This window comes from Molossus molossus, unplaced genomic scaffold (assembly GCF_014108415.1).
Source record: "Molossus molossus isolate mMolMol1 unplaced genomic scaffold, mMolMol1.p scaffold_m16_p_17, whole genome shotgun sequence".
In the NCBI taxonomy this organism is placed as follows: domain Eukaryota; kingdom Metazoa; phylum Chordata; class Mammalia; order Chiroptera; family Molossidae; genus Molossus; species Molossus molossus.
In genome coordinates this window covers 54,068,926-54,645,641 of record NW_023425352.1, presented here as the reverse complement: position 1 = coordinate 54,645,641, position 576,716 = coordinate 54,068,926, and the positions used below count along the sequence as shown (strand labels likewise).

The 576,716-nt window shown below is 39.4% G+C and overlaps 11 protein-coding genes, 1 non-coding gene and 5 pseudogenes across 27 annotated transcripts; 11 read left to right on the top strand and 6 right to left on the bottom strand.

Moving 5' to 3' along the window:
- Positions 1–96,524: 96,524 nt before the first annotated feature.
- USP54 (ubiquitin specific peptidase 54) lies at positions 96,525–178,739 on the top strand. 3 transcript variants are annotated; one of them, XM_036265267.1, is made up of 23 exons: positions 96,525–96,575; positions 97,975–98,544; positions 101,751–101,843; positions 123,854–123,988; positions 128,721–128,834; positions 128,971–129,053; positions 129,464–129,569; positions 129,682–129,828; positions 131,940–132,089; positions 134,293–134,461; positions 135,807–135,977; positions 138,770–138,901; positions 139,076–139,456; positions 139,684–139,915; positions 145,387–145,520; positions 150,295–150,462; positions 153,282–153,416; positions 154,335–154,530; positions 156,589–157,625; positions 157,818–157,985; positions 171,512–171,630; positions 175,522–175,708; positions 177,910–178,739. In XM_036265267.1, the coding sequence occupies exons 2-23, from the start codon at positions 98,398–98,400 to the stop codon at positions 178,467–178,469; spliced, it is 4,764 nt and encodes a 1,587-aa protein (XP_036121160.1). In that variant the 5' UTR covers positions 96,525–96,575; positions 97,975–98,397; the 3' UTR covers positions 178,470–178,739. The 3 variants fall into 3 exon arrangements, with proteins under 3 accessions (XP_036121160.1, XP_036121158.1, XP_036121159.1); XM_036265265.1 differs by having other exon boundaries at positions 153,297–153,416; positions 156,589–157,985; XM_036265266.1 differs by lacking the exon at positions 135,807–135,977 and having other exon boundaries at positions 153,297–153,416; positions 156,589–157,985.
- On the top strand, positions 102,475–102,894 carry LOC118632289 (small nuclear ribonucleoprotein G). Its single transcript, XM_036265268.1, has one exon. It carries the CDS (start codon positions 102,513–102,515, stop codon positions 102,741–102,743), a length of 231 nt encoding a protein of 76 aa, XP_036121161.1. The 5' UTR covers positions 102,475–102,512; the 3' UTR covers positions 102,744–102,894.
- On the top strand, positions 161,203–161,438 carry LOC118632288 (annotated as a pseudogene).
- Positions 178,740–180,404: 1,665 nt separating the features above from the next.
- PPP3CB (protein phosphatase 3 catalytic subunit beta) lies at positions 180,405–234,159 on the top strand. 3 transcript variants are annotated; one of them, XM_036265008.1, is made up of 14 exons: positions 180,405–180,600; positions 197,962–198,162; positions 198,847–198,971; positions 201,759–201,870; positions 204,031–204,176; positions 204,441–204,580; positions 204,681–204,758; positions 204,864–204,958; positions 207,666–207,791; positions 217,067–217,144; positions 224,340–224,424; positions 225,405–225,502; positions 230,803–230,832; positions 232,547–234,159. In XM_036265008.1, the coding sequence occupies exons 1-14, from the start codon at positions 180,516–180,518 to the stop codon at positions 232,723–232,725; spliced, it is 1,578 nt and encodes a 525-aa protein (XP_036120901.1). In that variant the 5' UTR covers positions 180,405–180,515; the 3' UTR covers positions 232,726–234,159. The 3 variants fall into 3 exon arrangements, with proteins under 3 accessions (XP_036120901.1, XP_036120902.1, XP_036120904.1); XM_036265009.1 differs by having other exon boundaries at positions 180,411–180,600; positions 224,343–224,424; XM_036265011.1 differs by lacking the exons at positions 180,405–180,600; positions 230,803–230,832; positions 232,547–234,159 and adding exons at positions 222,086–222,112; positions 227,479–227,498.
- A 1,470-nt stretch (positions 234,160–235,629) lies between these two features.
- Positions 235,630–264,610, top strand: MSS51 (MSS51 mitochondrial translational activator). The gene is made up of 8 exons (XM_036265422.1): positions 235,630–235,653; positions 257,903–257,937; positions 259,933–260,213; positions 261,734–261,889; positions 262,478–262,602; positions 262,804–263,370; positions 263,954–264,047; positions 264,391–264,610. The coding sequence occupies exons 2-8, from the start codon at positions 257,935–257,937 to the stop codon at positions 264,608–264,610; spliced, it is 1,446 nt and encodes a 481-aa protein (XP_036121315.1). The 5' UTR covers positions 235,630–235,653; positions 257,903–257,934.
- On the bottom strand, positions 261,054–261,517 carry LOC118632369 (annotated as a pseudogene).
- A 10,035-nt stretch (positions 264,611–274,645) lies between the features above and the next one.
- Positions 274,646–307,246, top strand: ANXA7 (annexin A7). Of its 4 annotated transcripts, none has more exons than XM_036265245.1 (14): positions 274,646–274,698; positions 287,172–287,226; positions 289,167–289,368; positions 290,167–290,277; positions 290,830–290,894; positions 291,579–291,644; positions 295,750–295,852; positions 296,062–296,156; positions 299,564–299,677; positions 299,912–300,082; positions 302,841–303,011; positions 303,092–303,167; positions 305,037–305,149; positions 306,680–307,246. In XM_036265245.1, the coding sequence occupies exons 2-14, from the start codon at positions 287,173–287,175 to the stop codon at positions 306,839–306,841; spliced, it is 1,503 nt and encodes a 500-aa protein (XP_036121138.1). In that variant the 5' UTR covers positions 274,646–274,698; position 287,172; the 3' UTR covers positions 306,842–307,246. The 4 variants fall into 4 exon arrangements, with proteins under 4 accessions (XP_036121138.1, XP_036121139.1, XP_036121140.1 ...); XM_036265246.1 differs by having other exon boundaries at positions 306,719–307,171; XM_036265247.1 differs by lacking the exon at positions 291,579–291,644 and having other exon boundaries at positions 306,680–307,171.
- Positions 307,247–320,528: 13,282 nt separating this feature from the next.
- CFAP70 (cilia and flagella associated protein 70) lies at positions 320,529–426,250 on the top strand. Of its 2 annotated transcripts, XM_036265115.1 has the most exons (27): positions 320,529–320,591; positions 321,537–321,723; positions 337,239–337,337; positions 337,508–337,587; positions 341,179–341,358; positions 345,520–345,702; positions 346,941–347,035; positions 350,464–350,563; positions 352,815–352,949; positions 355,568–355,735; positions 355,920–356,000; positions 357,681–357,772; positions 368,161–368,221; positions 369,071–369,265; positions 371,913–372,044; positions 376,095–376,220; positions 387,620–387,753; positions 387,874–387,989; positions 388,692–388,913; positions 401,085–401,243; positions 402,261–402,379; positions 403,903–404,055; positions 404,775–404,936; positions 414,437–414,526; positions 417,319–417,420; positions 424,661–424,708; positions 426,170–426,250. In XM_036265115.1, the coding sequence occupies exons 1-27, from the start codon at positions 320,529–320,531 to the stop codon at positions 426,248–426,250; spliced, it is 3,363 nt and encodes a 1,120-aa protein (XP_036121008.1). The 2 variants fall into 2 exon arrangements, with proteins under 2 accessions (XP_036121008.1, XP_036121009.1); XM_036265116.1 differs by lacking the exon at positions 337,508–337,587 and having other exon boundaries at positions 341,309–341,358.
- LOC118632657 lies at positions 423,497–424,505 on the bottom strand (annotated as a pseudogene).
- Positions 426,251–427,522: 1,272 nt separating the features above from the next.
- On the top strand, positions 427,523–429,165 carry MRPS16 (mitochondrial ribosomal protein S16). Its single transcript, XM_036265361.1, has 3 exons — positions 427,523–427,666; positions 428,122–428,382; positions 428,938–429,165. The coding sequence occupies exons 1-3, from the start codon at positions 427,654–427,656 to the stop codon at positions 429,069–429,071; spliced, it is 408 nt and encodes a 135-aa protein (XP_036121254.1). The 5' UTR covers positions 427,523–427,653; the 3' UTR covers positions 429,072–429,165.
- A 2,468-nt stretch (positions 429,166–431,633) lies between these two features.
- DNAJC9 (DnaJ heat shock protein family (Hsp40) member C9) lies at positions 431,634–438,003 on the top strand. Its single transcript, XM_036265261.1, has 5 exons — positions 431,634–432,392; positions 432,541–432,681; positions 434,369–434,623; positions 436,468–436,548; positions 436,890–438,003. Exons 1-5 carry the CDS (start codon positions 432,213–432,215, stop codon positions 437,007–437,009), a joined length of 777 nt encoding a protein of 258 aa, XP_036121154.1. The 5' UTR covers positions 431,634–432,212; the 3' UTR covers positions 437,010–438,003.
- On the bottom strand, positions 433,859–434,005 carry LOC118632825 (annotated as a pseudogene).
- Positions 438,004–438,112: 109 nt separating the features above from the next.
- On the bottom strand, positions 438,113–506,085 carry FAM149B1 (family with sequence similarity 149 member B1). 5 transcript variants are annotated; one of them, XM_036265732.1, is made up of 14 exons: positions 505,931–506,082; positions 500,458–500,562; positions 498,860–498,989; positions 482,145–482,287; positions 481,056–481,172; positions 468,457–468,546; positions 462,578–462,765; positions 449,952–450,076; positions 448,309–448,415; positions 445,064–445,288; positions 443,499–443,622; positions 443,139–443,264; positions 440,359–440,437; positions 438,125–439,246 (listed from the first exon to the last, which is right to left on the bottom strand). In XM_036265732.1, exons 1-14 carry the CDS (start codon positions 505,975–505,977, stop codon positions 439,173–439,175), a joined length of 1,680 nt encoding a protein of 559 aa, XP_036121625.1. In that variant the 5' UTR covers positions 505,978–506,082; the 3' UTR covers positions 438,125–439,172. The 5 variants fall into 5 exon arrangements, with proteins under 5 accessions (XP_036121626.1, XP_036121625.1, XP_036121627.1 ...); XM_036265734.1 differs by having other exon boundaries at positions 438,126–439,246; positions 468,457–468,624; positions 505,931–506,085; XM_036265731.1 differs by having other exon boundaries at positions 438,126–439,246; positions 440,380–440,437; positions 468,457–468,624.
- ECD (ecdysoneless cell cycle regulator) lies at positions 501,018–541,072 on the top strand. Of its 4 annotated transcripts, none has more exons than XM_036265727.1 (15): positions 501,018–501,026; positions 507,891–508,108; positions 512,160–512,277; positions 516,451–516,538; positions 516,654–516,832; positions 517,821–518,013; positions 519,543–519,671; positions 521,620–521,748; positions 523,110–523,195; positions 531,913–532,019; positions 532,154–532,334; positions 536,112–536,179; positions 538,107–538,321; positions 540,459–540,669; positions 541,026–541,072. In XM_036265727.1, exons 2-15 carry the CDS (start codon positions 507,904–507,906, stop codon positions 541,061–541,063), a joined length of 1,947 nt encoding a protein of 648 aa, XP_036121620.1. In that variant the 5' UTR covers positions 501,018–501,026; positions 507,891–507,903; the 3' UTR covers positions 541,064–541,072. The 4 variants fall into 4 exon arrangements, with proteins under 4 accessions (XP_036121620.1, XP_036121621.1, XP_036121618.1 ...); XM_036265728.1 differs by lacking the exon at positions 501,018–501,026 and adding an exon at positions 506,269–506,378 and having other exon boundaries at positions 540,474–540,669; XM_036265725.1 differs by lacking the exon at positions 501,018–501,026 and adding an exon at positions 506,269–506,378.
- LOC118632861 lies at positions 510,887–510,989 on the top strand. Its single transcript, XR_004960109.1, has one exon. It is a non-coding gene; the product is annotated as a U6 spliceosomal RNA (small nuclear RNA).
- Positions 541,073–543,467: 2,395 nt separating the features above from the next.
- Positions 543,468–563,923, bottom strand: NUDT13 (nudix hydrolase 13). Its single transcript, XM_036265740.1, has 9 exons — positions 563,873–563,923; positions 557,226–557,317; positions 553,310–553,449; positions 551,712–551,846; positions 550,095–550,201; positions 549,189–549,314; positions 548,802–548,913; positions 547,941–548,095; positions 543,468–543,883 (listed from the first exon to the last, which is right to left on the bottom strand). Exons 2-9 carry the CDS (start codon positions 557,306–557,308, stop codon positions 543,683–543,685), a joined length of 1,059 nt encoding a protein of 352 aa, XP_036121633.1. The 5' UTR covers positions 557,309–557,317; positions 563,873–563,923; the 3' UTR covers positions 543,468–543,682.
- Positions 563,924–575,877: 11,954 nt separating this feature from the next.
- On the bottom strand, positions 575,878–576,370 carry LOC118632536 (annotated as a pseudogene).
- Between the last annotated feature and the right edge of the window lie 346 nt (positions 576,371–576,716).

The following is a 576,716-nucleotide window of genomic DNA, read 5'->3' as shown; positions in this document are numbered from 1 at the left end:
TTTGTTCAGACACAGTGGGAGGGAAAGAGAGGAAGAGAGAGAGAGAAAGATTGATGAGAAAGAGACACTTAGAATGGTTGCCACCCACAGGACCCCAACGGGGCCACAGACAAACTGCAACCAAGGTACATGCCCTCAGCGGGAACGGAATCCAGGACTCTCTGGTCCGCAGGCCTACACAAGGGTTTCTTTTACATAACCACATGCCCATAATACTATACCCCTAAAATCATGCAGATAGCTCACTCCCTAGTTTAGGGTCTAGAGCTTTGCTAATACTGTTGTAACTAGCCACATCATGGCTGGCTACTGAGCTCTTAAAGTGTGCCTAGTCTGAATTGAGATGCTCTGTAAATATAAACACTGAATTTTGAAAACTTAGTCTGAAAAAAAGAATATAAATTATCTTACCCAGCCATTGTGGCTCAGTGGTTGAGCATTGACCCATGCACGGAGAGGTCACTGGTTGGATTCCACATGCTCAGGTTGTAAGCCTATCTCCAGTTGGGGGTGCGCAGGAGGTAGCCAATCAATGTGTTCTCTCATGGATGTTTCTCTCTCTCTCCCTCTCTCTTTAAAATCAATAAAGAAAAAAAGATAAAGAATGTAAATTATCTCAATAATTAAGATATTGATTACATGTTGAAGTATTTTAAATATGTTGGGTTAAAAATAACTAAAATTAACTTCATATTCACTACTATTTAAAAAATGGCTACTGTAGTAGAAATTTTCTATTGCTTAATGAGAGTCTCTCTCTCTCTCTCTCTCTCTCTCTCTATATATATATATATATATATATATATTTTTTTTTTCCCCCCAAACCTGGATCTCTCAGTCCATGGGATGATGCTCAAGATCCACTAAGCCACACTGGTGGGCGCTCATATTTCTACTGGACAGCACTGGTCTAGACTGACAGCTCATCAGGAGCTTTGAGAAAAGAAAATGAATTCTCCATTTGTAATTTCTGTTTTCTTATTTGTTTCCCTCTGTTTTATTCTTTTTTTTTAATCCTCACCCAAAGACATTTTTCCTCAGAGTGGGAGGGAAAGAGAGAGAGAGAGACAGAGAGACAGAGGGAGAGACATCGACATGAAAGGACACATGGAGCGGCTGCCTGCCGCACAACCCCAACCGGGCCGGGGACAAACTGCAAGGTACCTACTCTTAGCCAAAACCGAGCCCGGGTCTCTCTGGACCGCGGGCCGAAGCTCTAACCGCTGAGTCAAACCGGCCAGGACCCCTCTGTTTTATTTGTTGACCAATGTGAAATCTACCTTCTGTTCCCAGATGCTACTGTCTGCATTTAAAGTCGTCTGAGCGCAGAGAGACAAAGGCCTTCAACTAAGTGTTTAGAGTCACTAAGTAAGGGTGTGTCCACTGGGCAGCAAGCAACAAGTGCAAAGTTGAAACCACATACCAATGCGGTCCCCTTCCGCACCCAAACACCCATGTTTACATTCCATTAAAAAACAAAACAAAACAAACAAAAAACACTTTTATTTCCTATTTTGGTCGGCCTGATGGGGGTGTGGCCTTCGTGGATAAACATTTCTGTGGAGCCAAATACCATTTGCAAACCAGTATGGAGGAAGAACGGATGAAAACTTCCTGAAGGAAGGTAATGAGAAAATGGGAAGGTCAATTTCTGTCTTGCTCGCTCCTTCTCCACTCGGCCTGCAAACAGTAAAAGTCAGGAAAACGGAACTTCATCTAAAGGCGACACTGCTCTAAGTTTGAGGCACTTGGGAAAAGAAGGTGACATCCCTAAAGTTACTCCAGTGTAGGGTTCGCTGTAATAACACCGCCCAGCCTTGGCAATCCTGCCTGAGATAATTTTTTGACTCTTCCGCCTGCTCAAGATTCTTCCTCGCTCTCGCTCACCTTCAGACCTTTGCTCACCACCCCGAAATGCCTTGCGGCCGCCATTTTACAGTAACTATCGCGAGACATACTTAGCGGTCCGGAGTCTGACTCATTTACTTTCTGCGAGAGGCCCCTCCAGGTTGTTCTCGCTGTAGTTGTTGAAAGTGTCGCGAGAGCTGGTTGCCTTGGCTCCCTGTAGCTATAGCAGCCGCGGCGGTTAAGGATGCGGCGGCAGGAGCGGTGAGTGCGACACCCTCAGGGGGGCGGGGCTGGAGGTAATGGGGTACTAGGGGTAGAGTCTGGGGGTGGTGGGGAAGGTCAGGTCACTGGAGGAATGGGCCCGAGTGTGACGTTTAGGGAAGGACCTAAGTCCAGTGGGTACAGGGACAGGGCACCGGTCTGCTCCAGGGCACGAGGGGAGGGCTTATCTGCTGGGAAGTCAGGGGGAGGGACTGGGTGTAGTAGGGTTCAAGGAGCAGGGACCAGAGCGTGGAAGCTTGTGTGTGGTGGGAGTAGTAGGCTTACGGAGACTCAGAACTGGATAAAGGGACCGGACTACATTGAGGAATAAGTGGGCAAAAATGGGGTACAGCTAGGAGGAGGGTACGTTAAATGGGAGCGTAGAGGTTGGGCCCGGTTTGCTTTGCTCCGGTGAGGGTGAAGGTGGGGGTGTGTCAGACCTTTGTAGGTCCCGGGGGTCCGCCTGAGGCTGGTCCCAGACTTGAACAGCGCCTGGATCTCGGTCCTAAATGGCTTGGCGGGAAGGGTGGCGTCCGGGACCTTCACCGCCCCCCGCCCCTTCCACAGAAATTCCCCACGGACTATGAGATGTGAAAGGAGGTTCCTGCTGAGCTAGTATTAGTCGGTGGAGAGGCTGTGAGTGGGGTAATGAATGATTGCTGCTCTAAAATAAAGTGTGGGGAGGGAGCCGGAAAGACATTTTTGAGCAAAATACTCAGATGTTCTCCTAGAGCGTATTGAGTTGGAAGAAGGGGGTGTGTGCTAAGATCACGTTTCTTCCTGGATTCATTCAAGTGTAGAATCCTTTACGGTGTATTATTAAATTACATATGCAATGTAAAATCAGTTTAGATGATACAGTGAAAGAATGTGCAGTGCGACACTTAAACCTTCTAAGAAGAGTGTTTTTATTGCCGCAGCTCCAGGCTGAACACTAGTTTTAGTATCTCGAATGTAAAACCTAGTGTTCCCCAAGTGTGCCTATGCAGGTTATTTGCCTTTTAAGAAATGGATAAGGTTTTATTTTAGGAGATCGAACATGTTTCGAATATCTGTAAGTCTGAAGTAAAAGGAGTCTCCCAGGAGTTAAAATAACCGAGAGGGCAAAACATTAGTCTCTGAGTCTCAAGGACTGTTTTCTGTAAACAGATTTGGACTACTTTTCTTGTTAACTCTTATTTCTAGGGAAAACAATGAAATCATAAAAATGATCTCAATCTACAGATACAGCTTTCTGATAAATTTGCTCACTATCTTTTGTACGTATAAATTTGCAAGGGATAACCTCACTTTGGATTATGTAACTGTATTTTTCCATGTTGAGGTTCACAAATTCATTAATTAGAATAATGGCTTTTAAATCCTTCTAGAGCTAGCCTTGATGTGGTTAGTCATTGAACCTATTTATTTGACATGTGTTAGACTAAAAGTTTTAATTTATAACATTAGTAGCTAAACTTTAAAGTGCTTTTCTGAGGCAAGAGAAAGCTTATGTGGTTGAGTCCAAAAGATTTCTGCATGAATCCATTATCGAGCTTTACTGAGTTCTTATTATGTGTAGAGTACTGTGCGTAAGGCATTGTAGGGGTGGAGGATTAATTCATTTATTCATTCCACAAACATTTATTGAGACCTATTTTGTGTTTGATTACCAAACCTTGAGGATAGAATACAAGTAAGCCTTGCTCTGCCCAGAGCCTAGGAAGGGAGAGTGATAGAGAAACAAATAATTACAATGTAATAAAGTACAATATATGAACACAAGGTTCTGGCCCTGAGGAGTTTACATAGTAGTTGACAAGATTAAAAAGAAAGAACAAATTTAAAACATTACAAAATATTAAGTAAATTCTAAGCTGCTGCATCAGTGAAACATTTTACATTTCTCAGAAGAAATAAAAGAATGGAAGTAATTCACAGGTCAGTTTATAATTTAATAGTCTTTTTAAAGTACTCTTTTAAAATAAATATCACTGAACATTCTTAAGTCAATAATAATAATAAGTATAATAGCTGATATTAATTGAGTGATTATTAATATGCCAGGCACATTATTTCCTTTTATCTTCACAGCATTCAGCTCTTGAGATGGTGCTGATACTTCACTTTTACAGATAAGAAAACTGAAAATAAAAAATAAAAAAAAATTAAGGAAACTGCTAAAGATCACAGAACTAGTAGATGGCAGATTAGGGTTTAGAGTTGGAAGTACAGTGTGTGTGATTGGGAAAAAAAACCTAAGCAAAAATTCCTTTCTTTTGCAGGGAGGGAGCCTTGAGATGGGGAAAGGAGGGCAGAGATTGAAGGTGGAATTGGCCAGAAGACCAGAATTCAATCTGTGTCTTTATTCATAGATTTTCCTCTTTGAAATATTTACACTACATATGGGAAACAAATTTGAATATTAGCATGATGCTAAATATGAAGTTTGACTTGAGTAAGTTAACATATTCATGTTGTATATAATTGTCTAAGAAGCAATGCTTGGGAAAAGAATTCTAAAAAGTAGCTCAGCTAGCCCTGGCCGGTTTGGTTCAGCGGTTGGAGCCTAGGCCTGTGGTCCGGAGAGACCCATGTTCGGTTCCCGATAGGGGCGCCTGCCTCGTTTGAGGTTTGTCCCCAGCCCTGGTTGGTTGTGAGGGTGGCAGCCACTTGATGTGTTCCTTTCAAATGTCCTTGGGTGATGATAAAATAATAATAATAATAATAATAAATAAATAAAAGTAGCTCAGCCATTGTGGCTTAGTGGATTGAGCGTAGTCCCATGGACTGAGACATCCCAGTTTGATTCCTGGTCAGGGCACATGCCCAGGTTTTTGATTCAATCCCTTGGGTGGGGGTGGGGGAGCATGCAGGAGGTGGCTGATCCATGGATGTTTCTCTCTCACTGTTTCTCTCTCTCTCCCCTTCCTTTCTCTCTAAAAAATCAGTTAAAAAAATATACCAAGCAATTGTTAACATGTATAGGCTTCCAGAAAATGATCATTTTAATAGTGGAAATGGTTATCTATATTCATATACTATGGCAAATGTTATTATAACAGACTTTAAGGGATTAAGTCATCTTTTTTTATATTGCACTTTTTTTTTGTATTAAGAAAAACGTATAGCCCTGGCTGGTTTGGCTTAGCGGTTGGAACGTTTGCCTACGGACCAGAGTCCTGGGTTTGGTTCCCACTAGTGGCATGTACCAAAAACAAACAAACAAACAACAACAAAAAAGAAAAATGTGTGTGTATATATATATATATATATATATATATCACATGTATTTATATATTTGCTTTCAGATATGTATTTGTATATTTACTTTTTTTAAGCTCTATATTTCAAACCCTAAAATCTGATTTTTCTGGTTGTAACTCAAATTTTATATGTTAGTACACGGTTTCTTTAAAGATCTAAGTGAGATTGAGAAATACCATCAGTGAACTCTTGACACTTAGTTCTGGACTTAGTTGAACTTTTAATTAATTAATTAATTTTATATTTATTTTTTTTTTGGTGGTACGTGCCCCTAGCAGGAACCAAACCCTGGACTCTCTGGTCCGCAGGCCAATGCTCAACCGCTGAGCCAAACTGGCCAGGGCCCTTAGTTGAATTTTTTAGAGGTCAACCAGTCCAGTCTATTCCTTTTATGTTGAGGAAACTAAAGCCTAGAGAACTTTTAAATGACTTGCCCAAAGTTACACAGCTGCAATGTCTCAGGTGTCCTGATTTCCAATTAAGTGTTTCTTCTACTGTACCACATTGCTAAATTATATTTAATAATTGCTATCTATAGAGTTTTAGAGGCTTTTAACTAATTTTGGAAAACCTGTGTTGTCAGGAGGCTGTTGATAGATGAAAGAGTACAAACTGATTACTTGTTTCCCTTATACTGTAAGTATACTTCCTACATATACTTAGGATAAATGCATTCAGATAAGTTATTCAAGTGCTTCCAACATTTGGTTTGTTATATTACTGTTTCATTTTTCTGTGTCCAGCTGCGTTACTGGCTCATTTAATGTTTATGTGTCTTAAAAAAAAGTGGAGGGGTACAACAATGTTGTAATATATACTATTCCTAAGAAATACATGCAGATTTAAAGGTAAGTCTGTGATGTAGTTTTTTTTGTTTTTGTTTTTTTCATTGAGTTGACTTTGTGCAGGAGTCCCTCATCTTCGTAGATTTTAGCTGGAATAGCACGTGATTGTCAATGAGATTTTTGGGTCCTCAAACAACTTATAACAAAGTGGGCTGGGTGCTTATGGCTTTTTAAAATTATTATTAGACTTATTTTTGAGGCATTCAGACATTTTTCCAACAAAGGTTTAGAGCAAGAGAAAGAGATGAGAGGAAGAGCCTTGAGGGCTGAAAATGGAACTTCTGTTCCAGAAGGGTTTAAAACTGAAAGAGCACTTGATGTGTGAAGAGGATAATGGTCTAAAATCATTCTTTAACTTTCACCCTCCTCAGAAGAGCCTGAAGACCTTTTCTTCTACTTTGAAACACATACCCTCTGGAAAGGTTCTATCCTTTTATACTCCTCCAGGGATCAGTGGGAAAAGTGTTAATTTCCCAGCACTTGTTTTAGCACTGGTAAATAGACATTGAAGAAACCAACAACAGCCCTGGCTGGTCGTGCGGGTGGCGGCCACTCGATGTGTCCCTTTCACATCGATGTTTCTCTTTCTCTCTCTTCCTCTCTCTCCCTATCACTCTATCTGAACAAAAAAATGGAAAAATGTCCTCGGGTGAGGATAAAAAAAAAAAGAAAAGAAAAGAAGGAAAAATAATAAGTATGGAGAAATGTTTAACTTCACAGGAAATTTAAAATGAGATACCAGTTTTCACTTATCATATAAATTGGTGTTTTGTTTTCAAACTGCAACCGAGGTACATGCCCTTAGCGGGAACCGAACCTGGGTCTGTCTGGACCGCAGGCTGACGCTCTAACCGCTGAGCCAAACCGGTCAGGGCTTTTTTTTTTTTTTTATCCTCACCTGAGGACATTTTTCCATTTTTTGTTCAGGTAGAGTGGGAGGGAGAGAGAGGAACAGAGAGAGAGAGAGAGAAACATCGACGTGAAAGGAACACATCGAGTGGCTGCCACCCGCACAACCGACCAGGGCCGGGGACAAACTGCAACCGAGGTACGCGCCCTTAGCACTCACCCTTAGCAGAAACCGAACCCGGGTCTCTCAGGACCGCAGGCCAACGCTCTAACTGCTGAGGGCTGTTTTGTCCTTTTAAAAGCACTTAAGGTTTGCCCTGGCTGGTTTGGCTCAGCGTTTGGAGCATCGGCCTCTGGACCAGAGAGTCCCGGGTTTGGTTCCCGTTTGGGGCACGCACAAAAAAATTTAAAAAAGTAAATAAATAAAAGCACTTAAGTTTTTAATATTTAAATTGTATATTTAAAGAGAAAAATAATAAATTCTAAAAAAATACTTTATATAGAGGCTAAGAAGCATAGATTCCCCTTCCAGAGATGTCCTGTTTGGTGGGTTTTCTTCCAGTTCTTTTTCTATGCATTTATAATTTATATATATATTTATAGCTTTATTTATTTATTTATTTATTTTTTTATCCTTACCTGAGGACATTTTTCAATATTTTGTTCAGATAAAGTGGGAGGGAGAGAGAGAGAGAGAAACATCGAAGTGAAAGGGATACATCGAGTGGCTCCAGCCACACGACCCAACCAGGGCCAGGGACAAACTGCAACCGAGATACGAGCCCTCACAGGGAACTGAATCTGGATCTCTCTGGACCACAGGCCAACACTCTAACTGCTGAGCCAAACCTGCCAGGGCTCTATTTATAGCATTTAAAAAAATCAGTGAAATAATATATTATTCCTGCAGCTCTTTTTTTTTTTTTTAAACTCATCTTAATGTTGAATGTATTTCAAATGTCCCCCTTTTTTCCCCCATTGACCCTCCTCCCCAATCCCACCCCTTACCTGTCTTCCCCACACTGTTGTCAGTGTCCATTGGTTATGCATATATGCATAAAAGTTCTTTGGTTTATTTCATCCTGCCCTTCCTCCTCCCTTCCCTTTGAGGTTCATCAGTCTAACAACCAATTAGTACTTCTTAATTCCTTCATCTTTTTACCCATCCCTCCAGCCCCCGCACAACTGGCAAGCATCAAAAAGATCTCAGTACCAGTCTGTTTCTGTTCTGCTTGCTCATTTTGTTTGTAGATTCAATTGTTGATAGATATGTATTAATTGCCATTTTATTGTTCATATTTTTGTTCTTCTCCTTCAAGAAGACCCTTCAACATTTCATATAATACTGGTTTGGTGGTGATGAACTCCTTTAGCTTTTTCTTGTCTTGGAAACTCTTGATATGTCTGTTGATTCTAAATGATAGCTTTGCAGGATAGAGTAATCTTGGTTGTAGGTTGTTGCTTTCCATCACCTTGAATATCTCTTGCCACTCCTTTCTGGCCTACAGAGAAATCAGCTGACAGTCTTACGGGAGCTCCTTTGTACGTAATGAACTGCTTTTCTCTTGCTGCTTTTAAGATTCTCTCTCTGTCTTGAACCTTTTGCATTTTGATGATGATGTGTCTTGGTGTGGGCCTGTTGGGGTTCATCTTGTTTGGGACTCTGTGTGCTTCCTGGACTTGTATATCTGTTTCCTTCACCAACTTAGGGAAGTTTTCTGTCATTATTGTTTCAGATAGGTTTTCAATTTCTTGTTCTCTCTCTTCTCCTTCTGGCACCCCTATGATGTGAATGTTGGCACGCTTGAAGTCCCAGAGGCTCTTTACACTATCTTCATTTTTTTGTATTCGTTTTTCTTTTTGCTGTTCTGATTGGGTGTTTTTTGCTTTCTTATATTCCAAATCAATGGTTTGCTTCTTGGCTTTACCTACTCTACTATTGAATTTGTGTAAATTATTCTTTATTTCAGTTAGTGCCTCCTTCATTTCTAATTGGACCTTTTTTATGTTGTTGATGTTCTTACTAAGTTCCCTGGAGGTCTCCTTAAGTTTCTTGAAGGTCTCACCAAGTTCCTTGAGCAACCTTATAACCAGTGTTTTGAACTCTGCATCTGATTGAGTGCTTATCTCCATTTCATTCAGTTCTTTTCCTGGAGTTTTGTTCTGTTCTTTCATTTGGGACATGTTTCTTCTTGTTTTTGTTTTTTTTTTTTATCCTCACCCGAGGACAGTTTTCCATTTTTTGTTCAGGTAGAGTGGGAGGGAGAGAGAGGAACAGAGAAAGAGAGAGAAACATTGATGTGAAAGGAACACATTGAGTGGCTGTCACCCACACAACCGACCAGGGCCAGGGACAAACTGCAACCGAGGTACATGCCCTTAGTGGGAACTGAACCCGGGTCTCTCTGGACCGCAGGCTGACGCTCTAACCGCTGAGCCAAACCGGCCAGGGTGGGACATGTTTATCTCCTCATTTTGGCTGCTTCCCTGTATTTGTTTGTATGTATTAGGTACAGTTGCTATGTCTCCTAGGCTTTGTGAGGTGAACTATTGTTGTAGGTGTCTTGAAGGATCCAGTGGCAAAGCCTTTCTGATCACCCCAGCTGGACCCTTGAGATGCAACCCTAGTGTGCACTTCACACCCTTCAGTTGTAATTGAGTCTTGATTGCTGTTGGCATGTCAATGGGAGGGATTTACTTAGGCTGATCAGCAGCAAGGACTGGCTATGCCCATTGATCACTGACCTGTGCCTACCTTGGAGGATCAGCTCTGTAGGTGCCCATCACATAGAGCAAGACTTACTTCAGCAGGGCTCTGGTACCTGCTGATTCAGCTCATTGAGTGTGTCCCTTATGGAGGTGGTTGGGTGATGGTTTTTTGATTTGGTCTGAAGCTGTCCACTGGATGTGCTGGCTCTGAGACAAGGTCAACCACTGCCTGTGTTCTATCCGGGGCCACCTGGCATAAGCTACAAGGTGCTCTACCAATGGTTGCTTTATGTGCTGGGCTTGGATGTGCCTAGGAAAAGCCAAGTTATGAACCAAGGCTGGCTGCTTCTAGTGCCAGGACTGGGGCCACTTAATGAGAGGTATGGGACTTGATGAAACCGTATTCTGCTTGTTTGAGAGATTTTAGGAAACTCTGAAGCAGGATCCCAGACAGGCCAATCCTATGGTAAAGCCTTTGGAAACAGCTTGGGCAGACCCAAAAGTTGGGTGGGGCGGGGCCTCAGGGAATCACAGTTCTTTTTTTTTTTTTAAATCCTCACCCGAGGACATTTTTCCATTTTTTGTTCAGATAGAGTGGGGGGTGGGGGAGAGGAGAGGGAGAGAGAGAGAGAAACATTGACGTGAAAGGGACACATCGAGTGGCTGCCACCCACACGACCAACCAGGGCTGGGGACAAACTGCAACCGAGGTACATGCCCTTAGCGGGAACCGAACCCGGGTCTCTTGGGACCGCAGGCCTACGCTCTAACCGCTGAGCCAAACCGGCCAGGGCTCCCCTTCCATTTTTTGTTCAGATAGAGTGGGAGGGACAGAGAGAGAGAGAGAAACATCGACGTGAAAGGGACACAACAATTGGCTGCCACCCACACACGACTTAGCCAGGGTCGGAGACAAATTGCAACCGAGGTATGTGCCCCTAGGGGGAACCAAACCCGGGTTTCTCAGGACCGCAGGTCGATGCTCCAACCACTGAGCCAAACCAGCCAGGGCAATCACAGTTCTTTTTTTTTTAAAACTGAGCAGTATGCCTTTGTGAGATCTCATCCTTTCAGTGCACACTTTTTTTTTTTTCTTTAATTGATTTTAGAAAGAGAGGAAAGGAGAGGGAGAGAAAGATAGAAACACAGATGAAAGAGAACATCGATTGGCCGCCTCCTGCATGCCACCCACTGGGGATCAGGCCCACAACCTGGGCATGTGCCCTGACCAGGAATCGAATCAGTGACCAAATTTTGGTGCATGGGTCAATGCTGAACCACTGAGCCACACAGGCCGGGCTCAGTACACACTTTAAAAAGAGCTGATTGTATTTCAGTTTGAATTACTGTAATTTATTTAACTGTTCCTTCATTGAATTTAAGTTATCCCAGATTTTTACAGTTACCTCCCCAAAAAAACAAAAAAGCGCCCAGACACTAAAATGATCATCTCATATTGTCTCTTGTGCTCATGTTCTAGAATTTCTCTACAGTAAGTACCTAGAATTATTGCTTAAAAGGTATCATGCTTTCCACTTTCAAAAATACTGCCAGCCCTGGCCGGTTTGGCTCAGCAGTTGGACCATCGGGCTGCGGACCAGAGATTCCCGGGTTCGGTTCCCATTAGGGGCATGTACCAAAAAAAAAAATATATATATATTGCCATGCCCGGGCGGATTTGGCTCAGCCATTAGAGTGTCAGCCTGTGGACTGATGGGAAGGGTCACAGGGTCGATTCCCAGTCCAGGCCATATACTGGGTTGCAGGTTCAGTCCCTGGCCTCGGTGGAGGTCATGCAGGAGGCAATCAATCGATGTGTGTCTCACATCAGTGTCTCTCTCTTTCCCTTCCTTCCTCCCACTCTATCTAAAAATCAATGGAAAAAATATCTAATCTGTCCAGTTGTGTGGTGTGTATTGAGCATTGTCCCATGGACTGAGAGGTCCCAGTTCTATTCCCGGTCAAGGTACACACCTGGGTTGTGGGCTCGATCCCTAGTAGGGGGTGTGCAGAAGGCAGCCAATGGATGTATCTCTCTCATATCGATGTTTCTATCTCTCTCTCCCTTCCTCTCTCTCTAAAAAATAAATAAAAACATGGAAAAATCCAATCTGCCCTTCAAGTAGTCTGTACCATTTTACATTTCCAGCAGTTTACGAAGATGTCTGTATCTTTACATACTTGCCATCACTTGATATTATCAAACTTATACATTTTTACTAATTTGATAGGCAAGAAATTTTGCTTTAATTTTTAGTTCCCAGATTATAAGTTTGAGCATCTTTTTATTTCTTCTTCTTTTTTAAAAATCCTCACCCAAAGATATTTTTCTGTTAATCTTCAGATTGAGTGGGAGGGAGAGAGAGAGAAACATTAACATGAGAGGGACACATCCACTGGTTGCCTCCAGCACAACCCTGACCAGGGCTGGGGATGAACCGAAACCAAGGTACGTGCCCTTGGCCGGAATCAAACCCAAGACTCATTGGTCCTTGGGCCGACACTCTATTGCTGAGCCAAACTAGCCAGGGATCTTCTTATTTCTTTATTGGATGTTTATATTTCTTTCTGTTAAATGGCTTATTCTATTTTTGCCTATTTTCTTTTTTAAATATGGTTTTATTGATTTTAGAGAGAGAAGAAAGGAGAGGAAGAATCATTGACCAGGCTGTCTCCTACATGCTCCTTCCTGGGGATTGAGCCTACAACCTGGGCATGTGCCCTGACCAGGAATTGAACCAGTGACCTCTTGGTGCATGGGATGACACCCAATTCACTAAGCCACACTGTCCGGGTAGGGAAAGAATTCTTTTTTTTTTTTTTTGTTATGTGCCCCTAGCGGGAACCGAACCCGGGACTCTCTGGTCCGCAGGCCAATGCTCCAACTGCTGAGCCAAACTGGCCAGGCCTGGGAAAGAATTCTTTAGGAGCAATGTCCCCTCACAGCTTTGTTCTCAAGGGAAATCCTAACAAGTGGACATTCCTGAGTTTAGCGTTGTGAGGGAGGTTGGCATAGCAGAAAGAACATGGGCATTGGAATAAAAGAAAACTTGGGTTCATTTCCCTTTGTCAGTTGTTGGCATTGTGATCTTCATCTCATTAAGTCATACCCTCATCTGTAAAATAGGGTGTTTAAAAAATGATGGCAATTATTAATTTTAAGACTATGATATATCACATCAAATAGTATTATCTACTGCTCAAAATTGGTATTGCTGTAAAGCTCCATTACATGGTGCAAATATTTGATGAAAAAGAAGGCATGCTATAACTTTTTTTTTTAGTAAGATAATACTGTTTTTTATTGCTTTGAACTAGGACTAGCAAAAAGTAGAACCATTTCCCCCGAATTTATCCTTACGCCTTTCTTGCTTTCCTCCCATCTTTTTTAAAAAATTATCTTTATTGTTGAATGTATTACAGATGTTCCTCATTTTTCCCCCAGGGATCCCCTCCCCCCCACTTCTGCCCCCCTTTTCCCACACTGTTGTCTGTGTCTACTGGTTATGCATATATGCATATAAGTTCTTTGGTTTATTTTTTCCCAACCCCCAACCCCTTTCTCTTTGAGGTTTGTCAGTCTAGCAACCAATTTGTTCTTCTTAATCCCTTCACCTTTTTCACCCATTCCCCCAATCCCCCTCTGATCTGGCAACCAACAAAATGTTCTCTGTCTCTATGAGAATGTTTCTGTTCTGCCTGTTCATTTTGTTTGTAGATTCCATTGTTGATAGATATGTATTCATTGCCATTTTGTTTGTTCATATATTTTATCTTTTTTTTTTCAAAAAGACCCTTCAACATTTCATATAATAATGGTTTGGTGGTGATGAACTCCTTTAACTTTTTCTTGTCTGGGAAACTCTATATATGGCCATCAATTCTAAATGACAGCTTTGCAGGATAGAGTAATCTTGGGTGAGGTTCTTGCTGTTCACCACTCTGAATATTTCTTGCCACTCCCTTCTGGCCTGCAAAGTTTCTTTTGAGAAATCAGCTGACAGTCTAATGGGAACTCCCTTGTAGGTAACTAACTGCTTTTCTCTTGCTGCTTTTAAGATTCTCTCTCTGTCTTGAACCTTTTGCATTTTGATGATGATGTGTCTTGGTGTGGGCCTGTTGGGGTTCATCTTGTTTGGGACTCTGTGTGCTTCCTGGACTTGTATATCTGTTTCCTTCACCAAGTTAGGGAAGTTTTCTGCCATTGTTTCAGATAGGTTTTCGATTTCTTGTTCTCGCTCTTCTCCTTCTGGCACCCCCAAGAGGCACGCTTGAAGTTGTCCTAGAGGCTCCTTACACTATCTTCATTTTTTTGTATTCTTTTTTTTTTTTGCTGTTCTGATTGGGTGTTTTTTGCTTCCTTATATTCCAAATCGATGGTTTGCTTCTTGGCTTTACCTACTCTACTATTGAATTTGTGTAAATTATTCTTTATTTCATTTAGTGCCTTCTTCATTTCTGACTGTGCATCCATCATTTCTTATGTATGTATGTATGTATTTATTTATTTATTTATTTATTTATTTTTATCCTCACCCGAGGACATTTTTCCATTTTTTGATCAGATAGAGCAGGAGGGAGAGAGAGAGAGAGAGAGAAACATCAATGTGAAGGGACACATTGAGTGGCTGCCACCCGCACAACCAACCAGGGCTGGGGACAAACTGCAACCGAGGTACATGCCCTTAGCGGGAACTGAACCCGGGTCTCTCCGTACCGCAGGCCGACACTCCAACCGCTGAGCCAAACCGGCCAGGGCCATCCATCATTTCTGACTGGTCTTTTTTTATGCTCTTGAGGCCCTCACTAAGTTCACTGAGGTTCTAAGTTCATTGAGCATCCTTATAAGCAGTATTTTGAACTCAGCATCTGTTAGGTTGCTTATCTCCATTTCGCTTAGTTCTTTTCTTGGGGTTTTGTTCTGTTCTTTCATTTGGCATCTGTTTCTTTGTCTCCTCATTTTGGCTGCCTCCCTGTGTTTGTTTCTGTGTATTACTTAACAAGAGGTGTGGGGCTAGTTGAGACCAGATGATGCTTGTTTGAAAGAATTTAGGAAAACCTGAAGCAGGATCCAAGTTAGGCCAATCTTATGGTAAAGCAACTGGCAACAGCTTGGGTGGGCCTGAAATTGGGTGGGGCGGGGCCTCAGGGAGTCACCAGGGCAGGGCTACCAGTGTGAGCCAGGTTGCTGGAGTCCCAGATATGGCGGCTGTCTGCTGCCCCAGGGAAGGGCTCACCAAAGGAACAAAGGCCTCTGACAGCACGTTTGTCCCGGAGAAAGCCGCCCCTTCTCTAGCCCTCACTCCAGTGCCAAACAGCTCAGTTCTTCCCTGTGTGTCTCTGGTGCCCCTGGAGCTGCCTCCCCTCCCAGCTTAGAGGGAGAGAGTCTGATAAGTCAATAGGTGGACCCTTTAAGGAACTGCCTGGGGCTCCAGCTGCCTCAGCCTCCCTGAGCCTCAGTTCTCGCTGGTTTTTCCAGCCAGAAGTTATGGGGACTTCTCTTCCTGGCACTGGAACCCTGAGTGGGGCATCTGGTGTGGGACGGGGACCCCTCAGTCCTCAGAGAGGAACTTCCCAGCCGAGGTGTCCTCCTGATATTTATCTGCCACACGTGGGTGTGGGACCAGCCTGTCCGCCTCCGCCCCTCCTACCAGTCTCGATGCTGCTGCTTCTTTAATTCCGTAGTTGTAGGACTTCCATTCAGCTTGATTTCAGGCGGTTTTGAATGATGGTTGTTCTGTAGTTCAGTTGTAACTTTTTTTTTTTTAATCCTCACCCGAGGACTTTTTTTTGCATTTTTTGTTCAGATAGAGTGGGAAGGAGAGAGAGGAAGAGAGAGAGAGAAACATTGATGTGAAAGGGACATATCGAGTGGCTGCCACCCGCACGACCAACCAGGGCCCGGGACAAACTGCAACTGAGGTACATGCCCTTAGCGGGAACCGAACCTGGGTCTCTATGGTCTGCAGGCTGACGCTCTAACTGCTGAGCAAACTGGCCAGGGCTAGTTGTAACTTTGATGTTGTTGTGGGAGGACGCGATACCGCCTTTACCCACACCGCCATCTTGACCAGAAGCCTCTTTTTTTGGGGGCGAGGGGGCATGCTATAACTTAAAGTGTCTGAATTAATATGTTTGCTGCTGAATCAGTAACACAGTAATCCAGTAATCAGTAACCCCTAATCAGTAATCCAGTCGTATTAGGGGTTAAGACAACCAAGAACCTAGTGTGGAGGCTAAAAAATATATACTTTCCTTTCACCTACGTTTTTCTAGCTGGGCTAATCAAATGAACAGAAATGTATTAACAGGAGAAAATCAAATTTTAATACACGCACATGGGGAGTTTACATAAGCATGAAAATTTTATAGACAGACAAAATCAGGTCTATATGACATTTTAGAAAAAGGAGAAAAGAGAAGGAATGGGGTATTAGATTTCAAAAGTGAAAATGGCCCGGCTGGTGTGGCTCAGTGGATTGATTGTCATCCCATGGAACTGAGAAGTCCTGGTTTAATTCCTGGTCAGGGCACATACCTAGGTTGTGGGCTTGGTCCCCCAGTGGAGGACCTGCAGGAAGCAGCTGATCCATGTCTCTCTCTCTCCTCTTCCTCTCTTTCTAAAAAAATCAATAAAACATATTTTAAAAAAGTGAAAATGGACCATTTGCAGAATATAGTGGCTGGTCAGTTTTTGCTAGGCAACTCAGAAACAATGGAACAATCGGGTGTGGGGGGTTAGTATCTAGCCAACAGGCCCAGCCTGAAGCCCTCCTATTTGCCATACTCAATTCAAATTAGGGTGAGGAGAACATCCTAAAATTTCTTTCCTGAAGCAGGTTTTTCTATCTGAATCTCTTAGGCAGGAAAGGGAGGAGGGTCAAAGATTCCTTCTGAGTCTTTTGTTTCTTAATAATCAGCTTAAAATCAATATCCCAAGAGGCAAAACTTTTGGTTATTAGGACCACCTAGAAGCAACTAGAAGCATGTTAGAAATGCAGAATTAGAATCTGCATTTTAAAAAAAATTCTCACTTGAGGATACTTTTTTCCTATTTATTTTCAGATAGAATGGGAGAGAGAGAGACCGAACCGCAATCAGGTACGTGCCCTTGACTGGAATCAAACCTGTGACTCTTTAGTCTGCAGGCGCATGCCCTAACCACTGAGCAAAACTTGCCAGGGGAGAATCTGCATTTTTAACAGGATCCCCAGGTGATTCATATACACTTTTTTTTTTTTTTTCTCATACATGCCCCTAGCGGGAACCGAACCCAGGACTCTCTGGTCCGCAGGCCAATCCTTCAACTGCTGAGCCGAACCAGCCAGGGTGATTCATATTCACTTTAGAGTCTGAGAAGCAGTGATCTAACATCAAGCTCAAAAGTCCAATTTAGCAGTTCTGACAAAGCAGCAGGAATTGAGATGATAGGAGCAATAGAAAATTGAGCAGGTTGTCACATTGTGATTTATTCACTGTAGGACCTTCTCAACAAGCTGAGGGATACAGGAACATCTAAGAGAGAGGGCTGGCAAGATCCTGTTTGGGTATCTGGCCACCAGCTAAGGGTTTTGGCATCTAGCGCAACTGCTTTAGTTTCTGCAGGAATCTAGACTGTGCTGTTGAATACGAAGGCTACTAGCCACATGTGGCTATTAAAATTAAAATTAAATAAAAGTAAAAATTCAGTTCCTCAGTCACAGTAGCCACATTTCAAGTGCACAATAGTCACTCAGGGTTACTGTATTGGACAGCTCAGATATCGAACATTTCCATCAGTGCAGAAAGTTCTGAGAGGAACAGGCAGAGATACCAAGGTAGGATGTCTGCTTTAAAGGCTGTGTCAAAATGGCTGTGTTGAAGGTAGGGAAATTCATGAGTTGCTGACCACATACCTAACTCTCCACCCTTTCCATTGCTGATAGCTGCTAAGTTCCCTGCCCTATTTAGGTTTGTATGTGGCTTCAAGTGAAAGCCATCACCTGAAAGGCATGGGAAGGCAGAGGGTGACAAGGAAAAAGTTCTGGGAACTGTGAGTTTAAAGGGATTTTCTAGACATAAAAAAGAGCATTGGGAAAAGGAGGAATGGTTGGGTATGGAGTTGGGAAGTAATATGAAGTGCGAAAAGGAACAGCTAGTTGTTGGAAAAACAGTATGGCTCCCAGAAGAAATAATACTGAAATGAATTCTAATGTTCAAGTTAATGCAGAATTAGTCACCAACTTTATTACATCTCCATTAAAGTTTTTAAGTTGGTCTATCAATATGTTAGAAAATGGACTCATTTTACTGTTTAATGAGAATTAGTTGAAAAGTAGAATTTATTTTGAGGTTCACTTTTTAGTCTTTTCTCCCAGAGAGTAAGTACATCTATAGAAAAAGGCTATTCAGACTGGCCAGAGTGGCTCAGTGGTTGGGCATCGACCCATGCACCAAGAGGTCGCTGGTTTGATTCCTGGTCAGGGCACATGCCCAGGTTGTGGTCCCAATCCCCAGGGTGGGGCATGCTGGAAGTGGCTGATCAATGTTCTCTCCCATCGATGTTTCTCGTTCTCTCTCTCTCTCCCATCCTCTCTTTCTCTCTAAAAATTGAGTAAAAAAAAAAAAAAAAAAAAAAAGGCTATTTAAATTCTATTTATTTTTGTTTTGGGGACTTTGTTGATGATTTATACCAGACACATACATGAATATTTATATGCATGGAGTATATTCAAAATGTTTTAAATCTTCTGTTATTCTTTAAGAGTTTTTCTGCCCAGCTGGTGTGGCTTAGTGGTTGAGCATCGACCCATGCACCAAGAGGTCGCCAGTTTGATTCCTGGTCAAGGCACAGACCCAAGTTGTGGGCCAGATGGGGCCATGCAGGAGGTGGCCAATTCATGTTCTCTCTTATTGATGTTTCTACATCTCTCTCCCTATCACTTCCTCAAAAAAGAGAAAAAGAGTTTTGCCCTGGCCAGTTTGGCTCAGTGGTTGGAGCGTCAGCCTGCGGATCAGAGAGTCCCGGGTTCGGTTCCCGCTAGGGCCACGTACCACAAAAAAAACAAAAGAGTTTTTCTTATTTCTTTCAGTTTGGCTATATAAATTTTCTTTATAGACAAGTGGCTTTTAAGAAAAAGCTATTGCTTGGTTGGTGTGGCTCAGTGGTTGAGTGTCGACTGATGCACCAAGAGGTCGCCAATTTGATTCCCGGTCAGGGCACATGCCAATTGATGTCCTCCTCTCTCTTCCATGTTACTATCTCTCTCTCTCACTCTCTCTGTTTCTGTCTTTCTCTCCCTTTCCCTTCCTCTTTCTCTAAAAAAAAATTAAAAGAAAAAAAAAGAAGCGCCCTGGCCGGTTGCTCGGTGGTTAGAGCATTGGCCTGTGGTCCAGAGAGACCCAGGTTCGGTTCCCGCTAAGGGCACGTACCTCGGTTGCAGTTTGTCCCCAACCCTGGTTGGTTGTGCAGGTGGCAGCCACTCGATGTGTCCTTTTCACGTCGATGTTTCTCTCCCTCCCTCCCACTCTATCTGAACAAAAAATGGAAAAAAAAATATCCTTGGGTGAGGATTTAAAAAAAGGAAAAGAAAAAGCTATTACAGCCTGGCCAGTGTGGCTCAGTGGACTGAGCATCATCCCATGGACTGAGAGGTCCCAGTTTGATTCCTGGTCAGGGCACATGCCTAGGTTGCAGGCTCGATCCCTAGTAGGGGGTCATGCAGGAGGCAGCTGATCAATATCTCTCTCTCACATCATTGTTTCTATTTTCCTCTCTCTGTTTATCTCTCTCTAAAAAATAAATAAAAACATATTTTTAAAAAAAGTTTGTAAAAAAAAAAAAAAAAAAGAGCTATCACATCCTGAGACACCAATCAGAAAGAATATATGCACCCCTGGGTTCATAACAGTGTTATTTACATAGCTGAGATCTGGAAACAGCCCAAGTACCCATCAGTAGATGGGTGGATAAAAAAGCTGTGGTACATTTACACAACGGAATAGTATGCAGCTGTAAAAAAGAAGACTCTCTTTGTTAACCTACCGTCCAGAGAGACCCGGGTTTGGTTCCCGCTAAGTGCGCGACAGTTGCAGTTTGTCCCCGACCCTGGTTGGTCGTGTGGGTGGCAGCCACTCGATGTGTTCCTTTCACGTCAATGTTTCTCTCTCTGTCTTCCTCTCTCTCTCTCCTGCTCTGAACAAAAAATAGAAAAGTGTCCTCGGGTGAGGATTAAAAAAAAAAGAAAGAAGGCACTCTTACCCTTTGAGATAGCATAGATGGACCTGGAGACTATTGTGCTAAGCAAAATAAGCCAGTTAGAGGAAGACAAATGTCACATGATCTCACTTACAAGTGGGTTCTAAAGAACAAAATAAACTGATGAACAGAATAGGTCCAGAGATATAGATGCACGGAATAGAATAACAGATCTCAGGGTGGGGAGTGTGGGGGGGAGAGGACAGGAAGAGATTAACCAAAGAACCATATATGCATATAATGCATAACCCATGGACATAGACAAGAGCATGGGGAAGGCCTGGGGTGGGGCAGGGAGTATGTGGAGGGGGGAAAAATGGAAAAAAATGGGAGGAGACATTTGCAATACTGTCAACAATAAAATGAAATGGGGGAAAAAAAGTGACATCACAATAGAAAAAAAAGAAAAAGATTTTATATTCATTACTTATTTTTTTGCAAATAGGAAGAATAGCCCTGTCATTGTTGGTATGCAGCAAATGAACTTTTCTGAAATCTGTTTCAATATTTTAGCACTTTATGTTAGCGTACTTACCTATACAATATTGAAAGCAAGAAACATGTTCTATAAAGCACATTTTTCAAATAGCTTTGAGTTTTGAAATTAAAACTGAAGCTGAGGATAAGACTATCATTGAACTCATGTAAAATATTTTTTTTGTCAGTCTTTTTTTTCTTTAATTTTTTTTTCATTATTGATTTTAGAGAGAGGAAGGGAGAGAGAGAGAGAGAGAAACATCGATGAGCAAGAACTTTGATTGGTTACCTCCTGCATGCTCCCCACTGGGAATCAGACCCACAACCTGGGCATGTGCCCTGACCGGGAATCAAACCAGTGACCTCTTGGTGCATGGGTTGACGCTCAACCACTAGGCCACACCAGCTGGGCATTTTTTGTCAGTTTTATTTTGACCTGTGTGTAGGTTCATTTTTTCCCTAAGATGTGAAAGGTAGGTTTTCAATATAAAGTTGGTAGGAAATCAATAACTTATTTGCATTCCCAGAAGGAAAAAAATATTATTTTCTTCTAAAAAGAAATTTCTGAATAAATATCATTTAGAAATGTAGTTTCTTTGCCAAGTTTGCAGAAAAATTTATTCACTGTAAAAACAGAACTTTCTCCTTATTTGTGTTCCATTGTCTCATTTCTGACTTGGGCTTAACTCTTGGTTCTCTGTGAAGATCCATTTCCTTTCGTGGTGCATCCTGTTTTGGATGTTGACCCCAGTCAAAGATATATGGTGCCAAAAGAAAATAAGTTCTTTGATCCTCTTTGTCATTTCTTTTAGCCTCCTATTTCTCTTAACTTGTGGTCATTTAAGACCAGAAAGGTGTTTGTGAACAATTGAGAATTTCATCGTGCATTCTTTTAGTGTTGGAGAATCCCAGAGAGAGGCAATTTTATTTATTTATTTATTTAATTTATCTTTATTTTAAAAGTATTACAGATGTCTCCTCTTTTCCCCCCATTTACCCCTTTTCCCCCCTCCCCCCCTCCTGCTTTCCTTACACTATTGTCTGTGTCCATTGGTTATACATGTATGTATTTAAGTTCTTTGGTTTATCTCTTCCCAACCACCCCACCCCATTCCCTCCGGGGTTTGTCAGTCTGTTTCCTACTTCCAGGTCTCTGGATCTATTTTGATCAACAGCTCATTTTTTTCTTGATATTCCATAAATAAGTGAGATCATGTGATACTTGTCTTTCTCTGTATGGCTTATTTTCCTTAGCATAATACTCTCCAGGTCTCAAAGGGTAACAGATCTTTTTTCTTACAGCTGCATAGTATTGTATTGTAGAAATGTACTACAGTTTTTTTTATCCACTAATCTACTGATGGGCACTTGGGTTGTTTCCAGATATTGTAAATAGAGCTGCTGTGAACATAGGGGTGCATATATTCTTCCTAATTGGTGTTTCAGGCTTCTTAGGATATATTCCTAGAAGTGGAATCACTGGGTCAAATGGCAATTCCATTTTTAATTTTTTGAGGAAACACCATATTGTTTTCCATAGTGGCTGTACCAGTCTGCATTCCCACCAGCAGTGTACAAGAGTCCCCTTTTCTCCACACCCTTGCCAGCACTTGTTTGAAGATAAGTTGATGGCTGTCATTCTGGCAGGTGTGAAGTGATACCTCATAGTTGTTTTAATTTGCATCTCTCTGATACTTAGAGATGTTGAGTATTTTTTCATATGTTTGTTGGCCATTTGTATGTCCTGTTTGGAGAAGTGTCTATTCAGGTCCTCTGCCCATTTTTTAATTGGATTGTTTGTCTTACTTTTGTTGAGTTGTATGAATACTCTATATATTTTAGTCATGTACAAGTTTTATATGAATATACAGTTTCATTTCTCTGGGATATATGTCTGGTAGTGTAATTGTATTGTATGGTAGTTGCACGTTAGTTTTTAAGACACTGTTCAACTATTTTTTGGAGTGGCAGTAAAGTAAATTTTATATTCCATCAGCAATGTTTCAGTGACCCAGTTTCTTTGTACCTCTCTCTCTCATTTGGTGTTGTCACTACTTTTTATTTTAGCCATTCTGGTAGATGTGTAGAGATATTGTTTTGTGGTTTTGATTTCCCAACTGGCTAATAACATTGAACATCTTTTCATGTGCTTATTTGCCATTTCTAAGTCCTATTTGGTGAAAGATCTCTTCATGTCTTGTGCACATTTTCAAATTAGATTGATATTTTACTGTTGAGTTTTCAGAGATCTTTATATATTCTAGGTACTAATAATTTGTTGAATATGTGGTTTGCATTTTTTAAAAGTATGTTTTTATTGATTTTTTTAGAGAGAGAGGAAGGGAGAGAGAGAGAAACATAGATGTGAGAGGGAAACATCGATCGGCTGCCTCCTGCATGCTTCCTACCAGGGTTTGAGCCCAAAACCCGGGCATGTGCCCTGATGGGGAGTTGAACTGGGACCGCTCAGTCCATGGGACGATGCTCAGTCCACTGAGCCACACTGATTGGGCTGGTTTGCATTTTAAATTTTTATTTACTTATTTATTATTTAAAAAAAATTTTTAATTTTATTTTTTATTTTTTGCATTTATCTTCAGATAGAGCAGGAAGGAGAGAGGGAGGAAGAGAGAAAGAGAAACATCCATGTGAGAGAGACACATCAACTGGTTGTCACCCACACGACCCCAACCAGGGCTGGGGACTAACAGCAACCGAGATACGTGCCGTTAGCAGGAACCAAACCCAGGACTCTCTGGTACATGGGCTGATGCTCTTACCGCTGAGCCAAACCGGCCAGGGCTGGTTTGCATTTTTTTAAAAAATATGTTTTTATTGCTTTTTAGAGAGAGAGAAAGGGAGAGGGAGAGATAAACATTGATGAGAGAGAAACGTCAATTGGATGCCCCCTGCACACCCTCTACTGGGGATTGAGCTAGAAACCTGGGCATGTGCCCTAACTGGGAATCCAGCTGGCAACGTCTGGTGCATGATACAACACCCAGCCAACTGAGCCACATTGGCCAGGGTCAGTTTGCATAGTTTTAATATTTTTTTCTCAGTCTGTAGCTTGCTTTCATCCTTTCACCTAGGCTTTTATAGAATAAAAGTTTTTAATTTTGATGAGGTCCAATTTATCAGTTTTATTTTATGAATCATGCTTTTGGTATCAAGTCTAAGAACTCTGCTTAACCTTACATTTAAGTCTGTGATCATTTTGATTTTGTTTTTTATTTGTGGTGTGAAGTTTAAATTGAGTTCAATTCTTTGTCTATGTATGTCCAAATGCTCCAGTACTGTTTATTGAAATGCATGTCCTTTCTCCACTAAATTGGTTTTGCATCTTTGTCAAAAATCAGTTAAGAATGTTTATGTGGGTCTAGTTTTGGATTCTCTATTTTTTGTTCCATTAATTTATGTATATGTCTCTCTGCCAATATTACACTGTTTTGATAATTGTAACTATGTAGTAAGCTTTAATATTGGGAAAAGCAATTCCTCCCATTTATTATTTAAAAAATATATATTTTTGTTGTTCACAGTATTACAGATGTTCCCCCATTTACTCCCTTCCACAGTATTACAGATGTTCCCCCATTTACTCCCTCCACTCCCCTACCCTCCCTCCCCACCCCAGGCCTTTCACCACACTATTTTCTGTGTCCATGGGCTATGCATGTAAGTTCTTTGGTTTATCTCTTCTCGTCTACTCCCTGAAATATACACTGTTCCACGCCTTCATGCCTTGGGACTTATTTTGTTGGTCAATTTATTTTGTTCATTCAATTCCACAAATAAGTGATATTTGTCTTTCTCTGACTGGCTTATTTCACTTAACATGATCATCTCCAGGTCCATCCATGCTTTTGCAAAGGGTAAGACATCCTTCTTTTTTTACAGGTGCATAGTATATTCCATTGTGTAAATGTACCACAACTTTTTTTTAGCCATTTATCTACTGATGGGTACTTGGGCTGTTTCTAAATCTTAGCTATTGTAAATAACGCTGCAGTGAACCTAGGGGTGCATATATTCTTTCTGATTGGTTTTTTGGGGGGTTTTAGGATATATTCCCAGAAGTGTGATTGCTAGGTCAAACGGTAGCCTCTCACTTATTCTTAGTCAAGATTGTGTTAGCAGTTCTAGAGTCTGCACCTTTCCTTGTAAGTTTTATTCATTTTTTTATTTTTTAAAATATGTTTTTATTGATGTTTTAGAGAGAGGGAAAAGGAGAGAGAGAAACATCAACGTGAGAGGGAAACATCAGTTGGCTGCCTCCTGAATGCCCCCTACTGGGGATCGAGCCTGAAAACTGGGCATGTGCCCTAACTAGGGATCGAACTAGGACCTCTCAGTCTATGGGATGACTCTCTGGGCTCCTTGTAAGTTTTAGAATAAGTTTATCTATGTCTATAAAAAGCCTTGCTGAGCTTTTGATAGGAATTGCATTAAACCTATATATCAATTTTGGGAGAATTGATATTTTTATCATGCTGAATCTTCCAATCCATGAACATTCCTCTTTGTTTATTTATATCTTCTTTAATTTTTTTCAGCATTTTGTAATAGTCAGCATATAGACCTGGAACATGTTTTGATAATTGTATGTTTAAGTATTTCATTTTCTTTGGAGTGATTATAAATGGTGATGTATTTTTAATTTTGTTTTTTGCATGTTTATTGTTAGTATATAAAAATGTGATTGATTTATGTGTGTTGATTTGGTATCCTGCGACTTTGTTATTTATTAATTCTAGGAGTTTTTGGGTTTTTTTAGATTCCTTGGGATTTTCTATGTAGACCAGGGGTGGGGAATGTCTGGCCCCAGACTGTATAAGGCCCTCAAAATCATTTGGTCTGGCCCTGCCAAGGCAACAACAGGTGGGACTTGAAATTCAATAAATCTAGGAGCTTTTTTCATAGCAACATAAATTTATATTAAGTGAATAATAATAATAATGTAAAGTTTGAGGGACAAGCAAGGAATGTCCATTACGAGATAGGACACATATGAGTACCTGACAGGACAGACATGAATGCTTCTCACCGGCTGTCCGCAGCCCGTCTGCCTGTATTGTGGTGACTCAGAGGACAGTCAATGCCAGGCAGGCTGGGAGTGTACACGTTTCGAAATTGTTAACACACTGTGGCAAAACTACAGTGATCCGGTGATGATGAGATGAGATTCTATGAGATGATTCCTCTCAACGTTGATGACCTTGCCTCCGATGATTGACGACATTGTTGTCTGACTTCTTTGTTGACACAGACGATAACTCCAATCCAATCTTTATCCACACATCCATGATCAACAATCCTCGAACAAACTGAATCTCAGATGAAGATTAAGGAAATTACAGTACACAGGAAAAACCTCAATTGTTGATGATACAAATGTTGGCTATGTTCCAAATCCAAGATGCAGGATTAGAACAGCGATCAAAGCAAAAGAATCATGTGAATTTATTGAATTTGCTTGTGACACACACACTGGATAGTTATTAAAACTTAAGTGGTGTGACATCCTACAAATGGCGACTACAAAAAAGAGAAAAGTTGATGCAGAGTATTGATCTTTCTAAGAGAAATGAACAAATGACTATTTTTTTTGTTGAAGTCAAAGGCAAACCTGTGTGCCTAGTTTGTGGCAATGTATTAGTAGTAACGAAAAAACCAGTCTGGAGCATCATTACAGCTCAAAACATGCTAAACTCCATGAATTGGGAGGTCAAATGCATCTGGATAAAATCAATGCTCTTCAGCGGAGTTTGGAATAACAACAAGCTGCTTTCACTCGGCCTTGTTTTGACGGAGGCAACGTTATTCAGATGAGTTATGTAGTGAGCGAGCTAATCACCAAGAAGCTGAGGCCTCACGCAGGGGGAGAGTCTGTGAAAGAGTGTATGGTGGCTGCTGGAAAGTTGTTAGCACCAAAGTAAAATTGTTTCAGAGTGATTGTTAGTTTGTGTGTTTGTCAGAGAACCATCTCAGATTGGATTACTGATTTAGCACAAGATACTGAAAAAGCACTGAAGGATTCTGCAGATTTCCATTTTTTCTCTCTGGCTTGTGATGAGACAATAGATATAACAAATACTGCCCAAATAGCTGTTTTTGTTTGTGGGATAACTGTAGAGCTTGACACGCGAGAGGAACTGCCATCACTGAAAGCCTTGTTTTATCAATGAAAAAATTTGAGCTAACATTAGAAAAGTTAAGTGGCCTTACTGCAGGTGGAGCTCCAGCCATGGTTGATTCGAAAAAAGGGTTAATTGCATTTGTCAAGAAAGAACTGAATCATCTCAGTCTTGATCCAAGTGATTTAATTACATGCCACTGCATCATTCACCAAGAAAGTCTGAGCACAGTTGTTGAGGCTCAACAATGTGATATCAACAGTAGTGTCATGCATAAATTGTCAAAAGCAGAGGGTTTAAGGAGTTACTGAGTGATTTTGACTCTGTGTACGGTGATGTTTATCACTATGAAGTGCGGTGGCTGAGTCACGAGAACATGCTCATGAGGTTTATGAACTGCTGGATAAAGTCAAGCAGTTCATGGAGATGAAGGGAAAACCTGTCAGGGAACTCAATGATAGTAAGCAGCGTTCATGTTGGGCATTACCAAGTACCTCTCAGAGCTGAACGTCAAGCCGCAGGGCCCTTACCAGCTTCTCAGCTCTCTGCTTTCAAAAGTGAAATCATCTGAAGCTAAATTAAAGCTGTGGAAATAGCAAATCAAAAGGAATAGCATGGTGCATTTCCCCACTCTGGAAGGACAGAAGCCTTTTACGACACTTGAATATGCTGGTGAATGTCCAAAGCTAATTGAGGCATTTAATGAAAGATCCAAGGTTGTGAAAAATAAAGAAATGGAATCGAACATCTTTGCTATACTATTCAAAGTGGAACCAACTGATGTATCTGGTAATCTACAACATAAAATCATTCAGCTGCAAAGCGCTGATGAGCTGAAAGCTAGGTACAACAACTTCCTGCCTGTGTTCTAATGATGTTACATAAGCAATGATGAATTTCCCACTTTGAGGAGACCTGCACTGAAATATGCATCTGTGTTTGGAACAACTTACTGTTGCGAGCAGTTCTTTTCAAAACTTGCCATCACAGAGAGTCGACTGCCCCCCAGACTGACCGACACAAACCTGGAAAAGCAGTTGTGAGTGGCAACATCATCAATGTCAGCTAACATCACACATCTCACCAAAGAGAAGCAGCTCCAGCCATCACATTAGGGGTGAGTTAATTAAATGTTTGACCAAATATAGCAGGCTCATATTTAAGTTGATAATTTTGTACGGCCTGTGAATGATGTTATAAATATCCAAACGACCCTTGGCAGAAAAAGGTTCCCCAACCCTGATGTGGACAATAATATCATTTGCAAATAGAGATAGTTTTATTTCTCCATTTCCAATTTCTCTTTCTTGCCTATTACAGTGCCAAGATTGTGGTTGAACACAACTAGTGAGAGCAGCCCTGGCTGGTTAGAACCTTTTGGCTCAGCGTTTAGAGCGTTGGCCTACAGAGTGAAGGGTTGTGTTTGATTCCCAGTCAAAGGCACATACCTGGGTTGCAGGTTTGATCCCAGGCCCTGGTTGGGGTGGTGCAGGAGGCAACCAATTAATGTGTCTGTCACATCGATGTTTTCCTCTCTCCCCCTCCCTTCCCCTTTCTCTAAAATCAATCCTCCGGTGAGGATTAACAAAACAAAACAACAAAAAGAGTAGTGAGAGCAGACATCCTTTCTTTGTTCCCTTCCTTTTGGGGAGCATTTAGTATTTCACTATCAAGTGTAATGTTAGCTGTAAGTTTTTGTGCAGATGCTTTTTATCAAGTTGTAACCACATATTTAAAAAATTTCAGCTGAAATGGTCATTCTTCTGCAATGATTTTAAAAATTCCCCCAACCTAGTATTCATCCTCAATGTTTCCTGCTTATTCTACTGTTACTGAGCTCTAATTCAATTGTAACATCCCTCCCTCTCCTTCTCAGACACATACACCCTCTAGGCTATGAGGGCAGAGGCTGTTTTATACATCTTTATGTCACTAGCTTAGTACAGTATGCCTGGCAGCGTTGAATTGTTTGATTAAATAAAGGAGTGAATGAATAATTGAACAAGAGAATGAGAAATGATCTCTTGCAGGGCTTAAGATAGTTTCAGTGATGAGGATGAACTTTGGAGTCAGACTGAATTCAAATCTCAGTTTAATACTACTATGGAAAGTTGAGCAAATTACTAAATATTTCTGAACCTCAGTTTCCTTATCTGTGAAATTAGGATTATAATATACTACCTGAACAAATTAAGTGAAATAATAGATGTTAATTCTTAGCACAGTAGCTGTTATATAGTAGGCATTTAAATTTTAGTTTTATTTTCCCTTTATTCAACTATTTTAAGTATTAAATGATAGTGATGTAAAATCACTTTGTGAACTGTATATAGTTATAGTTATGTTCATGTTTGTGTTAAAATAGTCAAACTAATTTTTATTGTGTTGGTTTAAGGGGAAATATGGGGACATGAGAAAGTTGTATGGAGAAAGTCTGAATGTCTTGTTGAGCAATACCATACGCCAACCACTGTGTTCAATGCTTTGCATGAAATAATCCATTTAATCCATACAACAACCCAATGATGCGCATTTCTTCCTTTGAAGGATTATTTCTTAGTTTTTTCATTATAGTTTTTTCATCTCCACCCTTTCTGAAGACGCCTTAGGAATGGGGCTAATACAACTTAATGCAGATTTCAAACTGTATAAAGCAGATAATGAATAAAAACTATTTTATTTCTAAGCTACCGTCCTTAATATTTGGGGAATATTGTTTAGGCTGTCTTTTTTTTTTTCCCCCAGCAAAATTTAGTGATGATATTTACTTTCTATTTCTCTAGGAGTATATTAACTGCCCCCAGTATATTAGGTTTTTCATTTGTATGATACTGATCAGCCTGACCAGTGTGGCTCAGTAGTTGAGCATCGGACCCATGCACCAAAAGGTCGCAGGTTCAATTCCCAGTCAGGGCACATGCCCAGGTTGTGGGCCCAATCCCCAGGGGGGCATGCAGGAGGCGGGCCAGTCGATGTTCTCTCTCATCGTTCTTTCTCTCTCTCTTCCTCTCTCTCTAAAATCAATAAAGAAAAAAATTAAAAAAAAAAAAAGAAACTGTGTCCTGGCCAGTTTGGCTCAGTGGTTAGAGCGTCAGCCTGCGGTCCAGAGAGACCCGGGTTCGGTTTCCGCTAAGGGCACATACCTCGGTTGTGGTTTGTCCCTAGCCCTGGTTGGTCGTGTGGGTGGCAGCCACTCGATGTGTCCCTTTCACATCAATGTTTTTTTTTTTCTCTCTCTCTCTCTCTTCCTCCCACTCTAGCTTAACAAAAAATGGAAAAATGTCCTTGGGTGAGGGTAAAGAAGTAAGAAACTGATCAGAGTAACGAATTTGTCTATTGCCTATGATGCATGAGTATTTTTCAGCAAATATCACCAATAACTTTTGACTTGATTTCTCAAAGAGGAGAAAAGCAGCAGACTGTTTGAAATTGAATTTAGAGTTTTTCTTACTTAATATCTTATATTGATCAGGCTAAGACCTGTTTTGATTAGTTCTCTATATTTTTTAAATTGTGATAAAATACACAACATAAAAGTTACCACCTTAACCATTTTTAATTTTTTTGCTAATCCTCACCTGAGGATATTTTTTCATTGAATTTTAGAGAGAGTGGAAGGGAGGGAAGGGGAGAGAGAGATAGAAGAGGTAGAGAGGGAAACATTGAGGTGAGAGAGACACATCAATTGGTTGCCTCCCCATGTACCCCAACCAGGGCTGGGATCAAACCTGCAACCTAGGTACATGCCATTGACCAGGAATAGAACCTCCAGTACACAGGCTAATGCTCTAACTATTGAGTTCTGCCAGCCAGGGCCTTTGTACACTTTTATTTATTTATTTTTTTGTCTATTGTTTTGAGAGCAAGGGAGAAGGAGAGATGGAAATATCAATGAGAGAGAACATCGATTGGCTGCCTCCTGCATGCCCCCCACTGCAGATTTGGCCCACAACCTGGGCATGTGCCCTGACTGGGAATTGAACCACTGACCTCTTGGTGCATGGGTCGATGCTCAACCACTGAGCCACACTGGCGGGCACCTTTGTACACTTTAAATTGGTTGATGTTAAGTTGTTGGAGTTTTTTTTTTACTTTTTGAAATGTATCTTTATTGTTGAGAGTATTACAGATATTCCCCATTTTTCCCCTATTGTACCCTTCCAACAGGCTCTTGCTCCACGCCAGGCCTTCACCACACTATTCTTTTTTTTTAATCTTCACCTGAGGATATAGTATTTTTTCTATTTATCTTCAGATAGAGTGAGAGAGAGAGGGAGAGAGAGAGAGAAACAGCAATGTGAGAGGGACAATATGAACTGGTTGCCTCCCACACAACCCCCAGTAGGGCTGGGGACGAACCGCAACTGAGGTACATGCCATTGACCAGAATCGAACCTGTGACTCATTGATGTGTGGGCTGACACTAATTGCTATGCCAAACTAGCCAGGGCTGTTAGAGTTCTTATGTATTTTGGACATTAACTCCTTCTCAGACAAATGATTGACAGATATTTTTTCCCATTCTGTAGGTTGCCTTCTCACTCTGTTGATTGTTTCTTTGATGCACAGAAGTTCTTTTAAAAAATATTTTTTATTATTAAGACATTTAAAAAGAATAATACAATAAACTTTCTTGTATTCACTATCCAGGAAGCTAAAGATTACTAAATTAGTTGAAAGCCTCTAGGTTTCCCCTTCCTTTTTTTTTATAATCCTCACCCAAGGATATGTTTATTGATTTTTTTTTAGAGAGAGGAAGGAAGAGAGAAAGAGAAACATTGATGTGAGAGAGAAACATCCATTGGTTGCCTCCCAACATGGGATAGGACCCACAACCTAGGTATGTGCCCTGACTGGGAATCAAACCCAAAACCTTCTGGTGCTCTAACCAACTGAGCCATCGAGCCTTCTGGATTTCAAGTTCCTTGCCATCTCTTGAAGGAAACCACTAATGAATCTGGTGTTTCTCTTACTAGTTTATACTCCTTAGTCACCCTGTTAGTGTATTAAAAGCTTGTCATGGCAGAAGTAAAAACACCACAGAAGTCCTGTGGAAGGCTAAAGTGGGAATAGTTCTTTCTCAGATTTAATTTAATTTACTTATTTTAGTTTAAAGCCTGTTTCAGCACCCTATCAGAGATGGTTGTATATGATAGGTGCACAAAAATATTTGTTGAATGACTGGTATACAGATACTTCTGATTGAAGATATTTAGTGCCAATATTATATCATTTTGAACTGAAGTCTGCATATCTTTTGGGTTAGGATTATTATGTGCTTTACCAATAAATAGACAACTATGGCAAATATTTTTTTAGAAGTAGTGAAACTGAGAGGCGGACTTAAGTTTGGAGGATTTAGCTCTCACTACATGTGGCGCATTTAGCTGGCTACGTTAATTGAGACTTGTAGACAGGACAAACAGAATGAGAGAGATGTGGAAGCATTATGTTCCTGGTTCAGGAAAATGAGTTGTAAATTCTGAAAAAGGGGGTGGTTCTGGTTAGGTCTGACTCTGGGCAAGGGCCTGTTGAAACAAACAGTGCTATGTTCACAGGATGGTGGTGAAGGATCTGAGCTGAAAATGAAATCCTTCTTTAGTGATGCTAGAGTAGAAAAAGCAGCAGCAGCTGCTGCTGCTGCTGTAGTCACTGCTGCCTGAACTTGGTGACTGTGTGAAGTGACTAGAGCAGGAAATGATTATATGGCACTAGGTGTGTATAGGGAAGGACTTGTTCTGGCTCTGGACGAGTGGTTGCACAGGTTGTGGGTGTCACTTTAAACATACAAAAACCTGCTTGCTGGAGGAGGAGCACCTGCCGGAGGATCAGGTGCACTTCTGAAGGGATGAGCTCATCCTAACCAGACCTGCTCTAGACGCTGAGTGAGTGTTTTCCTAATTTCAAGTCCTGCAGCTGGGAGAAGCAGGAAATGGTTGAAGCTTCAGGTACTTTGTGAGTAGCAAAATATATGGAAGCTATTTTGGGATTCTTGAAATCTGTGGCTGTGGATATCAGGTTGAAGGTGACACACATGCACATTCAGTCTTTCTGTTAGTTGAGGGTTACAGTGAAGTATATGGTGGGTTGAGAAAAGCTTTGGTGTTTCTAACTTTATTCCAGTAATTCTTTTTGATGCAACTTTATACTTTGTTTGCTGTACTGTCTTGTTTGGTTTTGCTGCTTTGGGAGCTTGCCCTGGCCATGTAGTTCAGTTGGTTAGAGTGTTGTCCCGATATGGCACAGTTACCAGTTTATCCTTGATCAGAGCACATACAAGAATCAACCATGAATGCATAAATAAGTGCAACAACAAATCAATGTTTCTCCTTCTTCTCTCTCTCTAAAATTAATCAATCAATCAATCAAATTTTTTTTAAAGAATCCTGGTGACTCTTTTTCAATTTTTAAGGATCTTTATGGCCTTTTGAGCTTTGGTTGGAACTTATCCCACTTTTGAAGTCCACTGTACTGGATTTCAGAGCCCTATGCATGATTGCATTTTGTTTTGTTTTGTTTTGTTTTAATTTACCTAAATTATTCACTTTAAGCCTCTTTTAAATAAAATTGGTTTTTAAAAGAAATACCAATTATTTATTATTTTTAATTAAACATTTATTTTGAGATAATTCTAGATTCACACAGAGTTAGAGATCGGATGTATGCTTTACATAGTTTTCCCAACAGTAACATCTTGTGAAACTGAAGTAGAATATTACAACCAGGACATTGACATTGATACAGTGAAGGTACAATATTTTCATCAAAGGATCTATTTTATTGCTGTTTTATAGCCACACCCCTTTTTTTTGTACCTAATCCTCTCTTTAATCTCTGTCAACCACTAATCAAAAAATCAAATTTTAAGCAAGAAATTTTATGTGCAGTCTTCAGTAGTTTTGTATTAGAAATATCCACATGGCTTTATGAAAAGAGTCCTAGACTGCAATAGGAGATTTTGGTTCATTGTAGCTCTTTGACCTTGGGCAAATAATTTTAATTTCTCTATGCTTCAGTTTCCTTATGTATAAAATGGGATAATGGTATATTAATTTTTATCTAACCTATTTATAGGATTTTTTAGAAATTATACAGTTCTTTAAAAAAAATAAATACTATGTATATACAACAAAGAATTTCAGAAGGATTATGGATTTAAAACATAATTGTAAAATAATTAAGCTTCCAAAAAATAAAAAATATGAGACAGTATCCTCATGACCTTAGGAAGAAAAAAAGTACTATGTAGACTATTATTTGCAGCAAGAACAATAGTGTTTAAACTAGAAAGTATATAGCAAATTGTAAACTAGAAATTATAGCCCAGTATGGTAAGACTGAACACTTAAAAATGAAGTTAACTCTTAAGGCTCAATTGAATTTCAGAGTGCTGAATTAACTAGCTAATGATCTCAGAGCCATTGTTGTTAATCTTTGAGAAATCATAAAAACTAGAGAGAGACAAATGTTCTGATATACAAAATAGGGAAAGTAGTTGGAAAACTACAAACCTGTAAAAATTGATATTAATTCCTGAGAAAATTCAATACAAATGATCAAACAGATGATATGGAGCATTAAACAAAGAGTTAGCATGGGCCCTGGCCAGTGTGGCTCAGTTGATTAAGCATCATTCCGTGCACAGAAACGTTGCCGGTTCAATCCTGTCAGGGCACATACCCAAGTATGGGTTTGATCCCTGGTTGGGTTCGTATGGGAGGCAACCAATAGATGTTTCTCTCTCACATCAATGTTTTTCTCCCTCCCCCTTCCTCTCTCCCTAAAAAAATCAATAAAAAAATATTTTTTTAAAAAAGAGCATGGGTTGCCCTGGCCGGTTTGGCTCAGCGGTTGGAGCGTCGGCCTGTGGTACAGAGAGACCCGGGTTCGGTTCCCGCTAAGGGCACATACCTCGGTTGCAGTTTGTCCCCGGCCCTGGTTGGTCGTGCGGGTGGCAGCCACTCGATGTGTCCCTTCACATCGATGTTTCTCTCTCTCTCTCTCTCTCTTACTCTCTCTCCCTCCCGCTCTATCTGAACAAAAAATGAAAAAAAAAAAAAAATGTCCTTGGGTGAGGATAAAAAAAATAAAAAATTAAAAAAGAGCATGGGTTGATTATCTATCATAACAAATTCTTTCTATTTCTATTTTTGAATCTTATACTTCAATTTCTGTTTAGAATTATATGATTAGTAGATCAGGGAATTGTTCTAGTTATAGATATAATCCTGCAGTTTCATATTCTTTCATGATACATTTGTGGCTGATATGCAGTAAAAGATGGCTTGGTTGATTAAATGAATGTGTAAAAGATTGAATAACTGTCCCTATACATAGACTCTTTTTTTTTCTCCTCCTTTACTTATTTTATTATTTCTTTTTTTTTTCAATAATAATTTTTTTATTGTTTAACTTTTTGTTTGTTAATCCTCACCTGAGGATATTTTTCTATTTATCTTCACATAGAGGGGGAGGGAGAGAAAGGGAGAGAGAAAGAAACATTGATGTGAGAGAGACACATTGACTAGTTGCCTTCTACACGACCCCAACCAGGACCAGGGACAAACTGCAACCAAGGTATGTGCCCTTGGCTGGAATTGAATCTGGGACCCATTGGTCCACGGGCCTATGCTCTACCACTGAGCCAAACCAGCCAGGGCTTATTTTATTATTTCTTTAACGAGTTCCATTCTCTCTCTTCTGTTTGTAAAAACTTGACCTGTCAATGTGCTTTCCTTTTTGGTCTTGTATGTACATCTGTTAAACTTTCTGGAATTTTTGAAGTCCAGGATAACCCTGTGTTGAGAACTCTTCAAATTTAGGATGTATTTATTATCGATTTTTACAATACCCAAATTTCCTTTGTAAAATCATTGTTTGAAAATTTCCTTGGACTCTTTTACCAAATTTCTGACTTCTGAGTGATTGTTTTTTTGTTGTTGTTAATGTTTTTTTTCAATCCTCACCCGAGGATATTTTTACATTTATCTTCAGACAGAGTGGGAGGGAGAGAGAGAAACATTGATGTGAGAGAGACACATTGCTTGGTTGCCACCCACATGACCCCAACTGAGGTACTTGCCCTTGGCTGGAATTGAACCTGGGACTCTTTGGTTCGTGAGCCGATGCTCTAATCACTGAGCCAAACAGGCCAAGGCCGAGTGATTGTTTTTAGCAAGAGCAGTCTCCATGTGGCTTCTTCTTTAATTTCGTAGTTGTAGGACTTCCATTCAATTCTATTTCAGGTCGTTCTGAAGGATGGTTGTTTTGTAGTTTAGTTGTAATTTTAATGTGTTTGTGAGAGGAGGCAAGTTTACCTACTTACCTACGCTATTATCTTGACCCGAAGTCCTACTTAGATGTTTTTTTTAATCCTCACCCGAGGACCTTTTTGCATTTATCTTCAGATAGAGGAGGGAAAGAGGGAAGAAGAGAGAGAGAAAAAATGCAAGAGAGACACATCGACTGGTCACCACCCACACGACCCCAACTGGGGCTGGGGACAAACTGCAAGCGAGGTACATGCCCATAGCAGGAACCGAACCCGGGACTCCCTGGTCTGTGGGCTGATGCTCCAACTGCACCAGGAAAGTCTCTGATGGATTGCCTTTGGACTTTGGATAGAGTATAAATTAAAACAAAAAACAAAAAACATGTTAATCAGATATGTAATTTGCAAACCTGCAAGAGTAGTTAATATGACAGGTGGTGAATAAAATCTTAAAAATTATATGCATAGGATGAAATCATGGGCTCAAATTAAAATTAAATTTAGCAGGGATAAGCCTTATCTTTACATTCAAAACCTCAAATGCTCAAGAACAGTTTAAGGAAGAGCTGGTTGGACAGCAGTTCTTATGAAAAGTACTGGGAGTTTTGGTTAATCATAAATGTAGCAGGGACTGCCTATGCAATGTGGTGCTAAACACACCTTCAGCTATATTTCCAGGAGTTTATCCAGGTCACAAAAGTATTGGTATTGGTTCCAATACATTTTTGTAATAGATTAGAAACACATTTTACATATTGGTTTATTTAAATGGACACTGACAAAGTTGAAAGCATTCCAAGGAAGATACAGAGAACCATAAATGATCTGAAAACCATTTGTATAGGAAACTGTTGTGAATGTGGGAAGGGAGTGTTGAGAAATTTTAAAACTTCAAAATAAAACAACAAACCAAACTCATAGTCCTACCAGAATTAACCACTTTAACATCTATTTTTATTTTCTTCTGTCTTAGAAATACAACACTACAGATAAAGCCAAAGCCCCTTCCCTACAAGGAACTCTTATTTTAATCAAAGTAATACATGTACATAGTTTAAAAAATTCAAATAGTGTTATTCCCTGGCTGGGTATACCAGTTAGTTGGAGCATCCTCCTATACACCAAAAGGTTGTGATTCCTGGTCAGGGCACATACCTAGGTTGCGAGTTCCATACCCAGTTGGGGCATGTACAGGAGGCAACTGATTGATGTTTCTCTCTCACATTGATGTTTCTCTCTCTCTAAAAATCAATAAAACAGCCCTGACCGGTTTGGCTCAGCGGTTAGAGCATCGGCCTGCGGTCCGGAGAGACCCGGGTTCGGTTCCCGCTAGGGGCATGTACCTTGGTTGCAGTTTGTCCCCGGCCCTGGTTGGTTGTGTGGGTGGCGACCACTCGATGTGTCCCTTTCACATCGATGTTTCTCTCTTTCTCTGTTCCTCTCTCTCTCCCACTCTACCTGAACAAAAAATGGAAAAAGGTCCTCGGGTGAGGATGATAAAAAAATAAAAAATAAAATAAAAAAATCAATAAAACATATCCTTGGGTGAGGATTTCAAAAAAATTCAAATAAGGAGAAACATCTGTAACAAAAATAAATTAATAAAAATTGGAGAAAAAAATTCAAATATGCTTAGAAGGAAAAATACAGTTATCCTACCCCCTGAGGCAACCATATTTACCTGCCTGAAATAGTTTTGATAGCATAATTTATCACTTAATATATAATATTAGATATATATATAGAGTGCCATAGAATATAGTTTTGCCTTTTTTTTTTTATATTAATCTTAGAAAGGAAGTAGAAGGAGAGAGAGAGAAATATCAATGTGAGAGAGAAACAGCCATTGGTTGCTTCCCGCATGTACTCCCACCAGGGATCAAACCAGCAACTTGGATATGTGCCCTGACTGGGAATTGAATTGGGACCCTTCAGTGCAGGGGATGATACGCCAGTCAACTAAATCACACTGACCAGGGCAGTTTTGCCTCTTTAATGCATATACATCTTCTCCCTTATAGTCTCAATATAATTATGTAATTTAGGGGATTAAATCATTATTTATTGTTTATGTTATACATATAGTAAATCTGAGCTACATAATATACAGTGATTATAATTTTCTTTTAAAAATAAAATTATAGCCCTGGCCAGTTTGGCTCAGCGGTTAGAGCGTCGGCCTGCGGTCCAGCGAGACCCAGGTTCGGTTCCCGCTAAGGGCACGTACTTCGGTTGCAGTTTGTCCCCGGCCCTGGTTGGTCGTGCGGGTGGCAGCCACTCGATGTGTCCCTTCACATCGATGTTTCTCTCTCTCTCTCCCTCCCACTCTATCTGTACAAAAAAAAAATGGAAAAAAAAAAAAATATCCTCGGGTGAGGATAAAAAAAAATAAATAAATAAAAATAAAAATAAAATTATACAGGTTTCAGGTGTACATTTCTATAATATATCATCTGTATATTGTTTTGTGTGTTCACCACCCCAAGTCAAGTCTCCTTCCATCACCATTTATTCCTTTTTTATCATCTTCTATCTTCTCCCACCTCTCTTTCTGTCTGGTAATCATCATACTGTTCTCTATGTGTATGAGGTTTTTTTTTTTGCTTAATCCCTTCACATTTTTTACCCAGCCCCTCAACTTCCCTTCTCTCTGACAGCTGTCAGTCTGTTCTCTGTATCTATGAGTCTGTTTCTGTTTTGTATGTTAGTTTATTTTGTTCATTAGATTCCACTTAGAAGTGAAATCATATGGTACTTGCCTTTCTCTGACTGGCTTATTTCACTTAGCATAATACTCTCCAGGTCCATCCATACTGTTTAAAAGGTAAGGTTTTCTTTTTTACAGCTGAGTAGTATTTGTTCCATTGTGTAAATGTACCACAGCGTTTAAAAAAAATGTCTACCAAACATTTATTTATTTATTTTCCTTTTTATTGACTTTATTGGGGTGACACTGAGTAATACAATTATACAGGTTTCAGGTGCACAATTCTACAACACATCATCTGTATACTGCATTGTGTGTTCACCATCCCAAGTTAAGTCTCCATGCATTACCATTTATCACCTCCATATCCTCCTCCATCTCCCCTTACCCCCTACTGCAGGCAATCACCACACTGTTATTCCTGTCCATAAATTTGTTCTCTTTTGCTCAATCCCTTCACCCTCTAAGCACCCCTCCCCCAACAGCTTCAGACTGCTCTCTATGAGTCTGTCTCTATTTTACTTGTTAGTTCAGTTTGTTCATTAAATTCTACAAATGAGTGAAATCATATGGTACTTGTCTTTCTCTGACTGGCTTATTTCATGTAGCATAATGCTCTCCAGGTCCACCCATGCTGTTGAAAAAGGTAAGATTTTCTCCTTTTTTATGCCGAGTAGTATTCCATTGTGTAAATGTACTATAGCTTTTTTAATCCACTCATCTACTGATGGACACTTGGGCTGCTTCCAAATCTTGGCTATTGTAAATAATGCTGCAATGAACATAGGGGTGCATATGTTCATTCAAATTAGTGTTATGGGTTTCTTCGGATATGTTTCCAGAAGTGGAAACGCTGGGTCATAAGGCAGTTTCATTCTTTTTGTTGTTGTTGTTGTTAATCCTCACTTGAGGATATTTTTCCATTTATTTTTAGATAGAATAGAAGGGAGGGAGGAAGAAAAAGAGGAAGGGAAGGAGGGAGGGAGGGGGAGAGAGAGAAAGAGAAAGAGAGGGAAAGAAAGAGAGAGAGAGAGAGAGAGAGAGAGAGAGAGAGAGAGAGAGAGAGAGAGAAACATTGATTAACCTCCTGCATGACCCTGACTGGGGATGGGGATCAAATCTGCAACCTAGGTACATGCCCTTTACTGGGAATCAAATCCAAGACCCTTTGGTCTGAGTCCCAACCCTCTAACCACTGAACCAAGCCAGTCAGGGTGTCAGTTTTACTTTTAATTTTGGGGGGTAACTCCATACTTCTTTCCACAGTGGTTGCACCAATCTGCATTCCCACCAATAGTGCACAAGGGTTCCCCTTTCTCCTCATTCTCACCAACATTTGTTGTTTGTTGATTATGATGGGTATGAGGTAATATCTCCCTGTGGTTTTAATTAGCATTTCTCTGATGATTAGTAATGTTGAGCATCTTTTCATATGTCTATTGGCCATCTGTATGTCCTCTTTGGAGAAGTGTCTTTTCAGATTCTTTGCCTATTTTTTTTATTGGATTGTTTTTTGGTGTTGAGTTATATAAGTTCTTTATAAATTTTGGGTATTAACCCCTTATTAGATGTATCATTGGTGACTATGTTCTCCCATTTACTGGGTTGTCTTTTCATTTTTGATGGTTTCCCTTGTTGTACAAAAACATTTAAAATATTTGTATTGATTTTTAGAGGGGGAGGAAGAAAGAGAGAAACACTGATGTGAGAGAGAAACATCAATCTGTTGCCTTCCTCATGTGTTCACAACCTAAGTATGTGCCCTGATCAGGAGTTGAAGATTATAATAACATCTGTTGCCTTCCTCATGTGTTCACAACCTAAGTATGTGCCCTGATCAGGAGTTGAAGATTATAATAACATGAACTATAATAACACCATGATATAATGGTATATAATCTCTGACCTTTTAATTTGATACATATACACGCATACACACACACCACACTCATTATTTGTGGTAGTATGTTTTATAATGTTACTGTAAACACAATTAACAAATACTGAATTATTTCTCCTAGGGGAAATACAGGATTAGGTTTCTATTAGTCATTGATTACATTTTTGTTAACAGAAAAACGTAACCTTATTTTATTATGTTTTTGGTTAAAGACACTTTATTTAATATACAGTATTAATTTATTAAGATTGAGCTCATGGCAAATAGCACTATATCTTATGACTGAACAGATCTTATCTAACATACATATTTTCTCCAGAAGGCATATCGTAGCCTTCTTGAACTTAGAAACACTAGATAGCACATCGGCACTGCATTTGGGGGTCATTTTAAACAGTGAAAACACCAACCAAAAGTATAAAAATGTGAATAATATGACACTAAATATACCACCAAGCCCTGGCCGGTTTGGCTCAGTGGTTAGAGCTTCGGCCTGTGGACTGGAGAGTTCGGGTTCGGTTCCCACTAAGGGCATGTTCAGTTGCAGTTTGTCCCCGGGCCTGGTTGGGGTTGTGTGGGTCGCAACCACTCCATGTGTCTCTCTCATATTGGTGTTTCTCTCTCTCTCTCTCCCTCTCTCCCTCCCACTCTAACTGAAGATAAATGCAAATATATATATATACACACCACCAAAAAGACACTTGTTTATAGTATGAGAGCTGAACCAGGAAGGCAGAGTATTGCCTACTTTGACCTCATTTAGGAATGTGTGCATAAGGCAACTCAAATTTTTCACCATTCTGTGAATTCACACACATTTTCATGAATGACCACAGATATGCTGCAAATATTGATTTTGGTGTTATAAATTTTAGTTAGTAGGCAAATTTGCATGTATGGAATCCATGAATAATGAGAATTGGCTTTATGTGTAAGTATGTATTGACTTTTATTTTTCATTTTGTATAATTTTATAAAAATGAAATAATGTTGTAAATACTATTATCTGGTCTTTTTACATAACATCCAATTCATTCATTCCTTCATTCATTCACTTATTAAACAAGTGTTAATGGCATGCCCACTATGTATTCACATAGTGTATTGGATTCTGGAGATATAGTAGCAAGCAAGATAAATGAAGTCCCTGCATTAGAGAGCTTACTTTCTAAGGGGGAAGGTAGACAATAAGTAATGTCTGGGATTGATAAGTACAAGAAAAAAAAAAATAGGCCCAGCTGGTGTGGCTCAGTGGTTGAGCGTTGACCCATGCACTAAAAGGTCGCCGGTTTGATTCCTGGTCAGCGCACGTGCCCAGGTTGTAGGCCCTATCCCCAGTGGGAGGCATGCAGGAGGTGGCCAGGTGATGTTCTCTCTCATCCATGTTTCTATCTCTTTCTCCCCCTCTACCTTTCCCCCTCTCTCTAATATCAATAAAGAAAAAAATTTTTTTTAAAGTAAAGAGATAGACAGAATGGCAGGCGGTAATTTTACATGAGGTGTTCAGGAAAGTCCCTTTGAGAAGGCTAACATTTAAGTAGAGGGATGAATGAAGTGAAGCAGCAGGCTATTCAAAGAGCTGGGGTATAGGTATTCAATGGAGAGGGATTAGCAAGGGAAAAATTCTTGAGGTGGGAACTAGCTTGGCATCTTTAAAAAATGATGGGCAGAGCACAATAAAGATGAAATTATTGAGAGAAGTAGGGGCTGGATCATGGGGTATTTAAGTTTAGGAAATCTAGATTTTAGTCAGAATGTAATGTTAAGACATTGGAGTGTTTTATGTAAAGTAATGACATTGATTTTATTTTATTTTTTTAGTCTTCACCCAAGGATATGTTTTTATTGATTTTTAGAGAGACAGGAAGGGAGAGAGAGAAAAGGAGAAATATATATTTTTAAATCTTTATTGTTGAATGTATTGCAGATGTTCCACATTTTTTCCCCATTGACCCCCTCCTCCCCACTCCTGCCCCCCTCCCACCTTTTCCCACACTACTGTCTGTGTCCATTGGTTATGCATATAAGTTCTTTGGTTTATTTCTTCCCAACCCCCCAACCCCTTTCCCTTGGAGGTTTGTCAGTCTAGCAATGAATTTGTACTTCTTAATCCCTTCACCTTTTTCACCTATTCCCCCAACCCCCTTCCCATCTGGCAACCAACAAAATGTTCTCTGGCCCTGGCCGGTTTAGCTCAGCGGTTAGAGCGTCGGCCTGCGGTCCAGAGAGACCCGGGTTCGGTTCCCGCTAAGGGCACGTACTTCAGTTGCAGTTTGTCCCCGGCCCTGGTTAGTCATGTGGGTGGCAGCCACTCGATGTGTCCCTTTCACATCGATGTCCCCCCCCCCTTCCCCGTCTGAACAGAAAATGGAAAAATGTCCTCGGGTGAGGATTAAAAAAAAAAAAAATGTTCTCTGTATCTATGAGAATGTTTCTGTTCTACCTGTTCATTTTATTTGTAGATTCCATTGTTGATAGATATGTATTCATTGCCATTTTGTTTGTTCATATATTTTATCTTTTTCTTCAAAGAGACCCTTCATCGTTTCACATAATAATGGTTTGGTGGTGATGAACTCCTTTAACTTTTTCTTGTCTGGGAAAGTCTTTATATGGCCATCGATTCTAAATAACAGCTTTGCAGGATGGAGTAATCTTGGTTGTAGGTTCTTGCTTTTCATCACTCTGAATATTTCTTGCCACTCCCTTCTGGCCTGCAAAGTTTCTTTTGAGAAATCAGCTGACATACTTATGGGAACTCCCTTGTAGGTAAGTAGCTGCCTTTCTCTTGCTGCTTTTAAGATTCTCTCTTTGTCTTGAACCTTTTGCATTTTGATGATGATGTATCTTGGTGTGGGCCTCTTGGGGTTCATCTTGTTTGGGACTCTGTGTGCTTCCTGGACTTGTATGTCTGTTTCCTTCACCAAGTTAGGAAAGTTTTCTGCCATTATTGTTTCAAATAGGTTTTCGATTTCTTGTTCTCGCTCTTCCCCTTCTGGCACCCCCAAGATGCGAATGTTGGCACGCTTGAAGTTGTCCCAGAGGCTCCTTACACTATGCTCATTTTTTTGGATTCTTTTTTCTTTTTGCTGTTCTGATTGGGCGTTTTTTGCTTCCTTATATTCCAAATCGATGGTTTGCTTCTTGGATTTATGTCCTCTACTATTGAATTTGTGTAAATTATTCTTTATTTCAGTTAATGTCTCCTTCAATTCTGACTGTGCATCCATAATTTCTGACTGGTCCTTTTTTATGCTCTTGAGGCCCTTACCAAGTTCATTGAGCATCCTTATAAGCAGTATTTTGAACTCAGCATCTGTTAGGTTGCTTATCTCCATTTCACTTAGTTCTTTTCTTGGGGTTTTGTTCTGTTCTTTCATTTGGGACCTGTTTCTTTGTCGAAAAGGAGAAATATTGATGAGAGAAACATCTATTGGCTGCCTTCCATACGTGCCCTGACATGGGATTGAACCCACAACCTAGGTATGTGCCCTAACCAGGAATTGAACCCCAACCTTTCGGTGTATGGGGATGCTCTAATTGACTGAGCCACCCAGCCAGGGCTGATTTTTTTTTTTAACCTCACCTGAGGACATTTTTTTTTGCATTTATCTTAGATAGTACGGGAGGGAGAAGGGTGGAAGAGAGAGAGAGAAACATCGATGTGAGAGAGACACATTGACTGGTTGCCACCCACACGACCCCAACTGGTGTGGGGACAAACTGCAACCAACTTACGTGCCCTTAGCAGGAACCGAACCTGCGACTCTGGTCTGCAGGCTGACGCTCTAACTGCTGAGCCAAACCAGCCAGGATCAGGGCTGATTTAAAAAAAAAGATTAGCCCTGGCCAGTTTTGCTCAGCGGTTAGAGCGTCGGCCTGCGGTCCGGAGAGACCCGGATTCGGTTCCCGCTAAGGGCACGTACTTCGGTAGCAGTTTGTCCCCGGCCCTGGTTGGTTGTGCGGGTGGCAGCCGCTCGATGTGTCCCTTCACGTCGATGTTTCTCACTCTCTGTCCCTTCCTCTCTCTCCCTCCCATTCTATCTGTACAAAAAATGGAAAAGTATCCTCGGGTGAGGATAAAAAATAAAAAATAAAAAAAAAGATTATTCTAGTTGTCGTGTGAAGGAAGTGATTGTAATGGAAGCAAGGAGACCAGTTAGCAGGCTATTACAGCCTTCTAGGTAATATTCTACGTAGCTCTGTTAGAATGGTAGTAATGGAGTTGGTGAGAAGGGATATGTTTTGAGAGTAGCACCAATCGGATTTGCTCATGGATTGGTAAGGTGTTAGAGAAGGGAGTGATGCATGACTGAACAAGTGAGTGAATGGTAGTGCTTGCTATTTATTAAGATAGGGAAGAGATGGAAAAGCTGACTGGAGTGTGTATGGTGAGAATCAAGATTTTTTTTTGGACATAGGTTTGAGATACCTAATAGACAACCAAGTGGGAATGTTCAGTAGTAAGTTGAAAATACAAGTCTGGATCTTGGGATGCTAAGTAAAAATTACGGTGATCATATCTCCATGTCAGTAAATATTCATATACAACAATTTTTTTCATGGTTGATTCATTTTCCATTGTATTGATATGTGCCGTACTTTGTGATGAATAACTTTGTAAATTCTTATTTTAAAGTAATTCCCCTATGGTATTTGCAGTGCAGTTCTGACATTAACAAACCAGAGTTAGCTATAATTTCTCAAGTTAAGATCATAGTTCCCTACAAGACTGCCTGTACGCCTTGCTCGGTTTGGCTCAGCGGTTAGAGCATTGGCCTGCGGTTCTGAGAGACCTGGGTTCAGTTCCCACTTATGGCATGTACCTCAGTTGCAGTTTGTCCCCGGCCCTGGTTGGGTCGTGCGGATGGCAGCCACTCGATGTGTCCCTTTCACGTTGATGTCTCTCTCTCTCTCTCTCTCTCTCTCTTTCTCTCTCTCTCTCTCTGCCTCTCTCTCCCTCCCACTCTATCTGAACAAAAAATGGAAAAATATCCTCGGGTGAGGATTAAAAAAAAAAGCCCTGGCTGGATTGGCCCAGCAGTTAGAGCATCGACCTGCTGTCCAGAGAGACCTGGGTTCGGTTCCTGCTAAGGGCACATGCCTCAGTTGTGGTTTGTCCCTGGCCCTGGTTGGGTCGTGTGGGTGGCAACCACTTGATGTGTTCCCTTCACGTCCATGTTTCTCTCTCTCTCTCCCTCACACTCTATCTGAACAAAATATCAAAAAGTGTCCTCGGGTGAGGATAAAAAAAAAAAAAAGAAAGAAAGATTGCCTGTACTTCAGACACCACCCACAGATTCAGGAGTCTTGAGGCTCAGGAGTCTTGAGGCCACCTGAATTTCTGACAAACCAGCTGCAAATTCAGGAGTTCCCCTGACCCCCCCTCAGGTTTGATAATTTGCTAGAACAACTCACAGAACTCAGGGAAGTGCTATACTTAAGATTACAGTTTTATTCTAGCAAAAGGTTATAAATCTGAACTAGCAAAGGGGAATGATGCATAGGGCAATTCCCTTGCATCTAGGAGGTTCCCGGAAGTAAAGCTGCTATGTCCTTAGGCTGTGTCACGCTCCCAGTACATCAATGTCTGTTACTAAACAGGGAAGCCCACCAATTCAGTGTTCAGAGTTTTCACTGGGGCTTTGTTATGTAGGGGGCAGGCTCACATCATGTGGCTCAACACCCCAACACTCTAATCACATACAGTGATATCTCGGTTCTCGAACGCCTCGGTTTTCGACCAAATCGGTATTCGACCAGGAGATTCGGGAAACTTTTGTCTCGGAATCCGAACAAATATTTGGAACTCGAACTTCCGAGATGAGCCGAGTTGAGCCGAATGGCGTTCATCCGGCCCAGCGCGCCTTGCTTGCGTCATCAGTGTGAGTGCAGAGAGAGAGTCACGCTTTGTGGAGTCACGCTTTCCTATTGGGTTTCATTGCTTCGGTTCTCGAACAATTTGGTTCTCGACCGTCCTCCTGGAACGAATTATGTTCGAGAACCGAGGTATCACTGTAATTGGTCTTTCCAGCATGTCCAGTCCCCATCTTGAAAATATATAGGGGCCCACTAGGTTCCCATTTACTGCCCCAGGCAGTTTCCCTTATTAGTATCTTAAGAGTACATTTATTGCAGTTAATGAGTCACCTGATTAGCACAAACTCAGTGTGGTTGGAAGGGCCCACCATGCATAACAAAGACATATAACTTGGGAAATTTAAAAGTTTTAGAGGCTTCCTCTGAGCAACCAGGGACAAAGATGAATCAAATTCTTATTATATAACAGTGTTAAAACCCAATTCAATTATTACTACCTCTGGAAATCCTTTCCAGACTTTCCAAGTAACTCTGTTCATATCTGTTATAGTTTTACTTTCTCCCTCACTAGACAGTGAACACTTCAAAGATCCTATAATTTAAGTCATCTTTGCATCTCTAATATTAGCATTATGTCTGGCTTACAGTAGATACTCAGTAAATATTTAATGAATTAAAATATTTAAGATATAATCCATGAGTAGATGGGAAGTTCAATGTAGAATTCTCTTGTTAGAGTATTTGAAAATCAAATACAATAAATAGCCTCAGCTCATTTCTTCTTTTCCCATTCATACTTATTTGCTCTTTAAATATTTTTATACTTTTTTATGTGGACATCAATTACAAAAGAAATAAAAAAGAATTGTGCTTTTAAAAATAATTCATGAACAATCCTTTAAATAGCAACCTTTTCTAATACATTTAATATATACCAAATTTCCACTTACAAAGTTTGTAGGGACTACATTATTATATAATCAAATAAGCCTTATCATGCTTAACTTCTCTGAACCTTGGGATCTTTATAGTTCCTACTTCTGATTCTAAAGGTGAGTAAGTTCTAATGCCCTCTTATTTCTCTTGTCTGTGCACAAGAAAAGGGAGTACTTAGTAAAAATGTAATAATATTCCCTAAACCATTTTCTTTAAGATTAAAAAAAATATTTTGAGATTTTTATCATGATCTGGGCTAGATCCTATAAAACAGTATTTCCCTGGGATATATCTTTTTGGAGTACTAGGGACACTAGATGTTATTTGCATGTGCTTTATTTGTCCTTTGTTATGTAATTTTTTCATTTGTATGTGATTTTTAGTTTTTGTTTTTTTTTTAATTCTCACCCGAGGACATTTTTCCACCTTTTGTTCAGGTAGAGTGGGAGGGAGAGAGAGGAACAGAGAGAGAGAGAGAAACATCAATGTGAAAGGAACACATCGAGCGGCTGCCACCCGCAAGACCCAACCAGGGCCGGGGACAAACTGCAACCTGTATGTGATTTTTAAAAAATGTACTGGCTTTTATTAAGTTCCTTTTTTTCATATACTTTAAAACGGGTTTTATTTTTTAGATCAGTTTTAGATTTACAGAAAAATTGAGATGATAGTACAGAGTTCCAATATACTTCTTCATCCAGTTTCCCTTATCATTGGTATCTTAGCGTGCATTCATTTATTGTAGTTAATGAACCAATATCAACACATTATTTATTTATTTTTTTTATCCTCACCTGAGGACATTTTTCCATTTTTTGTTCAGATAGAATAGGAGGGAGAGAGAGGAAGAGAGAGAGAAAGAAACATTGACGTGAAAGGCTGACACTCTAACCGCTGAGCCAAACTGGCCAGGGCTTGACACATTATTAATGAAAGTTCAGATTTCCTCAACTTTTACTTACTGTCTTTTCTTTGTTCTAGGACACCATCCAGGATACCACATTACATTTACTTGTCATATATTCCTAGGTTCCACTTGGCTGTGACAATTTCTTAGACTTGTCTTGTTTATGATGACCTTAACAGTTTTGAGGAAATTGGTCAAGCATTTATAGGATGCTCCTCTATTGGAATTTATCTGATGTTTTTGTCATGCTTAGACTGGAGTTATGAGTTTTAGGGTGGAAAATTACAGAAATACAGTGTCATTTTCATCACATCATATCAAGGGTACATATTATCAACATGATTTATCATTGTTGATAATGACCTTGATTACTTGGCTGAGGTTGTCCACTAAAGTTTCTTTTCCCCTACCCCTCTTCCGTACTATATCTACTCTTTGAAAGGAAGTCTCCATGCACACAGCCCACACTTAAGGAGTGGAATTTATGTTCCCCATGCTTGAGGTGGAGTATCTGTATAAATAATTTGGAATTCTTCTTCAAGGGAGACTTGTTTATTTTCCCATTTATTTATATATTTAGTATTTTCTTCATATCAGTATGGATTCAATAGATATTTATATTTTAGGTTATAATCCAATCTTTTTTATTTTTATTTTTGGTCAAAATGTTTCAGATTTGGCCATTGGGGGTGCCTTTTGTTGTCTTCTGTATTCTTTGACATACCTCTATCAATTTAGGATTTTTGTTATGTTTTGTTTTTAGCGTTCCCTTACTTTCTGACATTAGAAGATGCTCTGTATATCTTGTTTATTTCCTGTCCTAGTCCTAGAATCAGCCATTTTCCCAAGGAACCTTGTTTCCTTTTATTGAAGAAAAGTATGTCTATATCTATATCTATATCTATATCTATATCTATATCTATATCTATATCTATATCTATATCTATATCTATATCTATTTCCATATGTAATCATCTGTATCTTTATTAAGCTAAAACAAGTTCATATTCTAACTAATTCATTATCATGTGAATCTTTTTAGCCTTATCTGTAACCTTTCACTTCAAAAGTGAGAAACCTTCCATCATCTTCCATTTATTTACTTAATTTCTGTATATATGGTTAGTGATTTCAGAATTGTTAACCTATACACCTGTGGGAAATAGCTTTATTAGCTAGAGTAAAGCGCTAGTGTACAGTTCCTTGTGCCTTTTGTCTTACAGACTCCACTCATTTCCAAAGTTACTTAGGTCAGTATCTTTATCTAGTATCCCCTTCAGTGAGGTTATTTCATACATTTATATATATATATATATATATATATAAATGTATGAAACATAAAAAATATATATATTTTTTTATCCTCACCCGAGGAATTTTTTCATTTTTTGTTCAGATAGAGTGGGAGGGAGAGAGAGAGAAAGAGAGACATCGAAGTGAAAGGGACACATCGAGTGGCTGCCACCCTCACGACCAACCAGGGCTGGGGACATACTGCAACTGAGGCACGCGCCCTTAGCGGGAACCAAACCTGGGTGTCTCTGGACTGCAGGCCTATGCTCTAACTGTTGAACCAAACTGGCCAGGGCCATTTATATTTTTTAATATGGAAAACTTCAAACATACATAAATTAAGGAGAAGAGTATAATGAACCCACATGTACTTATCACCAGCTTCATGAATTTTTAAATACATCGTCAATTGTGCTTCATTTATACTCCCCCTATTCTCTGTGCTAGTCAACCCATTATTATTTTGAAGTAAATCTCATGCATATTATTTCACCTGTAAATATTCCCAAATGAGATTTACCATAATTTAACAGGTTCCCTATTGACAGACATTTAGTTTTTATTTATTAGACACAATGTAGCTAAAAATGTCATTGTGGCCCTGGCCGGTTTGGCTCAGCGGTTAGAGCATCTGCCTGCGGTCTGGAGAGACCCGGGTTCGTTCCTGCTAAGGGCACGTACCTCGGTTGCAATTTGTCCCCGGCCCTGGTTGGTCATGCGGGTGGCAGCCACTCGATGTGTCCCTTCACGCCAATGTTTCCCTCTCTCTCTCTTCCTCTCTCTCCCTCCCACTCTGTCTGTACAAAAAATGGAAAAATGTCCTCGGATAAGGATAAAAAAAAAAAATGTCATTGTGCATTTATCTTTGAAAACCAGAGGGTAAATTTCTTGAAAGTGAATTGTTGAAACAAAGGGTGTAAGCATCTAAAATTGAGAAATACTGTCAAATTTATTTTATGCCTACCAAGAGTGAATGAAAAATTACCCCGCTTGACACTGTCACTGTATCCAGCTTTTAAATGTTTGGAAATCGGAGATATGAAAAATTATATGTATTTTTCTTTTTTTGTTTATTGATTTTAGAGGGAGAGGGAGAGAGAGATAGAAACATCAATGAGAGAGAACATCGATTGGCTGCCTCCTGCATGCCCCGCCCTGGAGATTGTGCCCACAACCTGGGCATGTGCCCTGACCAGAAATTGAACTGGTGACCTCTTGGTGCATGGGTCGACGCTCAATCTCTGAGCCACACTGGCCAAGTCTTTTTTTTTTTTTTTTTTAATTTTTTATTGTTGAAAGTATTATAATCCATCCCTCCTTCCTATTCCCTGTATTTTTCTTTCTTATTTTTTTATCCTCACCTGAGGACATTTTTGTCCTCAGACAAATAGAGCAGGAGGGAGAAAGGGAGGAAGAGAGAGAGATAAACATCGATTGGATTCGAGAGAGACACTCACACAACCCCAGCTGGGGCCAGAGACAGGCTGCTACCAAGGTACGTGCCCTTAGCAGAAACCAAACCCAGGTCTCTCTGATCCTCGGGTCTATGCTCTAACCGCTGAGCCAAACCGGCCAAGGCTCTTTTGCATTTCTTTAATTATGAATGAGATAGGACATTTTTCTTGTCTTTATTGGTCATCTATTTTTTTCTTTCTATGAACTCCACGTTTAAATTTTTTGCTTGTTTAAGAAAATAAAATAAATGGTCACAAATCCAATTTCCTGCCCTGACTGGTTTGGCTCAGTGATTAGAGTGTCAGACCTCGGATCAGAGAGTCTCAGGTTCGATTCTGGTCAAGGGCACGTACCTCGGTTGCAGTTTGTTCCCGGCCCTGGTCAGGGTTGTACAGGAGACAACTAGTCGTGTCTCTCTCACATCAATGTTTCTCTCTCTCTTCCTCCCTCCCACTCTATCTGAAGGTAAATGGAAAAATATCCTCCGGTGAGGATAAAAAAACAAAAACAAAAACAAATCCAATTTCCTTTCCCAAATCATTAATACTATGCTGTTATTCCCCCCCCCCCGGTTTTTGATTACTAACTCAGGAGTGGTGCTTAAGTCTCTAATGAAGGTAAATACTGGCTCATTTTTTCCCCTTTCCTTTGGCTCCCTTTTTACTCACCAAAGGTTTATTAGCGCTCTGTTTTCTGTGTTTTCAGATTGTTTACCAAACAGATAGTTTTAAGTTAGCTTCTGACTCCAGGGAAACATGCCCAAAAAGTAACAGGAAGGATTTCTACAGATACATGGGGGAATGTTTGTAATTATTTAGCTGAGGGTGTGCTCAGCAAGTATCACTTCAGCCTGCCTTGTTAATCTGTTCTGTCTTTTCAGCCAAACACAAGACATGTACTCTGACTTTTGCTGCTGTGCTATTATGGTGATATTTTCAACCTTATTTTTGTCAAAGTGAATTATCTGTGTCCATCCACTAGTGGGACATATGTGTAATCAGTAGCATTACTGTTGGCTTTTTGATTAGGGAAATAGCGATTGCATTTAATTCTGTCCTGACTTAAATTACAATGTCAGAGAGTAGAATGCACTGACAGTCTGATTTTCTTTGCTGATGTATTTTTTAAAAACTACTCAAAATCTCATATGCACAGAAGTTGTTTGCCAAGTGTTTGAAGCCATCTAGTTTTACCAGGTGGCAGCTGCTGTTGTTTATGGAGACCTAATTTAAACCACAGACATGAAATAGGGTGTCCTTGTTTTGCAAATATGGAAACTGTGATTAAAAAAAAAAACAGCTTTATTGAGATATAGTTTACAAACCATACAATTCACCCATTTAAAGTGTACCATTCAGTGGTTATTAATATATTCACTGAGTTGAATAACCATCACCACAATCAGTTTTAGAACATTTCTGTCACCCCCCCAAAAAGTGCTGTACCTATTAGCAGTTACTTTCCATTTCCTTTATACCTTCTCTTAGCCCTAGGCAACCACTAATCTACTTTCTGTCTCTATAGTTTGCCTATTCTGGACATTTCATATAATTTAATCATATAATTTAATCTTTTGTGACCAACTTCTTTCACTTAGCATAATGTTTTCAAGGTTCATGTATCTTGTAGCATGTATTATACTTCATTATTGTTATGGCTGAATAATATTCCACTGTATGAATAACCACATTTTATTTATCCATCAGTTGATGTACATTTGAATTTTCACTTTTTGGCTATCATGAATAATGTTGCTATGCACATTGGTTTATAAGTTTTTGAGTGAACATAAGTTTTAATTTCTCTTAGGTATATATCTAGGAGTAACATTGCTGAGTCATATGGTAATTCTATGTTTAATCTTTTGAGCATCTGCTAGACTGTTTTCAAAAGTGGCTGCACCATTTTATATTTATATCAGTAGTATAAGAGGGTTCAGATTTCTCCACATTCGTATCAACACTGGTGTGAAGAGGTATGTCATTGTGTTTTTGGTTTTCATTGACTTGTTTTAATTTAATTTACCTGTGTTTATTATTATTGTTGGGGAGGAAGAAACTTTCCTCCACCCTTATAGATTCACCCATAAGAATCCACATAAGATAGATTAATAAGAGAAAATAACTAAATTTAATTGCAGGTGTACATTTGGAAACCCCATATACATGAGAGGTTCAGAGACAGAAAGTTAAAATGAGATATATATGACAGTCTGAGCTTAAGGATGAAGTAAGGTACCTGAGGCTTCACAGGAGAGGAAGGTCATTCTTAGGACATTAAGAAGAGCAAAAGTATGGTAATTAGATGTTTGTCCTGTCCTATAGATAGGTCATAAAATGTTATTTCTGATATTAACCCCTATTGTGAGCAAGGCCCCCAATTTATTTATTTATTTAAATATGGTTTTTAAATTTTTTTTTATTTTTTAGTGAAGAAGGGAGATAGAAACATCGATGTGAGAAACATAGATCAGCTGCCTCCTGCACACCCCTGCTGGGGATCAAACCTGCAACCTGAGCATGTGCTCGGACTGGGAATCGAACGAGAACTCTGAGTCCATTGGACAATGCTCAGTCCACTGAACCACACTGGCCATGCAAGGCCCCCAATTTAAATTCTTTAAGAGAGAGTTCCTGCAGGGCGTTGACTGACTTCAACTCAAAATAATCCAGTGCCAAGGTAGCACATGTAGGGAAGGCCTGTTCTGAAGCCCTTCATTACTATTATTTTTTTAATGTTAATGTAATTTATTAATTTATTTTTGTTACAAATGTCCACCCCCCCACCCCACCCCCGACATCCTCCTCCCGATCCTGCCCCCAGTATTGTTGTTTATGTCCATGGTTATGCATACATGCATATACGTTCTGTGGTTTGTCTCTTCCCTGACCCCCACCCCCCTTTTCTGAGGTTTGTCAGTCTGTGCCCTATTTCTATGGCTCTGGGTCTGTTTTGCTCATCAGCTTGTCTTGTTGATTATTTTCCACAAATAAGTGAGATCATGTGATATTTGTCTTTCTCTGCTTGACTTGTTTCACTTAGGATAATACTCTCCAGATCCCACCATGTCATCTCAAAGGATAAGAGATCTTTCTTTCTTACAGCTACATAGTACTCCATTGTGTATACGTACCACAGCTTTTTTATCCACTCATCTATTGATGGATGCTTGGGCTGTTTCTAGATCTTAGCAATTGTAAATAGTGTTGCTATGAATATAGGGTACATATATGCTTTCTGATTGGTGTTTCAGGCTTCTTAGGGTATATTCCTAGAAGTGGGATCACTGGGTCAAATGGCAATTCCATTTTTAATTTTTTGAGGAAACACCATATTGTTTTCCATAGTGGCTGCATCAGTCTGCATTCTTACCAACAGTATATTAGAGTCCCCTTTTCTCTACACCCTCACCAGCCCTTGTTGTTTGATGATTTGTCGATGGCAGCCATTCTGACAGGTATGAGGTGATACCTCAGTTGGTTTAAATTGCATCTATCTGATGATTAGTGACGTTGAACATTATTTCATATGTCTCTTGGCCATTTGTAGGTCCTGTTTAGAGAGGTGTCTATTAGGTCCTCTGCCCATTTTTTAATTGTGTTTTTTGTCTTCCTTTTGTTGAGTTGTATGAGCACTCTGTATATTTTGGAAATTAACCCCTTATCTGATGTATTGTTGGCAATTATGCTTTCCCATATAGTGGGTTGCCTTTCCATTTTGAGAGTTGTTTCTTTTGCTGTGCAGAAGCTTTTTAATTTGATATAGTCCCATGTGTTCATTTTTTCCTTTGTTTCTCTTGCCTTAAGCGTTGTATCAGTGAAATTCTGTTGTATATGATGTCTGAAGTTTTGTTGCCTACATTTTCTTCTAGGATTTTTATGGATTCATGTGTGACATTTAAGTCTTTTATCCATTTTGAGTTTATTCTTGTGTATGGTGTAAATTGATGGTCTAGCTTCATTTTTTTGCATGTAGCTGTCCAATTTTCCCAACACCATTTATTGAAGAGGCTGCCTTTACTCCACTGTATGCTCTTGCCACATTTGTCAAATATTAATTGAGTGTAATGACTTGGGTCATTTTCTGGATTCTCTGTTCTGTTCCATTGATCTATATGCCTGTTCTTGTGCCAGTACCAGGCTGTTTTCATTACAGTGGCTTTGCAGTATAACCTGATGTCTGGTATTGTGATCCCTCCAACTTTGTTCTTCTTTTTCAAGATTGCTGTGGCTATTTGGGGTCTTTTTGGTTCCATATAAACTTTTGGAGTATTTGCCCTGGCCGGTTTGGCTCAGTGGTTGGAGCGTCGGCCTGCGGTGCAGAGAGACCCGGGTTCGGTTCCCGCTAAGGGCACGTACCTCGGTTGCAGTTTGTCCCCGGTCCTGGTTGGTCGTGCGGGTAGCAGCCACTCGATGTGTCCCTTCACGTCGATGTTTCTCTCTGTCTCTCTTCTTCTCTCTCCCTCCCGCTCTATCTGAACAAAAAATGGAAAGGTGTCCTCGGGTAAGGATAAAAAAAAAAAACAACAAAACTTTTGGAGTATTCGTTCTAGTTCTGTGAAATATGTCATTTTGACAGGGATTGCATTGAATCTATAGATTGCTTTGTGTAGTATGGATATATTAATGATGTTACTTCTTCCAATCCATGAACAAGGTATATGCTTCCACTTTTTTATATCTTCCTCTATTTCTTTTTTCAATTACCTGTAGTTTTCTGCAAAGAGGTCCTTTATTTCTTCGGATAAGTTTATTCCTAGATATCTTAAATTTTTTGCTGCAATGGTAAATGGGATTGTTTCTTTAGTTTCTCTTTCTGTGAGTTCATCATTGGTGTATAAGAATGCCATTGAGCCCTGGCCAGTTTGGCTCAGCGGTTAAAGCATCAGCCTGCGGTCCACAGAGACCCGGGTTCGGTTCCCGCTAAGGGCATGTTCCTTGGCTGCAGTTTGTCCCTGGCCCTGGTTGGGTCGTGTGGGTGGCGGCCACTTGATGTGTCCCGTTCACATCAATGTTTCTCTCTCTCTCTTCCTCTCTCTCCTTCCCGCTCTACCTGAATTAAAAAAAAAAATAATGAAAATGTCCTCCGGTGAGGATAAAAAAAAAAAAAAGAATGCCATCGAGCCCTGGCCGGTTTTGCTCAGTGGTTAGAGCGTCAGCCTGTGGTCCACAGAGACCCGGGTTTGGTTCCTGCTAAGGGCATGTACTTTGGCCGCAGTTTCCCCGGCCCTGGTTGGGTCGTGCAGGTGGCGGCCACTCAATATGTAGCTTTCACGTCGATGTTTCTCTCTGTCTCTCTTCCTCTCTCTACCTCCCACTCTATCTAAACAAAAATGGAAAAATGTCCTCGGGTGGGGAGATTAAAAAAAAAAAAGTCCTCGGGTGAAGATTAAAAAACCAAAATAAACAAAGAATGTTGTTGATTTCTTGACATTAATTTTGTATCCTTGAAGCCTTTCATTATTAATAGACTATTTTTTAAAACAGTTTTAGATATACAAAAAAATTGAGTGTATAGTAGAGAGAGTTCCTATATGCCCCCATCCCAGCAGTTTCCCCTATTATTAACATCTTACATTGGTATAGTATATTTGTTGCAGTTAAGGAACCAATATTGATATGTTATTTTTAGCTAAAGTCCATAGTTTATTCAGATTTCTTCCATTTTTATCTAATGTCTTTTTTCTGTTCTAAATGTCCATCTGAAATTCCACATTACTTGTCATGTTTTCTTAAGCTCTTCTTAGCTATAACAGTTTCTCACACTTTGTTTTTGATGATTTTGACAGTTTTGAGAAGTAGTGGTCAAATATTTTGTAGGATACTCCTCTATTGGAAATTATCTGATACTTTTCTCATGATTAGGCTAGGGTTATCAGTCTTGGGGAGGAAGATCACAGAGATACAGTGCCATTTTCATTATATCATATCAGGGGTACATATTATCAACATGATTTATCATTGCCAATATTTGTATCTTTTTTTGTGTGTGGTATGTGCCCCTAGCGGGAACCGAACCCTGGACTCTGGTCCACAGGCCGACACTCAACCGCTGAGCCAAACTGGCCAGGGCTCATTGCCAATATTGACCTTGATCACCTGGCTAAGGCACTAGTTGTTAGGATTCTCTACTGTAAAGTCACTCTTCTTGCCTCTCTTTATACTCTGTTGTTGAGCAGCTTTTCATGAGCTTATTATCCATTTGTATATCTTTGGAGAAATGTATGTTAAGATCCTTTTTTTAATTGGGTTTTTTTTTTAAATACCAATTTTAAAATTATTTTTATTTTTATTGATTTTTAGACAGAGAAGGGGAGAGGGAGAGAGAGATAGAAACATGGATGAGAGAGAACATCGACTGGCTGCCCTACCCCCACTGGGGATTTGGCCCACAACCTGGGCATGTACCCTGACCAGGAATCAAACTGGCGACCTCTTGGTGCATGGATCGACACTCAACCACTGAGCCATACCGGCTGGGCTAAATACCAATTTTAAAATTGGTTTTTTTTTATTGTTTAGTTGTAAGAGTTCTTTATGTATTATAAATACAAGTTTCTTACTAGATATGTAATTTGCAAATATTTCCTCCCATTATTTGGGGTATTTTATTACTTTTTTTTTTATCCTCATCTGAGGACATTTTTCCATTTTTTGTTCAGATAGAGTAGGAGGGAGGGAGAGAGAGAGAGAGAACCATCGATTTGAAAGAGACACATCGAGTTGCTGCCTCCCACACAACCCAACCAGGGCCGGGGACAAACTGCAACCAAGGTACGTGTCCTTAGTGGGAACCGAACCCGGGTCTCTCTGGACTGCAGGCCAATGCTCTAACCACTGAGCCAAAGCAGCCAGGGCATCTTATTACTGTTTTGATGGTATCTGTTCAAGCCTAGACGTTTTAATTTTTAAGAAGTAAAATTTGCCCTGGCCGGTTTGGCTCAGCGGTTAGAGCGTCGGCCTGCGGTCCAGAGAGACCCGGGTTCAGTTCCCGCTAGGGGCATGTACCTCGGTTGCAGTTTGTCCCCGGCCCTGGTTGGTCGTGCGGGTGGCAGCCACTCGATGTGTCCCTTCACATCGATGTTTCTCTCTCTCTCTTCCTCTCTCTCCCTCCCGCTCTATCTGAACAAAAAATGGAAAAATGTCCTCGGATGAGGATTAAAAAAAAAAAAAAGAAGTAAAATTTATCTCTTTTCTTTTGCTGCTTGTGTCATATCTAAGACTTTGCCTAACCCAAGGTCATGAAGATATATGTGTGTGTATGTATGTATATATGTGTGTGTGTGTGTGTGTGTGTGTGTGTATATTTAAATGTTTTATTGATTTAGAGAGAGAGGAAGGGAGAGAGAGAGACACATTGATATGATAGAGAAACACTGATGGATTGCCACAGGGGATTGAACTGGCAACCTGGGTAAGTGCCCTGAACTGGGGACTGAACCAGCGACCTTTTGGTACATGGGATGGCGCTCAACCAATTAAGCCACACTGTCCAGGGCTTATATTTTCTTTCTTTATTTTTATTTTTTAAAATTATATCTTTATTGTTAAATGTATTATAGATGTTCCTCATTTTTCACCCATTGACGCCCTCTTCCCCAACCCACCCACCTCCTGCCTTTTAACACACTGTTGTCTGTATCCATTTGTTATGCATATATGCATATAAGTTCTTTGATTTATTTCTTCCTACCCTCCAACCCCCCCTTCCCTTGCGGTTTGTCAGTCTAGCAACCAATTTTTACTCTTAATCCCTTTACTTTTTTTACCCATTCACCCATCCCCTCTCCCATCTGGCAACCAACAAAATGTTCTCTATATCTATAAGAATATTTCTGTTCTGCATGTTCATTTTGTTTTTAGATTCAATTGTTGATAGCTATGTATTCATTGTCATTTTGTTTGTTAATATTTTTTATCGTTTTCTTCAAGAAGACCCTTTAACATTTCATATAATAGTGGTTTGGTGGTGATGAACTCCTTTAGCGTTTCCTTGTCTGGGAAACTCTTTATATGGCCATTGATTCTAAATGACAGCTTTGCAGGATAGAGTAATCTTGGTTGTAGGTTCTTGCTTTTCATCACTCTGAATATTTCTTGCCACTCCCTTCTGGCTTGCAAAGTTTCTTTTGAGAAATAAGCCAATTGGAAATTAAAAACCATCAATTAGAGATAAAAAATGACATATCAGAAATGAAAAATACATTGGAAGGTCTAAAAAGCAGAGTGGAGGAAGCTGAGGACTGGATCAGTGAATTAGAAGACAGGGTAGAAAAAAATCAATCAATCAGAAAACCAAAAGGAAAAAATGATTAAAAAACAGGAAGACAGCTTAAGAAAACTGTGGGACAACTGGAAACGTAATAATATTAGCATCAGAGGAGTCCCCGAAGAAGAAAAAAAATGAGCAAGGGCAAGGGTTAGAGAATATATTCAAAGAAATAGTGAGAGAAAACTTCCCTAATTTGGTGAAGGAAGAAGGCATTCAAGTTCAAGAAGTACAGAGAGCCCCAAGTAAGAAGAACCCAAACAGGCCCACACCAAGACACATAGTAATCAAACAGCCAAAAATTAAAGACAAAGAGAGAATCCTAAAAGCAGCAAGAGAGAAGCAACAGGTTACCTACAAAGGAAACCCCATAAGGCTCTCAGCTGACTTCTCACAAGAAACACTACAGGCCAGAAGGGAATGGCATGAAATAATCAAGGTCATGAAAAACAAGGATCTGAATCCAAGACTATTCTACCCAGCAAGGCTCTCATTCAAAATAGAAGGTCAAATAAAGAGCTTTCCAGACACACACAAAAAAGGCTAAGGGAATACATTAGCACCAAACCAGCACTGCAAGAAATGTTAAAAGGACTGCTGTAATTAGCAGGAGAAATGGGAAGAAAAATAGAACCACACTAAACAAAAATGGCAATAAATAAGTACATATCAATAATCACCTTAAAGGTAAATGGATTGAATGTTCCCATAAAAAGACACAGAGTAGCTGATTGGATAAGAAAGCATGACTCATCTATATGTTGTTTACAAGAGACCCACCTCACAACAAAAGACTCACATAGGTTGAAAGTGAAGGGATGGGAAAAAATCTTTCAAGCAAACGAAAAGGAAAAAAAAAGCTGGGGTAGCAATACTCATATCTGATAAAATAGATTTCAAAATGAAGGCCATAATTAGAGACAAAGAAGGACACTACATAATATTAAAAGGATCTATCCAACAGGAAGATATAACCTTGATAAACATATATGCACCCAATACAGGAGCACCAAAATATATTAAAAATCTTCTGGAGGACTTCAAAGGAGAAATCAATAGCAATACAATCATAGCAGGGGGCTTCAACACCCCGCTGACATCACTGGATAGATCCTCTAGACAAAAAATTAGCAAGGAAACAGAGACTCTAAATGAAGCACTAGACCAAATGGATTTAATAGATATGTACAGAGAATTACACCCTAAAACTACAGAATTCACATTCTTCTCAAGTGCACATGGGATATTCTCAAAGATAGACCACATGTTAGGGCACAAACTAAGTCTCTACAAGTTCGAGAAGACTGAAATCATATCAAGCATCTTCTCAGACCACAATGACATGAAACTAGAAATCAATTGCAAGAAGAACATACAAAGACATTTGAACACATGGAAGCTAAATAGCATGTTATTAAACAATGAATGGGTCACCGAGGAGATCAAGGAAGAAATCAAAAACTTTATGGAAACCAATGAAAATAAAGACACAACAACACAAAATCTATGGGATGCAGCGAAAGCAGTTCTGAGAGGGAAGTTCATAGCACTACAGGCCTATCTCAAAAAACAAGAAAAATCTCTAATAGACTATCTAACTTCACAACTTAAAGAACTAGAGAGCAAACAAAAAGAAAACCCCAGAGCAAGTAGAAGGAAGGAAATAGTAAAGATCAGAGCAGAAATAAACGACATAGAGACCAAAAAAAAATTCAAAGGATCAACAAAATAAACAGCTGGTTTTTCGAAAAAATAAACAAGATTGATGGACCCTTTGCTAGACTCACCAAGAAACAAAGAGAGAGAACCCAAATACACAAAATCAGAAATGAAAGAGGAGAAGTAACAACTGACACCACAGAAATACAAAAGATCGTTAACAACTACTATGAACAATTATATGGCAACAAATTCGACAATCTAAGCGAAATGGACAAATTTTAAGAAACACATAGTCTCCCAAAACTGGACCAGGAAGAGATAGAAAACTTGAATAGACCAATAACAACAGAAGAAACTGAAGATGTAATTAAGACTCTCCCAGCAAACAAAAGCCCAGGCCCGGACGGCTTCACAGGGGAGTTTTACCGAACATTCAAAGAAGAACTAATACCTGTTCTCCTCAAACAATTTTAAAAATTCAAGAAGAAGGAAGAGTTCCAAACTCGTTTTATGAAGCCAGCATAATTCTAATTCCAAAACCAGAAAACAACACTACAAAGAAAGAAAACTACAGGCCAATATCCTTGATGAACATAGATGCCAAAATCCTGAACAAAATACTAGCAAATCGGATCCAGCAACATACCAAAAAAATTATCCACCATGACCAAGTGGGATTCATCTCAGGGATGCAAGGCTGGTACAATATTCACAAATCAATAAACGTGATACACCACATAAGTAAAATGAAGGATAAAAACCACATGATCATATCAATAGATGCCGAAAAAGCCTTCGACAAAATCCATTATCCATTTCTGATAAAAACGCTCAGCAATGTGGGAATAGAGGGATCATATCTAGACATAATAAAGGCCATATATGAAAGACCTACAGCCAACATCATACTCAATGGGAAAAACTAAAAGCATTTCCCTTAAGAACAGGAATGAGGCAAGGATGCCCACTTTCGCCACTCTTATTTAACATAGTACTGGAAGTCTTTGCCACAGCAATCAGACAGGAAGAAAAAATAAAAGGTATCCAAATTGGAAAGGAGGAAGTGAAACTGCCATTATTTGCAGATAACATGATACTGAACGTAGAAAACCCCAAAGACTCCATCAAAAATCTACTAGACTCAATAAATGAATTTGGCAAAGTAGCAGGATACAAAATTAACGTCAAGAAATCAATTGCATTCTTATACACCAATGATGAACTCACAGAAAGAGAAACTGAGAAAACAATCCCATTTACCATTGCGGCAAAAAAATTAAGATACCTAGGAATAAACTTAACCAAAGAAATAAAGGACCTTTTCGCAGAAAACTACAGGTCATTGAAAAAAGAAATAGAGGGCCCTGGCCGGTTTGGCTCAGCGGTTAGAGCGTCTGCCTGCGGTCCCGAGAGACCCGGGTTCGGTTCCCGCTAAGGGCATGTACCTCGGTTGCAGTTTGTCCCCGGCCCTGGTTGGTTGTGCGGGTGGCAGCCACTCGAAGTGTCCCTTTCACATCGATGTTTCCCTCTCTCTCTCTCTCTCTCTCTTCCTCTCTCTCCCTCCCACTCTGTCTGTACAAAAAATGGAAAAATGTCCTCGGATGAGGATAAAAAAATAATTAAAAAAAAAGAGAAAGAAATAGAGGAAGATATAAAAAAGTGGAAGCACATACCCTGTTCATGGATTGGGAGAATTAACATCATTAAAATCTCCATATTACCCAAAGCAATCTATAGATTCAATGCAATTCCCATCAAAATACCAACGGCATACTTCACATAAATAGAACAAGTACTTCAAACGTTCACATGGAACCAAAAAGACCTCGAATAGCCACAGCAATCTTGAAAAGGAAGAACAAAGTTGGAGGGATCACATTACCAGATTTAAGGTTATACTACAAAGCCACCGTAATCAAAACAGCCTGGTACTGGCACAAGAACAGGCATATAGACCAGTGGAACAGAACAGAGAACCCAGAAATGGACCCAAGGCAATATGCTCAATTAATATTTGACAAAGGGGGCAAGAGCATACAGTGGAGTAAGGACAGCCTCTTTAATAAATGGTGCTGGGAAAATTGGACAGCTACATGCCGAAAAATGAAACTAGACCATCAACTTACACCGTACACAAGAATAAACTCAAAATGGATAAAAGACTTAAATGTGACTCATGAATCCATAAAAATCCTAGAAGAAACTGTAGGCAACATAATTTCAGACATCATATGCAGCAGAATTTTCACTGATACATCACCTAAGGCAATAGAAACAAAGGACAAAATGATCACATGGGACTACATTAAACTCAAAAGCTTCTGCACAGCGAAAGATATAATCATCAAAACGGGAAGGCTACCTATTGTATGGGAGAGCATAATTGCCAATGATATATGAGATAAGGGATTAATTTCCAATATATATAAAGTGCTCATACAACTCCACAAAAGGAAGACAAAGAACCCAATTTAAAAAATGGGCAAAGGAACTAAATAGACATCTCTCCAAACAGGACATACAAATGGCTAAGAGATATGAGGAAATGCTCATCATCACTAATCATCAGAGAGATGCAAATTAAAAAAAATTGAGGTATCACCTCACACCTGTCAGAATGGCTGCCATTAACTGCCCTTCTCTTGGTGCTTTTAAGATTCTCTCTTTTTCTTGAAACTTTTGCATTTTGATGATTATGTGTCTTGGTGTGGGCCTCTTGAGGTTCATCTTGTTTGGGACTCTCTGTGCTTCCTGGACTTGTATGTCTGTTTCCTTCACCAAGTTAGGAAAGTTTTCTGCCATTATTGTTTCAGATAGGTTTTTGATTTCTTGTTCTCTGGCTACTCCTTCTGGCACTCTCAAGATGCGAATGTTGGCACGCTTGAAGTTGTCCCAGAGGCTCCTTACACTATCCTCATTTTTTTGTATTCTTTTTACTTTTTGCTTTTCTGATTAAGTGTTTTTTGCTTCCTTATATTCCAAATCGATGGTTTGCTTCTTGGCTTTACCTACTCTACTATTGAATTTTTATAAATTATTCTTTATTTCATTTAGTGCCTTCTTCATTTTTGACTTTGCATCCTTCATTTCTGACTCGTCCTTTTTTATGCTCTTGAGGCCCTCACTAATTTCACTGAGGTTCTCACTAAGTTCATTGAGCATCCTTATAAGCAGTGTTTTGAACTCAGCATCTGTTAGGTTGCCTATCTCCATTTTGGTTAGTTCTTTTCCTGGGGTTTTGTTCTATTCTTTCATTTGGGACCTGTCTCCTCATTTTGGCTGCCTCCATGTGTTGGTTTCTATGTATTACTTAACGAGAGGTGTGGAGCTAGCTGAGATCAGATGCTGCTTATTTGAAGGAATTTAGGAAAACCTGAAGCAGGATCCAAGTTAGGCCAATCCTATGGTAAAGCAACTGGCAACAGCTTGGGTGGGCCTGAAATTGGGTGGGGTGGGGCTTCAGGGAATCACCAATGTGGGTCAACCAGTGTGAGCCAGGTTGCTGGAGTCCCAGATTTGGTGGCTGTCTGCTGCCCCAGGGAAGGGCTCACCAAAGGAACAAAGCCTTTGACAGCACCTTTGTCCCGGAAAAAGCCCCCACTCCTGTTCTCACTCCAATGCCAAACAGCTCAGTTCTTCCCTGTATGCCTGTGGTGCCCCTCGAGCTGCCTTTCACCTGAGCTTAGAGTGAGAGAGTCTGATAAATTTGTGCGTGGGCCTTTTAAGAGGAGCTGCCTGGGGCTCCAGCCCCCTGAGCCTCCCTGAGCCTCCCTGAGCCTCAGTTCCCGCTGGTTTTTCCAGCCAGAAGTTATGGGGACTTCTCTTCCTGGCACCGGAACCTTGAGCGGGGCACCTGGTGTGGGACTGGGACCCCTCAGTCCTCAGGGAGGACCTTCCCAGCCTAGCTGTCCTCCTGATTTTAATCCGGCACATGTGGGTGTGGGACCAGCCTATTGAGCCTCCGCCCCTGCTACCAGTCTCCATGTGCCTACTTTAATTTTGTAGTTGTAGGACTTCCATTCAGCTTGATTTTAGGTGGTTTTGAATGATGGTTGTTCTGTAGTTTAGTTGTAATTTTGATATGGTTGTGGGAGGATGCGATACTGTGTTTACCTACGCTGCCATCTTGACTGGAAGTCCGGGACTTATATTTTCTTCTAAAATTTTTATAGTTTGCCCCGGTTGGTTTGGCTCAGCGGTTAGAGCATTGACCTGTGGTCCAGAGAGACCCGGGTTCGGTTTCCGCTAAGGGCACGTACCTTGGTTGCAGTTTGTCCCCGGCCCTGGTTCGGTCGTGCGGGTGGCAGCCACTGGATGTGTATCTTTCATGTTGTTTCTCTCTCTCTCCCTCCAGTTCTATCTGAACAAAAAATGAAAAAATGTCCTTGGGTGAGGATAAACTTTTTATAGTTTTAGTGATGTCATTTAGATTTCATTTTTCACTTTGGCTTCTGCTATGGAACCACTAAGCCTGTGTCTTTACTGCTAAAATCAGCATTATCAGTTCAGAAATGAAACAACAATTATAATGGTTTTGCTTTGGGGTTACTGTAGGAGGGAGTGACCTTTGTTTTTCCTAGCGAAATTCTCTTTTTTTTAATCCTCACCTGAGGATATTTTTCTGTTTATCTTCCAATAGAGTTGGAGGAAGAGAGAGGGAGAGAATGGGAGAGAGAGAGGAACATCTATGTGAGAGGGCTGCTTCTCACTCTACCCTGACCAGGGCTGAGAACAAACCGCAACCATGGTATGTGCCCTTGGCTGGAATCAAACCTGCAACCCATTGGTTCGTGAGCCAACGCTCTACTACTGAACCAAACCAGCCAGGATTCTTTTGGTCTTTTAAGCAAAATATTCTTTCATTAAATTGAAAATTCTGCTGTATCCTACCCCGCTTGCTAATGGAGACCAATAATGAAAGGTCTGATCAGGTAGCACTTTTCAGCCTGTGTTCTTTCATCCTCCCTCCTTATTTTTCTTGATTGCTTTATTTAAGTCTTAAATGTAGTTTCTTCCTGCTGATATTTATATTTTTTGAGAGGCCTTTGTCTATTATGGTCAAAGGTGGCCTATTAGAGTGTAATAATGCCTGCAAAGTACTTGAAATTATATGACAAGTTTTGTTGAAGCACAGTTATTTCAAATTACTATTGTAATTAGTCATAGACTTTTAGGAGCCCTGGGCATTTAAACATTACATATTTAGACCAAGCATAAATTAATTAGGAGGCTTTGCTAAAATAAAAAATCACCAAGTTTTATTCAAGAGTATTAGGATTTGTAAATCAAAAACACTGTCTGGTAACTAACACCCAGAATGTTCTGAAGAAAAAAGAAAAGTTGAGACTTCTTAGAGTAAAAACAAATACATTCTTTTTTTTTTTTTTATCCTCACCTGAGGACATTTTTGCTTTTATCTTCAGATAAGGCAGGAGGGGGACAGGGAGGAAGAGAGAGAGAAACATTGACGTGAGAGAGACACACTGACTGGCTGCCACCCACAGGACCCCAACCAGGGCTGAGGATAAAGTGCAACCAAGGTACGAGCCCTTAGCAGGAACTGAATTCGGGATTCTGGTCTGTAGGTCAATGCTCTATCCGCTGAGCCAAACTGGCCAGGGCAAAAAAATGCATTCTTGAGAAGCCTCAGTCCTGCATTCTTAGCCTCTGGATTGGTCTGAGATGGTGATCTTTCACATGTCTGGTGATCTGGATAATATATGCTAAGTGGTCTGGACTCATGAACATTTTCCCCTAAGTTTTCCATAGGGTTATCTGTAGGATTTATATGTATCTGCAGGCATTGATGTGTGAATGAAACAGGGACTACATGGCAGGCCCTGACAAGCTCAGTGACCTAAAGTAGTCACATGGTTGATATGATCATAAATTCCTAACTGTGCAGGTCATAACGTTGGGTAGTCAAGTCCCAGATATATGTTTCCTTAGAAAAAGTTCATCTTTACCCTAAGTGAGCCCTGTCCATTGCTTTTGTGCATCTAAGATAACATTCCATTAGAGTGTCAGTAACTATCTTTTGCAGACCTTTCTGAGGCATAGCTGTTGGTAGTAAAACAGCACCAGGTGTTAGACCTTGGTTCAGCAACCTCAGTACTTGAGTTCTGGCTAAGTTAGAATTCAGAGCCAAGACTCAAACTATAAAAGAAAGTTTATTTAGGAAGTCACAGACATAGAAGAAGTGAGCCACAGAAGAAATACATTCAGGAAACGAGTTACAGAAAGAAGGGCCCTTAGAGCTTAGGAGAGAGAAAGAGAGATGTACCTTGAGAGAGGAAAGAGGGAGGAACGGCATAGGCATGCTCCAGAAAAAGAGAGTGAGAATACCGGGGTCCTTGTCTTTTTTCTCTCTCCCCTTTTTAAACTTATCTTTATTATTGAATGTATTAAAGATGTCCCCCCTTTTTTCCCTATTAGCCCCCTGCTCCCCAATACTGCCCCCCTCCTGCCTTCCCCACGATACTGTTTGTATTCATTGGATATGCATATATGCGTAGAAGTTCTTTGGTTTATCTCATCCAACTCTTCCTTTCTTCCCCCTTTTTATTTTAATTTATTTTTTTATCCTCACCCGAGGACATTTTTTGATATTTTGTTCAGATAGAGTGGGAGGGAGAGAAGAGAGAGAGAAACATCGATGTGAAAGGGACACATTGAATGGTTGCCACCCACATGACCCAACCAGGGCCAGGGACAAACTGCAACTGAGGTACGTGCCCTTAGCAGGAACTGAACCTGGGTCTCTCCAGACTGTAGGCCAATGCTCTAACTGCTGAGCCAAACCGGCCAGCGCCCTTTCTTCCCTTTGAGGTTCGTCAGTCTAACAATGAATTTGTACTTCTTAATCCCTTCATCTTTTTCACCCAACCCCCCTCCCATCTGGCAACCAACAAAAAGATCTCTGTATCAATGAGTCTGTTTCTGTTCTGCTTGCTCATTTTGTTTGTAAATTTGATTGTTGATAGGTATGTATTTATTGCCATTTTATTGTTCATAATTTTTTATCTTCTTCTTCAAGAAGATCCATCTAAATTACATATAATACTGGATTGATGGTGATGAACTCCCTTAGCTTTCTCTTGTCTGTGAAACTCTATATGGTCATCAATTCTAAGTGATAGTTTTGCAGGCTAGAGTAATCTTGGTTGTAGGTCCTTGCTTTTCATCACTTTAAACATTTCTTGCCACTCCCTTCTGGCCTGCAAAGTTTCTTTTGAGAAATCAGCTGACAGCCTTGTGGGAGCTCCTTCATTGGTAACTAACTGCTCTTCTTACTGCTTTTAAGATTTTTTCTTTATCTTTAACATTTTGCATTTTGATAAGGATGTGTCTTGGTGTGGACCTCTTTGAATTCATCTTGTTTGGGATTCTGTTTCCTGGACTTATATGTCTGTTTCCTTCACCAAGTTAGGGAAGTTTTCTATCATTATTGTTTCAAATAGGTTTTCAAGTTTTGTTTTATTTTATTTATTTATTTTTAATCCTCACCCGAGGACATTTTTTCCATATTTTGTTCAGATAGAGTGGGAGGGAGAGAGAGAGAGAAACATCGACGTGAAAGGGACACATCTAGTGGTTGCCACCCGCACGACCCAACCAGGGCCGGGGACAAACTGCAACCGAGGTACTTGCCCTTAGCAGGAACCGAACCCGGGTCTCTCTGGACCGCAGCCTGATGCTCTAACCGCTGAGCAAACTGGCCAGGGCGGTTTTCAACTTTTGTTCTTTCTCTTCTTCTGGAACTCCCATGATGTGAATGTTGGTACGCATAAAGTTGTCCCAGAAGCTCATTATACTATCCTCACTTTTTTTATTCTATTTTCTTTGTGCTGTTCTGATTGGGTGTTTTTTTGCTTTTTTATATTCCAAATCAATGGTTTGTTTCTTGGCTTCACATACTCTACTATTGATTCCCTGTAAATTATTCTTTATTTCAGTTAGTGCCTCCTTCATTTCTGACTGGTCCTTTTTTATGCTCTTGAGGCCCTCACTACATTCACTGAAGTTCTCACTAGGTTCATTGAGCATCCTTATAAGCAGTGTTTTGAACCCTGCATCTGTTAGATTGCTTTTCTCCATTTCATTTAGTTCTTTTTTTTTATATCCTCACTCAAGGACATTTTTCGATATTTTGTTCAGATAGAGTGGGAGGGAGAGAGAGAGAGAAACATCAATGTGAAAGGGACACATCGAGTGGTTGCCACTCACACGACCCAACCAGGTCCGGGGACAAACTGCAACCGAGATACGTGCCCTTAGCGGGAACCAAACCTGGGTCTCTCTGGACCTCAGGCCGATGCTCTAACCGCTGAGCCAAACCGGCCAGGGCTCATTTAGTTCTTTTCCTGGAGTTTTGTTCTGTTCTTTCATTTGGGACATGTTTCTCTGTCTCCTCATTTTGGCTGCCTCCCTGTGTTTGTTTCTATGTATTAGGTAGAGTTGCTATGTTTCCTAGACTTTTTAGGGTGCCTGTTGTAGTAGGTGTCCAGTAGGGTCCAGTGGCACAGCCTTTGTGGTTACCCAGCTGGGCCCTCGAGGTGCACCCTTCGTGTAGACTTTATATTTTTCTGTTGTAATTGAGTCTTGATTGCTGTTGGCAGGTCAATGGGAGGGTTTTACTCGGGCTGATCAGCTGCAAGTACTGGCAGTGCCCATTAACCACCGACCTCTGACTACCTTGGATGATCAGCTGTGTAGGGGCCCACCACACAGAGCAAGACTTACTTCATCAGAGCTCTAGTACCCACTGAGTTCATTTCTTGAGTGTGTCACTTGTGGAGGTTGGGTGGTGTGTTTAAACATGGTCTGAAGCTGTGTACTGGGTGTGCTAGCTCTAGGGAAAGGTCAGCCATTGCCTGTGTTCTACCCGGGGCCATCCAGCATAAAGCTACAAAGCAATCTGTAGATGGCTGCTGCTTGTGCTGGGCTTTGAGGTGACCAAGTAAAACCAAGCTGTGAACCAAGATTGGCTGCTTTTAGTGCCAGGCCTGGGGCCACTTAGTAGAGGGATGGAGCTCGCTGTGGCCAGATGCTGCTTCTTTGAGAGAATTTAGGAAAATCTGAAGCAGGATCCAAAACAGTCCAATTCTATGGTAAAGCTACTGGGGACAGCTTGATTGCGCCCAAAAGTCATGTGGGGCAGGGCCTCAGGGAATCACAAGGCTGGGGCAAACTGTGTGAGCCAGGTTGCTGGAGTCCCAGATATGGGGCCCATCTGGGGGCCTCGTGAGGGAAGGGCTCACCAAAGGAACAAAGGCCTCCAGTAGCAGTTTGTTTGAGAGAAAGCTGCTTCTCCAACTCTCACCCCAATGCCAAACAGCTCAGTTCTTCCCTGTATGTTTCTGGGGCCTTTCAAGCTGCCTCCCTCATGCTGGAGCTCAGAGAGAGGAAGTCTGAGTAAATTCGTGTGCAGGCCCTTTAAGAGGAACTGCCTCCAGGTCGAGAATCCTCAGCCTCCCTCAGCCTCAGCCTCCATTCCCACTGGTTTTATAGCCAGAAGTGATGGGGACTTCTCTTCCTGGCACTGGAACCCTGGGCTGGAGTCTGGTGTGGGATGGGAATCCCTCACTCCTCAGGGAGGACTTTCAAAGCTGAGGTATCCTTCTGATTGTTATCCACCACACATGGGTGTGGGACTAGCCCATCCATGACTCTGCCCCTCCTAACAGTCTCCATGTGGCCTCTTTAATTTCGTAGTTGTAGGACTTCCATTCAGCTCAATGTCAGGTGGTTCTGAAGGATGTTTGTTCTGTAGTTTAGTTGTAATTTTGATGTGGTTGTAGGAGGAGGCGAGTACCACCTTTACCTATGCTGCCATCTTGATCGGAAGTCTGGCGGTCCCTGAATTAAGGGTTTTTATCTGTAGGTCTCAGGGGAGGATCTCAATGGAATATTCATAAGCTTTAATAGGTGTGTCCCCTCATGGTTGTGGTCTTCACTGATTGGTTGGTGCAGGGGTTATTAGTCAATGTAGCTGGTCCTGATATAAGCATGGTGTCACTCTGTCTGATTTTGCTGCTTCTCTGGGTATGGAGCTGAAACACAGCTGAGGCCTAGATGTCATCTCCAGGGGTTAATGTTTAATGGAATGGTCCTGGAAGGGCTTATAGTTTTGCCCGTTGCTGGGCACCTGGGACTCTCCACCATGGTGACCCACTGCACCTGGCCTATGGTTTCTACTCTGCTCATGCCTATCTACCTTCTACATAGCCACCTGCACCAGGACTCCTCATTGTTATCTTGTTGCCCCATACCATCTCTCTTTACTGTAAATGTGAAATGTTAATTATCCTGTACGCACCCGTGCAAAACAAGTATGTATCTTTCCATTTTAGAAATTTCCCCACTTTTCTTTCCTTAATCTTAATTAACCTTAACCACCAATGGATTTTATGTAACCTTCCTTATATTTTATCTTTTGATTGTAAATGTATAACATGAACTGCAATACTGCCATTTTCTAGAGAGCATTTTCTCAATCTTTTGAGATTTTGCTTCCAGGCCAGTCCTCAGTTTTTTTAGTTTTTTTTTAGTTTTAGTTTTTGTTTTTGTTTTTTTCTGTTTCTTTTTTTTCTGCTAACAGGTACATAACTGAAAAGTTCAAAAGTTTAAGTCCTCAGGAAAGTTAAAGTGAAATAAAGTCTATTCCTCATGTTTTAGCCCATTTGGTCTGAACCAGTTTTATCAGGTTGACTATACAGACTCTTTTAAGTCAGCTTAGCTATACTGATTTCATCTTTTCTTTATTCCTTTATTTTTATTTTTTATTTTTTTTTATTCTCACCCGAGGACATTTTTGCACCTATCTTCAGACAGAGCGGGAGGGAGAGAGGGAAGAAGAGAGAGAGAGAAACATCGACGTGAGAGAGACACATAGAGTGGCCACCACCTGCGTGATCCCAACCGGGCTGGGGACAAACTGCAACCGAGGTACGTGCCCTTAGCGGGAACCGAACCCGGGTCTCTCAGGACCACAGGCCGACGCTCTAACCGCTGAGCCAAACCGGCCAGGGCTTTATTCATTTCTTTAAAACCATATGTTACTCTCCCTCTTGACCTACCAGTCATGCCCACGAAAACTCCATAAAGACAATTTGGCAAGTTGCACTTACCTTGCACAAATCTTTAGTTACTCAATTTATTTTGGGTAGAGAGGCTCAGTGCTTGATGTAGAGTTTTCTCTCTGTTTGAGACAGAATCTGCTGTGCAGTCTTGAAAAGGAAATAAGAAATATCTAAAAATAACCTATGCAAGAAGGAATATATGTATGGAGTTTTATGTGAAGTATTTTCTGAGGGGCTTCAAAAAAGATTGCAATTGACATGGAGGAGACTTCTGGTCAAGATGGCAATGTAGATAAACTCATTCTTGCCTCCTCCCACAACCACATCAAAATGACAACTAAACTACAGAACAACCACCATTAAAACTGCCTGAAATTGAGCTGAATAGAAGAGACATTAAAGAAGAGACTGTTAGGAGGGGTGGAAGTGTAGACAGGCTGGTCCCACAGTCACATGTGACAGATAAAAATTATAAGGGACACCTCAGCTATGAAGGTCCTCCCTGAGGAGTGAGGGTCCCCCCTCCCACACCAGGATGCCAACCTAGGGTTTCAGTGCCAGGAAGAGAAGTTCTCATAACTTCTGGCTGTGAAACTAGCAGGAACTGAGCCCGAGGGAGGCGGAGGCTCCTAGAGCCCCAGGTAGCTCTTAAGGGTTCCACTCTCGGACTTCCCTCTGAGCTCCAGCGTTGGGGAGGCAGGCTGAAAGGCACTAGAGACATATGGGGAAGCATTGAGCTATTTGGCATTGGGGTGAGGGCTTGAGAGTAGCTTTCTTCTGGACAGATATGCAACTGGAGGCCGTTGTTCCTTTTGCCCCACCCTGGTGATTCCCTGAGGCCCTGTCCTACCCATCTTTCAGGCCCACCCAAGCTGTTCCCAGTGGCTTTACCAAAGGAATGGTCTGTCTTGGATACTGCTTCAGATTTTCCTAAATTCTCTCAAACAAGCATTATCTGTTCTCAGTGAGCCCCATACCTCTCTGTAAGTGGCCCCAGACCCAGTACTAGAAACAGCCAGCCTTGGGTCACAACTTGTCTTTGCCTGAGCACCTCGAAGCCCAGCACAAGAACAGCTATCTGCAGATTGCTTTGTAGCTAATGCCTGGTGGCCCCAGGTGGAACTCAGGCAGTGACTGACCTTACCCTAGCGCCACCACGCCCAGTGGTCAGCTTCAGACCACATCAAAGCACCACCACCTAACCACCTTCACAAGTGACACACTCAAGGAATGGACTCAGTGGGTACCAGAGCCTTGCTGAAGAAAGTCTTGCTCTGTGTGGTAGGCTCCTACACAGCTGATCATCCAAGGTAGTCAGAGGTTGGTGGATAGTGGGCACAGCCAGTCCTTGCAGCTGATCAGCCCGAGTAAAATCCTCCCATTGACCTGCCAACAGCAATCAAGACTCAATTACAACAGAAAGATATAAAGTCCACACGAAGGGTGCACCTTGAGGGCCCAGCTCGGTGAACAGGGAGCCTGTGCCACTGGACCCTACAGGACACCTATTATAATAGGCCACCCTAGGAAGCCCAGGAGACATAGCAACTCTACCTAGTACATAGAAATAGGGAGGCAGCCAAAATGAGGAGACAAAGAAACATGTCCCAAATAAAAGAACAGAACGAAACTCCAGGAAAAGAACTAAATGAAATGGAGATAAGCAATCTAACAGATGCAGAGTTCAAAACACTGCTAATAAGGATGCTCAATGAACCTAGTGAGAACTTCAGTGAACTTAGTGAGGGCCTCAAGAGCATAAAAAAGGACCAGTCAGAAATGAAGGAGGCACTAACTGAAATAATAATTTCCAGAGATTCAATAGTAGAGTAGCTAAAGCCAAGAAGCAAACCATCGATTTGGAATATAAGGAAGCAAAAAACACCCAGTCAGAACAGCAAAAAGAAAAAAGAATACAAAAAAATGAGGATAATGTTAGAGGCCTCTGGGACAAATTCAAGCATACCAACATTCGCATCATGGGGGTGCCAGAAGGAGAAAAGAGAGGGCAAGAAATTGAAAACCTATTTGAAACAATAATGACAGAAAACTTTCCTAACTTGGTGAAGGAAACATACATACAAGTCCAGGAAGCACAGACAGTCCCAAACGATATGAACCCCAAGAGGCCCGTACCAAGACATGTCATCATCAAAATGCAGAAGGTTTAAGACCGAGAATCTTAAAAGCAGTAGGAAAAGCAGTTAGCTACCTACAAGGGAGCTCTCATAAGACTGTCAGCTGATTTCTCAAAAGAAACTTTGCAGGCCAGAAGGGAGTGGCAAGAAATGTTTAAAGTGATGAAAAGCAAGGACCTACAACCAAGATTACTCTAGCCTGCAAAGCTATCACTTAGAATCGATGACCATATAAAGAGTTTCCCAGACAAGAGAAAGCTAAAGGAGTTCATCACCATCAATCCAGTATTATATGATATTTAGATGGGTCTTTTTGAAGAAGATAAAAAATTATGAACAAACAAAATGGCAATAAATATATATCTATCTAGAATTGAATCTATAAACAAAATAAACAAACAGAACAGAAACATTCTCATAGATACAAGGAACATTTTGTTGGTTGTCAGATGACGGGCTTTGAGGGAATGGGTCAAAAAGGTGAATGGATTAAGAAGTACAAATTGGTTGTTAGACTGACAAACCTGAAAGGAAGGGGTGTGGGGGTGGTGTGGAAAGCAACAAACCAAATAACTAATATGCATATATGCATAACCAATGGACATAGACAACAGTGTGGGGAAAGGCAGGAGAGGGAGGAAGTGGAGAGGAGGGGGATCAGTAGGGGAAAAGGAGGAACATGTGTAATACATTCAACAATAAAGATGTTATTTAAGAAAAAAAAGAATTACAATCTCTTAAGGTAAGATTTCCCTGTGGATCACATACCTTGCCTGTCTGAGATTTGGAAAGTTGTCTTTACCTAGTTGCATTGTAACCAGGGTTGAAGCTTTGTAACTCTGCCCTAGTACTCTAGTTTTATTTGATTAGTTCCATAATAAATATATAACCATCTCTTAATGACTTGGAGAGCTTGACCTTGTTATTTACACATTTTTTCTATGTATTTAACACTTATCAGTAGAGATCCTGTGTTTCATAATTTGAAATGGCACTGATAGTTTCATCCCCACCAGCACTAGACTTAAGTTAAGAAAGTTAATGTTAGTGAAAGAAAATAAATAATATATATTTATTTATTTATTTTTTATCCTCACCTGAGGATATTTCTGCATTTACCGTCAGATAGAGCAGGAGGGGGAAAGGGAGGAAGAGAGAGAGAGAGAAACATGGAGTGGTTGCCACCCACACAACCCCAACTGGGGCTGGGGAGAAACTGCAACTGAGGTACGTGCCCTTAGCGGGAACCGAACCCGGGACTCTCTGGTCCACGGGCCAACGCTCTAACCGCTGAGCCAAACCAGCCAGGGCAAATAATATATTTAAAATATATATATATTTTGATTTTTATTTATTGATTTGAGAGAGAGAGAGAGAGATAAACATCAATTTGTTATCCCACTTATTTATGCATTCATTCGTTAATTCCTTGTGTGAGCCCTGACCAGGGATCTAACCAGAAACTTTGGGGGATGAAGCTTTAACCAACTGAGCTAGCTGGTCAGGCCTTATTTAATCTTTAAAAAAAAAATTTTTTTTGGGGGGGTGGATACTTTCCTTGTGGCCAAAGGACTACTTCAACTTAGTATCTTGTTAAAATATAAGAGCTTAATTAGTTTTGGGCAGTGCCTACATCTGTTTAATTTTACCATTACATCTTAAATATTAAAAAAACAACTCATTTTTTTCTCAACATTTAGACATACAACAGACCTTCATATATATATATATATATATAATTTTTTATTTTTATTTTTTTTTGGTATGTGCCCCTAGCTGGAACCGAACCCCGGACTTTCTGGTCTGCAGGTTGACGCTCCAGCCGCTGAGCCAAACCGGCCAGAGCCAGACCTTCATATTTGACAAAGGTTCTGCTCATGAGTTTTTTTCATCAGTATGCTTATAAAACAACTCCTTTCAATAAAGCTGTTTTATAATTGGGAGCAATAAAGACAGAAGGGTGTGTATTGGTCTTCTGGACCCTGCCTACAAATGTAACTTCTGGGCGCTCTGATACCATGTTTGGGGGCAGGACCCTGCCTGCTGTTTGTTCTTGGTAATATAACTTGGCCTTTTCCTTGAGAGAGGTGTGGAGGAGGTCTTTCAGTGTCCTTGCCTTTGGGGTTGGGAACATTTGAGAAAATTGATGCTTGAACCTAACAGCTCAGTTTACACAATATTTTTCTTTTTTTCTAAAACATATCCTCAGATGAGGATTTTTTTTATTTTTTATTTTTTTTTATTTTTTATCCTCACCCAAGGATATTTTTCCATTTTTTGTACAGATAGAGTGGGAGGGAGAGAGAGGAAGGGAGAGAGAGAGAGAAACATCGACGTGAAGGGACGCATCGAGTGGCTGCCACCCGCACGACCAGCCAGGGCCGGGGACAAACAGCAACCGAAGTACGTGCCCTTAGCGGGAACTGAACCCGGGTCTCTCCAGACCGCAGACGGACGCTCTAACCGCTGAGCCAAACCGGCCAGGGCCACAATATTTTTCTTTAAGAGGGTATATTATTTAAAAGAGTTGGAGGGATTTTGCCTGTTAAAATGATTTCATTTTAGTCCTGACAGTCTTGGAATTCTAAATTAAGGATTCAGATAATGACATTGTTTTAGTTATTCGCCAAAGCACTATGAAAGTGTCTTTTAGTGCTCCTTTTGACTGTAGTGCAAAAGACTGTTTTACTGCTGGCTCTCTTTTTGGAAGCAGCTGCCACCCTGCAAACCTTATTGTTATACTGCTGACCTTTGTCATTAGGAATGCCCCTGGAGGAAACAGCCTCCTAATTGTTTTTGTTAAGCCTCTATGGAGTTTGTGATATGTCCTTTCAGGTTACTTTTGGTTAGTTTCTTAAGTTTACTTTGTTTGCACTTAATTGGGGGCTCCACCTTTTTAGTTTTATCATGAATTGTCAGTGCGGAGTTCCTGGTAGGTGGTAAAAAGAATTGCTCTCTCCCTGTTATCCTGTTCTGTGGGAAACCTTTGTGGTTTAGATTCACAGTTTCCCATTGTTGCTAGCTGCAGTTGTCTCCTCCCTCCGGACCCTTCCCTCCCCACAACTCTAGCTCTTCCCTTGTCCCTCCCCATTCCTGTGTCTCTTGCCCCACAAATGCCCTTCTGATTGCTGGAGGCCTTTTGCTGGAGGTTGAGTGTGCTTTTGAGTAAGTATCTTTCTTGTAAAACTGGGTAGATGAGGAATGTAGGGAACTGGTCAATCTTTGTGAAGTGTTGCTTTTAACAGCAACATTTCAAGCTTTGAAATTGAAGTTATAGGAGTCTTAACTTTCAGGAGGCTTCTTTCATGCTGTTTCTGCTCTTCCCTTTTCTGTTTCAAATATTAAGGCATTGGTCATTTGATTTTTATTATTGGTTTAAAAAGTCATTCTCATAGATTTTCTGTTGCTCATTAGAATTAAAGGCAGGGGTTTTGGAGGTTATTATTTAAAAATTTCCTTCAAATAGAAAGTTATTTGTGATTTTTTTATACTTATTTTCAGTATTAACATACTGATAAAAGTAATAACGAAGAAAAGATCTTAAGATCTTATTTTGTGGCTAAGGTGCAAAGTAGCACTTACTTCCAGAATCAGAATGATTCTTTTTTCTTCTCAGCAGAATGTTATTTGGCAAAATTCATTAAAATTTTGGCAGTATGTTGTTAAGTCTGGGAAATGTTTTTTTGAGTACTTCAGGATAACAGATGCTTCTGGGAATTATTTTTGGGAAGTTAGATTTATTAATTAGCACCTGCTTCCTTGAGGCGTGAGATCTATAATCCTTCTGAAAGTAAAATATTTAATATTTGGTGTTCAGATTGAGGCAAATATCACTGTCATATCATTCAATTTTCTTGGATTATCTTTTTGTTGTTTGTTTGTTTTGTTAATCCTCACTGAGGATATTTTTTCCATTGATTTTTTTAGGGGGGGGGGACATCAATGTGAAAGACATTGATTGGTTGCTTCCCACATGGCCCTGGGCTAGGGATCGAACCTGCATCCAAAGTATGTGCCCTTGAAGGGGGAATCAAACCCAAGACCCTTTGGTGCGTAGTCTATCCACTGAGCCACACCAGCCAGAGTGTGTTATATCTTTGATCCTCAACTAAACAAAAACATTGTGTGTGTATGTGTGATTATTTTTGACACAGAATGGATGGTACTCTGGTATTTCAAGGAGTTGTAAGTTGGAGCCTTGGGTTCTCCAGAAGTACTGCTAATTAAAAGCCATTTTCATAGTAGATGTTGTGAGGGAAAACTCACTCGAGTCACTTAATTCAAGTGATAGTTATACTGTACAAGAGTGATTTCCTGAGCTCCTTCTTTGTGGCAGATATTAGTTTCTATGCTAAGTGCTTTGCTTCTAATTTCCACTGCAGCCCTGCCAGGTAGGCACTATTATCCCTCTGGGAAACAGTCATGCATAGGCAGAAAGAACATGGGGTATTCTTTTTTGAAAAGTGAGGAAAATAATTTCTTTTTGGTAGATTGTGAGAATTAAAGGATATACCATGTGTCTAGTACCCAGCACTGAGTTAGTGTTCACTAAGTGGTGGCTATTATTATAATTTTACACTTGAAAGCTGGAGAGGCTAAGTAACTTGCTTGAAGGTCTGTCAGTTGCCAAGTGGTAGAGCTAGGATTTGAACTAGCTCAAAACCTGGAGTCTGGTATGTTTTTGCTTGAGTATTGTGAGTTTTTAGAGTAGATTTTTAGCAGATTCCTGCCCATCCTTCCACCTCCTTCCCCTATAAAAGAGGGGTTTCTTATAGATGCCCTTCTTTCCCTGGTGTCCTCTGTCACCTTACCAGTCATGTGCTTGGTCTGTCACACTGACGTTGCTTGTGCCATTCAGTACCAGTGTTCTCTCAGCAGAAATGAGTCAAGCTGGCGCAGACAGTGACTTCCCTTCCTATTTTCCTCTTGTTGATAGAGCCATCATGCTTTCATTATTGTTTGTGAGGAAATAATTTGGGTAGTGGTGTGTTTATTGTGATTCATAAATAGTGCATAGTTGCAATCAAACATTTAAATTAAAAAAGCCTTAGTGGTTTAAAAATTAGGGGAGAAAAATCTCTTGTTCTAAATTATTGAACCACAGGATAATATAGGGCAACTTTATGGAACTCATAGTTTTATCACTTTGCTATCCTGGGGTCTAATATAATTACTGTTGATTGATTCTCTTTCCTTCAACCACAGCTATTAACTGGTTTGGTGGTATTAGCAATCTGTTTGAGAAAGAACTTTCTGTTTGTACTACTGGTCATAGAGTATCTTTCTTTCAAAGACCTTTTGGAAACACAAGATGTGAATTAGATATAATATAATTCAAGCAGTAGATTCAGGGAAGAGATAGAGAGATGACTGGTCGTGCTTATAAACGAAGTTATCTCTATACAAAAAAATGTGTCTCACAAAACTTAGTTCTTCATTTATTCTTTTAAAAAAAATTTTATAATTCTTACCCGAGGATATTTTTCCATTTATCTTCAGATAGAGCAGGAAGGAGGGAGGGAGGGAGGGAGGGAGGGAGAGAGAGAGAGAGAGAGAGAGAGAGAGAAAAACATCGATGCGAGAGAGATACATTGAGTGGTTGCCACCCGCACAACCCCAACCGGAGCTGGAGATGAACTGCAACTGAGGTATGTGCCCTTGGCCGGAATCGAACCCGGGACTCTTTGGTCCATGGGCCGGTGCTCTAACTGCTGAGCCAAGGAATTTTGACAGAATTTCATCACTGAAATTTTCTGACCTAAACAGTGATTGATTAGAGTTTGCTTTTGGCAATATTTTATAGATAGGATTAAAAAGGGAATAGTTTGGAAGTTAATCATAATATTCTAGATGAATTGTATTGGGACTGCATTATATTTAGAATACATTTTCCCTTATTTTGATATTGCTTTGGGTTTGTGCTTATGGAATTTAATCTTATGGAATTTTTACAGTAAGTGTATGGATATGTTTATAAGAGAAAGGGAGAAGGAGGGAAAGAGATAGGTATAGGGGATGGTAAGTCATTATAATTATAGCTTTTTTTGTTGTTGTTAATCCTCACCTGAAGACCTTTTTTATTTTTTATTTTTAGAGAGAGTGGAAGAGGGAGAGAGAGAGAGAAACATCTATATGAGAGACACATCGGACTGGTTGCCTGCAACCTGGGTACATGCCCTTGACCAGGAATTGAACCCTTGACCCTCCAGTGCTTGGGCTGACACTCTAACCACTGACCCACACTGGCCAGTGCTAAAGCAACTCTTTTTATTTATTTACTTATTTTTTTTTTTATCCTTACCCAAGAACATTTTTGCATTTATCTTGAGATAGAGCAGGAGGGAGAGAGGGCGGAAGAGAGAGAGAGAGAAACATCGATGTGAGAGAGACACATCGGACTGGTTGCCACCCACACGACCCTAACTGGGCCATGGGACAAATTGCAACCAAAGTACGTACACTTAGTGGGAACTGAACCCAGGACTCTCTGGTCCGAGGGCCGACTCTCTGGTCCGCGGGCCGACTCTCTGGTCCGCGGGCCGATGCTCTAACTGCTGAACCAAACTGGTCAGGGCTAAACCAACTCTTTATGGAGCTCCTATTTTGTATCTGGCCCTAAGTATTTTGCATATATAATTTGTTGAATACTCTCAACATATTGCATTTATTATAGATAGTAAATGACTTAAAAGTGATGAAACAGGATTAGAATGTAGATTCCTCATCATTGTCTTCTCCTTCATCATTGTCAAAATATTTATGCTTTGCCCTGGTCAGTTTTGCTCAGTGGTTAGAGCGTCGGCCCGAGGACCGAAGGTTTGTGGGTTCAATTTCCCTGTCAAGAGCATGTACCTGGGTTGCAGGTTCCATCCCTTAACCCCGGCTGTAGTCATGTGGGAGGCAACTAATTGATGTGTCTCTCTCACATGGATGTTTCTCTCTCTCCCTTTCTCCCTTGCTTCCATTTTATCTAAAAATCAATGGAAAAATATCCTCAGGTGAGGATTAACACAAAATAAAGAAACAATACAAACAAACACACACATTTATACTTCACTAAATACCAGGTACTGGGCTAATTATACATATACATATATTATTTCATTAGTTTGCATAATAATCCTATGAGATGGATCTTATTTATTAATCCCATTTTGCTGATGTAGTATCTGAGAGACTAATACTGATTCAATAACTTGGTTAAGATGACACAGTAGTTAGGTGATGGAGTTCAGACCTGTTCTACTTTGCTAACTCGGGGTCCCTAAGTTGTGTTCTTTGGGAGTGGTACACCTTGGATCTCCACTGTGAGCATGGTGTTTTTTGAGGTTGTGCAATATGGTTGGCCCTGCAGAGGCTGTACTTTTTTTAATTTTTGTAACCTAATGATTATTTATTTTTAAAAAATTTTATTTACTGATTTGAGAGAGAGAGAGAGAGAGAAGCACTGATTTGTTGATTCATTTATTTATGCATTCATTGGTTGATTCTTGCATATGCCCTGATCAGGTATCAAACCTGCAACCTTGGTGTACTGGGATGATGTTCTAACCAACTGAGCTACCCAGCCAGGGCCTCAGAGGTTGCACTTTTAACCACTGTGTTCTTTCTGTTCTCATGCTGCCTCCCTTCTACTGACTCCCGTAAGTCAGTAAATTATCTATACGGCTCTGGATCTTCATAAGGAGGGGCTAAGCCTCCAATAGTCATTTCTTAATTCTTGAAGTTTGTCACTTGTAACAAAGTGAAACATTTCTTGTCTTTACTTTGTTCTTCTAACTGGTTTTGGATAAATTTGTTGTAAATGACATTTTTATAATTTATTATGAAAGGAAAAATGAAGCTTTCTGTCCTTTATCAGCATACAATTCTTGTTGTACATGATGTAATAATTTGAAGCTGCCAAAGACCAACCCTCAGGAAATCGTTTGAGTTGACTATTCACTGGGGAGTTTGAGATGTCTAGCCCATGAATCAACAAATCACTTAGGTTTTTTATAATGATTGTAGATGCTTATCCTTCTTTATTTTCAAGCTTGAATCAGAAGGAAATATTGATTCATGATATAGTCTTTGTTAGAAAAAATTGTCTGCAGTATCTCAAACTGAATATGAACATTTTGAGGGCTTTTTTCTTTAAGGAAAGTCAGAATTTATCCAAATGTTGGAATTGGTTGTTCTGGGTACTTACCCATCAAACAGAAAGTTTATTCTTTTAGTTAAACTTTTAATGATTCAATGTCTATTATATTCAACCTCTGTTTGAAATAAAAAGATACTCTTAAGGAATATATAATGTTATATAATGTAGTCCATGTACACAAATAACTGTAACATGGTGGAGGATGGGAATGCTGTAATCTAAGCCCCACATGCACTGAGAGCACAGACAAAATGAAATAAATGAAGAAAATGGAAAGGTGAGAGAGGGAGAGAATCTGAGAACGCTTTTGATGCAGCTGTTTCTTGTATGATAGTTATTATTCTCAAGAAGAAAAGGAAAGGAAAGGCACTCCAGGTAGAGACATTATTAGAGCCAAGGTACTGAGAAAATAGAGTACAAAGCATATTCATTATACAAAAAAGAGTGGAGTTTACCTGGAGTGGAGGATGAGTGAGGGGCACATAATAGGTGCTAGGTGAAATGTCTTATCAAAGAGCGAATGAGTAGAAGATGTAGCTAGAAATGGATGTAATGTCTAATGATTCTCAAATTTGTGCATGTGCTAGACATATTTAATTCAGTCTTATAAATTAGTAATATTACTGGTAGAATGTGTGAATATAAAAAATATCTGAAAGTAAAAAATTTACAATCAAGAATATGAATTAATAAAAAAGCTGTTACTCGGCTAGTGTGGCTCAGTGGATTGAGCATTGTCCCTTGACTGGGAGGTCACGGTTGGATTCCCAGTTGGGGCACATGGTTGGGTTGCAGGCTCCATCCCTGGTGGGGCGTGCAGGAGGTGGCTGATTGATGTTTCTCTCAGCGATGTTTCTCTCTCTGTCTTCCTCTCTAAAAAACCAATACAAACATATTTAAAAAATAAAATTAAAAAAGCTGTCAAAATAGGTCTGTTTGACTGCTTTTTTTCCCTTTAGGTTTGCTGTTTGTGTTTTTACTCTGTTAGCAGTAGAATAAATAGACAAGAAAAAATTATGGGAAAGAAACTTGTGAAAAATCTATCCATTGCTCTGTCTGGGTGGCTCAGTTGGTTGGAGCATCGACCCATACACCAAAAAGGTTGTGAGTTTGATTCCCAGTCAGGGCACATACCTAGGTTTTGGGTTTGATCCCAGTCAGGGCATGTACAGGAAGCAACCAATCAATGTTTCTCTCTCACATAGATGTTTTTCCCTCTCTCCCTTTTTTTCTCTCTCCTCACTGTTTCTCTCTCTAAAAAAATCAATAAACATATATCCTCAGTTGAGGATTTAAAAGAAAGAAAGAAAGAAAGAATGCATATTAAAAAATAATTCATTCATTAATGCCCCCCCCCCCCCAACTGTGAATGAGAAAAATACCGTTTTTCTTTAGCCAAAAGAATATCCCGTTCTGGGAGCCATTGAAGATTTTTGAAAAGGAGAATGACATGGTATTTTAGGAGTCCTCTGGTAGTCACCTGTAGGATTGGAGGCCTGGCAAAGTCAGTAATGTGGTATAGTAGTCAAGAGGAGGGGAGGTTTAGAACCTTAGCAGCAGCAGCAATGAGAATGGAATGAAAGAACATATAAATCCATATCTGGCTCCCTGTTTCTAAATAGGAAATAGTTACCTGTTAAACAGCTTTCATATTGTTATGATATTAGGTGTTTCAATGATTGGTTACCTCTGGTCTAGAATCCTTTCATTCTATTTTTAGGGAAAATGAGTTTAAATCCTGATTTTAGTTTTACTTTCAGTAAAAATTATAAATTATAGTTTATGAATTATAGATAATTTATAAAATAGAGAAAAGAGAACAAAATCCATATTTCCATCACCCTAACAAGATCCCTGGTTTTTTTTTACATTTACTTATTCTTGATCTTGTAGATTAAAAACTTTTCTAACAGTTCATTCTAGGTAAAACAAGCTCTGAGAAACAGGTTACTAAACGAATAAAATTTAAAACCCATTAACTGCTATTCCATGATGTTAAACATAGTAAACCCAGAGGTTTCACATGAAGCCTTCATTGATAGGATCACAAACCGTCAGTGTTTCCTCTTTTCCTATAAATCTGTCTTAGTCTACTTACCTTTATACGTTTAGCTATTAATTTCCTATATTCCTCTGTTCCTCGTTGGGCCCAAGTTTCCATCTTCTTCAATGAATTGTTTGCACAATTTAAAAAGTTTTTCATTTTGAACTAATTTTGGACTTATAGAAAAGTTGCAAAAATAGTGCAGAGAGTTTTTATATATCCGTCACTCAGCTTTAAGTCTTATGTTATATACCTATAGTGCAATGATCAGAACCAGGAAATTAACATTGATATAATACTACTAACTAAATAACCTTTTTAAAAACTTCACAAGTTTGCCCACCATTTTGTTTGTTTGTTTGTTTCTATCAAGGATCCTATCTAAGATCTCACATTGCCTTTTAGGTGTTTTTCAGGCTCCTGTATTCTGTAAAAGTTCCTTAGTCTTTGTCTTTCTAGACTTTGGGATATTTTTGGAGAATACCGACCAATTATTTTGTTAAATGTCCCTCAATTTGGATTTGTCTGGATGTTTTCTCATGATTGGATTGAGATTACATTAGGCAAGAATGCCACAGAAACAATGTTGTATCCTTAGTGCATTATTATTATTATCATGGGATTTATGATGCCAATTTGTGTTATTATTATATTATTTTGGATAAAGTAGGGAGGGAGGGAGAGAGAGAGGGAGGGAGGGAGAGAGAGAGGGAGGGAGAGAGAGAGGGAGGGAGAGAGAGAGAGAAAGAAAGAGAAAGAGAAAGAAAGAGAAACATTGATGTGGGAGAGATACATCAATTGGTTGCCTTCCGCACGACTCTGGCATGACTCTGGTTGTGGTTGGGAATCAAACCTGCAACCCAGATATATGCTCTTGATCGGGGATTGAACCTGTGACCCTTCAGTTCTCAAGTTGACGCTCTAAGCACTGAGCAAAACCAGTCAGGGCTCAATTTGTATCATTGTTGGTGAGGTTGACCTTGATCACTTGGTTAAGGTGGGTTTCTGCCAGGTTTCTCCATAGTAAAGTTACTATCTTTCCCTTTGTAGTTAATAAATGTCTTGGTGGAGATACTTTGATACTGTCATTTGCATAAATGTCATGGAGTTCTCTACACATGGAATTGGTAAGGTTTACTTAGAGACCTCATTGATCTATAATTATTATGAAATGAGTTACCTTAAGAGAACTATCCCCTTCTAAGCTTCCTGTACCTTACTGGTTTATCAAAGGCCCCCAGGCTCTGCAGGAACAGACTCTTTCTAGTCTTCATTGGTCTCAGTCCCATTCATTATGAAGTCTCTAATTCTAGTAACCTATAGATTTCTGAACCTCATTTACTCCACTTTCCCTTAGGGCAGTTGTTCTCAACCTTCCTATAGCCACGACCCTTTAATACAGTTCCTCATGTTGTGGTGACCCCCAACCATAAAGGTATTTTTGTTGCTACTTCATAACTGTAATTTTGCTACTGTTATGTCTTAGGTGACCACTGTGAAAGGATCATTCGACCCCCAGGTTGAGAACCGCTGCTTTAGGGTGACAGACTCTTCTTGGCCCAGTGTGCTTCCAGACCTCATTTCTCTATGCATAAACCAGTTTCATTTCAGCAAACATTCCAATGACTGACTACTTTGGTTTTTTTTTTTCAGCAACAGAGGCTACAAGAAGCTGACTTTGTTGCTGAGGGGATAATTAGGGTGGCTGCAGCTGTAGCCTGATTGATTACTTTGGCCTGAGAAAAATGGCAGCACATTATGCTGTATGTACTGTGTATACTCGTGAAGTAATACAGAGAAATATATATTTTTTTTTCTAAAGGTCATCAGCTTCTAGAACTGTACCTCTAATGCTGGCAGTCTTGAGCTATAATCTTTTAAATTTAGCCCTGTCATTTTTACTCTCAACTGTGAATCCCTGTTAGAATTATTTCAGTGGGCTTAAGCATATAAAATCCAAATGTGCACTGAACAGTATAATTTAGATCTATTAAGTGCTAACAAAATTTATACAATGAATAACATATTAGATGCTGCTTTGACTTCTAAACTACAAATTTTATAGTATTACAGAATTTAAAGCAGCTTTTTTAATTTCATATTTTCTCAAATAATATATACTATAAAAGCCCAGTTTCTATAATATGATTCTGATTCTATGGGTCCTGAAGCTTATATAATTCAAGGGCCCCCATTTTAATTAATTAATTAATTAATTAAAATTATTTTTGCTTTATTGATTTTTAGAGAGAGAGGAAGGGAGAGGGAGAAATAGAAACATTGATGAGAGAGAACATCAACTGGCTGCCTTCTGCATGCCCCCCACTGGGGATTGGGCCCACATGTGCTTGGAATTGAACCAGCAACCTCTTGGTGCATGGATTGATGCTCAACCACTGAGCCACACTGGCTGGGCAAGTTTCTATATCTTGACTATGGTAAATAATGCTTCAATGAACATATGGATGTATATGTCTTTTTAATTTAGTGTTTTGGGTTTCTTCAGATTAATAACCAGGAGTGGAATTGCTGGGTCCTTCTTTGTCTGTTGTTATAGCCTTTGTGTTAATGTCTATTTTGTCTGGTATAAGTATCGCTTTGTGTTAATGTCTATTTTGTCTGGTATAAGTATCGCTACCCTGGCTTTTATGATTGTTTCTATTTTCATGAAATATCTTTTTTCATCCCTTTACTTTCAGTCTGTGGATGTATTTCAATCTGAAGTGAATCTCTCTTTTTTTTTTTTTTTTTAAGAAAGGGTTGTCTGATTTATTTATTTATTTATTTATTTATTTTTGGTCATGCCCTTAGTGGGAACCGAACCTGGGACACTCCAACCGCTGAACCAAACCGGCCAGGGCTTTTCTTTCTTTCTTTCTTTTTTTTTTTTAAACTTATCTTTATTTTTGAATGTATTACAGATATTCTTTATTTTTCCCCCAGTTACCCCCTCCTCCCCATCACCGTCCCCCTTCTGCCTTTCCTCACACTGCTGTCTGTGTCCATTGGTTATGCATATATACATATAAGTTCTTTGGTTTATTTCTTCCCACCCCCCAACCCCCTTCCCTTTGAGGTTTGTCAGTCTAACAACCAATTTGTACTTCTTAATCCCTTCACCCTTTCACCCATTCCCCCAACCCCCCTCCCATCTGGCATCCAACAAAATGTTCTCTGTATCTATGAGAATGCTTCTGTTCTGCCTGTTCTTTTTTTTTTTTTTTATCCTCACCCAAGGACATTTTTCTATTTTTTGTTCAGATAGAGTGGGAGGGAGAGAGAGAGAGAGAGAGAAACATCGACATGAAAGAGACACATCGAGTGGTTGCCACCCGTACAACCCATCCAGGGCTGGGGACAAACTGCAACCAAGGTACATGCCCTTAGCGGGAACCGAACCCGGGTCTCTCCATACTGCAGGCTAACGCTCTAACCGCTGAGCCAAACTGGCCAGGGCTGCCTGTTCATTTTGTTTGTAGATTCCATTGTCGATAGATGTGTATTCATTGCCATTTTGTTTGTTGATATTTTTTATCTTTTTCTTCAAGAAGACCTTTCAACATTTCATATAACAATGGTTTGGTGGTGATGAACTCCTTTAGCTCTTCCTTGTCTGGGAAACTCTTTATATGGTCATTGATTCTAAATGACAGCTTTGCAGGATAGAGTAATCTTGGTTGTAGGTTCTTGCTTTTCATCACTCTGAATATTTTTGCCACTCTCTTCTGGCCTTCAAAGTTTCTTTTGAGAAATTAGCTGACAGTCTTATGGGAACTCCCTTGTAGGTAACTAACAGCTTTTCTCTTGCTGCTTTTAAGATTCTCTCTGTCTTGAACCTTTTGCATTTTGATGATGACGTGTCTTGGTGTAGGCCTGTTGGGGTTCATTTTGTTTGGGACTCTCTGTGCTTCCTGGACTTGTACGTCTGTTTCCTTCACCAAGTTAGGGAAGTTTTCTGCCATTATTGTTTCAAATAGGTTTTCAATTTATTGTTCGCTCTCTTCTCCTTCTGGCACCCCCAAGATGCAAATGTTGGCACGCTTGAAGTTGTCCCAGAGGCTCCTTACACTATCCTCATTTTTTTGTATTCTTTTTTCTTTTTGCTATTTTGATTGGGTGTTTTTTGCTTCCTTATATTCCAAATCGATGGTTTGCTTCTTGGCTTTAGCTACTCTACTATTGAATGTGTGTAAGTTATTTTTTATTTCAGTTAATGCATCCTTCATTTCTGACTGGTGCTTTTTTATGCTCTTGAGGCCCTCACTGAGGTTCTCACTAAGTCCATTGAGCATCCTTATAAGCAGTGTTTTGAACTCAGCATCTGTTAGGTTGCCTATCTCCATTTTGGTTAGTTCTTTTCCTGGAGTTTTGTTCTGTTCTTTCATGTGGGACCTGTTTCTTTGTCTCCTCATTTTGCTGCCTCCCTGTGTTTGTTTCTATGTATTTACTTAGCAAGAGGTGTGGGGCTAGCTGAGACCAGATGCTGTTTTTTTGAAAGAATTTAGGAAAACCTGAAGCAGGATCCAAGCTTGGCCAATCCTATGGTTAAGCAACTGGCAACAGCTTGGTTGGGCCTGAAAGTTGGGTTGGGCGAGGCCTCAGGTAATCGCCAGGGTGGGCAACCATTGTGAGCCAGGTTGCTGGAATCCCAGATGTGGCGGCTGTCTGCTGCCCCAGGGAAGGGCTCACCAAAGGAACAAAGGCCTCTGACAGCACCTCTGTCCAGGAGAAAGCTGCCTCTCCAGCCCTCGCTCCAATGCCAAACAACTCAGTTCTTCCCCATATGACTCTGGTGTCTTTCAAGCTGCCTCCCCCACGCTGGAGCCTGGAGGGTGTGAGTCCGAGCAAGTCCGTGCGCGGGCCCTTTAAGAGGAGCTGCCTGGGGCTCCAGCCTCCTCAGCCTCCCTCAGTCTCAGTTCCCGCTGGTTTTTCCAGCCAGAAGTTATGGGGACTTCTCTTCCTAGCACTGGAACCCTGAGCTGGGCGTCTGGTGTGGGGTGAGAACCTCTCAGCCCTCAGGGAGGACCTTCCCAGCGGAGGTGTTCTCCTGATATTTATCCACCACACGTGGGTGTGGGTCCAGCCTCTCCGCCTCCACCCCTCCTACCAGTCTCGATGTGGCTGCTGCTTTAATTTAGTAGTTGTAGGACTTCCATTCAGCTGGACTTCAGCTGGTTTTGAATGATGGTTGTTCTGTAGTTTGGTTGTAACTTTGATGTGGTTGTGGGAGGAGACGATACCACTTTTATCTACGCTGCCATCTTGACTGGAAGTCTCTTGAAGTGAATCTCTTGAGACAACATATGTAAGGGTCTGGTTTTGTTATCCATTCAGCTACTGTATGTCTTTTGATTGGATCACTTAATTTATTTGCATTTAAAGTAATTGATTGTTGATAGATATATTTTTATTGCTATTTTATTATTTATATATGTGTATATATATATATATATATATATATACACATACACACACACACACACTTTACTTTTTAATTCTCACCTGAGGATATTTTTCCATTGATTTTAGATAGAGTGGGAGAGAGGGAGAGAGAGAAATATCAACGTGAGAGAGACACACTGATTGGTTGCCTCCCGCACAACTCCAACCAGGGCCAGTGATCGAACCGCAACCAAAGTACATGCCCTTGACAGGAATCAAACCTGCGACTCTTTGGTCTGTGGGCCATCACTAACCACTGAGCCGGCTGGGCATTATTCATATTTTCTATCTTTATTCCCCCCTTCTCCCTCTTCTTCTTTTTTAAGAGTTTTATTTTATTTATTTTTTTACCTTTTAAATATGTTTTTATTGGTTTTTGAGAGAGAGGAACGGAGAGAGGGATAGAAACATAGATGTTAGGGAGAAACATTGATTGGCTGCCTCCTGCACACCCCCTACACGGGATCGATCCCGCAATCTTGGCATGTGCCCTGACCAGGAATCAAACCCGAATCTCTCAGTCCATGGGATTATGCTTAATCCACTGAGTCATACTGCCTGGGCTCCTTCCTCTTCTCAAAGAAGACCCATTAACTTTTCTGGTAATACTGGTTTGGTGGTAATGAACTCCTTTAGCTTTTTCTTGTCTGGGAAGCTCTTTATCTGTCCTTTTATTCTAAATGATAGCCTTGATGGGTAGAGTAGTCTTGGTTGTAGGTCTTTGCTTTTCATCACATGGAATATTTCTTTTTTTTTAAATCCTCACTCGAGGATATTTTTCCATTGATTTTTTAAATTTTTCTATAGTTTTATTATGTTCTTTCATTTGGGACTTCTTTGTCTTCTCATTTTATTGATTTTTTTTTTTTTTTTTTTTTAATAGAGAGCATAAGGGAGAGGGAATGAAAGAAATACTGATGAGAGAGAAACAGCAATTAGCTGTGTCCTGCATGCTCCCCACTGTGGATCAAGGCTGTAACCTGGGCATGTGCCCTGACCAGGAATCAAACTGATGACCTCTCTCTTGGTGCACAGGACGACACACCACCAACTGAGTCACACCAGCCAGGGCTGTCTTCGCATTTTGGCTGCCTCTTTGTTTGCTTGATGTATAATTATTACACTATGTCTTCCAATCTTGGTAGAGGGGCCTTATGTAGCTGGTGTTCTGTAGGCGAGTGGCGCAGCCTCCCCAGTCACCTGAGCTGTGTGCTTCAGGTGTGTTTCTCGTGTGGGTTATGTGCACCTTTCTGTTGTAGTTGAGCCATGATTGCTGTTGGCATGTCAATGGGAAGGATTTACCGTAGTTTGATGGACTGCAAGGACTGGCTGAGACTACAGTGGAGGAGCAGGACTTGCTTCAGTGGGGCTCTGTTCCCCCCCACCCCTTGAGTATATTGCTCATGGAGGTGGTTGAGTGACACTCTAGCGTGGTCTGAAGTTGACCACCTGGTCCACTGGCTCTGGGGCCTCCTGGGAGGTGCAGGCCAAAATCAGGAGCTGTCTGTGCCCTGCCCGGGACCACCCAGCGTGAGCTACAGAGTGATTTGCAGATGGCTGCTACTTGTGCTAGGCTTGGAGGTGACCAGGAGAGACCAAACTACAAACTGAAGCCAGTTGCTACTAGTCCTGGGCCTGGGGTCACTAAACAAGAGGTACTGGGCATACCAAGGCCAGATACTGCTTGTTTGGGGTTTGTGAACCTTTGAGAGATTTTAGTAAAATCCAAACAAAGCATGAGCCAAGAAAGACCATTTGTATGGAAAAGCCACTAGAAATTGCTTTGGTAGGCTCACAAGTTGGGTGGGGCGGGGTGTCAGGGAATCACCAGGGCAGGGGAACAGTGTTAACCAGGTTGATGAAGACTCAGATATGGTGTCCGCCTTCCAGCTTTGCCAGGATAGAACTCAGCATAGAAACAATGGCCTCTACCAGAACATTCTGTCTGGGAGAAAGTTGTCCCTGCAGCCCTCACCCCAGAGCCAGATTATTCCATTCTTCACCATATGTGCCTGGTGCATTTCAAGCTACTGCCCTAGCGCTGGAGTTCAGAGGGAGTGAGTCCAAATAAGTTCATATGTGGTCCCTTTAAGAGAAATGCCTGGGACTTCAGCACCCTTGTCTCATTCAGCCACCATCCCAGTTGGTATTCTCAGCCAGAAGTTATGGGGACTTCTCTTTCTGCCACTGGAACCCTAGAATGGGGGTTCTGGTGAGGGGATGGAACTCCTTGTTCCTCAAGGGGGGGACCTCTGCACAGGAGATATCCCTCATTTGTTATTCTTTCATTGTATTCATTCTCTCATTTCCCTAATTCACCCAACGAATCCAGGATTGTATAGTATTAGGGCAGCCAGTGTTAGGTGCTGCAGAAAAGTTAAGAAGAATGAGGCCTATGGAAAAAGCCAGTAGGTTTTGAAATTAAGAAATTTCTTTAGAAAGTGAATGTTCTGTGAAGTAAATTGTGGTAGAGTAAGAAGCAGTACCATATTCTGATGGTAAGCAAGGAGAGGCAGCAGTTGTAAATTATTAATTGTAGAGACATTTAGTAGTGAAAGGTTGAAAACATTTTAGGACAGTAGGTATAGGCATTAAGTTCAAGGTGGCCTTTGTTGTTGCTGTTTTTTTTTTTAAAGAATATCAGAGATCTCTGTGTGGTTATGTTTAAAGGGAAAAGAACCTGTAAGAAAGGAATGTTTGAAAGGTAGTAATAACAATAATCATTTATATAGCAATTACTGTGTGCCAATAGTTGATATTAGCACTTTATATGTATTAACTAATTTCAATCCACATGATAACCAATAAGATACTATAGATAGGTTTGGAGTTGTTACTGGTGGAAGTGGAGTTCTTGGGGTTCCATGAGGAAAAGAATTTCCTGAAGTCCCGATAGGAGGATGGGATCTCATGGAAAACTTTATTGATGGTATAAAATTAGGGGGGTTCCCCTCCAAGGTCCCATCTCTGTCCATCTCACCATGGAAGAAGTTCAATCTTGTCTTCAGCAGGGCTAGAATTAGGGCCACTGCCCAGAATTTCTGCCCCATATTAAAGTCTAGTCCAGCCCAGCATCCTGCATGTGGAGTCTTACATGGCCATGGGCCATGCGGCTGCTTGAGGCCATAGCAAGAGAAAGCAAGAACGAGCACAAGAGTGAGGGAACTTTTTGGGGGATTTTAACCTTCCAAGATTTCACAGGCTTGCTTTCGGTTCTACCCCCTAGCCAACCCATTGTTCCCTAGGCTAGACTGACAGGCAAGCACCTTCCCAACTGTACTGTGCCTGTGCCCATCAACCCCTTTGTTTGATCCCTTCCCCCAGTAATCTGTGGGCAATGGACTAGTGGTTCCATGGGGAGTATGAAGCTGTAGCTTCCTGGTGAAGCTGCCCAGATGACCATGCTATAATGTCTGGCCTCCTCTCTGTTCTCTTTCTGTTATTAATATTAATAAACTAGATAACTATGATGATAACAGAATTATTGACATGTGGAGTGTACCAAGGAATTAAGGTGATTGCCTGTTGATTTATCAGGGTAAATATAGTTTCTTAAGTAAATTACAAGTAAACTGATATATAGAATAACAGAAACTAGAAATGTGAGCAACTTTCTTGGTCAAACTGTTTGGATATCTTGTTGTGTACTTTGTCTTCTAATGTTTGGGTTACTTTTGGCTTTAATCACTAGTAATGGGGTTACTTACTGTTCCTTCATCAGAAACTGAGATACTCTTCATGGTTTTTCCATTTGAATCATTGATTAGTTGAACACGGTCATTCTTTGTTGACCTTCTAAAATGTTACCCTATTTCTTGTAATAGACTCAGTTGTTTGCCTTTTTAAATTAAACTTTTAAAAATTGATTGATTGATTTGAGAAAGAGAGAGAGAGAGAGATAAACATCAATTTGTTGTTCCACTTATCTATGCATTCATTGATACATTGGTTGATTCTTGTATGTGCCCTGACTAGAGATTGATCCCAAAACCTTGGCATATCAGGACAATGCTCTAACCAACTGAGCTACCTGCCCTGGGTCTAAACTATATATATATATATATATTTTTATCCTCACCTGAGGACATTTTTGCATTAATCTTCAGATAGAACTGGAGGGAGAAAGGGAGGAAAAGAGAGAGAAACATCGATGTGAGAGAGACATAACTGGTTGCTACCCACACGACCCCAACTGGGGCAGGGGACAAACTGCAACCGAGGTACGTACCCCTAGCAGAACTGAACCCGGGCCTCTCGTGCCTCTCTGGTCCTCAGGCTGACGCTGGAACAGCTAAGCCAAACCAGCCAGGACTAAACTTTGTATTTTTAAAAATAATTGTAAAGTTGAAATGTTTCTCCAAGCATGTGGCTAAATTGTGCTGACATATCACTTATCCTGTGTGAGGTCTATTGTTCTTTTTATACAGTTAGAAGACTTATTCCTGATAACTTACAACTCTCTGGTATCCTAAGTCCCCAAACCAAAATTTATTTTTCTACTTTTAGGCATAGCAGTTCACTTATTAAGTGAATTTATTCATTGCTTATTTTGAAAACTTGCTAGTACTCTCACATGCTTATCACATTAAATCTCAGCCACAGTATGAAATAGGTATTGTGCCATTGTTTTACAGACCTGGAAAACAAAGTTCAGGACACCTAAGTAGGTTGTGATTTTATAAAGTAATCAAAATGTGAAAATTGAACCCATGTCTTCTAACTCCAAGTCTAGTCTTAGTCCTCTTTGTATAATATCACAATTACTCTATATCACTTGCTCTTTACAGCAACTTGACATTATACTGTTATACTGTATTCTGAGCTGTCCTTTTCATAGAAACGTATTCAAGTTTGTTTGTTTGTTTTTTTAATCCTCACCCGAGGATATTTTTCTACTTATCTTCAGATAGAGTGGGAGGGAGGGAGAGAGAGGGAGAGAGAGAGGACATTGAGAAAAACATTGACATGAAAGAGACACATTGACTGGTTGCCTCCTGCAGGACCCCGACCAGGGCCAGGGACTGAACCGCAACCGGTACGTGCCCTTGACTGGAATCGAACCTGAGACTCTTTGGTCTGTGGGCCGATGCTCCAACCACTGAGAAAAACTGGCCAGGGCTGTATTCAAATTGTATTCCATTTTATTTTGTCATCATATATATACTTTTTATATTTGTGTTTGTTTTTTTGTTTGTTTGGGATATCCAGTATCATCTGGCATGATATTATCTACCAGCTCAGTAATTTTGGTTATGATTTTACATTGAATCACTAATATGCATACAGTATAAGGTAACTTTTATATAACTTTACATTCTTTTTTATTTTGCAGATATCTAATCCTTTTTAGCTTAAAAATGTAATTTAAAACTTAGAGAAGTTGTAAAAAAATGGTACAAAGAATTTTCACATACCCGCTAGCTACATTTACTTATTGTTAACATTTTGCTATATTGATTTGCTTTACCATTTTCTCTCTCTTCATATATATATAAATACATACACCCTCCATATATACATGCATATTTATAAAATATTTTTCTTCTGAACCATTTATGAGTAAGTATAAACATGCTCTTTTATCTCTAAATCAGTATTGTTTAAGAAGTTCTTTTTCTTTTTAAAAAAGTTTTTAATTGATTTTTAGAGAGGGATGGAGGGAGAAAGAGAGAAACATCAATTGGCTACCTCCTGTATGCCCCCTACTGGGAACTGAGCCCACAACCCAGGCCATGTAACTTGACCAGGATCAAATCAGTGACCTTTCAGTGCATGGGACAACACTCAATCAACTGAGCTATACCAGCCAGGGAATCTTTTTCTTCTTTGAAATAGGTTGTTGGAGCCATGTTGGTAGAACTCTTAATTTATTTTTTCATATATCTTTAATAGATGACATTGGAAAAGAATTATGTTGCTTGGTGCTAGACCTGCAACTTAAGTGAAATATTTTGTCATCAGTATTTGGACATTTGTTACTGCCTCTCTTGGCTTTGTTCTTTTTGGCTTTCACCTCTAGTTTCTGACACACCTAGAGCAACTGTGAGAGCTTATTGCCTTACCCTACATAATACTGTCATTCAGAGCCGGAGAATCTTTTTTCTGCTACTGCCTATTTTCCCTTTGCTTCTTAAACTCAGGGGTGTGTACATAGGGCAGGCTGAGTTTCAGTAAGCTCCTAATGTGGACAGTGGAAACCCCACCCGCTTGCCAAGTCCTTTTGGCAGTGAGCAAAGTGGAGGCTTGGAACTTGTCATTCCTCTGCAGCAGTTGAGCGGAAGGAATGTTGCAGGGCTTGTTGGAAGTTGTTTAGCGGCCTTTAGTGGGGTGTGTGTGAGGGTGTGTGTGTAGAGTTGAGGGTCTTGGGTAGTCTGTGTGGGAGACCTGAACTCTTTCCTGGTGCCATGCTAATCATTAGGTAGTATTTATTGAGTACCTCCATAAGACTAGCACTGGAATAGAATAATAATGTACATAATTAAATCACAATTCTAGCTCTGCCAGTGACTAGCTTTGATTTGGACAAGTTAATGTCTTTAAGCCTCACTTTACTTACTGTAAAATAGAACTGTTAATTTCTACATGATAGGGCTGTTGAGAGATTGAATCAAGAATGTTAGTGCAGTGGTTCTGACTCTAGTATTTCATTTCATACAGTCATATTTAGGATTTATAACTGATACCCTATAAAACAAATAGAGAGTAAGAAAACAAGTAGAGAATAATATGACTCTATAGTGTATAATCAAATACTTAAATTATGACATGTAAATTATAAATAGTCTGGGAATTTAGAGAAGAGAAAGAACAGTCTTGTGTAATCATTTAATGTTCCTGTGCCTCAACTTTTTTAGGACACGCTGTGGAAATGCTAGGTGATATCCCAGAGAATGACTAAGGTATTATATATAGCATTTTTGCTTTTTTTAGGTGGTCCGTATGATGGTGGGAAGGAAGGGAGAAGCTTGGGGAACTGTTAGAAACCAAATTTGACACTTAATCTTAATTTTTTTTTTTTATCCTCACCTGAGGACATTTTTCGATATTTTGTTCAGATAGAGTGGGAGGGAGAGAGAGAGATACACACATCGATGTGAAAGGGACACATCGAGTGGTTGCCACCCACACGACCCAACCAGGGCCGGGGACAAACTGCAACCGAGGTATGTGCCCTTAGCGGGAACCGAACCTGGGTCTCTCTGGACTGCAGGCCGACGGTCTAACCGCTGAGCCAAACCGGCCAGGGCCTTAATTTTTTCTTTATGTGGTCATGACAGCCTTATAAGAAAACTTGAAGCTGGAGATTAAAAGCATTACCTTCCAAGGAAGGTGCTTGCTTTGGTATTTCTTCCTGTTGCCTCACTGGCATTTTAATTAGTTGAGAACTAGTGTTGGTCAATGGATGGCCTCTGACTGTTAAGTACCTCGGATATAATCTGAGGATTAAATGATTTGTAGTCCAAATTATCTCTCTGATTTTATGGCAAAAATATAACATACAAACAGACAGGGCAGGAGAAGATTTAGTTCTCTTGAACTAAAGTTAGGGACATATGGTTTACTTACTATGAGTGTATCTCTGGGATGAGACATCTTTACTCGGAACAGAGTTCAGACTGATAATCTGGGTCCTCCCACCTTTAAATAGGCTTTCATAAGCCATGAATATGTAAAATACCTTTAAAAACATCTTTACTTACAATATCCAAAAGAAACTGTTTCAACTCCTTATTTGGTACGTACTTGCTTGGTAATTTTTTGTTAGTCTGATTTTGGAAAATTTGTATTTGGTTTTTAGTTTTGTATAGATCAACTCTCTTCTAGAACATTTTAGAGAAGTTTCCCATGAAAGTAAAGCTGCTCATACCCTTTCTTTTCCTCTTTGGTTTCTCCTTTTTGTTGTTAGTGTTTTTTTCTTGGCATTGTTTGCCAAGGTTTCAAGTTTATAGTGAGAGGTGAGGCAACGTTGATCTTGGCAGAACAGCACAAAGCCAGTAGAGTCATTAAGTGACGCAAGCTTTTGATTTTTTTCTTTCTGTTAAAGCTCTCTGGCACAGCTGGCTATTCTAGTCACAGAGGAAGAGAGGAGGAGAAGTTCTAGGTGGAATGATAGAAGATATTTGGATCATATTAATAGCAGCAGCAACAGCAAATACCCCATATAATTCAAACAAGCTTCTTAGCTTTGTGGGGTCTATGTCAATTGCTTGGAACTTGAGTTTTTATTTCAGAGGATGATGGAACAGGGCGAGGAGGGTTGTGTTGGATTCTTGCTTACCTGTCTGCCTCTCCTTACAGTTGGAAAAATCTTCAATCCACAAGAAGCATTATTAACAAGCCTAAGAAACACATCCTACCCTGATCCTGGATTCTGATGAAGTTGAGGATTACAGCCACTTCACGAGGATTTTATAGAGACAGTTCAAGAAGAATAGAAGGAAACAATACTGAAGAATTTCTGTTTGTATTAGTCCTGTGCCTTGTTAAAATTTGGGCTTTGTTTGGAGCAAGTTGGGGACAGATCTGTCATGTGGATCTAAGTGGATACCTGCATTCCTTGTACTACATATATGATATTTAGAAGGTTGTAAACTCAAAATCTTTCAACATATGATCATTAAATTCTGGATTCTCTTTCTGTTAAGGACTTCAGCAGACAGAAACTCCCTCCCCAAAAGATACAAAACCTCCTCTGTGTTTTCAGGCTAAATGTGAACAATAATGTCTTGGAAGAGAAATTATTTTTCAGGGGGCCGTGGTAGTGTTCAAGGGATGTTTGCGCCTCGAAGCTCAACCTCTATAGCCCCCAGCAAAGGCCTCAGCAATGAGCCTGGGCAAAACAGTTGCTTCCTCAATAGTGCCTTGCAGGTAAGAACAATTTCTTTCTTTTTGGTGAACTTTGACTTTTAGTTGCTGGTATTGTATTTCTGATAACTCTTTTAAATGTAACACTTGACAGTCTCTGTTTGAGGTCACAAACCTGAGATAATTTTTTAAGTTTATCTGTGTGATCTTTGAGTCTCAATGACATCATTGGTAAAAAGGGGATTAATATTATTGAAATAATAACTGTGACGACTATGGCTTACCTGTGTAAAGGGGAGGAGGTATATGGATTAGATGATCTGTTTATTGACTTTTCTCTTGAATAGTCTCTTCTGTTTTCTTTTTTTCCCTTTTTGACACCAATGTGTCTTACCAACCTAATTGCTTTACTCTGGTATAGAAAGCAAAATTTGTTCCACAAGTCAAAGACTTTCTTATCTCCTAATGTTATTTTTGTCTCATAATATTCAGGCTTTTAGCACACACACTGATAGATTCCAGTCTTTTTGTCCACCTCTTCATCTCCTTCCTCTGAGATCACACCTAGTAGCTCATACTTGGTGTCAGGTCAATATGCTTGAATAGAGCTAGTGGAAAGTAAATTCCCCTAAGGTGATTATCTACTCTAGATTTTCCCTTTTGGTGTTGCTTGGCAAGCAACACCTTAGTGGTCTCAGAATCCCAGAGCTTCCTGTCTGCCTGCCTGATCTACCTAGTGAGGCCCATAGACTGTTAGGTTCATACCCCTTGGCCTAACTTTCAAGTAATCCCTTTTTTCTCTTTTATGCTTTTCAGAGTAAAAGTAAATGAAAATTTCCACCCAAGATAATTATGCTTTAGTTAAATATTAGTTTTATATCTAAGATTTAATGAGAAAATAAGTTGCTAATGAGAGCAGTAAAGACAAGAGTATTTGATATAAAAAACATTGGACTTAGGAATTAGGAGACCTGGATTCTACTTTTTGGTCTTCTGTAGACTAGTCTTATGACCTCATACAGGTAATAGTATTTCAGTTTCCTCATTAATAATAAAAGAATCTTGTCAAGCCTATTTGTGTAATCAAGGTTTCATACTCTCAGTTTTCCAATTTTTATTTGAAAACATTAAAAAATCCTATGCTTCCCAGCCGGTGTGGCTCAGTGGATTGAGCATTGTCCCATGGACTGAGAGGTCCCGGTTTGATTCCTGGTCAGGGCACATGCCTGGGTTGTGGGCTCAATCTCCAGTGAGGGGTGTATGGCAGGTAGCTGTTCAGTGTTTCTCTCTCACATTGATGTTTCCCTCGCTCTCTCTCCCTTCCTTTCTCTCTAAAAAATCAATGAAAAAATATATTTAAAATGAAAATAAAATAAAAAATCTTATGCTGTGAAACCTATAGAAAGAGTTTAAGTACTTTCATTAATTACTACCACAATTTTCTTAAAGCTGAGTGGGGTTGGGTAGGTTTTTTCCAGGTGATGCATATTAGGTTTTTGAATGACTGCATAAACTATAACAGTACTTTTGTTATTTATTTATTTATTTAATTATTTATTTGTTAATCCTCACCTGAGGATATTTTTCCATTGATTTTTTTAGTTATTAATTTATTTTTGTTACAGATGTTTCTCCTTTTTGCCCTCTTGATACCCTTCTCCTGATGCTGCCACCCCCCCACACCCCAGCATTGTTGTTTATGTCCATTGGTTATGCATATAAGTTCTTTGATTTATCTCATCCTTTCCATTGACTTTTAGATAGAGTGGAAGGGGGAGAGAGAGAGACACATTGATTGTTTGCCTCCCACATAATCCTGGGATCGAACCTGCAACCCAGGTACATGCCTTTGGCTGGGAATCAAACCCACGACCCTTTGGTCCACAAGCCGACACTCTGCTGAGCCAGACCTGCCAGGGCTACTTTTATAATTTAGAAGCAGGTAAAAAGGTGTCGATACAGGTGCATTGATATTTCCCTTCTTCTTGGCCACAGCCCTGTTTTTATAATTCTGTATTTCTTTCTGTTTTCTACATATACTGTCAATTGGAACAATATTTATGCCTTTCTATTCTAAATTCCAGTGCTATATCCTATAGATACACACACAGATATGTATTTCTTTATCCATACTTAAAGATTGTGTCATTGATGGTTTTGGAGTGCATATCATAATTATGTTACAAGATGAAAATAATTGTTTCTCTGAGCTAATATTCTAACTTGATATGAAAGCTATGTTTACCACAGATGTATTGAATCCATTACATTTGTTTAAAAAAAGTTACTTATTTGGGAGCATAGCCTGTTTCAAAAAACTTTTGAAATATGTACCTTGAGACACCTAACTAAGACGCTCCAGAGGTGTCCTGTGATCTGGGGTTCCAGAAGTGTAGTGCCTTTTCATATATGGTGCCATTTAAATGTTTTCCAGACAAGAGGAGCTCAGTAAGGTACTATGCTATATATTACACCATTTCTTTTTTAACTAAAGTTCGTAATTTATTCAGATTTCTTTAGTTTTTACCTAGTATCTTTTTCTATTCCTGGATCCCATCCAGGATACCACCTTTACATTTACTTGTCATGTTCCCTTAGGCTTCTCTTGGCTGTGACAGTTTCTCAAAATTTCCTTGTTTTTGATGACCTTGACAGTTTTGAGGAGTATTAGTCAAGTATTTCATAGGATGTTCCACTGTTGGAATTTGTCTGATGTTTTCCTCATGAAAAATTGGACTTATGGGTTTTTAAGAGGAAGACCATAAAAGCAAAGTGCCATTTTCATTACATACTATAGACATGATTTATCATTGTTGATATCACTTTTATTTTTAATCTGTTGACTTGAGGAGGTTACAACTCTCTCCAAAAATTGAGAATCTGTGTAATAAAGACAAAATTCCACACTACAATTTAAACCTTCTAAAGAAGTTTTTAAATATTCTTGCTTTTATTGTGGACCATTAAAATAAACTCTTATTCTGCAGCTATTCACCCATAAATTTTCTCTTCAGGATCACACTTGATGTATGTCATACCATATATTTTCTGTGTGACCTTCCTTCATGTTCAAATTAATGTCTTCCAGAATATGGGTGTCTGTCTCTCTTGTTAGATGCCTCCTTTTTTGACATTTGATATACTAGAATGAGCTTTTCTCTTGGCAATAAGGATATCTTCTGCAATCATTGCCTATGTTTGCTTGAACTCTTGAATTTAAAATTAAATAGTGGCTTATTTAGAGTAATGTATTTTCCCTTCTTTGCCAGGTTTTATGGCACTTGGACATCTTCCGACGTAGTTTCAGGCAGCTTACAACTCACAAATGCATGGGAGATTCCTGCATCTTTTGTGCTCTCAAGGTAAGTAGTTCAAATTTGTTTCTTCTCATTACCATTAGGTTGCCAAATGACCAATATTTAGGAGGTTTTTGGTATTTTTGTTTGTTTTTTATTTTTTTTATCCTCACCTGAGGACATTTTTCGATACTTTTGTTCAGGTAGAGTGGGAGGGAGAGAGAGAGAGAAAGAAACCCACACGACCCAACCAGGGCCAGGGGGACAAACTGCAACCAAGGTATGTGCCCTTAGCGGGAACCGAACCCAGGTCTCTCTGGACCGCAGGCCGACGCTCTAACTGCTGAGCCAAACCGGCCAGGGCTTGAGGAGGTTTTAGATTAATCAAAGTGATGCTAAGTAATTTGTTACAGAATTATCTGCTTGTGGTTTAGTGCAAAGGATGACTATGATTAACTTTTTTCTCTTTCAAAAATTACTACTTGAATTGAGTACTCTCTTTTTTTTCTAAGCTTTTTGCCTGTGCAGCTCTATTTAAGGTGATAGGATACTATTCCAATATGTTTAGACTTTGAGTATTTAACTGAAAAGCTCATTCTAAATTTTCATTTTGAAAGCATAAACAACCCAAGTGTTCTTAAAGCTAAATTTATCAACAAATTCTCTCTATTAAGAAAATCTAGAGGAGAGGCCACGAACTACGTTCGGAGCTGTTTTCGAGTTCTCTTAGACACAATGAGCAAAGCTCACCCTCCTGAGTTAAAAAAATTTATGGACAAGAAGTTGTCATTGAAATTAAATGGTGGCAGACATGTCCAAGGAATATTGCGGGGATTTGATCCCTTTATGAATCTTGTGATAGATGAATGTGTGGAGATGGCAACTAGTGGGCAACAGAACAACATTGGAATGGTGGTAATACGAGGAAATAGCATCATCATGTTAGAAGCCTTGGAACGAGTATAAAGAATGGCTGTATTCACCAGAGAAATCAACTGCTTCCACATGTCCCCTCTCCACAGCACCTGTTTTACTACAATATAAAAATAGAATTGTGTCCATTTTCACATTGAATTTCTGTTAAATAAACTTTTGTATTGGTCAAAAAAAAAAAAAAGAAAATCTAGTATTAAAATGTTCCCATTCCCTAATGTTCCCATTATCACATTTAATAGATTTTTTTTTTCCTTCACCTGGTTTCCTTTATTTTATTTTTAATTTTATTTTTGTTACAGATGTTTCTCCTTTTTACCCCATTGACACCCTCCTCCCCATCGCCCCCACCCCGTCCCCGGCTTTGTTGTCCATGTCCATTGGTTATGTGTTCATGCATATAAGTTCTGTGGTTTATCTCTTTCCTCCCCCTACCACCTCCTCTTCTGAGGGTTGACAGTCTGTACCCTACTTTCATGTTTCTGGGTCTACCCTATTCCTCAGACTGTTATGTTCATTATATTCCACAAATAAGTGAGATCATGTGGTATTTGTCTTTTTCTGCTTGGCTTATTTCACTTAGGATAATACTTTCCAGGTCCCTCCATGTCGTCTCAAAGGATAAAAGATCTTTCTTTCTTACAGCTACATAGTACTCCATTGTGTATATGTACCACTGCTTTTTTATCCATTCGTCTACTGATGGACACGTGGGCTGTTTCCAGATCTTAGCTATTGTAAATAGTGCTGCTATAAACATGGGAGTACATATATTCTTTCTGATTGGTGTTTCAGGCTTCTTAGGGCATATTCCTAGAAGTGGGATCATTGGGTCAAATGGAAGTTAAATTTTTAATTTTTGAGATAACACCATATTGTTTTCCATAGTGGCTGCACCAGTCTGCATTCCCACCAGCAGTGTAGTAGAGTCCCCTTTTCTCCACACCCTCGCCAACACTTGTTGTTTGATGCTTTGTTGATCGCAGCCATTCTGACAGGTGTGAGGTGATACCTCATTGTTGTTTTAATTTGCATCTCTCTGATGATTAGTGATGTTGAACATTTCTTCATATGTCTCTTGGCCATTTGTATGTCCTGTTTGGAAAGGTATCTATTCAGCTCCTTTGCCCATTTTTTAATTGGGTTCTTTGTCTTCCTTTTGTTGAGTTGTATGAGTACTCTATATATTTTGGAAATTAACCCCTTATCTGATGTATCATTGGCAATGATGTTCTCCCATACAGTGGGTTGCCTTTCCATTTTGATGGTTGTTTCTTTTGCTGTGCAGAAGGTTTTTAGTTTGATGTAGTCCCATGTGTTCATTTTTTCCTTTGTTTCTGTTGCCTTAGGTGATCTATCAGTGAAAATTCTGCTGCGTATGATGTCCGAAAGTTTGTTGCCTACGTTTTCTTCTAGAATTTTTATGGATTCACAGGTCACATTTAAGTCTTTTATCCATTCTGAGTTTATTTTTGTGTATGGTGTAAGTTGATGGTCTAGCTTCATTTTTTTTGCATGTAGTTGTCCAATTTTTCCAACACCATTTATTAAAGAGGCTCTCTTTACTCCATTGTATGCTCTTGCCTCCTTTGTCAAATATTAATTGAGCATAGTGTCTTGGGTCCATTTATGGGTTCTCTATTCTTTTCCACTGGTCTATATGCCTGTTCTTGTGCCAGTACCAGGCTGTTTTGATTAAATCACTTTGTAGTATAACCTGATATCTGGTATTGTGATCCCACCTACTTTATCCTTCATTTTCAAGATTGCTGTGGCTATTCGGGGTCTTTTTTGGTTCCATATGAACTTTTGAAGTATTTGTTCTAGTTCTGTAAAATATGTCGGTATTTTGATGGGGATTGCATTGAATCTATATATTGCTTTGGGTAATACGGAGATTTTAATGATGTTATTTCTTCCAATCCATGAACAAGGTATGTGCTTCCACTTTTTATATCTTCCTCTATTTCCTTTTTCAATGACCTGTAGTTTTCTGCAAATAGGTTCTTTACTTCTTTGGTTAAGTTTATTCGTAGGTATCTTAATTTTTTTTGCCGCAATGGTAAATGGGATTGTTTTCTCAGTTTCTCTTTCTGTGAGTTCATCGTTGGTGTATAAGAATGCTGTCGATTTCTTGACATTAATTTTGTATCCTGCTACTTTGCCAAATTCATTTATTGAGTCTAGTAGATTTTTGATGGAGTCTTTAGGGTTTTCTATGTATAATATCATGTCATCTGCAAATAATGACAGTTTCACTTCCCCCTTTCCAATTTGGATCCCTTTTATTTTTTCTTCATGTCTGATTGCTGTGGCTAAGACTTCCAGTAGTATGTTAAATAAGAGTGGCAAAAGTGGGCATCCCTGTCTTGTTCCTGTTCTTAAGAGAAATACTTTTAGTTTCTGCCCACTGAGTATGATGTTGGCTGTAGGTCTTTCATGTATGGTTTTTATTATGTCAAGATATGATCTCTCTATTCCCAGATTGCTGAGCGATTTTATCAGAAATGGATGCTGGATTTTGTCGAATGCTTTATCAGCATCTATTGATATGATCGTGTGGTTTTTAGTCTTCATTTTGTTTATGTGGTAGATCACATTTATTGATTTGCAAATATTGTACCAGCCTTGCATCCCTGGGATGAATCCCACTTGGTCATGGTGAATACTTTTTTTGATGTATTGCTGGATCTGATTTGCTGGTATTTTGTTCAGGATTTTGGCGTCTATGTTCATCAGGGATATTGGCCTGTAGTTTTCTTTCTTTGTTGTGTCTTTTTCTGGTTTTGGAATTAGAATTATGCTGGCCTCATAAAACAAGTTTGGAAGCCTTACTTCTTGAATTTTTTGAAATAGTCTGAGGAGACTGGGTGTTAGTTCTTTTTTGAATGTTCGGTAAAACTCCCCCGTGAAGCCACCCGGGCCTGGGCTTTTGTTTGCTGGGAGAGTCTTGATTACCTCTTCAATTTCCTTAGTTGTTATTGGTCTGTTCAAGTTTTTTATCTCTTCCCGGTCCAGTTTTGGGAGACTGTGTGTTTCTAGAAATTTGTCCATTTCGCTTAGATTGTCGAATTTGTTGCCATATAATTGTTCATAGTACAATTTGTTGTTAATGATCTTTTGTATTTCTGTGGTGTCAGTTGTTACTTCTCCTCTTTTATTTCTGATTTTGTGTATTTGGCTTCTCTCTCTTTGTTTCTTGGTGAGGCTAGCTAAGGGTCCATCAATGTTGTTTATCTTTTTGAAAAACCAGCTCTTTGTTTCATTGAATCTTCGAATTGGTTTTTTTTTTTTTTGGACTCTATGTCATTTATTTCTGCTCTGATCTTTACTATTTCCTTCCTTCTACTTGCTCTGGGGTTTTCTTTTTGTTTGCTTTCTAGTTCTTTAAGTTGTGAGGTTGGATAGTCTATTAGAAATTTTTCTTGTTTCTTGAGGTAGGCCTGTAGTGCTATGAACTTCCCTCTCAGAACTGCTTTTGCTGCATCCCATAGATTTTGTGCAATTGTGTGTTCACTTTCATTGGTTTCCAGGACATTTTAAAATTCTTCCTCGATCTCCATGGTAACCCAATCATTGTTTAATAACATGCTATGTAGTCTCCATGTGTTCAAATGTCTTTGTATGTTTTTGTTGCAATTAATTTCTAGTTTCATGCCATTGTGATCTGTGAAGATGCTTGGTATGATTTCAATCTTCTTGAATGTGTAGAGATTTAGTTTGTGTCCTATTATGTGGTATATCTTTGAGAATGTCCCATGTGCACTTGAGAAGAATGTGAATTCTGTAGTTTTGGGGTGTAATTCTCTGTGGATATCTATTAAATCTATTTTGTCTAGTGCTTCAATTAGAGTCTCTGTTTTCTTGCTAAGTTTTTGTCTAGAGGATCTATCCAGTGGTGTCAGCAGGGTGTTGAAGTCCTCTGCTATGATTGTATTGCTATTGATTTCTCCTTTGAAGTCCTCCAGAAGATTTTTAATATATTTTGGTGCTTCTATATTGGGTGCATATATGTTTATCAAGGTTATATCTTCCTGTTAGATAGATCCTTTCAGTATTATGTAGTGGCCTTGTTTGTCTCTAGTTATGGCCTTCATTTTGAAATCTATTTTATCAGATATGAGTATTGCTACCCCAGCTTTTTTTTCCTGTCTGTTTGCTTGGAAGATTTTTTTCCATCCCTTCACTTTTAACCTATGAGTCTTTTGTTGTGAGGTGGGTCTCTTGTAAACAACATATAGATGAGTCATGCTTTCTTATCCAATCAGCTACTCTGTGTCTTTTTATCGGAGCATTCAGTCCATTTACATTTAAGGTCATTGTTGATATGTACTTATTTATTGCCATTTGTTTTAGTTTGGTTATATTTTTCTTCCTATTTCTTCTACTAATTACAGCAGTCCTTTTAACATTTCTTGTAGTGCTGGTTTGGTGCTAATGTATTCCCTTAGCCTTTATTTTTGTCTGGGAAGCTCTTTATTTAACTGTCTATTTTGAATGATAGCCTTGCTGGGTAGAGCAGTCTTGGATTTGGACCCTTGTTTTTCATGACCTTGATTACTTCATACCATTCCCTTCTGGCCTGTAGTGTTTCTTTTGAGAGTCAGCTTGTAGCCTTATGGGGGTTGTAGGTAACCTGTTGCTTCTCTCTTGCTGCTTTTAGGATTCTCTCTTTGTCTTTAATTTTTGGCATTTTAATTACTACTGTCTTGGTGTGGTCCTGTTTGGGTTCTTCTTACTTGTTGGCTGTCTGTGCTTCTTGAACTTGAATGCCTTCTTCCTTCACCAAATTAGGGAAGTTTTTTTGTCACGATTTCTTCAAATATATTCTCTAACCCTTGCTCATTTTTTTCTTCTTCAAGGACTCCTATGATGTGAATATTATTACATTTCCAGTTGTCCCACAGTTCTCTTAAGCTGTCTTTCTGTTTTTTAATTGTTTTTTCCTTTTGGTTTTCTGATTGGTTGATTTTTTTTCGACCCTGTCTTCTAATTCACTGATGCAGTCCTCAGCTTCCTCTACACTGCTGTTTAGACCTTCCAGTGTGTTCTTTATTTCTGATATGTCATTCTTGATTTTTTCTTGGTGGTTTTTAGTTCCTAATTGGTTGATTTTCAACATCTGTATGTACTTACTCATGCTGTTGAGCTTTCTCAAGATCATGGCTCTGAATTCTAGGTCTGTTAACTTGCTTAACTGCTCCACATTTATGTCATCTTCGGTAGAGGTCTCTTGTTCTTTCATTTGGCTTTTGTTTCTTTGTTTCACCATTTTGGCTATCACAGTGGGCTATGGAGCCTGCCAAATTTTCCCTGTGGGGGTTGGTGTTCTGCTGTTTGTGGCTCCCTCTCCTGGGTTTGGAGGAGCGAGGGAGGACCCCCGTTAAACACCACTGTGAAGTTGTACTTTCCTGGTTAGAATTGCTAGCCCAGGAATCGTTGTTATCCTCTAGCTTTTTGTCTGGAGGTTATCGGTAGCAGTTACTTGAAGAGCCTTGGGTTCTCAGTTGAATGAAAAACTCCCTCAGGTGCTCAGGGTAAGGGGATTTCCTGAGGGTGGGGCAGATGCTCGTTATTAGTGAGCCTCAATTTGCATTTTAATGGCCCACCTGCGTGGGTTTGAATCTATGAGGGAGGGGCCGCTGCCTCTCCCCAGAGCCCTGGGAAGGAGTAAGATGGCCACTGTCCTGCGTGGCTGCAACTCAGCAAAAGCTCTGAATATATTTGTAAAAACTGCGATAGAGTGAAGCCGTGAAAGTCGAAGCACTAAGTGGCAAGGGACGACTGTATTTCGTTGTGTAAAATAAACCAGTGTTTATCTATTCTACAGCTGTTAGTCATTTGGATTATTTCCAGGTTTTTATTTTTTATGTACAATATTGCCAAGAGCATTCTTTTTTTATTTTTTTAATCCTCACCCGAGGACGTTTTTGCATTTATCTTCAGATAGAGCGGGAAGGAGAGAGGGGCAAAGAGAGAGCGAGAAACAGCGACGGGAGAGAGACACATTGACAGGCTGCCACCCCTATGACCCCAACCGGGGCCAGGGACAAACTGCATCTGAGGCATGTGCCCTTAGTGGGAACTGCACCCGGGACTCTCAGGTCCGCAGACCAATGCTCTAACTGTTCAGCCAACCAGCCAGGGTGCCGAGAGCATTCTTGCACACATCAATAAATGTGTACACATTTCTTTTTCATACATGCCCAGGAATGAAATTACTGGATCATAGGTTATGTATATCTTTTTATTTATTTATTTTTTTTCCTTTATTGATTTAAATAAAAATTTTTTTTTTTTTATGTTCACTGGAGGACATTTTTCCATTCTTTGTTCAGATAGAGTGGGAGGGAGAGAGAGAGAGAAACATCGACCTGAAAGGGACACATTGAGTGGCTGCCACCTGCATGACCCAACCAGGGCTGGGGACAAACTGCAACCAAGGTACATGCCCTTGGCAGGAACCGAACCTGGGTGTCTCTGGACCGCAGGCCAATGCTCTAACTGCTGAGCCAAACCGACCTGGGCAAAAATTTTTTTTTTTAATTGATTTTAGAGAGGAAAGGAGAGAGAGAGAGAAACATCGATGAGAGAGAACATCGACTGGCCACCTTTTTCGTGCTCCCTACTGGGGATCGGACCCCACTGGGCCTGTGTCCTGACCGGGTATCAAACCGGCAACCTCTTGATGCCAGGGTTGACACTCAACCACTGAGCCACACCGGCCGGACGGTTATGTATATCTTTAACTTTTTTGGATAATGTCAACTGTTTTCCAATATTTCCACATGTTTTCCAGAGTGGTGGTACTAATAATGTACACTCTGACCAGCAGATTTTTTCTGTAAGTTGACAAAATTCAAATCTGAAGTTCATATGATAAACAGTGAAGAATAGGTAGGACACTCTTGAAGAATAATAACAAAATGAACAACTTGCCTTATGTACCAGAGTAGGATAAGTTATGTTCTGGTAACAAACTAAAATCTCAGTGATAAACACGCAAAAAAATTATTTTTCATTTACATTGCTTGTCCACTGCAGGTTAGTGGGAAAACCCTACAGATTATAGTCATTCAGGAACTCAGGTGCCAAAGTTACAACCAAGATGAATATTACTAGTTGCTAAGCCAGGGTAATAAAAGCTCTGGAGGGTTTTGCACAGGCAATTTGTTTGCTCAGCAGGTCACTTCTGTTCACAAGTCATTGACCAGAGCTAATCATGTGGTTCTAATGAATCACCAGGGAACAAGGAAGTGTGATCCTATTGTAATTTTTGGGAGAAGAGAGAACCAGAAGTATCTGACAAGCAGTACTAATGACTACCATACTTGATCAGATATCAAGACTTATAAAATTATAGTCATAGTCATTGAGACAATGTAGTATCAACACAGTATGACTAGTAAACCAAGGGAACAGAATCAAGCGTTCAGAGACAGACGTATAGAAACTTGCTCCTTGTCCTGTAAATCAAAGGAATGGACTTTTCAATAAGTGGAGCTTAGATAATTGGTTATCCATATAGGAAAAAAAAAGGAAAGTAGATCTCTACCTCATATACCAAAATTAAGAATTTCAGATGAATCAAGGACAAAACGTGAAGGGCAAAATTTTTTAGGTTTTAGAAGAACATGTGAGAAAATAACATGACCTCAGAGATAGAGAGGATTTATTCAGTAAGGCTTGGTACACACAGAGTGCAGGGAAAGACTGAAGAAAAAGATTGGACACGTCAGTGTGGTAATTAATAGAGTTTAATTAGGGATACTTACATATGAGGCATATCTTGGGCGGCTGCAACATGAAATGTATCTCTGTGCCACTTGGCAGACGCCAAATAATTATGTAGGGTAAGAGGGAAGGGATAGTTACAAGTACTAGTATGTGAATGCTACCAGGTATGAGAAATTACATGCTTGACCAGGTCAGGACAACAACCTGTTCCAGGAACAAATACATAGCAGAAGACAAGGGAGGGATGCTGATTTATGTCCAAATGAACGTCAATTATAATCAGTCTCTAAGTGGGCTTTGCAAAAAGCAACTTCCTTTTTGGCCTGGGTCCAGCTTGTGGGACAGACAGTGGTCATGTCATAGAACAGCCTCTCCTCCACAATAAGACATAAAAAATACAAAGTAAAAAATATTAATACATTTTACTACAAAAGAATTTTAAGAACTTCTGTTCATCAGATGACTCCATAAAGAGAGTAAAGACACAAGGTTACAAGCTGGGAGAAAATATCTGCGGTACATATAACCAACAAAGGATTGGTATCAAGCATAGAACTTCAGAGAAGAACTTATATAAAGAATAAGTAAAAGATAAATGTGTCAACAGGAAAATGGGCAGGAGACATAAACAGGCATTAAAGGAAGCTTATGAAAGATGCTTACTCTTTTTAGTAATTTAAGAAGTGTAAATTAAACCATACCCTTCAGATTTGTAGAAATTTAAAAATCAGATAAAACTGTTCCCTAAAAGGTAGAATGATGAGAATTTACATACATTGCTGGTTGGAATATAAACTGATACCACTACTTAGTAAAACAGTTTGTCATTACATTTGTCCAGTAAAATTGAACTAGCATATACCCTACCACTCAGTAATTCCACTCCTACATATATGCTGTGGAAAACCTCCTTGTACATGCATACATATATACTTACATACATACCAGAAGATATACTTGAGAATGTTCAAAGTAGTATTAGTTTTTGTGATTACAGAGAATGGAAACAAACCATTTCAACTATAATCAAATGGATTAAAAAATTATGGTTTATTCCTAGAGTAAAACACTAGGTAGTAGTAAAAATGAATAGCCTGCAGCTACATATATTAATGTGGATTAATCACAAAAACATTATATTGAATGAAAAAGGCAAGTCATAGAAAACTATATAAATTATGATTCCATTAATATGCTAATCAAATATACTAATTATTTAGGCAAAACTAAGCAATATATTGTACAGGGATATATACATGTGATAAAACTAGAGAAATAAAGAATGATTCACAACCTTTATTATAGTGTTTACCTCTGGAAGATGGAGGAGGAGAATGTATTCAATTGGGGAGTCTCAAACTCATTATTAATTTTTCTATTTCTTAAATTGGGTAGTGGGCACATGGGCATTTACTTCAGCTATATATATGTCATGTTTGTTTTTTCTTTGAATGATGATTTTATTATAAATATAAAAAGTACTGCCATCTTTTTAGAAAGCACACTAAAGTGTAAAGAGAAAAACTGAAAATTTCTTAATTCCACCACAGAGATTGTCATTTCTCTTTACGCTTCCTCTCTGGTCTATGATATTTCTAGTAATAAGTTTTTTTGTTCACTGTTTTAGTAAAAAGAATATATCTTTTTAGACTCCTAAATTGCTTCTCTAGCTCTAGTGTCTTTCTATTTCATTTGTTCTAACCCAAGAATACCCTAGAGTTACTCCCTTCTTAAAACTGCAAAGTGGCTCCTAATTGTCTCTTAAATCACTAAAAAATGATTATAGGCATTTTAAAAACCTACTTTTTTCTCCCTTCTTTTTCTTTCCGAGGCACTCTCCATTTTGGCTATGATAGCAGATGGTGTCATTGCTATGGCTACCTCTTAGACATTACAGATGTCATTCACTTTGCCTGGATCCCTTGGCACCCAAAACAATAACCTAACAATAAACAAAACAATAACATGGCCCTTTTAATCCAAACCACATCCACCTTTCAGAACTCCACTTCAGAAATTTCTCTTCTTCATGAAGTGTTAAAAAATACTGTCTCTGTTCAGTTCCATGATTGTTTGACTTCAAAGTGGTTAGCATGGCTGAATGAGTTTTGGGGAAGGTGGCTCTGGTTTTCTTCTCTCTTGGTATTCCTCCCAGTGCCTCGGCCATAATACAAATACTTAACTTTTCTGGGTTCATATATTGTTTTAGTAGGTCTTAGATTTTAGTTATGGGGTTTTGTGTACCTGCCTTTTTCTTCTTGTCATTTATACTTACTCTTATCCTATTTAATAGAGATTTTCATATTGTGACTTTTGGTTTCACATATTTTTTAGTAGGTCTACTAATCTAGGCCTTCGTGCCTCATTTAGTAAGGGAAGGGTGAGATGTGTGGGGGATGGTGGTGAGGGTGTGGATGGTGGACAAGATCTGCTGAAGGAAAAGTTATCTAGTATCCTGTAGTTAAGTTACATGTTGACTTTGGGATGTCATAGTGTGGGTGTAATTCTGTATATTTTTTCTCTGGATGTAATTCTATATTTTTTCTTATTTTTCTCTACCTCCTATTTAAAAATTAAAGGAATGTTTGATGAGGCTAGTAAGTATTTCTTTTTGCTGGTACTTTATGACCTGTTTGCATTCTTGAATGGTAAGTTTGATGTGTAAAATTTTTATTTCAAAGATTTTTTTCAAAACAGGATACTTCAATCTAAATAATCACCCTTTCCCATGTGATTATATGTTATTCAAAAGGCTGAATGGTCTGAGTGTCCTTCAGATAATTACATCACAGTGGCATTCTTTTATGAGTTGTTAGATAAAAGTATTCAGTAGAACAGGAACACAATGAACATAACAACAACAAAAACAAAAAACTGAGGAAACTCCAAAATTCCTGAATTTGAAGTACTTTGTTAAAACACTTGCCGATTCTATAAAGTCTGAATTCTTTATGTTGGAGCATAAATTTTTTTTAGCTCTAGAACCCACTATTAAGGACAAAAAGAAATACAAATGTGTTCTTAGATGAATCAGAAGCTGGTCAGCTTGCCCTTAATCTGATGTTTGGATGAAGGATTTGCCCTTCCAAGTCTGGTTGAAAGCTGTGTATCTCTGCTTTTTCTTCAGTTGTTTACTTTTCCTTGCATGAACCCTTAACATGCATTTACTATTGGCCTTATGTAAACACTCTTGGTTCATGTCTTTGCTTAATACTTTTTGTTTTGTTTTTTTCTTCTGCTCTATGAATGTCTGTCAGTATTTTGGTGCTTTGTGATCTGTACCAGGTACCATAGTATATGTTGTATCCAGTGCTTATAATTGCTTTTTAGTAGTTTATACACAATATTAATGGTAATCCATTTATTTGTTTGTATTTATCTTCACCTGAGGACACTGTTGCATTCATCTTCAGATAGAGTAAGAGGGAGGCAGAGAGAGAGAAACATCTATGTGAGACACCTTGACTGGCTGCCCGCCCACACAACCCCGGTTCAACCAGGGTCAGAAACAAACTGCAACCAAAGTACATGCCCTTAGTGGATACCGAAGCTGGGTCTTTCTGGACCGTGGGCCAACACTCTAACTACTGAGCCAAATTGGCCAGGGTGGTAACACATTTCTTTTGATTATGAAAAATGTACTGGTTTTGTTTTATTTTATGTGTTATTTGATACTAAGTCCCTATAAAATAATTTCTGCCTCAGAATCTTGCATAGGAATTTTTAATGATGACTTTCATTAAAAAGAATTTGTGCCCTGGCTGGTTTGGCTTAGCGGTTGGAGCATTGGCCTGCGGACCAGAGAGTCCCATGTTCGATTCTCGCTAGGGGCATGTACCAAAAATAAAAAATAAAAAAAGAATTTGTGTCAGTGTGTCTTTCTGCTTACTTTGAACTACAGTGCCTTTTATCTTCGACTTAGCAAATAGAAGAGATGCATGTGCTAATTACCCTGTCCCTTCTAAAATCCCAAGTTTATTTCCATCTAGTGTTACTAAAAGATTTTTCCTGACTTCAGCTATTGTCATGCCCTATAGTTCAGAGTTCTTAGTTATTATTCATATTGAATCTACTCTTACACCCCTAACCCCCAGGGTATAACTTTACTGTGGTGTTAGCTTATTTATTTATCTCTGTCCAGGGGAGGAAATCCGTCCTCTGTACTTAGTATGCCACAAAGATTTTGTTCTCCTTCCAGGGATTGTACTAGAGGCTTTGCAGTGCCAGGATGTAGGACAGAGTGTTTTTTGTTATAGGCAAAGAAAAATGCTTCATTGATTGATTAAATTCAACAAATCTTCTTAATTAGTGATTTTTCTTTTAAGAATGCTAGTGTAAGGCATAAATCCTAGGGAATGGTGTTGGGGAGGAAATAGGTTTTTATATATAAGGTCTCCTGGAACATAAATGTTTACTTGTAGAACAGTAATACTGTTCTGACGGGGCAGGAAAGTCTGTGTTCTGTTGATAGCCCACTTGTTAACAGGGAGGAAATTTGAGAGCTCAGAGAATAAATCCCTCAGTATTTTTGAGCATGTCTATGTATCTGTTCTTCTATTGGGTGCTGAGGCATAAACACAGAGAGTAAAGTGGTATAAGAAATGACTCATCATTGCCCTGGCCGGTTTGGCTCAGTGGTTAGAGCGTCAGCCTACGGTCCAGAGAGACCCAGGTTCGGTTCCCGCTGGGGTCATGTGTCTCAGTTGCAGTTTGTCCCTGGCCCTGGTTGGGTCATGCGGGAGGCAGCCACTTGATGTGTTCCTTTCATGTCGATGTTTCTCTCTCTCTAAAAAAAAAAAAAAGAAAGAAAGAAAGAAAAGAAATTACTCATCATTCATTATCAATCCAGTCCTTTTTTTTTTTTTTTAGATTATAGGTATGGAAGGTTCTTCATTGTCCTGTACTCATGGCCAGTATCAAAGAGGAGTGTACACATTATCCTGTAAACCAAGAAATTAGATTACTAGTATGTTACCTGGACATTTTAACCAGTAATAAACAATCCTCATGGTACTATGCTAAGTGAAATAAGTCAGACTAGGGAAAGACAAATACCATATGATTTCATTTATATGTGGACTCTAAAGAACAAAATAAATGAACACACAAAACAGAAACAGACTCATAGATACAGAAAACAAGCTGAGGGTTGTCAGATGGGAGGGGTTGGAGGACTGGGTGAAAAAGATGAAGGAATTAAGAAGTACAAATTGGTAGTTACAAAATAGTCATAAGGATGTAAAGTTTAGCATAGGAAATATAGTCAATAATATTGTAATAACTATGTATGGTACTGGGCGGTTACTAGAATTATTGGAGGATCATTTTGTAAATTATATGATTGCCTAACCACTATGCTGTGCACCTGAAACTAATATAAAATAATATTAAATGTAAAATGTAATTGAAAAAAATTTAAAAATGTAAAAAAATAAACAGCTTTCACATAAGGAAGATATGTCCTTATGTCTAATGAGCATATCCCTACTTGAGTTGAACTTCCTTGTTTTGCTTACCTATAGGGTACAAGCGTATTTGTGTGGTCTTTTGGTTAAGATTTTTTAGTCTTAAAGTCCTAGTAGGCTGTACCTAAATATTTTCAACTAATTTAACTACTGACATAACTGGGATAATATAAATCTGAGTCTTTTATTCTTTTTTAAATTTGGAATTCAGAATTTCACATGATATTCAAACAGAGGTTATGACTGCAAGGAGAAAATAGTAGATCATCATGATTCTTTCCTTTCCAGAGCTTATGGAAGAACCTGAAACTTACATACTCTCAAAATCTTTGTGTTTGTCCAGAAGGGTCCCCATTTTCTTTTTCCCTGTGGAAAATTGATTTGAATATTGTTGGTAATCTATAAGATCCTACATTTTTTATCTTGGCAAAAATTAGCAAATTGAGTATTATATTTGTAAAAATCTCTACATTAGTATATGATTTCCCAATAAAAGCAATGCTATCCTCTGGTGAATTTGGCTTGTCTCTGCCTTTGTATGTTTCTGTTCAGTATTTTAAAGTTTTGGTGTTTCTCTTCTGCCTGTGTCTATGTCTTTGTGTGTATGTGGGTGTCTATTTTTTAAAGGTAGTAGGAATTCATGTGATAGGAAGGTTATGAAGGTCTTTAACTTCACCACGGCAAGTCCAAAGTATTGGGTTATGAACTGGGTGCAAATAAAGTTCTCTACTCATGAGGAGATATGGCATTGATAACTGAATTTAATTTAAAGGGACTGATAGAGGGTATGTGGGTAATTTTCTAATCAGGAAGTCCAGAAGGTAGCAATTTTTACATAGAAAGTTAGAGTCCCAAGAGAGAAACTAGCCAGCTATTTTCTGCCTTCCCCAAAGTTGGAGCAAGAATTTCTATTAAATTGACTGGGTATTTCATGCTATTAAGTAATTATTATTACCTTTTTCTGTGTGTTATAGTGATATTATGATTATATTTTAAAAAGAAAGAGTTCTTGCCCTGGCCAGTTTGGCTCAGCGGTTGGAACTTTGGTCTGTGGTCCAGAGAGATCCGGGTTCCGTTCCCGCTAAGGGCACGTACCTTAGTTGCAGTTTGTCCCCAGCCCTGGTTGGTCGTGTGGGTGGTAGCCACTCGATGTGCCCCTTTCATGTCGATGTTTCTCTCTCTCTCTTCCTCTCTCTCTCTCCCACTCTATCTGAACAAAAAATGGAAAAATGTCCTTGGGTGAGGATAAAAAAAAAAGAAAGAGTTCTTAGTTTTTAGAGGCATATTCTCAAATATTTACAGATGAATACTATCTGCAGTTTACTTCAAAATGATCTGGAAGTTGGGTAATTGGGTGGATGTTATATATGAAATGAGGTTGGCCACTGGCTGATAATTGTTGAAAATGAATGATAGATGCATGGGAGTTAATGTGCTATTTTTGTCTACCCTTGTATGTTTGAAATTTTCTGCAATAAAATGTTGAAAATCCAATATTAGCCCAGCCAGTGTGGCTCAGTGGATTGAGCATCATCCCATGGACTGAGAGGTCTCAGTTCAATTCCTGGTCAGGGCACAGACCTGATTGTGGGCTCGATCCCTGGTGGGGGGGCATGCGAGGGGCAGCTGATTGATATTTCTCTCTCTCTCTCTCTCTCTCTTTCTCTCTCAAAAAAATCAATGTTATTGTTTGGGTACCAAAATGTTAAACAGTTACATATTCTTTTTCCTCTTGAAAGAGAACATTTAACATTGTAGTGTAAAAGTTCTCTTCTAATAGTCAGTGACTCTCAAGGATTAGCTCCTTTATCTTTTCAGAGGGTTGTGTTTGAAAACAGGCTTGATTGGCAACATTTAGGTTTATAATATTTAGGTCTATGATTTCCAGGAGATGTGGAGAAAAGAACTAATTATGAGAGCCAAAATGATGAGATTTGGGAAGCTCAGATCAAGGAGAGAAACCCTAAGAATTGAATATAGTGGTGCATAATGTGTGTCATGCCTTTGCAGAAGGTATTGACACCTCTCAGGGAAGAGTTGGACTGCCGATTAGGGCACTTTCCAATACCTTGGGCCCATAAAGGGTCAAATTTTGTGATAGCCCTTCTTCCTATCTTCTGTAATCATGATTTTTTTTAGTTGCAAGGCTGGGAAATCCTGGGAGAGTAATAAACAGCTGTTCCCTGCCTAAAGATAAAAGTCTGTTTTATGGGGGAAAAAACCAAAAACTTAAGCAACAGCTGCATTTGTAATTGCCAAACCACAAAGACTTTCTGCCTTTATGGCACTTCTCTCTTATTTACATGTTTTTTTGCTAATCCAAATAATTATGTGCTCATGTGGGTAGAATTGTTTGCTACTTGATCCAAGAGAGATGGGTGGGGCAGCACCTGCTTTTAGTCATTAAAGTCTTGTTGCTTTTGCACTGCATCCAAGAAAATAGTTAACAGACAAAAAGTAACTTGCCTTTTCCTACGAATGGAAAGGAAGACCTCTTTAGTTTCATTCTGTGAAGAAGAGTAGAGAGAAACCTCAAAGGGGGGTTTTCTCTGTTTACTGAAATGAAACTATTAGGGACCCTACAGGGAAAAATTCCTGGGTTTCGTTTCTTCTTGCTCTTTCTCCCTCCCTGCCATAGAACTCAGCAATTGGAAGAATACCAGTTTTTGTTCCTTATTGGTGCTACCACCTGTTCTTACCACTGAACTAAATGTTCTTGGCTTTCTTTGGTGTGAACAGGATCTCCCTCTGGGAAAGGTGGGAGGAGGGTGAAAAAGGGAACAGGAGGGGCCCGTTCCAGCCCTGTGCTCATGTGAGAGGGACACACAGGGGTTAGTGTGCTGCCTTAACAGAGGGGCTTTGTGCTACAGCTTCTTCCAGAACTGCAGCTCCACAGATGCATGCTGGGCAGGCTCAGGCTGCTTCATCCCTGATACACTTGCTTCTTCCTAACAATAGCAGAACAGGACTGATAACAATAATTAAAATTAAAAAAAATAAAGAAGATGCCTGCAGAGGCCATTCTGAATGCATTGAAATACTCAATGTGTATGGAGAAAGCTGCCTGTAATTAAGAGGTGAAGAAAGTATAGCATGGAGACGTTGATGCCACTGAACACAAGAAACAGATCTGTTGTTGCATATCCACTGTGGGTGCAGACAGAGATTTTACTTTAGGTCTTTCCTTTTCAATGCTGAAACCCTTTTTATCATGGAAAATCTGCCTCTCTTAAATAGCAGCAACAGAATGAGAAGAGTTTGGTTCTTCCTACCCAGATCTGGGGAGGTAGCTAAAGGTAGAAGCATTTCTGTCTCCAGGCCCTTCTTCACATAGGTCAGTGGCAAACATGCTCCTTAGTAACCTAAAATGGCTCTTAAATATAATAATAATAATAATAATAATAATAATAATAATAATAATGGCTAACACCGAGATAGCACTTATTATACTGCTAGACATTAGTCTAAGATATAGATATACATACAGATAACTTATTTAATCCTTAAATAACCCAAGGAGGTAAATACTATTATTAATCCTCTTTTAAAAGAGGAAACTAAAGCCTAGAAGAGTTAAGTAACTTGTTCAAGATCATATAAATGGTAAGTAACAGGGCTAGGATTTTGAACCCAGATAGTCTGGTTTCAAAGTTCATTCTCTTAACTGATATACTGTACCATCTCTCAGTGGAGCCCTGTCCTTTCTCATACAGGTTCATCTGAATCATAGACCACAGAAAGTGATTTCAGTGACTGTTTTCTTAATTTTCTCTAGAATGGTAACATAGCTAGTACTATGCATGGGAAAGAAGTTAATTCATTAAGAACTGTTGATGTCTAAGAGTATTAGGACTTACTTCTTGAGGAAACCTAGTTGAGAAAGACTAAGGAACTGTAGTTCACAAATATATTTGTACAGAACTATTCTGGAGCTAATTTACCATTGGTTTGTTTTGGAACCAGTTTTGGACTCTGAACCTCATATACCCCGTGCTATAGAGATAAAGCCTTCGCCAGTGGTAATATCTTACCATTAACAATTGAGAAGAGCAAGAAATCGGGATATGACAGCGGTTACTAAGATTTGCCAAGCTGAGGTGACTTTCAGCAAATCAGGTTGTCAGACCACTATTTATTTATAGAAGTAGTCACTGCTTCTTTTATCACCTTCATTTTCCTTTGTTTCTTCATATTCCCCTAAGTTTCAAAGACACATAGGTAAGTGGCAGATGTCCAGGTGCCCTCTGGGAGTGTTTAACTATGGACTTGGACCTTCCTTTTGGTCTGGTTTAAGAAGTCACTTGTAGATATTCTTCTGCTGCCAGCAAAAAATTATGGAAGGGCCTGCCCTGCCTTTATCTGATCTTATAATAGACTTGTGAAAAAATTTTAGGTTAATCCAAATAACTTGGAGTAATTATAATAGATTTTCTTCCCAGCTCCTAGCTTATTAAATAATACTAAATATGTATTACTGGTACTGCTTCCTCCACAGCATAAATCATTGGTAGGGAAGTAATAGCAAGTTACAGAGTGTGTATGAGGAGAAATGATGCTAGTAAGAGATTAGAATGGGGAAAACAGTTCCTACTTGAAATGAGCAGAAGGAGGTTCCATTTTGCTCTAACCAGTTATATTACCTAAAGAAAAATGTTCACCTTTTCTAGCTAATTTCTTATCTGCTTAAAAAAAGAGTCCCTGGCCAGTTTGGCTCAGTGGTTAGAGCATCGGCTTGTGGACCAAAGAGTCACAGGTTCGATTCCAGTCAAGGGTGAATACCTTGGTTGCAGTTCTGTCCCCAGCCCTGGTCGGGGTCGTGTAGGAGGCAACCCATTGATGTGTCTCTCTCACATCGATATTTCTCTCTCTCTCTCTCTCTCTCCCCCTCCCTCCCTCTCTATCTGAAAAATATCCTCAGGTGAGGATTAAACAAACAAACAAAAAAAGAGAAAGGGACTTAATCATATCGTTCCTTAATACCCATATCACATGATTCATTAATTTGTTCATTCATTCATTTATTGATTTAACACTAGTTATTGGTTGCCTTTTGTATGCTAGTACCTTTCAAGGTACTGGGAGTACAACAGGGAATTAAAGGACAGAAATTTCTGTCCTTATATTCTAGAGAGTGCGATGAGACAGTAAGTATGTAAAATACATGTTATGACAGATGATAATACATGCCAGAGGGAAAAATAAAACTGGTAAAGGTGGGAGGTTTGGGCAGAGGGGGTGAAGTTTGCTATTTTAAATAGGTCGATCAGGCCGGTGGTGTGGCTCAGTGGATTGAGCATTGTCTCATGGACTGAGGGGTGCCAGTTCGATTCCCAGTCAGGGCACATGCCTAGGTTACAGGCTCAGTCCCCAGTGGGGTACGTGCAGTGAGCAGCCAATTGATGTATCTCTCTTACATTGATGTGTCTATCTTTGTCTCCCTTCTCTCTCTAAAAAATCAATAAAAACATTTTTTTTAAAATAGGGTAATCAGAAAATACTATATAGTATTTTTATCAAAATACTATATTTTGATAAAATCCTAAAGGGAATGAGTGACTGAGTTACTGATAAGTCAAATAAAATGAGGACCAAGAATTGATCATTCTAGGTTGGTGGGGCTTTCTATTTTTATTTTTTTATTTTATTTTATTTTTTTTATCCTCACCCGAGGATATTTTCCCATTTTTTGTACAGATAGAATGGGAGGGAGAGAGAGGAAGGGAGAGAGAGTGAGAAACATTGACGTGAAGGGACACATCGAGTGGCTGCCACCCACACGACCAACCAGGGCCGGGGACAAACTGCAACCGAAGTACGTGCCCTTAGCGGGAACCGAACCCGGGTCTCTCCGGACCGCAGGCCGACGCTCTAACCGCTGAGCCAAACTGGCCAGGGCGGGCTTTCTATTTTTAAATCACACAGGTAGGTTTATAAAGTGTTCTTATTTCTGGTCTCATTTGTAAGTCTGAAAAATGATCCTGGGATTTAATTTTTATACATGTTTTCTTTTCTTTACTGATTTTTTGGAGAGAGAGGAAGGGAGAGGGAAAGAGAGATAGAAACATTGATGAGAGAGGACATCGATTGGCTGCCTCCTGCATGCCCCGCACTGGGGATTTGGGCCACAACCTGGGCATGTGCCCTGGCCGAGAATCGAACCGGCGACCTCTTGGTGCATGGGTCAATGTTCAACCACTGAGCCACACCGGCTGGGCATACCCTGGAATTTTTTTTTTTAATCCTCACCCGAGGATATTTTTACATTTATCTTTAGACAAAGTTGGAGGGAGGGGGAAGGGGTGGGGGGAGAGAGAGAAAGACATCGATGTGAGAGAGAGACATCAACTGGTTACCACCCATACGACCTCAACCAGGGTCGGGGACAAATCGCAACCGAGGTATGCGCTCTTGGCCAAAATCAAACCCGGGACTCTCTGGTCCTCAGGCCGACGCTTTAATCGTTGAGCAAAACCAGCCAGGTCTACCCTGGGATTTTTTTTTATATGAAGAAATTACTAACAGTAATTTCAAGCGAATGACATTCTTTGGCCTGTTATGTAACTCATTGATGAGTGAATTATTTATCTGGGTAAGGATATGGGGCATGAACTACTCAGTCAAGGAGCACATTCAATATCAGATGAGGACTTATCAAGCCAGGTGCCACTTGTTGCCACTCTTTGTTTTCATTGTATGGACATAACATTCATCATTGTTTCAGATGTAGGTAAAGATGGAGAAGATAGATACATTTAATTACACCAAAATAAACAACAGTTGCACATAAAAGACACCAGAGACTGGAATAAGATATTTGTCACAGTAATACAAAGATCTAGAAAAATCAAATGTAGCTAGAAAGACTAAAATGAACCAGTCTGATTGTATTAATTGCAGACAAGGATATGGGGACATTTATATTCATTCACTGGTAGTAGTATAAGTTTGCATAGATTCTTTATAATAGCAAGAAATTGGAGACTGCCAAACTGTCAATAAAGAAATGGATAAATAGATGTGGTATTGTTACCTGATAAAATACTGTACTGCAGGGAAAAGGGATAAACCAGGTATGTATATTACATCATTATGGGTAGATCTCAAAACAGTGCTGACTTTTTTAAAAACTAAAATTTAGTGTGATACTTTGTACACGAACAAAAGTGTATGTGTGTGTATACAGGGTATGGCAAAAGTAGGTTTACAGTCATGAGTATGTGAAACACACTTATATTTTTATTTATTAATTATTGTATTAGTTTCCATACGAACAACTGTAATCCTGTTTTTGCCCCACTCTTTTTATATATCCCTAAATATACATAGTGTGTGTTTGTATAAATATTAACAAAAGATTATGCAACAAACTCATGATAATGAGTGGTAGAGAATCGGCATTCTTAAATAAACTGTAGCTTTATCTGTAGGTTAGAAGTAAAAGTGATGGAATGTTTATTTCTAGGTGTTAGACATGTAGGTGTTGTATTATTCTTTGTACTTTTAGATAATTTTGGATTAGCTAAACAATTTAAAAGAAGGGGGGTCAAGTTTTATAGAACAAGCCCTCAGATAATAATTTACTAATCTATTTACATATAATTGATCTTTATTTACTATAGACCATCCACCTCTATCTATATCTGAGGAAATGAGGTGACTGAATTATATTAACTCATGACAATGGCCTCTCCTAATGTGTCCTTGATGGTATCATACTCAGTTGGAAGATCAAGGTTCCTTATTCTTGTTAGCACAGGATCATGCCTCTTATTCTGACTCCTCGTTTTTTACATTTTTATTACTAACTGCAAGCATATCGATTTGTAGGAGGTACATTTGGTTCCATAGCTATGAACATGGAGGCTAGCATGACATACTGGGATGTTTAGAAGCTTAATAACAGCATTGTGCTTTTCCCCTTGTTGAACCTCTTCCCTACAGGGAATCTTTAACCAATTCCAGTGTAGTAGTGAAAAAGTGCTTCCATCTGACACTCTCCGCAGTGCTCTGGCAAAGACTTTCCAGGATGAACAGCGTTTCCAACTGGGAATTATGGATGATGCTGCAGAGTGCTTTGTAAGTGCTGGCCTCTGGCCCTCTTTGATCTGGGGTGGGACTGTTGATGGTCTCCATCAGGGTCTAGCTATTGTACTGTGGTCATTTACTGTGCCCCTGGTCTCTAGTTAGAACTAGAATTTTCCTAGTTTCTCAGAGCTCTAGGGTATTTCTGCCATTGCAGTATGAATAGCCTCATAGGTTTACTCTTTTTCCTCCAGGTTAAGGGTAGTTTTGTGTTTGCCATTGCATAAAACAGTGGCTCTCGCCTTCAGAAGAGACAGGGCTCATTAAAATACAAATTGCTGGGCCCTATCCCCTTGAGTTTCTCATTCAATAGTTCTAGAGTAGGGCCCAAGAATATCTACCTCTGATAAGTTCCCAGGTGATACTAATACTAATGCTACTGGTTTGGGGACCACACTTGAAAAATCCCTGGATTACTAAAGATAATTAAACAGAATAACTGAGTTCTTAGCACAAGTGTAATGTGCTATTTAGATAACTACGTTTCTCTCACTGACATTTAGTAGAAGACCCTAACTCTTCTGAACTCTGGGTTCTAGCCATTAACCTTCAAAAGATGGTGCATCAATTAAAAACTGCAGAGAGAGTCGCCCTGGCCGGTTTGGCTCAGCGGTTAGAGCATCGGCCTGCAGTCCAGTGAGACCCAGGTTTGGTTCCTGCTAAGGGCATGTACCTCGTTTGCAGTTTGTTCCTGGCCCTGGTTGGTCGTGTGAGTGGCAGCCACTTGATGTGTCCCTTTCACGTCGATGTTTCTCTCTCTCTCTCTTCCTCTCTTTCTCTCCCACTCTATCTGAACAAAAAGTGGAAAAAGATGTCCTCGGGTGAGGATTAAAAAAAAAAAAGAAAATTTATGTTCATATAAAAACCTATACATGAATATTCATAGAAGCTTTATTCATAATTTTCCCAAACTGGAAACAACCCAAATGTGTTTAATGGATAAATGGTATTACAAACTGTGGTATATGATGTAATGATAAAAAGAATGAACTCTTGATTTATGTAGTCTTTAGATGGATTTAAAGGGAATTTTGCTGAGCCCTGGCCGGGTAGTTCAGTTGGTTAGAGTGTTGTCTCAGTATGCCAAGACAGCAGGTTTGATCCTTGCTCAGGGCATATACAGGAATCAACCAATGAATGCATAAATAAATGGAGCAACAAATCTATGTTTTTCTTTTTCTCTAAAAATCAATCAATAAAAAAATTTTAAAAAGGGAACTATGCTGAGTAAAAAAAATATCAAAAGATTATATATTGTATCATCCCATTTACATTGCATTTTAAAAATAGCAAAATTATAGAGATTGACAAATAGATTAGTGTTTGCTAGGGGTTAGGGTTGGAATTGGGTGGGTAAGACAATACAAGAATAGCGTGAGGGAACCTTGTGGAACAGTTTTATATCTTGATTGTGGTTATGGTTACATGACTCTATACATGAGATAAAATTGTATGAAGTTACACACAAACAGAAATGAGTGAAACCTGAATAAACTCTGGATTGTATTGATGTCCATTTACTGGTTTGGATATTGTACTGTAGTTGTGCAAGATGTTACCATCGCCCAGCCAGTGTGGCTCAGTGGATTGAGTTTCGTCCCGTGGACTGAGAGATCTTGGTTCGGTTCCCAGTCAGGACATATGCCTAGGTTGTGGGCTCGATCCCTAGTGGGGGCTTGTAGCAGGCAGCTAATTTATGTTTCTCTCTCACATTGATGTTTCTCTCTCTCTCTTTCCCTTCCCCTCTTTCTAAAAAAATCAATAAAACATTTTTTTAACTCATCGTTATTGTTGAATGTATTACAGATATCCCTCCCTTTTTTCCCCCCATTGACCCCCTCCTCTCCAATCTTGCCCCCTTCCTTCCTTCCCCACACTATTGTCTGTGTCCATTGGTTATGCATATATGCATAAAAGTTCTTTGGTTTACCTCACCCCATCCTCCCTCACCCCTTCCCTTTGAGTTTCATCAGTCTAACAACCAATTTGTGCTTCTTAATTCCTTCATCTTTTTCACCTATCCCCCCAGTCCCCGCCCATCTGGCAAGCAACAAAAAGTTCTCAGTATCTATGAGTCTGTTTCTGTTCTGCTTGCTCATTTTGTTTGTAGATTCGATTGTTGATACATATGTATTAATTGCAGTTTTATTGATCATATTTTTGTTCTTCTTTTCCTTCAAGAAGACTCTTCAGCATATCATATAATACTGGTTTGGTGGTGATGAACTCCTTTAGCTTTTTCTTGTCTAGGAAACTCTTGATATGTCCTTTGATTCTAAATGATAGCTTTGCAGGACAGAGTAATTTTGGTTGTAGGTTGTTGCTTTTCATCACCTTGAATATCTCTTGCCACTCCCTTCTGGCTTGCAAAGTTTCTTTTGAGAAATCAGCTGACAGTCTTATGGGAACGCCCTTGTAGGTAACTAACTGCTCTCTCTTTGTATTTAACCTTTGGCATTTTGATGATAATGTCTTGGTGTGGACCTCTTGGGGTTCATCTTGTTTGGGACTCTCTCTGCTTCCTGGACTTGTATGTCTGTTTCCTTCACCAAGTTAGGGAAATTTTCTGTCATTATTGTTTCAAATAGGTTTTCAATTTCTTGCCCTCTCTCTTCTCCTTCTGGCACCCCTATGATGTGAATGTTGGCACACTTAAAATGTCCCAGAGGCTCCTTACATGATCCTCATTTTTTTGGATTCTTTTTTCTTTTTGCTGTTCTGATTGGGTGTTTTTTGCTTCCTTATATTCCAAATCAATGGTTTGCTTCTTGGTTTTACCTACTCTACTATTGGTTCCCTGTAAATTATTCTTTATTTCAGTTAGTGCCTCCTTCATTTCTGACTGGTCTTTTTTTGTGTTGTTGATGTTCTCACTAAGTTCCTTGGAAGTCTCCTTAAGTTACTTGAAGGTCTTACTAAGTTCCTTGAATGTCTCACCAAGTTCCTTGAGCAACTTTATAACCTGTGTTTTGAACTCTGCATCTGATTGATTATCTCCATTTTGTTTAATTCTTTTCCTGAAGTTTTGTTCTGTTTTTTCATTTGGAACATGTTTCTTTGTCTTCTCATTTTGGCTGTTTCCCTGTGATTGTTTTTATATATTAGGTAGAGTTGCTATGTCTCCTAGGGTGGCCTATGTTGTAGATGTCCTATAGGATCTAGTGGCACGGCCTTCTTGGTCACCCCAGCTGGACCCTCGAGGTGCACCCCTAGTGTGGACTGTACAACCTTCTGTTGTAATTGAGTCTTTCTTGCTGTTGGCATGTCAATGGGAGGCTGATCAGCTGTAAGGACTGGCTGTGCCCACTGACCACTGGCCTCTGAATACTTTGGAGGATCAACTGTGTAGGGGCTCACCACTCAGAGCAAGACTTAGTTCATCAGGGCTCTGGTACCCACTGAGTTCGCTCAATGAGTGTGTCACTTGCGGAGGTGGTCGGCTGGTGGTGTTTTGATGTGGTCTGAAGCTGTCCGCTGGGTATGCTGGCTCTGGGTCAGCCCCTACCTATGTTCTATCTGGGGCCACCTGGAAGAAGCTATAAAATGATCTGCAGATGGTTGCTTCTAGTGCTGGGCTTGGAGGTACCCAGGAAAATCCAAGTTGTGAGCCAAGGCTGGTTGCTTCTAGTGCTAGGCCTGGGGCCACTTAGCAAGAGGCATGGGGCTCGCTGAGACCAGGTGCTGCTTGTTTGAAAGATTTTAGGAAACTCTGAAGCAGGATCCCAGACAGGCCAATCCTATGGTAAAACCTTTGGAAACAGCTTGGATGGGCCTGAACTTTGGGTGGGGCGGGGCCTCAGGGAATCACCAGGGACAGGCAAACAGTGTGAGCCAGGTTGCTGGAGTCCCAGATATCATGGCCATCTGCCACCCCAGATATGGTGGCCATCTGCTCACCAAAGGAACAAAGGCCTCCAGTAGCACGTCTGTTCAGGAGAAAGCCGCCTCTCCAGCCCTCATCTGGAGGTCAAACAGCTCAGTTCTTCCCTGTATGTCTCTATTGCCCCTCAAGCTGCCTCCCCTCCAAGCTTAGAGGGAGCAAGTCCGAGTAAGTCCATGCATGGGCCCTTTAAGACGAGCTGCCTGGGGCTTCAGCCGCCTCAGCCTCCCTGAGCCTCAGTTCCCACTGGATTTTCCAGCCAGAATTTAGGGGACTTCTCTTCCTGGTACTGGAACCCTGAGCTGGGTGCCTGGTGTGGGACAGGGACTCCTTACTCCTCATGGTGGACCTTCCCAGCTGAGGTGTCCCTCCTGATTTTTATCGCCTACACGTAGGTGTGGGACCACCCCATCCGCGCCTCTGCCCTTCCTACCAGTCTTGGTGTGGTTGTTTCTTTAATTTTATAATTATAAGACTTCTATTCAGCTCAATTTCAGGTGGTTTTGAATGATGGTTGTGCTTTAGTTTAGTTGTAATTTTGATGTGGCTGTGGGAGGAGGCAATACTACGTTTACCTATTCCGCCATCTTGACTGGAAGAGAGAAAAACATAAATTTTTTAAAAGATGTTACCATTGAAGGAAACTGGGTGAAAGGTCATTGACTTCCTATACAATTTTGTTTTTGAAACTTGAGACTTTATAGTTATTTCAAACTAAAGAGTTATAAAAATCAGAAGTATTTCTATCTTTCAGGAGGATTGCTATTTCTGAGTAAACTGACAACCAATTTGTATGTATGTCTGTAAAGTATTATTGATATACTGCTTTTGTTCTTTCCCTATTAGGAAAATCTGCTGATGAGACTTCACTTCCATATTGCTGATGAAACCAAAGAGGATATATGTACTGCCCAACACTGCATCTCCCACCAGAAATTTGCAATGACATTGTTTGAACAGGTGAACCTTCTCTGTATACTCATCACTTAGACCTTTTCTTCAAGAACATTTTATCCTGGGATGTGGGTGTCAAATGAGTGCCAAAACAGTTAATGACTACGGCTTCTTGATTTTGCTTTTTTCTTCCTGGGCCCAGTGTGTATGTACCAGCTGTGGCGCCACTTCTGATCCGCTGCCTTTCATCCAGATGGTGCATTACATCTCTACCACTTCCCTTTGGTGAGTCTTACAGATTCTCTGTACCCATAGGCACTCTTTTAGTTTATTGGGTTTTAACTGAAGGCATCCAAATACCTTATATCCTTACTGCTGAGTCTATGCTATTTAGAGGAACTCAGAACCATAATTTTAAAATAACCTTTGTTCTTCTTTTCCAACCATCTTTTTTTCTTAGGCTCAGTTCTGGCCAGCAAAGTGGGAAGAGGAATGGGGATTTTATGAGCTTTGCATTTGGGGACAGTCAGAGGCACTCACTGTATTTGTAGGACACTGAGGCTGGTCAAGACAATGAGCTTTGGTTTAGTGGACAGAGAAAGGAGGTCAAACTTGTGAGTTAGGGGTTTACATAAATGATTTATTTGATACAGCTGTAACTCATCATCATCCTCCATTTTAATCCTCTCTTGAAGCAATCAGGCTATTTGTATGCTGGAAAGACGGGAAAAACCCTCACCAAGCATGTTTGGTGAGCTGCTCCAGAATGCCAGCACCATGGGGGATCTCCGGAACTGTCCCGTGAGTTAATTCAGTGGTGGGGCTTGGAGTGGGGAGGAGAACCCAGAGATTAGTAGAATTGAGGCAGAGCCAGTGAGAAACATGTCAAACTAGCCTTATATATGTATTTCAGAGCAACTGTGGAGAGAGGATTCGGATTCGCCGTGTATTGATGAATGCTCCACAGATTATCACAATTGGACTAGTATGGGACTCGGACCACTCAGACTTGGCGGAGGATGTCATTCATAGCCTGGGTACCTGCCTTAAGTTGGGTGATGTGAGTGTTAGTTTAACTCGGACTTAGAGTTATTGTGTCTTATTCTTGCTCAAGATTGTGAACACTGAACACAAAGGTATATCCTAAATGACAAATATTTTGGAGTTTTAGACAAACATACTTGTATACAGTAATCCCCCTTTATCTATGGTTTTGCTTTGTGTAGTTTCACTAACCCACAGTCAACCATGGTCTGAAAATATTAAATGGAAAATTTCAGAGGTATACAATTTGTAAATTTTAAGTAGTATGTGGTTCTGAGTATTGTGATGAAATCTCACCCTGTTTTCACTCCCTGCTTCCTTGCAGGTGAATAATTCCTTTGTCCAGAATATCCACACTGTATATGTATATGTATATGTATATGTATATGTATATGTATATGTATATGTATATCCACTGCAGTATTGCAGTGTTTGTGTTCAAGTAACCCTTAAAGTAGCCTAAAGTTACATCACAATGCCTACGTCATTCATTTCATTTCATCTTATCAAGTAGGCATTGTATCATCTCTCATCATCACAAGAAGGGTAAGTACAGTACAATAAGATTTCAAAAGAGAAAGACCACATTCATATAACTTCTATTACAGTATATTATAATTATTCTATTTTATTATTATTGTTAACCTTTTACTCTGCTTAATTTATAAATTAAACTTTATAGGTATGTGTATATAAACATTGTATATATAGGGTTTGGTACTATCTACAGTTTTAGGCATCTGGTGGGGGAGGGTGTCTTGAAATGTATCCCCTACATTAAGGAGCACTACTGTATATGTGTGCACATATATGTGCATGTATGTACATGCTCACTTACCTTTTTTGGATAGGTAGCAAAGGCTTTTTATAGGAAATGGGATGACCTTGGCCTTGAAAGACAGTATAGACAGAACTTAGGTACTGGTAAAAATCATGCAATTTATAGAGTTATTGGGTGCAGTACTCACTGTTAGTTTATACTAGTGTAGAATAGGGAGTTGTATTCAATCATGGGAGGCAATAAGATCAAAGAAGTGAGCAATTCTGACTAGAGCTACTTTGGGAGGTGAAGAAGGTAAAAGTAGGTGCAAGAGAACCAACATCTGTTGAGAATGTAATGAAGTAGTTTGGAAGATAATTTAGTGGCTAAGTGTTTTTTTCATGAATGTATTTAGGAAAATAGACAGGGAAACAGACTTTAGACCTGGGGGCTTAGCCTTACCATCTCTATGCCCTAGTGTAGGTACAGGCATGGTTTTCCTTCCATTCAAGAGAAGAACCAGAGGCTCTGTGGTTTCCTGTATATTAGTTTTGCTCTGGGTTAGTCTTATGAATAAGGAGTTTACTTATTATTGTTTCTTACTATCATTAAGCCACTACTGAGAATAAATGAACTATTTGGGATCTTATTTTAGGTCTTCTTCCCAAGGAATCTCTGACATGAGTAGGCTATGCATAACAGAATCTCTTTTTTCTAAAATTCTGTGGCTTACCTATTCTGTACTGTTCTAGTTTTATTTTTATGATTGTTTTTTCAACCAAATAAGTTCCTCAAGGCAGTAATCTCCTCCCCTTCCTCCCCTTCCCCCTTCCTTCTCCTTCTCTTCTTCCCCTTCCTCACCCTCCTTCTCCTCCTCCCCCTCTTCTTTTTTATGTCTCTTGCACCTAGGACAGTGTTAGACATCTAGGAATTGAAATGCTGGTAACCAGCATGGTGGTATTGCTTCTCCTGGAGGCTTTCTTACTCCCTACGTAGGGTCTCAGCAGGAAATTTATAGTTGTGGTTCTAGCTGATAAATAACTTGTGAAACTTGAGAGTTTTTGTTTTGTTTAGGTTTTTCAACTTTTTCTGGCTCCTCTTATGATTGACCCTTTCAAAAAAATATTATTGAAAGTTGTGAGGAAACATCACCACCTTACCAGTTACTGGCCACTATCTGTCTTGCTTTTCCCTACATTTTGCCTTTTTAGGTTCATTTCTTATGATTAATAAGGATTAGCAAAATATCTTATACTGAAGGGCAGAGGGGCAAGTCAGTACCTTAATAAAATGATGGAGTTAGTCTGCTGACAAATGATGTGAGAGGGTTATGTCATTGTTCTTTCCTTTCTCTTCATTTCCAACAGCTGTTTTTCAGAGTGACAGATGACCGGGCCAAGCAATCTGAACTGTACTTAGTAGGAATGATCTGTTACTATGGCAAACATTACTCTACATTCTTTTTCCAAACAAAGATCCGCAAGTGGATGTATTTTGATGATGCTCATGTCAAGGAGGTATGAATTTTCAAGCCCTTCTTAAAGTGGTTAGTGACTGCCCTGGCTGGTTTGGCTCAGCGATTGGAGCATCAGCCTGAGGACCAAAGAGTCCTGGGTTTGGTTCCCGCTAGGGGCATGTACCAAAAATAAATAACTAAATAACTAACTAGAGGCATGTACCAAAAATAACTAACTAAATAAATAAATAAATAAAATAATAAAATGGTTAGTGACTGCAACAAAAAACTAAGGATAATTATTTGTTTTCAGTGTTTCATTTTCAGAATTTTAATGTCTGTCTATCTATTGAATTTATGAGAGTATTAGTTTTCCCCAATAAATGGTAAGTTCCTCGAGGACAGGATGAATATATCTTCTATTATTTTCTCTAAATGCCCTCACATGGCATTCAGCACAGTTATATATTTATAGTCAACAAATTATTTTTTTAAATGTTTTTATTGACTTTTTAGAGAGAAAGGAAGGGGGAGAGAAATAGAAACATTGATGTGAGAGAGAAACATCAATTGGCTGCCTCCTTGCACACCCCTAGGTATTGGGCCTGAAACCTGGGCATGAGCCCTGACTGGGAATTGAACTGGGACCGCTCAGTCCATGGGACATTCTTCAATCTACTGAGCCACACCTGCCAGGGGACAGAGTTTTCTTTTTTTTAATGTGTTAATTGGTTGATTTAAGTGACAACAGTCTAATGACTCAGATTAGGTTATAAGGTTAGCAGAAAGTTCAGAATTCCAAATCTGGGAATTATTAGTGGATAATACTTTGTCTCAGGGCTGCTATAAAATATTCTCTGATTGTTAGCTCCCTGAAGTACCCTGTCACAGATTAACATGTTTTTGAGATAGTGTAGAGCAAATAGGGCTATGATGATATTTAGAGCTGGAAATTTGGTACTATCTAAACCATAGAGTCCGGATAAAATAGTTTAGATGATTTGTATGAGTTAGAAAGACTCTTGTGATTAGGTTAGCAGCTAGGAGACTGCTTAGACATTCTGTACCAATCCATGAACCTTAAGCAGCATCTTCCACATATAGTAGTCTGTCAGATTTTCTAATTCTCTTCTCCATCTCAATTTTGCTATTGTAATTTTGGGCAGCATATAAATTCTTTGAGCTTTAGGTTTTGCTTTGTTTTAATTTTATTGACTTTGAGAGAGAGAGAGAGAGAGAGAGAGAGAGAGAGAGAGAGAGAGAGAGAGAAACATCAGTTTGAGGGAGAAACATCAGTCAGCTGCTTCCCATACTGCCCCAACCAGGGATGGAACCTGCAACCTGGGTACGTGCCCTGACCAAGAATCAAACCCGTGAACTTTCAGTGTACTGAACAACTCTCAAACTAACTGAGCCACACTGGCCAGGGCTAGGTTTTTTATTTGAATAATAATACATGAATTTAAGATATTAAATAAAATTATATAAAAGGCATATAAATGTTTTAGTTAAAATAATAACCCAGTTATAAATTTACTGAACATCTATTATAAAAGAGAACTATGATAGTTGTCTTACCCCAAGAGAACACTATCCAACAATGTGACTGGTTCAAGCTTAAGAGAAGATGAATTTGGGTGAATTTGGGGATTTGAATGGATTTTTATTTCCATGACTATTCAGTCACTATTTTCTACTGCCATGGCTGCACTGATCCAGGACAGAGCTAAGACTGGGAGGTCCAGTGGTCTGTTCTAAGCAATTTGACATTTTAGTCCTGCCCTGTGTGAACTCTGACACAGAATGTCATTTATTCTAAGGTAGTCTGTGAGAGTTTCTGGCTGTTCTTTAGCCTCATAAAAGTGATTTTAATATTTAGGAGAAAAGTATAGAAAAGCAAATTTCAAGCAAGGGCTTTGATTTGGTGTCTGTGAAAAGAAAAAGATCCCCAAGAGAGCGGAAGTCTCCTCACATAGCATATTCACCTTTGAGAACTTTTATTCATATTTCACAATTGAATTGATGTTTCATGGGGATAAAAATAATTTTATTTGTCATTCAGGTATTTTACAGGGCTTTAATGCTTTCTAAAAGAATTTAATAAAATTTATTAAGTATAGCTGTAAGATCTCTTTTGCTGTCTCTTTTCCTGAATCTTGTCATTTCATCTTTTATTTTCTTTGGAAAAGCAGAACACAAAGATATGTTTTGGATTGTGGATATGAAGTATAATTGTTCTGTTCTTCTGATTGTCTTTGGTTCAGATTGGGCCCAAATGGAAAGATGTGGTGACCAAATGCATCAAGGGGCATTACCAGCCTTTGCTGCTACTCTATGCTGACCCCCAGGGTACCCCAGTGTCGACCCAGGACCTGCCTCCCCAAGTTGAATTCCAGTCGTACAGCAGGATGTGCTACGATAGTGAAGATTCAGGTGAGCAGCCTAGCTCTTACCTTCCCCTTTTTCTCTCCAATGTAATCATTGGATATTGGGACTCTTGATCATGAGCCTAGCACATAACCTAGCTTGGATAAGGAGGATCCATTAGAGAAAAGAAAGAAATGCCTACTTGTGCTGAAGCCCAACTTGCTGCAGGCTTTGTTTCCTTCAGCCTCCAAGAATGCCTTGCCTGTATTCAATGTGGCCTTAAATCAGAATTACGAAGAGGATTATGTTGATTGAGACTGAGATATTAAATTTGAGAGAAAAACCTCGGCATTTAACCTTATAATGTTGGTAAAGATGACTGATTCTTACTAGCAATTTAACAATGACTTAAGTGAGTTGTAAAGACCAAGAGAAATGACACGTTACTATGAAGGTAGTCATATTGTTAGGGTGGAGAGGTTTTTGTTTTAAAATGTCAAATGCAGTAGTGATATTCCTCAGCTTATGAATCAGTTATTTACTTCTAATTCAATTGTTTGGAACCTGAATTATGTTTTCCTGTAGAAACAATTCACAGCTTGATGGCTAAAGTCTCAGGTTATTTCTAATAATATATTAGAAATATAACCCTAATGGTTTTGGCTTGATTTCTGTAAAGGAGGAAAAAAATGTTCTTTTTCACTTCTATTTTTAGGGTTCGCCCTAAGTGTAATTTTGAAAAAGAAGACACCTGTCTTTAGACTCTTTTTTCCCCCTCCCTTTTGTATCCCCATCCTGGTTGGTAACTAGTGTTCTTCCTACCTTTGTAACCCCACCCAGACCTGTTCTACTTCTCCCTTCAATCAAACACCCATTTCTTCCACTTATCTTAGCTAAGTGTTTAGAGGAGAGTAGTCTGGATTGAACTAATTCACACTGAAGTATAAATAGCAGGCCCATAATTTCTTAGAGATATTAAAAATGCTTATGTCAATTAAAAAATTTAAAGTGACATTTCTGGCAGTATAGGAGAAATATTATGGGCTATAGTTTATGTATTCCAGGTCAGCCTAGGATTCTTTAGCTAAGTAGATCTTATTTTTCACACCTTTTTCCTTTCTTTCACTCCCTCCACCCCCATAGGTTTTCTAAAAGCCCCAGGTTTTTCACAGTGGCAGGCAAAGTGAGGGCTTCAGCAAGGTAGGGGCAGGAGTGGGAAGAACTGTGTGTGTGTCTGGGTTATCTGGAAGTTGGGTGTTGGGAAGAATGGCTCTGGTATATCCTTTTCACCGTTCCATCCAGGAATTTCTTGCCTTATGGACCTTTGTTGCCATCCAGCTCTTTGCCCCCTCTCTGTTACTGTCCTTCTCTCTTTCCTCACTTTTGCATATGTGTCTCCTCCTTCCCTCAGGGAGGGAGCCCTCCATCTCAAGTGATACTCGAACAGATTCCTCAACGGAGAGCTATCCCTACAAACACTCCCACCACGAGTCTGTGGTCAGTCACTTCTCTTCTGATTCTCAGGGGACAGTCATCTCTAATGTGGAGAATGATTCCACGTCTCAGAGCAGTCGGGACACAGGTAGGGACTTATGCAGTGGATCCTGCTTGTTCCTGCATAGAGGGTTTCCAAGAAAAAGAAACGGGCCAGTCAGAAATGTTTGTCATGCAAAGGGAGGAAGGCACAGAACTTGGGTAATTGAGTGGTATCAAAAGAAGCAATACAATTCTGAATAAATGATGATGTTCCATTGCACATATTCCTGTCAGTAGCAGCATAGCAGTAAGGACCATTGTAATTTGATTATTGATGTGCTTGTTTATTCTGAAATCTGCTTTTCTCCTGCTCTGCTCTTAATCCCCATCCCTCTCATAGTGCTCCATTAAACTCTTGTGGTCTTGTACCTTATAATGTTTTCATGCTAGGCTTTGTCCCAAGTTAAGGGCTTTGAGAGAGGGGCATATTATGGGCAGGGGACACCTGCTCATCACCTTGCTAGGTTTCCTGAAGGACAGAGACACAAAAGAATGAAAGTTTGCCTATTTGTTATTGTGAATTCCATGCAGAGAACATTCTTTTTTTTTTTTTAATGATCTATAGAGAGTGTGCCCATGTCAATGGAAAAATTCAATACAGGGCATGAAAGGAAGAACAGTGAATAACTGACTACTGAGATGAAAAGTTCATCACCCAAGGCATAGAACAATGCCCATATTCTTAGAGACTTGGAAATTAGTAAGCTCATGGCTTCAGATTGGTTGTTTATACTCTGTGCCTGGACTTTAAAAAAGAGAGAGACAATTTCAAACATATTTAGAAGTGTACAGAATAGCATACTGCCCCTCCACATACCCATCACCTAGTTTCAGTGATTACAACTCATGGCCAGTCTAGTTTTATCTGAACCTCTACCCACTTCCCCCACTCCTGGACTATTCTGAAACAAATTCCAGACATGTCCGTTTTTTCATAATTATTTTAGTATGTATCTCTAAAATATAAGAGATCATTGTTAAACATACTATTATCACACTATTAAATACTATTATCATACTATTAAAATATTAACAGTTCCTTTAAGCCACTAAGTAACCAATGAATGTTTAAATATCCAATTTTCTTACAAATGTCATAACTTTTTAATGGTTGGTTTATTTGACTCAGAATTGAAATGAGGTCTACACATTGCAATGGGTTAATAAGTTTTTTGTGTTTATTTTACTACTCTATTTTTTTTCTTGCAATTTATTGTTGAAGAACTAGGCAATTTGTCCTGTAGATTTTCCCACATTCTAAATGTTTTTTTAATTGTGTTTTTATGGTAAACTTTAGCATGTTTCTCTATGCTCTGTATTTCATGTAAGTTGGTAGTTGGATCTAGAAGTTTGGTCAGATTCATGTTGGATTACTTTTGATGACTGTTGCATAGATGACAACTGCAAAGTGTAATATATTTTGTTTTTTTAATCTTCACCCAAGTATGTGTTTATTGAATTTTAGAGAGAGAGTGAGGGAGAGAATGGGGAAGAGAGAGGGGGGGGGGAGAAATATTGATGTAAGAGAGAAACATTGATTGGTTGCCCCGACTGGGATTGAACCACAACCTAGGTATGTGCCATGACTAAGAATTGAATCTACAACCCTTTTTGTTTATGGGACGACGCTTCAACCAACTGAGCAATCCTGCCAGGGCAATGTGATATTTTGAAAACCATATTTCTGAAACTGTGAACCAGGCAGATGCTAAGTCACAGGATAAATAAAACCTATTTTCCAGGAGAGTCAGGTTTATGTTAAGGGTCTGTGAATGGCTGGGGGTAGGGAGGCATATCCCCATTATCTAGTAGCTCCAAGTGATTTCCTCCTTTCTTAAATCTTTCTTATGGGTATAGAAGTAGAAAAGGATCAGATAAAAGCAATAAAAGATTGCATTGGTAAATATAGCCATATCACTGTATTGCTGATACCTGAATATATATAAGGATTTTCATATACTAACATATGAAAACAAATTTTTGTTAACTCTTAGTGCATTTGAGAACATAGCAGATTTTCTCTAAGCCTGTCTTCCAATTTAGTTTAGTTGCTTAATTCACCTCTGGCCTCCAGCAGCTTAGATGATTATATCCTTTAGAATCTGACCTTTGCTGCTGTCAAATCAGCCTCATACATTCACTTTTGCTGGGCATGAAGCAAGTGAAATTATATAAAAAGCCCAGATCCTCCTGGGTTTCCCAGCCGTTAGTATTGAGGAACTATGAAGTATAATCTCTGGGTTTTGTCAGTTTGGGTGAAGCATGGTTGGGGATGGGAATGAGAATTATTCAAAGTTCAATGTTTTTGTAAATGATTCCCATTTAAGGAAAGTTTATTACTGGGTTTTAAAGCCATACCCAATTGCCCAGCTTGTGAGCAATGGCTGGGACACCTGGGATAATACCAGATGTAATAAAAATTGGGCTTTACTTGCCAAATAAATTAAAGGAAAGCTCTGTCTTTTATTTATGAGAGTGAAAATATATTGGTACATGACATTTTTATACAATCTTTAAAACTTGCACCTTTTAAAAAGTACCAAGTAATGTGTCCGTCAGGTTACTGGGGAAAATTATGAGTGGGATTGAGGCTAGTAATTGCTCAGAAAACATTATAAATTTGGAAGCTTCCATGAACTACTTTAGCTCCTTTGCATTTATCTATTGAGAGATTCCTGGTACATTTAAATCAGGTAGCAATGGCCCTTAACAGCTTTCAATCCATGGGTTAACACTAAATTTGTGCCATTGCCATGAATCCCAAAGGGAGACTACTTTCTCAAAAGGATGGAGGTCAGTCTCAGATACCAGCTTACCCCCATTTCCTTGTTCTTTTAGGACACCTGACTGATAGTGAATGTAATCAGAAACTCACATCCAAGAAAGGGTCACTGATAGAGCGCAAGAGAAGCTCTGGCCGGATTAGGAGGAAAGGCGAAGAGCCACAGGCCTCGGGGTACCACAGTGAAGGCAAGCCACTCCGCTTTGCTTCTCTTTCCTAATTCAGTCTGTCAAACTTGTCACACTTCAGACTGTGGCTTCTCTTTTCTGCTCAAATGGGTCTCCTTGCTTTCTCAACTTTGGGATCTGGGTATCCATGAGCACTTTAAACATTTATATTTGTTTCATTCTTTGTATTTTTAGGAGAAACACTGAAAGAAAAGCAGGCTCCTAGGAATGCCTCTAAACCATCCAGCAGCACCAACAGACTAAGAGATTTTAAAGAGACAGTCAGCAATATGATCTATAACAGACCATCCCTAGCTTCTCAGACCAACCTAGGATCTCCCAGTGAGGGGAGAGGAGGAGACCAGATGGACAAAAAACCTCACAGGAACCTGCCTTTACACTCTCGTAACTGGGAAGTAGAGAGTACTAGCAGTGAGTCAAAATCCAGTTCTTCTAGCAAATATCGTCCAACATGGAGACCCAAACGAGAATCTCTGAATATTGACAGTATCTTTAGTAAGGACAAAAGGAAGCACTATGGCTATACCCAGCTTAGCCCATTTTCTGAGGATTCAGGTGAGATAATTAGGGGAAAATTGGGTTTTTGAATAAAGTTTATTTATGTATTTCTAAAAACCTGGGATTTCTGGTAGACTTGACAAGGTATATTTTTACCCTATTTTGGGGTCTTTTGGGAATATATACATTCAGTAAATGAGTAGGTGGAGGGAGATGTTATGTCTTAATTTGAGGCAGATGCTAAATCTACCTACTTTTTCATATTTGTCCTTTGATTGGGATAGCTAAAGAATTTACACCAGATGACCTAAGCAAGCCACCTGCTTATGACTTTAAAACTGGTGGACCAAGCTCACAATACAAGCCTTGGGGCCCAGCACGGCCAGGCTCTCACCTTCTAGAGCAGCACCCTCGCCTAATCCAGCGAATGGAATCTGGCTATGAGAGCAGTGAGAGAAACAGCAGCAGCCCTGTCAGCCTGGATGCAGCCCTGCCTGAGAGCTCAAGTGTCTGCAGGTATTGTTTGCCTTTTGCATAGCAGCATTGTCCCTTGCAGCAGTGTGAGCCAGCCACCAAGAGGCTTATCAATTCAGACAAGTGGACAAATGCACTTTATTACCATCTTGTGGGCAAGTGAAGTATTGTGCTCTATCAACTTTCTGTGGCAACAGCTCCCTCTGCTGGGAGAAAGAGCAAAGGCATTTGAGAAAGGAGAGGTTTGTTTGTTTGTTTGTTTGTTTGTTTGTTTGTTTTTAATCCTCACCCTAGGACATTTTTCCATTTTTTGTTCAGATAGAGTGGGAGGGAGAGAGAGAGAGAAAAAAAAACATCGACGTGAAAGGGACACATCGAGTGGCTGCCTCCCGCACGACCCCAACCGGGACCAGGGACAAACTGCAACCAAGGTACATGCCCTTAGCGAGAACCGAACCCTGGTCTCTCTGGACCGCAGGCCAATATACTAACCACTGAGCCAAACCAGCCAGGGTGAGAGAGACTTTTTAAAAAATTGTTGACTCTTACAGATTTCCCCCATTTTCACCCCTTTGTCTCCTTCCACCTGGCCCCCATCCCCACTAGGTCTTTACTACATTATTGTCTATGTCCATGGGCTCTGTATATATACATATATATTCTTTGGTTGATCTCTTCTTTACCCTCCTCCCTCTGAGATCTGTCAGTCTGTTCCATTTATCCATGCCTCTTGTCCTATTTTGTTTGTCAGTTTATTTTGTTCTTTAGATTCTATATATAAGTGAGATCACATGATATTTGTTCTTTTCTGACTAGTTTATTTCGCTTAGCATAATAATCTCCAGGTCCATCTGTGCTGTTGCAGAGGGTAAGTGTTCCTTCTTTTTTACAGCTGCATAGTATTCCATTGTGTAAATGTAGCCCAGCTTTTTTATTCACTCATCTACTGATGAGCACTTGGGCTGTTTCCAGATCTTAGCTACTGTAAGTAATGCTGCTATAAACATAGGGTTACATATATTCTTTCTGATTGGCGTTTCAAGATTCTTAGAATATATACCCAGAAGTGGTATCACTGAGTCAAAAGGCAATTCCATTTTTAATTTTTTGAGGAAACTCCATGCTGTTTTCCACAGTGGTTGCACCAGTCTGCATTGCCACAAACAGTGCACTAGGGTTCCCTTTTTTCCACATCCTTGCCAGCACTTGTTGTTTGTTGATAGTTACCTTTCTGACTGGTGTGAAGTGATACCTCATTGTAGTTTTTATTTGTATCTCCCTGATGATTAGTGACCTTGAGCATTTTTTAATATGTCTGTTGACATCCATATGTTCCCTTTGGATAAGTGTCCATTCAGGTCCTTTGCCCATTTTTTTTTGTTGTTTTAATCGGATTGTTTATTTTTATGGTGTTGAGATGTCTAAGTTCTTTATATATTTTGGAGATTAATCCCTTATCTGATTAATCATTGATGAATATAGTCTCCCATATGGTGGGCTCTCTTTTTGTTTTGTTGATGGTTTCTTTTGCTGTGCAGAAGCTTTCTAGTCTGATGTAGTCCCATTTATTTTTTCCTGTGTCTGAGATTTTACTACCTATGTTTTCTTCTAGGGTTTTTATGGTTTGATGACTTAAATTTAAGGCTTTTATCCATTTGAGTTTATTCTTTGTGTATCGTGTAAGTTGGTGGCCTAGTTGCATTGTTTTGCATGTTTTGGCCAATTTTTCCAACACCACTTACTGAAGAGACAGTTTTTACTCCATTGTATGCTCTTGTCCCCTTTGTCAAACATTAACCATAAAGGTGTGGGTTAATTTCTGGGCTCTCTTTTCTGTTCCATTGACCTATATGCCTATTCTTACCAGGCTGTTTTGATTACAGTGGCTTTGTAGTATAGTTTGATATCCAGTATTATGATCCCTTCAACTTTGTTCTTCTTAAGAATGCTGAAGTTATTCTGGGTCTTTTTTGTTCCATATACATTTTTAGAATATTTGTTCTAAATCTGTGAAATATGCTATTAATATTTTAATAGGAATTGCATTGAATCTATTGATTGCTTTGGGTAGTATGGACATTTTAATGATGTTGATTCTTCCAATCCATGAACACGGTATATGCTTCCACTTGTTTGTATCTTCCTCTATTTCTTTTTTCAGTGACATATAGTTTTCCGAGTATAGTTCTCTTACCTCCTTGGTTAAGTTTATTCCTAGGTACCTGATTTTATTTTGTTTTGCAGTAGTAAATGGGATTTTCTTGGTTTCTCTTTCTGAGAGTTCATTATTGGTGTATAAAAATGCCACCAAGCCCAGCTCATATGGCTCAGTGGATTGAGCATCATCCCATGGACAGAGGTCCTGGTTAATTTCCTGGTCAGGACACATGCCTGGGTTGCGGGTTCCATCCCCTGTTGGGTAATGGGGGAGGGCGCAGGAGGCAGCTTCTTGATGTTTCTTTCTCACATCAATGTTTCTCTCTCTCTCTAAAAAAAAATATCAATAAACACATTTTAAAAAATAATAAAAATGTTTCCAAGTTCTGGATATTAATTGTGTATCCTGCTACTTTGCCAAATTCACTTATTAACTCTAGTAGTTTTTTGGTGGCTTCTTTAGGTTTTCTGCATACAATATGTTCTCTGCAAATAATGACAGTTTTACTTTCTCCTTTCCAATTTGGATGCCTTTTATTTCTTCTTCTTGTCTGATCACTGTGGCTAGGACTTCCAGTGCTATTTGAATAAGAGTAGTGAAATCAGACATCCCTGTCTTGTTCTGATCTTAGGGGAAAATGCTTTTAGTTTTCGCCCATTGAATATGATGTTGGCTGTAGGTTTTTCCTATATGGACTTTATTATGCTGAGGTATGATTCTTCTATTCCCACTTTGCTGAAAGATTTTATCAAAAATCAGTGCTGGATTTTGTGAAATGCTTTTCTGCATCTATTGATATGATCATGTGATTTTTTTTATCCTTAATTCTGTATTTGTGATGTATCACATTTATTGATTTGCAAATATTGTACCAACCCTGCATCCCCAGAATAAATCCCACTTGGTCCTAGTGTATGAACTTTTTAATGTATTGCTGGATCCTGTTTGTTATATTTTGTTGAGGTTTTTAGCATCTATGTTCATCAGGGATATTGGCCTATAATTTTCTTTCTTTGTAGTATCTTTGGTTTTGGAATTAGGATAATGCTGACCTCATAGAAAGAGCTTGGAAGTCTTCCTTCCTTTTGAATTTTTTGGAATAGTTTGAGGAGGACAGGCGTTAGTTCTCCCTTGATTGTTCGGTAAAACTCACTTGTGAAGCCATCTAGTCTAGGACTTTTGTTTGCTGGGAGTTTTTATTTTTTATTACTGCTTCAATTTCATTTTTATCAGTCTATTCAGGTTTTCTGATTCTTCCCTATTGAGTTCTGGAAGATTGTATGTTTCTAGGAATTTTTCCATTTTACCCTGGTTGTCCAATTTGTTGGCATATAGTTGTTCATAGTATTTTCTTACAATCCTTTGGATTTCTATGATGTCAGTTGTTACTTAACCTCTTTCATGTCTGATTTTGTTTATTTGGGTCCTCTCTCTTTGTTTCTTGGTAGATCTGGTTAAAGATCCATCAGTTTTGTTTATCTTTTCAAAGAACCAGCTCTTGGGTTTGTTGCTCTTTTGTTATTTGTTTTTTGTTGTTGTTGTTGTTCTTTGTTTGTTTGTTTTTTAGTCTCTATGTCATTTATTTCCACTCTGGTCTTTATTATTTCTTTCTTCTACTTGGGCTTTTCTTATTGTATTTTTTTTTGTTCTTTTAGTTGTAGGGGTAGATTGTTTATTTGAGATTTTTCTTGTTTCTTGAGGTAGGTCTGTAATGCTATGAACTTCCCTCTCAAGACTGCTTTCACTGTGTCCCATAGATTTTGAGTTGTTTGTGTTTTGTTTTTTTTTCTTTAAAATCTTCACCCAAGGATATTTTTACATCGCTCTTCAGACAGAGTGGGGAGGGGAGAAAAAGAGAGAGAGACAGAGAGAAACATAAATGCGAGAGTGACACATCAATTGTTTGCCACCTGCATGACCTCAACCAGAGCCGGGGATGAACTGCAACCAAGGTATGTGCCTTTGGCTGGAAATGAACCTGGGACTCTTTGGTCCATAGTTCCAGTGCTCTAACCACTGAGCCAAACCAGCCAGGGCAGCTTTTCAAGTATTATGTATAAAATAATTATTTAGTAAATAACTTCTTTTTTTAAATTAAATTAAATTAAATTAAATTAATTAATTTGTTTTTTTTATCCTCACCTGAGGACTTTTTTTTTTTGCATTTATCTTCAGATAGAGTGGGAGGGAGAGATGGAGGAAGAGAGAGAGAAACATTGATGTGAGAAAGACACATTGACTGGTTGCCACCCACAAGACTCCAACCAGGGCCAGGGACAATCTGCAACTGAGGTACGTGCCCTTAGTGGGAACCAAACCTGGGTCTCTCTGGTCTGAGGGCCGACGCTATAACTGCTAAGCCAAACCGGCCAGGGCAATATAATTTCTAATAAGAATGAATTAGTGAATCAAAACTTATAATGTCCTAAGATCGGAGATAAAACCTACTTATTATTTATCCTTGCCTTTCATTTTAGGATAGGTTCTTTCTTTTGGGGTCACTGAGGTCCCTGTGTCTTATGAAGCCAATGATATTCACAATTTCATAAGATAACAATAACAATGTAATAGTGTTCATTGCACCCTGGCCGGTTGTTCAGTTTGTTAGAGCATTGTCCTGATATGCCAAGGTTGCAAGTTCAATCCCCAGTGAGGGCACCTACAAAAATCAATGAATGCATAACTTTCTCTCTCTCTAAAATCAATAAATAAAAATTGTAAAAAAAAAAATAGTGCTCTATGCATTCTGTCCACAGGGCCCAGTTTGCTTTATAAAAATTCAGATCTTCATATATATTGTTTTTACTGAGCTGCCACAGAGGCAAGTTTCCTGACAGTACAACTACTTTGAAAGGAGTGATTATATCTTCTACAGGGGTGATAACCACCTCTTCATACTTTCACACTGTTCTTCCCTGGCCAACAGACCCTGTTCAGCTTTACGCATGAGAGGATGCTACAGTAATACTTTCAATAATAAAGATTTTGATAAATAAATAAATAAATAAATAAATAAATAAAATTATTTTAGTTGCTATCTGAAAATTATTTTACATACTGTATTTATAGAAATAAAAGATGCTACAAAGTATAAGAAAGAGGAAGGCAATCCATATTAGAGCATATGTTTATTAATTCATGAAATAAGTTTTGTGCCAGATGCATAAAATGTGACTGAGGCGTGAGATAAGAAGGGGGAATGAGTGAGTATTTCAGTTTTTCAGAAAAAGTTTATCAGATACTTTAATGATACTAATACAATGCTTTGTTGGTTTTTTAGGGAATTTTGTCCTAGGACTGTTGCTAGTTATCACCCTTCTGCTGCTTTCACTAGACTGTAGTTTCTCTTTTGAAGGGATCCAAATGCTAAGAGATCAGCTGGGTTGGCACCTTCCTGGCGTCACATCCCAAAGTCTCACAGCAGTACCATCCTGGAGGCGGACTCCACAGCATCCAGGAGTGGCTGGACAAAGAATCAGCCCCTGTCCGGTAAGCAAAAGGACAATGGATTTGGAGGACTTAATTTGTCTGCCAATTTTGTTTGGGAAACAGCTTTACTTGAGAACATTTGAAGTTAGAGGACAGTTGCACTTTGAGTATTCTATCCAAATGTAAATGTGGAGGTATTTGAGCTCCTCCATCTTTGGATTATCTATATTTTGTTCACCACAGCTTGCCTGATTGTTTCTTTCTACCTTGGAGAGACCCCTTTCAGGAGCAAAAAGGAACAGGAAGTTGGTGAATAGTGTCAAGTAGCCTCTGCATTCCTCAGACGAATAAGTCCTAGGGCTTTCTTTGGTATAGAGGCAGCCTCTTGGGAATATATTTTAGTACCATGAATTGTGTTAACACAGGGGGGCATGTAGACTGTGGGCAAAACTGGGAGGTAAGTAGGTCAAACCTACCCTTACCCCTGCCTCAACACCCTGTCCAGTATCTCTGTTTTGTTTTTCCTTCTTGAGTATGCCTTGTTTTCTCATACTCCCTCCTCAAAACAAGCTCTCAAGGAATGATCTGACTCCCTCACACTAAATTTAAGTGACTGAAAATAGTTTAAAGTATTCTTTCCCTAAGAGAAACTAGCATTTTTAACAAGTCAAAATCTGAAGATAGAGGCATACTGGAGTTTCAGGTCGATATTTGAGGTAGTCATAGGTTTTAGCTCTTTTTTAAATTTCTCTCCCTATATATATTTCTAGTGCATATTCCACTTAAGGAAAGCCCCAGTCCAAATGGGTCAGAATAAATCCTTTACTTAGAGCTGAAAATTGAGGTGATAACTAGGCAGTCTCCCCAACATGGAGACTTTGGAATGCTTGAGGAAAGGTGGTGAGTCTACAGTATCATTTAGTCTGATGAGGAGTTCTACGAGCTACTAGTTTAGAGACCAACTTTACTTGAAAGATGTGTTTCATCCTTTTTTTTTCTGGTTAGGTCAATTGGGAGTAGGGTGTGTGGGCAGAAACCTAACGATGGTCTGACTTAATGAGCTTCTGGATGTAGATCTGGCCAGCTTACTAAAGAAAGGATAGAATACTATGCCAGCTTGTAGAGATGAGACCAGAAACATTACTACTCTGACCACTAATTCTCTTGATAGCCACTTAAAGTTCTTGGAGATAGCTGGAAGGGAGGTATGCAGCAGTAATAAAAAGACATGAACTCTCTTAGGTATGAGTGCCATAGGTTGCTGACACCTGGCAGAGCAAAACAACATCTATAGAAGCAAGTATCTCTGAAATCCTGGGCTGGAGTTAGGTTAAGTAGAAGCCTGTAGAAGAAATTCATGATTTCTAATGAAGCCATACATTTGGTTTATTTTCCATTTATGTTGACTAACATTGCTTTGAGAAACTTGTGATCGATCATGCATGAGGCTATTCCCCCTTCTCTTTTCTTTGGATAGCCAGTACTTTTTCAATGCACTAAAGACTATATCTCATGATTTCTCTAATAGTCTTAATTCTGGACTACCTAGATAGAATTCACCAGTATGATTCCTCAACTGATAAAAGATATTTAACAAGTACTTACAACAAATCTCTCACACACCATACTACTTCACCATCATCTTGGTATAGTGAACCCTACTTATGCCTAAAATTTAATCCAATCATAGTAGTCTAGCACAGAACAAACATTTTTCTCTGGTGACTTTGATCACTCTTTTAAAAAATTACATAAGTAAGTCCTGGCTGGTTTGGCTTAGCGGTTAGAGCATTGGCCCGCGGACCAGAGTCGCAAGTTCGTTTCTGGTCAAGGGCACATAACCTCGCTGTGGTTCATCCCCGGCCTTGGTTGGGGTCATGTGGGAAACAACCAGTTGATATGTCCCTCTCATGTTGATGTTTCTCTCTCTCTCCTTCCCTCCCTCCCCTATATCTGAAGATAAATAAAAAAATATCCTCAGGTGAGGATTTAAAAAAAAAATTACATAGTAAAATTAATCCAAAAATTTAGTAACTTGCCAGTTGCTTCTTCAAATTAAAGATACACAGTGTTACGATTATGGTATATATCTTTTTTCTATGCTAATATATGTAGCAGCAACCAGGATGCAGTTCATTGCAGCCAAATTCTAACATCCCCAATAGAGACAACATTTTAAACTGCATGGATAACATTCAAATAGCCTCCACTCCCCCCCACCCAATTTTTTAACTTTATTGTTGAACGATGTATTACAATTGTCCCTCCCTTTTTTCCCCCAGTGACCCCCCTCCTCCCCAATCCCGCCCCCCTCCTGCCTTCCCCACACTATTGTCTGTGTCCATTGGTTATGCATATATGCATAGAAGTTATTTGGTTTATCTCTTCCCGCCCTCCTTTCCCCCTTCCCTTTGAGGTTCATCAGTCTAACAACCAATTTGTGCTTCTTAATTCCTTCATCTTTTTCACTCATCTCCTCAATCCCCTCCCATCTGGCAAGCAACAAAAAGTTCTCAGTATCTATGAATCTGTTTCTGTTCTGCTTGCTCATTTTGTTTGTAGATTCAATTGTTGATAGATATGTATTAATTGCCATTTTATTGTTCATATTTTTATTCTTCAAGAAGACCCTTCAACATTTCATATAATTCTGGTTTGGTGGTGATGAACTCGTTTAGCTTTTTCTTGTCTTGGAAACTCTTGATGTGTCCGTCGATTCTAAATGATAGCTTTGCAGGACAGAGTAATTTTGGTTGTAGGTTGTTGCTTTTCATCACCTTGAATATCTCTTGCCACTCCTTTCTGGCCTACAGAGTTTCTTTTGAGAAATCAGCTGACAGTCTTATGGGAGCTCCTTTATAGGTAACGAACTGATTTTCTCTTGCTGCTTTAAAGAGTCTCTTTATGTATTTAACATTTGACATTTTGGTGATGATGTGTCTTGGTATGGACCTCTTTGGGTTCATTTTCTTTGGGACTCTCTGTGCTACCTGGACTTGCATGTCTATTTGCTTCACCAAGTTAGGGAAGTTTTCTGTCATTATTGTTTCAAATAGGTTTTCAATTTCTTGTTCTCTCTCTTCTCCTTCTGGCACCCCTATAATGCGAATGTTGGCACGCTTGAAGTTGTCCCAGAGGCTCCTTACACTATCCTCATTTTTTTGGATTCCTTTTTCTTTTTGCTGCTCTGATTGGGTGTTTTTTGCTTCCTTATATTCCAAATCGATGGTTTGCTTCTTGGCTTTACCTACTCTACTATTGATTCTCTGTAAACTACTCTTTATTTCAGTTAATGCATCCTTCATTTCTGACTGGCCTTTTTTTGTGTTGTTGTTCTCACTAAGTTCTTTGGAGTTCTCCTTAAGTTCCTTGAAGTTCTCACTAAGTCCCTTGAGCATCCTTACAACCAGTGTTTTGAACTCTGCATCTCTTAGATTGCTTATCTCAATTTCATTTAGTTCTTTTCCTGGAGTTTTGTTCTGTTTTTTTTGGGGGGGGGGACATGTTTCTTTGTCTCCTCATTTTGGCTACCTCCCTGTGTTTGTTTCTATGTATTAGGTAGAGTTGCTGTCTCCTGGGCTTCCTAGGTGGCCTATTGTAGAAGGTGTTCTGTAGGGTCCAATGGCACAGCCCCCCTGGTCTCCCAGGTAGACCCTCGAGGTGTACTCCTCGTGTGGACTTTACACCCTTCTGTTGTAATTGAGTCTTGCTTGCTGTTGGCACATCAATGAGAAAGTTTTACTCGGGCTGATCAGCTGCAAGGACTGGCTGTGCCCACTATCTGCCGACCTCTGACTACCTTGGATGATCAGCTGTGCAGGGGCCTACCACATAGAGCAAGACTTACTTCAGCAAGGTTCTGGTACTCACTGAGTCCATTCCATGAGTGTGTCAATTGTGGAGGTGATTGGGTGGTGGTGCTTTGCAGTGTTTTGAAGCTGTCTACTGGGTGTGCTGGCTCTGAGGCAAGGTCAGCCTCTGCCTGTGTTCTACCCGGGGCCACCAGGCATAAGCTACAAAGCAGTCTGCAGATGGCTGCTTCTTGTGCTGGGCTTGGAGGTGCAAGTACAAATTTTACAAGCTAAAATAAAATAATAAAATTAAGTAAAATAAATAAAATACAATACAATAAATGATAAAATAAATAAAGTAATGAAATAAAATGAAGTCATACTATACCTATTATTTTATTACTTGAGTTTTCATGTAATGTAACATGGACACCTTTTTAGTACTGTGGACATTCTAACCTCATTAAAGAAAAGGTAAAAATTAAGGGTGAGGAATTGCTTTGCTTGAACCTTCCCAATGAATCAGTGGCAGCATGTGGTAGAGAATGTTCCCTAATGGTTAAGAGCATGTATTATGAATTTAACCTATATAATTTTAATTCAGCTCCACCATTTACCATTTATGTTATCTTGGGCAAATTATTTGTCCTCTTTGTAACTCAGTTTCTTCATTCCTAAAATGTGGGCAATAATAGTTTTTACCTCATAAGTTGTTGTGAGAATTAAATGAAATAATATATATAAGTGCTTAAAACTGCTCCTGTTACATAGTAAATGCTCAACAAATGTTAGTTGTCATGTTGTTACAAAACACTCAAATATTTATTATTATTATCATCATCATCATCATCATCATCATTATTATTATTCACAGCCCAAGTCTCACCCTGAATCTGATATGGAAAGCAATATTCAAAACATAAATTTCAAATTGAAGCCCAGAGTTCCAAGAGACATGCTGTGCAGTGGTGGAAACTGCCCCAGGGGTTTAGTTTTGGTTATAGAAATGTGGTAACTTCTCTTCTCCCTCGCTTGCATTTCAGGTGGGGAGATATCTTCCAAAAGTGAACTGGATGAATTGCAAGAAGAGGTGGCCAGGAGGGCCCAGGAACAAGAACTTCGAAAGAAACGGGAGAAGGAATTAGAGGCAGCTAAAGGGTTTAATCCTCATCCCAGCCGCTTTATGGACTTGGATGAACTGCAAAATCAGGGTAATTGTTGTGAGTATTAGATTGTTGGTGATGGGGACAGTGAGAGAAGGAAGAAAAAAAATTTTAAGCTCAAATTCCCTGTCTTTGCTTTATTAGCAAAGTTATATTTTATCTTAATTCAGCCATTTTGGTGAGAGCTAGTTAAAGTAGGAGGTAACAGGCCTGTTGATTGGAGACAGGCACTGATTTGGGGCCCATCTATTTAAAGCGTATAGATTAGAGATAGTATATTGTTCATGAAAATATTTCCCAGAAACATCTATAGAAGGTGTAAATAAAACTAGTCATAATTCAGAAACAACAGAAAAGGGCAGTGACCATGCTATACTGACAGTGAGGGGAATTCTACTTGCTGGGCAGAAACATACCCTCAAGATTTCCCACCTGGAGCTCTAGGGAAGTCAATCTACCAGACAGGTTCTAAGAACATAGAACCTAATTGCTTTCTGATCCTCTGCTGATCCATTTCCTATTTTCACATGGTTTTCATGGACTTTACTTAAGCTTCCTTAACTGTCCCATATCAGTCACTTTTTTCTTCAATTGCTTTAGGATGTCATTTTGTACCAGAAGAGACTAACCTTCAAAATAGGAGTTCAGAAAAGCTGAGGTATTTACCTTAAATAGGCCCTGAAACCTAGATCTATGTGTTGTTGTTTTAATAAAATGAATTTATTATTCTTATTATTCAAAATCCCTGGATGTAATAAATTGTGTCTAACCTAGTGTAAAGAATAGGAATCAATGCTGTTTTGGGTGGCTGTTTTGTATTGATCGCTTCCCTCTTATTAATAAAAAGATTTTTTCTTTATTGATTTTAGAGAGAGAGGGAAAGGAAGGGATAAAGAGAGATAGAAACCTCAATGAAAGAGAGCATCAATTGGCTGCCTCCTGCATGCCACCCACTGGGGACTGGGCCCACAACCTGGGCATGTGCCCTGACTGGGAATCGAATTGGCATGGTGCATGGGTCAATGCTCAACCACTGAGCCACACTGGCCAGGCAATCACTTCCCTCTTATCAACACATAGAAAAGCTTTCTGGGCTAACTTGGGGGGCCTCTTTGGGGGCCACTTTTCTCTAATCTTGCATTCTTTTGATTTAAGTCAATTGTTGACTTTTATTTACCAAGAAGGCATTATATTTGGTTCCAAATAAGTTTTAAATTTCTAATTCCTTAGCTGTCCCTATATTTGGATAGTCTAATTTTCCTTTTTATCCTTAAGCTGTATTGCATTGCTATCTCAGATTTATATTGCTTTTCAAAAAGGAGCCTTTTCACCTCCTTCCTTGCCTTTTCCCCTCTTCTGTCTGTAGGGTAGTTTAGTACATTAAAGTTGAGATGGAATTTCTCTGGCTATATTTATTGTCAATTCTTCATACATTTTGGTTCAGCATCTCCTGGAAAAGCAAGAAATGGAGTGCTAAGATTCTAGAGAATAAGAATTAAATCTAGTACAATGATTGGTTAACTATAGTTTATTTCTCTCTCTGTAGAGAACTTTGTTTTAGTGACTGTAGCCACCAACTCTTATTATAAAGGTTGTATAGAGTTAGTTGATTTAAAATATTATGATAAAGCCCTGGCTGGTGTGGCTCTGTTTGTTGAGCATTATCTCATGCACCAAAAAGTCACCAGTTCAATTCCTGGTCAGGGCACCAAAAAAATAAAATATTATGAGAAAGCTTCAGGCCTGGAGGTTGGAGGGGACTATATCTTTGGAGGTGGTATGGAACCTGAATGCCAAGTTCTTCAGAACAACTTGTTATTTCCACCACTTTTCCATTACTCTTCAAGAGCCATGGTGAATTAGGGAGTGATGTTAGGGGTGTGGAAGAGCCTTTCTTACCATGAACAACTAAAGGTAAGTGGAGGATTGAGACATTATTGGAGAAATGACTCTGACTTTTTTTTTCTTGTTAACTTAGGAAAACTCACCATTAATCCCAATTGTAGGTGAATATATATTATAGCTTACTACCAATTTATGTTTATGAGTGAGTAAAAGGCAAAGGGGTACATAAACTTAAGGATTCTTTCACAAAAGTTGCCCTTCGAGTACTTTCTTGCTTTTTCATCTGGCTCTGTACTTGACTCTCCTGCACCTGCTTTGGCACACATTCACTTTCAGGGGAGGAAGGTCTAATACTTCATGCTCTCCATGTGGGAAGGTAACTTTTGTGAGGTAGGTTTGGTGAGCAAGGGCATGATAAGACTAACAGCTTAGCAGTGCTGATGAAAGATATGTGCATGCAATCCAACAAAGGCAGTTCAACAGATATATTGCGTTAGGAACTGTAGAACACCTGTGCCCTAGAGGCGTACTGATTTTCCGGTTGAGGGTGGTACAGAGAGTACTGTGAATTGATGTAGGAAGAAAGTGTTAACAGATGCCTTTCCACAGAGTAGTGAAGCCACTTGTGTCTTAACACAGCTGTTGAGGTCTCAGTGGAGATCTGGGGTGTTCTGATAATGGTTGGAAAGATGTATCTTGTTGCACTGTGGAAAAGCAGGTCAGTTCAGGCATAAGTACCCACCTTTCTGCTGCAGACAGTATTTTGTTCTTTCCTTGAGGGACCCCCTAAGAGGTCTTGGAGTTGGAATATGTGGTGGACAGTGACATACCCTCTCTCATGGCCTTGGGTAAGGTCTCAGTTACAGCAAAAATGGATGTCCTACGTGTTTCAGAGAATTCTTAATAGCAGTAGACAGTTGGAATAAGGGTAGACCAAAGGCACAGCAGCAAGAACATATGTGCACTGACAGGAAACAGAGTACATAGGAAAAGTTGGAACAAATCGTAATGAAAATGAAAAGTGCTGGCCCTTTCAGGGAGGAGTGACGGCTTTGAGAGGTCCCTGCAAGAGGCAGATTCAGTATTTGAAGAGTCGCTGCATCTGGAACAGAAGGGAGACTGTGCTGCAGCTTTGGCTCTCTGTAACGAAGCTATCTGTAAGTAACTCTAACCACAATGCCTATAGCAATTTTGATGAACTTCATAACAGGTATTATTAGTGTCTCACTTTGGATAGATGGGATAAAAACAGCTTTTATGTCTCCTCTCTCATTCTCCCAAAGAGTGAGGCCTTTTAGCTATCTTTGCCCATAGGCACTGTCACTGTGGACTATGGATATTTACTAGAATGATCTCAGCAGGAGTCCACAGATGAATTATCCAGCTATGCCTACCTTCTTTTCCCAAGATAAATTAGACCTTAGGTGTGAGGTTAGTTTGCTCTTTCTCTAGTCACTGACTAGGGAGGTGTGCAGCTTATGGCAGGAAGAAAGGAATAAATTGGCTGTGACTTCCCAGGCCTGTGACTTTGCACTGCATATTTAACTTTTTATGTTTTTCCCCTGCCTTTCTGGTATGTTGCACCATTAGATTACAGCAAGGGAGTAAGGCTTAGAATCTGTATCTGGTTCTTAAGTGTGACCCACAAGAAGCTGTGCTCTATAAAGACACATGCAGGTTTGGATCTTATTTCTGCTGTTTGCCATCAGGAAGGGGTAGTTGGGAGCAGAATGTGGAGACCAGAGTTGGACAGGTCAGTTGCAAAAGACAAAAGTGGCAACTTCTAAGATGGAAGCACCAGTTTATCTTCCTAACTCATTTTAGTTTAGCTTTTTGTTTGTTTGTTTTTTAAATTTGAATTAACCTGTTTTTAGCCCTCATGGCTTCCGTGAATTTCTTTATAGCCAGAGCCAGCTCTGTGTCCTGGACAGCATATGCATGGTCCACGCCTTACATTCCTGCTGCATAATTTGAGTTTTACTGCATATCTTTGCTCATTTTTTGTTTAATTTTATTCTTTTATTTGTGTTTGTATTTTGTGTTCTGTTTCTGCTATATTTTCTTTTGCATTTTAGCTAAACTAAGACTTGCCCTGCATGGTGCCAGCTCTAGCACACACAGCAGAGCCCTAGTCGATAAGAAGTTGCAAATCAGTATTCGAAAAGCACGGAGCCTGCAGGATCGCATGCAGCAGCAGCAATCATCGCAGCAACCATCGCAGCCCTCAGCCTGCCTCCCCTCACAGGCAGGGGCCCTCCCTCAGCCAACAAGGTAGTGCCTGGGAACCACAGTAGTTTATGTATGCCAGGGGAGGAAGGGACCATGGGTGCTCCATAGCCAGAGCTCTCATTGTCTTGTTGACTACAGGGGAGAGAAGACTCCTCTGAAAAGTTGTCTCAGGTCAGGCTTACAGTGAAAGCTTATCTCACTGCTGATCTTTTTCTTAATAGTTCCTAGAAAGATGCAGAAAGTATAGCATTGTAAATAGACCACTTGTTCATATTTCCTGCAGGAGAGTTTTTCCCTGGACTTGTGTAATAACACAGTTATTAAATTTGTACACATTAAGTTCTTAGATATGTCAATCCAAGCTACATTTCACATTGCAGTAGAAGCCATGTGAATTATTTTGGGCTTTCAGTGGCTTAGTGTCCCTCATAGAAGCAGAGAAAGCAGTGTTCTTGCTCTGATGAAACCATAGAGAAAAGACACAAAGATTCCCTTTGTTTTGCTTCCTTATCATTAGGACTAGGAAAAAAGTCCCTGTGGCCATTGGTGTGGTTCTCACATTTTAGCCCTTGAATTTGGCTGTTACTTGCAATAGATAGATTTAAGTAAAAGTAAATATTGACTGTTAATCAACCTAAGTAGTTTTCAGAATATAAATATATTATAAAAGCAGGTAACATTTTTTTAATATCTGCCTATGCCCAAGCACTAAGCTTAAACACTTTATGTTTTATGTTATTTAATTTTCACAGTAACCTTAGGATAAGGACTATTATTCAGTGATACTGTGTAAATAAGGAAATCAGGCTTAGAGGATAAGATAAGGAAGGTATCCAGTATCACTCAGCTAGTAAGTAATAGAAGCATGGAATTCAAGTCCAGGTAGGTCTATTTGACTCCATTAGATTTCCCATATAAGTATAATATCATATTTTTCATAATGTTGTAAGGGTGACTGAGTGACTGTACCCACCAAAAAAAGTTTATAGTATATTAACATTCAAATGTAATGCTCATAGCTAGGATCTTCCATTTTCTGCTGTTGTATGCTCCACCAGTTGAATGCTGATCTGCTAATCCAATCAGATATGTTTTGAATATAAGTAGTTTAGGCAGCTAAACTCTTTCCAGAAAACTTAATGCCACTTGATATAAGTGATCGAGGTTTTATTTATTTATTTATTTAAAAATTTTTTTTTATCCTTACCTGAGGACATTTTTCCATTTTTTTGTTAAGATAGAGTGGAAGGGAGAGAGAGAGAGAGAAACATCGACATGAAAGGGACACATGGAGTGGCTGCCACCCGCACAACCCCAGGATCGGGGACAAACTGCAAACGAGGTATATGCCCTTAGCGGGAACCGAACCCGGGTCTCTCTGAACCGCAGGCTGACGCTATAACTGCTGAGCCAAACTGGCCAGGGTGATTGAGGTTTTATTTAAGTGCTTCTAACACAATTTTTAGGTCATAAATACAAAACATGTAGTGAAAACCAACTAAATGCAGTTAATCCTGACTCCCACTCTAAAATTCCAAGATAGTCACAGTGCATTACTTTGGGGAAACATTTTGGTGAGTAATACAACCAAATCTAGATTGTGAAAATATACTTGAAATGCTTAATTTTTATGTAATCCCATGAGCCCAAATCACCCTGTACTCTGTAAGTATGGCCTTTTGGTTCTTTGGCTGTTCTCTTCTCAGGACCCCAGGTATGAGTGATTTCTAGGCTTTGCTTACTTTCCAGGTCATCTACATATGAGACTAGCAATTTTTAAAAAAATTTGTAAGTAAAATATGATTGAAATAGGACTTTATGGGTAGAGAAGAATATTGGCGAGGGCTTAATATTGCTGAGTGCAACTTTGGTGAGGGCATGGAATAAAGAGGATTAATATTACCTACTAATTGGGTGTAAGCAGACCATATGCCTTCTTCTATGAACCTCTGAACTGTTGACTCTACTTGTGCATGTCTTTCCATTTATTTTCACCATTTCCTCTGTGGATATTTAGAAATGGGAATTGAATGAACAGTTTTTTGTAGGTGGTCTTTTCAATCAAGACAGCTTATGACTGGCTCTCTCCATTTATTTCAGTGAACAGCCTATCCCGCTCCAAGTATTGTTAAGCCGGGAGGCCCAGCTGAAACCCTACACTAATACAGAGTTTGGGGCCAGTTCTTTCGTCTACTCATCTGCTTCCTGCCATGAGTCACACCCATCACTATTCTCAGAGTCATCTGCCCTGTCTGCCCCAGAGCATAATTCCCCCAATAGGTCTGCCTCGAACATTCTTACTTCATTTGAGGGGGATAGCATTGACCTCTCTGTGTTCCATAGGCAGGGCTTACCTAAAACACCAGGGAGGACTGAGAAAAACTCTCATCATGGTTGGGAACCACTGGATGTACTGGAGGGTAAGCTGCAAGGCTACAGGGATGACAACAGCAACTACAACAGGTTCTCCCCTCAAGAAGGAAGAGGCATTGATCAAGAAGAGCTATTTCAAGAAAAGAGGGATCCTGCTGACTCATCCCATGTGATGCCTTGGTCACACCCAACTGGAAAAGCCACCTATGAGAGAGGAGATGCACACAGCCTAGGCTATAGTCCTGCAAGTTCATCAGCTCAGCCTGGCCTTCCCCTTTACAGAGCCAGCCACTCCATAATGCCCTCTGCTTCCTCATCTGTGTTTCACTCTCTTGATACTGTGCAGAAAACTAACCAATGCCTCCAAGCCAAAAGCCCCAAAACTTTGTTGACTTCAAAAGTGGATGGAGGCAGTGAGGAGCCCTGTAGGCCAGAGTCTCTGGGCACAAAGGGGCTTGTTCGCACTCTAACAGAACAGTTCCAGAGGATGCAAGGCACCACCACAAGGGATGGTACAGGTTCCCAGGATAGAAGTTTTCCAAATAGTCTAAAAAAGAACTCTCCCCCTTCTGACTCTGAGCCCCCTTTCCCACAGGGTCAAGTGAAAGGTCATTGGCCTTGGGCAAAACAGCAACCCTCTGTGGATGGTAGGGACAGACTGGCTTCCTGGGAAGAGCCTTCTGATCATCCTTCTCTTGTCATGAACTCTGGGCTACCTAATGGTGAAACTTCTTTGGGAGGACAGCCCAGGTTGGCAGAGCCAGGTATGTATCAAGGGAAGCCATCTCAAGTAAGAGATGCTAGACCTAAGGAATTGGGCAGCAATGTTGACTTGGGGACTCCCTTGCCTTTGGATTCCTGGGTCAGTGTCACAAGGCTCTGTGATTCTCAGCTTAAACATGGGGTCCCTGGGTCAGAAATGAAGCCCTTCTCCAATAATCCCCATACCTGCATAGCCTATCCAGACAGAAACCACATCCTTTTGCATCCACATTGGAATCAAGACACAGAGCAGGAGACCTCAGAATTGGAGTCTCTCTACCAGGCCAGTCTTCAGGCTTCTCAAACTGGCTGTTCTGGAAGCGGGCAGCAGGATGTGGCCTGGCATCTATTTAGCCAAACAGGTAAGAATGTTACCAGGGATGGGGGAGTGGGGAGACATATAAAAGCTGAAAGCATGAGAACAAGATCAGAGGTGGGATGGTGTTCTGTCTAAATAATATCCCCAGCTTAGGAGGTAGTAGTAAAACTTTTGTCTTTATTCATTAGGACTTCAGGACAAGGACTAGACATTTTTCTGGCTAGAGTGAAGAATTGGGACAGAATCATCACTCATGTGCCAGTTCCTTAATTCTAATGAGAGAGACCAATGAGTATATGCCCAGGGCTTCTTCAATATTCAGTTCTAAGAAACAGCTCATAGGTCTTTGAGAGTGACTCAGTGTGACATGGGTGAGCCTGAGAGGAAATGTCATCCTTCTATGGTTTAGAAGCTAAACTAGTCCCAAGGTCCAGCTTCCAGATCCAACTTGTAATGAGAATGTCCACACTGAGCCAAGTCTGCAAATGGCATTTCCAGATCATACTGAACCAGCAATATCAAAACCTTCCATGATCCCTTCAGGAACAGACAGATTTAGAATTTTCAAGGTGGTATGCCTGTAGGGTACCTGTTCACTGACTTTTCATGAGATTTTATTGTGTGAAGAGTGAAGTCAACACCTTAAATGCACATCACAGACTTAATTTTGGAAATTGAATAAATGAAGAATATTTATAACTTAGATTGATGCACTTAAGAATTTAAAAGCCTGAACTATTTTGTCCTGGCTCCATCATTAACTGTCAATATAAATTTGGACAAGTCACTTAATATCCCAGTGCCAGGTTTATACCTGTAAAAAGAGAAAATTAGTTCAATGATTTTCTTTTTTTAAAGATACCTTCTGCCCTGGCCAGTCTGGCTTAGCGGTTGGAGTGTCGGCCTGTGGACCAAAGGGTGTGGGTTTGATTCCCAGTCAAGGGGCATGTACTTGGGTTATAGGTTTGATCTCCAGCCCTGCCTGGGGTTGTGCGGGAGGCAACCAATCATTGTGTCTCTCTCACATCAATGTTTCTCTCTTTCTCCTTTCCCTTCCACTCTATCTGAAAAGCAATGGAAAAAGATCTCAGGGTGAGGATTTAAAAAAAAGATACCTTCCAACTCTTAAAATATGTGTGATTCTGTGAACTTCAACTCAGAGAACTTTATTTTCAGCTCATGTATATTAGTTTCTATAATGGTATGGTTTCCTTGCATGCTGCCAACCAATGTTTAATTACAGCCAAACAAGTGTTTAATGAGTACCTATTACGTTCTGATGAGCTGTGGGGAGATATCACATAAATATGATATTTGATATTACAATATTTTTTTAGGATATGAATCCTAGTGTAGACTTTGCAATAACATTTAAGTGCTTCTTAGGTATATGGGGGCAGGGCAGTATGGGAAGATTCTAAAGAATGAGGAAAACCTAAAAAGAAAAAAAGCAACAACAAAGAATGAGGAAATCCTGTCTCAGTTAGCTTCCTGTCTAATATAAGGAAGAAAGAATACACAAATGTCAAGTGTTTTACTCATAATAAACACATATAAAATACATTGTAATGAAAATATAATTAACAAATTGACTGTCAAATATTATTTTACAAAAACAAAGCAAAACAAAAAACCCTTATATTACCCCAAATAGCAACATTTTTCATTGTGGCTAGTTTTAAAATATATAAAGTAACAAAAATTATTGATAATCCCACTCTTAAAATTCATGAGTTTACTTCTAGCTTTGTTTTTTATACATATTTAATGTATATTTTGTTTTACAAAAAGTGGGGTCATTATATGGTTGAATATTTAGGCGAACAATTTTTTAATAATATCCTGTAGTAAATATCTTTTTTTTAAATCCTCACTGGAGGACATTTTTCCATTCTTTGTTCAGATAGAGCGGGAGGGAGAGAGAGGAAAGAAGAGAGAGAAACATCGACGTGAAGGGACACATCGAGTTGTTGCCACCCGCATGACCCAACCAGGGCCGGGGACAAACTGCAACCAAGGTACATACCCTTAGCGGGAACCGAACCTGGGTCTCTCTGGACTGCAGGCCGACGCTCTAACCCCTGAGCCAAATCAGCCGGGGCCTGTAGTGAATATCTTTGTTTTGTTAATCCTCACCTGAGGATTTTTTTTTTTTTTCTATTTATTTTAGATAGAGTGGAAAGGAAGGAGGCAAGAAGGAGAGAGAGAACCATCGATGTGAGAGAGAGACATTGATTGGTTGCCTCCTGCATGGCCCAAACCAGGGCTGGGGATGGAACCTGCAACCCAAGTATGTGCCATTGACCGGGAATCCAACCCAAGACCTTTTGGTCCACAGGCCGACACTCTAACTGCTGAGCCAAACCAGCCAGAGCCCGTGGTAAATATCTTTAAACTTAAGTATTTGACCACATTTCTGATAAGCTCCTTAGAATAAACTTTTAGAAGAGTAATAATTAGTTGAAGCTTACAAACTTTCTAAAAATCTCTTGATATATACTGGCAAATTAACCTTCTGGAAGATTATACTCCTAAAATTAATGTAAAAGAATATCTACCAACCATTAATTTTTTTGTTTAACATTGAACAAAAACTGATTTTTAAGCCTAGCTGGTGTGGCTCTGGTTGAGCGTTGACCCAAGCACCAAGAGGTCGCCGGTTTGATTCCTGGTCAGGGCACATGCCCAGGTTGTGGGCCAAATCCCCAGTGGGGGGCATGCAGGAGGCGACCAGTCGATGTTCTCTCTCATCAATGTTTCTGTCTCTCTCTCCCTTTCCCTTCCTTTCTCTCTAAAATTAATAAAGAAAAATTAAAAAAACAAAAACTGATTTTTAAAACCCATCTAATGAATCAGTTCTCAAAATATTTGTTAAACTAGCCTTTATTTTGGTTAGTCTGTTTTAAATTGAGTCTATAAGAACTGACATGAGCCCTGGCTGGTGTGGCTCAGTTGGTTGGAGCATTGTCCTGTATGCTTGGAGCATTCTCCCATACACCGAATGAAACCCCGCTGCAGGTTCAATTCCGGGTCAGGGCACATGCTCAGGTTTCGTGCTCGATCACCAGTAAGGGGCATACAGAAGGCAGCCGATCTGTGTTTCTCACATCGGGGTTTCTATCTTCTTGCTCTAAAAAAATCAATTAAAAAACATTTAAAAAAAAAGAACTGACAGAGGAGAGCGCCGGCCATGGCGGTACCATGTTTCCTGTGGTGGCTACCCAGGAATCATTTGGCCCTTAGGGTGGTTCCTAGTGACCATGGCTTTTACCCTGTATTCACTGCAGCAGGCTGCCCTGCTCTGCGTCAATGCCATCGCATTTCCTCAAGAATGTTGGCTGGGGAACAGACCAGGGAATTGGCGATTTCGGAGAGGAGCCAGGAATTAAGTTTCAGCTAATGAATCTTATTCGATCTGTAAGAACTGTAATGAGGGTGCCATTGATAATAGTAGACTCAATTGCTTGCAATTGTATTACTTTTACTATTTGGGTGAAGAACAATGAGGGAAATGGAGACTCAGAAGAAGAGATTCCAGCAGAAGTTATTACTTTGGTCTTTTTTGGAATATATGCATCTTAGCTGGCTGTCCTTGGACTTGACAAAAATGTAAATGTGATGATGAAACCAGAGTCCCTGTTTATCTGATTTTTACAATGTTGCACTTAGTTTCATTACAAAAAGATCAGATCATCAGAGGCAGTTAACTGTCCAGGATTGGAATACATTTGATTGTTGACTGTTAATAAAAGTTCATGCAATGGTAAAGATTGTTCAAAGGGTGCAGAACTGTCACTTCCGTGTTTTTAGAGCTTTTTCTCTCACTTCTCAGGGATGAATTTTTTTTTTTTTTTTTTTTATCCTCACCGGAGGACATTTTTCCATTTTTTGTTCAGGTAGAGTGGGAGGGAGAGAGAGGAACAGAGAGAGAGAGAGAGACATCGACGCAAAAGGGACACATCGAGTGGCTGCCACCCGCACGACTGACCAGGGCCGGGGACAAATTGCAACCGAGGTACGTGCCCTTAGTGGGAACCGAACCCGGGTCTCTCTGGACCGCAGGCCGATGCTCTAACCGCTGAGCCAAACCGGCCAGGGCTTAAGATCAGGGGTTTTTTTTGTTTTGTTTTGTTTTGTTTTGGTACATGCCCCTAGCAGGAACCAAACCCGGGACTCTCTGGTCCAGAGTCCGCAGGCCGACATTCCAACCACTGAGCCAAACAGGCCAGGGCTTAAAAAACTTTTGAAGTTTCTTGTGACTTAGCTATGGATGCTCAGAGAGTGATTATCCTCCTAGATAAAATTAAAGGATTTTAAAACGTAATTGCTACATATAAAATGAAAAATAGGTAATTGGGATGATTGTATTTTGAACTCTAGTTAAATATTTTGTCTATATTGTCTTGGCTATGAAAAATTCGAATGTATAGCAGCTATTGAGGAGCAATACAATCTGACTTTAGGGAGAATTATAATTTTTTAAGTAAGATAGTCATATAGTGATTGTGTTTTTGTTTTAAATTCTTTTCATACATTTCTTATTTTAGTAATTGGCCTGAATGATGAGACCAGATCAGTATCTACATATTTTCATTGATAAGAAAAATTTGAGTAGCCCTGGCCGGTTTGGCTCAGCGGTTAGAGCGTCGGTCTGCGGTCCGGAGAGACCCGGGTTCGGTTCCTGCTAAGGGCACGTACTTCGGTTGCAGTTTGTCCCCGGCCCTGGTTGGTCGTGCGGGTGGCAGCCACTCGATGTGTCCCTTCACGTCGATGTTTCTCTCTCTCTCTCATTCCTCTCTCTCCCTCCCTCTCTATCTGTACAAAAAATGGAAAAATATCCTCGGGTGAGGATAAAAAAAAAAAAAAAAAAATTAAGTAGAAAAGTCTATGCCCTTTTTATAGTGATGACTTATTTTTGGAAATCAACATGAATATTAGCCTGAAAAAAAAAAAAAACTGACATGACATAAAATAATGGAGTGATGAAGTAGAATAAATCAGGTAGTTGATGATGAAGGAAAATACCAATTAGCATCCATATATGACAGAATATATCTTTGGGGGAGTCCTTTATCTTATTGTAAAGCATTTATTAAGCACCAAATTCCTCCCCGCCTCACATCTTTATTGATACATAAAATGACAGATAACATTGTATACATTTAAGGTACACAATGTGATAATTTGACACATGTATATATTGCTAAATGATTACCACAATAAGGTTTATCTCCACATATAATTATCATGTGTTTTGTGGTGAGAACATTCAAGATCTACTCCCTCAGCTTTGCACAGTGGCAGTATCGTAGCCAATGAGGTTTATCCGAGGCGCAATTGTTATAAAAAATAATCTACTGCCTTAGCAACTTTCAGGTATATAATATACTATTGGTTTTTGTTTTTTTTTTGTTTTCTTTATTGATTTTAGAGAGAAAGGAAGGGAGAGGGAGAGAGAGACAGGTACATGGATGAGAGAGAATATTGATTGGCTGGCTCCCGCATGCCCCCCACTGGGGATTAGGCCCACAACCCTGGCATGTGCCCTGACCGGAAATCAAACCAGCGACCTCTTAGTGCATGCTCAGTCACTGAGTCACACTGGCTGGGCTAATATTGTTGTCTGTAGTCATGATCTCCAGAATTTATAATTGAAAATTGATACCCTTTGACTAACATCTCCCCAATCCCAACGGCCCTCAGCCCCTGGGAACTGCCATTTTGTTTCTGTTTCTATGAGTTTGCTTTTTTAAAATTCCACATATGAGATCATATAGGGTTTATTTTTCAATGTCTGACTTATTTTTTAAAACTAAAATAGCTTGCCTGGCCAGTATGGTTTAGTGGATTGAGCTTGGTCTCTTGGACTGAGAAGTCCCGGCTGGATTCCTGCAGGGCACATACCCAGGTTTCAGGCTCAATCCCCAGTAGGGGGCATGCAGAAGGCAGCTGATCAATCTTTCTCATGTCGATGTTTCTCTCTCTCTCCCTTTGTCTCTCTCTCTCTCTAAAAAAATCAATAAAGACATTTAAAAAAATAATAAAATGAAAAAAGTTTTATTGATATATAATTTACATACCATACAATTCACTTAAACTGTACAATTCAAAGATTTTTATTGTAGTCACATATTTGTCCATCCATCACCACAATTTTAAAGTGTATCCATCACCCCAAACAGAAAGCCTGTACCCATTAGTAGTCACTCCCCATCTCCTCCTACCCCTTTTTCTCACCCCAGGCAACCTCTAATCTATTTTCTGTCTATAGATTTGCCTGTTTGGGACACTTTATATAAATGGGATAATACAGTGTTTGTGATCAGATTAATTTTGACATGATTATAGTACCTTTAGTTATATAAACACTGCCCTTGACCTATATTGTAAATTTCATAGTACTTTGAAATTAGGCTGACATCATCTTAAAAATAAAAAATAACGTTCTGGCCCTGGCCGGTTTGGCTCAGCGGTTAGAGCGTCCGCCTGCGGTCCGGAGAGACCCGGGTTCGGTTCCCGCTAAGGGCATGTACCTCGGTTGCAGTTTGTCCCCGGCCCTGGTTGGTCGTGCGGGTGGCAGCCACTCGATGTGTCCCTTTCACATCGATGTTTCCCTCTCTCTCTCTTCCTCTCTCTCCCTCCTACTCTATCTGTACAAAAAATGGAAAAATGTCCTCGTATGAGAATTAAAAACAAAAAACGTTCTGTCATGGAAAAATTTCAAATATATTCAAAAGTTAAGAGTAAGAGTAAATGTTATAATCCCCCCTCCTCCCCAGCACATATACTTATCACTAACTTGCATGGTGATTATTTTGGCCAATTATTATCTCTCTTCCTCTTCCTCCCACCCTATCTGAATAAAAAATGGAAAAATGTCCTCGGGTGAGGATAAAAAAATATATATATATATATATTTCATAGGTAATACTTTGAATTTCTTATATCAGAAAGTACATGATGTCTGGTAGTCTTTCTTGTTACTCTTTTTTTTTTTTTTTTATCCTCACCCGAGGACACTTTTTCATTCTTTTGTTCAGATAGAGCAGGAGGGAGAGAGAGAGAGAGAGAGAGAAACATCAGGACACATCGAGTGGCTGCCACCCGCACGACCAACCAGGGCCGGGGACAAACTGCAACCGAGGTACATGCCCTTAGTGGGAACCGAACCCGGGTCTCTCCGGACCGCAGGCCGACGCTCTAACCGCTGAGCCAAACCGGCCAGGGCTCTTGTTACTCTTGATCAGTAGTAGACATCATCTTAATTCTACTTTCTATCAAATCCAGAAATCCCTTCAACAGTACTCCTTACAGATGACCACCTACACCTCTGCTTAAATATCTTTTTTTTTTAATCTTTATTGTTGAATGTAGAATGTATTACAGATGTTCCACATTTTCCCCCATTGACCCCCTCCTCCCTACTCCCGCCCCCCCTCCCACCTTTTCCCACACTATTGTCTATGTCCATTGGTTATGCATATAAGTTCCTTGGATTATTTTTTCCCACCCCCTCAACCCCTTTCCCTTTGAGGTTTGTCAGTCTAGCAGTGAATTTGTGCTTCTTAATCTCTTCACCTTTTTCACCCATTCTCCCAACCCCCTCCCATCTGGCAACCAACAAAATGTTCTCTGTATCTATGAGAATGTTTCTGATCTACCTGCTCATTTTGTTTGTAGATTCCATTGTTGATAGATATGTATTCATTGCCATTTTGTTTGTTCATATATTTTATCTTTTTCTTCAAAAAGACCCTTCATCATTTCATATAATAACGGTTTGGTGGTGATGAACTCTTTTAACTTTTTCTTGTCTGGGAAAGTCTTTATATGGCCATCTATTCTAAATGACAGCTTTGCAGGATAGAGTAATCCTGGTTGTAGGTTCTTGCTTTTCCTCACTCTGAATATTTCTTGCCACTCCCTTCTGGCCTGCAAAGTTTCTTTTGGGAAATCAGCTGACAGCCTTATGGGTACTCCCTTGTAGGTAACTAGCTGCCTTTCTCTTGCTGCTTTTAGGATTCTCTCTTTGTCTTGAACCTTTTGCATTTTGATGATGATGTGTCTTGGTGTGGGCCTCTTGGGGTTCATCTTGTTTGGGACTCTCTGTGCTTCCTGGACTTGTATGTCTGTTTCCTTCACCATGTTAGGAAAGTTTTCTGCCATTATTGTTTCAAACAGGTTTTCGATTTCTTGTTCTCGCTCTTCTCCTTCTGGCACACTTGAAGTTGCCCCAGAGGCTCCTTACACTATGCTCATTTTTTTGGATTCTTTTTTCTTTTTGCTGTTCTGATTGGGCATTTTTTGCTTCCTTATATTCCAAATCTATGGTTTGCTTCTTGGATTTACGTGCTCTAGTATTGAAGCTGTGTAAATTATTCTTTATTTCAGTTAATGCCTCCTTCAATTCTGACTGGTCCTTTTTTATGCTCTTGAGGCCCTCACTAAGTTCACTGAGGATCTCACTAAGTTCATTGAACATCCTTATAAGCAGTATTTTGAACTCAGCATCTGTTAGGTTGCTTATCTCCATTTCGCTTAGTTCTTTTCTTGGGGTTTTGTTCTGTTCTTTCATTTGGGTCCTGTTTCTTTGTCTCCTCATTTTGGTTGCCTCCCTGTGTTTGTTTCTGTGTATTACTTAACGAGCGGTATGGGGCTCGCTGAGACCAGCTGCTGCTTGTTTGAAAGAATTTAGGAAAACCTGAAGCAGGATCCAAGACAGGCCAATCCTATGGTTAAGCAAGTGGCAACAGCTTGGTTGGGCCTGAAAGTTGGGTGGGTGGGGGCCTCAGGGAGTCACTAGGGCGGGGCTACCAGTGTGAGCCAGGTTGCTGGAGTCTCAGATATGGCCACTGTCTGCCCCCCCAGGGAAGGGCTTACCAAAGGAACAAAGGCCTCTGACAGCACTTTTGTCTTAGAGAAAGCCCCCTCTCCAGCCCTCGCTCCAGTGCCAAACAGCTCAGTTCTTCCCTGTATGTCTCTGGTGCCCCTCCAGCTGCCTCCCCTCCAAGCTTAGATGGAGAGAGTCCGATAAGTTCGTGCGCGGGCCCTTTAAGGACCTGCCTGGGGCTCCAGCCGCGTTAGCTTCCCTGAGCCTCAGTTCCTGCTGGTTTTTCCAGCCAGAAGTTATGAGGATTCTCTTCCTGGCACTGGAACCCTGGGCGGGGCACCTGGTGTGGGACGGAGACCCCTCAGTCCTCAGGAAGGACCTTTCCAGCCGAAGTATCCTCCTGATTTTTATCTGCCACACGTGGGTGTGGGACCAGCCCGTCTTGCCACCAGCCCTCACGCCTCCGCCCCTCCTACCAGTCTGGATGTGGCTGCTGCTTTAATTCTGTAGTTGCAGGACTTCCACTCAGCTTGATTTCAGGTGGTTTTGAATGATGGTTGTTCTGTAGTTGTAACTTTGATGTGGTTGTGGGAGGACGCGATACCACATGTACCTACACCATCATCTTGACCGGAAGTCTGCTTAAATATCTTTAAAGGAATCAGAGTCTACTCCTTTCAGGAGGTTTTAGTGGCTTCCTCCTTATCTAGGGAATCATGCTCAACTCGATTAGAGGAGCACCGGATTTTAATCTTCGCAGCTGTAATTCTTAAATCTGACTGCCCGTCATGGTCATATGAGGAGTAACTTTTAAAAACAGAGAGCCCGCCCTCGCCGGTTTGGCTCAGCAGTTAGAGCGTCGGCCTGCGGTCCGGAGACACCCGGGTTCGGTTCCCGCTAAGGGCATGTACCTCGGTTGCAGTTTGTCCCCGGCCCTGGTTGGTCGTACGGGTGGCAGCCACTCGATGTGTCCCTTCACGTCGATGTTTCTCTCTCTCTCTCCTTTCCTCTCTCCCTCCCACTCTATCTGTATAAAAAATGGAAAAATATCCTCGGGTGAGGATAAAAAATAAAAAAATAAAAATAAAAAACAGAGAAATAATTTTATATAAATGGGATCATAGCCCTGGCTGGGTTCTCAGTGGTTAGAGCATCGGCCTGTGGACCATTGAGTCGTGAGTTTGATTCCAAAGGTCAAGGGCACATACCTTGGTTGCAGTTCGTCCCATCCCTGGTCCAGTCATGTAGGAGGCAGCCAGTCGATGTGGCTCTATCACATTGATGTTTCTGTGTGTCTTCCTCCCTCCCTCCTTCCCACTCTGTCTGATGATAAATAGAAAAGTATCCTCGGGTAAGGAATGAAAAAAACAAAGGGGGATCATATCCCGTGATGTTTTCTTACGGACAATTTTACTGTTTATTTCTCCTCCTATCACATTAATCCCTATCTTTTATTCCCCTCGTTCCCAGGTAATAGTATAATGTGCATATTTCTGTATTTTTCTGTTTATAAAATCTTTTGTAGATCTACATACAGTGTTTTTTGAGGAGGATAATATTACAGGTTTTATTTTATTTATTTTTTTCCTCACCCAAGGACATTTTTGCTTTTATGCTCAGATAGAGCGGGAGGGAGAGAGGGAGGACAAGAGAGAGAAACATCGATGTAAGAGAGACACATCAAGTGGCTGCCACCCACTCGACCCCAACCAGGGCCGGGGACAAACTGCAATCGAGGTATAGGCCCTCAGCGGGAACCGAACCTGGGACTCTCTGGTCTGTGGGCTGACACTCTAACCGCTGAGCCAAACCGGCCAGGGCTATTTTTGCTTCTTATTCCCAGGAGTAAAATTGTTGAGTAAGAGGGTAAATGTATTTTCTTTTTTTTTTTAATCCTCACCTGAGGAAATTTTTCCATTTTTGTTCAGATAGAGTGGGAAGGAGAGAGAGAGAGAAACATCGATATGAAAGAGGCACATCGACTGGTTGCCTCCTGCATGACCCCAACCAGGGCCAAGGACGAACTGCAACTGAGGTACGTGCCCTTGACCCGAATCAAACCTGTGACTCATTGGTCTGTGGGCTAATGCTCTAACCACTTTAGCAAACTGGCCAGGACTAAATTTTCAATTTTAACTTTTATTTCTAGATTGCCTTTTCAAAAAAATATATGTTTTTATTTATTCTTTTAGAGAGAGGAAGGGAGAAAGAGATAGAAACATTGATGTGAGAGAGAAACATGGATTGGCTGCCTCCTGCACACCCCCAACTGGGGATCGAGGTATGTGCCCTGACCTGGAATCAAACTGGTACCTCTCAGTCCATGGGACGACACTCAGTCCACTGAGCCATACCAGCTGGGCTCTAGTTGCTTTTTAGGAAGACTATAACCTCTTATGTTTCATAAACAATGTCTGAGTATATTCTTTCACACTTTTCTAAGAAGCCTTTTAAAAAAATAAATATTCCTATGCTCCAACCACAAAGATTCTTATTCAGTACATCTATGGAGAGGTACAGGAAGCTGTATTTTTTTAAAGCTCCTAGATGAATCTGAGGTGGTTTTAGAACCACTGCATTTAAGCTCCAGGAAACATTAAAAATAACTGGTCTTCCAACTTAATATTAGCAATATCATGCTTTAGCCTGATAATATATATCAGAATCAAAATACCAGATCAAGACATGAATTGATGCCCAGCTGGTATATATAGTTCAGTGGATTGAGTGTCGTCCCATGTACTGAGAGGTCCTGGTTGAATTCCCAGTTATGGCACAAGCTTGGGTTTGGGGCTTGATTCCTAGTGGGGGGTATGCAGGAGGCAGCCAATCGATGTTTCTCTCTCACATCGATATTTCTATCTCTCCGTTCCTCTCTCTAAAAAATCAATAAAAACCTATTTTTTAAAAAGACATGGATTGGTGATAGGCATAGATATATCAAATACAGGTCAAGGGCATGTACATCTTCAGAATGGAAGGTTTAATTAGTTGTATTGGAGCAAGCTTCTTGGGAGTCAGGTATCCAGTTTGGAGCAGCTCTTAACAGTCTAGCAAGATTTTGAGGAAGAGATAAGCATTTAGTGATTGTTTAGAATTTAAGTGATTGAGAGAAGCTAATGGAAATAAAAGAGTGGTACATATACAAAATGTTGCTGAAACCCTGGCTGGTTTGGCTCAGCAGTTAGGGCGTAGGCCAGTGGACCAAAGAGTCGCAGGTTTGATTCCCATCAAGGGGCACGTACCTCGGTTGCAGTTCGGTCCCTGGCCCTGGTCCGGGTCATGCGGGAGGCAATCAATTGGTGTGTCTCTCTCACATAGATGTTTCTCTCTCTCTTTCTCTCCCTCCCTCTCCCATTCTGTCTGAAGATAAATGGAAAAATATACTTGGGTGAGGATTGAAAAAAAAAAAATCCACAAAAAACAAAATGTTGCTGAAGAGCTCCTATTTATAATAATAGGAAGTGAACACTGAGAGATTTGAATTTTTTTAAAAATTATTTTTCTTGCCCTGGCCAGTTTGGCTAAGCGGTTGGAGCGGCGGCCTGCGGTCTGGAGAGACCCGGGTTTGGGTCCTGCTAAGGGCACGTACCTCCGTTGCAGTTTGTTCCCGGCCCTGGATGGGTCGTGCGGGAGGCAGCCACTTGATGTGTCCCTTTCACGTCAATGTTTTTTTCTCTCTCTCTCTTCCTCTCTCTCCCTCCCACTCTATCTGAACAAAAAGTGGGAAAATGTCCTCGGGTGATGATTAATAACAAAAAAAAAAATTTTTTTTTTCTTTATTGGTTTGAAAGGCAGAAGAGAGAAGGAGAGATAGAAACATCGATGAGAGAGAACATCAGTTGACTGCCTCCTGCATGCCCCCAACTGGGGATCAGGCCCACAACCTGGGAATGTGCCTGGACCAGGAATGGAACCAGCGACCTCTTGGTACATGGGTTGCCACTCAGCCACTGAGCTACACTGGCCAGACAAGAGACTTGAATTTTAATACTGGTTAAACTACTTACTACCCGTCAGACCATGGAATTAATTTTCCTGTTATGTAAAATGAAGAGGTTTGATAGATGATTACTTGATCATTTCATTTTCTAACTAGACTGTAGATAATAGTTTCTTTGTCATCACAGATGCCCTAGAGAATCACTGTGTTGGAAAATTTCCTCTGTATATATTTAAGTCTTGGGCCCAAGTCTGACAGAAGCAAAGTTAATTGTGAAAAAAAAAATGAAATGAGGCAAGATGGGGACATTCAGCTATCTCTACACAGAGCCCCTTCTCTATAAGGTTCTTAAAGGCCTATGTTCTGAGACCCTTGTGGCCTATAAGAAACTGTGTTTTTTTTGTGTGTGTGTGTGTTTGTTTGTTTTTTTAATAATTTTCTTCATTGGTTTTAGAGAGAGAGGAAGGGAAAGGGAAGAGAGAGAAACATCGAGAGAGAACATTGATTGGCCGCCTCCTGCATGCCCCCGACTGGGGATCGGGCCCACAACCTGGGCATGTGCCCTGACCGGAATCGAACTGGTAACTTCTTGATGCATGTGTCAACACTCAACAACTGAAACATACTAGCTGGGTGAAATTGTCCATATTCTGAAATTCCTGTTTCTACATTCCAGGAACACACCTTCAATTAGATTCAGGGATGTATATTTGTTATTTAATGAAACAACTCCTGAGTTTTGTGCTTCCTGGCTCAGAATTTAGGCTTCAACTTGTTTTTATCTTTGCCTCCTCAGGCTCTGCTGATGGCATGGGAAGGAGGTTGCACTCAGCCCCTGGCCTTGGTCTGTCAAAGAACCCAAAGGCAGAAGTAGAGCAGAATCTCCATGAAGCCAGCACAGTGCCTGCTTCTCAGATAACAGTCTCAGGTGCTGAAGTGCTGAGCATGAGGTGGTGTATTGGGGAAGAAGAAACTGTGCAGAGATATGAGTTGTTGGATTGGTGGTAAGGCAGGGGTATGGAAACAATGGGCTATTAGATGAAAACAAGGTCTATGATTGAGCTTCTTTTGAATGAGAGGGTATTGCCACCTGGGCATTACTTTTCAAAGGTATCTAATTCAGGTCTCTACTAGTGAGTCTTACCCTATTCTCTCCCACATCCCTGAGAACAGTCTGTGGGAAAACCACAGGTTTGGTGTTATATGTTTGCCTGTGTGTGTCTTTGTATTTATTTGAAGGCTACACCTTACCCCAAGACCCCAGCAGGGAGTATGGGGAAGATGATAAGTACAGTGCAGAGAGTTTTTGCTGCAATTCATGCAATGTCAGTGACGCTCTTGTCTTAGAGAGGGAGGAGGTCCCAGGCTCTTCCCAGTTTTGTAAGTAGAATGAATCAGTGTCTATCTATTTAGAGCACCCTCTTTCTTTTGCTAGGTAAAATATTGTGCAAGTGAAGGGGAAGAAGAAACTGAAAGTTGTAATTTGGGGGAAAGCCATGTATATTCAGCAAAAATGAGGACACATAGTCATTACTTTATTGACACATTTAGTTGGAGCCCAGAGGAATGTCCCTTCCCTGTAGCAGTTCTGCAAGGTATATTATAGGGTTCCCCAGGGCGAGAAGAGTCCTAGTAGCCTTGAGAGGAGTTTCTGAGAAGCAATGGCTGTTGATTTGGGTCAGATCCCACTGCAGTAATCAAAGAGGTGAGATGGAATGTTGTTTTGCCCTCTCTGCCCCAGTACATGATTATTTTTCATTCATTCATTCATTCATTCATTCATAAAATGGGGGAGAGAGAGAACATGCCCCAGTACATGATTGAGTGAGGTCCATTGTGCTTTCAAGTTGAAATGATGCATGTGCAGTAGCAAAAAAAAAAAAAAGGAAAATTATTTTAAAATCCTCCTCCTTAGGCCTTTCTTATATAATTAATGCAGTAATCCGTAGGTGAAAGGGACAGGGACACCCAAGTTAGCAGAGATCAACAAACTCAAATAGTTTAAGTGGCTGGGTTTATAAATGTGCCTTTTGAGGATTTCACACACTTGCCCAAGGCAAGTTGAGTTTTCATTACAAAAGAAGTCAGGATGCAAAACACCAGTGCATTGAACCTTGTGCACAAGGTTAGTTCATTAAAAATTTTAAAACAGTTTTTAAATATGTGGTATAAAAATAAAAAGGTGCAAAAGGATATAGAGTGAAAACTAAGTCTCTGTTCTACCAATCCTTTAGATCCAGTTTCTCTTCCTAAGAGGCAGTTGTTTTTCCAATTTATTGTTCATTAGTTCCTGAACAACTCTGAACAGTTTGCTATTCTTTTTGGAAAAGGTGGTCTTTTTGCCCAGCATTTCTTCTACACCTTTAGTGCATTTAATGGCAAATTGTTACTGTCTTAGGAAATCTGGCTTTCTTTCTTCTGACTTCTGTATTTTTATTTATTCATTCATTCATTTTTTTATATAGAACGCTTCACAAATTTGCATGTCATCCTTGCTCAGGGACCATGCTAAACAAGGTTATATCACGAACCACATTAAGGAGTTTGGGAGGATAGAGAGAAGACATACTGGAGAGACAATTAGAAAGCAAAGATCAATAGGACTTGGTGGCCGCCTGCCTAGATACGGGGAAAGGAAAATCAAAGACCATATCCAGGAATTATGGGTTGATTGATAGTGATGTATTTTAGAGACTAGAAGCAAGAATATATTTGAGGAAAGAGGTGTATACAATTTTGGATATAGAGAGTGGGACAAAGGTAGGTTTACAGTTCATATGGAAAATAATACAAGAATTAATAAATAATAATACAAGAATAAGCTCATATGTTTAGTGTACTCATAACTGTAAGCCTACTTTTGCCCCATCCTGTATTAAGCTTGAGTGGAGATATCTGGTAGGCCTTTGGATGTGAGACATATGTGCTTGGAATTGAGATTTGAGAAGCATAGCCATTGAAAAGAGGAAAACAGTATTGAAAAAGAGAGGAGCCAGGACATATCCCTGAAGAGTATCAGATTGAAGGTGGTTCTTCTGAAGAATTCTAAAAGGAGACTTAGTAAAAGAGACCAGAGAGACAGGAGGGAAAATAGGAAAGTGTGGTGCCATTTTCTTCTGTCCATAAAAAAAGAATAGTTGGTGGTGTCACATGCTGAGAGGACTTGGTTCTTAGGTTATATGGTAAATGCCTACTATGTGCCATGCTGTGGTAGATACTATGAGCTACTGATGAAATAACACAAATTCTGTCCTAGAATAGCTCGCAATCTAGTAAGATATACTTACTAGATATACTTACTGGCATCAGATTATTTTATTTAACATTTATTTAGTGCCTGTAATGTTCCAGGTGCTGGGGATACTGGAGTGAAAAGAAATGTATTCTACTAGGAGAAAAAGACAATAAACAAGTTAATCCTAGACAATGTGTGATAAAGAAGAATAAAACAAAACAAGAGGATAAGGAGTAATGAGGTAAATGGTTATTCTTAGGTTATTTTTGATAGAATAGTGAGGGAAATTGGCTCCAAGGAAGTAACATTTGATTAGAGACCTTAGTGATATAAAGGTGTGAGCCATGGGAAGAACGTTCCAGGTAAAAGAAGCAGTAAGTGTAAAGGGCCTGAAGTGAAATGAGCTTGGTGTGTTTGAGGAACATTAAGAAGATTAGAAGGGAAAAGGCACAGAAATGGCAGGAGATAAGTGAGAAAGAGTGTCATTATCATATGTTAGGAACTCGCAGGACACAATAAGGAGGTAGCTGGCTCGAGTGGAAATAGGAAGATCAGATCCGAGGTTGTTGCCGTAGTCCAGTTAAGTTGAAATATAAAACCTATGGGTAGAAATGACAGTACTTGGGCAAAGGCAACTAATGGAATTGTGAATGAAAAGTACAAAATTAAGGGCAATGTAAACATTTGAGTCTGGATGACTTAGAAAAATGTGGTACCTGGAGGAGGAGTTTGGAAGAATGTTGGTTCAATTGTGGACATATTAGTGTTTCAAGTGTTAAAGGAGACATTTCTGAGATTTTGCCACAAAAGTGAATGACTAATGGAATATAGAGCTGGTCGTATCAGTGGGTGCAAACAACAGGTGAACAAGGAGACAGTGGAAGGTAGCAGTGACAGGAGAGAAAATCTAGTAGTAGTTCTTCATTGTACACTTAAGGAGATATATTTTGGTTCCCAATAGAGAGAGTATATAATTTTATTTTCTTAATCTCTCAGGCTTTCTGTTTTGTTTAAAAAATCTTTTTTCTTTATTGATATTTTAGAAAGAGAGGAAGGGAAAGGGAGAGAGAAATAGATGAGAGAGAACATTGATTGGCCACCTCCTGCATGCCCCACAATGGGGATTTGGCCCACAACCTGGGCATGTGCCCTGACCAGGAATCACACCAGTGACCTCTTGGTGCATGGGTCATTGCTCAACCACTGAGCCACACTGTGAATTTCTCTCTCATTTCTTCTCTATTTTTAAATTTCTATCTCTCTCTCTCTAATTCTACTGTTAGCATTAAGGAGTTTGCTAAAGACCTAGATGGGAGAGTTGGGAAAGTGAGGGCTATAAGACAGGAGAACAGGCTCTACAGTTTGGTGTCTCCAATTTATAGTGATCAGGATGTTTCCTAGCGGGACTAACAGGAAGAATGACTAAGTAAACTGAGTCCCTTTCCAGAACAAGGCATGTTTGCACCTTAGCTCTCTCCATCTTCCCCTTCCTTGCCTCACTGTGTTTACCCGACCATATCCTGCTGTGTGTTAATTCTCATCTCTGTGTTTTTTTGTTGTCTCATTATAAGGATTCATCAAACACGAGGAAAAAGGCTTTGGAAACCGGGCACCGTTGTTCCAGCTCCTCTTCCCTCCCTGTCATCCATGATCCTCCTGTGTTTCTCCTTAGTCCCCAACTCTATCCACCCCAACCACAGCTCCTGTCCCCAGAAGTTTTGATGCCCAGCATGGCAGGGGAGTCCCATAGACCCCCAGGTAACTCTCCCCAAGTTTAATACTATGTGCCAGAATGTGGTACCTTTCCAGGGACCTAAAGGTTCAGATTAGTACACCTATAGAGGGGTGTGTGTGTGTGTGTGTGTGTGTGTGTGTGTATCATGGTGGGGTTGTAAAGGGATATGAAATATGAATTGCTGCTTTAAGATCAGGCATTGATCTAGATGAATTGTGATTGAATCATTTCTTGGACAATATGGTTCTTAGACTAAGGGTCTAAACCAGAATCTAACTACCTATGAAAATGAACTGTTTCACTCATGAAAGGATAAGCTTTTAAGTGACCAAGGGTAGTTAATACCCAGTCTTTAGGATTTCTCCAAAACAGAAAGTATCATCTCTATTAGTTTTCTTTTTTTCTATCCCCTAAGTCTCAGTTGAGGGATGGACTAAGAGGAAAAGGAGTGAATGGGAGACTTGGGAAGCCCTGTACGTGGAATACCCATGCCATGTATACAGATCAGAACAATCCTGGGGAGGGCGGGCAGCATCCATCTGGCTTTCTCCATAATGAGATTTACTTATTTTCCTCTTCATAGGCTGAATCTATAGTTTAATGCAGTGATTCTCAATGGGAAAGGGGAAGTGAATGATACTAGCATCAGGGGTGGGGAACCTCTGGCCAGCGATATCAATACCAGCTAACATCACATACCTCACCAAATTGGCCTGACCAAATATAGCAGGCTAATTTTTAAGTTGATAATTTTGTATGGCCTGCAAATGATGTTATAAATATCCAAATGACCCTTGGCAGAAAAAAGGTTCCCTACCCCTGATAGAGGCCAGGGGTGTTCTTAAACATCCTGCAATGCACAGGACAGTTTCCTGGCATGCCTTTATCCCCCAAACAAAGAATTATCAGCCCAAAATATCAGTAGTTCTGAGGTTGAGAAACCTTGGCTTGTGGCTATAAATGCTCCAGAGCGAGGGGTCCTTGTGGTTCTAGAATAGAAGATAAAGTAGTAGTGTTGATATATGCATTCAGGTTTTAGGGAGCTTTGGATAAGCAGACTTTCTGGATAGATGGACTTTCTATTACTCTGTGGAGCAGCCAGTTAGCCAGCTTTCTTTGACAGAGGTTAGGGGTCTCTGATCCTATTAGAGTCAGTATTTATTGCAGCCTGTTCTGCACCAAATACTATAGTGAATACAGAAAAAGAAGGCAGCTCTTTACTCTCAAAGTATTCGTATGTTTAAAAAAAGACTTTTTTAAATCCTCACCCGAGGACATTTTTTTCGATATTTTGTTCAGATAAAGTGGGAGGGAGAGGGAGAGAGAGAAACATCAACGTGAAAGGGACACATTGAGTGGTTGCCACCCACATGACCCAACCGGGGCTGGGGACAAACTGCAACCAAGGTACATGCCCTTAGCGGGAACCGAACTCGGATCTCTCCAGACCGCAGGCCAACACTAATTGCTGAGCCAAACCGGCCAGGGCGGAAGTGATTTTTGAAGTTAGTTATTTTGTTTCTTTTAAGTAAAGGGGAATTAATGTATAGAAAAGGCATTTCACATTGTATATGTAGGAGGAGTGGAGTGAAGGTACCATGTTAAGAAAGTGAGTAGAGCCCTGGCCGGTTTGGCTTAGCGGTTAGAGCATCATCGGCCCTGGACCAGAGAGTCCCGGGTTTGGTTCCCGCTAAAGGCGCCTATCTCCGTTGCAGTTCATCCCCTGCCCGGGTTGGGGTCGTGCGGGTGGCAACCAGTTGATGTCTCTTCTCTCTCTCACATCGATGTTTCTCTCTCTGTCTTCCTCCTTCTGTTCCTCCTGCTCTATCTTAAGATAAATGCAAAAAAGTGTCCTCAGGTGAGGATAAAAAAAAGAAAGTGAGTAGAGCTGTCACAATGAGTATACATTTACAATATTAGGGAGCCATTCTAGAGTGAGTGTGTGTGTGTGTGTGTAAGTTGAAGGATTATAGTGGAATGAGGTAGAAGTATGGCAGCATCCAGGAGACTATTTTATTTGCCCAGGTTGGAGGTAAGAGACTTGATTTTGATGTATATTAAGATTTTTTAAATGAAACTAAAAACAAAGCTAGGCTCCTACTTTCCTTTGTGTGTATGCTCTTGGAGGGGTGGAGAGTTGGGAGAAACAGCCAGGAATGGTCCAGTGGGAAGGAGAATGGTTTACTAAAGATGCTTAATCTTTGGGTTTCTTTTCTTTTTCCAGGAACTTCAAGGAGTGTCCAGCAGTTTCTGGCTATGTGTGACAGGGGTGAAACTTCCCAAGGGGTCAAGTATACAGGAACGACTTTGAACTACCGGAGTCTCCCCCATCGTACCAGAACAGATTCCTCTTGGGGACCATGGTCAGAGGCCAACCAGCATATTGGGGCTAGATTCCTGACTACTCCAGGGTACAAACCTCAGCTAACCCATTCTGCCACACTACCAGAAAGACACCAGGGCCTTCATGTTCCTCATGCTCAGTCCTGGGGGGATCTTTTCCATTCACCCTTTCATCCTCCCATTGTTTACCCTGTGTCCGCACCATTAAGCAGTCTTCATGTACCCCTGAGGTCAGCTTGGAATTCGGGTCCTGTTCCAGGGTCTCGATCCCCTGGTCCTCGAAGAGTAGATATGCCCCCAGATGATGACTGGAGGCAAAGCAGTTATGCCCCACAATCTGGGCACAGGAGGACAGGGGAACAGGAATTTCTGTATGTTTTAGCAGATGCCCCTGGAAGAGAGCAGATCAGGGCTAGAGCCCTGCAGCACAGCAGGTGGTAAGGGTCACCCCTTTCCTTTCCTGGAGCCACACATTTCTCTGTTAAACTGTACCGTGGCAGTTTGTACCCTACATCCCTGCCAGGTTTGGGCTAGTCTCATCTCATTATAGAGTTGGCAGCTTCTCCTAGGAGTGCCAGAAACCTCTAATGTGACATAGCTCTTTGAGAAGGAATATTTGAAATTCCAACTTCCACTCACCTAGCAAAAGGAGGCAGCTGCTCATTAGGGCTTTATTTGAGCCACTTTAAAGATGAATCCATATTACTCTGAACACTAGCCATTCCTTAGATCACCATTTTATTCCTGGATACTTTATGCCTCTATTTGTACCCGAGCCCTCATTCTCTGTTCCTCTATTATATTACCAACTTCTATCCTTTGTTTTATCTACCTATCCGTATTACCTGTCTGTCTTCCCCATCCCCCATTCATGGAGGGACATATATACAGCCCTGTGGTCATTTTCCTGACCACAGGGCAGCCCACCTACCTAGGTATTATAGACTGTCAGCCTTCCCTGTGCCCCCAAACCTTAGGCCTAGAATGCAGAGCTGCCAACATAACATTTGCCCCCTGAACAGATGGAGTCAGTCACACTAACATACCTTCCTGTCTCAGCAGCAGAGCCATTACCGCTACTTGCTCAGTTGCCGTTGTAAACCCTCAGAGTCAGCTGAACTATTTTAGGGCCAAACATACTGTTTTTGTAAAGTATTTTTCATTAATAAATCTATAAGATAGTTCTATTTAATTCCTTGTCATTTAATTGTCTTTTTAAGCCCTTGTATATGCTCTTGGTCTTTTGTATTGGGGTGGGCTGGCTTGGATAAGCAGTACCAATTCCCAATGGCCCAGGGCTCCCAAAGAATTAGTCATTGCACAAACATACATATATGTGAGACCATATGTGTGTGAACATATATGAATATTTGTGTATACTTGTGTGTGTGTGTGTGTGTGTGCGTGTGTGCATGGCTTTCACTGAGTGAAAGGGCCCAAAGAGCTGAAGGATTGAATAGTTGAACCATCTATATTTAAGGCAGGAGTCAATGTACCTTAAAATGGAGTGACTTGCCTGTTATTGCTGCTAATTTCTTTATTTCTCTCTTTATTTTTTTATTCTCACCCGAGGACATTTTTCCATTTTTTTGTTCCGATAGAGTGGGAGGGAGAGAGAGGAAGAGAGAGAAACATTGACCTGAAAGGGACACATCGAGTGGCTGCCACCCGCACGACCAACCATGGCCAGGGACAACTGCAACCGAGGTACGCGCCCTTAGCGGGAACCAAACCTGGTTCTCTCTGAACCGCAGGCCGACCTCTAACCGCTGGGCAAAACCGGCCAGGGCATTGCTGCTAATTTCTGAATGAATCAAGAGGGAAGTGTGTTCTTTGCAGGTGAATTCTGTAGACTCTTGGAATGCCTTTTGGTGTCAATCCTTACTTTCCTCTTACCTATTTCTTAACCGTTGGAGCCTAATCTCTACCTGCATTCTTACTCGGTGCCTTCAGAGTCTTAACAATTCCAGGCTCTAAATACGAAAACCGGATTCTCTCCAACTCCACTTTGAAAGGTCACGTCTCTGTAGAACTTGCAATGCCTCCATTTCTTTTGTCCCTTACCAACCAAAGTACCCAGATCTGGTAGCCAAATTGTTATACACTTGTTTTTCTATTAGTAGGAGATTCTGAGGTTTCATCTTTTTACCTTACTGGCAGCTCCACGGTGTCGTGCTTCTTAGCACTCAATCACCGCAGCAACTAGCTGCAGGCAGCCCTCACTACTTCCTTAGGTTTTTGCCTGCCCGGAATTTTAACTTGATCCCTTGGCCTCGTCCTGTTTCTCTAGCCTGAGTAATTTTGACCAAGTCCCTAGAGTCTGCCCCGCCCCCGCCCCCGCACACGCAGTGCATGCCGGTCTTAGCCCCTCTGTAGGGAAAGAGGGTCCGCCATGTTACCCGGCGGCGCCGCCGCTTGGCTCTGGTAGCCGCCGCCCCCGCCCCCAACCCCTCCCGGCCCAACGCCTAGCTGAGCCCCGGGCCCAGCATGGCCGCCCCGGAGCCGGCCCGGGCTGCACCGCCCCCGCCCCCGCCCCCGCCGCCCCCTCCCGGGGCTGACCGCGTCGTCAAAGGTGAGAGGTGGACGAAGCCCTGGGGGCCTGGCCTGAGGAGCTGTGTGTGAGGGCGGGCGGAGACCGTCCCCTCCGGAGCGGGCCCGGAAGGGCGGGCGAGTGACTGGCTGCCTCCCTTGGGGAGTGGCCCCTGGGCGGGCCCCTGCTGGGCTGGGCTGAGTTGGTGGCGGCAGCTCCGCGTTCTCTCGCTCGCCTTCTGGCCGGGGCAGGGGTTTCGCTCTCCAGGTCTCTTAGCCCAAGGGCTGAGGCTGCTGGCCGCAGTGAGCCCCTTTCTTTTCAAACTCGGCCTGTCATGTCAAGCGGCCCAGAGGCCGCGATTAGCTTCCTGCTCTGCGACAGCTGCACGCCAGGCTTGCCGGGGCGGACAGAGGGGCTCGGAGACCTGCAGCCATGCGGGGCCGGGCGATGAGCAGTCAGAAATCACCTCGGCTTTGGCCCACGCCTGCTCCCCAGTGACAGCCATCCTCCCTCTTCGCTCCCAGTTAGAGTCAGCCCCGGGGGTTCGCTCTTGGCCCTCAGGTGCCACCCTGCGCGGGGGAAACCAAATCGGATTGGACAGGGCGGGATTGGGGGGCCCCGGATTTAAGTGCAGAATAGATGGAGAAAAGGCAGCATAAAAGACCGAAAAAAAAAGGCCCCGTGGGTAGGAAGAAGCATTTATTTAGAAAACCGTCAACACTGATCAAAGGCTAAAAGGGGTTACCCCTTCCCTTCAAACACACACCCATACACACCCCCTAGAAGGAAAAGTTAAATATTTCTCAGCTGCGGCAGAATTTATAGATATTTACCGACAACAGGTCGGCAGATTAACTTAAAATAGAAAAATTGAGGGCTAATTGAGAGCAACTTAAGATCTCCATGCCATCTGGGAGAGCCCGTCAACTTCAAACACTGCTGTGGAGGTGAAAAACAATTTGGAATGGTTTTTCTTTACCATGTAGCTTGGTTAATAAATTGAAATAATTATAGAATAATGTTTATTATGTTTATTTTTGAAAGATAGATACTTCTTTTGTTTTATTTATTTTCTTTATTTAGCTCCTCAAATATACTGGCACAATGTTTAAACACCGTTAAGCCCAGTTTTTGAAATCTGACCAGATATGTTTCCATTAAAATATTTAAAAACAAGAAAAACATTTTCCTTTGTGTTATTTTAATTTTTCATTTTGAACCTCCTTTAATAATAACACTAATTTGTATCCAGACTTATGCAGATAATTTGTTAACGTTAGTCGTATATCTAGTTGGGCCAGGCATTGGATTGAGCTGAATAAAGAGCCTAATGGAATTCGGGTCCTGAGAAATCTTTTTAAGGTGTGTGTGTGTGTGTGTGTGTGTGTGTGTGTGTGTGTGAGATTGGTAGTTCAGGTATTCACCCTATCATGAAATATTGGAGTTTTGTGGGGGTGGAAACATGGGCTGCCTCTTCATTTTTTTACTGTATATCTGTGTTATATGTTAATTTCCATGAGCTCTTTTCACCCTACTTGGTACAACCAGTCACATTCCTGAACAATGCTTGTGAATGCCTTATGCTTGTGAATCTTTACGTTTCTTGTCATGTATATGGTAGTGTTTTTCCTGTACTGCTTTAATACAGTAAAAATAAAATTTCAAACATAAGGCATATTTCTTAGGGGCAAGTCGTGAATCCAAAAGTCATATTTGATTGGTATGGAATAAAAGTCATTTGGTTTAAGTAAATAGGAAAGGAGCTTGTTAGTATAGGAAGTTATAGTTAAATAGAGCTCATGGATATAAAATCTCATGTACTCAGTTGTATATTCTTTATCAAAACAACTTTCATTTCTTTATGGAATTTGTTAGCCAGTTGCAATGCCTGATACGGATCATAAGTTTATACAGACGGTTTGCACATAGAGTCTCATCCCTGGCTCAGAAATTACTGGGAAAATCACCTTTCATACAGAAATCCACTTTTAGATTTCATCTTCAGGCTTCTTTCTAGCCTTCCTCATTCAGTAATTGTATACCATGATGTTACATTTGATGACAGAAGATAACATGACCACAGTGCTAGTTCAGTCAAGTTTAAAACTTGTTAAAATCCAGATTTTAAAAGTCCAATACAGCCCTGGTCTGTTTTGCTCAGCGGTTAGAGCGTCGGCCTGTGGTCGAGAGACCCGGGTTCGGTTTCCGCTAAGGGCACGTACCTCGGTTGTAGTTTGTCCCCGGCCCCGGTTGGGTCGTGTGGGTGGCGACCACTCAATGTGTCCCTTTCATGTCGATGTTTCTCTCTCTCTCTCCCTCCCACTCTATCTGAACAAAATATCAAAAAAAATGTTCTCAGGTGAGGATAAGAAAAATAATAATAAATAAATAAAAGTCCAATACAGTTTTGCAGCTGTAGCATTTCATAGTAATATTAATGAGACCATTGTTGGTGTCGAATACAAGTAGTCTTTTATGCCCTAAAACTTTTCCTTTTCTCAGTTTTATGCTCTTACATGTCTAGTTCAGGAGGCTTGAATTTATAGTCACTTAGGTGTTAAAGCGAGGATATAGATTTTTCAGGTGTCTGAAATTCACTTTATGTAAAATTTGAGATATTGAAATACTGTAGGTGATTCATGTATAAATGTAATTAGCTCTTCACTGAAATTGTTAATGGTAATTCTGTATCACTAATTATGAATGATTAGGTTTCCTGATTAAAGCAGATTTTGTTCTGAGCCCACTCCAGCTGATGTCTCTGGTCAAATTCTTTTCTTTTAAAGTTGATGTAGCCCAAGTGCTTTAGGTGAGAATAGTATGCTCTCTTAACTATTTTCTGTTAAGCATTTTTCTGTTCTTTTGACTAAGATAAGAAGTTGGAAATAAACTAGGAAAAATAGCTAACTGTATCTGCATAAGTACCTTACTGCCACATCAACAAAATTGGTATGGGTAATTAAAGCATAAAATCTTGAATTTATGAATATTGCTCTCCTCCCCTCCAAAATTTGCTTGACCTGAATTGTCCGGATACTTCCTTTTCTTTCCAGATACTTTAAACATGTACCCAGATTTGTACAACTAGATTGTTCCTTGAGATTATTAAATCTGTTAGTTTTAATTTTTTTATTTTTTGTTAATCCTCACCCAAGGAAATTCTTCCATTGATCTTTTTAGACAGAGCAGAAGGGAGGGAGGGGGGGAGGGAGAGAGAGAGAGAGAGAAACATTGATGCGTCCACATCGATCAGTTGCCTCCTATACGGCCCTGGGGCTGGGGATTGAATCTGCAACCCAGGTATATGCCCCGACCCAGAATCAAACCCGCGATCCTTGGGTCTGCAGGTTGATGCTCTAACCACTGGGCAAAACCAGTTGGGTCATGGCAAATCTGTTAGTATTTTTTTTATCCTCGCCCAAGGACATTTTTTGATATTTTGCTCAGATAGAGTGGGAGAGAGAAACATCGACGTGAAAGGGACACATAGAGTGGTTGCCACCCACACAACCCAACCAGGGCCAGGGACAAACTACAACCGAGGTACGTGCATTAGCGGGAACTGAACCCGGGTCTCTCCAGACTGCAGGCCAATGCTCTAACCGCTGAGCCACCGACCAGGGCAGTATTTTTTGTTTAGTGTAGTTTTGTTTTATTTGTTTGTTAATCCTTACCCAAGGATATTTTTCCATTAAGTTTTCAGAAAGAGTAGGAGGGAGGGAGGGAAAGAGAAAGAGAAAGATCCATGAGAGAGAGACACATTAATTGGTTGCCTCCCGCAAGATCGAACCTGCAGCAACCTGCAGCATAGGTATGTGCCCTTGACCAGTATTGAACCAGAGACTCTTCAGTCTGGGGCCTGTGCTCCAACCGCCAAGGCTAAATCTGTTAGTCTTGATACAAAAATTCACCTTTATCACTTCGAGCGCATCATGCATGTTGTGTATGTTCATTTTTGCACACACAATGTGACTCTCTTTTGAATTCATATATATTCTTTCTATTAACCTCATTTCTTAAATTATCAGATTTTCTGATTAAACCAAAATGCTGAGGTGTGTGTGTTTTAAATTTTTAAAGCTGATATATTTCTGATGGGCAGTCTTTGATTTATTTGGGTTCTTTTGTCTTTGATTTATTTGGGTTCTTTTGCCAGCTGCCCTGCTTAGGTCATTTGGCTAGTGTTTTCCAGTCCTTAGCTTTATTAGAATTGCTTATTTTTCATTACAGATTTTTAAGAGTCTCATGCTCTATCAACTGAGCTAGCCGGGGTCATTACAGATTTTTATGCTCACCCAAGGACATTTTTTTACATTTATCTTCAGATAGAGTGGGAGGGAGAGGGGAGGGAAGAGAGAGAGAGAAACATCAATGTGAGAGAGACACATTGACTGGTTGCCACCCACACGACCCCCAGCTGTGGCCGGGGACAAACTGCAACTGAGGTTACGTGCCCTTAGCAGGACCAAACCCAGGACTCTCTGGTCCGTAGGCTGACGCTCTAACCACTGAGTCAAACCGGCCAGGGCTCATAACAGATTTTTAGATGAACCACATAGATCTTGAGGTCACATAGCTACTTCAGTGTTTCTTGCTAGTTCTAGTTCATTGTATGTTAAACCAACTTAAATTTTAATTTTTGTTTACTAAAGGTATTTTGTGGACTTACCTATGTAAAAAGATAACTCTTAATGATTTTTAGCCCTGGCTGGTTTGGCTCAGCGGTTAGAGCGTCGGCCTGCAGTCCAGAGAGACCAGGGTTCGGTTCCTGCTATGGGCATGTATCTTGGTTGCAGTTTGTCCCTGGCCCTGGTTGGATTGTGTGGGTGGCAACCAATTAATGTGTCTTTCTCACACCGATGTTTCTCTCTCTCTTTCTTCTCTCTCCCGCTCTATCTGAAGATAAATGCAAAAAAAAAAAAAAAAAATGTCCTCAGGTGAGGATGGAAAAAAAATATATTTAATTTTTTTCCCACCACCATTAAACTGTTAAGCATACTAAAATAAATTTCCATCCCTGGCCGGTTTGGGTCAATGGTTAGAGCATTGGCCTGTGGTCCAGAGAGACCTGGGTTCAGTTCCCGCTAAGGGTGTATACATCGGTTGCAGTTTGTCCCCGGCCCCGGTTGGGGTCATGTGGGTGGCAGCCATTTGATGTGTTTCTCTCATATCAATGTTTCTCTCTCTTCTCTCTCTCTCACTCTATCTGAAGATGAATGCAAAAATGTCCTCGGGTAAGGATAAAAATATAATAATTAAATAATAAATAAATAAATTTCAGTACCATGTGTCCTAGAGAAAGCAAAGGAATAGAGAATAGTGTGTGTGTGTGTGTGTGTGTGTGTGTGTGAGAGAGAGAGAGAGAGAGAGAGAGAGAGAGAGAGAGAGAGAGAAAAAGAGAACACACTGTGGTAACAAGGCATCTTAGAAGGAAAATGCCAAGGAGGAAATACAGCTGCTCAGTAGTGAGGCAAAAGCTTCAGGTTCTAGAGCTATTGAATGAATTGGCAAGGATTGTAAGGAAGTTTAATGAAAAGAACCTTGATTTAATAAATGAGATGTTTCATTGCCAATCATATGACTTCATCATAAAAAATGTTTATACTCAGAGATGAATTAAGCTGAAGCTAATTGGGCATCTTTAGTTGGTATGTAAATTTTATTTTGAAACCTCAATCAAATAGAAGGTATTTATTAAATGCCTACTGTATGCTAAAACTGTAGGGAAACAACAGAAGTATAAAAAGATAAAATACAGTCCTGGTCCTTGGAGAAATAAGTACTCATGGAAAGTTATATATGTTATAAGGACAGTTGTGTTTAATAATTGTGAACTAAGAGGCATAACCAGCAAGTTGTTTGAGTTCAAAGGAGATAGTGATGACTCTGGACTGGAATGAGCTAGCGAGAGTTCTTATTGGAGGAAAGAGACCTTGAAGGATAAGTAGGTTTCAAATAGGCAGAAGATTGGGGCCATTTATTTGTGCAGTATTTATTGAGTACTTGCTTTGTACCAGGCATTATATTAGACATTAGGAAATTAGATTAAGTGAGGTAGATTCTCTTGGAGTGCTGACAGTCTAGTGGAGGAGACATTATTGCAAATATATAATGAGTCCAGCCGGGGTGGCTCAGTGGTTGAGTGTTGATCCATGCATCAAGAGGTCGCTGGTTCGATTCCTGGTCAGGGCACATGCCCAGGTTGTGGGCCCAATTCCCATGCAAGGAGGTGGCCAATAGATGTTCTCGCTCATCAGTGTTTCTCTCTCTCTCTCCCTCTCAATTCCGTTATCAAATCAATAAAGGGAAAAAAAATTTAAATATATCCTTAAAAAAATAAAAATAATATAATGAACTATGAAGTGCTGTTGGAGCTGTAAAAAAGGAATTGACTATCTTACCTGGAGAGAAAGCATCACGGAGTCTTATGTTTTGAGATGGGCCTTGAAGGATGAATAGAATTTCTCTAGATAGAAGTTAGGCCTGTGTAGAGAAAATGTCTTCTGGTAGTACCAACAGCAGCAGAAAGGCATGGAGTTTTTTTTAAAAGCATGAAATGTGTACCTGTGTGAAGTGCTTGGCAAGTAATGGCAGGAGATGAAGTTGGAAAGGATCTTTTGTACACCAAGTTGAGAAGCTGGAACTTAAGGTAATAAACAGTATAACCTCTGGATGATTAAGAACACAGGTTCTAGAGTGAGACTGACCAGGTCTGAATCCTAGCTCTACCTCAATAACCTTTTCACTGCGGACAAGATACTTAATATCACTAAGCCTCAATTTTCTCATCTGTAAAATAGTTAAAGTATTATTATGGGGTTTTTGGAGGATTAATGAAGACAGTCCATGTAAAATGTGTACTACAGTGACTGGCCTGGCACATGATAAGTAGTCAACCAAGCTAGCTCTCACCATTATTATTAATGAAGGTTTTAAAGTAGAGGAATGACTCCAGTGTCTTGGTTTTGAAAGCTAACCTGGTATTGTATAGAACAAAATATTAGAAGAGGAGAGGCTTAAATCAGGGTATCAGAGATGAATGGTATTTGAACTATACAGAATGACCAAGGCATGAATTAAGGGAAAGAGAGAAACCAGATATGACACAAATTATGAGTAATATTAGAAGGTAGATATATATTGGATCAGTGATTGGGTATAGGAATGAAAGCAGTGGGAGAGCAAAACTTTTAAAGGAAAAAAGAATCAGCCCTGGCTGGTTTGGCTTAGCGGTTGGAGTGTCAGCACCCGGACAAAAGAGTCGCAGGTTTGATTCCAGTCAAGGGCACTTACCTTGGTTGTGGTTCAGTCCCGGGCCCTGGTCAGGGTCGTGCGGGAGGCAACCAGTTAATGTGTCTTCTCTCACATTGATGTTTCTTTCTACTCCCCTCCCACTCTATCTGAAGATAAATAGAAAAGAGTATCCTCGGGTAAGGATTAAAAAAATAATAAATACACCTCCCTTAAAAAAAAAAAAAAAAAAGGAAAGCCCTGGCCGGTTTGGCTCAGTGATTAGAGTATTGGCCTGCGGACCAGAGAGTCCTGGGTTTGGTTCCCGCTAAGGGCACATACCTCGGTGTGTTTTGTCCCTAGCCCTGGTTGAGATCGTGTGGCTGGCAACCTGTCGATGTGTCTTATTCATGTCGATGTTTCTCTCTCTTCCTCTCTCTTCCTCCCTCTCTCCCACTCTATCTGAAGATAAATGCAAAAATGTCCTCGGGTGAGGAATAAAAAAAAAAGAAACAATAGACGTATTTTACTTTAGGAATTGATTAAATTGAGCAGTTATATTTAGAAGCAGATATTAGAATGACATGTAAAAGACTGGCAATGGTCTTCAAACTGAGAAGGACCTTGAAAATAAGTTTCAGGCCCTGGCCTTATAGATTGGTTAGAGTGTTGTTCAGATACACCAAGGTTGCAGGTTCCATCCCCAGTCAGGGTACATACAAGAATCAACCAATGAGTGCACAAACAAGTGGAACAACAAATTGATGTTTCTCTCTCTTCCTCTCTATAAAATCAATCAATCAATCCTTTTTTTTTTTTTTTAAGTAAAAATAAGTTTCAGGCTCCCCCTCCCCCTCTTATTCTTTGGTCTTTAAGAAACTACCCAAACTGTACTTTATACAGTCAAGGGGGAGACAAAGTAGAGCTTATTTTTCTAGTACACAAAGTGGTAAGAACTTGAACTAGTTAACATTGCAGTAATGGAGATGTAAGAAAATGAGCATTTGAAGAATCAGTAGGACTCGGAGTCCAAAAAAAGAACAATGACACCAAAATTTTAATTAAGTCCAAGTGACAGAAAATGGTAATATCATAAAAACAAACCAGGAAAGGGAACCAGTTTTGAGGGAAAGGTATTGTATTCACAGAACCACTGCAAATTAAAAGAAACCCAAGGGATAACCTTGAAATTTTGAAGACAGCACTGTAGGATTTATTGAGTCTTTCCTTAGAGCATGTGGCCAATGCATGCTTCTGCCTCTGGCAGCTGAAAGGGTTATACTGTTTTTCTTTTCTTTTTTTTTTTAATTGATTTTTAGAGAGAGGGAGAGATGAAAACATCTATGTGAGAAACATTGATTGGCTGCCTCCTGCATGCCCCTCACTGGGGATTTAGCCAGAAACCTGAGCATGTGCCCTGACAGGGAATCAAACCGGAGACCTTTTGGTGCATGGGTCGGCACTTAGCCTCTGAGCCATAGCTGAGTTTATACTGTTTTTTTTATTCTCACACGAGGACATTATTTGCATTTATCTTCAGATAGAGCAGGAGGGAGACGAGGGGGGGGAGAGAGAGAGAGAGAGAGAAACATCGATGTGAGAGAGACACATCGACTGGTTGCCACCCACACAACCCTAACTGGGACCGGGGACAAACTGCAACCGAGGTATGTGCCCCTAGTGGGAACCGAACCTGGGACTCTCTGGTCCGCGGGTCAATGCTCTAACCGCTGAGCCAAACTGGCCAGGACAGGTTATATTGTTTGTGATTAGAAGACTTCTGATGAATCTCTTAGTCACAAGAGCATCATCATTGTGTTGGTATAAGACAGAAAGTACTGGAGTAGCATTTGAAGACCTCAGTTTCAACCATGGCTCTACCATGGTTATTAAGATAGAGCTAGGGAGAGTCATTTAAGTTCTTTGAACCTATTATTTCATTTGTGAAATGGAGATAAAACCTTCCCTACTAAACTCACAGGATGTCTCTGAGAATCGTACAGGATTATGTATGTGAAAGTACTTTGTTAATTGTAAATAAAGCACTATACATATATTGTTATTGCTATAAATTAGTGTCAAGATATACAAGTATTTTAGAAACTACCTCAGTTAAATAAACATTTATTAGTTACCTATGTTCTAATCACTAGGTATGTAGAGATGAAAGACAGCCCCCTCCCATCAAGGAACTTATAAGCTTATGGAAAGACAGATATTTACAGTGCAGTTGGTAAGTGCCATGATACAGGTGTGCATTATATGTTATGCTATGGGAACACAAAGGCAGTGACCTTAACTTAGTCTGGAAACATTAAAAAAATTTTTCAATAATTGGAAGACTAAAATAAGGTTTAAAGACAAGGAGAAATTAGGCAAAAGATAGGAATAGTGTACCTCCAAACAGGAAGGCATGCAAGTTAGAGATTTTAAATAAAATGATGTAATTTAAAAATGAAAATAAAGTGTCTGTAGTGTGGGATGTTTGTGGAATGTGAGGTATGCAAAAGATGAGGGTTGGAAATGTAGGGAAGGGTCAGATTACAGGATTTTGTATGCCATGTTAAGATAGAATTTAGATATTATATAATGAGCTGTTTGAAACAGGAGAATACTGAATTTTAGAATAAGTATTCTTTTTTTTTTTAATCCTCATCCGAGGACATTTTTCCATTTTTTGTACAGAGTGGGAGGGAGAGAGAGGAAGAGAGAGAGAGGGAAACATCGATGTGAAAGGGACAACACATCGAGTGGCTGCCACCCGCACGACCAACCAGGGCCGGGGACAAACTGCAACCGAGGTACATGCCCTTAGCGGGAACCGAACCTGGGTCTCTCCGGACCGCAGGCGGACGCTCTAACCGCTGAGCCAAACCAGCCAGGGCTAGAATAAGTATTCTTGAGTATTGTGGAGCATGGGAAAAAGTGAAAGGATTATAGTTATTCCAGCAGGAGAAAAGTCCCCTCCATTTTCCAAGACCAAAGGGGCAAAAACAGATCACAGAATTATTTAAGGCCTGTTGGCCATGTAGGGTGAAGAAGAAAGAGACTTAGAGGATAATTCCAGGTAGAAAATAGACGAAATGTGAGAAAATGAAGATACTTGTTGTAGATGACTTTTTCAAGAAACTTAGTCATCAAAATAAAGGATATCTATCTGCTTATATATTTCTTGATATTTCAGGGAAGAGGTATTCCTCCCATCCAGTGCTAAACATTCTATCTGTGCTTTAAATCCCATACCCCACCCATGCCTATATTCTTTTTCTTCTGCCTCTGACTCTCCATTGGATCTTTCCTTTGAGCAGATAAATATACTTAAGACTCTGATCTTAAAAACAACCCCAAACAGCTCAGGCTGGTTTTCTCAGTGGTTAGAGCATTGGCCTGAGGACAGAAGGGTCTGAGGTTCAATTCCCAGTCAAGGGCATGTACCTGGGTTGCAGGATCAGTTCCCAGCCCCTGCTGGGTTGTGCAGGAGGCAACCAATCTGTGTGTCTTACATTGATGTTTCTCTCTCTCCCCTTCTACTTTATTTATTTATTTATTTCCTCACCTGAGGTTATTTTTCCATTTATTTTCAGACAGAGTGGGAGGGAGGGAGAGAGAGAGAGAGAAACATTGATGTGAGAGAAACTGGGAGAGAGGGAGAGGGGGGGGGAGAGAGAAACAGAAACATTGATGTAAGAGAAACACATGGATGGGCTGCCTCCTACATGATCCCTACCAGGGCCGGGACTGAACCACCACCAGAACAGAACCTGCAACTCTTTGGTCCACTGGCCAGTAATGCTCTAACTGCTGGGCCAAACTGGCCAGGGACCTTCCACTCTCTAAAAAAATCAATGGAAAAATATCCTTGGGTAAGGATAAAAATAAAATAAAACAACCCCAAACAAATAATTCTCCCTTACTCATTCCTATATATCATGAGTTTCATATGAGAGATGGAATGGCAGGGACAAGGATGAACTAGCCAGAAGGCATGAACTTCAAAGGAGGAGGCATTTTTTTCTTCAATGGAGTGATGATGTTGGAAGTGGTAATGGGAACTGAACTTTTCTCTCTTGGGAATAGTGGAATGTGGAAAAATGAGCAATGTTCACTTTGAAAAATGTGTTTGAGAAGTGTTGTCCTTCAGGAAAACTAAGATTTAATTAAGCTAGAGAGATGAAGACAGCATTCTTTGAAGAGGGGAGAGAGAGAGAAAGAAGGGGAGGAGGGGATTTTTTTTTCTTCTTCTTCTAATAATTAGAATTCTGGAGGCTTCAGTGAAAAGGATTGGGAGGGAGGAAATCAGCCAGAAGATGGTATGATGTGAGTAAAAGAAATACAGAGAAAAATTCAGAAGTATAGATGACAGAAGGGACTTCATTTTGCATTGTTGCCACTAATGGCTCAGGCATCTGAATGATACATTGAAGTAAAGTTGTTCATTTGTCAGTGGCTGCTCCCAAGTTGGTATTGGAAGCTTCATGGGGCCTAATAGTTTGCAGCCTTTGCTTAGACTTGAGGTACAGGATTAATTTTCAGGATTTCTTATCCAGTAGTAGAAAAAGTAAGATCTCTTACCCTCCAACATCCCTGATCAATCTGTGTTCCTGGTTTATTTTTTCCAACTTCCTAAATTAAAACTTTTTAGGCCTTGTTTTTAGCCACCATACATTAAATCTGAATGAAAATACTCTGTGAATGTTATTGATTATTAAAAAGATACACCCATCATGTTAAAATTTAGGTTAAAGAAAATGTTTCAATAGAACAGTTTGGTCAAAATGATTATTACCAAATCAGGTTTTCTAGTGTTGGAAACTTGGTGATCTGAGGTGATTTTGTAGCTCTTTAGGTTGTTCCAGCTAATTCTCCATTGTAGCCATTTCGATTATTGACCATTTACATACATTTATGTTTTAGTTTTTCCCTACCACAAATATAGAAGAGCAGGAAAAAGAGTCTGAAAATAAGGAGAAAAAAATGTATAGGAAGAAAAGCCTACAAAAACAGCAATAATGGGCCAAAGATGAATTAGAAATTAAAAAGGAAAACCTCTTAACAGCCTGAAAATAGATGGAAATGCTTTAAAATGACTTAGGAGTTGCCAAAGTAGTAGTTTGAGAATACTGATTTTTTAAAAAAATGTTTTATTGGTTGATTTTAGAGAGAAAAGAGGAAGGAGTTGGGGGTGGAGGAGAGAGTTTGTTGTTCCACTTATTTAGTATTCATTGGTTAAGTCTTGTATGTGCCCTGACTGGAAGAGTAAACTCAAAAACTTAGTATATCAGGATGATGCTCTAACCAACTGAGCTACCCAGCCAGGATGAGAATGTTAATTTTTTTTTTTTATTCTCACTCGAGGACATTTTTCCATTTTTTGATGAGCTAGAGTGGGAAGGAGAGAGAGGGAGAGAGAGAGACAAACGTCAACGATGTGAAAGGGACACATCGAATGGCTGCCACTCGCACGACCCAACCAGGGCTGGGGACAAACTGCAATCAAGGTACATGTCCTTAGCAGGAACCAAACCCGGGTCTCTGGACCGCAGGTCAACGCTCTAACCGCTGAGCCAAACCGGCCAGGGCGAGAATATTAATTTTTGAAGAAAAAAAGTTTAACCCTCTGTCCACTAACAGGATCAATAATTAACCCCTTAGTAGGCCAGATTCTATTTGGTCAGTTTTCTTTCTCCTGATTAGATCACCTGCTGCAACTCCTTTTCCCAGCTGCCAAAGAGCACATGCCTTTTCCCTCTTATTTTCTTATTTACTGATTAATTAAAACATTCTTTTGAAACTCCTTATTCTCCACTTTCAGTTTGTGTTGTTAGAACAACACTGTTCTTCCATAATTTTCACCTACTTTTATCTAGGGTAACATTTCTTCACCCCTCAACCTGTACTCATTCCTTAAAACGTATCCCAGCTGGTCCTAAAATGTAAAAGTGTGCCTTGAAATTGAAAAGTAAGTGAAAAAGCATAGGTCTATAGATAACTTACTGATGGGCATGGAGGCAATTTATACTTTTTCCCCCTGATAAGTAAAGACATTCTGGCTCTTGGTTAAAGAGGGGGCACTACCGCAATGTGACTTTCACAATATGCATGAAAACATGCAGTGCCATTGATGATGGCTGAGTAGAGAAAGATGGGGGTTGGAGGGTGTCTACCAGATAGGTTTTTAGGAAGTTCTGTATTTTGAACAGAATCCAGTTATTAGTGGAATTCTGTTGTTGATTATTAGGAAGTATCCACAATCTAGAGTGCAGCCTCTTAAACAGTGTTTCTTTTCCTGAGTAAAGTGATTAAAAAATTCTCTTGGCCTAATGAGAAAAATATGACTTTATCTTGATCTCAGAAATTTGTATTTAAGAAATATTTAGCCTTGGCCGGTTTGGCTTAGTGGTTAGAGCGCCGGCCTGTGGTCCAGAGAGACCCGGGTTCGGTTCCCGCTAAGGGCACGTACCTCAGTTGCAGTTTGTCCCCGGCCCTGGTTGGGTCATGCGGGTGGCAGCCACTCGATGTGTCCCTTTCATGTCAATGTTTCTCTCTCTCTCTCTCTCTCCCTCCCACTCTATCTGAACAAAAAAATGGAAAAATGTCCTCGGGTCAGGATTAAAAAAAAAAGAAAGAAAAGAAATATTTAAACTTCTCATTTTTATAATGTCCCAAAAGTAACTTTTGATTTATTAAGTAATCAATTATTAAATTCTGTAGTCTTTAAACATTTGGTTTACTGATGGTGGCAAATTTGATTATATTATATATAATGGTTTGTTTAATATTTAGTAGGAGAAAAATATACTTTAACAAAGGTTTTCATTTTATTAGAATCCAGAAATAGTATATTTGGGAGAATAAAATGTATTCAATGCCTGTTCTAGATGTAGTAAAAAGAGGTGGGAATAAATGTATTCTAATGAAGGGGGAAAAAGCAAGTTCAAGTTTTGTATTACCATGTATCAAAAAAAAAAAAAAAAAAAAGGAAGAAGAAAGCAAGAATGATTGAATGATTGTTGACTTCATTCTTTTAGAAATGGTTGACAATCCCCTCTGCATCAGTTCTTATCTCACTTCTAAGGGGTTGAGTTCTTCCTAAAATTTTTCCCCTCATATGCACATTTAAAGGATTGAGTTCTTCCTAATTTTTTTTCCCCTTGTATGAGAATGTGGTTATGTATTATACTTCCTTAGGTAATTGATATAATTCTTACCCAGCCCCTTGATTTTAGTTAATCTTAAATTTTGAAATGTGAAGAAGCAATTGTTTCTATACATTTCCAGTCTTCTGTATAGTCATTGCTAATCACAATGAGGACCCTGAAACATGAAGAAAATACTGTATGCCTGAATATAAAGAGTTTTTTCCTTTAAAAAACCTTTTATTTCAGAAAAGAGTGAGCTGCATTACATTTGAGTTTGTATGTAGACTTGTACTATAAATTTCTGTCTTGCCTTCTTTATTTTGAGAAAGTACTATTTGATAAAGAGCCTAAAACAACTGTATTGATAAAGAGCCTATCTTGCATACATAAAGATGTCACTTGTTACACTCAGTAAAAAATGAATCAAATAAATTTAACAGATAATAGTAATTGTTGCTAAGTATATGATCTCAAATGGTGCTAGATACCAATGAAAGTAGACCTTTTTGTTTTCTGTTCCATTTAACAAATATTAGTTTAAAACACTCTAGTTAGATGATTACTTGTGGAAACTATACATAGGTATTACAGGAGTGAAAAGGCCAATTTCAATAGTTAGACAACTGTAACTTAGGATAAATTTGCAACGATAACTTTTTTTTTTAAATTTATTCTCACCCAAGGACATTATTTCATTTTTTGTTCAGATAGAGTGAGAAGGAGAGAGAGAGAGAGAGAGAGAGAGAGAGAGAGAGAAAGAAAGATCGATGTGAAAGGGACACATCGAGTGGTTGCCACCCACACGACCCAGCCAGGGCCAGGGACAAACTGCAACTGAGGTACGTGCCCCTAGCGGGAACTGAACCCGGGTCTCTGGACCGCAGGCCAACGCTCCAACCGCTGAGCCAAACCAGCCAGGGCTGCAATGATAACTTTTTACATATATTCAAAAAGTGCTTTTTCTCAAACAAGTTAAATGGAAATGAAGATAATTTGCTTTTAAAAAGTGTTAGATGGCCCTGGCCGGTTTGGTTCAGTGGTTAGAGCGTCGGCCTGCGGTCCTGAGAGACCCGGGTTCGGTTCCCGCTAAGGGCACGTACCTCGGTTGCACTTTGTCCCCGGCCCTGGTCGGTTGTGTGGGTGGCAGCCACTCGATTTGTTCCTTTCACATTGATGTTTCTCTCTCTCTCTCTGTTCCTCTCTCTCCCTCCCACTCTACCTGAACAAAAAATGGAAAAATGTCCTCGGGTGAGGATAAAAAAATAATAATAATAAAAAATAAAAAGTGTTAGATGGAGAGTATTATGCTAAGCGAAATAAGCCAATCAGATAAAGACAAGTATCACATGATCTCACTTATTTGTAGAATATAATGAACAAAATAAGCTGATGAACAAAATAGATCCAGAGACATAGAAGTAGGGGTCAGACTGACAAACCTCAGAGGAGGTGGCGAGGGAATAAACCAAAGAACTTATATGCATATATGTATAACCAGTGGACAATGCTGGGGTGAAGGTGGGGAGGGTAGGGAGAAGGAAGCAGGATCAGGAGAAGGTTGTCAAGGGGGTGGGGAGGAGAAACATCAGAAACAAAAATAAATTAATAAAAAAAATGTTAGATGACTGAAAAAGTGACTCCAGTGATAAGGAATATACTAATATTGAAGATGTGCATAAATCAGCTCTGGCTGATTTGGCTCAGCGGTTAGAACATTGGCCTGCTCTAACTGAAGGGTCGAGGGTTTGATTCCTGGTCAAGGGCACCTGGGTTGCAGGTTCGATCCTGGCTGTACAGGAGGCAACCAACTGATGTGTCTCTTACACTGATGTTTCTCTTTCCCTCCCTCCCTCCGTTCCTTCCTCTCTAAAAATCAATGAAAAAATATCCTCAGGTGAGAATTAACAAAGATGTGCATAAAAATTTCAAATGCATGTTTTGTGAAACATGAAGGTAGGAGAATAAGCAATATTTCAAAATTATCATGATTTATTGTTCAAAATCTGTACATGCATCTAAATTAATTTAAATTTCGTAAGAAAGCATTTGGCCCTGGCCAGTTTGGCTCAGCGGTTAGAGCATTGGACTGCGGTCCAGAGAGACCCGGGTTCAGTTCCCACTGGGGTACCTCGTTTGCAGTTTGTGCCCGGTCCTGGTTGGTCGTGTGGGTGATAGCCACTTGATGTGTCCCTTTTACATCAATGTTTCTCTCTCTTCCTCTCTCTTTCTCCCACTCTAACTGAACAAAAAATGGGAAAATGTCCTAGGATGAGTATAAAAAAAAAAAAAAAAGCATTTGGCTGTTTTATCTATATCCCTGAAAGTTTCCATTCAAATTGGCCAGAAAAAAAATTTTTTTTTAACATTAAGAACATGATAGCCCTGGCCGGTTTTGCTCAGTGGTTAGAGTGTCTGCCTGTGGTCCCGAGAACCCGGGTTTGGTTCCCGCTAGGGGCACGTACCTCGGTTGCAGTTTGTCCCTGGCCCTGGTTGGGTCATGCAGGTGGCAACCACTCAATGTGTCCCTTTCATGTCGATGTTTCTCTCTCTCTCTTCCTCTCTCTTCCTCCCACTCTATCGGAACAAAAAATGGAAAAATGTCCTCAGGTGAGGATTAAAAAAAAAGAACGTGGTGGATTGCCTTATATTTGGGATTTCTTTCTATTCAGGCTTATGTAGTATTAAGTTATATTTATTTTACTTCATGTAAGGTGAAGAGTGTATATGTTTTGAGAATTCTGCCAAAAAATGTTTTGGCTTAAAAAAAGAAGCTTTAGTTATCCTGAAACAAGTTTAATTTTGTGAGACAATTTTTTCTCTAATAATTCTCAGCAAAGAAAATGTTATATACAGATTAATAAAAAGTATAATTTGATTACTCATTTAAAAAAAGACTTTAAAAATTAACACCTCTAACCAATAAATAAAGAACAAAAACCAGCTTTTTATTTTTTACTTACATAGATCCACTGATTAGTTTTATGTTAATATGTTATAATTTATAGTGATTTATTTTTCCTTAAAAAAATTGCAGCTGTTCCTTTCCCCCCAACACATCGCTTGACATCTGAAGAAGTATTCGATATGGATGGGATACCTAGGGTTGATGTTCTGAAGAACCATTTAGTAAAAGAAGGTCGGGTAGATGAAGAAATTGCACTTAGAATTATCAATGAGGGTGCCGCCATTCTTCGGAGAGAGAAAACCATGATAGAAGTAGAGGCTCCAATTACAGGTATATATATTTATGTTTTGGGTATTATTTTTTTATCACACCATTATTTAGTTGTCTGGACATAAAGCTGTCTCCTCTTTAATCACAGCATATACTAAATTAATATTACATGGACATTATCTTGAATTTTTAGATTATTTTTGTTAAGTTTTTAAAGTTTTCAGTGACTAAACATGATCCTAAATAATCTGAGTGGAGAAGTTAGTCTAATATACTATTTTGAAGGTTTCATTAGTTGTGTAGTCCTTAATTCAATTAGATTCAACAAATACTTATTTACTTTGCTTTCAGTCATTAGGGGCAAATACCTAAGTATCATATCAGATACCAAAGATAATTACTTAGAAGTCGACAGAAAGTATTGAGTTAGATTGCCATCGTTATAATTTATCATCCTAAGACACACATGGTTGGTTTTCTAAAGAGGAGCTTCATAAATTTAGGTAAAAATTCTGTTACTGGCTACAGTTTCATTACTTTTGTTATATCTTGTTCTAGATCGTGAGTATATAAACACTTGGGTACACATCATCCCTATCATGACTCTTCATAGATGACTTTCTTCACAGACATTTCTTGATAGAGTTTATACTATCTCTTATGTAAAATAAATTAGAATATAAGTAAAATTTGTTATTTAAGAGGCTTTTTTTTTTTTCATATCTAATAATCTTCTTGTTTCAGTGTGTGGTGACATCCATGGCCAATTTTTTGATCTGATGAAACTTTTTGAAGTAGGAGGATCACCCGCTAATACACGATACCTTTTTCTTGGTGATTATGTGGACAGAGGTTATTTTAGTATAGAGGTAATAATCATATACTCTCATTTTATTTGCCTTTAAGTGTTATCATAGATGATTTCCATTAATTCCTAGTAAAATGATTTCTTTAAAGTACCTGTATTGGGTTCTTTTTAACACCTCTGCATTTTCTGAAGTTTTAAATAAAGCTACTATTTATTTCTCTTTTGTTATTCAAAGTATTCTATTAATTTTTCCTGTATTACTCTGTTTATATAATTGCCATTTTTCCCAGTGGAAATTATAAGCAAACTGAGGGCTCTATATTACCCTGTTATCTAGTGGCCCTAAGAAGTTAGTGCTGTTTATCTCTCCTACCCCTAAAGGTATTAACCTGTGTGAAAAAGGATTAATTTAATTTTTTCTGATTAAATAAAACACATTATAATGCTTTCATTGCTTAAACCCTAGTGCTTCTATTCTTCCTTCTGTGACTATTAAGACCCTAGTATATAATATGGAATCTTTGTGTATTCTGAAATTACTCATTTGTTTTTAAAAACTTAAGCTTTAAAATGACCTATTGATTATCACTTAATGGTAGGTGGTTCTTTTTCTTCTTTTACTTTTCTAATCGTATAAATAAAATCGGGTAAATATAGAACAATTTTTATTTTTTTCTAATATATGCATCTCTCTTTTAAAAATTTTTTAAATTAATATACAAGGTTATATATATTTCAGGCATATGACATAATTTGATATTTACATACTCTCTTTTTTAAAAAAAGAAAATGAAACTGCCCTGGCCAGTTTGGCTCAGCGGTTGAGCGTCGGCCTACGGACCAGCGAGTCCCGGGTTCGGTTTCTGCTAGGGGCACATACCACAAAAAAAAAAAGAAGATGAAACTATATTATAATATTTTTCGGTAACCAGCTTTTTTTCCCACATATCCTTATACTGTGATGTATTCCAGATCAGTAAATATAAATTTACAGCATCATTTTTAATAGCTGCATTGTATTCCATTGAATCAACAAACCATAGTTGATTTAATCAATTCCTTATTGTTAGACTCTTAGGTGTTTACACTTTTTTGCCATTATAAATGATGCTTCATTAAGCCATGTTATATATGCATCTTTGCATACTTGACCAATTATTTCTGTAGAACAGATTCCTAAAGGTAAAATTGTTGGGTAAAAGGTTTACCGATAGATTGAGCATTTAATATGTTCCAAGAATGTTCTAAACACTTAACACACATTGATTAATCTTCACAACAATGTTATGAGGTAAGTAAGTACTGTTATTTTATCCATTTTAGATATGAGGAGTCCAAGGCTTGGGAAGTTTAAGTAAACTTGCCCAAGGTCACATTGTTAGTAATTGGTGCAGTTAGGCAGTCTGACTTCAAGCCTGTGCTCTTAACTCACCTCTCTTGGTAAAATGTTGAAGACTTACCTGGTAAATTTCTATGCTGGGTTTATCCCTTTCTTCAGTGTTTTAGTCAACCTCCCTTGAAGTATGGGAGGACACCTAGTGGTGAAGGGAGTTCAGCACTCTGTCAACAAAATTTGCTTAGGAATTTTATTATTCTGAGTGCTTTCTTCCCATTCATAGTTTCATCATCAGCTCCCTCAACCTTCCCTCAAGGCTCCAAGAAAACCAGAAAATAGTCCTTAAAAAAAAGACTGAGGGCTTTGACAAAAAGATAAACAATTTTAGAAAGCTTAATTTGTAACTGAACATATTGGTGTGTTTTATAGCTGACTCTAAATACATTTTATTGTCGTAAAAAGAAAATAACAAAGAATCAAAATAAGCAAGAAGGACAGGTAGTCCTTTAATAAGTATTTTTAATAAGTATTTTCTGGTTTAATTACTTTTTTCCCCTGTGAATAAAGTGAAGTGTGAATAGTTACACGTCAGCATACCTTAACTTGTTAAAAATAAAGTTTGTTTTTTATTTTTATATATGATTATATAAATCAAGCTTATTTTCATAGAAAAAATAATCCTTCCCTTTTTTTTTTTAACCAAATAAATAAAATGTGACTCTCTTTATGTTAAATCTATTTAGAGAAAAGCATCTATTTGTTTACTGCAAAATAAACATTAACATGGCTATTTCCTTCATTGGGCGGCATGGCCTAATGCTTAACATCAGAGGATCAGAATCCTATCTCCATTACTTACAAGTTGTATGATTTTGGACAAGTTATTTAAACTCTTTGCTTTAGTTTCCTCATTTGTAAAATGGAGATAATATTACATACTTCATAGGGTTGGAGGAATGAATGAGGGGGATTAACTTTATAGTGCTTGACACATTGTAAGTACACAGTAAATGTTAGCTGCTATAATTTTTTATGTTATTATTATTTATTGATCTACCTAAGGAGGAGACTAATCTATTTATTGTTTTTATAGAAAACAATCTGTATGTAAATCTAAAGTTGTTAAATAGATTACTTGACTCATTCATTCAACAAATATTTATTGCTCTTTTACTGTTTGCTAGGTACTTCTCTAGGAGTGAAGAATAAGAAATGAGCCCAGGCCGGTTTGGCTCAGTGGTTAGAATGTTGGCCTGTGGTCCAGAGAGACTTGGGTTCAGTTTCCGCTGAGAGCATATACCTCGGTTGCAGTTTGTCCCCGGCCTTGATTGGGTCATGCGGGTGGCAGCCACATTGAGCTTATAATTTAGTTAAGGACATAGAGAAAAAGATAATCATGAGTAATAATAGAGAATGTAAGGGTAATAGGGTTAGAGGAAAAGAAGCAAAAATCAAGCAACTAAGTTAAACAAAAATATAAGATAAATTCATTAGAAACATTTTCTTTTGCAGTGTGTCTTGTATTTATGGGTCCTGAAGATTCTATACCCAAGCACATTATTTCTTCTAAGAGGCAATCATGAATGCAGACACCTTACTGAATATTTTACCTTTAAGCAGGAATGTGAGTACTGCCATCCGAAATATCTTCGCTTTCTCAGTATTCTTTTTGAGTGATGTGGGTAGTAAGAGTTTGAAGATTTTACAGTATAACATATAAGAACAGATTTTTGTACAAACATGTAAAGAATTGAGGAAGATTGTCAAGAATTCTCTAATGTTTAATGGCATTTTATTCAGACATATGTACTTAAGAACAATTTTGAGTTTTATATATAATTAGTTGTATATAGTAATGTTAATAGGAAGGATAAAAGTTTAAAAAACCTGTTGTCATATTGGAGATTTTTGCCCCCCAATATTGAGGCATTCCCATGAATGTCCTTAACAAATTATTCATCCTGTCATCATTCCAGTGGTTTGAAACACATTCTTAATTAATTGAAATTCTTAAGCCTATAACGTGTACCCCTTTTCTCTCTTAAATTATTATAGCAATGGTAATTGAATAGCTGTAAGCAACCACATGATATAGAGCAATGTTTGGCTGTTTTTCACACCTCATAGATATGTGGCTGTTAAGTTAATAATTAAATCTTAGAGATAAACCACAGAACTTATATGCATGTATGCATAACCAATGGGGACAACGAAGCTGGGGATGGGGGGGGATGGGGAGGAGGGTGTCAATGGGGTAAAAACGGAGAAACATCTGTAACAAAAATAAAATTAAATAAAAAAATAAATAAAAATAATTAAGTCTTAGAGTTAAGTTCTAAAAATAGGTAATTGCAGAATTATTGAGACTCATAACATGATCCAGTAAAGATCATATTAGTAGAGACTTCCAGTAAAAGTAGAAAAATATAGTGGTGGGGTAATGGAAGATATGGCAAACTTATATAACTTCAAGGCGGGTAACCTAAATGAATATAAGATGAGACTTGGAAAGTGCATGTTTGACCTGAAAGTAATCAAGCAGTCAAATTAAAATTTTTATTAAACCACAGTACTGGCAAACAGGTCTGCTAGACTATCAGTTTAAGACCTCTGGTTGCTGGATATAGATTTTCTCACTTGAATGTTAAATAGTAAAAAGGAAAAAAGGAACTAAACTTTTTTACCTCTTAGATAATTAATAAATCACCAACCAAAATCCCACCACAGCCAATATATCTTAAAATCTAGGAATTTAAAGGTATAAAAGAGTAAAGGAATGTATATGGTATTTCCTTAAGTGTAAATGACAAGTTCGATTTGGTGGAGTTTTGTCTTGTGTTATATTGACTTCTGGCTTCACTGCCCATTTTAAGCATTTGTTATAGACTTGAGGAACCCCTCTGCTTCTCCAACATATGAATGAGATATTTTATTTTTATTTATTAGTTTAATTGGATGGACCTTGAGTTTTATAGTGATGATATAGTAGTCTTGCCTGTAACAACAAAGTAGTCACTGACTCTTAGAATAAAATAAAGTATTAAAATTATTTTAGCTTCACCCTGGCTAGTGTGGCTCAGTTGGTTGGGTGTCATCCCATGCACCAAACGGTTGCTGGTTCAATTCCCAGTCAGGGCACATGCCCAGGTTTCGGGCATAATACGAGGTGGGGAATGTGCAGCAGACAGCCAATTGATGTTTCTTTTTTTCTCTTTCCCTCTCCCTTCCTCTCTAAAAATCAATGAAAATGTTTTTTAAAAATATAAATAAAAAATAAAACTATTTTAGCTTTAAGTATAGTTCTAATTTTGCCTTATTTGGCCTAAAAGGTGAAGGGTTGAGCTGTTGTTAGAGATTTAACTTATTTTTAGCAATATTTTACAGCTATCTGCTGCATATCCTAAATAAATTTAGAAGAGCAAATATGTATCTTCTTAAGACCAATAACATTGATTATCTTTGTTGACTTTTATAGAGCAAGATACTTGCCTTTGTAAAAAAAAAAAATTGTTTACAATAAAATTCACTCTTTATGGTGTTTTATTCTGAGATTTGACAAATTCAGAACTACTTATCACCACAGCCATGATACAGAAAAGTTTTATCATTTCATAAATTCCTCTTGCTGCCTTTTTATAGTCACCCGTTCACCTGTTCTCAACCTCTGGCCACCTCTTGACTGTCTATAGTTTTCTTGCCTTTGTTTTAATAGTCACATTATATATGTGTTTTCAAAATGATTGGCTAGTAATATAATTTTAAATTTAATTTTTTCTCTTTATAGGTAAAATTAAATATTCAGAAAGAGTCTATGAAGCTTGTATGGAAGCTTTTGATAGCCTGCCTCTTGCAGCACTCTTAAACCAACAATTTCTTTGTGTTCATGGTGGACTTTCACCAGAAATCCACACACTGGATGATATTAGGAGAGTGAGTACATATTTTAGTTCCAAGGTTGATTCCTATTTATAGAACTTTTTTGGGTAGAGAGTAGATGCTTCAAACTTCTCTACACTGCCAAAATTAAGTATGGTAAAAATTAATATACTGATATTTTAAGGAAATATCTTCAACTATTCAAAACAATGTAATATGGACAGTATTCAAAGTTGGTGTCACTTTCCTAAGTCCATTCTATTCTCACTCTTTGACAAGTTATTTCTGTTCTTTGTTTCTCTTTTCTTTCTTTCACAGTTAGATAGATTCAAAGAGCCACCTGCATTTGGACCAATGTGTGACTTGTTATGGTCCGATCCTTCTGAAGATTTTGGAAATGAAAAATCACAGGAACATTTTAGTCACAATACAGTTCGAGGATGTTCTTATTTTTATAAGTAAGGAAAATATCCAAGATTAATCACATTTTAGTTAAAATAGAATATGCTTCATATAGAAAACCACTATTTTACTTAATTTACTCTTTTCCCCCCACAGCTATCCAGCAGTGTGTGAATTTTTGCAAAACAATAATTTGTTATCGATTATTAGAGCTCATGAAGCTCAAGATGCAGGGTAAGAATTCTGTTTCCCTGACCCAAATTAACACCTTATGTGCAAATCAAACTTAGTAACAATGATTGATGCTTTACGATGCATATTAAGCTATTTGTTTTGCAGCTATAGAATGTACAGAAAAAGTCAAACTACAGGGTTCCCTTCATTAATAACAATTTTTTCGGCACCTAATTACTTAGATGTCTACAATAATAAAGGTAAGATGTTGTTGATAAAAAATTGTTAGCATTTTAATTGACTTATTTTTTGAAAATATAATAGAAAAGGGGCATTGTTTGAATATATAACTATCTAGATCTCCTTATAAAAAAGTATAAGATATAAGAGAGGGGAGAGATCAAGAAATAAAAATCCAAAATGTAAAACTTAAGTCATGTGTAACCATTCCACAACCTGTCACGAAAGCTGTCTCGTAAAAAGAATGCTGAGTTAAGTACGTCAGGCTAAACCAAACATGATTTTCTCAAACTCCCCTTTCTTAAAACTTTCCCCTTATAATCAGGAGAATGTTTTCTTGTTTACATAAAGCTGCTGCTGCTGTTTTGACCATTTTGTGTATGTATACTATATGGTTGTTTAGTTTATCATGTTTCTTGTTTTATGTTCACTGATCTAGATTCTCTTTCCCTTTATTATTTCCTACTTTTACCTCCACAGTCTTATCACTACCCCATGAAGATTTGTAGTTGAGTCTTCTTTTATTAAGTTGCTCTGACCTCCTTTCAGGAGTACCTTCTTTCCTTTCCTTTCTTTTAACCATTCTGTCTTCCTTTTTACTTATATCTTTTTTTTCTTTACCTTCTGTTCTGTTGGTTTTCATTCTTCCCTCCAAATTTGATCTGTATGTAATAGTAATTGGGTTTCATTTAACTTTGAATATAGCTTATTGACAGATGATATCAAAGGATTTTAATCTAGTTAAGTGTGTGTTAAGGTCATTGAAAATGAGCTTGAGTATGTTTACATGGTTCACCTTTTCAGAAGAGGATATTAAGTCAGCTCCTATTCTGTCTTGATATGTCTGGAATTAAGTTGACTATGCCATAGTTTCAAGGGTCAGACTGGAGTGGATATGCCAGGAAGAAAGAACAGATTTTAAAAATACATTTAGAGAGATAATGAGATCATTGTTAAATATGGGTCGTGGTGTGAGTTCAAAAGAGGAGCAGAGTAAGAAATAGTTCTTCACATGATTGGAGGTGATGGTTAAAAGATTAAAATTTATCAGAGGTCAGACAGTAGCATGCTATATAATAACTTTGATACAGAGTATGCTGCAGTAATTTAATACTATGTTAATTACCGAAACAGCCAAACTATTGATGTTAACTGAGCTGCCAGTCTTTAGAAGCTAGTATCAATGCAGCCTCTCACAATTATGCTAGTGCTAAAATATTTTAAATTATATTTTGGCTTATAAATTTTTAAACTTTTGTGAAGATACTTAATGAGGTGTACCTTCATTTTTGAAGAAAAACATATCTTAAGTTTTGACTACATTCTCATGAACAAAATCAAATGCTATATTTAACTTTCTGTTAGTGCTCTCATTTCTCAACTGTGACCTCTCCTTGTCAGTATTAATGAAGCTAGTGTTCAGTGCTCATTTGTACTGCCTTATGGTTGTCCTTTGCCAGTTTGACTCAGGAGATTAAGGGATCACTTTTCTTAGTACTCAGAAAAGAAACTCAAACCATTGAATCTGTCTTGTCAGAATCAAGTATCTCTTGGTAGTTCTGAGTCTGTACATGGTGTTAATGATTTGAGTGCTTATGTGGTATGTATGTTTGTAACATTTCATTCTATCTGTAAGACAATTTTCTAGATTCTCTTTTATTTAAAGCTGAGGCTAAATTTAAAATACTTTTATTTTATGGGAATTTCATAAGAGAAACAAACATATTACCTGTGACTGTATATTAACCAGAATCTCAAATCTTGGAATTTAATATCTGCATTTCAGTGCTTTTTATTAAAACAGAAAAAAAGTAACCACATAATTATTATACTCTCTGGAAAGCATTCTATACTTTTATGTACTTTCATGTGAAATATACTCTCTGATCTTAAAACAAACTTCTGAGGTAGGCAGGTTGGACATATTACTCCTTTACATTAATGAGAAATAGATTAGTTAAATAATTTACCAAGCATTTCAAACCTAGTATGTGCTATAGCTTAGATTAGAATCTAGCCCATCTAACTTACATCAATTAATTTAAGGTATTATTTATATCAACATACTGAAACATTAGCAAGATACCTAAAATTGAGATGAGTATGTTATCTTTGGTTTATTTGGCGGTAATATTCCCTCTTTTGGTATTTTAATGGATTTTTTTCTAAATGAAGTAAAATATTTCTTTGTAGCAGTTTCATTCGATTTCCAATTTTAAATGAAATAAATATATTCATACATTTATAAATAAAATGTTTCACATTGTCTTTTTTTCTTTTTGTTTGTTTTCTGATTTCTTTTTTTTTATCATTCAGCTATCTTTTTTAGGTTGCCTGAAACTAAAGACTGTAACTTATATGAACTTTTAAACCTAGAAAATTGTTCATTGCCATTTTGTGTTTCCTCTAAAAATTGAGTTTTCACACTTTTGGATTTAGTAAAAGTGCATATTTATCATTGGATTATAGAGTAAAACAAACATTTTAGAAATAATCGATGTTTTATTAATAATAACAAGATCTAACTATGCTCTACATAAAAGTGTATTAAAAAAAACAAAAAGTATGTTATTATTAAAAATTAGTTCCTACCTCCCTCTACTAGCCCTCATTCCACTCAACCCTGATTCCTCACCCTGTTAAAAAGATATTTTTCTGCTTTTATGTGTTTTAGACTTTTGGAGCTAAAGACAGATTGTTACATTGATATTCATACTTATCTTGCAGCTGCTGTATTAAAGTATGAAAATAATGTGATGAATATTCGACAATTTAATTGTTCTCCACATCCTTACTGGTTGCCCAATTTTATGGATGTCTTCACATGGTCTTTACCATTTGTTGGAGAAAAAGGTATAATTTTAATTTTTTAAAAATTGTTTAATTACTGTTACATTTACTCTAGTTTACTATTGCAGGCACATACTTGCTAAAGGAAATTGAAATCTAGTTTCATTGTGGGTACAGTTCTACTTGTGTCAGTGGGTGTGGAAATGAGGTCCTCAAAGATACTTTAGTTAGCTGTTTACAGCCCCTATGTGAGTGTGTCTGGGGCACTGGGAGAAGACTTATAAATAGCCTGATGTTGTCTTCAGCTGTTGGGTTTTCTTTTTTTTCTTTAGCTTAAATGTTTTATGAAGGTATAGAGGGATAGTTTTGCTTTGTAATGGACACTTTTGTATGTTTTAACACCAATTTTGGGGATGTCACAGCAATTCATGGGAGAATTTAATAGACTTTGTTTTGGACAATATTAATCACTTTATAGCAGTTCTCTACTCTGAGAAAAATAAAGAAAAATTCAGGTTCTTAAAATATGTATGCAATTTTGGTGGTGCTTCTCTAATAATTTAGAATACCTATTAATATATACTTAATAGGCTTTTAAACATATATGCTATTTATTTATTGTTTTAATCCTCACCCAAGGATATTTTTTCCATTTATCTTCAGATAGAGTGGGAGAGGGAGAGAAAGGGGAAGTGAAGAGAGAGAGAGAGAGAGAAACATCAACGTGAGAGAGACACATCGATTGGCTGCCTCCCGCACAACCCTGACCAGGGTCAAGGACTGAACCACAACTGAGACACATGCCCTTGACCAGAATTGAACCTGTGACTCTTGGTCTGAGGGCTGATGCTCTAACCACTGAGAAAACTGGCCAGGGCCATGCATGCTATTTAAGAAGTTTTGTTTCTATATTTTGTTCTTGTTTTATAGAATTATTAAGCTTACTTTATCACCTTCTCCTTTTCCAATTTTGTGTTAATTTTTCCACAAGACATTGCCTTAATTTCCATATGTGGAAGAGTATCAGAGTACAGACATGATTGTAAAACATTTTGTTTTATATCCTTCTCTATTTTTTCTCACCTCTTTCATGTTACAAAATGTTTCTTCCTGTTTTAAATAAGTTATTTCTGCCAAGGCATTTTTTATTTGAAAATTTAGAGTTAATACTTAAACCATGCATGTAAAACAGGTGTTTTTTTTAGATTGCCTTCAGTCTTCATCAGTTACTCAATAGGTCAACATTAAGTTAATATGAAGATAGAATTACCCACTTTAGCTTTTGAGAAGGGGGCCAGTAAAGGGCTTAGGTGCAAGGAATGCATTACACTATAACCTTCTATCTTTGGTATATGAGAAATAGTTCATGCATAGCATCATCAGGCTAAAGGTAGTTTAAGAATTCATCTTGCTCATTCTCCTATCTCCAGGCTAGACTGCAACTCAACTATTTAAATGTAATATGAGTGGAGAGAGCAGGGAGGATAAAGTAGGTGGAGAGAGCAGGGAGGATAAAGTAGGAGTAAAATGGACATTTCATAAATTCTAATTTGATTCTCTGATGCTTCCACAATAAGGAAATATTTAATTATACCTAATTTAAATGTTTTGTTCTAAGTGTTAAACAAGGAAAGAAATAGTTGAGAATAGTTTTTCTCAACTAATGCACCTATCAAAAACCAGACATCACAGAATTTTAGAGCTCATGGTGAACTTAACAATCATGTAGTCTAACACCTTTTCTTTTTTTTATCCTCACCCGAGGACATTTTTCCACTTTTTGTTCAGATAGAGTGGGAGGGAGAGAGAGGAATGAGAGAGAGAGAGAAACATCGACGTGAAAGGGACACATTGAGTGGCTACCACCCGCACGACCAACCAGGGCCAGGGACAAACTGCAACCGAGGTATGAGCCCTTAGCGGGAACCGAACCCGGGTCTCTCTGGACCCCAGGCCGACGCTCTAACCGCTGAGCCAAACCAGCCAGGGCAACTCCTTTTCAAAGATGAGAAAATTTAATCTACTTTCAGTTGATCTCTCATAAGTGAAGATAGAGAGCAGATTTCTATCAGTATTTCTACATATGAAGTTTGCTACTAGGTGATCTTTTGTTCTTCTTTGGCCACTCTAATTTTTTTTTTATTTTTATTTATAGACAGGGGAAGGGAGGGAGAGAGAGAGGAAGGGAGAAGGAGGGAGAAACATATCGATGTGAGAGAGAAACTGAGTTGGTTGCCTCTTGCACATGCCCCAACTAGGGACTGAACCTATAACCTGAGTATATACCCTAACCTGGAATCAAACCTGCCACCTTTTGGTATATACAGCTGTGCCTCAGTCAACTGAGCCATACCAGCCAGGGCCTTCTTTTGCCACTCTAAATCATCTTATATATTATAAGATGAAGAAGTATTGAAACCTTTTAACCATTTGTGTTGTATGTCTTTGAATCTTCTCTAAATTATTCACATCTTTCTAAAAATGTGAAGCTCAGGCCCTGGGTGGTGTGGCTCAGTTGGTTGGGTGTCATTCTGTGCCCCCAAAATTTGCTGGTTCTATTCCTTGTCAGGACACATGCTCCATTTGTGGGCTGCATCCCCTGTAGGGGGCATGCAGGAGGCAGCTTATCCTATGCTTTGCTCTCCCATTGATGTTTCTCTGTCTCCCTCTCCCTCCCGCCCTCTCTAAATGTCAATAAAAATATCAAAAATAAATAGCCGTGGCCAGTTTGGCTCGGTGGTAGAGTGTCAGCCTGTGGACCAGTGAATCGCGGGTTCGATTCCAGCCAAGGGCACGTATCTCAGTTGCAGTTTGTCCCCAGCCCTGTTTGGGGTTGTGTGGGTAGCAACCAGTCGATGTCTCTCTCTCACATTGATGTTTTTCTCTCTCTCTCTTCTCCCCCTCTCCTTCCCGCTGTATCTGAAGAAAAATGCAAAAATGTCCTCGGGTGAGGATAAAAAAAAAAAATCTGATGCTCATACTTCAGCATTATATGCAAATAGAATCCTAACCAATGTTGAGCACAGTAGGAAAAATTTCCCAAACTCGTTGCATATTTTCCATTTTAATACATGTTATTGTTTAGATAGCATAACTACTTTTTTTTTTTTTAAATCCTCACCGGAGGATATTTTTCCATTTATCTTCAGACAGAGTGGGAGGGAGAGAGGGGGAGAGAGAGAGAAACATGGATGCGAGACAGACACATCGACTGGCTGTCTCCTGCACGACCCCGACCAGGGTCAGGGACCAAATCGCAACTGAGGTACGTGCCCTTGACAGGAATCGAACTGGAACACTTTGATCCGCCAGCCGATGCTGTAACCACTGAGCCAAACTGATCAGGGCATCCTGTTTCTTGATTCTAGTGAAAATTTTCTTTTGGTGTGGGAAGCCGCAAATGATAGCTTATTTGCTCTATTTCAAATAAGGCAGCTTGACTCTGATCTAGTTCCTAGGAAGCAACTAACATAAGCCAGAGCCTTCCTGAGAGGATGATTTAATCCTAAAGTTAGATAAAAGCAGTGTTTTCTAACCTTTTGCGGGCTTTTTATTTCATGAAAAGAGAAACACATTTAGAATTTCCAACATACACAAAGGCAGAGTGACTAATAAGATAAGTTCCCATGTACCAATCACTCAGCATCAGTAATTATTAAATCATGGCCAATATTGTGTCATTTATATTCCTATCAACAATGCTCCCGACCCTACCTCTCAAATATTTTGAATCAAATCTCAGCTGGATTTTTTTTAAATCCTCACCTGAGGATATTTTTTTACATTGATTTTTTAGAGAGAGTGGAAGTGGGTAGAGGGACAGAGAAACATTGATGTGAGAGAGGCACATCAATTGTTTACCTCCCACATGCGCCATGACTGGGGCCAGGATCAAACCTGCAACCCAGGTATGTGCCCTTGACCGGGAATCGAACCTTTAGTTCTTTAGTGCACCAGTTGATGCTCTAACCACTGGGAAACACTGATCAGGGCAAATCTCAGCTGGGGTTTTTTGTATCTATAAATGTTTTAGAAAATGGAAAACATTTATAAGTAAGGAGTTTTTTGTTTTTTTTTTTAAATCTTTATTGTTGAATGTAGAATGTATTACAGATGTTCCTCATTTTTCCCCCATTGACCCCCTCCTCCCCACTCCCGTCCCCCTCCCGCCTTTAGTAAGGACTTTTGAAAAATTAAGGTAACTACACAAAGACATTAATTTCTTAATACAAAACCCTTTTAAGAAACTGATGAAAGTTAGGGACTTTTGCCCCAGAAAAATTCATGTACAAATATGTTTACATTTGTGCATACACATAACATTTTTAGGACACTCATAGTTCTGAAGTCAGTTGTTTGACCCTCTCAGGTTTATTGGCCCCTATTTAAGAACCTCTGTCCTAGAGGATCCATTATGGTGTGATCTTCCATAGGAGGTCATACATGTAAGATTTATTCATTTACTAGATGTTTTTTGAAAGTGTGCTTTTTATTCAAGGTACTTAGGGTACAAAATTAAAGTTTTTGCAAATTAATAGGGGACTTAAGCTACATAATAATGATAAAATGTAGCACAATAAGCACTCTAAGACAAGCATAGTTTTATAGCAAGTAAGAGGAGAGAGGCGATTATATCTGTCAGAGGGATTAAAGTAGCATTTGATCTGGAGCTTGAAGAATGGTGGGATTGTGCTGTTACATGTGGGCACAAGAATTCTAGGTAAGAGAACTTCCCAAGCCTGACTCTGAAAGCAAGAAAGCATAAGGTCTTGTTGAGGGGTTCAGTTTGATTAGCCAGTAAGATGTATGGACAGTAGTAGAAAAATAATGAAAAGTTAAGTCATGGCTAGATCATGAGGCTCTTGATCACCATACAGAGAATTTGGAACTTTCATAAATTGTGGGAAGCAACCAAAACAGAATATTACTATGATAGTCATTTAGAAAAATTATTTTGGTGAAACGAACTGGAAGGAAGACTAAAGTTTGGGTGACCTGTTGTGAAGCTACATCAAGAGTTAAATGGAAACATAATGAAGCTCTGGTAGGATCAGGAATGGAGAGCAGGGAAGAACTACAAGAATTGAGAAGTAGAATCAGTGAGATTTAACAGGACTGCATGTTTAAAGGGAAGGAATAGTTAAAGATAACTTGGATGTTTTGGGTCTGGTAATAATATGGCACTATCATTAACACCCTCTGATGAATCCCCTATTATTCTAGCAACCCCTCATTCTGGTTATAGCTGCTCTTATCCTTCATTGGAATCGCTAGGCCTTCACCATGTCTGTTCTTACTAGTCAGATCCCTTCTTTCCTCTCTTCCTTCTTAACACACCCTCAAACTCTATCTTTTGTTTTTCTATTTTGCTTGTAAGTCAGCCCCAGTAAAGTTCAACTATCATTTTCTCTGATCTTATAGTCAATGTGTAGAGCACTGCTGAAGATATTTATACAACCTTATAAATAGATACCATCCTTTGATTTCTAGCATTAGCTGGGATCTTAATAGTACTCAAATATCCTTTATGTTACCATTTGGCTTCCTTTCCCATTTCCTTTAGGATATAGACTAAATTTTCATTATATTTTCTCCAACATTTTATTTTTTCAGCCACTTCCCTCACACTGAAAGAAAACACAAAACATTAGTAGGAGCGTTCTCTGCTTACTGTTCCCTGCTTTATAAGTGCTGTCATCTTGAATTATTTTCTTGTTGTCCCTGGATTCTGTTACCCTTCTGCTTTTCTTTTCTTTCTTTTTTTTTTTTTATCCTCACCCGAGGACATTTTTCCATTTTTTGTTCAGATAGAGTGGGAGGGAGAGAGAGGAAGAGAGAGAGAGAGAGCGCGCAACATCGACGTGAAATGTACATATCGAGTGGCTGCCACCCATACAACCAACCAGGAACAAACTGCAACCGAGGTACATGCCCTTAGAGGGAACCGAACCCGGGTCTCTCTGGACTGCAGGCTGACGCTCTAACCGCTGAGCCAAACTGGCCAGGGCCCCTTCTGCTTTTTCAGTAAACTTGCTTCACTAGTTAGTTCCTCCATATCTTCAAACTTTCTCTACTAAGCTCTTTTATAAATTTTTCAAATCTATCTAATCTTTTTTTTTAATATATTTTGTTCAGATAGAGTGGGTGGGGAGAGAGAGAGAGAGAGAAACATTGATGTGAAAGGGACACATCGAGTGGTCGCCACCCTCACAACCCAACCAGGGCCGGGAACAAACTGCAACCGAGGTACATGCCTTTAGCGGGAACCGAACCCGGGTCTCTCTGGACCGCAGGCCGACACTCTAACCGCTGAGCCAAACCGGCCAGGGCTATCTAATCTTTAAATAAAGAAATAAATAACATTTCCTTCACCTGATATCTTTCTTTGGCTACTACTATGATGTTACTCTCTTGAATTTTCTTCACAGCTAAGATTTTGAATGAAAAGGACTGTATACTTAAAAACTGCCATTTAGTATCCATAAATGGCTTCTGGTAGCTTTCAAGATAAACCTTAACTTGTCACACAAGGTTTTTGGCCTTTCCATATTTTTTCTTTAGCCTCATTTCTTGCCTTTCTCTTTCATATTCCCTATGTTCCAGCCATAACACAGCACAGCCAATTTTATAACAGTGTTGTGCTCTTTAAGTTTCATGCCTGAAGTATGAATACTTTTTTTTTCATCATAGTTTTATTGAAATAATTCTCATGCTGTGCAAGAAACCTGTCCAAATTATTGAATTCAGTGATTTTTAGTATATTCACAGAATTGTGCATCTGTTACCACAGTCAATTTTGAAATATTTTCATCATCCTAAAAAAACCTTGTGTCCATTAGCAGTCACTCCCATTTCCCCCACCTCTCCTTGCCAGCCCTAAGCAACCACTAATCTACTTTCTGTCTCCATAGATTTGCCTATTCTGAACATTTTATATAAATGGAATCATACAATCAATATGTGGTCTTTTGTGACTGGCTTCTTTCCATAAATGTTTTCAGGGTGCACCCATGTGGTAGCTGATGGACATTTAGTTGTTTACACTTTTTTTTTTTTATCCTCACCTGAGGACATTTTTGCATTTATCTTCAGATAGAGTGGGAGGGAGAGAGAGGGGGAAGAGAGAGGGAGAAAAATCGATATGAGAGAGACACATTGACTGGTTGTCTCCCACATGACCCCAACTGGGGTGGGGACAAACTGCAACTGAGGTATGTGCCCTTAGCAAGATCCAAACCCTGGACTCTGATCCTCAGGCTGACCCTCTAACCTCTGAGCCAAACCGGCCAGGACTGTTTCCACTCTTTGACTATTGTGAATAATGCTGTGATGAACATTTGTGTACAAGTTTTTGTGTGGACATATGTTTTCATTTTTTTTAGAACTGAGGGTAGAATTGCTGAGTCATATGGATGTTTAACTTTGTAAGGATCAGCCAAACCCTTTTCCAAAGCATCTGTACCATTTTACAATACCTCCAGCAGTGTATAATGGTTCCAATTTTTTATTTTCTTGCCAACTCTTATTTATTATGTATCTTTATATTATAGCCATCATATTGGATATGAAGTTGTCTGTCACCATAGCTTTGATTTATATTTTCCTAATGCATGATGATATTAAATATATTTTCATTTAAAAAAATGTATATATTTATATGTATTTTCATGTGCTTACTGACCGTTTGCATATTTTCTTAAGAAGTGTTTATTTGAAACCTTTATTCATTTTAAATGGGTTATCCTTTTATTGTTTAGTTGTAAGAATTCTTTATATAGTCTAGATGCAATATATCAGATACATGATTTGCAAATATTTTCTCCTGTTCTTTGGGTTTGTCTTTTCACTTTCTTTATGGTGTCTTTTGAACATAAGAGTTTTAAATTTTGGCCCAGCCGGTGTGGCTCAGTGGATTGAGCATTGTCCCATGGACTGAGAGGTCCTGGTTCAATTCCTGGTTAGGGCACATGCCCAGATTATGGGCTCAATTCCCAGTTGGGGGTTGTGCAGGAGGAAGCCGATCAATGTTTCTCTCACATTGATGTTTCTGTCTCTCTCTTCCTTCCTCTCTCTCTTAAAAAAAAAAAAAAAAAAAAAAATCAAGAAAACATATTTAAATATTTTGATGTTCTATTTAATTTTTTTGTTGTTGTTTGTGCTTTTGGTGTCACATTTTGAAAACTGTTGCCTAATCTAAGCTCATGAAGATTCACCCCTTTGTTTCTTTCTAAGAGTTTTATAGTTTTAGCTCTTACATTTAGGTCTTTGATCCATTTTTGAGTTAATTTTTGTATATGGTGTGAAGTGGAAAGTGTGTCCAACTTTATTTTTTGCATGTGGATATCCAGTTTCTTCACACCATTTGTTGAAAAGACTATTCTTTCCCCATTGAATTTTTTGGGCATCCCTGTCAAAAATCAATTGACCTTAAATGTGAGGTTTTATTTCTGGACTCTCAATTGTATTCCATTGATCTATATGATTACTTCATATTTTTCTAACTTTTGTTTTAGAATATATTATCTGCCCTTTCCACCTGGGCAAACTCCTACTTCATGATTCCTCTACCAAAAGCCTTCCTTTCCCTAGCAGGTGTTTGGCATACCACTGCATACTTACAACATAGTGCTCATCAAACCACCAAGGAAATCCAGACTTTGAAAGAGAGGTTAAGACTGGTGATATAGAATTTAGAGTCATCTTTAAAAAGGTGATACTTTAAACTACATAGCAATAGATGGAATCACTAAGAAATTTGAGCGTATAAAAAGAACATGACTGCAGAGAATCTTCCAAATATCCAAATTTTGGGTGGGAAATAGTCTAAAGGTAGGAAAGCCGTAAGAGTTAGAATTCTGGAAACCAAGAGAGAAAAGGGAAAAATATATAGAATGGTAAAGGTCGGTAAGTCTAAGAATGAACCATGGATTCGGGTTGTTAGGTAGTCATTAGTAATCTTAAGAATTAATTTTCAGAAGAGTTGTTGGAGCCAGTGTTTAAAAGATTGGGTCCTGGGACTTTTTTGCAATTGTGAAACTGTGCTGTGATTTTTTTCTTACTCCTTAATGGTGTGTCTATAAATGAAGAATTTAAATGTATATATTTAGATGTTGTTCATCTCTGTTTTTATCTCTGTAGGGCTTCATGGGTTTTTGTTTTCTGAGAGACCTGAAAACTTATTCCATAAAGAATCTCTCTCCAACTTGCTATCCATTGAATTTCTTTAATTTTGAAAGACTTTATATGTTTTAATTACATCATTCCTGTTGTGTATGCATATAGATAATTGAATATGGGCAGCTAATGTGTAACTGTTTTTCCCCCCCCCTTTGGAATAGTGACAGAAATGTTGGTAAATGTTCTGAGTATTTGCTCTGATGATGAACTGATGACTGAAGGTGAAGACCAGTTTGATGGTATGATTATTCATTTTACTGTATTTTCATTGTGAAATGGTAACGTTTAAACTGCCAACTTCAGTACACGCTCTTTTGTAAAATACAGTCATTGCTCTCAAATGACTATGCTATTTGATAAGTGACAGCCACTCTTTCAGATATTATTTATTTTAAGATTTTAAAATAATTTTAGTGATTTTATTTAATTTAGTAATTTTATTTTTTTATGTATATATGGGGAAGAAGATGAATTTGGGGGAAAGGGAAATTTGGAAGAAAGAATAGAAGGAAAGAAAAATTTAAGGTATAAAAGGATGTGGTTCTTCATGAATAGACACTGCTTAGAGAAGGAAGGATAAAAATATTTTTTGTTTCGTTGGCACAATAATGCTTAGTTAGTGCATCAGAAACATACCCAAACCCCCAATGTTGTTACTTCTTTCCAAAAACAACAGTGGGTTGTTCCAACTTATGAGTGGTTGTGTTCTACCACATGTTAGTTTAGTTTGAGATTCCGAGAGCATTTTTCCATAGAGACAAGGTTATACACAGTTGTTAGTTCTTATGAAAGTCAACCAGCCTATGTACCTAATGTGCATTTATAGTATAAATTAATACCACAGAAACAAAATTCCTTTTATTTTTATGTTTTGAAATTATTTAAAACTTTTAAATTTAAATACTTATTTAATTTAAATTTAATTAACTGAATAAACAAGGACATAAATAACTTATAAACTAAAAATTCTTTATTTTCTTTCATATGCCCTTCACATCTTTGTTGTAGCATACTTTTCATAGTTATAACCAGCATAAAATATTCCCGGGTATTAAACATGGTTTACAAATTGGTAAAATTTAATAACTACTTATTTCTAAGTATATTGATATACAATAATTTTCATAGTTAATCCATATTGTTTGGCATTTGGGTAGCTTTAAATTATTATTATTATGATAACATACAATAAACTTACTTGTACAATAGTTTTTATTTTTCTCCCTGGAATAAATTTCTAGAAGAGAATTACAGTTAAAGAATATAAATTTTAGCTTCATTATTATAGCTATGAATTGTCAGATTACATTGCAGAAGAATTGGACCAATATGAAATGCTTCTAGCAACGAATCCATAGATCTATTTCTCCACAGGCCCACCTCATTGGATTTTGCTTATTTTTACTTACTTTGCTTGGTGGCTATATAGTAAGAAATTATAGTTGGTTTAATTTACATTTCCTTGATGTTAAGGGAAAAAGTTATTGTCTACTTTTCCAACTGTGAAAACTGTCCATTTCAGTTGACCTTTTATCAAGTACAATCTGAGTAAAAACTATTTTGATATTTCTCTACTTACAAATAGATTCAATTCTTAAACCCTGTTGTAAGCCCATTTGTTCAAAGCGACTGTGTGCAAGTGTCTGCTATTGCCATCTGTTGGTGGCAGGCAGAGATGTGTTCTTGAAATAAATTATATCTGTTTTTTTAGGGAGGGGGATAAGCTTTACTGAATAATACTTATTTTTCCTTATTTAATTCTTTCACGTTTGTGTAGAAGTTTTTAGTTCTAACATATTTCATCATATTTGTCTTTTCCACACAATTTTTAAATAGTTTTAATTAAGTGTTTCTTTTACCTGTTCTGCTACCACCTTTTTAAGACAATGTCTGGGTTCAGATTCTAGTTCCTTCTAATGACTATGTGACCTCAGGCAAGTTACTTCACCTTTCTGAGCCTCAATTTTCTTGTCTTCCAAATGAAGCTAATAGTAACTACTTCATAATGTTATAGATATTGCTATAATGACCGAAATAATTTTTGGTATATAGCCTACAAATATTTTTAGGTAAGTTCTTGTATTACTTTGCCAAATTCTGTGAAATATCTAGTAGGAGTTTTTGTTTTTTTTTTCTTCTTCTTTATTGATTTTAGAGAGAGAGGAAGAGAGAGACAGAAACATCGATGAGGGAGAACATCAATTGGCCACCTCCTGCATGACTCCCACTGGGGATTGGAGCCTAAAACCTGACATGTGCCCTGACTGGGAATCGAACCGGCGACCTCTTGGTGCATGGGTCGATACTCAACTACTGAGCCACTCTGGCCAGGCTTTAGTAGAAGTTTTAATTAGTACTATATTAAATCTATATCTAAATCTAGGAAATTTAAAAAATATTTAGTTTTCTAAACTAAGATCAAGATATCTTTCTCTATATAGTTAATTCATTTACTGTATTTACTTCATTTAATACATTGAATATATAATTGCATTTAAAATTACAGGTTTTCTTTGAAAAAATTTGTTATTACTAAGTAAAATTAAACTTTAGCATTTTATATTCTTATTACTATTATAATTGGTATCTCTCAATGTATTTTCTGACTGTGTGTAAAGCAATTATATATTTATGGGTTTATCTATGTTCAACAACTTGGTTCAGAAAATTAATTTCCTGTGGTAATTTTTATTTTGTTTTCCTTAACTTAAAAACAAGTCATTTGCAAAAGACTGATATTATTTATTTTCTATATTTTTACCTTTGATTTCTTTTTATTCTTTAAAAAATTGTATCAATATTACTAATAGTATGTTAAATAGGAGCGATGACAGCTAATGCTTTAGTCCTTTTCCTATAATAAAAAGGAAAAAAGTTTCCTTGTTTTGTATAGTATGTGGTTTAGATACCTATGATTTATATGAATATAGACACTGAATCATTCTTGGGGATTCAACCAGAAATATAAAATCCTATTACTATAGTTCTTTTTTTTATCCTCACCCAAGGACATTTTTTGCATTTATCTTCAGATAGAGCGGGAGGGAGGCGGGGAGGGAAGAGAGAGAAACATCAATGTGAGAGAGACACATCCACTGGTTGCCACCCACACAACCCCAACCAGGGCCAGGGACAAACTTGCAACCAAGGTACATGCCCTTAGTGGGAACCAAATCCGGGACTCTCTGGTCCGCAGGCCAACACTCTAACCGCTGAGCCAAACCAGCCAGGGCAATATTACTATAGTTCTAATGAGCTTTAATGTGTCTTATCAATATTTTTCCTATCAATGATAAATTATTCATGCACTTGTTATATCATTCTTACATTCCAGGGATGAATCACATTTCATCATTAAAGAGACAGTGTAGTTTAGTGGAAAGGATCAATGGGTCAGGTGTCTTGGCCCTACCATTATACTAGCTGTGTAATCCTAGAAAAGTTACCTAACTTCTCAGGATCTTCTCATCCATAGAAGGAGGGAATAGGGAAGATGAAAATTCTTTCTCACTCTTAAGTAATTTAAAAAATTGGTAGCGCTATTTATGACAGTGTTTCTATAAGAAAATATAATGAGTTTCTCTTTTCTTCACCCTTATACTCAAGTATTCAGAGCAAGGGCTCAAAGAAAATTTTAACAATATGAATTTAGAGTCTGCATGGAAGAATGAGAATGGTTTGGGGGAGGAGGAACATTGAGGAATGGAGGAAAAGGGGAGAAAATTAGGATAGATACTAGGCTGGGCTAGGGAAAAGAGCTACTGGAACTAAGTTTATTTTTCTTCCTTATTCATATTTCTTCATTTTTCCCCCATAATTCTGCCATCTTTTCTTTTTTCCTTTCACTGTGATAGCATGCCTTCTGTCCTCTCCTTTTCCTTTTCTACTCAGCAGTGGAAACATCCTATGGACTGGGCCTGGGGAGAAATCTGACTTAGAAAGAAAACTTGGTGGGTTAGGGATTTCTGTGGAGGCAGAATAAGGATTAAGCTTTTCTGTGGGGAAAAGGAGAGAGCAAGATTAGACATTTCCCAGTAGCAGAAAGGAAAGAGTAACTTTTGCATATTCAGGTTTGAAATTGGGTAAAGAAATAAAGATTCTCTTCTTAAGTAATGGTCTTTGGTTTTCTGTATTATTTAATGTATGTGTGGGATTATTTTTAAAGGCAAATATTTGCATAAAAATTGCATGTATAAATGCACATAGCATTCCTTTTAGAGGTATTATGTAATCATTAAACAATCTTTGAACACTGATTTGGGTGATGTTTAGAATGCATACTATTTGTTTCAGATATTTATCTTTAGTTTGGTAAGAAAATACATAATCCATATGTGCTGTAATTTTACTACACTAAAACTTTGCATTTCCTGTAATGGAATCATATATCTCACTCAGCATTAGAATAGAAGGTATGGAAAGCCCAAATGAAACATCGCTGCTGCTTACTCTTAGAGCTATTACTTTGAAACAGTCTGTTACTGTTTCTTCAAAAACATGTCCCTCACACTCCCAGATTCTGTTGGGAACAGAAGGCACATACTATTGATCCTGAGTATGTGCAAAAGTTCTACAATTCAGATTCAAGAAATTGTGTGCTCTTGTTATTATGGAGTGCTTGAGGTTTAGTCTTTCCTTTATTGGGAGTGGGTGAGGTTTACCACTGAGGGTAGTTTATAAAGTTACCTACATTTTTCTGTATATGCTACAGATTTTGCAGATGTTGGTGTCCTTGAAGAACCACATGAGTTTGTATATTTGTGTCATTACCTTTCACTTAACATACTTCCATGGGTGATGCATTTCTTTAGGGGTATCAATATAAATGTGCGATTGTTGCTAGCACAGTCTATTTCAGTCTTATGTGTTTTCACGTGTATTTTTGTCCCTAATTTGTCTACTTTCATCCACTATTATAGTCATTCTGTCCATAATTTCTTCTGAACACGTATCTTTTAATAAATCTTTCCTTTAGAGCTCTACACAGTGGCATCTCTCTTTTATTCACCACATTCTACAGTGCTACATTTTTCAAATTTCAAATATGAGGGCCTTCATTTTTCTTTCTTTCTACATTCATTCTTCAGTACCACTGCCAAGTTAAATCTCTATCTTTTTATTTGTCTCAACCACCTTTTCTCCATCATTCACTTCCTTTTTTCTGGACTCTCCATCTGAAGAACGGCTCATATATGGCAATAAAAAAGGTACAGACCAGACAGAGTAACATTGTTTTGAAATATGACTTCATAAGTTATCCTCATGTCCATGTAAGTTAGCATATTGATTGAGTACTATTTATTCAGAGTCCTCTTGGGCCTTGTGAAAATTTAGTTTAATTTTTATGTAAGTTAGAATTTGATGTTTTTAGAAGTCATATTCCAAGATATCTGTCTTTCTGTGCATGGAAATATTTTCCCTCTTTTTCATTCCTCTTGTTTTTAATTTCATTCTTTTGCTTATTTGTAGTATTTTGTACTTTTCCCTGCATGATTAGGGGTGTTTGATTGTTTGTCTATTCCCCAAAGTAATTTTACTATGGACATTTACTTTAATATTATGCATGATGTGTTTGTAGACTGATTTAAAATCCTTATTTGTACAATGTTTTTACACCCCAGTGAATTTTAAAATTTGAAATCAGTATAGTTTACATAGCATTCAGTTTTAGATACATAAATTAAGACTGAAAATATGAATGTACTTCATTACAGCCATCTTGTCCCATCCCCATACTCCTCTCCTAGCTATTTTTAAAAATTTGTCAATTTTGAAACAAAGTATCTATATTAATTTATTTGAGGAGAATCAGACTTACTTTATATCCTGGGACAAAATACATAATAAACTTGGTTTATTTGTCTATAAAATGAGGAGATTGAACTTTGCAATACCTTTAATGTCTCTTCAAATTCTAATATTCTATGATTTTGAGACTTTTTAGTAATTTTTTTTTTTTCATCTTAAAAATACCTGTGTGGTGCCATGGAACTGACACAATTTTGGACTTGTAAAAGCTGTGGCTTCAGTGCTTATATGTTACCCTTTACTGCACCATAAACATGGTCGTGGAGCCTATTTTTTCTAAAATACATCTTTTGTTTTTATCTTTGAAATTGGATTTCTTTCTCTGTTTCTTTGCAGTAAGGTCCAGTCACCATCTTAGATTTTAATTATATATATTTGTGGGATGCTTGAATTTTAAATGAGATGGTGTAGCCTAGAAGACTATGGTTGTTCAGACCTCTGTATACCTAAGGCCCCTTTGGTCTAGTATCTTTAACCTTTCCTTAATCTTCTCCTCAACCATGGTGCTTCCGTATGTGTGTTTTCATCATGTTGAAGCACAGTTCTAAGACACCACACTCTTGGGTCCAGGGTGATTCTAATTGCTATATATTAGATGACAGGACTGAGATTGTTCTTTCTGGAGGCCAAGAGAAGGAAGTTACAACCTTTGAGTGTTTCATCAGCTAAAGATCTAGTTATTTTGGTATATTCTCTTCTGTATCAATGATAGGCAACACAGCTAACCCTTTAGAAATGAAGCATTAGAGAGTATTTGCGTTCTTGCTCCCTAGCAATTGTCCTCCGTTTTGGCTCACATAAACTCTTACAAAATTTAGAGAGTGAGAGAGAGAGAAGGGGAGGGAAGGAGGAAGGGAGGGAGGGAAGGAAGAGAAAGAAGGAGGAAAAAGAGAGAAAGAGAAAGAAAAGAAGGAATCATTTAGTAATTCTTTAGCCATGTTTTTTAGGGATTGCTCACTCTTCTCATTGCTCACTCTCCTTGTGTCATACTCACCTAGGGATGCAAGAGCTTGCATATATTTGCATGACCATAGAAGATAACTAGTTCATTAGGTTGAGATGTGCATTGTTGAAATGCTGGTATGACCCTTGGTTTTGGGTTACCTGCTTAGTAGTGGCTTCATACCATTGTTTTTAGACAGCAAGGAAGCTTATTTTGTCATAGTATGATGGGATATTTCCAGCCTGCATGTCAAAGGCTTTTATAATAGTTAAACAGAAGACTATAGGCTATTACCAGTTTTTGTCTGTTAGTCTGCATGCCATTGGCTCTCATGAGAATTAATCAAAGACTGTAGGGTTGTCATTATTTTTTTGTCATTTGGTTTGTTATACAGGTTGGGCTGTAGTTTCTTTCCCATTGCCATTTTACTGACTAGTCAATAGTGTGAGTCATAAAGTTTGTGTATTACTTTTCATTTGCATCTGTATGAAATCCCAGTATTAGACCAATGCTGAGCTAAACATGGAAGGAGTGAGAAGCTTTTTGGCATGAGTTCATCTAGTTTCCTCCATGTGAACTGGTGGCAGGGGGCTTGGTGTTGTTTCAGATGAGTGTGGAACAGGCTAATAGAATGGTACAAGTGTGAATGCCCTAAACCTGAGTCTTTATTATTCCATTGAAAGTAGGTTCAGCTGCAGCCCGGAAAGAAATCATAAGAAACAAAATTCGCGCAATTGGCAAGATGGCAAGGGTCTTCTCTGTTCTCAGGTAATGATACATTTTTCTAATTATTTGTTTCATAGATTAATTTTCATTTATTTTATTGAACTTTGTTAACAAGCAATGTCCTGTTTGACATCTAAAAGCAATATAGTAGTTTTCTCTCTATAAAGAAGTTCTACATTTACACATTGAAGAGGGGAACACAAGTTCCTTTAAAACTAGGGTTTTAAACCCTTGTGATTATTATTATTCACCTTTGGTATCTCTTGTCCTTTTGTAATGAAAGTACTGGGTCTACACATTGAAAATTTGAGTAGGATAAGAAGGGGGGTACTTTTTAGAGTATTCCTAAGAACTTGCTTTTCTAGATAGGAAATTTTTTTTGTGGGAGCCACAAATTGTCTTCTTGGGGTTCATTTAGGAAGACCAGGTTTAAGAGTGCACATGAATAGGTCAGTCCTTTAAAATGTGTTTGTAGCCCTGGCCAGTTTGGCTCAGCGGTTGGAGCGTCGGCCTGCGGTACAGAGAGACCTGGGTTCGGTTTTCGCTAAAGGCACGTACCTCGGTTGCAGTTTGTCCCCGGCCCTGGTTGGTCGTGTGGGTGGCAGCCACTCGATGTGTCCCTTAGCATTGATGTTTCTCTCTCTCTCTCTTCCTCTCTCTCCCTCCCGCTATATCTGAGCAAAAAATGGAAAAATGTCCTCGGGTGAGGATAAAAAAAAATAAAATGTGTTTGTAAAAATGAGTTTGTCAAACATTTGATCTTTAAAAGATAGGAAATACTAAACTTTACCATGTATTTATTTAATAAAGCTTTTCAGGAAAAATAATATATGTCTCAGTAGTACGGTACAACCTTATATCTGAAACATTTAGAATAGGGAAAAATGTATGTTGGAATTGAGGAAAATATGGTAATAGCAATGCATATCATAAATTATATACATGGCCTGTATCTGGTCCCATCTCCTCTTTGAAACTAAGTACTTGAAAGTATCTGATGTTGGTTGTATCTTTCTCTATAGGGAGGAGAGTGAAAGTGTGCTGACACTTAAGGGCCTGACTCCCACAGGGATGTTACCTAGTGGAGTGTTGGCTGGAGGACGCCAGACCTTGCAAAGTGGTAATGATGTTATGCAACTTGCTGTGCCTCAGATGGACTGGGGCACACCTCACTCTTTTGCTAACAATACACATAATGCATGCAGGGAATTCTTTCTGCTTTTTAGTTCCTGTCTCAGCTGCTGACACAGGCAGAATACTATATGATACGTAGTATCTGATTAATAACCTGACCAGGGCAGAAAATTGATAGAATGGGTATTTGTTTCAGTTGAAAATAATGGTCAGTTTCTAGCTTTTCATGAAATGATATGGGAGCAGCTCATATCATAATGTCTGAAATATTTATTTAGTTATTTATTTGTCTCATGCAGTCTTTTCTTTTAAAAGCCCGTTTCAGAATGTGAATCTAGGGTATATTATATCTTATTACTAAAATGGAAATGTAATTTCAAGTTTCTTTTTTTGTTTTTTGGGGTTTTTTTTGTTTATGTAATTGTATTAGACTATGCTTTTATTATCAGATACTTAATTTTAGAATAAATAGCCTGCTTGGGTCCCAGAACATTGCTTATGCACTTACTTGCCAAAAGATTTGTACAAGGTTTTATACTCTGGTAAATGATGCCAAAGTTTGTTTTCTGTGGTGTTTGTCAAATGTTCTATGTATAATCAACTGTCTGTAACATGCTGTTTCCTTCCTCTGCAGATGTAGCTGCTTTCCTAAATCTGTCTGTCTTTCTTTAGGTTAGCTGTATGTCTGTAAAAGTATGTTAAATTACTCTATCAGACACTTGTCTGTTTTTTGATGTAGAAACAACTTTGTAGCACCTTGTTTTGAGGTTTGCTGCATTTGTTGCTGCACTTTGTGCATTCTGAACATGAATGTAACATTAGATATTAAGTCATTGTTATAAGGGGTTGAATTTAAATCCTGTAAGTCAAATTGAAAGGGTGTTATTAAGTGTGCCTTTATTTTGCATGAAAATAAAAAGAATTATACATAAAGAATTTCTGTAATCTGGCTCATTGAATATTTTATATTTTTAAAAAACCTAACTTTTTTTGGCATAAATATTTGTGTAAATACTGGGTTAACTTTTTGAAAGCCCATTACAGATTAAATAGAAAAGATTGTTGTGAATGTTACAGACTATGCACAGTAACTCAAAGTCTAGATTTATTTCCCTTGTGGTTGGATAGCAAAAAATGTGATATGGAAAGCTTAATTTATGTTTTATTGTAGCCACTTTTGACAGCCCTCCATGGGTTATTGCTCTAGTAAAACAGGCAGCAAATCTGATGTTTTCCGTAGTCTTGATTAACAGTTTTTTTTGGGTATTGTAACTAGTAAATGTTTAAAGCAAAAGAAAAAAATTTTTTAATTTAAATTTTTAAATAAATTTAAATTAGATTGGCTTTTCACAATTTTATTTCACTCAGTCATACAATAAATGCTTAAATAAATAAATGAGAATTTTTTCTATAGAAAAATAATTCTACTTGTAGCCTATTCATGTTCTATTTTATATGTTATTGTGTTGTCTGCTACCATAATTGGCATATGTGAGAAATACAATTATGTTTTGAAATTATAGATTCAAATTTTTATTCTGAATGAGGTTTTCTTTTTTGATTTTTTAAAAATCTGCTTTTATTTTCTTTATATTTCTTGCCCTCCATTTTTTCTTATTATATCATAAACATTAGAAAAATGAGCTAAAAAGAATTTGATTAAAACAAATTAAGATCGTAAACAGTCAATAAAACTTATAGCAATGTTAATAGAAAAAGGATGAATTTTAATAGCTTGAAAAGTGTTATATCCTTCCTCCTCTTTGTTCAGAAAAGAAAAAGAAAACTGAAAGGATCTCATACTTAAATCTACACTACAGTGTCTCAGTTATCCTTGGATATATTATTACTGTTACATTGTTTCCATAACACACCTTTCTTTCAGATTTCACTGTTAGTACCTGCTAATTACATGCTTTATTGTAAGCTCAGCACTTCTATTTATTTTTAATTTGCATGCAGCCTGAAGCTCAGTCTTCAACTTTGAAATCACCCCCAACTGCAGGGAAGGTTTGAAAGACAACTTTACTGAAGGGACTGTCTATTCCCAGCATAGAGTGAGTTACTGGTTGGTGCTGAGCTTAAGGGGTCCAATTTGGAAACTAGATAGCTCCCTAGTTCTGCCAGTGATGGCTCTTGGTGGTGTGGTTTGACCATTTGGTTAAAGTGATTTCCCTAGCATAAGATAACTTATTTTTTATTTATTTTTATTTTATTTTTTTATCCTCACCCGAGGACACTTTTCCCATTTTTTGCACAGATAGAGTGGGAGGGAGAGAGAGGAAAAGAGAGAGAGAGAAACGTCGATGTGAAAGGGACACATTGAGTGGCTGCCACCCGCATGACCAACCAGGGCCGGAGACAAACTGCAACCGAGGTACATGCCCTTAGTGGGAACCGTACCCGGGTCTCTCCGGACCCCAGGCCGATGCTCTAACCGCTGAGCCAAACCGACCAGGGCAGATAACTTATTTTTTAAAACAAATAATGAAACCCATACCAAAGCTGCAACTTTGTGTTTTTAAAAGTTTATCTAACATTTTAAATTTTAATAGACGTTTCCTGATGTGAATAACTGAGAATTAAGTATTTTAAAAGTTTTTAAATTCTTGGACCTCAGCCCTGGCCGGTTTGGTTCAGCGGTTAGAGCGTCTGTCTGCGGTCCTGAGAGACCCGGGTTCGGTTCCCGCTAAGGGCGCGTACTTCGGTTGCAGTTTGTCCCCGGCCCTGGTTGGTTGTGCGGGTGGCAGCCACTCGATGTGTTCCTTTCACATCGATGTTTCTCTCTCTCTCTCTGTTCCTCTCTCTCCCTCCCACTCTACCTGAACAAAACAAACAAACAAAAAATGTAAAAAAAAAAAAAAAAAAAATTCTTGGACCTCAGTTCTGTTGTCAGAAAAGAAAAATTGTCTTCACAATTTTAAAGTTAATTTATGATATTTCTCGAGTGTTTTTACAAACTGCACAACTCTATTGGAATAGTATGTGATAGTCATATTTGATGTGCATTTTCTTACGGAAATTTGATTGGGAGCTAGCCTTATATTGCTACCTTCACCAAGACCTGTATTGGAAAATATGTGGCCATCTCTGTTTATATTAATGTCAAATTCCTCTTAATCATTATCTTGTGTAACATTGTGGAACACAATTTGAGACAGCACTCAAGCTTATTAAGGCCATGTCAACATGTTCTGTTAAAACTGAAAACAAATAGAGGAAAAATAGTGCCTTTCAGATAGAATTTTGCAATTTTCAGATCTCTTTCTTTCCACCTTAATGTTTAAGTTTCAAATGACCTTTTACTTCTAAGTTTGACATTCAGCTTTGACATGGTATGCAGTTATGAGTATGATAGCTATTTTGTATTCTGCAAAGAATTTAAAAGCATTTAGAGGCCTCAGGAAAAGACAGAGAATATTATTTGACCTAGAAAATTCTTTTACATATTAAATTAGAAGCCCATAGAACGATTTAAAAAGTATATTGTCACATTTCATCATTTAAAAAATGTACTAATAGACTTTATTGATACACTCAAATACATACTAATTCTTATAGTGATGTTTTTATTTTTAATTAATTGCCATATAATACAAGTTATAAAACATTTTATATGAAATCACTTCTGTTACCACAAACTCTAAAAATATTATGACTGGCATTTTTTCCCCCATTCAAGTTCTAAATTATAAAGAAAATGGCCCACATTTTGAAGAATAGGTATTCCAGGACTAGTCAAGAAAAGATGGGTCATTTATCCCAGGTTTTTGCCTGGGAAAATTCCAAGAGTATTTTCCAAATGTACAGGACTAACTTTTATAATTTATACAGTGGTATATAATAAGTATGTCTGCTTTTATTTATATTATTTAACAGTTAAGGAGAATTAATTCTTCCCTTACTCAGTATTCATCCTACTTCTTTTGGGTCCCCCATTGATTTTATTATCTGGCTGAGATCAACAAGCTTTTAGTCTGCTTTAATTCCTTAGATTCATCAATGTCCTTTCACATTAATAACTGTTACAGATAAAATTTATTTCTAAATCATGTATACTGCTAAAAGGTTGTTTTAAGAATAATTATTCTAATTGGCCTATTGTAGAAGAAGCAAAATAGAAGGGATGGGGCATTGTTATTGTAAATAATCTGAGTGTTCACTTTGGGTAAAGTGGAGAATTGGCATTGTTCTCAGGCAGTATTGTCCTCTGCAGTCTTCGGTCCTAATTCTCAGGGTGAGTGCTTTATACAACTTAAACCCAGAAATGAGCCAAAGGAATCTTTGAATATAAAATGTATGACTAAATATGTTGAAATTCTCTAAATGGGGTAGAGACTAGCTTTACCAAGAATTAATTTATTTATATGACTTATGTGTATTTCCATATCATGAAATAATTAGTATTTATTTCCTGTAAGACATCAGTTCTGTCTCTTGATTCTTCTCTAGTTGGTAGCTGGGTTTTAAAAAGATTCTCAGTAGCCTTTTATCTGTCTTTACTTGAGAATGCAGGTTGTTAGTACCTAAGGCGAATTTGAGTTCATGATTAAACTGAACATAAGTGAATTTTTTAAGGCTATAGATGTTAATATCTTTAGATATTTGGAATACCAGTGTTAGAATAGAAAGGAAGTTCCTAGTAGACAACAGGGGTCCTTTTAGCTTACTCACAAAGAACAAAGCTACAGAACTGTTCTGCTTAGAGTAACTCACCAAATTTACTGCCCTTAAATTTCATTGTAGCCATACCAACTTTTGCAGCTTATGTTTTGCCCTATGAATCAGAAGCAACAGGAAAAACATTGCTGACTTTTTCTAGTTTTAATCTTAGGGAACCAATTATTTCAGACACGAGAGTGAAGAATCTCCTATTCTGCTACAATTCTACCATCATAATTTCACCCTGGAGAATTTCCTTGTGATTGTGATGGATATCTATAATAAACATGTTGGAAAATTCTAAGGACATCAGAATACTGAACTCAAGATGGATAATTAATACTGTAGTACATTTTCATAGGTGCTCAGGTGTCTGTGTTTACAGTAGTCTGTGTGTTCTGTGCTCTGAGCAATGTTGTCATAGTGCTGTGTGTAAACTGTGCTGTATCAGAAATTTGGGGATTGAATGGGGCTCTGATATGGGTACTATTACGTTAAATTGTAAATGATGATGTAGTATGGGGTACTGTGATATTTTAAGTGATCATTGCCTTTTCTGCTGTACAATATGACCCTTCTCATCTCTCTCATTCATTTTGCATGCCTCTGCTCACTTCTGTACAGCCACAGTTGAGGCTATTGAGGCTGAAAAAGGTATGATCAGAGTCCTTGCGCTGGGCAGAGATCTGTGGTGTGTGTGTGGGTGGGCATCAGAGAATGTCCTGTGGGTGTGTCTAACTCCTAACTTACACAGCCCAAGATGAATCAGACTCACTGACTCATCAAGTTTAAGTCACTTCTCTCTCTCTCTCTCTCTCTCTCTCTCTCTCAATCAATCAATCAATCAATCAATCATAAGGACTGATTTCCATAGTGACAGTCTGGTTTTTCCCCCCCTTTTTTTTTTAATTTATTTTTTATTTTTTTTATCCTCACCCGAGGATATTTTTCCATTTTTTGTACAGATAGAGTGTGAGGGAGAGAGAGAGGAAGAGAGAGAGAGTGAGAGAAACATCGACGTGAAGGGACACATCAAGTGGCTGCCACCCGCATGACCAACCAGGGCCGGAGACAAACTGCAACCGAAGTACGTGCCCTTAGCGGGAACCAAACCCGGGTCTCTCCGGACCGCAGGCCGACGCTCTAACCGCCGAGCCAAACCGGCCAGGGCTGGTTTTTCCCCTTTTATAGTATAGCATCCAGCTAGCTTTTAATGTTCCTGAATTCTTTAGAGTATAGCATTTTCTGCTATAATATTATAGCATTTAAAGATCTATTCCATATTTTGTATGATTTTGTGCTACTCAGATTTTTTTTTCCTAAGTTAAAACCCACTCTAGACATAGGTTTGAGTTTGTTTTTATTCATTTTCAGTAATTCACCTGAGAGTGCAAAAGCTATCACTATGATTTTTTGTTTTTGTTTTTGTTGTAGTTTGGGCTAGTGTTTGCTGATAATACTACACTCATGTATATGAAGTATTGGCTTAATATTACACATTGCTAAATGTTTTGCTGCCCAACCATTTATTTGGTTCACATGCACAGACTCTGAATCCTAGGGATTACACATATTAAAGCAACCAGATTATAATCAGTAGTATAGACATTTTTTTCTATGTGCATTTTAATAGGATATATCATTCCAGATGAAGTAAATGAGAAACTATAACAATTAGAGGAGAATTACCATTTATTTTGGTGTGGGTTTCTTAAGACCATGCAGTAAATGGCCAGTAAGTTAAAGATGACATCTCCTAAAATATGAAACTATAAATACTTTTTTTTTTTTAATGAGCCAAACACAGATCTAACTCCTGGAGGCATTTTCCACCCTTTTCTCTTCATATTGATGGTGATAAAGTGATGATACCTTGACCTCCAAGATAGTTCTGATCTGCTAAATTTTAACTTTATCTTTCTCCTCTCAAGCTCTTGGTACAGATTTATATGTCAAGGATTAACCTTCTTTAGCCTCCTCACTTGCCCCTATTCTTGATGCTGCCTTACTGTGATAGTCACTGGTGATCTTGGGGTCTGAGGTAGGAAATAAACTGGTGTAGTAAAAGTCAAACTGAGACCCTGAGACCATTACCTGGAGGTTGATTTTGGGGACAGGGGAGGGTTATTTTGATGTTTTTTTTAAAAAAAGGCAACACTAACACTTGTCATTTATGATGCTGTCATGTTTATATTTAGGTTTAAACATTTCACATTTTAAGGGGAAGTCTGGAATGGGGATAGGATTCAGCTAAAATAAGATTTAAATATTGCTACATACAGCTAATGTCATCTTAAAAATCATTATGTTTTTGAAATCTCAAAAATGTTTTTCAATTACTGACTTATCAAATTTGCATTTTGTTAAGCAATACGAGGATTCTCTCCACCACATAGAATCTGCAGTTTTGAAGAGGCAAAGGGTTTGGATAGGATCAATGAGAGAATGCCACCCCGGAAAGATGCTGTACAGCCAGATGGTTTCAATTCTCTGAACACCGCACATGCCACTGAGAACCACGGGACTGGCAACCATGGTGCCCAGTGACCCACGGCTTCCCAGGGACTCTCACATCTCAGGCCCCAAATGGACAGATTACCCGAGGAGCTGCAGGGGTCGGCCAAGCTGACTGTAAATGTCACGGTCCCTCTGGAGAAATCATTGTGCTTTTGAGACCTCAGACTCCTTCACTGATGGAGGCTTGAGGGCACTGGGACATGTTGTGCTATCTGATAAGATTGGGTCATCGCTGCCAAGGTGGAGAGCAGTGAGCAAGGGGCTTGGGGCAATTACCAGTGGAGGGCCACTGCACCTCCATTTATGCTTGTGGTTCACACATTTAAGTTTACAAATGAAATTTCTTTTTTCCTTCAGTAGAATTAGATTTTGTTTTTCAACCATGACTTCAAATGCAATCCTAAGAGCTAATGTGGTCTTTTCCCCCATGAAATGTCTTTAAAGGGTGAACTAGCATGGTCTTAAAATACATTTCTGAGGTTACTAAGTTGTATTTTGAATTATGGGCTGAGAAATGCTGAGAAACCCAGTTGGCATTTATACAGAATGCTGACCTCAGGTCTATAGTTCTTAAATGTGGCTAATTCTGTAATATAGTTTTGGTATTTTTAAATTATGAATGCACAATCTATTTCTAGATAGACTGTTACTTGAACACAAATCCAAAAACTAATTTAGAATCTTTTTGCCCAGATCTTTTGAGATTTACACCCCAGAGATTTAAGAAGGAAACCTCTTAAATTTCAAAATTATACAGAATTACAGAATTACTCATTTAAGATATATTAAAAAAGAAATTTGTACATTGTCAAAGTAAATTTTAATTCAAATCATGTCTGTAAAACTTGACGTATTTTGTGTATGCATGTTTTCATTTTGCAAATATTTAATATATAGACCTATGTACAGGTACAACATGTGTAAGTTACCTAGATGTTATGAGGAATTTTAGTTTATTGTGAGTACTCAAATTGCTTAAATAGACACCAGGGTGATTTGCTGCTGGCTTTCTATCATTTTTATGTTTTGATGCAAAGGAAATTTTAAAATGTTCTGGAAGTGTTTTTGATTAAACATTGCCACATAGAAGCAACAATGGTTCTATTCAATCATTCAGTTGTTAGTGGAGGCATAAAAGGCAAGACTGCATGTTGAATATTTTCTTTGGATAGTCAGAACTGCTTAAACTAAATGGAACCATGTGCTAATTTTTCACAATTATTGACCTGTATTGATTGCCACTGTAGTTTGGTATTTCCCTTTACTTTGGTGGCCTGCTTCCCTCATGCCCTGGAATACAACTCAGAGCTCCAGGCAGCGGAACCATCTATTGTTTTGTTTGCCAGAAAGTGCACCCTGTATGGTCTCCTGTCTAAGTTGGAAATATTATGCATGTACAGGACTATCTGAGTATTTTATAAACAGTAGCACACAATAAATTCCATGCATGGGCCGCTGCTCCTATCTCTGTGTTGGGTTTTATTTGGCTATACTCTGATTTGACCTTCTCATGCATAGCAGAAAATCCTGTTAATAGAACTGGAACATATACTTACTTCAGAGAAGATTATCTCATGGATAGTTCATGGTAATTTGATGAATTAAATTCTTGCCTTTATAAATTTTGCGCTTTTTTTCTTTATTGATTTTAGAGAAAGAGGAAGGGAGAGGGAGAGAGAAACCTCGATGAGAGAGATCATCGATTGGCTGCCTCCTCCATGCCCCCCACTGGGGATTTGGCCCACTCCTGGACATGTGCCCTGACCAGGAATCAAACCAGTGACCTCTTGGTGCATGGGTGGATGCTCAACCACTGAGCCACACTGGCCAGACAAATTTTGCTCTTTTAAAAACTTGAGTTACACTTGTTTTGCATGAGCAATAGTAACTGAGCACTAGAGAACGGGGTGCCTATAATATATAGATAGGCCATCTAAATCGAATATTTAAAATCACTGTTTCACTTAACATTTAATTGAAAGAAAATCTTATTGTCTAAAATTTTGTTACAGTAGTATTAGAAATTTATTGGTTGTATTAACAATAAGAAAAAAAGATATTAGTGATATTGCATTGTCCTGCCATCATGTCCTTTCTTCTTTTGCCATAATCAAAATTAGTATAGAATTTTGAAAATTGAGGGAAATTAGGATATTGCTCAAAATTTTTGTTGTTGGTGTTAATCCTCACCTGAGGATATTTTTTCCATTGATTTTAGAGAGAGTGGAAGGGAAGGAGGGGGAGAAAGAGAGGGAGGAAGAGAGAGAAAAAAAGAGAGAGAGAGAGAGAAACAAAATATGAGAGAGACACATCAATTGGTTGCTTCCTGCATGCACTCTGACCAGGCCGGGGATAGAACCTGTATTACGTGCCCTTGACCAGGAACCAAACTTGCGACCCGTTGGTGCACAGGCCAGTGTTTTAACCACTGAGCAACACTGGCCAAGGATTGCTCAACATTTTATAATAATATAATCATGTATCAGCTTTAATTACAGTTTTCAACAATAATTATAATGATACACATTATAAAGCATTAATTTAAATAAAAATGTATATGCTTGCCTATTTGTAGGTGGCAAACAAACTCAAATTGTTGACTATTACAACTTCTTTTTCTTTATTGGGGTTACATTGGTTAATAAAATTATATAGGCTTCAGGTGTACAATTCTATAATACATCATCTGTATATTGTGTGTTCACCACCCCAAGTCAAGTCTCCTGTCACCATTTATCCTCTCTGTACCCTCTTCTACCTCCTCCACCCCCGTTTTCCTCTGGTGATCATCATACTCCTCCAACAGCTGTCAGTCTGTTCTCTCTGACTCTCTGTTGTTAGTTTATTTTGTTCATTAGATTCCATGCATGAGTGAAATCATATGGTACTTATCTTTCTCTGACTGGTTTATTTCACTTCACATAATGCTTTCCAGGTTCATCCATGCTGTCACAAAGGGTAAGATTTTTTTCTTTTTTATGACCAAGTAGTATTCCACTGTGTAAATGTACCACTGCTTTTTATTTTTTCTATCCCCTCATCTACTGACAGACACTATGGCTGTTTCCAGATTTTGGCTATTGTAAATAATGTTGGAATGAACATAAGGGTGTAAAAAGTCTTTTTTTTTTTTCCTTTTGTTGTTGTTGTTAATCCTCACCTGAGGATATTTTTCCATTGATGTTTTTAGGTAAAGTGGAAGGGAGGGAGGGAAAGAGAGAGAGAGAGGAACATCAATGTGAGAGAGATACATCAATTGGTTGCTTACAGATGACCCTAACTGGGGCCAGGGATTGAAACTGGAACCCAGGTACATGCCTTTGACTAGGAATCGAACCCGTGACCATTCAGTCCTTGGGCTGATACTCTAACCACCTAGTCAAACTGGCCAGGGCTGCATATATTCTTTTGAATTAGTGTTTTAGGTTTCTTTGTATATATTCCCAGAAGTGGAATCGCTGGATCATAAGGCAGTTCCATTTTTAACTTTTTGAGGTCACACCATACTGCTTTCCACAGTGGTTGCACCAGTCTGCATTCCCACTAACAGCATGAGGGTTCCCTTTATTCGACATTCTGCCAACACTTATTTTTTGTTGATTTATTGATGATAGCCATTCTGACAGGTGTGAGGTGATTATCACATTGTGGTTTTAATTTGCATTTCTGTGATGATTTGTGACATTGAACATCTTTTCATATGCCTGTTGGCCATCTGTATGTCCTCATTGGAGAAGTATCTATTCAGGTCTTTTGCCCATCTTTTAATTGGTTGTTTTTTGGTTTTTTTTTTGGTGTTGAGTTGTATAAGTTCTTTGTAAATTTCAGATATTAACCCATTATCAGATGTATCATTGGTGAATATGCTTTCCCATTCAGTGTGTTGTTTTTTCATTTTGTGAATGGTTTCTTTTGCTATGCAAAAACTTTTTAGTTTGATGAAGTCCTAGTTGTTTATTTTTCCTTTTGTTTCCCTTGCTTGACGCAATATATCAGAAAAAATATTGCTAAGAGAAGTTTTCAAAATTTTACTGCCTATGTTTTCTTCTAGGATTTTTATGGTTTTGAGTCTAACATTTAAGTCTTTAATTATTTTTAGTTTATTCTTGTGTATGGTGTAAGACGGTGGTCTAATTTTATTTGTTTGCATGTATCTGTCCAATTTTTCCAATACTATTTACGGAATAGACTATCTCTATCCCATTGTATGTTCTTGCCTCCTTCGTAAAATATTAATTTACTGTAAAGGCATAGGTTTATTTCTGGGCTCTATTCTGTTGCATTGATCTATATGTTCGTTTTTGTGCCAGTACCATGCAGTTTTGATTACTATGGCCTTGTAGTATAGTTTAATATCAGGTAGCGTGATTCCTCCAACTTAGTTCTTTCTCAAGATTTCTGTGGCCATTTGGGGTCATTTGTGGTTCTATACGAATTTTTAGAATATTTGTTCTAGTTTTGTGAAATACACCATTGGTATCTTGATAGGAATTGTATTGAATCTATAGAATGCTTTGGGTAGTATGGGCATTTTAATGATGTTAAATTCTTTCTATCCATGAACATGGTATATGCTTCCACTTATTTGTATTTTCTTCAGTTTCTTTTTTTTTTTATTCTAATTTTTTTAAATTAATTATTTTATTTTTGTTACAGATGTTTCACCTTTCCCCCTCACTGATTCCCCCCTCCTTCTCCCTCCCTGCCCTGTCTCCAGCTTTGTTGTCCATGTCCATTGTTCATGCATACATGCATATAAGTTCTGTGGTTTATCTCTCCCGCACCACCCCCTCTTCTGGGGATTGTCAGTCTGTACCCCACTTCCACGTCTCTGGGACTATCCCATTTCTCAGACTTTATGTTCATTAAATTCCACAAATAAGTGAGATCATATGATAGTTGCCTTTCTCTGTTTGGCTTGTTTCGCTTAGGATAATACTTTCCAGCTAGGTCCCTCCATGTCGTCTCAAAGGATAAGAGATCTTTCTTTCTTACAGCTGCATAGTACTCCATTGTGTATATGTACCACTGGTTTTTTGTTTTTTTTTTTAATCCTCACCCGAGGACATTTTTCCATTTTTTCAACAGATAGAGTGGGAGGGAGAGAGAGGAAGAGAGAGAGAAAGAGAAACATCAATGTGAAAGGGACACATTGAGTGGCTGCCACCCGCACGACCAACCAGGGCAAGGGACAAACTGCAACCGAGGTACATGCTCTTAGCGGGAACCGAACCCGAGTCTCTCCGGACCGCAGGCCGATGCTCTAACTACTGAGCAAAACCGGCCAGGGCACCACTGCTTTTTTATCCGTTCGTCTACTGATGGACACTCAGGCTGTTTCCAGATCTTAGCTATTGTGAATAGTGCTGCTACAAATATGGGGGTACATATATTCTTTCTGATTGGTGTTTCAGGCTTCTTAGGGTATATTCCTAGAAGTGGGATCACTGGGTCAAATGGAAGTTCAATTTTTAATTTTTTGAGGTAACACCATATCGTTTTCCATAGTGGCTGCACCAGTCTGCATTCCCACCAGCAGTGTACTAGAGTCCCCTTTTCTCCACACCCTTGCCAACACTTGTTGTTTGATGATTTGTTGATGGCGGCCATTCTGACAGGTATGAGGTGATACCTCATTGTTGTTTTAATTTGCATCTCTCTGATGATTAGTGATGATGCGCATTTCGTCATATGTCTCTTAGCCATTTGTATGTCCTGTTTGGAGAGGTGTCTATTCAGTTCTTCTGCCCATTTTTTAATTGTGTTCTTTGTCTTCCTTTTGTTGAGTTGTATGAGCACTCTATATATATTGGAAATTAACCCCTTATCTGATATATCATTGGCAGTTATGCTCTCCCAGACAGTGGGTAGCCTTTCCATTTTGATGATTGTATCTTTCGCTATGCAGAAGCTTTTGAGTTTGATGAGTCCTGTGTGTTCATTTTCCCCTTTGTTTCTGTTGCCTTAGGGGATGTATCCGTGAAAATTCTGCTGCGTATGATGTCTGAAATTTGTTGCCTACATTTTCCTCTAGGATTTTTATAGATTCATGTGTCACATTTAAGTTTTTTATCCATTTTGAGTTTATTCTTGTGTAGGGTGTAAGTTGATAGTCTAGTTTCATTTTTTTGCATGTAGCTGTCCAATTTTTCCAACACCATTTATTAAAGAGGTGGTCCTTACTCCACTGTATGCTCTTGCCACCTTTGTCCAATATTAATTGAGCATATTGCCTTGGGTTTGTTTCTGGATTCTCTGTTCTGTTCCACTGATCTATATGCCTGTTCTTGTGCCAGTACCAGGCTGTTTTGATTACAGTGGCTTTGTAGTATAACCTGAAATCTGGTAATGTGATTTCTCCAACTTCATTCTTCTTTTTCAAGATTGCTGTGGCTATTTGAGGTCTTTTTTCGTTCCATATGAACTTTTGAAGTATTTGTTCTAGTTCTGTGAAGTATGTCGTTGGTATTTTGATGGGGATTGCATTGAATCTACAGAGTGCTTTGGGTAGTATGGACATTTTAATGATGTTAATTCTTCCAATCCATGAACAGGGTATGTGCTTCCACTTTTTTATATCTTCCTCTATTTCTTTTTTCTTTTTTTTTTATCCTCACCCGAGGACACTTTTCCATTTTTTGTACAGATAGAGTGGGAGGGAGAGGAAGAGAGAGAGAGAGAAACATCGACGTGAAAGGGACACATCGAGTGGCTGCCACCTGCACAACCAACCAGGGCTGGGGACAAACTGCAACCGAGGTACATGCCCTTAGCGGGAACCGAACCCAGGTCTCTCCGGACCGCAGGCCGATGCTCTAACCACTGAGCAGAACCGGCCAGGGCCTTCTATTTCTTTTTTCAATGACTTGTAGTTTTCTGCAAATAGGTCCTTTATTTCTTTGGTTAAGTTTATTCTTAGGTATCTTAATTTTTTTTGCCACAAGGGTAAATGGGATTGTTTTCTTAGTTTATCTTTCTGTGAGTTCATCATTGGTGTATAAGAATGCCGTCGATTTCTTGACGTTAATTTTGTATCCTGCTACTTTGCCAAATTCATTTATTGAGTCTAGTAGATTTTTGATGGAGTCTTTGGGGTTTTCTGCGTATAGTATCATGTCATCTGCAAATAATGACAGTTTCACTTCCTCCTTTCCTATTTTGATCCCTTTTATTTTTTCTTCCTGTCGGCTTGCTGTGGCTAAGACTTCTAGTACTGTGTTAAATAAGAGTGGCGAAAGTGGGCATCCTTGCCTTGTTCCTGTTCTTAAGGGAAATGCTTTTAGTTTTTGCCCATTGAATATGATGTTGGCTGTAGGTCTTTCATGTATGGCCTTTATTATGTCGAGATATGATCCCTCTATTCCCACATTGCTGAGCATTTTTATCAGAAATGGATGCTGGATTTTGTTGAAGGCTTTTTCAGCATCTATTGATATGATCATGTTGTTTTTATTCTTCATTTTATTTATGTGGTGTATCACGTTTATTGATTTGCGAATATTGTACCAGCCTTGCATCCTGGGATGAATCCCACTTGTTCATGGTGCATACTTTTTTTGATGTATTGCTGGATCCGATTTGCTAGTATTTTGTTCAGGCTTTTGGCATCTATGTTCATCAGGGATATTGGCCTATAGTTTTCTTTCTTTGTAGTGTCTTTTTCTGGTTTTGGAATTAGAATTATGCTGGCCTCATAGAACGAGTTTGGAAGTCTTCCTTCTTCTTGAATTTTTTGAAATAGTTTGAGGAGAATGGGTGTTAGTTCTTCTTTGAATGTTTGGTAAAACTCTCCCGTGAAGCCATCCGGGCTTGGGCTTTTGTTTGCTGGGAGAGTCTTGATTACATCTTCAATTTCTTCTGTTGTTATTGACCTGTTCAAGTTTTCTCTCTCTTCCGGGTCCAGTTTTGGGAGACTGTGTGTTTCTAGAAATTTGTCCATATGCTTAGGTTGTCGAATTTGTTGCCATACAATTGTTCATAGAAGTTGTTAACGATCTTTTGTATTTCTGTGGTGTCAGTTGTTACTTCTCTTTCATTTCTGATTTTGTATATTTGGGTTCTCTCTCTTTGTTTCTTGGTGAGTCTAGCTAAGGGTCCATCAATCTTGTTTATCTGTTTGAAAAACCAGCTCTTTGTTTCATTGATCCTTTGAATTGTTTTTCTGGACTCTATGTCATTTATTTCTGCTCTGATCTTAACTATTTCCTTCCTTCTATGTGCCCTGGGGTTTTCTTTTTGTTTGCTTTCTAATTCTTTAAGTTGTGAGGTTATATAGTCTATTAGAGATTTTTCTTGTTTCTTGAGGTAAGCCTGTAGTGCTATGAACTTCCCTCTCAGAACTGCTTTCGCTGCATCCCATAGATTTTGTGTTGTTGTGTCTTCATTTTCATTGGTTTCCAGGAAGTTTTTAATTTCTTCCTTGATCTCCGCGGTAACCCATTCATTGTTTAATAACATGCTATTTAGCTTCCATGTGTTCAAATATCTTTGCATGTTCTTCTTGCCATTGATTTCTAGTTTCATGCCATTGTGATCTGAGAAGATGCTTGATATGATTTCAGTCTTCTTGTACTTGTAGAGACTTAGTTTCTGTCCTAACCTGTGGTCTATCTTTGAGAATGTCCCATGTGAGGAATGTGAATTCTGTAGTTTTGGGGTGTAATTCTCTGTACATATCTATTAAATTCATTTGGCCTAGTGCTTCATTTAGAGTCTCTGTTTCCTTGCTAATTTTTTTTGTCTAGAGGATCTATCCAGTGATGTCAGCGGGGTGTTGAAGTCCCCTGCTATGATTGTATTGCTATTGATTTCTCCTTTGAAGTCCTCCAGAAGATTTTTAATGTATTTTGGTGCTCCTATATTGGGTGCATATATGTTTATCAAGGTTATATCTTCCTGTTGGATAGATCTTTTCAACATTATGTAGTGGCCTTCTTTGTCTCTAGTTCCGGCCTTCATTTTGTAATCTGTTTGATCAGATATGAGTATTGCTACCCCAGCTTTTTTTTCCTGTCTGTTTGCTTGGAAGATTTTTTTCCATACCTTCACTTTCAACCTATGTGAGTCTTTTACACATAGATGAGTCATGCTTTCTTATCCAATCAGCTACTCTGTGTCTTTTTATGGGAGCATTCAGTCCATTTACATTTAAGGTGATTATTGATATGTACTTATTTATTGCCATTTTTGTTTGGTGTGGTTATATTTTTCTTCCTATTTCCCCTGCTAATTACAGCAGTCCTTTTAACATTTTTTTTTTTTATCCTCACCCGAGGACATTTTTCCATTTCTTGTACAGATAGAGTAGGAGGGAGAGAGAGGAAGGGAGAGAGAGAGAGAAACATCGACGTGAAGGGACACATCGAGTGGCTGCCACCTGCACGACCAACCAGGGCCAGGGACAAACTGCAACCGATGTACTTGCCCTTAGCGGGAACCGAACCCGGGTCTCTCCGGACCGCAGGCAGATGCTCTAACCGCTGAGCCAAACCGGCCAGGTCCCTTTTAACATTTCTTATAGTGCTGGTTTGGTGCTAATGTATTCCTTTAGTCTTTTTTTGTCTGGGAAGCTCTTTATTTGGCCTTCTATTTTGAAGGATAGCCTTGCTGGGTAGAGTAGTCTTGGATTCAGATTCTTGTTTTTCATGACCTTGGTTACCACATGCCATTTTCTTCTGGCCTGTAGTGTTTCTGTTGAGAAGTAAGCTGAGAGCCTTATGGGGGTTCCTTTGTCGGTAACCTGTTGCTTATCTCTTGCTGCTTTTAGGATTCTCTCTTTGTCTTTAATTTTTGGCACTTTGATTACTATGTGTCTTGGTGTGGGCCTGTGTGGGTTCTCCTTACTTGTGGTTCTCTGTGCTTCTTGAACTTAAATGCCTTCTTCCTTTATCAAATTAGGGAAGTTTTTTGTCATTATTTCTTCAAAAAATTTTCTAACCTTTCCTCATTTTCTTCTTCTTTGGGGACTCCTATATGCGAATGTTATTACGCTTCCAGTTGTCCCACAGTTCTCTTAAGCTGTTTTCCTGTTTTTTAATTATTTTTTTCCTTTTGGTTTTCTGATTGGTTGATTTTTTCTACCCTTTCTTCTAATTCACTGATCCGGTCCTCAGCTTCCTCTACACTCCTATTTTGACTTTCCACTGTGTTCTTTATTTCTGATATGTCATTCTTCATTTCTTCTTGGTGGATTTTAATTTTCAACTGCTTGATTTTCAACATTTCTATGTCTTTACTCATGGTGCTCATGTCCTTACACATGCTGTTGAGCTTCCTCAAGATCATGGCTCTGAATTCTAGCTCTGTTAACTTGATTAACTGCTCCACATTTATCTCATCTTCGGTAGAGGTCTCTTGATCTTTCATTTGGCTTTTGTTTTTTTGTTTCACCATTTTGGCTATCACAGTGTTCTTTGGAGCCTGCCAAATTTTCCCTGTGGTGTTGGTGTTCTGCTGTTTGTGGCTCCCTCTCCTGGATTTGGAAGAGCAAGGGAGGACCCACGTTAAACACCACTGTCAAGTTTTACTTTCCTGGTTAGAGTTGCTAGCCCAGGAATGGTACAGTTATCCTCTAGTTCTTTGCCTGGAGGCTATCAGTAGCAGTTACTTTAAGAGCCTTGGTTTCTCATTTGAATGAAAAACTCCCTCAGGTGCTCAGCGTAAGGGGATTTCCTGAGGGTGGGGCAGATACTGGTTGCTAATGAGCTTCAATTTGCATTTCATTGGCCCACCTGGGTGAGGTTGAATCTCCAAGGGACGGGCCTCCGCCTCTCTCCAGAGCCCTGGGAAGGAGTAAGATGGCCACTATCCTTCATGGCTACAACTCAGCAAAAGCTCTGAGTGCCCTCCAAATCCCGAGTGTCCCCACACAGTTCCAGTCCAGAGTGCCCTCTGTCTACCGGAGCCCAAGGTGAGTGGTTGTGGCTATTTTAGCGTCTGTCCTGGCTCTGGGCTGTGGAGCTGCTTGGGAGTTTAACTCAAGGGCTATGCTCAGGGCTAAGGCCCCCTCTTGCGCCTCTGCAATCCTACCAGGATCAAGTCAGTGACCTCGATTATATGATCCTCGCAAGCTGCCTTTCAGTTGCTTTTTCCCGACGATTTGTCTTTATTTTAGTTGTAATTTCAGTTTGGTCCTGGGAGATGGTCTGTGTAGCTTCCATTCACTCTGCTGCCATTTTGGGATTCGGGGCTTATTCTCTTTTTTTTTTTTTAATTTTATTTATTTATTTATTTTTTTTATCCTCACCCGAGGATATTTTTCCATTTTTTGTACAGAAAGAGTGGGAGGGAGAGAGAGGGAGAGAGAGAGGGGAAGGGAGAGAGAGAGAGAAACATTGACGTGAAGGGACACATCGAGTGGCTTCCACCCGCACGACCAACCAGGGCCGGGGACAAACTGCAACCGAAGTACGTGCCCTTAGCAGGAACCGAACCCGGGTCTCTCCAGACCGCAGGCCGACGCTCTAACCGCTGAGCCAAACTGGCCAGGGCGGGGCTTATTCTCTTATCCATTCAGCTACCCTGTGTCTTTTGATTGAAGCATTTAATCCATTTACTTTTATTTTTTACTTTTTTTTCCCTTTATTGATTTTAGAGAGAGAGGAAGTGAGAGGGAGAGAGAGAGAGATACATTGATGAGAGAGAACATCAATTGGTTGCCTCCTGTACGCCCTCCACTGGGGATTGGGCCCACAACCTGGGCATGTGTCCTGACTGGGAATCTAACTGGTGACCTCTTGGTACATGGGTTGATGTTCAGCCACAGCCTCACCTGCCGGATTCTATTTACATTTTAAATGATTATTGATAGATACATGTTTATTGCTCTTTTATTCTTTTAACTTTGTTTCCCATTTTTGTTTTGTTTTTTAATTCTCACCCAAGGATATTTTTCTACTGATTTTCAGATAGAGTGGGAGGGGGGAGAGAGAGAGAAACATCGATGTGAGAGAGACACAATGATTGTTTGCCTCTCACACAATGCCAACCGGGGCTAGAGATTGAACCATAACCAGGGTAGTGCTGTTGACCAGAATCAAACCCCCATCTCATTGGTCCACAGGATTTAACTCTAACCACTGAACCAAACCGGCCAGGGTTCGTTTTATTTGTTTGTTTCCTTCTTCTCTCCCTTTTCCTCCTTCACCTCCTCCTTCTCGCACTCCTTATCCTTCTTCTCTTCCTCTTCTCCTTCCTTCTTCTCCCTCTCCCTCTTCCTCTTTATCATCTTCTTTCTCTTCTTCTTAAAGCAGCCCCTTTAACATGTTCTGTAATACTGGTTTGGTGGTAACAAATTCCCTTAGCTTTTTCTTGTCTGGGAAGCTCTTTATTTCTACTTCAATTTTAAATGATAGCTTTGCTGGGTAAACTGTAGTCTTCGTTATAGGTCCTTGCCTTTCATCACTTTGAATATTTCTTGCCAATCTCTTATGGCCTGAAATGGTTTTGTTGAGAAATCAGCTGACAGTCTTACGGGAGCTCCCTTGTAGATAACTAATTGTCTTTCTCTTGATGCTTTTAAGATTCTCTCTTTGTTTTTAATCTTTTGCATTTGAAATGTTGTATGTTGGGGTGGGCCTCTTTGGATTCATTTGTTTGGGACTTTCTGTGTTGCCTGGACTTGTATGAAATTTTCCTTCAACAGGTTAGTGAAGTTTTTGGTCATTATTTCTTCAACTAGGTTCTCAGTTCCTTGTTTTCTCTCTCTGCCTTCTAGTGCCCCTATGATGCAGATGTTGTGCTTCATGTTGTTTCAAAAGTCCCTTAAATGATCTTCACTTTTTTTTTTTTTTTTTTTTTATCCTCACCCGAGGATATTTTTCCATTTTTTTTGTACAGATAGAGTGGGAGGGAGAGAGAGTGAGAAACATCGACGTGAAGGGACACATCGAGTGGCTGCCACCCGCACGACCAACCAGGGCCGGGGACAAACTGCAACCGAAGTACGTGCCCTTAGCGGGAACCGAACCCGGGTCTCTCCGAACCGCAGGCCGACGCTCTAACCGCTGAGCCAAACTGGCCAGGGCTGATCTTCACTTTTTTTAAATTCTTTTTTCTTTTTGTTCTTCTGATTGAGTATATTTTTCTACCTTGTCTTCCAATTGCTGATTCAGTCTTCTGCTTCATCTAATCTACTGTTTATTTCTTCCAATGTATTCTTCATTTCAGGTACTGTATTCTTCATTTTTCACTATTCCTTTTTTATGATTTCTATGTCCTTTACCATGCTTTTGAACATTCTCATAACCATTAACTTTGAACTCTGTTATCTGATAAATTGCTTGCCTCCTGTTTTACTTAGCTTTTTCTGGAGATTTCTCCTGTTTTTTTGTTTTTTGTTTTTTTTTTATTTGGGGCCTGTTTCTTTGTCTCTCTATTTTAGCTGTCTCTTTGTGTTGGTTTCTATGTATTAGATAGATCTACCATGACTCCCAATCTTGGTGGAGTGTCTGTATGTAGGATGTGTCCTGTAGAGTTTGTGGTGCAGTCTCCTTGATCACCTGAGCTGGGTGCTCCAGGCATGTTCCTTGTGTGGGTTATGTGAACTCTCCTCTTGTAATTGAGTCTTGATTTCTATTGGCCCATTTGTGCATGGGATCAACCCTCAGGCTGGCTGGCTGTGAGGTCAACCCTTACCACAGCATACGGAACACATGAAATGGAGTTTGCCTCAGTAGGATCTGGTTCCTGCCAAGATCTCCCTTTGGAAATGCTACTTGAGAAGCTTATTGTATCCTGCGCTGATGTTGTCTGAAGCTGGCCACTGGGTATGTTGGTTCTGGGCCTCTTAGGAGGGACTCTGGTGCAGGCCAGTCTCAGGTGTTGCTTGTCACTGGCCCTGGGCAACCTATTTGGAGCTACAAGCAATCCACAGTTTGTGGCTGCTTCTGCTGGTTCAGGGTGTGCACAAGAAGGACCAAACTGACACTGGACCCAGGGGTAGATCAGCAAATGTCCCAAGGCACCCCAAGATCCACCTTCCCCTGCCTTTGCCTGCCAGCTGCCTATTAGGCTCAGTCACTGAAAGAGCCTCTGGTGGTACCCAAGTTGCATAAGGTTCACAATGAGTCAGCAGGTAGGGGTGAGTGGTGTTCACCAGATTGATACAGGTTCAAACTCAATGCCAGTGCTGGGTCTGAAGCCAATGTCCTCAGGTACACCAAATCTAGCTGCCACCTGTGGGGTGCTTGCACAACTTTGTGTTTGGCTGGGTCTTAGGGAGTCTTCAGGGTGAAGCCAACAGAGTTTATCAGGCTCAAACAGACTGATATTTGTCCATGTGAAGGGAGAGTTCTTCACTACTCGGGCATACAAAAGAAAAATGGCTCCTGTTCTAGAGCCACATAATCTGTTTCAGATTCTGCGGGAAGGAGAGGGAGCTCAAGCAGAATGTGTCTGCCAGGATTGGGGCTAGTGGATATCCTCTGAGGGAGGATGGGGCTAGTGAATATCCTGTGAGGGAGAGGTGGGATCAGGCATCTAGGGTGTGGCCCTCACCTCAGAGCCACACAACTCAGTCTGTCCTGCATTTTACCCCGACCTTGGCAGGGTGGAGCCACTAGGAGTTGGGCTCGTGGTGCCTCTGGAGCCAGAGCTTGAAGGGTGAGTCTGCCCAATGCCCAGAGGTTGGTTCCAGTGGATCTCCTGTGAGGGGGAATCATCAGTCAGGTTCACGGGAAAGGGGGGGAGATGCCCCCCACTTCAAAGCCATACAACTCAGTCACTGACACCCCCTAAGTATGCCCAGACCTCTACACTCTGGCTAAGTCAGTTGACTCCTTAGCAGGGCATAAGCTCCGCAGGGTGGGATGGAGAGGGTGTCCAAAGGATGGAGCTATTGCATTTCCCCAAGTTAATGCCACACAGGGGAGGGCTACACCCGAGAAAGATGGCATCTAAGGTATGGGAGAATGACGCAGCACAGGCATTCTGGTAAGCTGTCCTTCAGCTTTTTCTCAAGAGCCACAAACCCCCAGACTCTCCTCATGTGACTCTAGTCCGCTCCACCCTCCCTCTGCCAGAGCCCAGGCTGAATGGCTTGCAAATGAAATTTTGTTCTTTTTTTTTTAATCCTTACCTGAGGACATTTTTTGATATTTTGTGCAGATAGAGTGGGAGGGGGAGAGAGAGAGAAACATCGACGTGAAAGGTACACATTGAGTGGTTGCCACCCACACAACCCAACCAGGGCCGAAGACAAACTGCAACCAAGGTACGTGCCCTTAGCGGGAACTTGAACCCAGGTCTCTCTGGACTGCAGGCCGACGCTCCAACCGCTGAGCCAAACCAGCCAGGGCAAATTTTGTGCTCTTTAAGGGGGTGCCTGTGTCTCTAGTGGATTCCCACCTCTCCATGGTGTACATAAACCCCACTACTTTTCACAGCCAGGTGTTATGTGGATGCCTTTCTCAGTTCTGGTGCTCTAGTCTGGGGAGGCCGGCTTGGGGTTTAGGCGTCACCTCAGGGGGAACCTTTGCAGCTGAGATACCCCTCTGGAATCTCAGCCACTGTCATGGGATGGGGGACCAGCACTTTTTATGTCTCTGCTCTTTCTACCAGTCTCGATGTAGCTTCTATAAATCCTTGGTTATAAGACTTCTCTTCAGCTAATGTTCATTTGGTTATTCAGGAAGATTGTTCTATAATTTAGTTATTCCAGTTTGATCCTGGAAGGAGGTGAGTGTAGTTTCCACCTACTCTGCCGCCATCTTAGATTTCCTGTTACAACTTCTACTTGCTATAATATTAACTTGCATAGCAGTTCATTAGCTGCCATTAAGTTATTACACACTGCATACCTTAAAGATTCTTCTTGAGCCTTGTCCAGTTTGGCTCAGCAGTTAGAGCGTCAGCCTGTGGACCAAAGAGTCGTGGGTTCAATTCGTGCTCAAGCGCATGTACCTCGATTGTAGGTTCGATTCCCAGCCCAGTCAGGTTTGTGCGGGAGGCTGTCAATCAATGTTTCTCTCTCTTTCCCTTCTTCCCTCCCTCCCACTCAATCTAAAAATCAATGGAAAAATATCCTTGGGTGAGGATTTAAAAAAAAAATTATTCTTGATGTTGTTTTATGAAAATTATGCATCTCTAAATTAGGAGCTTAACTACTATATGAGGTACTAGGGACTTCCTTAACCATTAGGTCCATCACTAGGGTTATATAGTGTTTGTGGGAATAATGGGTAAATATAAAGCATAATTAGCAAACTAAGAAAAATTTTGTGTTTATAGTAAAAATTAAAAAGGAGAGAGAAATTCTCTCTCTCACATACACACACTCAAACACATTTCTGCATCTCCCCACTGACCCGTAGGTGTGTTTTCCTTGCCTCCCTCTCCCCTAATCTCCAAGGGCCCTTCTTTTGCCTCTGTAACTTGTTTCCTGAGCCCATTTTTTTCCCTATGGCTCACGTTTTCTACCTCTGTGACTTTCTAAATGAACTTTCTCTTACAGTCTGAGTCTTGACTCTGAATTAAAAAAAACAAATTAAAAAGAAAGGAGAAAGAGAAAGGAACGGAACTTTTCCATGGTCTTCTTACCATGGTTTCAGTACTGTGATCCAAAAATATTAATGAAAAATTCCAGAAATAAATAATTCATAAGTTTTATATTGTACACAATTCTGAGTAGCATAATGAAAACTCATGCTGTCTTGCTCCATCCTGCTCAGGACATGAATCATCTCTTTGCCCAGTATATCCACACTGTATACACTCCTATTAGTTACTTTACAGACTTCTTGATTATCAGATGGACTATCAAGGTATTGCAGTACTTGTTCAAGTAACCCTATTTTACTTAATAATGCCACATTCACATAACTTTTGTTATAGTATATTATTATAATTATTATTTTATTAGTTATTGCCATTAATCACTTACTGTGCCTGATTTATAAATTAAACTGTTATAGAGATGTATATATAGGTTTCTGTAAGAACGAGGTGGAACGAGGTGGTGCAGGGTCTCCAGAAGTGCAGGTTTATTGGGAATTAGCCTGCCGGACTACCTCTAAGGAGAGAGTAGCAACCGGCTTGTACAGACTAAGGATTTTTTTTTTTCTTTATTAATTTTTTTTTTTTTTATCCTCACTCGAGGACACTTTTCCATTTTTTGTTCAGCTGGAGTAGGAGGAAGAGAGAGAGAGAGAGTAACATTGACGTGAAAGGGACACACCCAGTGGCTGCCACCCGCACGACCACCAGGGCCAGAGACAAACTGCAACCGAGGTACGTGCCCTTAGCGGGAACCAAACCCGCATCTCTGGGGACTGCAGGCCGATGCTCTAACAGCTGAGCCAAACGGGCCAGGGCCAGACTAAGGATTTTTAAATTTAGGGCTGGGGGGTGGGGTGTTGTTCAGCAGAGGAGACGTGGTCATCTTTGATTGGTCAGGGGCTGGGGTGTCCTGAAACTTGTTTTTCTTGTCCAGCGACCATTAGCAGTTTTGGGTGGGTTAGGGTGGTTCCATCATTCCATTCCTCCTGACTAGAGTGATGGGTTTTAGTTTTCTGGAATGAGAGGCTTAGGGAAAGGTTAAACATAAGAGTGATGGGTTTTGGTTTCTTGGAATGAGAGGTTTAGGGCAGTAATATGGAAGTTAAGAGATAACATATTATTCTTTTAAAATAAACAAGGGAGTGGCCCTGATGACATTTATTCAGAAAATGCCTTGTTCTCTTTTCAGGGAAAGTGAATTTTACAAATTAATTCTGATTGTTTCTCCTTTAATTTATTTCCTTCTGTACCATCAAATGATCATTTCTTTTCTTTCTTGGTGATTATTATTTTAATTTTTTATTGATTTGAGAGAGAAAAAGAAACATCGATTTGTTGTTTATTTATACATTCATTGGTTGATTCTTGTATGTGTCCTGATCCGGAATTGAACCTGCGATCTTAGTGTATAAAGGAGGACACATCAACCAACTGAGCTACCTAGGCGGGGCCTTTCTTGTATTTAAGCCTAGATTGGTCATTGCTGGGTTGTGTTTGAGCAGTTATGCTGAAATGGACTTTGGACCTGGGGGAACTCATCCTGGGTCTATACTGACATCCAGAAACCAAGGGGTTCCTATTGCTCTGGGTTAGTGCTTAGCCTTTCCAACCAAATATTGACTTCTGAACTAATCCCAAGAGTATTTTCCTGGTGCTGTGTACTAAGATCAGAAATGCTGCCTTAGTGAGAGAGGTCCAGGAAGCAGTAGGCTTCATCTTTCTGGCCTTTGGCCATCTTTCTGGGAGTGTTGACAGTGTTCTGAGCCTTCTTGGCAGAAAAGGAAGGTCAGAAAGAGAGAAGTCCATGGGCAGGGGGCCAAGTCCCTACTTACTTCATTAGGGAGAATTAAGCACGTCTGGTTGGCAGGGCACATGTAATCAAAGAGACCCAGCATTTCAGCAATTTGCAAAGGAAAGTGATATGAAGGTACAGCTTTGAGTTAGCCACAACCTAGACCTAAGGAGATCAAATATTCACTTCACTTGGAAGAAATAGAGAAGGAAGGAAGCCGAGGGCTTAGCAGGGTAAGTAACTTTTTCATCAACCAGTTTGCTTGCTTAGTTTATAGTTGAGTAAAGTATTTATCACCCCAGGGAGTGTTAATCACTGCTTAAGCAGCTGAATGTAGTCATAATAGCAATGTTCCTAATGCATTTATCCTTTTCTCTTCCTCTTTCTCAACCCCTTTTGAGGATCCCCAATGACTAGCTTCACTCCCCCTTTTCTTCCCCATCTCTCCAAGGACATTTTGTATTGGTGAATTAGAGAAAATTAGATGGGCCTTCCTATTCTGGAGATGATAAGATGACTGCAGTTTAGGTGAAACTTAAGGCTTTTGGTGGTAAGGAAGGAGAAAGATGGGAGACCTAGGTCTGGGAATAGACTAATATTTTAGGGGGTTAGTGATGAAGGATAGGAGTTTTTCTAGTTGTCTTCTGTCCTCTCCAGGCCTTGGTGTTTTCTCTCATATATACTGGGAATAAATTAGAGCCCAAGTCACTGGGGATGGCTAGAAAAAAGTTAAAATGATTCCCTCTCTAGGTGGGGTAGGCTCCAAACTCTGGAAAATTCTGAGCGCTTACTATAATTCTTTCCAACTCTCCCTTGTCCCCTCTCTTTTTGCCTTTCTCTCAGGAACCCTCCTCATCCCAACAACTTGAACTTGGAGAATTCTGGGGCTGGGGGACACAAACACACATGAGTTTGTAGATGAGGTGCAAAGACATGGCTCCTTATTTCTACCTATTTACCTTCCTGCCAGAAAATTAATTCATTTGTATCAGGAATCTGCTGTAAACACAGGAAACTATGACATCAGGGATTTCACCAGCACCACTCCTCCCCAAGCTTGACTTCTAGCCAGTTCAACCAACCCCCAGAGAGCCAAGAGTTAATCTTCAACGGAAGGAAGACCTCTCTTTGCAAAGGCAGATGAGTACCTGTCTGGTCTTAATTGGCTTCCATTGTTAGCTTAAAGGCTTTTGGTTGAACATCAGGAAGATATTTATTATTAATTCTGTGATTTAAGATTCTTGAGTTGTCTCGAATCAAAGATACTTTTCCAACCTACCTATAAACAAAAGATGAATTCATTTTTTCAAGAGTTATCTTGCCTGAGGGGGCTGGATAGATAGAACAGATAAATGCTTCTTCTAGAAATGCAATGGTTATGGAAATGTGATGAGAATGTGTGATTATTAAAAGTGGAGGGACCCTGGCTGGTGTGGCTCAGTTGAATGGAGCATCATCTCCTACACCGAAAGGTTGGGGGTTGGATTTCTGGTCAGGACACATAACCTAGGTTGTGGGTTTGATCCCTAGTTGTGGCACATATGTAAGGCAACCAATTGATGTTTCTCACATCAATGTTTCTCTCTTTCTCTCAAATCAATACCTATCCTCAGGAGAGAATAAAAAAAGAAAGTGGCCCAGGCCAGTTTGGTTCAATGGTTAGAGCGTTAACCCTCGGACTGAAGGGTCTCAGGTTTGATACCTAGTCAAGGGCACATACCTGGGTTGCAGGTCTGATCCCTGGCCCTGGTCTGAGTCATTGGGGAGGCAACCAACTGATGTTTCTCTCTTTCCCTCCCTTCTACTCTATCTAAAAATCAATAGAAAAATGTCCTTGGGCCAGGATTAACAACAAAAACAAAAACAAGTGGAGGGAAGAGTCAGGTCAGTTATTGGAAATGGGGTCCAAAGGTGTGAACACAATCCTATCCACCTTTAGTAAAGGGACATGAGCCTTAAATCCTAAAATAACCTATTATTAGGTCTAATTTCTTCTTTATTGGTGGGACTTTAGAAGATAGGGTATGCAGATGAGTTTAGCTCTCTGTTCTGTGGACTCTGAAATCATCCATCTCTGGGACAAGGGGGGAAGGATTAAAGGGGTGGAATGAAAGGATGAGGAGAAAGAAAATACAAAGGAAAATCTAAATTAGTTCTTCCACTAACCTGAGGACAGGGGTTTGCAAGAACCATTGTTGTAAGATAATGGATATTAGAATGATGATTCTGGAGTTTTTTTCGTAACAAATCTGGTCTGGAAGGGTTAAATGTCAGAACATTTTTGTAACAAAACATGATCCCTGGTTTGAACTTTTATAGTTAGTTACCTCATTCAAACCAACCACTGTCAGTATTTTTATCATCTCATATTTCCCTGTCCCTGGAGACAGTTAATCTAGGGGTTAATAATGTTTTAGCTTCTCAGCCTCTATGGATACCTTTTTCTTCTTTAAATTGAGGTGACATTCACATAAAAGTAATCCTTTTAAAGTGAGGAATAAAATGGCATTTAGTATGTTCATATTGTGTAACCACTACCTCTGTTTAGTTACGAAACATTTCCATCGCCCCAAAAGAAAACCTCATATCCATTAAGCAGTTACCCTCCATGCCCCTCTTCCACCCAGCCCCTGGCAACCATGATTCTTTCTGTTTCTGGATTTACTTATTTTTTATTTTATTTTATTGATTTTAGAGAGAGAGAAAGGAAGAGGGAGAGAGAGATAGAAACATGGATGAGGGAGAACACAGATTGGCTGCCTCCTGTTCGCCCCCCACTGGGGATCGGGCCTACAACCTGGGCATGTGCCCTGACTGGGAATCGAATCGGCGACTTGGTGCATAGGTTGATGCTCAACCACTGGGCCACACCAGCAGGGCTGAATTTACCTATTCTTGATATTTCATATAAATGGAATTATATAACATGTGACCTTTTATGTCTGGCTTCATTCACTAGTATAATGTTTTGTTTTTTTTTTATCCTCACCTGAGGACATTTTTCCATATTTTGTTCAGATAGAGTGGGAGGGGGGGAGAGAGAGAGAAACATCGACGTGAAAGGGACACATCGAGTGGCTGCCACCCACACGACCCAACCTGGGCCGGGGACAAACTGCAACCGAGGTACATGCCCTTAGCGGGAGCCGAACCTGGGTCTCTCTGGACTGCAGGCCTACGCTCTAACCGCTGAGCCAAACCGGCCAGGGCACTAGCATAATGTTTTTTGAGGCTCATCCATGTTGTAGCATCTATCAGTACTTCTTTTTATGGCTGAATAATATTCCATTATACATATCCCAATTTGTTTATTGTCAAAGTAAGAAATGACCAAACCTGTAAAAAGTTTTTATAGGAGTTCATTTGAGCAAACTCTCCAAAGCCCCGGAGAATAAATTTTGCAGCTGAAATTAAGGAGGCAATTAAAGAAGATTATGTGGAAATGGAAAAAAGCAAGGTAGGGATTGGATTGCAGGATAGTGAACAAAATTATGTGCTCATGAGGTGGTAAGGCTTATTTCATAGGTATGTTAACCTAAATGCATAGAAACAATGGACAGAGCTTCCTTAAGGCAAAGATAAAAGTTATATGCCGGGGGTGTGACCTACCCAGTTAGGAATTTTTGACCAGATCACCCTGTGAGGTTACTTTACATAGAAGCCCCTCCCCACCTTGTTTTTCACATTATTCATTCATGTGTTGGTAGACTTTTGGGGATTTTATACTCTTTGGCTATTGTGAATAGTGGTGCTATGAACATATGGGTATAAGCATTTGTTTAAGTACCTGATTCCAATGATTTGGGGTAGACATTCAGAGGGAAATTGCTGAGTCATATGGTAATTATGTGTTTAACTTTTTTGCAGTGCCGCCTTAATGTTTTCCATTGCGGCTGTACTATTTTACATTCCTACTATCAGTGTACAAATGTTCCCATTTCCCACACCTCACCAACACTTGTTATTTTCTGTTTTTTGTTTTTTTTACAATAGCCATCCCAAAGGGTGTGAAGTGGTATGTTGTGGTTTTGATTTTCACTTTCCTAATGATTAGTTTGGACAAAAAAAGGGGCCACACACTAAGCCTGTCAAACTCAGGAGAGGCCAGTGTGGTGGGCCACAAGTAACCACACAGGATGGTCTGAACATAAAACTTCCTAACTAAAAGCAGGTCATGCTGGTAGGCATGTCCTAGGCCTGTAGTTTCCTTGACAAAGGTCAGTCTTTACTAAATGAACCTGTCTATTGTCTTTTTGCATCTAAAATAACATACCTTTGAAATGTCAGAATAATGGTCTTTTCCAGACCCCTCAGGGCATACCCACTGCACCAGAGCAGGAGACCACAGAACTCCTCATTGTCATCTTGTTTCCTTGAATACTATATGTGCTGTAAATATTAATTACTAATGATACTGTACCCACCAATGTAAAAGAAGTATGTCTCTTATTTTTTATCCAATTCCAGAGATTTCCCTATTTTTCTTTCTTCCTCCCCCTTAATCTACCAATGAAACGACATGAAAGGGTCTGTGCTGCCCACTGCTACCAGAGTCAATTAAGTAGAGACAAGGTTGAATCTTTATGATACATTTATTTAATCAGATAGCTGGCAATCTGAGAGAGCAGCAGGTGTTACACCCTGAAAGGACCAGGTGTTACACCCTGAAAGGACCACTCTGACATCTCTCAAGCCAGCGTTATATAAGGTTAAAAGGTGAGGGAAAAAAAAGTCTAACAACTACAAGAGTTCCCAGGGTCTGCTCTCTATTATTGTCCTGGTAAAGATTAGCTCTCAACCATTTGTCTCCCTTCAGGCGTGTGTCCTGTCCTTGGTCTGCTCTCAAAATGTATCTTCTTTCTGAGTGATGGAGCCACCTGGACTTCAAGGGCAATTTATCTTTACAACTCTGTTTTCCTTTTTCACACTGCATCCGCCATAGTTTCCCAGGGTCTGTAAGAAAACATCTATATTTAGTAAGGTGAATAATTATTAAACAACTGTGATTCTATTCCTATTATGTGCCCTTCCCCTATGAAACCAATGGATTTCATGTAACCTTTCTCCTGTCTCTTCATTTATTATTATTTTTTTAATCCTCACCCGAGGACATTTTTCTGTTTATCTTCAGGTAGAGAGAGAGGGAGAGAAGGGAGAGAGAGAAAAACATCAATGTGAAAGGGACACGTCAACTGGCTGCCTCCCGCACGACCCTGACCAGGGCTAGGGACAAACTGCAACCGAGGTAGTGCCCTTGGCTGGAATCGAACCGGGGATTCATTGGTCCACGGGCCAACATTCTATTGCTGAGCCAAACCTGCCAGGGCTTCTGTCTCTTGCTTTAATTCTTCTTTTTCTTTTTATCCTCACCCGAGGACATTTATCCATTTTTTGTTCAGATAGAGTGGGAGGGAGAGAGAGGAAGAGAGAGAGAGAAACATCTACACGAAAGGGACACATTGAGTGGCTGCCACCCACACGACCAACCAGGGCCGGGGACAGATTGCAACCGAGGTATGTGCTCTTAGCGGGAACCGAACCCAGGTCTCTCTGGACTTCAGGCTGACACTCCAACCGCTGAGCCAAACCAGCCAGGGCTCTTCCTTTAATTCTAATATATAAAAATAAGCTGCAAAACTGTCGTTCTCTGGAGCATTTTTAAAATCTTTTGAGATTTTGCTTCCTGGCAATTGACCTCAGATTGGTTCAAATAAACTCTCATAAAACTTTTTCTTAGGCTGGATGTTCTTTTGTCAACAATAGTGATATTGAACATCTTTTCATGTGCTTTTGGCAATTTATGTATTTTCTTTGGAGAAATATCTGGTCAGGTCTTCTGCCCACTTTTTAATTGGGTTGTTTGGTGTTGAGTTTTAGGAATTCTTCACACGTTCAGGCTATTAATCTCTTATCAGGTATATGATTTCCAAATATTTTCTCCCATTCCATGATTTTCTATTTCACTCTGTCCTTTGCACAAAAGTTTTTAATTCTGATATAGTCTAATTTATCTATTTTTCTTTTGTTGCCTGTACTTTTTGTGTCATATCTAAGAAATTGCCAAATCCAATATCATGAAACTTTCCCCTGTGTGTTTTTATAAGATTGTAATTTGCCCTGGCCGGTTTGGCTCAGCGGTTGGAGCGTTGGCCTGCGGACCAGAGAGTCCTGGGTTCAGTTCCCGCTAAGGGCATGTACCAAAAAAAAAATAATTTATAAGATTGTAATTTTAACTCTTATGTTTAGGTCTTTAGACTCAATAATCAAGCTCAAACCATTCTATTCCACTAACTTCCCAGAATGTTTTATTTCTATGTTCATGCTCTTCTCTGTGTTTAGAATTCCTTTTCTTCTTTTTGTATTCAAAGTATTACCATCTTTCTTGGTCCCTTTCAGCGATTTTAAACCTTTTTCATCTCATGACACACATAAACTAATTACAAAAATTCTGCGGCACCCCAAAAATATATATTTACTGATCTGATTAAAAAAAAAAAAAAAAAGCTATAATTCTGATTTATTCACACTGCACGGCTATTGTATTGATTGTCATTTTTTTTTATTTGATAATATAAGGGAAAAGAGTTGTCCCTTTTATTAAATCAGTGCCTCTGAATTACATGTTTTAAAAATTCTTGCGGCACACTAGTTGAAAATTGTTGGCTTATTCCAACTACTCCCTGTTTCATAAAATCTTTCTATGAAGAGACTCACTTCTTTAGATCTCCCATTAGTGCTTTAGTTTCACTGTTCTTATAGGATATATATGCTGCCTTATACTATAGTTTACATTTAATCCCTCTATAAGACATTTAGATGTTAAGTATATTTTTCACAATTTTTTTCATTATAGTATTTTGTAAATGATTTATCAATAAATATTTATTGAATGAATGGATGTTTTTATTTCTTTTAATATAGTCCCTTTTGTTGACTCAGCACTTGTGGAAGGAATGGTAAGCCAAGGAGGGAGGGAATCACAGGGTTCCTGCTGGGTAGTGGGTGGGTGTCGGTATAGGGTTTATTCTACTTCAAAACTCACCTCTTTAGGAAATTTTTCTCATACATAACTTGCTTTGACTACATAACTCTCAGCATTGTGGTACTCATTTTGTATTGCATTTAATTTTCACTTCTTGGTTAGCTTATAAATGTGATGATAGGTTTTTAAAACAAATATTTTACTTTCCCAACTAAATTAGATTGGTCGTTATGTACAGCCAAAACTGCTGTTGCTTTTTCCTCTCTTTTAAGTTTATTATTTATTTATTTATTTTTAATTAATTTATTTATTTTTGTTACAGATGTTTCTCCTTTTCCCCCACTGATTCCCCCTCCCTCTCCCTCCCTGCCCTGTCCCCAGCTTTGTTGTCCATGTCCATTCATTGTTCACGCATACATGCATTTAAGTTCTGTGGCTTATCTCTCCCCCACTACCCCCTCTTCTGGGGATTGTCAGTCTGTACCCCACTTCCACGTCTCTGGAACTACCCCATTCCTCAGACTGTTATGTTCATTATATTCCACAAATAAGTGAGATCATATGGTACTTGTCTTTCTCTGTTTGGCTTGTTTTGCTTAGGATAATACTTTCCAGGTCCCTCCATGTCGTCTCAAAGGATAAGAGATTTTTTTTCTTATAGCTGCATAGTACTCCATTGTGTGTATGTAGCACAGCTTTTTTATCCATTCGTCTACTGATGGACATTTGGGCTGTTTCCAGGTCTCAGCTATTGTAAATAGTGCTGCTATGAACATAGGGGTACATGTATTCTTTCTGATTGGTGTTTCAGGCTTCTTAGGGTATATTCCTAAAAGTGGGATCAGTGGGTCAAATGGAAGTTCAATTTTTAAATTTTTTTTTTTTTTTTGTACAGATAGAGTGGGAGGGAGAGAGAGAGAGGGAAACATCTATGTGAAGGGACACATCGAGTGGCTGCCACCCGCACGACCAACCAGGGCCGGGGACAAACTGCAACCGAGGTACATGCCCTTAGCGGGAACCGAACCCGGGTCTCTCCGGACCGCAGGCGGACGCTCTAACCGCTGAGCCAAACCGGCCAGGGCCAATTTTTAATTTTTTGAGGTAACACCATATTGTTTTCCATAGTGGCTGCACCAGTCTGCATTCCCACCAGCAGTGTACTAGAGTCCCCTTTTCTCCACACCCTCGCCAACACTTGTTTGATGATTTGTTGATGGTGGCCATTCTGACAGGTGTGAGGTGATACCTCATTGTGGTTTTAATTTGCATCTCTCTGATGATTAGTGATGTTGAGCATTTCTTCATATGTCTCTTAGCCATTTGTATGTCCTTAAGTTGATTTTTTAAATACACTAATACTACATGAATATATTTTTTGTATAAAAAAGTAAAACATTACAATTAAGTTTAAAATCTCCATTGATCAACTCAGTTCCTATCTTAGTGTCTCTTTTCCTCAGTTAATCACTTTTATTGGTTTTAGATGAGCCCTGCCAGACCTTTTTCTGTGCATTACTTACATATATTTATATCTATTAAAAAAAATTTAAATATTTTTTTATTGATTTTTTTTTAGAAAGAGAGGAAGGAATTGAGAAACATCGATGTGAGAGAGAGAAACATTGATTGGATGCCTCCTACATGCCCCCTATTGGGGATTGAGCCCGCAACCCAGGCATGTGACCTGACCTGGAATTGAACCAGGACCTCTCAGTCCATGGTATGACGCTCAGTCCACTGAGCCATACCAGTCGGGCTATATATTTATATTTTATATAGAACTTCATATGTAACATTTCCCCTCTGTTTTTCACAACTGCCCATAGTGATCAATAATCAGTAGATAAAAAATAAACCTTGCTGATACCTAGGTTTGAGAAACTAGAATAAGAAAGGTCAAACATGTGAAAATATGTCATATGTATCTATCTTGCAAAATATCATTCCATATCTTGTCCACAAATAGTCTCCAGGTATCAGTGGACAGGTCATGGCTCCACGGCCCCGGCGACGAAGGCACAAGAAATCTCTCTCATCAATGGCTCCTACAGCTGTAACCCCTCCCACAGCTGTGACCCCTTCCACAGTTGTGACTCCACCCACAGTTGTGACTCCTGTGCCTCTGACCTTCTCAAAACCTGGCCCTAGCATTGATGCACTTGGCTTCTACTCCTTGGAGAAAAATGTTCCTGGCCTATCCCAGCTTATTCTTCAAAAGCTGAACATGAAAAGCTATGAAGAATACAAGTGAGTGACTAGATCTATGGAAGAGCAAATATATTGTCTCTGGTAGAAGTAATTTCAAAACGTGGAGAGGGAATATAACTTGGGGATAAGGGGGTATTTGCTAAAAGGGATTTTTCTCACCCTGACTTTTGCCAGTTTATTACTATAGAAATTTAAAAATATGCCCGGCCGGTGTGCCTCGGTGGTTGAGCGTCGATCCATGCACCAAGAGGTCGCTGGTTCGATTCCTGGTCAGGGTACATGCCCAAGATGTGGGCCAAATCTCCAGAGAGGGGCATGCAGGAGGTGGCCAATCAATGTTCTCTCTCATCGATGTTTCTCTCTCCCTTACTCTATCTCTAAAATCAATGATGGAAAAAAAATATATATGTATATATATATATTTTATGTGTGTGTGTGTGTGTGTGTATATGAGTGTGTGTGTGTGTGTGTGTGTGTGTGTGTGTAATTTGTACCCTGGCAAGCATGGCTCAACTGGTTGGAGTGTCGTCCCGTACACCAAAATGTGGTGGGTTCTATTCCCAGTCAGGGCACATACCCAGATTGCAGGATCAATCCCTGGTCCGGGAGTGTGCAGGAGGCAGCCGGTTAATGTTTCTCTCTCATATTGATGCTTCTCTCTCTCTTTCTCTCTCTCCCCCTTCCTCTAAAAAGTTAATAAAAATAAAAGTGCATATTTAATATCTCTCTCTATATAGATATAAAATTTGCTTAAGTCAGAAATGATGGCAGTAGGTAGAAATAGAGGGATGGGCAAAAGTAGGTCTACGGTTGTGAGTGTGCAAAACAGAGTTTCCTCTTTTTAATGTTAGTTCATGTCTGTTATTAACCCATATACAATTACTTGTCTTCCGGTTTGTTGAAGCAATAGGTCAGACAACATTTACCACAATATCATCTGTCAAAGTGGCTGCCATAAAAACTCCAGCACCACATTCATCTGAAGGGCACTCCCGCCAAAGGCAACTGATTTTGCCTTCTCATTCACTTGGTAATATTTCAGGACAGCAGCCTAACCTTTCTCTTATGCTTATTCTTCCTGGGGTGGTACAAGACTTCATCTTCCTTTTCTTAGCACCACCACGAAGTCTCAACACAAGATGGAGAGTGGAGTCCTTTTGAATGTTGTAGTCAGACAAAGTACACCCATCTCCCAGTTGCTTGTGGGCAAAGATCAGTCTCTGCTGATAAGGAGGAATTCCTTCCTTACTCTGGATCTTGGCCTTTACATTTTCTGTTGTATCTGAGGGTTCAACCTCGAGAGTGATGGCTTTCCCTGTAAGGGCTTTCATGAAAATCTGCATCTTGGTGGCAATTTCACCACAGATGGTGGATTGGAAAGGAAGCCAGAGTTTATTCTTGTATTACTATTTATTAGTCATTGTATTGTCTTTTTCCATATGAACAACTGTAAACCTACCTTTGCCCACCCCTGTATGTTGGAGACAAGGGAGGAGTTATGAGAGAGTTTGGAGATATTCTTTTTCCTGTTGCTGCTCCTTTTCATGCTGTCTCTGCAGGTTGGTGATAGATGGGGATACTCCTGTATCAGGCTTTGGATTTCGATGCATTGAAGAAATGTTCCAGAAGATGGAGGACACATTCCGATTCTGTGCTCACTGTAGAGTACTCCCTAGTGGCCTTTCAGACTCCAAGGTCCTCCGGCACTGCAAGAGGTGACCAGTCAGGGGCTAACAGGGGAGACATCCAGAAATGGTCCTGTTCTAAGATCTCATTGTGGGAGGGAAGGTCTGAGCATTTTCAGAATAATTTAAGGCCTACTCTTCATTTTGTATGATCCAGACCACAGAGAGATTAGAAAAGGGTTGGGCTCCTGCTTATGTTTTGTGTTATGGGTAAGTCAGACAGAGATCACAGTACTATCCTCTCTCCCTTCCTCTTCTTGAGTACTCAAGGGGTAAGACCATAATCTGTTCTGGGGAGGTTGGAGTCGAGACATACCCATGATAAGAGGGCAGCCACAAACTCCTGGAGTTATTTTTCCAGTAAGGGATATAAAAAGTGAGTTGTTGCCGGTAGAGACTGAGGTGTCACTCTGACCCAGGAAAGAAATTGCATTCCCAGTATCTCCTGTCCTCCTTCCAAAAATAGTCCCCAAATTTGGTGCATCAGCCACCATTCCTCTCCTTGTCTTCCTTACCCAGTAGTACTTCTTTCTAGGAACAGGAATATCAATTCTCTTCCCTAGATGTTCTCTAAGTTTTAAACTTAGGAACAAATATGTTTGGGGCTTATTCTCTCAGGTGCAGAAATGTCTATTACTGTGGTCCGGAGTGCCAGAGGTCAGATTGGCCAGCACACAGGAGGGTTTGTCAAGAGCTGCGTCTTGTAGCTGTGGACCGTCTCATGGAATGGCTTCTGGTCACAGGTGGAGTGGTGGTGTTGGGGAACTCTGCCATAATGGTCAAAGTTGACTGTACTTAGAGATATGAAAACATGTTGTTATGAGGAACTGAGTGGGGCTGGGTAGTGGGACATTCCTGGTTACAGGTTAGGAGAGTGAAATAGAAGGAATATTGAAACCAGGAAAGGATTAGGCCACTTCTTTCTTATTCTTTCTTTTCTGCAGGAGATTTTGTCCTACCCTCAGGACCTTGGCCATGGCTGGCTGAAGTTATACAGGGCTGGGACACCTGGTTTTCCATGCGACGTTTACAGCTAGATGCTACATTGGATGCTATGCTAGGTAGTCATGCCATGACCACACTGTGGGCCAGTGTAGGAAGGCCAAGGCCAGACCCAGATGTTCTGCAGGGCTCTTTGAAGCGACTCCTGACGGATGTCCTATCACGGCCTTTGACACTGGGCTTTGGGCTTCGGGCCTTGGGGATAAATGTTAAGAAGATCGGAGGAAGCACAGTGCATATAGTTGGTGCTTCCCATGCGGAGACATTTCTCACTCGCCCCGGGGACTATGATGAGCTTGGTTACATGTTTCCTGGACACCTTGGCCTCCGTATAGTAATGGTGGGTGTAGATGTTGCTGCTGGCTTTTCACAGAGCACCTCAACTTCACCTGTGGAACCTGGCACAATTCAGCTTAGTGGCCATAGGGGCCTCTATCATAACTTCTGGGAGGAGCAGGTAGAGACTGGGCAGACAGCCCATCCAGATTTGGTGGTGGCATTCCATCCAGGTAAGAGTTATTTGTTCAGGGGAATATTAGGTGGGTCCCCTGAGAATTTTCCATCTGACTTTTTTTTTTTTAATCCTCATCCAAGGATACTTTTCCATTTTTCTTCAGATAGAGAGGGAGGGAGGGAAGGAGGGAGGGAGGGAGAGAAAAAGAGACAGAGAGATAGAAAGAGAGAGAAGGAGACATTGATTTGAGAGAGAGATGTCGATTAGTTGCCTGCTGCATGACCCTGACCAGGGCTGGGACCAAACTGCAACTGAGGTACGTGCCCTTGACTGGAATCGAACCCACAACTCATTGGTCCAAGGGCCGATACTCTAATCACTGAGCCAAACCAGTCAGGGTGCCATTCTGGTTCTTGTATCTTCTATCTTTGGAGCCCCATTCCTTTGGTCAGGTTAAACACAATTTGATGATGACCTTGTTGATCATTAGCCATATGTGCTACACCTGAGTTCAGAATTTTCCATTGAAGAACCTGGGGTGGGCGACAGTGGTAAATGAGCATTAGAAGTGAGCAAGGTGAATATTAGGTGGACATAGAGAATTATCTGCTTAAGGTCTTCCCCTCTCTATTCCATAGGTTTTCACGCTTCCCCGGACTTGATGGAGGCTTGGCTGCCCACCCTTCTGCTACTTCGTGATTATAAGATCCCTACACTGATTACTGTTTACAGGTTTGGACCTCTTCCTATTTGTGATACCTTCCTGACTCACTCACACCTCTACTTATATAGATGAGCTTATTTCTCTTTCCCTTGCTCATCTTCTGCCTTCTGGTGAGGATCTTCATCCTTCTCACACTTGACTTTCTCGTCCCCTTGAAACAAAGGCCTATGTTAGTAGTAAGCTGATAATTAGTGAGACATTTGGGAGGGAGTAAGAGAGGGATAGCTCTTGCCTAGTCCAAACTTAGGTAACTTTGGGGCTTGATGAGTCCAGAAATGCCAAGTTCTCAGCAGATTATCTCCTTTCTCTCTCATAATCAGCAGAGTAATTTTTCTTATCTGTCTCCCATAGCTACCAGGAGTTGGCAGCCTCTTTGCAGATTCTGTTAGACCTGGATATGCACATCATTGCCTATGGAGCCAACCCTTTCCCGTCCCTCAAACCTGAACAGGTCTATTCCAACCCCAACAAGCAGCCAGTATACTGCAGTGCCTACTATATCACATCTCTTGGAAGCTCCTGCCAGCTGGATAAGAGGCAATTGGAAGAGAAAGTAGATGGTGGGGTTTAAATAGCTTGGCTAGATTCTGACTGGCTATGTAGAAAAGAGGAGGTTGTGATAAAATTACCCTGCTGACGCCAGTTTATTGCCAACTTTGAAACTGGCTAAATTCTAAACCTTGTTGTCCAGGTAAAGCTTCTAAGCAGAATGGGAGCTCCTATGTGATGTGACTCCTATGTGATTTCTGAGAGGTTAGCCACAAGTAGCTTCTAGAGACAGGATTCTAGACTGGCAAGAGGCCTTGGTATCAGTCTTCCCAGAGCCTAGAGTTCCTAATAGTTCCCTTTGTGCGAAAGTTATACCTTTTGACTTGAACCAGATGGCAACAAGGAGAAAAGTCTTATTTTGAAAAAGATTTCTTATTCAGCAATTCAGTCTAAAAAATTGAGAGGCGTTAATGACTTGAAGGAGTGCAAGAAAGGGCAAGTCAGAAAAGTGGTGGGAACCTGGGGGAGGTTGTAAGGATTGGCACACTGTTCTATTTCCTGGTGTTTTCAAGATAAATATCTGATTTTCATATTTTCTATTGGTGATTTCTAGCCCTAGAGCAAGCAGAGTGTTGTCCTGGTGTTCTATTTTAGATATTCCAGGTTATATCAGACTTTATTTAAATATATTTGAATTATTTGTTATCACCTGTCTATACCACAATAAATTCAGTTGGAGGCTTCTTAAGTCATTTGCTTTTATTTCCTATTCACTGGTGAGTGTTACTTGTTTACACATACAATACTTCACAACTGGAAGTTTCTCTCTTGTCAAAGGAGTGATTAACACCAGTTCTGTGTTTGGACCTGCCACTCTGCCACACCCTGTCTCATGTCTTTCTTCTTTTTTTTTTTTTTTATCCTCACTCGAGGATATTTTTCCATTTTTTGTACAGATAGAGTGGGAGGGAGAGAGAGGAAGGGAGAGAGAGAGAAACCTCGATGTGAAGGGACACATCGAGTGGCTGCCACCCGCACGACCAACCAGGGCCGGGGACAAACTGCAACCGAGGTACATGCCCTTAGCGGGAATCGAACCCGGGTCTCTCCGGACCGCAGGCCGACGCTCTAACCGCTGAGCCAAACTGGCCAGGGCATGTCTTTCTTCTTTTATCACACTCACAGGATTAGGATATTCTGAAGGTGTTCATTCCTACAACCTTGCCAGGACCTCAGTGCCCCACCCCAACCCTAACACACACCTATACGTACATTCTTGTTTTAAAATTTTTATTTATTTATTTAATTTAATTTTTTCTTTATTGATTTCAGAGAGAGAGGAAGGGAGAGGGAGAGAGACAGAAACATCGATGAGAGAAAACATGGATTGGCTGCCTCCTGCATGGACTGGGCACACAACTTGGGCATGTGCTCTGACCGGGAATCGAACCGGCGACCTCTTGGTGCATGGGTCGATGCTCAACTGCTGAGCCACAGTGGCTGGGCAAAATTTTTATTTATTGATGAGAGAGAGAGAGAGAGAGAGAGAGAGAGAGAGAGAGAGAGAGGCAGAGAGAGGCAGAGGCATCTGTTTGTTGTTCCATTTATCCATGCATTCATGGTTGATTCTTATATGTGCCCTGAAGGGGGACTGAACCTGCAACCTTGGTGTATTGGGGGCAATGCTCCAACAAGGTCAGGGCCACACCTATACATTTTTATTGCCTGCTTTGATAGGGTAATGTCAGAATTCATTTATTCTTTCAAAACATCTTAGTTAGTACCTATCCTGGAAAAAGTACTGTATTAGGGCTTTCAGGAAGTACAAAGTAGAATGAGACATGGTCCTTATTCGTAACCTAGGAAGGGAAATAATACATATACATAGATATCTTTATTACAAGGTGTAAGGTGGAATAAAAAGCTGAGAGAGGCTTGCAGTGCTAAGGAAATAGAGTGAGAAGAGGGATCACTTTGCCAAGTGATAGTGAAGGTTTTATGAATTATACTTTTATGAAACAGATGGAGGGCAGGGCACTTCAGATAGAAGGAACAATAGGAGCAGAAGTTCAGAGGTAGAACAGCATAGGAGATAGTTTAGGGTCCATTGGGAGATTAGCATAAATTAAGTCTGGAAGGTAGATTGGGACTGGATTCTAGAAGGAGCATAGCCAATGGGTCAGCTTTATATAGATCTGAGTATGAATCCTGGGCAACCACCAAATATTTTTTGCCTGTGGGAAAGCTAAAATTAAGTTTCCATGGGGATAATGTCTAGTACCCAGAGTATCATTAAGGTCGCCAATTCGATTCCAGGTCAGGGCACATGCCCAGGTTGTGGGCCCAGTCCCCAATGAGGGGCATGTGGGAGGCAGTCAGTCGATGTTCTCTCTCATTGATGTTTCATCTCTCTCTCCCTCTCACTTTCTCTCTAAAATCAGTAAAGGAAAAACATTTTTTTAATCAATAAAAACGTATTAAAAAAAAGTTAAATGAAAATGTTTGCAAAGTTGGAGGACCTACATACCCCTATTTTAAAACTTACTTCAGCCCTGGCCAGTTTGGCTCAGCGGTTGGAGCGTCGGCCTGCGGTACAGAGAGACCCGGGTTCGGTTCCCGCTAAGGGCACGTACCTCCGTTGCAGTTTGTCCCCGGCCCTGGTTGGTCGTGCGGGTGGCAGCCACTCGATGTGTCCCTTCACATCGAGGTTTCTCTCTCTCTCTCTTCCGCTCTATCTGAACAAAAAATGGAAAAATGTCCTCGGGTGAGGATGAAAAAAAAAATAAAAGAAATAAAACTTACTTCAAAGGATGATAAGACAATGTATTGGCATAGGACAGACATATAGATCAATAAAATAAAATTGAGAATCAAGAAATAAATTTAGTTATACTGAATTGATTTTTGCCACAATTCAATGGGAAAAGAATAGATTTTTTTTTTCTTTGGTACGTGTCCCTAGTGAGCACCGAACCCGGGACTCTCTGGTCCTCAGGCCGACACTCCAACCACTGAGCCAAACTGGCCAGGGCAAAAGAACAGATGTTTTAACATGGTGCTGGGACAACTGGATATCCACATGCAAAGAATGAAGCTGGCCCTGGCTGGTTTTGCTCAGCGGTTAGAGTGTTGGCCCACAGACCAATGAGTCGTGGGTTCGATTCCGGTACCTCGGTTGCAGTTTGTCACCGGCCCTGGTTGGGGTCGTGCAGGGAGGCAGTCACTCAATGTGTCCCTTTAATGTCAATGTTTATCTTTCTCTCTTTCTCCCTCTCTATCTGAACAAAAAAATGAAAAAAGTCTTTGGGTGAAGATTTAAAAAAAAAGAAAAAGAATGAAGCTGGATCTTACTCACATAATATATAAAAATTAACTCAAAATGGATCAAAGACCTAAAGAGCTAAAACTATGTAACTCTTAGAAGAAAACAGGGGGTGGCCTGGCTGGTGTGGCTCAGTGGTTGAGTGTCAATCCATGCACCAACAGGTCAACAGTTTGATTCCCAGTCGGGGCACATGTCCAGGTTGAGGGCCCAATCTCCAGTGTGGGGCATGCAGGAGGTGGCCAATTGATGTTCTCTCTCATCGATGTTTCTATCTCTGTCTCTCTCCTTTCTTTTTTTTTTTTTTTACATTTTTTTTTCTTTATTGATTTTTAGAGAGAGAAGAAGGGAGAGGGAGAGAGAGATGGAAGCATCGATGAGAGAGAACATCGATTGGCCGCCTCCTGCATGGTGATCGGGCCCACAACCTGGGCATGTACCTCAACCAAGAATTGAACCGGCGACCGCTTGATGCGTGAGTCGATGCTCAACCACTGAGCCACACCAGCTGGGAATCTCTCTTTCTCTCCTTTCTTTTCTCTCTAAAATAATCAATAAAGAAAAAAAAATTTTTTTAAAGAAGAAAATGGGTAAATCTTTATGAAGTTAGATTGGGTAATTATTTCTGAAATATGACACCAAAAGCATAAGCAACCAAAATAAAAAGAGATAAATTAGACTTTATCAAAGTTAAAACTTTGTGCTTTCAAGGACACCATCAAGGAAATGAAAAGGAGAAAATATTCATAAATCAATTATCTTATAAATGATAGCTATTGAATGTATACCACTTTGAATTTTATTCAGTAACAAAAACAGATGAACTGACAGTACTGTATAAGAAGGTTTAATGATGGAAAAGTAAATTGGGATACTATTGTTATGGTTCAGATGAGATAATGCAGATGTCAGCTAAGGTGGGCATAGACAGGAAGAGGTGATTTCTAGCTATAACAAGTGAATAAATAAATGGACAGTGACATTTTGTAGATAGAACATGAAAGTAAAATATTTAGGGTTTGGTTACTGATTGTGATGAAATGTATATACCTATTAGAGTCTAATTAGGATACACAAACCACATAGTAACAGGTGACAAAAAATTTCCAGCTCAGTAGAATGGTGGTGATAGTACATAAAAGTCTAAATACCTAGCTTCAGTCCTAGCTGGTTTGGCTCAGTGGTTAGAGCATCAGCCCATGGATTGATGGGGCTTGGGTTTGATTTCCGATGAAGGGCACATCCCTGGGTTGCAGGTTTGATCACCATCCTGGTCAGGGTCACACAGGAGGCAACCAATAGATGTGTCTCTCTCACATCAATGTTTCTCTCTCTCTCTCTCTCTCTCTCTCTCTCTCTCCCCGCCTTCCACTCTATCTAAAAAATCAATGGAAAAAATATCCTTGGGTGAGAATTAACAAAAACAAAAAATTAAATACCTAGCTTCATGATAAATGCTGAAGATTCTAAGATGGCTTTTGCCTTCAAAGTGTTTACAGTTTAATAGAAGACTTACATAAGCAAGGGCACTATAATAGAGTTATATTTGTAAAGTCAGTAGATGAATTGAAAAAAAAAAAAATTGTATTTTCAAAACAACATTGAAAATCCCTTAGGGCCCTGGCCGGTTTGGCTCAGCGGTTAGAGCGTCGGCCTGCGGTCCGGAGAGACCCGGGTTCGGTTCCCGCTAAGGGCACGTACTTCGGTTGCAGTTTGTCCCCGGCCCTGGTTGGTCGTGCGGGTGGCAGCCACTCGATGTGTCCCTTCACATCGACGTTTCTGTCTCTCTCTCCCTTCCTCTCTCTCCCTCCCACTCTATCTGAACAAAAAATGGAAAAATATCCTCGGGTGAGGATAAAAAAAATAAAAAATAAATAAACAAATAAATAAATAAAAAATAAAAAGAAAAGAAAATCCCTTAGGATAATACTACATTAGATTTCAACATATCCTTGTCTCAACAATCTACCAGTTTTTCTTCCAGTTTGGATACAGATCTCTACTTTTATTTAGTTGATTACCAGATGAAATAGTTTGCTGTGGATTTGGGGGTCCTGTTGTAGTTAATCAGATATTTATTGAACATTTATTACTAGACTCTAGAGATATCCCTGTTCTCAAGGAGCTTATATTCTACTATAGTAGGGGGAAATAAACAACACACATGAAGAATTTCAGATTTTTTAAAAGTGCTATAAAGAAAGTAAAAGCGGCCAATTGATGTTCTGCTCTCACATCAATGTTTCTCTCTCTCTAAAAACCAATAAAAATATTTTAAAAGCCTGGCCAGTATGGCTCAGTGGATTGAGCATCGTCCCATGCACGGGGAGGTCACCAGTTCTATTCCTGGTAGGGGAACATGCCCAAGTTTTGGGGTCGATCCCTGGTGGGGGGTGTGCAGGAGACAGCCAATTGATGTTTCTCTCTCATCAATGTTTCTATGTCTCTCTCCCTCTCCCTTCCTCTCTCTCTAAAAAATCAATAGAAACATATTTTTAAAGAATATTTTAAAAAAGAAAGAGAGAAAAAGATGAAAGTTAAATACAGCCCTGGCCAATGTGGCTCAGTTGGTTGGGCATCATCCCATGCACTGAGAGGTCGCTGATTCAATTCCCAGTCAGGGCACATGCCCAGGCTGTAGGCTCGATCCCCAGTAGTGGGCATGCAGGAGGCAGCCAATCAATGTTTTGCTCTCACATAGACCTTTCTCTCTCTCCCCCTTCCTCCCTCTCTCTAAAAAGTCAGTGAAAAATCTTTAGCCCTGGCCAATTTTGCTCAGTGGTTAGAGCATCAGCCTGCACACCAAAGGGTTACAGGTTTGATTCCTGGTCAAGGGCATGTACCTGGGTTGCAGATCCAATCCACAGCCCCTGGCGGGGTCATGCAACCAATCGATGTCTCTCTCTCTCTCTCATATCAATGTTTCTCTCTCTCTCTCCCCCTTCCACTTTAAAAATCAATGGAAAAATATTATTGGGTGAGGATTAACCAAAAAAGAAGGGCAAATTGCTTATTTACCCATTAATAAAAGGCATGCTCATACTGTGGTATTTAAAAAGAAAAAAGAAAGTTAAATAGAGTAATGAGTGTGTCTAACTGGTAGTGGTACTGATGGCAGTGGTGGCTACTAATGTTATGATGTTTAGGGAATATCTACATCTTTGAGGAGATGCGTAACATCTGAGATGGTACATATAGTGGAGAACATTCTGAGTAGAAGCAATAACAAGTGTGGAGAGTCAGAGAATCTCTGATGTATTTTTGGCACAAGCTTGGTATGTTGGAAGACAAGACCACTTTGACCAGATTTAGTGATTGAGAAGGAAGTTGAAGAGGGATGAGGTCATAGAGGTAGGCAGGGGCCAGATTACATAGGGCCTAATAAACCATGGCCAGGAGTTTGGATTTTGTTCTGGATCCAGTGGGAAGCTATTGGAGGAGTTTAATCAAGGGGATGATATGACCCAACTTATTTTTTAGAAAGATTATACAGGGTTATTAACCTCAGCACTATTCACACTTTTGGCTGAAAAATTATTTGTTGTAGGGAGCTGTCCAGTGTATTGTAGAATGTTTAGTAACATCCCTGTCCTCTACCCATTGAATACTAGTAACACTTCCCCACCCCATTTGTGACAACCAAAAATGTCTTCAGACATTGTGAAATGTTCCCTGGGGACAAAATGACTGCTCCAACTGTACAAAAAGTAGACTCTGACACAATGGAATGTTCACATTATGAGGAACATAATGGCTCCTATTTCATATGAATTCTGTAGCATATGATGACCTTCAGAGCTGTTTTGTTTTGTTTCTGTGAAGTTTATGTGATTGAATACAAGTAAGTTAAATGCTTATGTGCTATGACTCTACTGTTAAATGTGCCATCTATACAGTAGACACCTATAAAAGGTTTAGTTGGGTGCAAAAGGGGAGTAATCAAGTCTACCTAAGGGAAGGTAAAGAACAGCACTAGAAGGTCAGGAAAAGTTTTTGAAGCAGGAAACAGATGGGCAGTCTTTGAATTGTCTTAATAGATGAATAATTGTTCGAAGGTGGGCTGTGATTTCTAAGCAGAGGAAGCATGAGGAAAGCCTCTGATCCCGAAGGGCCTGTGTGTCAGGAAAGAAGGGCACATTGAAAGGATGAAGTGGGAAATCTAGAGGTAGTATCTGAATAGGCTATTGGATCTTTGGGCCTATAGCTCAGGAGAGTGGGCTGAAAATAAGAGGTTTGGAAAATATTCTCTTAAGGTGATAGTTAAAGCAGAGGAAAGGGTGGGGATGAGATCACCAAGGGAATAGTGCAGAGTGAAGATGAGTAAAGACAGTGTTAGGGACTGCTTAAATTCCAGAGGTCTCTGGGGGCAGATTGGACAGGAAGGCCAGCTATTTGCCAGGTAGGCAGACTAGTAGGATCTGGGGAAAAGTCCTGGGTAGCCAGTGTTATGCAGTTTGTTTAAATTTGTCAGTGACCTTCCTCACGTACCTTCCACTTCACTCTTTATTTGAGAACATGTATATCTTGCTCTTCTCATTTAAAAAAATATGTTTTCAAATTATAAGAAAGCTTATTTAAGCCTTTCTGATGAGGCTCAGTGGATTGAGCGTCCTTCCATGGACTGAGAGATCATTGTTGGATTCCTGGTCAGGGCACATACCTGGGTTGCGGGCTCGATCCCTAGTAGGTTGCACGCAGGAATGCAGGAGGCAGCCGATGGATGTTTCTCTCTTATTGATGTTTTTCTCTCTCCCCTCTTCTCTCTCTCTCAAAAAATCAATACAAACATATTTTTAAAGAGAAATTTTGTTTAGAAAGTTACAGAGGTAGTAGAGGGCCCTTGGAGCTTAGGAGAGAGAAAGGCAGAGGTAATGTCCTGGGGGAAAGAAGAAGAGGGGGAAGGGAAAGGCTCAGCAATGCTCCTTAGAGAGATAGCACACCTCACTTAAGATTTTTTTTTTTTAATTCTCACCCGAGGACATTTTTTCATTTATCTTCAGCTACCAGGACAGCCTGTTAAAACAGATTGCTGGGCCCTGGCTGGGTAGCTCAGTTAGTTATACCTGGTACCCATAGGCCGAGGTTGGGGTGGTGGTGGCCCCATCCTGTCAGGGCACATACTAGAATCAACCAATGAATTCATAAATAAGTGGAACAACAAATAGATGTTTCTCTCTCTCTCCTTTCCTCTCTCTAAAATCAATCAATAACTCAAAATATTAAAAATTGAATTGCCATTTGACCCAGTGATCCCACTTCTAGGAATATACCCTAAGAAGCCTGAAACACCAATCAGAAAGAATATATGTACCCCCATGTTCATAGAAGCACTATTTACAATAGCTAAGATCTGGAAACAGCCCAAGTGTCCATCAGTAGACGAATGGATAAAAAAGCAGTGGTACATATACACAATGGAGTACTATGCAGCTGTAAAAAAGAAAGATCTTTTATCCTTTGAGACGACATGGAGGGACCTGGAGAGTATTATCCTAAGTGAAACAAGCCAAGCAGAGAAAAACAAATATCACATGATCTCACTTATTTGTGGACTATAATGAACATAACAGTCTGAGGAACAGGGTAGACCCAGAGACATGGAAGTAGGGTAGAGACTGACAACCCTCAGAAGAGGGGTGGGGGGTAGGGAAAAGATAAACCACAGAACTCATATGCATATACACATAACTGAAGGACACGAACAACAAAGCTGGGGATGGAGTGGGGGGTATGGGGAGGAGGGTGTCAATGGGGGGGGGGAAGGAGAAACATCTGTAACAAAAATAAATTAATAAAAAAAATTCAATCAATAAAACACAACAGATTGCTGGATTCCACCCCTAGAGTTTGATTCAGTAGATATAAGGTGGAACCCAATAATTTGCATTTCTATCAAGTTTCCAGGTGATGTTGCTGCTGCCGGTCTGCAGACCACACTTTGAGAACCACTGTAAAAGGTAGCTCAATGGTTTCTACTGTGGAATATAAACTCTCATAATGAATTGAAGATACTGATCTGGGCCCTTGAAATTGCCTCAAATGTTTAATGCTAGTGTGTGTCACATGACAGTGCTCTAGTACAGGGGAGCCTGAAAACACCCAACCACTTCTTTCTGGTTTTGGAGTTCCGACTATCTAGAAACTCCAATAAATATTCATTTTACAGAGGGCTAATAAAAGACACCCGTCCTTGTCTCTAGATTCAATGGTTCTCAACCTTCCTAATGCCATGGCCCTTTAATACAGTTCCTCATGTTGTGGTGACCCCCAACCATAAAATTATTTTCATTGCTACTTCATACTGTTATGAATCACCATTGGAAAAATGTTTTCTGATGGTCTTAGGTCACCCCGTGAAAGGGTCCCTTGATTCCCAAGAGGGTCGCCACCCACAGGTTGAGAACCTCTGTTAAAGATACAAGGGAGGACGGAGGCGGACAGGCTGCCCCTGGCCTTCAGTCTCAGCCCTCGTCTGCCACCCACCACCGAAGGGGCCTGGGAGTCCTCAGAACCGCTTCGCCTTCCCCAGCGACCTACTACTAGAGAGCCCAAACGCGACTGGGCGCGGTCCCTGCTACGGATAAATGTGGTAAAACTGGTTGGCCCAGCCAAGGGAACGTCTTTCCCCGCAGGTAGAGCCCAGGGCGGGGACAAGGGAACGCCGAGCAGGGGTCCTGGGGCCGCCCCCAGCCCGGCACCGCCCCCTCCTGCCCAGGGGCGTTCCCGGCTGCAGCGGCGATGCTAACGGGCTGGCTCGGCGGCCCCGGCGCCCCGCCCTCCCCGGGCCCGCCCCAGGCTCCATATTGCCGCGGACTGGGCTGGGCTGTGACGCTGCTCCCCGGTGTCAGGTGAGGAGCGGTGCCCCCTAGCCTTGCCACCCCTCGCCCCCCTCGGTCACCTCGCCCCGGCCCGCTCTGAGGCCTGCCGTCGGAGAGATGGCGGGGCCCCGCGCTTCTCCCCGCGCCAGCGGGCGGTGCAGGGGCCTGCGGGCCTCCCGGTGGCGGGCGACGCGACGTGCGCGTGTCCGGACCCCGCTGCCCGGCGGGGGCGCACTGGGATGGGGTGGGCGAGGCTGCTGGGCCGGGGGCGGGAGACGGGAAGTCCTGCTGGGGTTCTCGGTGCCGCTCCTCCGTGCGGAGATCCGCGGGAGCCGTGACGCCCGCGCGCAGGCAGGTGGACCACAGGTGGAGGGGCTGAGGCCGGAGGATGGCCGGCGGCCGCGACCTCACGGAAGGCTGAGGAGGAACCAGTGGGCAGCACTGAGAGCTAAGTCGGGCCGGTGACGAGACCTTCCGGTGACACAGCAAATTTAGGGAAACTTGGGAAATTTGTACCGTACTTATTTAGTAAGCCCCAGGACGCCGTGCGTTGGCCTGAAATTGTGCGCTGCTTCAGGTTTATGCTTCTTGGAAACTGTTCTGGGAAGTAGCATTCTAGATCTGCTTCCTGTTTCCCGAGCTGCCCGGCAAACGTGTGCAGTTAGCAGCCCATCCTGTGCGAACACTTCCCGGAAATGGCTGGTGTCCACCACAGACAGATGGAAATAAGTCATCCAACTGCCTTTTAACTGCCTACTTTCGCCAGCTGATAGGGAGCTGATCTGATAAAGTAATCTGTCCTAGTTAGATAATGAGTGTAATGAGTTACCTCAGGCTGGGAAGGAGTTTCAAGTCTGGATAGGCAGGTAGAAGAGCTCATTTTTACCAGGCAAGTTTAAGCCTCATCACTGTCTGGTGGTGGCTGCCTGTCCTGTCCACGCAGAAGCTAGCCATGCCTCCAGTTCCTGATCCAAGGACCCTTGCCGACTGGTTTAAACGGCCCTTCCCAAACAAGAGGCAGGTTTTGGAAAACTGTATCTGCCATTGGCCATCATCATTCACCCTTCCTTTTTCCTGTTTGTTTCATAAATGTACAACAGTTGCCTTTTGTGTCCCCGGACTTAGTGCCATCTATGAGACTCCCGTAGTGAGACCCACCCCCTTCAGTAGCTGACTCACTGGGTGGAGATGGTTTGGAGAACCAAGAATGATTTTCTAGTCGTTTAGAAGTAGTTGCTGAAGCAGAATGTTAAAGAGAAGCTCTGGTTCACCAGACCAGGGTGGCCTTATTATGCCTGGTGCAAAGTTTAGTAATTTGTTGAGTCACCCTACTTGTTAAACTACTTGTTTAAGCTTTTTACAAAAGCTTTTGAAATCTTACTTTTGAAGTAAGTAAGATGATACATGCCCAATTCCAAAAAGAGTTAAAGGTGCATGGAGCCTGGCCAGTGTGGCTCAGTGGTTGAGCGTTGACCCATGCATCAAGAAGAGGTCGCTGGTTCGATTCCCGGTCAGGGCACATGCCCAGGTTGTGGGCCCAATCCCCAGTGGGGGCATGTAGGAGGCGGCCAGTCAATAGTCTCTCTCATCAGTGTTTCTCTCCCTCTCCCTTCCTCTCTCTAAAATCAATAAAGAAAAATAAATAACATCAATAAAGGAAAAAAATAAAAGATGCATGGAAAAGTAAGTGTCCTCCTTATGCTGCAGCTCTCCTTCCCTGAGGCAGCCACTGTTTTTCTACATCCTTGAGGGCTTTCAGAGGTATTCTCTACATATTCAAGCAAGTAAATTTATTTTTTCCACATGTGTTTGTAAACAACCTATGTAGTCCCCCCACCCCATATGTGAGTGAGAGATGATTTCCTATATGAGTAAAAAAAGAGCTGCTAATTAAAAAAAAATTTTTTTAAATCCACACCCAAGGCTATTTTTCCATTTATCTTCAGGCATGGTGGGAGAGAGGGAGAGAAAGAGAGATATGGATATTGATGTGAAAGAGACACATCAATCAGTTGCCTCCCAGCACAACCCTGACCAGGCGACCAAACCACAACTGAGGCACACGCCCTTGACTGAAATTGAAAGGGTGACTCACTACTGATCTGCAGGCCTTGGCTGCAACCGCTGAACCAAACAGACCAGGGCAAGAGCTACTAATTTTTAATAGCTGCATAACACTTCATTGTATGGCTATTCATAATCTAATCTGTCTCTTACGAGATTGTTTTTAACCTTTTTCTATTACAAATAATGCTGTAATCAATAGCTTTGTACATCATTTGCTGCATTTGTGCAAGCATTTCTATAAGATACATTTCTGGAAATGGAATTGCGTTCTAGTCCTTTATATCATTACATTCTTCAAAATGTACCCAAATTCACTCTTAATATTGCATTAAATTTTCTCATGTGCAGACAGTCTTTATTTTAATTCTGTTTTGAAACTCTTTTTGACATAATTCCTCTAGACCCTTAAAGGTAAAATTTAATAAATGTAGAAATAGAACTTTGTCACTGGAATAATTCCTGAGATTTAGAAATTTATTTGCTTATGTAGTTTTTGGTACTGTAACTACTTGTTGGCTTTAAAATTATTATTAATGTCTGTAATAAATTATTTTCAGATTTTTTTCCCCTTTCTTTTGACCCTGACATCTTTTGCTCTTGGGCCATCTGACTGTTCTTGGATGTTGTTATTCCTTTACTCCTTATTCCAACCTGGCTTAGAGAAGAGAGCAAAAAACATTTTAGTTTGTTCCTGTTTTTATATCCAGGCCTTTGGATACCAAATAACTATTTTAGAACTAACTGGATCAGTTTTCTTAATATCTTATTCTTTTTCTTATTAACTTACAACTTTAACTCAATATATGTACATTCAGTCTAAATTTAGCAAGTTTTGTCTTGTGTTTATGTCATGAGGGACACTATAATAACTTAAATTTAAGCCCTGGCCGGTATGGCTCAGTTGGTTGAGCGATGTCCCATACACCAAGAGGTTGCCGGTTTGATTCCTGATCAGGACACATGCCTTGGTTGCAGACTCGATTCCCAGTAGGGGGAGTGCACGAGGCAGCTGATCAATGTTTCTTTCTCATTGATGTTTCTCTCCCTTCATCTCTCTCTAAAATCAATAAAAACATATAAAAATAACATTATCTCATTTTTCTATAATTTGTACTCAAAAGGCAAGATACTTCCCTCCTCCCATCTTCTATCAGCAGCTAGACCAGTGCATATTGCATAGTGGGTTTTCATATATTTTTTTAATTAATTTATTTTTGTTACAGATGTTTCTCCTCTTTTTCCCATTGACACCCTCCTCCTGCCCCCACCCTTATTTTTGAATTGGATTTGTATGGAGTCTTGATATAAAAATAATACAAATCCTTTATAGCTATAATGAGGAAAAGAGACAAAACACATTGAAAAAAATTAGCAAATTAGATGGTAGATACAGAAATACCAAAATATTCTAGTACCAGCAGCATTAGCATCATCTGTAAGCTTAGTAAAAAATGTAGAATCTCAGGCTTCATTTCAAAACTACTGAATCAGAGTCTGCATTTTTTTTTTTTTTTTAATCCTCACCAGAGGACATTTTTCAACACTTTGTTGAGATAGAGTGGGAGGAAGAGAGAGAGAGAGAAACATCGATGTGAAAGGGACACATCGAGTGGCTGCCACCCACACGACCCAACCAAGGCCGGGGACAAACTGCAACCGAGGTACATGCCCTTAGCGGGAACCGAACCTGGGTCTCTCCGGACCACAGGCTGATGATCTAACCGCTGAGCCAAACCGGCCAGGGCCAGAGTCTGCATTTTAACAAGATTTCCCAAGTGATTCACACATATTAAAATTTAGCAGCAGTTCTCAACCTGTGGGTTGCGACCCCTTTGGGGGTCGAACAACCCTTTCACAGGGGTCGCCTAAGACATAATAGTAGCAAAATTACAGTTATGAAGTAGCAACGAAAATAGTTTTATGGTTGGGGTCACCACAACATGAGGAACTGTATTAAAGGGTTGAGGCATTAGGAAGGTTGAAAATCACTGGAAGGAGTACTGTTTTATCTAGTACATCATTCAAAGAAGGGAGAGGATTTGAGCTGGATGAATGAGGAGAGGTGCGTGAGCTGAGGCTTGAGGGCCAGGTCAGCTAATGATAACAGTGGCTTAAGAAAAGACACGTTGAAAATGGTTCAAGTGGTAGCAATTTCGCATTAGGAGTTAGGTGTTGGTAAATTGAATAGAGAAATTGGAACCAGTAGTAAGGAGACATGAATGTCAGGCTGATGAATTTTCTTTTTTTTGAAATTCATATATTTTGTTTTATTTTTGCTCTTGGCTAGAATAATCCAGATATTTGAAATATTTCTGGCTCTTTTCTTTTAAAGGTTAAAACATTAAAAATCATTTATTTTGAGTATCATTGTTCAGTTATACTGATAAGAAAATAAAGACCCAAAGTGATCATTATCTAAAGTTTAATACATGTAAATGATATCTAAGGTATATTTATATCTCCTAAACATTTTTAAATCTATCTTAGTCTGGGATCTTATAATTTTTCACCTGGACTTTTTTTTTTTAATTTTATTTTTGTTACAGATGTTTCTCATTTTTTACCCCTTTGACACCCTCTTCCCCATCCCCCCCGCCCCATCCCCAGCTTTGTTGTCCCCATTGGTTATGCATACATGCATATAAGTTCTATGGTTTATCTCTTCCCACCCCCCACCAACCCCTCTTCTGAGGGTTGTCAGTCTGTACCCTACTTCTGTGTTTCTGGGTCTACCCTATTCCTCAGACTGTTATATTCATTATATTCCATTTATAAGTGAGATCATGTGGTATTTGTCTTTTTCTGCTTGGCTTGTTTCTCTTAGGATAGTACTTTCCAGGTCCCTCCATGTCGTTTCAAAGGATAAGAGATCTTTCTTTCTTACAGCTGCATAGTACTCCATTGTGTATATGTAGCACAGCTTTTTTATTTATTCGTCTACTGATGGACGCTTGGGCTGTTTCCAGATCTTAGCTATTGTAAATAGTGCTGCTATGAGCATGGGGGTACATATATTCTTTCTGATTGGTGTTTCAGGCTTCTTAGGGTATATTCCTAGAAGTGGGATCACTGGGTCAAATGGCAGTTCAATTTTTAATTTTTTGAGATAACACCATATTGTTTTCCATAGTGGCTGCACCAGTCTGCATTCCTACCAGCAGTGCACTAGAGTCCCCTTTTCTCTACACCCTGGCCAACCAACACTTGTTTGATGATTTGTTGATGGCAGCCATTCTGACAGGTGTGAGGTGATACCTCATTGTTTTTCAGGCTGATGAATTTTCATTTGATACTCCAGTAGTAGTCATTGAGGAGTTTCGACCTGAAAAGTAATTTGCTGAAATAGCATTTTAGGAAAGTTCACCTAGTGATGGTGCTCAGGAAAATTGGAAGTGTGAGAGTATGAGCAAGGCTATAAATTAATAAGTAACTTTAGTAAAATAGGCATCAAGTGAAAAACTGGTCTAAGGATATGGCCATTAGAATAGAAATGACTGGAAGAACAGGAGAGGCATTTCAAAGGAAGAGAAAAATAGTATTGGGTTACTTATTATACTGAAGTAATAGGTAATTTAAGTAGTGGTACTGTTGACAGATATGGGATATTAAAAGTTATCTGGTAGGGAATTATGAGTATTTAATTCTACATGAAATCCTCCTACCTGGTTTCTGTCTTTTTAAAAAAAATAAGTCATTTATTAGAATCCATTCTGCATCAGGGTGTGCAAAAAAATGGAAGGCCTATTTTCTTTTTTTTTTTCAATTACAGTTGACATATATTTTATTAGTTTCAGATGTACATCATAGAGATTAGACATTTATATAAGTTAAAAAGTGATCTGATAAATCTAGTACCCATCTGACACCATACATAATTATTACAATATCACTGATATATTCCCTGTGTTGTACTTTATATCCCTGTGGCTATTTTTTTTAAATTGAATGTATTGGGGTGACATTGGTTTGCAAAACCATATAGGTTTCAAGTGTATACCTCAATAAAACATTATCTGCACACTGCATCACCCCAAGCAAGTCTCTTGCCTCCATCTAGCCCCCACCCCTTTCCCTCTGGCTATCACCACACTGTTGTCTGTGTCTACATGTTATGTATATATGTTTTTTTGGTTAATGCCTTCACCTTCTTTCATTTAGTCCTCCCTCCCCTCTGACAGCTGTTAGTCTGTTTCATGTATCCATGCCTCTGTTCCTATTTTGTTTGTCAGTTTATTATGTTCATTATATTCCACATATAAGTGAGATTATATAGTATTTGTCTTTCACTGAGTGGCTTATTTCACTTAGCATAATAATCTCCAGGTTCATTCATGCTGTCTCAAAAGGTAAGATTTCCTTTTTTTTTTTTATCCTCATCCAAGGACATTTTTCCATTTTTTGTTCAGATAGAGTGGGAGGGAGAGAGAGGGAGAGAGAGAGAGAGAAACATCGACGTGAAAGGGACACATCGAGTGGCTGCCATCCGCATGACCAACCAGGGCCAGGGACAAACTGCGATTGAGGTACATGTCCTTAGTGGGAACCGAACCCAGGTCTCTCTGGACCGCAGGCCAATGCTCTAACCGCTGAGCCAAACCGGCCAGGGCCCACAGCTTTTTTTAAATCTTCATCCAGGGATATGTTTTTTTATTTTAGAGAGAGAGAGAGAGGGTGGGAGGGAAGAAGGGGAGAGAGAGAGAGAGAAAAAGAGAGAAAGAAACATTGATCGGTTGCTTCCTGTAAGCACCCCTACTGGGATTGAACCTGCAACCTAGGTATGTGCTCTGACTGGGAATCGAACCTGCCATCTTTTTGTGTATGGGACAATGCTCCATCCAACTCAGCCAAAAGGGTGACCACAGCTTTTTATTTTTAATTTTTTTAATTTTTATTTTTTTTTATCCTCACCCGAGGACATTTTTTCATTTTTTGTTCAGATAGAGTGGGAGGGAGAGAGAAGAAGAGAGAGAGAGAAACATCGACATGAAAGGGATGCATTGAGTGGTTGCCACACGCACGACCCAACCAGGGCCAGGGACAAACTGCAACTGAGTTATGTGCCCCTAGCGGGAACCGAACTTGGGTCTTTCTGGACTGCAGACTGACGCTCTAACCGCTGAGCCAAACTGGTCAGTGCAACCACAGATTAAAAAAAATTTTTATTTTATTTTATCCTCACCTGAGAACATTTTTGCATTTATCATCACATAGAGCGGGAGGGAGAGGAGGAGGAAGAGGAAGAGAGAGAAACATTGATGCGAGGGAGACACATCGATCGGTTGCCACCCATACAATCCCAACTAGGGCCGGGGACAAACTGCACCCCTAGCGGGAACTGAACCTGGGTCTCTCTAGTCTGTGGGCCAGTGCTCTAACTGCTGAGCAATACCGGCCAGGGCGACCATAGCTTTTTTATCCACTCATCTACTGATGCCCATAAGTAGGCTGTTTCCAGATCTTGCCTATTGTAAATAGTGCTGCAATGAACATAGAGGTGCATATATTCTTTTGAATTAGTGTTTTGGGATTCTTAGGATATATTTCCAGAAGTGGGATCATGGGGTTAAAAGGCAGTCCATTTTTAATTTTATAGGAAACTCCATACTGTTTTCCATAGTCTGCATTCCCACCAACAGTGCACAAGGATTCCCTTTTTTCTACATCCTCGCCAGCATTTGTTGTTTGTTGAGTTCATCATAGTCATTCTGGCAGAGGTGAGGTGATATCTCATGGGGTTTTTGTTGTTAATCCTCACCAGAGGGTAGTTTTCCATTGATTTTTAGTCAGAGTGGAAGGGAGGGAGAAAAGGAGGGAGAGGGAGAGAGAGAGAGAATGAAAGAGAAACATTCATGTGGGAAAGTTATATTGATTGGTTGCCTCCTGCATGACCCCAGCTGGGGCTGGGGATCGATTCTGCAACCAAGGTGCGTGCCCTTGACCAGAATCGAACCTGCAACCCTGTGGTCCACGGGCTGACGCTCTAACCATTGAGCAAAACTAGAAGGGCTCATAATTTGCATCTCTCTTATGATTAGTGATATTGAGCATTTTTTCACGTGTCTATTGCCCATTTGTGTCTCCTCTTTGGAGAAGTGTCTATTCAGGTCCTTTGCCCATTTTTTAATTGGATTGTTTATCTTCCTGAGTTGTATAATCTACCTGTTCTCATCCTGTTTTGATGATAGTCGATTTTACAATTATATCCCACTTTTTGCCTTGCACATGGCATTGTTCTACTTTCCTTCCAGTGTCCAGAACCTTTTAAAACCTAATTTCAACCTTTGATAACTCATTTACTCTCCAATCTTAGTACAATGATTTACGGTAGATACTAAATAAATGATTATTGACTTTGTTGTTATTATTTTAAATATGATTTTATTGATTTTTAGAAAGGAAGGGAGAGAGATGGAAACATCCATATGAGAGAGAAGTATCGATTGGGTGCTTCCTGCATGCCCCCTACTGGGGATTGAGCCTGCAGCCCTGGCATGTGCTCTGACTGGGAATCAAACCCAGACGGACCTCTCAGTCCTTGGAACAACACTCAATCCACTGAGCCATGCTGGTCAGGCTGATATTGACTTTATATAGATGTATTTGCCAGGTATAGAACATCTGATAATTTAAAAAATTTGATCAGGCTAAGAAAAAGTATTCTTTCTAATGTATTCTTTTCTCTATTGTTTATTTGCATTTGTTTCAGATTAGCAGTGTTTTCTTCAAATACAGAAGGCAGATATATAGAGAGATTTGACTGTGTTTTTTGGTTCACAATAACTCCGTTTGTTTTACAGGAGCTGTCTTCCCCCCAACCAAACTTTCATTATGGAAAAATTTAAATATGCAAAAGTGGACAGAGGCCAGGTAGCTCAGTTGGTTAGAGCATTGTCCTGATATGCCAAGGTTCCAGGTTCCATCTTTGGTCAGGGCACATACAAGAAGCAACCAATGAATACATGAATAAGTGGAACAACACCTCTCTCTCTCTTCCCCTCGCTCCCTCCCCCTTCTTCTCTCTAAAATCAATTCTACTTATTTATTTTTTAAATCTTTATTGTTGAATGTAGAATGTATTATAGATGTTCCTCATTTTTCCCCCATTAACCCCCTCCTCCCCACTCCCGCCCCCCTCCCGCCTTTTCCCACACTATTGTCTGTGTCCATTGGTTATGCATATAAGTTCTTGGGTTTATTTCCTCCCACGCCCCAACCCCGTTCCCTCTGAGGTTTGTCAGTCTAGCAATGAATTTGTACTTCTTAATCCCTTCAACTTTTTCACCCATTCCCCCAACCCCCCTTTCATCTGGCAACCAACAAAATGTTCTCTGTATCTATGAGAATGTTTCTGTTCTGCCTGTTCATTTTGTTTGTAGATTCAATTGTCGATAGATATGTATTCATTGCCATTTTGTTTGTTCATATATTTTATCATTTTTCTCAAAAAGACCCTTCATCATTTCATATACTGACAGTTTGGTGGTGATGAACTCCTTTAACTTTTTTTTGTCTGGGAAACTCTTTATATGGCCATCGATTCTAAATGATAGCTTTGCAGCATAGAGTAATCTTGGTTGTAGGTTCTCGCTTTTCGTCACTCTGATTATTTCTTGCCACTCCCTTCTGGCCTGCAAAGTTTCTTTTGTGAAATCAGCTGACAGCCTTATGGGAACTCCCTTGTAGGTAACTAGCTGCCTTTCTCTTGCTGCTTTTAGGATTCTCTCTTTTTCTTGAACCTTTTGCATTTTGATGATGATGTGTCTTGGTGTGGGCCTCTTGGGGTTCATCTTATTTGGGACTCTCTGTGCTTCCTGGACTTGTATGTCTGTTTCCTTCACCAAGTTGGGAAAGTTTTCTGCCATTATTGTTTCAAACAGGTTTTCAATTTCTTGTTCTTGCTCTTCTCCTTCTGGCACCCCCAAGAGGCGAATGTTGGCACGCTTGAAGTTGTCCCAGAGGGTCCTTACACTATCCTCATTTTTTTGGATTCTTTTTTCTTTTTGCTGCTCTGATTGGGCGTTTTTTGCTTCCTTATATTCCAAATCGATGGTTTGCTTCTTGGATTTATGTACTCTACTACTGAATCTGTGTAAATTATTTTTTATTTCAGTTAGTGCCTCCTTTATTTCTGACTGTGCATCCTTCACTTCTGACTGGTCCTTTTTTATGCTCTTGAGGCCCTCACTAAGTTCACTGAGGATCTCACTAAGTTCATTGAACATCCTTATAAGCAGTATTTTGAACTCAGCATCTGTTAGGTTGCTTATCTCCATATCGCTTAGTTCTTTTCTTGGGGTTTTGTTCTGTTCCTTCATTTGGGACCTGTTTCTTTGTCTCCTCATTTTGGCTGCCTCCCTGTGTTTGTTTCTGTGTATTATTTAATGAGAGGTATGGGGCTATCTGAGACCAGATGCTGCTTGTTTGAAAGAATTTAGGAAAACCTGAAGCAGGATCCAAGACAGGCCAATACTGTGGTTAAGCAAGTGGCAACAGCTTGGGTGAGCCTGAAAGTTGGGTGGGGGGGGCCTCAAGGAGTCACCAGGGCGGGGCTACCAGTGTGAGCCAGGTTGCTGGAGTCCCAGATATGGCGGCTGTCTGCCACCCCAGGGAAGGGCTCACCAAAGGAACAAAGGCCTCTGACAGCGTGTCTGTAGAGGAGAAAGCCTCCTCTCCAGCCCTTGCTCTAGTGCCAAACAGCTCAGTTCTTCCCTGTATGTCTCTGGTGCCCCTCGAGCTGCCTCCCATCCAAACTTAGAGGGAGAGGGTACGATAAGTCCGTGCGCGGGCCCTTTAAGGAGCTGCCTGGGGCTCTAGCCGGGTCAGCTTCCCTGAGCCTCAGTTCCTGCTGGTTTTTCCAGCCAGAAGTTATGAGGATTCTCTTCCTGGCACTGGAACTCTGAGCGGGGCTCCTGGTGTGGGACGGGGACCCCTCAGTCCTCAGGAAGGACCTTCCCAGCCGAGGTATCCTCCTGATTTTTATCCGCCACACGTGGGTGTGGGACCAGCCCTCGCACCTCCGCCCCTCCTACCAGTCTGGATGTGGCTGCTGCTTTAATTCCGTAGTTGTAGGACTTCCATTCAGTTTGATTTCAGGCCGTTTTGAATGATGGTTGTTCTGTAGTTTAATTGTAACTTTGATGTGGTTGTGGGAGGACGAGATATCGCGTTTACCTTCGCCGCCATCTTGACCGGAAGTCCTCTGAAATCAATTTTAAATAAAACATCAAGTGGACAAAAAAGTGTAATGAATCCCCATGTACTCATTACCCAGCATAAACCATTATCTACTAATGACTGATCTAATTTTATATATACGTCTACACACCTCTTTGTATTATTTTGAAGTGATTCCTGCATTTTATCTGTAAATATTCAGTGTGTATCTATAAAGATCAGGATGCTTTATGAAAACCCCGATATCATTATCACACCTGAAAATATAATGATTCCTTAACATCATCAGATGTCCAGGCTATTGTTCACTTTTCCAAATGGAAATGAACTCATTTTGAAGAAAATAACCTCCAAGCTCTCTGGTCCAGATTACAGTTTCCAAAAGATGTTTCTGATGTTATGTTTACTTATCAGGATACTGTCAAATCTTGATCACCAAATATCATCATAGAATAATCAGTGTATGAGTGTCTCTTTAATCCCAGACTGACTGCACTCTAGCTCCATTTCTTTTGCCATTAATCAGAGAAGCTCACTAATTTTAAAATTAATATAAGTCTAATAAAGTTGAAAAGGTAAATCTACTAAATTACATTAGCAAATATTGGCAAAATATGTAGAGAGGTATCTGCACAAGGCTATTCACCACAGCACTGTAAAAGACTGGAAATAGCTCAGATGTCTGCTATTAAATAAACTATAATAACTCCACACAGTGGAATACTATGCAAGTACTGTGAAAAGGGTTGAAGATGAAACAGTCAAGTGAAGAAACAGTGTATATGTTGCCTACATTTTATCTAATGTGGTTATATCACTATATAAGAGGATTTCTATGGCATGTGGCATATATAATTATATATTCATTTTAATGTTACCTTCTCTTTATGGCAAGAACATTTCATGTTTTTCCATTAATGAAAGTAATATAAAGCAACTTTAAAAATAGATTTAAATGAAAAATTAATTGGCTTAAAAGAAAGTATTTAATAAATAATAGTACTGGTAATATTCAGATATGACAAAAATTGTATGGTATGAGGAGAATGAAGTTGAAACATTTGCTATGCTGTACTAACTCTGTTGGTACCAATGATGAAATGAAACATTTTATCAGCTTTTACCCCTAATATCTACATATGAATGCCAGCCAGACTCTTTTGAAAGAAAGTGTATTTTGTATAAGACCCTATGACAGTATATATTCTTCAAAGACCTTAACTTTTATAAGAAATTATAGAAGACATTTTTTATCGTTACAGAATGTCATATCCAGGCTATCCCCCCACTGGCTACCCGCCCTTCCCTGGATATCCTGTAAGTATTGCCACTGATAATCCTAAAATAGCTTATATCCTTGGAACAGGTGTTGTGTAGGACTAGCCCATGACAGATCTTACAGATAGGCCAGAGTGCCCAGTAGAATCAGTGAAGGGGCAGACGGCAGGTGTTGTGGGGGACTAGAGAACACTTGACCACCTATGGAAAGCCAGTGGCTACTCCGCTGTTGTCTGATGTAGCCATGCAGGGAGGCAGACCCAATGATGCTAGATATATTCCATTTCTTCAAGTAAAGCAAGGAATCTGGATTTTGTTGAAATTGCCCCAGTTTGTAAAATTGGGAAATTAATTTTTTTCTGTTTGGCTCTGTTGCCCCCAGGCTGCCACCTCTTGCACTTTGTTCTCCACTGGAAAATTAATTTTTTTAAATGTTAAATGCTGTATGAGTCAACAAAACATGTGTGAGCTAAATTCATCCCATGAGTCACTGGTTTCTAACCTTTGTGTTAGAAGGTTTAAAATAATCAAGAAGTACTTCACTCAGAGAACAAATTGTAGTGAATTAGAGGGCCCTTGATTTGTAGTTCTGAGACTTTTAGTATTTGGAGTACATTTAATAAATGTGCTGTCAAGTTCTGCCTTGTTGATGTCTGTATATGAGGACTAAACTGACAGCTGAGGCATAAGTGAGAATCATGCATTTCAATTTTATGCTCATAAATATGTAGGGCTTCTTTCTGACTGAGAGAATAGAAAGAGGGGCCTACAGATTAATGATAATGTGTGTACCTTTATGTAAAATGAATATATAGCTGGATTTATCATAGGAGAGATGAGAATTATGAATATATGTCCAGGTCCCTATGTACTAAACTGGACTCTGGTGACCATTTTAGTCATTGTAGGCTCATCACTGAAACAGACAACCCAAACATTCCAATGACTTAACACAATAAAAACACATTTCTGCCTTACTTCAGGCTCCTGGAAGTCAGTGGGGATGGGGAGAAGACTTTGTTCCATGTAGTCTTTCAGGTTCCCAGGCTCCTTCCAGGTATTGGCTGTACGTTCTCTAGCACCTGGGAATCCTGCACTGGCTCCTCTGCTTCCAGCTGGCAGATGAAGGAAAAGAGAGAGGAAGAGAGAGAGTAGAGGATTGGACAGGAGGCTTTTAGGGGTCAGGCTGGAAGTGGTGTATATTATTCTGTCCACATTCTTTCACCAGTATTCAGTCATATGATCCTACTTAACTGCAAGGGTGTCTGGGAAATATAGTCTAGCTTGGTGGCCAGGGAAGGAAGTTTAGTGAACACGTAACAGTCTCTGCCTCACTTAGACATTGTCTGGTCTGAACGCATGTCCAAAATTTCATACCCCATGTGTGACTCAGGTCACCTAGAAAATTGAAGGCACTATGAGCTTTGTTAGTTGTTCCTGAAGGTTTGGAAAGAATCTGGTTCTTACTCCCAAATAGAGAAATAGACCCCTGACAACAATAGAATTAAATTTAACTGAGTTCTGACAAGCAAAAGTCTTTTTTTTTTTTTATCCTCACCTGAGGACATTTTTCTATTTTTTGTACAGACAGAGTGGGAGGGGGAGAGAGGAAGAGAGAGAGAAACATCGATGTGAAAGGGACACATCGAGTGGCTGCCACCCGCACGACCAACCAGGGCCGGGGACAAACTGCAGCCGAGGTACATGCCCTTAGCGGGAACCGAACCCGGGTCTCTCGGGACCGCAGGCCGACGCTCTAACCGCTGAGCCAAACCGGCCAGGGCTGACAAGCAAAAGTCTTGAAAAATATAATATATTGATAAACTACTTTAAGATACTAAGATTTCTAATGGAGCTTTTAATATAGAAGAACAAGCTAGACCTTAACAGTTGTTTCTGTTTCTGTTTGTTCCTTTTTTTTAGATGGGTCATATTTCTCTATGATCCCATTCATTTGAAAATGTTTTCTGGTTTTTCAGCCTGCGGGTCAGGAATCATCTTTTCCCCCGCCGGGTCAGTATCCTTATCCTAGTGGCTTTCCTCCAATGGGAGGAGGTGCCTACCCAGCAGTGCCAAGTGGTGGCTTCCCAGGAGCTGGAGGTTACACCCCAGGTGGTTATCCAGCCCCTGGAGGCTATCCTGGTGCACCACAGCCAGGAGGAGCTCCATCCTATCCTGGAGGTGAGTTATGGGTCGAGGAATTCGTGATGATGTGGAATTGCTACAGCACTTTTTCCTTCTCTCCTTTATCTTCTTCATTCCTGCTTGTTTTGTATGAGGTTAGAATGCCTTTTAGCTTACTTTCTACCTTCCATGGCAAGGACACAGCTGGCAAGATAGAAGGATAAATGTTCCCAGGGGGCCTAAAAACTGGGAGCAACTCAAAAATTCTGGTGGGAAAGGAATTGGAAGAAATCTGATGGTAATAAAATACCAATACATAACAGTTTGGTTATTTGTTATCTTAAGAAGTGATTAAGGCATTTCTTTGTTGTTGTTGTTTTTCCCAAATCTTCACTGGAGGATATGTTTTTACTGATTTGAGAGAGAGAGAGAAACATTGATGTATGACAGAAACGTCTGGGCCCTGTCAGAGAGCAGGGGATCACACCTACAACCTAGGTATGTGCTCTGACCTGCAATCAAACTGGCAACCTTTTGGTTCATGGGACAGTGCTCCAACCAACTGAGCCACTCTAGAGAGGGCAGATTAAGGCATTTCAGTTAGCATAATTGTGACCTTTAGGATAGTTTTGTCCAAAGGTTAAAAAAAAACCAACTTAGCATTTTTATACTGTAAGTTAGTAAGGCAAATGAATGAACTAAAGTTTTTTAATGGGAGTTGGTGAGAAGTTGAATTTAGAACAAAAGGGACCAAAGCATTGACAGCACTTTTTTATTTACTTTTATAGTAGATATTTTTCTAAAGTTTTCTCTTTAATCATAGGAACTGTCACTAGAGTTTATTCTTTTCTCTAGTTCCTCCAGGCCAAGGGTTTGGAGCCCCACCAGCTGGAGCAGGCTTTTCTGGCTATCCACAGCCGCCCCCACAGTCTTATGGAGGTGGCCCACCACAGGTCCCACTATCTGGTATGTACTGCTGTCCAGAGAAAATATCCTGATATTTCGAATTTTTCAGTTGCCATTGAGAGAACTTAGTTTATGTTTGGGATAGTTGTCAACAAATGTTTATGCTGAGTACCTATGTAAATAATTTTAAACATATGATTTCATGAAATGTATTAATTTGATGGAAAAAATATAATTAGTAAGATCAAAATGAGGACCCACTTTTTCAATTAAAAAAAATAATGTTCCAAAGCCAAAATAAACAAAACCTCAGGAACTTCTCTGCTCACTCCTATCCCACAAATGAAACAACCCCTATAACTATGTCCTCATGTCCTTTCCATGTTTTTTAAAAAAGTATTATTTCTTAGAATATTATGTAGAACATGAAATATTTTAAAAGGTTCTTATGACCAAAGTTTGTTTTAGAGTTAGTAAATTATACTAAAAAAATTATCCTAGTAAATAACATAATATGAATTTCTTATACATTTCCATATTCATAATAACCAATGCTGTTTTGAAAAATTAAATTATGTAAGACCTGTTTGATGTATGTTTTTAAACACATAGGTGGCTTTCCTGGAGGACAGATGCCTTCTCAGTATCCTGGAGGACAAGCTCCTTACTCTAGTCAGGTATTTTTGCTCCTACCATTTAATTAGTTGGGGTAACTGGATAATGACCAAAGAAGAGCACCACTCCTTTGCTACATTAGAGGTTTCTGTGAAGCAGATGAGTGTGTCTATAACAGTGATTTTCAAACATGTGTCACAAGAATTTTGAAAATATGAAATACCTGACTAGTCATGGACACTGACCTCTTTTCTCTTAGATTGTCAAATAAAAAAATGACAACAGATCACACAACAGTGTGATCCGGTGAATGAATCAAAATTATACTTTTATTTTGGTCTATTTTTTTGTATACAGTTTGGTGTGCCGCAGAATTTTAGTAATTAGTTTATGTGTGCCATGAGATGAAAAGGTTGAAAATTGCTGGTCTATAATATAATTTAAGACTTTAAACTTTGCTTCTGATAGACTCCATGCTCTCTTTGGTTTATTTGCTTTAAGTAGTATCCTTACGGCTTTGATAAGACAAACATAGGCCCCCTTCACACAGGTACTGATACTTATAACTTTTTCATAAAGATTCAGTTGGGCCCTTAGCATGAATTTTAGTCCTTTTTTCTCTTCCTTAATTGGCAGTTATAAATATGAACTTGGGTGACTGGGTGATTGGTTATTTCTGGCAGTGTTTTATGAAGTGTGGTTTCGTTTTCCATTTTTACCTTTATAACTCTCCACTCTTCTTTCAGATCAATACAGAATCCTTTCCTTCCTATCCTGTTTTCTCTCCTGTTTCTTTGGATTTTAGCAGTGAAGTGAGTAAGGTTTTCTGATGTTCACTGATTACTAGATTCCTAACATGCCTTCATTTATTTCTGATTTCTTGTATATTTGTCTTGCATCACTTCCTAAGGGCTCAACTGTATCTGGTGTACCTTTAAACCCCTGTAGTGCTTGGCAGGGCTTTAAACATGGTAGCCAATTAATTGTCTATTGAATTGATTTCTCAGTAGCCCCAGAAGGTCTCATATATGTCAGATCTTTGTCCTATCTCTGTATATATATAGCTCCTTGTTTTTTTTAAAATAATTTAAAACAACATTTTTATTGATATTTCATTTTTTTAGAGAGAGAGGAAGGGAAAGAGATAAAAACATCATTCGGCTGCCTCCTGCATGCCCCCTACTGGGGATGGAGCCCGAAACTGGGGCTTGTGCCCTGATCAGGAATTGACTAGGACCTCTTAGTCCATGGGACAACACTCAATCCACTGAGCCACAGAGGTTGGGCTATAGCTCCTTGTTTTACTATTAAGTTTTATTATTTAATTGCCTTGCTAATTCTTTATATCTTATGTAGGTTACTAGGAACATAAGGAGTGTACTTTTATGCTTACCTTTATCTTGATTTTCTTATTTATTTATTTATCCTCACCCGAGGATATATTTATTGATTTTATTGATTTGAGAGAAAAGCATCGATGTGAGAGAGAAACATTGATAGGTTGCCTCTCATATGCACCCCGACCAGGGATCGAACCCGCAACCCAGGTATGTGCCCTGGCTGGGAATTGAACCCGAGATGCTCCAACCCATTGAGCTATCCGCCCAGGGCAGTTTTATTTATTTTTATACTGTCTATTCATAAAAATCTAGCATTTTCAAGCTTTTTTAAAGCTGGAGTGGGAGAGGGATTACAGTACTAGAAGAAAAATACCTTAGCCATTTTCTGGCTTATTTTTCTGATTTGAGGAATTTGAGCTCCAGAGAAATTAAGAAACTTGTCCAGGGCCACACAGCTAGTTAAAGACAAAGCTGAGATCCTGATCCTAGCTGTTCTAACTCCTAGACCAGTGGTCTCTTGGTTATACAATGCTGCTTTGCTGATACAGCCTATGATATTCCTCCAAAGCACATAGTAAATTATTTTCAATCTTTTTTTTATTGTTGAAGTTGTTAGTCATATTATAAATTTGTAGCTATTTTAATCATTTGTTATGAGAATTTTTTTAAATTAAAAGATAGTCTTTTTTATTTTTTTAATCCTTACTCGAGGATATTTTTCCATTTACCTTTAGATAGAGTGGGAGGGAGGGGACAGAGAGAGAGAGACAGAGAGAAACATCGATGTGAGAGAGACACATCAATTGGTTGCTTCCTGCACGACCTCAACAAGGGCTGGGGACAAACTGCATCTGAGGTACATGCCCTTGGCTGGAATTGAACCTGCAACTCTTTGGTCTGTGGCTGATGCTGTAACTGCTGAGCCAAACTGGCCAGGGCAATAAGAGAATTTTTAGCCCAGCCGGTGTGACTCATTGGTTGAGCATCGACCCATGCACCAAGAGGCCACTGGTTCGATTCCCGGTCAGGGCACATGCCCAGGCTGTGGGCCCAATCCCCAGTGGGGGACATGCAGGAGGTGGCCAATCGATGTTCTCGCTCATCGATGTTGCTCTCTCTCCCTCTCCCTTCCTCTCTCTAAAAATAAATAAAGAAAAAAAAAAAGAATTTTTAAACTTTAGTTGAAGTATGCATATCATTTTATGACTGAATAGAAAAGATTTTAAAACATAAAACACTAAAAGTGAAACACACACACACACACAACTTATTTTGTGTAACAATTACCACCTTAAAGATAGAGCTAAAACAAGTAGATGGAAGTTAGTAGAGTGGTATGTTTTGGAAGAGCTTTTAGATAGAACTGGAATAGGTTACCTTTTGAGGGGTGAGTTCCCTGTCACTGAAAATTCTCTGGTAGAGGTTGGGGTGTGTGTGTGTATGTGAGTGAGTGAGTGAGTGAAGATGTCTTGGTTGAGTAGTTGGGCCAGGTAACCTATTTTGATTGACCCAATTCTAATTAAATGGCAGTTTTTCAGCAGGAAGATTATAATCAAATGGGTATCAAAGTTTGGAAATTCTGGTGGCAGATAGTGTGGACTTTGCTGTGCTGAGAAATCTCTCTTCTTAGAGTTTTAACCTCAACAGCATGGATCCTGGTTTTTTTGAACTTAGTGTAATGCCTGAAGGATAATAGTATTCTTTTTTTTTTTTTTTTTTTTTTAATCTTTATTGATTTTAGAGAGAGAGGAAGGGAGAGGGAGAGAGAAATAGAAACATCGAAGAGAGAGAACATCAATTGGCTGCCTTCTGCATGCCCCCCATGGGGGATCAGGCCCACAGCCTGGGCATGTGCCCTGACTGGGATTTGAACCAACGACCTCTTGGTGCATGGGTCAACACTCAACCACTGAGCCACACCAGCTGGGCACCATAGTATTCTTGATGAAGATGCATTTCACACTATACTTTCTTTTAATTAATTAATTAATTAATTTATTGATGCAGAACATAATTTTATTCAGGACATCTGTAAAGCAGATGGGCTGAGTCCAAAATGGCCTCAGCACAGACTAGACTTTCAACAAAGAAAAAACAAAACCACTTTTTCGTAGAGGTGCAAAATGGAATAGTTTTGTTGTTATTGTTGGTTTTAAAGAAAGAATGGGATGATAGAAAATGAGAATCATTAAACAATAATTGATAAGGGTTAGTTTCTCTTACTGTATAGTCCAGTATATTATAAACAAAGGTTTCTTCCCTACTTAGGATTTCAGTGTCTGTGATTACATCAAAGAGAAACTTTCTCAGTTTCTTCATACATTAAGATTCATGTAAAGGCAATATGTTGAAAAAAATTTATACTTGGATATTTCCTACAAGTAGAAAAATTTTAGTTTTTCCTTAAAACCACTATTCAAACAATTCTTGTTAGTTTTCTACTTACATTCCTGGCTTAGAAACTAATGAAGGATTGTTTGGTAAAGCTTATTGGTAGAAGAAAATGTTGGTGTAAGAGTGTAAATGAGTGGGAGAAATTATTGACAATAAAAATGTTTCTTGAATGATGATCTGGTGCCCTTCTCCCCATTCACTTTGCCTCCACAGGTGCTGGCACATTGCTGTGTTCAGTGGGTATAAGTCTAAATACAGCTTCAGTTGCCTAAAAAGCAATTAAATCATTTTATATTTGAAATGATGTTGATTGCATGTTTATCCCTACCCAAGGACATTTTTTTTCCATTTTTTGTTCAGATAGCGTGGGAGGGAGAGAGAGGAAGAGAGAGAGAGAGAGAGAGAAACATCGACGTAAAGGGACACATTGAGTGGTTGCCACCCGCACGACCCAACCAGGGCCGGGGACAAACTGCAACCAAGATACATGCCCTTAGCGAGAACCTAATCTGGGTCTCTCTGGACCACAGGCCAACGCACTAACCGCTGAGCCAAACCGGCCAGGGCTGCTGCTTATTCTTGATCCTTGGCATCATATTCCATTTCTCTCCTTGCCTCTAAACATAACTGTTATCCGAAGGAATTCCAAGTGGGATTCAAGGCACAGGAAGATTGTGACTAATTTCACCAGCTTTACTAGTCTCCTGAAAGTTTGGTGTCTGACTGTCCATTGGCAGGAAGGAGCTATGTCTTTCCTGCCTTTCCAGAATGAGCCCAGATAACAATATGCTCATATCCTTGTCTTGAAACCCAAACACTGGCCTCTTTGCCTAAAAGTTTTGACTGGGGAAGTCTTGAGTTGTCTTGTCAGCAGAAAATTTTGACTTGGATTTTTATTTTTATCATTTGAATTTTTATGAGTTTATTTGAGCCAAACTGAGGACATACATCAGGGAGCAAGATTTCAAATGCTCCTTGGATTTTTATTTTTAATTTGTATTATTTTTTTAAAAGAAGGTGAACATTTCTTTCATTTTCTTTTCTCCCCCCAGTTTTATTGAGATATAATTAACATATAACATTGTATTAGTTTTAGGTGCACAGCATGATGATTTGATATACGTGTATATTGTGAAATAATTACCACAGTAACTGACATGGATTTTATGCCTCTTGTTCTCAGCCTGCTGCAATGACTCAGGGAACTCAAGGAACAGTTCGACCGGCTGCCAACTTTGATGCTATGAGAGATGCAGAAATTCTTCGGAAAGCAATGAAGGGTTTTGGTAAGCAAAATAGATTTTTGTCTTATTTATAAGAAGTTTAAATGATTAATGTAAAAATAAGCTTTATATCCTAAACCACTTGTGTCAGCCTGTGTGCACATAACCTCAGTTTAATCTGGCACCAGGTTCCTTGTAAGCATCTAAGAGATGTCCTCAAGAAGCATCCAGCGCAGACTTTATCCTTATTTAAACATGTATGGTTCTTTCAGGGACAGACGAACAGGCAATTGTGGACGTTGTGGCCAGCCGTTCCAATGATCAAAGGCAAAAAATTAAAGCAGCTTTTAAGACCATGTATGGAAAGGTATTTTTTTTTTCCTTGAGTGAGCATGAACAGTGACCTGTACTCCCTGCATCTATGTCAGGTTGGATACTATTTATTAGTATTGATGGAACAAAATAGAGACAACGGTATTTCAGGGACCTCAGGAGTGGTGTATTCATTATTTTTTTTTCTTAAAAGACTTTCTAATTCTAGAGTAGTCCTTGATCTTACTGTCATACCTTATACTGTGTCTGGTGTGTGGTAGATGTTCAGTAGAAAGTAGGTTAAGACCTCAGTTATAATCAATAGCATGATTCTCAATCTTCTCCTTAGAGTGGGATTCAAGGATTTCTTATATAGCCCCTGCTTATTCTTTGTCCTTGGCATCATCTTCCACTCTTTTCCCTCCCTCTAAACATATCCTATATTTATGATTATATGGAAATTCTTGCCATTCTCTGCACACACCATGATCTTTTATACTTCTGTGCTTGGTATTTGTTGTTCTCTCAGCCTTGAACACCATTTTGTCTTTTTCTGCACAGCAAACAATTTCTTCAGGATTTGGCTTAAATTAGCTAATTTGTGTAGTTTCTCTCATTTCTCTGGGCAGAATTTAGCTGCTTCTTCCACTGTAGTCCCATAGCACTTTGTAAAACCTCTGCTATGACTTATCCCAAAACTGTGAGCTCCCCTCATGCAAACCATGCCATTCATCTACATCTTTGTATTTACAGCACTAAGTACAGGAATAATAACAAATATCCACTTAATAAGTATTTGTTGAATATATGACCTGTGACTAGACCTCGCAAGATGCTAAAAAGTGCCCTTATCATCTATAAAGCGAAAATTGTGTAGCATTCACTTGCCATATATCTTGGAATACTAAAAATGTTCTAACATCCTGTGGATCCAGTTTACTTTTCACAGAATGGGAGTGGAGGTCCACAGGTTGGTCCAGCCTTGCCTGTTCGATTCCGCCTTTCTCTCTGCCCAGTCCAGATCCACATCTTTAGTCTTAAGTCTGATTAAACAACACAAATTCTATGTGTCCTTAGGGTTTAATGTCACACTCACTTCTTATAAAAGAGTGTTCCATATTATGAGTTCTTTAGTTCAAAGAGTCTGTGCTACGCCATTCTGAATTTTCTTATACATCACTTTAGAATTAAAACTTCACGTCTGGCCAGCATGGCTCAGTGGTTGAGCATTGACCCTTGCACCAAGAAGTCGCCGGTTCAATTCTCAATCAGGACCCGTGCCCACATTGTGGGTCCGATCCCCAGTGGGGGACATTCAGGAGGTGGCCAGTCGATGTTCTTATTGATGTTTCTGTCTCTCTCTCCCTCTCACTTTCTCTCTCTCTAAAATCAATAAAGGAAAAAAAATTTTTTTTAAAAACTAAGTTCATAGCTTATTTTCCTTATACCCAGCCACCTTTTCTCTTAAATTCCTATTAATTAATAAAAATGCTATTTTAGGCTGCCATGGTCTTCTCTGATTTCTATTCTTTATCAATCAGTCAGTCAGTGAATATTTATTCACTGTATGCCAGGCACTGCTTTGTTCTAGCAACTGGTTATTGACTATGTCTTACTGATGTAATCTGTGAAAGGGCTCTTTATTTATTTATTTTATTGATATTTAGAAAGAGAGGAAGGGAGGGAGAGAGAGAGAGAGAGAGAAACATTGATTGGCTGCCTCCTGCATGCCCTCTACCCCAGTAAACCTAGTACCCATCTGACACCCTACATAGTTATTACAATATTATTGACTAATTCATTATGCTATACTTTACATCCCCATGACTATTTTGTAACTTCTTCATTTTTACTTCTTAATCCCTTCCCCTTTCTCTCCTACTTCTATTGCCACCACTGAAGTGCAAGCCTTTATTACTTCTTACCTAAATATTTCGGTAGCCTAAATGTTCTCATCTGTAGCCTCTTTGTCATTGTAGTCCATACTCCCTGTTGTTGCCACATCAGTGCCTTTTTCTTGCTTACTCGTTTCTAGTGGCTCCTCCAGCATGCAAAATCAAACTCACATTCTTCAGCTTGGTGTTCAAGGTAATGATTCAAGTATATAGCTACAACTTTGATTTACTAATTTGTGAAAAAATTCCCCTAACAAAATTGGTTGTCTTATTGTTCCATTGAACTAGCTTTGCTCATTCTTGTTCCTATACTAATGATTCTTTTTTTTTATTTTTAACTTTAATTCCCTCTTTCTAAAAAAAGTTTTTTTAATTGATTTTTTAGAGAGAGAGAGGAAGGGAGAGGGAGAGGGAGAGATAGAAACATTGATTGGCTGCTTCCCGCACACCCTGCACTGGGGATCGAGCTCAAAATCTGGACAAATGCCCTGACCGAGAATCGGACCAGGACTTCTCAGTCCATGGGACGATGCTCAATCCATTGAGCCACACCAGCTGGGCTGTACTAATGATTCTCAGCCTTAGCTGATGATCATAATCTCCTTTAGAACTTAAAAACACATGCAGAGGAGGATTTGAAATCTTGCTCCATGGCATGTTGTCAGTTTGGCTAAATAAACTCATTAAAAAAAAAAAAAGAAGCCCTGGCTGGTTTTCTCAGTGGTTAGAGCGTTGGCCCGCAGACCAATAAGTTGCGCTTTCGATTCTGGTCAAGGGCATGTACCTTGGTTGTGATTTGTCCCCAGCCCTGGTTGGGGTTGTGCGGGAGGCAGCCACTTGATATGTCTCTTTCATGTTGATGTTTCTCTCTTTTCCTTTCTCTCCCTCCCACTCTATCTGAACAAAGGTGGAAATATGTTCTCGGGTGAGGATAAAGAAAAAAGCAGAATCTCTGAGTATTCCTCCTCGACATAAGTGTTTCTGTTTGTTTTTTTGGTTTTAAGAAAAATTCCACAGATGATTTTAATGCATAGGCAAGGCTGGGAACCACTTTTCTGTACCATGTTTGTTTCTCCTTCTTGCCTGAAATACTTTTCTCCTTCCTCTTTGCTTGCTAATATATATACTTTTCAAGATCAGGACTAAAAGCTTTCTTTGCATCCTGTAGTCTACTTTAACTTTTTCTGTTTCAACGTTTTCTGTTATTTATTTCTGTGCTACCTACTCATCATAGAATAAGAACAGTTTCTTATAGTAAGAAATATCTGTTTATCATTTTGTTCATTTGACTTATTCTTTGCTTCATGTAGCTTTTGTGTCCATACCTGGTATAGTGATGGAACTATAATAATAATTTATTTTTTTATTGATAGAATGAATAAAATACATATACTTGAGTGTAACAAACTTTAAATGTATATATTTACTTATTTCTTATATAATATTCAGATGTCAAATTTAGGTTTTCATAAAGCAATTCAATTTCATCTCCTGTATTTTCCTTTAAAAATATAAGCAACAAAATTTGGAGAGCACATATACTTAGTCTGTACTTGTAATTAAACAGGATTTGATCAAAGATCTCAAATCAGAGTTAAGTGGAAATATGGAAGAACTGGTCCTTGCCCTGTTTATGCCAACCACATATTATGATGCCTGGAGTTTACGGAATGCAATGAAGGTATTATATGTCATTTATTTTGAGTATTTTATCCTACTTCAAAACCCCCCCACAAATTGTGGTAGTTCTGAATTTACAGTGACAGCTAAATCATACATTATTTCATATCTCTGAATATATATAGCTTTTCAGGTCCGAAGGTCAAAGAAATATTTGATGGAATAGTAAGATTTAATCACTTTCAGAGATTTTGTTTTTCTTTTGCATAATTCTCCCTTTTGTTATTTCACATAGGGAGCAGGAACTCAGGAACGTGTATTGATTGAAATTTTATGCACAAGAACTAATCAAGAAATCCAAGAAATTGTCAGATGTTATCAGTCAGAATTTGGACGAGACCTTGAAAAGGACATTAGGTCAGATACATCAGGGCATTTTGAACGTTTACTTGTATCCATGTGCCAGGTGAGTATAGCATGAATGTTTGTGTGAGGGTGGAGGAAACATTCTTTGCTGCCTATTGCCAGTGAGCATTCTTTATCCTTTTAATATTTAGCCCCCTGGGACTCTTGTCACCTTTAAGAGGGACAATACAGAACTCACTGTACAGATTTCTTTGTAGTCATTATTGAGATGTATTTCTGTAGATCTGGTTTTTGAAAGGGATCAGAAATTAACCTCTTTAAGGTTGTATGGAATCAGAAATCAACTTGAAGCTGTGTCTTAGGATGGGATGAATCTGTACTTTTAAGCTGAGCATTGTACTGCCCATTAGTTAAACCATCAACTGCAGATATGCAAGACTGAGGTGGAAGTGCTATATGGGCAAGAACTGTGTGAGGACAGCCAGAAATGCAGAAAAATGTTTCAGGATCCACAGAACTAGTGTGATTGGTACCTTTCTTATTCTGATTCCCCAGGTGTGCTAGAGAGGTGACAGAAAATTCTCCAAATAGGGTATTTGGAATGATACTATAAACATAGTATCATATTAGAATGAGATAATGAGGGTTTATTTGAAAGAGATGATGCAAAAGACTAGCACACTGATTCAATATCAGCAGTTACTGACTATCCTGCTAGTGCACAAGGTTGGACAGTTTTGACGGATCTAGAAATAGAGGACAAAAAGGGGAGGTAGTTGCAGAAAAGGTAGTGAGCCAGAGTGAGTGGATATGGAAGTGAGAAAAGAATGCAAATGGGTGGAAGAAGTTGAATTTACCTACAACAGAGTAACAGAGCGGGGGAGTGAGGTTAGCATTTAAAAAGAATGAGAAGAAAGCAAACAGGAACAGATTTAACACTAAAAATGATTAAGACTTTATTTGAGGTACGGAGTGTCTCTATGCAGGGTTCAAGGCCCAGCCATTTTATAAAGTAAAGGGACCTCTTCCAGGGAGAGAGGAATGACTTCCTAGGAAGATGGGACTGTGCACGTGTTTGTATCTAAAGGCAACAATGTGGGAAGTTTTTCCCGGACACCTTTTCCTGTGATATATTCAGTCGTGCACGTATTCCTTGTATCCAAGGTTCTACAGAGGACAGTCTCTCACCTTTCCATTTTGTTCCTCAGAAAGACACTGAGACTCTAGAGGACAGCCTTTCCTTTGTTTTGGGTTTGTGTTTCTGTTTTTGAGAGAAACCAACTGCTCATCTAAGCTTTACTTTTGTTCAAGCTCAGAGCTTCCTTTCTCCCTTTCCTTCCTTCCCTCCCATCCCAGGGAAGAGTTTGGTATACAAATTGGCACAATCTAGCAGAACTTGAGTTATTTATACCTTCTAAAAAACTCATGCATCATTTTTATTTATACATTCATATAAATACTTATATATTAAGATTACATTTGGATAAAGAAAAGGAAGTTCATGAAGCCTCCATATCATTATGTTCCCTCCCTTGACTTAAATTCTTTGAGGGAAGAGACCTTGTTCCCACAATGTAGCCCATCCTATTGGTTCTGTTTCTCTGGAGGACTCTATTATAGCCTGGCACAAAGCAAGAGCTTCATACCTTTAGATTGCATTAATGATCACAAAGTGGAATTAAGTATAATGCTTATTAATCTTAAATTCCACCGAAGGAGAATAATTTCTTCATTTAAGTGGTAGTTTATATCTCCTAGAAGAGATTTTTTTGTTTTTGTTTGTGTGGGGTGTATGTGTGTTTATAAATCATATATATGTGTATATAACTTACGGAAGTCTTTTCTGGTTTAATTTAGCTCTCAAGGCCCTGAAAACCTCTGATTTTAACATAACCTCATTAAACTATTATCATGTATTATAAAATTCAGTTGGCAGTGCAATAAAGTACTAGTTATACTAGAGTAGTTCCTTTGGAAATGAAAGCTATGCATGACAAACTTTATGCATTAATCTTTTAATTTTTAAAATTAAAATTGAATTTAGAAAGAGGAAGGGGGAGAGAGAGAGGAACATTGATGTGAGAGAGAAACCTCGATTGGCTACCTCCTGCACACTCCCCAACTGGGGATCATACCCACAATCAGGGTATGTCCCCTGACCAGGAATCGAACCCTCAAACCCTCCACTTTTCCATCTTTTGGTGTATGGGATGATATTCTAACCAACTGATCCACCCAGCCAGGGCTATGCATTAATCTTTTAGAAATTGTCCCTTTATGTCCATAAGTGACTAGATTGGAAAGAAAATCATTTCTTTTTTTATCCTCACCCGAGGACCTTTTTCCACTTTTGTTAAAACAGAGTGGGAGGTGGAGAGAGGAAGAGAGAGAGAAACATCGATGTGAAAGGGACACATCAAGTGGCTGCCTCCCACACAACCCTAGGAAACCCCAGCTAGGGCTGGGGACAAATCACAACCGAGGTACATGCTCTTGACCGGAAATGAACCCATGACTCACTGGTCTGCGGGCCGGCGCTCTAACTGCTGAGCCAAACAAGCCAGGGCTGGAAAGAAAATTTTTTTTTGTTATTCTGTTCAGATAGAGTGGGAGGGAGAGAGAGGAAGAGAGAGAGAGAGAGAAACGTCGACGTGAAAGGTACACATCGAGTGGCTGTCACCCACACAACCCAACCAGGGCCGGGGACAAACTGCAATAAAAATATGTGCCCTTAGCGGAAACCGAACCCGGGTCTCTCTGAACTGCAGGCTGACGCTGAGCCAAACCGGCCAGGGCTAGAAAGAAAAGTTTTAATAGAACATGCATCACTTCCTTTTCATTCCTGCCCTCTTTTGCAGGGAAATCGTGATGAGAACCAGAATGTTAATCACCAGTTGGCTCAGGAAGATGCTCAGCGTCTCTATCAAGCTGGCGAGGGAAGACTGGGGACAGATGAATCTTGCTTTAACATGATTCTTGCCACAAGAAGCTTTCCTCAGCTGAAAGCTACCATGGAGGCTTACTCCAGGGTATGAGCTTTTCTTTTTAAGATCTGGCTTCCTTTTTTAAGGTATGAAAATATTTTAACCACTATACTTTTTGTTTACAGATGGCTAATCGAGATTTGTTAAGCAGTGTTGGCCGTGAGTTTTCCGGAAATGTTGAAAATGGTTTGAAGGCCATCTGTAAGTGTTTTGCTTTGTTTTTATAAATGAGTGAGGCTTTGAATAGTTGTTTTGCTTTATTTTATGTCTTGCTTTGTTTTATAAATAATGAGTGAGGCTTTGAATAGTTGTTCTTATTAAGTAATGATAATTAGTATAGCCTCCCTGGAATCTGCTTAAGCAGACGCTGAGCCAGTCTTCTGTTTTTATATACAATTCCCTGTGAATGGTTTGGTGGCATGATTAATTAGGGTTGGTTCAGAATTATTTGATGTTTGTTCTATATGCCCTTCTTGAGGACTGTGCAAAAATATATGAGAGCCCTGGCCGAGTAGTTCAGTTGGTTAGAGCATCATCACGATAAGCAAGGTTGTGGGTTCAGTCCCGGTCAGGGTCACATAAAGAATCAACCAATGAATGCATAAATAAGTGGAACAACAAATTGATGTTTCTTTCTGTTTTTTTTGTTTTTTTTTCCTTTTTCCCTCCAACTCCTCTTTCCTCTCTCTAAGATAGATAGATAGATAGATAGATAGATAGATAGATAGATAGATATAAAAATATATAAATAATAGATTGTGCGTTTTCATTAAGGTCACTGGGAAAGCACTAAGCTACTTTGGGTTCCACTACACAAAGCATCATTTTGAGCCCTTCAAAAAACACTTTTCAAGTACTCAGCCCAAGGAGACCCCTTTCCCTTTTGAAATTAAAAACCAAGTTTCTGCCCTGGCCGGTTTGGCTCAGAGGTTAGAGTGTTGGCCTGCGGTCTGGAGAGACCTGGGTTCTGTTCCCGCTAAGGGCATGTACCTCAGTTGCAGTTTGCCCCTGGCCCTGGTTGGGTCGTGCGGGTGGCGACCGCTCAGTGTGTCCCTTTCATGTCGATGTTTCTCTCACTCTCTTCCTCTTTCTCCCTCCTGCTCTATCTGAACAAAGAATGGAAAAAAATGTCCTCTGGTGAGGAGTAAAAAAAAACCAAATTTTTGGTGTCTTGATATTCAGATGCCTAATGAAGTGGAAAATTTATTCTCATGGAAAATATAGGACTAAAGAGAATATTAGTAACACATTGGTATTAGCAATTTAATGTCTTAAAAATATGCCCTGGCTGGTTTGGCTCAGCAGTTAGAGCGTCAGCCCACAGACCAATGAGTCGTGGGTTCGGTTCTGGTCAAGGGAATGTACCTCAGTTGTGATTCATCACCGATCCTGGTTGGGGTCATGTGGGAGGCAGCCACTCAATATGTTCCTTTCATGTCGATATTTCTTTCTGTCTGTTTCTCTCTTTCTCTCCCTCCCACTCTGTCTGAACAAAAATGGAAAAATGTCCTCAGGTGAGGATAAAAAAAAAAGTTACTATAGTAATTGTAGCTAATTAATAATGAACAGTTAGTATTCTCTACCATCTGCAGGAAGAGACTTTGCTAAGTTAATTTTCCTAAGAGAAAATGTGTCAGATTTCTTATTCTGAAATCTTTGCTCAAATCTGTGTTTTCTTTTTATGTTAGAGTGTATCTCATATCCTTCTCTGGCTAAATGATATATTATTTATTATTGTTTTAAGTAAGATACTACTTGGGCACAGTTGTTACATATCTTCTCACTATAAAGGGAAAAATGTAAAGAATCTATGCTATTGCATCTGTGGATAGAAAATGTTTATTGGGGGGCCAGAAGGAATCTTCTAGAATTGAAAGTAGCCTATCTGGTGCATCTAGAAAGAAAGGTGAATGCTGAGAAAAATCAAAGGGGAGAACGTTTTCAACTCGCTTCAGATTTCTGAGATGATTACATGGTCATCAAAGGCTGGCTAGAAGTGACAAATGAACCTGGAGAATGAACACATTTGTCAAGTCATGATTCCATATCTGAAGCATCTCTCACTTGCAGTACAGTGTGCCCTGAACCGCCCCGCCTTCTTCGCTGAGAGGCTCTACTATTCTATGAAAGGTGCCGGCACAGATGACTCCACCCTGGTCAGGATCGTGGTCACTCGAAGTGAGGTAAGGCTTGCTCTTTTTGTCTGATCTTAATTTGAATGTTGACTTCTTAAAAGTTCCTCAGTTGGTTGTCAGTCCCTCAGGAATGATGTTAAGAAAAAGCTGTCTTTGTCACTGCTGGTAGTTTGTATAAAGCACCGTGCTCTCTTTCCTCATGCCGAGAGAGAGGCTTGCTTTAGTGAAACAGACCACTGTCCTGTACGTCAGGGGCGCATCAGTGCCAAGAGATTGTCCCTACCTGAGAAGGTCTGTGTACAATACTAGTTTGAGGCAAGTTGGAAGATGTTTTTTTGGTTTTCATTTTGCTTATGTAAAAAATAGTGTGAAAGACCTACGGAGATTAATCTTACTGGATATGAAAAATTCCTGAGATTTAGTATGACATAATAAAAACAACTTTTTAAAATGTTTATCTTTGTCTCTTTACCCAAATATAGCTTCAAATGTTTTCCTTTCTTTGATTTAAAAATATTTGGATTTTTTTATTGAAAGAAAACATACATATACAACTAAATTATACTAAAGAAGATAAATTATTTTTAAAGACAACCAGAATAGGGTGTTTAAAAAAAGCTTTTTGTGTCTTTGTTCTTAGATTTAATTTTCTATGTAGGATTTTTTTAAGAAATTGCAATAAAATATACATAACATTAAAACTTACCATTTTAACCATTTTTAAGTACACAGTGGCATTAAGTACATTCCCATTGTTGTGTAACCATCACTACCAGAACTTTTTCACCTTAAAATCCCTATTTATAAAACAATAATTCACTGTTTCTATCCCCATCCCCTGGCAGCCAAATTCTACTTTCTGTCTCTATATATTTGACTACTCTCTAAGTACCTCTTTTAAGTGGAATCATATAGTATTTGTCTTGTGACTGATTTTTTCACTTAGGATAACGTCTTCAAGGTTCATCCATGTTGTATCTTGTGTTAGAATTTCCTTCCTTTTTAAGAGTGAATAATATTCTATTGTTTGTACATTCCACCTTTTGTTTATCCACTCATCTATCAGTAGACACTTGTGTTGCTTCCAGCTTTTGGGTATTGTGAACAATGCTGCTTTGAGCATGTGTGTACAGATATTTGAGTCCATGGTAAACCCAGAAGTGGAATTGCTGTATCAGTTGGTAATTACATTTTATTATATTGTTTTAAGAAATTACTGTACCATTTTCCACAATGGCTGCACCATTTTACAATCCTACCAGCAATCCACTAGGGTTCCAATCTCTCCACACTCTTGCCAACACTTGTTATTTTCTGTGTTTTTGATAATAGCCATCTTATCAGATGGTTTTTAAATGATGAATACTTTTGGAATAATAGATGAGACTAAGTACCATCCTTATCCAGCATTTTTACAGAACAGTGAATCAGACCCTTATTGGGTTATGCTAGCACTAGTATGAATGCTAGCTATAAAATGTCAGTCACTTGGTGTTATTTTCCCTCTGCTTTGATTACAATTAGAATCTTTTTACTATCAAAGAATAATTGTAATAAATACCAGTTTTCTTTTGACAGCTTTTTTCTAACATCAAAAATATCATCTCTTGCATGCAGATTGATCTTGTACAAATAAAACAGATATTCACTCAGATGTATCAGAAGACCCTGAGCACAATGATTGCAAGTGACACGAGTGGAGATTACCGAAAGCTTCTTCTAGCCATCGTGGGCCAGTAGGAGGGATTTTTTTTTTTTAATGAAGCTATTCAAAAGCTTATCTTCAAAACAGTGACTGACTGACCTGCATGCAGCAATATCAACCATCATCTAACCAAAAGAGCTTTTTATTAAAGACTGTGTCAGGGTTGTGCTTGGTTTGCACATGTGGTTATTGCCTTAATTCCAATGTTATTTTTTCTATATATACAATCAATATAAAGCCATAATCATAATGATGTAGTATTAATTCAATGTTTGTAAAGCATAATTTTCTCACTGCTCTTACTCTAATCAGGATACCATGTTGAATAAAAATCGCAACAACCTCTAATTCTGTGTAATACTATTGCATTTTTAAAAAGGTTGCTAAAAATTCTGTCTGCCAAAGTCCTACCAGGTACATTGGACAGTTATAATTGGTGGTGTTTCAAAACTGTAGTACTTAAAAAAAAAAATTTAACTCTTTTAACCTAGAGTAATTTACATCTTATTTTATATAAATTGGTATTCTATACTTATAAACACTAAACTTTATACATAGAAAATAGATTAGTATTGCCTGTAGTAACTTAAAAAAAAAGATTAGGTGTTATATGCATAAAATACATAGCCTACTTTTATGTCTACTAAAACCCGCTATATATCTTTATTGGCCCCTGATTTAAAAAATACATATTTATGAAAGACTTTAAAATTAGTTGCAACTTAATTATTATTTTAGAAAAAATTTATCTGTATTGTTGAAAGTATTACAGCCCTGGCCAGAGTGTTGGTCCGTGAGCCAAAGTGTCTCAAGTTTGATTCCCGGTCAAGGGCATATACCTGGGTTGCAGGTTCGATCCCCATGTAGGAGGCAGCCAGTCAGTGTGTCTCTCTCACATCAGTCCCTTCTCTTCCTCTTCTCTTCCTTCTCTTCCTCTCTCCCTCCCTTCCACTCTATCTAAAAAAATCAATGGAAAAATATCCTCTAGTGAGGAAAGTATTACAGATGTCCCCCATTGACCTCCTCCACCCTACTCCTGCCACCCACTCCAGACCTTCAAGTTGTAATTTTATTATATTATAATTCAAGATAGTGAAGCTTAACACATACGGGTTGATCAATTAATGGGCAAATAAGGCTTAAAATATCTCTTTGGCCGAATTGAATGTTAGCTCTTTGGAGAAGTTTATTAGGAATTTATTAGTGGTACAGCAAGATGATTTCAAAACCCATTGGTTTATCCCCAGTACTGAGCAATTATTGAGTATGTTGAGCATTATAATTAGGGAAAATACAAAGGAACGAAGTTTGTAATCTAGTGGGGGTTCCAAACAAAAATCAGGATACAAAGAAATTATAAATGTTAGATTATAAATTCTGCTGAGGATAAGAATCCTAATTGTTCTTTGTGCCAAGATCCCTGGCACAAAGCAGATATTTAAACTTGGTGAATGATTGTACTAAAAATTGAGGGGAAGACTAGTAAATATCAAGTAAAATTCAATGTATATTTGTTTTTTGTAAGTACTAAGGATCATACAGGGTAGTGTAAAATACAATCTTATACTTAGAGATAGACTTACGTATAATTGTAATATGAGGCAAAGGCAAGATACCTGAGTAGAAGACTATTAGGTTAGGAGGGATATAATTGCTTTTAAAAAGTTTCTTTGAGCCCTTGCTGGTTTGGCTCAGTGGTTAGAGCATCATCCACGGACCGGAGAGTCCCAGGTTCAGTTCCTGCTAAGGGCATGTACCTTGGTTGCAGTTTGTCCCTGGCCCCGGTTGGGGTCATGTGGGTGGCAACCAATCGATGTGTCTCTCTCATATCGATGTTTCTCTCTCTGTTTTCCTCCCTCTCTTCCTTCCATTCTATCTGAAGATAAATGCAAAAAATGTCCTTGGGTGAAGATTAAAAAAATAGTTTCATTGAAAAAATTTGATTTTGATCCAGGTTTTGAAAAAGAAACAGTGATGGGATATAGTAAAGATGAGAAAGGAGGGTAAGGTGTGTATTTTAAATCACTTTTAAATTGATTTTTTAGAGAGAGAGAGAGAAACATTGATTGGCTGCCTCCTGCATGTACCCCCTACTGGGGATTGAGCCTGAAACCCGGGCATGTGCCCTGACTGGGAATTGAACTGGGACCTCTCAATCCATGGGACAACGCTCAATACACCGAGCCACACAGGCCGGGTGGAGGGTAAGGTATTAAAGAAAGAAAAGCTGAGCAATAGATTTTTAAACTTGAGATAGAATTCATACACCACTCACCCTTTTAAAGTGTACAGATTCAGTGCTTTTTAGCATAATTACAAATTTGTGAAACCATTAACACAATTAATTTTTGAACATTCCATTACCCAAAAAGAAACTTTATAGCCATTAACAATCACTTCTCATTCCTCCTCCTCCTGTTCAGCTCGTGACAATCACTAAACTACGTTTTGTCTCTCCAGATTTGCCTGTTTTGGGCTTTTTATGTGTATGAAATAATATACTATGTGGCCCTTTGTATCTGGCTTCTTTTAATTAACATACTATTTTTAAGATCTGTCTGTTGTAGCATGAATCAATACTTTATCTATTTAATGGCTGAATAATCCATTGTTTAGATATACATTTTGTTAGTACATTCATTGATGGACATTTGGGTTGTTTTCACCTTTTGGTTATTATTAATAATACTGCTATGAACATTCTTGTACGAATTTTTGTGTGGACACGTTTTCAATTCTCTTGGCTGTGGAATTAGGAATTGTTGGATCATATGATATCTTCATGTTGAACTTTTTTGAGGATCTGCCAAACTGTTTTTCAAAGCAGCAGCACCTACTGACAATGAATGAGGTTTCTAATTTCTCTTCATCCTCACCCACAGTCATTGTTTATCTGTTTGCTTATAGCTGTCCCAGTGGATGTGAAGTGGCATCTCACTGTAGTTTTGATTTGCATTTCCCTAATGACTGAGATATTTTCTTGTGTTTATTGTCCATTTGCATATCTTTGGAAAAATGTCTATTCAAATACCTTGCCCATTTTTAATGGGTTATTTGTCTTTTCATTGTTTAATTATAGTTTTATTTATATATTTTGAATAGTAGACCCTTATCAGGTATTATTTTGTTTTGTGGGTTTTTTTTTTTTATCCTCACCCAAGGACATTTTTCCATTTTTTGTTCATATAGAGTGGAAGAGAGAGAGAGAGAGAGAGAAACATCGACGTGAAAGGGACACATTGAGTGGCTGCCACCCGTACAACCAACCAGGGCTGTGGACAAACTGCAACCGAGGTTTGCGCTGTTAGCGGGAACTGAACCCGGGTCTCCCTGGACTGCAGGCCAACGCTCTAACCACTGAGCAAAACCTGCTAGGGCTCTTTTGTGTTCTTTTATGGTATGGTCAGTCATGTGGACCCTGAGAAGAAACTTACCTGTTGAGATGTATTCCCCATGGTCATCTTGTCACTGGGAAGGGATTGGGCTGAGATGGGTCTGTCCCAGCATGGTCTGAGATGTGTGGACTTTTTTTTTTAAATACGTTTTTATTGATTTTAGAGAGAGAGGAAGGGACAAGGAGAGAAACATGGACTTGAGAGCGAAATATCTTTTGTATACTCCCTACTGGGGATTGAGCTTGCAACTGGGCATGTGCCCTGACCAGGAATCTAACTGGTGATCTCTCAGTAAATGGGATGACACTCATTCAACTGAGCCACACCACTTCATGAATGAAAGAATTGAAGACAAGTCCAGGTGATTTTGAGAGTATGTGTATTAAAGCTTGGGATGGTGAAACAAAGGTAGTTCTTAGGATAGAAGTAGACTCAGGAAAGGAAGTCACAGTAACAGAAGTAAAAGTCTAGTGACAAAAGTGAGCCATGATGGGGCTGCTTTTGGCTCACTAAAAAGTTAGGCAAAAGGAGGGTCCTTGGAGATTAGGAGAAAGAAAGTAAAAATTCATGCCTGAAAAAAGGGAGGCCCAGGCATACTCAGGGGAGAGCATGCACTGGGTCCTCTGTCTTGGGGGTTTTTGATCTGTTTTCTAAAGGTGGGAATTTTAGGGGAAGATCTCAACAGGATATTCATCAGCTTTTCAGGTGTGTCCTTTAATATGCTTATATATCCAAATGAGCATATAGAAGGGTTTGGGATCATTCTCTGGTCAGCTTGCTTCACCTCTATCTTGGATTTGTCTGGCTTTGATTGTTTTTTGTTGTATTTTTATTTCTCTGACTTTATTCATTCTTGGGTTTGGCTGGCACTAACGGCACTAACTGGGTCTCTGTTATTTATCTCCCTGGGTAGGGGGATTTAGGCTACTTACTCCCTTGTGAAGCAGATAAGTAAGAAGCTAGGAAAATTCCTTTGCGAGTGGAATGGGAAAACAAACAGATAGCCAAACAGACTGTGAGCAATTTGTAGCCAGCTAATAAATTGCAAGATCTTATCTTCCCTAACCAAGGACACTTATGAACAAATGGTTTACACATTCCAGACCAGCCTTGGTCCCAGTCCCTTTCCATTCTTTGAAGGTGAAACTAAGCAGAGAATGACCTTCCTGGCACATCAGCATATCAAAGGACACCTGGAAAGCTGCTGAATATTTTGTTGAGACCCTCCCATGAGAACTCCCCTCAAATTCCTGCCTTTAGAAAACATAAAACCCCTTATGACAAAGGACTTAGTGCTTTGTTTCAGTGTACACTCTCCCTTGAGCATACCTGTGCCTTCACCCACCCCCCTTCTTTCCTCAGGCATGTATCTTTGCTCTCTTTTTCCTAAGCTCGAAAGCACCTAATGCCACGACCGTTTAATACAGCTCCTCATTGTTGTGGTGACCCCCAACTATAAAATTATTTTTGTGGCTACTTCATAATTGTAATTTTGCTACTGGTATGTCTTAGGTGACTCCTGTGAAAGGGTCGTTTGACCCCCAAAGAGGTGTGACCCACAGGTTGAGAACCGCTGCTCTAAAGGTCCCAGGAAATTTGCAACCAGGGGAGAAGCAAGGAGCAGCAGCTCATCTCCAGCTAACCCCCTGAACCTGTCTCCAGTGGCTCTCCTTTTGGCTCTGTAACTTGTTTCCTGAGTCCATGCAGCCCAATGTGGCCCACTTTTTCTGTCTCTGTGACTTTCTTTCTAAAGGGCTAAGGCAGCTTGCTTAGGCCTGACTCTTCCTCATATTTCCAAAGGACCAAGGTAGCTTCGCTTAGGCTCACTCCTGTTGCTATGATCTCGCCTCTTCTATCTTACGCCCTTCCTTTGCTTCACTGCCCCCCATCTTTAATAAATGTGCTCTCAAAATCACCTGGACTCATGTCATGAAATCTTTTTTGCATGAAGTCAAGAATCCACATATTCCAGACGGTGCCTAGGTAGACCTGCCTCGGTCCCTGTCCCTTTCCTGTGACACTTGGTTAGGGAGGACAGGGTCTTGTGATGTATTAGCTGGCTGTTAATTGCTTGGATGTTGGTTTATCTGTCTCAGTTTCCCTATTTAATTTTCTAGGGAATTTTCATAGCTTTTTACTAACATGCCTCAAACTGAGGGCCCAAATTTTATGAATAGTAAGAGTCTTCCAGCCATTTGCTGACAGGGGCTTCTCCCTTACTCTCTATACCAAGAAGATCCTCAGACTGAACTCTTGGCATCCCACACTATGACCTGCTTGTTTACACAGTCTGAATCATCTACTGCAGGGAAACCCTTTGTAAGGAATTGGGGGCGCCACCAAATAAAACAGAGAAGAGACTGGAGAGCCAATCAGCTGAATAAACAGGGATCAGGCTTTATTGGGTGCACTCCGGGCGGGTTCACAGACTCCGGGGGTCGAGTCCTAGAAGCCGCGCTCAATGTAGGGGCTTGTGTCTTTTATATCTGCCTGTTGTAGCTGGAATTTGTCCCTTAGGGTTTGGCCCTGCGGGAGCTATGCATGGAGCCACTGGAATGTGAATCGATAAGAGCAAGATGGGAGTTAATCTACAATCTCGAGGCAGGCCGTTCAGGGTGGGAGACAAGGCTGAGCAAGTGAGACAATGGTCGAGCACTTTGCCTGGCACCAGTCCCCAGGCCATCAGACACCCTTGTTTCATTTTGCTATAAAAGGTGGCCACCCTTTGTCTTGGGGGAACAATTTAGGTTTGTTACTTGAATCTGTGTCTCCAAGCTGCAACTCCTTTTGCTTACATAAATACTTTTATTCTTTATTGCAGTCTAAGGTTAATTTTGGTTTACTGACAGGTACAGCCACAAAAGGAGGCTCAGTAGAGGCTCAGGAAATTTATACTCAGATGTTCTAGAGACAAGAGACACTGCACACACAGGGTCACATGGGAAAGACACCAGGGTGGTCAGGAGCCTAAGAGAATATTTAGGACATAGCCTTTATGGGGGTGTCTGAGGGAAAGTCAAGGCAGGGCAGGACAAGCAGTTTAGGATTGGCTAGGCTGAATAATTTGGAGTGGCCTTCAGTTGTCTGGTACCTGGCCCCGGGGTGATTAAGGCAGATAAATAATAGCTTCCTAAGGTTCAGAGCCAGATACTGGAGGTAAGGCTTTGGACTGGTTAGTTTGCATGACAAAGACACTCTTCTGACTGGGCCCTTCACTATCTCTAAGAATTAGCTACTTAGGGAGGGGTAGTCTCTCCCATCTAGAATGTTTTAAGATGCAACATTACATACAAAAAGTTATATATACAGGGTTAGGCAAAAGTAGGTTTACAGTTCATATAGAAAATAATACAATAATTAATAAATGATAATACAAGAATAAACTTTTGAGTACTCCCTCACCCTGTACACGCACACACAATACAGAATTTCATTTTCTCCCATTCTGTGGATTGTCTTTTATTTTTATTTTATTTTAGAGAGGAAAGGAGAGGGAGAGAAAGATAGAATCATCAATTAAAACATCAGTTGGCTGCCTCCTGCATGCCTTCCACTGGGGATTGGGCCCACAACCTGGGCATGTATCCTGGCTGGGAATCGAACCAGCAACCTCTTGGTGCATGGGTTGACGCTCAACCACTGAGACACACGGGCCAGGGCTCTTTTAACTTTTTTGATGATGTCCTTTGAAACACAAAACTTTAAAATTTTGATGAAGTCCAATTTTTTATTTTTTTGGTTACTTGTTTTTTTGGGGTCATGTCTAAGAAACGATTACCTAATACAAGCTCACGACGATTTACCCTTATTTTTTTTCAAAACTTACAGTTTTGGTTCTTATATTTAAGTTGTTGACATTTTATTTAATTAATTAATTTATTTATTTTTTATCTTTACCTGAGGACATTTTTGCATTCATCTTCAGATAGAGCAGGAGGGGGGGGGGGAGGAGAGAAACATCGATGTGAGAGAGACACATGGAGTCGTTGACACCCACATGACCCCAACCCCAACTGGGGCCGGGGACAAACTGCAACTGAGGCACGTGCCCTTAGCGGGAACCAAACCTGGGACTCTCTGGTCCGCAGACCAGCCAATGCTAAGTAGTTGACATTTTAGTTAATGTTTTTTTATTGTTCTTAATCCTCACCCTAGTATATTTTTCCATTGATTTTTAGGGAGGAGGGGAGGAGAGAAAGCGAGAGAAACGTAGATGTGAGAGAGACACATTGATTGGTTGCCTCCCATACTCACACAAATCTGTAACTCTTTGGTGCTGGGTCAATGCTCTAACCTCTGAGCAACACCCGCCAGAGCAACATTAAAAAAAATTTTTTTTTAAATCCTCACCCAAGGACATTTTTCCATTTTTGTTCAGATAGAGTGGGAGGGAGAGACATAGAGAGAAACATCGACATGAAAGGGACACATTGAGTGGCTGCCACCCACACAACCCAACCAGGGCCAGGGACAAACTGCAACTGAGATATGTGCCCCTAGCGGGAACCGAACCCAGGTCTCTCTGGACTGCAGACCGACACTCTAACCGCTGAGCAAAACCGGCCAGGGCCAGAGCAACATTTTAGTTAAATATACATGGTGAGCTCTGGTCGGTGTGGCGTCGGCCTGCAGACCAAAGAGTTGCAGGTTTGATTCCGGTCAAGGGCATGTATCTCAGTTGTGGTTCAGTCCCCAGCCCTGGTCGGGGTCATGTGGGAGGCAACCAATCAATGTGTCTCTGTCACATCAATGTTTCTCTCTCTCTCTCCCTCCTACTCTGTCTAAAAATAATGGAAAAATACCTTCAGGTAAGGATTAAAAAAAAATTATACATGGTGAGGTAGGTGTTCAACTTCTTTCCTTTGCATTTGTTTATCCAGTTACCCTAGCCTTATTGAAAAGACTATTCTTTCCTCATTGAATTGTCATGGCACTCTTGCTAAAAATCAACCATAAATGTAGGTTTATTTCTGAACTCTCATTTTGATTCCATTTATCTAAATGTCTATCCTTAGGCTTTGATTATTGTACTAGATTTCTTTCTTTTTTAAAAAAATATTATTTTAAATTTATGTTTATTTTTTGGAGAGAGAGATAGAAACATCAATATGAGAGAGATACATTGATCAGCTGCCTCCTGCACACCTCCTACCAGGGATGGAGCCCACAACCCAGGAATGTACCCTGACCCGGAATCGAACTGGGAACTCTCAGTTCATGGGATGACGCTCAATCCACTTAAGCCACACTGGCCGGGCTGTACTAGATTACTTGATAACAGTAGCTTTGTAGTAAGTTAGAAATTGGGAATTGTGAGTCCTCCAACTATGTTCTTTTTCAAGATTGTGTTGGATATTCTGGGTTCCTTGCATCTCCATATTAATTTTAGAATTAACTAATCAATTTCTGCAACAACAACAAAAAACCCCATCTGGGATATACATGGTGACTGTTTTATATCCACAGATCAGCCCTGGCCAGTTTGGCTCAGCGGTTGGAGTGTCGACCTGTGGACCAGAGCCCTGGGTTTGGTTCCCGCTAGGGGCATGTACCAAAAAAAATTATATATATATATATATATATATATATATATGTAGAACAATTTGAGGAATGAGCAATATATTTATTGTATTATTAGGTATTGTCAGAAATAAATTGACTTTGGAAATAACAGATTAGCTAATTAGAAACAAGTGTTTTAGAGTAATGAGAAAGGAGGTTGTTGAGATAGTGTGTCATTTAGTGAAGGTCTTTGAAACTCAGGCTGAGAAAATTTGAATTTTATTAAAGAGATTTTATAGCTCCCCCCAATTGATTTGTATATGTAGATGATTTAATTCTGATTATCAGTACCATTGTGTTTTCTATAATACCAAAGCAGGTCTTTTCTATGTTTTTCATATGCAAGTGAATGTTTTAAATCAGTTAAAAAACATTTGAATGCCTTTCTTCATAAGGACTACAGGAATTTCAGAGTGGCCATTACTAAGCACTCTAGATAAATAAAAAGAACTTTAACATGGGGTTTTACCTACAGTCCAAGGAGGATCAATTATGTTTAAGAAAGTGACATCTGTTACTTATCCTCCATTGTCTAGGCCTTGAAACAAGACCATGAGACCAAGATTATGAGATCAGTTCCCTAGCAAAGACTTGGTCCTAACTCAAGTTTATCATGAAAAAAAAAAAAGTATGTCAGATGCAAGGTAGGAACGTTCTCAAAATGCAAATTCACTTACAACCCACACTTGGGAAAAAATTCAGAGAGAGATGCCTTCCTCACTAGTTTCATTGTTGGGGGGGGGGCATTTCATTACTTTATAACACTGCAAGCTTTAAAAAATCTTTTTTCTTAATTTTTATAATTTTAATATGTTTATTAGAAAAAACAAAATTTATTATTTGTTTATTTATTTAATCCTTACTCGAGGATATTTTTCCATTGATTTTTAGACAGAATGGAGGGAGTGGGGGAGAGAGAGAAACATTGATATGTACATCAATTGGTTGCCTCCTGCATGACCCTGACTGGGGCCGAGGATTGAACCTGCAACCTAGATACATACCCTTTACTGGGAATTGAACCCATGACCCTTCAGTCCACAGGCTGACACTCTAACTGCTGAGCCAAAATGGCCAGAGTGGAAATAAAATTTATTTTAAAAAATTGGCCCTGGTAACTGTATCCTAAGCATGCAGTTTTCATGGAGAGTGGTATGTATGTGTGTATAGTTTAAAATTTTGTTTTAAAATAATTTCAAACGTATAGAAAAGTCACCAAAACAGTGCAAAGAACTCCCATGTCCCCTTCACCCAGATTTTCAAGTAGTTAACATTTTATTGGTTCATTGCTCACTCTGTGTATGTATGTACGTGGGCATACAACCCTTGTTATTAGCCCGTTTTTGGACCTTTTGAGGATTAACAGAGCACACTGCAGACTGCTATTTCATCATTCCTAAACACTCCCAAACAGGGTCACTCTCCTACATATAGCAAACAACCTTCCACATCAGGAAATCAATGTTGGTACAACACTACCACCCAGTTCACGAAGCCCATTCAAATTTCCCCCACTGTCCCAGCAATGTCCCTTTTCCTTCTGATCCAAAAAGCTATAGAGGAATACATATTGCATTCGTTTTGTGTTTTGGGACTCCTTTCATCTGGAACAGTTCCAAGTCTTTCATGTCCTTGACCGTTTTAAAGAGTATAGGCCTTACTTTCTATACCGTGGTCTGCAAATCTGGGCTCTTTCATGGCAGGAATAAAAAAAATGATGCTTTGCTTTTTCCCTATGAGTCTCATCAGGAGGCTCACACTGTAGACTGCTCCCAACATTAATGATGGTAACCCTGATAACTTGATCATGTTGGTTTCTTCAGTTACCTTGTTTTCCTCTTTGTGCTTGATTAGTAGTCCAAAATCATGCTAATACCCTATCCCTCATCAAACCTCCACCCCTCAACCATAGAAGACCTCTGCCTGAAGTATACACATTTATAGTGGGTGCCAAATGGTAATTCTCTATTTCCATCATTTCTCCTTCATCATTGAGTTGGCATTCTACTGTTATATCCTTTCCATTTATTTATAATAATGTGAACCTGTGTATTCATATTTTGTTAAATGGATTGTCATCCGTTATTTTTTATTTATTTATTTTTAATCCTCCCCCGAGGACATTTTTCCATTTTTTGTTCAGGTAGAGTAGGAGGGAGAGAGGAACAGAGAGAGAGAGAGAGAAACATCGATGTGAAAGGGACACATCGAGTGGCTGCCACCCACACAACCGACCAGGGCTGGGGACAAACTGCAACCGAGGTACAACCGGGAACCGAACCCGGGTCTCTCAGGACCGCAGGCCGATGCTCTAACCGCTGAGCCAAACCGGCCAGGGCTGTCATCCGTTATTATCACTGCTTATTTTGATGCTCACATTGTTTCAGATTTGGCCAGTAGGAGCCCCTTCAAGCTGTTAACATTACATTTTAAAGTATGTATACTACTAAGATTCCTTCGTGTTGTGACTGCTTTGTAATATGTTATTTTTGTGAATATATATGTTTATTTATCCACTCTTCCGCTGATGGGCACTTGGGTTGTTTTCAGGATTTTGCTATTGTGTTTTGCTATTCCAACTCCAAAGTAATGTTGCATTTCAGCTGTATTTAAATCTTTTATAACATCATTTACTTCAAGTCTGTATATTGTATAAATATTAAGCACTAGAAGCAGCTTTGTTTTGCACCCTCATTGTGTGAATCAGGCTCACTTTTAAAATACTGTCATCTGCATTTTTCACGAAGAAAGATTTAAATGACTTATTTAAAAAATCATTTAATAAAGGCTTTATCTTTAAGTAAATTTACTATTTTCCCTTTCCTATTTATGGAGGAATATTGAAAGAAATGGGTTGAGAAAGCAAAATGAAAAAGTGGAAAACTGCCGAGGTAAAGTGCCAAACAGAAGTAACCCCACGTAGGAATAAGGCTGCCCCGGCACGCACCTTTCTCGGAGCGCAGGCGCAGAAACTCCCCCCGTCTCTCCCCCACCCCCGCTCTTTTTCTACACCCCCCCACCCAAACGTTATCGCGAGTCTTGTGGGGAACTTGTAGCAATTGCAGAAACTAAGTTCTCGCGAGAGATAATCGGTTGCTATAGTTGCGAAAAACACAGCTGTGGCTGTTGCAGGTAAGACAGCTGTCTCTCCTAGAAGACCCTCTCTTCCCGGGCTCCCTACCCCGGCCCTGCGCCACACCCCGTTACCTCAGTCTCTGCCCTCAGCAGTGGCCAAGCCGAAGCGCATCCCTGCACCACCGCCCTCCCAAGCACACCCACACGCCTCGGACCCCGCTAGGCGCGTCGCGCCCGCCGACCCGGCCTCCCAGCCAAAGCCAGGTCCCGCGCAGCAAGCGCAGACTGCGCCCCTGTCCCAGACCACACCTCATCCCATCGTCTCCTTCATCTAACCTGTTTCTAGGTGGATTCTTCTCCTGCAGCTTCTTCTGAATAGATGACAGGCAATGCGTGCCTTGGTGGGGGTAACAGAAGCCTGCGCCTGACTGCCCTCACCGTAACTTGTAATTAGCCAGATTTCTTGCATTCAGTATTCAACATATTTGCCACTAATGCCTCTTGCAGACAAGGCATGATGCCAGGCCCTGAGAGGCTGTAAATATGAATGACAGATTACTTGTCTTTAAAGGGGTAATCGAGTATTAAGGAAAAGCAGTGAATATTAATAATACCATTTGTGCTTTGCTGCATAGATTTTAGTGGATATTCACAACAAATGTGAAACAGGTCAGAAATTTTGTTATCCATTTTACGGAATGTGAAACAGGTCAGAGGTTGTCCATTTTACAGAAGGTGAAACAGAGGCTCAGAGAAGTTAGGCATTTGTCCAGGGTCAGGCTGGCGAAGGCCTAATTCATGTGGTACTGTAGTAAAGGAAAGAAGAAAACTAATGCAGAAGGTAAGAAAGTTGCCAGGGCTACTTAGGCCTAAAGGAGCCTGGAAACATGGTTTTCAACAAGTGATATGAGACTTTTACATGAGTGGGAAAATGGAGGAGGAGCTTGGAAGAGGCAGAATAATTTTAAAGTCTGGTGGCAGCAAGGTGTCTTCTTATTTTGTGCCACCAGTTCTAGACATACTTGGCCTAATATATCCTAAGTAAACGTTTGAATTGCATTAAGTTCCACTTTGAGTTGAGTCAGAAAACATGACCTTTTTAATTAAAAAAAAACAACAACAAAAACCCACAACAGATATCCAATTTATTTTTGAAATTGTATCCTCAGTGTTGTGAAATAATTAGAAAATGACTAAATAAGACATATGTCAGGTCTTTTTTCAGTGGACTAACCATTCTATGTGTCTGCTTCTTTCCCATTATCAAAATATATTTTGTATAACTAGGAGATTAAATAATCTTTGAGTGGAACTTCGAACATTAAAAAAACAAAACAAAAAACTACCAAAGAACACTGTGAAGGATGTGGGGAATGAGAGTTGGGCGGATGGCATTTCTATCCTTCTTGCCTTGCGATAATTTGTGCTTAATGGGTTAGTTACAAGGATCTTTTTAGCACTAACTAGTGGAATCATCCTTGTGACCAGCTCCCTAAAGTCCTGCCTATCTAGCAGCAAAGGTTGGAAAGGCCACAGACAGTGCTGGACTATTGTATTTCTCTAAGTTCTCCCCTGGTGTTGGTATGAATAACATGAGTACTTGTGCAGCTATAATACATGAGGGGACAGGTTCATTCGTTATGTTTACAGGGACGAAAGAAGACCAGAGGGACTTTGCTTAAGTGCCAGTATGGAGCAGGTATCATCAACAGGCAGACCTGTGCAGATCACTGTGACAGATGGATATGAATTGGTAAAGTTATTTTTGGAAATCTGAGAAGCCCCTAGTTTATTTGTACTTCTTGAAAGTATGTTAATCTTTAAGCTAAGATATCCCTGTAAAACTCCAGTGGGTTGGGGAAGATGTGTTGGGAGTGCTAAGGGGAGGAATGGAGTTTTGCATCACCCTGTACCACAAAATCTGCTGGCTTTACATAGCAATGACCCTTTCTTTTCAGTGTTCCTTATAGATAGTCTAGAATCAGCAATTCATATCACTGTGTGCGTAAAATTCCTGTCAATTTGAACACTAAGTTTAACAGGTAAAACAAGAAGTAGTTTTTGTTTTCCTAGATAGCAGTTGCATTATTCTGAAAAGAATCTGAATTCTTCAAGAGTTTTCCTTGTGATTAATTTCATTTGATGAATTTAACTAATAAAACTACAATATGATGTAACTATTAAAATTTTAAGAAAAATGAAATAGCAAAATATTCATTCAGTATTAAGTAAAAAGAGCTCTTTCCAAAGCAGGATATAATAAATATTCTCTACTTTGTTTTAAAAGGTATATATAAATGTGTGTGCATATATACACGCACACATATATGTATATATATTCACAAAAAATATTAGAAAATGTATTTGAAAATGTTAATGGTGCTTGTATATTAGAGATTACAGGTAATTTATTTTCCTATATGTTTTTCTCAGTTTTCTAAATGTTCCACAATATAATTTTATAAACACAATGTGTTATATTTTAAAACTTCTGTATGATGGCATTCAAATACAGTGTTGTATTTAACTGCAATTAGATTTGTTTAATGACTTTCTACCTGTTTCTTTTGTATTTGTAATATAGCTTTTTAGGGAAACATGAAAAATGCTATTTAGCACAAGTAAAAATGGATTTCCAGATGTGTAGGAAAATTCTCTATTTGAGTATAATTGAAAAGTAGTATGTTTCTGTCAACAGAGAGGTTTTAAAGGAGATACCCCAGTTACCTTTATTCGTGCAGAATTTAATCAGGCAGTTCTGGGAGACTCTGCAAAAATTACTGTTTCTTCAGAAGGAACTGCAAAATACAACTTCACTAGCAGTTTTGAGTTCAATCCTGAAGGAGGAATCACTTTAGATGACCTCGCCCACAAACCTGTGTTCTGTAAGTCTTTGTAGTTATAAAAATGTTAATTTTATGAGTATGCTAAGAGGAGATTCTGAGACATTTAGTAGCTGTTGTTGGGACAGATGGGCACACTTTACCTTCTTAATCTAGATATAACACAGTATACTTTAAGAGCTACCTGCTTCTGGCAGTAGTCACCATGACCTACTAATTTTAACTAGTTTGTATCAAAGACCTGTTGATATATGACTAACTTTGCAGCCCTTATCTCTTAAGCTGAATTGGGAGCTTCTCCTTTGTATTCCTGTATTTAGGGTTGCCATATTTAGAATAAAACAAAAACCAAAATTTGGGAAATACTTATAATAAAAAATTATTCTTTGTTTATCTGAAATTCAAATTTTAAAATGGGCATCTTGTATTTTACTTGGCAACCCTATCTGTACTTCTGTATACTCACCATACTGTATAGGAGTTACTAATTTGCCTTCCTTGCTAGAGCAGGCAGTTTTTGAGATATGGGCTGGGTCTTAATTATTTCAAAATTTCTACTGCCTAGAAATATCTGGGACATAAAAAGGATCAAAAAGTATTTGTTGAATGAATGACTGGATAAGTGGATGATGGTTTCTGTATCCATACTGCTACAGTTTCTAACTATATAGTATTATCTCTGACATATTTTGTTCCTACACTATATACTAAGTCTAAGGTTTTTTTTTGTTTTTTGTTTTTGGTTAGTTTTAACCAATTCTCTCTCTCTCTCTCTCTCTCTCTCTCTCTCTCTATATATATATATATATATATATATATATATATATATATATAATTTTAGTGGCACATCTTCTGGAGTGCTAGCCAAAAACCATAGTTTCCAAGATCTCAAACCCAGAGAGGTGGGATCTGGGAATTTATACAGTACAGTACGGCAATGCTTCCCTTATCTTTCTTTCCATAAGAGTCACCTGAAGCTCTGGAAGAAAATAGTCTTCAGGGTCCCACCTCAGACCACCGAAGTCACAATTGCCACAGAAGTTGCACGTTGGTCCAAAGTCTCCTGGGAAACACTGTTCCAGAACAGTGATTCCCAGCTCAGGACTAGGTAGGCGTCGGTCACAGAAGGAGGACCTGCAGTTTCTAACCACTCCCTTTTGCCTCTTTTTTTGCTCTATGCCTCTCTGTCACCCCAAATAATAGAAATGTCCTGATTGCCTTCTTCTGTAAAAGAGAGGGAAACATCGATGTGAGAGAGACACATTGATTGGTTGGCTCCTGCATGACCCAGACATGGGGCCAGGAATCAAACCTGCAATCCAGGTATGTACCCTTGACTGGGAATCACACCCATGACCCCTCAGTACATGGGCCGATACTCAAACCGTCCAGGGCTGGCAACTTCTTTTAAATGTGTCACTGAACTCATGGGAAAGGAAGGGCCATCCCTCTGTTCCAGAAGCAAAGCGAGGACTGAGAGCTGGAACTCTTAAACAGCTTCCATTGGTGCGTGGTGGTGTAGGGGGAGAGGGTAGTATTTTAAAACCCAGGGGCTTGGGTTTTAATGCTCTTACAGGGACAGAGACCTTGGGCTGCTATGGATGGGGAGTTAAGACTGAAACCATACCTCTCACCATAAACCTATATCTCAAAAAGAGTGGACTAGGAAAAAAATCCACTCACCGTCATATCTGTCTAGGCCATGGGTAGAGGAAAAAGGTCTTCCTTAAGAGTTTGTAGTCATGCACTTATGCCAGTCATTAAATAATACATACAGTTCTTAAAATACACAAAGAACATTTATGTCATAAAAAACTGACCCCATACTAGGCCATAAAGCAGGTCCTGCTATATACCAAAGAATCAATAGCATATAGACCAAGTGTTCTGATCAAAATACAACCATTAACATTAAAAACCAGTAACAAAAAGAAAAAAAAAAGAGAGAGAGAATCTATTTGGAAAGTGTAAGACATATAACTATTTCATAGGAATATGGTGCATGGGTCAATGCTCAACCAACTGAGCCACACTGGCCGGCGATGTAATAATTTCTTCCTTTTTTTTTAATCCTCACCTGAGGACATTTTTTTCCATTTTTTGTTCAGATAGAGTAGGAGCGAGGGAGAGAGAGAGAGAAACATCGACGTGAAAGGGACACATCGAGTGGTTGCCACACGCACAACCCAGCCAGGACCGGGGACAAACTGCGACCGAGGTACATGCTCTTAGCGGGAACTGAACCCCGGGTGTCTCTGGACCGCAGACCGATGCTCTAACTGCTGAGCCAAACTGGTTAGGGCTATAATGATTTCTTAAGCACAAATACTGCAATACTGTGACAGTTGATAGGATTATGGAGATGGCTAATAAATGCCTATTGGGCAGGTGGCACATACAGTATGGATATACTGGAAAAGGGATGGTTCCCATCTTGAGTGGGACAGCGTGGGATGGCATGAGATTTCATTATGCTACTCAGAATGGTGTGAAACTTAAAACTTATGAACTGTTTAATTCTGGAATTTTTCATTTAATATTTTCAGACTATGATAACCTTGGGTCACTGAAACTACAGAAAGGGAAACCATGGATAAGGGGGGACTACTGTATAACCTTAAATACAGTCATTAGAAATAACAAAGGATTTAAAACAGAAATCGTGTCTCCAAGAAGTTGGAGTAGATACTTTTTCCTATTTCTCTCACTAAGTACAACTAGAAACCTTGGACATTATATATAGAACAAACATGAGAGACTGAAAAGTAGAGAAAAGGAAACCTGAGACCTGAAAAAATGACACAGTAGTGAGTGAGGTCCTTAGGTTTTCTTATTGCCTCATATATGCCATATTTGATGCCAAAGAAGCCAGCAACCTTGAAATTCTAATGGTGTAAACCAAAAGGCCCAACAAAACTCTGCTCTCTCTAACCAAAAGACCAGGAAAGGGGCAGTCTAGAAAAACAGAAAACTTTAGACAGTAACTGCTCTTTTCTAGCCAAACACCAGAGACAGAAACTGTGGTCTCATCCCCATCCCCCTAATCTAAGTGGGGAACCCAGACTTTCTCATAAAGCTGAAATTAGGTGCCCCAAAACCCTAGCTAGGTGGTGTCAGAGAAAATCAAGTAGGGAGCCAGGACTTTTATGACCTCTAGTAATGACCCCACTCTTTCACCATGTGGAGACCACATGAGGAGCTTGGACTTCTGCCCCAATCTGGTAGTAACAAAGTGCCCCTCTATTTCCCACTGGGGTGGTGTCAGAGGAGACCTAATGTAGGGTCAAGACTTTCACTATCACCTAGTAGTAATGAGTCTACACTCACTGTGCTATCAGTGGAGAACAGTAAGGAACTCCCATTCCCCCTCAGCATTAAGGAGGAGCTCTCCCCCTCAGGTATTAATGGAGGCTGAGTGGGGAACCTACACTGCTACTTTCACCTAGCCATAATGAGACAGTGCCCCTCCCCTTTCTCTGTTGGAGTTATGTCAAAATTCCCAGCTAAAACAGAAGGTTTAAGTAAGATCAAGAGTTTCATAATATAATTCAGAAAGTCCAGGTTTCACTTGAAAAATCACTCATCAAGAACTAGAAGACCTCGCCCTGGCCAGTTTGGCTCAGTGGTTAGAGCGTCGGCCTGCGGTCTGGAGAGACCCAGGTTCGGTTCCCACTAAGGGCACGTACTTCGGTTGCAGTTTGTCCCCGGCCCTGGTTGGTCGTGCGGGTGGCAACCACTCGATGTGTCCCTTCACGTCGATGTTTCTCACTCTCTCTCCCTTCCTCTCTCTCCCTCCCATTCGATCTGTACAAAAAATGGAAAAATATCCTCAGGTGAGGATAAAAAAAAAAAAAGAACTAGAAGACCTCAAATTGAATTTAAAAAGATAATCAATATGTTAACACTAAGCTGAGAGAGATGTTAGAATTATTAGACACAGATTTTAGAGAAACCATGATAAAAATGTTTTAATGAAATATTTCAAACATGCTAGAAACAAATAAAAAATATAGAAATATTCAGAAGAGAAATAGATAGTCTTAGAAAGAAATAGAAGATATAAAGAAGAACCTAATAGGAATTATAGAACTGAAAAATACAAAAACCACTATAAAAAGCTCAATGAATGGGCTCAACAGCAGAATGGAGGGGCAGAGAAAAGAATCAGTGAACTGGAATATAGAATATAAACTACCCATTCTGAGTAATTTAGAGGAAATAAACTAAAGAAATATAAATAGCACTCCCCCAGGCCTATGGGAACATGACCAAAGATCTAAAAGTGTCACTGGAATCTCAGAGGAGAGGTAAAAGGGTGGGCCTGGAAACTAGTCAAAGAAGTAAAGCCTGAAAACTCCCTAAATTTGGCAAGAGACATAAATCTACATATTCAAGAAGCTGAGCAAACTCCCAACAGGTTGTATCCAAAGAAATCTATACTAAGAGATATCATAATTAAAACATCTGAAAACTAGACACAGAATAATCAGCACAGAGGAAGACAATTAAAATGACATCAATTTCTCATCTGAAACCATGGAGACCTAAAGGTAATAGCATAATAATTCTAAAGTGATAAATGAAAGGAACTGTACACACAGAATCTGATACCCAGAGAAAAGATAGAAAGGAGAAACCAAGACTTTCTCAGATGAAAGAAAATTAATATGTCACTAGCAGACCTAGCTTAAAAGAGTGGCTGTAGGAAGTTCTCTAAACCGAAGGGGAATGTAAAAGAAAGAACCTAGGAAAATCAGGAAAGAAGAAAGAATATGGTACGCAAAAAAAAAAAAAAGGATAAATAAAGTAAGCTTTTCATCTTGAATTTTCTAAATTGTATTCAACAGTTGGAGCAAAGTATTACACTGTCAAATGTGGTTCTAAATATATACTGAGAAAATATTTCAGGAAGTTATAAACAGGGAAGGCAAAGGGACATAAAAGGAGGTAAGTTTTCTATATTTCACTTGAACTAATGAAATGATGAGGTGCAGACTATAATAAATAATGTATGTATAGCCCTGGCAGGTTTGGCTCAGCGGTTGGAGCGTCAGCCTGTGGAGCAGAGAGTCCTGGGTTCGGATCCCGCTAGGGGCACATACCAAACAATAATAATAATGTATGTATAGTGTAAATACCTAGAGCAACAACTGAAAAAATCTATACAAAGAGATATACAGTGATACCTCGGTTCTCGAACGCCTCGGTTTTCGACCAAATCGGTATTTGACCAGGAGATTCGAGAAACTTTTGTCTCGGAATCCGAACAAATATTTGGAACTCGAACTTCCGAGATGAGCCGAGTTGAGCCGAATGGCGTTCATCCGGCCCAGCGCGCCTTGCTCGCGTCATCAGTGTGAGTGCAGAGAGAGAGTCACGCTTTGTGGAGTCATGCTTTCCTATTGGTTTCATTGCTTCGGTTCTCGAACAATTCGGTTCTCGACCGTCCTCCTGGAACGAATTATGTTCGAGAACCGAGGTATCACTGTATTAAAAAGTATTATCAATAAATAAAAATGGAATTCTCAAAAAAGACATTCAAGTAATCCACAGGAAGGCAGGAAAAAAGAGAAATGAAAAGAAGACAAACAAAAAAAGCCTTGCAGATTTAAGCCCTAATATATTAATAATTACATTATTATTTCTAGAAGATTGCAGAGTGAATTAAAAAACAACCCAACCATATGCTGTCTATAAGAAACTCAAAATAGATCCATATAGTCAGGTAAAAAGTAAAAGGATAGAAAAAGTATTTCATGCCCTGGCCGGTTTGGCTCAGCGGATGGAGCGTCAGCCTGTGGTACAGAGAAAAAGTATTTCATGCACACATTAATCAAATAACATTGGAAATGACTACATTAGCGTCAGATAAAGTAGAATTAGCAAAGAAAATAACCAGAGACGGAGAAGTTCATTATATAATGGTAAAAGGGTAAATCCACCAAAAGACATAGAATTCCAAGTAGGTATGCAACAAATAACAACTGCAAAAGGTGTGGAGCCAAAGTGATAAAACTGAAAGGCAGACTAGACAAATTCACAATTACAGTTGGAGACGTAAACATCTTTCAACAATTTATAGAATAACTAGACAGAAAATCAGCAAGGATATAGGAAAACTCAACAACACCAGCAACCAACAAGATCTAATATTTATAGAACAACCAACAATAGCAGACTGTACAATATTGAAAAAGCTCACAGACCATATGCCAAAACCATATCCTGGGTCATAAACTTAAATTTAAATGGATGAAAATAATACTGAATATGTTCTCTAACAATAACAGTTTCATAGTAGAAATCAATAATGGAAAGATAATAGGAAACTTCAAACACTTGAAAACTAAAATTGCTCTTCTAAATAATCCAAGTGTCAAAGAGGAAGTCACAAATGGAGGAAATTAAAAAAGAAAATGTTGATCTAAATAGAGATAAAAATACTACATATTAAAGTTTGTCAGACATAGCTAAAGCATTGCTGGGAAAAGTTATAGCACTAAATGCATACATTTAAAAAAAGGAAAAAATTCAAGTTAATAATCTAAACGTTCACTTTAAGTATCTAGAAAAAGAAGAGCAAAAGAAACCCAAAGCAAACAGAAAGAAGAAAATAATAAAGATAAAATCAGCAATCAGTGAAATGCAAAAAGAAAAATAGGGAAAATAAATAAATAGCTGGTTATTCAAAAACATCAACTTTGACAAATCTCTAGGGGGGGCAGAGAGAGAGAGAGAGAGAGAGAGAGAGAGAGAGAGAGAAAACATGATTATCAATATTGGGAATGAAAGGGAATTAATACAGATGCTGCAGACATTAAAAAGATAGTAAGAAAATATCAACATAAATTTGACAATGAAATGGACCAGTTCCTTGAAAAACACTAATCACAACTCATCCTATATGAAATAAGGTTGCCCTATAAAGATTAAGAAGATTGAATTCGTAATTTGAAATCTCCAATAACAGGTAGTTTCTGGAGAATTCTACAAGCTTCTTTTCTCTTGCTTTGTTTTTGATTTTTAACAGTTTTATTGTGTATGTTGGAGAGGGTGTTTTTAACTGAGTTTGGTGACATATGAGGTTCATGAACTGGAATATTCAAATCGTTTCCTAACTTTAGGATGTTCTCAGTCATTATTTCCTTTAATAACCTCTTTTTCCTTCTCTCCCTCTCTTCTGTAACTCCAGTATTTCACAAATTATTTATTTTGAGGGCATCCCATAGATCACATAGGCTTTCTTCACTCTTTTTCATTCTTTTATCTTTGTTCTCCTCTAACTGGATAATTTCAGTGCTGCTGTTTTCTAACTCAGACTCTTTCTTCTGCCTGATTAATTCTCCTGTTGGTGGTCTCTATTGCATGTTTTCATTTTTTTTTTAATCCTCACCTGAGGATATTTTTCTATTTATCTTCAGGTAGAGAAAGGGAGAGAAAGTGGGGGAGAGAGAGAAACATCAACATGAGAGGGACACATCGACTGGTTGCCTCCTGCACAACCTTGACCAGGGCCAGGGACGAACCACAACCAAGGTACATGCCCTTGGCTGGAATCAAACCCGGGACTCATTGGTCCATGGGCCGACACTCTACTGCTGAGCCAAACAGACCAGGGCGCATTTTTTTTCATTATATTCTTCAGCTCCGGAATTTGTTTGTTTCTTTTTTATGATTTCTATCTCTTTGTTAAACTTCTCATTTTGTTCATGTTTCTTCTTCACGTTTCCTTGAATTTTCTTCCTGTGTTTTTCTTTAGCTTATTGAGTTCCCTTAAAATTGGTATTTTGAGTTCTTTATTGGGCAATATGCAGATCTATGTCTTTGGGATTAGTTACTGGAAGATTATTGTGATCCTTTCATGGTGTCATTTTTCTTTGATTTTTAAAAATTTTATACTCCTTGAGGTTTTGCATTGCAGTCTTTGCATTTGAAGTAGCAGTCACTTCCTCCAGTCTTTACTTACTGCCTTCAGGAGAGAAATACCTTCTATTTGCCTTGTTAGGGATTCTGAGGCTTTCTCGACCTTCTGTGGATATGCATGTTGCCCACTTCTTGCAGTCCTTTGTGGCAGAATTCTTTTTTTTTTTTAATCCTCACCCAGGGATACTTTTCCATTTTTGTTCAGATAAAGTGGGAGGGAGATAGAGGAATAGAGAGAGAGAGAGAGAAACATCAACATGAGAAGGACACATCAACTGGTTACCTTCTGCATGACCCCAACCAGGGTTAGACCAACTACAACCAAGGTATGTACCCTTAATCGGAACCAAACCCAAGACTCATTGGTCCGCAGGCCAACACTCTAACCACTGAGCCAAACTGGCCTGGGCATGTGGCAGAATTCTATTTTTTTTTTTTTTTTTAAATCCTCACCCAAGGACATTTTTCCATTTTTTGTTCAGAGTGGGAGGGAAAGAGAGGAAGAGCGAGAGAGAAAGAAACATTGATGTGAAAGGGACACATCGAGTGGCTGCCACCTGCACGACCAACCAGGGCCGGGGACAAACCAACCGAGGTACGTGCCCTTAGCTGGAACCGAACCTGGGTGTCTCTGGACCGCTGGCCGACGCTCTAACTGCTGAGCCAAACCGGCCAGGGCATGTGGCCGAATTCTTATACGTGTGTGCATTCTCTTGCTACTGCAAACCACCAGGCTGAGTGCTGACAGCGCCAGCCTATCCCCACCCCACTTTTTGTTTTCTCAAGTGTGGTACTAAAGTTCAAGTTTGTGATATCTCCCTGGTCCACAGAGGCAGGCCAGCTTTTTTTTTTTTTTATCCTCACCCGAGGACATTTTTCCATTTTTTGTTCAGATAGAGCGGGAGGGAGAGAGAGAGAGAAACATCGACGTGAAGGGACACATCGAGTGGCTGTCACCTGCACGACCAACCAGGGCCGGGGACAAACTGCAACCGAGGTACGTGCCCTTAGCGGGAACCGAACCCGGTCTCTCTGTACCGCAGGCCTACGCTCCAACCGCTGAGCCAAACCGGCCAGGGCTAGGCCAGCTTTTTACATGTACTTACTGACCATACGCCATAGCTCACTCTTGCAGCTGCTGTCAAGAGAGCTCACAGGGAGCCAGCCACTGGATGGAGGGTGGGTGTAGGTGAGGAACATGGATTGCTGGGGGTGGACTACTGACGGGAATCCAAAGGCAAGACATCCCCCACAGCTGGTGATGGGCTTCCTAATGGAGTCCATGATGCAGTTCATAGGATCCACATCCCTTTAATGTCCTCCAAGCATCCTGTCACTCTCCCAGATTCTTCCTACCTCCCTCCCCACTCACCACCCTCCAAACATGCAGAATATGATTCAGTAGTTTAGATGCAGCAAGAGAGAAATTGGCCCATGTGGCAGCATTCTGTACAGATGCGGAAATGGGTGCTCATTCACACACACTCCCTTTCCCCCATGTGAGAAATCATGGGCCAAGAATGTCTTTCTTGGCCCTGGGATGTGATGCCTTGGAAGACAGTAATGTAAGTAAAGTCAAACAGTCCTTCTTACCCTCTCCAATGCATGCTAACTCATTTTTCTTTTTGCTCCAGTGGTATGCTGGAACTTCTTTATTGGAAGCCTGTTCAAAGGCTCTCTCATCTGAGGGTGATTGTATAAGACAGTGTTTTCCAGGGTTTCCTGGACTGCAGGTGAAAGTGGCTAGACCTGATTCATGAGCCACTGTGGGGTCCACCGTGGGGACCTAAGTCTGCCTAATATCTGATACATGGGTGTGTGAAACTCCTGGTTTTTTGGCTTATGGCGTTGGATTTCAGGGCTCCTACAAAGGGATGTTGTCTGTGGATGGTGCCAATTTTTGTTGTTGAGATGGGGAAATCATGAGTTATGTCTTATTCAGCATGTTTGCTGCTGCCTTTCCTCTCACTTTCTCAAGATCTCAATAAAGGTAAATACATAGGCAATTATAAAATCTAATATTATTGTAACAATGGTTTGCAGGTATACTTTTTGCTTTGTACATGATTTAAGTGATTAATACCTTTAAAGAAAAAATCATTAATGTAAAAGCTAGTATTATTGTAATACTACATTTGTAACTACAAATCTTGTTCTCTACATAATTTAAGAGACCAGTGAATTTAAATGAAGTATTAGTTTATGTTTTGGTGTACACAATGTATAAGATAATTTTATGACATAAACAACTGAAAGGGGGGGATGGAAATGTAAAAGAGCAGAGTTTTGTATTTTATTAAAATTAAGCTGCTACAAATTCAAATTAGAGTGTTGTAACTTTAGGATGCTAAATATAATCCCCATGGTAACCACAAAGAAAATAACTACAGAATATACACAAAAGAAAATGAGAAAGGAATTTAAACATGTCCGGTTAGGAAAAAAACACAACTAAACACAAAAGAAGACAGTAATGCAGAAATGAGGGGCCAAATGTTATAAGGCATATAGAAAACAAATAACACAATGATGGCAGCACATCTCTTCTTTTCAATAATTACTTTAGGTGTAAAATGATTAAACTGTCCAGTCAAAAGACAGAGATTGGCAGAATGGATAAAAACACAGAATCCAACTATATGCTCTCTAGAAAAGACTTGCTTTAGATCTAAAAACATAAACAGCATGAAAATGAAAGGGTGGGAAAGATATTTCATGCAAATAGTAACCATAAAAGAGCAGGTGTGGCTATACTAATACCAGACAAAATTGACTTTACACCATAAAAGATTATAAGAGTCAAAATAAGACACTATATATTAACAAAAGATTCAATGCAGCAAGAAGATATAATAATTATAAATAGTTAGGCTCCTAATGATAGATCAATAAAATATAAGAAGCAAAAACTGACAGAATTGAAGGGAGAAATAGATAGTTCTAAAACAGTAGTTGGAGACTTCACATATCCCACTCATAGTAATGGACAGAACAACCAGATAGAGGATAAGAAAATAAATAAGGGAGTGAAACAGTACATTAAACCACCTAGTTCTAAATGATATAATCAGAATAATTTATCCAACAACCACATGGGACATTTCAAGGACAGATTATATGTTAGGCCACACATTAAATCTTAATACATTTAAAAAGATATCTTACAGAGTATCTTCTACAAATACAAATGGCATGAAGTTAGAAATCAATAACAAAAGGAAAATTGTAAATTCACAAAATTGTGGAAATTAAACATACTTTTATTTATTTATTTTTATCCTCACCAGAGGATTTTTTTTCCATTTTTTGTACAGATAGAGTGGGAGGGAGAGAGAGGAAGGGAGAGAGAGAGAGAGAGAAACATTGACATGAAGGGACACATCGAGTGGCTGCCACCCGCACGACCAACCAGGGCCGGGGACAAACTGCAACCGAAGTACGTGCCCTTAGCGGGAACCGAACCCAGGTCTCTCCAGACCGCAGGCCGACGCTCTAACCGCTGAGCCAAACTGGCCAGGGCTAAACAACATACTTTTAAACAACAAATGGATCAAATAAGAAATCACAGGGGAAGTTATAAAATGAAAACACAACATACCAAAACTTAGGAGATACAGCGGAAGTGTGTGAAGGAGTACATTTATGGCTAAAAATGCTAATATTAAGAAACAAGAAAGATCTCAAATCAACAATCTAACTTTTCAACTTAAAGACATAGAAAAAGGAGAAGAAACTAAACCCAAATCTCACAGAATGAAGGAAATAATAAAGACTAGAGGAGAGATAAACAAAATAAAGAATAGAAAAATAATAGAGAAAATCAATAAAAGCAAATGTTGGCTCTTTGAAAAGATCGCCAAACCTATAGGTAAATAGACTAAGGAAAAAAAGAGAAGACTCAAATTACTAAAATCTAAAATTAAAACCAATTCTACAGAAATTAAAAATATTATAAGAGAAAACTATGGACAATTGTTAACAAATTGCCTAACCTAGATGAAATGGACAAACTTCTAGAAACACAAAAACTACCAGACTAAATCATGAAGAAAGAAAATGTCAATAGATTTATAACTAATAAGGAGATTGAATCAGTAATAAATAATCTCCAAACAAAGAAAAATCCTGGACATGATGACTTCACTGGTGAATTCTATCAAACTTAAAGAAGAACTAATACCAAAACTACTCAAACTCTTCTGAAAAAATGAAGAGGAGGAAATACATCTTAACTCATTCTATGAGGCCAGCATTACTGTGACACCAAACACAAACAAGGATACTTACAGAAAAAAACAACTGCAAACCAATATTGCCTATGAATATTTATGCAAAAATCCTCAAGAAAATACTGGCAAGCCAAATTGAGCAACATATTAAAAGAATCATACACTATGACCAATTGGGATTTATTCTTGGAATGCAAGGATAGTTCAACATACAACTCTCTCATTTTAATACACCAAAGTCAACGGAATGGAAAAGGAAAAGAACCCCATGTCTCCCTGGCTGGTTTGGCTCAGTGGTTAGAGCGTCAGCCCTTGGGCCAGAAAGTCATGGCTTTGATTCTGGTCAAGGGCATATACCTTGGTTGTAGTTTGGTCCCTGGCCCTGGTCAGGGTTGTGTGGGAAGCAACCAATCACTGTGTCTCTCTCACATTGATGTTTCTCTCTCTCTCTCTCTCTCTCTCTCTCTCTCTCTCTCCTTCCCACTCTGTCTGAAGATAAATGGAACAATATCTTTGGGTGAGGATTAAAAAAAAAAAAGCCCCACGTGATCATCTCATTTGATGCAGAAAAAACCATTGACAAAATTCAACACCCTTTCATGAAAAAAAACAACAACTAGGAATAGAAGGAAACTGCCTTAACATGATAAAAGCCATATACAAAAACCCACAGTGAACATTATAGTCAAAGATTGAAAGACTGAAACTATTTCCTCTAAAATTAGGAACAAGGAAAGGATTCTTGCTTTCACTGCTCCTTTCAATATAATACCAAATAGCTAAGCCAATCTTGAAAAATTGGAGGTCTCACACTTTCTGATTTCAAAACCTACTATATAAGTCTACAGTAACCAAAACAGTGTGGTATTGGCATAAAGAGAGACATACAGAACAATGAAATAGAATAGAGAGCTCAGAAATAAACTCTCACATGTATGTTTGAATCATTTTTGACAAGGGTGCCAAGACCATTCAGTAGGGGAAAGGACAGTCTTATCACCAAGTGGTGATAGGATAACTAGATAGCCACATGCAACAAATGAAGTTAGACCCTTACTTAACACCAGATTTAAAAAATCAACTCATAATGGATCAAAAACAAATGTGAGGCCTAAAACAATAAATCTCTTAGAAGAAAATATAGGACATTAGATTTGGCAATACATTCTTGGATATGATGCTAAAGACACAGGAAAACAAACAAACAGAAAAATAGAGAAGTTAGATTTAGTGAAAAAAAATTTTAAATTGTCCATCAAAAGACATGATTCACAGAGTTGCCCGGCCAGTGCGGCTCAGTTGGCTAAGCATCATCCCATGCACCAAGAGGTCACTGGTTTGATTCCTTGTCAGGGAACGTGCCCAGGTTGTGGGCTCAATCTCTCAGTAGGGGGCATGCAGGAGGCAACCAACGGCTGTATCTCGCTCTTTCTCTCTAAAATCAATAAAAACATATATTTTTTTAAAAAGACACTATTCACAGAGTGAAAAAGCAACCCACAGAATGGGAGAAAATATTTGCCAGTTATGTATCTGATAAGGGATTAATATCCAGAATATGTAGAGAAATCCTAAAACTCAAAAAACAACAACAACAGCCCTGGCCGGTTTGGCTCAGCGGTTAGAGAGTTGGTCTGCGGTCCTGAGAGACCCGGGTTCGGTTCCCTCTAAGGGCACGTACCTCGGTTGCAGTTTGTCCCCGGCCCTGGTCGGTTGTGCGGGTGGCGACCACTCGATGTGTCCCTTCACATCGATGTTTCTCTCTCTCTGTTCCTCTCTCTCCCTCCCACTCTACCTGAACAAAAAATGGAAAAATGTCCTCGGGTGAGGATTAAAAACAACAACAACAACAACAACAACCTGATTCAAAAATGGGCAAAACACTTGAATAGACATTTCTTCAAAAAAGATCTACAAATGGCTGATAAGCACATGAAAAAATACTCAACATCACTAATTATTAAGGAAATGCAAACTCAAACTGTAAGTGAGATACTGCCTCATAAACATTAGGATGGCTTCTATAAAATGACAAACAGAAAGTAGCAAGTGTTGATAAGGATGTGGACAATTTGGAACCCTTGGAACATTAAAAATAGAATTACCTTATGATCTAGTGATTCCACTTCTGAGCATATATCCAAAAGAATTGAAAGCAGTTCTCAAAGAGATATTTTACGCTTGTGTTCAGAGCAGTATTATTCACAAAAGGTAAAACTTGGAAGCAACCCACGTGTTCATCAATGAATGATTGGATAAGCAAAATGTGGTATATGCACACAATAGAATATTACTCAGCCTTAAAAAAAGGAAATTCTGACATATGCTACAGCATGGATTAACTTTGAGGGCATTATACTAAATGAAATGTCTGTTACAAAAAGGCAAATATTTGTGATTCCACTTACAGGAGGTACTTAGGGTAGTCAAATATATAGGGACAGCAAGTATCTTCATGGTTGCCCTGGGGAAAGGCGGAGGGGGAGTTATTGTTAGTGAGTATAGAGTTTCATTTTTAGAAGATGAAAGGAGTTATAGAGATGAATGGTGGTGACATGTACTTAATACCTCTGGGCTGTATTCTTAAAAATGGTTACAATGGCAAATTTTATGTAATGTTTATTATACCACAATTTTAAAAAGACATAAAAAGGAATAGTCTGCCATTACTTTTGAAAACTTAGATTAAATGGACAATTTATTAGAAAAATAAAAATGGGAAAAATTGGGTTGCAGGTTTGATCCCTGGCCCTGGTCAGGTTTGTGCGGGAGGCAATCAGTCAATGTGTCTCTCTCACATCAATGTGTGTGTGTCTCTATCTCTCTTCCCCTTTCTCCCTTTCACTCTGTCTAAAAATCAATGGAAAAATATTCGTGGGTAAGGATTAACAGAAAAAAAGGGGGATGGGGCTGGGAATCTAATAAAATGGAAGGGGAAGCTATGGAGCAAAAGAGACTTAAGAGACATCAACTAATTACAATGTGTGGACCTTATTTGGGTTCTGATACAAACAAACTATAAAGAAAATGCTATTAAGAGATATAAGGTTGAATAAAAGGAAAGGCATACCATGTTCTTAGACAAGAATGTTCAACATTATAAGGATGTCATTTTCCCTAAAATTATCTATGTTTAATGTGATCTCTTTATATCTGCTAACTATATATATATATATATATATATATATATATATATATATATATATATATATTACAGAGTTGTCACAGAAAAAGGTCACTGAGGTGGTCCAGTATTTTCCATCAAAAGTCCCAATAGTGGTGCCTTCTCGGGTGTCAAATTCATCTCTCTTAAATTTCTTTGGTAATGCATTGCTTGTTGCACCTCGATTATCTGATGGATAAACTAGACATGTTCTCATTTTTGTTTTGTTTTGATTTTTCTAGTAACTATGACTGAAGTTTTGCCAAAGGAAAAGAAACAGAAAGATGAGAAGACCTTAATTGTTGGTCAAGCTGTGGTGGACCTTCTTCCTTTAGTGGAAGGTGAGATGTGTGATTTGCTCAAAAGTAGATATAACAAAGCTCATAAAATTTAACTCCAGTGAAATGAAAAAATCAGCCTCTCTGAATTTGAGGGATTTGATCAAAAGGTGAGCACATTTATCTTTGTCTAACCTTTTCTTCTTTGGCTTAATTTGGCCTTCTTTTTGCAGGAGAGAGTTCATTTGAAACAATGGTCCCACTGCACCCTGTGCTAGGTTCTCCCTTAGAGCCTCTTCAACCAGGTATTAAGGTAATCAGAGTTTTAACTGTCAACATTTCAGCCTGCCATTCAGTCTAACAAGTCTGTCTGATATTGAGGTTCAATTCGATTGAGTCCAATTTATCAAGCACCTTCTTTTTTACAGTCACATATAGTACTAGGTCTGGGAAACAAAGATAAATAAGGCAGACTCCTATCTTAGGAGTCCATAATCTACATATTATGGATTTTAACCCAGTGTGATTAAATGGTGGGCAAGGGCACATGGGCATAGAGTAGGTATCAGATACTTTGCCCAGGGGTAGATGTAGGGAAGGCTTAACTGTCCACATGCCTCTTGATCTATGTCTTTATGGATTAAATTAAATAGTATATGGATGCATGTAACATAATTTCTGGCATGGTAGCCTGTCTCTGTTTATCGGAGTAGGAGAAGCCTGAATTGGTAGGCTGTGTCACTGGTTTGTCTTCTGGGCTGTGTTTCCCATTCCTCCTGGGGATCACTAGCTTCTTGGGGCACTGTTTGCCACACTGGTGCAGGTGCACCCACGCTCAGCAGATACCACAGCTGCCTTCTGTTTTGACAGCTAAAGGAGAGAAGGGAGCCCAACTGATCCACCTGTTCTGACTGCAGTTCTCTAATTAACCATCACAGTAGGCTTCTTTCTGCTTCTTGTTGATTCTGACCTTGGAGCTGTCACAATCCACTCCTGCATCTGCTGTGGTCCTCTTATTTTAGGATGTGGTTGGTTTCTTTTATTAAAAAAAAAATCTAATTTACCTTGATTTCTATCTTTCAAGGATTCCTAAAAATGTGTAGTTTAATGATGGTATTTCTTATTTTCTAGGATTATTATAGCTTTATCCTTTAATTGGATGTAAAAATATCATTCATTATCTTTCTGTCATTACATGTAACTTGTGCTGGAAAGAGGTATATATTTTAGCTCAGTGTGTCTGTCTTGGTTCAGGCTCACAGCCTATGTACTATTGATTTTCCTTAGATTTCTAAAGAAGAAAAGTCAATCAAATGGATTTTCAGTCCTTATGATGTTTGCTCATAATATTCCTTTGTTTACTTGTTTTACATACTCAAAGAAAAATACTTGACAGTTAATTTCCATTTGCTTGGGAGTTCTCACTAAGTTTATATTTAAGCAAGATTCAGAGACTAAAATGATATAAACCTGTACTTGGAAAGATTTCAGTTCATCTTCCAATATTCCCTGTCTTGATTGAGTAATGCAAGTTAGAAATATTAGGGACATTTACTTATCTTCTCAGAGACATATTGACCAGAGGTGTCCCATTCTTCAGTGCCTCTTTCTTAAAATCTTTCCTTCCTTTGGTGTTCTGATTTCCTACTCACTTACCATACCTTTTCATGCTCCTGCACTAGATCTCTCCTCTGCTTGTTCTGTAAGTCCAAAAAGTCTTTTCTTGACCACCTTCTCTTCTTAGTCTGTGTTCATACTCCTGGGGGCAGGGGAGAGGTGTCATCTATGATTTTAAAAGTCACCAGTATGTTGAAGACTTCTAATGCAACAGCTCCAGCCCAGAACCCTCTCCTGAATCCCAGAATGTCAGACTTTACAGTCACCTGCTGGGTTTCTCTAATAATATCCCATAGGCACCTAAAACGCAACATTCCAGAGCTAAACTCAGTATCCTCCCTTAAACTTACTCTTCCTTTCTTCATCTTGGTATTTTGACTAATGGCATCACCCATTTGTGAAATTATTGGACACACATAGAAACTATGTTACATCCATGACTGCTCCCTCACACCCTAAATACAACCAGTTCCCAAATCTGCCTTTCACCAAATTCAGCCTTTCCTATATCCTAAGCGCATTTGGACCTTATCTCCTTAGCTTCATTTCTACTCTTTATTGCCTTATAATTTCTCACCTGGAACATTACAAGTAGCCTTGTAACTGCCCTTACCTCTCTTCAGTTCAGCCTTCCCACTCCTTACAGAGTTACTTAAAAGTGAATATGACCACATCTCTTTCCTTGCTTAGTTCTGTGTGTTCGTAGATTCACCTTGTTGCTTACATGTTAAGGTCCAGATTCCTTAGCAGGCATGCAGTAAGCTTTACGATATGAGCCTGCCAGTTGTTCAAGCTCATCTCTCAGCACCCTCCTCCTCATGCTTTATGTTCTAAAATCCTAAACTACTTGCTTATACCTGAACTGAGTGCACCATGCTGTTTTAATACCACTTTACACTAAACTTTTTTTTTTGTTCATAATTATTTTCTCTTTCCTTCCTCTGCTTATCCAGACTCTGAGCTCCTAGTCACCTTGTAAAAGTTAATTCAGATGTTACCATCTCTTACTCATCCTGACCCCAATAATTAATTGTTCACTTCCTCATTGGACTTCTTGACTAGAGTGATTTGTAAGGTCTCTATTATAGCATTTATGATAAATCATGAATTTATAATATCTTATTTATCTTTATATTTCTAGTGCTATAGTAAAATGCCTGACATATAGTTACACATATTAAACCTACTTTTTATTGTATACTGTATAAAAATATCATATATACATAAATGTCTAACTCTCTACATATGGATATATACATATATATTTGAAAAAATATTTATTTTTAAAAAGCACTACATTTGCCAAATCAGAATTTCTATTGGAGAAATAACTTGGGAATTTCCCATTGGCAGGATACTTAATTCTTTAATAATAATATTAATTACTATTATTAATGTTGATTTCTAAGAAATAAAATGAAAGTGAACAAATTCTTGTCTCTTCTCTATTTTAAACAACACTACTTGTCTTGACTGTCCTACTTGGATACATTACTAACATCAAAGGCTTGGCAGCCCTTCTAAAAAATTTATTCCTTGAACTTACTCATGCTGCCAAAAAGCAAAAAACAAAAACCTTTTTATATTTGAAAAATAGAAATATATTAAAGAATAAGATTTTCAAATATTTCATGAAACCTGAAAGTTTTTTTAAAAGCATTACATTTGAGTTACAGAAGAAACATAAAATATAGACTAGCAAAAAAAGTACCCCAATTTCACTCACTCATGTGCAAACACTATTAACATTTCAGTATAGAACCTTCCAATTCCTTTTCTGTACACATTTGTATACATACTTGACCTCAGTATGGTAGAAGGGAAGCACCTAGCTGAGGGATAAGTTTCTTGGCTCTATCTCTGTCTAATTCATAGAACCTAGAGAAAGTTATTTGAATCCTCTGTATGGAAATAGACTTGACCATTTTTACCTTGAACAGTGATGTAATATTCAAATGAAATAAGAAAAAATATTCAGTCCTGGCTGGTTTGGCTCAGCAGTTAGATCGTTGGCCCACAGACCAAAGAGTCATGGGTTCGATTCCGGTCAAGGACACGTACTTTAGTTGCGATTCAATCCCCGGCCCTGTTTGGGGTTGTTTTGGAAGCAACCAACTGATGTGTTTCTTTCACATAAATGTTTCTCTCCCTCCCTTCTTCCCTCTCTTCCTCTTACTATCTGAAAAATGGAAATGGAAAAATATTCTCAGGTGAGGATCAAAAAAAACTTCAAATGAAATAAGATCTCTGGCATTTCAAAATCTTGCATTATTTTATTTTTTTCCAGCAGTGTAGTCTCGAAGTTAAAGTATCTGTGGCGGAGCCTTTATTGACAACAGCCCAGATCTTAGGAGGCAACCTCCTGAAGGTCACATTGGAGGCTGCCTACTCTGTGCCTGAATCCTTCATTCCAATAGGGCCCCTGCAGAACTACATGGTCAGTCTGCAAGTTCCATCAGCTGGAGAGGTAAAGTCCCATAGCCACATATTTACATAGATTTAAACACTCACAAGGGCATCTCTTCACCTACTAAGAATTCATTCAGAGTAGGAGGGACGGAGGTGCAATAGGCTGGCCCCACACCCATGTGTGGCAGATAAAAATTAGGAGGACACCTCGGTTGGGAAGGCCCTCCCTGAGTACTGAGGGGTCCCCATCCCACACCAGGTGCCCCGCTCAGGGTTCCAGTGCCAGGAAGACAAGTCTACATAACTTCTGGCTAGAAAAACCAGCAGGATCTGAGGCTCATGGAGGTTGAGGCGCTGGAGCCCGAGGCACCTCTTCTTAAAAGGCCTGTGCACGGACTTATCAGACTCTCTCCCTCTAAGCTTGAAGAGGAGGTAACTACACAGGCACCAGAGACATACAGGGAAGAACTGAGCTGTTTGGCACTGGAGCGAGGGCTGGAGAGGCAGTTTTCTCCTGGACTGACGTGCTGTCAAAGGCCTTTGTTCCTTTGGTGAGCCCTTCCCTGGGGCGGCAGACAGTTGCCATATCTGGGACTCCAGCAACCTGGCGCACACTGGTTGCCCCACCCTGGTGATTCCCTGAGGCCCCACCCAACTTTCAGGCCCACCCGAGCTGTTGCCAGTTGCTTAACCATAGGATTGACCTGTCTTGGATCCTGCTTCAGGTTTTTCCTAAATTCTTTCGAATAAGCAGCATCTGGTCTCAGCTAGCCCCATACATCTAGTTAAATAATACATAGAAACAAACACAGGGAGGCAGCCAAAATAAAGAGACAAAGAAACAGGTCCCAGATGAATGAACAGAACAAAACCCCAGGAAAAGAACTAAGTGAGATGGAGATAAGCAACCTACCAGATGCTGAGTTCAAAATACTGCTTATAAGACCTAAGGATGCCCAGTGAACTTAGTGAGGGACTCAAGAGGCATAAAAAAGGAGCAGTCAGAAATGGAGGAGGCACAGTCAGAAATGTAGGAGGCAATAACTGAAATAAAGAATTGCCCTGGCTAGTTTGGCTCAGCGGTTAGAGCGTTGGCCTGTGGTCCAGAGAGACCTGGGTTCAGTTCCCGCTAAGGGTACGTACCTTGTTTTCGATTTGTCCCTGGCCCTGGTTGGTCATGTGGGTGGCAGCCACTTGATGTGTCCCTTTCACGTTGATGTTTCTCTCTCTCTTTTTTTTTTATCCTCACCTGAGGACATTTTTTCATTTTTTGTTCAGATAGAGTGGGAGGGAGAGAGAGAGAGAGAAACATCAATGTGAAAGGGACACATCGAGTGGCTGCCACCCACACAGCCCAACCAGGGCCGGGGACAAACTGCAATCGAGGTACATGCCCTTAGCGGGAACCGAACCCGGGTCTCTCTGGACCACAGGCCGACGCTTTAACCGCTGAGCCAAACCGGCCAGGGCTCTCTCTCTCTTTCTCTTCCTCTCTCTCCCTCCCACTCTACCTGAACAAAAAATGGAAAAAAAAATGTCCTCGGGTGAGTATAAAAAAAAAAAAAAAAAAAAAAGAATAATTTACACAGATTCAGTAGTAAAGAGTAGGTAAAGCCAAGGAGTAAACCATCGATTTGGAATATAAGGAAGCAAAAAAACATCCAATCAGAACAGCAAAAAGAAAAAAGAATCCAAAAAAATGAGGATAGTGTAAGGAGCCTTTGGGACAATTTCAAGCGTGCCAACATTCGCATCTTGGGGGTGCCAGAAGGAGAAGAGAGAGAACAAGAAATCAAAAACCTATTTGAAACAATAATGGCAGAAAACTTTCCTAACTTGGTGAAGGAAACAGACATACAAGTCCAGGAAGCACAGAGAATCCCAAACAAGATGAACCCCAAGAGACATCATCATTAAAATGCAAAATGTTCAAGACAAAGACAGAATCTTAAAAGCAGCAAGAGAAAAGCAGTTAGGCCAGAAGGGAGTGGCAAGAAATATTTAGAGTGATGAAAAGCGAGAACCTACAACTAAGATTATTTTATCCTGCAAAGCTGTCATTTAGAGTTAATGGCCATATAAAGAGTTTCCCAGACAAGGAAAAGCTAAAGGAGTTCATCACCACCAAACCATTATTATATGAAATGATGAAGGGTCTTTTTGAAGAAAAAGATAAAATATGTGAACAAACAAAATGGCAATGAATACATATATATCGACAATTGAATCTACAAACAAAATGAACAAGCAGAACAGAAACATTCTCATATAGAGAACATTTTGTTGGTTGCCAGGTGGGAGGAGGGGGTTGGGGGAATGGGTGAAAAAGGTGAAGGGATTAAGAAGTACAAATTGGTTGTTAGACTGACAAACCTCAAAGGGAAGGGGGAATGGGGGTGGGAAGAAATAAACCAAAGAATTTATATAACTAATGGACACAGACAACAATGTGGGGAAAAGCAGGAGGGGCAGGAGAAGGGAGGAGGGGGTCAATGGGGGAAAAATGAGGAACATCTGTAATACATTCAACAATAAAGATTAAAAAAAAGCATTCATTCAGAGCAAACTCTGCTAATGGCTGAGATTTATTTTAAGCTTAAAAAAACAAAGTTTACTTCTGTTTTATAAATAGATGTTTATATTTATAGTTTATATATTATATATAATATATTATAGATTATATATCAATAAATACGTATTTATTATGGAAAATATGTAAAACATTTTTAAATTGACAATTTTGGGATGTATTTTTACACAAATTACTTTATGTATATTAGTTTTGTGGATTTTGTATATGTACTTTATTATAAAGAAACTTCCTCTTGCCCTAGCCGGTGTGGCTCAGTTGGTTGGAGCATCCTTCTGTACACTGAAAGGTCATGGGTTTAATTTTCAGTCAAGACACGTACTCAAGTTTCAGGTTTGATCCTTGGTCGAGACACATGCAGGAGGCAACCAATCAATGTTTACTCTCTCTCCTGCTCCCTTCCTCCCTAAAACCGATAAAAGCTTGTTAGTGGGTGAGGATTAAAAAAACCTCACAACTTAATCTTAATTCCAGATTATTTTCTTAGTCTAAATTTCTATAGAATGATTGTGTATGGGTCTTTTGAGGTTCTTTGGTAGAGATTTCCAAACCACTTGCTAAAAGGGTGTAATTAGTTAATACTCTCACTTGTTTTATTGCCATTTTACATTTTCAGTATAGAACCCTTCAATTCATCTTCACCAGTTTACATTCCCAACATCAGTGCACAAGGTTCCAATTTCTCCACATCCTTGCTAACACTTTTTTTGGTTTTTGATAATAGTCAACATAATGAGTAGGGAGAGAGACAGAGAGAGAGAGAGAGAGAAAGGAGAGAGACAGAGAGAGAGGAGAGAGAGAGAGAGAGAAAAGCATCAATGTAAGAGAGACACATATTGACTGATTGCCTCCTGCATGTGCCCCAACCAGCGCTGGGGATCAAACCTGCAGCCCAGCTTTGTGCCCTCGACTGGGAATTGAACTCAAACCCTTTGGTGTACGGACAATGCTTTAACCACTGAGTCACAATGGCCAGGGCAGCATGCATGTCATTGTTTTAACGTGCATTTCACTTACTATTGATGACATCTAGCAGGTTTTTATATAAATGTTATATTTTCTAATTTTCCTTTCTATAAATTTCCTATTTACATCATCACCAGTTTTCTACTGCAAATATATTTGGGATAAATTATAGATATGTAAGTGCCTATATTTTAGGGTTTTGTCAAATTTAAGTTTGTTTTTTAAAAGATAATTTTTAAAAAGCTGCATCATGGCCCTCATATAAATATAAAATGACAAAAAGAGTTTAAGCCAGTTCAGAGGAGAATCTGAAGAAATGACCCATATGTTAATGATCAGGACTGTTTGAAATGAATTTGCTAATAATTCAAAACTTATTACCAGTCACAGGACAATAATCAGTTATATCTCCACAGGGCAAAATATATTTGCATATCTATGGACAAGAATAATTTTCATTATCATAAATTTTGAATAAATTACAGAATTGTAAAATAACACAAAGACAATGAAGGCCACAGGTCCTTCTACAGAATCAGATAATCACAGAAGGGTATGTCAGATAATACCTAGCATTCCACTGAAAAGACACTCCAGTAATCCTTTTTGTCCATTTCAAAGTCTTTTACGAAACCTCCTGATGTATGGTATTTATTTCTGCAGAAAGACTATACTATTTTCTTCAAGAATGGTACTCTGAAGCTTGGAGGGGAAAGAGAACCTGTTCCCCGGCCCAAAAAATGGCCTATTGCCAACATTCTGGCTCCAGGAGCTAATAACATTCCTGATGCGTTCATTGTTGGTGGGCCCTATGAGGAAGAAGATGGAGAGCTAAACCACCCTGAGGTGAAAGAGTTATGCAGTTTTACTGTGATGAACTCAGTGCACTGACATAAGATAAAATATTTTGTGAACTACCGTAATTTATATGCATCATTACCTGTTAAAATAAAACCATTACATGCCAAAATAATAGTTATCTAATTCTGATTTTAAAGTCTACTGACATCTTAAGTCCAGCAAACAAAATAATTGATTTAATACAAATTTACTATTTTATTTTAAATTTATTTTTGAGTAGATAATAATACAGTCACAGGTCAAAATAAAAAATTAAGAGATATGCTATTAAAAACCCCCTTCATTCCTCCTAGTTTCTTCCCAGATCACCACTTAGTAGCCACTTTTGTTCTAGTTTCTTAAAGTTTCAGTTAAATAATTTTTAAGATGAGGATAGTTGAATTATTTTCAGTATCTGACACTAAATATTTTAAATAGTAGAGATTAAGCTAAAATATTTGAAAAACATTGTGCAGTGTGTTTTCTCATTGTGATTATTGGAAATTCATATTGTTTTTAGATTTATATTTTCATTTAGATCAGATATTTTATTTTAGATATTTAGATTTTATGTTATATTTTAGTTTAAATCATTAGTTCTCAGCCCTATTTACTTACTAGAATCATCTGGAAAGCTTTTAAAACAATAACAATGGCCAAGCCTTAACTCAGGTGAATTACATAAGAATTTACTTTTAAAATAATACCAAGGCCTAGATGTTGATTTTTTTTTTTTTTTTTTTTTTTAGAGAGAGAGAGGAAGGGGGAGAGAGATAGGAACATTGATTGGCTGCCTCCTGCACACACCCTACTGGGGATCAAGCCAAAAACCCAGGCATGTTCCCTGACCAGGAATCGAACCAGGACCTCTCAGTCCATGGGATGATGCTCAGTCTAGTGAGCCACACCGACTGGGCATTGATTTGATTATTTTTTTAAAAGAGGCTCCCAAAGAATTCTAACATGTATTCAGGGTTGAGAATCACTGATTGAGGTTATGTGAATTAGTACTGGATCAATATAAGGATAATATAAGTAATTTATCTTAATGTACTTTATTAATAGTAAAGTACCCTAACATTTAAGATGGTGTAGTATTTACAGTAGTAGGCATACTTATGGTAATAGTAGTAGTAGTAATAAAAGTATTTTGATCAAATCCATTAAGAGAATGCCCCACCAATTGAGCAGGATGAAATCATGGCATGCTGAGGGAATAAAGTCTCTATCTTATTATTTTACAGGACAGGGAATTTAGGAACCAATCAGAGAGCATAAAGAAAAGGATTACTTGGGACTTGGAAAGTCGTTGCTATCTTGATCCTCCCGCAGTGGTCAGGTAGGAAGAGGAAGGGAATATGTCTAAACAACAAAGAGTGTAGGTGAGAAGAAATGTTACTTCTGTTAGTTTTATCTATATTTGAGTTAAGGTGGTCTGAGATTTTCTTTCATCAAATTTGCTAATAACAGAGGCTTCTAGTGATGGTGAATTAATGAAAGCGGGTTCTTATTTTTCTTCCATATAAAGGAACTTCAGAGCTGGTATATATGGTGTTTCCTTGGTGTTATGAGGTATGCGGGCTCAATGTTTCTTTTTCCTCTACTCTTCTTAACATGTGCCTTCCATCCACAAGTTTGTCTCATAGTCCAGAATGGCTGTTGGAGTTCCAAACTACACATTCACATTCCTGGCAGAAAGTTGGAAGAGGGGAGTGCTTAAGGATAAAAAAGGACACATGCTGGCTGTCTTAGCCCCTCTTATGAAACATTCCTGGAATCCAGCAACCTCTGTTTATATCACCTTGGTCACCTCTAGATGCAAAAGAGGCTAAGAAGTAGTGTTTTTGTTGGATATATTGTTGCCCAGATTAAATCAGGATTTAGACACTAAAAAAAATTTAGATACTTGATATTATATGAATGAATAACTACTACTCTCTGTTGTAGTGACCTAGTGATCAGAAAAAGATGAGAGATTGAGGATTATCAATATATTTATAATCTGATTGCACTACTATTTTATTTTCAATTAATAGATTATTTTTTAGAATTACAGAAAAATTGAGCTGATGTTTTAGAGAGTTCCTGTATACCTCTGGTTCCCCACTTGATTGTGGTGTATAATATAAATATACATTGTTGGATTTGATTTGCTAATTTTGCTAAGGCCACATTGTTGCCATTAGTACTTCAAACAAATAGTTATCAATTTGATCAATTAAAAATAAAAAATAAAAATTTCACCTTAATTTATTTCATTCTCTGATTCTCTTCCTTTTTTTACATAGATTCAAATTTCTGAACCATATCATTTTTCTTTTCTTTGAATTTCTTGTAAGACAGGACTACTGGTCACAAATTCTCTCCATTTTTGTTTGAGAAAATCTTTATTTTTTTTTCTTTACTTTTGAAGGGTAATTCCACCGGGTACAGAATTCTAGGTTGGTGGTTGGTTCTTTTAAAACTTTAAATATTTTACTTCACTCTCTTCTTGCTTACATGGTTTCAGAAGAGGAGTCCAATGTAATTCTTATCCTTGTTCCTCTATACAAAGTTGTCCCCCTCCCCCCCCACCCCACCCCCCCCCCCCCCCGGCTTCTTTCAAGATTTTCACTTTCTCTTTGGTTTTCTGTAGTTTGAATATGAAATGCCTAGGTGTGAATTTTTTTTTAGTATTTATTATGCTTGGTGTTCTATGAACTTCCTGGATCTGTGGTTTGATATCTGTCATTACTTTGGTAAAATTCTCAGCCATCATGACCTCAAATATATCTTTTTCTCCTTTCTCTCTTCCTTCTTCTTCTGGTATACCTGTTACCTCTTTTATAATTGTCCAACAATTCTTAGAAATTCTGCTATGATTTTCCCCCAACTGTTTCCCTTTCCATTTCAGTTTGGGAAGTTTTTATTGACATATCTTCAAGCTCACTGATTCTTTCCTCACTTATGTCCAGTAGGCCCATCAAATAAATTTTTCGTATTTGTTGCAGTGTTTTTTATTTTTATCATTTTTATTTTTATTTTTTTGGAGAGAAACATCAAGGCCGGGAATTGAACCTGCAGCTCAGGTACATACCCTTGACTGGAAGGAAACCTGTGACTAGGCTGATGCTCCAAACGTTGAGCCAAACTGGCCAGGGCTCTAGCATTTATTTTTTATTCTTTCTTAGGGTTTCCAATCTCTCTGCTTCCATTACCCATCTATCTGTTCTTGCATGTTGTCTGCTTTTTCCATTAGAGCCCTTAACATAGTAATCATAGTTATTTTAAATTTGCTAGCTGATCATTCCAAAATCTGCATCATATCTGAGAATAGTTCTTATGCTAGCTTTATCTCTTCAGACTTTTTCTTGCCTTTTAGCATTCCATGCAATTTTTAATTTAGTTTTATTTTTTTGAAGTTCATGAACATGAAAATTTATTTAATGACAGTGCAGTTCTTGATCTTGCTATTTTTTATTGAAAGCTGAACATTATGAACTGAATAATAAGAAATGAGGTAATTAGGGTTTTTAGTGTGAGATTTTATGTTAATCTGGCTAGGAGCTGGGCTGTGTTTAATGTTTGCTCTAGCTGTAGGTACTAAAGGCTTCAGTTTTCTTTTTGCTCTTTCCCTGTTGATTTTGGGTTTGCCTAAGAACTCTTTCTTAGATAGGATCTGTGTTTTGCATTTCTCAGTTATAATCCACTATTATTATATTGAAATTCTGTTGATGTAGTGGTAAGGTGTTAGGGAGAAGTATTCTATAATCCTGTGATTAAATCTCAGGATTTTAATGGGTTTGAGTCCCTGGGTTGTGACCTTCAGAAGTGTTTAGTAGCCTTTTTCTCTTCCTGTCCGTATGTGAGGCATGAAACCTAGATGGGGCTGGAGATGTCCAACTGCTTTTCCCTGGGTCAGATAAGCCTTTCTAGACTACTGTCCCTTAAGAGTAGGCCTTTGTTATGGAAAACACGCTGGGCATATTTCAAAATGGTTACTTTTTCCTTCTCTCTGCTTAAGAGGATTTTTTTATCCTATCTTCACTGTAAGAATCTGCTGGGCTTCTTGTTTTAAAACCCAAAAGTGTGAGGAATCCCTAAGACTGGGCCCCCAGGAGTTCTTAACTCTCTGGCACATCCACACTCAGCCTCTAGTAATGTGTCAGAATTACCCTTAAGTTGTTTCTACCTGTTACAGACTCCAGTGGCTTCTGCAGCCTGTAAGCAGATCTCAGCTGTGATTCTCTGTACTTGACTATCTCTTCAAATTTATATGTAGCAATTTGCCCTATGACCCCAATTCTTAGAAGAATCTAAGAAAAGTCATTAATTTTCAGTTTGATCAGCTTTTTTCTTGTTGTGAGGAAAGTAGTGAAACTTCTAAGCTCTTCACATGTCCGTCAGCTGATACTGGAAGCCCTGCTCTATTTTCACAGTAGAGATTGATATATTTTTAAACTATTTTTGCATAGTTGTCTGATTATTTCTTTAGAAAATATCACTAGAAGTGGAATTTCTGGGCCAAAGATTATGAACATTTTAAGGCTGTTGATTCATATTGCCAAATTGCTCCGAAAAGGTATAATTTGCCTCTGCTAGCAGTACAGTAGAATCATTTTCAGAATTTTATAGATTTGAGAAGGTTTAAAAAACCTACTTACCTAATAAGAATTTATATATGTGTACTCCATTACTTTTTAAAAGAGAAGAATACTTTCCTTTAACCTAAATTATACTAACTCCATTTTTGCACAAAATGCTAATGGTCTGATTCTTGACCTGCAGTTTTCAGAAGCGAATTGCTGATTGCCGTTTATGGCCTGTTGAAATCACAAGAGTTCCTCTGGTCACTGCACCCAAAGGGAAAACTGCCAAATTTGATAAGGTAAATTTGTTTACTTAAAAACATTCGATGTAAGAAATGCTGCCTCAAATTCTGTCTAATACCAATGAAAAATATGAACTGATGTGGCTACTCCCTAGACCAATTGATTCTGATTTGTGGAATAGTTTCCTGATTTTAATGCTGAAAGTCTTGTGTCCCAGAAAACTCCCCTGTTCCTGGAAAATCAGGATGACTGGTCACCCTAGCTCCCTATTGTCCACTAAAAATTACTTAGCCTTTATTCTTAGAAATCCTTATTCCCTTTAGCCCTTTGTTACAATTTTACCATAGGTAAAACCATACGAAATAGCCATTTTTACATGTCAAAAGTAGTTAAATATTGTCAATATGGATCAACCTCATACATCTTTCTGAATTTCTTTTAGACTTTGGACTTACAATGTTTTAGCTTGCTAATTATTAGAGTACTAGAGTTCATAGATGTACTACTGTTCTGAAAAGATATAGCTTTGATGAGCCTAGAATATGTTCTCTAACTTGTGTATGTCTGGTCTTTTATTGTTATGGAAAAGACTGAGCCAGCACACCGGAGAAAGCAGGAAGGGAAGAGGTTCCTTTATTTACGCAGGCGGACCTAGAGGAGGCAGTCTCCAAATGCTGGGCCCGAGTTGGGGGGGGGGGGGCGGGCAACTTACAGGAGCAGGAAGCTAAAGGGGTCATGTCATTTCTAAGATGGTGGCTCAATTAAAATGGTGGTTTACTTCCTCTATCATTATATCTTTTCATAAACTCCCTGTAGGTAGGGATCCTATTGTAGAATACTTTGTATCTTCCACAGTAACTAATATGATTCATGACATTTAGCATATACTTAACACACACCTAAATTATTTTACTGATTTTTAAAATGTGCTTTTTGAAAGAATAAAGATACTACTACTGCTTAGCCAATATATACTGGCTAAGTTTACTTAAATTTCTAAACAACATAATGTTATTATGTGAACATAGGACTTTAATCTAATTTCTAATTATTTTAACAGGTAAAAACAAAAAGATTACTTTTACCCTTGTGGGAATTAAATGTGTTTTCTTTCACTTCTTTTCTTATAAAAGTTGTCTATGGCAAACCACACAGCCGTTAAAAATGATGTTAAGCCCTGGCTGGTTTTGCTCAGTGGTTAGAGCGTCAGCCCACAGACCAATGAGTGGCAGGTTCGATTCTGGCCAAGGGCATGTACCTCGGTTGCAATTTGTCCCCAGCCCTGGTTGGGTAGTGTGGGAGGCAGCCACTCGATGTATCACTTTCACGCCGATGTTCTCTCTCTGTTCCTCTCTCTCCCTCCCACTCTATCTGAACAAAAAGAGGAGAAATGTCCTTGGGTGAGGATAAAAAAAAAAATTATGTTAAGATATATTTATTGACATATTCTTCATCTTTGTAATGAGAGTTGAGATGACATTAGGGATGGCAAATACATGATGGCAGACTGTCTTTCATTCTTCTTCATCCATGGCAGATAGTACTGTTCAATCAAAACACTCTTTTCTTCTGAACCCAGATAAAGATACGGAATCTTCCTCAACACATTACTCTAAAAACCTCCACCAATTGATTAGAATGTAAGCATCAGTTAAAGCCTATTTGTCAACACTGGTCCAGATGACTTGTAAGATCCTTTCATTCATATAAATCTATGAACTAAAGCTAAAAGCCACAGCTTCTGATTTCTTTTAAAAATATTGTTGTTGTTATTGTTTTTTGCAGTTTTACTTTTTCCTAAGAAGCAACATGGTGATGTTGACTTTTTTGTTGAATATATATTATTAATTAATGTGAGTGTGTGTTGATCCAACTACTATTCATTAACACTGTTCATATTATTTCAGTGATCGTGGTATTATTAAGCCCAATTTGAAAATAAAGAAATGAAGACCCTAAAGCTCTTTCTATGGAGCATGTCTGCGCCTTTCCCCACCCCTTTCTTCCCCCAGTGTGTTCTCTCTTTTTTCTATAGCACACTTTGGGGTTTCTCTTCCTTCTTTGGTCCCTCTTTCTCCTAGGTTACAAGGGCCCTTCTACTACCTCTGTAACTCTAAATAAACTGACCCTTATAATTTGAAAAAAAAATGTGAAGACCCAAAATGTCTATGTTACTGGTCCAGAGTCAACTAGTTAAGTAACAGCTCGTTTCTAAAGCCAGGTGTTTGAATTGCTGAGTCAGAGCCCCATACCTTATATACTACATTGCTCTATAGCACTAATAGGTCTCTGGTTTTATTCCTTTAGATGGACGATGAAAATTCACTTTCATTTCATGGTGTGGCTTATGTTAATATGGTCCCATTGCTGTATCCAGGTGTGAAGAGGATTCGGGGAGCTTTTCATGTTCACCCTTACATAGACAGTATAGTCTATGAAAAGGTAGGAAAAATTGTATAGAAGGTACATCTATACAGATTTATCCTTTACGTGTATTTACTTAAATGTTTAGCCTATACATCTTTGCAGCTGATATTTGGAACTGATATACTGAGATGTTAAATACAGAGCCTTGCTGTCATTCTGCCATTGACCCTCAAAAACTTTAGGCCAAATATTTCAACAATAATGTGAGTAGTCTAAACACTTCCTAAAAAGGACAGAAATTATTAGAATGGATTTTAAAATATCAAGATTCAATGATATGTTGTTTAAAACAGACATACCTTAGATTTAGACACACATAAGTTGAAGTAAAAGAATGGAAAAGACATACTATGCAAGTAGAAAATGTAACAGAGCTGAGTGACAATATTTGTATCAGATAAAATAGACTTCAAGACAAGAAACATTACTAAAGACACAGAGTGGCATGTCATAATGATTAAAGGGTCAATTAATCATGCCACCTGGTGTGGCTCAGTGGTTGAGCATTGCCAGTTCGATTCCCAGTCAGGGCACATGCCCAGGTTGTGGGCCAGATTCCCAGTGTAGGGCATGCAGGAGGCAGCCAATCCATGTTCTCTCTCATCAATGTTTTTATCTCTATCCCTCTCCTTTCCTCTCTCTCTAAAATCAATAAAGAAAAAAAAATAAAATAAAGAGCCAATCAGGAAGACAGAATTTATACATTATAAATTATTATATAAAATATGTATATAAATTATAAATGTATACACACCTAATAGCAGAACCTCATAATACATGAAGCAAAACCTCACAAGGAGAAATAGACAATTTGACAGTAACATTTAGAAATTTCAATATTGTACTCTCAATATTTAATAGAACAACTATAAAAAACATCTATGTTAAAGATAAACTTACCATGCAATCCAGCAAATCATTCCTAGGAATCTACTCAAGGGAATTGAAAACTTGCATTTATACAAATATATGTATGTGAATGTTTATAACAGTATTATTCACAGTGGCCCAAAACTCACAACAATCCAAATCTCCACAACTGGTGAATTGGTAAACAAAATGTGGTCTATCTGTACAAGGGAATACTATTTAGCAATGAAAAGAAATGGATTAAAAATAATGTAATATACCAAGATCATTGAATTTTGGGTGAATTATATGAAATGTGAATTATATATCAATAAAGCTGTTTTTAAGAAAGGAATGGTCTGATACATTCTGTAATACCAACGAACCTTAAAAACTTAATGCAAAGTGAAAGAAGGAAGACACAAATGACTGCATATGGTGCATTACCACTTCCATGAATGTTCTCATTTCCCAGAGATGTTAATATTTGAAAAAGTTTGCATTTTAGAATCCATAAAATACAGTAATTGTAGGATTGTGAGTGATGTTTAGTATTTACAATTTTTTCTTTAATATTGTTGGACCATCTTCTTAGCAGCTTTACTGAGGTATAACTGACATATATTTAAAGTACATGATTTAAAGCTTTTGACATAGGTATGCATCTGTGAAACTTTCACCACAATCAAGATAGCGAAAATACCCATTACTCATCAAAGTTTTCTCATGGCCTTTGCTGTTATCCTTTTCTCCTATCTCTGTTCAATCTCACCCTTTTTGGGGGTGAGGAGTTTGACTTCTTTTGCACAGCATAAATTATATTTAGTTTCATCCATGTTGTTTAATTTTAAGATTTTTGTAACATTCTTTTTTTTTTTTTTATCCTCACCCGAGGACATTCCTCCATTTTTTGTTCAGATAGAGCGGGAAGGAGAGAGAGGAAGAGAGAGAGAAACATCGATGTGAAGGGACACATCGAGTGGCTGCCACCCGCACGACTAACCAGGGCTGGGGACAAACTGCAACCAAGGTACGTGCCCTTAGTGGGAACCGAACCCGGGTCTCTCAGTACCGCAGGCCGACGCTCCAACCGCTGAGCCAAACCGGCCAGGGCTTGTAACATTCTTTTTGTCATTGTAGTTGAATTTTCCCAAGCAAAGGTTTTTTTTAAAAAATATGTTTTTATTGATTTTTTTTTAGAGAGAGAGATAGAAACATTAATGTGTGTGAGAGAGAGACATTGATTGGCTGCCTCTGGCACGCCCCCCCACTGGGCATCGCACCTGCAACCCAGGCATGTGCCCTGACAGGAAATCCAACCGGGATCTCTCAGTCTATGGGACAACGCTCAATCCACTGAGCCACAAGTTAAAACTCGTGCAAAGTTTTAATTTGAACTTTTAAACTTGCCCTATTCTTCTAATCATAATTGATAGACCAGTAATTAGATCCTATTTCTTGTACAGAAATAAATGCTACCACTTAAGTTAATTTGAAATTATGTGTCAAAGATTAAAAGCTGTCTGGTAACAAGTTAGTGAGATACAAAATTAAGCTGGGTTAAGAAGTCTCCTCTTAAGAACTTAAATAAGGAGGTAGGCAGCTAACATTCTGTGATGGTTTCATCTGTTCAACAAGTATGGCAACGCAGTAGAGTTTTTTACTTCCCCTATCTCTCTTTGTTTCTACAATGTTGAAATGATCTAGAAAACTAAATGATGTTAAAGAATTATGTGGGCTTCTTTTACTTGCTTGTGATTCATTGCATTTTGTTTGTTTTTCAGACCAAGTGTTTATTTAGCGTGTTTCGAGATACTGGGCATAATTTGATTCCAAATAACAAAATAGGAGGAGTTAATTCTCCATTGTCCAAACCAGTTATTTCTAAGAACCTGAAAGAAGAAAAAATAGTAAGAAAAAATATGGAAGAAAGGCCTAGGCCTGGGGATGTGGTAGGTTGTTGAGAAGGTGATAATTTTGGTGATTTTGCTGCATTCCAGAGGCTTACACTGATTTCTCATTTGGTGACTTGCCTCAATTTGGTTTGCATGTTGATGCAGCATAATGATTATTGTTCCTGCCATTGTGAAGACCATGTAAGAATTCCATTTTTAAGGTATATTCATTTTGTTTCAGCAAGCATCTAGTATAAAATCTCAGAGCTCAGATACTCCTTTGGAAACGGAATCCTCTCTAAATCACAATCCAGAAGGACAGGTAAGTATGCATAGAATTGTAAAATTAAGTTTGAATTCATCAGTTCTTTACTGAACAAGGTAGTGTGGTATAGTGAAAGATGCTCATTGAGTTACCATCCTATATTTACCGTAACTGGTTTATGATATTGGGTAAATTTCTTTGTCTTGCTGAGACTTATTGAAATGAGTAGGTACCAGATAAACTTTAAGGTTCATTCTAGCATTAAAGATTTATGTCTTTTATTAATTCTACTAAATTGAATACTATGAGGGATGCGAAGATGCATCATCTATAGTATTTATTCATCTGCTCTCAGGATACTCAACAGTCTGGTGGGCAAAATAGACTGGTACATAACTAACTGTAACACAGAATTTTGATGAATGCTGTAGTAGAGGTATGCATAAAAGTGTTATGTGGGCTCCAAGGAGACAGATTAATACCTACTAGGATGGGATAGTCTCAGAAGTCTTCATGGAAGAGGTGGCATCTAAGCTAAGTAGTGAAAGATGAAGAGAACACTTTGCCAGATGAAAATGGAAGAAGAGGCATTTCAGGGTCAGGAAACAGCTAGTCAAAGCACAAAGAAGGTAGCAGACTCTGGGGTACATCAATTAATTCAGTGTATGGTATAGAGAAATGAAAAGAAAGGAGAGGTTCTAGGAGGTGAGAAAGAAGAGAGAGACTGAGTTGGATTATAGAAAGACTTTGAAAAGCATACTAAAAAATTTGGGCTGAATTCTATAGGTGATAGGTGACTCTCAAGCCTCATCTTAGGGACTTACATTAAAGGCTTTTTAACTTATGTGGAAATAAGACTTCATGTGTGTTTCAGGGCAGAAATCTGGCAAGGATGTGAAAAGAGGGATTGAAGTTGGGTAAGGGCTTCAGATGTCAGTTTATAGGTTTTTCTGATAGTACACATGAGTGTTGAGTACAGTTTGAGTTAAGGCAGGGATTATAAAGAAAGTCAGAAACATGCAGAGACAAGGTGGAACTGGGAAGCTTTGAGGTACTGAGAAAAAAAGTTAAAGATAAGTCAAGTTTCAAGCCTTACTTTCTGGAAGGGTGACAAAATCGTTAAGAGAAAATTCAAAAGAAAGGTTGACATAGGGGAAATGATAAGTTTGATTTTGGATACATTGTATTTAGGATGCTAGCAAAAATCTAGGTAGAAATGCCCATCAGGTCACAGTTGGTAGATAGTGGTGAGGAGGCTATGAGTGGGAATGTCAGAAGGTTATGAGGAGAATATTTCTGCAGAATTCATGAAAGAGGTTTGGTGGAAGAAAGAATGGCATTCACTTAAAACAGTTACGAGGAAGGTACTGAAAAAGTTAAACAGAGCTTCAGCTAGGGTAGATGTTTCCAAGAATAAAATTGAAAATCTTTTCCTACAAGAGTTAACTACTATTGCTATTTTTCTGTCCATTTATTTTTCTATGTAAAAAATATTTTAACAGTTAAGATTATATACACACACATATACATGTGTATATATAATCATATATATCATATATGATATCATATATTATATATATAATAATCATATATAATCATATATACATATATGTATATATAGCTGTATATGCAGTTTTCTCACTTTATTATATTGTGAACATTATCTTATGCTACTAAATTTTTTTCATAAATATCTATTTTACTGAAAAGAATAAAATAGAAAAAATGTCTTTACAGCAATATGTAGAAGCAGGGACATACATTGTGTTGGAGATTCAGCTGGACAAAGCTTTGGTTCCTAAGCGAATGCCAGAAGAGCTAGCCAGACGGTGTGTAGCAATGATTCTCATACTTGTTGTGCGAAAATAATTTAGGTATACATAAAAAAAAGTCAGTTTGTACCCACAAATGTAATTACCTCTGGGTTAAACAATAATTTTCTGCTATTTTTTTCCAGAAGAAATTTCTTTTGTTTTCTTATTACAAAAGAAGTATATACCTATTACAAAAATTTTGAGAAATTGAGATTAGATACAAAGTACAAAGACACACTGATTTCTACTCACCTGATAGCCGCTTTTAACACCTTGGTATTTATTCTTCTAGAGTTATTGTAAAGCCCCTCTATTAAACAAACACACACCCATGTCACATATAAATATATGTAATTTTTTAAAACTATTTTTATATTGTACTATAGTGCTTTGATTGTTTTTCTAGGAAGTTGTCATTTCACCAAGGTTATCCATTTGTTGATGTACAATTGTTCATGGCATTCTCTTTCTCTTTTTCTCTTTGTAAAATGGGGAGTAATGTCTCCTCTCTCACTTCTCATTTTAGTAATTTGAGTCTTTTTTTTCTTAGTCCATCTACCTAAGAATTATCAATTTTGTTGATCTTTTCAAAAATGAGTCTTTTTGTTTTGTTAATTTCCTCTATTGTGTTTCTTTTCTCTATTTTATTTATCTCTACTCTAATTCTATTATTTCCTTCCTTCTGCTAGCTTTGGGTTCAGTTTGCTTTCCTTTTCTAGTTCCTTAAGGTATACAGTTAAAATTATTGATTTGCAAGCTTTCTTCTTTTTAATATCTGAGTTAGAGCTATAAATTTCTCTCTGAACACTTCTTTCACTGCATTCCATAAGTTTTGGTATGTTGTGTTTTTGTTTTCATTCATCTCAAAGTATATTCTAATTTCCCTGTGATTTCTTCTTTGACCTATTATTTAAAAGTGTATTGCTTAATTTCCACATATTTGTGACTTCTCCAGTTTCCTTCTAATTATTGATTTCTAGTTTCATTTCATTGTAATTAGAAACTATATTTTATATTATTTCAATTTTTTAAAAATTTATTAAGATTTGTTTTGTGGCCTAACATAGTCTATCCTGTAGAATATTCCATGTACACTTGAGAAGAATGTGTATTCTGTGATGTTAGGTGGAATGTTCTGTATGTCTGTTAGGTCAAATTGTTTTATATTGTTATTGCTTTTTCTTTAAATATGTTTTTATTGATTTTTTTAGAGAGGAAGGGAGAGAGAAAGAGAAACATCAATGTGAGAGAGAAACATTGATCAGCTGCCTTGTGCACATCCCCTACTGGAGATTGAGCCAGAAACCTGGGCATATGCCCTGATCAGAAATAGAACCAGGACCTCTCAGTCCATGGAATGACACTCAACCCACTGAGCCACACTGCTCTACTTTATTTTTAAAGTCCTTTATTTTCTTATTGATCTTCTGTCTGATTGTCCTATCCATTATTGAAAGTGGGATTTTAAAATCTCTAATATTAAAGAACTGTCTATTTCTCCCTTCAGTAGTCTCAATTTTTGCTTATATATTTTAGGGCTCTACTATTAGGTTCATATGTGTTTATGATTGTTATATTTTATTGCTTTCTGGAACTTTCTATACATCTGCCTATCTATCTATCTATCTATCTATCTATCTATCTATCTATCTATCTATCTGCCTATTTATCTACCTGTCTATCTATCTAGTTCTTTTTGTCTCCTGTTACCTTTTTTGATGAAGTCTATTTTCTCATATGGTAATATAGCCACCCCAGCTCTGTTTTGGTTACTATTAGCATGGGATATGTTCATCTATCCTCCTACTTTCAATTTCTTTGTGATTTATTTATTTATTTATTTATTTATTTATTTATTTATTTATTTTTGTTACAGATGTTTCTTCTTTTCCCCCCACTGATTCCCCCTACCACTCCCTCCCTGCCCTTTGTTGTCCATGTCCATTGTTCATGCGTACATGCATATAAGTTCTGTGGTTTATCTCTCCCCCCACCCTCTCTTCTGGGGATTGTCAGTCTGTATCCCACTTCCACGTCTCTGGGACTACCCCATTCCTCAGACTGTTATGTTCATTATATTCCACAAATAAGTGAGATCATGTGATACTTGTCTTTCTCTGTTTGGCTTGTTTCGCTTAGGATAATACTTTCCAGGTCCCTCCGTGTCGTCTCAAAGGATAAGAGATCTTTCTTACAGCTGCATAGTACTCCACTGTGTATATGTACCACAGCTTTTCATCCATTCATCTACTGATGGACATTTGGGCTGTTTCCAGGTCTCAGCTATTGTAAATAGTGCTGCTACGAACATGGGGGTACATATATTCTTTCTGATTGGTGTTTCAGGCTTCTTAGGGTATATTCCTAGAAGTGGGATCACCGGGTCAAATAGAAATTCAATTTTTAATTTTTTGAGGTAACACCATATTGTTTTCCATAGTGGCTGCACCAGTCTGCATTCCCACCAGCAATGCACTAGAGTCCCCTTTTCTCCACATCCTCGCCAACACTTGTTGTTTGGTGATTTGTTGATGGTGGCCATTCTGACAGGTGTGAGGTGATACCTCATTGTTTTAATTTGCATCTCTCTGATGATTAGTGTCTTTGTGTTCTTATATCTAAAGGGAATATCTTGTATGCTGCAAACAGATGGACCCTAAAAAAATTTCAATCTACCAAACTTTGCCTTTTAATAGAAGTGTTTAATCCATTTATATTTAATGCAGTTACTGATAAAGGATTTACTTTTACTATATATCTATTTGTTATCTGCATGTCTTCTATGTTATCTGTTCTTGAATTCCTCATTACTGTCTTTTTTATATTTAATTGACTTTTTACAATGTATCATTTAGATTCTCTTCTTTCCTTCTCTTATATTTTTAAATTTATTTTCTTAGTGATTACCTTGTGGGTTACAATAATCATCTTAAACCTGTAACAACTTAGTTTGAGTAATACCAATTTAACTTCAATATTATACACTCTGTTCCTCCTATACATCTCTCTCTCTTCCTCTTTGTATTATTATTGTCACAGATTATATTTCATATATTGTATTATGTATTTGCCTTCTAAAAAAAAGAGGTAAGGAGGAGTTACAAATCAAAAATTGCCAACCAAGAATCCTATATCAAGCAAACTATCCTTCAAGAATGAAGGAAAAATTAAGACAATCCTAGATAAACAAAAGCTAAGAGAATATTACTAGACTAACCTATAGGAAGTACTAAATGAAGTCCTTCAGGCAGTTTTTTCTCTCAGAACTTTAAATGTTACCCACATGCCTTCTGGCCTCCATGGTTTCTGATGAGACATTGTTGAAATTATCTGTTAACCTTATGTGATGAGTCATTCCTCTCACTGCTTTTGAGAGTTTCTCTTTGTCTTGGTTCTCTCTTCTGCCTGATCAAATTTGTTGAATTCTCTAATGACTTTCTCATTTCAGTTATTGTACTTTTCAACTCCAAACTTTCTATTTGGTTCTTTTTTTTGTTTATTTATTATTATTTTTTTATCCTCACCCGAGGACATCTTTTTTTGATATTTTGTTCAGATAGAGTGGGAGGGAGAGAGAGAGAGAGAAACATCGACGTGAAAGGGACATATCGAGTGGTTGCCACCCACATGATCCAACCAGGGCCAGGGACAAACTGCAACCGAGGTACATGCCCTTAGTGGGAACCAAACCTGAGTCTCTCTGGACCACAGGCCGACACTCTAACCGCTGAGCCAAACTGGCCAGGGCAATTTGGTTCTTTTTTAAAAAAAAATAATTTCTGTCTTTTCACTAGTATTCTCATTTTGTGCATACATAATTTTCTGGTTTCTTTTAGTCCTTTGTCTATGGTTTCCTTTAGCTCTTTGAGCATATTTAAATTGGTTTATTTAACATCTTTTTTTCTTTTTTCTTTATTGATTTTTTAGAGAGAGAGGAAGGGAGAAGTAGAGAGAGATAGAAACATCGATGAGAGAGAACATCAATCAGCCACCTCCTGCATGCCCCTCACTGGGGATCAGGCCCACAACCTGGGCATGTGCTTGGACCTGGAATGGAACCAGCGATCTCTTAGTACACGGGTCGACGCCACTCCAGCCGGGCTATTTAACAACTTTTTATAGCAAGACCAGTATTTGGGCTTCTTCAGGGATATATTTCTGTTCATTTATTTCTGATTTTGAAAATGTCATATTTTTATCTTTCTTGGTATGTTTTGTGATTGTTGTTGTTGAAAACTGGACATTTGTACACTAGAATGTGGGAACTTTGGAAATAAAAATTCCCCCTTTCCCAGGGTTTGCTGTTTTTAATTAAGTTGTAGCTTGTATTCTACTAGTGTTTTGACTAAGATGTCCTTGAATGCAGAGACCTTAATATATACAAAACAGCAAAACTAAAACAGAAAAAAAAACTTTTTTTTTTTTTTTTTTATCTTTGTAGGTGACTGTGGTGAGCCATTCTTTTAACAACTTAATCAGGCTGTTTATAATCCTACCTCATATTTCACTTCCTGTTTGCAATGAGACTATAGATCAGTCATTGGTGAAACTTAAGGTCTTCTCATTTTTTTTTTTCTGAGTGCAATTCCAATCCTGGGCATGTGTATAGATTTCTAAATTCCCTAGTATATACAACTACATTTAAATACCCTAATTTCCACCCTGGCGGGTTTGGCTCAGCGGTTGGAGCGTCGGCCTGCGGTCCGGAGAGACCCGGGTTCGGTTCCCGCTAAGGGCACGCACCTCGGTTGCAGTTTGTCCCCGGCCCTGGTTGGTCGTGCGGGTGGCAGCCACTTGATGTGTCCCTTCACATCGATGTTTCTCTCTCTCTCTCTTCCTCTCTCTCCCTCCCGCTCTATCTGAACAAAAAAAAAAAAAAAGGAAAAATGTCCTCAGGTGAGGATAAAAAATAAATAAATAAATAAATACCCTAATTTCCTAAAGATACTCCCTGGCTTTTCCTCCTAAGCCTTATGTGGGTTTCAAATTAGGAAAAACAGAATTGAGTGTCTATGTCAGCCCTGCAGGTAGCCCCTTACAGGTTAGAACAAACACAGTGACTTGCAAATAAGGTCTGCTCTGCTCCTTCAGAACCAGGGACTGGTGTACCACACTGGAAATGCAAACTCCTGTCCTTAAGACTGACTCTAAACTGGAGATGGAGTGGGCAAAGGGCCAGCAAAAATGTACAAAGCTTTTCTACTCTTTTCAAACTGCCATTTTCTTGATTCAGTTTTTGCTTCATTGCTGTAAACCTTTGACTGTTTTCCAGAGTTCTGACATAGTTGGTTCTGACAGTTTATGTTTTTTTTCAATGTTTCTGTGGAGGGATGGGAGTTTGGAGTTATGTACTCTGCCATTTTGCTGATGTCTAGACTTTGCCTTTTGGTGTGAGGAGCACCATGCTCACAGGTAAAAGGAAATGATAGCTTTTATCTTGAAGGCTATTCACTATAGATATTTTTAGGGGTTTTGATAAATACTCTTGAATTGCCTTCCAAAAAGTTTGAAGTTCCACAAGTAATATATGAGACTACTGTTCCTTCATACATTCACTGACACAATAATTATTTACTTATGCTATTTTGACAGGGAAAGAAAGTTTATCATTTTAATTTTAAACTATATTATAAATGCTTTAGTATGATTAAAAATTTTAAGATATTTATTTGTTATTTGGAAGTTTCCTTTTCAGAATTACCTACTTGTAGTGGCACATTCATCTTTTATACCATCTTTTTTTTTTTTTTTTTTAAAAGATGTTTTTATTGCTTTTTAGAGAGAGAGGAAGGGTGAGAAGGCGAGAGAGAAAGAGAGAGAAACATTGATGCAAGAGAGAAACATCGATCTACTGCCTCCTGCACCTCCTCTACTGGGGATCATGTCTGCAACCCAGGCATGTACCCAGACCAGGAATCAAACCATCAAACTTTTGGTGTGTGGATGATGCGTAACCAAATAAGCCACATAGGCCAGGGCTTATACCATTTTTTACCCTTTTTAAAATTTTTATTTTTACTGAATTTATTGGGGTAACAATGGTTAATAAAATTATATAGGTTACAGGTGTACAATTCTGTATTACATCATCTGTATATTGTATTGTGTGTTTACCACCTAAAGTCAAGTCTCCTTCCATCACCATTTTATCTCCCCTTTACTTTCTTCTGCCTCCTCCCACCCCCACTTTCCCTCTGGTAGTCACCATACTGTTGGTCTGTGTAATGTGGGATCTGGTAGTGGGATAGTAGAGGTAGGGTATTTTTTGTTTGGGTATGGAACTGTGTTGCTGAAGGGATTTGGAGGTCAAGATCATCAAAATTAAAAAGAATAAAGAACAACAACATAAAAGAACAGAGGAATTGCTCACTTGTTTGTTGATTTAGTAATGATAGCCATTCTGACAGGTGTGAGGTGATATCTCATTGTGGTTTATTTGCATTTTTCTGATTAGTGATTTGAGCTTTTTTTTTTAAATTTATTTTTTATTGATTAATTTTTGTTACAGATGATTCTCCTTTTCCCCCCCACTGATTCCCCCCTCCCCCTCCCCTCCCTGCCCCTTCCCCAGATTGTTGTCCATGTCCACTGTTCATGCATACATGCATATAAGTTCTGTGGTTCATCCCTCCCCCACCTCCCCACTCCTTAGGGGATTGTCAGTCTGTACCCCGCTTCCGCGTCTCTGGGACTACCCCATTCCTCAAACTGTTATGTTCATTATATTCCACAAATAAGTGAGATCATATGAAATTTGTCTTTCTCTGTTTGGCTTGTTTCACTTAGGATGGTACTTTCCAGGTCCCTCCATGTAGTCTCAAAGGATAAGAGATCTTTCTTTCTTACCGCTGCGTAGTACTCCATTGTGTATATGTACCACAGCTTTTTGATCCATTCGTCTACTGATGGGCACTTGGGCTGTTTCCAGATCTTAGCAATTGTAAATAGTACTGCTACAAAGATGGGGGTACATATATTCTTTCTTATTGGTGTTTTATGCTTCTTAGGGTATATTCCTAGAAGTGGGATCACTGGGTCAAATGGAATATCAGATAAGGGGTTAATTTCCAATACATATAGAGTGCTCATACAACTCAACAAAAGGAAGACAAGGAACCCAATTAAAAAATGGGCAGAGGAACTGAATAGACACCTCTCCAAACAGGACATACAAATGGCTAAGAAACATATGAAGAAATGCTCAACATCACTAATCATGAGAGAGATGCAAATCAAAACAACAATGAGGTATCACCTCACACCTGTCAGAATGGCCGCCATCAACAAATCATCAAACAACAAGTGTTGGCGAGGGTGTGGAGAAAAGGGGACTCTAGTACACTGCTGGTGGGAATGCAGACTGGTGCAGCCACTATGGAAAACAATATGGTGTTACCTCAAAAAATTAAAAATTGATCTTCCATTTGAGCATTTTTTAAATATATCTGTTGGCCATCTGTATGTCCTTTTTGGAGAAGTGTCTATTCAGGTTCTTTGCCCATTTTTTAATTGTTTTTTTTTGTATTTCTGGTGTTGAGGTGTATGAGTTCTTTATGTATTTTGGAAATTAACCCCTCATCAGATGTATCATTGGCAAATATGATCTCCCATACAGTGAGTTCCCTTTTCATTTTGTTGATAGTTTCTTTGCTGTGCAAAAGCTTTTTAGTTTGATGTAGTCCCATTTATTTATTTTCTTCCCTTGCCCTTAGGAGATGTATCAACAAAAATGTTACTAGGAGAGATGTCTGAGATTTTACTGCCTATGTTTTCTTCTAGGATTTTTATGGTTTGGCAACTTACATTTAAGTCTTTTATCCATTTTGAGTTTATTCTTGTACATGGTGTAAGTTGGTGGTCTAGTTTCATTTTTTTGCATATACCTGTCCAATTTTTCCAACACCACTTTTTAAAAAGACTGTCTTTATTCCTTGCCTCCTTTGTCAAATATTAATTGACTATAAAGTTGTAGGTTTATTTATGGTCTCTCTGTTCTGTTACATTGGTCTATATGCCTGTTCTTGTGCCAGTACCAGGCTGTTTTGATTACAATGGCCTTTCAGTATAGTTTGATATCAGTGATCCCACTTCTGGGAATATACATGAAGAAACCCAAAACTCTGATTCAAAGGAATATATACACCCCTATGTTCACTGCAGAGGTATTTACAATACCCAAGATCTGACACAGCCCCAAGTGCCCATCAGTAGATGAGTGAATAAAAAAGCTGTGGTATAGCCCTGGCCAGTTTGGCTCAGCAGTTAGAGCATTAGCCTGTGGTCCAGAGAGACCGGGTTCGGTTCCCACTAAGGGCGTATACCTTGGTTGCAGTTTGTCCCTGGCCCTGGTTGGTCATGCGGGTGGCAGCCACTCGATGTATCCCTTTTACATCAATGTCTGTCTCTCTCTCTCTCTCTCTCTCTCTCTCTCTCTCTCTCTCTCTCCCTCCCTCCCACTCTATCTGAACAAAAAATGGAAAAATGTCCTCGAGTGAGGATTAAAAAAAAAAGCTGTGGTATAGTTACACTATGGAATACTACTAGGCCATAAAAAAAGAAATCTTACCCTTTCCCCCCCCTAACTCTTCACCTGAGGATATTCTTCTACTGATTTTTTTGTTTAGATAGAATGCAAGGGATGGGGGGCGGGGAGAAAGAAACATTGATGTGAGAGAGACACATCTATTGATTGTTTCCAGTGCCTTCTGCATGACCCTGACTGGGGCTGGGGAATAAACCTGCAACACAGGTATGTGCCCTTGACCAGGAATTGAAACCATGACCCTTCAGTCTTTGGGCCGTTGCTTTAACCGCTGAGCAAAACTGGCCAGGGCTGGAAATCTTACCTTTTGTGACAGCATAGATAGACCTGAAGATTATTATTCTAAGTGAAAAAGCAAGTTAGAGAAAGACAACTTATATGTGGAATCTAATGAATAAAATAAAGTGATAGACAAAAATGAAGTGGAGGCATGGATACATGAAACAGACTGACAGCTGTCAGGAGAGGGGGATTGGATGAAAAAAGGTGAAAGGATTAAGCAAAAAAAAAAATTATATATATATATATATATATATATATATATATATATATATATATACATACACACATAGACACAGACAACAGTGTGGTGATAGCCAGAGGAAAAGGGGTGGGGAGTAGGTGGAGGCGGGCAAAGGATGGGAAAATGGGGATGGAAAGAGTTTGCTTGGGACCATGGGCACTCAGTGCAGTATATAGATGAGGTTTTATTGAGTTGTACACTTGAAACATGTACCCTAATATATTCAATAATAAATGTTATCATTTCAGTGTGTAAGTCTTTCTCTAATGAAATATGGTTCTTCACTTCACCACCCCAGCTCCCAACATAGTCTTTCTGCCTTCCTGCATTATTTTTCTCCATGGCACCTACCACTAACATATTTATCTTGATTATTTATGTTGTTTATTGTCTTCCCCACTAGAATATAAGTTCCATGAGGGCAAGCATTTTTGCCTATTTTGTTTAATGCCCTATCCCCAATACCTAGAAAAGTGCCCGATGGATAAGAGCCACTCAGTATATATTTTGAATGGATGAATGAATAAATAACATTGCTTCTGGAGAGGAAACTGTGTAGTTGGAAAACAGGGTTGGAAGGTGATAGTTTATTATATATTGCTTCATACCTCTGAAGCTTTGAACCACATGGATATATTACCTATTAAAATAAATAAAATTAGATTAGAAATTACATAGTATTTATTTAAAAAACTGTGAATTTGATTGTAAACTCCAAGGGAGTACAATATACTTTAGCAGGACTCTGAAACTATAAGGAGGAAAAGCTATAAGTTAATTCCATCTAGGTTGTTGTAAACTGTCCAAAAATGGAAGGTAGAAGTTTAGGCATAAGTAGTTTGATAATGACAAAATGTATATTTTTGCTCACCATAAAGTGTAATATAATTATTATAATTTAAAGCAGTCTTATAAATTGTGACCTAGATTGAGAGGGAAGAAAAGCTTTCACTTGCCCGTACCACTTAAATTTCCAAAACTGTTTTCAGAGGCTCTACTGAGTGCAACTAAAATCATAACACCAATTTCTTTCTAACCTGAGTCCAGCAGCCCCTTGTACAAAGCAGTGTTTTTAAAACAATATGTAAAGCCAGGGCTCAAATTAGCTAACAGTGTAACTTAACTACTTTCTGAGTACCTGCTTCTTTGCTCCCTTCCTGTCTAGTTCACAGTTATAAAATGTTCTGGCATTCATGTCTAGGCTTTTACATGAGAGAATAGCACAGCTCAAGTATGATGGGGGAACAGATCTTAGATCTCCCCCACCCAGACTCTTTGGGGGTGAGAAATAAGAGAACATAAATCTTCAGATAATAAAGTTGTTGTTTCCTGATGTAGGGTCAAGGAAATGATTCCTCCAAGGCCGCCTCTTACCCGCAGGACAGGAGGAGCTCAGAAGGCAAGTGCTAATGCCAAGGTGAAAATATAAGTAATAAGGTGTTGAGTGCATCATTTGAAAATAAGGCATGGATTCTTCAATGTGCTTTTTAGAAGGGGTGAGAAATTGTAGCTTCACATATTTTCCTTCCTGTGTCAATTTGTGATCAGTGACTTACAACAAACAGTATTCAGTGTTTGATCTTTGGTCGGTGGTCTCTGAGCTGGGAAGAAAAGGGAAAGTTATACCTAAGGTATTATTGAATGTAGAACACAATCCAGTTTCAGAATTTTATTCCACATCTTGACCTCTTTAAGGTCTCTTTACAAGACATTTTTTTTTTTTAATCCTCACCCGAGGATATTTTTCGATATTTTGTTCAGATAGAGTAGGAGGGAGGGAGGGAGGGAGGGAGAGAGAGAGAGAGAGAGAGAGAGAGAGAGAGAGAGAGAGAGAGAGAAACATCGATGTGAAAGGGACACATCGAGTGGTTGCCACCCACACGACCCAACCAGGGCTGGGGACAAACTGCAACCGAGGTACATGCCCTTAGCGGGAACCGGGTCTCTCCGGACCACAGGCCGACGCTCTAACTGCTGAGCCAAACCGGCCAGGGCTACAAGACATTTTTTAAAAATATGTTTTTATTGATTTTAGAGGGAGAGGGAGGGAGAAAGAGAAACATCAATGAGAAAAAGAAACAGTGATAGGCTGCCTCCTGCATGCCCCCTACTAGAGATCAAGCCTGAAATCCAGGCATGTGCCCTTGACCAGGAATCAAACTTGTGACCTCTTGGTGCATGGGATGATGCTCAACCAACCAAGCCACACTGGCCAGGGCTCTTTACCAGACATTTTATATTTTTCTAGGCGGTGAGTGACTACCACATGCAGATCAAGAGCATTTCCAGAGTCATTCTGGATGAGTATCACAGGATGTTTGGAAAACAGGTGGCCAAACTGGACAGTGATATAGATAGTGAAACCCTGGAGGAACAGAAGTGCCAGCTCAACTATGAACTTAATTGCTCTGGAAAATACTTTGCTTTCAAAGAACAGCTCAAGGTAAATTTTTATTTATTTAATTATTCTGTGGGTTTTATGAAGCATCTCCTCTACATATTTTTTTCTGTGCTTGCATTTGGCTGTGCTCCCACCTTTCTTGGTATTGGTGCAGAGAGCTATGTTCCCCATGATAGAATGTGGGAGAAGCTCCACTCCTGCGGAGCCACAGAATAGTACAGTATCCTTTCAGAGTGTGAGCTTTTAAGAAACTGATTCCTCACTTGAGGCTAGGCCAGATTTTGAGTCAGATTTCATGTTGCTCTAGCAGGCAGAAACTCTATACCTGGGACTGATTCCCTTACTAATGATCTGTCTCCTATTACAAACTTTTCCCTAGTCCATAGAATCACTAAGACTTGAGAAATATTTACTTAATAATAATTTTGTGAATAATAATGGCTAATGTTTATTGAGTGTTTGCTGTATACCAGATACATTTAAGATGCTTCATATTTTATTAATTTAATCCTTACAACAACCCTATGAGGTAGGTACTCCCTATTTTACAGATGGAGAAATGTAACAGTTAAGTAATTTGCCCAAGATCACAGGGCTAGTAAAGGTTAAAGATAAGACTCAAACTTTGGCAGGCTGGCTTCAGAAATCACGTTCTTCTTTGTTGTTGTTAATCCTCACCCGAGGATATTTTTCCGTTGATTTTTTTTTCTTTAGAGAGAGTGGAAGGGAGGGAGGGGGAGAGAGAGCGAGAAACATCGATGTGAGAGAGACACATCAATTGATTGCCTCCTGAAAACCCTGACTGGGGCCAGGGTTTTAACCTGCAACCCAGGTACATGCCCTTGACCAGGAATGGAACCTTCAACCCTTTGGTCCACAGGCTGATGCTCTAACTGCTGAGCCAAACCGGCCAGGGCCAGAAATTACATTCTTAACTGCTACATTGCACTGCCTCTCTGTGCACATTTACTATGTGCCCTCTACTGTACTAAATAAATACAAAGAAATCACATGCATGTAATAAAATAAAAACAACAGATCCATGGAGGCAAGAGGCTGTTCTCAGTAGGTGGCATGATCATGTCTTAGTTTGATTCTGATTCTACCATTACTAGCTCGATTACCTTAATCAAGAGTCTCATTTTTTTTTTTTTTTTGCCTAACAATGAGAGATAATATTGTTATCACATGGGGTCATTATGAGAATTAAATAACATAATTCATGGAAAGTGCTTTATGTTATAAAACCTTTATACTATAAAACCTGGCAATAATGTTTGCTTAGGGGGCAAAAAGCAGCAGCAGCTGTCCTGGCTATAGCAATATGTTATTTGTTTAGTGTTTTAAGCTTTACCTCTTGTTATTTCTTTCTTTCTTTTTTTTTTTATCCTCACCCGAGGACATTTTTCATTTTTTTGTTCAGATAGAGTGGGAGGGAGAGAGAGGAAGAGAGAGAGAGAGAGAGAGAGAGAGAGAAACATTGATGTGAAAGGGACACATCGAGTGGCTGCCACCCACACGACCAACCAGGGCCGGGGATAAACTGCAACCAAGGTACGTGCCCTTAGCGGGAACTGAACCCGGGTCTCTCTGGACCACAGGCTGACGCTCTAACCGCTGAGCCAAACCGGCCAGGGCTCTCTCTCTCTCTCTCTCTCTCTTTTTTTTTAATCCTCACCTGAGGACATTTTTTTGCATTTATCTTGAGAGAGAGAGGAGGGAGGGGGAGGGAGGGAGAGAAACATCGACATGTGAGAGACACATCGAGTGGTTGCCACCCATACAACCCCAACCAGGGCCGGGCATAAACTGCAATCGAGGAACGTGTCCTTAGTGGGAACCAAACCTGGGCCTCTCTGGTCCACAGGCCGACACTCCAACCACTGAGCCAAATCGGCCAGTGCTTGTTATTTCTTTAAAAAAAATTTTTTTAAATTTATTTTTTAGAATGAGAGGAAGGGAGAGAGAGAAACATTGACGTGAGAGAGACAATTAACCAGCTGCCTCCTGCACCCCCCCAACTGGGAATAAGCCCTTAACCCAGGCATGTGCCCTGACTGGGAATCGAACCAGGACCTCTCAGTCCATGGGATGATGCTCAATCCACTGAGCCACACCAGCCGGACACCACTTGTTATTTCTTTTTGGCTTCACAATAATCTTCTGAAATAAGATAGTAATCCCAAAAGTACATATTTATTTAACAAATGAGGAAACTGAGGTACCAAGTATAAAATAATTTATGAGGTTGAATAGTGGCAGAATTAGAACTAGAATGCCATTCTCAAGATTCTCTGGACCGCAGGCCGACGATCTAACCGCTGAGCCAAACCGGCCAGGGCAATTCTCAAGATTCTCAAATCAACCCTTTTTCCTTTGAATCATGTGGCCACCACAAGAGACATAATGCATACACTTAATGCTAAGGTTTTTTTCAGTTTTATGACGTTCACACAGTATGAGTCCTGCATTGACCATATTAGTGATGATGATGGCATCAAGAAAATAAGTCATAAAGAGTATGTTAATTAGGGGGAAATCAGAGAGCCAACAGTTTAGGAATCACCAAGGGAGAAATAAATTGCCTTCTGAAATTCTGATGAGCCTTAGACCAAAGCTCAAGGGAGGCCTGTGCCATCAGCACGGTGCTGGACTGTGTTATTAGACTGCTGGTCTGTGTCTCTTGCAGCATGCTGTGGTAAAGATTGTGAGAGAGAAGTACTTGAAAACAACACCATTTGAAAGCCAGGAGACACTGCAGACATTCATTAGTGAGCTCTATGTGTTCTTGGTGGATCAGATGCATGTGGCCTTAAACCAAGTAGGTGGTCAAAAACTAAGAGCCCTGCCTTTTCTCTATAGGACATCAGGGTTTCCTTGGAATAATTCCTCCCTTCCTTAATTCTACAAACACTTATTGACATATCTGCTCTGTGCTAGGGACTGAAACACAAAGATGAATATGAAGCTGCCTAAATTATAAGACTAATTTTGGGAAGAACAGGTGTACTCTCAGCTTCCTAGAAAATTAATTTCATAACTGTCAGTAATGTGATGGGTAAAAAAAAGAGATAAAATAGGCTATTTAAATTATGAACTGAAAATGATCATTCTGTTTATTCTGTGAATGTTGTTCAATTCTCACTTTTTGTCTTTAAGACTGACAATTAAAACAAAGAAAAACTATGGGTTCTCAGATATTATACCTGAATGACAATGACACTTCAAATTGCCTTTTCTACCTGAGAGTACGGGTCTGTTTTCCTCCCACTTGTCTGTTTATATCTATTATTTGACAGCTTGAATCTTGCCTTCATTTTTTCATTTTTAAAATTTTTGTAGTTGTGGTTTATTTGAAAACAATGACAAAATCAGTCTTTTTGTCCCCCTGTTAGTCTGTCTCTAACCAGCTTTGCTTCCTCAAACTCCTATTCTATTTGCTCTTTCCTTCGCTGTTTCTTATTTCCCTACCACCATCACTTTTCTCACTTTCCTTAGCCTCCTGGAAGAGGTAGGAGTGTCCAGTATCCTAGGACTAAGATACAGTCCTGCCTTGGGCACAGATGAGCTGGATGATTTGATTTGGAAAGCAACTGAGCATGAGATGGCAATTACTCCTGCCTTATGCCCCCACAGAGCCCCTGTCTAGTAGAGATAGGCACAACATACAAATAGCCGCAGTAGAGTGAGGTAAGTGTCCATGGCAGAGCAGGTTAGGGGATACCTGAAGAAAAAGTGATACACTTTACTCTGAGACTTTTCAGGGAAGGATTTACAGAGGAGCTGTGCCTTGAATTGGGCTTTGAAAGCTAAAAAGAAGTTTTCCAGGTGAATGTTTCAGAGCACTTGAGTCATAGGGAACATCAAAAAGGCTTGGAAACTTGGAAGAATATGCTATGTATAGAAACTGCATATAGTTCAGGAGTGGAGGTTGTAGTGGTGAGGGACGGAGAAGTAAGAGATGAAGCCAGTGTCTGGTGGGGGAGTTGGGAATGTGGAGGGGCTTTGGACAAAAAAGACTCTGATAGAAGTATGTAGGATGGGTTAGAGGTGGTGAAACTGGTGGTTAACTGATTATTACATTGTATGGAGGAAAAGAAGTCAAAGATTCTTAAGTTTAAGGCTTAGTAACTGGGTAACTGGTAGTACCATTTACCAGGACAAGAAACACAACATGACTAAATTTGGTGGGAGGCAATTGATGTTGAATTTAATTTTGATCTGAGCTGGAGATGAAATTTGGGGAGCCATGAGTATATAAATGCTAGTTAAACTATGGCCGTAGATGAAGCTGCCAAGAAAAACTTGAGTAGAGAAAGGAGCGACCTGGTGGTGGAACCCTAGGAAACGCCAACATTCAAGGGATGGATGAGTAAAAATATTACTGAAAGAGCCAGAAGTCAGTGGTGTCACAGATGCTAAGGGAAAAAAATTAAGAAGAAAAAGTGGTCAACATTGTCAAATATTCCTAGGAATTAAAGAAAAACAAAATCAGGGGTTGCAGTTGGTTCAATGGTACAAACTTCCAGTTATAAGATAGATAAGTACTAGGGATATAATATACAATATCATAACTATAGTTAACCCTACTGTATGACATATATGAAAGTTTATGTAAGAATTCTCATCACAAGGAAAAAAAATATATTTTTTCTTTTTGCTTTCTCTTTTTAATGTATCTATATGAGATAATGGATTCTAACCAAACTCATTGCAGTAATTATTTCATAATATATATAAGTCAAACCACCATGCTGTGCACCTCAAACTTATACAGTGATGTAAGACAATTATATATCAATAAAACAGGGATGTGGGGAGAAACAACTTGAAAAGTTTTCAATAAGAAGGTTATTGTTAACCTTTTTTTAAAAAGTGTTTTTGTTTTTGATTTGAGAAAGAAAGAGACATCAATGAGAGAGAACCATGGATTGGCTGTCTCTTCCACAACCATATCAGGGATCAAGCCTGCAACCTGGGCATGTGCCCTGACCAGTAATGGAACCGGCAACCTTTTGGTGCACAGAACAAAGCTCAAACACCAGCTAAGGCTTGTTAACCATTACGTAGCAATTTTATTGGGCTAATGGAATGGATTCAAATGATAATAAATTGAGGAGTAAATGAGTGATTAGAAAACATAAATATAAATTTAAAAAGTTGTAGGGTGAAGGGAAGAAATGAAAAAGTAGTCGCTAGAAATTACAGAGATTTTTTTAAAGATGAAAAAGCCTTTAGGTTTGGGAAAAGAAGTCAACAGAGTTGGGAAATGTGAAAATAGAGGGAAAAGGGGAAATCAATGGAGAGCAATGCTCCTTTCTCTGAGACTGAAAAGGTGGATGAAGAAATAAACAATTTAGGTGTGGGTTCAAAAATTGAGAGATTTCTTGCCTAATGATTTATGTTTCTTTTATGAAGTAGCATCTTTACTGAAAGTGAAGGGGATAAGATAAATGAAAAGCTTGAAGAAAGAGAAAAAAAATGTAAATACTGCATTACTTTATGGCATATGTTGCTAACCAAGGACACATACATAGATTGCTGAATATTAAAGGCCTTCAGCTAAGACTGAATACCAGAAGAGTCTGTGGCAGCTCAGATATCTCTATATTTACGTAGTTTTTCTAAGGACCAGATAGCAGCTCCTATCTAAAAATGAGGTCAGATAGTAGGAGTGTTTTAATTTGGGAGTTTCCAGGACAAGTGCAGAAGAAGGAGAGTATGCCTGGGACTTGAATGTGCTGGTGATAGAGTAGTATGTGTGGATGATCATGAGTTCTAGGCTTATCCACTTGGGGAATGATAGGAATATTGAAAGTGAAGGAAATGAAGTCGGAGAGCAGTTTTAAGGGGACTAAATGACCAAAAGGCAGAAGGCTTATAATGTGGGTTTTAGGAGTGAGATAGTAGAGATAGAGCATTTTTGGTTTGGGTATGGAAGTGTGTTACTGAAAGGATTTGGAGGTCAAGATCATCAAAATTAAAAAGAACAAAGAACAGAGGCATTAATCAATTATCAGAAGCTCTCTTTGGTCCATCTTAAATTTAGCTTTACTCTTCACATCCCTTAGCAACTCTACTTGTTAAAGTCACTGATATTATTTTTATTTCTAATTAAAGAATTTTGGAGAGATTGTCCTTGGCCAGAGTTCTGACCCAGGAGATTACCTTTTTTTTTTTTTTTTTGGTACGTGCCCCTAGTGGGAACCGAATCCGGGACTCTCTGAGCCAATGCTCCAACCGCTGAGCCAAACCTGCCAGGGCCCAGGAAATTGCTTATTATGCCAGACTTGCTTTCCTATCTGGGAGTATAGGATATAGGAGTATATATTATATTTCTGGGTGTCCTCCTACATTTCTGGTTCCTTTGTAGAGTCTGTCTGTCTGTCTGTCTGTCTGTCTATCTATCTATCTATCTATCTATCATCTATCTATCCATCCCACTAAAAACTTCCATAGCTTTACCATTAGTCTCCTGTTTTGATATTTGAAGACTCTAATTAGTGCATGTCAACTTTTTTCATGTCATGACACCTAAAAAATTATAATTGTCCTGTACACTAGAGAAAATCAAGAAAGCTATTTGAAGTCAGAGGCAACTGATTGCCCTGAGGATTGAGGAAAGCAGTTCTGCCCTATGTAATTTTTACCCACTTCCATGAGCTAAGACTCTTGGTATTTAGATACTCTTCCACCTTTGATATTTCTTTCTTGGTTTACTCTCACTCTCTTACTGTATTGGCAAGACTGTAAGAAATCTCAATATCATTTTAGACCTCGTAATTGGAGTCTCACATCTGGTTTATTCTTATAAAACATCCCTATTTATAATTGCTTCATTTTGCCTGCCTAATATCTTGATGTTGACAAGACTATGCCAGATGATGTCCAAGGTGCTGTCTCAACCATTCATATGAGCAGTGAACAGCTTCGACTCTTTGCATTTGAAGCAGAAGTCAATGAGAACTTTGAAATGGCAGAAGTATATTATGAAGAGGTAATTAAATATCTTCCCAGTGGTCGTTGTTACTGTTATTTGTACAACATGGGTATAATAAATAGTAGGTTTTTATTGTTTAAGATCCAACCTGATTAGTGAAAGGATAGACACATAGATCAATGAAACAGAGTCCAAATATAGGTGCACACAAGGAGGTTTCCTGGGGTGATAGAACTGTTCTGTATTTTGATCTTGGTGATGGTAACATGAAGATATACATGTGTTAAAATTCATGGAACTGTATACCAAAAAAAAAAAAATTGTTAATTTATTTTTATTTTTGACTTTAACAAATGCCTTTATTAATTTATTTTTGTTACACCTGTTTCTCCTTTTCCCCTCCAGACACCCTCCTTCCCATCCTGTCCTGCCCCCTGGTGTTGTCTATGTCCATTGGTTACACATATATGCATATAAATTCTTTGGTTAATCTCATTCATTCCCCACCCCACCCCACCCTACCCTACCACCCCTGCCCTCCTCCTCTGAGGTATTTATTTAATTATTGAGATATAATTCACCTGCCATCTCATTCACTCATTTAAAGTGTAAAGTGGCATTTACTATACTGTATTTACAGAGTTGCGCAACCATCACCACAATCTGATTTTTTTTCTTTATTGATGTTAGAGAGAGAGAGGAAGGGAGAGGGAGAGAGAGAAGCATCAATGAGAGAGAATATCGATTCGCTGCCTCCTGCATGGCCCCACTGGGGTTTGGGCCCACAACCTGGGCATGTGCCCTGACCAGGAACCCAACAGGAGACCTCTTAGTGTGTGTGTCAATGCTCAACCACTGAGCCACATCGGCTGGGCCACAATCTAATATTTAATAGATATTTTTTCATTATTTTTATTAAAAATTAAAAACAATTTTCTTTTTTTTTTTTTTTATCCTCACCCGAGGACATTTTTCCTTTTTTTTTTTTGTTCAGACAGAGTGGGAGGGAGAGAGTGGAAGAGAGAGAGAGAAACATCGACATGAAAGGGACACATCGAGTGCCACCCACATGACCAACCAGGGCCAGGGACAAACTGCAACTGAGGCACGTGCCCCTAGCAGGAACCGAACCCGGGTCTCTCTGGACCACAGGCTAATACTCTAACTGCTGAGCCAAACTGGCCAGGGCAAAAAAAAATTTTTCAATTACACTTTACTTTCAGTATTATTTTGCATTGGTTTTAGATGTACAGCATGATTAAACACTCATATACTTTGCAAAGTGTTTCCCCTGATATTTCCAGTACTCACCTGGGACCATGCATAGTTATCGAAATATTATTGACTATATTCCCTATGCTGTACTTTTGATAGACTTCTTTGTTGTCGTTAATCCTCACTCGAGGATATACTTTTCAATGATGTTTAGAGAGAGTGGAGGGTAGGAGGGAGGGAGGAGGGAGAGGGAGAGAGAAAGAAACATCAATGTGAGAAAAACACATCAATTAATTGCCTCCTGTACACACGCTTACTGGGGCCAGGTATCAAACCTGCAACCCAGGTACATGCCCTTGATTGGGAATCAAACCCAAGACCCTTTGGTCTGCAGGCTAACACTCTAACCACTGAGCCAAACTGGCCAGGACTAGATATAACACATTTTGTTTCTTCACTCATTAGTGATGGGCTTTTGACTGCTTTCCACTTTTTGGCTATTATGAATAATGCTACTATGCACCTTCATGCATAAAATATGTAAGTTTTTATATGAATGTATATTTTCAGTTCTCTTGAGTATATACTAAGGAATGGAATTGCTAGGTCATATGGTAATTCTCTGCTTAACTTTTTGAGTAACTAACAAACTGTTTTCCAAAAGGCTATACTAATATTTTACGTTTCTACCAGCAATGGATGAGGGTTTAATTTTTCTCTACATTCTCCCTAATGTTTGTTATTGTCCATCACTTAAAAAAAATATAGCCATTCTAATGGGTTGAAGTGGTATCTCATTGTGGTTTTGTTTTGCATTTCTCCAATGACTAGTAACTTTGAACATCTTTTCACATTTATAATTTTTTCAAGAGGAAATATTTTCTAAATTAATTGACAGAGAAAAATCTGGACTACAAGTTCAAAGCATCAGTCTACATAAATAAATTGTGTTGTTCCATTGTAAGTGGCTTAGCATATGTTCTCAAGGGTTCATCCAAGTTGAAGCATATGTCAGAATTTACTTTCTTTTTAGGGCTAAATAATATTCCATTATATATATATATATATATCTATATCTATATATATATATCTATATATATATATACACACACACACACACACACACACACACATACATATACATACCACATTTTGCTTGTCCATTCATCTGTCATTGAGCAACTTGGGTTGCTTGTGCCTTTTAGCTATTATGAATAATGCGGCAATGAACATGGACGTACAAATATCTCTTTGAAACTCTGCTGTCTATTCTCTTGGGTATATACACACAAGTGGGAGTGCTGTATCACATGGCAGTTTTATTTTGAATTTTTTTTTAAATACTGGCATTTATTTATTTAATCCTCACCTAAGGACATTTTTGCTTTTATCTTCAGATAGAGCAATAGGGAGAGAGAGAGGGAGAGAGAGAGAGAGAAACATTAATGTGAGAGAGACACATTGACTGGTTGCCACCCACACGACCCCAACCAGGACCGGGGACAAACTGCAACCAAGATATGTGCTCTTAGCGGGAACCAAATCCGGGACTCTCCAGTCTGCGGGCCAATGCTCTAAACACTAAGAAAAACTGGCCAGGGCTATTTTGAATTTTTTGAGGAACCACCTTATTGTTTTCCAAAGTGGCAACACCATTTTACATTCCCACATTGTATAAGAATTCGAATTTTTCCACTTCCTCAACAGTTGTTTTCTGTTTTGTTGATAGTGGCTATCCTAATGGATATACTTTGATTCCTTGATGGTTAGTGATGTTGAGCATTTCTTCCTATGGTTTTTGACCATTTGTGTTTTTTTTTTTCTTTTATTGATTTTTAGAGAGAGAGGATGGGAGAGGGAGAGAGAGATAGAAACATTGATGAGAGAGAACATCAACTGGCTGCCTCCTGCATGCACCCCACTGGGGATCGGGCCCACAACCTGGGCATGTGCCCTGACCAGGAATTAAACCAGCAACATCTTGGTGCATGGGTTGACGCTCAACCGCTGAGCCACACTAGTGGGGCAACAATCTGCTCTTTTTTTTTTAATCCTCACTCGAGGACATTTTTCGATATTTTGTACAGATAGAGTGGGAGGGAGAGAGAGAGGGAGAAACATCGATGTGAAAGGGACACATCGAGTGCTTGCCACACGCACGACCCAACCAGGGCTGGGGACAAACTGCAACCGAGGTACGTGCCCTTAGCGGGAACCGAACCCGGGTCTCTCCGGACTGCAGGCTAAAGCTCTAACTGCTGAACCAAACTGGCCAGGGTGGTTTTTGACCATTTGTAAATATTTGGGAAAATATCTATTCCTTTGCCCATTTTTTGAGTCACAGTGTTTTTCTTTTTTTTTTTTTAATCCTCACCTGAGGATGTTTTTGCATTTATCTTCAGATAGAATGGAAGGGAGAGAGGGAGGAAGAGAGAGAGAGAAACATTGATGTGAGAGAAACACATCGAGTGGTTGCCACTCACACAACCCCAACAAGGGCCGGGACAAACTGCAACCAAAGTACGTGCCCTTAATGGGAACCGAACCGGGGTCTCTCTGGTCCGTGGGCTGACGCTCTAACTGATGCACCAAACCAGCCAGGACAATATTTTCCTTTTAAAATATATATTTGTTTATTAATTTATTTTTGTTCCAGATGTTTCTCATTTTTCTCCCATGACACCCTCCTCCCAATCCCAACCCTCACTCCAGCATTGTTGTCTATGTTCACTGATTACCCATACATGCATATAAGTTCTTCAGTTTATCTCTTCCCGTCCCCCTCTTCTAAGGTTTGTCAGTCTGTACCCTACTACTATGTCTCCGGGTCTATTTTGTTCATGAGCTTATTTTGTTCATTATATTCCACAAATAAGTGAGATCATGTGGTATTTGTCTTTCTCTGATTGGCTTATTTCACTTAGCATGATACTCTCCAGGTCCCTCCATGTCATCTCAAAGGATAAGAGATCTCTCTTTCTTACAGCTGCATAGTACTCCATTGTGTATATGTACCACAGCTTTTTTATCCATTCATCTACTGATGGACACTTGGGCTGTTTCCAGATCTTAGCAATTGTAAATAGTGCTGCTATGAACATAGGGGTACATAGATTCTTTCTGGTTGGTGTTTCAGGATTCTTAGGCAATATTCCTAAAAGTGGGATCACTGAGTCAAATGGAAGTTCAATTTTTAATTTTTTGAGGTAACACCATATTGTTTTCCATAGTGGCTGCATCAGTCTGCATTCCCACCAGCAGTGCACTAGAGTCCCCTTTTCTCTACACCCTTGCCAACACTTGTTGTTTGGTGATTTGTTGATGGCAGCCATTCTGACAGGTGTGAGGTGATACCTCATTGTTGTTTTAATTTGCATCTCTCTAATGATTAGTGATGTTGAGCATTTCTTCATAAGTCTCTTGGCTATTTGTATGTCTTGTTTGCAGAGATGTCTATTTCAGCGGTTCCCAACCTATGGGTCACTATCCCTTTGGGGGTCAAACGACCCTTTCACAGGGGTCGCCTAAGACATAACAGTAGCAAAATTACAATTATAAAGAAGCAACAGCCCTGGCTGGTTTGGCTCAGCGGTTAGAGCGTTGGCCTGTGGTCCACAGAGACCCAGGTTCGGTTCCCACTAAGGGCGTGTACCTTGGTTGCATTTTGTCCCCGGCCCTGATTGGTTGTGTGGGTGGCAGCCATTCGATGTATCCCTTTTACGTCGATGTTTCTCTCTCTCTCTCTCTCTCTCTCTCTCTTCCTCTCTCTCCCTCCCACTCTATTCGAACAAAAAAATGGAAAAATGTCCTCGGGTGAGAATGAAAAAAATAAATAAATAAAAAAGAAGCAACAAAAATAATTTTATGGTTGGGGGTCACCACAAAATGAGGAACTGTATTAAAGGGTCATGGCATTAGGAAGGTTGAGAACCACTGATTAAGATCTTTTGCCCATTTTAATTGGATTATTTGTCTTCTTTTTGTTGAGTTGTATGAGTACTCTATATATATTGGAGATTAACCCCTTATCTGATGTATTGTTGGCAGTTATGCTCTCCCATATAGTGGGTTCTCTTTCCATTTTGATGGTTGTTTCTGTTGCTATGCAGAAGCTTTTTAGTTTGATGTAGTCCATGTATTAATTTGTTCCTTTGTTTCTCTTACCTTAGGCATTAAATCAGTAAAAATTCTGTTGTGTGTGATGTCTGAAATTTTGTTGCCTATATTTTCTTCTAGGATTTTTATGGATTCACCAGTCACATTGAGGTCTTTCATCCATTTTGAATTTATTCTTGTGCATGGTGTAAATTGGTGGTATAGCTTCATTTTTTTTGCATGTAGCTGTCCAACTTTCCCAACACCATTTATTAAAGAGGCTGTATTTATTCCATTGTAGGCTCTTGCCACCGTTGTGAAATATTAATTAAGCATAATGTCTTGAGTCAATTTCTGGGTTCTCTGTTCTATTCCATTGATCTACATACCTTTTCTTGTGCTAGTACCATGCCATTGTGATTACAGTGGCTTTGTAGTATAACCTGATATTCGGTATTGTGATCCCTCCCAATTTGTTTTTCTTTTTCAAGATTGCTTTGGCTATTTGGGGTCTTTTTTGGTTCCATGTAAACTTTTGGAGTATTTGTTCTAGTTCTGTGAAATATGTCATTGGTATTTTAAAGAGGAATGCATTGAATTTATAGATTGCTTTGGGTAGTATGGACATTTCAATGATGTTACTTCTTCCAATCCATGAACAAGGTATATGCTTCCACTTTTTTATATCTTCCTTTATTTCTTTTTTCAATGCCCTGTTGTTTTCTGAGAACAGGTTGTTTACTTCTTTGGTTAAGTTTGTTCCTAGGTATCTTAGTTTTCTTTTGCAGCACTAGTAAATGGGATTTTTTTTTTAGTTTCTCTTTCTCTGAGTTCATTATTGGTGTATAAGAATGCCATTGATTTCTTGATGTTACTTTTGTATCTGGTACTTTGCCAAATTCATTTATTAGCTCTAGTACATTTTTTATGGAGTTGTTAGAGTTTTCTATGTACAACATCATGTCGTCTGCAAATAATGACAGTTTCACTTCCTCCTTTCCAATTTGAATCCTTTTTATTTTTCCTTCTTGTCCAATTGCTGTGGCTAAGTCTTTCAGTACTACGTTAAATAAGAGTGGTGAGAGTGGGCATCCCTGTCTTGTTCTTGTTTTTTGTATTTTTGTTTTGTTTTTTTAGTACATGCCCCTAGCGGGAACTGAACCCAGGACTCTCTGGTCTGTAGGCCCACACTCCAACTGCTGAGCCAAACCAGACAGGGCTTGTTCCTGGTCTTAAAGGAAACACTTTTAGTTTTTGCCCATTGAATATGATGTTGGCTATAGGTTTTGAAAAACCTACATATATGGTTTTCATTATGTTGAGATATGGTCCCTCTATTCCCACATTGCTGAGTGTTTTTATCAGAAATGGGTGCTTGATTTTGTCGAATGTTTTTTTTTAGCATCTATTGATATGATCATATGGTTTTTGTCTTTCATTGTTTATGTGGTGTATCACATTTATTGATTTGTGGATATTGGAGCAGCCTTGCATCTCTGGGATGAATCCCACTTATGGTTATGGTGAATATTTTTTTAATGTATTGCTGGATTTGATTTGCTAATATTTTGTCAAGGACTTTGGCCTCTATATTCATCAGGGATATAGGCCTGTAGTTTTCTTTCTTTGTAGTGTCTTTTTCTGGTTTTGAAATTGGAATTATGCTGGCCTCATAAAATGAGTTTGAAAGTCTTTCTTCTTCTTGGATTTTTTGGAATAGTCATAGGAGTTCCAGGAGAAGAGAATGAACAAGGGTTAGAGAATATATGTGAAGCGCTTACACACATGCGCTTGCCAAAAACCATATTGACAGTGGCAGATTTTAAAAGCTTTCGGCCATCTTCCAGCTTTTTCCCAGAACAATGATCAATCTTCTCCTTCAGCTCAGGAAATTTGCAAGCAATATGAGCTGTGCGGAAACACAGTATCACGTCCTCCCACAACCACATGAAAGTTACAACTCAACTATAGAACAACTATCATTAAGCCACCTAAAATCAAACTGAATGGAAGTCCTACAACTACAGAATTAAAGAAGCAGCCACATTGAGACTGGTAGGAGGGGCGAAGGAAGACGGGCTGGTCCCACACCCATGTGTGGCGGATAAAAATTAGGAGGATACTTGGCTGGGAAGGTGCTCCCTGAGGACCGAGGGGTCCCTGTCCCACACCAGGCGCCCCGCACAGGGTTCCAGTGTCAGGAAGAGAAGTCCCCATAACTTAAAACCAACGATAACTGAGGCTCAGGGAGGCTGAGGTGGCTGGAGCCTCAGGCAGCTCCTCAAAGGGCCCGTGCACGGACTTATCAGACTCACTCCCTCTAAACTTGGAGGAGAGACAACTCGAGGGGCACCAGAGACATACAGGGAAAAACTGAACTGTTTGGCATTGGAACGAGGGCTGGAGAGGGGGCTTTCTCCTCTACAGACGCGCTGTCAGAGGCCTTTGTTCCTTTGGTGAACCCTTCCCTGGGATGGCAGACAGCCATCCTGGGACTCCAGCAACCTGGCTCACACTGGTTGCCCTGCCCTGGTGATTCCCTTAGGCCCCGCCCCACCCAACTTTCAGGCCCACCCAAGCTGTTGCCAGTTGGTTAACTATAGGATTGGCCTGTCTTGGATCCGGCTTCAGGTTTACCTAAATTCTTTCAAACAAGCAGCATCTAGGCTCAGATAGCCCCACACCTCTCCTTAAGTAATACACAGAAACAAACACAGGGAGGCAGCCAAAATGAGGAGACAAAAAAACAGGTCCCACATGAAAGAACAGAACAAAACTAAGTGAAATGGAGATAAGCAACCTAACAGGTGCTGAGTTCAAAATACTCCTTATAAGGATGCTCAATAAACTTAGTGAGAACCTCAGCGAACCTAGTGAGGGCCTCAAGAGCATAAAAAAGGACCAGTCAGAAACGAAGGAGGCACGAACTGAAATAAAGAATAATTTACACAGATTCAATAGTAGAGTAGGTAAAGCCAAGAAGCAAACCATCGATTTGGAATATAAGGAAGCAAAAAACACCCAATCAGAACAGCAAAAAGAAAAAAGAATCCAAAAAAATGAGGATAGTGTAAGAAGCCTCTGGGACAACTTCAAGCATGCCAATAGTCGCATCTTGGGGGTGCCAGAAAGAGGAGAGAGAACAAGAAATGGAAAACCTATTTGAAACAATAATGGCAGAAAACTTTCCTAACTTGGTGAAGGAAACAGACATACTAGTCCAGGAAGCACAGAGAGGCCCAAACAAGATGAACCCCAAAAGGCCCACACCAAGACACATCATCATCAAAATGCAAAAAGTTCAAGACAGAGAGAATCTAAAAAGCAGAAAGAGAAAAGCAGTTAGTTACCTACAAGGGCGTTCCCATTAGACTGTGAGCTAATTTCTCAAAAGAAACTTTGCAGGCCAGAAGGGAGTGGCAAGAAATATTCAGAGTTATGAAAAGCGAGAACCTACAACCAAGATTACTCTATCCTGCAAAGCTGTCATTTAGAATCAATGGCCATATAAAGAGTTTCCCAGACAAGGAAAAGCTAAAGGAGTTCATCACCATCAAACCATTATTATATGAAATGTTGAAGGGTCTTTTTGAAGAAAAAGGTAAAAAATATGAACAAAGTGGCAATGAATACATAGCTATCAACCATGGAATCTCCAAACAAAATGAACAAGCAGAACAGCAACATTCTCATAGATATAGAGAACATTTTGTTGGTTGCCAGATGGGAGGAGTGATGGGGGAATGGGTGAAAAAGGTGAAGGGATTAAGAAGTACAAATTAGATGCTAGACTGACAATCCTCAAAGGGAAGGGGAATCGGGGGTGGGGGGTGAGAAGAAATAAACCAAAGAATTTATATGCATATATGCATAACCAATGGACACAGACAACAGGGTGGGAAAAGGCAGGAGGGGGGCAGGAGTGGGAAGTGGGTGTCAGTGGGGTAAAAATGAGGAACATCTGTAATACATTCAACAATAAAGATTAAAAAATTAAAAAATAAAAATAATAAATAAATAAAATTATATATACGTGTGTGTGTGTGTGTGTGTGTGTATATATATATATATGCTGTTTGACAATCCAGCACAAGTGCATAGCCAGCACTGATTTGGCCTGGATGGTTCAGGATAATCATGTGAGCTGTTATGGAAGCTGCTTTCATTGGTGGGTCATTTTTTCTGTTACCAGCTACACTGCCATGACAAACATCTTTGACAGACACATTCTTGACACTGAAGCCACATTGTCCCCAGGAAGAGCTTCACTCAAAGCTTCATGGTGCATTTCAACAGACTTTAAACTTCATTTGTAACATTGAAGCAAGTTGACTACCATGCCAGGTTTGAGAATGCCAGTCTCCACTCAGCCCATAGGGACAGTACCAATACCACCAATTTTGTGGTATTGGTGATACCCTGGAGGGACAGATACAGGGGCTTGTCAGTTGGATGGTTCCACTGGCACTGCCATCTTTATGGGTGACTTTCCATCCCTTGAACCAAGGTATGTTAGAATTGGCTTGTGCACATTGTCACGATTCCAACTAGAAATTGGCACAAATGCTACTGTGTCATGGTTGTAGCCAATTTTCTTAATGTAGGTGCTGACTTTTTAAACATATTTCCTCATCTCTTTTCTGGCTGTAACACAGCTCAATGGAATCCATAACAACATTATCAGTTGTTTCATAGGTAGTATGTCAGGAGAAGGGTGTGCTCATGGGTCTGCACATTACTGAAGACACCTGCTTCCAATTCACCACATGAGCAGCAACAATCAGGACAGCACGGTCAGTCTGAGATGTGCCTGTAATCATGTTTTTGATGAAGTCTCTGTGTCCTGGGGCATCAATGATGGTCACATAATACTTGCTGATCTTGAATTTCCACACGAAGGTATCAGTGGTGATACTATGTTCACTTTCAACTTTCAGTTTATCCAAGAGCCAGGCATATTTGAAGAAGCCCTTCCTCATCTCAGCAGCTTTCTTCTGAAACTGTTCAATGGTTCTTTTGTTGATCCCACCACATTTGTAGATCGGATGGCCAGTAGTGGTAGACTCACTGGAATCTACGTGTCCAATGATGACAATGTTGATATGAGTCTTTTCCTTCCCCGTTATGGCTTGGATTTAGTGGTGGTTTTCTTTTTTTTTATCCTTACCCGAGGACGTTTTTCCATTTTTTGTTCAGATAGAGCGGGAGGGAGAGAGAGGAAGAGAGAGAGAGAGAGAAACATTGATGTGAAGGGACACATCGAGTGGCTGCCACCCGCACAACCGACCAGGGCCGGGGACAAACTGCAACCGAGGTACATGCCCTTAGTGGGAACCGAACCCAGGTCTCTCGGTACCGCAGGCCAATGCTCCAACCGCTGCACCAAACCAGCCAGGGCGGTGGTGGTTTTCACAACACCTATGTTCTGACAGCAAACCTGTTGTGAGAAAAAAACAAAACAAAACTGTATTTTTGTAGGTTTTGAAATCAGGACATTTGAGTCCTCCAGTTTTGTTTTTTTTTAAAGATTGTTTTGCCTGTTCAGTTTTCTTGACATTCCATATGAATTTTAGGATGGATTTTTCTATTTCTGCAAAAAAACACTGGGATTTTGATAGAGACTGCATCTGTGAATTGATTTGGGTAGTATTGACATCTTAATAGTCTTCCAATCCATGAATGTGGGATGTGGTTCCATTTATTTATGTCTGCTTTAACTTTTTTCAGCAATATTTTGTAGTTTTCACTTATTATGAGATGCTTTTTAAAACAAATTTATATATAAACTTGTATTTGCCATCTCAAGGGTATGACAGAAAGGACTATATATAAATCCTTAAAATGAATCATAAAATTGATCTTTTGATTCCCAAGTAATTGGATAAGCTTATAGTGACCAGAACACTCACTCTAGAAAGCAATCGATTTTTAGATTATTTCAATAAATATTTATTTACTTTACTATAAGCCAGAACATTGACTATACTAAACATTCAGAATTCAGTGGTAAGCAAAAATGTGGTCATAGTTTCTGCTTTCATAGAGCTTATAGTATTTATGGAGTACTTCTGTGTGATATTACATGCATTAAAAAATATGACATAGTGTCACAATAACCTTTGTCCTCCTGATACCTCATGCGGTAGAGGTTGGTTCGTGAGCCCCAGAACCTGGAACACTGGCTGGACTATGGTGCCTTCTGCCTCCTAACTCAGGACAACACCAAAGCACAAGAGTGTTTTCGGAAAGCCCTGTCCCTCAACCAGAATCATATCCACAGGTATGGGTGAAGGGAGATGGGGAATGAATAGGAGCAGATAAGCTTCTATATGAAGTTGTCTTGATTCCGTGACTGTGACATGGACCCATGTTGTTAATAATGCTGGTGGTCTCTTCACAGCTTGTTGCTGTGTGGTGTCCTGGCTGTCCTGTTGGAGAACTATGAGCAGGCAGAAGTTTTCTTTGAGGATGCTACTTGCTTGGAACCAACGAATGTTGTAGCCTGGACTTTACTTGGTATGATATTTTCCTGTGATATGAATGTGTTTTTATTCCATTATAAGTTCTCCCTTTGTGTTTCCACTTTTTTTTTTTTTATCTTCACCCGAGGACATTTTTGCATTTATGTTCAGATAGAGCGGGGAGGGAGAGACAGAGGAAGAGAGAGAAACATCGATGCGAGAGAGACACATAGAGTGGCTGCCACCCACACAAACCCAACCAGTGCCAGGGACAAACTGCAACCAAGGTACGTACCCTTAGCGGGAACTGAACCTGGGACTCTCTGGTCTGTGGGCCAACGCTCTAACCACTGAGAAAAACTGGCCAGGGCTGTCTTCCCACTTTTTAATGGCTCTCCATGTATTTCTTAAACTTTGGTAAAAATGTGGGAAATGTAGCCCTGGCCGGTTTGGCTCAGCGGTTAGAGCATCAGCCTGCGGTCCTGAGAGACCCGGGTTCGGTTCCCGCTAAGGGCATGTGCCTTGGTTGCAGTTTGTCCCCGGCCCTGGTCGGTTGTGTGGGTGGCAGCCACTTGATGTGTCCCTTTCACATCGATGTTTCTCTCTCTCTCTCTCTCTCTCTTCCTCTCTCTCCCTCCCACTCTACCTGAACAACAACAACAAAAAAATGTGGGAAATGTAAGTGAAATATTAAAATTTTTCAGTAGATGATGGTGACAAATTAGTCACATTTATTTCAGCATCTTTCTTTCTTCAGGTTTATATTATGAAATTCAAAACAATGATATTCGAATGGAAATGGCATTTCATGAGGCCCTCAAACAGCTTCAGGCACGAGTAACAAAGCAGAAGAGCACTGGTACTCTTCTTGAAATACCAGTTGAAGAAGGAGGGAAAGTTACTGTAGAGTCCAGTTTAGGCATCTGCAGAATGGCTAGTGGTTCTTCTACAGGAGCACTCAAGGTGGACGCCCCAACAGGTAGGACCAAGAAATGGAGATGATTAGAGGCTATTAGAAAAAATTACTGACTGTATAAATAGAACCAGGCATAGTAGGAACTCAGTAAATATATGTGAAATGAATAAATAGGTGGAGTTTTGAGTTGTTCCAGGAATACCAGGGGGAGAATCCTCCAAACTATTTCCTCATTCATATGATTGAAACTCTCAAGCTTGTACTGTTGTTAATTCATTTTTTTTTTTTAATTTCAGAGAATTTACTGTCTCTGTGTACCCTTAAAAGGAATATTATTCTGGCAAAGTAAAATTTCCCCCCTCGCTCTCTTTCCCAACATGTAATTCTCTAGTGAGTCCTTTGTTTGTTTGTTTGTTTATATACTCTCTTTTTCCCTGTTCTTCATTGCCATTCTCTTTTTCTCTACTTTAGGAAATTGGTCATTCTGCCATGTGTTTGATGTGTTTCTTGCATATGTTACTACATATTATTTTGTATGCATATATTTTCAACAGTTTGTCTGAAGTATAATAGACATTTTATACACTGCATATATCTAAATGTACAATTTGATAAGTTTTGACATATAAACATACCCATTAAAATATCACCACAATCAAGATAATGAATCATATCTAATATCCCAAAAATTTTCCTTGTGCCCATTTGTATTCTTTTCTCTTGCCTTCATTGCCCGACAACCACCAATTAGCTTCTGTCACCATAAATGAGTTTGTATATTCTAAAATTTTAGAATTCTAGAAAAATTTAGAATTTTTGAGAATTTCTAGAACTAAATAGAATTGTAAGTATGTACTATTTTTTTTGGTCTGACTCTTTCATATAGTATAATTATTTTGAGATTTAAACATGCTTTTGCTTATACTAGGAGTTAATCCCTTTATATTGCTAAACAGTATCCCATTATCTGAATATACCACAATGTGTTTATATATTCACCTATTTATAGATACTTGGGATGTTTACAGTTTGGGACTATTAACATAAAGTTGCTGTGAATATTCATCTACAAGTCTTTGTATGGACATATACTTAATTTCTTTTGGATAAATACTTAGGAATTGAATGGCTGGGATCATGGGTTATTCAGCAGGATATTTTAATTTTCTAAATAGTTGGGAACTTTTTCATATATCTTTTTTATTTCTAATTTAATTTGATTGTGGTAAGAAACATACTTTGCATGATTTGAATCCATTTAAATTTATTTTGACTTGTTTTATGGTCCAGCATATGATTTATCTTGATAAATGTTTCATAAACACTTGAAAAAAATGTGTATTTTCCTGTTTTTGAGTGGAGTGTTCTGTAGATATCAGTTGAGTTTAATTAGTTGATTGTGTTCAACATCTTTTATCCTTTGCAGTTTTGTGCCTTTGAAGTTTTGTTTTTATAGTTCTTCCTGCCTCAAGACTTATTATCTTCAATGAACTTTATCATGTTAATTTTACATTTAGCTCTTTATCAGGATCCCATCTTCAAATGTGATGCATCCAAATGTAGGCATCCAATTTTATTTTTCTCCATATAGGAGTCTAGTTTTGAAAAAAATCATTAATTAAACAATCATATCTTACCCTTAGATTTAAGGTATATATGTCTTTGAGCTGTATTCTGCCTTTTGTCTGATCTTAAGACAGTATCACACTCTTTTTTATTGCAGTGCTGTTGTAGTATGCCTTAATATCTGGTATATCAGGTTCTCAATTTACTTGCCTTATTTATACCTGACTTACTTATTGATAGATCTTTATTAATCTAAATGGATTTTATAGTGAGTTTATCAAGTACATAAAAAATTCAGTTGAGACTTGGCCGGTTTGGCTCTGCAGTTAGAGCATCAGCCTGCAGACCAAAGGGTCTCAGTTTCAATTCTGGTCAAGGGCACGTACCTGAGTTGCAGGTTTGATCATGGACTCTGGTCAGGGTTGTGTGGGGGGCAACCAATCAATGTGTCTCTTTCACATCAATGTTTCTCTCGTTCTTCCTCCCTTCCACTCTATCTAAAAGAAAAGAAAGAAAGAAATTTAGTTGACATTTAAAAATATATATATATATTTTATTGATTTTTTTAGAGAGAGAGAAGGGAGAGGGGGAGAGAGATAGAAACATCTGTGAGAGAGAAACATTGATCAGCTGCCTCCTGCATGCCCCTGACCGGGGTTCGAGCCAACAACCTGGGCATATGCCCCAACCGGGAATTGAACCAGCAACTTCTTGATACATGGGAAGATGTTCCACCAACTGAGCCATACTGGCTTGGCTGAAACTTTTATCTGGAGTATACTGAATTTATAGATTAATTAATATATATAATTTAAACCATTCTATCCACGTATGTTAAGATTTCTCCATTTACTCTATGTACTTTATTAAAGTTTTAACATTTTCCCCAATGAGGCCCTGTTTAAGTAATTCATAGATATTTTATAGATTCCATTGCTATCATAATAGGATCTTATTTTAATTATATTTTCTAGTTGGTTATTACTGGTATTTTTTAGTGTATGCTATTGATTTTATACATTTTAGATTTAGTTATTTTTATATCCTCACCCTAGCACTTTTTTTTTTTTTTTTTTTTTTGTGCATTTTATCTTCAGATAGAGCGGGAGGAAGAGAGGGGGGAAGAAAGAGAGAGAAACATTGATATGAGATACATTGACTGGTCGCCACCCACACAACCCCAGCTGGGGCTGGGGACAAACTGCAACTGAGGTACATGCCCTTAGTGGGAACCGAACCCGGGACTCTCTGGTCTGTGGGTTGATGCTCTAACTGCTGAGTCAAACTGGCCAGGGTTAGAATTATTTATTTATTTAGATTTATTTATTTATTTATTTATTTATTTTATCTTTATTGTTGAATGTATTACAGATGTTCCTCACTTTTCCCCCATTGACCCCCTCCTCCGCACTCCTGCCCCCCTCCTGCCTCCCTCCTGCCTTTTCCCACACTGTTGTCTGTGTCCATTGGTTATGCATATATGTATATAAATTCTTTGGTTTATTTCTTCCCACCCCCCCAATCTCCCTTCCCTTTGAGGTTTGTCAGTCTAGCAACCAATTTGTACTTCTTAATCCCTTCACCTTTTTCACCCATTTCCCCAACCCCCCTTCCATCTGGCAACCAACAAAACGTTCTCTGTATCTATGAGAATGTTTCTGTTCTGCCTGTTCATTTTGTTTGTAGATTCAATTGTCGATAGATATGTATTCATTGCCATTTTGTTTGTTCATATATTTTATCATTTTTCTCAAAAAGACCCTTCATTTCATATATTGACAGTTTGGTGGTGATGAACTCCTTTAGCTTTTCCTTGTCTGGGAAACTCTTTATATGGCTATTGATTCTAAATGACAGCTTTGCAGGATAGAGTAATCTTGGTTGTAGGTTCTCGCTTTTCATAACTCTGAATATTTCTTGCCACTCCCTTCTGGCCTGCAAAGTTTCTTTTGAGAAATTAGCTCACAGTCTAATGGGAACGCCCTTGTAGGTAACTAACTGCTTTTCTCTTTCTGCTTTTTAGATTCTCTCTTTGTCTTGAACTTTTTGCATTTTGATGATGATGTATCTTGGTGTGGGCCTTTTGGGGTTCATCTTGTTTGGGACTCTCTGTGCTTCCTGGACTAGTATGTCTGTTTCCTTCACCAAGTTAGGGAAGTTTTCTGCCATTATTGTTTCAAATAGGTTTTCCATTTCTTGTTCTCTCTCCTCTTTCTGGCACCCCCAAGATGCGACTATTGGCATGCTTGAAGTTGACCCAGAGGCTTCTTACACTATCCTCATTTTTTTGGATTCTTTTTTCTTTTTGCTGTTCTGATTGGGTGTTTTTTGCTTCCTTATATTCCAAATCGATGGTTTGCTTCTTGGCTTTACCTACTCTACGGAAAACCTGAAGCCGGATCCAAGACAGGCCAATCCTATAGTTAACCAACTGGCAACAGCTTGGGTGGGCCTGAAAGTTGGGTGGGGCGGGGCCTTAGGGAGTCACCAGGGCGGGGCTACCAGTGTGAGCCAGGTTGCTGGAGTCCCAGATATGTCGGCTGTCTGCTGCCCCAGGGAAGGGCTCACCAAAGGAACAAAGGCCTCTGACAGCACATTTTTCCCAGAGAAAGCGCCATCTCCAGCCCTCGCTCTAATGCCAAACAGTTCAGTTCTTGCCTGTATGTCTCTGGTGCCCCTCGAGTTGTCTCTCCTCCAAGCTTAGAGGGAGTGAGTCTGATAAGTCCGTGCACGGGCCCTTTAAGAGGAGCTGCCTGGGGCTCCAGCCGCCTCAGCCTCCCTGAGCCTCAGTTTCTGCTGGCTTTTCCAGCCAAAAGTTACGGGGACTTGTGTTCCTGGCACTGGAACCCTGTGCGGGGCGCCTGGTGTAGGATGAGGACCCCTCGGTCCTCAGGGAGGACCTTCCCAGCCAAGTATCCTCCTAATTTTTATCTGCCACACATGGGTGTGGGACCAGCCCGTTTGCCTTCGCCCCTCCTACCAGTCTCAATGTGGCTGCTTCTTTAATTCTGTAGTTGTAGGACTTCCATTCAGCTTGATTTCAGGCAGTTTTGAATGATAGTTGTTCTATAGTTGAGTTGTAACTTTGATGTGGTTGTGGGAGGACGCAATACCGTGTTTACCTACACCACCATCTTGACTGGAAGTCTCCTATTTATTTATTTTTGTTAATCTTCACCTGAGGATATTTTTTCCATTGCATTGATTTTTAGAGAGAGTGGAAGGGAGGGAGGGAGGGGGGAGAGAGAGAGAGAGAGAGAGAGAGAGAGAGAGAGAGAGAGAGAGAGAAACACTGATGTGAGAGAGACACATTGATTGGTTGCCTTCCCCAACTGGGGCCGGGGGTCAAACCTACAACCCAAGTATGTGTCCTTAACTAGTAATCAAACTCATGACCCTTTGGTTCACAGGCTGATAATCTAATACTAAGCCACACTGTCCAGGGAACATTTAGTAACTCATTGATTATAATAGATTATTATTAATTCTATTGTTTTTTTTTCTTCAATATGATTATCATCTGCCAAGAATGATAGTGTTACCTTTTCCCACTGAATCCTCATACTACTTATGTTTTTTATTATCTTCAGTAATGTTATACAGTCATGTGCTGCATAATGATGTTTTGCTCGATGGACTGCATATTATGATGGTGATCCCATAGATTATAATGGAGCTGAATTTCCTGTAAGAAATGAAAGAATATGTGGTTCAGAAGGATTCTCTTTTCTTTGCCAGGAGCACTATCTGTGAGGCTTGGCATAGATTTCGCCTCACTAACAGCACCTTAATTTTGAGTGCATAGATTATATCCCAGTAAGAGAGCTTCTGACCTGTTTCAGACAGAAGAGCCTGTACCCCCACCTCCTCCCAGTTAGTGCTACATATTCAGAGGGTGCTATAGCCTCTCAGATATATCTTGATGGTCTTCAGAGTACACTGCTATAAATCTTTTGTTGAGGATCTACAATCCCATACAAGGAAGACACAGGTCCACAGGAGCCTTTACAAGCCTTTTGTGTCCTGCCAGTTTAGTGAAAGCTTTCTGTGGCAGTGTGAAGCCAGCATGTCCCTGGGCTCTGGAAATGTTTTCAGGTTGTAATGATGAAAAGCATATGTAAGTTTTATTTCTTTTTAAATCTTCACCCAAGGATATTCTTCCATTTATCATAAGATAGAGTGGGAGAGAGAGAGAGAGAGAAACATCGATATGAGAGAGATACAACAACTGGCTGCCTCCCGCATGACCTGACCAAGGCTGGGACGAACTGCAACCAAGGTACATGCCCTTGCCTGGAGTCAAACCCAAGACTATTGGTCTGCGGGCTGACACTCTTTCCGCTGAGCCAAACCAACCAGGGTAGTAAGTTTTATTTCTTCCATTAATTCAGTGCCAGAGAGAGGCCTAAAATAATAAAGTTCTGAGTAGAAATTAATGCGATAAAAAATAGCCAAGAATAGAGAAAATTAAGGAGAACAATAGCAGATTCTTTGAAAAGATCAATTAAATTGGTATATTTGATTAAGAAAAAAGGAGATAAATTGTGCCAATATCAAGAATGAAAGGGGATACCACTGCTAATCTTAAAGATATTAGAAAGATAATAAGGGAAAATTATTAACAATTTAAAGTCAACAAAGTTGACAACCTGTTTCAGAGGACCCTGTAATGATGAAATGTAAATACCTTGACAGACATACAAAGCTTACTCAGGAAGAAAGAGAAAATCAGAATAGTCCTATATCTCCTAAGGACATTAAATGTGTTATTAAAAACCTCTCATGACAAAACTCCAGGCCTGTCCTGTTCTTACCACAAACTTAGAAAACAGAAGAGGAGCCATGGACAGATAGCTCAGTTGGTTAGAGCATCATCCTGATATACCAACATTACAAATTCCATTTCTGGTTAAGGCACTGCATATAAGAAGAACCAATGATTTATATCTATTTTTAAAATGCTCGCCTCTAATATTAGAAAAACAGTTCTAGAAAAGTGAAAATTATATATGAAATACTACTTCTTTTGGAGAGGGTTAAACATGGTTGAGTTCAAATGTACACACACAAAAATATGTTGATAAACTTTTTTCCTAATAAAGTAGTCTCTGTTCAAGTGGCAAGAAAACACCAGTTCTAGGCCTGGTTCCTCATGACTTTTGGCTTGTATTTAATAAAATTTTGTAGATAAAAAAAAGCACCTAATGAATGCATAAATAAGTGGAACAATAACTCGATCTTTCTCCCTTCTCTCTCTCTAAAATCAATCAATTAATAAATAAAATAGAAGAGGGAATACTTCCATTATTGAAATTTGATAATAGTTATCATCATGATATCCAAACCAGCTAAATCCATCCCAAGAAGAGTACATACAAATAACCTTCATGAACCTAGACACAAAAATTTCTAACAAATATTAGCCTATCAATTTTAGAAACATATATAAAAGGTAATGTATTCACCCCAAGTAGGGTTGTAAGTTTGGTTTCAGATTTAAAATCAATGCAATTTACCACTAAATAGTTAAAATTAAGAAGATTTATGAAGATTGATGAAGTTATGGAAAGGATGTGGAGTAACTGGAATTCTCAAATATTTCTGGTGGGACTGCCAAATGGTACAACCAGACAGTTTTAATTTTTTTAAATTAAATTTATTGGGGTGACATAAATTTATATAAAATTATGTAGGTTTCAAGTGTACAATTCTAGCATACATCATCTGTATATTGCATCTGTATATTGTTCACCACTCGGTTAAATCTCCTTCCATCACCACATATTTGACCCTCCTTTACCCTTTACTACCTTTCTCCCTGCCCCCCTTTTCCCTCTGGGAGCCACCATACTGTTGTCTGTGTCGTATGGTTCTTGACTTTCTTCCATCTGACTTATTTAGCTTAGCATGATATACTCATGATGTATCCATGTTGTCACATATGGTAGTATTTCATCTTTTCTTATGTCTGAGTAGTATTCCATTGTATATATGTACCACATCTTCTTTGTCCAATCATCTATAAAGGAACTTCACTGCTTTGATGTCTTGGCCACCATGAATAATGTTGCAATGAATGAACATGTTTTTAAATTTGGGGGTAGATACCTAGAAGAGGGCTTGCTGGGTCACATGGCAACTCTATTCTTTGTTTTTTGAGGAAGCTCCAGGCTGTTTTCCATAATGGTTGTACCAGTTTATATTCCCACCAGTGGTGAATGAGGATTCCTTTTTCTTCATAATCTCACCCACACTTGTTATTACTTGTCTTGTTGATAATAGTCATTCTAAAAGGTGTAAGATAGTATCTCATTGTAGTATTTGTTTGTTTTTGTTAACCCTCACCAGAGCATATTTTTTCCATAGATTTTTAGAGAGAGTGGGAGGAAGGGAAAGAAAGAGAGAGAGAGAGAGAGAGAGAGAGAGAGAGAGAGAGAGAGAAAGAAACATCAATGTGAGAGAGACACATAGATTGGTTGCCTCCTGTATGCACCCTGACCGGGGCAGGGAATGAACCTGCAACCCAGGTACATGCCCTTAACTGGGAATTGAACCAGTGACCCCTTGGTGCATGAGCCAATGCTCCAACCACTGAGTCACACTAGCCTGGGCTTGTAGTTTTGATTTGCATTTTCCTAATAGCTAGTGAAGTTGAGCATGTTTTTAAAAATTTTTTATTCCTGATCTGAGTATATGTTTTTAATTGATTTTTTTTTAGAGAGAAACATCAATCAGTTGCCTTCCAAATGCCCACAACCAGGGATCAAATCCGAAACCCAGGTATGTGCCCTGACTGGAAATTGAACCTGCAATCTTTTGGTGAATGGGATTGTGCTCCAACCAAGCTACCTGGCCAGGGCAAGTTGAGCATCTTTTCGTATATCTGTTGGCTATCAACATAGTTAAAATGGCCAATTACCTGAAGCAAAATACAGACTTAATGCAATCTCCATCAGAATCCCAATGTCATTAAAATAGAATTTAAAAAATCATCAGATTTGCCCTGGCCGGTTTGGCTCAGCGATCAGAGCATCGGCCTGGGGTCCCGCAAAGGGCACGTATCTCAGTTGCAGTTTGTCCCCGGCCCTGGTTGGGTCGTGCAGGTGGCAGCCACTCGATGTGTCCCTTTCACATCGATGTTTCTCTCTCTCTCTCCCTCCTACTCTATCTGAAAAAAAAATGAAAAAAAGGCCTCAGGTGAGGATAAAAAAAAAAAAAATTATCAGATTTGCATGGAACCACAAAAGACCCCAGATAAGCAAAGCAATCCTGAGAAAAAAAAAGAACAAAATTGGAGGTATCAGACTCCCTGACTTCAAATTACACTACAAAGCAACAATAATAAAAAAACAGCATGGTAGTGGCAGAGAAACAGACACACATCAGTGGAACAGAACTGAGAGCCCAGAAATAAACCCACATGTACTTGCAAGTGATTTTTAACAAAGGAGCCAAAAAACATATAATGGAGGAAAAAAAGCCTCTTTAATAAATGTTGCTGGGAAAACTGGAAAGCCACATGCAAAAGATTAAAACTAGACTGCTACTTGTCACCATACAAAAAAATAATCAACTCAAAATGGATCAAAGACCTAAATATAAGACCTGAAATAATAAATTTCATAGAAGACAAATAGGTACTAAACTTATGGACCTTGTCTTAGGGAAGATTTTATGAATTTGACCTCAAAGGCAAGGGAAGTAAAAGCAAAAATAAATAAATAGAACTATATCAAACTAAAAACCTTCTGCACAGCAAAAGAAACCATCAACAAAATGTCAAGGCAACCAACCAAATGGGAGAGGATATTTGCAAAGAACACCTCTGATAAGGGCTTAATATCCAAAATATATAAAGAACTCATTCAACTGAACAACAAAAAACAAACGATCCCATTTAAAAATGGGAACAGGACCTGAATAGACAGTACTCCCAAGACAACAACCAGGCAGTTTTAAAATGAAGTTAAACATCCCTGGCCAGTGTGACTCAGTTGGTTGAGTGTTATCCTATGTACCAAAAGTTGCCAGTTCTATTTGTGGTAAGGGCACATACCCAGGTTGCAGGTTGGATCCCCAGTTGAGATCGATGTTTCTCTCTCTCTCTCAAGCCAATAAAAACATATTTTAAAAAATAAACATACATGTGCCAGCAATTTTACTTCTAGGTATATACTGAAGAGAAATGGAAACATGTCCTTACAAAGATGTATACATAGGCATTCATAACAGACTTATTTATAGTTGGCAAAAACTGGAAATAACCCAGTCACCTCTACATAGGTGAATGGTTAATAAAGCATCTTATAACCATACAATCAAACACCACTCAGCAATAAAAAGAAACAAATGGCCCTGGCCGGTTTGGCTCAGCGGTTGGAGCGTCGGCCTGCGGTACAGAGAGACCCGGGTTCGGTTCCTGCTAAGGGCATGTACCTCGGTTGCAGTTTGTCCCCGGCCCTGGTTGGTAGTGCGGGTGGCAGCCACTCGATGTGTCCCTTCACATTGATGTTTCTCTCTCTCTCTCTTCCTCTCTCTCCCTCCTGCTCTATCTGAACAAAAAATGGAAAAATGTCCTTGGGTGAGGATTAAAAAAAAAAAGAAACAAATGACTGATATACACAACATGGATGAATCTCAAAAACACTATGCTAAGTGAATAAGCCAGATGCAAAAGAGTACATATTGTATAATTTCATTTAAATTAAATTTTAGAAAAAACAAAACTAATCTATATACACAGAAAGAAGGTCAGTGGTCGGCTTGGGCTGGGAATTGGGGATTAACTGCAAAGAGTACAAGGGAGCTGTTGCGGGCATTAGAGTCTCTTGTACATTGTTTGTGATAGCCATTACATAAGTGTATATATTTGTTAAAATGCATTGAAATATATTCTTAAAAGTGAAAACTTTATAATATGTAAATTATACCCCAGAAAAGCTGAATATTAACACATTTTTTTTAATCCTCACCCAAGGACATTTTTGCATTTATCTTCAGATAGAGCAGGAGGGGGAGAAGGAGGAAGAGAGAGAGAAAGAAATATCAATGTGAGAGAGACACATTGAGCGGTTGCCACCCACACAACCCCAACAGGGTCCAGGGACAAACTACAACCGAGGTACATGTCCCTAGCGGAAACCAAACCTGGGACTCTCTGGTCTGTGGGCCGATGCTCTAACTGCTGAGCCAAACCGGCCAGGGCAACATATTTTTTCATTGAGATTATCACTTATCCTTCAATGATCAGATTGGGTTTCCTTTGTTAGCTTCTCTTTCTTCTCACACTCATTAGATATAATCATCTCCCAATAATACAGTCTTACTTCCCAAGAGGCCACCTGCCCTCACAGTTTCCATTTCACTACTGATAACTCTTAAATATCTATCTTTAACCCCGACATCCCTCCAGAAACCAGCAGCTGGATTATTCTACTAGTGAACCCAATGTCTCATCTTCTAAATTGACTCTACATTCTTACATTAGTCACCTAAGCTCATGTCTTATCCCTGTTCCTTTTCCTTTCTTAATTGAGCTTCCCCCATCCCTATATCAGGTTAATTCCAAGACCAGTTGGTTCTCTTTCAAAATGCTCCTTGTAACTTTCTATTACCAAATGTCCATACTGTTGTAACAATCTTATTACAGACTTCTTTGTCTCCATCTACATTTTCTCCTTGCTACATTACACTTTTGGAATAATCTTCATAAAATACTACTTTCATCTAATTTTTCTGCTCAGTGTTCTTCTTCATTGTAACCCTCTTCTTTTGCCTATAGAAGAAAAATCTCAGCATTCAAATATCAATACAGTGTAGCCCCAACCTCCCTTTTCCTTAATTTTCTCAATAATCAGCAAAATAAATTAGCTCACTACTTCTATGCTTTTGCAGTGGCTTGCCCCCAGCCTTGAATGCCTCTGCCTCTCTATCTATTCAATGTCTACCTATTTTTCAAAGCCATATCTTTTGCTCTATCTGAGTGACCATTTCTAATACAGAGCCAGCTGGCACTGCTTATTTCCTTCCTGTCAATGCTTTTATTTTTACTCATCAGGGTTTATTTGAGAGGCAGCAAGGCATGTTTAAGAGCTTCAGCAAATTATATAACTTTTCTGTGATACAATGTGGTTTAAAAGAGCACAATAAATAAAATATCTCATAATGAGTGAAAAATAAATGAGATTATACATTAAGGTCCTTAGTATAATGCCTAGCATATAGTCATGATCAAATACAGCTACATTATTATTATTATTATTATTATTATCATTATATTAAACAATGAGATAAGATTATTATAATTCTGTTCTTCAGGGATTTTAATATTATCTAAAAATATATTAATCTTTTATCTAAAAATATATTAATCTTTTCATCTGGATTTTTGAAAATCTGTATCTAACAAGTAACTTTTATAATAGGTATCTGACTTTATCATGACTTGGACTAGCAACAGAATTGGACTAGGAGTTATAGTAACAGAAGTTGTGCTATCAGTTTTGCTTGTTCTCTTCAGAAATATAAAAAGTCTGCAAAACAAGTCTGTCCATATTTCAGGAATATGTTTTATTCTTTGAAAATATTTGTTTTATTTTCTGTAATAACCTTTTAATGTTCAATGTAGGGAGGTTATTTTTTTCTCTTATTAAAATTTAATCTATTTAGGACCAACAGCTCCATCATCTATTCTAGATGAACTTCTTGAAGAACCCTCCAAACTGCAGTTACAATTGCAAGAACCAGTTCTGTCTGTACAATCTCAGGATCCAACAATCAGCCAAAGACCATCCAACCAATTTGCCAAGGAGATATCAACAAAAAGAGGTAATTAGGAATAAAGATTTCCAGTTGAAAGAGGGATATAAACAAAGTAGACAAGGATGAAAACTCCTATGATTACAAAAATGGCAACTTTAACTTGTTTGAAGTTGATTAGTTTATCTGTCATTTTGCCTAAGTGCCTTCATATGAGGGTAGGTTCTGAAATCCAACTCTTTCAATAAACAAGGACTTATATTTCGCTCAGAAAGTAGCTGACAAAAGACCTATGATTTTCTGATTCTTTATTTTTAGAATATCTATAGATTGTTTCACATTCAGGAAGATCTGAATACTTTGAAAAATCCTTTTAGCCCTGGCCACTGTGGCTCTGTGGTTAGTGTCAGTTTGTGCACAGAAGGGTCTCAGGTTAGATTCCCAGTCAAGGGCAGGTACCTGGGTTGAAGGTTTGATCCCAGCCCCCAGTCTCGGCATGTGCAGAAGGCAACCAATTGATATGTCTCTCTCACATTGATGTTTCTCTTTCTCTTTCCCCATCCCTCCCTTCCATGCTCTCTAAAAATCAATGGAAAAAAATATCCTCCAGTGAGAATTAACAACAAATAAATAGCTCAGCTGGTGTGGCTCAGTGGATGGAGCATTGTCCCAAGGACTAAGAGGTCCCTGGCTCGATTCCTGGTCAGGGCACATGCCTGGATTGTGGGTTCAATCCCCAGTAGGCGGCATGCAGGAGGCAGCTGATCAATGTTTCTTTCTCACGTCGATGTTTCTATCTCTTTCACTCCCTTCCTCTCCCTCAAAAACTCAATAAAAACATTTTTAATAAATAAATATCCTTTTATTTGGTTGTAACTTCATTTGGAATTACCAGTAGACCAACCTTAAGAACCTTTGAGACATCCTCTATGGGGACCATTGGTATGGAGTAACCTATTGCTTTCCAGATTATAATCTCCCTCATATATTAGATTAGAATACTCTTCCTGCTACATTAGTGTATCTGCGTTTCGTACATTTTCTCCCCTTAACATGTAATCATCTATTCTTTTAATATATTTTCAGAAGCATCAAAATGTCAAGATTCATCAATTTTTCTGCATCCTACCCCTTATGGTGTTTCCCAAACTTCTACCATCTTCATGGAGACCATACGCTTCTTGATGAAGGTCAATGCTGTACAGGTCAGAATATTTGGAAAAGAGCAAGTTAATGGAAAAACTTTAATGAACTACCTATTTTAGTCATAATGGTTTCTTTGTAAATTTAAATATATATGACACAGAAATCAAATGTGCTTGAGAGTACACTGTAAATCCAATGGGATAAGCATCCAAGCATGAACTACTCTCTATATCGAGTGCATCAGAAGACCTCAGCGCAAGTCTGCTCCCTGTAAAATATCAGCAGAGCAAATGCAGACTTTGAGTTATATGTAGACTAATATTACTTTATTATGGGGACTCATATTATGTGAGTGTTGGGGATTCACAGGAGCATCATCATACCCTTCTTCCCTTTCAGGTTCTCAACCAACTGGAACAAATACACAGTGCTAAATGGGGTGATAAAAATATTAATTTTTTATTTGGTAAAATTAGGCTGGAGATTTGGCTGGTTCCAGATTTGGCTTACCCATGCAGTCACAGATGGAACAGCTGGAGAATGGTAGCCTCCTCCCAGAGAAGAGCATTCTATGAGGTCTATCTACCACATGGGAGACAAGAAATCTATCCATGAAGCAAGCAATAGGGGAGAGAGCAAGATTCAGGAGACAAGAGAGTGGGCCTGATCTTGCAGTGTGCATACTCCACTTGAGTGTGGGCAAGCTCAAGAAAGGGCTAGAATGATGGACTAAGTGGGAGTGGGCCACATTAAACTTTCCCAGTAGGGAAACAGGCTCTCTGTCTCCCTGTCACCCATGCCAAAGAGCCAGAATGCAGGCAGAGGGAAGAGCTGTAGAGCCTCCCCCAGGTATTTCCTAAGAAGGTATAAGTGTTAGTATAAGTTTCAGTATGGGTTATTTTAAATGTGTTTTTATTGATTTTTTAGAAAGAGAGGAAGGGAGAGAGAGATGGAAACATCAACGTGAGAGAGAAATATCAATCAGCTGCCCCCTGCACTCCCCCCACTGGGGATCCAGCCGGCAACCTGGACATGTGCCCTGACCAGGAATCGAACTGGGACTTCTCAGTCCATGGGACAACACTCAATCCACTGAGCCAAACCGGCTGGTCAGAAGTTTCTATATCATAGGCTGAGATAGGAACAGAGGGGAAAGAAAAGAAGGGCTTCCCCCTCTGCTTAGCAAGTACGAGTGACTGTCAAATTTGCAGGCCTTGTATAATATTAAAAGTAAAGAATAGCTCTAAGTATAAAACTGATGAACATAACAAATGTTTGAGAGTGTGTCAGAAACAGTTTCCAAGATCCCGAGTTTAGAATTTTAGAAAGGGAGGTTTTGCCTCACTGTAAATTTCCTTACAATTATAGCTGCCTGAAAATGTTATCTCACACGTAAATGTAAATGAAGTGTCTTCGTCTGCTGCATAACAAATACAGGTTAAGACCCATCTAGTATGGCGACCAGCAAGACCAGCATTGTGTAATACTGCCGATTAGCCACTCGGAAAAGTCTGCATTTTGCAATGGAACTGACATAATGCAGCCATTTACATGTTCCTTATAATCTGATTTCTCCTTGCAGTATGTGCATAGAGTGCTTGCACATGAGCTGTTATGTCCTCAAGGAGGCCCCAGCTGTGAGTATTACTTGGTGCTGGCTCAGACACACCTTCTCAAGAAGGACTTTGCCAAGGCAGAGGAATGCCTTCAACAAGCAGCCCAGATGGACTACCTGGTAATAATTTTTGCTAGAGCCTCTTGAGTTTAGTTGGAGAAGGGGCAAGCAAGATTTCTTAAAAGGTGGTGATGCCATATCACAGGTAGATTTCTGGTTACTAGAGGTTGGGGGAAGGTCATTAGTTGTCAGTTAAGTCGTCTATTTCCTTCCTTTTGTTTTTCTTAAACAAACATAAGTTTTGCAAAGGGCAGAGAAAAAGGTAAGGATAGCTCTTTAGCAGATAGTTGATCTATTTTAAGTTTTCTGGACTTCTGTTTTTCTAACTGTGAACACTATCACTGTTATGCTTCATTGTTACGAATCTCTTTCAGTACAACTGAATGGCCCTCTTTCTAATTGAGTGCTATTAGAAAAAGAAAGCAGCCCTGGCCAGTTTGGCTCAGCGGTTAGAGCGTCGGCCTGCGGTCCGGAGAGACCCGGGTTCGGTTCCCGCTAAGGGCACATACTTCGGTTGCAGTTTGTCCCCGGCCCTGGTTGGTCGTGCGGGTGGCAGCCACTCGATGTGTCCCTTCACGTCGATGTCTCTCTCTCTCTCTCCCTTCCTCTCTCTCCCTCCCACTCTATCTGTACAAAAAATGGAAAAATATCCTCGGGTGAGGATAAAAAAAAAGAAAAAGAAAGCAGACTTAATCTAAATTTAACTGTTAAACAAAGCTTATTAATGAACTTTGAAATACCACCTCATCCAATGTACTACTTCTTCTTCACTTTTTCAGAACCCTAACGTCTGGGGTTTGAAGGGCCATCTCTATTTTCTGAGTGGAAATCATGCTGAGGCCAAGGCATGCTATGAGAGAACCGTTAGTTTTGTAGTGGATGCTTCTGAGATGCACTTCATCTTCCTGCGACTGGGGCACATCTATCTGGAAGATAAAGAGGTAAGGGATAGAGGATGGGGCGTAACCATGTAAATCAGGTCCTGGTCTGGGACTTGACTATAGTCAATTATTAATATCTGTGTGGACTAAAAATAGTAATATGATAGTGGCACTTTTATATAGAAAGGCAAAGTGACTTGCCCAACATCACATAACCAGTAATTAATAGAAACAGGATTTAAACAGAGGCAGTCTCATATTAGTCTGTGATTTTAAAACCATTATGATGCTAATTTCTTTATTAGCAGTAGTGGAAATATTCTTAGCTTGCCTTAACTAATGGAAAGTGTCATGGGACTCAAAATAAATTCTCCAAACTTCCTCCTCAACACAAAGGAGGAGACTAACCCCATTTCACAGGGTATTCTAACCTGCCTCTTTAGCAATTCCTCTCTATATTTTAGGAAATGCGCCCTGGCTGGTTTGGCTCAGCGGTTAGAGCGTCGGCCTGCGGTCCAGAGAGACCCAGGTTCAGTTCCCGCTAAGGGCATGTACCTCGGTTGCAGTTTGTCTCCAGCCCTGGTTGGGTCGTGCGGATGGCAACCACTCGATGTGTCCCTTTCACGTCGATGTTTCTTTCTCTCTCTCTCTCTCTCTCTCTCTCTCTCTCTCTCTCTCTCTGTTGCTCTCTCTCCCTCCCATTCTACCTGAACAAAATATGGAAAAATGACCTCGGGTGAGGATATATATATATATATATATATATATATATATATTTTAGGAACTGCCACAAAATTTTTTAAAAGAAACTTTCTCTTATGGAAAATTTCAAATACACACAAAGTAAACAGAATAGTAGAATAAACCAACATGGACCCATCATCCCACTTCAACAATTATTGACATTCTCCAAAGACCTTTTCTTTTTTTTTTCTAATCCTCATCCAAGGATATTTTCCCATTTATCTTCAGATAGAGTGGGAAGGAGAGAGAGAAAGAAACATCGATGTGAGAGAGATCCATTGATTGGTTGCCTTGCACACGACTCCGACCAGAGCTGGGGACCAAACCACAACCAAGGTACATGCCTTGACTAGAATTGAACCCGCGACTCTTTGGTCCATGGGCTGATGCTCTAACCACTGAGTCAAACTGACCAGGGTCCAAAGGCCTTTTGATTCTGAGCTCTTGTTTCAACTTTATTCCATTTCTCCCCCCCAGAACACCTCGTTTTCTTTATATTTAACATAAACTGCCCTGGCCAGTTTGGCTCAGCAGTTAGAGCATCAGCCTGCGGTCCAGAGAGACCCAGGTTCAGTTCCTGCAAAGGGCATACCTCAGTTGCAGTTTGTCCCCAGCCCTGGTTGGTCGTGTGAGTGGCAGCCACTCGATGTGTCCCTTTCACGTTGATGTTTCTCTCTCTCCCCCTCCCACTCTATCTGAACAAAAAAATGGAAAAATGTCCTCGGGTAAAAAAATAAATAAATAAATAAAAAATAAATAAATAAAAAATAAATAAATAAATAAAATAAAACAATAGCAACAAAAAGTTACAGTGCCTTATAATTTAACTAGGAAAGCCCACATAGGCTTGAAAGAGAAAAATTACAGTACTAAATAAGAAAAATCTGAGAACTGCTAATTTATGCAGTCACTAGGCAAGGAGCTCATAGGCTATTTGCTGAGACTCAGCTATAGTTCCATCTTTCACATTGAAGATACAGGAAAAGAAGTGGTCCTTTGAGGGCTACTACTTTTCTTTGTTCTTTTTCTAGTTTTTATAAATGTCTCCTGTACTACTGAAAGCTTCTAAGACATTTTATAACAAGGGCACAGACTCTCAGAATAATGAGGCTCTATCAAGTATATTCCTTAGTTCAGAGATTCTGTATCTGTCATCCACCACATGATGTCACTTTTAAGCAAAAGGGTATAATCCATAAAGTCTAGGTGGAATTCACATAATCACCATGGTCACCCAGAACTTTTCATATAACTCCTTGCCTCAACTCTTAAAGAGACTATAAATGCCTTGGAACTGCTTTCATGTCAAAGTCTGCCCAATTTAGTCTATCCTTCTCTTCTCACTAGTCTTGTTGTAATAGCTCCCTGAAAACAGACATAAAATACATTCCAAGCCCAGAAAAGCCAATACGACATTGAAAGAGAAGAACAAAGGTGGAGGACTGACCCCCTACCCAACTACAAGACTCACTATAAGCTACAACAATAATTAAGACAGAGTGGTAATAGAGCAATAACAGGCAAACAGATCAGTGGAACAGAATAGAGGGCCCAGAAATAGACCCACATAAATATGGTCAACTGATCTTTGACAAAAGAGCAAAGGCAATACAATGGAGCAAAGAAAATATTTTCAACAAATGGTGGTGGAACAACTGGACGTCTATATGCAAAAATTAAATCTAGACACAGACCTTATACCTTCAAAAATTAACTCTAAATGAATCATAGGACAAATATAAAATGCAAAACTATAAAACTCCTAGAAGATAATATAGAAGAAAACCTATATGACATTGGAAATGATGCTGACTTTTTAGGTACAATACCAAAGGCATGATCTATGAAAGAAGAAATTAATAAATTAGACTTCAATGAAATGAAAAACTTATGCTCTGCAAAAGACAACGTGAAGAGAATAAGAGACAAACCACAAACTGGGAGAAAATATTTGCAAATGTCATATCTGATAAAGGACTGTTACCTAAAATATACAAAGATGTCTTAAAACTCAATGGTAAGAAAATAATCTGGGATTCCAAAATGGCGGCAGAGTGAATGGAAGCTACACAGACCATCTCCCAGAACCAAACTGGAACTACAACTAAAATAAAGACAAGTAAACGGGAAAAAGCAACAGAAAAGCAGCTGGCGAGGATCATATAACCAGGGACACTGACTCAATCCTGGTAGGACTGCAGAGGTGCAAGGGGGGGCTGGGAGCCCACAGACAGCAGCAGTCTTAGCTGTGAGCAGTGCCCTTGGGTTAAACTCCCAAGTGGCTCTACAGCGCAGAACTGGGACAAACGCTAAAATAGCCACGGCCACTCACCTTGGGCTCCAACAGAGGGAGGACGGACTGGACTGGAACTGTGTGGGGACACTCGGGATTAGGAGGGGGCTCAGAGCTTTTGCGGAGTTGCAGCCACATAGAATGGTGGCCATCTTACTCCTTCCCATGGTTCTGGGGAGAGGCAGCACACCCTCCCTTGGAGATTCAGCCCCACCCAGGTGGGCCATTGAAATGCAAATTGAGGATCACTAACAACCAGCATCTGCCCCACCCTCAGGAAATTCCCTTATGCTAAGCCCCTGAGGGAGTTTTTCATTCAACTGAGAACCCAAGCTCTTCAAGTAACCGCTACTGATAGCCTCCAGGCAAAAAGCTAGAGGATAACTGTACCATTCCTGGGCTAGCAACTCTAACCAGGAAAGTAAGACTTGACAGTGGTGTTTAACGTGGGTCCTCCCTCGCTCCTCCAAACCCCAGAGAGGGAGCCACAAACAGCAGAATACCAACACCCACAGGGAAAATTTGGCAGGCTCCAAAGCCCACTGTGATAGCCAAAATGGTAAAACAAAGAAACAAAAGCCAAATGAAAGAACAAGAGACCTCTACCAAAGATGGCATAAATGTGGAGCAGTTAAGCAAGTTAACAGAGCTAGATTTAAGAGCCATGATCTTGAGGAAGCTCAACAGCATGAGTAAGGACATACAGATGTTGAAAATCAACCAACTGGAGATTAAAAACCACCAAGAAGAAATGAAGAATAACATATCAAAAATAAAGAACACATTGGAAGGTCTAAACAGCAGAGTAGAGGAAGCTGAGGACCAGATCAGTGAATTAGAAGACAGGATAGAAAAAATCAACCAATCAGAAAATCAAAAGAAAAAAATGATTTAAAAACAGGAAGACAGCTTAAGAGAACTCTGGGACAACGAAACGTAATAATATTTGCATCATAGGAGTCCCCAAAGAAGAAGAAAATGAGCAAGGGTTAGAGAATATATTCTAAGAAATAGTGACAGGAAACTTCTTTAATTTGGTGAAGGAAGAAGGCATTCAAGTTCAAGAAGCACAGAGAGCCCCAAGTAAGAAGAACCCAAACTGGCCCACACCAAGACACATAGTAATCAAAGTGCCAAAAATTAAAGACAAAGAGAGAATCCTAAAAGCAGCAAGAGATAAGCAACAGGTTACCTACAAAGGAACCCCCATAAGGCTCTCAGCTGACTTCTCAACAGAAACACTACAGGCCTGAAGGGAACAGCTTGAGGTAATCAAGGTCATGAAAAACAAGGATCTGAATCCAAGACTACTCTACCCAGCAAGGCTATCATTCAAAATAGAAGGTCAAATAAAGAGCTTTCCAGACAAAAAAAAGGCTAAGGGAGTACCAAACCAGCACTGCAAGAAAGGTTAAAAGGACTGCTGTAATTAGTAGAAAAAATAGGAAAAAAATATAACCAAACTAAACAAAATGGCAATGAATAAGTACATATCAATAATCACCTTAAATCTAAATGGACTGAATGCTCCAATAAAAAGACAGAGTAGCTGATTGGATAAGAAAGCATCACCCATCTATATGTTGTTTACAAGAGACCCACTTCACAACAAAAGACTCACATAGGTTGAAAGTGAAGGGATGGAAAAAACTTTTCAAGCAAACGGAGAGGAACAAAAAGATGGGGTAGCAATACTCATATCTGATAAAATAGATTTCAAAATGAAGTCCATAACTAGAGACAAAGAAGGCCACTACATAATATTGAAAGGATCTATCCACCAGGAAGATATAACCTTGATAAACATATATGCACCCAATATAGGAGCACCAAAATATATTAAAAATCTTCTGGAGGACTTCAAAGGAGAAATCGACAGCAATACAATCATAGCAGGGGACTTCAACTGAAACCACTGGATAGATCCTCTAGACAAAAAATTAGCAAGGAAACAGAGACTCTAAATGAAGTACTAGACCAAATGGACATAATAGGTATCTCCAGAGAATTACACCCCAAAACTACAGAATTCACATTCTTCTCAAGTGCACATGGGACACTCTCAAAGACAGACCACATGATAGGACACAAACTAAATCTCTACAAGTTCAAGAAGACTGAAATCATGTCAAGCATATTCTCAGATCACAATAACATGAAACTAGAAATCAATTGCAACAAAAACATGCAAAGACATTTGAACACATGGAGGCTAAATAGCATGTTATTAAACAATGAATGGGTTACTATGGAGATCAAGGAAGAAATTAAAAACTTCCTGGAAACCAATGAAAATGAACACACAACAGCGCAAAATCTATGGGATGCAGCAAAAGCAGTTCTGAGAGGGAAGTTCATAGCACTACAGGCCTACCTCAAGAAACAAGAAAAATTTCTAATTGAATGTCTAACCTCACAACTTAAAGAATTAGAAAGCAAACAAAAAGAAAACCCCAGAGCAAGTAGAAAGAAGAAAATAGTAAAGATCAGAGCAGAAATAAATGACATAGAGACCAAAAAACAATTCAAAGGATCAATGAAACAAAGAGCTAGTTTTTAAAAAAGATAAACAAGATTGATGGACCCTTAGCTAGACTCACCAAGAAACAAAGAGAGAGAACCCAAATACACAAAATCAGAAATGAAAGAGGAGAAGTAACAACTGACACCACAGAAATACAAAAGATCATTAACAACTACTATAAACAATTATATGGCAACAAATTCGACAATCTAAGCGAAATGAACAAATTTCTAGAAACACAGTCTCCCAAAACTGGACCGGGAAGAGATAGAAAACTTGAACAGACCAATAACAACCAAGGAAGTTGAAGAGGTAATTGAGACTCTCCCAGCAAACAAAAACCCAGGCCCGGATGGCTTCATGGGGGAGTTTTACCAAACATTCAGAAAAGAACTAACACCCATTCTCAAACTATTTCAAAAAATTCAAGAAGAAGGAAGACTTCCAAACTCATTTTATGAGGCCAGCATAATTCTAATTCCAAAACCAGAAAAAGACACTACAAAGAAAACTACAGGCCAAAATCCCTGATGAACATAGACGCCAAAATCCTGAACAAAATACTAGCAAATTGGATCCAGCAATACACCAAAAAAATTATTCACCATGACCAAGTGGGATTCATCCCAGGGATGCAAGGCTGGTCCAATATTTGCAAATCAATAAATGTGATACACCACATAAACAAAATGAAGAATAAAAACCACATGATCATATCAATAGATGCTGAAAAAGCATTAGACAAAATCCAGCATCCATTTCTGATAAAGACGCTCAGGAATGTGGGAATAGAGGGATCATATTTCGACATAATAAAGGCCATATATGAAAGACTTGCGGCCAACATCATACTCAATGGGCAGAAACTAAAAACATTTCCATTAAGAACAGGAACAAGACAGGGATGCCCACTTTCACCACTCTTATTTAACATAGTACTGGAAATCTTGGCCACAGCAATCAGACATGAAGAAAAAATAAAAGGGATCCAAATTGGAAAGGAGGAAGTGAAACTGTCATTATTTGCAGATGATATGATATTATACATAGAAAACCCTAAAGACGCCATCAGAAATCTACTGGACTCAATAAATGAATTTGGCAAAGTAGCAAGATACAAAATTAACGTCAAGAAATTGATGGCATTCTTATACACCAATGATGAACTCACAGAAAGAGAAACTGAAAAAACAATCCCATTTACCATCGCAGCAAAAAAAAATTAAGATACCTAGGAATAAACTTAACTAGAGAAGTAAAGGACCTATTTGCAGAAAACTACAGGACATTGAAAAAAGAAATAGAGGAAGATACCAGTGGAGCAGAATAGAGAACCCAGAAATGGATCCAAGACACTATGCTCAATTAATATTTGACATAGGAGGCAAGAGCATACAATGGAGTAAAGATAGCCTCTTTAATAAATGGTGTTGGGAAAATTGGACAGCTACATGCAAAAAAATGAAACTAGACTATCAACTTACACCATACACAAAAATAAACTCAAAATAGATAAAAGACTTAAATGTGACCCATGAATCCATAAAAATTCTAGAAGAAAATATAGACGACAAAATTTTAGACATCATACGCAGCAGAATTTTCACTGATACATCACCTAAGGCAACAGAAACAAAGGAAAAAATGAACACATGGGACTACATCAAACTAAAAACCTTCTGCACAGCAAAAGAAACAACCATCAAAATGGAAAGGCAACCCACTGTATGGGAGAACATCATTGCCAATGATACATCAGATAAGGGGTTAATATCCAAAATATATAGAGTACTCATACAACTCAACAAAAGGAACACAAAGAACCCAATTAAAAAATGGGCAGAGGAGCTGAATAGACACCTTTCCAAACAGGACATACAAATGGCCAAGAGACATATGAAGAAATGCTCAACATACTAATCATCAGAGAGATGCAAATTAAAATGACAACCTCACAACTGTCAGAATGGCTGCCATCAACAAATCATCAAACAAGTGTAGGCGAGGGTGTGGAGAAAAAGGGACTCTAGTACACTGCTGGTGGGAATGCAGACTGGTGCAGCCACTATGGAAAACAATATGGTGTTGCCTCAAAAAATTAAAAATTGAACTGCCATTTGACCCAGTGATCCCACTTTTAGGAATATACCCTAAGAAGCCTGAAACACCAATCAGAAAGAATATATGTACCCCCATGTTCATAGCAGTACTATTTACAATAGCTAAGATCTGGAAACAGCCCAAGTGTCCATCAGTAGACAAATGCATAACAAAGCTGTACATATACACAGTGGAGTACTATGCAGCTGTAAGAAAGAAAGATCTCTTATCCTTTGAGATGACATGGAGGGACCTGGAAAGTATTATCCTAAGTGAAACAAGCCAAGCAGAAAAAGACAAATACCACATGATCTCACTTATTTGTGGAATATAATGCATATAACAGTCTGAGGAATAGGGTAGACCCAGAAACATGGAAGTAGGTAACAGACTTACAACCCTTAGAAGAGGGGGTATTAGGGGGAGAAAAGAGATAAACCACAGAACTTATATGCATGTACACATAACCAATGGAAATGGACAACAAAGCTGGGGACGGATGGGAGTGATGGGGAGGAGGGTGTCAATAGGGTAAAAAAGGAGAAACATCTGTAACAAAACAAAAAAACCTGCAAATAATAATAATAATAATAATCTGATTTAAGAATGGGTCTTAACAGATACCTCACCAAAGAAGATATATACATGGCAAATAAGTACATTGAAAGATGCTCCACATAATATGTCATCAGGGAAATGCAAATTAAAACAACAGTGAAATACCACTACACACAAAATCTGGACAAAGTCGAGAACACTGACAACATCAGCTGACAAGGATATGGGACAATAGGCACTCTTATTCATTGCTGGTGGGAGTGCAAGCTGGTACAGCCACTTTGGATGAGAGTTTGGTGATATTTTACAAAACTGAAAATATTCTTACCATACAATGCAGCAGTTATGAACTATTTACCCAAAGGATTTGAGAATTTATATCCACACAGAAACCCGTACATGGATCTTTATAGTAGCTTGATTCATAATGGCCAAAACTTGGAAGCAACCAAAGATGTCCTTCAGTAGGTGAATGGATAAATAATCTGTGGTACATCCAGGCAGTGGAATTTTACTCAGCACTAAAAGAAAATAAGCTGTTGTCTGGCCGGTATGGCTCAGTGGTTGAGCGTCGATCCATGCACCAAGAGGTTGCCAGTACGATTCCCGATCAGGACACATGCCCAGGTTGTGGGCCCGATCCATTTGGGGGCATGTAGGAGGTGGCCAATTAATGTTCTCTCTCATCGATGTTTCTGTCTCTCTTCCCTCTTACTTCCTCTCTCTCTAAGATCAATAAAGGAAAAAAAAAATTGTTTAAAGAAAATAAGCTATCAAGCCATGAAAAAGTACAAAGGGACCTTAAATGCATAATACTAAGTGAAAGTAGCCAATCTGAGAGGTCTACATACTGCATGATTCTAACTGTATGACATTCTTAAAAAGGCAAAACTGTGGAGACAGTAAAGAGATCAGTGGTTTCCAGAGGTTGAGGAAAGGGAGTGATGAATAGGTGAAGCATAGAGAATTTTTAGGGCAGGAGAAATACTCTAATGAGGAAGGGTGAACCCAGAGGTAAACCATGGAATTTGGGTGATGATGAAGTGCCAATGTACGTTTATTAGTAGTAACAAATGTACCACTTTGGCGGGGGATTTTGATAGTGGGGGAGGGTATGCATGTATAGGGGCAGGAGATATATGAGAAATCTCTGAACTTTCCTCTCAATTTTGCTGTAAACCTAAAACCGCCCCCCACCCAATTAAATTATAAGAAAAACATGCAACTCAAGAACTCATTGTACTTGGATTGGTCTGGACAGCAACTGCTGTCCGTGATTAGCATAGCAATGCAATGTTTGATTCCAAAAAACAATAGCTTAGCGATGCTTTCTCTCTACAGTATGAAAAGGCAAAGAAAACCTACCTGCAAGCCTGTAAGAGATCACCTTCATGCCTCACATGGCTAGGACTGGGAATTGCCTGTTATCGGGTAAGAGGATGAGGGCTGACACTAAGCCTGTGCCTACAGCTGACTTTGATTCTTTGGTCTTTCAAGCACCCTGGGAGTTTGGGACGACAGTGAAATGGCAATCAGGGCAGTTTTCTCTAGTGAAAAGTTGCTCTTCAAAGTTTTTAGTAAACTGAAGTAGAAAAATAAAACATTCTTTTTAAAAAAATATTTTTATTGATGTTTTTAGAGAGAGAGAGAGAGAGAAACATCAATGTGAAAGAGAAACATCGGTCACTGCCTCCTGCATGCCCCCCACTGGGGATCCAGCCCCAAACCCAGGCATGTGCCCTGACTGGGAATTGGACTGGGACCTCTCAGTTCATGGGACAGCACTCAATCCACTGAGCCACAACAGCCAGGCAGAAAAATAAAACAGTTTTTTGGGTTTTTTTTATCCTCATCCAAGGACATTTTTCCATTTTTTGTACAGATAGAGTGGGAGGGAGAGAGAGGAAGAGAGAGAGAGGGAAACATCGATGTGAAAGGGACACATCGAGTGGCTGTCACCCTCATGACCAACCAGGGCCGGGAACAAACCGCAACCGAGATACATGCCCTTAGCGGGAACCGAACCCGGGTCTCTCCGGACCGCAGGTGGATGCTCTAACCGCTGAGCCAAACTGGCCAGGGCAAAACAGTTTTTTAAAATCTCACAAAAAGCCCGGCTGGTGCGGCTCAGTGGTTGAGCATCGACCCATGCACCAAAAGGTCGCCAGTTCGATTCCCGTCAGGGCACATGCCCAGGTTGTGGGCCAAATGCCCAGTGAGGGGCATGCAGGAGGCAGCTAATTGATGTTCTCTCTCATCAATGTTTCTTTCTATCTCTTTCTCCCTCTCCCTTCCTCTCTAAAAATCAATAAAGGAAAAAAAATTAAAAAATAATCTCACAGAAACCTGAACCAGGAAACTATATAATAAAAATTCCATGTTATTTGGTACAGAAGCTCATAAATTTATAATATTATCTATAAGAAAAAAAAATGATATGGGATATGAAGAATCTTAATTAAATTAATTTGTATTTATTAAGCTGTATGGCCTTTCTCTATTCAGGAGGAGCTACTACAGCTTCTGGTAGACCTTCTGCTCTACCACCCCTAAAAACTCTCGTCCTCTCCTCTAACCTTAGAAAGAGATTAGACTACCTGGCAATATGATCTAGTCTCTGCCACACTCTTTAGTCTTCTCTCTCTCTCTCTCTCTCTCTCTCTCTCTCTCTCTCTCTCTCTCTCCCCTCCAGCTACAGAGGCATACTTGAGTTTTCTGAGCATGCCATGCTTTTTAATGCATTTATATATTCTTTTACATAGAATGCCTTTCTTTACCTTGTACAGCTAACAAACTCAAACTCCTATTTATCTTTCAAGATTTACTTTACCAATGTTTCTTCTCAGAGTGTTCTTTAATCTCAGGGTAGAATTATTACTATTTTCCTTTGTCCTTCCACTAGATCATAAATATACTTTTATTATAGAAATGTTTACTCTGTATTGTAACTATTTATATGTTGAGTTTTTCTTTTCTTTTTTAACATATCTGTCAGTGAACTCTTTGAGGGCAGGGCTTATAGTTCATCTTTTTTTTTTTTTTTTTTTTATCCTCACCCGAGGACATTTTTCCATTTTTTGCACAGATAGAGTGGGAGGGAGAGAGAGGAAGAGAGAGAGAGGGAAACATCGATGTGAAAGGGACACATCAAGTGGCTGCCACCCGCACGACCAACCAGGGCCGGGGACAAACTGCAACCGAGGTACGTGCCCTTAGCGGGAACCGAACCCGGGTCTCTCCGGACCGCAGGCCGATGCTCTAACCGCTGAGCCAAACCGGCCAGGGCTATAGTTCATCTTTTTATCCCCAGTATTTAACATAACATAGTTCTCTTATTTAACATAAGAGAGTAAATCCTTAGCACATATACACTGATTGAATAATGAATCAGTGTCTCAGCGACATTTAAAATATAGGCTAAGGTATGGGATTTGCTGAAATGTCGTTCTTTATATTGTCTTGGGCCTAGAAATCCATTATTTTCTAAAACAGAAAATAGGAAGAGCTACTTTATTGGGGAAAGGAGTGACTTATTCGTTCCTAAGTGGCCTTTTGGAAGATTTTACAAAGCAAAATCACAGTTTTAGGAAGCAGCGATGATACCCATGTAACCAGAGCTCAGGAAGCACCCTGGAGTCACTGAGTATTGTATTGATTGCTCAAGTTTGTGCTGTTAATAACTAATTTTAGGGGAAAGGAAGTTTTCTGAATGATAGTATTTTGACAGGCTAATAGGACTTTTACCTTAAGAAAGGGATGCAGAATATAAAGGAAAAAACTACAAATGTCTCTGATAGCCCATTGTATATGGGGAAATCACTGAATGATGCACACACAACAGTAAATACTTCTGGTTTTCCAACTCTGGCACCTGAAGCTCCATGGCTCATGGATGCCCTGCTGGGACTGCTGTGGAGGAAAGAAGGAAGAGAGTGGTGTAAGTTGAGAGCCTAGAAGACAGGGCTCCAGATTCCCCAACCTGGGTTTTTAAGCAGAGCAGTTTTACTTTTGACTGGTTTATATATGGGGCCACCACACAGAATTTTGTTTGAAGAAAGAGTTCTGTTGCTAAAAATAAAATAAAAAATTGAAATCTATTGGTATAGGTCACATACACCAGTGTTATTTAGACATAGTATTTTCAGATAAGCTGACTCCAGCTGGCTTAAGTGAAAACTATGGTGACTTAACAACTCACACATCTTTTTTTTCTTTTTGTCAAGCTGGAGGAGATCACGGAGGCAGAGGATGCTCTCTCTGAAGCTAATGCATTGAACAACAACAATGCTGAGGTGTGGGCCTATCTGGCTCTGGTCAGCCTGAAAGTGAGTGTTTACTATCCTTACACAATGCCCTCTTAGGGCAAAGAGATGAGGAACTAAGTAAAGCAAGGGATAGCAGAATGGCCATTAATGCATGATAGTTGAGATTTGATCAGCTTCAGATTTACTCATTACATAAATGATGAAGTAGGGACCAAGTCTGGGGAATCTCTACTTGAAATGTGCTTTAAAAATCATATACTCACCCTGGCCAGTTTGGCTCAGTGGTTGGAGCGTCAGCCTGCGGACCATAGAGTCCCGGGTTCGGTTTCCGCTAGGGGCATGTACCAAAAAAAAAAAAAAATCATATAGTCAAGTATGTTGGTCTGGAAAGGAGATTCTAAAAATGGAAGTGAGCCATTTGAGCTTGGTGGTCATGGGTGAGCAGGAGTGGGGTGGGCCAGAGTTGACTCCTGGTCAAGGGTTCAGGGTAGGCTCCCTGCAGCACTTTCAAGCTACTCCACAGGTCCAGCCCAGGGTGTGCCCTGCCTCAAGATAAAGGAGGATGTGGAAATCAGAGCCTGACCTAGGGTTGGATTTAGGAACACTGAATGGGGAGCTGTGCAAGAGCAGAGACTGACATTGCAGTGGGATAGCAGATTGGATTTGGGGGCAGTGAGCTGTTCTCCTTCTGTCCCTCTGGGTGCCTCTCCCCCCCTGCCTGTCCTCTCTTATGTAGGAGCTCAAGCCTGGGACAATGGCAAGCGTTCATGTATAGTCATTCCAGTTATACTCAAGATTTACAAAAAATTCCTGGAGCCATATATTTACTCTCTGATTTCCTTCTTTGTAAATTATGTATGACCCAGAAAAACTATATAAGAATCCAATGATAAAAATAAAGGCAAAGTACTCTATCCTGCAAAGCTGTCATTTAGAATTGATGGCCATATAAAGAGTTTCCCAGACAAGAAAAAGTTAAAGGAGTTCATCACCACCAAACCGTTATTATATGAAATGATGAAGGGTCTTTTTGAAAAAAAAAAAAAGATAAAATATATGAACAAACAAAATGGCAATGAATACATATCTATCAACAATGGAATCTACAAACAAAATGAACAGGTAGAACAGAAACATTCTCATAGATACAGAGAACATTTTGTTGGTTGCCAGATGGGAGGGAGGTTGGGGGAATGGGTGGAAAAGGTGAAGGGATTAAGAAGTACAAATTCATTGACAGACTGACAAACCTCAAAGGGAAAGGGGTTGGGGGGTGGGAAGAAATAAACCAAAGAACTTATATTGTATAACCAATGAACACAGACAATGGTGTGGGAAAAGGTGGGAGGGGGCGGGAGCAGGGAGGAGGGGGTCAATGGGGAAAAAATGAGGAACATCTGTAATACATTCAACAATAAAGATTAAAAAAAAAAAAACTAACTGAACCAATAATAAGTAAAATATAAATATAAACTAAAAAAATAAATAAATAAAGGCAAAGTAAGAGAATAGATATATATGGATTACCACCAACAAAAGGACCAACAGATATCTCAAAAGATCCCATTGTTTTAAAATGAACCTGATACTATGAAGCATCTTCTTTGTAATTGTCTTTGACTGTTTTCATCTGAGACCAGAATTTGGGATAGTGTAGGTATTTACCTGATACTAATCAGGAAATACATGATATTTTTACTTGAAATGTATTTAGTTATATTTAACAACCTTGTTTCTGAGTTCCTTTTTCATTAGTGTAGTTTTCATTTCAAAAAAATAAATAAGTTTTAAAAAATGGGAGTGATATATCAGAATATAAACAAAGTCAAGACCAGTGAAGGAGATGTTCTACTAGTCTTTCTAAATCATTGCTTCCTGTTGAACTATTGGCTGAGGGTGTTTATCCTTGATACAGATGGAAAATGAGGTGGGGGTATTGTGGGAGTCTGTAATAGCTTCTTTACCTATAGAAAATAACTGTCCCAAAATTATATAAGTCGCTTAAATAACTTGTGCATCAGTCTAAAATCAAATTGGGAATAATGAGATTGTCCCTCAGTTTTCCATTGGCCAATATAACACCAAACTGACAGGGAGTATTGTGATTGTAAGAAAAATGAACAAAATAAAAATTACTGGATATTCTATTCCTGAACATCAATATGAAAATACCTGAATTCTTACCTCAGCTCTGTCACAACTGGTTGTGGGATCTTGAGCAAGTCATTTAAACTTGATGGGCCTCAGTTTCTTCATTTTTAAGCTAAAAGTGTCAAAATTGAAGATTTTAATACACTTCTCTCAGAAACTGATAGATTAAATAGGAAAACAATTAAATATATGTAAGATTTAAATAAAACAATTAACAAGGTGCCCTGGCCAGGTGGCTCAGTTGGCTGAAGCACTGTCCCGTACACCAAAAAACATTGCAGGTTTGATTCCCGGTCAGGGCACATACCTAGGTTTCGGGTTCAATCCCTGGTCTCTCACCTAAATCAATCAATCAGTCAATCTCTCCCTCTCTCTCTCTAAAAGAGCATATACTCAGGTGAGGATTCGAGAAAAGAGAAAACAAAAACAACAATGTAGAGCTCAAACAACAACATAGAACTCTGCATTTAACAGCTATAGAACACATATTCTTTTCAAGCACAAATGAATTATTAATGTGCTAAACCACAAAGACAGATTCAACAAATACATGAAGATCACACTATAGTAAAATTATAAATGAACAACCAAAAGATAGGCCAAAAGACCCACATTTGGCCCAGCTGGTGTGGCTTCATGGATTGAGCGTCCTCCCATGGACTGAGAGGTCACTGGTTTGATTTCCAGTCAGGGCACATGCCCAGGTTGTTGGCCCAATCCCCAGTGGAGGCATGCTGGAGGCGGCCAATCATGTTCTCTCTCATCAATGTTTCTGTCTCCCTTCCTCTCTCTCCAAAAATCAATAAAGGGGGAAAAAATGTATAAAAACAACAACAAAAAAACAACAACAAAGCCATTATATACTGGAAATATGGAATACAATTAAAGCTGTATAGAGAGGATAATTTATAGGCTTGAATACATATTTTAGAAAAGAGGACTGAAAAATCAATGGATTAAGCATTTAAATCAAGAAATTAGTAAAGAGAAAGCAAGGAAACCCAAAGAAAGGGTAACCAAGAAAATAAGGAGTATACCTACACCTGAAACTAATGTAATGTATGTCAGTTATACTTCAATTAAAGAAAAATAAATTTAAAATTTTAAAAACAGAAAATAAACAGAAGTAAATTAAACTGAAAACAAGGACATAATAGAGAGGATTAACAAAATCATAAATTTTTTTTAAAGACTGGTAAATAGATAAACCTCTTGCATAACTGATTAAGAATTTTAAAAAGAGAAGGCAGAAATAATGACTATTAGCAACAAAACAGAGACTGAACTGCAGAAAATTATTGGCTAAAATTCAACTCATTCATGATGTTTAAATGAGCAAATTAGCTTTTTTAAATCTGAAAATCTCTCTTCTAAAATCTATACAATTATATGAAATGGTGAAAAATTAGAAGCATTTCTTTTGAAGTCAGGAACAAGACAAGGATATCTGCTATCATCACTTATATTCAACACTATATTGGAAGTTCCACCAAGACAACAATACACATACACACACAAAATAAATTGGAGGGGAAAGATTAGGAAGGAACCCAAGAGAACATACAAACACAGTGAAAGATGTAATACGTTCCAGTACTTAAAGTGTAGTCACAAATGAATAATGATGACTACTAGTGGGGAAAGGGGTTGGGGAACAGGGTGGAAGCAAGACATCTTAATGTGTACCATATCCTTTTTATTTTAAATGATGTATATGTATTATCTATTCCATAAATATTAACAGAGAAGTAGATTTGGCAAGAATGCTGGATAAAACAGTAATGTAAAAAATCAATATAATGAAGGGCATCAAAGATCTAATAGAGATACCACGTTTATGAACAGGAAGTATCAATAATATAAAGTTGAAAAATCTCCCGAAGTATCTCATTTTAATGCAGTTCCAATAAAAATAACATAGTTTTTGAAGAATTGTATAAGATAACCATAAATTCACTTTAGTGCAAGATTTTCTATATTATACCACCTTTTGTATAAGAAAGAAGGACGAAAGAAATTATACACAGATTTTCTCATTTGTGGGGGATAAAAAGGAAAAAAAAAAGCACAGGAAGGAAAAGTCAGATTATCCAGTGTGGGTCACATGGGCAGGCATAGGGTAGAGAGAGGATGGGAGGGAATGAGAGGATGACACTCTACACCTTTTTTTTTTTTTTTTAATCCTCACCCAAGGACATTTTTCCATTTTTTTGTTCAGAGAGAGAGAGAGAGAGAGAGAGAGAGAGAGAGAAACATTGACGTGAAAGGGACACATTGAGTGGCTGCCTCCCACACGACCCAACCAGGGCTGGGGACAAACTGCAACTGAGGAACATGCCCTTAGCGGGAACCAAACCCAGGTCTCTCTGGACCACAGGCCGATGCTCTAACCACTTAGCAGACCGGCCAGAGCACTCTACACCTTTTTGTACAGATATGACTTTTGTACCATATTAATGTTACATATATTTTTCAAAGAAATAAAATCAACAAGAAGAGATCATATAATTCATATCATACACAAAGAAAAGCAAAATTATTTCTAATGAATAATATAGTAACACTGAACATGTGAAAGAGAACTAACTCAAGATACTTTTGAAAATGTTCTTGAAATATATACCCTCAGACTAAAAAGAAAAAAAAAAGCCCTCTGCACAAATATTTGACTCTAAGTAGTAAGCTTCTTTTTTGTAGTCTTGAGTTAGTTCTGAAATTACTGTGAATTACCCCATATTGTGGATAGCGGGAGCCAGTTTTATCACTTTCAGAGAATTACAAATATAGAAATGGGGACAATAAAATGAACTTGTAGTAGATTAGAGTTGGAGATACTCATATGGGGTCATGATTTGATAGTTAATATATATTGTATATAATACATGTAGAATGTATATTATACAAAGTGTGGGGCATGAGTGTACCTCGTGCTCCAGAGTGTGTTTTTAAATTAATTAAAAGACACTAGGCCCTGGCCAGTTTGGCTCAGCGGTTAGAGCGTCGACCTGCGGTCCTGAGAGACCCAGGTTCGGTTCCCGCTAAGGGCGCGTACCTCGGTTGCAGTTTGTCCCCAGCCCTGGTCGGTCGTGTGGGTGGCAGCCACTCGATGTGTTCCTTTCACATCGATGTTTCTCTCTCTCTCTCTGTTCCTCTCTCTCCCTCCCACTCTACCTGAACAAAAAAATGGGAAAATGTCCTCGGGTGAGGATAAAAAAAAAAAAAAAGAAAGAAAAAGACACTAGGACATTTGTCCAGTTTTAAAAAAAATAAAGGAATCAGAGACTGCTTGGAAAATAGATGATTTTAGGACTGAGTCAGGGATAGTAGATGAGTCTGGAATACTTTTCTGAATCAAAGTACAAAGTATTCAAAGACTGAGATGTCAAAAACACACAGGGAAAAAGACAAAGGAACTAGCTTAAAGGGGGCTCAGATTGGCCCTGTTTGGGGCAATTTGAGTATCAAAATAAATAATTATAGTAAAGGATTCTAAATGAGAAAGTATGAGTCCACAGTAATATAATTAAACAAGTAAATGTAGAAGAGGAAAGCTTACAGTAGAAGGCCAACTATTAAATGTATAAGGAGTCATGGAATTAGAAAATCACAATTTGGAAACCACCATAGTAATAATTAATTTAGGGAACAATCATCAATATACACTGACACTGGGGATGAATGTTTAAGGAGTAAGAAGAAGACATTTACGTAGACTCAAAGTATATCCCCACAAGATATATATTAATTACAAAGGGGAACAGAGTAATGTTATACTAATTTATATCCACTAGCAATTATGAGAATTCTTATCAATGTTGTTAAATATCAGACTAATTTTTGCCCACCTGATGGGTATGAATTTGTCACATCATTATTATTATTTTGGGGGGGGGGGTACCAAATTACTTTATTTGAAGGAATGGTACAAATGAAAAGATGTAAGTGGATGATTTGGTACAAGTTATAGAAAAGGTAAAGGTAACTCCAACATGCACGTACTGCTTTGGTGACCAGGGAAGTCACCCCCCTGGCTATGGGAAGCCAGCCTAAGGCTTAGCTCTCGTCACTGTCTCCCAGGGTGTGCTTGTCAAAGAGATACTCTGCCATGCCAGCTTCAGGAGCCCCCATTCTGCGCAAGTTGGTTACGTGGTCACCCAGTTCTTTGATGGATTTCACTTGCTCATTCAGGTAGTGAGTTTCAAGGAAGTCACACAAGTGAGGGTCATTTTTGTCAGTGGCCAGTTTGTGCAAGTCCAGTAGTGACTGATTCACATTTTTTTCCAAGTGCAATGCACACTCCATCGCATTCAGCCCATTCTCCCAGTTGTCACGGTCTGGTTTCTTGATTTCCTGGAGGAAGATTCGGCCACCTCATTGGTTCTGCAGCTTCATCAGTTTTTCAGCATGTTCCCTCTCTTCATGAGATTAGTGAAGAAAATATTTGGCAAAGTTCTTCAAAGCCTCATCATCGCGGTCAAAGTAGTAAGACATGGACAGGTAGACGTAGGAAGCGTAGAGCTCCAGGTTGATCTGGCGGTTGATGGCGGCCTCCGAGTCCTGGTGGTAGTTCTGGCGCACCTGCGAGGTGGACGCGGTGGACGTCATGGCGGGCGGCTAAGGAGGGGCGGCTGCGCGGCGCTGGAGCGGGGCCTTGGGGATGTCCAAGGCGTGGTGAGGAGGTGGCCGAAGGCGGTCAGGTGGCTGAGGGGGATGGGTCGAGCGCCGGTTCCGTCCAAGCACTGTTGAAGCAGGAAACCACGGCGACTCTCCGCGAAGACTGTGTGTCACATCATTATTTTAAATCGCATTTTCATGATTACTAATGAGGCAGAACTTCTTTTCATACATTTATTTTTAATAATTTTTATAATTTCAACAAATTGTATATTTCTATCCTGTGACCATTTTTCAATGAGATCAAGTTATCTTTAAGGTTTTTGAAATGAGGAAGTGATATATGCAATATATAAATGTTTTTCCTTACCATCTTTCATTTTTCTGCTTCACCTTTGAATTCACAGGTTCTTAATGAAGAAGGTATAGAATCCTCTGTTTTAGGTAGAGAAGTTTTTGGCAATGGACTTTTCCACCATAATGTTTGTGATATATCATTATCACCAGCTGCTACGTTTTTGTTTTGTTTTTTCAGGCTGGACGGCAACTGGAAGCTGAGCAAGCCTACAAGTACACAAAAAAGGTATGATATGGATGCCTCTGCTGTTTGCACTGTACTGAGGTTAGGAAACTGGGAGGAAGGTACTGGCTTAATTCAGAACATTATGGCATTTCATGATGTGAATATTTTTCTAGAGGCTTTTCTTACCATCTTTTCCATTATCATATGGCTGCTGGGTGTGGAATAATAACCCACATATTACCATGGGGGATGATCTTCTTATACCTCTTTAGAGAATGTGGTTTAATGAAAAAACAGATGGTCTGGGAGTCAGTAGACCTGAATTATGGTCCTAGTTTTGCCATTAACCTACTGTGTTAACCTTTCTGGGACTCATTTTCTTCATATGTAAAATAAAGGTGTTGGTCTAGTCTAGAGGTTAACAAATTTTTCCTGTAAATGGCAAAATAGGGAATATTTTAGGCATTGTGGTATAAAGAGCCTTTATTGCAACTACTGTACTTTGACTGGTAGTGAAAAAGCAGCCATAGACAAATCATTTTTCAAACATGGGTGTGTTTCAAATAAAACTTTACTTACAAAACCAGGCAGAGTGCTAGATTTGGCTCATGAGCAATGGTTTGCCAACCCCTGGTATAGTCTATTCTATCAATTACGAATTGTAAGCTACTTGAAAGACAGTGGCATAAACAAATTAGGAGTTTTATTTTTCTCATCTAATGAAGAGTTCAGGGCTGGTACCACAGCTCCACAATATTATCAGAGACCCAAATCTTTCTACCTTTCTGCTCCAGCAATCTTTGCATACAGATTCCATCCCTCAGAGTTGAAAGACAGCCATTGTAGCTCCAGCCACTATATTCATGTTTCAGGCACAATAAAAAACTAAAATTAACAAAAAGGGGGGGGGGGTAAGGATAAAGGGTCATGCTAGTTATTTCACCTTCCTTTAATGAGCAATGATTTCAACTTGCATTTTATTGGCCACATTGCTCATAAAACTTCCCTTGCAAGTTTTGCAATTTCCCACATGCAGGAAATGTGGCTTTTTAGCTGGCTGAACTGCTGCCCTGAAAAGAAATGAAGACTTTTTTTGTAAAGAAAGTAGATAGTGGGTATTCAGGAGGTAACCAGATGTCTCTACTACACACCTAAGATTCTAAAATTAAATTCAGATCTAATGTCTTTGATTCCTTTATGTCACTTGCCAAATAGGAATAGTATACATTAGTCAAGATATATTGGGTGATAATGTGAATCTTTAAAAAATAAACTTCATTCAAGTTCTTTTATGAATAATGCACAAACTATGAATGTTCATATGCCCTGATGAATTTTCCTAAAGTGAAAATATCCATGTAACCAGTACAACGTTCTAAGGTCTTTTAATGGAGTTACCGTGAAATAGAGAATATAGCCAGTTTCATCCCAAGGAACTATGTTGTTTAGCCGTGGCCCCAGAAATGTGGGGTCTCCACACAGGTATATCAGATATGTGTCCCCTTCCTTCCTCTGTTGCAGCTAAATTTGAAAGATGAGACTCTGCTTGCAGAGATCCACATGTTACAGGAGACTGTTGGCTTTGGAAATCCATCTTTCTGACATCCTTCCAGCTGAAGAATTTTCTGTATGGGACTCTGAGCTCTTTTCCTCCCCAGAGAAATTAAACCGTGGATGCTTCACCATTATGAGACCTGGGGATAAAGAACAAAAGAATCTTTGCCATGAACAGAAACCCATTCCTTTATTTCCATTGGCTAGCTTACTGGGTATCAGATGTTACTGGTTGTTCTTGTTGACAGTGAACTGGATGACAATAAAAAGTGGAAATGAGAGATTAAAAATTCATCAGTGTGGTTCTGGAGTTAAGGTATACTGAGGCATAATATAATTATATACAATCAAGGTACTAGGGTTTCTGGTGAAAGCTAATCAGGATCACTCCTGTAGGAAGTCAACTGCTAAGGTCCCTGGCCACGTTTACTTACTGGAACTAGGGGATTAAGACACCACTTTCTAAGGTGGAACTAAAGGAAGAAAGCTGTGCTGGGTCACTATATTAGGGCAAAGAGCATATTAGTTGTGGCCAGGACCTTTGGATGCAACGGTGAACAGAGATGCTAAACAAGTCTTCGCTTAAGGTGTAGGTACTGACTAACCATTGGTATCTTGATGGATCTAAAGCACAAGGGCTCCGTGAATACTACACTATCCTCTCATCGATGCAAAACTCACAACTGAGGTCATTATTTTAGGGCGAAAGATGACAAAGGGACCATACTTCACCCCTGTTCTCCTGGATCACGGCACAGCAAAACCAGGAATAAAGGCCCCCCCTCCTTTATTTTTTAGAGACGGTGGGCAGAATAGGAGGGAAGGTGAGGGGCATATTAGTAAACACAGAAGTATAAACTCGACATTCATTTATAGTCCTTTTCTAGTCTGGTGTCACCTCACTGACTCCCCACCAGACTCTGAGCTTCCTGCGGGTAAGGACAGCGCCCTTTCATCTTCGCGTTTTCAGGACTGCGCCTTGGCCCTGACAGCTGCTCAAAAAACCTTTGCTGGAAGGAAGGACTGGTGGAGCGCTGGAGCGCTGCTCTTGGCCGCTCCCGGGATACTCCGGGAACTGCTCCCTCCACTAGGGACTCAGGCCAGCACGGGCCGCGAGCGCCCACAAGGCGAAGCTTACGCCGCCACCCGGCTACCCGCAAATTGCAACGTCCTTTTTTGCGGCAGTTTACGTGAGGTACATCAGAGTTCACCGTGTTGCACTATGGGAGATGTAGGGGCGAGAAGCGGAAAGGGCAGGGCGAATGGACCCTTCGCTTCCGGCACCGAGGCGCTGGGTCTGTGAGCGCGGCGCGGCGCGGCGCGGCGATGCCCGCGGTTTCGCAGCGTTGACCCTGCGCGTCCGTCCTCCGCCCCGCCGTAGGCGATAGAGCCGGGCCTTGCGGGCGACGGGACGCTGGGAGGAACTGCCACTGGCGCTCGCCGGCTGCACCATGGTCCAGCTCAGTGAGTGGCAGCGACCCCGAGAGACCTTCCGGGCGATCGCGGGCGCTGGGGGGCGTGTAGGACCGGCTGCCGCAGCGCAGTCCTAAGAGAGCTGGAGGCAACCCGAACCTGAAACGGCCGCACGGCCTTACGTTGGATCCTCTTCCTCAGTTTTTCTCACTTCCCCCTGAAACCCTGTAACATAAGTAGCACTCATTTTGTAGCTGAGGCAGCCGTGCATCCTACCTGGTCACAGAACTAGTAAATGTCAGGCCTGTGCCGAGTGGATGGATTGGAGCTGAAGTCATTTCTGGCCAGAGTGCATAACAAGGGTTTCACAGAGGTCTTTTCTAAGCCAGATTGCCAAGAATTGGGTAGAGAGGATTGTCACTGGAGGAAGAGGATTGTTTTTCTTACCCCATTTTACCCATTTTGTGCCCTCGGTTCTTGTGTCTTAACCACTTATTTCTCTACAGCTACTCTGCTCCACAAGGCCTACCATGGGGGCCACTTAACCATCCGTCTTGCCCTGGGTGGTTGTACCAACCGGCCTTTCTACCGCATCGTGGCTGCTCACAACAAGTATCCCAGGGATGGCCGTTTTGTGGAGCAGCTAGGCTCCTATGATCCACTGCCGAACAGTCATGGAGAGAAGCTCGTTGCTCTCAACCTGGACCGGATCCGGCACTGGATCGGCTGTGGGGCCCATCTCTCCAAACCTGTGGAAAAGCTTCTGGGTAACTTGGCTCTAACTTAACCTAAGGATTTTAAATTGAAGTCAATTACAAGATGATGAAGATTAAGAATGATTTTCATTACCTGTAGGCTGTTCAGGACTTGAGTGAGAGAGAGGTGGAGTTGTGATCTCTAATTGCCATTTCGAATCTGGAGACCTTTTGTGGACTCCATGAGATTTTTTGGGTGACTGGGATTTTCTGCTAAAAATGGGAATAGTGTGTCTTAGATGGCTGTCAGTTTATGTTTTTAATCCTCACCTGAGGATATATTTACATTGATTTTTTCAGATAGTGTGGGAGGAAGAGAGAGAGAGAAACATTGATATGAGAGAGGCACATCAAAGGGTTGCCTCCTGCACAACCCCAATCAGGGCTGGGAACCCAACTGTGGGCCAGTGCTCTAATCTCTGAGCAAAACCGGTCAGGGCGAGGAGCATGTTTTAAATCCATGCTCTAGTTCAGGTCTCTGTTAGACTTCAGTTATGTGAGCCTGAGTTCCCAGGGAAACATTGGCTTGTACTGTGTTGTAATGAATGACAATCCTCTTGCTTTTAGGTCTTTCTGGCTTTTTCCCTCTGCATCCCATGGTGATCACAAATGCTGAGAGGCTGCGACGGAAACTGGCACGTGAACTCCTCTTAGCATCTCAGAAAACAGATACAGAGGCTACAGAAACAAAAGCAAGCTGACTTCAGTGAGCATAGTAGCATGAACAAGGTCAAAGTCCTCTTAAAACACTTATGCAGAGTTCTTAGTTTTATTAGATTTAGAGGTCAATAAATGATGTTTTCCGTGTCATCCATGTTCTTCTGGCTTGGCCTGAGCAGGCCCCAGGGAGAGATTTGTTCTTGTGTGACACAGGGCTGAGTTTAGGTACTAGTTAACTTTTTCAGCCTTGTCTGGGGAAACACAGTGGCAGTGCACTGGGTTGGAATTTTGGGTTGGGTCATGGGTCTTTTAGACAACTTTACAGTCTGCTGCCTTCTAAAACTTCCCTGTTTCAGTCCCCAACCAACATGTCCATGGCTTGTCAAAGTAATTCCTTCCTTAATCATTTATGGTCATCCCATCAGTTCAAGAACACGGTTACTTTGCTTATTGTTTTTGTAATTGCAGATTTATATTGTCTTGTTTAACACATAATCTCAAATTTACAAAAGCAGATTTGTTATGAGGCTGTAATAGTCCATGTTTAAGAATGAGAAACTGGAAAAAGCTAATATTGTAAAGTACCAACATACATTCCAGGCCCGTTGCGTGCAAAGTTGTGAGATTTATAAGGTATCACAAAAGTGGGTAGGATTATCTCCATTTTATAAAGGGGTAGGCTGAGGTTCAGAGGTGGAAATTTGCCCAAAGCCAGTTTAATATTGGCAGAGCTAAGATTCAGACCCCAATGTGCCTACTTGGAAAACCTTTTCTGATATGTATTTATAGTGGAGTAATACGGATGAAGGGCTTTTTCATATCTCCACTTAAAAAGTCAGTGATAGAATCAGGGATCATGAGTATGGGACTATAAATGACTGGCTGTGCCAAAAAAAAAATAAAATAGTGATACCTCGGTTCTCGAACGCCTTGACTTTCGACCAAATCGGTATTCGACCAGGAGATTCGAGAAACTTTTGTCTTGGAATCCGAACAAATATTTGGAACTCGAACTTCCGAGATGAGCCGAGTTGAGCCGAATGGCGTTCATTCGGCCCAGTGCGCCTTGCTTGCATCATCAGTGTGAGTGCAGAGAGAGAGTCACGCTTTGTGGAGAGAGTCACGCTTTACACTGAATTTAACCCTTAGACATACTGTACACTTTTATTTCTTGTTGAGACTTATGTTTTTCTACATATTATATACAAATTAGGCCAGTAAATAGGCATTTTCTGGGGCTTGGAACGAATTAATCCAGTTTCCATTATTTCCTATTGGGTTTCATTGCTTCGGTTCTCGAACAATTTGGTTCTCGACCGTCCTCCTGGAACGAATTATGTTCGAGAACCGAGGTATCACTATTACATTATCTGCTCCACCCTAACCTCAGGATTGTACAACCACAAGCACAGATTAAATGGTTTTAGTGCACACACTGGATAATACAGATTTCAAATTCTGGCATAAGACTAGGATATAGGGGATTTATAGGGGAGATTCTAAAGCCCTAAGAATGTTCCAACTTTTTTTATCCTCTGGATTTTATATTCTCAGAACAATTAACAGCCACCTCAAATTGTGGGTTCATCAAAGTCTCCCCAGGATTGTTGCTAGTTGGCCTCCACTTCTTTTGAGAAGAGGAGACTTGGAAGGCAGGGCAAGTAGACAGGAACTGACTTTACCTGGGTTTGATCTTAGATATGGAAAAGGGAAAGCTTTGAAAATGATAGGAACTCTGAAAGTTTAAAAGATGCCCTGGAGCCCTGGCCGGTTTGGCTCAGCAGTAGAGCGTCAGCCTGCAGTCCAGGGAGACCTGGGTTCGGTTCCCACTAAGGGCATGTACCTCGGTTGCAGTTTGTCCCTGGCCCTGGTTGGGTCGTGTGAGTGGCAACCACTCGATGTGTCCCTTTCACTTCGATGTTTCTCTATCTCTCCCTCCCCACTCTATCTGAACAAAAAATTGCAAAGTGTCCTCGGGTGAGGATAAAAAAAAAAAGATACCCTGGAGAGTTTGATAGGAGAAGCTTTAATTGGTAGAGCAGAAGAGAATATGATTTTGAAAAGTACTGATCAGTGAGGGGAACTACTATGAAATGGGTTAAGGTAAGGTATTTTTTTAGCTACCGAGTTTCATCCACTTTGTGCCCTTGTCTGTCCTTTGTCTAAAATTTGTACAGCCATATTTCCTGTGTCAGCTCCTCCTATCCCTGATTTCCCAAGTTTTCTCTATCCCTAGCTTGCTTTGGGTCTTCTGGCACACATTCTTTTTTTTTCCGGCACATATTTCTTGCCATGTCTTGGTTGATTGCATCGGCTTGTCTGGCTACCACCTTCCAATCTAATATAATCAAAATCAGCTCTGTACTTTAGAAAGCATTTAAAAAGAAAGAAAAAGCCTTTGCTTCAGCAGCTTACATTTTTATTATGATGGGGGTTTGGGTCATCTTATCGCCACCAAAGTGTAAGGTGGTTCAGGAGCTGGAGGTGAATGGGAATGATTCTGTAATGTCAAATCTGTAAGTCCTATCAGATAAATAATTTTTTAAAGACCTGTTATTTTCTGCTTTTTGTTTAATGTAGAATTTTTTCTTGCAGGGCTCAAGGGAAGTACCTACCCAGCAGTCCCACCCTGTAGGTTGCAAAATTATTTGGGCCTTAGAGCTCTATGTACTCTTGTCAGGAGCATCTTTGAAAAAGAACAAATCTATTTAATTATTGTTCTTTGGAAAAAACAACATATATGTGAGTCGTGTGAACTGCCAAATATCGATGTCATGCTGGTTTTTTGCTAAAAAACAAACAACCTAATAGGGACTTCCACGTATTGAAAAAGATTCCGCAATGGGAGAAGATAGGCGCCAGATTTATGGAGTAAGGGGAGGAGCGCAGCGGGGGAGGGGGCGTGGCGGCTACAGGCTACTTCCGCTTTCTCCGAGTAAGGTGGCTCCCGCGGTAGGAGAAATTAGGACGCCCGCCTCCCCGCTTCAAAGCTCGCTAGCCCTTCCAGGCTCCACTTTGCAGACGCCGTAAAGTGCGGTGTCGTGGCCACGCCCCTTCCTGCGCCTCTTGTGACGCCGGCGGCCTGGGCGTTTTGCGCGGGAAAAGGAAGCAGTTCGGAACTTGAGTGCTGCTGGACTCACTGTTTTCGAGGAGGCTCTGCCAACTTAGCACCTCTGCGGGCCATGGGGCTGCTGGAGCAGTGCGAGGAAGTGTTCGGCACTGCCGACCTTTACCGGGTGTTGGGTGTGCGGCGAAAGGCCTCGGACGGCGAGGTGCGACGCGGCTACCACAAGGTGTCCCTGCAAGTGCACCCGGACCGGGTGGGTGAGGACGACAAGGAGGATGCCACCCGCCGCTTCCAGGTACGCGAGTCCCTGCTCCACCGGCTTCCGGCTGACTGGCCCACCTGGGTGGCTCGCCCGGGACGTGGCCTGGCGTTTTCTAATCTGTTTCTCGGGGCGCGGTTTCCGTGAAAGGGTAAGGGTGACTTTGGATACTCTTTCCTCGCAGATCCTTGGGAAAGTCTATTCCGTTCTGAGTGACAAAGAGCAGAGAGCAGTGTACGATGAGCAGGGAACAGTGGACGAGGATTCGGATGTGCTCAACCAAGATCGGGACTGGGAGACGTATTGGAGGTTGCTCTTTAAAAAGGTAGAAATAAATAAAACAAAAGGGTGTAAGACTCTGGAGACTTCTCCGCAACTGTTCGTTCGCATTGTTCAACAAACGTTTATTTACTGCCTCTGAGGCATTGCATTTTGTGTTGTGTAGGAAGGGGAATTTGGCTTTGAAATACACAAACACAGAGGCACTCCTCAGGAGATATCATGTACTGTGTGTCTGAAGAACAAATGTATTTAACTGATAGGTGGAACCATGTGGTTTTTCTGGATGTATACATACACACATTTACTTAAATAGGTCTTATTTGTTGATGTAAGTGCTTGCAGTGAAGTGGAAGGAGGGGTTAATTTTTTACAAGATGTGCTTTTAAAAAAAATACTCAAATGTAAGCCTTGAGTGTTTCTCTGGGCTCTGGATACACTCTACACACCATTGGAAACTTTGAAGGTTGGACTAGGGAGAACTCTGGAAAAGCTTTGGCATACAAAATTTGGTTCCATGCAATAGTTTCAACTCATGCAACTGTTGTATCTGGGGAGAAACATTTTTTTTTTGAACCAGAAAAAGGTAAGTGCTCATATATTAGCCACAACTGTACCAGGCCCCACTTTAAGTGCTTCTCATGGTCCTTCCCCCCTCAATTCAGATAAGCACTTTCATGAAAACAACACTGAATTCAAACACATTCTGGTTTCTGAGAACATATGAGCCACCATAACTGCTCTCTGAAATAATTTTAATATGGCTTACCATACTAGACCCCCACACAAACTTTCTGAAATCCAATTGTGGCCCATTTATATTTTATCTCATAGCATTCAGTTTTATGTGTGGAACAACACATATCCATGTCACATTGCACAGCTGCCACAAAAACTGTTAGGTGATATGTTCACTCTTAAAAAGCATATTCTAGACCTAAGGGGCCTAGAATGGAGTTGTACTGGAACCACTTACATTACCACAGAGTAATCACAACACCCCCCCCAAAATATTTTATTTAATTTATTTTTTGGTACGTGCCCCTAGCGGGAACTGAACCCAGGACTCTCTGGTCCACAGGCCGATGCTCCAACCGCTGAGCCAACCAGCCAGGGCCCCACAAAATATTTTAAAACCACACCTCCCAAAACCTCTGTTAATAATCTACTTGTGAGACCAGTGTTTCTGATCTTTTCCCCTCAGAGACCCAGGAATTACAATTTTATGTGCTTCAGGCATGAAACAGCTCTGGCCACCAATACAGGCATCAAGCTAGGATGAAATAAGGATTGTACATCTGCTTTGCCCCCCTGATTGATATAAGACCAACTCCACCAATAAGGTGTCTCCTTGCCTAATACCAGGGGGTTGGGGAGAAACATTTTTTTTTTTTTATTTTTTATCCTCACCTGAGGACATTTTCCCATTTTTTTGTTCAGGTAGAGTGGGAGGGGGAGAGAGGAACAGAGAGAGAGAGAGAGAAACATCAATATGAAAGGAACACATCGAGTGGCTGCCACCTGCACGACCGACCAGGGCCGGGGACAAACTGCAGCCGAGGTACGCGCCCTTAGCGGGAACCGAACCCGGGTCTCTCAGGACTGCAGGTCGACGCTCTAACCACTGAGCCAAACTGGCCAGGGCAGCATTTTAACAACTAAATTTAGTTTTACTTGTATATCTTTAAAAATGAAACTCTCAAAGTTAAAGCATATGTTTCTTATTTGTTTAGATATCTCTAGAAGACATTCAAGCTTTTGAAAAGACATACAAAGGTTCTGAAGAAGAGCTGGCTGATATTAAACAGGCCTATCTGGACTTTAAAGGGGACATGGATCAGATCATGGAGTCTGTGCTGTGTGTGCAGTACACAGAGGAACCCAGGATAAGGAACATTATTCAGCAAGCCATTGATGCTGGAGAGGTCCCATCCTATAATATCTTTGTCAAAGAATCGAAGCAAAAGATGAATGCTAGGAAAAGGAGGGTAAGACTTTGAATGCTACTTATTATTTATATCTTGACTGCTTCCAAACCAATTTGAGGATATTTAACAGTAATGGAAATACAGACAAAATAACTGAAATAAGGATAAGGATTAATTTGCTATGTAGTTCTCTTCTAATAAAATGAGTATTACCAGTTCATCAAGAGAAGCTTATTCTCCCTAGTATGTTGTGCTCAAGGGGATTTTACTATGTGGATTATTTAGAAAATTATCATCTTAAAGTAACACTGGAACATTCTTCATATGGACGAGTTCTTGTAGCTTTCCTGGGGCATTTCTCAGTAATGGAGTCCAGATTCATAGGCTAGACAGTGGTTCTCACTTGATTAAGGGGGTGAGTGAGGACAACAGAAGCTGTCTTAAAAAAAAAAAAAAAAATACTGTGTTTCATTAATACAGATTCCTTTGCTCTTGCCCTGATTGATTCTTGAGTTGGGCCAGAATATTCTAAAACAAACTGTTCGGTTTATTTTGGTGGTGTCTTTCCAAACACACTTTGAGGAATGCTTTTTGGAGAATCGGGGATTGAGACCTGTACGTCCTTTACACCCATATTAAACTGGAGTTGGTGATGGTAGGGGAAAGGAGCTTAAGGACAGCTGGGGATCTGGGAGGGGGTAGTTTCAAAGTAGTGAACACCTGTGCCTCAGGTCTTTCAGAGAAAACCAGACTGGTACTCAAGTAACCATTGCCTCAACCTGGCTTTCATAATAAGAGTTCCATGGAGAGCATACAGTGTAAGATTTTAGATCTTTGGAGGGTACCTGAGGTGGATAACTTATTTGGTATGGCTGGATTGGGAGTGAAAGTAGGTCTGCAGCCCTTAGATACAAAATAAATAACACACAAGGGAAAGCTGATGTGTTGGGAGAAGTGGATTTCTGTATCAAGAGCTATCATTTTGGCCAATAGGCTACATTTATTTAGACTCAAGCTGACATTTTAAGTTGGTGATTATTTTCTCCGGTGAAACTGAGCACACAGTAAGTAGTAGTAGCTCAAGAACCTTTCCTAGAGCCTTGGGGGGAGGGGTTGGCATAGTATTGAGAGAGACTTCAGCAAACTTGGGGAAGAGGGATATAGTATTAAAAGAAACTGGATACAAAAACTGAAAGTAGACATTGGAAACTGTGTCTCTTTATTGGGATAACAAGATCCTAATGTATCATCATTCCTAGTATTAATAGTATTTATTACTATTTTGGAAACCCATTGGAATTGGGACCTCTTAATAGTTTTAGTTGTTGCCCTGAAGGAAAGAACCAACTTATTAACCTTTCCCAAGGTATTCTAGTGTATTTTGGAATCAGTGCCCTAAGAAAATTTAGCAAAAAAGGTGGCTTTGAAATCAGGTAAAGAAAGGTTAGAACTGAATTTGTTAGCATTTATTCTGATTACTTGAGAAATTTTAAACCAGGGTTGCTTTCAAGGCTGCCACCATAAATTGGGTTTCCAGAGGAGGAATCTGACTGAGGTGCCTGTATCCTGGCAATAATTTTTAGGGCATCCTTGGTTTAAGTGACTTTTCTTAGCTTTCTAAGCACTTTGTTTTCCTTCCTATCACCACGTGGTCATTAATACCAAACTACTTGCTACCCTTAACAAGTAGAAATGGAGAAAACTCAGAAATGCTTACTGGTATCAGGGTATACCGCTTGCTTTCAGCAATTTTGACTTTTAACGAATGACATGTTTGTGTAACTTTATTCTAAATAATCCTCAAATTGAAAGGGTCTTATAGATTTGCTTTTGGCAAAGAGGGCGCACGCACCCACACACATACACACAGTTGCTGTGGAATCTCATTTGAGTTTGTATTTTAGGCTCAGGAAGAGGCTAAAGAAGCAGAATTGAGCAGGAAGGAGTTGGGACTTGAAGAAGATAACTTGAAAGCACTCATTCAGGTAAACTTGTGGCAGGCTGTCTGTGAAGGTTGCCGCCATTTCTTTCATGTTCTGATTCTTACAGCTAATATTTTCTTTGGAGTATATGTATTGTGTTGTATTTTGTTTGTTTTTTTTTCTTTTAAGATATAATTCACATATCATATATTCATCTTTTTAAAGTGTACAATTCAATGGTTTTTAGTATATTTATCAAGTTCTACAACCATCAGCACTAAGTCAGAACATTTCATCATCCTACAGAGAAACCCCTTACCCATCTGTATTTACTCCCCATTCTCCCTTTTGTCTCTTTGGATAGTCTTGTGTTTTGAAAGCTTGTGTTTTTAACTCTCAAACAGAGCAGACAAAAGGATCGGCAAAAGGAAATGGACAATTTTCTGGCTCAGATGGAAGCAAAATACTGCAAATCTTCCAAACGAGGAGGGAAAAAAACGGCTCTCAAGAAAGAAAAGAAATAATGGAATTTTCTCTTCAAAAATCCTTAGGTGTTAATTGATGCCATTGTAGGAAAGGTACAGTCAAGATTTGAAGACAAAAGTCAATTCAACCCTTAAGTTGCTTTTTCCACCTAAATTATTCAGATTAAGCATGTAAATCAGAATCTCTCAGCCTGATCTTAGGTATCTGTGAAGTCCTATGAAGGAATTTGGTGGTGGTGGTTGAGGGGAGAGAAAGGGGAAGGTTGGTATACTTCTGACAGCACTTGCTTCTGTGGATCTTCTGTACAAAGAACTTTATCTAGAATCTGGGTCTGTCCATACTTCCTTTACCAGCTGTCATTTTGCCACACAAAATGAGCTGCAGAGTATTCTGACTGATGTGCATGTTTATTAGAACTGGTACTCCGCCTAGCTAGAATGCCTTTAGAACACTTGCTGGACATCTGTCTTCCGAATACTTGACAGTTTGCTTTCTGTCATAATATTCTTGAATAGATCCTCTCCTTTTGGTTTGTTTTACTCAACCATGTTTTGTACTCTTTGGTTCAAGTATAGGAGAAACAGGTGTTCACATTATTTCAAATATCTTTATAAGACTTATACATGATTAAACAAGTAAAAAATAACAAGTTTTTAATGATCACTGGGCTGTTACTGCTGAACATCCTTGGGCAGGTCACTGAACTTTTTTTCTCATCTAGGAAAGGGTGAGGGAGGTTGGGTAAATTTGAGTTTTAGAGGCTTCCTTGACTCTTCACTCTAACTCTGATGGCTTCATCAGTGGTTTCTTTTCATGCATTCATGGTATTGATGTGTGGTAATAGAACAGATCTTCACTTAGATGTAGTCAAATTATATGTATTCATTAGAATATATGGAAATATTTTAGGGAATGTACAACTTAAAATCTCTGATTTGTAAACTAATATATTCAATGTCATATGCATGAAATAAGCCTTCTGTTATGTATAATTTATCAGAGATGAGCACATGACGTTTTCAGTTTGTGGTTATAAACAAGTTAAAAATACTCTTTATTTGTATTAAAATAAAATTTAATGCAGGTTGAAGCATCTGTCTTCATATAATAGCATTAGAACACTTTGATATAATAAAAAAATTAAAATTACCCCAATTTATAATCACTTTATCCCTTTGAAAATTAACAATAAGATCTAGAGCTGGTATGATCATCAAAATTAAAATTCAATGAAATTTAAATAAGATAAATTTAAGCCATAGTTAAAACCATTGCTTGCATTCATGAGTACACTAAGGAAAAGGTCCATGGTAAAATCAGAAGAATGCCTAAGTCCTCTACTTCTGCTCTTATGTTCATACTGGAATAATTGCCAGGTGTCTGAAATTTTAGGGAATTGCATCTTACTGGCTCACTAATAGAAAGATTCTATAAATTTTTTAATTGACTTTTAGAGTTACAGGAGAAAAATCTGGCAAGTGGAGTTTAATAGTTGGAAAAAATATGACCACTAAAGTACTTTAAGAAAAGAAGCATAACCTGATATCAAGCAGGCATTGTGAGGTTGAGCTGTCCTATCTGAAAAAAGTAATACGCATTATGATTCATTGCATATGTTACTTTACACCAGTGTTTAACATTTTTGTCTTTAGTTACCCCTTCCTATGGGATTGAACATGTAAAGAGAAAGCTTTAGGAATGACATCTGTTTGATGAGTAGCTCAGATTTTGACAGCCCTGTCTCCTAAAAATGACTTAAAACTGAATATAACTCTCTAGAAATTAATATAAGCAGAAGTATTCCAATGCTAATAACTTAATGTTATCAATCATTTGCTGCTTTTTGTTTGTGTATAGTCTCATAGAATTCTATAATTGAACTGTTCATTGTTAACAGACAACATGAGCAGTGATCTGAGAGTAGTTATTCTTTTGTTACATCTTAGGGTACAAACTTTACTGCCTAGTGGAATAGTTTAACTTAATGCTGAAAGAAGACAGTAACTGGATATAGAAACAGTACCCATGTAATCTTTGGCATGTACAGTGGTGTTTTCTCAGTTTTACCAAAACATCTTCATGAAGATAGTTTCAAGGTGTCTTCTTGTAAACAAACTCTGCGTCACACGATGAGTGAACGCTGATTTATGAAGTCTTCCCACGTGTTCCCTATAGCCTGAAGCAGGTTCTTCTCATTTGCCCTATGGTCCCTGCCTGGTTCTAGAGACGGGTCCACCTCTGTTTTGAGATTTTGTAGAGCCATGTAATTGAGGACCTGTCAGACAAAGAGGACAGCGTAGAGTAACATTAGTAGACATTCTCGATTTGGTAAACTCAAATTCATATCTAGACTTTTTTGCTCCAATAATCAGTTGGACTTTAAATTTGGAGATTAGGAATAAGTAGTAAAGTGTGTATTTACCAAAGCAATAAATACCTTGCATATTTTATGGAAAAAAATAAAACTATTAAGATATGAAAGCAGTAACCTAGTTTTAGAGAAGAGCCCACTAATTGAAAAAGACTAAAATGTGTTTCACTTAACTAAATGTCACCCTAGTTACACCTGACCATCAACATGGCCGAATGTAATAACTTAGCTCAGAGATAGGATTGCCTCTCTATGAAGACTGATCCAAGAAGAAAATCCATTGAAGCATTCAAAGACTATCTTACTGCCACTAAGAATGGAACTAAGAGAATTCACTTGAACTACAGAGATCATTTGAGGCAGATTACTTTTTAACATACTAGCTGATTAATCTTATTAACAGCAAACATATCAATTGCCCCTCTTCTAAATTTCACCTACAACATAGTGAGAATGACCTGACGGTGGTAAGAAGGCCATTATAGGAAGAATTAAGACATTTTTAAATTTTCTCCCATCACTCATGTGAAAATAGAAACTACAGAATATAACTTAGAAGTCAGAAAGTAAGTGGGATAGAATCAGACTCAGCATATCTTGACATTTTAGAATTTCTTTTGTCTTACCTTTGCCTAGCAGGTTAACTTGACCTAAGCAGCTTAATCTATAGCATATGGGTTTTGCCTACATAATAACAATGCAGTGTTTGAATGTTATGACAGTAATTTATTTGGCTGAATTTTTTTAGATTTAAAAAAAAATATTGTTTACTTTGCCAGAGTGGTGAGAGGTTAATTTACATGTGAGGAAACAATTCCGGAACTCTGTGGCTCTGAACTATAGAGTTCTTCTCTGTCTTTATTATACCCCATTTCCCAAAGTGAATTTGAGGTGACTTACAAAGATGTAGGAAAACAAAATATAATAAAATCCAGAGTAAAAGAAAATAAGCATAGAAGAAAAAAAGATAAAGGCAGGGTCTTAACATAGTAGTAAAATATCAGTCATGGCCCCACCTGTCCCTGCAGATCCCCTACCAGGTCGGGCCTGATGAGGACACTCAACAGCACATGAATGATGATACTGCGTGTCCGGCTGAAAAAGAAAAGAGGAGACACTTACAATGCTGTGTCTCCCAAAGGATACTATGTTAGTAGATTTACAAGGGAAAATCTTGAAATTGGACAACAATGTAAATGCCATTATCTGCTATTCCAAGGGGACAGGTTGGCTGAGTGTACTCTCATATTCCAAGGAAAACCCAAGCCAGAAGCCCACAAAACCATTTGTTACCTTGTAAAAATGGCAAGTTCTACGACTTCATTAATATGCCTTTAATAAAATCTTGGCATTTTTAAATAATCCATATGGTTTAATGTTTCTAAATATAATTGGCTGCCAAGAGAATTTTATCTAATTTCAATTGCCTGCTGTTTAAAATAACAGAACAGAGCCTTTTCAGCAGCATTGAAACATCCATGACTTTATGTCTATACTTGAAATATAAAACCCAAACATTGCAAAATTACCTTATGGGATTTAAAATTTTTAAGATCTGACTAAAATATTAAAATGCAAAATATCAAAACTATCCATGCCATCTCACTGGCACTTGTGGACTTAAAAACCTCCCTCAGATCTGTGTCAGAGCACTAGAGTCTAGAGATTTCTGGAATTTTTTTCTGGTGAAAGCCCATGTTTTTTATCAGGTGTCAGCAAACTTATTTGTAGAGGGCCAGATGGTAAATATTCTAGACTTTGTGGTCCACACTGCCGTTGCTGGACCTGTGCAACTCTGCAGTTGTAGTGGGAAAGCAGCCAGAGACAGTTACGTGAATGAGCATGGTGGCTCTGCCCTAATAAAACTTTTTTAAAAATAAAAACAGGCAGTAAGCCAAATGGCACATGGACCGTAGTGGACTGACTCCCTTTCCAGGTGAGAACACAGGGGCAGAATGCTGGTCTGGCAGTGCCAGGCCCAGGACTCAGATCTAGTGCTCTGTTACATCGAGTTCCTAACTCATTCCCTTTTCATGACAGAAAATTGTGAGAGAAATAGCTAAGGTAAGAAATTTTTACTTTTTATTATAAACTGTGAAAATGAAGAAACTTTACATTTTTTTTCATGTTTTCAGCTTTACTCCTAAGGCAACCAAAATTAAATGTTTGATATGAGAGAAACTAGCCATAGGATATAATTATCAAGCACTGCTTAATAAATGTTCTGGATCAAATTATAAGAAGACAAATGTAATTAAGTTTGTCAAACTCCCTAGTGTTCACATCCAGTAAGAATTAGAAATGCTCACATTTCCCTTTTGCCCGTGTTTGGGTGAATCTTACCCTAAGTCAAGCGTCCTGAGGTCTATAGTGTCCCCCCTAGGACCTGTAATGTGGCTTTATTTGGAAATAGTGTCTATGCAGATATAATCAAGTTAAGTTGAGGTCATACTGGATTAAGGTGAGCTCTAAATTCAGTGACTGGTAATCATAAGAGGGAAATTTGGAAGCAGGCCAAATGAAGACAGGCAGAAATCAGAGTGAAGCAGCTGCAAGCCAAGAAATACCAAGGATTGCTGGCAACCACCAGAAGCTAGGAAGAAGCATTCTTCCCTAGTCTGCATCGGCATCATGGTTCAGCCCACACCTTTATTTTGTTTGGACTTTTAGATTTTTGAACAGAATAAATTTCTATTGTTTTAAGCCATCCAGTTTGTGGTAATTTGTTACGGCAGCCCCAGGATACTAATGCAGTGTCCACCCATTCATTCTCTTTTTTCTAGTGGAGGAACGATTGTACAGCACTTTAGGTTCTAACAGTTCAAGGGTTATGAGTTGGGATAAGTGGGCTGCAAACACCACCACGCTGAAAACTGGTATAGGTTGTGCAGCCACTGTTTCGGGGCACTAAGTGTGGTCCCGGTCACTTCCCCAGCCTCAACAAGCCCTTTTGCCTCAAAGCAGAAGAGGTGAGGCTTAGCTTCTGGTGTTCAATTGGGCAAGGCCAATGCATGACTTCCAATCTCCCAACCAGGTTTTTCTCTTACTTAAAAGTAAAGGGGCAAGTAAATTTACCTGACATGGTAAGGTAATGTTAGCATCTCAAACAACTAAAAAGATGCAAGTTCTAATTTGCCCATCCACCAGTCCACTTCATTATCTGATATCATTACTAGTATAAGTCCATGAAGGCAGCCTTTTTGAGAAGGAAGTTATGCTGATCTGATATGCACTGGGGTTTATTTTCAGAAATATCTCAACTTTTACTTTGTTTAGAATTTGTAATTTATACATAAGGCATTTGTGTGTGTTACATGCTGAGTTGGCTCTGACTCCTGGTGACCTTAGGAATGAGTGATATGCACAGTGTCCTGTCCTCAGCAGCCCTGCTCAGCTCCTGTAGACTCGTGCCTATGGTTTCTGTTACGGAGTCAGTTCATCTCATATTTGGTTTTCCTCTGTTCCTGCTGCCTTCTATTTTTCCCAGCATTATTGTCTTTTCCAAAGAACGTTCCCTTCTCCTGATGTGCTCGAAGTAGGACAGCTTCAGTTTTGTCATTTTTGCCTCCAGTGATATCTCAGGTTTAATTTGCATTTTACCTTATTCTACAAGTTAAAAGAATGAGTGGCAGAGACCAGTTAGAATTTCAACAAAATGTACTTAAAACACTATTGTAATTATTAGAACCTCAATTTTTATGCTTCGAGTTAAAGCCACTATGTAAAATCTTAAGTCTGCCAAACTAGTTTTTTCCTTTCCGCAACTATCAAGACCATAGAGGAAACATGTCACTACCAAAAATGACTGAGTTGTATTGGGCCTGGAGAAAAAGTCAGGTAAAAGGAGCCTCTCCTGGGGTTGTTGATGTTTAGGCTCATTCACCACCGCACTTCGGGCTCGATTGGAATCACCATGGGTTTTCTGTGGAGGAGACAAAATTACAGAAACAATTAAAACAATTTGTTGTGCATATTCTCCATCAACCTTACCAAGTATGGTAACTGCAGGCCAAGCACCTCTTGTTCCATTGTCATTAAACAGAATTCAGTATGTACTTTTGACAAAATATAGTATAAATTAAGACCAGAATACAGATCCTGCAGAATTACTTGCCCATGAGGAAGCACAGGGAAAGGCAACTGGAAAGAGACTTACCGATTGCCTTTGTGGCCCCGCAGTGCTCAAGTGTTCCACTTCAGCTGTGCCAATAGGTGGCAGCAGATTATTTCGACTCAGGAGCATTGGTGAGGGGGAAGAGAGCGAGTTGGCCACCACTGGGCTGCAGATCCCACCAGTGAACACCAAGACATGAAAGCATAAAGTTAGAACAATACAAACAAAGTAATCAGAATCAAATAAATGAAATATGAGTTTAATGTTATACATAGAAAACTAAGCTGTCTTAAGTTTTTAAGTAAAGAGATCTCAATGAGAGGATTTTTTTCATAGTATTTTATGATATTTGTTGAAAATATCCTGGATACACAGCAGAAGTTTAGTCTTTCTCTCACAGAAAGTTGGGATAAAACAGCTTTCCCTATCTGGTGTTGCACTTCTCTACCAATAATGGATTTGTAAGTTCATATCTGATGGAATTCTCCACTGTTCTGAGCCTTCTGATTGTCCTTTTGACTAATAACTATAACGCACAGTAAAAGACCTAAACTTTCATTTTCTTCCATGGGATTTGGAGCAGTTTGCTGTATTACTCATACCCAAGACATTAATTGAAACGGAATGATACTTTCTTGTCCCAGAAAAAGCAAAACAACTTCCTTTTACACTTTGAAAAAAAGCACTGTCAGAAGAGTTGAGAAACTAATTATACATCAAGACCACTCACTCCTAAATGAATGAATCTATAGCCGTTTCAAAATAGATAGAGCCTCAGCAACATAATAAAATAGGTGAACCCTGGTGCCCTGACAGACTTCTGGTGGTTTTGGACATTTCTTTCAGTGAGTATTGGGATAAATTATAGTGAGAAATAGATCAGTTGGGATAGAAGTATAGTGATGTGCTTAATTTAGAAGCTGAATTCAAAACACGAGTTACGGCCTTATTATCTCATATCTTTGATCATAATCTTAAAAATCAACCACCCTGAGATACTTTGTGAATTAACTAAAGAATTTGATTTTAAAAATTGGCTTCTAGGTATTTTTTGTGCAATGAAGCTCAGAGTGTCTAGTGAATGAAAGGTGAGAAAAGGGGAGAGAATATTTAGTGTTATTTCCTAAGAAGTACTCAGGGGTATTTTTCCTGGAACATAAGCTGTAAGCAACTACTTCTCTGAGGTTTGTGAATTTTTCATTGTCAATAGAAGAAGCAGTTCCCAATGGTACAGAAAAACATTAAAGGAGAATTAACTGTTTGTTTGGGATGAATTTCACTGAACATGTTCCCACTAAGGAAAATGTTTAATAAAATACATATTTCTTTTATTCCCTTGATGTCACTGAAGTATTCTAGCCAGCATTTTATTTGTAGAAATAGAGATCTTTAGCTAAATCAAAAGAAAGACCCAGTATCTGTATTTAATTCAAATTTAAACTCATTTTTTCTGTAGTGGATGGATTTAAACCAGTGTGTAATCTATCATGGTACATAATGATTAGTTTCTATACATATATTTCAATATTATATTTAAATTCACGTTGTATGTAAAATTCTTCATTAGTTTTACCACAATTTCCAGAAATTCTGCTTTTGAAACCTACACTCGGGATCCTCTGAGGATTTCTTCCACAGGTCTTGGTGTTCCAGCTCGAGAATGGCTTGTGCTGATGGGATGAAGAGTACGTGGTGGGGGATTGCGTCTCCTGGCAGACTGCACTGTATATGACAGAGATGATGTACAAAGCTCTAGGGCTCGATTTGACCAATTTCGGGTTGAAAGGGTGGTACTGGACCCAGGCCTCATAAGTAGCTTGTCATCAAGATCTCTAGTGGCCAAATCAGAAACCCACAGTGAAATCAAGATTGCTCTGTACCAGGAGACAAAACTCAAAAGGGTATAAAACAGACTGTAAAATACATTAAAGAACGAAAATGCAAAAGTAAAAACTGTTCAATATGTAACTGGTTTCTAGAAATTACATAATCTAATTCAGGCATGAGAATGTGTTCTTAAAAGAGGGACGTGGTGGCCCTGGCTGGTTTGGCTCAGTGGTTGGAGCGTTGGCCTGTGGACCAGAGAGGCCCGGGTTCGGTTCCCACTAAGGGCACATACCTCAGTTGCAGTTTGTCCCCGGTCCCAGTTGGGGTCATGTGTGCGGCAGCCACTTGATGTCTCTCTCTCAACATCGATGTTTCTCTCTTTCTCTTCCTCTTTCCCTCCTGCTCTATCTGAAGATAAATGCAAAGATGTCCTTGGGTGAGGATTAAAAAAAAAGAGAGAGAGAGAGAGGGACATGATGCCCTGACCAGTGAGGTTCAGCTGGTTGAGCATCAAGTCATCCCATGCACCAAAAGCTTCGATTCCTGGTCTGGGCACATGCTGGGGATGCAGTCTTGATCCCCAGCAGTGGGCATGCAGGAGGCATCCAATCAATGTTTTGCTCTCACTTTGATGTTTCTCTCTCTCCCTTCCTCTCTCTAAAAGTCTATTTGAAATCTTTTTTAAAAAAGACATGATTTCAGTCATCTACATAATTCACTAGGATGGAGATTGGGGAAATCAAGTCCTTTATTCACCTGCCATCACAGTCACTCCCTTTAGGTACCAGTGACGGATAATCTGAAGCACTTCTCTGAAGTGCTTCTCAAAAGTTTACCTCAGGGACTGAGATTCCTGCCATATTTGAGGCATTCTTTTGTGCTGAAATAATGTCATGAGAAAGACTTAGTTGAAAGGCAAAAATTGCTACTTGGGAGCAGTGTGGCTCCCACTGCAGAGATTAAACTGCTGAGCTAACTGGAACTTGCAGGGGTAGAGGTTTGGGTTCCTTGGAAACCTGGGAGCAGGCAAAGTGTCCAGAGCTTTGTGCTGCCAAGGGCAGTAGGACCACAGTAGGTCCTCATTTGCATAAACAACTGTGAGATAGAACACTTTGATGTTAGTACTCGGTTAAATAAAATACCTTGCCCAAACAGTTCAGTAGCAAAACCCTACAAATTCAGGGTTTTGTTTTTGTTTTTTAAGCAGATGAGAGGATGCCTGGCTCTATTGTAAGGCACCTAAGAGACAGTGTTTGCACAATGAAATGAAGGGAAAGTGAAACACTAAAGCTCTGCCATACGCACTTTGACTTTTAGCAAATTCCTCATCCTTTCAGGCCACATTGGTGTCCTCTAGTGCAAAATATGCCTCAGTGTTTGGAGAACTTTGAAGGGAAAGCACCTATCAAGGAATAGGACTAAGCCTTCCGCATTACAAGAGATCTTTCTGGCCTTCCTGCTTACCTAATCATTCACTTATGCATTTTCTTTACACACCCTGCTTTCATAATTCTGGATTCGATTATCATCTCTAGCCAAGTGACTTCAGATCAACTGCCAAATCTGACCTCTTCCATATTTCCCATAAAATGGCCCATCATTGTAAACTCAACACACCCCAAACCAACTCATCTTCCCAAACAAGCTTTCCTTGAGTTTGAAATCTCAGAGTTAAATCATGATTCCTCTATTTTTATAGAATTTTATTTCTTTTACAATATCTCCTACTATATCTCATTACTTTCTCATCCTTTGCGACACCTTGAATACAGACCGTGAGTGGCCCATGGATGAACTCTTGCATTAGATTCCTTACCTTCAGTTCCTACCGTTTCAATCCGACATATGTTCTACTGCTGTGAGACTTTTCAAATTCCTGATTTTAATATATGTGCTCCCCAACTGAAACTTAGACATTACTGGTAGGTGTGTAAAATGGTACAACTGTGTTGGAAAACTGTATGGCAGTTTCAATTCTAGATATTGACCCAAGAAAAATGAGAACATAGGTTCACAAAAAAGACCTGTGCAAGAATATTTATGGTGCTTTTATGCATAATAGCTCCAACTTGGAAACAGCCCAAGTGTTCATTAACAGAAGAATGGATTTTTAAAAAGTGTATATTCTTAGACTAGATTACTGCTTGGCAATAAAGGAAAAGATAAAATGCAACATGGATGGATCTCAAAAACATGGCATTCAATACTCCCTCCCCCCGGTTTGTTCCCAATCTTCATTAATTTCATAGTCTTCTTTCCCACTAATCATACCATGGTCTATTTTATTTTTATTTATTTATTTTTGTATTCTCATCCGAGGACATTTTTGCATTTATCTTCAGATAGAGAGGGAGGAAGAGAGAGAGAAACATTGACGTGAGAGAGACACATGACCCCAACTGGGGCTGGGGACAAACTGCAACCAAGATACGTGCCCTTAGCAGGAACTGAACCCTGGACTCTCTGGTCTGCAGGCTGACACTCCAACCACTGAGCCAAACCGGCCAGGGCACCATGGTCTATTTTAATTCCAGAAAGTTGTCAATAATCTTTGGTCAGAAGCTTAAAGTTCTGACCTATTTCCTATCCTATAGCAAAAATGGTCCTTCTAAATATTTTATGTTTTACCATCTCCAAATCTTTTCCCACACCATTTCTCCTACCTAGACTAGTTTTTCTGCTTTTCACTGCTTATTCAAAGAAGAATTCAAAATCTACACTTATCCACCAAAATGCCTTCTTTCTTTGGGACTGCCATAACACTCACTCTGGGTACCATACACTTGACACTCAATCACAAAAATGCCCTATATGGGTAGGTCTCTTTCTACCTGTGTGTGTGTGCTCTCTCCAGTTTATTATCAGCTCCTTGAGGGTGGAGACCATTTCCCTTAGATGTTTTTACTCCCAAGATATCTGATTGCTTGGTAGCTACTCAATATATGTTAATTCATTGACTTTTCTTTCCTTTTATTTCTCACCGATGTATTTAAACTATAGACTGTTAGCATTTTGTACTACTTACAGGAGTTTGTCCATTAGAGAGAGATTTCTTGGCTGTAGAGGCATCCCATGAACCAAGAGACCATTCACATTTGGCTGATGACCACTTGCTGCTTGACAAAGACTCATCTACACATTAAAAGATGTTACTCAATATTAGTTGGTGAAGATAGCTGCTTAGTTTCCCAACTTTGCCAAACGTTATTTCCAAATTAGATCATATGTACATTTTTCTCCCATGCCTTAACTTGTAATATTTTGGCCAACAGTCCAGCTTGGGGCCCCAAGATCACTGTCAAGACGACTGGGTCATAGCCCTTTCTTTTCCTAAATGACAGCAGGTAGGGGAGGCCTGACCACCCTAAATGAAAGCACTTAGCAGCCACTGTTCTAGGGAGAGAGGATCTTTTATCATTATTGGTATTACACTAGAAAAGAAAACAGAAATATGGAATCTGACTCTAGGGAACATGCCTGTCCACAACCCCCACTCCCAGTGCATTTTCCTTATCTCTTTTTCCTAAGCTCCAAGGGCCCTTCTGTTGCCTCTGTAACTTGTTTCCTGAGTCCATTTCTTCTTTGGTCTACCTTTGTGATTTTCTCTTATAGTTTGAATCTTGGCTCTGAGTTCTTTCTCAGGCTTGATGAGCATGGCACAAGGATTACAGTCATTTTTCTTTTCTTTTTTTTCCCTCCTCACTGCACCCTCCTTTTCCCCTACTCTTTTGCCACAAGTAACACTGGGAAACTATCATGTAGAAACTGGTTCTAAATAATCATTACACAGGGATGAGACCAGACTCATCAGCAGGTTCATGGACCTACAAGAAATGGCCATATTGATGTTTGTCCATAGACTTAATTGAGACCACTTCTCTCTGGTTTGCCTTTTACACATGGGTTATGAGTACTAAACACCCAAAAAGCAAAAAAAAAAAAAATCAACGGATTCAAATATTTAAAAAAAACAACAAAAGCTAGGTAGGCAATGACAATAAAAAAGAAAGAAGGAATCAAAAATAAATTCAAAGTATAGAGCCCTGGCCGGTTTGGCTCAGCGGTTAAAGTGTCGGCCTGCGGTACAGAGAGACCCGGGTTCGGTTCCCGCTAAGGGCGCGTACCTCGGTTGCAGTTTGTCCCCGGCCCTGGCTGGTCGTGCGGGTGGCAGCCACTCGATGTGTCCCTTCACGCCGATGTTTCTCTCTCTCTCTCTCTCTTCCTCTCTCTCCCTCCCGCTCTATCTGAACAAAAATGGAAAAATGTCCTCGGGTGAGGATAAAAATAAATAAAAAAAAATAATAATAAAATAAATTCAAAGTATAGAATGTTACGGCCTTAAAAAATCTGAGATTTGGTCCCTCTTTTCATCATATCCTTCATTCTTCACAGAACAGTTAGGCTGACCACATAGATGATTCTAGATTGCACAGTTTATAATTACCTTTTCCAAAGAGCTGACTGTGAATAACTTAACCCTAATTTGCTTTTAATTTTTTAAACTGGAATTAAATTTGTCAATACACAGAGTCACTGACTTATAGTGATAAACACATAACTTTACTGAAAAAAATTGAGTCATAAATAATACAGTTAAGGCAAAGAACTGAAAAAACTTCTAGCAAGAACAGTCCTAGGTTCTCCAGTATAGTCTCCTGAGGGGCTTACCGGATTTGAGGTGATGGACAGCCTCTTAGACCGTGGCATTCGAGGTAAGACCAAAGGTTGTGGTTCACTCAGCACACAGGGGCTTTCTGAAGCCGATTTGGTGATTGCAACATTACTCTCATCATCTGAACAAAGAAATAGAATATTATCCATCTCAAGACTCACTGCAACAGTATTGCGAAAAAAAAATCTTCCCTGAGAATGCGGCCTCAAGCTAGGCTTCACTCATCTTTGCAGCCCAATTTCATACCACCTACATGATCCCAAAAAACCCCTCAAACCAAGAATTCCATTTAAAGAGCTTTCCCGGGATGGCAATGACAGAGGGAGAGCAACCATCTCTAGAGCAAAGCTGTGCGACAGAATATCTGCAGTTGATGGAAATGTTCTACTTAGGCACCGTCTAATATAGTGGACTTTAGCTGCATGTGGGTATGCAGCACTTAAGATCTGGTTAGTTTGATTGAGGAATTAATTTTATTTTATATTTACTTTTTTATTTAAAATTTTTAACATTGACATTATTGCAGGTGTCCCCCTTTTTATCCTCTTTGCCCACCTCTACCCACCCCCGCCTCCCTGTCTCTTGGCCTTCACCTTCTTTATCCAGTCACCCCTCATCCACCTCCTCTAAAGCCCCAGTCAGTCTGTTCCATGTATTCATACTTCTGGTTCCAGTTTGTCAGTTTCTTTTATTAGATTCCACATAGTTAATGAGGTCATTTGGTATTTGTCTTTCTCTGAGTGGCTTATTTCGCTAAGCATAATACTCTCCAGGTCCATCCATGCTGTTGTAAAGGGTAAAAGTTCCTTCTTTTATACAGCCAGGTAGTATTCCATTGTGTAAATGTACCACAGCTTTTTTTGTTTGTTTTGTTAATCTTCACCTGACGTTATTTTTTCCATTGATTTTTAAAGCAAGTGGAAGGGAGAAAAGGAGGGAGAGGGAGGGGGAGAGAAAAAACATCTATGTGAGAGACACACTGATTGGTTGCCTCATGCATGTGCCCTGACCAGGGCCAGGGATCGAATCTGCAACCAAGGTATGTGCCCTTGACTGGGAATCGAGCCTGAGACACTTTGGTGCATGGGCCGATGCTCTAACCACTGAGAATACTGGTGTGCCACAGCTTTTTTATCCACTCCTCTGCAGATGGGTGCTTGGGCTGTTTTCAGGTCTTGGCTATTATAAGTCATGCTGCTATAAACATAGCGTTATATTCTTTCTGATTGGTGTTTCAGGATTAAGATATATTCCCAGAAGGAGGAACAGAATTTTAAATTTAATTTTAATAAAATTTAAATAGCCATGTGAGACTAGCAACTACTATGGACAGTGTAGCTAAAACTAGGGAAAACTTCAGGTTCAAAATTTAAAACAAGTACAGCAATTGAAAATATGCTGGTTTTGCTCAGTGGTTAGAGCATTGGCCTGTGGTCTGGAGAGACCCGGGTTTGGTTCCCGCTAAGGGCATGTACCTTGGTTGCAGTTTGTCCCTGGTCCCGGTTGGGGTTGTACAGGAGGCAGCCACTCGATGTGTCCCTCTCACGTTGATGTCTCTCTCTCTCTCTCCTTCTCTCTCCCTCCCACTCTATCTGAACAAAAAATGGAGAAATGTTCTTGGGTGAGGGTAAAAAAAAAAAGAAAAGAAAATACAAGTAAAGAGTAAGACATAAAAATAACCAAGCAGATTTGTAAAAGAATGAAATGAAACTATAAAGAGAACTAAAATGCCTAAAAAAAAAAACAAAAAAAAAAAACCCCACTCAGCAGAGACTTAATAGCAGATTAGATTCTGCTGAAGACAGACTTAGTGAACTAGAAGAAAAAAGTCTAAAGAAATTACCCTGAATTCAATCCAGAGCAAAGGAAGTGGAAAATATGCACTGTGTACTGAAAAGGGTGAATTTTATTATATATAAATTATATCTCAATTGGAAAAATAGAGAAATAAAACCACAGTGAAACATCCTTTTATACATTGACAGAAAATTAAAATTGATCAAAAACTACTGATAACATTGTGAGCACAGGCACTTGTGTACTGTTGGTAGATATATATAACAGGTACTATCACTTTGGACAGTTTTGTATTATCTAGAGGTCAAACATGCATTTCCATATGAGCCAGCAACTCCACTCCTTGGTATACACCTGGCAGGAGTGGAGAAACTTTTTTCTTCGAAGGGCCATTTGGATATTTATAATGTCATTTGCAGGCCATACAAAATTATCAACTTAAAAATTAGCCTGCTATATTTGGTCAGGCTACTTTGGTGAGGCCTGTGATGTTAGCTGGTATTGATTTTGCTGGTTTCATACAGCCACAGGCCAGACGTCCCCCACCCCTGTAAGAGGAACTCTTACACATGACTCCCAGGAGGAATGTTCAAGTGCTCTCCCTCTCAGGAGCACACTGGCGCCTTTCCCCTTTCTCTTCCCCTACCTTTACCCTTCTTCCTAAGCTCCAAGGGCCCTTCTTTTGCCTCTGTAACTTGTTTCCTGAGCCCATTTCTTCTACCCCTTACTTCTTCTATCTCTGAAACTTTCTAAATAAACTTTCTCTTATTAAAAAAATAAAAAAGAATGTTCATAGCTTCATTGATCATAATTGCAAAACACTGGATTTGGGAATTTCTATAACACTAGGGTTTTATCACTTTTCACCATTAGATTTGGCTCAAAAACTGAACTCAAGATGAAGAATCATGTTTCTAAGTAAAACTTCCATGAACTTTGTGGGCATTGGTTCTAAATCTCTTCCATCATCATTTTGTTTACTACTGTTTCATTCAGAGAAGGTGTATCTATTCTCAACAAAAATATCTAGTGAAACTTGTTTTCCTATTAGCAAATTAGGGTTAAAAATAATTTTCAAGTAAATAATACTCTTCCACAATTTAGATTTTAATAAATAATAAATACTCTTCCACAATTTAGATTTTAATACTGGCCCAATTAACAGTTAAAATGATCATAAAAATACCAAGTGATAAAAATGAATAAATGATTACATTTACTCAGTTTTATATGCTTTTGGGTTATAGTTGACACCTTACTATAGCACAAGTTGTCATGTGACCCTATTATATATATGACTAGCATGTAGTTTGGCTTTTTTTCCTCACGTAGAGGTAGAACAAATTGCGCCAGTAGTAGGGAGAGCTGCAGGTTGGCCCCAACAACAACCAACCAACTGGTCCACACCAAGCCCAAAATGCAAGAGTTCTCTTTCCATATGGTATTTTTAAAAAGTAATAATAGCTAACATTTACTGCACGCTTACATATTATAGGAACTACTCTATGTACTTCCATGTAACTCATTTATTCCTTAAACAACCATGTGAGATAAATACTAGTATTATACTTGTTTTATCGGCAAACAGACTGAGGCACAGTATAGTTAAGCAACTTGTATAGAATATAAAGTTAATGTCAGAGCCAGTGGGTGAACCCAAGTTGTCTGGTAGCAAACTGCTTAGAACCATTATTACCACATGGCTTCTTGTGGGGATAACATTTTAGAGCCAAGGATTGCAAACTATGCCCTGTGAGCCAAATAGGACCCATTACCTATTTGTTTTTAAATCTTGTTATAGAAAAATATCTATAACATAAAATGTAATATTTTAACCATTTTAAAGTATACAATTCAGTGGCATTAAGTGCATGAATGGTGGTGTGCAACCATCACTACTATCTAATTCTGTAACTTTTTCATCACCCCAAAGGGAAATATCATGGGCATTATCATCACCTATTTTTGTAATGAAGTTGTAAGAGAAGTTTGCTTATTCTCATTGCTGTATAGTACTCCATTGTATCAATATATCACATTCTACTGTTGAGGAACATTTGGCTAATTTTCAGATTATGTTTTCCAGCATATAGTGTTGTTATAAACAGTCTTATATAAGTCTTTTGGTGAACATATATACTTAGTACATAGGAGTATACATAGCCATACTCACTCATTTACATATTGAATGAGTTATGGCTGCTTTCAAGGACAAAGTTGAATAGTTACAACAGATACTGGAGGGCTGGCAAAGACTAAAATATGTACTACCTGGCTTTTTATACACAAAGTTTGTTGACTCCTGTTTTAGGGCATTTCAATCAACCAACTAAACCAGTTAGAGATCCTCGAGCTCCATTTCAAGATCTATGTCTTTGTTTTTAGACTTAAGGTCTAAAAAATCACAATTATAATATAATGAAATAACCTAAATTTATATATGCATAGAAAAACTAAAAGGATATTAATTCAAAGCCCGACATTGGTAAATTATGAAAGGTGAAATGAAAGTTTTCTCTGACTTCTCAGTGGTTGATACTGAAAATTGATGGAATTCCTTTATTATGAGGGGTTATTATTGGAAATTGGATATGACTCTGGACTTTATTAATTTGTCCTCTATCTCCAAGAGCTTAACCTCTTATAATATAAACCAGTTGGTTTTAAAAAGGGTGTTAGTCCTACTCACATACCAGTTTTAAAAGAGAACTTGCCCTGGCTGGTTTGGCTTAGTGGTTAGAGGACTGACCCACAGACCGAGGGGCCACAGGTTCGATTACCGGTCAAGGGCATGTACCTGGGTTGCAGTTTCAATCCCCTGCCCTGGTTGGGTTTGGGCAGGAAGCAACCAATTGATGTGTCTCTCCCACATCGATGTTTCTCTCTCTCTCCCTCCCTCCCTCCCTCTTTCCTCTCCTTCCACTCTATCTAAAAAATCAATGAAAAAGTATCCCTGGGTGAGGAATAAAAAAATAAATTAGCCCTGGCCGGTTTGGCTCAGCGGTTAGAGCGTCGGCCTGCGGTCCAGAGAGACCCGGGTTCGGTTCCCGCTAAGGGCGCGTACCTTGGTTGCAGTTTGTCCCCGGCCCTGGTCGGTCGTGCGGGTGGCAGCCACTCATATGTGTCCCTTTCACGTCAATGTTTCTCTCTCTCTCTGTTCCTCTCTCTCCTTCCCACTCTACCTGGACAAAAAATGGAAAAATGTCCTCGGGTGAGGATAAAAACAAAACAAAACAAAACAAAACAAAACAAAAAAAAAAATAATAAATTAAAAAAACTTAGCATGCACACAACACAATGGCTATAAAAAAGCCCACATAAACAGTATCAACTGTGGCAACATGGAACAATTGGATCTCTTATACAATAGTGGAGAGAATGTAAATAGGTACAACAACTTTGGAAAAATTTATGGCAGTATCCACCAAAACTGGAATAGCATATCCTATGACCCAGCAATGCCACTCTTCTGTACCCAGTGCATATGTTTATCAAAAGGCATATATACAAGAATATTCAAAACAGCACTGTACACTGACAAACATAAATGGGAAGCTACTCAGATGTCCCTCATCAGTAGATTGCGATATATTCATACAACAGAAAACTATAACAATGAAAATAATCAGCAGTTTTAAGCAAAACAGTTGAATATAATATAATGTTGCATTTATTTTTTATTTGTATTTTTTTCTTTATTGATTTTAGAGAGAGAGGAAAGGAGAAGGAGAGAGAGAGAGAGAGAAAAACATTGGTAGAAAACATCAACTGGCTGCCTCCTGCATGCCCCTCACTGGAAATCAGGCCTACAACCTGGGCATGTGCCCTGACCGGAAATTGAATCAGCGTCCTCTTGGTGCATGGGTCGATGCTCAACCACTGAGCCACACCAGCCAGGCCATAATGTTGCATTTAAAAAGCCAGATGCAGAAAGGCACATACTATATGAATCCATCCTTATAAATTTTTAAAACTGGCAAAATTAATCTGTGGTGTTATAAATCAGGATAGGATTATTCGTAGGGAGGTAGTTTAGTAATTGAGAGGGAGCATGATGGGGGCTTCTGAAGTGTTGGTAATACCCTGTTCTTGATCTGGACACTGGTCATACAAGTGGATTCAGTTTTTAAAAATTCATCAGGCTGGCCCTGGCCGGTTTGGCTCAGCGGTTAGAGCGTCGGCCTGCGGTACAGAGAGACCCGGGTTCGGTTCCCGCTAAGGGCATGTACCTCGGTTGCAGTTTGTCCCCGGCCCTGGTTGGTCGTGCAGGTGGCAGCCACTCGATGTGTCCCTTCACATCGATGTTTCTCTCTCTCTCTCTCCCTCTCTCTCCCTCCTGCTCTATCTGAACAAAAAATGGAAAAATGTCCTCGGGTGAGGATAAAAAAAATAATAAAAAAAAATTCATCAGGCTGCCCTGGCCAGTTTGGCTCAGCAGTTAGAGCCTCGGCCTGCGGTCCAGAGAGACCCAGGTTCGGTTCCCGCTAAGGGCATGTACCTCGGTTGCGGTTTGTCCCCGGCCCTGGTTGGGTCATGCGGGAGGCAGCCACTTGATGTGTTTCTTTCATGTCGATGTTTCTCTCTCTCTCTTCCTCCCTCTCCCTCCCAGTCTATCTGAACAAAAAATGGAAAAATGTCCTCGGGTGAGGATTAAAAAAAAAAAAAAAATTAACCAGCTTTATGTAAACTTATATTGTGATTTTCTGTATAGATATACTTTAATACAAAGCTTTAAAAACGTATTTGCTAGACATCTGCTTTCAGCCAAGATGGAGTAACAGGGACGGTCTTTATCCTCTGCTTAAAACAACCAAAAAATCCATGAAACAATGGCTTATAAGACACTAGGAATCAGGTAATGAATGACAGAATGAACCATGAGATGATAAACCAATGAGGCTAGCCATAGACTGCAAAATCACCTTTAAAGTGTTTCTAAGACATGACACGAAAGGAAGAACTGAGGCAGACCCTGGTACACTCTGATTTCACAGTCTAGACAGACCAAGACACCAAGGCTTCATAGGACAGAGTACCAGATAGGAGAAAAGTGCTCAGGAGGAGAACCCAGGATATCTGCAGAGGATAGGGTTTCACTCGAGTACTTAAAAGACTACTGATCAGTGCATGTGTGAGAAAAAATATCTGAGGCTAGGAAAGAGAGCCAACTGAAAGAATCAGAGGCAACAGTACCTGCTGCTTACATGAGACCAGGAGTAGTGCCAGCACCCACCAGCCATAACATAAAAACTCAATGAATTGGGCACTGGACAGGGTACCCAGGAAGATCTTGCCTCAGTAGTTGAGGAAGAATTAGCTCTAGACTGAGCATTGCTCTAGACCTTTCTAACAAATCATAAAAGCAAGAGTAGAAAGGATCAAACTTTTTCCAGCTAACTTAACTACATCCCAGAAAAAGATCAATAAGGTATATACGAATAAAAAAACTCAACTCCAGCCCTGGCCGGTTTGGCTCAGTGGTTGGAGCATCGGCCTCTGGACCAGAGAGTCCTGGGTTCGGTTCCCACTAGGGGCACGTACCAAAAAATAAAAAATTCAACTCCTACTTATATAAAATTCACAATGTCTAGCACCCAAAGGTTACCAGGCAGGAAGATATAATTCATAATGAGAATATCAAATCATTGAAACTGACCTAGAATTCACACAGATGTTTGAGTTATCCCACATTTTCTTTTTTTTTTATCCTCACCCGAGGACATTTTTGCATTTATCTTCAGACAGAGCAGAAGGGAGAGAGGGAGGAAGAGAGAGAAATATGGATGTGAGAGAGACACATCGAGAGGTTGCCACCCACCCAACCCCAACCAGGGCTAGGGACAAACTGCGACCAAGGTACGTGCCCTTAGTGGGAACCAAACCCGGACTCTCTGGTCCACCAGTCGACACTCTAACCACTGAGCCAAACTGGCCAGGGCGAGTTATCCCACATTTTTAAAAAATTAGCAGTATGAAAGATATTAAAGTCACTTGAATTATATTTCTTTCTTTTTTTTTTTTTTTTTGTCCTCCTTACCCAAGGACATTTTTCCATTTTTGTTCAGATAGAGCAGGAGGAAGAGAGAGGAAAAGAGGGAGGGAGGGGGAAAGAGAGAGAGAGAGAGAGAGAGAGAGAGACATCGAGGTGAAAAGAACACATTGAGTGGTGCCACCCGCACAACCCAACCAGGGCCAGGGACAAACTGCAACCATTGAATTATGTTTCACAGAAAACGAATGTGTAACCCTGGCTGGTTTGGCTCAGTGGTAGGGCATCGGCCTGCGGTCCAGAGAAACCCGGGTTTGGTTCTCACTAAGTGCATGTACCTCGGTTGCAGTTTGTCCCCAGCCCTGGTTGGGTCGTGCGGGTGGCAACCACTCAATGGGTCCCTTTCACTTCGATGTTTCTCTCTCTCTCTCTGTCTCCCTCCCATTCTATCTGAACAAAGAATGGAAAAATGTCCTCGGGTGAGGATTAAATAAATAAATAACGTTTTTATTGATTTTTTAGAGAGAAAGGGAGAGAGAGATAGAAACATCAATGTGAGAGAGAAACATCCATTGGCTGCCTCCTGCATGCCCCACACTGGGGATCGAGCCCATAACCCAGGCATGTGCCCTGACTGGGAATTGAACCGGGACCTCTCAGTCCATGGGACAATGATCAATCCACTGTGCCACACTGGCTGGGCTATTTGCCCATTTTAAAATTGTTTTTTTTTTTGTCCTTTTGTTGTTGAATTGTAGTTCTTTATATATTGTGGCTACTAGATTCTTATGAACTGTATGATTTTGCATATATTTGCTCCCATTCTGTAGGTGGTTTTCTCACTTTTGATAATGTCTTTGATATAAAAAGTATATTATTCTGATGAAGTCCAATTTATCTATTTTTTTTCTGTTGTCATTTGTCATACCTAAGGATTCACTGCCAAACCAAACAATAAACCCACAGATGTAAATAGCTCAACCAACTCCAAGCAGAAGTAACATGAAGAAAATTATATCAAGACACAAGTTTATGCCAAGTTCATGAAGATTTACCCTTATGTTTTCTTCTAAGAGTTATATAGTTTTAGTTCTTAAATGTGTGTCTTTTTTTTCCATTTTTAGTTGATATTTTGTATATAGTCTCAAGTAAGTCCAAATTCATTCTTTTCCATGTGGCTATCCAATTGTTCCTGTACCATTTGTTGAAGAAACTATTCTTCCCCCTGAATGATCTTGGCACACTTGTTGAAAATCAATAGGTCATTGCCTGGCTGAAGTAGTTCAGTTGGTTAAACGTCGTCCTGTGCACTGAGAGGATGCCAGTTTAATTTCCAGTCAGAGCACTTACCTGGATTTTGGGTTTGATCCCTGGTCGGGGTACTTGTAGAAGGCAACCCATCCATGTTTCTCTCTCTCCCTTCCTCTCTCTAAGCATGTTCTCGGGTGAGAATTAAAAAAAAAAAAAGAAGAAGAAAGAAAGAAAATCAACTGGTCATAGATGTCTGGGTTTATTTCTGGACTTTTTATTATATTCCATTGATCTGTATATCTGTCCTATGCCAGTATCACACTGTTTTAATTCCTGTAACTCTGTATAAAGTTTAAAAGGTTGAATCCTCTAATTTTGTTCTTTTTCAACATTGTTTTGTATATTCAGTGTACCTTGCATTTCCATATAAATTTCAGGATCAGCTTGTCCATTTCTGCCAGAAAGACAGTTGGAATTTTGATAAAGATTGTACTCAACCTGTAGATCTATTTTGGGAGTATTGCCATTTTAACAATCTTAAGTCTTTCCATAAACACAAATGTATTTCCATTTCTTTAGGTCTTCTCTAATTTCTTTTAATAATGTTTTGTAGTTTTCAGTGTATAAGTCTTGTACTTTCTTGGTTAAATTTATTCCTAAGTGTTTTATTCGTTCTGATGCTGTTATAAATGAATTGTTTTCTTAATTTCATTTTCAATTGTTCATTGATAGAGGCTGGAAGAATTTTGAGAAGTATGCAGAAGAAAGCATAAATTGATTTGAACAGACTTAATGGAAATCTGGATTTGTAGGGGAGGATTCTGAAGGAAATGAGGAACATTTTATTAGAAAGTGGAAGAAGGGAGATGCTGGTATTTGGTGGCAGGAAAGTTAGTGAAATGGTCTCCTGTGGTAATGCGAAAAGTAGAACGTTTAAGTCATGATCTTGGTTATATAGCTAAGGTGATTTCTGATCAAAGTGTTAAAGGTAAGGCCTGATTTTTTTCTTGCTACTCATAATAAAACATAGATGAGAGATAAATTGAGGGGAAAACTATTCAATATAAGGAAACCAGGACCTGATGATTTTGAAAATTCTCAGTCTCTCTAGATGGCAAAAGATTCTAACTGAAAAAAGGCTGTCAGAACCCCAAAATTCTACTGGCAGGAAGCAGCCTGATGAAACTACTCAGCTTCAAACAAGTGCTACCTTTCATGTAAAAGGAAAGATGACCCAGAGGGTGAAACCAAGAGCCCAGGCAGTGGAGCACAGAGCTAAGAGGATTATTTCCAGGTTTTGAAACTTTATGAAGGAACTCCCAATATTTTCCCAGTTGGATTTCAGAATTGACATGGACCCTTTTTTACTCTTCATCCCCTACCTTTTTAATGGAATGTCTATAACTGTTATCCTTTCTCTGGCCCACTATTACATGTTGGGTTGAGTCATATAACTTGTCTCTAGGAGTGGAGTAGCTAGATTATATAGTTAGATGTTTATATACTGTGTCTATAACCTTTAGTTTCACAGGTCTATGGATGGAAAGGAAGTATGCTCCAGTGACTTTACTTAATGTATTACCTCCAAGAACTTGATTCACAGAAGGACCTGATTTAGATGATATTATTTTGGACTTCTGAGGTGATGTAATAGGATGGGTCTCTTGGAAACCTTGGAAGGGAGTTCAAAGTATTTTCCCTGTGGGAGTACATGAATCATTGGGGGCCAGTGGGAGGACTGTAGTGGACAAACTCTAAGGTGGCTCCCCTGTGATGCTCACCTCTTTGTGTTCACACCTTTGTGTAATCCCCTGCCTTTGAATGTGGGCAGGACCTGTGACTTTTTCAGACCAATAGGTGATGGTAAAAGTGATGGGATGTGACTCCCATGATTGTTATATTAAACAAGCTTCTGTCTTGCTAGCAGACTAGTTCTGTTTTTCTTGCTGGTTTTGAAGAAGAATGCTACCATGACTACTACAGCTACAAGAAACTGGATCCTCCCAAAAAAACACAATAGGGGCCCTGGCTGGTTTGGCTCAGCGGTTAGAGCATCGGCCTGCGGTCCAGAGAGACCCGGGTTCGGTTCCTGCTAAGGGCATGTACCTTGATTGCAGTTTGTTCCTGGCCCTGGTTGGGTCGTGCAGGTGGCAGCATGTATTCCTTTCACGTCGATGTTTCTCTCTCTCTCTCTCTCTCTTCCTCTTTCTCCTTCCCGCTCTATCTGAACAAAAAATGGAAAAATGTCCTCGGGTGAGGATTAAAAAAAAACACCCAAAAGGGGAAGCGGATCCTTTTCTAGTTGACTGTCTACATGAGAACCCAGCCCTGGCCAACATCTTAATTGCAGCCTTTTGAGATGCCAAGAAGAGGACCAGCTAAGCCGTTGTGGATTTCTGACCCACAAATCTGTGAGATAATAAATATGTGTTGTTTAAAGCTGTTAAGTTGCCCTGGCCAGTTTGGCTCAGCGGTTAGAGCGTCGGCCTGTGGACCAGAGAGTCCCGAGTTCAGTTTCCACTAGGGGCACGTGCCTCGGTTGCAGTTTGTCCCCAGCCCTGGTTGGAGTTGTATGGGTGGCAGCCAGTCAATGTGTCTCACATCAATGTTTCTCTCTCTCTCTTCCTCCCTTTCTCCCTCCTGCTCTATCTGAAGATAAATGCAAAAGTGTCCTCGGGTGAGGATAAAAAAACCAAAAACCAAAACATAAAACTGTTAAGTTTGTGACAATTTTTGATGCAACCTAGAAAACCAATTCAAACAGTTCTTTAAAGTTAAATATATGTTTAACCATACAATCCAACTATCCACTCGTAGAAATTTACCCAAGAGAAAAGGAAATATATTTCCAAAAAATTGTTCACTAGTGTTCATATCATCTATACATATCATCTATACAGCCCAAAGATGAAAACAATCCAAATGTTCATCAACCAATAAACGGATACATAAATTATGGAACAGTGGAGTATTACTCAGCAATAAAAGGAATAAAATGACTGACATGCACAAGGATGTGCATGAATCTCAAAATGATCCTGTTGAGTGAAAGAAACTGATAGAAGAGTAAATGCCATATGATTCCATTTGTATAAAATTCTGCTAAATAAAAACTATAGTGACAGAAAGCACATTGGTTGTCCCTTGGGAATGGTGGGTTGGGCAAGGGCAGAAGGGATGGATTACAAAGGTCATTTTGGGGGTGATGGAAATGTTCACCTTATTGGCTAGTGAATACACAGGTCAACTTAAGCAAACTATACACTTTAAATATGTATGATTTATTATATATCAATTATTCTTCAGTAAAGCGGTTTAAAGATGTGCTTGCTACTTGCACATGTTTTTTTTTTCTTGCAAATAATTATATTCAAAGAGAGCATAATCTCTGTGCAATCATCATAGACTAGGCCTTTTTACTCCTCTACTTACTCATTCTCAAATATTTCTAAGTATCTCTTTATTTCTGTGGGAAATACAAATAGGAGTTTTTTGCACTAATGAAGCATAAAATCTTATAGACTGGTTAGGGCTTGGATATCATAAACAACTATATTTTTATATTGTTTTCACAAAGAGCCTTACCAGAAGCAAATCCCTCCCAGTGACTACGTGTCAGCTGCTCCATACAGCTCAGGACCTTGCTCCACACGACATCAAACACATAAGCAAGAACATCCTCTTTCATGCAGTAAAATGGAGCAATGGGAGGGTACCCTGATTTCTGTTTCTCTGTAGCTGCTTCTGATTTCTTTCCATGAAAACCCTCTTCCCTGTAACAGAAGCAAGATGCAAAGACTTCATGGTTATTTTTCACTGAATGCTCACCACTGTCCTGTGTGCTCCTTAGTGATTTGTGCCCCATCCCTCTGCCCCTTGTCCAGCATATGAAGCACAGGTATTAAGCTGCCTTGTGAACTAAGGGAGTTCTCAACAGAGGAAACTGCATTTCCCTTATTATCCCTACCCCACTAACTTGCCAAAATGTAGAACAAGAAAAAAGAAGACTGAAAATCATTGTAATTTTTTAGCTTTAAGTAGATGAGCATCATCAATTGAATAACAAGCTGTGCAAAATAAGCATACAGAAATAATCTTTTGTTGTAATTGGATAACATTTAGATTAATATTAATGTGACACATTTAATGATGTGCACATAATTGTGATTATACTGCATAATTATTTAAGGAAATGATTCATTAGGGAAACAGTACACATAGATTATTAAAATACTTTTTACGCCCTGGCCAGTTTGGCTCAGCGGTTAGAGCGTTGGCCCGCAGCCCAGAGAGTCCCAGGTTCAGTTCTCGCTAAGTGTATGTACCTCGGTTGCGGATCATCCCTGGCCCTGGTTGGGGTCGTGTGGATGGCAACCAGTCGATGTGTCTCTCTCACATCGATGTTTCTCTCTCTCTTCCTCCCTCTCTCCCTCCTGCTCTGTCTGAGGATAAATGCAAAAATAAAATAAAATAAAAGTCCTCGGGTGAGGGTAAAAAAAATAAAATACTTTTTACTAATCCAAATAAACATCAGGTAATTGGCTGGAAAGGAAAAGAGGGGAGCCCAAGAACACAGGAAGCTACTCTGAGCCTCTTCTGGAGACTGTGTATCTGTAACCCAGAAACTCCCAGTTAGTCTAGGCCATCTCTTCTCTGGCAGGGAGTGCCAACAGCCCCACAATTCTAGGAGGGGAACTAGCTCATAGATGTGCTTACCTATGACAGATGTATTATAAACTAAGACAAAGCAAATTCTGGTACTGGCTTGAGGTAGGGAGAAATATCTCTCAGCTTCTATTTACAGTGACAGTTACCCCCAAGGCAGCAGAGGTCTCAAGAACTAAATAGGAAACTGCTGGTGGACAGAAGATGCTAAGAGGTTTATGCAGGCCTGGTCAATGTGGCTCTGGTTGAGAATCGACCCATGCACCAAGAGGTCGCCAGTTCGATTCCCGGTCAGGGCACATGCCCAGGTTGTGGGCCAAATACCCAGTGGGGGGCCTGTGGGAGGTGGCCAATAGATGTTCTCGCTCATCAGTGTTGCTATTTCTCTCTCCTTCTCTCTTCTTCTCTAAAATCAATAAAGGGCAGAAATATAGGTTTATGCAGGACAGTCAAAGACTCTCTGTTACTCCTTTCCCAAGGAAGAGCTGGCCTAGCATTAAGTGCGGAAGAAAGGCTGATTAGTATTGATTGTATTTAAATTTATATTTCTGCCCTGGCCAGTTTGGCTCAGCAGTTAGAGCATCAGCCTGCGGTCTAAAGAGACCTGGGTTCGGTTCCTGCTAAGGGCACGTACCTTGGTTACAGTTTGTCCCTGGCCCTGGTTGGGTCATGCAGGAGGCAGCCATTCGATGTGTCCCTTTCACATCGATGTTTCTCTCTCTCTCTCTCTCTTCCTCTCTCTCCCTTCCATTCTATCTGAACAAAAAATGGAAAAATGCCCTTGGGTGGGGGTAAAATAAATAAATAAATAAATAAAATTATATTTCTTTATAGAGGAGATAACACATTCATCTGATATAAAAATTCAAATTGTACAAATGTATGCATGTAGTAAAAAGATCTTTGTCCCCTAATGCCCATTTCCAGAAATAAACATTATATATCCATCCAGAGAAATAGTTACATTAAATACTGTCCTGCACCTTACTCTTTTATTTAACAGTTTATCTTGGCCCTGGATCCCTATCAGTACATATAAATCTGCCTCTTTGAAAAACCAGCAGCAGCTCTGGACGGTTTTGCTCAGTGGTTAGAGCATCGGCCTGTGGTCTGGAGAGACCCGAGTTCAGTCAGTTGCAGTTTGTCCCTAGCCCTGGTTGGGTCATGCGGGTGGCAACCACTTGATGTGTCCCTTTCACGTTGATGTTTCTCCTTCTCTCTCTCTCTCTCTCCCTCCCACTCTATCTGAACAAAATATCGAAAAATGTCCTCGGGTGAGGATAAAAAAATAAATAAAAATAAAAACCAGCAGTAGAGTATTCAATTGGATATATCCAATATATGTAATATATCTAACTAGCTGTTACGATCCAACCAACCTTTTGCTTTTAGAGTCAATACTGTAATTGATATCACTGTATGTAGTTCTTTAGCTACACAGGTGTTATATCTGTAGGATAAATTCCTATAAATAATATTATTAAGTCAAAGGGTTTATGCATTTCAATTTGAAAGACGTTGCCCACTTTCCTCTAAAGACATAGTGTAATTCTCCAGTGCTAAAAGAATATGCCCGTTTTCCCACTCAAAAAATTATCAAACTACTTTATCTTTTATTCTCTACTAGTCTGACAGATAAAATAATAATATCTCATTATAGTTTTAATTTGTTTTTATTTTTTTATTTTATCCTCACCCGAGGACATCTTTCCACTTTTTGTTCAGATAGAGTGGGAGGGAGAGAGAAGAAGAGAGAGACAGAGAAACATCGACGTGAAAGGGACACATCGAGTGGCCGCCACCCACACGACCAACCAGGGCCGGGGACAAACTGCAACCAAGGCACATGCCCCCAGCGGGAACCGAACCCGGGTCTCTCTGGACCGCAGGCCATCACTCCAACCGCCGAGCCAAACTGGCCAGGGCTATAGTTTTAATTTGAATGTCTAATTCTAAATGAGACTGAATTTCATGTCATATACAGAGTGAAGCAAAAGTAGGTTTACAGTGGTATGTACATGAAACAGTTTATTGTATTATTATTTATTAATTATTGTATTTTTTCCTTATGAACAACTGTAAACCTTCTTTTGTATTTAAAATCCATTTTCTTTTTCTTTTTTTTTTTTCATCCTCACCTGAGGACATTTTTCCATTTTTTGTACAGATAGAGTGGGAGGGAGAGAGAGGAAGAGAAAGAGAGACAGAGAGAGAAACATCGATGTGAAAGGGACACATCGAGTGGCTGCCACCCGCACAACCAACCAGGGCCGGCGACAAACTGCAACCGAGGTACATGCCCTTAGCGGGAACCGAACCCGGGTCTCTCCAGACCGCAGGCCAACGCTCTAACTGCTGAGCCAAACTGGCCAGGGCTTCTTTTTCTTTTTTTCTTTATTGATATTAGAGAAAGAGAGGAAGGGAGAGAAAGAGAGATATAGAAACATCGAGAGAGAACATCAAATGGCCGCCTCCTGCATCCCTCACTGGGGATCGGGCCCACAACCTGGGTATGTGCTCGGACCAGGAATCAAATTGGCGACCTCTTGGTGCATGGGTCGACGCTTAACCACTGAGCCACACAAGCTGGGCAAAATCCATTTTCTTTTTTTTGGGGGGGGGGGGCCTGGATCAGAAGGACTTGGGCCTCATTTTCTGAACTATTCATGTTCTTTGCCTGTTTTGTCCTTAGTCTTCTCCTTACTGGTGTACATATTAAGGAAATTAAGTCTTTGTGTATATATGAATTGCAAATGTTTTTGCCAGTTTGTCATTTTACTTTAAAAGGTTTTTCTATATAGAAATTCCATTCTATATAGTTATTTTAAATAATTTTTTAAATGACTTGTAGATTTTGTGCTATGGTTAGAAAGACCTTCCCTATTCCCAAATTATTTTTTAAAAATAATCTTCCATAATTTGTTTTTTTCTAAACGTCTATGATTTCATTTGTCACATTTAACTTTTTTATGTGTGTGAAATTTATTTTATGTAAAGAATAAGTTAGGAACCTTATTTTTTCCAGGTAGTTTATGTTGCACCAAAATCATTGCTCAAACTATTGTTTTGTTTTGTTTTGTTTTGTTTTGTTTATCCTCACCCGAGGACATTTTTCCGTTCAGATAGAGTGGGAGGGGGAGAGAGAGAGAGAGAGAGAAAAAAAAAAAAAACATCGACGTGAAAGGAACACATCGAGTGGCTGCCACCGGCACGACCCAACCAGGGCCGGGGACAAATTGCAACTGAGGTGCGTGCCCTTAGAGGGAACTGAACCCGGGTCTCTCTGGATTGCAGGCCAACGCTCTAACTGCTGAGCCCAACCCGCCAGGGTGTTCAAACTATTGTATATATTAATTTCCTGTAATTGTTTTGGTTTATTTCTGGGCCTTCAATCAATCAATATCTCAGTCATATCTCTAAAGTGAATGCTGCCTTTCTAAAAATCTTCCCTGTCCTACCTGAAAATCATTTGGGTTTACTCTCAGGAAACTGGAAAGAGATGCCCTAGGGGACACCTATAAACCAATTACATCATATTTAAATTAGTTAAATTGGCTTTATTTTTATAAGCTACACCAAGGGAGAAGATTGACTTGAGAAAACAGAGACAATCTGACCCACGCCAGGTGAAATAAAGAGAAAAGGGTCAGTCTCTGGAAAATCAAAAGAACCTAATTATGATTCTTTTGCAACAAGGAGTTAGCTCAGTGGTGTTATGTACAGGAATCTGCTTAGCTGGCCCTAGCATGTGTACACTGAGCACATGAGTAAGCATGGCTCAGCAGGAAATATGGGAAGTAAAGTCCAGAATCATCCGACACAATACTAACTAGACCTAACCAAACCCTCATAGTCTAAAATGAAATCCTCACTCACTTCCAGATATGATGAATTCTGGAACTTTTAAAGACTTAAAGGAATAGTTTAAGTGGTTAATGGAATAGTGAAGAGAACACTGGATTTAGAATCTGATAGGTTTTAGTTTTAGCTTTAATCAGAAAAATCATTTAACTACTCTGGTTCTCACCTATTCTGTAAAGAGGGTAAATAATATCTGTCAAAGGACTATTGTCAGACTAAAATAAGAATAGATATAAATAAGCATTATTAATTATAAAATCTGTGCTGAGTATAGGGTTTTTATATAAACTGTATATACCTTTTTCAAACAGGATTTATGTAAATGAAGTTCACACCTCTTCAATTGCTCTTTTAAAGTTTCAATGATTCCATGAGTTACTGGTGATAATTTACAAATAGTAAAATCAAATAATGTGGAGAAAAACATTAACTCATTTAAAAATGCTTAATGTCAAGAAGAGGCAAATGGCCCTGGCCGGTTTTGCTCAGCGGTTAGAGCGTTGGCCTGCGGTCCAGAGAGACCTGGGTTCGGTTCCCGTTAAGGGCATGTACCTCGGTTGCAGTTTGTCCCCGGTCCTGGTTGGGGTCGTGTGGGTGGCAACTACTCGATGTGTCCCTTTCACATCGATGTTTCTCTCTCTTCCTCTCTCTCCCTCCCACTCTATCTGAACAAAAAATGGAAAAAATGTCCTCAGTTGAGGATAAAAAAGAAGAGACAAATGATGTGCAGGAAGAAAACATACAAGGAAGTCTGGTTTGTGGAAGCAGCAGGGACTTAAATCAACTAAGCACATGAACTCTGGATACCCGAGAATAGAAAAGAAGTAACAAAAATTGCCATAAATCTAATTACAGACAATATGGTATTATGCTTTAGAAAAAATAGATGCTGATACGTAAAATAGGAGAGGAATGAAAGGCTTAAAAGACATACTCACATATCTGTGCGGTCGAATGCTAGGTATTCCTCCATTATTCCTTCAGAAAGGATTACACAGTCTTCCTCTTCTTTTTCCGTAGAACATAAGCTAGGGGATTTGGCAATGGAAGATGCTTTATGAACATAAGGAGCTGAAAAATGTAACTTCTTTCCCCTAATACCAAATCTGGGAGAAAAAAAGCAAATATGAATTATGTATGACATAAACAGTTTTCACAGCAACTCAGTGACATGAGTTTCAGCTCAAACCCCCTTGCCCTGGTGACACCTTCCTGAATTACTATAAACCTTAATGCTTATTAATTCTCAGAATAGGAAGAATAAATATTAGCCATAGACTTACTCTGTTTAGGTGTATTATGCAGTATTGAATACTGCTTGCTATCTTTTCAGCTGCAACAGCTGTGGTTATAAAATAAAATTTTTAAAAAAATCTAAGACTATTTACAATCATAATTACATCTTTAAAGGCACCTTAGGTTATATGTTTATTTCAATAATTCCCTCAATGTTCAAAATGCATGCTCCTTAAGGACAGGAATCTTCTCTTATTTAAATTTCTCTGCCTGGCTGGTGTGGCTCAGTGGATGGAGCATTGTCCCATGGACTGAGAGGTCCTGATTTGATTCCCGGTCAGGGCACTCGCCTGAGTTTCCTATTTGATCCTCAGTGGGGGGCATGCAGAAGGCAGCCTACTGCTATTTCTGTCTCACATACATAATTCTATCTCTCCCTTTCTTTCTCTCTAAAAAAATCAATAAAACATATTTAAGAAATTTTTTTAATTTTCCTTGAAACCCAGATATTCAATGAATATGTGATGACTCATTCATTTCAGCAAGCTTACTTTGGAGAAAGTCAATCAGATCTGAGCAATACAATTTTTATTTATTTATTTGTTTATTTATTTATTTATTTTTGCAGCAAAGAAAGTAAGGATTTATTACTGAGGAATTGGTACCATGCCTGGAGTCTCGGGTGAGAAAACACTTAAAGACCTGGCTCTCTGATGGCTTTCAGGGGATGGGTTATGTAGGGAAATAATCATTAATCATGATGACTAAGGAAGTTGGGGTCATGGTCAGGGTCATGGTCTCTACTGATTGGTCAGTTCTAGGATAGGAGGTAGTTGATCATTTGAGCCATACAATTTTTAAAAATGGATCTTAGTTTAACTAAATATCAAGTATAACCAAGGTATACTTTTTATCATTCTTTATATGTCTTTGTACCTTAAATATTTTTTAATAGGGAAAAAAGAATAAATCTATGGCACTTTTCAGCAAGGCTAATGGTAACTCTTACTGGAAAACATTTTGGAAATACACATTGGAAGACTTAAAATAATTATACCCATTAATCCAATTATTCCATTTGTAGGGATTTCCTTCAAGGAAATGCACTTTCAAGATTTAGCTATAAATATGATCATCACAGAACTTTATAATTGCCAAGAATTAAAACTAACCCAACAGTTTCAAATGATAGGTTCTGGGATTGGCTATTTAAATAATGGTATGTTAATGCAATGTAATACTATAAGGTCATTAAATTAATGTTGTGGGAGAAAATGGAAAATGCCCACAATAAAATGGTAAGTATAAAAAATTATAAAATATGTACAGTAATTTCATAAATTTATATTCATATGTGGCAGAGAATGCTAGATGCCCCCAATATCCATTTTCTCCTTTCCTAGTAAATCATGTCAGTTTAATTCAGGAGAGGTCATGACCTCAAAGACTACCTTTCCCACTACCTTGCAGCCAGATGTTGCCAATAAGATATGAGCAGAATTGTTATGTGGAACTCTGGGAAGTCTGTTTAAGGAAAACTGGCTTGCCTTTTCTCCTTTCTGCTACATGGAAAGTGAATGTAATGTTTGGAACTCTATCAGCTATCTTGGACCATGAAGAAAACTTCAGAAAAAACATCCTCTGCTAGCATGCTGTAATAGAAAGATAAAAGGAGTCTAGGGCACTGAAAACACCATGCCACCACTATACTATTTTTAGATACCCTTCCTCCAAAATATTTTCAAAATAGCATTCAACTTCTCTGTTATTTAAGCTATTAAAAAAAGTGCAGGATTCATAGGAAGTGATTGGAAAGGTATAATGAGGCCAGACAGTGCTTTGTGTGAAGTACTTTGTGTATTAACTTGGGCTCACTGACAACAATGAAAAGTAATTAACGTTTTTAAGAAGGGGCCCTGGCCTGTTTGGCTCAGCGGTTGGAGCTTCGGCCTGTGGACCAGAGAGTCCCAGGTTTGGTTCCTGCTAGGGGCATGTACCGCCCCCCCCCCCCCTCCAAAAAAGAAGAAGGGGAATAACAAGATCCATACTTTTGAAGATCACCATGGTAGTGAAGAAGAGGATAATGAAGTTAGCAGGTTAATGTAAAAAATGAGGCAAGAGCTGGTAAACTGATGAGCCTAGACTAAATATGTCAGGAGGCATGGGGATAGAGAAATGGTAAGAGAGCAGAGAAACAGTTTACAGGATGAACACATCTAAACCAGCTGGTATTACTGTTTATGAAAGTCTCTAAATTTGAGATGTAAAGTTGTTGTTTTTTTAATCCTCACATGAGAACATTTTTTTCCATTTTTTGTTCAGATAGAGTGGGAGGGAGAGAGAGGGAAAGAGAGAGAAACAGCAACGTGAAAGGAACACAAGTGGCTGCCACCCGCATGACCAACCAGGGCCGGGGACAAACTGCAACCGAGGTACGCGCCCTTAGCAGGAACCGAACCCAGGTCTTCTGGACAGCAGGCCGATGATCTAACCGCTGAACCAAACCGGCCAGGGCAAGATGTAAAGTTTTTTTTAAGTCTTAGTTCTGTAATTCTAAAACAGCGATTCCGAAATTCCAGTCAACAGATTTATGCCCCTCCATGACAAAATTGTTACTGATCTACACCAAAATAAGGACAAAGGACCACCAGTAAGACAGCTAAGTATCCTTTCCTGAAAAGATTGTCCTTATTTTGAGATTATGTATTTTATGCTTTTTTTGTGTTAATATATCTTTTCTTTTATAAAATAATGGTGTTGGTAGTTTTTTCTACCAAAACATTAGAAAATTAAAAGCTGTCAAACACTGCATACCTGCATTCCATATGCTACTGTGCTTATTGAACCAGTAATTTCTTTAGTCAGTGGTAACTAATGCAATTATTTGCTTTGAAAAAAATAGGACTTCTAACAAAGCATAGGCCTTTGTCTTAGTAAAAAACAATTTCAGTTACATGAGAAGGGAAATGCTACATTTTTTATAAAGCTGCAGCAAAAAAATAATAGTACTCTGTATCATAAAACTGTCTTTGCAAATGCTATTTCTAACAAAGGAATCTTTTAGATTATCAGACTTCAGATATTACCATGTCTGAAAAATAACCTTTAACTTCTAAAATGTTTGTAATTCTTTTACTTACTAAAAGAATAACAGCCCTGGCCAGTTTGGCTCAGCGGTTAGAGCATTGGCCTGCGGACCAGAGAGGCCTGGGTTCAGTTCCCACTAAGGGCACGTACCTCAGCTACAGTTTGTCCCTGGCCCCGGCTGGGGTTGTATGGGTGGCAACCACTTGATGTTTCTCTCTCTTCCTCCCTCTCTCCCTCTTGCTCTATCTGAAGATAAATGCAAAAATGTCCTCGGGTGAGGATAAAAAATAAAATAAAATAGAAGAATAACAGTAGTCTTACCTAATAATGTATTGCCCTGGTAGTAATAATTTAAGTTGAGATCTGTTTTCTTTTTTTTTATCCTCACCCGAGGACATTTTTTCAGATAGAGTGGGAGGGAGAGAGAGGAAAAGAGAGAGAGAGAGACATCGACGTGAAAGGGACACATGGAGTGGTTGCCACCCGCATGACCCATTCAAGGCCGGGGACAAACCACAACCAAGGTACGCGCCCTTAGCAGAACCAAACCCAGGTCTCTCTGGACTGCAGGCTGACGCTCTAACCACTGAGCCAAACAGGCCAGGGCAAGATCTGTTTTCTTGTGAGAAGAAAAAAACCATCGGCACTTTATTCTTCTCTCACATGCATGGAGGATAAAATGATATTAGAGAGAGAGAGAGAGAGAGGGAGAGAGAGAAACATCAATGTGAAAGAGAAACATGGATCGGCTGCCTCCTGCACTACCCCTACTGGGGATGGAGCCAGCAACCCCGGCATGTGCCCTGACTGGGAATTGAACCAGGACTTTTCAGTTCATGGGAACTGACACTCAATCCACTTAGCCGCACCCACTGGGCTTAATGACTTTTTTATTTTATCCTCACCCGAGGACATTTTTCCATTTTTGTTCAGATAGAGTGGGAGAGAGAAAGAGGAAGACACAGAGAGAGAGAGCGCGCGCGCGAGAGAGTGAGCGAGAGCGAAATATCGAAGTGAAAGGGACAAATCGAGTGGCTGCCTCCCGCATGACCCAACAAGGGCCAGGGACGAATTGCAACCGAGGTACATGCCCTTGACTGAAATTGAACCCGTGACTCATTGGTCTGAGGGCCGGTGCTCTAACCGCTGAGACAAACCAGCCAGGGCCATCTTAACCATTTTAAACTGTACAGTTCAGTAGGGTTAAGTATATTCACATTATTGCGCAACGGATCTCTTGAATTTTTTCATCTTGTAAAACTTAAACTCTAATATCCATTAAAAACAAATTGCCTTTCCCTCTTCTCCCTTCTCTTGAGAATTACATTTCTACTTTTGTTTCTATAATCTTGACTACTTTAGATACAGTGGTCCCCCCTTATTTGTGGTTTCACTTTCTTCGGTTTTATTTATTTATTTTTTGTTCAGATAGAGTGGGAGGGAGAGGAAGTGAGAGAAACATCTATGAGAAAGGGACACATTGAGTGGCTGCCACCTGCATGACCCAACCAGCGCCAGGGACAAACTGCAACCAAGGTACGTGCCCTTAGCGGGAACCGAACCTGGGTCTCTTGGGACCACAGGCCGACACTCTAACCACTGAACCAAACCATCCAGGGCTCACTTTCTTCAGTTTTAATTCCCCGAGTCAACTGTGGTCCAATAATATTAAATAGCAAATTCCAAAAATAAATAATTCATAAGTTTTAAAAATATGGTGCATATGTATACGTATATGTATATATATATACACACACATATATGTGTGTGTGTGTATGTATATATTTTAGAGAGCAAGGGAGGAGAGAGATAGAAACATCATTGTGAGAAGGAAACATTGATTGGCTGCCTCCTGAATGACCCCCTATGGGGAATCGAGCCCACGACCTGAGAGGGAGAGGAAGAGAGAGAGGGACACACACACAAACACACACACGAATTTGTTGTCCCACTTACTTATGCATTCATTGGTTGATTCGTGTATGTGCCCTGACCAGGAATCAACCATCAATAGGGCACAGGTTTCCAATTTCTCTGCAGTTTGCAAACACTTGTTATTTTCTGTTCTTATGATAGAGGCCATCCTGATGGGTGTAAGTTGATATCTCATTATGATTTCGATTTGCATTTCTCTTATGATTAGATGTGTTGAGCATCTTTTCATATGCTTGTTGACCATTTGTATATTTTTGTGAAATTGTCTAGTCATTTGTCCATTTTTAAATTTTTTTTTTAATCTTTATTGTTGAATATAATACAGATGTTCCTCATTTTTCCCCCATTGACCCCCTATTCCCCCCTCCCGCCTTTTCCCACACTGTTGTCTGTGTCCTTTGGTTATGCATATAAGTTTTTTGGTTTATTTCTTCCCATCCCCCAACCCCTTTCCCTTTCAGGTTTGTCAGTCTAGCAATGAATTTGTACTTCTTAATCCCTTCAACTTTTTCACCCATTCCCCCAACCCACTCTCATCTGGCAACCAACAAAATGTTCTCTGTATCTACGAGAATATTTCTGTTCTGCCTGTTTATTTTGTTTGTAGATTCCATTGTCGATAGATATGTATTCATTGCCATTTTGTTTGTTCATATATTTTATCTTTTTCTTCAAAAAGACCCTTCATCATTTCATATAATAACGGTTTGGTGGTGATGAACTCCTCTAACTTTTTTTGGTCTGGGAAACTCTTTACATGTCCCTCGATTCTAAATGAGAGCTTTGCAGGATAGAGTAATCTTGGTTGTAGGTTCTTGCTTCTCATCACTCTGAATATTTCTTGCCACTTCCTTCTGGCCTGCAAAGTTTCTTTTGAGAAATCAGCTGACAGTCTTATGGGAACTCCCTTGTAGGTAACTGACTGCTTTTCTCTTGCTGCTTTTAAGATTCTCTCTTTGTCTTGAACATTTTGCATTTTGATGATGATGTGTCTTGGTGTGGGCCTCTTGGGATTCATCTTGTTTGGGACTCTCTGTGCTTCCTGGACTTGTATGTCTGTTTCCTTCACCAAGGTAGAAAAGTTTTCTGCCATTATTGTTTCAAACAGGTTTTTGATTTCTTGTTCTCTCTCTTCTCTTTCTTGCATCCCCAAGATGCGAATTTTGGCATGCTTGAAGTTGTCCCAGAAGCTCCTTACACTATCCTCATTTTTTTGGATCCTTTTTTCTTTTTGCTGTTCTGATTGGGCGTTTTTTGCTTCCTTATATTCCAAATCGATGGTTTGCATCTTGGATTTATGTACTCTACTATTGAATATGTGTAAATTATTCTTTATTTCAGTTAATGCCTCCTTCATTTCTGACTGTGCATCCATCATTTCTGACTGTTCTTTTTTTATGCTCTTGAGGCCGTCACTAAGTTCACTGAGGTTCTCACTAAGTTCATTGAGCATCCTTATAAGCAGTATTTTGAACTCAGCCTCTGTTAGGTTGCTTATCTCCATTTCGCTTAGTTCTTTTCTTGAGGTTTTGTTCTGTTCTTTCATTTGGCACTTGTTTCTTTGTCTCCTCGTTTTGGCTGCCTCCCTGTGTTTGTCTATGTATTACTTAAGGAGAGGTATGGGGCTAGCTGAGACCAGATGCTGCTTGTTTGAAAGAATTTAGGAAAACCTGAAGCAGGATCCAAGACAGGCCAATCCTATAGTTAAGCAACTGGCAAAAGCTTGGGTGGGCCTGAAAGTTGGGTGGGGCGGGGCCTCAGGGAATCACCAGGGCGGGGCTACCACTGTGAGCCAGGTTGCTGGAGTCCCAGATATGGTGGCTGCCTGCTGCCCCAGGGAAGGGTTCACCAAAGGAACAAAGGCCTCTGACAGCACGTTTGTCCAGGAGAAAGCCCCCTCTCCAGCCCTTGCTCCAGTGCCAGACAGCTCAGTTCTTCCCTGTATGTCTCTGGTGCCCCTCGAGCTGCCTCCCATCCAAACTTAGAGGGAGTGAGTCAGATAAGTCCGTGCGTGGGCCCTTTAAGGAGCTGCCTGGGGCTCCAGCCACCTCAATATTCCTGAGCCTCAGTTCCCGCTGGTATTCCAGCCAGAAGTTATGGGGACTTTTCTTCCTGGCACTGGAACCCTGGGCGGGGCGTCTGGTGTGGGACTGGGACCCTTCAGTTCTCAGAGAGGACCTTCCCAGCTGAGGTGTCCTCCTGATTTTTATCCACCACACTTGGGTGTGGGACCAGCCCATCCGCCTCCGCCCTTCCTACCAGTCTCGATGTGGCTGCTCCTTTAATTCCGAAGTTGTAGGACTTCCATTCAGCTTGATTTCAGGCAGTTTGAATGATGGTTGTTCTGTAGTTTAGTTGTAACTTTGATGTGGTTGTGAGAGGACGCCATACCGTGTTTACCTATGCCCCCATCTTGACCGGAAGCCAAACTGTTGTTTTTTTTAAGTTGTATTTTTGTTGTTGAGTTGCAGAAGTTTCCTATATATTCTGGATATTAACCATTTATCAGATATTTGATTTGCAAACATTCTCTCTGGTCCACAGGCTGCCTTTTCACTCTTGACTATTGGGGGTTTTTTGTTACACAGAAATTTTTAAGATTGATGTTTGTCTATTTTTGCTTTTGTTGCCTATGCTTTTGTGTTATATCCAACAAATCATTGCCAAATCCAGTGCCCTGAAGCTTTTCACCTGTTTTAGTCTAGACGTTTTATAGTTTTAGGCCTTATGTTTAGGTCTTTCATCCATTTTCAGTTAATTTCTATATATGGTATAAGGTCAGGGTCTAACATCATTCTTTTGCATATGGATATCCAGTTTTCCCAACACCATTGTTGAAGAGACTGTTTTCCCCCTTTCATAGTCTTGGCACCCTTGTTGAATATCATTCAGCCATATATACAAAGGTTTATTTCTGGGTTCTCTATTCTCTAATGATTTTTTTCTTTCTTTCTTAATCCTCACCCGAAGATATGTTCATGGATTTTAGGGAGAAGAAGGGAGAGAGAGAGGGGAGAGAGAGAGAGAGAGAGAGAGAGAGAGAGAGAGAGAGAGAGAGAGAGAGAAATATTGATCAGTTGCCTCTTGAACACACCCCAATAGGGGACTAAAGCTGCAACCTAGGCATGTGCCCCAACTGGTAATCAAACCCACAACCCTTTGGTGCACGTGACAATGCTCCTACAAACTGAGCCACACCAATCAGGGCTCTTTTAATGATTTTTAAGGGATATAATTCTGCATACAGACATATACTTTGAACTAATTAGATATTATAGTTAATTTTTGTTGAGGTATGTATTTAAACTAGAGGTAGACAAGACCCTTAAGCTAACTTGAAGCAGAAGAATGCATAATATTTTTTCAAATGGAAATGTCCTCAAACTCCTTTTTTCAGGGTCCTTTTCTGGCCAGTATTTTCTCCTTATGCTGCCATCGTCTTCTATTGTTTAAGGTTCCTGGAATTCCATTTTAATGTGGACACTAATATCTGCTTTGATTGATAACATTGTTTTGAAACCTTTATATTAATTTGTGCATGAGTTCATTTTCATGTAGTTTGTTGTCATATAAAACTTTAATAAAAAATAAAGTTGAATGCTAACAGTGTTCTAGGCACTGTGCTAGGTGTTAGAAATAAAAAGAGGAAGATACTGTATTTTTGTGTTGTTTATTGTACCACTTTGCCTCTGGCCCAAGAAGTCCTCAAAAATAAAAACTGGACCAAATACCTTGTTTATTAGTACATTTGAGATCTGAAAGGAGAATATGACATAATGTGGAGTAGCAAGAATGGATATAATTTGAAGTGTTATTTTTGTAGAAAGTCTCCGTAGTTGATAAGCCTTACATTTCATGGCAACTTGATTTGTTAAACTGAAAAAAATAAAAATGAATTCGTGACACATTTTCCCCACACCTCTTTTGACAGAAAGAGGCAAACTTACATAACCCTCACTACCTAAATTTAGTTCTTAAATACTGTTTGTCTCTCAGAAAAATTAGGTCTCCTTCAATTTCAGCTGATTCCATGAAGAACAAATTAAGTGGGAGGGGAGGCAAAAGAAAAAAAGAAGAACAAATTAGGATGGGCCTGGAATACCCTACTGTAACCAGAAAGCAAGGATACATTCAAGACAAAAACAAAAGAACTAGCTCCATGTGACCTAGTTGTACCAATTAGAACTTCAGTAACAATTATGGTTAATTAAAACATGTAAGCCCTGGCCGGTTTGGCTCAGCGGTTAGAGCGTCGGCCTGCGGTCCGGAGAGACCTGGGTTCGGTTCCCGCTAAGGGCATGTACCTCGGTTGCAGTTTGTCCCCGGCCCTGGTTGGTCGTGCGGGTGGCAGCCACTCGATGTGTCCCTTTCACATCGATGTTTCTCTCTCTCTCTCCCTCCTGCTCTATCTGAACAAAGAATGAAAAAGTGTCCTCGGGTGAGGATAAAAAAAAACCAAAAAAAAAAACCATGTAAGCCCTGGCCAGTTTGGCTCAGCGGTTAGAGAGTCAGCCTGCAGACAGGAGAGACCCAGGTTCGGTTCCCGCTAAGGGCGTGTACCTTGGTTGCGGTTTGTCCCCGGCCCTGGTCGGGTTGTGCGGGTTGCAGCCGCTCGATGTGTCCCTTTCACGTCGATGTTTCTCTCTCTCTCTCCCTTCCTCTCTCTCCCTTCCACTCTATCTGAACAAAAAATGGACAAATGTCCTTGGGTGAGGATAAAAACAAAACAAAACAAAACAAAATGAAACATGTAAGCCACCAGCCTCAGCAGTTAGAGTGTCAGTCTGCAGACCAAAGAGTCCTGGGTTCTATTCCAGCCAAGGTCACATACCTCGGTTGCAGTTAGTCCTCAGCCCCATTTGGGGTCGTGCGGGTGGCAACCAATTGATATATCTCTCTCACATTGATGTTTCTCTCTCTCTCTCTCTCCCTCCCACTCTGTCTGAAAATAAATGTAAAACTATCCTTGGGTGAGGATTAAAAAATAAATAAATAAATAATAAAACGTAAGTATTTTGAAATGCTATGAGTTCATGATGGTACTCAAGAGAGAAAATATCACATATGGACAAAGTAGTAGTTACATGAAAGTAAATATCATGGATTATGTTTAATTTGTTATTGTTTTCTGTAAGTAGTGGTCTACTAATGTAGCTGGATAATTCGTTTCATCTAAGTATATAACTGTATATAGATAAGTATTTGTTATATCTGTACCGTAGTAAAGAAAAGTAATTATTGAAAACTGTAAAGCAAATAGTCCATAAAAGCAGAACCAAAAATAATAAGGGTCAATCAGCAGTGGTGATAGCAGATAGAAAGGTTTGCAGTATGTTACAGAATGATGATTCAGCCCCTCAGAGGAGGTAAGTACTCAGACTTCGTTCCTTATTTCCTTTGAGATGAAATCTCAAAATGAAACTACTACTTATAAAATAAGAATAAAGTATATGTAGCTTGGCCAGTGTGGCTCAGTGGATTGAGCGTCGGCCCATGGACTAAAAAGGTCCTGGTTTGATTCCTGGTCAAGGTATATGCCCAGGTTGTGGGCTCAATCCCCAGTAGGGGGAATGCAGGGGACAGCCAATCGATGTTTCTCTCTCACATCGATGTTTCTATCTCTCTCTCCCTTCCTCTCTCTAAAAAAATTAATTAAAAAAATATTAAAGAAAAGAATAAAGTATATATAAAATTTATGCTGACAGATCAAAAAATATATCTTAATGACAGCATATAAGTTATGCAATTTTTGTCAGTGAGAATTAATACTTTGTTTCTGTGGGGTACATTAGTTTGTAAAAATCTGAAATTTATATACAAGAGGTAAACTTAAAAAGGTTTATTGATGTAATATGAGAGGTTTAAATTTAAAAATAAAAAGCTCAGCCTAGTGACCAGAAGCTTGAGTCCAAATCACTTTGAGAAAAGCAAACAAATACCATTCCTGATGAAAAGGCAGTGACTTGACAACCCAGGTCCCATAACCCTAATTGGCCTATGACAGTAATGTTTTACTTTGTGGTCTGATGAAATTACTGTAAGCAAAAAAGCCATCAAAAGTAAGTATATGAGCCCTGGCTGGTTTGGCTTAGCAGTTAGAGCATCAGCCCATGGACCAGAGGGTCTTGGGTTCGATTCCTGGTCAAGGGCATGTACCTGGGTTGCAAGTTCCATCCCCAGCCCCTTTTGGGGTTGTGTGGGAGGCAACCAATTGATGTGTCTCTCTCTCATTGATGTTTCTCTCTCTTCCTCCCTCCCTTCCACTCCGTCTACAATGAAAAAATATCCTTGGGTGAGGATTAACAAAAAAAGTATTATGATAACTCTTTGATGGTATCAAATAAGTAAAACTACAGTCTTAGGAAGAAAATATAGAAATAATAAGAAATGAATTAAAACTATGATGTTACAATAGATTTTAGGGTAAGCATAGGTTTTGATATAAACCTATTTGAATATATTTTGCAGCTGTTTAAAGAATTTGAGTTAAAAAGATTGGCCATTTTAACTAATATACTAATTACCCGTTTTAAGCTAAAAAATTAACAGCATTTTAACTTCTACAAAGAGATGAAGTTGTAATTAGTACTACATGTTTAAGCAAAATCACTTTTTCAAAAAAAATCTTTTTTTTTATCCTCACCTGAGGACATTTTTCCATTTTTTTGTTCAGATAGAGTGAGAGGGAGAGAGGGGAAGAGAAACATTGACGTGAAAGGGACACATCGAGTGGCTGCCACCCGCACAACCCAACCAGGGACGGGGACAAACTGCAACCGAGGTACACGCCCTTAGTGGGAACTGAACTCGGGTCTCTCTGAACCGTAGGCCAATGCTCTAACTGCTGAGCCAAACTGTCCAGGGCACTTTTTAAAAAAAAATTTTAAGGTCTATTTCTTAGACCCCTCAATTCCTTTCTTTCTTTTTTTAAACAATTATAATTTAACTTTATATATTCCTTAAATTTCTTTAAACCAGTTTATCTACACATTTATTCCAAGACAGAAGTTCCTGTATCTGTAGATATATGTATATAGGGATAGATAATATATAGATAATATACAAAAATATCCTTAAACCCTAGGGAATATTTTACTTTTTGAACAAAAAAATTATATAACAAAAGTCTAATATGCACAAAGACTATGGTCAATCTTAAAGAATTTGCTGTGCTTTATTAAATATCAAAAAAGTAGAAGGTATTTTAATTTAATATAAGTGCTAGAAGATACTACTTGGGCATTCGGATATATAAATACTTACATATTAGAATACTTACATAGTGGAATCTCTTTCTTGAGACACCGTTGCCTCATGTGAAGCTGATATTTCAGAAGGGGATCTAGGGTACAGTTCATAACCTTCACTTGGAGTGATTATCTGCTTACCCAGAATCCTTCAAAATGAACATAAAAAGACAACTACCTTTACCTGGCATGAATAAAAATTGTAGATATTTTTGGAACAAATAAATGGGCTCTACATAGAGGTCCAGTATACACTTAGTATGATACTGATTTAGAATGATTCTTAAGAAAAAATGAGGCTGGCCAGTGTGGCTCAGTGGTTGAACATCGACCCATGCACCAAGAGGTCGCTGGTTCGATTCCCAGTTGGGGCACATGTCCAGGTTTGGGGCCAGATCCCCTGTGAGGGGCATGCAGGAGGCAGCCAATTAATAATTCTCTCTCATCGACGTTTCTATCTCTCTCTCCCTCTCCCTTCCTCTCTCTCTAAAAAAGAAAAAAATGTGAATATAGAGCCTTATCACAGGTATCTTTCTTCCATAGAAAAGATATGGAAAAAATAAAGCTATAATAACCCCTCCCAACCAAAAATCCAAGAAACAGCAAACTTATGTAATCTTTCCTCCATCCTCAATAATCTTCATTAAACTTGTCAAAGTGGGTGAAAGCCAGACCAAATTAGTGTAAACCATAAATTATATTCTTAAGAACATTGAAGCTTTATAAATTTTAAGTATATGTATTAAATGCACTGATACAGTTTCTATAGGAAGATTCCCAACAGCTTATATGTGCTTTCAATTATATATAAGAATTTACCTGTAGGTAAGAATGTAAACAAATACATTTTCTGACCGTCTTGTTCAAAAGAAGGATGTTGGAACTCAAGCCATAATACACAGATCTCAGCTACAGGTATAGAAACTGTTTTATTGGTTTAGGATGACATATTTATAGCTATGAAAACTCCAACTTGAGTTTTCTCTCAACTGAAGCTTTACACTGCGTGGCCTTATTCATCAAAATCATGCCTATAAAGATTCATAATACAAGCTTTTTTTAAATCTACTTTTCAAATGTTAGTTTTGGCCATGAATACATTAACTTTAGGGCTTCAGTACCTGAGGTGAGGAAAACTACATGTCCACTGTTGGCACTCTTCTTGTAAACTCTTAGTATGTACACTCAACTTCTGCTCATACAAGAGCTCGTCAATGGCTGTGAACATTGCCTGGACTTTTTCAGTGGCATTTTGATCAAGTTCCTAGAAGAAAATATCACCCCAAAATATTTAGGTGAACTTTAATCTGTTAAAAATCATAAAGGTTGCAAGCAATGAGATTTTGTTTTGTTTTCAATATTTAGTCCACTTGAAATACTGTTGAATTTCCACAAAGGTGAAGTTAGTGTTTTCAGATCTTAAAATAATTTAGCTGTACTCCCTATTTCTATTTATTTATTTATTTATTTATTTATTTATCCTTACCCGAGGACATTTTTCCATTTTTTGTTCAGCTAGAATGGGAGGAAGGGAGGGAGAGAGAGAGAAACATTGATGTGAAAGGGACACATTGAGTGGTTGCCACCCGCACGACCCAACCAGGGCCAGAGACAAACTGCAGCAGCCAAAGGGATGGCTATAAGATGTGAATGCAGCCCTGGCTGATTTGGCTTAGTGGTTAAAGCGTTGGCCCTTGGACCAAAGAGTCATGGGTTCGATTCCAGTCAAGGGCATGTACCTCGGTTGCAGTTCGTCCCTGGTCGAGGTTGTATGGGAGGCAACCAATCGATGTGTCTCTCACATCGATGTTTCTCTCGCTCTCTCCTCCACTTTATCTGAAGATAAATGAAAAAATATCCTCCGGTGAGGATTTAAAAAAAAAAGTGAATCTGATTATGCTATCATGTTACCTGATTCTCTGCTTACTCTTGACTTCATCCGTATTTACGCACCCTTTTACATTCCAGTATAAGATAGTATACCTTCTTTTAAAAGTATAAAATGAGAAATACATATTTTCACTATAAGAATGAAAGTCAGCTTCTATACAATAAAAAAGGGCTTGCTAGGTAGATATGAAGGTTAACAAAAAAGACAACACACATATATTTTTAAAAATTTTACTTAATGTTTTTCAAGCTCCTCAGGGGTGAGATGAGTTAACTTTGTTATTCTTTACTATTAAATATTTACCTACTTAAATTCTATTTATGTCAGTTCTCTTTTCCTGGTATTTGCCTGTTACATCCGTTACCCTCCCTTTATTTTTATTGTTGACACTATTACAGATGTCCCCACTTCCCCCCACTTTTCCCACACCCACCCAGCCCCTACCCCCAACCCCCTTCCTTCTGGCCATCAGCACAATGTTGTTTGTGTCTATGGGTTATGCATGTATGTTCTTAGGCTAATCAGGCTAATCCCTCCATCTACTTTCATCCAGTCCCCTACTCTCCCCTCCCTTCTAAAACTGTCAGTCTGTCCCATCCCTTTATTTTCAACATTTGGTAGTCTTTCAATTTTTGACATGTTTCTTTAAAGAGCATGTAGCTGGCTTTTAAAAACCCAGTTTCAGAGTCTCTATCTTTTCATTTTGTTGATGCTTTAACCTTAGCTGTGCAAAAAACTTTTTAGTTGGATGTATTCCCATTTGTTTATTTTTTTCCTTTGTTTCCCTTGCCCAAGGCGATATATCAGAAACAAATTTTGCTATGAGATTTTACTGCCTATGTTTTCTTTTAGGATTTTTATGGTTTCAAGTCTTAAAGTCTTTAATCCATTTTGAGTTTATTCTTGTGCCTAGTATAAGGTGGTCTAATTTCTTTTTTTTTTTTTTGCATATACCTGTCCAATTTTCCCACCACCATTTATTGAATACACTATCATTGTATGTTTGAGCCTCCTTCGTCAAATATTAATTGACCATACAGGTGGGCTGGCTCTCTATTCCGTTCCATTTATCTATATGTCTGTTTTTATCCCAGTATCATACTCTTTTGATTACTATGGCCTTGTAATATAGTTTGATATCAGGCAGCATGATTCCTCAAACTTGTTCTTCTTTCTCAAGATTGCTGTGGCTATTCGGGGTCTTTTGTGGTTCCATATAAAATTTTGGAATATTTGTTCTATTTCTGTAAAATATACACCACTGGTATCTTGGTAGGAATTGTGTTGAATCTGTAGATTGTTTTGGATAGTACAGACATTTTAATGATGTTAATTCTTCCCATCCATGAACAACACAGTATATGCTTCCACTTATTTGTATATTCTTCAGTATCTTATGATTTTCCAAGTACAGGTCTTTTATATCCTTGGTGAAATTTATTCCTAGCTGTCTTTTTATACAATTGTAAATGAGATTATTTTCTTAGTTTCCCTCTCTGATAGTTCATTACTGATGTACAAATGCAACTAATTTCTGGATATTCATTTTGTATCCTGCTACTTACTGATTCATTTATCAGCTCTAATAGTTTTTGGTGGAATCTTTAGGGTTTGCTATATACAGTATCATATCATCTGCAAATAATGACAGTTTTACTTCTTTTCTGATTACTGATCACCCGTGGATTTTTTCCATTGATTTTTTTTTTTTTTTCAGGTAGAGTGGGGGGGAGGGGAACATTGATGTGAGAGACACAATGATTGGTTGCGACCAGGCTGGAGACCAAACATGCAACCGAGGTATGTGCCCTTCATTGGGAATCAAATCTGTGACTCTTTGGTCCGCGGGCTGATGCTCTAACTGCTGAGCCAAACTGGCCAGGGCTTGTTTCCTGTCTTAAGAGAAACACTTGTAGTGTTTGCCCATTGAGTATGATGTTGTCTGTGGGTTTGTCATTTACGGCCTTTATTATGTTGAGGTATGTTCCCTCTATTCCCACTTTGTTGAGAGTTTTTACCATAAATGGGGGCTGGATTTTATCAAATGCTTTTTCTGCATTATGTGGTTTTTATCTTTCATTTTGTTTATATGGTGTACCATGTTTATTGTTTGGTGAATATTGAACCAACCTTGCATTCTCAGAATAAATCCCATTTGATCATGGTGTATGATTTTTCTTTCTTTTTTTTTGGTATGTGCCCCTAGCGGGAACCAAACTCAGGACTGTCTGGTCCGCAGGCTGACACTCCAACTGCTGAGCCAAACTGGCCAGGGCTGTATGATCTTTTTAATGTATTGCTGGATCCATCCAATTTGCTAATATTTTGTTGAGGAGTTTAGCATCTATGTTCATCAGGGATATTGGCCTATAATATTTTTTTTCTTTGTAGTGTTTTTCACTGGTTTTGGAATTAGGATAATGCTGGCCTCCTAAAATGAGCTTATGAGTCTTCCCTCTTCTTCAATTTTCTGGAAAAGTTTGAGAAGGATATGTGTTAATTCTTCTTTGAATGTTTGTTAAAATTCACCTGCGAAGACATCCAGTCCAGGACTTTTATTTGGAGTTTTGGGTTTTCTTCTATTATTACTACTTCAATTTTACTAGTTGTAATTAGTCTGTCCAGATTCTCTGATTCTTCCTGATTCTGTTTTGGAAGATTGTATGTTTCCAGGAATTTATCCATTTTGTCCAGATTGTCCAATTTGTTGGCATATAGTTGTTTGTAACATTTTCTTCAATCCCTTTTATTTCTGTCTCATCAGTTGTTACTTCTCCTTTATCATTTGCAATTTTATTTATTTATTTGGGTCCTCTCTCTCTTTTTTCTTTTAATTTTTTAAAATTTTTGTTACAGATGTTTCTCCTTTTTCTCTCATTGACACCATCCTCCCAACCCTGCCAGCCCCACCCCTCAGCATTATTGTCTATGTCCTTGTTTATGAATAGATGCATATAAGTTCTATGGTTTATCTCTTCCCTCCCCCCACATCCATCTGCACTCCACTTCCATGTCCCTGGGTCTACTTTGTTCCTCAGCCTGTTTTGTTCATTATTCCACAAATAAGTGAGATTATGTGATATTCGTCTTTCTCAGATTGGCTTGTTTTGCTTAGGATAATATTCTCCAGGTCCCTCCATGTCATCTCAAAGGGTAAGAGATCTTTCTTTCTTACAGCTGCATAGTATTCCACTTGTATATGTACCACAGCTTTTTCTTTTTAATTCTCACCCAAAGACATTTTTCCATTTTTTGTGTAGATAGAGTGAGAGGAAGAGAGAGAAAGAAACATCAATGTGAAAGGGATACATCGAGTGGTTGCCACCTGTATGACCCAACCCGGGCTGGGACAAGCTGCAACCGAGGTACATGCCCTTAGTGGGAACCGAACCTGGGTCTCTCTGGACCGCAGGCTGACACTCTAACCGCTGAGCCAAACCGGCCAGGGCTGGGCTTTATTGTTCTTTTTCTAGTTCCTTTAGGTATAAAGTTAGATTGTTTATTTGAGTTTTTCCACGTTTCTTGAGGTAGGTCTGTAACGCTATGCCTTTTTCTCTTAGGACTGCTTTCAGTGTGTCCCATAGATTGTAGATTATTGTGTTCTCATTTTCCTTTGTTTCACAGTACCTTTTGAAATCTTCCTTGATCTCACTGCTAACCCATTCATTGTTTAGTAACATGTTTAATCTCTATGTCTCTGTGTGTTTTTCAGGTTTTTTTTCTTTTCTCGTTATTGATTTCTAGATTCACACCATTATGGTCAGAGAAGATGCTTGAAGATTTCAGTCTTCTTAAATTTATTTAGACTTCTTTGTCTCCTAACATGTGGTCTATCCTAGAAAATGTTCCACATGTACTTGAAAAGAATGTATATTCTGCCTGGCTGGTGTAGCTCAGTGAATTGAGTGTCGTCCTGTGGACTGAGAGGTCCTGGTTCGATTCCTGGTCAGGGCACATGCCTGGGTTGCAGTCTTGATCCCTGGTAGGGGGGCGTGCAGGAGGCAGCCAATCAATGTTTCCCTCCCAGAGTGATGTTTCTATCTCTCTTCCAAAAAAAAAAAAAAAAAAAATCAATAAAAACACTAAAATAAATATTTTTTAAAGAATGTATATTCTGCTGCTTTGGGGTGAAATACTCTGAAGATATCAATTAAATCCATCTGATTTAGTGTGTCATTTAAGGCTTCAATTTCCTTGTTGATTTTCTGGAAGATCTATCCATTAATTTCAATGGGGTGTTAAAATCCCCTATGACTGTATTACTGTCAGCCTCTCCCTTTATATTTATCAAGATTTGCTTTACATATTTAGGTCCTCCTATGTTGGATGCAGAAATGTTTACAAGAGTTATAACCTCTTGTATAATTGTGCCCTTTATCATTATGTACTGTCCTTTGTTTCTTCCTATAGCCTTTGCTTTAAAGTCTATTTTGTCAGATGTAAGTATTGCTACCCCAGCTTCCCCCCACCCCCATCCATTCACATGAATTATCTTTTTTCCATTCCTTTACATTTAGGCTGTATCTTTTGTTCTGAGGTGGGTCTCATGTAGACAGTATATATATATCTATATATATCTATATATATATCTATATCTATATCTATATATATATATATATATCTTTTATGGGAGTTCCCTTATAGCTATCTCTCTCTTGCTGCATATATATATATATATATATATATATATATATATATATCTTGTTTTCTTATCCATTCAGCTACCTGTGTCTTTTGATTAAAGTATTTAGACCATTTACATTTAAAGTGATTATTGAGCCCTGGCAGGTTTGGCTCAGCAGTTAATTAAGAGCATTGGCCTGTGAACCAATGGGTTGCAGGTTCAACTCTGGTCTGGGGCACGTGCCTTGGTTGCAATTCATCCCTGACCCTGGTTGGGGTTGTGTGGGAGGCAGCCACTGGATGTGTCCCTTTCATGTTGATGTTTCTCTCTTTCTCCCCCCCACCCCCACTTCCACTCTATCTGAACAAAAATGGAAAAATATGTCCTCAGGCAAGGATAAAAAAATAAGTGATTATTGATAAGTATGTATTTATTGCCATTTTATTCTTTTAACTATATTCCTGTTTCTTTTTTTCTTCTTCTTTGCTATTTTTCAATCATCACCTGAGGACATTTTTGCATTTATTTTCAGATAGAATGGGAGGGAGGGGGTGAGGAAGAGAGAGAGAGAGAAACATCAATGTGAGAGAGACACATCAAGTAGTCGCCACCCACACGACCCAACTGGGGCCAGGGACAAACTGCAATCGAGGTACCAAACCTGAGACTCTCTGGTTGGCGGGCTGTCATTCTAACCACTGAGCAAACCCGGCCAGGGCTTGTTCTTTGCTTTCTAACATTTCTTGTAATATTGGTATGTTGGTAACAAACTCCTTTAGCTTTTTCTTGTCTGGGAAGCCCTTTATTTTTCCTTTGATTTTAAATTATCACTTTGTTGGGTAAAGTAGTCTTGGTTGGATGTAAGCCCTTGCTTTTCATCACTTTGAATATTTCATGCCAATCTCTTATTGCCTGAGATGTTTCTGTTTAGAAATCAACTGACAGTCTTATGGGAGTTCCCTTATAGCTATCTCTCTCTTGCTGCTTTTAAGATACTTTGTCCTTAAACTTTGCCATTTTAATTATGATGTGTCTTGGTGTGGACCTCTTTGGGTTTATCTTGTTTGGGACTCTCTGCTTCCTGGAGTTGGGTGTCTTCTTCCTTCACCAGGTTAGAGATGTTTCAGTCATTGTTTTTGAAATAGGTTCTCAGTCCTTTGCTCTCTCTCTTCTCCTTCTGGTACCCCTATGATGCAGATGTTGTTACACTTCATAGTGTTCCAAAGGTCCCTTAAACTATTCTCATATTTTAAAATTCATTTTTCTTTTTGCTGCCCTGAGTGGGCGTTCTTTTCTACCTTGTCTTCCAAATAGCTGATTTTATTGTCTGCTTCATCCAACCTACTGTTTATTCCTTCCAGTGTGTTCATTTCAGATATTGTATTCTTCATTTCTGACTAGTTCTTTTTTATGGTTTCTATAACCTTTTGCATGCTTTTGATCATTCTCATAACCATTACTTTGAATTCTATATCTGATCAATTGTTTGCCTCCCATTTTATTCATAATTTTCTGGAAATGTCTCTTGTTCTTTCAGTTGGGGCATGTTTCTTTGTCTCCCCATTTTGGCTGCTTCTTTGTGTTTGTTTCTATGTATTAGGTAGAACTGCTATAACTCCCAGTCTTGGTAGGGTGGCCTTATGTAGTAGGTGTCCTTTGGCGTCCAGTTTCCTTAGTCACCTGAGCTAGGTGCTCCAAGAAAGTCCCTTGTGTGGGTTATGTGTGCCCTGCCATTGTAACTGAGTCTTGATTGCTATTGGCCAGTATGTGGGACTGACCCTCAGGCTGGCTGACTGTGAGGCTCAACGTCAACCACAGTATGCAAGCTGCTGTGCAGGTGCTGACCACACAAAGCAGAATTCACCTCAGCAAAGTCTGGTGTCTGCTGAGATCTCCCTTTGGAGATCCACCTGTGAAGCTTATTGTATTCTGATCTGATGCTGTCTATAGCTGGCTACTGGGTGTGTTGGTTCTGGACCTTTTAGTATGGACTCTGGTGCAGGTCAATGTCAAATGCTGCCTGTGACTGGCCCTGGGCAACCTCTTTGGAGCTACAAAGTGATCCACAGTTTGGGGCTGCCTCTGCTGTGCCTGGAAACATGTGAGAAAGACCAAACTGCACACCAAGGACACCTTTTACCAGCACCGGGTCTGGGGACAAATCAGCAAAAGTCCCAAGGTACCCTGAGATCCACTTCTGCCTGTCTCCCCTTGTAGACTGCCTGTTAGTCTCATTCACTGAAAGAGTCTCCAGCACTACTTGAGTTGCATGTGGTAGGTTCTCAGTAAATCACCAGGTAGGGGCTAATTAATGGTGTTCACTAGATTGAAACAGGTTTAAACTTGGTGTCAGTGCTGGGTCTGAGGCCACTTGGCAAATGTCCTCAGGTATACCAAGTCTGACTGTCACCCACTGGGTGCTTGCATACCTTTATGTTGTGGCTAGGTCTTAGGGAGTTGTCAGAGTGAGACCAGCAGAGTTTATCAGGCCCAAACAGACCAAGAACTGGCCATGTGAAGAGAGGGCTCTGTACCAGTTGGGCTTGTGAGGGAAATATGGCCCCTGTCCTAGAGCCACACAAGTCATGTCTGTCCCAGATTCTGTTGCGAAAATTTGGAGCTCAGAAGGGTGGGGTAGCCGGGAGTCAGAAGGATGGGGCTAGTGGCTCTCCTGTGAGGGGGGGGTGTCAGTCAGGCTTCAGAGAAGGTGGTGTGTATAGCATTCACCCTTGAGCCACACAACTTAGTCTGTTCTAAATTTTTTCCTGACCTCGGCAAAGTATAGCCACTAGGAGTTGGGCAAGTGGGCTGCTGGAGCCTAGAGAATGGGTCTGTTGGAAGCCCGGAGTGGGGGGCTAGTGGATCTCCTGTGAGGGGGTAGCACCAGTCAGGTTCATGGGAAAGTGGGGGCAATGGCTCTGCCCCAAAGCCATACAACTCAGTCACTGACACCCCCTAAGTCTACCTAGACCTCTACACCCTGGCCAAGGCAGATAATTCCTCAGCAGAGTGTAAGCTCCATAGGGTAGGGCAAGAGTGAGTCCAGAGGGTAGGGCTATTGCTTTACATGGAAGAGAGCACTCCACCAGAGAAGGATGGTGTCTCCAGTATGGGAAAATGACTCAGTGCAAGGATTCTGATGGCTGTCCCTTCAGCTTTCTCCCCAGAGCCACAAACTCCAGACTCTCCTCACGTGACTCTAGTCCATTCCACCCTCCCTTTGCTAGAACCCACGGTGAGTGGCTGGAAACAAAATTTTGTGCATTGGCCTTTTAAGAGAGCACCTGTGGACCCCTCTCTCTCCCTGACAGACAGAAACTCCACTGATTTTCACAGCTAGATATTATATGAGTGCTTCTTCCTGGCTCAGGTGCTCTGGGTTAGGGGGCCTGGCTTGGGGTTTAGACCCCAGGATTCTCAGGCGGAAACCCCTGGCAGCTGAGATATCCCTTCAGAGCCCTTTTCACGACTCTGCCCTCCCTACCAGTCTCAATGTGGCTTCTTCTGTAAATCCTTGGTTATAAGACTTTTCTCCCACTACTGTGCATTTGGTTATTCAGGATGATTGTTCTATAATTTAGTTTTAATTCCAGTTTAGTTCTGGGAGGTGGTGAGTGTAGCTTCCAGTTACTCCGCTACCTTCTTGGATCCCCTTGGCCTAGGCTTTTTATTTTGGGGCCTTCTCATGTTTCCTCTGCATTTACATGCTGACTAATTGTCAGCCAGAGATATATAGATGGATCGGGCCCTCTCTGATCTCTATTTCATGGATATGTGTAGAGCTTATCAGGGCATCCTATTTTCAAGATCTCCATGATAAATTTCTCCATAGTCTGCCAATCCATTTATTGCCCCAACCAGTACTGAAGCCTCAGGCTAGCTGAGCTACTGTTTTTCCTTGTCCATGTGCTACTGAGTTTGCTACTGTTATTGACAATGCTGTTGGGTATAGGGTTCATCCAAGTTCCACTCCAAATCTACTGAGCCTTCTCCGGTGTTAAAACTGCTAGTTTTCACAGCTTGTGCCTTTGTGGTTGAACTGCTCTTATCTCAAAGTTCTATTGATTTTCATAAATAACTACTACTCTATTTGTTATGTACCTTTAGTCCATTTTCAGAGTCCTGAAACGGTTGCTTTTGACCATTTTATCCAGTTTTATTGTTGCTTTTAAGGAAGAGGACTTGTCATGCTACTCATTCTGCCGTACTAGAAGTCCCACCTTATAATTTTCTTTTATTGTATTGTCTTTGTCAGGTTTTGGCATCAATATTATGCTAGTCTCATACAGTGAATTGAAAATGCTATTTACTAGGAAACTTTTGTGTAACTGTTATTTCTTCCACAACTACATAATTCAGAATTGAACCACCTGGGCCTAGAGCTTTCTCTATGAGAATTGTTGTTTAAGTTTTTTTAAGAGTTTTACACCTATTTAGATCTTTTAGGAATTTGTCCATTTCATTTAAGTTACATAATTTATTGGCATTCTTAAATTGTTATTATTCTGTTAATATTCTTTTAATCTCTGTAGGATTTATAGTGATGTCTTGTCTTTCATTCATGATAGTTGTAATTTGGGTTTTCTTGCTTTTTAAAAAAATTAATTTATTTTTGTTACAGACGTTTCTTTTTCCCCCACTCCCACCCTGTCCCCACCTTTGTTGTCCATGTCCATTGTTTATACATACATGCAAATAAGTTCTGTGCTTTATCTCTCCCCCACAACCCCTTCTTCAAGGGATTGTCAGTCTGTACCCCACTTCCACGTCTCTGGGACTACCCCATTCCTCAGACTGTTATGTTCATTATATTCCACAAATAAGTGAGATCATGTGATATCTGTCTTTCTCATCTTGGCTTGTTTCGTTTAGGATAATAGTTTCCAGGTCCCTCCATGTTGTCTCAAAGGATAAGAGATCTTTCTTTCTTACAGCTGCGTAGTACTCCATTGTGTATATGTACTACAGCTTTTTTATCCATTCGTCTACTGATGGACACTTGGGCTGTTTCCAGATCTTAGCTATTTAAATAGTGCTGCTATGAACATGGGGGTACATATATTCTTTCTGATTGGTGTTTCAGGCTCTTTAGGGTATATTCCTAGAAGTGGGATCACTGGGTCAAATGGCAGTTCAATTTTTAATTTTTTGAGGTAACACCATATTGTTTTCCAGTGGCTGCATACCAGTCTGCATTCCCACCAGCAGTGTACTAGAGTCCCCTTTTCTCCACACCCTTGCCAACACTTGGTTGTTTGATGATTTGTTGATGGCGGCCATTCTGATAGGTGTGAGGTGATACCTCATTGTTGTTTTAATTTGCATCTCTCTAATGATTAGTGATGTTGAGCATTTCTTCATATGTCTCTTAGCCATTTGTATGTCCTGTTTGGAGAGGTGTCTATTTACTTCCTCTGCCCATTTTTTATTTAGGTTCTTTGTCTTCCTTTTGTGGAGTTGTATGAGCACTCTCTATATAATGGAAATTAACCCCTTATCTGGTATATCATTGGCAATTATGCTCTCCCATACAGTGTGTTGCCTTTCCATTTTGATGACTGTTTCTTTTGCTGTGCAGAAGCTTTTGAGTTTGATGTAGTCCCACGTGTTCATTTTCTCCTTTGTTTCCGTTGCCTTAGGTGATATATCCGTGAAAATTCTGCTGCGTATGATGTCTGAAATTTTGTTGCCTACATTTTCTTCTAGGATTTTTATGGATTCATGAGTCACATTTAAGTCTTTTATCCATTTTGAGTTTATTCTTGTGTATGGTGTAAGTTGATGGTCCAGTTTCATTTTTTTTGCATGTAGCTGTCCAATTTTCCCATCACCATTTATTAAAGAGGCTGTCTTTACTCCACTGTATGCTCTTGCCACCTTTGTCAAATATTAATTGAGCGTATTGCCTTGGGTCCATTTCTGGGTTCTCTGTTCTGTTCCACTGGTCTATATGCCTGTTCTTGTGCCAGTACCAGGCTGTTTTGATTACAGTGGCTTTGCAGTATAACCTGAAATCTGGTCATGTGATCCCTCCAACTTTGTTTTTCTTTTTCAAGATTGCTGTGGCTATTCGAGGTCTTTTTTGGTTCCATATGAACTTTTGAAGTATTTGTTCTAGTTCTGTGAAGTATGTCATTGGTATTTTGATGGGGATTGCATTGAATCTATAGATTGCTTTGTGTAGTATGGACATTTTAATGCTGTTGACTCTTCCAATCCATGAACAAGATATGTGTGTCCACTTTTTTACACCTTGCCTTTTCTTGACTAGCATCACCAGAGGGCTTATTAATTATTAATCTTTTCAAAGAAGCTACTCTTGGATTTGTTCATTTTTTTATATATCCATTTTGTAGTTCATTGATTTTTGCTCTTAGTTATTCCTTGCATTCTACTTTGGGTTTAATTTATTTCTCATTCCTAGTATCTTAAGGTAGAAATTTAGCTTACTCATTTTAAAGCTTTCTTGTTTTCTAAAATTTGTACTTAAAGCTATAATCTTCCTATAAGAACTCTTTTAAGTGCATCCACAACTTTTGATATTTTGTGTTTTCGTCATTTAATTCAAAATACTCTCTAATTTTCCTTGTAATTGAATATTTAGAAAGTTATTTACTTTTCAAATATTTGGGGAATTATTCTGTGTCTTACTGTTATTGATTTCTAATTTAATTCTTTTGTAGTCAGAGAACATACTCTGTTAAGATTTAATCTTTTGAAAAATACTGAGCCTGGCCAGTGTGGCTTAGTGGATTGAGCATCGGCCCATGGACTGAGAGGTCCCAGTTCAATTCCTGGTCAGGGCACATGCCTAGATGGTGAGCTTGATCCCTAGTAGGAGACATCTTGCAGGGGGATGTGCAGCCAATCAATGTATCTCTCTCACATCAATGTTTCTATCTCTCTCTCTCCCTTCCTCTCTGTCTAAAAAAAATCAATAAAAACATATTTAAAGAAAAAGCAAAGATTTTAAAAAGAAAAAGAAAAATATTGAGACACTTTATGGCCCACCATGCATTCTGTCCCTTGTGAATATTACATTTGCACTTGAGAAGAATATGTACTCTACATTTGTTAAGTATAGCATCAGAATTTTATATTTTTACTGATTTGGTTTTTTTATCCTCACCTGAGGATACTTTTGCATTTATCTTCAGATAGTGTGGGAGGGAGAGAGGGGGCAAGAGAGAGAGAGAAACATCAATGTGAGAGAGACACATTGAGTGTTTGCCACCCACATGACCCCAACCGGGGTGGGGACAAACTGCAACCAAGGTGCATGCTCTTAGCAAGAACCAAATATGGGACGCTCTAGTCCACAGGCTGATGCACTAACCACTGAGCCAAACCAGCCAAAGCTATTTTTACTAATTTTTTTTTTTTCTTATCCTCACCCGAGGACATTTTTTCCATTTTTTGTTCAGATAGAGCGGGAGGGAGAGAAAGAGAGAGAGAGAAACATCGATGTGAAGGGACACATCGAATGGCTGCCACCCGCACGACCAACCAGGGCCGGGGACAAACTGCAACCGAGGTACGTGCCCTTAGCGGGAATCAAACCCGGGTCTCTCTGTACCGCAGGCGGACGCTCCAACCGCTGAGCCAAACCAGCCAGGGCTACTTTTACTGATTTTTAAACTATTCTATTAATTACTAAAAATCTCTAACAATAATTGTGGATTCACCTATTCCTCTCTACTTTTATCAGTTTTTCTTCATACATTTTGGAACTCAATTAGATATGTACTTATTTAGAATCAGAATTGTGATGTTTTCCTGGTGAACTGTGTTATGTATTGAACTGCATCTTCCTCAGATTCCTAACCTGCAATGTGATTGTATTTGGACACAGAGCCTTTATGGAGAAAATTAAGGTTAAATGAGGTCATAAGGGTGGGGCCCTAATCACACGACCAGTGTTCTTATAAGAGGAAGAGACACAAGATCTACCTGTGTGCACAACCCGGAGAAAGACCATGTGAAGACACAGCAAGCCAGGAAAAGGGTCCTCACCAGAAACAACCCTCATGGCTTCTAACTTAGAAAATCATGCAGAAGCCAACATATCCTAGAACTCAGTTCCCTTAAAAAGCAGGTACTATTTATACACCTACATAGCAGCAACAAAAAGATTAAAAATATTATACCACATGTGGTACCTTGAAATAAATCTTCAACAAATGTACATTACCTTTATGGATACGGTTATGAAAATTTATTAAAAGATATTAAAGAAATAGATATAAATAGAAATATATATCAAACCCATGAACAGAAATATTATAAAGGTGGCAGTCCTCTCCAAATTGATCTATGCAATTTAACAATCAGATTCTAACATATAGAAAAGGATTGGCCAAGACAGTTATGAACAATGCAGTAAGACTTCCCTACCAGATACTATGATTATATAGTTTAATTGAAACCAGTTATATTAGCATGATTTTTAAGATACAACAGTTTCATATTTTAAAATTTAATCTGTAACAGAGGGAGTCTAGCAGATCAGTGAGGAAAGTGTAATAATTCTACTGGAAATGCTACCACCTTCTATAGCAGAAGTTGGAAATGTATGTGTACATTTTTATTTTATTTTTTTAATCCTCACCTGAGGACATCTTTTTCTATTTTTTGTTCAGATAGAATGGGAGGGAGAGAGAGGAAGGGAGAGAGAAACATCGACGTGAAAGGGACACATCGAGTGGCTGCCACCCGCACGACCAACAAGGGCCAGGGACAAACTGCAACCAAGGTACATGCCCTTAGTGGGAACTGAACCCAGGTCTCTCTGGACCGCAGGCCCACACTCTAACTGCTGAGCCAAACTGGCCAGGGCTATGTGTGCATTTTAAAAAATCACAATGACTAGGGAGTGTCATAGGTATTTAATAGGAAGGGATCATGAATACTAAACATCTTGCTACACACGGGACATTTCTGTATAACAGCCAACCAAAAATGCCCAAAATACCCCTGCTTAGAAGTCCTGAACTAGTCAGTAAATGTTGCTGAAACAATTCATTATCTATATAGAGAAATTAAAATTATGTTCCTGCTATATACCATATACAAAAACAAAAATAATGCCAGGTAGATTAAAGACCTAAATGTGAAAATTGTGAAAGTATTAAAAGCCACATACCGGGAAAAGATATTTGCAATACATTTAACAAAGGATGAGTGAATCAGTGACTAACTGTATTTGGTAACTACTAACAGAAACAATAGCAGTGGCTTAAATAAGATAAAAGCTTGTTTTTCTTTCATATCATAATGAGATATGAGAAGGCACACACATATTTTTAATAGTTGTAACAGACCCAGTCAATACTGCATATCTCAGTGATAAGACAGTGGGATTTGGCTGAGCAAGATTGTAGAAAGCACTCCTTTGGTAAGAGATACCAGGTTCCAAGTAGTCTGCAGGGTGTGCTGTTTCTTTTGTGACATTTTGGGGTGGAGAAGGTGGATGTGAAGAAGCCAGTGATGCATGACTTAATTCCCTCTCATGTTGTGGTTTTTTGCCTTTGCACCAGAATATGAAATAGCTTTTAAGATCTCCAGCTGCAAGCTAGGAAGAGTCTCTGTGATTGTAATAATGTGGTGATAACACTTGGAGCCTAAATTAGACTTCTGTTGTATCCTCACCACTCAGTTGATTTTTTAGCAGTTTAATGGATACATTTTAAAGTCTTCCATTTCGTGTGGAATCAGATCCTCCCTTTAAAATGTTGCAATTAACATCACTTAAAATAAAAGTTGACTAAAACACTGAAACCTAATAAAAGTGAATCCCCCTTGTAATGTTCTATTTTAGCACCCTGTTATCTTCCTTAGAACTCCTATTACCTTTTGTAGTTATTGTTTATTTGCTTTTGTCAATCTCCCTTATTAGACTATTCAATCTTGTAAGTCTCACTCACCCCATATTCCCAAGAACAGTATCTGACAACAAATGTGCTCAATAAATAATTGTTGAATGAAGAAAAACTGAAAACCCAAGCACCAATAATGAGGGAAAATTCAATTATGATACATTAAAACAAGGACATGTTATATAACTATTCAAATTGACAGGTGTGGAAGTAGTAAAAGAAAATATCTATATGAAATAACAGTGAATGAAAAACTATACCACAAAATAGAATGTACATATATCGTACAACTATGTAAGGAAAGTATATATACAACCAAATTAAAATGACTGGAAAGAAAGCAGGTTGCTAACAACATTATACTATAAGGTACGTACTGTGGAAAAGTGCTTACAAAATACTATTAAGTGAAAAATAGAGCATAATATTATATGTACACAATGATTATAGCTAGGCCAAATTAAATATAGATTGAAAAAGGACACAGAAATAAAAATACCTATTACATCAAGATGATAGACAAGTATAAAACATACCTTTTAATTTTTTTAAGGTTGCTAGTCTTTTTTTAATCCTCACCCAAGGATATTTTTTTCTATTTATCTTCAGATAGAGTGGGAGAAACGAAGGGGGAGAGAGAGAGAGAAAGAAACATCGATGTGAAAGAGATACATCGACTGGCTGCCTCCTACATGACCCCAACCAGGGCCAGGGATGAATGGCAACCAAGGTATGCCCTTGACTGGAATCGAACCTGCGTTTCATTGGTCCGTGGGCAGACGCTCCAACCACCGAGCCAAACTGGCCAGGGTAACGTTGCTAGTCTTTTAAAAATAATATTTTACAATGAGAGATGGCCAATAAATAAATAAATGAAGAGGTAAGTGAATAAGTAAATCTCAATACCTAATTAATAATGACTGAGTAACATTCTGGGTAAATATCTTTAGCCCTTTTTTCTAACATATATATAAGAAAAAATAAATATAAAATCAGAACTATAAAATTCTTTTTAACCTGTTTTTTTTCCATTTAATAATATATCATGAACATTTTTCCAGTGTATAATGGCTTAATAATAAACTTTCAAAAACATTTTAAACAAAGCAACATTAATGTTATATTGGTGGAGAGACACATTAGTGAACTAAACACAGCAAAAGGAATAAGTCCAGGGCCCAGATCTATACTAACCTACAGCTGTTTACATCAAACACTAAGTAAGCATATCTAAAAAATCAATTACTATATCTATAAAACAAAACAAATACTGAGAAGGTGAAGACTGATGCTTCTTTATAAATGTTATAAAGTAGGTAAATTTAAGTATTAAAATGTAAAGAAACAATGCAGGAGAGTGAAGGAATGAAAAATTCTAAACTGACAAATCCTAATTCTCAGAATAATCTCCCAAATGCTTCATCAGACCAATAGCATACAACTCACACCATATCCCCAGGAGAAGTCCGAGCTGCCTTCAGTAGAGATCCCTGTGCCTGTATAACTTGGAAAAGCAGACCTTGAATCCCCAGTGTCAGCTGATGTAAAAGGTGAATCTTGTGTGATGTCAGACTCACTAAATGCAGAATTTGGAAGGAGGGGAGAAAACAAAAAAATTCTTATTATTTACTCAAGTTTCTGCAACATTAACTACTATTCAGCAGTGAGGTGATAAACATATGTGCAAATATATACAAAGAACCAAAAAAATCCATTAAGAATTTGAAATTTAAGCATCATGTAAAAGTTCTACCTAATTCCTACAGAATTAATGGCAGTCATTGTACATAATTCTAGTCATAGTTGATAATGAATACTTTAACATTCCACCTATAACATGTACCTTTGACAATTAGACATTTCAGAAATATTGGTAATATCTGGACCTGTATGGTACTTTCACAGTTTACCAAGCACTTTTACAAATATTAATCCCATTTTATGCTCACAACAACCTGGTGACGCAGAACTCAATCCCATTTTTTTTTCTTTTGTGGTACGTGCCTCTAGCAGGAACTGGACCCCGGACTCTCTGGTCCACAGGCCGACGCTCAACCGCTGAGCCAAACTAGCCAGGGCTCAAACCCATTTTAAAGACAAAGAATCTGAAATTTAGTTCTAGGTGTTGAAACTAAGTTTTATGACTATAATTTTTCCTATAATACCACATTGCTTCTCAGAACCCTCTTGAAGTTATAGTCCCTTCTGTTCTATTTATTACTATTATTATTATTGTTGTTATATTTTTATTAAACCTCACCTGAGGATATTTTTGCATGTATTTTTAGAGAGAGTGGAAGGGAGGGAGAGAGGAGAGTTGAGAGAGAGACATGGATATGAGAGAGATACATTGATTGGTTGCTTCCTGCAAGACCTCGAGTGGGGCCAGGGATCGAACCTACAACCCAGGTACATGCCCTTGACCAGAATCAAACCCGAGACCCTTTGGTCTGGGGGCCAACACTCAACTGGGTGGAGCATCGTCCAGTCCACCACAAGGTCGTGGGTTTGATTCCCAGTCAGGGCACATACCTAGGTTGCTGGTTCAATCCCCGGTCAGAGTGTGTACATCGGAAGCAACCAATCGATGTATCTCTCTCACATTGATGTTTCTCTCTCTCTTCCCCTCCTCCCCTCTCTAAAATCAATAATAAAATAATAATAATAATACATACATACAGCTAATATTTACTCAGCATTACTTTATCTCATTTATCATAACACCTTTAAAAGACACTGTTATCAGGTAAATAACTTACAATTTTATTCAGCTAATAAGTAACAGAACCAGGATTAAAAATCAGAGGTACTGGACTCCTTCTAAGTCCATGTTTTTAGCTCCTTTATAATATTACTTTTCAAAAGCTGTGAAAATAAGTATGTTTTTTCCATTAGCTGTTCCATACCAAAGATAAATGGTAATAAAATGTCGTAAAAATTTGTTTTGTTTCATTAGTACAAGGCTTGATTCCAATCTTAAACTAAAAAACAAAACCTTTGCCATTATTGAGTATAAAAGTAAACAAATACATTTGTGTTATCACCTTTGGGAACTTGTGTCTTTTTCATGGCTATCATTGGTAGAAGAAATTTCATCCAGCTGCTCTGGAAGGGGATGATGACTAAGAGCATATTTTGTTATTCCTTTCCTGTGAAAGATAAAAGTTGTATTTCCCATAAACAAAAAATATACTTTTCAGAAACTTGGTCTAGAAGTTAGTCAGCTACTTCTTCCTGCTCTGGAACCGCACTGTCCAATACATTAGCCACTGGCAGTTACAATGTGGTTAGTCAGAAAGAGACACACAGATGCATTTTAAGTGTAAAACACAAAAGATTTTGAACTCTCAGTACATGAATGTACAGTATCTCATTATTTAATTATTTACTATACTAATTATTTAATTTTGGTTATATGTTAAAGTGACAGTGTTTTGGATGTATTGTGTTAAACAAAATATATTCTTTTTTTTTGTTTGTTTGTTTTGTTTTTTGTTTTTTTGGTACAGATAGAGTGGGAGGGAGAGAGAGTGAGAAACATCGACGTGAAGGGACACATCGAGTGGCCGCCACCCGCACGACCAACCAGGGCCGGGGACAAACTGCAACCGAAGTACGTGCCCTTAGCGGGAACCGAACCCGGGTCTCTCCGGACCACAGGCCGACGCTCTAACCGCTGAGCCAAACCGGCCAGGGCCAAAATATATTCTTAATATAAATTTCACTGCAAATTGAAAATATAGTAAGGTATAAGCACACAACTGTAGAACAGCTAAAACAAAATATGGTGATAGCACAAAATGCCGGTGAGGATATGGAGAAACCAGATGTTCATATATTGCTGGTGGGAATGTAAAATGGTATAGCACTCTGGAATAGTTTTGGTTTCTTATAAAACTTAACACAGGCATTTACCACAAGACCTGGCCATTGCACTCTTGGGCAGTGATCCCAGAGAAATGAAAACTTATGTTCACACATAAATATTCACAGTAGCTTTATTTATAATTTTAATAAAACCTGAAACAACTAAAATGTCCTTTGACAGGTAAAAGGTTAAACTCTGGTATATTCACACAATGGAATATGATCCCCCCCTTCCCCAAAAAAGGAGTGAACTATTGACATGTGCAACAACTTGGATGGATTTCATGGGTATCATGCTCAATGAAAAAAGTCAATCTCAGAAAGTTACATACTATATAATTCCATTTATATAACATTCACAAATGACCAAACTATAGAGGTAGAGAAAAAATTAGTGGTTATCCATCTTGACTAGTGGTGGATACAAACCTACACAAGTCATTAAATTATGTAGAACTTAATACACATGAGTAGAAGTAAAACTGAGGAAATCTGAATAAATGAGTGGATTATATCAATGTCAGTATTCTGGTTATGATATTACACCATAGTTTTGCATAATGTTGCCACTGGGGAGTAAACTGGAGAAAGTATATAAGGGATCTCTGGGTTATTTCTTATACTACATATCAACCTCTAAAATTATAATTAAAAAAAACCTGAAAGAAAAAAAAAAGATTAGTGGTTATCAGGAGATAGAGAAAGGAGTGGATATGACTAGAAGGAGTACACAAGACTGTTCCTTGGTGGTGATGAAATACCTCTCTATCTTGATTTTACTGGTGGTCACACAAATTTGTATGAGACCAAATTGAACAGAACTATGTACACACATACATACACAAAGGAGTGGATATAAAAACTGGTGAAAAGTGAATTAAGGTCTATCGTCTAGTTAATAGTATTGTACCAATGTCAGCTTCCTGGCTTTGAAATTTTACTCTAGTTACATAAGATATCACCATAGGGCGAAGCTGGGTGAAGGGTTCATGGGACTCTATGTACTATTTTTGTAACTTCCTGTGATCTATAATTATTTCAAAATAAAAAAGTAAAAAACTTCATTTCACCTGTTTCTACTATTTTTTATTTTATTTTATCCTCACCCAAGGACATTTTTTGATATTTTGTTCAGATAGAGTGGGAGGGAGGGAGAGAGAGAGAAACATCGACGTGAAAGGGACACATCAAGTGGTTGCCACCCACACGACCCAACCAGGGACGGGGACAAACTGCAACCGAGGCACGTGCCCTTAGCGGGAACCAAACCCAGGTCTCTCCAGTCCACAGGCCAATGCTCTAACCGCTGAGCCAAACCAACCAGACTACCTGAAATATTAAATTACATATGTGGCTTGTATTATAATCCTATTGGACAATGCTGCTGTAGAGTTCAGTATGTGCATGAGAAAAAACTATGGGGCTAATTATTATATATTTCAGTCATCATCTATAGTAGACTTTCCTTCCCCACAAAAATCTGTAGTCAAATAAATTTAGGAAACACGATAGGTTAAACAAAGTTGTACAGGTTCCTTTACAAGGTCTTCCCAGGGCCTTTAATATGCAAATATATATTATAAATCTCTAATACACTTATTTCACAGGAAAGGAAACTGAGGCACTGAGGGATTAAGCAATCTGCTTAAGGTCTTAGGGCTAGTAAGGAATGAGCCAGGATTCAAATCCAAGAAGACTGGCCCTGAGGCTCCTCAGAGCAAGTGAACAGTTTGAGATTTTAGTGAACTGTACCATTTTTTTATATACAAATATAAAGCTAGGGGCCCAGTTAGTGGAGCTTGTACTTTATTTCTTAAATGGTGGGGATGGACTTGTGAAGAGTTGTTTGTATTTCTCTCATTCAGTGATCCTATAGCCAACAGCTTGTCTTTGAGACAGTGGTAGGGATCAGAAATGTGGATTCCAGCTACAAAATAGAAACTTAAGACATTTTTTAGTCTGTCAGAGAAAGTGGATTATGGAGTGTCAATTAGACAATACTAAAGAAGTATTAAATTTGTAACAGAATTGTGGTAACACAGAAAATGTCTATAATTTTTAAAGAGGCATGCTGACTCACCCTGGTCAGATAGCAGTTGTTACAGCATCGTCCTGCTATACTAAGGTTATGGGTTCAATCCCTGGTCAGGGCACATACAAGAATCAACCAATAAATGTATCAATAAGCGGAACAACAAATCGATGTTTCTCTCTCTCCCTTCCTCTCTCTAAATCAATAAGTAAAAAAAATTTTAAGATGCATACTTAAGTATATAAGGGTAAAATGATAGTGTAAGGGGTTTTTCTTCCTTATTTCATAGATGAGGAACAAAGAAAATATAGATGAAGCAAATATATTAAATTTTTTTTTTATCCTCACCCGAGGACATCTTTGCATTTATCCTCAGAGCGAGAGGGAGGAAGAGAGAGAGAAACATTGATGTGAGAGAGACACATCGAGTGGCCCCGACCCACACGACCCCAACCGGGACGGGGACAAACTGCAACCAAGGTACGTGCCCCCAGCGAAAATCGAACCCGGGACTCTCTGGTCCGTGGGCCGATGCTCTATCCTCTGAGCAAAACTGGCCAGGGCATATTAAATTTTTGATAACTGTTTAATGTGAATGATTGGTGACTCATTATATTTACTATGTATTTGTGTTTGAAATTTAGCATTAAAAAATGTTAAGCTATATGTTGAAAATCACTTTTCCCAAATTCTTTCAACATCTATAATTTAGAAGTGTTAGGGAAAAAACTAAAGTTACTGCTTCGGAGCAAATTATCATTGTAATACCTAAAGTAAAAATTGCTTTTAATTTACAGTCATTTAGATGTATATAATCCTCATTATCTCCATTATTCCTATCACCCCGACTCCTCTAGAGAATCATCTTTTGGGAGAATTACCATTAGGGAGTATCAAATTAACAATAGAGAACAGATAACACAACTATACTGGGTCAGTAATTCTGGCCCAATAAGTGTCTATCAACACTTTTTTCCATAAAAGATAATTTTTACTCTCTGAATGATCAGAATTTATTATAAAAGCATATTTTTAGCTAAGCCCTATTTGCTTTATTAGGAAATTACTTTCTTCTTCCTAGTTTCTAAAAAACTTATTATCTGAATTGCTACTGTGTAGCTATCCTATTACTTTGTAGATAATAAGCTTCTGAAAGGCAAGAAGAGATCACATACTGATTTTCTTTGTATGGCTATTGTACCAAGTAAAGGTGGAAAGGAACAAGGAAATTACCATTTTCTGAGGACCAACTATGTGTCTAGCTCTGTGCCATCACTTTAAATATGCTTTTAGAGAAGGTCTTATTCCTATGTTACAGAAAAGAAGAATAAAAAATTTAGTAATCTGCCTAAAAGTCAGATGGCCAGAAAAGACCCTAGCCAGAAACCCAGATGTGACTAATAACAAGCTTGTATTACCATGTATAATTAATATTAATAAACTGTATGGTTGCTAAAATTACATAGCTCATTGAGGGGTGGGGGCTGGAGTTAAAAAACCCAAGCTAAAAACCTATTGTTATATAATCTAAAGATGTGTAACCTATCTGCATCTTCTGAAAAACTGAAGATAATCATACTCATTTCACTGAGCTATTAAAAGTATCAAGATGTGAAAGTCTGCATTAATAAATGTGTGACATTATCATTCCTCACTAAATTACAACACTTCACTAGGGGAGAGGTATGTCTTTGGCCAGATATTTGCTTTCTAAAGTCTCAAAGCAAAACTGATCTTTAGCCCTGGCCAGTTTGGCTCAGCGGTTAGAGCGTCAGTCTGCGGTCCAGAGGGACCCGGGTTCGGTTCCGCTAAGGGCATGTACCTCGGTTGCAGTTTGTCCCCGGCCCTGGTTGGTCGTGTGGGTGGCAGCCACTCGATGTGTCCCTTTCACGTCGATGTTTCTCTCTCTCTCTCTGTTCCTCTCTCTCCCTCCCACTCTACCTGAACAAAAAAAAACACACAAAACAACAACAACAACAAAAAAAAAACTGATCTTTATGGATTCTGATGCTTAATCGTAGAGATGGAGAGGCAGTGTTGTGTAATGGTTATGACCACAGGCTTCAGGATCAGATTGACACCAGGCTGTACTTCAGCTCCACCACTTTCTGGCTGAGTAATCTTTGGCATGCTACAATCTTTAAATTGGGGTTTTTATAAATAGAATGCAAAATAACAGTCCCCACCTGCTATCCTCGTTGGACAGGATTTAAGTAAGCTGATGCATATAAATAGCTTTGCATGGTGCTTGGCACTAGATATATTCAACTTTATTGTAACACTCAGCCAGTTACCAATAACTTTTAAGTCGTCAGAGGCCACAGCAGTGGGGCAGAAGCACTGAGGACACTACCAACGCCTAAGGAGACCTGAGTTCTGGAAGAGCAGCCCAAGAGGGCCAAGCCCTGGGATAACACAGGTGACTCTCCCTTAGCTGAAGCTGTCGGTAGAAGGGACAAAGTTCAATAAAGCTGGAAAAAGAGAATTCCGAATAAAGTGTTTTCTTCCCCGCCTGGGTAAGGAAAGGAGCGAGGGACTGGTTACGAAAGGTCCCCAGAGCGCCCGCGCCCCACCTCGCCACCCTGGGCGCGGCTGGGATGGTTGAGCACTCCACTCACAGCTCCAAGGTCTGTGGCACCGCCTTCCGAGTGTATCTGGAGATCATCTTTCTCCTCCTCCTCCTCCTCAATCGAGGCCCGGGCGGGCACGCCAGGGTAGGGGCCTCCAGGCCTGGCCCTCCCGCCGGTTCCTGCCCGGCCCCCTCCAGCCACCTTCCGGTCCCGTCACGCCCCGTCGCCTAGACTCCGGACCGACACCTCCTCTGGCTCCCCACCTCTTTGGTTCTCCGCCCTCCCTACTTCCCCGCGGGGGCGGAAGTGACGAAGGCATGGGGCACCCGCCTAATGCTCCCGCCGCAGCGCGGCTGTGACCACGTCGGGGTTCCGGCGCCTAGCGCGTTTCTTACTTGCAGAGCTTCCGCAAACCTCAGGTTCCACACAGGCGTGTGGATCAGGCTTTGGCGGCTGCTGGCTGTTCCCAGCGTGCTCACGCCGTGGGAGGGGAAAGGTGAGGAAAGGTGCCGCTGCAGGGACGTGTCGAAGAGGCCCTAGAACCGTAAGAGGAATTGGCTTCATTTTGTCAGACAGAAGGAAGCTTATCAGAGTAAAGAGCCCTAGACCGCAAGCCAGGCCTTTGCTACTTGGATGCATCTCTTTCTGTGCTCCGGGTTTTCGCGTCTCATTTGCTCAAGCGACTTCAAGTCCCTTGTAGTCTGACCCTGAATTCTTCATAATGAGGTGTGCTTAGCATCATGGGGTGGGTAGGTGGGTAGACTTAACCGTCTGTCCCTTTGCGTTGAAAGGCCAAGTGATTATTTGGACAGACTGATGAATGAGCGTCTGGGTAGAAGATGCAGGTTCCTCTCATCTCATCTTACTATTCCGTTAGAAAGCCAAGCAAATAGCCCGTCTGGGTGAGCGTCCACCCATGCATTCAGAGGTCCCCTTTGGATTCTGGGTCAGGGCACAGGCCAGGGTTGTGGGCCTGGTTCCCCTGGGGCGGGGCTTGCTGGAGGCGGCCAATCGATGTTCTCTCTCACCATGTCTCTCTCTTCCCCCCCCCCTCTAAAATCAATAAAGAAAAATTATTTTTTCAAAGAAAAAAAGCCGAACAAATAGAAAAGTCAAATCACGTGGGCCATTCAACGCAATGCCATTGTTTTTAAAGCATCAGCTGGCAGCAATAATAAACTAGTACTTTTGTTTGTAAGGGAAACCCTGAATGAAGAAATATCTACCACCTCTTAGTATATCAGAGCTGTGCCCCTCTGAGGCCTGAAAAGGGGCAAATTTTAGACAGGATCAAGAACCATGGGACCGTGGGCAATTGTTTTGAGATGAGAAATGAATATTTTTATTTATTTATTTATTTTAAAGAAATGAATGTTTTGTAGTTGTGAATTCCTCTATGTCCTACAATGCTTATAAAAGAGGAAGGTTAAAATTCTGCAGAGTAAGGCAGATTGCTTTTAAGAGGGTTTAAAGAATAAAAAATTAAATTGGGGAAGGATTCTAGAGATGGTAGAGTAACACTCAAATTCTACAACTAAAGAAAAAGCCCCAGAAAGGTAGTACAGTGCCCAAAATGACACAATTAATTTAGTAGCAGAGCTGGGACTTTGGATAGTATTTAAGCCAAAGATTTTAGTGCAGTGTTCTCAAATTGTGTTTGTTACACATGCCACTGTAACTACAAGGGCAAATATTTTTTATTTTATTCTTACATAATTATTAATTTGGGAAAGTGATACTGGATTCCATTCATTGTATTATATCAAGTTCTTTTAACATAATTTTAAGTATAAAGAACATAATTTTAAGTACAAAAATGTTATTAAAGGAACATTAAATAAATGTTACTATATTTGGGAAATGATCAAGGCAAAAATCATGATGATGGTATGTGGATAACTGAATTTTGGAAAACAGTATTAATAGAATCACCTGGAATAGTTCAGGGAATGGGCTATTACTTCTACATTGTTCTATATGGTTTATATTATTGAAACTTTAAATGTAGTTTTCAAAGAAGAATGGAGGAAAATATGAAGCTTGCTACAGTGGAAGATACTGTGGAGTACCGCCTATTCCTGATACCAGATGAACCAAGGGACCCAGAAAAACACAAGGAGACTCTTCAAAAGTATATTGAGAGAATTATGACTCAGTTTGCACCTATGCTGGTCCCTTATATCTGGCAGAATCAGCCTTTCAATCTCAAATATAAACCTGGAAAAGGTAAGAAAGTTTCTTTTACTTATTTTGATTTGATGTGTGGCTTTTAAGATCATTCTGATAACAGAGATGTATAATAGCCCAAAGGGTATTGAGTGTTGTCAGGAGATTTAGATTAGTGATGCTTGCCGCTATCTAGGTAAGCCCTTAACTTTTTTTTTCATTCATATTGATGAAAACTTTATAATAGCCATTACCTTGGGAACTAACATATATATCAATGTTATTAAACTTGGGGCTCTTCTTTTTTTTTTTTTATCCTCACCAGAGGACAATTTTGTGTTTATCTTCAGATAGAGAGGAAGGGAGAAAGGGAGGAAGAGAGAGAGAGAGAGAGAAACATCGATTTGTCTCTCTCACATGGAGTGGTTGCCACCCACACGACCCCACCTGGGCCCAGGACAAACTGCAACGGAGGTAATGCCCTTAGCGGGAACCGAACCTGGGACTTTCTGGTCCGTGGGTCGACGCTCTAACTACTGAGCCAAACCGGCCAGGGTGGGGCTCTTCTTTTAAACTTTACTTTTCTGTGCCATAATGTGTCTAGGTACCTATACCAAAAAGATTCAGGTATCTTTAGCTGTTACTCTGTTTTTCTCACTATTGACGATGTGTTTAGTAGGCTGCCTTGTTTTATGTGGTGGTTTGGGTAGTCATCTAATAGCAGCTCTGCCTGGCTTATAAAGAGAAATAATTGAGCTTTATAACCATTACTTGCCACTCAGGAGCATTTTTAGGTTTTTCACTGTCTTCCCTGTGTTGTTGGTTGTTGAGATCTGACCTCTGGCCAAATATGGCTCTTTAAACTATGATTTCTTTAGCTTTACTAAAGTGAGTCATGGATAGGTGATCAGGCTCTACTTATGCAGTGTCTTATGTGAGGTCTTGTTTTGAATCAGGAGTTTAGCATCTTGTGAGACCATCACTCTGATTCTCAATTGGTTGCCAAATATCTTCCCTACTCTTAATTTTATTGAATTCCATTCACTGAAGTACATGTGGTTTTTATTGGCAAGAACACTGTCACGTTAGTACAGCACATCCAAAACCAACTCCTTATCTTTTTTCTAGAAAATTAGTTTTATCCAGTGTTTTCTCATCTTGCTTAAAGGCATTGCCATCCACCTAGTTATTCAAGCTAGTTAGTAATTCAAAATCATACTCAACTCCTTACTTCATGTTCAGTCAGGGACTAATAGTGTGTTTAATCCTAAAATGTGACCCCTTCTCTACATCTGTTTGGCTACAGTCCAGGCCCTCTTTATTTCTTCATCTGGAAGATTATGATAGCCACCTAACTATCCTCTCTGGTGCCAGTGTCTCCAGTTTCCTCACACTGTTAAATTTACCTTTGAAAAACACAAATTTGATCATGTCACTCTCCTGCCTAACATTCTTGAACAGTTCCACAATGCTTCTGGATGAAGTTCAAATTGAAGTTTAATATATAAGGTAGATAGAGATAGATACCCTAATTTGAGTTTCTCTAGTTTAACAAGCTTGGGAGATCTGAGATGGGGAGAAGAGTTGGTTGGGCTCTTCTTCCCATCGGTTTTTTGCCATGGCAGCTTTTGAGAAACTACACCATGCACTTGTTTGACCTCATTCTGGTACTGTGGTATGTTGCATTGATTGATTTTCATATATTGAACCATCCTTACATTTCAGGATTATATTCCACATGGTTCAGTGGACAGTCCTTTTAATGTATTATTGAATTCAGTTTGCTAGTATTTCGTTGAGGATTTCTGCATCAATATGCACCCAGGGATATTGGTCCTAGTTTTCTTGTATTGTATTTGTCTGGCTTTAGTATTAGGATAATGCTGGCCTCATAAAACGATTTGGGAAGTGTTTGCTCCTCTTCAATTTTTTTGTAAGAGATTGAGGAGTAGTGATGTTAATTCTTCTTTAAATAGTTGGTAGAAATGCTCCAGTGAAGTCATCTGGTCTTGGGCTTTTTTTTGTTGTTGGAAAGTTTTGAATACTGTTCAATTTCCTTACAAGTTACAGGTCTGTTCAGATTTTCTGTTTCTTCTCGACCTAGCCTGGATAGAGTGTGTGTTTCTAGGAATTTACTCATTTCTTCTAGGTTACCCAATTTGTTGGTGAACAATCATTCATAATGTTCTCTTATAAGCCTTTTTTTATTTCTGTGGAATAGGTGGTAATATCCCCTTTTTCATTTCTGAATCTTTGTTCTTTTATCTTAGTTCATCTAACTAAGGTTTTGTCAATTTTGTTGATCTTTTCAACAAACCAACTCAGTTCATTTCTATTGTTTTTCTGTTCTCTATTTCATTCGTCTCTGCTCTAATCTTCATTATTTGGATTTAGTTTGTTCTTTTTCTAGTTCTTAAGGTGTTAAGTTATGTAGTTGATTTACGATCCTTTATAACTATAAACTTCCCTGTTAGCACTGCTTTCACTGCATCTCCTAAGTTTTGGTATGTTGCGTTTTTGTTTTTATTTGTCTCAAGGTATTTTCTAATTTCCCTTCTGATTTCTTCTTTGACCCATTGGTTGGTTAAGAGTATGTTGTTTGCCCTGGCCAGTTTGGCTCAGCGGTGAAAGCATCAGTCTGTGGACCAAAGGGTCTTGGGTTTGATTCCCAGTCAAGAGCACATATCTGGGTTGCAGGTTTGGTCACTGGCCCCAGTGTGGGGCGTGCAGGAGGCAACCAATCTATGTCTCTCTCTCACATCAATGTTTCTCTCTTTCTGTCTCTCTCTCTGTGTTTCTCCCCTTCCCTCCCTTCCACTCTGTCTAAAAGTCAACGGAGTGCTCGCTTCGGCAGCACATATACTAAATTGGAACGATACAGAGATTAGCATGGCCCCTGCGCAAGGATGACATGCAAATTTGTGAAGCGTTCCATATTTTTAAAAATAAAATTATATTAAATTAAAATAAAAATCAATGGAAAAATATCCTCGGGTGAGGATTAACAACAACAAAGAGTACGTTGTTTAATTTCTACATATAAGTGGATAATGTCCGTTTTGAAAATTCTGCTCCTGCCCTGGCCGGTTTGGCTCAGCGGTTAGAGCATCGACCCATGGGCCAGAAAGTCCCGGGTTCGGTTCCTGCTAAGGGCACGTACCTCGGTTGCAGTTTGTCCCTGGCCCTGGTTGGGTTGTATGGGTGGCAGCCACTTGATGTGTCCCTTTCACGTCGATGTTTCTCTCTCTCGCCCCCTCCCACTCTATCTGAGCAAAATACCAAAAAATGGCCTCAGGTGAGGATAAAAAGGAAAATTCTGCTCCATCCAAATCTAGCTACCTGATATTCGCAGAACCTCTGTGCCTTTGCACATACTATACTATTCTGTCTTTCTGGAAAGCCTACTTCTGGTCATTCCTCCAGATGAGCATAGCTCAGATACTACATCCTTTATGTTCACATAGTCCTTAGTGCATAACTGTTTATCATCTTGTTTTTAAATGACTTGGTTATCTGTCTCTTGTTGTCCAGATCCTCAATTCCTTAACAGTAGGCTTCTTGCCCTGGCCAGTTTGGTTTAGCGGTTAGAGCGTTGGCCCGCGGACCAGAGAGACCTGGATTCGGTTGCTGCTGAGGGCGGGTACTACTGTTGTAGTTTGTCCCCAGCTGGGGTCGTATGGGTGGCAACCAGTTGGTGTGTCTCTCTCACATCAATGTTTCTCTCTCTCTCTTTTCCCCCCTCTCTCCCTCCCGCTCTATCTGAACATAAATGCAAAAATGTACTTGGGTGAGGATAAAAAAAAAAGTAAAAGAATAAAAAGAATAGGCTTCTGCCCTGGCCAGTTTGGCCCAGTGGTTGAGCACTGGCCTGCACACCAGAAAGTCTCAGGTTCGGTTCCCGCTAGGGTGATGTACCACAAAAAAAAAAAAAAGAAGAAGAAGAAGAAGAAAAGAATAGACTTCTTTTGTTTTGTTCAGGATTGCAACCCCAGCTCCTGGTATAGTACCCAGAGCAAAGTCAATGAATGTTTGTTTAATTGAATGATTCTTTGTATTTTATTGGTACTGGCAAATTAATCTGGTTATATAATTGCCTTTCTCTTGTTTTTAGGAGGTGTTCCTGCTCATATGTTTGGCATGACAAAGTTTGGGGATAACATTGAGGATGAATGGTTTATTGTTTATATAGTAAAGCAAATTACAAAGGAATTTCCTGAATTGGTAGCAAGGTATTATTTTATTCTTGAAAACGATGACATTTTTATCTATATAATAATTTTTTTCCGTAGTTTGGTAGAAATTGTACAGACTTGGGACACAGATTTTTAAAGTGACTTCTGTGTTTTATTTCTTTTCTCTTGTGACTTCCTTTTTTTGAGGAAGAATGAAAGTATCAATGGAGAGTTCACCTTCCAAAAAATTAAAAAAAAAAACCACTTGTAGGTTTTCTTTTTTAAAAATTCTCATTATGAAAGAACAAATATACATGTTAATCATATTTAAACAATACAAAGGGTGTACTGCTTTGACTTCTCAGAAGTAAGCATCATGCCCTGACCAGTTTGGCTCAGCGGTTAGAGCGTCGGCCTGCGGTCCAGAGAAGCCCGGGTTCGGTGCCCGGGTTCAGTTCCCGGGCACGTACCTCGGTTGCAATTTGTCCCCGGCCCTGGTTGGGTCATGTGGGAGGCAGCCACTCGATGTGTTCCTTTCACGTCAATGTTTCTCTTTCTCTTTCTTTCTCTCTCTCCCTCCCACTCTGAACAAAAAAAAAAAAAATGGAAAAATGTCCTCGGGTGAAGATTAAAAAAAAAAGAAGTAATCATCAGATCTCTTGTGGATCTTTAAAAAAAATTCCATACATACACACACATTCCACATATTTCACAGATACTTAACTATGTATTCATCTATTAGGCCATAGCTAAATTTTTTCGAGAAATTATATGCATAAGAAATTTAAAGAAATATCAGTGAACAGTTGTATAGATAGCAAAGTAAATTCTGATTCAGTTTTTAAAATGGGAACTGATAATTCTCTGTAATGACCAATTTTGGCCAGTAGAGGGCATTTCACCCATTTACCACTTGTCCTAGTTTCCTAGTCAGCCCCCAAATTCTGATCTTTTTCTACCCACTCAACCTCTGCCTCTGCAGAACAAAAAGAAAAACAACTTTGAAAACTTAATATTATATCAAAATTTCAAACACAGAAAAATAGAAAGAATGAATTCACATGTACCCATCACGCAGCTTCAAAAATTATCAACTCATGGTTATTCTTACATTTCTATACCCTTTCCCTATTTCCCCATCACATAACAAGACTATTTCAAAACAAATCTCCTATACAATTTGATCTTTAAATACTTCAGGAAGTAAGTCTAAGCCATAAGAACTCGTTTTTTGTGTGTTTTTTAAAAAATATTTTTTCTTTATTGAGTTTAGAGAGAGGGGAAGGGAGAGGGAGAGAAGGATAGAAACATCCATGAGAGAGAACATCAACTGTCCGCTTCCTGCATGCCCCCCACTGAGGATTGGACCCACATCCTGGGTATGTGCCCTGACCAGGAATCAAACCAGCGACCTCTTGGTGCATGGGTCGGCTGGCACTCAACCAGTGAGCCACACCAGTCGGACAAGAACTCTTATTTTTAAACACTACTGCCCTGGACATTGTGGCTCAGTTTGTTGCAGCATTGTCCTTACACCAAAAGGTGGAATATTGGATACCGGTCAGGGCACATACCTAGGTTGCAGCTCCATTCCCTGTGGAGGCATGTGTGGGAGGCAATTGATTATGTTTTTCTCTCTCCTCCCCTCGCTCACCCTCTCCCTCCCTCCCTTTGTCCCTCCTCCCCAACCACTCTCCCTTTCTCCCTTCCCCTCTCTCTAAAATCAATGAAAAACATATTCTCGAGTGAGGATAAAAAATTTATGTTTTAAATAAATAAATAAAAATAAACACTACTCTCCCTGGCCGGTTTGGCTCAGCAGTTAGAGCATCAGCCTGCGGTCCAGAGAGATCTAGGTTCGGTTCCTGCTAAGGGCACATACCTCAGTTGCAGTTTGTCCCTGGCCCTGGTTGGGTCATGCGGGTGGCAATCACTCGATGTGTCCCTTTCACATCGATGTTTCTCTCTCTCTCTCCCTCCCACTCTATCTGAACAAAAAATGGAAAAATATCCTCGGGTGACATTTTTAATAAATAAATTAAAATAAATAAATGAATAAATAAATACTCTTATCACAACTAAAAACAATTAGCAATGATTTCTTAATAAATGATAGAATTTTATTTATTTTTTATATATATTTTCAATTGATTCTAGAGAGAGAGGAAGGGAGAGGGAAAGAAAGATAGAAACATTGATGAGAGAAAAACATCAATTGGCTGCCTCCTGCATGCCCCCTACTGGGGATCAAGCCCACAACCCAGCCACATGCCCCAACCCGGAATTGAACTGGCAGCCTTCTGGTGCATGGGACAACAACACTCACTTAATTCACTGAGCCACACTGGCCAGATCATATGATAGAATTTTAAGTGAACAAATACAAAAATACTAGTTTCTGTCTTTACAAGTATAATAAGGGGGGGGGGGGCAATACCTTTTGTGTGCAGATTCTGATATTTATATATTGATGGTTCATACCTACACACCGGGCCTATAAAAACTTTTTAAAGAGTAGGCATTTAGCCCTGGCCGGTTTGGCTCAGCGGTTAGAGCGTCCACCTGCGGTCCTGAGAGACCCAGGTTCGGTTCCCGCTGAGGGCGCGTACCTCGGTTGCCGTTTGTCCCCGGCCCTGGTCGGTCGTGTGGGTGGCAACCACTCGATGTGTTCCTTTCACGTCGATGTTTCTCTCTCTCTCTCTCTGTTCCTCTCTCTCCCTCCCACCCTGAACAAAAAAATGGGAAAGTGTCCTCGGGTGAGGATAAAAAAAAAAAAAAAAGAGTAGGCATTTACTATCTTGTAAGGTTTCTTTAAATATTTTTATTTTATTTATATACATATGCATATATGTGTGTGTATATATATATAAATACACATATGCATGTATATGTGTGTGTATACACATATATATATATATATTTCAGAGAGAGAGGGGAAAGGAGAAGGTGAGAGAGAAACCTTAATGGGTTACCTCCCGCACGTACCCAACTAGACTGAACCTGCAACCTGAGCATGTGCCCTTACTGGGAATTGAACCAGCAACCTTTTGGTGCATAGGAATGCTCCACTCAACTGAGCCACACTGTCCAGGCAGGTTTTTGTGATTTTTTTTTTTTAATTAGAAAAAGAAGGTCTTTCTCTGCATTAATCTTTCCAAGGCAGAGCTATAACCATTTTACTACCCTACTCTAAATCCTTTTATTCTTTTTGTCTATAAAACTAAGCTCATTCTCATTAATTCTGCCAACAGTTATTTCTCTTCCTAAAATGACATAACTGTACTTCTCTAGTCTTGTTCTTTACTAGTTGTCATTCTCCAAATTGCCACCTCCATGGGTATTGTTTTTGTTTTTGTTTTTTACTTTTCTATTGACTTGAATTTACTTTTTTATTGGGATGACATTGGTTAATAAAATTATATAGGTTCAGGTGTACAATTCTATAAGACATCATCTGTATATTGTATTGTGTGTTCACCGCCCCAAGTCAGATGTTTTTCCATCACCATTGCCACCTCCATGGTTTTGCTTGTGGTGCTCCCTCTGCCAAGAATACCTCTACTTTTCTCCCTCCATTTCCACCCATTAAAAAACCTAGAATCATATATATAATATGCTACCTTTTGTGTGACAAGAGAAGAAAGTAAAAATTTATATTCCTATTAGCCAGATTATGCATAAACAAACTCTGGAAGGATAAATAAGAAATAAAAGTGGTGGAGAGGTAGGAGTTGGGCATATAGGGACTAAAGTAGGGAGAGTTTTCATTGTGTAACTTTTTATGTTAAAGTTTTAATCATGTGACTATTATCTATTCACAAATTTAAATTTTAAAAATGATGTAAATGAGGCAAAATAAAATTTTCTTTCAAGGCCCAAATAACACCTCTTCCATAAAGACTTAACTAAACTTGGCTATCTGTGATTTTTTTCTTTTTAAACCCTATAGTACTTTGTATTTTTTCATATTTTTGTCTACTGTTATTTATTTGTGTACTTATTTTCTTTCCAATTCCCCTATACAATCTTATAGTCTCCTTCAGTGCTTAATGGTATCTTAAACATTTACTTTATTATAGTAATCTACACATAGTACATACTTAGATATTTACTAAGATGAATAAAGAAAAGCTGTATTAGAATGAAAAAGCATATTAATATAAAATACCTGTTCAATTATTAGTAAGTATGTACTTTATGAATGCAAAATTAGAACTTTTTTTGCATTAGGATCGAAGACAATGATGGTGAATTCTTGTTAATAGAAGCTGCTGACTTTCTTCCTAAATGGTTGGATCCTGATAATAGCGCTAATAGGGTAAGTATACACAGATTTGAAAGATTTAGAGAGATAAAATCATGTTGCAACATTTTTCATAGTACCTAGATTTTGTCAGTGCCTAGTATGAAAATTAAAATGTATCATTTTGCAGGTGTTTTTCTACCATGGGGAGTTGTGCATTATTCCTGCACCAATGAAACCTGGAGCAGTATCCTGGTTACCCTCTAAACCCCCAACAATCCCACAGGCATTGAATATAATCTCAACGCACCCAGAAAATGTTTTGGCTTCAGAATCTATACAAGCTGCTGTGAATAGGCGCATCAGAGGGTAAAAAAAAATAACACTTTCATTGCTAGTCAAGGAGATTTATGCTTTAGTGTAGTTCAAGTCTTTCATTGAATATAGAATTTCTTTCACCTAGATTAATGCTAATTTTCATTCTGTCTTCATCCTTCATGGAATTGACTAACAAATTATACTTATATATTTTAAAATCAAGAAACATACATCTTTTTTAATCAAAGATAACTTAATGACATCTCATTTGGTTCCAAAAGCAATTTAATCATAAGGACTTAAGACTGCTCAGTAATCAACTAATACAGAATGATTATTACAGAATGATTATCCTGTAATGATTGGTTAACTACCAAAAATAAGAAACATAAATATTTTAATTCCCATTTAAAAATGTTATAATTCAGTCCCAATATTTTTACATTATTTACCTTAGATATTGTGGCTAAGTATTATTTATTAATCTATAGATAAAAATTTTGAAGCCTTTAGAAATGAAAACCTAAGGGAGCACAATGTGCTCAGTTTTTTTTCCGTGGTTCTAGGGTTCCATGTGGTATTCTTTGATCTACATGGAACACGTTAGCTTCTATTCAGGAGAGAATACCTAAGTCTATTAACATGTTAGTTCAGCCATTCAAATTTGAGTACTTATTAAAAACTTAGCACCACTCAGGTCTTAACAATATTAAAAATCTCTTTTAGTTTGTTTTTGTACCATTTTTTTAGAAGAATAACTTCGATTTTTATCCTTGTTCCAAAGTGTAGTACAGGTTTTTTTTGTTTTTATTGAACCACCTTAATCCTTTTTAAAATTTTCCATTTCCTCCCACATTTTCTCTTTTCCTCTCTTTTTTCCTGTAGTTTTTAGTATATTCAGCATTTTTATTTTACCTCTTCTGTCACTCTTTATATCTCACTGTTGATGAACTAAGACAAGGTGTTAAGAGAGAAGTAAATGGTATAAAAATTCTAAATATTTACATTATCATAAAAGTAATTATGTTCCTTGTCACAGATACCCAGAAAAACTTCAAGCCTCCCTCCATCGAGCTCACTGCTTCCTTCCCGCTGGCATTGCAGCAGTGCTAAAGCAGCGCCCCCGCCTGGTGGCTGCGGGAGTCCAGGCGTTTTACCTGCGGGACCCCATAGACCTGCGAGCCTGTCGGATTTTCAAGACATTCTTGCCTGAAACACGAATAATGACATCGGTAAGATAGTACTCTTGATCATTTAGTTTGTCCCACTGGAGAGTTAAATGTTATTTTAATTGTTCACTAGAAAAAATTGGAAATATTGTTTCCTCATTGCAAGTTAATATACTCTCCCCCCCCCCGCCCCCGCATCCAGTGAGAAAGATTTTGAGAGACCTAACTCCCTATTTTGTATCTCAATGTTTTCTAGCTATTTCTGACCATATTTTCTTTTTTTTTTAATCTTCATTGGAGGATATTTTTCCATTGATTTTCAGATAGAGTGGGAAGGAGGGGGAAAAAGAGAGAGAGAGAGGGAGAGAAACATTGATTTGAGAGAGACATATGGACTGTTTGCCTTCCTTATGACCCAACCAGGGCTGGGGATGAACTGCAACCGAGGTACGTACCCTTGACTAGAATCGAACCTGCGACTATTTGGTTCGTGGGCCAATGCTCTAACTACTGAGCCAAACTGGCCAGGGCTGACCATATTTTCTTAACATAAAACATTTCATTTCTTTTAGAGAATTGAGAATTATTTTTTAGTGCTGACCAGTGTGGCTCAGTTGCGTGGTCCTATACACCAAACGGTTGCAGGTTTGTTCCAAGACAGGGCACAAAGTTACAGGTCCCATTTCTGATTGGGGCGCATATGGGAGGCAACCAACTGATGTCTCTCTCTCACGTCAATGTCTGTCCCTCTCTCTCTAAAAAAATAAAAGCCTGGCTGGTGTGGCTCACTGGTTGAGCATCAACCCATGCACCAAGTCGCTGGTTGGATTCCTGGTCAGGGCACATGCCCAGGTTGTTAGCCAAATCCCCAGTGGGGGGCATACAGGAGGTGGCCAGTCATTGTTCTCTCTCATCGATGTTTCTCTCTCTCCCTCTCCCTTCCTCTTTCTTTTTTTTTTTTATAAATCCTCACCAGAGGACATCTTTGCATTTATCTTCAGATAGAGCGGGAGGGAGAGAGGGAGGAAGAGAGAGAGAGAAACATCGATGTGAGCAAGATACATCGATTCGTTGCCACCCACACCACCCCAGCCGGGGCCAGGGATGAACTGCAACTGAGGTACATGGCGTTAGCAGGAATCAAACCCAGGACCCTCTGGTCCTCAGGTTGACGCTCTAACTGCTAAGCCAAACTGGCCAGGGCTCCCTTCCTCTCTTTCTAAAAGAAGCAAAGAAAAAACAATTAATAAAAAAAAATTATTAAAGAAAAGAATTATTGTTTATCTTCTAACCATCAAAATTGCGGTATAATGTAACTAATGATAAGAATTCTGTTAGTGGTAACTAAAAAGTAGACAGTGAAGGTAAAGTTAATAAAATGTGAATTATATTTCAATAAAGCTGCTACTAAGAAATATTGGCAGTGAATAGGTTGGGTTTTCACATTTCATATGAATATGAACTCATAAATGAAGTTACACATTTCATATGAATATGAACTCATAAATGAAGTTATTGTTATTAGCTATGAAATGATATTAAAATTTTTAATTTTAAGAGAAGACTCACGTTTTTTGTGTCCCAATGTCCAGGTCACTTTCACTAAATGTCTGTATGCACAGTTGATGCAACAAAGGTTTATGCCAGACCGGCGGAGTGGATACCAACTGCCTCCTCCATCTCATCCCCAGTACCGAGCCCATGAATTGGGCATGAAATTGGTAAAGTTAAACCAGAAAATTTTATTTTTTCCCTATATATATAAGGGCTCTTAGGAGAATAATGATGTAGCATGTAAAGTTTAGAAATATACCCTATTTATGTGAAAATGTAGTAAAATGTGGCATTTTAAATAAGAAGGAAAATGGATTATTCAGTAAATGATGATAGGACAACTGTGAAGCCATTTGAGTATTGAAGTTGATTCCCTCACACTTAAACCAAAGTACATTACAGTTGGACCAAATATTTAAATGAAAAAATTCAAACCATAAAATTTGAACGAAAATACAGGAGAAATTTTGATAATTTGAGTAAGAAAGGCCTTTCTAAGCATGATTTGAAACCAGAAACTAGAAAAGGAAAGCTTTCTAAATTTGATTATATAAAAATTAAACATTTCTGTCTAGAAAAAAAAAACCTCATAAATGAAATAAAAAGAAAGTAAACGTAGAGAAGATACTGTTTTTAATTTAAATGACAAAGTTGATTTCTCTAATATATAGAGTTCCTACAAGTTAATATGAAAAAAATACTAACCAATTAATAAAAAATGTTCAGAAACATAAAAAGGTAGTCCAAAGGAAAGGAAATACAAGTGATTTTTAATCTAAACATATGAAATATGTTGAACTTTGCTCATGTCATAAAATAAATGCAATTTAAAGCTACAAACTATTTTTACCACTTGATTGGCAAGTATCAAAGAGGTTGATAATATATACTAGATGGGTGAAAATATATAAAGAGATAGTACTATCAAACACTATCAATGGGAATATAAATTGATTCAGTGTCTTAGAACAATTTGTCAGTATCCATCAACATTTAAAATGCACAAAGCCTTCTGCTCAGCATCTTCACATCTAGAAATTTATCCTCCATATGTTTTACATGTGCCACAAAGACGTCCAAGGATACTCAGAGACACCAAGTATCAAAAGACTGAGAACTCTATTAGTAGGGAACTATATAAATTAATGGCCTATCTAAGAAATGAGATGGATCAGTTTATGTGTGCTCATATAAAATGATCTCCAAGGCATATGACTAAATGAAAAGGTAAGGTTCAGAGCAGTGTGCATGTTGCCACTGAGTGACAGAGAGATGGAGCAGGAGGATGTAAAACACAGACACACTATCTGTGTGAGTGCATACATTACTTCTGAAGTGATGTGCAAGAAATTGGTAACAGTAGTTTCCTCTAGAGTGATCAGGGAAGCACACTGTTTGAATTATTTTGCCATGTGCATTTATTATACATATATATATATTTTTTTAAATTCTTACCAGAGGATATGTTTCTATTTATCTTCAGATAGAGTGGGAAGAAGGGAAAGTGCGTGCGCACGCAAGAGAGAGAGAGGGAGACAGAGAGAGAGAAACATCATTGTGAAAGAGACACATCGACTGGTTGCCTCCCTCATGACCCCAACCAGGGCTGGTAACAAACCACAACCGAAGTACATGCCTTTGACTGGAATCAAACCCAGGACTCATTGGCCCATGGGCCGATGCTCTAACCGCTGAGCCAAACTGGCCAGGGTTATTTATTATATTTTTTAATGAAAGGACTCTTAAAATGAAGTGATGTTCTCACTTTACTATGTCTGTGAACATGCTCAATTCATTTATAATTCTGTTAGACAAGAAGCCTGCAAGCCTTTTTTAAGCAAACAAGAAATAAGTTTAAGTTTTAGTTTAATAATCAGCAAGAAAAGAAATCTCTTTGAAGAGAACAAGAATCCTTGTTTTGTATTATTTTCTTTCCCTTTATATATTTTAGAATCTACAGAGATTAAGAAACTTAGGAAAAGAGTCAGATTTTTCATAAAATTCAAAAAATGTTATAAATGTTCACATGTCCATGTGTCCAGTCACCTAATTCTTGAGTGTGGCTAAATTGAAAGAAAGTAACCTAATAATAAAAATATTATCTATTCCATCTAGGCTCACGGATTTGAGATTCTATGCTCCAAATGTAGTCCACATTTTTCTGACTCCAAGAAATCCCCTGTGACTACCTCACCACTCTGGGCTGGCTTCCTTGACAGTCTGAAAAAGAATGATTATTTTAAGGTAGGACTTGCAACACATTTTTAAATTACACTATCCAGGGAAAATCAAGCCAGTGATTTAAAGTCATTTAAAGTTCTATGGTTCATATTTAATGTGGAACATAATTATAAGGGCTAAAATTTAAAGGAACCATTCTAGTTCAGTGGGAATGAGGGGGTATTTATGAATCGTTTCCAGTATTAGAAAAATTAATAACATTTATATGAAGTGATAAAAATTATTATTTGTATCAGATGAGTGATTGTCACAAATCTGTAAAGCAAACATGAAGATACCAAATAGCAAAATTAGCAAAGATAGGGATTTTAAAAATTCCAAAAAACAGCTAGTAAATTTCTTTTATTTATTTATTTTTTTGAATATATATATATATTTTTTAATCCTCACCCGAGGACATTTTTTCATTTTTTGTTCAGATAGAGTGGGAGGGGGAGAGAGAGAGAGAGAAACATCGACATGAAAGGGACACATCAACTGGCCGCCACCCACAAGACCTCAAACAGGGCCGGGGACAAACTGCAACCGAGGCACATGCCCCTTAGCAGGAACTGAACCCGGGTCTCTCTGGACCACAGGTCGGCGCTCTAACCGGCCAGGGCAAATTTCTTTTAAAATACTCACTCTCACAGAAGTGAAGATATGTATATGAACTCAATAATAAAGACTTTTTTATGTATGTAAAAAAGGATATGAATGGCATTCCATGTTATTGAGAGTATAGTGAAATTAATGCTCCTATACATTGCTGATAACATTGTAAATGGATAGAACCTTAACTGCAAAGAAATTTACTAGTGTGTCCCAAGAGCTAAAGAAAGATTCAAACTCAGAACCTTCACTTTGAACGATCTATTTTAAGGAAATAGAAAAGTCAATAAGAATATGATGATTAGAAAGACTGTGTAGCAATATGGAAAAGTGCTTATAGTATATTTTTTAAGCAATGTATAGTATTAAGTATGAATGCCACTGTAAACATGTATGTGAAAAACAAACGATAGGTAAGGTGGAGTTACGCTATTTTTTGGTTCTATTTGTACTTTATTTTATAAATTAATTACTGGTTAATCAATGATTACTTAATAACTAATTAAGTAATAGAAAATGGTAGAAAACTTTCCAGATTGGAAAGAAGTCCTTAATGGTAAAAAGGACTAGGAACCACTACATCTAACCTGGTCCCCTTATTTGAAGAAACTAGAGTCCAAACAGGTGCATTAATGACAAAACAGGGACTGGGACTCAGGTCTCATGATTCCTGAACAATGTATCATGCACTGCCTCCCTGAAAGTTGCTGGTAAACAGGTCATTTGAATGACATATGTAAATAATGTTCTGATGAGCCATTATTATTTTTTAGGGACTGATAGAAGGTTCTACACAGTACCAGGAAAGACTAGAAATGGCAAAGAACTACTTCCAACTCTCAGTAAACCGGCCAGAAGGGTGAGTTTGTCACTACTTAATCATGACAGCAGATGGGGAAACTGCCAGCAGTTAAGGAGTTACTTACTCTTATGGATAGTTGCAGAAGTTGAAGTTAATGGCAAGGACCATGACTACTGAAGAGGTTGGGGTTGGGGTTGGGGGAGAGGAGGTGTTGTGCATATGGTCTCTGGCACTGGTTGCTGTCATCGTCATCTAATGGCTAACATGTATTGAGTACTTACAAAGCGTAAGCCACTTGAAACTCATTTAATTCCCCCTTACAGCCTTATGAAATAAATATGATTGTTATTGTTCCCTATTTACCACTGAGAAGCTGAGGCCAAGAGAGATTAAGTAATTTGCCAAAGGTCACAGAGCTAATAGGTGACAGACCTAGGATTCAGAATCAGGCAGTCTGGTATTGAGCCACGTGCTTAATTCTTGTAGGAGTTCTGGGCTGCGTTTAGCTATTTTAGGTGGGTCCAAACAGGACAAAGTAGGTATGCAGCTTCCAAATCAAAACTTATTCTAACCTGCCATACATTTCCTAGGGGAAGAAAGAAATGAATACTGGGTTATAAGGAAATGGCACCACTTTAAAATTTAATAAAGTTGAGTTCAAATTCTGGTGCTGGTGTAATAATGTATCAGACTAACTCCCTTCCAATTAGAGTTATAAACCCTGGACAGAATATAAAAACACAATCATTTGAAGACATTGGAGAACAACAAAAGCAGGCAAAAATTGGAGGAAATAGTACCCTTGAAAGAAGAAAATCACAATTGGTGAGATCCATATTTATCTCACTTGTCCCTGAAGGCACTTCTTAGTATGGCACAAGGAAAGTACAACTCAAGTGGAAGGAATCAAAGGTCAGAATTTGAGTAGTGGAAAAAATGTAATTTGTTTGCAAATTTTTTTGTTGTTAATCCTCACCCAAGGATATTTTTCCATTGATTTTTAAAGAGAGTGGGAATGAGGAAGGAAGAGGGAGAGAGAGAGAAACATCAGTGTGAGAGACACATCAATTTGTTGCTTCCTGCATAGCCCCAACCAGGGCCAGGGATTGAACCTGCAACCCAGGTACATGCCCTTAATCGGGAATCAAACCCATGACCCTTCAGTCCCTGGGCTGACACTCTAACTGATGAACCAAACTGGCCAGGACTAATAGTACCCCTTATCCTCCTACCACCTACATCTCTGGGCTGTCCTTGGATCTGAGTCCCAAGATCCTGTTAATTATCTTGTGTCTTGCATTCCCTTTTCTTATTGCCCAGCAACTCTGATTGCTTATTTCTTGAATTATGGCAATACCTACTTATTTTCAACCTGTAGTGACCTTTCTCTTCCAATTCAACTGTTAGAGCCAGGAGAATCTGTTCAAAATAAATTTTTAATCATGTCACTCTACTCTCCTAAAAAGTATTTGAGATTGTTTAGATGAAAAATTACAATCTAAGTGTCCATCAATAGTAGATATATGGATTGTAACATTTATATGATGGACTAACCTCCATTAGTTATCTAGAGATTACCTAAATATGTATAAATCTAACTCAGGATTTCACAATCTCAGCACTATTTACATTTTGTACCAGATAATTCTTTTTTGTTGTTGTTGTTAATCCTTACCCCAGGATATATTTCCATTGATTTTTAGAGAGAGTGTAAGGGAGGGAGGGAGGAAAGGGGAGAAAGAGAGGGAGAGAGAAACATCAATGTGAGAGAGACACTTTGGTTGCCTCCCACATGCACCCCTACCTGGGGCCAGAGATTGAGTCTGCAGCCTAGGTACATGCCCTTGACTGGGAATTAAACTTGCAACCCTTTGGTGTAAGGACCAATGCTGTAACCACTGAACCACACCAGCCAGGGCAACCAGATAATTTTTTACTGGGGGAGGACTATCCTATGAATTGTAGTATGTTTAGCAGCATCCCTGGCCTCTACCCTGTAAATGTCAGTAAGGCTCCCTGTACCCCTAGATGTGACAACCAAAAGTGTCACCACACATTGTCAAATGTCCCCTGGGGGACAAAATTGTCCTCAGTTGAAAACCACGTATATATTCATTTATTCAACAAATAAATGTGAGTATCTCCTATTCTAGACACTGGGGATCCAAGTAAACCCAAAGTCTACCTGCCCTGCTCCTATTGAACTTACATACTAGTGTAGGAGAAAGACAGTAAAATAAACCACTATATGATATTAGACGGTGATCAGTGCTTTGAAGAAAAATCTGTGTACGGGAGAGAGAGTTAGAGACTGCTACTTTAGCTAGGTTGGTTAGGAGGCCTTTCCAATGAGAAGAGACCTAAATGAAGGGAGGGAATGAGGCATGTAGGTATTTGTGGGAAATATGTTCCAGGCAGAGAGAACAAACAGCAAATACAACATAGAAACACACACACACGCCCAGGATGATACTTGTTAGAGCAGTCACCTCTGAGCAGCAGGAGAATGGATTGGAACTGGTGGTAATCGCAGGAAACATTAGCTTTATCTAGAACGTTTTTAATTTTTTTTTCCCCTTGTTGATTTTTAGAGAGACAGACAGAAACATCGATGAGAGAACATTCATTGGCCGCCTCCTGCATGCCCCCCACTGGGGATCAGGCCCACAACCTGGGCATGTGCCCTGACCAGGAATCGAACCAGAGATCTCTTGGTGCATGGGTCGACGCTCAGCCACTGAGCCACACCAGCCGGGCTCTATAATGACTTTTAAAAGTACATGTACAGCCCTGGCCGGTTTGGCTCAGCGGTTAGAGCATTGGCCTGCGGGCCCGAGAGACCCGGATTTGGTTCCTGCTAGGGGCACGTACCTCAGTTGCAGTTTGTCCCCGGCCCTGGTTGGGTTGTGCGGGTGGCAGCCACTTGATGTGTCTCTTTCACGTCGATGTTTCTCTCTCTCCCTCCCACTCTATCTGAACAAAAAAAATGGAAAAATGTCCTCGGATGAGGATTAAAAAATAAAAGTACATATATAGGGGAGACTTTAGAGAGCCAAGGTTTGAGGATGTCACATCGAGCAGTATCGTTTTCCCATCAAGTAGTATAATTTTTGGAGCAGAGAAATAGAAACTGAGATGCTGCAGGATAAACACACAGAAAGCACCCTCCCTCCCCACGCTGCACGGTGGCGTCCAGGAACCAAGAGAGGCCTCCATCTCATCCTGCTGATAGCACTGCTGTGCTCCGATCGTGCCCTGAGCCTGCGGTGCTACGCCTGCCAGGATATGCATTGCCATGTGTTCCGGTGTACAAGCATCTGCTTCAAGAGTGACCTCATCTTTACCCTAGCGGGTGGGCAGAAGGTGAAGTCGTATATTTCAAGTTGCGCCCCTTCCTGCAAGTTTGCCTCAAACACGTTGCAGAATCCTGTCGCAAAGGAGTTGGGTCACCTGCACCCCAGCTTAGCGAAGGAGCTGGGTCAGCCGCTGGACTACAAGTTTGAAATGCAAGGTTTCTCTTGCTGTGGAAGTGACCTCTGTAACGGGGTAGCCCAGGTGGGGCACAGCTTCTGGGTCTTAGCTGGGGGGCTCCTGCTCAGCCTGGGGCCAGCCCTCCTCTGGACCCTGTTGTGAGGACACCCTGGCTTCAGGCATAGGAAAGGGGGAGGGCAACTGTGTTCCACAAAGCAGAGCAGAGGTCCCCTGGCAAGCTTGCCAGCTCACATGCATGCACACGTGCATACGCTCAGGCCTGGGTGTACTCACAGGGCTCCTCATACTCCAGGGGCCCTGGGGAAGGAGCCTGGCCCCACCCTTAGGTGACCCTCTGCCACTCTGGCCAGCGCCCTGCTGTGCCCACAAGCCTGTCACGTTTTGCTAACACCATCAATTAACCACTGACCCAAGAAGCAGAGACCAGGAAGCCCTGGCTGGACAGGGGTCTCCAGGAGAGCAGCACCCACAGCCCTATGGCCAGTCCTGCTACCAGTGTGCCAACACCAGAGAAAATAAACCCTTTCTAGCACCAAAAAAAAAAGTACATATACATGTTACTAGTTTGCTTTTTTTTTAATGTAAAATATATAAATAATCATGTATTTAGACTAGAAATAAATATAACAATATTATAATTCTGGGTGGTAGGAATATGGACATTTGTTATATTATCTTTCGTACTTATTTGTAGTGTTCAGATCTCTTAAAATAAAAAAATAGCAGAGAATTCATTGATCACCCACTGCGTATTTCATTGAGCCCAGACTTCCTAGCCATTTTAGGCTCACTGTGCTCTCCTCCCCATCCATCCATCTGTTCAGCCTCATCTTCCACGCTTAAGCCATACTAAATGCCACTTGCTCTCTGAACATGTTCCTCACTTCTCTGCCTCGATAGAAATGCTTATTTTTTTTATCCTCACCCGAGGATATTTTTCCATTTTTTGTACAGATAGAGTGGGAGGGAGGGAGAGGAAGGGAGAGAGAGAGAGAGAGAAACATCGACGTGAAGGGACACATCAAGTGGCTGCCACCCGCACAACCAACCAGGGCCGGGGACAAACTGCAACCAAAGTACGTACCCTTAGTGGGAACCGAACCCGGGTCTCTCCGGACCCCAGGCCGACGCTCCAACCGCTGAGCCAATCCAGCCAGGGCAGAAATGCTTATTTTTTCTCATGCCTACAGTTCCTCTACCCTGTCTTACCTGTCAAAATCTTCCCCGTTTTTTGCCTTGGCTGGTGTGGATCAGTGGTTAGCGTGTCAGCCCACACACTGGATGGTTGAGGGTTCCATCCCCAGTCAAGGGTATGTACCTAGGTTGCAGGTTTGATCCCCAGCCCCAGTTGGGGCATGTGTGGGAGGCAACTGATCAATATGTGTCTGTCTCTCTTTCTCCCTCTCCCTCCCTCCTTCCACTCTCTCTAAAAATCATTGGAAAAAATATCCTCAGGTAAGGATCAACAACAAAATCCTCCCCATTCTTTAATGCCTAACTCAGCTACTTCTGTTCTCTCTCTTACTTTTATTTTAGCTTCTCTGCCTTCATCTCAGTGAATGTAATTACCTTCTCCTTTGACTCTGTGTAGTATTTGATATTCTTGAATGACCTTATATTTTATAACTTATTATGATTATTTGTATATTTTTTTCTCTCCTAGTAATATTTACATAATATGGAATAGGGACAATATTTTTTTAATCCTCACTCGAGGATATCTTAACATTTATCTTCAGAAATAGTGGGAGGGGGAGAGAGAGAGAGAAACATCAATGTGAAAGAGACACATATATTGGTTGCCATCTGCACGACCCCAACCGGGGCCAGGGACGAACCACAACCAAGGTACGTGCCCTTGGCCAGAATCGAACCCGGGACTCCCTGGGCCTCAGGCTGACACTAACCACTGAGCCAAACCTGCAAAGGTGGGACAATATTTTTATCACCCACATGATTTAGCAAGGCATGCAAATATTTACCAAATGAATGCAAGTTCATAAAATAACTCACTCATATAAATAATCTCTGTGCATGTTTCCTCATCAGTTTATAGTAGGAGGAACACAAAACAGTATCAGAGGACTTGATTTCAAGCCTTTGCTCTGTCCACTTAAATGACCTTGCCAATGTTGTGGAACTTCACTGGGCTCTGGTTTTCTCATCTTTAAAGCAGGATAATAATTAGAGGAGTAAAGAAAATGTATTTTAAGTGCTATTCTGGCATATCATGGTTTAGATTAATTTTGGTTTATACTTTCCTCTGGGTTTTCTTTTCCTCATATATAAAATAAATATAAATTGAAAAAGTTGTTATACTAGATCAGCAGCTTCATAATGATCTCCCATGGAGCTTGCTTGCTACAAAGCCCCAAGGCATGACAGAACAGATAGGTCTCTGAGCCTCCAGCCTCCATTTCAATCAAAGCAGGGTATTTTTTTTTTATCTCTATTGAGATATAATTGACAAAATTGTAAGATCTTTGAAGTGTAGTGATTTAATATATGTATACATTGTGAAGGGAATTCTCCCTTCTAGTTAATTAACATATCCATCACTTCATTTATTTATTTGGTGAGAAAATTTAAGTTCTATTTTAGCAGATTTCAATTACATAATACGATGTTTTCGACTGTAGTCATAATGTTTTACATTAGATCCTCAGACTATATTCATCTTCTAGCTGAGTTTACCCTTTTACAGCCAGTTCCTATTTGCCTCACTCCCTAGTCCCTGGTATCCATTTTTATACTCTGTGTTTCTATGAGTTGGATTTTTTTTTAGATTCCACATATAAATGATACCATGCAGCATTTGTCTTTCTCTGGCTTATTCCACTTAGCACAATGCCCTCAAAGGCCATCCATGTTGTTGCTAATGACAGGATTTCCTCTTCTATTCATTTATCTATTGATGGACATTTAGATTGTTTCTATATCTTAGCTATTGTGAATAATGCAGCAATTAACATGGGAGTGCAGATATGTCTTCAATATCCCCAATTTTTTTTTCCTAAAAATATTTTTTCTTTATTGATTTTAGAGAGAGGAGGGAAGCAGGAGAGAGAGAGAAACATCGATGAGAGAGAACATCAGTTGGCCATCTCCTGCATTCCCCCACATGGGGATTTGGCCCATAACCTGGGCATATGCCCTGACTGGGAATTGAACCCACGACCTCTTGGTGCATGGGTCAACGCTCAACCACTGAGCCACAGCGGCTTGGCGTCAATATCCCATTTTTATTTCCTTTGGATAAATACCCAGAAGTGGAATTGCTGGATCATATGACAGCTCTACTTTTTTTTTTTAATCCTCAACTGAGGACATTTTTTCTATTGATTTTTAGAGAGAGAGAGTGACAGGGAGGGGTGAAAGAGACAGAAACATTGATGTGAGAGAGGCACATCAATTGGTTGCCTCCCTCATGTGCCCGAACCAGGACTGGGGATCAAACCTGCAACCCAGGTATGTGTCCTTGACTGGGAATTGAACGCGCAATCCTTCAGTGCGTAGACCGACACTCTTACCACAGAGCCACATCGGCCAGGGTGGCAGCTCTATTTTTAAGTTTTGAGGAATCTCCATACTGTGTTCTGTAGTGGCTGTACCAATTTACATTCCCACCAACAGAGCACAAGGGTTCCCTTTTCTCCTCATCCTCACCAAAACTTGTTATTTCTTGTCTTTTTGATAATAGCCATTCTAACAGGTGTGAGGTAATATCTCATTGTGGTTTTGATTTGCATTTCTCTGATGTTTAGTGATGTTGAGCACCTTTTCATATACCTGTTGGCCATCTGTATGTCTTCTTTGGAAAAATATATATTCAGTTACTCTGCTCATTTAAAAAAAAATTATTGAATTTATTGGGGTGACATTGGTTAATACAATTATATGGGTTTCAGGTGTACAATTCTATAACACATCATCTATATATTGTATTATGTGTCCACCACCCCAAGATAAGTCTCCTTCCACCACCATTTACCCCCCTTACCTCCCCTGCCACTCTTTCCCTCTGGTAATCACCATACTATTGTCTGTGTCTATGAGTTTTGTTTTGTGTGTTTTCATTTTTGCTTAATCTCTTCACCTTTTTCACCCATGCTGTTTTGTTTTGTTTTTATTGATTTTTAGACAGAGAAGAAAGGAGAGGGAGAGATTGATAGAAACATCAATGAGAGAGAAACATTGATTGGCTGCCTCCTGCACACTCCCTACCAGGAATCAAGTCTAAAACCTGGCATATGCCCTGACTGGGAATCAAACCAGCAACCTCTCGGTACACGGGTTGATGCTCAACCACTGAGCCATACTGGCTGGGCCACCCATGCTGTTTTGACTACTATGGCCTTGTAATATAATTTGATATTAGATAGTGTGATTCCTCCACCTTTCTTCTTTCTCAAGGTAGCTGTAGCTATTCGAGTTCTTTTGTGGTTCCATATAAATATTTGGAATATGTGTTCTAGTTCTGTGAAATACACCATTGATATCTTGCTAGGAGTTTCATTGAATCTATAGATTGCTTTGGGTAGTATGAACATTTTAATGATGTTAATTCTTCCTTCCTATCCATGAACATGGTATATGCTTACACTTATTTGTATCTTTTTTCATTTTCTTCAGTGTCATAATTTTCAGAGTACAGGTCTTTTACATCTTTGGTTAAATTTATTCCTAGGTATTTTTTTTTTTATGCAATTATAAATGGGATTGTTTTCTTAGTTTCCCTTTCTGATAGTTCATTATTGGTATATAAAATGCAACTAAGTTCTAGATATTTATTTTGTATCCTTCTACTTTACTGAATTCATTTATCAGTTCTAGTAGGTTTATGGTGGAATCTTTAGGGTCCTGTATATACAGTATCATGTGATCTACAAACAATGACAGTTTTACTTCTTCATTTCCACCTCTGCCCATATTTAATTGGATTGTTTCTTTGTTTTGCTTTTGAGTTGTATGAGTTCTGTATATATTTTGGTTGTTAACCCTTTATCAAATATAAAGTTTGAAAATATTTTCTCCCATATAGTAGGTTGCCTTTTCATTTTGTTGATGATTTTCTTTGCTGTATAAAGCAATTTATCTTTGAGCTGTTTTATATTTTAGAGTTCCTGATAAATTTTATTTGACGAAAAGGGGTCTTATCCTAAAACAAATATTTTAAAAGCAAATTAGACTAGATAATTCCTTTCAACTTTAAAATACTGTATTTTTGTGATTATTCTGAGTGCTTTTATAAAAAATACCTACGTCTTTTTTTTTTTTAATAGCTCTCTTGCTATGAACCCAGGTGAAGAAATATTAACCTTATTACAGACATTACCATTTGATTTTGAAGAGCTTAAGAAAGAAGAAGCTAATCTTTCCCCAGAAGATGGTAAGTGATGGACCAGGATAGAGCAGATGGGTTAGAAAAAATTAAAACATTCCACTAAGTCTCATAAGGTCCTTCTCCGAGAGTACCTTTCATGTGAATATAGTATGGGAGTATCATGCTTTCTCCTTTTTCAGATGATCAGTGGTTAGATGTCTCACCAGATCAGCTGGACCAACTACTGCAGGAAGCTGCTGGCAAAAAAGAACCAGAGCCCCTTTCCAAGGAGGATGAGCACTATGATTTAACTCAAGTCTCAAAGAGCATGAAAGCTTTCATATCCAAAGTCTCAACCCACAAAGGAGCAGAGCTACCTCGGTAATTTGTGTTAAAGTACAAGTATCTATAATAGTTATAACAAGATGTTGAAGTCATCCATCATTGCCAGGTCCACACTTTTTTTTTCAAGTAAATGATTTGTACTACTTTTTTCGTACTGTTTTGTCTCCCTGTTTTGGTACCTAGTTCCATGATAACTTACTTAATCTGCAGTCAGATTTCTAATAACCTTATCCTTCACAATCCTTGAAGTGAGCTAGAGAGACCAGATCTAAACGCCACCATCTCAGAGCTGTTCAGAGCAACCATGCACTTAATTTTTGGACTTTTCCTCAGAACATGATGGGCTCTTAACATTTAGCTTTCAGCAGGCTCAGTCTTCTGATCTCTTACCTGCAAGCATATTGGAAGTTTCAAACTCAAAAGAGTGGGATCAAAGGGTTCATCAGAGGAAGAAGTAATAGAAGAAATAGGTATTTACCTTTGGCAAGTGGTGGGATAAAAGGTATATAGAATTATTACCTGCACAACAAATATATCTTTATTAGTGTTGATACTCGAGCTCATGGATGATTAAAATTTGTGTTAAATAGTCTCTCTTTAAGAAAGCAGAGATAGACCTGGCTGGTTTGGCTCAGCAGTTACAACGTCGGCCCATGGCCAAAGAGTCATGGGTCTCATTCTGGCCAAGAGCATGTACCTCGGTTGCGGTTCATCGTTGTGCGGGAGGCAACCAATCGATGTGTCCCTCTCATATCGATGTTTTTCTCTCTTCTGTCTCTCTCTCCCCCTCCCACTCTATCTGAAGATATTTGAGAAAAATATCCTCAGGTGAGGATTAAAAAAGAAAGCAGGGATAAGGAGGTTTGATCTTAATTTAATTTTTTTTTAGTTTTTGATCTTTATCGTTGAATGTATTATAGATGTTCCTCATTTTTCCCCATTGACCCCCTCCTCCCCACTCCCACCCCCCTCCTGCCTTTTCCCACACTGTCGTATGTGTCCATTGGTTATGCATATAAGTTCTTTGGTTTATTTCTTCCCATCACCTAACCCCCTTCCCTTTGAGGTTTGTCAGTCTAACAACCAATTTGTACTTCTTAATCCCTTCACCTTTTTCACTCATTCCCCCAACGCCCCTCCCATCTGGCAACCAACAAAATGTTCTCTGTGTCTATGAGAATGTTTCTGTTCTGCCTGTTCATTTTGTTTGTAGATTCAATTGTCAATAGATATGTATTCATCGCCATTTTGTTTGTTCATATATTTTATCTTTTCTTCAAAAAGACCCTTCATCATTTCATATAATAACGGTTTGGTGGTGATGAACTCCTTTAACTCTTTATATGGCCATCGATTCTAAATGACAGCTTTGCAGGATAGAGTAATCTTGGGTGTAGGTTCTTGCTTTTCATCACTCTGAATGTTTGTTGCCACTCCCTTCTACCTGCAAAATTTATTTTGAGAAATCAGCTGACAGTCTTATGGGAACTCCCTTGTAGATAACTAACTGCTTTTCTCTTGCTGCTTTTAAGATCCTCTCTTTGTCTTGAACCTTTTACATTTTGATAATGAGGTGTCTTGGTGTGGGCCTCTTGGGGTTCATTTTGTTTGGGACTCTTTGTGCCTCCTGGACTTGTATGTGTTTTTATCACCAAGTTAGGGAAGTTTTCTGCCATTATTGTTTCAAATAGGTTTTCGATTTCTTGTTCTCTTTCTTCTCCTTCTGGCACCCCCAAGAGGTGAATGTTGGCACACTTGAAGTTGTCCCAGAGGCTCCTTACACTATCCTCACATTTTTGGATTCTTTTTTCTTTTTGCTGTTCTGATTAGGCATTTTTTGCTTCCTTATATTCCAAATTGATGGTTTGCTTCTTGGCTTTACCTACTCTACTATTGGATTTGTGTAAATTATTCTTTATTTCAGATAATGCCTCCTTCATTTCTGACTGGTCCTTTTTTATGCTCTTGAGGCCCTCTCTAAGTTCACTGAGGTTCTCACTAAGTTCATTGAGCATCCTTATAAGCAGTATTTTGAACTCAGTATCTGTTAGGTTGCTTATCTCCATTTCACTTAGTTCTTTTCCTGGAATTTTGTTCTGTTCTTTCATTTGGGACCTGTTTCTTTGTCTCCTCATTTTGGCTGCCTCCCTGTGTTTGTTTCTGTGTATTACTGAATGAGAGGTGTGGGGCTAGCTGGAACCAGATGCTGCTTATTTGAAAGAATTTAGCAAAGCCTGAAGCAGGATCCAAGACAGGCCAATCCTATGGTTAAGCAACTGGCAACAGCTTGGGTGGGCCTGAAAGTTGGTGGGGTGGGGCCTCAGGGAATCACCAGGACGGGGCAACCAGTGTGAGCCAGGTTGCTGGAGTCCCAGATATGACAGCTGTCTGCTGTCCCAGGGAAGGGCTCACCAAAGGAACAAAGGCCTCTGACAGCACGTCTGATCCCGGAGAAAGCCCCCTCTCCAGCCCTCGCTCCAGTGCCAAACAGCTCAGTTCTTCTCTGTATGTCTCTGGGGCCCCTCGAGCTTCCTCTCCTCTGAGTTTAGAGGGAGCAAGTCCGATAAGTCCATGTGCGGGCCCTTTAAGAGGAGCTGCCTGGGGCTCCAGCAGCCTCAGCTTCCCTGAGTCTCGGTTCCCACTGGTTTTTCCAGCCAGAAGTTATGGGGACTTCTCTTCCTGACACTGGAACCCTGAGCAGGGCGCCTGGTGTGGGACGGGGACCCCTCAGTCCTCAGGGAGGACCTTCCCAGCTGAGGTATCCTTCTGATTTTTATCCGCCACATGTGGATGTGGGACCAGCGTGTCCGTCCCCGCCCCTTCTACCAGTCTCAGTGTGGCTACTTCTTAAATTCTGTAGTTGTAGGACTTCCATTCAGCTTGATTTTAGGTGGCTTTGAATGATGGTTGTTCTGTAGTTTAGTTGTAACTTTGATGTGGTTGTGGGAGGATGCGTTTACCTATGCTGCCATCTTCACCGGAAGTTCCCTTAATTTAATTTTTAAAGATTTTGTTCTGTGCCTGGCTGGTGTGGCTGAGTGGTTGAGCATCAACCCATGCACCAAGATGTCCTGGTTCCCCATCAGGGCACATGCCTGGGTTGCAGGCTCAGTCCCTGGTTTGGGGTCATGTAGGAGGCAGCCAATCAATGTTTTCAGCTCTCTCTCTCCCTTTTCCTCTCTCTGTAAAAGTCAATAAAAATGTATATCTTTTAAATTTAAAATAAATTTGATTCTGTAAGAGAAATAACTGTTTTTTGCTAATGTTAGATATATTTTGTGAGAAGTGAATGGTGGGTAGATCCCTAAATGAACTTGAATTAAATGTGCATAAACAAAGTGCAATTTTTACTTTGATTTTGTTTTTTTATTTAATCCTCACCCGAGGACATTATGCACATTTTTTCCATTTTTTGTACAGATAGAGTGGGAGGGAGAGAGAGAAAGAGAAACATCGACGTGAAAGGGACACATCAAGTGGCTGCCACCCACACGACCAACCAGGGCCGGGGACAAACTGCAACCGAGGTACGTGCCCTTAGCGGGAACCGAACCTGGGTCTCTCTAGACCGCAGGCCGACGCTCTAACCGGTGAGCCAAACCAGCCAGGGCTTTACTTTGATTTTTATCAGACTTTCCCATTTCTGTTGCCTACAAGACCAGTAAGTATCAGGATTTTTAATATTTAAACTACAGTTTTAAATTTACCCCCCTTTTGAGGTTATATCACTAGTAGTGTTTCTAAGAATGGCACTTTAGATAAGTTTTAAAGAGTATGTTACGGATAAATTGTTGTTTTCCTTTAATCCTGCAGAGAACCTTCTGAGACTCCAATCACTTTTGATGCAGATTCTTTTCTTAATTACTTTGATAAGATTTTAGGTAAGTTTCAGTGTGATGTGTATTTTCATTTTGAAACTATGAGTAGTACAGGTAGAGCCATGAAGCATTGGATCTGTCAGAACACAGAACAGTGCTTTCTTTTCATAATTTTGAATTGCTTTCAATCATGAATCTCTGCCATCTTGAATGATTTTGCAAAGGATGCTTAACATAGTAGTTGCTCATTAAATATTTGTTGAAGGAATGAATGCTGTGTCTTTAGATAGAGTTTACCGTGGCTCCCATATTACATTACTTTTTCTCTTTTATACTTACTGCACTTATACACTAATAATAAGACAAATAGCCCTGGCCGGTTTGGCTTAGCAGTTAGAGCATCGGCCTGCGGTCCAGAGAGACCCAGGTTCGGTTCCTGCTAAGGGCATGTACCTCGGTTGCAGTTTGTCCCTGGCCCTGGTTTGGTCGTGCGGGTGGCAACCACTTGATTTGTCCCTTTCACATCGATGTTTCTCTCTCTCTCTTTCTCCCACTCTATCTGAACAAAAAATGGAAAAATGTCCTAGGGTGAGGATAAGAATAATAAGAAGAAGAAGAAGAGGAAGACAAATAGCGCAATAAAAAAAATCAACAAAGGATATAAAAAGGCATAGCCTTGAAGAAGAAATATAGTTAGTAAATATTTTTAAATCATTAACTATTTCTAGTAAGTAAGTAAGTACATAGTAAAAATAAGAACTTAGGTTTTTGCCCATCATATTGGCAAAATTTTAAAGGAATGATAACCAGTTTTCTCAAGGGTTGGAGAAATGAGCACTGTTCAAACTATGGAGGTAAAAGTGTATGTCATCTTTTCTCAGGACAGTTTGGTACTTGAGAATCTTTATAAGCTTTGACGTAGCAATTTCACTTCCAGGAATTTACTCTATGAAAAAGATATATTGCCGAGATGGTGATTGCAGCATTATAGTAGCAAAAAATGGAATATCCTAAATATCTATCAAGAGAGAAATGGATAAATGAATCCTAGTACCTAGATGTTCTTCTGTATGTTTTGACAGAAAAGGACCTCCAAGACATATAAATAAGTGGAAAAGCAAACTATAATTTATTGTATATATTTGTGGGGGAAAATACAACTATATGTTTTTATATATGTATAGAGCTGCATAGATAGGGGTCTGAATACTCAACAAAGTATTACAAGATGCCTAAATCAGGGAAGAAAGGAATGTGAGACAGGAATTCTCTATGCCTTGAATGTTTACATCAAAATGTATTTATGCAGCCCTGGCTGGTTTGGATCAGTGGTTAGAATGTTGGCCCTGAGGACTGAAGGGTTGTGGGTTCAATTTCTAGTCAAGGGCATGTCATACCTGGGTTGCAGGTTTGATCTCAGCCCCAGTCTGGGTTGTGCAGGAGGCAACCAATTGATGTACCTCTCTCACATCAATGTTTCTCTCTCTCACACACATTTCCCTCCATTGAAAATAAGTGGAAAAATATCCTCAGGAAAGGATTTGAGGGAAAAAAATGAATCTTTCAGTTCAGCCCATACATTTTTCTGCAAATAGCTGTACCATTTCCTGGAAGTGATTTTTGTGAAGGACTTTGGCTGTGTATGTTGGTTCTTTTTGTTTTTTCTTTTTTTTGTTAATCCTCACCTGAGGATATTTTTCCATTGATTTTTAGATAGAATGGAAGGGAGGAAGGGAGAGAGAGAGAGAGAGAGAGAGAGAGAGAGATCTATGAGAGAGAGAGAGATCAATCTGTTGCCTCCTGCATGACTCCAACCAGGGCCAGGATCGAACCTGCGACTTTTCAGTCTGAGGGCCGATGCTCTACCTGCTGCGCCAAATTGGCCAAGGCTGTCTCTTGGTTCTTTTCTGCAACTAATATTCTAAGTCTTTTGAGAGGTATAATCACTCCAAAAATTTTTACCAAGTGGCTTTTTCTGTGTTGGGTGTAGGGCCAAGGCCTCATGAATCGGACTCTGATGACCAGGATGAGGAAGAATTTGAATGTTTAGATAGTGATGATGACTTGGATTTTGAAACACAGGAGCCCGGGGAAGAAGCATCTGTAAAAGGAACACTTGATGATCTCAAGTCATACATGGCCCAGATGGACAGGGAACTGGCACACACCAGCATTGGCAAAAGTTTTGCCACCCAGAAACAAATGGTATGTGTGTTTAACTTCTTTCCCTTTCTGAGTCTATTGCAAAGAATAGCTAACAATGTATATCTATATATTTTTTTTGGATTGTGATAATTTTTGTGTGATGAATTTGATTTTTTTATTTGAAATAAATAAGAATACTAATTTTTCCTAAGTCTGGTAAAATGAAGGATAATTAACTTTATTTTCCTAAAATAAGCCTCATTATATTACTTATTCTATATTATCTATCAGGATTTAAAATAAAGTCATGTGGCCCTGGTGGGTTTAGCTCAGTGGTTAGTTAGAGCGTTGGCCTGCGGACCAGAGAGTCTCGGGTTTGGTTCCCACTAAGGGCATGTACCTCAGTTGCAGTTTGTCCCCAGCCCCGGTTAGGGTCATGTGGGTCGCAACCACTCGATGTGTCTCTCTCACATCGATGTTTCTCTCTTTCTCTTCCTCCCTCTCTCCCTCCCGCTCTATCTGAAGATAAATGGGAAAATATCCTTGAGTAAGGATTAAAAAAATAAAATAAAATGAAGTCATGTGATGTGTTGAAATCAGTATGTGGGCCCTGACCAGTTTGATTCAGCAGTTGGAGCATTGATCTGCGGACCAAAGGGTCACAGGTTCAATTCCTGGTCAGAGGCACGTACCTCAATTGCAGGTTTGATCCTCAGACCCAGTGGGGGGCACAGGGGGGCAGCCGATAGATGTGTCTTTCTCATATCGATATTTCTCTCTCTCTCTCCCTCTCTCCCTTCCACTCTGTCTAAAAAGCAATGGAGAAATATCCTCAGATGAGGATTAAAAAAAAAGAAAGAAAGAACGAAATTAGTATGTGGCACTACAACTAACAACTTAAATTCTTTTTTTTTTTTCTTCATCCTCACCCGAGGACATTTTTCCATTTTTTGTTCAGATAGAGCGGGAGGGAGAGAGAGGAAGAGAGAGAGAAACATCGACGTGAAGGGACACATCAAGTGGCTGCCACCCGCACAACCAATCAGGCCCGGGGACAAACTGCAACCGAGGTACGTGCCCATAGCGGGAACTGAACCCGGGTCTCTCTGTACCGCAGGCCGATGCTCCAACCGCTGAGCCAAACCGGCCAGGGCAAATTCTTTTTTTTTTTTTAAAGGAGAATTGACCTTAAATATCCAAATATTTTTCAAGTCTTAATAGTGTTTTTGTATGTTTTCCTAATTTAGAACCAAATTTAGAATGTTTTAATCCTAGTTTATATACCAGCACTGTCTAACACTAGATAGGGAAATAGAAGGGGACCCTGGAGTCTCATGGGTGAGGGTTTGAAATCCATCTCTGCCATTCACTGTAATTGTATCCATTAACCAATCAATAATCCTTGTGTCATAGAATTAACATGAGAGTCAAGTGAGACAACAGTAGAACCCATAATGGACCCTTAATTAATGTTATTCCCTTGCTTTGATCATCTAAACCACATTTAAAATTATAGTCACTTCCTATATTGCCAAAACCTAATAGAAACCATACATTAGATTTATCTAAAGCAGTGTTTCTTAAATTTTAATGTGAATATGAGCCACCTAAAGATATGATAAAAATATAGATTCTGGCTAAGTATATGTGGAGTGTGGCCCGAGATTTTACATTTCTAACAAGTCCCCAAGCAATGCACATGCTGCTGGGCCATGGACCACTTTGAGTAGATTAAGTTGCATCTTTCAAATCCTTTCCCCAACCTGTGAAATCAGAGGCTTAAGTAACAATTCAGTCTTTGTTGTTCAACCCAAAAAAAAGTTTTGTCATTAGGGGAATATAGGGGAATCTAGTTATTTTACTTAGAAAAAAATTTAGATTCTTTTTTTATTTTTATTTTTTAACTCTTAGGCACAGTATAAATATACCTCTTTAACCCTGGTTATCTCCCTTGGGCTATTTCAAAACAGGAAAGATTTTTTTCAATTTGTAGAAACTTCTAGAAAGAAGTGTTTTATAAATTTTGGAATCAAATTTTAATGTGTGTTAAATCACAGTTTATTAGACTTTGTTTTTACTTTCTATCAAGAAGGATAATTTGGAATTCAATTTTATGTTGTTGGTTAGCTTTGTATTGTAACTACCATCAACCTATTGGCATATTATCCCATGATTTTCTTTTCCCTCTATTAACAAGGAATCTCTATCCCAGACAACCAGTAACAATTCAGATGAGGAACATACTGGTGCAGGAGGATCTGTTATGACACCAGTGGATGTCGACCTGAACCTGGTTTCAAATATATTGGAATCATATAGTTCCCAAGCTGGACTGGCAGGACCTGCTTCCAACCTCTTACAAAGCATGGGAGTGCAGCTGCCGGACAACACTGATCACAGACCCACAAGTAAGCCCACGAAAGATTAACCGCAAACCTGACCCATCTCTTTTTCTTCTTAAATAAAGATTGAATCTGAGTGTGCGCATTTCTAGTTTAGAGTACTTATTTAGTAAAAATGTTTCTTCATTACAAGTTTCACAGGTTGACTTCTCCTCAAAATTGCCCTCCCTGCAGGGGTCTTTGTGATCTCCAAGGGGTGCACACAGGTTTTGAAGTGAGCAGAAGAGAGAAGCCACTGAGATGAGATTTACATACTCCATGTTTAGAACATTGTTTTTTTTTTTTATTAAGGATTAAATGTTGGGTAGAGAAAGGAAGGTAGTCAAAAATAAGGACTGTATGAGTTGCTTTTTTTATTCCAGTTACCAGGAATGACCTTGAGCCACGCTCACTCTGGTGACAAATACATGTAAGTTTTACTTGTGTTTATTATTCTATTTCATAGACCCAGTGGGTTTTCTTATCCTTAGCACCTTTGTAATTAATTGCCACATAAATATTCTCCAGCCAAGTAAGCCCTGTGCCAAAGTTTCTTTTGTTTATCTGTCGTTTTCAGTATCCAACCTTGTCCTCTTTTGCCTCAGCTTTTAGATATCTTTGGAGTTCTAAAAAGCAAAGCTCTCTTCCCACTCATTGCTGGGAAACAAAGTTCAGTGTTGTAGCTTCTCCTATTAGCCACTCTCATCTTTTCCTTTCTAAAACAACACATTAATCCAAAAGCAAATAGTTACTCCATGGTAATTTTGAGAAACACTACACACTCCCCTTTCTATCCTGTATTTTCAGACTGGAGATGTGTACACATGTGCTCACAAACACACCCACATAGAGATAGAAAGATTGGGAGACTGTAATACACATGGACCCTGAACTGTTTTCTTCTAACTGCAAGATATGAGGAAATCTCAGGACCTCTCTTTCGAGAGTGCTTTTCCCTTCTACATGCTGGGTTCAGCTCAGGTCAAAGCAAGCTGCCAGTCTAACAGGACACTCAAATCCCATCTCATTTTATCTCAGCATTTCCTGGATGAAAGCACTTTGATTTCCCAAAGCAATGGTGGTTTGCTGCCAATAGTGACAGCAATGACCTTTTGGTTTCAAAAGGAAATTCAGTGCTTCAACTTTTATAGGTCTAGAATCTATTTTTCTTAGTTCTATGGAACTTGGATGTAGGCATCATCTTAGGGTTTCTGGCACACATGTATTATTAATCACAAGTTAGTGCCTAAAATCATCTGCAGATACAACTAGTATTTCCCCAGCCGTCCATTCCTGCTTTCAGACTGGCCTCCAACAGTATTTCTTCTGTACATTACTTCAGTTGTCCCCCCACCTCTCCAAATTCTCACTTTCTGCAATTTCCTCACTTCATAAGACAGAAAAATACACCTGAACAAAGGTATGGAAATCATTTTATTTCCTCCAGATAAGTTCTTCTCCCATATGACAAGGTGTAAAATGGCATATATGAATGATGAGAAATCTTAAATTTAGTTTATCCCATAAAACTCAAGAAATGGTTCATCCTCACTTATCCCTTAGTTGAAGTTACTGGATATACAAACGACAGCAACCATTTTATATTTAGGAAAACAGGAATGGCAAAGTGATAATCACTTCCTTGAGTCACAAACTGAGCAGGTAACAGCAAACAAGACCCATCTTGAGCCTCACTGGAATGCAGTTACCTCAACAGAACATCATTGCGTCTGATTTATTACGGACCCTGAGGAAGACCTTAGCTCCCACTTCCCTCATCCCTTCAGCTGACTTAAAGAAATATGACTTCTGCCCTGGCCCATTTGGCTCAGTGGTTAAGAGCATCGGCCCGCGGTCCAGAGAGACCCAGATTTGGTTCCTGCTAAGGGTATGTACTTCGGTTGCAGATTGTCCCCGGCTCTGGTTGGGTCATGCGGGTGGCAGCCACTCGATGTGTCCCTTTCACATCCATGTTTCTCTCTCTCTCCCTCCTGCTCTATCTGAATAAAAAATGGAAAAATGTCCTCGGGTGAGGATTAAAGAAAAAAAAAAAAAGAAATATGACTTCTATTTATCTACCATGTACAAAGTAATACCTATACATGTATTTTAAAATGTTATGTTCGAGCCTGGCTGGTGTGGCTCAGTGGATTGAGCATCATCCCATGGACTGAGAAGTCCCGGTTCAATTCCTGGTCAGGGACCATGCCTAGGTTGCAGGCTCGATCCCCAGTAGGGTGCGTGCAGGAGGCAGCCAATTGATGTTTCTCTCTCTCTCTAAAAAAAAAAAAAAATCAATAAAATATATTTTTAATAAAAAAATAAAATGTTATGTTCTACTCTTTGTCTTAATTCTGTGAGGATAAACAGTAACTCAGTGAGTTGAGATTTGCTATATATTTTCAGTATTAAGATAAAAGTTTTAATCAGAATTATACCAGGCACATTTGGTAGTTATATATAAACCTAGCATGCCAAAAGATGTTTGCTTCCAAGGCCTCAGAGAAAATGGGTAAACAAGGGCCCACACAGAAACAAACTAAAGCTTCAACCTTCCCTCTGATTTTGACGATTGCCATCCCATTAGTTTTTCTTCTCACTCTGACACTTTTTTTAAAAATATGTTTTTATTTATTTTTTAGAGAGAAAGGAAGGGAGAAAGAGATAGAAACATCAATGTGAGAGAGAAGCATCTATCAGCTTCATCCTGCACACCCCCTACTGGGGATCGAGCCTGCAACCCAAGCATGTTCCCTGACCGGGAATCGAACTGGGACCGCTCAGTCGACGGCGACGCTCAGTCCACTGAGCCACACTGGCAGGGCTCACTCTGGCATTTTTTATTGCCTATGAGTAGGAACTTCTTTCATTAACACTGCTGGTAGAGCTGTCTTGCTGTAAGCTCACCTTCTCTGCTTTGATATGAGGCTGGCTGGATATGGCCTTTTGTCACCTTCCCCTTTCAACTGACCTTTGAGAAGCCCATCCTCCAGCCCCACCCCCGGGATACTGAGGAGGGATCTGGGTGGCCTGATCTGAGCTAAGCAGGCAGGGAACAACAGATAGGTTTTTCCACCCACTCCTTAATCAGTTGATGGGCGATGGCTAACTTAGGGGGCAACCAGAATGGGACAGTCCCATTCTGTTGCTGAGTGTATGGGTGGTTTCTCTTCAGGGCTGTGAGCACCTCATCATGACTAAACCAGGCAGCTGCTTCTAGTTCGCTCAAGTTCACCTGGATCTGAAACACATCAGGAAAAACAGAATATAAAATTAGGAGCTACAAAATTTAGAAGACTATGGCCAAAGGCGAGAAAACATTTCTAGAATTGAGCAATCTTAGAAGCTAATACCTGGGATCCATAGGCTGGGAGAGAATCAATTCTAGATAGTGCCCAGAAACAAAAGAGGCATAATTAACAGATGAGAGTGAAATATATTTTAATAGTAAAAACCTAGAGCCTAGCTGGTGTGGCTCAGTGGTTTAGCGTCGACCCATGCACCAGGAGGTCACCGGTTTGATTCCAGGTCAGGGCACATGCCCAGGTTGTGGGCCAAATCCCCGGGAGAGGGGGTGGGCATGCAGGAGGCCGCCAATCGATGTTCTCTCTCATCAATGTTTCTATCTCCCTCTCCGTTCCTCTCTAAAATCAATAAAGAGGACTTCTGGTCAAGATGGCGGTGTAGGTAAATGCAGTATCGCGTCCTCCCACAACCACATCAAAGTTACAATCAAACTACAACACAATCATCATTCAAAACCACCTGAAACCAAGCTGAATGGAAGTTCTACAACTACAAAAGTAGAGAAGCAGCCACACTGAGACTGGTAGGAGGGGCAGATAAAAATCAGGAGGGACATCTCGAATGGGAAGGTCCTCCCCGAAGACTGAGGGGTTCCCATCCCACACTAGGCGCCCAGCACAGGGTTCCAGTGCCAGGAAGAGAAGTCCCCTTAACTTCTGGCTGGAAAAACCAGCAGGAACTGAGGCTGAGGTGGCTGGAGCTCCAGGCAGCGAGCCCATGCACTCGGACTCGCACCTTCCAGGCTCCAGTGTGGGGGAGGCAGCTTGAAAGGCACCAGAGATAAGGGGAAGAACTAAGTTGTTTGGCATTGGAGCAAGGGTTGGAGAGGCAGCTTTCTCCTGGACAGATGTGCTATCAGAGGCCTTTGTTCCTTTGGTGAGCCCTTCCCTGGGACAGCAGACAGCCGCCATATCTGGGACTCCAGCAACCTGGCTCACACTGGTAGCCCCGCCCTGGTGACTCCCTGAGGCCCTGCCCCACCCCACTTTCAGGCCCACCCAAGCTGTTGCCAGTCGCTTTACCATAGGATTGGCCTGTCTTGGATCCCGCTTTTCCTAAATTCTTTCAAACAAGCAGCATCTGATCCCAGCTAGCCCCACACCTCTTGTTAAGTAATACATAGAAACAAACACAGGGAGGCAGCCAAAATGAAGAGACAAAGAAACAGGTTCCAAATGAAAGAACAGAACAAAACCCTAGGAAAAGAACTAAGTGAAATGGAGATAAGCAACCTAACAGATACAGAGTTCAAAACACTGCTTATAAGGAGGCTCAGTGAACTTAGTGAGAACCTCAGTGAACTTAGTGAGGGCCTCAAGAGCATAAAAAAGGACCAGTCAGAAATGAAGGGTGCACAGTCAAAAATGAAGGAGGCACTAACTGAAATAAAGAATAATTTACACAGATTCAATAGTAGAGTAAGTAAAGCCAAGAAGCAAACCATCAATTTGGAATATAAAGAAGCAAAAACCCAATCAGAACAGCAAAAAGAAAAAAGAATCCAAAAAAGTGAGGATAGTGTAAGGAGTCTCTGGGACAACTTCAAGTGTGCCAACATTCACATCTTGGGGGTGCCAGAATGAGAAGAGAGAGAACAAGAGATCGAAAACCTATTTGAAACAATAATGGCAGAAAACTTCCCTAATTTGGTGAAGAAAGCAGACATACAAGTCCAGGAAGCATAAAGAGTCCAAAACAAGATCAACCCCAAGAGGCCCACACCAAGACACATCATCATCAAAATGCAAAAGTTTCGAGACAAAGAGAGGATCTTTTTTTTTTTTTTATCCTCACCCGAGGACATTTCTGCATTTTTTGTTCAGACAGAGCGGGAGGGAGAGAGAGGAAGAGAGAGAGAGAAACATCGATGTGATGGGACACATCGAGTGGTTGCCACCCGCACAACCAACCAGGGCTGGGGACAAACTGCAACCAAGGTACGCGCCCTTAGCGGGAACCGAACCCGGGTCTCTCTGTACCGCAGGCCAACGCTCTAACCGCTGAGCCAAACCGGCCAGGGCCAAAGAGAGGATCTTAAAAGCAGCAAGAGAAAAGCAGTTAGTTACCTACAAGGGAGTTCCCATAAGACTGTTAGCTGATTTCTCAAAAGAAACTGCAGGCAGAAGGGAGTGGCAACAAACATTCAGAGTGATGAAAAGCAAGAACCTACACCCAAGATTATTCTATCCTGCAAAGCCCTCTTTTAGAATCGATGGCCATATAAAGAGTTTCCCAGACCAAAAAAAGTTAAAGGAGTTCATCACCACCAAACCATTATTATATGAAATGTTGAAGGGTCTTCTTGAAGAAAAAGATAAAAAATATGAACAAACAAAATAGCAATGAATACCTACCTACCGACAATTGAATCTACAAAAAAATGAATAGGCAGAACAGAAATATTCTCATAGACACAGAGAACATTTTGTTGGTTGCCAGATTGAAGGGGGGACAGGGGAATGGGTGAAAAAGGTGAAGGGATTAAGAAGTACAAATTGGTTGTTAGACTGACAAACCTCAAAGGGAAGGGGGTTGGGGGGTGGGAAGAGATAAACCAAAGAACTTGTATTTATGCATAACCAATGAACACAGACAACAGTGTGGGGAAAGGCAGGAGGGGCGTGGGAGTGGGGAGGAGGGGGTCAATGGGGGAAAAATGAGGAACATCTATAATACATTCAACAATAAAGATAAAAAAAATAAAAATAATAATAAATAAAAAAATAAAAATGGTAAAAACCTAGAAGTACAAATACCAAAATATTAAGAGTGGTTAACATGGAGCAAATTATGAATAATACTTGTTTTGCTTTGTGCCTCTATTGATTGTGTACCATACAAATGTTACTCTTCTTTAAAAGGTAAAGGTTATTAATGATAATCAAAATCATAGTATCTTTTTTGCAAGAAGAAAAGCACAAACTGAATCTACAGGAAGCTCAGTCAGATTAGATATTATTCATTCTACAGAAACCAAAATATAAAGACAGACTTTGGGCCCTGGCCGGTTTCGTTCAGCGGTTAGAGCATCGGCCTGTGGTCCAGAGAGACCCAGATTCGTTTCCCACTAAGGGCACGTACCTCGGTTGCAGTTTGTCTCCGGCCCTTGTTGGTCGTGCAGGTGGCAGCCACTTGATGTGTCCCTTTTACATCAGTGTTTCTCTCTCTCTCTTCCTCTCTCTCCCTCCCACTCTATCTGAACAAAAAATGGAAAAATGTCCTCAGGTGAGGATAAAGACAGACTTTGGTAGGTAGGTACTGCAATGCCTTCTGTCAGGGATGCTTCAGAAGAGCAAGATGAGGTTGAACAAGACAATATCTAAGTCCCTTCCAACCAGAAGTTCCTATAATCATTATCAATTATATTCAATTGATAATAATTATTAGTGCTCAACATCCTGATTGACTTGAGCAATAAGATCAATCTTGAGCCCTGGCCAGTTTGGCTCAGCAGTTAGAGCGTTGGCCCATGAACCGAGTTTGGTTCCCACTAAGGGCACATACCTCGGTTGCAGTTTGTCCCCAGCCCTGGTTGGGGTCGTGTGGTCGGGTGGGTAGCAACCAGTCAGTGTGTCTCTCTCACATCAGTGTTTCTCTCTCTTCCTCCCTCTCTATCTGAAGATAAATGCAAAAATGTCCTTGGGTAAGGATTAAAAAAAAAGATCAATCTTGAAATCAATCACTAAAGTTTATATATTATGTGCCTAAACAGATGCTCTGTTAAGTCATGATGATGAAAGATAAGTTGTCTCATGATTGAGATATGTACAAGGAAGAATGGTGATCCTGTTGGCACTCCCAGTTCTCATGGTCATTATATATCCTTACGAATTTTCCACAAGATGGAAAATTCCTTAAGGATATAAATAATATCTTACCATCTTTGTGCAATCTAAAAATGTTGGACTAGACAGATGCTTAGTAAGTACCTAATGACAAGTTTGAGTGTGGCAAAGGAAATATCACAGCATGAGGGAAGCATCAGAACATACCTCTGTCTGCCCTGGTTTCACAGTTGCATGACAAGCAATCATGAGTGAGCTATTAGGAAAGGGCCAGTGCTGGGATGCAGAATACTGCAGTCTTTCCACCTCCAATCCCACCTCTTCTGCAACTTCTCTCCGGACAGCCTCTTCCAGACTTTCACCTACAAGCACTCAGATTAATTCAGGACAGCCCGGCAGCAGGAGGAGTGATACAGATGCCCATTTGTGAAAGAGCGCAAAACTGACTTCAATGAAATACTCTTGGGAGAGCCTGAAATCTCTGAGTCTCTACAACAACAGGAATCAAGTCTGAGTTGGGTGTTGAACTGCAATACTTAAACCTATCAGTTAGTTATAATACAAAATAAGAGTGGAAATGGGAGAGGTTACTGCTGCCATCAGCTTTAATGAAATTCTAATGCCACGCTTCATCATTTGCAAATTTTACCCCAATAGACTTAGAAAAAAGAAAACCTATAAATAAATATTGAATTCCAGTTAATATTATGTATGCTGAAATATTTAGGGAGAAGTGTACTAACATCTGCAATCTATGCATCAAAACATAAGATGGATTGATAAAGGAATGGATAGACAGGTATATGATAAAGTAAATATAAAAAAATGATAGAATCCAGGTGGTAAGTGTATGGGTTTTCACTACATAGTGCTTTCAACTATGCTGCATATTTGAAAATTTGCCTGTAAAATATCAGAAAATTATAATGCCAGGCAATTTTCTTGACATGACAGGGAACAAGGTACTTGAGACTCCAAGTTCTATAACAGGAACACAGAGAAAATTACTACTGCTGGATACACTATCGTGTCTGCCCGTGCCATTTGTACATGCCCTAAAGTCCTTACCTATGTCACAAAAACCTGCTAAAGCAGAATACATTCCCTTTGGAAAGGAACTCTGGCGGGCAAGCAGGCATCGAGTCCCGTCTGACACCAGGGTGATCACCACAGGAGCCATCTAGGAAAAGAGGATGGAAACTTACTAGGGCTGTGGAGCTTGTAAGTAGGATGAAGAAATGAATCACTAAGGAAAGCCTTGTAAGTGTACAGGTTCCATCCTCAGGACAGAGCAGTGTACAGCCTTCTTGGATTACTGTCCTTCTAAAGCAGTGCTTACGCCCTGGCCGGTTTGGCTCAGCGGTTGGAACGTCGGCTTGCAGACCAGAGAGTCCTGGGTTCGGTTCCCGCTAGGGGCATGTACCAAAATAAATAAATAAATAAAGCAGTATTTACCTGTGGATAATAGATGATCTTATTGGAAGGGCATACACGCTTGCTGCCAGCCACATTCTTTTTGGTGGGCTGCCCACTTCTGCTGCAGAACTGATGACCATCATGCCAACGGAGGAGAGCCTGAGCCTAGAAGTACGAAGATGGGCTTGGTTTTACTTGGAGAGAATGTGGGCTCATCTATAACAGTGCTGGGCCTAGTTTTTAGAGTAACTCTAAGGAAAATGCCAGTGCCTTTCCAGTTCACCTACTTTAAATGGTTATCGACTGTCTAAATTTTAAGGAACTATTGAACCTATTACTCCAGCATCTGAAATATGAATGAAAGAAAGCATAGTTTAAGTGTATTATGAATTATTGAAAATATATGTAATATATAAAATATTAAAATGAACACCCCCTGTACTTATGACCCAGCTTAAAAATAAAACATTTCCATTATAGTTGAACATCTCAACATGTATTCCTTTTCAGTAAAGCCTGAATATTTTTTCAAATAAAAATTGTTTAGAGATATTTCTAAATTAAATGGATAATCAAAAGTATTTTAGCAACTGAAGTGTAAAGCTATGAGGATGAGTCGAAGCAATAAAAAATAATTTCTCATAGGAAAAACAATGCATGACATGCTGTGGGTCATTAAAAATGTTTATGAGGCTGATAGATGCCATAGATCAGCATGTCCTTAGGAAAAAATGTTCCTGACAGGAATCCTGCCAACAACAAGGTCAAAAGAAAGAAGAATAGCAGTCTCCCTACAGCACATTGTCTGGTCAAAGTTTGTAAGAAGAACAATAATTTGCAAAAGAACAAATCAAATGTAGCTCTAACCTTGTGTTATGCTTGCATGTGTTTGCCCCTATATACTGCATTACTAATTTCCTACAGAACTGAGAAATTATAATCTACCGTGGATAGCAAGGAGGCATCCTTGACATTCAGCCGAAAGAGAGCCTTTCTCAACTCAATGAAAGACCCGGTTAGCTCGGTCTCCATTTCAGATTTCTGTAAGGAAGCTAGAAAATTAGAAAAGAGAATGAAATGAAATAAATGTCAAATTGTCTCAGGGCCCCTCTCAAACATATTCTGTTAGAACAGTGTTTCCCAAACTCACCTAGGGAAAATAAAAAATATACAAGTTCTCAGCCCTGGCCAGCCATTGTCCCGATACACCAAGGTTGTGGGTGTGATCCCCAGTCAGGACACATAAAAGAATCAACCAATGAATGCATAAATAAGTGGAACAACAAATCGATGTTTCTCTCTCTCTCTCTCAAATATATATATATATATTCTTAAGCCCCTTTGTGGAGATTCTGAACAGCAGGTGAGTGAGGCCCAGAAATCTTTATTTTTTTAATAAGCATCAAGTGATTCTTATATTCAGGCAAATTTGGGAAACAGCACAGTGCTATTTCACAAGATTGTCTTCAGGGCGATAAGAACATTTGTACTAGCCATACACTATCCCTGGGGGGAGCGGGGGGCGGCGGAAAGGATGAAATGGGACCTCTAAGCTTCTCTCTGAACCTCATGTCAGCATTATTACATTTGCACCCACACCCTGAAAGAGAGAAGAAAGGCCTGATAGGAGCCATGAGCCTACAGCCAACTGATTCCCAAACGCAGATCTGAAGATTCAGAGCTACTTCAAGGTAACATGTTTAATCACTTGCATTGATAAAAGATACAAGAATGATGTCATAAATTGTAAAAAATTTCTTATGGAATATTTATGACATAAAATGTATAAAGGTACAGGGAATAATACAATAACCATCTTTGTACTCACCCCCTACCTTAGAAAGAAAGCATTAAAATTCCTTTATTTATTTTAATCCTCACTCGAAGACTTTTTTTTTTTTTTTTAATCCTCACCCGAGGACTTTTTTTCCCATTTTTTGCACAGATAGAGTGGGAGGGAGAGAGAGAGAGAGAAACATCGACGTGAAAGGGACACATCGAGCGGCTGCCACCCGCACGACCAACCAGGGCCGGGGACAAACTGCAACCGAGGCACATGCCCTTAGCGGGAACCGAACCCGGGTCTCTCCGGACCGCAGGCCGATGCTCTAACCGCTGAGCCAAATCGGCCAGGGCCTCGAAGACATTTTTGCATTCGTCTTCAGATAGAGCGGGAGGGAGAGGGGGAGGAAGAGAGAGAGAAACATCGACATGAGAGAGACACATCTACTGGTTGCCACCCACATGACCCCAACCAGGGCCGGGGACAAACTGCAACCGAGGTATGTGCCCCTAGTGGGAACTAAACCCGGGTCTCTCTGGACCACAGGCCAACGCTCTAACCGCTGAGCCAAACTGGCCAGGGCTAACTTATTCTAAATGATGATAGTAGATGGTAGTGGTTTGTTTTACGTCCTAACTTTAAAAAAACAAACAAACAAAAAAACAGAAGGTTGATTACCTCTCTGTATTCCCAATTTTTTTCTGAAATTTTACTATCATGTGAAATCCCAAAGTCTGAGAATCATGGGTAAGTAACCCATTAGGAATAATGCTGTGTACCATTTCTGGAAGAGGAGCTAGTTAGACCTAGATCCAGAGCAAACCATGCTTCATGCTGTTCGGAGCATCCAATCAGCACAGAATCTTCTATTCTTTGTGTATCCTGTCCAAACTTACTCAGGAGCTTTTCCAACTCTAAGAAACAAAAGAAGGGAAAAAACGGGAGCTTTAATTTAACTACTAGAGCCATCTTAAATTTACAGATCATATACGTCAGCTTGAAGTAGGTACACCTGGCTTCCAGTTGCTGCCCTGCAGCTAATTAGCTATGTAAACTTGGTCTAACATAACCTCTCTAAGCCTGCATTTTCTCAGCAGTCCAAGGAGTTTAGCCTGAAGAAGGAATTCTTTCTATGTAACCTGTATTACTCTACGGTTGTATCATGAAAGGAGCATATCCCCTAGTTCAAAAGATACGTGACAGTTAACTTATTATGGCACTGAAAAAAAATGTCATATTTAAAGTGGTAGAGACCAAATTAATTCTATAATTTAGTCTCCAGATTATGCTGCTTTTGTGGACCAGAGTAGAATATTATTCTGAGATTCCAGTCTGTATAAGACAAATGCTGCATAGGGAGAAAACTTATCCTGTGCATGAAAGATTCATTTATTTGTTCATAATACAATAGAACATTGCTAAGTCTCTGAATGTTGAGTGCCTTCTGATGGCATCCTCATATTCTGCAGTGCTAGAAACTACCTATTCAGGTAACTCCAACATCTGACCCACGAAGGAAATTCACTGGCAATGTAATTAGAAGTTAATCAGTGTACAGCGACATATAAAATTGAAAGTATCTTGAAAGCCAAATCCCAATAATTTACCTAGCTCTATTTATATACCCCAAAAGAGTTCTAGAAACCAACTAGTTTTTTTTTGTTTTTTTTTTTCCATTTTTTGTACAGACAGAGTGGGAGGGAGAGAGAGGAAGAGAGAGGGAAACATCGATGTGAAAGGGACACATCGAGTGGCTGCCACCCACACAACCAACCAGGGCCGGGGACAAACTGCAACCGAGGTACATGCCCTTAGCGGAACCGAACCCGGGCCTCTCCGGACCGCAGGCGGACGCTCTAACCGCTGAGCCAAACCGGCCAGGGCCCAACTAGTTTTAATTCACTTTTAATTTTGACCCTTTTAGGAGAAATGAAGTCACAATGCAAATCCTGGCCAGTATAATAGTGATCAACTCCATGGAGGCTGGAAATCACCTATCTAAGGCAGGGGTTGGCAAAATCTTTTAGGCTTTTGAGCCCTGTCACATCTCCTCTGCTCTGCCATTATAGTTCGAAAGCAGCCATGGTCAATCTATAAATGAATGAGTGTGGCTCTGTTCTGATAAAAATTTATTTACAAAACATGGCAGGTTCCAGTTTGGACAGCAGTTTTGCCAACCCCTGGTTTAAGGTCGTAGTGGTTCATACCATCACAAAATAACATTTGACTTAGCAACACAGGTTTATACACTAAGAATTTAATTGACAGAGCACTTTGAAAAATCTGGACTGTAAAGTTGGAGGATCCTTCTCAGGGATTCAATATGGACTGAATTCTGCACAGGTTGGTCTACTCTACTGGTCCACTTTGGTCTTACCTAATAGGCTATGCTGCGGGGGCAGGTACTGATGTTCTGATTTCTGAAGCAAAGGAGCCAGGTTATGAAAGAGGTAAAATGCTCCTGTCTGCTGGGCTTTTTTACATGCATCATCATCTTCCTTCAGTTCAAATAAATACCTGTATTTTGGGAAGTAAAAACCCCACAAAATCACATTAATTACATGACAGCATTCATCGTTGAGAATTCTGTTCCTACATCTCTCTCCTACCAAGGTTATTTCCTCTTATTTATTTACAGCCTAAATGCTCTGTAAAGGATTTGAGGCAATGAGTCCCTCCTTTGTCCTACTGTATACTTTGCCTATACTTCTGTGGTTGTAGTTATGTTGTACAATCTGTTAATTTGTCTGTCTCCTCTGAAAGACTTAAGATCTCCTTAGGGGCAGGGTGTGCCTTACTTCTGTATCTCTAGTAATTAGCATATTGAATGATTCAATTCCATAAATATTTATTGAATTGAACTTCAAGGGTAATAAATATTTACTGAATTGAACCTCAAGGTACTTTGCCAATATTACACTGTGAGGCAAGAATTTACTTGCAGTGGACTGAAAGGAAAACAAGTACAATGATAAAACATCAACCACAGAATACCTAGAGATGGAAGCAAACAGAGTAAAAACACTATACCTTTAGTAACTCTTATTCAATCTAGGAAAGATAAAGAGCAAATTTTATCTTTCATGCACAATGCACCCTTGTTTCAAACATCTATTCCCCCAGGTGGACACCTTTTGCTCCTTATCTTTACTGAAAACACCACTGATGGGAAAGTGAAGCCATTACTTGTCTTATTTAATAAGTGTAATATTTTCGTCCTGGCCGGTTTGGCTCAGCGGTTGGAGCATCGGCCTGCAGACCAGAGAGAGAGTCCTGGGTTTGGTTCTTACTAGGGGCATGTACCAAAAAAAAAAAGTGTCATATTTTCTTTCTTTTTTTAAAAAGATCTTACAGGTTTTTACTTTCTACTTATTGATTTTTAGAGAGAGAAGAAGGGAGAGGGAGAGATAGATAGAAACATCAATGAGAGGGAACATCAACTGGCTGCCTCCTGTTTGCCCCCCACTGGGGATTGGGCCCAAAACCTGGGCATGTGCCCTGACCAGGAATTGAACCGGCAACCTCTTGGTGCATGGGTCGACACTCAACCACTGAGCTGCACCGGGCTGGGCAATAAGTGTAATATTTTCAATAGACAAAATAAAAATGTGGGAAAAGAGAACATCATATAATTAGCTTCTGTTGTAAAAGAAATTGTACTGGGGTAAGTTCTAGGCATTTCTGGTACCTTCATTATGGGTGGCTTAAGTCTATCCTTTTAAGAGCCTTGGGAATCAGGTCAGTGTTCATACCATGTGGTGGGGCTGAGAGGAGAGTGAATGTGGATTCTCTTTCTGGACCTAAGGATATCAATTTTTGCCTCTTGAAAGCCCTAAAACAGATGCTTGGGTATATGGCATATTTTGTCACTTAAGCAAGAAACCAGGTTTACAGATATTTTCAGTATGACCTGTAAGCTTTTGCAACACCAGTAGACAGAGTTGGTTCAACATGAAAAACCACAAAGCAAAATGATAAATACACTGAAGCAACATCTTTAGGTACTATTTTTGACTGTGTTATAAAAGGTGTTACAATGATTTCTTTATAGACAAAAGACAAAGGACACCTGAGATTTTAATACTTGTGATATTTTTTAACTTACTATGAGCGACTGCAGCTTCCTGGGGCAAAGACTCAATGTCTGTCAAAGGAGAGACATGTGCCATGCAGAAGTTCCCAAATATAAACAATAGAACAAACACAGCTGCCTTCGTAAAAGAACAGAAAGAGTGGCACAACCTGTGCTTTGCCCTAATGACCCTAAAAAGCAAAACACCGAGGTTAAGGTCTTAAACCTGGGGCCTTGCTAGAACTGGAACTGAGATCCAAAAAGTTTCTTACATTTTTCTTGATCAGAAACATTCTTTTTAAAAATTTGTTTTCCGCCCTGGCCGGTTTGGCTCAGTGGTTGGAGCGTCAGCCTGCGGACTAGAGAATCCCAGGCTTGGTTTCCCTCTAGGGGCACGTACCCAAAAAAAAACAAACAAAAAAAATTCATTTTCCCCCTTTAGTTATAATAGCATGGAACCCCTAAAACTAAGATCAAACTTACACTTTTTTTCTCATTATAAAAGTAAAAAATAGTCATTCTATAAAAATCAGGAAATACAAATATCAATTTTTTCAAAAAAGGAAATCATCCAGAATCCCACCACTCAGAAATGGTCTCTGTTTACAGCTTCGAATTCTCCAAACTATTTATTAATATTATGCATATATACATATATAGATCTATTTAAAATCATACCTATTAATCTATAGCCCTTTTTATTAAACATTAATATTTTATACCATACTCCTTATTAATAGAATTGTATTCTTTTCTCATGATTTTTAAATTAATTTTAATATATTTAACCACTTTAACATACTCATTTTTTAGACTATTCAATAATTCTTTTACTTTGTTCAAAGTCTCAGCCTGAGTACTGCAAATAACCTAAATGCCCAACAATATCTAAAACAAGCATTGCCATTTTGTTGTGTTCTCCACCCTTGCTCACATAAGATTGCATGCTTGTGTGCCTTTACACTGCATGGGGAACTCACATTTGGCAGAAGCCCTAGTTGTGAGTTGCCTCCAGAGCAGTGTTACATTTGCTTCTGCAAGGTGCCCCAGGGGTACTATTAGTCTAGGACTACTACTTAAATTATTTTCTTCGGTAGGGGGTTTTTGGATCACACCATATCAATGGTGTAAATTTAAAACCCCAAACTATATGAGAGCAAGCTAGTAATTTGAACTTCACAGATATCAAATTTGCCCAGGCTGAGACAAATAAGTCACTTATCATTTTCCTGTACTGGTGTAGATTTTTTTTTTTCTAGTCTACTTTATTCAGTTCTTTGGTGGGGGTGGGTACCAGGACTGGAGTTATTTACCTTATTTTCAGGAAACTTCATGAATTACTATTCAGTATAGTTTTTGATTCTGTCATGTGGGTATACCATAATTTAATTCACTTCTCTCTTCCTGTTCATTTAGCCCTTCAACATTGCTTTAGTGCCTACGATGTGCCAGGTACTGTTTTATGCACTGTGGGTACCTTAGTGGAAAAGACAAAGTTCCTCTCTTTTTTTTTTAAATTATTATATTTTTTAATCCTCACCTGAAGACATTTTTTTTCCCCATTTTTCTTCAGATAGAGTGGGAGAGAGGGAAGGGGGTAGAGAGAGAAAAAAAGACATCAATGTGAGAGAGACACATCGACTGGTGCCTCCCACACAACCCCGACCAGGGCTGGGCACAGAACTGAAACCGGGGTACGTGCCCCTGACCAGAATCGAACCTTTTACTCTTTGGTCCGCAAGCCAATGCTCTAACCACTGAGCCAAACCGGCCAGGGCTATCCTTTTGGGTTTTTTTCCCTAATGTTTTTATTGATTTTTTGAGAGAGGGAGAGAGAGACAGAAACATCAATGTGAGCGAGAAACATCGATTGGCTGCCTCCTGCACGCCCCCTCCTGGGGATCAAGCCCAAAACGAGGGCAGGTGCCTTGACTGAGAATCAAACCAGGACCTCTCCGTCCATGGGACAACGCTCAATCCACTGAGTCACATGGGCCAGGCAAAGTTCCTATCTTAATAGAACTTATATTTAAATATGTCAGGTATTTTAGATAGTATTGGAAATTTAGTTTAGTTTTTCCAATTATACATAATTGTCAATGAACATGCTTATATGTAAATCTTGATCATACAACCTTAATTCTCAATATAGGGTTTTGAGATTTTTATAATTTAATGGGCAAAAGATTGAATAATCAGAGCTCAGATGGTTAAAACTCACCGGGTCTTAGTGACATAGGTTGACAGCAGCCTATAGCACCAGAAAGATTTTCTCCCACAAGCAATTCCATAATATAGAGACATTGTCAGGTCCTTAGAGGAAAGAGGAGTTAAAAGGAAACAAAATTTAAAGTAATGAATCACCAAAAGAGTTATACTATAAGCCAGAATAGTATTACTTTTTAATATTAAGGAAAGAAAAACTGAATAGGAGTCAGATGATCTGGCTTCTAATGCATTTCTATCACTAACTAGCTATAGGATTTGTTTTTTCTTTTTAACCCTCACCCGAGGATATTTTTCTATTTATCTTCAGATTGAGTGAGAGGTACACATCGACTGGTTGCCTCCCACATGACCCTAACTAATGCATTTCTATCACTAACTAGCTATAGGATTTGTTTTTTCTTTTTAACCCTCACCCGAGGATATTTTTCTATTTATCTTCAGATTGAGTGAGAGGTACACATCGACTGGTTGCCTCCCACACGACCCCAACCAGGGCCGGGGACAAACCACAACCAAGGTATATGCCCTTGGCCAGAATCAAACCCGCAACTCATTGGTCCACGGGCTGACGCTCTAACCACTGAGCAAACCGGCCAGTGCAGAATTTTAACTTTTCAATACCTCTTTCCTAATGTACAAAATTAAAACCCATTCTTCCTACCTAATCTGTTGAGAATCAGCTAACTATCCATAAGAAATGTGTGAATGTGTGTTTGTCCTTCCATATTGTGGAATTGTTGCTGGGAGGTAGTTGAGGAGCCAAGGCCTACATTTCTTTTCTCCCTTGTATATAAGTAGAGCCAAAACCAATGGAATGTGAGTGGAGTGATGTGTATCTCTTCTAGCCTGGAACAGTTAGGAAGTGGGAATGCCTTTTCCATCCTCTTTCTCCCCTTCTGCTTGGAAGACTCTAGAATGGTAGAACCATTAGATGGAGAAGCCTAGATCCTTGAATCGCTACATTGAGAAAGGCCAACTGCCAACCAACCCTACCCCCAACCTTGGACAACTTGTGAGTGAAAAATTAACATCTACCATATTAAGCTACTAAAACTTCAAAGTTTGTTTCAGCTGCTAGCATTACTCTGATAGACCAAGTAAGCCTGGGAAGGTCTCCAGAGTAATGAAGCTACATTTCTCAGAATGTATGAAAGCCTTCTGAATATGAAGTAGGAGGAATCCTGTAGATAAGAAAAATATCAAAGCATGGCCACTAGGGAGATATTTCAAAAGGCAGCTATGCAAATTTACATGGATCTAAGACATTTTCTTTTCTTTTTTTAGTATCTCATTGTCAGAGAAAAAATGCTGTATCTTAAGAATATATTCTGTAGATTTGATTCCTTTTAAATTGTATGTCAGTATTTTATTTCCCATGAAAAATACATTTCATATTAGCAATAAAAGAGTCAAGAAACTAGAAAATCAGTATAGTTAAATAACCAACCACCCTTTTAACTGTGCCCAAAGGAAACAAACTTTGACACTAAACTACTGAGGAACAGCTAAAGTTTAGGCCTATGTCTTGACTGCATAATTATGAAACGATGATGACTAATCCTTGGACAGTTTTGGTTACCTCTGTCCTAGCAAAGGGTAAATTATATTTAGCAAATGACATTCAACAAAGTATTTATTGAGTACTGACTTTATGCAAGGACTGTTAAGGAATACAAAAAATGTACAGGATGGAAATCCTACTCTCAAGGGACTCTAGCAGGAGAGAGAAAACAAATAATTTTCACAGAAGGCAATATGTGATATGTGGGTTACAAAGTATCTTAGGAGAGTAGTAAAGGTGATTAGACGTGTGATATACTGGAAAAAATGTATTTAAAGTCAATATTTCTACCTCATCTACAGCTCTGAGAGTGTAACAAACATTCTTTTCACCTAGCAATTCCACTTCTATGAATTCATCCTAAGAAGGAAAGGATAGCCCTGGCCAGTTTGGCTCAGCGGTTGGAGCTTCGGCCTGCGGTCTGGAGAGACCCGGGTTCGGTTCCCGCTAAAGGGCACGTACCTCGGTTGCAGTTTGTCCCCGGTCCTGGTTGGGTCGTGTGGGTGGCGACCACTCGATGTGTCCCTTTCACGTCGATGTTTCTCTCTCTCTCTCTCCCTCCCACTCTATCTGAACAAAATATCAAAAAAAATGCCCTCAGGTGAGGATAAATAAATAAATAAATAAATAAAATAAATATAAAATAAAATAACAGCAGAAGAATATGTATATATAGTAAGAGGGGGAGTTGTTCAGAATATATAAAGAAAAGCAAGTAAATTTTGGTTGGTTTAGCCTGATCAAATTAATTTATAAAGAAAACGACATACACATCAGAATACATAAATTAGATACATATTTATTTATATTTAAAAACATTTTACTGAGTTTTAGAGAGAGAGATGGAAACATCAATTGGCTGCTTCCTGCATGCCCCCCATTGGGTATTGGGTTCACAACCTGGGCATGTGCCAACTGGGAATCGAATGGGTGACCTCTTGGTACATGGGTCGACACTCAACCACTAAGCCACACTGGCCGGGCTTATTTGTATTTTAAAAGTGATTAGAAATACACACACCAAACTATTAACAATGACTAATTTGGCAGAGTGGGATGGAGATAGAGACTGAAAAGGGTACCTGTGCCCTGGTTGTTTTGCCCAGTGGTTAGAGCATCAGCCTGTGGACCTGAGGATTTCAAGTTTGATTCCCAGTCAAGGGCATGTACCTGGGTTGCAGGTTTGACCCCTGGCCCTGGTCGGGGTTGTACGGGAGGCAACCAATCCAATGTGTGTGTGGGGGGGGTGTGTGTGTGCGTGTGTGTCTCTCTCTCACTTCTTCCCTTGCTGTTCTCTCTAAAAATCAATGGAAAAGTACCCTTGGGGGAGGATTAAAAATAATAACAACAACAAAAAGGGTACCTGTAATTTTTACTTTATACATTTCTGTACTTCAAAAAAATTTAACCATGTGTATATACTTCTTTTACAATATAATTAAGCCCGACCGGCGTGGCTTAGTGGTTAAGAGTCTACCCATGCACCATGAGGTCGCTAGTTCAGTTCCTGGTCAGGGCACATGCCCAGGTTGTGGGCCAAATCCCCGGTGGGGGGCATGCAGGAGGCGGCCAATCAATATTCTTTCTCTCTCATCGATGTTTCTACCTCTCTCTCCCTCTCCCTTCCTCTCTCAATAAAGAAAAAAAGAATCTTAAAAAAAAATTAAGTGTAGCCCTGGCCAGTTTGGCTCAGCAGTTAGAGTGTTGGCCTGCAGTCCAGAGAGACCCGGGTTCGGTTTCCACTAAGGGCACGTACCTTGGCTGCAGTTTGTCCCTGGGCCTGGTTGGGTCATGCGGGCGGCAACCACTCGATGTGTCCCTTTCACATTGATGTTTCTCTCTCTCTCTCTCCCTCCCACTCTATCTGAACAACAACAACAAAAAAATTAAGTGTAATAAGTAGTAGTTTCTGGGCCTAACTGCACAGTGAGGCTATTTCCAGGCCATTGTTTCCAGTAAATATATCATCACATTCCCTAGGAGCCAAAAGGAATTCCATTGGTTAGTTCCTTGAATCCTGAAAACTGTAAGAGCTGTTTGGATGTAGTTATGACTGTCAGCTAGTCTGTGTGGCCCACTATGCTTGACTGCCTGATGTTTTGCCTCCTTTTTGCTATTAAATACTGCCCCTTGTGAAGTATCATGACCTGCTGACTCATTGGGTGATGGTCACAGAGCTTGTAGAAAACATGGTAAAGTTCTTAATGTAGCTTTGAAGAAAATATCTATAATCAAGAGGAAAACAGACTTATTTTAACTGAGAATTGTACCTTCATTGGTACAGTAATAAGCATAGTAGATAAAGATTAAGTCTAGCCCTGGCCAATTTGGCTCAGCGGTTAGAGCGTCGGGCTGCAGTCCGGACAGACCCAGATTTGGTTCCTGCTAGGGGCATGTGCCTGGGTTGCAGTTTGTCCCCGGCCCTGGTTGGGTCGTGCAGGTGACAACCATTCAATGTGTCCCTTTTACATCGATGTTTCTCTCTCTCTCTCTTCCTCTCTCTCCCTCCCACACTATCTGATCAAAAAATGAAAAAAATATCCTCGGGTGAGGATTAAAAAAAAAGATTAAGTCTAATTCCTTTCCTAAATGATCCCTTGTGCATATATTTTTTAACTTTATTTTTCCTTGTATATTCTTTTTTATAAACATTTTACGTAAAAGCAGTATGGAGACTATTTAAGAGTCAAAGAAGAGCCCTGGCCAGTTTGGCTCAGCGATTAGAGCACCGGTCTGCGGTCCAGAGCCCCGGGTTCGGTTCCCGCTAAGCGCATGTACCTCGGTTTCGGTTTGTCCCTCACCCTGGTTGGTCATGTGGGTGGCAGCCACTCGATGTGTCCCTTTCACACTGATGTTTCTCTCTCTCTCTCTCTCTCCCTCCCACTCTGTCTGAACAAAAAATGGGAAAATGTCCTCGGGTGAGGATAAAAAAAGAAAAACAAAGTTTTTAGCTACGTAATATTACATTCAAGCATACTCATACTGAGTTTGCTAAACATTTCCCTGATTTTAGACATTTAGGTTGCTCTGATTTTAAATTACCAGAAATACTTCTCTGCTGCTATTTTCAAGTTACTTCTTTAAGACAAGTTACCCAAAGTAAAATTATTGGGATAAATTTTATTTTAAAATCAATAACTTTTTCTACACATTGTCACACTTACAAGATTCAATAGCATTTGGTTTAAAAAAAAACAAACAAAAAATTTTCAATTTCTTTGATTACTATAGAGATTGAAAGGGTTTTCAGATTTAATAGGCCTTGTTCCCCTTTTGTAAAATGTATGATGTCCTGTGCTCATTTATTAATTGTGATTTTACTCTACTTTTGACCATTCTAATTTTTAAAATATAATACATTTGCAGTATATTCCACAATTTATTCACCAAAATGCACTATAGGAACCATCTGCTATATGTATTGTTTTTCTCTGTGAAGTGGTCATTCAGACTGAAGTACAAAAGAATGACAATAAAAAGGTCTTTTAATAGTCAAGAGGACATGAGAGATTATTTTAGGATGAAATTATAATTTTTAATAGCCCTATACTATTCAGAAATCTACTGCAGGGAAAATTTGACACTTTTTTTCTGAAATATTTGTGATTTTTCACTGTCTTTTAGGGTTCTTCAGTTTGATGCATAGTACAAAGTGCTTTGGCTCAGGGGTTCAGATTTGGTAAACATGCTACCATACTCTCCATCTGCTCAAATGCCACATTACAAACAGAATAGTTGTTATTGTTTGAATTGGCAACTATATAGTAGTGTGTTATTGCCTGATGGCACGCTGAGGATAAAAGTTCACTATTCGCAAAATACACTTGGCACAACATATCAGCACCATTATTTACTTTAGATGACAAGTTTAGGCATGCCTTCTATTTTGTTTATAGTACAAATGCATGTCTCCAAAGCAAGGAAGGAACAGGGAAGTAGCACTGGAGAGACTCAGGTTCTTTTATTCCTGCCTCTCCCACTGACTGAATTTATGACCTGGGGCTGTCACCTAACTTGTCAGAACTTAGTTTTGGCCTCACTTCTCACAGGGAAAGGAAGAAGAGAATATGGATCTAAAATGTGTTACAACTATGTCAGCTTTTGCATACCTAATTCTCAGATCTGTTAGATTGTAAAATCACTAAAGGTTAGGATTGTGTCTTCACTATCTGTAGCAGCTAGCACAATGTAAAATACAATATATACGAGTGAGTGAGTGAGTGAATGAATGAATACATTTATTTCAGTTTACAGGAAGATAAAGCTTTGAGAAGTTGACCACTCAGAGATCACAATTTAGGGAGCAGCAGTCAAACCCAGGGCTATCTGGCTCCAAAGCTCATCTTTTGATAAGAAATATATGGGAAAGCATTTTCTGACATTCATTTATTATGTGTGTTTTTTAAAAAGTACAAAGACTGATAGAGATGAAAGGTAATATTGTTTTTACTGAAAACTATTAAATAGTGAAGGCAAATCCCTTAAGGTTCATAATTTATTTGGACTCCCTGTACTGAAAGGTTTCTCATCCTGTTCATCTTAACAGAAGATTCATTCATAAAGCACTACAGCATGACAAAAAAAGCCCATCATGAATCGCTCTAGTTACTTTTACCAAGAGGCTAGGTTCAGTAATGTTTGAGAGGGCTCTTTTCAGAGATCTGTCTTTTCATTACAGTGGACCAGAATGGGCTGGGAAATGTGCAAAATTGAGGAGCCACTGGGATACAGACGTCAAAGTCTCACTGACCAGCTTTATAGTTTACTTTCTGAAATCAAAATTTTCCTCCTTTAATTCAAGAATAATTCGGGCACAATGCAGAAAAGTAAGCAAATTTCATTTTTAAACGACTCTCCAAAAAAGTACCAGAAAATTTCTAGCTGTAATTAATCAGATTGTTCCACAAGTTACGATGCAAAACTGTGATCATTCCTTGGTTTCTGCAAGAAGGAAAAGGGACTAAGGTAAAATAGCAAAATGCTGTAACTAAGAGCTTTTTTTCCAAGTTCTGATTATACCTCCTCATAAAATCCTTCCTGCACATAGAACCTGAACAGTTTTGTCCTGCTGTACTCACTCTGAATTGTTGGGGGTGCTGTCCTAGGCCTCAATAATCTGCAGAAACCAGGAAACTCCAAATGTTCCTGGGAAGTTGGACTTCCGCCTCTGCCACACTTCCCAGAATCCTCTCAGAGATGCAGTCTGGGAACTGTAGTTTAGTCCACAGGCATGCTGCTATGCCCTTTATCTGCAAGGTTAACCATAGTTGTCAAAAGCATGATCTTCTAAATCCGTTACCAAGAGAACTACTGATCTTTGGAGAAGGCAGAGTAGCAGCATTAGATCCATTTTTTAAATAACAAAAGGATAAAATTATTAAACCAATCATACACAGAAAGCATATTTTGTGGAGGAAGAGGAGGAGTTTGGGCAGGGAATCAGATACCTTTCAACTCTCTGTATCTCTAATTCTCTGCCCACTTTAGAACTAGCTCTAACATTTCATGAAATCCTGCCAATTTAAATGGACAAGACTGCATCTAGATGTGTTTGAACCAATGATTGAATGCATCCCTTGATCAACCAGGGCAAGAAGATCCCATCTAACTGAAAGCAGTCTCCCATTGTAGTGCTGTTCTCTTCTCATTACTAAAGTTACTTGCTTATGTGAGAAGACAGTTCTGAAGGCCATCCAATCAACATATATTTAATGTGTACCAAATGTGCCTGGGATTATTATAGGCATAGGATATCGCAGAAAACAAAACATAAAAATTTGTCCTCATGTAATTATTCTACAGAAGAAAATAAATGACCAAACAAATAAATATGCAATGTCAGGTGATTATAAGTGCTAAGAAGAAAAATAAATCAAGATAACAGGAAAAAGGATTTTGCTTTTTTTTTTGGTACGTGCCCCTAGTGAAAACCGAACCCAGGACTCTGGACTCTCTGGTCCACAGGCCGATGCTCCAACTGCTAAGCCAAACCAGGCAGGGCAGGATTTTGCTATTTTATATAGGGTGGTCAGCCTCATTGATAAGGTGATATTTAAGCCAAGAAAATTAAGGAATTAAAAAAATAATAACTAAGTGGATATCTATGGGAAGAGATTTGTAGGCAGAAAAAAAAAACAAAACAAAGAAATGCAAAGGCCCCGATGCAGAATTGTGCCTGGCAGTTTAGAAGAAATGCTTAGGACAAAGCATAATGGTCAGAGATGAGGTCAAAGAGTAGCCATGCACCAGATCACATAGGGCCTTACAAGTCTTATAACTTTTTTTTCCTTCATTGATTTTAGAGAGAGAGGAAGCGAGAGGGAGAGAGAGATAGAAACATCAATGAAAGAGAACATTGATTGGCCGCCTCCTGCATGCCCCTTATTGGGGATTGGGCCCACAACCTGGGCATGTGTCCTGACTGGGAATCAAACTGGCGACCTCTTGGTGCATGGGTCGATGCTCAACCACTGAGCTACACTGGCTGAACCAAGTCTTATAATTTTTATGGAGCCATTGTAATGCTTTTTTTATTGTGAGAAGGAGGGGATGTTACAGGCAAGTGAAGTGATTTAATTTATATTAAAAATTTTTTTCTTTTTCTTCATTGATTTGAGAGAGAGAGAAAGTGAGAGGGAGAGAGAGATAGAAACATTGATGAGAGAGAACATCGATTGGCCACCTCTTGCATGCCCCCAACTGGGGATCAGGCCCACAACCTGGGTGTGTGTCCTGACCAGGAATTGAACCGGCAATCTCTTGGTGCACGGGTCGACACTCAACCACTGATCCACACCGGCTGGACTTAATTTACATTTGAAAAGAAACACCCTCTCGGCCCAGCTGGTGTGGCTCAGTGGATTGCGTGTCATCCCATGGACTGAGTGGTCCGGGTTTCATTCCCAGTCAGGGCACATGCCTGGGTTGCGGGCTCAATCCTAGTAAGGGACGTGCAGGAGGCAGTCAACCGATTTTTCTCTCTCACATCAATGTTTCTATCTCTCTCTGCCTTCCTCTCTCTCTAAAAAAATCAATAAAAAAACAAACAAAAATTTTTTTTTTTAAATAATAAACACTTTCTATGATTCAGACTGACAAACCTCATAATCTCAGAGGAGAGGGCCAGGGGAGGGCTAATATAAATCAGAGAATTTATATTCATGTATGCGTAACCAATGGACATAGACAACAATGCTTGGTCAGAGGTGGGATAGGGAGGAGGGTGTCTGCGGGAGGAGGGGGATATCTGTAACAAAAATAAATTTTAAAAATAACAATAAAAGAAAAAAAAAGAAACACTCTCAGTGTGCAGATTAGACTGTTAGGATGTACCTATGTGTCTGGCTGGTGTGGCTCAGTGATTGAGCATTGACCCATGCACCAAGAAGGTGACAGTTCGATTCCTGGTCAGAGTACATGCCCAGGTTATGGGCCAAATCCCCAGTGTGGGGCATGCAGGAGGTGGCCAATCAATGTTTTCTCTCATCTTTGTTTCTATCTCTCTCTCCCTCTCACTTCCTCTCTCTGAAATCAATAAAGGAAGGAAGGAAGGAGGGAGGGAGGGAGGGAGGGAAGGAAGGAAGGAAGGAAGGAAGGAAGGAAGGAAGGAAGGAAGGAAGGAAAGAAAGAAAGAAAGAAAGAAAGAAAGAAAGAAAGAAAGAAAGAAAGAAAGAAAGAAAGAAAGAAAGAAAGAAAGAAAATGTACCTATGTTACATGGGAATGAAAAGTAATAGCTCTGATTAGTTGACCAGCTATTTCTTTGGGACCTTTCCATTAGCACCCCGAGGACATTTTTTGATATTTTGTTCAGATAGAGTGGGAGGGAGAGAGAGAGAAAGAAACATCGACGTGAAAGGGACACATCGAGTGGTCACCACCCGCATGACCCAACCAGGGCAGGGGACAAACTGCAACCGAGGTACATGCCCTTAGCGGGAACCGAACCCGGGTCTCTCTGGACTGCAGGCCGACGCTCTAACCGCTGAGCCAAACTGGCCAGGGCAGCACCCATGCTTTTTATCAGAGTGCAACTCTAGGAGGATTCTGGGGGTGTGGCAGAAGCATGCTTTTGACAATCCTTAAGGAAGGTGGGGAAAAAATTGGGGGAAACAAAATATAAAGTCAAAGAATTTCAAAGAGATGGATGGGGATGCATACTTAAGGAAAGTTAGGGCTCTAATAATTTTTCTTTTTCTTTTTTTAGTCCTCACTCGAGGATATTTTTCTATTTCTCTTCAGATAGAGTGGGAGGGAGAGAGAGGGAGAGAAAGGAAAGAGAGAGAAACAGTGACGTGAGAGGGACACATCAACTGGTTGCCTCCCACATGACTCCTACCAGAGCCGGGGACGAACCACAACTGAGGACGTGCCTTTGACCGGAATTGAACCTGCGACTCATTGGTCTGTAGACTGACGTTCTACTGCTGAGCCAAACTGGCCAGGGCTCTAATTATTATTAAAACAATTATTGTTTTAAAAGGTCAAAATAACTATTTTTGAGCAACTAAGTATTAAGTGCTATGTAATAAAAATAATGCTATGACCCTGGCCAGTGTGGCTCTGTGGTTGGAGCATTGGCCTGTGTACCAATCTGTTGCAGGTTCTATTTCCAGCCCCTGGCCGGGGCACTAACGGGAGGCACCAATCCATGCGTCTCTCTCACATCGATGTTTCTCTCTTGCTTTCTCTCTCCCCCTCCTTCCCTTCCACTCTGTCTAAAAAAAATCAATGGAGACAAAAATAAGTTAATACAATTTAGAATAAATAAAATTTTAAAATTAATGGAGCAAATATCCTTGGGTGAGGATTAACCCCCCCCCCCCAAAATTGTGCTATAGTCTGAATATTTGCATACCCCCAAATTTATATGTTGACATCCCAGTGTCCAAGGTGATACTACTAGGAGGTAATGCATTTGGGGGTGATTAGGTCAGGTGGGCGGAGCTCTAGTGAATGTGATTAATGTCCTGATTTTTAAAAATTTATCTTTATTGTTGAAAGTATTACAGATTTCCCTCCTTTTTTACCCCCATTGACCTCCTTCTTCTCGCTCCCGCCCCCAACCCTGCCTTCACGGCACTATTGTCTGTGTCCATTGGTTATGCATATATGCATATAAGTTCTTTGGTTTGTCTCTTATTAAAGAGGCCTGAGGCAGCTCCCTTGGCCCTTTCACCGTATGAGGATACAGGGAGGAGTCTGCAGACCTGGGAGAGGGCCTTCACCAGGATCTGACCATGGTGGCACCCTGAATTGTGAGAAATAAGTTTTCGGGTTTTTTTTTTGTGTGTGTGTTTTTTATCCTTACCCAAGGACATTTTTCCATTTTTTGTTCAGGTAGAGTGGGAGGGAGAGAGAGGAAGAGAGAGAGAAATATCGACGTGAAAGGGACACATTGAGTGGCTGCCACCTGCATGACCAACCAGGACTGGGGACAAACCGCAACCAAGGTACGTGCCCTTAGCGGGAACTGAACTCGGGGTCTCTCTGGACCGAAGGCCGACGCTCTAACCGCTTAGCCAAACCGGCCAGGGCAAGTTTTTGTTTTTTATAAGCCACCCAGTCTGTGGTATTTTGTTATTGCAGCCCAAACAGACTCAGATAAATAGCTAAGGCTAACTGAACATTTACTGTTCTAGGCACTATGCAAAGTGTTCTGTATATTTATCATTAATCCTTTCATCCTATGAGATATGTATTATTATTTGCACTTGACTGATAAGAAAACAGAGGCTATATCTTTGAATACCATAATGTTCTATAGACCTGGGTTATATCTCTGAATGGGTATGTGGGGCAAGGAAGCTGACATAGATATGTGAAAATATTGGAATGATAGAAGTAATCTCATGTTCATAGATTGAAAGACTTAATTTTGTTAAGAGAGCAATATTCCCCAAATTGATCTACAGAGTCAATGCTTTCTTGTCAAGATCATCCTAGCTACCATTTTTGCACAAATTAACAAAAGAAAAAAAAATGGGACTTCATCAAAATTAAAAAACTTTTGTGCTACAAACAATACCATCAAGAACTTGAAAAAAACCCACAGAATGGGAAAAAGTATTGCCTATCTTCATTTGATAAGGGACTCATACTTAGAATGTATAAAGAACACTTACAACTCAGTAATAAAAAGGTAAATAACTGAATTTTAAAATGAACAAAGACTCTGCATAGATATTTCTCCAAAGGAGATAGAAAAATGACCAATAAGTACTAGTAGATGGTTCACTAGCCATCAAAATGCAAATAAAAATCACAGAGATACCACTTCATATCCACTAGGATGGCCACATCAAAAAGGCGGATAATGACAAGGAGTGGTGAGGAAGGGAAGAAAATGGAGTCCTCATACACTGTTTGTGGGATTGTAAATTGTGCAGCTGCTTTGGAAAACAGTTTGGCAGTTCTTCAAAAAGTTAAATAAAGTCACTAAATGACCCATCAATTTCACTCCTGGATATATATCCAAGCGAATTGAAAACATATGTCCACATAAAAACCTGTACACAAAGTTCCATAGCAGCATCATTCAAAATAGCTAAAATGTAGAAACAATTAGAATGTCCATCATCTAATGAATGAAAAAAATGTGGTATATGCATACAATGATACTTTATTCAGCAATATAAAGGATTGAAGTACTGCCCTGGCCAATTTGGCTCAGCAGTTAGACTGTCAGCCTGTGGATTGAAGAGTCTCGGGTTCGATTCCGGTCAAGGGCAGGTACCTCGGTTGCAGTTTGGTCCCCAGCCCCGGTTGGGGTCGTGTGGGAGGCATCCAATTGATGTGTCTCTCTCACATCAATGTTTCTCTCTCTTTCTTTCTCTCTCTCTCTCTCTCTCTCTCTCTCTCTCTCTTTCTCTCTGTCTCTCTCCCCCCCCCCACACCTTTTCCTCCTTCCCACTCTATCTGAAGATAAATGGAAAAATATCCTCAAGTGAGGATTAAAAAAGATGAAACAAACAAACAAACAAATGGATTGAAGTACTGATATATGCTACAACATGGATGAAGCATGAAAACATTATGTGAAGTGAAATAATACATTCACAAAAGATCACATATTGCATTTATATAAAATGTTCAGAGTTGGAAAATCTGTAGACACAGAAAGTAGATTTAGAAGTTGCCTAGGGATGGGAGTAGGGGAAATGTTGGGGAGAATGAAGAGTGATTGTTAATAGGGTTCTTTTCTTTCTTTCTTTTTTTTTTTTTATCCTCACCCGAGGACATTTTTCCATTTTTTGTTCAGATAGAGTTGGGAGGGAGGGAGAGAGAGAGAAACATCCACGTGAAGGGACACATCGAGTGGTCACCACCCGCACGACCCAACCAGGGCCAGGGACAAACTGCAACCGAAGTACATGCCCTTAGCAGGAACTGAACCTGGGTCTCTCTGGACCGCAGGCCGATGCTCTAACAGCTGAGGCAAACCGGCCAGGGCTGGGTTCTTTTCTTTTTTAAGCAATGAAAATGTTGTAAAATTGTTTGTGGTGATGATTGCACAATTCTGTGAACCTAATAATGAATATTGAATTGCACACTTTAAGTAAGCAATACATTATTTGAATTATAGCTCAATAAAGCTGTTAAAATATTTAACCAAATCATTAGCTGTGTTAAACAATTATAATGCATGGTTAGTAAATGCAACAAATGTATAGAGAACTATAATCCTCATAGTTTTTTGTAAAATATGTTTTTATTGATTTTAGAAAGAGAGGAAGGGAGAGGGAGAGAGAGAGAAAAAAAGCATTGATTGGTTGCCATAGGTACCCCATCCAGGTATGTGCCCTGACCGGGAATCAAACCTGCAACCCTTCAGTGCACGGGATGATGTTCCAACCAACTGAGCTACACTGGCCAGAGTTATTCCTGATGACTTTTTTAGCTTATGAGGTAAAATAGTCTTTTCTCACATATGCTTAAGTTCAAAGCAATGGCATGTATTAATTATGTAATAAATTAATACTGTACACTCTGTTAAGGGCACGGATTGAGCCTTAAGTCTTTGGATCACAGTCTAGGTTATGAAAGTAACAATGTACTTAAAGATATGTGTTTATTAATTCATTGAACAGATACTTACTGTAAGCCTATCATGTAGCAAGCATCATGCTAGAATTGGAGATACAATGGTGAATAACACTGTTTCTGCCATAAAAATTAATTATGCATGCACATGTATGTATGGTGTTTGTGCACACACAAATAGGTGAGACAACAGCCTATTTACTCTCTATTTGACCAATTACAGGTGTGGGGATGTAGGGTATACCTGAGCAAACTTGGAGAAAAATTACAAGTTCAATTCTGTAACCAGACTTATAGTGGAATATTGTCTCACTTCATGTGGGACAAGAAATAGATCTCAGTAGACAGGGGTGGCAAGGAGTTTACATGAGAGCCCCTTAAATAATAAGCCACAAAGAGCCCTGCATAGCCAGTGGTATCAGGAGGTCCTTATGCTCTTCTTCAAGAATGTAGGACAATAGGTTTCCTTCTCCTCCATCTACTCAAACATGGAGTAATGATTAACACAGCTGTGAATGGAACCAAGATGAAAGGCCATACACACCTGGAAGACAAGATGAAACAGAGTAATTAGGGTATACCAAGGTCAAAATTAATTTGAATACGTGATTTTGTTAGTAAAATAAGTCACTAGACTGAGTACTGTTTCTGTTTCCTGTTAATTGAACTCTGCTTTTCCTCTCCCCCATTTTAAAAAAATACAATTTTCTGTGGATATTTCATTGTAGTCACTAGCAATTCGGCAGAAGATAAAAAAGAAAAATATATAAAATCGTTACTTTCATTACCAGTTAAAAGGTCTGGCAAAAGGCTTTCAATAATGGATTGTAACTACTACTAAGTTTTTACTTCTCCAGTGTCTGGTATAAGTTTCATATTTACCCCAATATCCAGAGGGGTTCTGAGTATTAGACAAAGTATACACTGTGTGTGGTTTATATTCCCAAAACAAATGTAATTTTTTTGTGTTACCTAATCTGGTGATTATTTTATTTCTCTAGACCTCAGTTGGAAATATTCCTAAATCTCTAATATTTTATAATGTTGGCATTATAAAAAACATTATGATCATTAAATTTTCAATGTTGGATAAAAAGAATTTGGAGATTTTCCCCCTGATTTACATGATCCATATTCTCTTTATTGCTACAGTACAGTGGAAGCTTAGGAAGTAGTTGTTATCTGTTATTTATTATCACAGTAATTCTTTATAAACAATCACAGAATCACAGAGGCATAGAGGCTTTATTACTCACATACCTGGCTGGAGTGCCAGGCTAAGTGATTCTGCCGATCGTGATCAGGCTCATTTATACCGCTGGATAGTAAAAAATGGTCTTGGCTAGGACCATGGGGGTGAGTTGGCTCTGTGCCATGTGTCTCTCATTTGCTAGTAAGCTAGCATGAGCACATTCTTTTCATGATGATGGCAGAGGGCAAAAGCACAGGTGGAATGTGTGAGTCTGCTTACATCACAAACCCTATTTTACAGTCAGGCCCAGAGTTAAAATGGGAGGGTGTTGTGAGGGGTTTAGGCCGACTACAGAGTTAGAGGGAACAGTCTCCACAAGAGATCGCCCTCACTTCTGATACTAACTGCAAGTTCAAGGGGTTCTCCAAACCACTCTCAATAGAAGGATCTATGGAACTCACTGAAAGCTACTAACTCATGGAGATGGCTTATTACAGGGAAAGGGTACAGATTAAAATTAGATAAGGATGGCTCAGCGGATAGAGTATCAGCCCTCTAACCGAAGAGTCGTGGGTTTGATTCCCCATCAAGGGCACCAGGGCTGTGCCAATCAATGTGTCTCTCTCACATACATGTTTTTCTCTCTCTCCCTCCCTTCCATTCTCTTTAAAAAAAATAAAAATAATAATAATAATAATAATAAAATAAAATAAAATCAGACACGGGGAGTCTAGGAAAGTATTAAATGTGGAGCTTCCATTGTTCTTTCCCCATAGTCAGGATGCATTACTTTCCCAGCATCAGTGTGTGACAACACATACAGAGTGTTGCCAACCAAGTACACTCACCCAAGCATTGGTGTCCAGAGTTTGTGCTGAGGTTCTGTCACCAAAAGCCCCCACCCTAAATCACACTGTTGGTCTTTCTCTGGACCGAAGGCTGACGCTCTAACCGCTGAGCCAAACTGTCCAGGGCTGTTGGTCTTTCTCTAACTCAAAGACAATTGGGTGTGGCCAACTCCCACCCTAAATCACATTGTTAGACCATCCAGTGTGACTCAAGGTTTCCAAGCAAATAAAAACATACCCATCAGTCATGAGATTACCTCCCAGAAACTGAAGGGAAAAGCCAGACCTCATTTTGGGTAAGGTAAATTTTATTTTTACTACAAAGGAGTGGACACAGGAAGGAGGGGAGAATTGGGACTGTTAGTGCAACCAAACTAGCACAGTAACTCTATTAAAAGTATTCCTGCCCTGGCCAAGGTAGCTCAGCTGGTTGGAGTGTTGTCCTGTACACCAAAAGGTTGTGGGTTCCATTCCCAGTCAGGGCACATAACCAGGTTTCGGGTTTGATCCCCAGTTGGGTGCATGGGAAGCAATCAATGTTTCTTTCTCACATTAATTCTTCTCTCTCTTCCTCTCTCTCCTCCTCTCCCTTACTGTCTCTAAAAAATCAATAAAAAGCATATCCTCAAGTGAGGATTAAAAGAAAAGTATTTCTTAAATTGGTAAATGATATGAAGCAGTGTTCTTTAACTTCAGGATTGACTTAGAGCTAACATTAACTATAGATTAATTATAGACACTATAACTAAGTGTCCTTCTCTTTACCCCTTGTATCCATTAAAATTAAGACTAATCAGTCCATTTTATAACTTTCTCCAAAGTCATTGAAATAGGTGTAAAATTCATCAACTTTGGTTCTATAATTAAAAACCAACAAAAAGCCCTGGCTGGTGTGGCTCAGTTAGTAGAGCGTCAGCCCATGCACCAAAAGGTTGCCAGTTCAATTCCTGGTCAGGGTACATGCCCAGGGAGGATAGCTCCATCCCCAGGAGGCAGCTGATTGATGTTTTGTTCTTGCATTGATGTTTTTCTGCCTCTCTCCCTCTCCCTACAAAAATCAATAAAAAAATCTTTAAAACAAAACACAACAAAATGAAACCTCATACAACTCTACAGCATCCAATGAGATAAGTTATATAAATATAGTACTTCATACTTTTCCAAGAACTTTCAAAGTAACTATGTCAATTGATTCTCAAAATGACTTTTTTTTGCTATTTGGTAGAAGAAGAACATTTCAGGATAAAAATTAAATCAGCCCCGGCTAGGTTTGCTCAGTGGTTAGAGTGCCAGCCTGTGGACCAATGAATTGAGGGTTCAATTCCAGCCAGGGGCACGTAATGTGTCCCTCACACATCGATATTTCTCTCTCTCTCCCCGCCCCACCACTCTATCTGAAGTTAAATAGAAAAATATCCTCCAGTGAGGATTATAATTAATTAATTAAATCAATTCACTTAGGGTTACCCTGCTTTATTATTTAAAAAAATTTTTTTTTTCTTTATTGATTTATAGAGAGGAAGGAAGAGGGAGAGAGAGCTAGAAACATTGATGAGAGAGAACATCGACTGGCTGTCTCCTGCATGCCCCGCACTGGGGACTGGGCCCACAACTTCGGCATGTGCCCCGACCGGGAATCGAACTGGCAACCTCTTGGTGCATGGGTTGATGCTCAACCACTGAGCCACACCTTCTGGGCTACCCTGCTTTATTATTAATGGTGGACTAAAAGAACCTGGGCTCACTGATTCTACCAGAGCTCCTTCCAGACCAAAAATTTCTCTTCTGACCAAATACTGTATCTCAGTGACTGAATAAATTCCAGGTCCTAAACTCTTGAGTCTTGCAAGCTTCACCAAATCAAGTTGAGATTTCTGGCATTCTCGCCTGATTTGTTTGAGCTCTTGCCAACTGCATTTGGGTGGAAGAATGCATGGATTGGCCAAGCTCTACAAATCTTTCAAACAGCCAAGTCAAATGCTATTTGTTTATAAACAGAAACTTCTTCTGAAATATAACTTAATGTTTTTAGTAAAATATTTTTAAGAATTGTAAACATTTCCTACGCTTTACAGAATAACTGTTGGACATTCCCCTGAAAACTACAGCACTTGAAAATATTTAATATTTAGAACTCAAGCTATTAATATTTCAAAGAGTGATACATTGCTAAGGAAAGATACCAGAAAATGAAAAAGGAGTAAATGGAATCTGATATAGCTGTCATTCTATTCCTAAATTGTTCACAACCAAAATTAATAAATAACTGTGCCTTATTCATCAATATATTTCCAATGCCTGGTACAATGCCTGGCATATTGTAGGTGTTCAATAAATATTTGAATGAATAAATGAATAACTAAAATAGGCTTCCTTATTATAACAGTTGCTTGGTAAGAAGTAATATTCTTCTGACATCATTGTTTTACTTTTGAAAACAAATACATCTCTTTTGGGAATTAGAAATTTGTTTTAAAACAAGAGAACAGTTGAGAGCTGAGTTGGGGTCCCCTCTAAAATGACTCAATATACTAACATTAGGGTAACTACATCAATTAAGATGTGGTTACTTGCAATTGAGAGTTGAGAAAACTCAAGTTTAATTTGCTTAAATAATAATGGAATTTATTAGATTGCATAGTTAAAACATCGGTAAGGACTCAGATACCATTGAATTAAGGTTTTACTCAGTTTCTCTCAGCTCTGACCTATTTCATGTGTTGGCTTTGTCCTCAAGTTGGCTTCTATCATGGTAGGAAAATGGCTACCTGAAGATCTTAGGGTTATTTATTTTCTTGTTTTTATCCAGAGAGTATGTTCCCCCTCAGACATGAAATAAAAGTATTGGTCTCCACTTTATTTGGATCAATTTAGGCTACCATCTCCACTTTCTGAGCCCCTAACCAAACAATTCCTGATGTCGAAGAACTGTAGGCCTCCAGGTAGATTTTCAAGACCTTCTCATTATCAACTGATCAGTGGACCAAGAGTTCCCCAATGATGTCATCTTTCATGGCCTTTTTTGGAGGGGGTGTTGAACTCATGGTAGGAACAGCCACTCACGGGGTAAATCAGCCTTCCTTTGATTCTTGGATCAGCAGAGAGTCTGGGATATGGAACTCAATCTCTGAATCAAGTTTCTCTTTTCTCCATGAAATTGTCAAGCATTTGTGCCTGCCTTACAGTGCGAGGGAAGCCATCTAGAAGAACACCATTTTTGCATAGAGGGGTATCCAGATTCTTCTCAATGAGCTCCACTACCATTTCATCACTCACCAGTTTTCTGGCAGAGTTGCCTTCAGCTTTTTTCCAGCTCTGAGCCTGGAGCCACCATGGTCTTCAGCATGTTCCCAGTGGCCAGATAGTAGACACAAAAGTTTTTGGCCAATTTAGGTGCCTGGGTACCCTCGCCTACCCCAGGTAGCCCCAGCAGCATGGCCTGGATGCCTTTAGGACTCTCTGGGGCCAGTTTGGCCAAGGGCATGTTGAGAGCCATAGCTGCTGAAGCCTCTTGTAAATATTTCTAAAGCCCCATTTTCTCTCTCTTCTTCTGGGATTACAACTACATATATGTAGGATCATTCGATTATTATCCCACAGTTTTTGGATGTTCTGTTCCACTTGTTTTTCACTTTTTTTCTCTCTCTCTGTAGATTGATTTCGGTGATTTCTTTTCTCAGCTAAGTACACCAATGAGTCCATCAAGATAATTTTTCACCTCTGAATATTGTTGTGGCACAAGAGAACCGAAAGACCACCAGAGCCAAATTAAAGCCAAATAGAGAGCAATGCCGGCAGGCGACCGATCCTGAGTTCTCGGAGATCTGCCCCAACTTTCAGCT

Coding starts and splice junctions, on each gene's coding strand:
- USP54 (XM_036265265.1), top strand. CDS start 98,398: ATGTCTTGGAAGAGAAATTATTTTTCAGGGGGCCGTGGTAGTGTTCAA. Junction 145,521..150,294: donor AAAGAATCAGCCCCTGTCCG/GTAAGCAAAAGG, acceptor CTTGCATTTCAG/GTGGGGAGATATCTTCCAAA. Junction 150,463..153,296: donor GGATGAACTGCAAAATCAGG/GTAATTGTTGTG, acceptor TGGCCCTTTCAG/GGAGGAGTGACGGCTTTGAG.
- LOC118632289 (XM_036265268.1), top strand. CDS start 102,513: ATGAGCAAAGCTCACCCTCCTGAGTTAAAAAAATTTATGGACAAGAAG.
- PPP3CB (XM_036265008.1), top strand. CDS start 180,516: ATGGCCGCCCCGGAGCCGGCCCGGGCTGCACCGCCCCCGCCCCCGCCC. Junction 204,177..204,440: donor CACTGGATGATATTAGGAGA/GTGAGTACATAT, acceptor TTTCTTTCACAG/TTAGATAGATTCAAAGAGCC. Junction 204,959..207,665: donor AGATGTCTACAATAATAAAG/GTAAGATGTTGT, acceptor CTTATCTTGCAG/CTGCTGTATTAAAGTATGAA.
- MSS51 (XM_036265422.1), top strand. Junction 261,890..262,477: donor GTCCTCCGGCACTGCAAGAG/GTGACCAGTCAG, acceptor TTATTCTCTCAG/GTGCAGAAATGTCTATTACT. Junction 263,371..263,953: donor GGTGGTGGCATTCCATCCAG/GTAAGAGTTATT, acceptor TCTATTCCATAG/GTTTTCACGCTTCCCCGGAC.
- ANXA7 (XM_036265245.1), top strand. CDS start 287,173: ATGTCATATCCAGGCTATCCCCCCACTGGCTACCCGCCCTTCCCTGGA. Junction 290,895..291,578: donor AAGCTCCTTACTCTAGTCAG/GTATTTTTGCTC, acceptor CTCTTCTTTCAG/ATCAATACAGAATCCTTTCC. Junction 299,678..299,911: donor GTTTACGGAATGCAATGAAG/GTATTATATGTC, acceptor TATTTCACATAG/GGAGCAGGAACTCAGGAACG.
- CFAP70 (XM_036265115.1), top strand. CDS start 320,529: ATGGAGCAGGTATCATCAACAGGCAGACCTGTGCAGATCACTGTGACA. Junction 347,036..350,463: donor GATCCTCCCGCAGTGGTCAG/GTAGGAAGAGGA, acceptor CTTGACCTGCAG/TTTTCAGAAGCGAATTGCTG. Junction 350,564..352,814: donor AAACTGCCAAATTTGATAAG/GTAAATTTGTTT, acceptor TTATTCCTTTAG/ATGGACGATGAAAATTCACT.
- MRPS16 (XM_036265361.1), top strand. Junction 428,383..428,937: donor ACCTGTGGAAAAGCTTCTGG/GTAACTTGGCTC, acceptor TCTTGCTTTTAG/GTCTTTCTGGCTTTTTCCCT.
- DNAJC9 (XM_036265261.1), top strand. CDS start 432,213: ATGGGGCTGCTGGAGCAGTGCGAGGAAGTGTTCGGCACTGCCGACCTT. Junction 432,393..432,540: donor ATGCCACCCGCCGCTTCCAG/GTACGCGAGTCC, acceptor CTTTCCTCGCAG/ATCCTTGGGAAAGTCTATTC. Junction 436,549..436,889: donor ACTTGAAAGCACTCATTCAG/GTAAACTTGTGG, acceptor ACTCTCAAACAG/AGCAGACAAAAGGATCGGCA.
- FAM149B1 (XM_036265734.1), bottom strand. CDS start 505,977: ATGATCTCCAGATACACTCGGAAGGCGGTGCCACAGACCTTGGAGCT. Junction 481,173..482,144: donor TGTAGTTTTCCTCACCTCAG/GTACTGAAGCCC, acceptor TTCATTTTGAAG/GATTCTGGGTAAGCAGATAA. Junction 462,766..468,456: donor GCATTCGACCGCACAGATAT/GTGAGTATGTCT, acceptor CTTCTGTTACAG/GGAAGAGGGTTTTCATGGAA.
- ECD (XM_036265727.1), top strand. CDS start 507,904: ATGGAGGAAAATATGAAGCTTGCTACAGTGGAAGATACTGTGGAGTAC. Junction 521,749..523,109: donor AAAAGAATGATTATTTTAAG/GTAGGACTTGCA, acceptor ATTATTTTTTAG/GGACTGATAGAAGGTTCTAC. Junction 532,335..536,111: donor AAAGGAGCAGAGCTACCTCG/GTAATTTGTGTT, acceptor TTAATCCTGCAG/AGAACCTTCTGAGACTCCAA.
- NUDT13 (XM_036265740.1), bottom strand. CDS start 557,308: ATGTCTCTATATTATGGAATTGCTTGTGGGAGAAAATCTTTCTGGTGC. Junction 551,847..553,309: donor CCCGCAGCATAGCCTATTAG/GTAAGACCAAAG, acceptor TTTGTTTCTTAG/AGTTGGAAAAGCTCCTGAGT. Junction 548,096..548,801: donor AGCAGGTTTTTGTGACATAG/GTAAGGACTTTA, acceptor GAGTGCTTGTAG/GTGAAAGTCTGGAAGAGGCT.